Here is a 483,230-nt window from a genome sequence, read left to right as displayed (position 1 = left end):
GGGTTCTCCATCTGTTTTGGTACCATTCCCCACGGCATCCTCCTAGACCAGCTCTGTAGAGTTGGAATTAGGGGGCACTGTGTTATAGAGGGCCTGGTCTACCCTGCACGACAGTGTCCAGACAGTAGCACTGCGGTAGTGCTTTGGGGCTCTCTAGTGGTTAGTCTAGTGGGATGCTGCAGGACACTATTCTATCCTCAATGTTATTTAATATCTACATGAAGCCGCTGGGAGAGGTCATTAGGAGGAGCTTTGGGGCAAGGTGCCTTAGAGTACACCGATGACACTCAGCCAGTGCCGGATTTATGTATAAGCTAAACAAGCTATAGCTTAGGACACCACTCTCTTGGGGGCCCCCCCAAAAAAATTAAAGGGAAAAAACTGGATGTACATTTCCAAAATATAAGATAAAAAATAAAATTAAATTAAACCTACATACAGCAACAGTGTTTTGTGTTGTGTAGGCTCCTATGATGTAAGTAATGGGCCCCATCTGCTAGCCTGCTCCCTAAAATATCTCTGGTTTGCTCATTTCTACATATAGGGTGCCTACATTCTGCCTGGACTAGTTGCATGGCAACATGTGCAAATGGCTTTAGGTACCTATTAGGTCCATAAATTACCATATAGCATATATTCAACACAAAAAACAGCAACAATTTGTTGTTGACAAAGGACAGCTGGACATGCAAGGGCCCCATTACCTTCAGTAGCTTAGGGCCTCATCAAACCTAATTCTGACCCTGCACTGAGCTCTACTCCTCCATAACCTTTGAGTCAAGAAATGCTCTGCAGGCCCTGGGCACCTGGATGCAGTGGTGGAATGGGTGAGAAAAAATAAGCTGAGCTTTAATCCTGGCAAGACGGAGGCACTATAAATGATTCCAGTGTCTGAGACACCAGTCAATCGCTCAGAGATCTGCACCATTTGCCGATATGCTACTGGGCCACATTACCTTGAGGCCAGTTTACACCTTACCCCATACATGCCCACTTGATTGCTTCAATCTGCAGAATGGGCACTGTTTTGGAACTCACACAATACTTGTTCTGCCCTTGTAAAAAACCAATGTCTAAGTGTAGCAGCCCTACATTTTGGAAGCCCCTGCTTATAGGCATCAGGCAGGCATCTTCACTGTAGTCTTTTCAGTGCCTGGTTAAAACATTTTTGTTTAGAAAAGCCTACCCAGACAGGCAAAGGTTACATCTTGTTATTTTAGCTACTGTTTATTTTAATAACCTTCTGGATATTTTTAATACCCATTTTAACTGTTTTATTTATAATTTTAATATTTATTTTATGTTACTGTAAATCACTAGCCTTTCTTTTAAACAGGTATACGTATAAATTTTGTCAAATAAATACCACACTGTGGAAGTGGTAAACTCACTTTCTACAGCACTTTGAGAATTGTGCCTTCTTTAAGTACCATTTACAGAGTAGCTAAAGAGGGCTGTTCTGCCTGGGAGTTGCAATTGGTGATGGCCTGTTTTGAGTTCTCTAGTTGTTTCCTTAAAATTCATTTTAAAATGGTGGGGGATTAAGTCATACTACACATTCACGCAATTTTTAAAGGGAACTCACACTGCATCGGTTGCTGGAAACCACAGGAGGGGAGAGAGTGTTCTTGTGCTCAGGGGTTTCCCACAGGCATCTGGTTGGCCACTGAGAACAGGATGTTGGACTTGATGGGCCATTGGCCTGATCCAGCAGCCCCCCCCCCCTTATGTACATCAAGGTTTTTAAGACATCACACACAAAAATAGCCTTCCTTCTGAGTGCATGCAGTTTTTCCTCTTTCAAAACCTATTCAGCCTCTCAAAAACAGTAGCACTTACTTCCCTAAAACAGAAACAATAATTTTGGTTCATGTTTGTTTTGCAATTAGAATCCTTGCAAGTTATTGACTGCCTGTGAAAAACTCCACCTCCTCCCTTGCCCCCCAAAGCAAAGGAGTTACAGTGGTACCTCGGGTTACATACGCTTCAGGTTACATACACTTCAGGTTACAGACTCCGCTAACCCAGAAACAGTGCTTCAGGTTAAGAGCTTTGCTTCAGGATGAGAACAGAAATCGTGCTCCGGCGGCACAGTGGCAGCAGGAGGCCCCATTAGCTAAAGTGGTGCTTCAGGTTAAGAACAGTTTCAGGTTAAGAACGGACCTCCAGAACAAATTAAGTACTTAACCCGAGGTACCACTGTAGTTTTATAGGTGGGCTGAGAAAAAATAGCCCATATCCTACTCAATGGAGCAGACTCAGAGTATGGACCCACCTGGGTTTGAGCAGCATATTAGACTTGTTTCCATCTGATTTTTTGCATCCTGCTGTCCCACATTCAACTGAATACCTGTTCAGCCAAACCACCCTCTCTCCTGGCTTGATGAAAAATATTAAAGCCAACTTGCAGAGTGTTATTACGGAGGCTTGCAACAACTACTCAGTGCTTAAAAGGTACTTTGCACATGCTCAGACGTTATTACTTCATGTTTCCAGAACTGAACCATAAGGCGATGAAAACACATTCTAACAAGTAAGCTCTGTACAAAACTTCGTGCTGCATTCTCATCTTCTAATAGGAGTGCTCTTGTTCAGCGTTCCGGTGGTCAGTAAGTCAGATCCTCTTTCAGCAGGTTTTTCCACCTGTTTCTGTTTTTCATTTCCAACCACCTTTCAACTTTCTATCAGCACGCTCAGTCCTCAGGTGTTACCATGGCTTGTTATTTCTTTATAAAACAAATTATACCACTTTTTATTTACAAGTGTTTATATATGCGCTAACGAAAGATATACCATGCTGCTTAACATTTGAGGATATATTTGGTTACTCTGTACTATGCTTAAGGTTTCATTTGGCCTTCCTGCAGCAAACTGCTGTCCCCTGCTGTTAGGAAATTAGGGCTGCTTTCCTTCTTCTCAATATTCACACCCAAAACACATAGTGATTAGCTTTTCTTTTTTCTTCTTTTTATATAGCTGTTGTTAGCACATTTCTCTGGCAGAGGCACACACATTAAATTGCTCCCTTCCTTCCAGGAATTCACATCTTCCACCCTAATCCGAGTAGTTTACAAAGAATCACAATTACACAATTTTAAAACATAAACCTTGAAAGCAGCACGATGTAAAAGAACAGTATAAAAAGTACCGTACGTAACATTAACTCTTTGGAAAAAAGGGTAAATTGTTATTCACCTTCACAATTTCAAAAGCTCCAGATGACAAATGAGAGATCACTGGAGACATATTCTATATTTGTAAAACTTGTTTTACTTACAAATATACCACTAAAGCACAGTGGCGTAGCGTGGGGGGTGCAGGGGGGCCGGGCGCACCGGGCGCAACATCTGGGGGAGGCGCGCTCGCACTCCCAGCTCTCTGCCCCTACCTGGCTCACTCACTCTCTCTCACTGCAGTGCTGGCTGTGCGAATCCGATCCGAGCTGCCGGGTCGCCGCCCACTGTGGAGGGGGGGGTGCCAGGCGTGCGGTGCGGTGCGGTGCGGTGCGGTGCGGAGAGAGAGAGAGGGACTATCTGGGGGAGGGACAGTGCAGCGGGGGGGGCGCAAATTACTTGCCTTGCCCCGGGTGCTGACAACCCACGCTACGCCACTGCTAAAGCATATTGGAAGCAAACAGGCAAGCAGACACCACAGTTGACAGTCCTGTATCAGTTTTCCAAAGAAAGCTTGTGGACTCCAATGATGCTCCAACCAACACACAGCTCTCTCTACCTTTCCCAGTTTTAGATGTTTCTCCCAGTGTTCATTTCTCCAAGTTGGGAATGTGGGAGAGAGTTGTTGGGTCTGCAGTGCCACAGCTTGCAGTGGTTCTCAACCTGTGGGTCCCCAGACGTTGTTGGACTACAACTCCCATCATCCCCGAGCTCTGGCCTTGCTAGCTAGGGGTGATGGGAGTGGTAGTCCCAAAACATCTGGGGACCCACAGGTTGAGAAAGGCTGGTTAGAGGCTCATGTAGGTGCAAGAAGCATCACACCTTCCCACTCAGGCCCTGATTCAGACAGGTGCTTCCATTTGCCTCCCCCTCCTTCTGAGTAGCCTCGGGGGCAGCTAGGCAAGTACCGCAGCAGTGGCTCTGAGACCAGGCTTCCTCAACCTCAGCCCTCCAGATGTTTTTTGGCCTACAACTCCCATGATCCCTAGCTAGGAGGACCAGTGGTCAGGGATGCTGGGAATTGTAGTCTCAAAACATCTGGAGGGCTGAGGTTGAGGAAGCCTGCTCTGAAACTCTTGCCTGCCTCACTATGTACAGTGGTACCTCAGGTTACATACGCTTCAGGTTACATACGCTTCAGGTTACATACTCTGCTAACCCAGAAATAGTGCTTCAGGTTAAGAACAGTTTCAGGTTAAGTACAGACCTCCGGAATGAATTAAGTACTTAACCCGAGGTACCACTGTATTCTGCTCCTATGACCCTGGAAGAGATTGGGGGAGGGGGACTTTCAAAGTTAGCCAGAAGCCCAGGCAGCTCCAGTCATAGGCCAGGGATATCTGGATCAAATGGTTTTTCAGGGTCACTTGCAGTGTGGAAATCTACGGAGGGTCCTGCTCCCCTTGCGCTTACCTCTGAGAAGACCTTGGATACAATGTCTGGACAGGCAGAACCCTGACACATTTACTGGAGGGTGTCATATTTCCAAACTGTGCTGGGTATTACATTCAAAACCAGAACAGAGATTCTCAAGCTGCCAGGTGCACATCTCCCATCATTCACTTTCACTGAAACATTAATTTAATATAAAAACACAACACAAAGACTTTGTGTGCAGACTTGCTAATACAGCCTTTTAACACTCATACTGAATTGTACCTCTCTTGCACTGAAGGTAAAGAGAATGCACAAACATTATATAATCAACACTCCTGAGCATTTCCACTGTCAGGATATTCTAGTTCCATGAGGACAAGAACTTTCTCTCTTGGGTCTGTACAGTGCCTCTCATGTGACATATGAGGTAGCAGCTCCACCATGTAGAATTGTTTATAATTTTCCTACTTGTTGCCTAGCATAGACATTATTCTACAGCAAATTAAATGGACTTCCAGCATCATTTACACCTACTAGATTAGGCAGAACACTTTGAGCGAACTTCGTTTGTTATCAATAGACAAACCTCACATGAAGCTGGACTCAACTCAAATCTTAGTTAAATGCACATCAGTTCCAATTCTCTTCATGAGGCCTACTCCCCAATCTACTCTAGATTGCAGCATGCCTGCTTACTTCAGTGGAGATAGGGCTTCAATCCTATCAGCTTTTGTGCTGTGGTCTAAACCACTGAGCCTAGGGCTTGCCGATCAGAAAGTCGGCGGGGTGACTTCTGTTGCTCGGTCCCAGCTCCTTCCAACCTAGCAGTTTGAAAGCACATCAAAGTGCAAATAGATAAACAGGTACCGCTCCGGCAGGAAGGTAAACGGCGTTTCCATGCGCTGCTCTGGTTCGCCAGAAGCGGCTTAGTCATGCTGGCCACATGACTTGGAAGCTGTCTGCGAACACTGGCTCCCTCGGCCTATAGAGAGATGAGCGCTGCAACCCCAGTCATCCGCGACTGGACCTAATGGTCAGGGGTACCTTTACCTTTACCTTTTAAGCCTTTGTGCTAGAGAGTCAGCCTCTCACAACAGAATGCAACTGTAATCCTTTTTGGCAATTTGCTGCCTGCTTATAATTTGAAGTTGCTGCTTTGTTTTGTTTTTGGACCTAACCTTAATCCACAATTTATACATATTACAGTTGGAATTTAATTCTCCTTTCCCTCTCTTGTTTTCATCATGGTCATCGTCCTCACGCAACATGGAATTAGAGAACCATCAGGAATAATGTAAACCTACACTAATACTGGGATGCAGGTGGCGCTGTGGGTTAAACCACAGGTCGGCGGTTTGAATCCCTGCGACGGGGGTGAGCTCCCATTGCTCGGTCCCTGCTGCTGCCAACCTAGCAGTTCAAAAGCATGTCAAAGTGCAAGTAGATAAATAGGTACCGCTCCAGCGGGAAGGTAAACGGTGTTTCCGTGCGCTGCTCTGGTTCGCCAGAAGTGGCTTAGTCATGCTGGCCACATGACCCGGAAGCTGTACGCCGGCTCCCTCGGCCAATAAAGCGAGATGAGCGCCGCAACCCCAGAGTCGGCCACGACTGGACCTAATGGTCAGAGGTCCCTTTACCTCTACCTTACACTAATACTTCTATATAAGGACACTTGGAACCATTCTCCTAGTCCACTAGTGAAATGACGTACAAGCCACTCATATGCATGAAAGGGAAAGCCCAGCAACCAGAGCATGATAGCTCTCTGCTCTTAAACTTGCATCACACAACAGTGCTTCTGCTGAAAGAACTCCCAAGTGCTTCCTTTCAAGAGGAATCCTGTCCCTGTTGCATGTGGCAGCATATGGAGACTTGATCAGCTGTAGTCACCACATTATAGTCTCAGTTGATATTTCCTTTATGAATTACCATATCTCACCATCCACCAACAGCTGAAGTCGCAAAGCAACTCATTTAGGATGTACAGTATTAATAATAGTAGTTCATTTTCCAAGCATGTACACTTTTACGACAGCAACAACTGCAGTTCCCATGTGCCCTCTGGAAGTATCCAAGAGTTTCATCTGAAGGCCACTTCACACACTGAATGTATAAGGAATACCCTCAAGATGGTTTGTGTCTGCACCTAAAAATATAAAAAATCAGTGCAGGTGATGCATGTGTTATACTCATTAGGGAGCTGCAGTTTACTGGTGCATTCTACTGAGTGTGTTCTGTTGGGGAGACGGAGAGGATTTGTATCTGTATAGTTTTGTGAAAAAGCCGTGCCCGAGTCAGCTGTCTTCAGTTTCTGCTCCACCCCAGAATCTGAGGGCTGAGATCCAGCTAAACACTCCTCATAGACCTTGAACAAACTCCCAGACAGCCTGTCTCTGCAAAAATGCTGAGACATCGTACCCGTGTGAAATGTGTATTTTGCTACAAGGCTTCTACGAAAACAAAACAGGAAAACTAACACCACCATTTCCATCAGGGAGAGTTTACACATACAGTAGTCCAGTTTATCAAAGGGATTTACATATTTATCTCCAGGGAAAGTTCACAATTTGACATTAGTCGATCACATAAATATTGTAAAAAAATTCTGTATTCCAGTCAAACAGAAAACTACCCAGTACTAATAGGACTCAATTATAATACAATAATACAGAGTAGTATATTTATGTTTTAACAATTTATTTCAGTTGTTTGTACAGCTTGGAATTGGTCTTCAGGTAATAAGTTATAAGAGGTTTATATACATATTTGTCCCCTGTGCCCCAAGGAATTTTTGACCACTTGGCACAAGCAGAATGCTATGCCACATTGTAAGGGTAAAGCGAGCAAGACATCCTGTATAAATGGAAGTAAAACCTAGCAAAAATTTCCCTGACACAGTTCTTAGGACCAGATCTCTCTACTCAAAAGTCCATAAATAAGTGCAGAGGGTAATCCATCCGAGACTGCACAGGGAGACTATATTACTCTAACAAAAGCTTCTTTCCTTTTAGTTTAGCTCATGCCACAGAATCTTGTAGTGATATATTTTATAGCATAGTATACAGTCAACGTTTTCTGGAAGTGATACATCTTTCCAAAATCATTCATTTCTTCATAGTACCAGTGTTGAAATGATTCACTTGCTTAATTTTAGAAAGAGACCAGGAATGAACTTGTTAAGCGGCATACTACACATAGAACAAATATTTGAAAAACATTTATTCACACATGCAGACCTCGAATGCAGTTCTGCGGAATCTGAACATGGAAGGAAAGTGAAGTGAAGATCTAGGAAAGCCTGAACAGCTGAGAACATGCAACATAGACTCCTCCAGTACAGTCACTGCCCTCTTTTTTGAATCCACATTTTATCCCTCACACTTTCAGCCTCATAAAAGAGCCTCTTTCTGCCTAGTGTGATGCTAATCACAACAGTCCTGTGCCACCAACCAAAGAATACTAGCAATCCCAAACCAATAATCAACGATAACTTCCTTCTGCGACTTCTACAAGGGAGAAGAGGGGTTTGGAAACAATAGTAAAACAAGATGCATTAGTATGTCAAGATGGTAGGACAGGTAACATGATGGCTAAGCCTACAGCAAGAAGGCTAGGTTGCTGGGAAGGTTATAGCATGACCAATTTTTAAGTATTGAGGACCGATGGCACTACCAAAGATACTGGATTGCCACTTTAAACCTTGCATGCAGCAAGAATGTACTCTTCAGCCTATTAAAAAAAATAAAAACGTAGTGTTTAGCAGCTTTCCCTGGCTTTAACAAAAATAAGAATGCCTAAGGGAATTGTTCTCTTTTGCACATCTAAGGAACTATATGTCTGTGAGACAGCATGATTCTGATTATGATGTAAAGAATGTAAACAATACCTCATTTCCTCCCAAAGGCCACAATCCTACACATACTTACCTAGGAGTACATCCCACTGAACATAGTGGGGTTTGCTTCTGAGAAGAAGAAGAAATGCCCAGGACTGCACTGAAAGTGTTTTCCCACTCTACACCAAATAAATAGATGTCTAAGGCAGAACAAAATAGCACTTTAGTACCAAGAACCAGCCTGTGGACTTAGACGATTAAGACATACAAGCTGTGCAGGATACGGATGCCAAAGAATGGGGAAATGCAGTTGCTCCATCATCTGAAGGTGCTTTCTTTATGCACAACAAATTAGCTTTGTAAAACATTTCTCAGCAATTAATATAAACAAAGGAAAGATTCCATAATTGTGGCAGAAATTTGATTCCTGTTTGAAGTTCAATTTATTTATGCTAAAGATTGAAATATGTTAAAATATTTTTCTATGCAATTTTAACATAGCATGCATTTAGGTAGTACTTTGGAAACCTATTTTTTTTCAAAATATTTAGTTAAATATGCAATACTTGCAATCTAATATCTATACTGGGAAGAGAGCAATACATTTGGCAATAGACCAAAATGAAGGGTTGGGGTACTGCAGACCATAATGGGAACAGCCCACCAAGCATGGCCACCCCACAACCACAATACAATTCTGATTAAAATGGGTAAAGAGCAGCAGTATTTGGTGGACGGCTCACAGTTTGCAAGATTAATTTTAAGTCATACTTTAGAAGGTGGATTGAAAGACATATGGTCATTTGCAACACACACTCACATTTTAAGTAAAACAAAAACACTCACATTAGAAACTGACTTTATCCTTCCACCTGCACAGAATTTTCAGCTATCAGATCTAAAGCATTTTACAATAAACATTCATAGCTTCTTTTGTCACATGAGATGTTGTACAACAAAACAAAAGAAGTGCACTTGTATGTATGCTGTTCAACTGGACAGACACCAACACCTGATATGTAGCGGGGGGCGGGGGGGGGCGGTTTCCAATTAACAAAATTACATCCCAGGGAAAGCAACAGCAACCCTTTGTTTTCTTCTGGTTTTTAAAGTGTTCTGTACAAACTGTCTCTAAAACACACTTTAACATAACTGCACAATGTTTTGCTCTGGAGAAGTGCAATACATTGTACTCCTCGTTACACTAAAAATACATTAAATAAAATCCAACCAATTTCAGTTACCTTTGGTAAAACACACTGGATCAAAGGCAGGAAGGAAACGAATAATTTTAAAAATGAAGTCTTTTTCACAGAACACACTGCTTACAGGTCTCAGTCAGCTTTCCTCAACCACTTCTATACAGGAGTCCCTTTAAGTACGTACAGGATTCCATTCTGCCACCTTTGCGGTGAAATCTTATGCAACATGCATGTGGTTAGCTGCCCATTCAACCAACTGCAACCCCCTGAGAATTTTTCTGGTCCGGCAGAAAAAGGAAAGGTAAAACTCTCTTCCGTACAGCTGGCCTTTTGGATCGCAAATTTTGGTTTTCCTTGATGTTTCTTGGATACGCATCCACACACTTCACTCATGCTTCCCTATTAACCCACATGCAAGTTTCTCCATATTGTCAACTTGATGTTCACGTCCCAGTTAAAAACAAAATGTCATCCATCTAAAGGTTTTCCCAGATAAACTAACGTCACTTCAGTGTTTCCATAGACAGCAGACACTGCTGGATACAGACATGTCTTTGGCAGTCCTCGGAATGCAACCCCTAGAAACTCATAGCCTCGCTCAAAAGCCAAAGTCTTGTCTTCCATGTCCAGGATGACGCGAATCCTCTCACCTATCTGTAAACAAAAATAAGACTGATTGAAGAAAAGAGATAATGAAAAAGGCAAGACAAAGTGAAGGTAAACAGATGCTGAGACAAAATAACTTGGGGAGGGGATTATTTAAAACAATTAACATACAGAAAAGCCCTTTGAAGGCATTTTCTGCTGATAAATGGTAAAGTTAAGATTCAGTCATGGGGCTTTGAACAACTACACTGGTTAAACAGATATTCTTCAATTTGATGCATGCCGTGCTGAATTCAACTTGGCTAATTCCCAAGCTAGGGAGGAAGCCTTACCAGGGAGTAAGCCCCACTGAACAGATTGGGATATATTTCCAAGAAAATGTAAATAGAATTGTGCCTAAAACAGAATGTGTCAGAGTTTACTATACAAAATTCTGGAATGTATAGCTCAGGGTGGTCCAACATGTGACCCGAGACCTTTTTTGGTGGCCCTTGCCCTTAGACCTGTTACTACTCTTTAGCGACTCTTCTGCCTTTCCTGTCCTGAAGAGCAAGAGCTGGTTGGTTGCTTCTCCCCTCAACAGCAAATGAGCACATGAGAGTATATGTGGTGGGGAGGGATGCTTGAAAACCCACCAATAAGGAGAAAGGGAGCTGGGTGCCAAATTTCCAGATGTTTGAGGTTGCACCTTTTGATTGGTGGACCAGCATGGCAACATGGAGAGGGAGGTGTGGCTTGCTGCTGGCGCCTCTCTGAAGGAACAATGATAGTGATGGTAGAGAGAGACAGAGCAGAGCCGCCAGGCTGGAGGGAGGCCGCCACACAGCCCAGGCTCAGCAGAGGCATGGTGTGCGGCCAGCCAGCAGGAGGGATGTGGTGGGGCCTCTCTGCCCAGGACTCTTGTGAGACTGGTGGGCTGCCCCTTGCCATGGAAGCTTTGCTGCTGCCCTGTTTGACAGATGGGGAGAGGGTGACTGCCTGCCAGGGACTGAAAGGGGTCTGGCTACATTACCCTTGGGGGTCCCCTTCCAACTCTACAGATCCTTCCCCCCTCAGTCAACAACCGGCCTGAAGAGGCTGTGCGGGGGGTCGGGTGGGGAAGCAGGATAGATGGTGGTGGCTGTGGTGACTGGCTGGCAGGTGAGGAGGATGAGGCAGCTGTTGCCTGCCCTACCACCCCACTTTATGCTGTCTTCTTCTCCATGGGCTGCATTTATTTAATGGCTTCACAAGAGGCTCAAATCATTTTGACTAGAAGTCTTCTAAAATTATTTTATTTTGACTTATATCCTACCTTTTTATCCTGACAGGGACTCAATCTATCTATTGTGTATTTAATTATATATATTCAATTAAATATATTAATTGCTTACATTAAATATATTAACTATATTGTGTACTCTTTAATTTACAATATGGAAATTTAATTCAGTGTGTGGGCCACGGGTTCTGTGTCAAAGTGCTCTTGAGGCGCACTTGGTCTAAGCGGCTGGACCGCCCTAGCATAGCTCTTCACAGATCCGACAGTCTTATATACATTCCAGGTTTCACTCACTTGATATTTGGGGGCATTGTTGCACTGGGGGAAGCTGCCATTGACCTCTCCATTATGTAACAAGTTATTGTCCACCAAATTCCAGCCCCAGCTCTGGTCATCACTGCCCAGGAGTGCCACATAGCCCTGACACTGCATGGGAGCTCGTTTTGTAGCAATCCCAATTACTGCCACTGTGCCAAGAGGGCCTTCCCACCAGACTTCCCAAGCATGACGGCCTTCACTGAAACCAATCTTGGTCCTTGCTCCATCTGTACTCTGTGCAATGGGATTCCGATGCAAAGTAAATCCATTCTTCTTAATGTAGACATTCCTAGAACAATCATTGGTGCTGAAAGCATGCTGAAAGGCGCGTACCTGGAACAGAAGGTATTTTTTGAAAAAGCAATGCTGGAGATAAGATTACTAAACTAGGCAAGGCAGCAGCAGCAACAACAACAACTCTACACACCTATTCTTAATAAGGTATGGTAAACTCAAATATATGTATAATTAACCCATCAGTAAAAGAATGCCACCCAGAGTAAGAACGCCTTGTGATTTCACAACCTTAGTCCTCACCACCTGCCCAGCTGGGCTAGTATTGGCTACCTGGCTCAACATAGAAAAATAGGCCTGCCAAGGTCTTTTGGAAACATCATTTCAACACCAGCTATTCCAGGCATGCTGGAGGAAGGCATCAACCCCCCCAGGGGGGGTCCTCAATCCAGCTCCGAAGACGGTGTCTTATTGAGCACTATACCTTTCTGCAGCTCCTGCCATGCAAAGCATCTGGGCCATAGGCAGCAGCTGCAAAGAGGAACCACATCTAAACAACATGTACTCAATGAGTGTTTCCACCAACACTGGTATTCATATATACATGTGCAATTGGCCGGGGGGGGGGGGGTGACGACAGATGCAGGTTGCATTTTACTGGAGCTAGGAAATAGCCCAGAATCGGTGCCAGAGTTCTGCCTTGGAACAAAGTAATCAGCAGCCAGCGCTTTTGAGCATGTGCGTTAGTGCCTCTCTTTCCCTCTCTCTCACAACACGGAACAATTTCCTCTCCTCCCCGCACATCTGGGTTTAAGAAGAAAGAGGTCCGGCTCACAAAACACAGGAGACGAGACCCCGGCACCTCCAGTATCTTATCTCGTGCAAGGGATGTAGGGGCAGAAAAAGGTACCCAGATTATATATACTATACATATTTCCTCCTGGGTTCCCTCGCGCGCGCATAAAAGGAGGGTCGCTCCCTCCCGCGCGGGGGGCATCCTGACCTTGCCCTTGTAGGTGGGCACGTTGCAGAGGATGTCGGTGCGCAGCGCCTCCTCCGCCAGGCTGCGAGCGGCCAGGCTCCGCCACACCTCGCTGTTCTCGTCGCCGTGCAGGACGCGGCACCACAGCTTGCACACCAGCGCGCAGCTCCGCAGCTCCCGCAGCTCCAGGTAGGAGAAGACGAACTCGAGCACCCGCCCGGGAAGCCGCCAGCCCCCCGCATTAGCAGCCGTAGAGGCGGCGGCGGCGGCAGCAGCAACAGCCACCGAACTCGGCGTTCCTCCTCCGCCGCCGCCGCCTCCGCCGCCGGCAGCCGCCGCCATAGCCTCCGGGCGACCACCGAGTCCTCGCGTCCCGCGGCGCGCGCGCACGCCTCGCCAACCGACCGCCCCGGCCCAGGCAAAGGCGGTGCGAGGCCGCGAGCCCACCAGGCAGCCAACCGGCCAATCCGGCTCACGCCGTCAGCGAGGGAAGGGAGGGAGGCGGCGCAGCCGACGCTCGACGTCCTTCCCACCAGCTGCCGGCAAGTGCGGGCGGAAGTGAAAGCCTGTGTCTGAGCTGGGCCTGAGGAGGCGTCGGGGAAAGTGCTGTCTTTCCCCACCCTCCACTGCCTCTTCGGTTCGCGGTTGGAGGAGCGGTGAGACGAATCTAGGTTTCCTGCCGCGGGTCTCTCCGACTGCGGAGCTTTTATTCGCTTTTTGTTACTGCTATTGTGGCGGCGGTGGTTGAGAGCTAGGCCCTGAAGGTGAGCCGACCATGTTGGGTGAGGGCAGAGCTGTCAAGGGGGCTTCTCTAAATCCATGCGCGAAAACCTCACCTGTTAATGTAAAGAGGGTGGGGTGATAATAGGATGACGTAATTTCTGTTCGCCGGAAGAGGACACTGTCGCATGGAGAGACGGCGGGACGGGTAAGCCTGCTTGAGGCAATTCGGTTATTTTTTGGCCTCCTCGATATTAAAATACAGCAATAGGGTGGCTTGGCTTGAGGCTGTCACCCTACTGTGTATTTACTTGGCAGTAAATCGGCCTGAAGTGGTGTACACGGGATTAGGGCTGGACTGTAAGGGCTGGACTGTAGGCGTGTTTCTGACTGGTTGGTCCTCATAGCTATGAAGAATGCTCACCCATCTTCCTGTTTTCACGCCTTTTCTTTTCCTTCCCCCACCCTTCATCGAATGTTTCTCTAGTCCGGAGTATTCTTTGAAGTCGCTCTGCCCGTCTTTCCTTGTCAGTACTGGTCTGGGCTAGTCAAATTGCCAACCACTTCTCTGCCTCCACTTTACACCCTTGTGATGATTAATGCTCGTCTGTTAATCCGTATAGAATGTCCCTAAGCATATTTATGAAGAAGTAATAATAATAATAATTTATTACATATACCCCGTCCACCTGGCAGGGTTTCCCCAGCCACTCTGGCCGGCTCCCAACAGAATATTAAACAGAATAAAACTTCAAACATTAAAAACTTCCCTAAACAGGGCTGCCTTCAGATGTCTTCTAAAAGTCGGATAGTTGTTTATTTCCTTGACATCTGATGGGAGGGCATTCCACAGGGCGGGCGCCACCACCAAGAAGGCCCTCTGCCTCCTTCCCTGTAATCTCACTTCTTGCAGTGAGGGAACTGCCAGAAGGCCATCGGCACTGGATCTTAGTGTCCAGGCTGAATGATGGGGTGGAGACACTCCTTCAGGTATACTGGGTCATCTCCAGGGAGCTAAATACATACTAAGGAATACCATTTATTTTCAAAGACTTTCTTTCAAAGAACAGACATACTGAGCTTTGTTTTCCAAAATGTCATGCTAGGAACTTACTGTCAGTGATTTACTTTTCCTCGATCCTATTTTGCCATTCAGATTTCTGACTGCAGTTCTCTGTTAGTGCTATATGACCATAAGGTATATAGGCATATTCATCATGGGTACATTAGTAAACCAAACTGTTGCGGGCACCACTTATGCTTGGTTGTGGTGCCCATATCAGTGTATTCTGTTGACTACTGCAGAATGTTCCTTTCAATCCCTTATTTCAGTAGGAAAAGGGGATCCTGTGGTGCCAGGGAAGGCATCTGTGATTTCATGTGCACTAGCAGGTGCCATGTTGGCAAGCTTTGCTATAAACCAATTAATTGAGGAGAACAGAGGTGTATATTGCATGCCTAAACACATAGCCTCTCATTTAAACAAAATCAGACTGATACTTAAAGTTGTTTTGGTTCCAGGATTATAAATTATGTTTTCAAAGGTGGCATTAAAACATACATTCTGTCCATGCAATGAAGTGATGCATCCTGTGACTTTTGAGGAATTACCAGAAACAACTTCTGTCTTGCTAATCAAGTGTTTGTGTTTTTCAGACTCTCCTACTATGGCGGAGAAGTGGGCCAATGGACACTCTTCTTCAATATTATGTTTGAACGTGAACAAAGATGGTCTGTTGGCTTCAGGAGCAGAAGGAGGGGAGCTAACCATCTGGAGTGAGGAAGGGACTCCATTAGAACACACACTTCTCCAGAAAGCTGATGATGTCACCAGTGTTGTGTTTTCTCCCACCTGTTCCAAAAGACTATATGCTTCTCATGGAGAGACTGTTAGCATTTTGGATACTAGATGTCTCAAAGAGCCAGTTGAACATTTCCATGTAAATGATGAAGAGATCAATTGTCTTTCAGTAAATGAAACAGATAGTTTATTAGGTGCTGCAGATGATTCTGGAGTAATAAAGATAATTGATCTGGAAAGCAAGAAGTTAAGCCGCTGCCTTAGACGACACTCAAATATTTGTGCATCAGTGGTGTTTCGTCCTCAAAGACCTCAAAGCCTTCTTTCATGTGGTCTGGATATGAAGGTGATCAGCATAAAATGAAACCTTCCTGTAGGGCACACACCAGCAATGATCTTTGATACATGTTTCTTTCCTCTCCTACTATATGTTAATTTGTCTATGAGCCTCCTGTGGCATTAGATGAAGTAATCCTCCTATATTTGTATTGATCAGGAATTAAGATAGTCTCTTGTTAAAGACAGTATGAGTGCCAGCCAAGGTAAAACAAGCAGGCAAGATAAAAAGGAATCATTCTTGAAAAGTTGGCTTCCAGGGAGCCCCAGTATCAATTAAATGGCTAAATCAAATGCTGAAGTAGTTTAACGGGAGGACACATATTAAGTAATAAAGAATTCAACTGAGGGTGAGCAAAGTGCCCGTATGCTACTGAGTATAGACCAAATCCCAAATTACTGGGTTTTTATGCCATGTTGAGCCCTGGTATTTCTCTTTATAGAGATATCCAGGTTCATGATCTTAAATTTCTGCTGTGTGAGAAATTCTTAAAGTTAGTGTGGTGATTAAACTTCTTGATTATGCATGTAGGGAAGTAAAAATGCAACAATGTTATGGCTATACAGACTCAAATCGGATATTGTGTTTCCAATCTTCCGACAGTGATTTAGAGATTGGGAATGTGTTGCAGGCTGTCATGGTCCCTGCTTCCCTATTATGCATAGATTCCCCTCTCTTTTCCACAATTTGTGGTATTCATTATATTCAGATTCAGCAAACTAAGATTAGCACTCACAGGGCATCTCCTCCAAAACATGGTTTGAAGCAGGTTGGCACACAGTGTTTGGAGGCACATCTGGTAATGCTAACCTGTATTTTGTTAGATTCTGATAATTGTTTTAAACCATAGTTATCACAAGAAAGGAGTTGAGAAATTTGCAGTTGAAGAAACGTGAGCCTGTGGCATATTCCCTATCTTCAAATTAATGACCTGAAATGTGGTGGTTGATAAACCAGGGAATCCTGCATCACACAAGCAATTTATGATGCAATTTGAACCATGTCTACTCAGAAATAAGTTCTGTGGAATTCAAAGGGACTTACAGATAAGTGAGATAAGGATTGCAGTCTAGTTTGGTTTTTGCACAAGCCAATTCTATTTTAACCAACACCCATCTATAATAAAAGCAGTATTAAACTATTTAAAACGAATAATGGTATACATCTTTCAGTTCTTAGTTCTTAGTTTCTATAACGAGGCTTCTGATTTAAGAAAGAAATAATTTTTGTTCAGTTCTTGGTTACTGGTCATTGTAATTAATACAACACAGAGGTCTGGGTGTTGTCACAGGAATGCTGATGAAGTTTTCACAGCTTAGATAATGCAACATTTTGAGAACAACTGTTTCTTTGGTACAAGGTAATTTGTTCAGCTTGGTAGATGGATATAATAAACAAATGTAGTAAAAGTACTCTTAAGAAATCTTTTGTGTAATTTGTTTAAAGCTTCTCAAAGCTTAACAGTGAAACATGCTACTATATAAATGATAGTAAACTGCTTTTTCCACTTGATTTATAGATGCAGGAAAGCATCACTTGGTGACAGCTACCTCAATTTATGACTCTGAGAATAGAACAATATAAAGGAAACTTAAAATTGTGTGTAAATAGCAACATGAACTCATTTAGTGTGTGCTAGTATATGCCCTATACAAAGAAATAATTCTGATTTGTTCTATTTGAAGGTTATGATGTGGAACTTGCAGAAAGCTCGCCCTCTGTGGATTGTGGACTTGCAAGAGGAAGAAGTCAATGAACATTCAACTGGTCAGCTTTTTAACCCTCCATTGGCCCATTCCTTGTCTGTTTCTGCTTGTGGCAATGTTTTTGGCTGTGGAGCTGAAGATGGTAAAATCAGAATATTTAGGGTAACAGGTACAAAGTTTGAGCAGGAGGCAGCATTTAAGGGCCACTCCTTAGCAGTGTCACAGATTTTCTTTCTACCAGAAGCCTACCGGTTCATTACAGGAGGAAATGATGGCAGAGTGTTGTTGTGGGGTGTCAGCAATGAACTAGGAAAACAGAAGAGTCCAGTCAAATCCATCCATAGAAGGAGAACTAGGATGCCCAACACCACCAAGAAACTTGACAAAATAAATGCAGAGTGTTCAAATGAGCATGTGCCAATTTTACCAAAACTAACGATTGAACATGGAGAGAAGGTGAACTGGATTTCATGTGCAGAGATTAAAGGCTCTAGAAGAATACTGGTTGCTGATCAGAGTACCAGTATATCAGTCTATCCTATTGCTGAAGCTTAGACATGCCTTGGCCTAACCGTTTGTTTGATACACCACCTTTATTACCCCCAATGTGTTTTAAACCAACTGCATCTATTCTGTATATTGCTAAAAATATTTATTTTAGCAGTGGATAAAGTTTAATTCATTCTATCAGTAATGGGATATCTTATGATAAACCAGGTATTAACTTGCTGATGAGTTTGAAATAAAATTCAGTTGCGAATGTGTGTTATGTGTGAATAACTTTTTGACAGGAGGAAAAAATTGCATATTGGTACATGCTATTGTAAATTACAATACTATCAGAAGACTTTCAAAGTAACTTGTGCTTATGATTTAGCTTTGATCTTCCAGATCCCTTCGTGCACACTTAAGTCAGCTGAACTACATCTACCCAGTATTTGGATTTGAGCTTTAATGTATAATTTATCCATGAGTATGCCTGAATTTCTTAATGGTGGATCCTAGAAGCTGTATTTTCCTCTATTGTGGTTCAAAAGCAAAAAGCTGATTCCAAGGAATCCTTAAGTCTTAAATTATGCAGCACAGTCTAGGTTTCTTCTATGAAGAAATCAAACATGAGTTCCTAATTAATTTTTTCAACCTATTGTTACATAGTTGTTATCATAAAATGTTATCAATATGCCCAGGTTTAGATACTTCTGCCTCGTTTATTTACATTAATATTCTTTTGCTGTTATTAAATCACAACTTACAATTTACTTTTACTACACAAACTGAAAATGTAAGTTTTAAAAGAAAAAAACCAATATGCTAAATTTTCTGCGAATAAAAGTAACTTTCCTTTTATCAGGGAAGTATTTCTTTCATAGCATAGTGATTCTTGGCTCATTCTCATCCTTTTGTTTGTAAGAGCAGAAGGTGTGATTGATACTGACAACTGTATGTAGGGATAGTAGCATCATACTCTAAAATCCTGGGTTGCGTCTTGATCTTTTCATATTTATGGAGAATAAAGCTTTAACTGATAAGGCTTTTGTGAGATCTAAGCTGTGTATACAAATGGTGACTTAAACCTTTTATAAGAGCCTAATATTGTTTCTGGTCATTTTCTGTAAAGTAGGAAGTTTTGGATGATTAGAACAATAAACAAAAGTGTTAACTTTTGCTTTTGCCACAGTACCAAACTTATGGGTATGCAATTTTACTGGTATCTTAAAATGACTGGCAGGCATTGACCATGCTATTCAAATCAGCAAACTCTGGTTTAGAGGGTAAACCATGCATTTCAAGTATGGACTGCAAGAGCATAGTTTGTCAATCTGGATTATTTAGCAAACATGGAATGACAAACTGAAAATGAAGCTGTGTGCTTGAGGGGAGGAGGAGGTACACAAGCCTGCAGTTCATTTCTAAACCTCTAAGCAATGGTTTGAGGGATTGGATAAACTGAGGCATTGAATTATATAGCAAACATTTCCTGTGCCCAAAATATTTACTTATTTGATATAAACTGCCATATATTCTGAGCAAATTGCTGCACAGTTTTGTAACCACTACATATTTTCCCCTGCTCTGCTTGCTATACGAATGAATGTCTTATAGGTTAAGTAGCTGCTTCTTGGAACATATTTTGCCTTCTGGTTCTAATAACAGAATACAGAAGTCATTTGTACTCTTGTATCAGGAACAGAGGACAAATGAGATCAATGCATCTATAAATAGCTAGTTTTTTTTACTTTAAAAGAGATGTGTTCCTTTCACATATTTCGTGTATGCGTAGGTATAGATATGTATATGTAAAGAGGCAATTTCTTCATACATGTTCTCTTTGTACCTGATGTGACTTATGTTGGGTATTGGGAGCTGAGCAGCAACTTACCATAAATGATATACCGGTAAATGAAAAGAGATGTATTTAACATGGGTGGCAACATTAATATTTTAAATACATAAAGACTGAAGCAGTAACCCAATATGAATCTAAACAGACATAGATAGAAAATTAGTAATTTAACAGGTTAGTGTAGTTTGTGTGAAAATAATTCATTTATCTTCATGTAAGCAAGAGAAACTGTCACAACTGATCCATTGTGGTTCAATAAACACCGTGCTTGTGGGCATGTGTTAATAAGCTAAACTTGGATGTCCTGGCTTGCTATAAAAAGATTTAAGTGAAAATTGACCTTCAGCACAAGTTGGAACTCCTGTTACATGTTTGCTGTCTGCTGCAAAAGAGAAGCTAACCAGCATTTAAACATACGGTTATTTTTCTCTCCCTGGAGATGGCCAGAGAAGCTATATCACTGTGTGCTCTGAACAAGACATTAAACAGGTCATGAAGGGGAAACCAATCTGCTTTGTTGGGGATAGATTGTGAGAAACAGCAAAAAAAATCACACCTTATAAATTAGATGTTTATAATATTGATACTGTTTTTCTGCCTGATGAATTTCCAAGGCAGCTTACAAAAAGTGATATATAATACATTATTTTGGAAGGCAGCAGCTGCTACCTTTATATAGTAACTGCCTTTATACGATGGTCTGGATGATGGAAAATGTCTACTGTCCAAGCCTTAAATACTGTATTGTTGAATATGCTGTTACATATTCTTTTATGTCTAATGAAATTATAGAAATAATGAAAATATTAATGACTTGGTTTGCAGAGTTTACAGTGTTTCTTCTTTACTCTTTTAAAAACACCACTAGGTGTTAATTTTTGGACTGGGGCCCTGCACTGTATTTAGATATAAATGTCCATGGGTTGACATATTGGTAAATGTATTTAGGACTGAAATTCTTGTATGTGTTACAATATGCATCAATTATCATTGCAGTAATTCAAGGTTAGGGAATTGTTTCCATATTATATGCTGATTAAAAAGTGGTTAGCCTGTGATCAGGACTAAAACATGGCTTTCCACGTGGCTTTGATTCTGGCTTTTCAATAATAATAATAATATTTATTACTTATACCCTGCCCATCTGGCTGGGTGGCTTCCAACAAGAGATTAAAATTGCATTAAAGCATCAGTCATTAAAAATCAAATTAAGTTGGAATGCACTTGCATGCTCACTATGTTATACATAAGACTTTGTAAGTTTTGGACTCGCATCTCTGGAATGTCCCTATTGCGCTAGCATGTGAAGAGAACCATCTAATGTTGATTTGCTGTACCCAGTGCTGTTTTTCTAGAAAAATTGGTGCTCAGCATGAATGCCTCCCTTGTTCTCTTATAATGGCAATGGTGCCTACCTGAGAGGTGGCGGAACTGAGTTCCAGTGAGTTTTGGCTGGGGGGGGGGGGAGAGACCTGGTTATACCCCAAACAATGAATAAAATTCTAGTTCTTAAAGGGTCTGTGAATAAATGAAAAATATGTGATGCCGAAAACTAACTCCCTTTCAAAGAGATCTTCTGATGTTAAGATACCCATGAAATATTTGATCACTTGAAACTGAAGAGTATGTCCATTATTCTCCTGTAGTTCTACATTAAATCTATGTATAAAAGGCAGTGAATAAAAACTCTGCTATGTACACAATGGTGTACACATTTGCTTGAAAATAAGTGTATGTGAGCTCAGTATGATTTGCTCCCAGATAAGCACGCATAGCATTGTAGATTTAATATTCCTTGGTATTATCTTGCTTTGTCATAAGTTCAGTTCATAATGCAATACAGGGTTTAACATGCTTCCTGATGCAGAAAGTGTATTGTTCCAGAGCCATATGCTGATTAAATTCATCAAGTGATTACAATCAACCTGTAGCTATGAGTCTTGGGATATGCTACAGAAGTGGAGACTCCTGGCTAACTTGTTCTTACTTTTAATAACTTCTTCTGGCTTTTAAATCATAACAGAGTGGAGAACAAACTGCAGACTTTAGAGGGTCAGTTTACAGTGCTAGACTCTAGCATTCAGAAATTAACAGAGAAGTTTGAGTTTCGGACTACAGTAATGGAGCATGAGTTCGACCAGGATGAAATGTGGTCATCACTGCTAGAAGGCAGGTGAGAAAGAAAAATTGAGGGCAAAAAATCTAATAAAAGTTTTAATAATATTAACTTGGCTGTAAAGTGCCTGATAATGGTATCATAATATTGTAACCATCATTTGATAGGTTTAACATATGGGCAACACATGAACATGTAGTGATTGATGATTTTAATTTATAATGATGGAATATTGGAGAGAAATAATTCCATTTAGGACTTCTGAATAAATCTTGAAAACTTTCCAACTTTATGTCCAAAATGTAAACCTAAACGCTGACTTAGCCTTAGTTTTAGGGAATTACTTCAAATAAACATTTTAGGATTGGGCTTAATTATCACAAACATGGTTTCTTTTGGCTCGAATTAAATTTCCACTGGTTCAATGAAATACACACCTTAAGAAGTGTAGTCAGGATTGTAGCTTTATAATATCTCCTGTTACCTGAATAGCAATAAATCCTGGTCCTGTTGACTTTAATTATTTGAAAAATGGGTTATATTTCCCTATCTTCTTCCAGATTCTCTTCTGTGGAGGTAAATCTTTTCTACAGCTACATTTGTGAAACTATTCGCTGCTTACATTCTGAAGTGGTAGAAATGCTACCAGATCTGGCAAAAGCCCTTCCGACTCTGTCATCTGTTCTGAGGCGAAAAGGCAGAAACCAAAGAATTAGGCTGGCCTGGGAGTCTGTACTGGAGAAACTGGGGCTGCAAGAAGGAGATGTTAAAGCCCTCTGTGCATTTTTCATTACAAATTGTCACAATGCCTGCTACTATCCTGCTGATCAAAGGCAAGATTATGCCAATGACATCACCTCTATTATAAACAACGTAGTGAAGAACCAGCTGCTTCAGCGAAGTCTGCTGTCTGCTATTCGCATAGTGGAATACAGAAAAAACTGAACACGCTTGCAAAAAACAAGAGACACACCCTAAAGGATTATAACCTAGAAACAAATTGTCTCCAAAACTGCTTATACCTGCAAAGTCCTTACTCAGTAGCTTTATGCAAGACTTCCTCTCAGTCTTCACCCCATCTTTAACAGAGAAAAGTTGCACTGTACTGGCCCAATTCACAGAGAAGTTGTACGGATTATGAAGATTGCATATGTGAAGCATGACTAAAGCTATGCATTATTATTACTACTAATATTAACAACTCCCATTTTGCTCCTATCTTTTGAAATCTATCACCCAGATCCTACAGTAGAGTAATAATCTTGAAGTTCCCCTTTTTTTGGTTTCTCATTTGAAATACAGGCCCCATTCTTGAGAGGCAGGCATAATTGCATATATCACAAACATGTCTTGGTGCGAGTGCAATGTACATATTTGCTGGGTCTTGCTGCATACTTCAGGGAGTGCCTGCTCCCAATTTGTTGATCAATTTTCTCACAGTAAAAAAAGTGGGGTATAAAGAGGAAGTCCTCCTCAGGTGATTTTTTAAATGCATACTTATTTACTTGCAACCTCAAGTGCACTAAGCCATCTATGATTGGCCATGATTAGCTTGACTTTTGTTCATTATGTATACCCTCATAGTTCCTATGCTTTCTTTTGCCATTTAGAAACATAGCTGCATGTTATTATCTTCTTCTCTGTTCCCAATGTGGTTAAAAGTTAGTCACCATGTCTTATTCAGCCCCATTTAAAAGCAAATTGACACCAGAGCACACTCTACGTCTAATATGTACTGTCTGCACCTGATGAAATCACAAACTGCTCAATAAAGTGATTCATAGTTTAAAGAAAATATTATGCACACTCATGTCTAATGGCTGGGCTGCAACACTTCATTATTAGCCATTTTCAGTGTCCTCTTCGTCAGCAGAAACTACTTAAGTTTTGTCTGGAGCATAAAATGGGTAAGGGCGTAATCTATGAAACACACCTAGGGGCATACCTTTACATATCCATTTATATATGCTGCCCGATAACATATCATTCTCTATGGGTTAGATTAATATAACTGAAATACATCAATTTTAAAAACTAAGGGGGAAAATGGAGAGGGGAGATGACGACAACATGGATTCCCACTTTGGGGGGGTCCCTGAAAAGCCCATTTCCTCCTGCTCATACAGCTCTAATTAGACTGCATAATAATGTAAAAGAACAGAAACATATTCAGTTGGCACCAAAACACCCACTAAGATGGCTTCAAGTTAGTCTCTCTGAGAAAAGCATTCCATAGCTAGGCACTACTACAGTGGTACCTTGGGTTAAGTACTTAATTCGTTTCGGAGGTCCGTTCTTAACCTGAAACTGTTCTTAACCTGAAGCACCACTTTAGCTAATGGGGCCTCCTGCTGCCGCTGCGCCGCCGGAGCCCAATTTCTGTACTTATCCTGAAGCAGAGTTCTTAACCTGAAGCACTATTTCTGGGTTAGCAGAGTCTGTAACCTGAAGCGTATGTAACCCGAGGTACCACTGTACTGAAAAGCAAGTTTCTTCACCAGGGCTGGCCCATGCACGAGGCAAGGTGAGGCAACTGCCTCAGGTGGCAGGATCCAGAGAAGCAGCAAATCTGGTTGATTTTTCTTCTCTCTCTCTCGCTCCTGATGTAGATTTTCTCTCACCCTTTCTGTCCTGGTGGGTAGGGGAGTGCTATTTTGGGGTACACCTCGGGTTTTGGGCCAGCCTGGGTGGAGGCACCCACAGTATGCCTCTGAAGAGGATCAAGCTCTATGCCCATTTCCATCACAGAAGGCACTCTTTCAGGTAAGCTGGTCCCAAGTCGCTTATTGCATTTATATACCACCCCCCCCCCGGACCTTATGGTCCTCCAACCTTCTCTTAAGCCAAAAACGGTTGTCTAAATATAATTAACTGCAATCTTAAAAAGCAAATAACGGTTGGTTCGTTTTCTAAAGTCGTTGCCCAAACAGACTGAACCAATTGTATAAACACTATGGTGGGGGGGAACAAAACACTTGAGCATAAACACAAAAAGCTCTCAAAATGAGTACAGCAATCTTGCAATTATTCGTGTTTCATTATTTTATACATTGTGGCTCAATAAAACGCTTTCCCCCACCATAGTACTCAAAAGCCTGCGGTGCTCCGAATCAAACAGCACACCCGCACTGGCCCTCCCGCACCAGTTGCAGTAATGCAACTCGATTATTCCACGCTCGAAGCCTGCGGCAGGACTAAGCGCAGAGGCAGAAAGGGGCGGGATTTCCCTCCGCGCGCTTGTAGGCGCGGCTGTACAGGAGTTCTCCTGGCACGCATGCGCGCGTCGTCTGCGCGCGCTGAGGCAGGTTAGACGCCTCTCCCGCTTCCTCGCCCTTTCTCGGAATAAAAGCTAGCCGTTGGGCGGGCTTTCTCGCGCACGCGCGTGGAACGGGAGGGAGGGGGGGAAGTGGCGGGTCAGAATTCCGAGAGAGGCGGACACCGAGTCGCCGGGCTCCCGCGCGGTTTCCTCTTCCGGGGTCTCCATTTTGGCGCCTAGCAACGGGAAGTCAAGCGTCGGAACGGTGAATCGGTTCTGGAAGCCCCGCGGCCTCAGGCTCCGCTTAGTTCCCACTTGTCAGCCGGGGCCCCCTGAGGCGAATGTTTCCTAGGCCTCTGGCCTAGAAATGTGGGGCGGACGTCGAGTGGCTTCTTGGCCTTCGCTCCTGACAGTGGGGAAGCTGAAGAACTTTTCTCCAGTGTGAGGAGAAGAAGAGGAGGACGAGGAGAACCAACAGCAGTAACAGTAGGACTCGCAACTCACACTTTCCCGCGTATATTCACTGAAATGTTCGTGGAAGGGAATTGAGCACACATATCTCTGGCCAAACTTCTTGTTGTGAGCGCACACACCTGTAGTCTTCGGGCAAAAAAAAAAATCTTATTAAAACAAGTTGGGAACCAGAAAACAGTGCATGTAGGTGAGTTTCAGGTTAAATGCGAATAGGATATGAAAGGTGATTCTTACTGGTTTGACTCGACATACCTTGAGTAAGCTTTTGTATATGAGAAAGGTCTCTCACTGCAAGCCCCGCCCCATTTTTCTGTTTAGAAATTATCAGTGCTTTTTGAATTGACCTGTTGTTCCTGCACCAGCATCCTATATCTGTGCACGATGTTTTGTGAAGCCATTTTTGTGTCTAAATTGGCAAGCAGCTTTTAATAACAGCATGATGCCTACTTGTAATGAAAATACTGTTCTATGCAATGTAAATGCATGTAACTACAGTACTCAGAAGCTTGCACTGACTGCCCATATGCTACCAGTCCAGGTTCAAGGATTTTGTATTAATTTTCAAGGCTTTTAGCAACTTGGATCTGGGATACCTCAGGGACTGACTGATCCTTTATATTCCTAATCACTGGGGCCGTCAAGGGAGTTGCTGTTAACACACACCACTGCTCCATGGCTCGGATACATGGTTTGTACCCACAAGGAGCCTTACTGTCAGTATTTTGGGCCCCCTCCCTGTTGACCTTCTCGTGCTTACTGATGTTTTTTATTGCAACAAACTTTTTTAATGAATTCTGATTGTATAGCGTTCGTTTATTTTTCATCTTACTGGACCTCCTGTACACTGATTAGAGATGACTATGACTAAGCGTTAAACAAATTGTTGAAATTAACAGTAAATACTAAGCAGGGTTCTTACTAGAATTTTGAGCTTCACAGGCACATGTGAAAAGCAGCTGCAGGTTTCTCTTTGGACTGGAAAGTGGTATTTCAATTCATTTCAACCACTTTCAGTTAGTAAAATATGAATACATGCTTGTTTTCATCCCATTTAACAAGTGAAGATAAGGACTTAAGCTGTGTTCCTCCATATATACATAGAGAAGACTGAACCAAATAAGGCTAGTTGGTTGTTTTGACATTGACCACATTTTGTTTTAAACAAAGATCCTTGGTTCATATGTAAAGCTGAACCACAATTCTTTAGTAAAACTAAACTTTGTAGACGTCCTCCTCCTGCCCATTTGTAAAGACAGGGGAACATGCAAGCCCAGTACTTCTAATACCTCAGGCTGTAAATTGGCAGAGGATATAATAAAATAAAGCAAAGCACAGGCTCTTGAATGAATACCGAATATGTTGATGCAGACTCATAGGTGATAGGACTGTTCTATGTAGAACTTAAACAGCAGGGGTCGGCAAACTAAGGCCCCCGGGCCGGATCTGGCCCACCTGGCTCCTAGATCTGGCCCGTGCCGTGAAGCCAGAACCCGCTGCGAAGCCAAGACTCCCAGTGATGGCAATGGGAGGAAGCGGCCGAGCGGCGGCAGCTCTGCCAATCAAACTCTGCCTGGTTTACCTCAGCTGCGTTTGATTGGCAAAGCCGCCGCCGCTCGGCCTCTTCCTCGTGCCGCTGCCCTGGTGCTCCTGTGGGCCAGAGAGCGGAGCAGATTATCTCTCTCTGCCTATCCGCTTCACGAGAAGTGGTGGTGGTGGTGACAGCGGCGGCAGCCCCTGGGAAGGTAAGCACAGCGCCTTCTTTATCTAGGTGGGGAGGAAGCCCGTTTCACGCCACCATCACCAGCCCTTCGGCGAATGAGGCAGGCGGCAAACCAAGAAGGCGGCTGGGGCTGGGAGGAGGACTACTTGCCCCCCTCACAGTGTGCATAGAAATTTGTTTTATATATACAGATAGATAGATAGGCCGGCCCTCAACAAATTCTGAGGGACAGTGGACCGGCTCCCTGCGGAAAAAGTTTGCTCACCCATTATACAGTGTGCACATCAAACATACACCATGGGAGAGGTGTGATAAAAAGGTTAGATCAGAGAAGGATGTTGAGAACATTGTAAGGTAAAGCGCCAAATAGCTGAGCCAGTAGTGATAACTTTTCTGCATTTTTGATGATTCTAAGCAGATGCTGTGTCATGGTTTCAGATGCTGATGATGCACTAGTCACCTTCCCTTAGACAGCATGTCGAAGAAATCGGAGGCTCCACTGTCCTTATCTGACTGTCGCTGTAATATCTGCATGGAGATTTTACTGGAACCAGTCACACTGCCATGCAACCACACTCTCTGCAATTCCTGTTTTCAGCTTACAGTGGAAAAGAGCAGCCTGTACTGCCCTTTCTGTCGTCGGCGAGTCTCTTCTTGGGCACGATATAATGCCCGCAATAACACTCTTATTAATTTGGAATTATGGGAAAAGATTCAAAAACATTTTCCAGAAGAATGCCAACGCAGAATTAGTGGACAGGATGTAGAAGAAGATAGTGAGTAAACCTGGCATATATGGCCTTATAAATATGTTACAAATGTTTAAAAGGTTAGAATAATGCTTTTGGGAACACAGTAAATTACCGTACTTTTTGCACCATAACACTCACTTTTTTCCTCCTAAAAAGTAAGGGGAAATGTCTGTGCGTGTTATGGAGGGAATGCCTACGGGTGGCATGCCTACGGATTTTCCTCCTCTAAAAACTATGTGCGTGTTATGGTCGGGTGTGTGTTATAGAGCGAAAAATACAGGTAAGTATCCAGCCATCCACTTTGTGGTCTGGAGAAAGTAAAGATATCCTCCAGGTGGCAAGACAAGGACACATTTGAAAGCTCAAAATGGATTGCTTTGTTGGGGAATGTTTTTTAAGGCATTGGCATGCCTACAGTGTGGATAGTGGACAGGTGGATAGTAAAACATTTGTGGGTACCAGCATTTCCTGGTTTATTTGCAAGGCTGAAGTAATAGAATATGGAAAAGTAACCATTGCTGAAAGTGAGCACTACAGAATTGGAATAGTCTTGTCTACATGAATGGGTTTGAAACCTCTGGGCCAGAATTTAGTTTTACATTAAGAGCTTGTCCTAGCCCGGTGAAATATTTTTTTAAAAAGTTTCATTTGACCTTTAGCCAAATTATTATTATTTTTTTAATCTTCTATTTCAGTAGCATTTAAAGCCCTTTTGGATTCACAGAACTAGTTGTGTAGTTCTTTGGAACTTAGTTCAAGAATTTGTCCATTACTAAAGAAGTCAAATCAAAGAGTGCAAGGGCTGAAACAAACAATTGCAGTTTCTTTTGAAAAACTTTGAAGCCTTCTTTTACTTATTTATATTGGAGGTTTACTTAATCCTTTAGTACCAAGGAAGTCAGAAACTGTCAGTGACAGAACAGCATTTAAGTGATCAACTACATTTTGATGTGACTTTAGAAGTGTATTCTGTCATATAGTACTGAGATTAAATTGGAACTTGATGTTTCTTTATAGGAAAACTACAGTCCTTAATTGGTTCATTAATAACTATATTTCTCAAATCTTTTCTTTTCTGGATAGTGTGCCTACATCAGCCAGTGCGCTGTTTAAGTAAACCTGGAGAATTAAGACAGGAGTATGAAGAAGAGATAAGCAAGGTAAATCTAGAAAGCTGTGTGGGACCCACTAATAGTCAGTTTTCAGAAAAAAACCACAAAAGCTTCAGTCAAAAGAAAAAGCTTTTGGCTATGGTGTTCAGTCTCTAAACTGCAAGAAAAAGTCAGAAATAAGTTATGATATACTCTTACTTCAGGCAGAAGCAGAACGACTGGCTCATGAAGAAGAAGCAAGCAATGCAAGCAAAGAGTATATTCAGAGGCTATTGGCAGAAGAGGAAGAAGAGCAGAGGCTAGCAGAAGAAAGGAAAAAACAGATGGAAGAACAATTACTACTAGATGAAATATTGGCACGGAAACTAAGTTGCGATCTGGTAAGTAGCAGCTTGATGGTAGACAACTCAGTTCAATTAAATTCTCAGGACAGAATGCGCCCCATCATAAGGGCTTTCACTTATGCAGTGAGGCATCCCCCTTCCCCCCAGTGCCTCCTGAAATTGGCTTAGAGCGGATCAAGAGAATACCCCAGAGCAGCGCACAGAGCAAGGAGAGGGGAAGATTGTTCCATCTGGCAAGCTATAATGCTTGTGCAGACGGAATGTTCCAAAAAGTGTGACTTAGAATACCATCAGTTTATTTTCTCAAGCCTTAAAATTTGAAGAAGGTACATACCAGGCACCTTTTCAGTGTTACCTATCTAAAGAACCTATATATGCCCCAAGATGGGGCTCATCAGCATGGGAAGGCAGCCCATCTAGGAGAAGGAAAACTGATCCTAAACCTCTGCTGCCTTGCAGCTATACTCATTTGTGAGAAAGGCTTTGGGAGCAAACCCAGAGCAAAATACCTCTACCTGCTACTTTGTGGGACATCTTTGGGAGAAGAAAAGCCTAAGAAGTAAACAGTACATAAATTCAAAGTCCTCAAGGCAGTTTGATGGTGTCTTGTATGCATCTTTCTGGCAACTCCTGCAGCCAGAAAGCTGGTACGAAATGTATTGCTCTACTTCCCTTTGGACCATATCAGTGATGCTAAGAGAGAGGGCTCTTGTCATCTGAGCAGCCCAGGGCCTCCATGCATACTGCTCAGGCTAGCACCTTGGAGAGGTCACTTCTGTGCTGCTAATGCAGTAGAAACAATGCGGGAGGCAGCAGTTAAGAATTACCGGTCTCTGCAGCCACAGCAGCCGCTATGATTCTCCAGCAGTTTGACATCACCTCTGGAGGACTAATCCATTTTCTTTTGAGGCAGATGGATGCCAACATTTATCTGCTTTCTACATAAAAAGTAGATATTATCAACATATTGAACATTGATTCTATGTAGTCTGCTTATTTCACTATCCCAATGTAACATTTCCCCCTGGTTTCACAAGATCTACCTCCTTTGACTATTCTGATTAATCTGGAATTGAAAAAAGCTGTGTTAAAAATTAAAAGATGTAACTTGGAAGAATTCTAAGTTTTGAAATGACTACAGATTACACATTTATATTACAAATGCAGGAAATTCCAACCTGTTACTTTTAATTTAAATTAGTGGGCTTCACTTGTGAACATTTTTCTTTAATATTCCTACTTCTAGTTAAGAATCTAATGCCTGTTATGAATGAATCTTAAGATTAAACCTAGAAGTGTTCCTAGCGAAATGAGCACATATTGAACCAGGTAAAAGCCAAAACCCATTTTCTTCCATGATGGGAGGTGGTGGCAATGAAAACCCACTGGATTCTATTGTAGATGGGAGGAAAGTTCCACCTGGGTTTGGTCTCAGTAACAGTGGTTTCTTTCATTGGTGTTTTACATTAGAGCCTACTCAGAGATTCTGTCCCTGAATTCTTCAGTCAGTTGTTTCTGAGGGGGGTGGGTTCTGCCCTCTTCTATCACAATATGCTTCTTTTACACCTCCCTCTTATTAGGGAGATTTGGTGGGTGATGGCCTCATGATAGCATTTTATTTCAACACTCTGGGAACTGTATGATATAAATAAGGGCTCTAAGGGTTTCCTTTGTTGGGAACAGTACGGATATATTAGAGTTTGTTTATAATGGTTTAAATCATTTGCATGTATTAGGATTGTATTAAATTGTGCCAAAAGACTAATGACTGTATAAGAACATGTTTATTTATATTGGTGTGCTTTTTTGTCAATACAGAACAGCTCTGCTGAGGAGCAAATGAACAGCAGCCTGTCACATGGACCCTCCCCCTCCGATTCTGGCAAAACATCAAAAAGCAAAAGCTGCAGTTCTGTGGACATTAAAAAGTAAGTTGGATCCAGTAATTTGTCTCTTGGTTTCTTGGTACATAATTCGTTATATACACCATGGAAGGAGAAATTTAACAGTATGATAATAGGAGCTTTATGATATGACTTTATTTTGGCAGTTTTCAATTGATGGGGTTGTGGTTTTTTAAAAAAACAACGATATGAAGGTGGTGCATTTTCTCATTTTGGAAACCTTGGCCTAGTTTGGACTTCCCCAAGCTGGTTCTGACCACATGCTTTTCCGCCGTCGCTCCTGGCAGCATAAGCAATATAAAAAGCTTAGTTTTATAACATTTTGCCACATGCTCTGCTCTTAGACTGCAGTCTTAGTCCCACTTACCTACTGACTTCAGTAGGACTTACTTCTGAATAGAAAAGGGATTGCATTAAGTTAAGAATTATGCTGACTTTGCCTTAAGACTTTGTTCTTCACATGCTGTAAAAGTGTACTTATGTTCCTTTTTCCTTAAGGTATTTGTCTCCAAAGCCCTTTAATTCCTTGCCTCCAAAGAGGTGCTTTACAAATTGGCAAGAAGAACATTCTGGCTCCTTTTCTGAGGTAATGTATACATATATTGATTCCTGTGGAGTATAAAGATTTCAGCATTCTCATATAAGTACATGTGATATCTATGTGAATTTTAATATCCCATACATTTCCATACTCCATATTGCCAATATGAATGCCAGTTCTTTTTCATATTTATAACATGAGTACATGCAAAATCTTTTGGGAATAGTGAACTGTATTTGACAGCTATAATTTGCACATTTCTTTCTTCCAGGAGAGCAGCAACACTAAAAACATCTGTACATCAAGAGAAAAGGGAAGAGAAAATGAAATGCCCACACTATCTTCACAGGCAATCAGGGAGGCAAAGAGAGGTGCGGATGGTTATGACTATAAAAATGAGAGTTTTACAATAGACATGCAGTTGAGAACATCTCAAGAATCCTTCCCTGAAGCAGCAGTTGATTCATACTTGAATGATAAAAGGAAAAGAACTTTCTCACAAACTGATGATGAAGAAGAGATGGATGATATAGAAAGGCAGATAAGTTTGGAGCAGCAGTTTTATGAAAGGCAAAAGCAAGAAGAAGAGGATAGACGTCTGGCTCTGAAGCTTCAGAGGGAAATGAACAAAGAACAGAACATGCTAAATCGCAAAAAAGGGTCTCCAGATGAATACCATTTGCGTCCTACAACATCTCAGTCAGTAAAAGAATCTCCAGTTGCAAGGAAACGGAGCAGGCTTTCAAAGAACTCAAAGTCTTCAAACAGCCCACTTGAAACAGATAAGCGAAAACTACACAGAAGCTCCCACAATGAGAACTGGAAACCCTCTAACCAGCTCCAGGCAAAGTCACCTTCTGTAAAAGGAGGAAATGTTTTGAATTGTGTCAACAGCTCTAACTCAAAAGACACAGAAGTGCTTTCAGGCAAGCAAAAAACAATTCTTCAGATGTTTAAGAGGCCTGCGACAAACTAGATGAACACTAATACTTTCATGACATTGATTGGAGTTAATGAAGGGGCACTGTTGAAAAGCTGACCTAGTCAAACAATTATTTCTTCAGGGATCAAGTGCTTTCAGAATTAATGTGAAACTTGATTCGGAATCAGTTGTGCCTGCTGTATGCCCACTTGCTTTTACTTGTTGCAATTCACTTCTTTAATGCATGCATGGTAAGAGATTGCTCTGAATGTCAAGAGAGATGTTTGTTTAAAACCATCATGCACTACAGTTCATGTAGTGTTCACTGTGTAATCAAACCAGTTTCCTATTACCTCCTCCCAGTTCCCTACCACAACAATAGTACGAAAATTTGAAAAGATATGTAAACTTGGCTTGAACTGAGACATCCCTCTGTTTGATGGGTCAGTATAACCTTGACACTGTTGATGTTGATTCAGACTTACACTTTTATTGCTGGAGCACATAGCAAATGACCCAAATGTCATCCTTTACATTGCCCCTATATATATCTGCCCTGAACTTAATAATTCCTATTTTTCTCCCTAGTGTTTTTTTCTATTTCTTGGAATTATTTGATTAGAACATAATCCATTAAAATGGCTTTCAAGCTTCATGAGAAAACTATCCTACCTTGAATGAATTTCCACAGTTCAGTAGGGGATGTTAATATATATTCAAGTAATGTCTGAAGATGGAGCCTGTGCATATCCCCCCCCCCCATTATTAATTCATATTTCTTACAGTAATAAGTACATTTCCCATAAAAAACATGGTGACATTAAATAATTTCCACAATATATAAAAATGAATATTACTTTCGTATTCTAAATTTCATAATAACCATCTCCTGAGCAATATTTTTATAATGTCCCACAGTCTCTAAACTAGTTACAGCTCTGATAAAAATGAAACTTAAAGACCCCTCCCTGAACCTCAGAGTTAGTTTGACGAAATGAAGATTACTTCAAAAATTTCCTAGCCAATGTTATGTAGAAGACTTCTCAGTTATTTTCTCCTTTTTTGGAATATTGGAATATTTGCTGCAGATAATATATTAATCAGAAGTTAAGATCATCTGGAAAGTAAATCTTTAGATACAATTAGAGTAAGTAATTGGACAGTCTCCTTCCACAAACACATTATTTCAGACTGTTTGAACAGTACAGCAGCTCCATCACATTTACAGGCAACTCCCCAATTGCACACAATCAGCACACACGCTCTCACTGACATGCACACCAAAAATGGTACCAAAAGGGGGGAAAATGGGGGCTGAACAAGGGAATCCCGTTTGCATGCATCCTGGAATGGAACTGCTGCATAAGTGGGGATTCCCCTGTAGTTGTTTGTTTTTAATTTGAAGCACTGCCAACTTGCATCCAATATTGTATATATTCAAGTGCACTGAGGTACACGTTATAGAAAACTGTAAAAATAACTTTTTATAGTTCTAATTGATTAAATTCACTTTAAAAACAAATTTTGCACATTTCAGAGAGATTATCATGGTGGTCTGCCTACCATTTTTAAATAAGCTTTTAATGCTTTTATCATACTGAATTAGAATTGTGGAGTGTTCCTGCTCAGTGTTCCAGTCAGCCACACCCTCTTCAATGACATTCTAATTGTTATTTATAGGTTTTTAAAAATTTCATGATACCCTATTTGATATTCCCTCACACTCATTTTTCCATTTTTTATCAACAGTATTCTGTGACCACTGAACATGTTCAGTACTCATTAGACTATTTTGGGGGGGGGGTGTCTTCCCTCTAAGATTTTCAAACCTCAGCGCAACATGCTGATACCGCCATTTTGTGCATGGATTGCGCAGTTTTGGCTATAAAAGCAACAGAACTCACTTCCACATCAGAAACATAGTTGACTTACAACTTGCATGCATTTAACTTGCACAATCACAGCTTTACACGCTTGGTGGCCAGTCAGAACTCAATTGTACAGATTGCACACTGGGTTTCTTCTGTGCGGAAAGAGCTTTTAAGCTCTCTGACTGTCCTCTGGGAAGATCTCACAAGATCTTGCGGGACTGTCCAAAATCTCACAAAAGCCTCCAGAAAGACCTTCCCTTTCCCTGCTACCTTTCACCCTGGTTGGTGCCAGCACAGCTGGATGTGCTGCTCCATCATACTCCCACTTCTTCCAGTCATGGATTAGGATTGTAACCTAAACTAGGAATCAAATTGACCTGACCCAGCTTCAAAGCTCACTTAATGAATCAACAAGATAGCCTTAGGTTAACTGCTTTAAGCACCAGTCCGTTTTGCAACATGGGAAATACTGACTTACCTTATATGATGATGCCTATACAAGAGAGGTAACCAGAAGTTGGACTACAATTCCCATCAGCCCCAGTCATGGTGACCAGTAGGGATGCTGGGAGTTTAGTCTAACAGCATCTGGAGGGCACCATGTTGGCTGTCCATGGCTTATAGCATAATTGTAAAAAATGTAGTAGTGCACTTTGGGGCATAAGTCTTCCAGGAGGAGGAGCAAACATATACATTTACCTAAGTACTCCACTGATACTAGAACAGATACTGCATGAAAGCGATATACAAAAATGATTGCTTTCATTTCCATTCCAGCTCAGCTGGACATGGTTGTGCTTATGTGGTCTACCGGGAGAGGGTGCATCTGGCTTGTCTTCAAGGTGGTGCCATGGGGACTCCGCTTGAAGGCAGCTCATGTCAGTCCCACTACTTTCTGTGGCTGTGCATTACTTTCCATGAAGCGGTTGGTGATGATGGCCCATTCTTTATTATTACTATTATTAATTAGATTTGTATACCACCCTTCATCTGAAGATGACAGTGCAGTTCACAACATAAAAATACAAAACGAGAGCAGAAAATACGTAACAACCCCCCCCAACAAACCAATAAACCCCACTCCCATAAATATATTTTAAAAGGCCTAGTTACTGAGAAATGTTTTCGCCTGGTATCAGAAGATAAGTAATGAAGGCGCCAGGTGAGCCTCCGGCAGGAGAACATTCCACAAGTGAGGAGCCACCACAGTTCTTGCATTGCCTCTGAAGAAGGGCCTCCACTGATGATCACAGGGTCCAGGGCACTGAATATGCGGGGGGGGGGGGGAGGCGTATTTTAAGTATTTTTAGGTAAGGTAAAGGACCCCTGGACAGTTAAGTCTAGTCAAAGGCGACTATGGGGTGTGGCACTCGTCTCACTTTTCAGGCTGAGGGAGCCAGCGTTTGTCCACAGACTGCTTTCCGGGTCACGTGGCCAGCATGACTAAACTACTGGCACATGGGAGGACCGTGATGGAGTACATGAAAACGCCGTTTACCTTCCTGCCTCAGCAATACCTATTTATCTACAGTCATACCTCGGGTTGAATATGCTTCATGTTGAGCGCATTCTAGTTGCGCTCCGTGGCAACCCGGAAGTAACGGAGCGCATTACTTCTGGGTTTCCCCGCTCGTGCATGCGCAGACGCTCAAAATGACGTCATGCGCAGAAGCCGTGAAAAGCGACGTGTGCGTGCGCAGACGTGCCGTCGCTAGTTACCTTTGCTTCTGGATGCGAACGGGGCTCCGGAACGGATCCCGTTTGCATCCCGAGGTACCACTGTACTTGCACTTTAGATGCTCAAACTGTCTTGCCCCAGTGAGCAACCTGGCTGCTGAATTCTGCATCAGTTGTACTGAATTAACCCTGCATGGAAGCACCATGCAGCAGTACTTCTAATATCTAACTCAGGGAACATGGCATGGGCATAGCGAGGATTTTGTTGAGTGGGGGAAGAACCTCAGCTAGCTATGTGTTTTTATTGATGGGGGGGGGGCAGCTGCCCCTCCTGCCTCCCTTGGCTACGCCCATGCCAGGGAAACAGGACTTCGCCACTACACCTGACGGTATTTATAATAATAATAATAATTTTTATTTATACCCCGCCCTCCCCAGCCAAGACCGGGCTCAGGGCGGCTAACAACCAATTATAAAAACAAGTTGATTGAAATATATAATAATAATATACTGCCCTAGACCTTTACCTTAGCTAAAAATATATGCATTACTTGTGTCAATAATAATGACACAACCCAGAAATGGCAACAGGCGTGAGCTGCCATGAAGCACCTTCCTCCTCCCCCGAGTCCCGCAGGAGAATTGCGCGGCCACTTCCTCGGATTCCACTTTTATCTCTCAGCGGCTTCCGCCGGCCGCGAGTTTAGGGGGAAATACAATCCGCCGGCCGCTAGAGGGCGTCGATCGGCGACTGGGATGCCATCTGTTGGGGGCGGACGACAGGAGCGCGAGCACCGGCACACAGAACCCCTCTTCCTCTTCCCTGTGTCTCACAGCGTCGCGCTCCCAATAAAGCTTGACTGTTGAAGTTGAAAGCGAGCAAGGGGAGACTGGGGTGCGGTGGTTCTGCGCCTGCGCACTGCAGCCGGCAGGTGGCGGGTGTTGTTGTTCGGCGGTAGAGGCGGCAAGATGGCGGCGCCCGGGGGCTCCGCTGCCGCCTCAGCGTTGAAGGGGTTAATCCAGCAATTCACCGCCATCACGGGTGAGGCGCGCGAAAACCCGGAATAAGCTTAAGCGAGGGCTGGAGCCGTTTCTGCTATGGGGCGGGATGTAAGGCTGGGGGAAGAGGGGCTTTGCATGGGGTCGGGGGAGGAGAGGAGAGGAGGGCGACGTCTGTGACGGAGTTGGCGGCAGGCAGAGAGGAGAGAGAGACCCAGAGGGAGCCGGCGGGGGGAGCGGGGAGGGGGTGGCGGTTCTCCTGTGGAAAAGGGGATTGTGTGGAGGGAGTCGAAATAGGGGCCCGGGGCTGTGCTTTGCCACGGGTAAGGGCAAGTACGATGTGCAGCGGGGAGTTGAGGGGGAATTCCTTTGTGGAGGAAGGTAGGGGGGGGCATAAGATGGGGTCGAGTATGCATTTCCCAGAGAGCGAAAAGGAGAGCGCTCAAGCGGGCCGCAGTGTCACATCCTCCAGAAGGAGTTGGGAGTTGAGGCTTGATCGTTGTCTTTGGGGGGTGGAGGGAAGAACGAGACCTGACGCTTAGAAATGCCCGTCCCGTTTCATTTCCTGAGATGAAAGCTCCTCTCCCGACCTCCCTTCTTTTTTGGCTTTCTGTGCTGCTGGGTTGAGTCATTATTGACACAAGTAATGCAGTAGAGCAAAAATCCATTTTTAATAGGCTGATAATGAGATAAGGAAGGGATCGCTGTTGGTATACGTACCCTCTACAGTTGTGAGAGGAAGAATATCCCACAGAAGTATTCATTCTTATCAGATACTTACGAAACAGAATTTCTACAGGACGACTTTATACCTGGGTATTTGAGAAAATTTGTAACTGCATGAATTAGGCAAGGCACATAATAAAGACAACAAAATACAGTTCTACAAATGTGACATGGACCCTAGCAATGGATGTTTCAGGGCATGGGGAGAGGCAGCTGGTGGTAATACATTAGTTGTTTCTAAGGTTAGTGATGGTCTTGTGGCAAGGCATTTCATAGATTAATTGTGAACTGTTTAAATAAGTCCGTCTTCTGTCCTGAACTTACTGCCTGTCAGTTTGTTGAATACTAATTTTGAAAGAGTAGAACGTCTGGTAATACTGTCTATATATTGTTCATAATTTTACAAATTTCTCTTAGGCCACTACTTAGCAATCTTCTCCAACCTTCTTCCAGCCTTTTCCTGAGATGAAGTTATCCCCCTCTGTTTTCTAGGTCTCACTGACAAATTAAGGCTGCAATTCAATATGCACTTATTTCTGAGTAGATATACATCAAATTGCCCTGTAAACTTTGTTAGATTACATGAACAATTTAAACTGGTGCTGCTGCAAGAGGCAGATCTTTGTTTCTTGTTTTCATTATCTGTTGCACCAAGTTAAATCACCTTGCTTTAATTGGTCCGTGCTACTGAATCCTTAACGTCAAAGTAACTTTACCCTAGGGAAGCTAATGTACCTTTGAAATGTGGTGTTAGAACTCCTAAGTGACCATAATAGTATTGAGTATTCCCTTTATCCTAGCAAGGTATTGTTTGTTAGAAAGGTTTTTTTCACTGGCTAGAGTCTACTGATGTAATTGGAACTTTCTGTTTGCCTCCTTTGTGGGGGCGGGGAACTAATATCTCTAAAAGTTTGTTGAATAACAAAGATACAATTGACTGTACTTTTTCTAACTTCTTTTATTGTAAGTTCAGATTTAATGTGTTTGGGACAAAAAAATACAATATTACTACATTGTATAGTTGTAAATCATTCTGGCGTTATTACTTGCTGCTGTGTTAATTCTGTAGTGAATACAATAGACCTACATCAAGTATTGTGGCTGAGAATAATTATTTTACTAAATTCCACATCTTAAAACATATTTAGAATGTAGAATTAGGTAAAGAGAGGAAAACAGAATCATACTGCCTTTTTAGTGAAAGGAAAAGGTCAAGTTCACTATTTAACTTCCTTTCAATGTCAGGAAGTGCATATAATCTATTAAAAGGAGACAAATGTATCTTAGTATATACCAGGAAAATATTTATCTCCTGTTATCAGCCTGTCAGGAAAAATGTCCCTTGGGAAGAGTTCTTAATTGGGATTCATAATCCTGTTCATCAACTTTCTCATGTCCATTGGGATAATAAAAGTACACAAAAATAGTTTTATTTGTTCAAGGGTCAATGATGAATTCTTAATTAGATGAATTTAGCCATATTTAAATGAATGCTCACCATACATTATCCAAAGCACAGAGATGTAAAATGGAAGAGTGTTTAAATACAAATACAAATTGTTTTATATCTATTTTCAACTGATGTATGAGCTGAAAATAAGTTTTGCAGCTGCAACCTCGATATGTATGTTAATGCTATGCTGAAGTTCTAGATAGTACAAACTAGAGAGTGTGGCAGGAATCTTAAGCTCTTTTACTTTGAAGCATATCCTCTTAAATCAAGAGAACTTATTTTTTGGGAAGGCATACTAGGATTGGTTTAACTGTTTATAGCTCATGGAAAGAGGAGAGATGGTGCACTGAGCTGAATGATCCCCTATACTTGTGGGGTATTTTAATATAGCTAGGAGTCCTTCTCGCCCAAGCAAAAAGGCACCTTATCTATGGGAGGTGCCATATTCACTTATTCCTTTAATTTCTGCCTGGACTACATGGGAGTGAAGCAGAACTGACCACCCCAGTTACTTCTGATTGTTCTGCCTTGTTTAATGATGATCTACCCCGCTGGATCATCACCTTGTCGTGATGAGTGGGCTTGCACATTCCTATGACCCTTGTGAGTGAAGCTGTCGGGAGTCTTGTACTCCCAGCAGGGTCACCCAAGGCGGTAAGGTCAAAAGGGAGGAACTAGACAAAGAATGATCCTAGAAGTCCTCAACGACAGAACAGGCAGAAGATAAGAAGCAGTATGTTACAACGGCTGTGAAGGTGGATGAAGGCTGCAGCAGATAAAAATCTACCGGTCATCGTGACACTCATGCCATCAGAATAGAGTATTACTGCGAAGACACTGCGTTGGTCAACGTGCACTGATCTACACACATAAAACAAATTGTGCACAGGCATCATCCAAAAACCGATCCCAAACCCAAAAAAGGCCCATGGCGATTGGCAAATGGTAACGGGGGCAGGGCCATGAAATCTGGAAGCCCCTAGTCATGAACCGGTAGATGGGCAGTAGATACAGATTCATTCGTTCTGACTCAAGGAATGAGGCAGTTGAGTAGCTCGGTAGCAGTATCCACAACATAGCAGTCCTATTTAGGATCCACTCTGCTCACCCCAAAAAGGGGGAGGGCTAGAAAAGGTGCCGTAAACATTGTCTGCCTCCCCAGTGGTCATAAAAGACAATTGAATTTTGGAACATGGAGTATACAGACTACGTTAGACAACACAGGTAATGAGCATCCCAAACACAGGACTGCCACCATTGCAAGAGAATACTTCAATATTGCAGCGCTTCAAAAAACATGAAGATCGGATGCCGATGAAGACATTAAAGAAAAATTTCATTCTCAGCTGGATGCCATCCTATCAGAGACATCTAAGGAGGATAAAATTATCCTCCTGGGTGATTCTAATGCAAGAGTTGGGTGAGATTTCAATCTGTGGCCTGGGAGTATTGGGAAGAAGGAATTGGCAACAGCAACCAGAATGGAACCTTACTTTTGACTATATGTGCAGCGCACAACCTTGTTATTACCAACACAATCTTGCAACAAAATAAATAAATTTAAAACGTCATGGAGGCATCCTCGGTTGAACCACTGGCACCTCTTAGACTATGTAATCGTCTAAAGATCGCCACAATGTGCTCCTTACCAGAGCTATGACGGGTGCCGACGACTGCTGGACAGATCACTGATTAATACATTCCATGATGGCTATCAAGATTATACCTCAATGCTGGCTTCAAGGAAGGAAACCAAGGCACAAAATGCACAGTCAAGACCTTCAAGCTCCTATTAAAGTGGGATTGCTTCCAAATGTCTCTTAAGGACCAGCTTCTTTAAGAGTTCCCTGATAACAGCTAGGAACCCTGGACTAAAAACATCCATTATTGCAGCCTGTGAACAAACTATTGGATACCAAACCAAGAAACACCAGGACTGGTTTGCTGAGAATGAAAGTGAGATTGAACACATTATTGACAAAAAGAAAGGCCTTTCAGATCTGGCAAAGAAACTGCACCACTAAGAAAAAACCCTATGCCAACGCTAAGCCTGAGATTCAAAGAAGAACCAGAGAACTAAAGAACACCTGGTGGATAAAAAAAGTTCAAGAGATCCAGCACTTAGCCCACATTCATGATGCACAGAGCTTCTTTAAAGCCACAAAGATAATCTGTGAGCCAATAAATCATGGCATATTCCCCCTATGCTCAACAGACGGTACCGCACTTCTAAAAGATAAAGAAGCTATTGCATTGCGCTGGAAACAACATTACCAGCATCTCCTTAACAGCAACTTCCCCATAGCTGCTGAGGCCCTCTCACAAATTCTGCAAAAACAAATTAGAGATGAGCTTGGAGTATCTCCAAATCTGGGAGAGTTGTGTACAGCTATTAACCAAATGAAAAACAACAAAGCCAGCAGACCTGATGGGATACCTGCTGAAGTCTTCAAAGTGGGCGGAATTGAACTTACACAACAATTTCACAAGCTCATCGGAAAAATCTGGGGGAGAGAGGAGATCCCAGTAGACTTTAGGGATTCCAAAATTATCAACCTTTTTTAAAAAGGTGATAAAACGGATTGCAGAAACTATCAAGGCATGTCTTTGTTAGCTGGGCCGGCAAAATTGTTGCAAGGATCTTAGCAAACCAACTCCTAATTATATCCAAGGCTACCCTTCCTGAATCCCAAAATGGTTTTCAACTTTCAGTGGACATGATTTTCACTGCTCAAAAGCTTCAAGAAAAATGCAGAGAGCAAAACCAACCCCTGTATATGATGTTTATTGACCTGACTAAGGTCTTTGACACTGTAAATTGTATTGCCCTGTGAACTATCTTACGGAAAATTGGCTGCTCATATAAATTTGTGAACAGCATATGCTGTTTTTTGTTGTAAGCTACCCTGTGATCTTCGGATGAAGGGTGGTATATAATTTTAATAAGTATTAATAATAATATGACTAACCATGATACAAAAGAGGGAACGGTAATCTATTTCTGTCTCATTATTTTGTGTAGGCTGCTGTTTTAGTTGGGTATTTCAAAGAGCATAACATGCAAAGCAAATGTATTATGAAATGTCATTTTATTTAAGAAACAAAAAAGCTTACCTTTCTGATCTCATGTATTGTCCAATTTCTTTTTAAGATCTGAGCACTAATGTTGTCTTTCCTTGTATCACAGGTGCCACTGAAAGTGCAGGCAAACATATGCTTGAAGCATGCAACAATAATCTGGAAATGGCTGTCACTATGTTCCTTGATGGTGGAGGGATAGCAGAGGAGCCCAGCACTAGTTCTGCAAGTGTATCAAACCTTCGACCACATGCAGAGTATGTAACTTTGTGAATATCCATAGGATGTATAATTTGTTTTAAAATACGGAAATGGCAGATATCAACATGTTTTTCTGTAGATGTTCTTAGTTTCAGTTACCAAACTCCTTGCATCTTACTATTGTTCTAGAAGCTTAACAGTTTAGTTCAGGTTGCAATTTGCACATGTCAGAAGTGGGAAGGCAGATGTGCAGGCAGGATACAGTTCATACAGTGCTATATTTCGCACTAACTTTAATCAGTTCTCTCCCCCCTCCACTTGTAGACAGGCTACATCTGTTTACAGTATTATTCTTATATTTTAAAGTTGTTTCAGTTGAACATACAGTTTGTTGCCTAAATAATCTGTTTTATAAGGGGGCTCGTAATACATTTATTTATATGTAACACTTGAAGTTTATGTTTTTAGGACCCAGCTTATGTCTATGATTGCAAGTTGTTTTACATTGTTTTAAATATTGTGTTTTAATTCTGTAATCTGCCCTAGGACCTTAGGAGGAAGGGCAGGAAATGAATGAATGAATGAATGAATGTTGTATCCAACTAAGAGTAGACTCATTGGAATTAATGGACCTAACTTAGTCACATCTATTATTTTCATAAGTCTACTCTAATCTTAGGGACACGGGTGGCGCTGTGGTCTAAACCACAGAGCCTAGGGCTTGCCGATCAGAAGGTTGGCTGTTCGAATCCCCACAACAGGGTGAGCTCCCATTGTTTGATCCCTTCTCCTGCCAACCTAGCAGTTCGAAAGCACGTCAAAGTGCAAGTAGATAAATAGGTACCACTCCAGCGGGGAAGGTAAACGGCGTTTCCGTGCGCTGCTCTGGTTTGTCAGAAGTGGCTTAGTCATGCTGGTCACATGACATGGAAGCTGTCTGTGGACAAACACTGGCTCCCTCGGCCAGTAAAGCAAGATGAGCGCCGCGACCCCAGAGTCATCCGCGACTGGACTTCATGGTCAGGGGTCCCTTTACCTTTACCTTTTACTCTAATGTTAGATGCAGTCCTAAATAAATAAATTGAAGTACAATTTTGGCATTATATGGCAAGAAGGGAAAAGTTGATTTTATTTTTAAAATAAATCTTTCATGTGGAGAGTGGCAAATAACACAAATTAGAAAAAATATTTCATGTATTATTCATACTCCCAAACAAAAAAGTGGGTTTAGAAATAGGGACTGGGTTCAGCAAGACCTTTGCAATTACAGGTGTCCCCCAACCTGTGCATGCTAACACATGAACGCATGTGTGCGTGGCGCTGGGACATAAATAGATTCAAAGCAGGAAATGGTGGGAGATTGCTGGAGAGTCCTCATGGCTTGCAAGGAGATCCTCCTCAGAACCCAAAGAGGACTTCAGTGAGGGTGGAGGAAGTCCCAAAGAGACTGGAGGCGTAGTGAGGCTTTGCTTAGGTTGCTCATCCCCCCCCCCCCACTTAACAGCTGACACGTGGTAACACAGCAGCTTCTGTCCTACACATTCTCCAGCCAGCCACAGAGCTTCAACTCCAGTTGAAGAGAGAGTTGTGTGGGAAGAGAGCAGGAGAACGGGGAAACGGTTTTTAGAGGGTGCTCCCCACTTAAGCGTATTTTGCTTATGCACATGGGGCTCCAGACCCTTTGCCTATGTCAGGAACACCTGTACATGCACCTATGCTTTCCCTATATATGTGATTGTATGTGCAACTTCCTTATATTCCTCATATTATTACCCTCCTCCCCCACTACCTTTTTGTACAACTCTGAGCATCTCGAGCTGTCATCCCCATTTAACAAGATATGTTAGCAGCTCCTTAGATATGGGAGCTAAAGATTCCCATATCTATAGGTTAAACAGAAGAGGTGACTCTCACAGAAATGTGTTAACACTCAATCTCTTTTCATATATACTAAAGAGCATCTTTACTTTGATACCTACCAGGAATATCTCCATTCCAATAATACACTTTCAAACCTTGTAGAACATAGTTAGCAGCTATGCTGTTCTGCCTCTACTGCGTTGTAGACCCCAAGTATTGGTTTAACTAAATGAATATAGTCCTGTTTTGGGCATGTAGTCTAGCTCTTGCTGTCATATTCAAAAAATCTATGTTTCTAATCCTTACAGAGATGAAGTAAGAGCACCTATTCCTCAAAAACAGGAAATTCTGGTAGAACCTGAGCCTTTATTTGGTGGTAAGTGAGCTTCATTTTAATGTTTACTCTTCCAAATGTTGTAGTAAGGAAGGAAGAACTCTGCCAAACTGCCTTTTGTCTAGGTTGCTCATATCTATTGCTCTCTCTATAGTTATAGCATGTGCTCTTGCAGTACTGAAGTATTTATACAAAAGTCATATTCCCACTACTGTCAACTAAGGATACATAATTGGTACTCCTGGGAATGATATTTCAAATACTCATTGCTGCTGCTATTCTCGTTTTCTAGATAGGGAACGGTGCCAAAATGTCATTGCTAGCTGCTAAGTAAATTTATAGTAAATTTTTTTGCAATAAAATAATATAGTAAAATATCCATAATAAAATACTCTGTCTGAAGGGCTGCAAATAAATAGTAATTTATGGTGTTAACATGTGTTCATAAGAAATTGCAGCTATGGAATGTGTACTGTTGAGTATTTTGCAGCTGAGAGTTTTTAGAAACCGAAATCCAAGATTTCCATGATAGCTTCCACTAAATATAGTTTCCAAAATTATGTACTGATAGATTTCCATTATATTAATAAGTTAATGGGGAACCAATTCGCTGTATTCTTAAAATCTAGTGGAATAGTTAACAGTAAATGCTGCCTGCCTCTTTAAGGAAAGGCTGCTACTTTGGGATATAATGAGAAATGCATTTTCTAGAGGCCAGTTAGGTTTGATGACTGGAAGCCATGTGATAATTATAAGTTAGACACTGAAAAGTATCTTTGCAGTAATAAGTCAACATAAGATCTGGTGAGAAGCCCTTGAAGTTACATGAAGTTGCTTACTCAACTGTAGGAAATCAGCAGACTTGGGGGCGGTAACTAACATTTGACATAAGATTCATCACACAAGATATTACATAAGATGCACCTCAGCTTTACAGGTGAAGTGCCATAAATAATTTTGCTGCAGTCATGTATTGAATACATGTTAGAACAGTTGCCATGTTAGCCTGCTGCAAATAACATCAAATGGGTTCTACTGCGCAAAAGCCTAAGTCATAATAAATGTGTATTTAAGGTGTCTTTGCTATAAAGCATCTAAAGTAGCAGAATGAAGTACAACAGTCAGAGCATAGACATTCACTGCATGCTTACAATCTGGTTAAAGTATGCTGTTCACTTGAATGGGATAGCCAATATTGTTAAAAATAAATTTATTTTTTTAAAAATTAATTTATGAAACAAGATAGGTCAAGGGTCACCCACATGGTGCACCACTGGCACACGTGCCAGCAGAAACCTTCCCATGCATTTACAGCATTTCCTCACTCCACTGAAATTAGATTTTTAAAAAGCATTATATTATAGGCAGTGTTACAGGTCCATGACATGTAGTGTGTGTGTGTGTGTGTGTGTGTGTGTGTGTGTGTGTGTGTGTGTTTGGTGCCATTACTCCAGTTTGGAAATGTGTCCACAGGCCCCCCAAAATTGGCCACACATTGCTTTGCAGATTGAATTGTTATTAGAACTAATCTCACTATCCCTAAAGTTGTCATCTTCCATTTTTGACACAATTTTTGGGTGCAAAAAAAGTGCGGCAAATGCTTTCATTGGCTTACCAGCTATGCTATGCATTATAATCTACTACAAAAGGTGTCATGTTTTGAGCATAGCCTAATTCCTGATTCAGTCCACTTTGAGAAATTGCCTTATCAAATAGCATGTTCTTAAACAAATAGGACAAAATCATGCTTTTACCTATTTCAGGGAATTGTTCCCCCATTAAGTATAGTGAGATCAGGTCAAGCAGCATATGTTGCATCTTGCCATTATCAGAAGTGCAGTTGGGGGTTACATGGGTAGCACCCAGTTAGTGTTAGCACCCAGATAGTGTTCCACAATCTACCTACAGCAGGGGAAGAGGACACTCAGGCCCAGAGGCTGAGAGCTGCTCTCCATGGTTCTCTAGCTGACCCTTGGAATTCTCCCTAGGCTACAACGCTTCCACAAGCCGTAGCCTTCACTTGACCTGCTCCATATCAACCTTGAGTGCTTTTGCTTGGCCTTAATATGTCTTTGAAGTAGATATTGTCTCTTCCTTGTTTGGATGAAGAGGAATATTTGTAGAAACCTCTGACTTTAGTCTACTGTACATATTAAAAGTCCTATCTGTTGCTCCATTCAGTTTGCCTCTGCCTCCAATACAGTTGTACCTCGGGTTACATACGCTTCAGGTTACAGACTCCGCTAACCCAGAAATAGTGCTTCAGGTTAAGAACTTTGCTTCAGGATGAGAACAGAAATCGTGCTCCGGCAGCGCGGCAGCAGCAGGAGGCCCCATTAGCTAAAGTGGTGCTTCAGGTTAAGTACAGTTTCATGTTAAGTACGGACCTCCGGTACGAATTAAGTACTTAACCCGAGGTACCACTGTACTGGTATGCAGCCCCTGAAAGGTTGCCAACGTAAGAATGCAACTCTTGGATAGAAAAGGCTTCCCCATCCCTGTCCTAGAGCTTCATGTTGGAGTTTTCACCAAGCTGGGGAAACTTTATTTTGCTGTCCCACTGGCCTTGGATGATGTTTTTTTTTACTGCTTGGGTCTTTGCTGCTGGTTTCTATTGCTATGTTGCATTTTGCTGATATATCTCGCTGTTCCAGGTGTTATTATTTCTATGATACTTTGTTGCATAATTTTGTATTTGTTTTTTTTTAATGTGTTTCAAAGGCCTTCAGGCAGAAAAGCAGCCTATAAATTTAAAATAATTTAACATCTACAAGTACCCTGATAACCAGGAACATGGACATCATGTCCTGATGGGCACATGTGTGTAACAAATTAACATAATGCATTATTGGTATTCTCAAATCACCTGGTCACCATGAGTTCAAATCTGTCTTGAAGCTTCAGCCTTTTCTACCACAAATCAGTTCCATTGAGAGGTTTCTTATGACTAATATGAGTTTTAAATTCTGTTCTTGATAAGCTCCAAAAAGACGCAGACCTGCTCGTTCAATATTTGATGGTTTTCGGGATTTCCAGACAGAAACAAGTAGGTATCTGTGAATCATTGTCTTCACATGCCGTTTTCTTTGTTTATTGGCTTTATAGAGGTTAACAATGTGGATCCCTTAGACCTTGTACTATGGGCCACATTGTGTACCCCACCCAGGAGCTGCATACTGATATACACAAAAACAACAACCTGAAATCCCACTAAGGGCTGTTCATGTAGCCATATATGTATAACATAGCCACATATGCATTACAAACATGAGGTCTGTAATTTTTAGGTAAAAAGGCATCAGGGCATCAGGGCAGGAAGGTCAAAAACAGTCTATGGAAGCCAGCCAAGTTGTTCACTTTTTGGCTGCAGTTGTTAGATATGGTGTAGTTAGATTGAGATTTTTATTTCTTTATTGATTTAAAATACAGACATAAAAGATCATTTACAGCAGAAACCAAGAAGAAAAAGGAATGGAAAAAGAGTCAAGATAAAGAGAGAAAAGAAAAAACTATACAAAAAGAAACTGCATCTTCTCAAATAACAATCAAATAAATTTTTTGGATGTAAAGTTAAATTGAGATTTGAGACCAAATTAATGGCAGCAGCATGGTTTCTTTTGCAGCATGGTTTATTAAATCCAGAGTCTACATTTCATTTTGCCAGTGGCAACAACGTCCCCACTCCCCAAATTACCTGTCCCCTAAGCTGTCCTAGGGACGCGGGTGGCGCTGTGGGTAAAAGCCTCAGCGCCTAGGGCTTGCCGATCGAAAGGTCGGCGGTTCGAATCCCCGCGGTGGGGTGCACTCCCATTGTTCGGTCCCAGCGCCTGCCAACCTAGCAGTTCGAAAGCACTCCCGTGTGCAAGTAGATAAATAGGGACCGCTTACTAGCGGGAAGGTAAACGGCGTTTCCGTGTGCGGCTCTGGCTCACCAGAGCAGCGATGTCACGCTGGCCACGTGACCCGGAAGTGTCTCCGGACAGCGCTGGCCCCTGGCCTCTTAAGTGAGATGGGCGCACAACCCTAGAGTCTGTCAAGACTGGCCCATACGGGCAGGGGTACCTTTACCTTTACCTTTAAGCTGTCCTAAGAATTGCCATGGAGGTCTCTGTATCTTTTTTGGGTGGGCTCTTGCTGCTTCATGTTGCTTATGCAAAAACCCTATACAAAGCGAAATAAGACCCAGCTCTCTTATATTTTTCTACTAGAAATAAATAAAACCATTCCTGTTTTAAAAATATTTTGTCATATCAAAGCTTGTGTTAATGGTTGTGGTGTGTTTGCATAAATAAAAGAAAGGGGAAATTGCTGGCCAAAAGTTTAATTCCAAACTTTTGGAGAAAATAAAATAATGTTGGCCTTCTTTGGAGGCTGTGTGTTTAATACACAAGCCAGGACTGAAATTGGTGCCAAGTGTGCTGAATAAAGTTTAATGTCATATTTTGGAAGATTTATACCTTAGTTGTTGGAAAACAGGTGTTGTTGACCTTGCAGTTACTACTGTCTTTTTTATTATACTGAAGTTGTTTCCCAGTTCCTTATTCAACAAAATACTGAATAAATAGCCAATATACTTTACATCACATCTCTGTCACTGAGAAACTCCCCTTTGTGACGCATCATCATTCTCTGAGGCAAAAAGTTGTTTTTGTGCAAAGGACATTCATGAGCAATGACCTTGATCTATAGTTATTAGGCTATCACAAATGGCATTAGACCATCCCAAATGACACATCCACACCACCAGGGAAATGAATGTTCCCTATGACATACCGTAGAGCTGAGTCTGGTCCACTGCTTTTTGTGCAAGGCAGTGTCAACTATAGCAACTTCACAAGAAACATTGCAATTTCACATGTTAAGTGAAATGCTTATTTAGTTTGTCCTGGGCATGTATGGTCTTACTTGTTCATTTTCAAATTAGTCATCATAATTGTCTTCCATCTCTTCTTCAGATAGATGTTCACCATCCCCTTTCTTGTTCTTGTTACCACAGTTGGGGAGTTCACACATCTCAATGTACGTGAGACCATTTTTCATGCACACGCATCTTGGTAGCTCATACAGTTAAAACTCATTCATCCTTATTCAGCAGGTGTGGTACCAATTAAACATTTTTGATGGTGTCTCATGTACTAGTTCAGGTATTTAAGCTTCAATTAGTTTTGAGTATTGCTCAGAGTTCAACACTACAGCTATCAGGATTCTGTCAATTCAGGTATTTGTTGCATTAGTCTTCTTAGAAGTAAACTTTTCAATTAATTGGTTTTAAAAAAAAATAGATTGTTCTATATATTCATGACTCTTTATCAGCTATAACAGATGCAGCCCTCATTTTAACATCAAAAATGTTTTTCCTTATCCCTCAAAAATGCTTTATCATACTTTTCCTTATTGAAACAAGGTGTCAATGATCTCTTGGTGTGTGGGTTTAGTTCTTTAGAGTATGTAAATAAAATTGCCTATGAATACGTGAAGTCTGGAAAGTGACACTCAGGGTTGGTTGGTTGGTTGGTTGGTTTACATCCCAACCTGCTATATTCAAGGTAGGTAACATACTTAAGCTTAATATGAGATTTAACAGGGTAATGTCTTAACGAGGCTTCATAGTCACGAATGTATTTGCATCTATGTAACCGTTCGCTTTGGATTGCCAGATTCTGTCAAGTCTTCTGTAGTCTATTGTTCTGACTGATTTTGCTATTTGTGTTTCTCCCAGATTATCTATTAAAATATTCCATCTTAAAATGGAAATAGCCATTAGTGTTGCGAAAGTGGGCTAAATATTACACCTTACTGTCCCTTCTCAATTTAAACAGTAAGCCTACAACTTGCGCACATTCAGCTTTATGTGTGGGACCAAAGAAAAAATAAAATAGAAAGGGGGAACAGTTCCAGGAGAAACTACTTTGGCAGTCCCCCCACCAATGAACCCAGTGAGGTTTGACGTTACACAATTTTGGCTTTAGGCACATGTCCATAGTCTAGAAGTACTTCTGGATTCCAGTCTGTCACTGGAGTTTCAAGAGGCCTCTATGGCTAGGGTTGCTTTTGCCCTGTTTAGTCTTGTTCACCAGCTTTGGCTGTTCCTCCTGGACTGGAATAGCATGGCCATTATACTCTATGCTCCAGTGATCTTCTGTCTGGACTACTGCCATTCATTCTGTGTTGGGCTGCCCTTGAAGACGGTCCAGAAATTGCAGCTAGTACAGAATATGGCTGCAGATTGGTCAGTGGGCTGCCTGATGGCACCATGTGTTCACCAGTCCTGAAAGCACTGTGCTAGCTACCACTGAGCTACTGGGCCCAATTAAAGGTGTTAGTACTAGTATACAAAGCCCTAAATACTGTAGCTTGGGACCCAGGTACCTAAAACATCACATTTCCCAGTATCAGCTCAAGTCTTACGATCAGCCTTACCTTTTGGTAAGTCCATAAGAGGACTTCTTGGTAGCAAATTATATTTATTTTGATTGGTTGAAATGGGGTGATGTGCATATAATCCCACGTCCATGTGTGTTGGCAATTATATAAACTTATTTTGAAAAGAAATCACCCTTAACACTTCTCATGTAGAATTTTCAGTTAAGCTTTTAAAATATAACCATGCTGCTTTTAACACTAAAGTGAGGAAAATAAAAAAGAGCATTTTTACCAGTAGACGAAGAGCTATATTTCAGTAATGCTTAAGCTGTGATTCTATATAGACACTTATATGGGAGTAAGTCTCATTGAGGCCAGTGAGGCATGTTTTTCAGTACAAATGTATAATATTGCGCTGTGAGACGTAAGCTTAAAAATATATAGTGGGCTATCAAGAGAGAGTACCTAGCAGGAAAAAATATTTTAGGATAATAAAAAAGATGCTTCAGACTAAGAGTAATGATAGTCATGTTGGCTCCTAGGAAAAATTCAAAAGTCCATATAAGGGCCAACCCAATATGTCATAAAATGGTCTGCAAGGTTTCAAATTCCCCACAACTCTTTGTTAGTATGTTAAGATGTGACTTCTATACTTTCTTACTCTCCCCTTGTTTTTTTCTTCTCCCTTTCTGATTTCATATTTTAAAACAAGCTTTCTGCACGTTTAACAAATGTTTTGTTTATAGTTGCCAAAAGCAGTTTAGCATGTTGGAGTAAAAATGTTGTTCACCTCCTGTTTTTCTTCTTCTGGGCTCTGCAGTTCGGCAGGAACAAGAGTTGCGGAATGGAGGAGCAATAGACAAGAAACTCACCACCCTTGCAGATCTCTTCAGGCCTCCAATTGATCTGATGCATAAAGGAAGTTTTGAAACGGTAGGTTGCTGAGCTTTGGTATAGTTTCTCTGTGGTAGCCTGGGCCCAGCTGCATGTGAGTATGTGTACATTTGCAGTCTGATAATTCAATATGATGCTTAAAGAATTCACTTAAGCATGATGGCAATGAGTTGTATTTATATAACTTGGACACAGAAGGCAACTTTTAAGCAATTTGAATTCATTTTTGAAAAAGTACCCTTCTGCAGTTGTTCCTCTGCCATCTATATCCTCCCCTCCACACCTTTTCTTAAGATGTGTTGTCCATAATTGAGCAATATGTACAGTGGTGCCTCGCAAGACGAAAAGAATCCGTTCCGCGGGTCTTTTTGTCTTGCGGTTTTTTCGTCTTGCGAAGCAAGCCCATTGACGGAGTAGCGCTATTAGCGCTATTGGCACTTTAAGGGCTAAAAACGACTTTTTAACGCTTGGGAGATTAGCGGTTTTGCTGCTAAAATGCTTTTAGCAGCTTAGCGATTCAAAATAAGGGGTTTTGGAGCGGAAAAAAAAATCAAATTTTTTCGTCATTTTTCGTCTTGCAAAGCAAGCCCATAGGGAAATTCGTCTTGCGAAGTGCCTCTGCAGACGGAAAACCCTTTCGTCTTGCGGGTTTTCCGTCTTGCGAGGCATTCATCTTGCGGGGCACCACTGTATATTTGTAACTAATTAGGGGTATAAGTAGATGCCTTACACTGAGTTAGGCCCATTTGTCCATCTAGCTCACTATTGCCTACACTGACTAGCAGTAATTTTTCAGGGTTTCAGACGGGGGACAATTCCCAGGCCTATCTGGAGATGCCAAGGATTGAACAGTGACCTTCTGCGTGCAAGATAGATGCTCTGCCACTGTGCTATGGCCCTTCCCAGTAGGACTGGAAATACTCTGGCTCAGTTTGTAGTTCCATTTGATGGGAAAATCCTGTTTCTATTCATTGGAAAACTGTGTTGCTCTTTCTTTTTGTCAGGCTTGTCAAATCCTTCTATCGGCCACTTCTTTTGATATATTTGGAGTTTTGTCCAAAGTAGAGAAGGCTTTAAGTATATAATGTCATAAGTTGAATCCTTGATATTTGGGGGGAAAGGTCTCTGTTTGGCTGGGTTAACAAGGATCTTTGCTTGAAATCCTGAAGAACTGCTGTGAATAAGTAGGCAGTAGTGTGCTTGATTGGTAAATTATCTGTCTTGTTTTTAATTAACTTCTTATATCATTGGGTTTTCAGTGGAATTTGCTTACAAGTAAGTATGTTATACCTGTAGCTAAAGAACAAAGTAGGATAGCATTAAATAATTGTCATAAAAACCTTTTTTTATCACACACCTTACACCCATTAAAGAGGGCTCACAAAACACCCTTCCTATTTTATATAGCATTAATATGAACTAAACAAAACTGAATGTTAATCAAAAAACTTTAGTTGTTGGGTATGCAGAATAGGTCAAGGATGCATGTCTAATGTTCATATCCTTGGTTGCAAGTAGCATTACTGTTGCAGCTGCAGAACTTAAACAACTTCTATATTTTTATGTGTAAATAACATCATACTCATTCTTCTAACCCTTCCATTTCTGCATATCATTGAAACCACTTTCAGAAATCATTTTCTACCAAGATCTGCTGTACTTTTTGCCCCGACTTTGTGCTCCTGAAACAAGGGGTACTGAACAAATTGTGTATAAGCTGCTCTTAGGTCGATAGTGTAGCTGGTTTCAAAGGTTCACATTCTGTCATCCTCTTCCAGTTCCTTCTAATTTGTGGTAGTATTTCTTACTTTCAGTCATGACACCTCTTTCTGCCCCGAGTAAAAATCTGCCTCTAACTTCTGTGTCTTTAATGGAGTCGTTCCTCATAAAGCTTCATATACCTGCATCTGATTAATTTTCCTTCAGTTTTTGATCTGGCATTGCCTTTTATATTAAAATGTTTTGTGTTCTTACTTGCTGTATAGTTCCTTTAGGCAGAGTCTACTCCCCACCACCACCGTTTACTATATAATATGATAGAGATTTACAAAGTAAGATTCTAGTGGGTTTCTACTTCAGGGAGACGTAATTCATATCAACACATGTTTTCCGATCAATTCTTTTTACGTTATGTGCTGGAACCTCATAGTATTGCATTGAAAGCACCTTTAGAATCTAAACCTTTTAATGAGTAAAATCATTTTAGGCAAAATAAGAGTGAAATGTTTTACTGATTCTAAGCAGTACTGTACTTTTAACAAATCCCCATTCGGCCATGAAGCTCACCGGGTGATCTTTGTCTAGTCACCAACTCTCTGCTTTCAGGGTTGTTTCGAGGATAATATGTGGAGGAGCCATATGTGCCACTTCAACTCTTTGGAGAAGTGGGATAGGAATGTAATAATAAATAATGCATTTTGTTATTTTGTTTATGATAAACATTAGAAGAAGAAACTTGGCATGAGATGCAACGGTCTCGTAGCTTTCTTGCTTCATAAGAGGAGCCACATTTTCACAAGAGTTTCCTCTTTTACATAAACGGCTCACACAGCTAGACCACTGGCATGAGTTGGTTTTTCCATGTATTGGAATGGGGAAGAGAGGAAGCAGATGGAAATTCCCAGCACTTTATCACCATTGATACCCAGTATGCAGTTACATATGTCTAAACAACTGTGAATGCAGAGGTAGTCTGGTGCATGAGTGGTGGTGTCTTGTTGAGTTTGGAGGCCCTTTGTCCATCACAGCTTTAAGAATGTTTATATTCTGTAACATTAATTACTTTGAGTTGCTTCCTTCTATCTTCTTCCAGATCTAGACAGGGTTGGCAGTATATCAGTTAAAGCAAAAAGAAACCAGTATCTTTTATTGTTTCTCATGTTCACACATGAGAAAATGAGCTTCAAATCCTTGCTTGGTAGTAAGCTAAAAGGGTAATTCTGAGCCAAGTCAGTACTTCAGACTAATCTTTCTCATAAGATAGTCATGAGGCTATACAGTATTTGAGAAGCACTGCAAAGTAACGTAGAAGTGATTGATAAGAGTGCATCTTTTTCTTCAACAACTTAGTATGTTCTAACTTTCCTTTGCCTTCTCTGTATATTTAAGAATTTAATCAGCAACCTATTGATTCAAGCTAGGATGCAGTCATTTTTTTCTTGCATTAATGCCCATCTCTCTGACTTGAGGGGTTTCATACCCTTATAAAATGTAGCTTTATATGCAGAGAGAAAACAGAAAACAGGAAATATGTTAAGGTTGTAGTAGTGCGGAGCAAAAAATAGAAATTCAGTTATTAAAATTCAATTAGGAAATTCATTTATTAAAGTCAAGCATCCATGTCCTTTTGTGAATACTTTGAAAATTTTCTACAGCCACTTTGCCTAAATTGGAGCACATCAGTCTGCTACAGGTTATAGAAGCAAGATACATTACCCTGAATTCATGAATTGGCAAATTCACTAGTTATATACAATGTGAGCACTAAGTTTGCACATTTAAAGAGATTTTTGAGTTTGCACCATGTGAATTTCTAAGATATACTAGCTTTGAAAATTTCTGTGTTATAACAATAAATTATACATACATTTTAATAGCAGTTGGCAGGAGGAGTCCACACTTCACTGTTTAGGTGTAAGCAGTAATTCTAATCCAAGAATACTATTTCAGATTTCAGTCTTAAATGCCTACCGTCTGCCAACAAAATCTTAAAAACATAGGGTTGTATTCAGTGGTGTTTGTGTGCAAGTGGAACAAATTCTACTCACACAAAAGGACTTTACTCTCTTCCCTGTATCTTTCTGAAATCTGCTCCAGAGACTTGAGGACCCTTCAGACAGATTGAGGGAAGAAGAGGAAGGGTAAGCCCTGCTGTGTGAGCGGAACTTTGGATTATGCCACTTTGGATTCAGTCAAATAGTTCGTGTATCAAATGGTTTAAATACTTTTCACATAATACAACTAAAATATTATTTAATATAAACTTATTTTTGAGCATCTAGTACCAAATGTTCATTTTAAAATGTGGTAATTTTTAAAATTCCAGACCTTTTCCCAATGTAACACCCTTTTTCTTTGATTGGGAGAAATGACTTGTTTGTTTGCTGGCAAAGCTATTGCAAAGCATAGCTATGAAGCATGATTTGACAGTGGGTCTGCAATCCACAGTTTATCCCGTTGATCACTCAGTAGTCAATGGATCAGATACTTCACTTTTACAAAGTGAAATCTTATTTTCCAGAAAGCAAAATCATCAGAAATTGTTTCCTTTTTATGAAGAATTCAGTTGGTGCAAACCCATGAGTAAAATCTCTTTTAAGGAAGCCCAACCATTTCCCCCCTATTTATTCAGGAAATATGAGCATTCCAAATTTTGATATAGCACTCTTTTTTTCAACAGGTATGGCAATTCAGCGATCAGAATTACATTCTTGATCAAACTCCTACATTAACTTGCAACCAACCAATCAGGCAATGCCAGCTTTGTGACTCAAACCAGTAAGATCTCTTCCTGCAACTTCAAACCCTACCACCTCCCCCACTTTCAGTCTGAATTACCATCAGAAAGTGGCTCTTGGTGCTCCAATAATATATAAAAAAATAGCATATACAAACAGAAAACCAGAGGGAATGAATAATGGAACAAGGAACTGCTAGTTTATCATTAATGCCAATCCACCACAGTTTTGGCTCTTGAATTGACTTGTCTGTCTTGTGGTCAGATCAATATAACTCGTTTCCTGTTCTTCATTACATAATGTTTTATTCAGGTTCCACTCTTGGGTTTGGATTTCCATACCTCAACCCCCCTCCCCAATGCTTTCTCCCCAAACTTTCTTATGCTTGACATGTTGACATTCAACGGTTTGGGATAATCACCGTGTGATCTTTAGTAAGACAAGTTGACCTGCAGAATTCTCTAACCCTGCACACCGCTTGTCAGGCTGGTTTGCAGATTACCTTTTTGAGTCCTGATTGAAGCCTGTCACAATAAGTAGAAGCCGTCATTGCTGGCATTGTTTCTTGCTAGACCTTCATTTTTGGCTAATGTTCCTACTGTTGTTTCCTGTCTTCAGGCCAAGGAGTGTGGTCAGATGCAGAACAAGTGGCTCATGATTAACATACAGAATGTGCAAGATTTCGCCTGTCAGTGTCTCAACCGTGACGTTTGGAGCAACGAGGCTGTGAAAAACCTTATCAGAGAGCACTTCATTTTCTGGCAGGTGGGAAGGCTGCTTTCCTCAGTGACGAAAAGCTTAGTAAAAGAGCCAATATCTGGGTTACATTTAATTTTTATTTTAGCTATGTTGTGGCTCCAAATTGGGCTATATTGTGAAATTGCTTCTTCAAGCATTTAAAAGGAAATCTTGGCTGTTCCATAGGTGTACCACGACAGTGAGGAAGGACAACGATACATACAGTTCTACAAACTAGCAGACTTCCCTTATGTGTCTATCCTGGACCCTAGGACAGGTAAGAGGTGAAACGCTTGATTCTATTGCAGCTATGGGTATTTCATAAATAATACCTAAAAACTTTCCTTTAGAAATGATTGTAAACTGGGAGCTGATTGCTCTGTAATCAAGATTACTGTGTTTCAAGGTACATCTCAAATAAGGGAGGGATTTTGCTTTCTCATCTTTTTCATGATCTTCCCAGAGGCATCTGACTGCTTTCAGAATGCATGACCAGAGTATGATCTAGCTGGGTCAGTGTTCACTGTTGCTTTGCCCATGTTACTTTTAAGTCCATTAGGCAGTGGCGTAGCGTGGGTTGTCAGCACCCCGGGGCAAGGCAAGTAATTTGCCCCCCCCCCCCCGCTGCACTGTCCCTCCCCCAGATAGTCCCTCGCTCTCTCCGCACCGCACCGCACGCCTGGCACCCTCCCATCCACAGTGGGCGGCGACCCGGCGGCTCGGATCAGATTCGCACAGCCAGCACTGCAGTGAGAGAGAGTGAGTGAGCCAGGTAGGGGCAGAGAGCTGCGAGTGCGAGCGCGCGCCCCCCCCCAGATGTTGCGCCCGGTGCGGCCGGCCCCCCCTGCACCCCCCACGCTACCCCACTGCCATTAGGTACAGTTGGCTATTTGATATCTGGGGTTAAGAGAAAGATTAGCATTTATTACTTTCCAACCACTGGAATTGATCCTGCTGTTCCCTTTGCAGAATCATTTTGCAAGTATGTTAGGAGTCCTCTTAAAATAACACATGTGGGTTAAAATCTCCAGCATATTGCAGTGCAAATGTAAATTCTGTAAAGCCAGTGTTTCTATTTTGTTTCATTCTGTCTGCTACTGTTTCATTCTGTCTGATATTTTGAAACTCCAATTATTGAAGTATTGTTTATTACTATTTTAAATAGGACAGAAGCTAGTTGAGTGGCACCAGCTAGATGTAACTTCTTTTTTGGACCAAGTGACTGGGTTCCTAGGTGAGCATGGACAACTGGATGGACATTCCACTAGCCCTCCCCAGAAGCGTTCTCGTTCTGTGAGTATAATAATTATAATCGTTGTTGAGACTCTGACCAACTCTCCCATTTTTACTGGGACATCCCAGACTTATGGAAGCAGCAAAAGGTCAAATTTTTGCTTTTGCGGGAGGTCGGCGAGCCTCACCAGTAGGAGATCAGTGAACTTACTGCGTGCCTCTTCGTAAAAGGGACATTTAAAGAACAAGTGTTCTGGGCTTCCTATCTCTCCCAGTGGACAGATGCAAAGTCCCTGGGCATAGGGGACTTTTCTAAAGGCTCCATCCAGGACCGGCGAGGGAAGAGCCACGCTTCTGGCAAGTGTAAAGGCCCTTCTTGCAATTCTAGATACGAGAAAGGAGAGATATGCTGCCGGTGTGGCTATGCATCTCTCGATTTCTCCAATTTTATAGTCGGGGCACCTTGCGCAGTCCTGTTGTCTCTCAGCATCTAATATTCTTTGCCTGACCGTGGCTTTTGCCTGGCCCAAGCCCAGACTTAGAAGGGCTTGAGGGGCAAAACCCAGTTTCTGGAGGGTGTTCAGAACTGCAGTCTGCAGCCGTGGCTTATGATTCCATCCCGGGATGTCCCCAGATTTCAGCCAATAGCACAGAAAAAGAGCACAGAACCAAAAGACAGACACACACATGAGGAGGACCGAAGCTTCCTGAAGTATAGTGCCACTTCTGGAAGTACATCACTGCAGTCCTCCTCATGCGTGTGTGGCAGCACACAGCCAGCAGTGGCACACAGATGAGGGGCAGTGCGTGGTGGAGTGCAGTGGTAGGCACTCATACACACAAGCCAGTAAGATGGCATGCAAATGAACAGCGGTGGGATGGTGCGGGAGGGTGGTTAGGTGGGCAAGCGGCGGCAGCAGGTAAGGGGTGCAACCAGGCAAGTGTCTGCAGGGTGATGGGGGGTGAGTGTGCAAGCGGTGGAAGTCCCAATTTCTTCTTGGGAAATGTTTGATATCCTAATGGGATTTGCTGATGGAGGACAGGTCATAATATTGATGATGATGATGATGATGATGATGACATGCTCCACATTAACATCCAAAAAAGGTAATACCTTGCTTTGTAAGCAAAAGTATTCATAGAAAGGAGGAATAATTTTCTGTTGTCTCTGTCCTACTTCTCAGTGTAATATAATGTTTCCCTTTTTGCTCATATTAACTAGGAGAGTCTCATTGATGCGAGTGAAGATAGCCAGTTGGAAGCTGCCATCAGAGCATCTTTACAGGAGACACATTTTGACTCTGACCAAGTCAAGCAGGAAAGCAGATCAGATGAAGAGTCTGAATCGGAGCTTTTCTCTGGAAGTGAGGAATTTATTTCTGTTTGTGGTTCTGATGATGATGAGCCAGAGAATCCTGCCAAGTCTAGGAAATCTCCACATAAGGATTTGGGCTGTAGGAAAGAGGAAGGCAGAAGGCCCCAACCTGAGCCCACAGCAAGGACTGAACCAGAGGTGGTAACAAACCACCGAGGACTATCTTGCATGGATTCTGGGGTAGTAGAGGAGATTGGGGCTAAGCCAGAAGCAGCAGTGAAGGAACTTAATGTGAACGGTAAGTGTGGTGGTTAAATGTTTCCTGTCATTAAAAAAGTTTATGTTAAATATTCAGTCTGCTAAATCCATTATGGGGCTTTTATTCTAGTGGTGAAGGAATAGTTATTAAAATATGAATCTGCTTTATAGTGAGTGAGACCATTGGTCCATATTGCCCAGTACTGTCTACTCTGGCTGGCAATGGCTCTTGAGTTTCAGCCAAAGGCCTTTCCCAACCCTGCTAAGTGTATCTTCACTGGGGATTGAACCTGGGACCTTCTCCATGCAAAGTATGTAGCTTACCAGTAAGCTATGAGCCCTCACGTGAACTCAAAACCTTTTGAAACGTGTACATTTTCATATTGATATGTACTAAATTATCAGCACACAGATTGCTAAAGCTTGCTCATGTATTCTGTTTTATTTGTGATTTTCTTCTATTAGGACCAAAGGCACAGCTAATGCTAAGGTATCCAGATGGGAAGAGGGAACAAATTTCACTGCCCGAACAAGCTAAGCTTCTGGTAAGTAGAAGTGATTGAAGAATCACTGCTTTTTTGGTCTTAATGTCCTTTCCAGTCTCTGTGTGCATTTCAGACACGCTTTTGTTTACCTGGTTTCCCCTCACTTACGCTTCTTATAGTACAACATATGCTTTCCCCTTTCATGTGTGACTTCTAACCACCTCTTAACAGCCTAGTCTTCTGTCAGGTCTCTATCCAAGACTGGATCCCAAATTCTTGTCTAGAGTTTTCTACTCTCCAAATGTCCTGCTCCAGACAAATTGGGCTGTTTGTTGAGGAAGTTTAATGGTCCTTCATACTACCTTTTGCTAACTTGGGCATTCACAACACAGTATATGCCGTGATAACAGCAATGCCATCAGAGTGTAGGTTAAAGACCTACAGTAGCGATTGCTGCCCTTTTGCTGAAGTAGCTTTCCATAATAAGTTGTCATACATTGCATTGAAAACTGCGGTATCCAGCAAAGTAGTGCAATATTTCCATTTGCGTGGTGAAACTTCCTGTGCCTCTCATCTCCCTACATCCTCCCCAAATCTTCTCTGGGGGTTGGGGAAGAGTTCTAGGGTTGGGAAACCCCAGAACAGATTTAGGAGGGAGGGTAAGTTGTGTTGCACAGCCAGAAGTCCTTGTGCTAAAAGAACTGTATTGGATACCACCCTGTTGTATTTTGGTGCTGCAATATTAAGACACTGGTCTCTGCTTTCTCTCCAGGCTCTCATCAAACATGTACAGTCGAAAGGATACCCCAATGAACGTTTTGAACTCCTCACCAACTTTCCTCGAAGGAAACTTTCCCATCTGGACTATGACATCACATTACAGGAGGCTGGTCTTTGTCCTCAAGAGACTGTCTTTGTGCAGGAAAGGAATTAGTACTCCCAGCCTTGCCCACCCATGTTATCTTTGCCTACAATATTAACTCACCAGTGTGCAGTTGGCTCCATGGGATTACAGAGCTGAAATCAGGCAGCAGTTTGCTGGCTTCTCTTTTCTCTCCCTCCTTTCATGCTACTCTTAGCAAATGAACCATATGGAAACAACAGGATAGTTTTGCTTGGATTTGATGCTGGAGGAAGGCATGTTTGCTATATCAAAATCAGAAGTGCTGTCTGTATATCAAGCATGCTGGGGGCACTGAACAGCCAGAATAAGAAAAGTTTCTCATTCCCCTCAGAAAAAAAGAAATCTATTTTCTTTAATATATTTTATTTTTCAACCGGTCACATGACCAAATATTGTGGGTTTCTTTAGAGAAACATTTCAGCATGTGCTAGCTGCATTGAGAAAGCTTTTAGTCCCCACTGCCATGTGCAGGATTAGGTTTTCAGCATGCAATGACAAACAAAGTTTTTTCCCCCTGGGGTACCAACATATGCTGAAAGCCGAATATTTAATGCGGTGGCAAGTGCACACAGCTGACTTGCCACAGGTTGGCATGCACACAGGCTTTCAACGCAGTTAGCACATGCCCAGATGCTTATGTCAAAAGTCTTGCCCACATGTGGAGAAAAAAATGGAAACAGCTGAAGATCCATTGATCATTGTAGCCCTTTGGGAGTCATCACAAGCACAGTTCCTAGAAAGGCGCAAAATGAACCACCTTAGAACATATGTTTGAGTTTATTTGTATGTGTTCCTTTTGTTGCAGATGGGATGAGTTGCTTTAAAAGAAGGTGATGTAGTCAGTAGGTCTAGTATAATCTAACCGTTGTGCTCCTAACCATCTGTGCTTGGTCTATAGCTTCAGGGCTTCTTCTTTCCTTGTCACAATTTAAAACTGGGGGAATGCGGGATTGATTCTCATCTTCTGTCAGGATTTTACCATCAGTGGAATATGGCAAGGTACTGACCATGAATGTAAAACTTATTAAACCTCTTCTGTCAAAAGGATCAAAAGCTGTTTTCATTAACTGTACCTTTCAGGAATTCTGTCAACACTGGGCTTCAGTGTATTTGTACAGGTACTCGGCTCTAAGGAAAGCCTTACTCTTGTGCTCTTCTGTTAATTTAAAAACGCTTAGTTAAATTAAGATGCTAACAACATAAAATAAGATAGTTTGAAGCAGTAATATTGGTGTTCTTGAAGCTCAAGTTGTTCAGACAGCTGCTTGCCACTATTTGTTGTAATTGTCCATTTAATTACGGTAGGTATGGTGTGGCTTTCTCGGCTTGGTAAAACTTGCTGTAATTGAACCCCAGTTAAAAAAGATGGTTATAATGTTGCCACACACTTGATAAGGTCCCACAAGGATCATTCTTGCAGATTAAAATGCTTATACTACATTGTACAGTGGAAAAAATTAACCCCTTGCTTCTCTAAGGTGTTGGTGGATATTTGACCACAAAGGCCATAATTAAAGAACCACACTGTTGGCAGTGTGTAAATTCACAAATAAAGTACGTTAAGGGAGTCATACTTGAGTGCTGGTTAAGAAATCTAGCTTTTGACAAACCCCCGAAACTTCTTTTAAAAAAAACACCAGTGCCGGCATACATTTGATTTACATAGTTGATGATCTTAGCAAAGGATGAAAGGCAACATTACCTATTAAAACGAAAAGTGTAAAGTCAAATAATTGCCTGGTTAGTTACTAGTTTGTAAAACTGAGACTCACACACTCACCCTATATATTTGTAAGGTGCATGTTACTCTGAGGAGAAGATGCTGTTTGCACTCTACTGCTTTGCTTAGATCGCAAAGTGCAATTATTGAAAGAGAACTGAATCCATTGGGTGTCATACTCATAATAGGTCCAGTGGGTTGTGTCCAATGTTAAAGTAGATCCATTGACATTAATAGACATGACTAACTTAGGTTCATTAATTTCAGTGAGTCTACTCTGAGTATGACTTGGATAAAATTCTGCCAAGTTGTAATAGTATTACTTTCTCCCCCTGTCCCATAGTCCACACCAACTTATTTATTCCCCAACTAAACTTTTTAGGCATTGGTTAGTGCAAGCCTTTCACTGCTTAATGAACTCACTGTTTCACTGTTGCGTTCATTCTAAATACACCAAGCATAAGGAGCCTTAGGTGCATTTCCCACTCTCTTTTCACCTGCAGTAGGTTGGCCCTTTCCTCAGAAGATCTAATTTAAAGGTGGCTTTGCTTTAGCAGAAGTGCTTCCACTTGTGGAGGTTGGGGCACCTGATTTTCACTGATGATCCCTACCCTTCTAAGTCTCCCCAGATGCTGCTTATGGGGTTGGGGAAGCCTCCAGAACAGAATGGGGCCTGCAGTATGTAAAGGGATTGATGAAAACTGGGTAGCCAGACTTGAGCTAGCAGAAGCACTGCCTGCTAAGCCATTGGTTACAATCCACTGCTTTTAGATGGCTTTTACAAAATGCTTTGAAATGGGTTAGGTAAGCGTCCTTTTGGTTTTAGTCATTGTTAGTCATTAAGATAGGCATCTTTTGGCAGTTTACTTCTTACGCAGCATCTTTCAAAGTACACAAGTGACTTGCATGGTTTCTGAATGATCAGTCCTACTGAATGGATTGTAAGATCTAGGGAGTAGACAATTTGTGCAAACTCTCGCTGTGCTTATTCCACATATCAAGCTCTAAAGAGAGACTGAGAATGGGGCATGGGGGTGGAGAGATTGAGTTTCTGAGGCACCATTTAGGCAACTTATTGGTGGTTTAAAATGCCGTTTCTAAGTACTAGGTATTTCAGATGAATTGGTTTTTAATCTTTCCTATGTTTTACTGTATCCTTAAAGCAGTTCAGCAGCTTAACAGGCATGTGATACAGAATTGTTCTAAGATATGCAATGTATTGGGGTGAGAAGGTCTTGACACCAGTGTTCCTGTAAAAAGTGCCTTGAGAGCAGAAAAGCAGCATATAAATAAAAAGGCGTACCAATTTGAAACTTTAAACTGTACTGTTCTTAATAGTGTGCTCTTACAGGCCTTGTATTTCAGCATGTACTTTTCAAGAAGATATTTGGACTCAAATTGTTTAAGATGTGCTGTGCATTTGAACCTAGTTTTTGATTACCTCCAGGTGCCTGCAGATTTATTAACAAGATAATCCTCACTGTGTTAACCTGAATAGCTTTCCCAATGTTTCAATGTTAGCAAGACTGTGCTTTAGTTCATTTCAGGGCCCTAGGTTCATATTCAGTTCCTTTGGTGGATTTGCTTTGCTATGGAAGCTTATGATGAAGAAGCATATGTGTACGTAGGAGGCTTTTGATACCCTTTTCTCTCCACACGCCCCCCCCCCCCCACTGCAACACTATCAAATCATTCCTGAAACCTGGATTTTAGAGAGAGGTCTTTGATGCAACACAGGTAAACAAGGATTATGAAGCTAGTTTTTAGTGGCAAGCATAGCACCTGGAAATGTTCCAAAATGTATATAGATGTACCGCGTTAACACTAATAATGCTACAGGAATAATACTGAAAGGCAAATTCCAAAAAGAATTCTGAAATTAAAAATAGAATGACAGGTTATAGGGTGGGGGGCGGTTTAAGGTGTTAAATTACAAACTATTTAAGCTGGGAGCATATGGTTTGGATACTGTTATAATCAAAGTTATGGTACCCTTCAAGACATTTGGTTGACTTTTTAATGTTGGGTTGCGATCTTAAAACTTTATAGCTTAAGCTATGTAAAACTGATCTGCTACATTTTCAATAGAAGCCGTTTCCTTTGTAATTATGAGAATTCTAAGATGGGTGGGGAGAAGAGAAGATTTCAGCTTGCTGTGATGGGAAGGACCAAACTCAAGGCAACCTCTGATATACATATATATAAATATATATATACAATTGCTGCATTTTTATAAATATGTGTAAATGCCCTTCCTACTGTAATATTTTGATCCTGGAAATAAAGCAGACCTTTTCACTAATTCTTAGCCTGTTGATTTTTAGAAGGGAATAAGTTCTCCTGGGATACAAAAGGAAAAATGTGTTTTCTGTGAAGGCAAAATTTCAGAGACAAGGACCTAACAGTGTGTGTCTGCCTGCTGACTTTCTAGTAAATAAATGTGTGATGTGATCATGTGACATAACTGTTTCCCCATTACTTGCAAGTGGCAGGCAGTGATTTGAGCAGGGATGGGGAAAATAGTGAACATTACAGGGGTTACAGTTTAAGTGGCAGCCACGCATATAGTTAAACTCTTAGGTTATTGTCTCTGAACTAAATTTTAAAAATAGTGGTGGTGAGTCCACATGAGCATTGTTTTTCAAAAGATGTCCTGTTTTTTGTGTGTTTTTAATAGGCTCCTAAGGGTGGGCATATTCTATCAAATGATAATTGCCTCTACCCCGTTTCTTTTAGGTAGGACTTCTTCTATATCAAAGATTAATACACTGTGCATTAGAAAGTGGAGGATTTAGAGAAGCTACCATTCTGACAACAGATGTCCTAACACTTGTGGTACTTCCTTTTGCAGGAGTGTTTAGGAACTGAAGCCCCAGTGTTCACATTTAGTTACAGTATGGGAAATGCATTCGGAAGACAAAACATATTGAGGAGTTAGTGATCTGACATGGAGCCCTTCCTGCCTCTGTTCCTTCCCCCTTCCTTGCTCTTGTTAAGTTTTTTGATGGTGTGAGAACAGTCTTAGATGTCTTGAGAAAGTTGGGAGGAGGTGAAGCCCCCCCTCCCACAGCTGCCTCATCAGTTGTGGGTGATAATGCTGGGTATCTTCTTTGATGTTGGACATTGTTTTGAGAAAGTGAGGCATTGGGAGGGGGTGGGTATCGGTTTGGGCAGAGTTTCTTTGAAGCTTGTGCACAGGCTGATGGGTTACAGGGCCATGCAAACTGAGGCTATCTGGGGGAGTCTCTTCATTGCTTCTTGAGGGCTTCCAGGTGGCAGATTGAAGTGCTTTCTTGGTATGTATACACTGCTTGCTGTTTTAGAATAAAACCTTTAATCTCAGCCACTTGTGTGTTTTGTATTACTTCTGAATCTCATTTTAAAAGAACCACCTTGCCTTTGGCAAGACAGTTACCGAGGTTATAAATGTTGTTCAAAAATTGTAGACATGTATAGTGGGGTTGAGAGGAAGGGGACACCGCTCAGTGCTGCTGTTAGAAGCTGTCAAAGCCTCCCCTGCCTGTTCTCAGTTCCCTTAGATTGAGTCAGTCATTAGTCCTAGCTTGGTATTGCCTATATTGTCGGGCAATGACTATCAAGGATTTGTAGACAAGGGTAATTTCTAATCCTGTTTGGAACCTTATGCATGCAAAACATGCTTGGCCATTGAACCTGTGGACATATTATGTAGCATTTGTTAAGGAACTAAGGCAGGTTTCCTCAACATCGGCCCTCCAGATGTTTTGAGACTACAATTCCCATCATCCCTGACCACTGGTCCTGCTAGCTAGGGATCAGAGTTGTAGGCCAAAAACATCTGCAGGGCTGAGATTGAGGAAGCCTGAACTAAGGGTTGCTGTCAACTATTGCTTCCTCAGAGTAGACCCATTTCAATTAATTATCCTTATCAATTTAGGTTCATTAATTTCATTGCATCTACTCTGAAGAAAAACTAGTTGAAAACCCTAAATGTTTAAAAGACATGCTATAAAACATTTGCCTCATTTAACAGATGAGGAACCTGAGATTGTGACTAGTTGTAAAACATCTGGAAATCTGCACATATTGTGTAATAAGGGTCAGAATTGTACCTATATTAAAGAGGAGCAAATGTTTCCTCTTCAGTGTGCCGTGATTCCAAGTGTGTGCGAGAATGTTATGTTTCAGAAAGCAATAGAGTACTGAAGTGGAGACTGAGGCAACTCACTTGCTCAGTCATCGTGGTTCAAAGAGTTAAAGTTGCCTGACTGTATTTTCCACAGTCATGTAAACCTGTACATTTGCTAACGAGATTGCAAGAGTCACACTGGGAAAGAACGTGGAAACTGCAAGTTACGCTGATACAAGGGAGGCGTGATTGTGGCTGCTACATGGACAATTCTTACGCAACTTCAAGATTTATTTTTTAAAGCTGACAAATTTGGAGTGGGAGGAGAACTAGGACGCACCCACTCTCTTCAGACAGCAGTTCAGTTGCTCAATAATAATCATGTGTGATGCAAGGTGTACTGCTAATATAGGAGTGCTTAAATTATGGAGAAATATGGAGAAATAAATTATGGAGAAATATGTTGAAAGATAAGGATGGCCCAGCTTCTTCAGGGGAGTGGAGGCAGTACTCATCTTCCCTAGAGTAGACTTTATCAATATCACAAATACATCCAGGTAATATCAGCCCAGCAAGCATACTGAACATCATGCACTAATTCCACTCCTACCCACCCATGGCAGTTTGAAATCCCCACCTATTGTTTATTTAACCAATACTCACTGTAGTGACTCTTCCACTGTTTGAATCCATGCCCTATCCTTTTTTCAAAAAGGATTTTCCCTGAGCAAGGCTCTTTCCCCCTAGTAGACCCCAACTCCAATTAGCCCCAGCCAATATAGTTACTGGTCAGGAATAAGGGGGGTGGAACCCAGCAACATTTAGAGAAGCATACATGTGTCATTAATGGTCTAGAAAGACCCAGAGAAAGGTCTGCAGTGATTACATGCCCTCTCTGTGGATGCTGTGGCAATTTTTGTAGAGAAGTGCAAGTCCAGGATAAAGTATGAGAATGAAACTAGTCGTGGATGAGCCTCCGTCTCCTGCAAGATGTGTGGTTGGTTCCTTCTTAATCTGGAATATTGGCGTTAATAAAGAGGCGCTCCTGGACCGACATATGACAATGTGCTGCAATCAATCAGCTGCCAAAAGGACTGAGCTTGGCTCTTTGAAGGTACAGTGGTACCTCGAGTTACAAACACCTCAGGTTACAAACGTTTCAGGTTACAAACTCCACTAACCTGGAAGAGTTACCTTGAGTTGAGAACTTTCCCCCAAGATGAGAACGGAAATCGTGTGCCGGTGGCGCAGCGGCAGCAAGAGGCCCCATTAGCAAAAGCACGCCTTCATGTTAAGAATGGACCTCCGGAACGAATTAAGCTCATAACTAGAGGTACCACTGTATCTGAATGTTTTTTTCTGAAGCTTGAGAATCCTCACAACAGCCGGGAAAGGAAGGGGGAGGACAAGGTTCTTTTTGCTTTCATACAGTTTTCAAATGGTCTTTTTTTCTTGTCCTCCCCTGTAAAATGAAAGAGAGATGTGTAGCCGTGACTATGTTATTCTGTCTGTTACCATGGAAAAGGGAAGGGGGTTGTCTTTATGCTCAACAAGGAATTAAACAACAATGTATGCCCTCCACCCTCGACCGAGGTTGAATGGACTTTATTTAAAATTATCTTTGGATTGGACCAGGAGTGTGAAGGAGCAATGCAGAGCAAGATGAATGAACGGCTGCTGAATAGATCTGGCAAGAGGAAGAATTTGAGAAAAGATTTTGTTTTTAACTGTGTGCTGAGGAAGAACTCCAGAGCGGAATTTTAATGGCGGAAACTGGACATTCACTCTGTGAGTTATTTATGGCCGCAGCTTGTATGCTAGTTGGTAAACAGCAGAAGGAATGGAATGTGACTTTGTCCCATCCAGATAAACACTGCAAAGAACTGAACAAGGGAAGATCGTAATTAATTCTCCCAGCACACCAGGTCTGAAACAACAATGTATATGAAGGACTGCAGACGTGAAATGGAATTTATATTTATAAGAGGTAACAGAGGCACTGTTTGTAAGGAGGGGGAAAATGTGGTCAGCTGCAAGAATGGACTAACAACAAGTGAAGGATCAATTGGACATTAAATAAGAGATGATGCGGCTATGGGAGGAAATGATTGACATATGTTTGCAACAGGAGCGGGAAACCTGATTTTAAGAAATTGTATTAATTTGGTTTGATCTGTAATAATTTGGAAAACTAATTTTAGAAAAGAGAGAATGAAACGAGTTGTAGTTCTAAAGATGCGCCATCATAGTTATTATCAGGGCTTTCCCCCCCCCCAGCTGGAACTTGATGGTTCTGGCGCACCTCAGGTGGGCGCCATTGCCATTCTAAGAGAACGAGGGAGGTGTTCATGGGTCTCTTGTTGAAGAGAAAACAGCACAGGTTATTTGATGCCCTTTTTGGTGCGTGTGCAGGTTTCCTTTGCTAAAATCTTGCTTTGGCAACTGGCATTAATGGTCAAAAACATTTTGCTGCCTGAAGTGGAGCAGGCTGGTTCTCCCATTAGGTATAGTGAGGCAGCCAATTTCACAAATGGCTTCGCAAATTATTAGTTAATTTATTATGGTTACCATTTTTGTGTCTCAGAGGAGAAGAGAGGCTTGTTGGTTTTTCTGCCTCAGGTCCCCACAAAATGTGGCCAGCCTTGGGTACTTTACACACTGACCTGCGGGGGTGGGGGGGAGCATATGCTGCTCTGTCTCAGGCAGCAAAATATCTTTGAGTACTGTACAAATATTGCCCCACGCCATCCCCACCCTGCTAGTCCATCACTTTAAAATTCTTGCTATAGCATTCAGGCACTCAATCTGCAATAATAATTTATTAATGCAATAAAAAAATAGCTCTCTGAGCTCTTCAGTGATTGACAGCTGTCATGGTGGTTTTATAAGTGGCACGAGGCCAGCTGCTGTTGATGATACATCAGCATGTGGTAGTTCGCTTGTTAGCACTGGTGTGAACTCTGTAGGAGTTCTAACACTATATGAAGTGCCTGGAATGTGAAAGTAGAATCACCACACCAGATTTGCTCTCAAGACAGCTGATCCAAACAGAGAGTTGTGTGGCTAATGTGACGTAGCTGGAAGAAAAGAGTGAGTTGCAACATTTCCCCAGTGATGCCAAAAATGAACCTTCCTCTTCCTCCACTCCCTGAAAATCACAATGTGATTTATACACTTCAGCTGTTTCAGTGTGGTGAGGTGTGCGTGTGTGAAAGTGTGCACTGTATATAACTATAAGGGGAATTTTGTTCTTCTTGGTGGAACCACCTGACTTTTGTAAGTCAGTCGAGAATGGTTGACCTATATAATGATACAGTAATCTGGAGCTGAAATATGGAGCACTAAAAAAGGTAAGGGTAAAGGACCCCTGGATGGTTAAGTCCTGTCAAAGGCGACTATAGGGTTGCGGCGCTCATCTCACTTCAGGCTGAGGGAGCAGGCGTTTGTCCACAGACAGCTTTCTGGGTCATGTGGTCTAGCATGACTGACTCACTTCTGGCACAACAGGACGCCATGACAGAAACCAGAGTGCATGGAAACACTGTTTACCTTCCCGCTGCAGTGGTACCTATTTATCTACTTGCACTGGCATGCTTTCCAACTGCTAGGTTGGCAGGAGTTGGGACAGACCAATGGGAGCTCACTCTGTCGCGGAGATTCAAACCTCCAACCTTCTGATCGGCAAGCCCAAGAGGCTCAGTGATTTAGACCACAGCGCCACCCGCTTCTCATGGAGCACTATAGCAGTGCATTAACTTTTCTTGGTTTTTTATGTGTCATTCTTCCCCTGTGAGATATTTCCATAGAGGTCTTCCCTGACATCCTGGGTGCATCCACTTCAAAGCTTTCCACCCTCTTAGTTCAGCAAGTATACCCTGACATGGGACACACACCAACCAGGCACATCTGAAGCTGAGCTGCACAGAGGGGACAGACTGCAGTGACCCACCATAGATAAACATTTGTCTACAGACTGTGAAGGGGATGCATGTAGTGCTGGCCAAACTCTGTCCAGATTAATTTGGAAATGGGTGGGTGATAATGAGAGCACTTAAAAAAAATATGATTTTCTTTTGAGGGCTCTGAATTGAGCCATGTACAGTGGAACCTCGGGTTGCGAACGTGAGCTGTGTGGGAGGCACGTTTGCCATCCGCAGCGCTGCGTCTGCACATGCGTGGGTCGTGATTTAGCGCTTCTGCGCATGCGCAAGTGCTGAAACCCGGAAGTAACCCATTCCAGTACTTCTGGGTTCGGCGCAGTGCGCAACCCGAGAACACATAACCTGAAGCGTCTGTAACCTGAGGTACCACTGTATATATATTATTGTTGGTATCCATCTATCTCAAGACACAATGGAGTGCACCTCCCGGGGTGGAGAATCACAGCGCCTGCTGCCTCCCACGTTGTTTTTGTGGTGTTAGCAGCACTGAAGTAACCTCCCCAGGGCACAAGCCTGGGCAGTGTGTAAGGAGGTCCTGGCTGCCCAGACGACAAGACCCCCCCCCCCTCGGCACCACTGATGTGGTCTAAAGGAAAACAGAGCAATACATTTGGCCCCAGCTTGGTTGCAGGAGTTGCCAGAAGGAGGTGTGCAATGCACCATCCAACCATTTAAGGACTCCACTCTGGATTTGTATAGAGTTTACTCCTTAGCCTTTTCTTCTCCTGAAGATGTCCCACAAGGCAACAGGTACAGATTTTTTATATGGATTTTATATACAGTGGTACCTCGGGTTAAGAACTTAATTCGTTCTGGAGGTATGTTCTTAACCTGAAACTGTACTTAACCTGAGGTACCATTTTAGCTAATGGAGCCTCCTGCAGCTGCACCGCCAGATCACAATTTCTGTTCTCATCCTGAAGCAAAGTTCTTAACCCGAGGTACTATTTCTGGGTTAGCGGAGTCTGTAACCTGAAGCGTATGTAACCTGAGGTACCTGAGAGCCAGTGTGGTGTAGTGGTTAAGAGCGGTAGACTCGTAATCTGGGGAACCGGGTTCGCGTCTCCGCTCCTCCACATGCAGCTGCTGGGTGACCTTGGGCTAGTCACACTTCTTTGAAGTCTCTCAGCCCCACTCACCTCACAGAGTGTTTGTTGTGGGGGAGGAATGGAAAGGAGAATGTTAGCCGCTTTGAGACTCCTTCTGGTAGTGATAAAGCGGGATATCAAATCCAAACTCTTCTTCTTCTTCTACCACTGTATGTGCTTGTACAAGCTTCCTTTCCATAACATATGTGCATTCTTGTTAATTGCAGTGTGAAGAAAGGCAGCTTTGGCTGGGGCATTAGTGGCAATTTCACATACCAGACTGGTAATCAGCTCCTATTGGGCACCTCCTATGTCATGTGACCCACTGATAGCCCATCCCTGGTGGTCAAGGATGTCGCAACCGCTGTTGTTTTTAACATGATTGGACCCACCTCCCAGTGCAAATCTGCGTCTCTTGGTGGTGGTGGGCAAAATAAGCGGGCATTTTCATGCTGCTGATGCCATGTGGACTGCATGCACAATAAACAACCACCTTGAGAGACCCTTTTATTGTTTTTGTTGCAACAGAGCAGCACCACTGTCCCTCTAGCATTGTTTTGTTTGAGCATGTTGCAAGCTTGCTTCATCTACAACTGCCGCCCTTAAGCCTACTTCCTCACAGAAACAGTTTTCTTCTAATCACTCATTTGTCATTTCCCTCTATGGGCAATTTTTTCCTTTAGAACGGTACGGAGCTGTTGGACTTGCCCATCATGGGAAGAAGGGTTCATGTGACTGGTGTGATTAAAAAAAAACTAGTTAGATCCAGGTCTGACCATCTAGGGAGAAAATAAGTTGGGGCCTGCCCAGGTTTCAGTCGCCAGAAGATTATAAATAGTTGCCAGCTGTTGGTGCCCTTTCCAGAGAAACCTCTCTTGCATGGATTATTGCAGCAACGGCAACAACCTTTGGAGCTGAGCGCAACTTTGATACCACCAGTTCCTTGGATCTGCATCAGTGCTTTCTATTTCTCAAAGGTAAGTGAAAGACCTGGGAAGAATTAATTCTGTAAGGACCAGCTGCTGGTGGGTTTGCTGTGGCGGCAAAAGAGTCGAGGAACCTGAAACTGGAATTCACTTTCCATTTCCCAGCTGAGATGGATTCAGGACACTTCTAGACTATAAACTGAAACAGGTGTTGCTTCTTCCTGGCTGTATAATAGATCAGTACTCCTCATGCATTCATGTTTCTGCAGTGCTCACACAATGTTGTCATCATCCAACGGCAACCCATATTCCCTCCTCCCTGCCCCCATTTAATCAAGATTTACCGTTTTTAGGGGAAATCCAGTTATTAAAAAACAAACAAACTCTGATGTCTACAACCCTTTTGTGATACCTCAGTGTCCCATTTACAATAGTATGTGGCTATCCAGATGGAAACACAGTATTGTTAGTTTATTATTATTTCATTTATATACTACTTGTAGGGTTGCCGTATTTTAGAGAGCAAAAAAGAGGACACATTTGCCAACCTCTACTTTTAACTATGGATTGCTATGACGATTCTCATGAAATGGCCTGTCCTGGATAAAGAGGACATATGGCAACCCATAGTCTCTAACTGGTGTGCAAGAAGGCAACAGAACAGAGACAAAATTATCTTTTTCTCTAATCTTTTGTAAACCGCATTGAGGTTTCTTGCAATCAAATGGTTTATAAATTTTATGAAGTAAACAAATAAAACTAGATAAAATTAACTATAAACTTGGTGTGTATCTTGGGGTGGGGGGGTCTTTACTTGAAATGCCAGCTGAAATAAAGAGGTCTTCTTCACTAGGTGTTGGTGTGTGGGGGTATGTGAGAGTCCTGTATAATCTCCGACTGTAACTGTTAGAAGTTGCTAAGTTGTATACATCCTTCTGGAATTTCTTTGGGAGTAAGGAATATGTGTTTTTAAAAAAACATATAGCCATAAGTCTCCAGAGGGGAAGGGCCATGCTGAATTACATGAGTGTGGTATGGGGTGTTTTGTGCAGGATATCATGCTTTGCTGAACTTCCAGAGGTTTTTGGAGACAGCAGTTATATGGGATTTGGGTAGGGGAGCATCTTTTCCCAAACATACGTCAGCTACCAATTTTGTGACCTAAGGAGATGCTGTGTATTGGGAAAATAGGAGAAAGCAATCAAAACCAATCACCTGGGAGAGAGAAGAATAACAAGGAACGGGGGGGGGGGGGGGCGGTGCTCTGAATGTCCTTTTTATTGTGCATTCATGATGATTTGTGCCCTTGACTTGCAGGTACCAGGGTGGTTAAATGCACTCCTGCATCCAATGCTATTTGTGCCTCTAAAAGTTCAAGGACGGCCATGCTGCTTCATTAACAATTCCTGCGTGGCCCACAGCTTCCTGCAGAAATCTTCTGTTTTGTTGTACCTCAGATGTTCTGATTCTTACTGTTATTTTGCTTTTGTTGCACTATAGCACTAGGGTACCCTGGCAATGTTCCAAATTAAATGCGTTTCTTTGTGACACACCCACTCTCCCAAACTTTTTGTCAATATTGTATAGCAGCGTTCCTGTCGGGGTGTTGGAAGGAGCTATGGTTTAGCACAGGAATCGCAGCCTGAACATAAAAACTTTAAAAGGTAAAGGGACCCCTGACCGTTAGGTCCAGTCGTGACCGACTCTGGGGTTGCGGCACTCATCTCACTTTATTGGCCGAGGGAGCCGGTGTACAGCTTCCGGGTCATGTGGCCAGCATGACTAAGCCACTTCTGGAGAAGCAGAGCAGCGCACGGAAACGGCGTTTACCTTCCCACCAGAGTGGTACCTATTTATCTACTTGCACTTTGATGTGCTTTCGAACTGCTAGGTTGGTAGGAGCTGGGACCGAGCAACGGGAGCTCACTCCATCATGGGGATTCGAACCACCAACCTTTTGATCGGCAAGTCCTAGGCTCTGTGGTTTAACCCACAACTTTAGAAGTGGCAAAATCAAATGGTGATATGGTTGCCTGGCAATGTAGCACAAATAACATGAAATGGTGTGGGGAGAGAAACTTGCACTCTTGTGCCTCTCCCACATACTTCTGATAGATGCCATATGCTGGCATTCTTGTGGTCTGCCCCCCACCCCTGCAAACAAAGATGGTTTAACACACCAGTCATAACCCAAACAAAGTTTTTTAAAGTGTGCAAATGGAAGTTGGGTGACCTGGCATTGCAGTTTGACTTACTGCTGTGGGGAAGGGAAGCGGGGATGGCAGGAGCATGGACGATGGAATGAGCAAAGTTAAAGTTTGGATGCAATAGTCATAGAATTGCAGAGCTGGAAGGTACCCTGAGCTACCATCTAATCCAAACCCCAGGAATATGCAGCTGCTCCATACAGGAATCAAACCTGGGACCTTGGTGTTATCGGCACCACGCTCTAACCAACTGAGCTGCAGAAGCACCAGGGAAACATCACTGAACAACCGATAAAGTAGAGTGATGACTAGATGGTCCAGTATAAATCCATTTAAAATGTGCCATTCATGTGTCAATGACATGTTACTGCATGCCCAGGTAATGGGAAAGACAGTCAGGAGAGGGTCAGGGTATTTTGGGTAGGAAACTAACGTTGCAGAGTTGTCATCAGTCTGGCTGTCCGAGGCACATCTAGCCTTAAAATAAATGGGTGGGACCTGCTAGAAAATGTGGTGTGAAATGTTCTTGCTCAGGATACTCCATTCCATTCCCCTGCCCCATTTCCCCAACTACCAGTTAGCATTCCATGCCATGACCACTCAGTATACTCTGCTTATTGAGCTGTTTTGAAGAGTCTCCACCCCCACACCACATAGGCTTTCAAGATATTTTTAGACATCTGCAAACCTCCCTCTTATGCAAGGGCAGTGCCATTTTTGACGGCTTAAACAATGTCACTTACAGCCCAACCACTGCAAGTAGAGGAAATGATGCTTTCACATTGGAAAATTTGCAAACCATCCCATTTAACTCTCCCTCCCTTTGCCCTGTTGACAGGGCAAAATACCTTATGGACACATTCCTGGTCTGCTTTTAACAAATTTTCAGGGTGTAGTTATCTGTATTCTGTGAGTCTTGTGTCTCTGACTAATCTGTGCATGACCCTTTAACAGCCAGTGCAGACCATTGGGGCTGGGGCAGTCTGGCAAAGGACAAGATGGTGTACCTCACTCCATGCGCAAACTGGCAATGAAATTTATTTCAACGGTGTCATTCACAGGTTTGAGGGAAAACACATCGATCGGCAGTATTTCTCAAGAAACTACAGGACACATATGTATTGTGGATCACGTGTACTCAAACAAAATGCTCTAAAGCCAGAGAAATCAGAAATGCTTACACAGTCTGTGACTCTTTTCTTCATCTTTGCAGGGCTCTCTGCTGACAATGTGCGTGGGGACGTGTGCTAGGATCCTGGGGCCATGCCTCTTGACCCTGGGCCTGCTTTCTGTTGTTGCCAACACTCTCCTGCTCTTTCCCAGTTGGGAATGGCGTTATCTACAGATGGGTCACATCACAAAGAAAGCTATGCTGATGCCAGGAATGTGGGGAGGAGGTTTATTGGTAAGTGGATATTTTTCTGTCAAGAATCTGCGTAGGAAACCATAAGGCCCGCTCTTTTTGTCTTCTGTCTTCTGTTTAGTTGTTTATAACCAAACAAGGTTTTGTCATTGGAGGTGGGCAGGCTACATGCAGAGCAAGGATAGACGGAAGAAGAGTTAGGATTTGATATCCCACTTTATTACTACCCGAAGGAGTCTCAAAGCGGCTAACATTCTCCTTTCCCTTCCTCCCCCACAACAAACACTCTGTGAGACTTCAGAGAAGTGTGATTAGCCCAAGGTCACCCAGCAGCTGCATGTGGAGGAGCGGAGATTACGAGTCTACTGCTCTTGACCACTACGCCACACTGGCTCTCAGTTTTGCCTGAAAATTCCATTCATGATACTCTGAAGAAAATTTGTCCAATCCAATGGCAGTTTGGCATGCAGTATCTTATATCTTGTATAAATTAACCAGGGTTGTATCCAATGTAGTGCTACCACCAGTGCAAGGATATACACTTGTGTAATGGAGCATCCCTCCCCCCCTTTCCCCCATGGGATCCCTAAATCTGTCCTAGGGGGTCCCACCAACCCTCTGGAGCAGATTTGGAGGACACAGGGCACACATTGTGGAGAGGGAGGGATGTTTCACAGCCATACATCCTTTTGTTGGCAGAACAAGTTAATTGGATTCTTCCCCAGATTTCTGAAAATTCTCAAAAAGGATGGCTGAGCTATAGCCGTTTAACCCGTGTGCATTGAAAGGGTGCTGTGCATGCTTCTTCTGTGTGACATGCTACTCCATGTTTGTTTTGCATGTGTGAGAGAGAGAGTAGCTGCCATGAGTGTGGTTTCGTTTGATTTGCATTCTCTGGTTGGCTCGTTTCTTCCAGTGATCTGCTGCACGTTTTTTTTTTAAATATATATATGTCTGCTATGTTCTGCAGTGAGCTACATTCCAGGGTTCCTGCAAGCCCCTCTGACCTGCTTTGCTTGGCTTAGTATGAATGAGCAAACACAGAGATTCCCAGACTGAAGATCGCAACTACAGGACTCCACCTGCGGCCATGCTGCTGCTGGGCTACCCAGAGCTAGCGAAATTTGTTAACCGAACCCCACCCCAATAAGTTTCAATTTGTGTATTGGTTCAAGAAGTGCAAATGAGGTAGTTTCTCCTTAAGATTCAAACAGAATCAAATTGACACCCCGCCGCTTAGCAGAGAAGGGTGTTCATTCTGAATCACTTCTGTCTTCCACAGGTCTTCCCAGCTGCAGTTCAGATCACAGTTATTGGATTCAGGGGAAAGAATGTCTCCTGCACTTGTGGAACTTGCCAAAAGGTATGAGGGTGGTAGCTCATTTGTTCCGCTGATGAAAGGCCCTCAGCTTTAACAGCAGGGCTTAACAGTCAAGATTCTTGACAAAGTTCCAGTTTGATACTGTACACGGTTCAGCATTTTCATAGTTCTCAGAGTGGTTTCACAATCAATGCCTCTTCCCAGGGAACTCTGAAAATTTATTGCTCGGTGAGGGGAATGGAGGTCTCCCAATGACTCTCAGTGCCCTTAACAGACTACAGTGGTACCTCTGGTTAAGAACTTAATTTGTTCCGGAGGTCTGTTCTTAACCTGAAACTGTTCTTAACCTGAGGTACCACTTTAGCTAATGGGGCGTCCCGCTGCCCCCGCCGTGCGATTTCTGTTCTCATCCTGAAGTAAAGTTCTTAACCCAAGGTACTATTTCCGGGTTAGCAGAGTCTGTAACCTGAAGCATTTGTAACCCAAAGTGTTTGTAACCCAAAGTACCACTGTACAAGGATTAGTTGGGAGCAGTGCTTTTTTGGGGGAGGGACACAGGGGTTACGCATACCCCTAAATATTTTGTGAATCATTGAGGGGCAGTATTTCAATATGTGTAGGAAAATGAGAGTACCCCTAAACATTTTTTAAAGAAAAAAAACACTGTTTGGGAGACTGTTAAAGGAATATTGCAGTGCTTTGAGAGTATGGTCCTGATATGACTTAAGACCGAGGAGAAGGAAGTTGACAGGCAGTGCCAGCCCTAGACTGGTTGTCAACATGAAGGCAGGCAGATGGGGGCTGGGTGAAAGAGGTTAATGGTGCAGTGTCCCATTTGTCCAAATGGACCAGACTCTACACTTTTCAACCTGACTCCACTAGTCATTGCCAAGGTCAAGGACCTTGGCATGCCCCCCCCCAGTCTAAACTTGGAGGGTGCATTCCCCCATCCAGGAGCCTTGCGGCCTGTTGCTGGAGCAGGGGGAAAACCCTGGTGCCTGTAGTGTAGCAATCAGAAGTTACCATAACTACTCAGGTCGTTTCCATAAAGCCCGTTAGAACCAATCTCACTTCCCATTGCTCCTAATTACTGAGGTTCAGCAGTACAGTTGAAGGGGTCTTGCAAAACTGGAATTAGGCCACTTCCGGACTGTCAATACCTTCAGGTGGGATTCGGTCACGTACCAGCAGCAAATTCAGGTTACACAATTATCAATGACTGGGAGATCTTGAGCAATAATCCCACTTCCTCAAAACATCAAACTTCTCATGATAAGGAAAGTGACAGGAAACTGCACTGGAACACAAAACGGAGTAAGTGCTCATTAAATAGCCATCACCATCTCATCTCCTTGCAAACAAGTCAGGATCAATGCTCGGTTATCAGGTCATCTGGAAGTGCCCTTAATTTCTATGCCTCTTTTGCCCACAGATGTTTCTCTCCATTGTATTATCAGGACTGGCCTTGCTGGGATCAGCTGCTTGCTTTGTTTTGTCTGGTGTGGGCTTGACAGAGGGACCTCTCTGCTTTTATAGCTCCACCACCCACAATGGGACGCAGATGACTCAGTGGGATTATCCATTCCTTCAAACACACAGTCAGTCCTCAAACATCAGGTAAAGAAACCTGGAGGTCATGGGTCATTTTATGGAAGAGCAATGCCTATTAACCTGTGCTGAGAGCTGTTTTTGCTTAGTGGTGGAAACTGAGACTCGTTCTTCATTGAGTTCAAAGTCATGGCCAAAGAAATGAGCCGCAAGCAATGACTTGAGGATAGGCCCCTCCAGAGAGGTGGGGTTTTTGCCAGGTGTATTCTGCAGCGTCTAATTGATGCAGTATAGGACTGAATGGATGCTGCACTGCCCAAACATCATTCCACTTTATTAGTTCTTCTGTAATGCTTCCTGAGTGATACTGCAGTATTGCTGTCCAGGGGACCCTTCTTATGCTATAGTAAAACAAAAGCAAGACTACCACAATCCCAGGAACAGTTGTGGTACGAAAAGTTGCAGAAATTAATAGGAAGCTACAGTATGTCTAGGGACGCAGGTGGCGCTGTGGGTTAAACCACAGAGCCTAGGACTTGCCGATCAGAAGGTCAGCTGTTTGAATCCCTGTGACGGGGTGAGCTCCCATTGCTCGGTCCCTGCTCCTGCCAACCTAGCAGTTCAAAAGCACGTCAAAAGTGTAAGTAGATAAATAGGAACCGCTCCAGCGGGAAGGTAAATAGTGTTTCCATGCGCTGCTATGGTTCGCCAGAAGCGGCTTAGTCATGCTGGCCACATGACCCGGAAGCTGTACGCCGGCTCCCTTGGCCTATAGAGCGAGATGAGCGCCGCAACCCCAGAGTCGGCCACGACTGGACCTCATGGTCAGGGGTCCCTTTACCTTTACTTACAGTATGTCTGCCCTGAAGCTTTTGCAGGAACAAACAGTATTGAAAGTGGGATCACATATAACTGCCCCAATACAGTGGTACCTCTAGTTGCAGACGGGATCCGTTCTGGAGGTCCAGCTGGATCCCGAGGTTTTCACAACTGGAGGACCGCTTCTGCGCATGCGCGTGCGGCAAAACCTGGTAAAATACATCCGGGTTTGCCGCTTACGTATCCCGAAGTTTACATAACCAGAGGGTTACCTAAGCGGAACTACTACTGTACCATCATGAGCACAAATAATCATGAATGCACAATAAAAAGGATGTCTGAAAGGGCATACGGCTTTCTGTATATTGTTGGTCCTGAAGACAGAACAATTATATAGACGGTGTCAGTGTTTCCAAAAAAGTTCTCTGTTACTGACTCTCATTAGATGTGGCTCATGCAGCTCAGGAGACCGTATTTGCATTGCTCAATTAAATTGTGAGGCTAGCTTGAGCTATTTCCCAGGGGAATATTACATGTCCTGTGCATCAAAACACACACTGGACTGGGGGCACTGGCAATAGCAACAAGCACCAAAGAATATGCAGGGATAACGTTGCTGGGAGGAAAAAAGTGAAGGAGTCTCAGCATGCATGGATCACTTGTTGAGGAACTCTATTATAGTGGAAGGTCAGTAGAACCGGGATGTCAACAAAGCAGCGACACTTGCAAGTGCAAGGAATCCTAAGGCAGAGAGGTCTTCTGTCCAGGTGAATTACTATTACTGCTACTAACTTCTACAATGATGGTGGCAGAAGGGCAACCACATGTCTTTGATCTTGAGACAATGCAACCAGGGAAGACAATATTTAATATTATATTGTGAATGTAAAGCCATTCAAGGAAAAATGGAGCACAGGACAGCATACTCAGGAACCCAGTAAATCCAGAAATCTTTGTCTAATCTTTATCTAATATTCTGTTAGAAGCTCTTATCTAATATTCTGTTAGAAGCCCAGTCAGATGGGTGGGGTATGAGTAATAAATTATTATTATTTTGAAATGTACAAAAATATCATCTCCTGATTGAACAGCTTTCCCTTATCCTTCGTTTATAATGTATCTTCGCTTACAACTTTCTCATTCAAAATCTGTTCCTTTAAGGACTCGGAATTATTTGTATGATCCTCCCCTTTGGAACAAAGTGTGCATCGAGCCACGTAATATTGTGAGCTGGAATGTCTATTTCTTCTCGGCTCTCTTAATCATCAGCACAGTGGAAATGGTCCTTGCTGTTCTCCAGATCATCAATGGCTTTTTTGGATGCTTCTGTGGCTCATGTGAAAAGAAATAGGTAACAGGAATCCACTAAAATTTTGTAACTTTGTTGTTGTTGTTGCATATGGCCTGTGAATGGTCCCTCTGCCTGCATCCACACACCAACAGGGGAAGATTGAAGCAAGTGATGGTTGCTAACATTCCTTCTACCCTTGTCAACGCAGATACCTAATAAGAAGGGTAGCAGTTGGTCAGAGTAGTTTACTTTGTGATAGTGGGAAGGGGAATAACATAATATGAATGCTGGTTGACCAATAGAGAAAGCTTCCATATTGCCACATTACCAAAAAGGCAGCAATAAAAGTCAGACATGCAACGAAGATACAGATCACTAGGCTCATATTGCATCATGCAGCTGCTGCTGCCAGTCTGTTTTGTACTCTAGTCTAGAAATATTAAAAGGGATAGAGCAGGGTTCTGATGGTGGTTTCAGCAGTAGGTAGAGACCAAATAGCTTTGTGGATGCTTGGAAAGCTGCTCTGTGTGTGTGTGTGTGTGTGTACGTACACACACACACACGTGCAGTTGGGGAGTACGTAGGGAGAGTCAACAATAGTAGAAGAGGGGAAAGGAAGTTGTGTGGGCCCATAAGATGAATGCTACAACCCACAATTCAGCAATATTTTTGCTAGAGCCAATCAAAATATCACAAAATAGTGAGCAAGCTTTTGATTGCTCCAGACCTCTTAAACAGGCAGGATGTTACACAAAGTAGTGAGAAGGGCAAGGGAGGGCACCAAAAAATAACAACAAAAGAAGTCTTAATGTTGTAGCCATAAAGATTACATCCCAAGATGGAATGAGAAGAAGACGGCAGGCAGGAGACATGAAAGAAATCTAGGATTCTGGGACAGAAGAATAAAATGTCTGCTCCTAATATTTTAGAACATGGAGTCCCAAAGTTACACAGACCTTTACCCAGCCCTGAGCAAAATACACTGGTTCCTAGTTCTAGCTCTGGCAGCTCACGGCTGAAAACAGCATGCCCTTGGGCAGTTTTGAAAATAATGACATTTCAGTTTGTTTCCCTCGTTTTTGCAATTACATTATATCAGGAGAGGTGAACTTGTGACCCTTCAGAGGTAATGGACCTCAACTCCCATCAGCCCCAGCAAGCATGGCCAATGGTCAGGAATGATGAGAGTTGTAGTCCAGCAACATTTAGAGGACTCCAGATTAATCACCCTTGCACTATATATTTTACTGAACCAATTTAAATAGGCTTGGGAGTATATATATATATATATATATATAGAGAGAGAGAGAGAGAGAGAGAGAGAGAGAGAGAGAGAGAGAAAACTGAGTCAAACTCTGATGGAGATTTCTGTGAAACACCCAGACCAGCATACTCAGATACTTTGGCCCCCACATTTTTATTGTTTGCAACATCAGTTCTTTAGGATCAAGATGACAGACTTTGTTTACTTAATCTCTGTATGTGAGATTACAAAGATATGTGTATTAACCTGTATCCGCACTCATCAACTTTCGTTGCTGCAGCCTCTGCGCATTTCTGATTCCTCTGTTGTTCCTGAAGCCTCAAGATGCTGCTTGCCAGACAGTAATGAGCCATCACCCACCTTTCAGTGCAAGGAATATCATTGTCTTCCATGGGCATCATTGTCAGCTACTGTCAGGAGACGTAGACTGGAACTGCTGTCACTAAGGAAATGCTTACAGTGTCACAGATCTAAAATGACGTCCTGGGTTTATTGAGCTCAGTGCTTTGAGATTTAGTAATGTTGTTGTGTTATTTATTTAATTATTTATACTTCCTTAACATCTACCCAAGTCCTCCTTTCCTATGCTGAATGAACACATTTTCGTGTTCCTGCTATTTCTAAAATTCAAACACTCCTGCCGGCATGAAATCAAGGCAGAAAGCATGTTGGGTTGTTCTGGGGGGGGGGGGGTGGCTACACAGGAGATTTTTTGCACACAGGTTCAGTTTGTAACAGGTCTTCTGGCTTTGGGGCTCTATTTTCTGCCTCCCTTGCCAAAGGCCCTGCAACTGAGAAGGCCAAACCTGATGAGCAACATATTTTTCAGTTTGTGGCATCGTCAGTTCACAGGTCCATGTCATGGATTGGTTGGCAAGTGGAAAGAGGCACCACTAAGAGCCACCTAATACATTGGTCTAAGAAAGGGATTGGTGCTGCTTTAGTCAGACTTTAAAGTTTAGAGCTAGTCAAATGCTAGAAACGTGTACATTTTCTCAAGCAAAGGCAAGGATGGTCTAGGAACAAGACAGAGCAATATCAAGGACACAGTTCTAATCTGTTTTGCTCACATGAGAGGCCCCTGAGGCCCTGCAGGGCTCCAGAAATGGAAACTGCCTTCGTGAATTCTCTTTGCCAACCATACACATTCCCACTCTCCAGGAAGGGGAACCTATGGACTTCCAGATGTTCCTAGGTAACATCCAGAACCGTTGGCTGGACTGCCTGGGGCTGATGAAAGTTGGAGGCCAGCAGCATCTGAGAGGTCACAAGTTCCTCACCCCTGGATGAAGGGAAGGTGTAGAGTTGACAAGACGCACAACCCAAAAATCCATTCAATACTTTTAAATGCTCATATTAAGATTGGTGTTTAATTAGTTTAAAATTAAGGAAAACAAATGTACAGTACATCTGTACGAACAGCTAATTTTTAAAGAATTGCAATATTTTCCGATTATGCTGCTGAAGAATTGGGAAGGGTAGGGCAGTGTTTCCAGGTCTGTGTTTTGTATACCTTCTGTAGGGCTGCCATATGTCCATGTTTTCCCAAAAATAAGCTCAACAACTTTGCCCAGATTTTCATCTTTGGGAATATGGCAACCCTACCTTCTGTTACAAGAGTAGGTTCAGGAGACTTGTTATTTTCAAGAGAGAGGGGAGTACATTTTGAGTGGGATGACCTGTATTTCTTCTTCCATAACATTCAAAACATGTCAGAAAACAATTGCCTAGCTGTGTTATGTTCAGGCCTTGTTTTGTGGTAATTGCCACCATGATAGGTGGCCTTGTTGGTTGAAGCTGCTGAAAACTTGTGTGAAAATAAATAAAGATACCTATTTTTCTATACATTTTTAAAATGATCTCAGCCAATGATACTTATTATAAAAGGATTCAGGGCTACCAGATGCCACCGTGATGCCATTTTTCTTCAGTTCTGATACAATTCACCCACTCTTTTTATTCCTGAGAAGTCAGATAGCATTCATTCTGGACGGCTGCATTCTCCATAATTTCCCCATTGTCCTTCACTTCCCTCAAGTGTTTATTTTTCACTTCAGTTGCGACACAATCATTACACACCTGAATTGACTGTACTGTAACACTATTGCCTCACCTCAAGTTGGGTACGTTGTTAATTAGAATTTCACATCCTGGACCCCTGGAAGCCCTAACAGCATGTTGGCACCGTTATTCTCACATAAAAAGTGGTGAAACTAACAAAGGGAGTTTTCAGATGATGGCTTAATATAGTACAGTGGTACCTCAGGTTACATACGCTTCAGGTTACAGACTCCGCTAACCCAGAAATAATACCTAGGGTTAAGAACTTTGCTTCAGGATGAGAACAGAAATTGTGCTCCGGCGGCGTGGCAGCAGCAGGAGGCCCCATTAGCTAAAGTGGTGCTTCAGGTTAAGAACGGACCTCCGGAACAAATTAAGTACTTAACCCAAGGTACCACTGTAAACAGGTTTTTGAGATATCACGAACTGGTAATTGGTAACAGCCCCTCCCCCAAAGGCAGAAGAAATCAACAAAGCAGAAGAAATCCACCACTAATGCCCTAATATTGGGTCAAAGGGCCTCTCCAGACATCCTTTTTATTGCACATTAATGATGATTTGTGCTCATTATGCTATCAGGCTGTCACATGCGATCCTGTTTTTTTGTACCTGCAAATGCTTTGGGGTGGTCGCGCTGCTTCATTCCATTCAGTGCATATCCTGTAACTTCCTGCTGAAATCCTGTAGCTTTTTATACCACAAATATTCTGGCTTATTTTTGTTCTGCTTTGGTTGTGCTATAGCCCCTCCCAGGCTGCAATAACCTGGAAGCTCTGGGGAAGCATTCATTGCACAACAAACTAAAGCAGGAAAAAAAACCCCGCCACTAATGCACTGTTAAGAGTTTGTTGCAGAATACACCTGCAATAAAGCAGCAATCTGGAGGAGCTCTAGAGCCTGACTTGGAAACCCATCCCAGGGGAGAATTTTCTTCTAGACACAATGGTCAAGCATTGGCCAGCAGGTGGCAGGCCCAAGCTAGCCAGCTTCCTGATTGCTCAGGAAGACCTTTAAGAAAATTGACAGGTTTCACTCTCTTAAGGTAAAGGTACCCCTGCCCATACGGGCTAGTCGTGTCCGACTCTAGGGTTGTGCGCCCATCTCACTTAAGAGGCCGGGGCCAGCGCTGTCCGGATACACTTCTGGGTCACGTGGCCAGCGTGATGAAGCTGTTCTGGCGAGCCAGCACCAGTGCAGCACACGGAAACGCCATTTACCTTCCCGCTATAAAGCGGTACCTATTTATCTACTTGCACTTAGGGGTGCTTTCGAACTGCTAGGTGGGCAGCAGCTGGGACCGAAAGACGGGAGCTCACCCCGCCGCGGGGATTCGAACCGCCGACCATGCGATCGGCAAGTCCTAGGCACTGAGGTTTTACCCACAGCGCCACCCGCATCCTTCACTCTCTTACTACAGGGCTAAAGTAGATGTGACATTTATGTGTCTTTGCATCTAATGTGCAGGGGTTTTTTTATGCATAAGGTGCTAGTGCCATGGAGGGGGTATACAGCTAATACCACAGTCCTGAACGAAATCTCGTTAGCTAATATCAGCATCCATTGGCACATAGGGGATTCCCCTCTCCCTGCCTCCCCCGCCCCGCCCCCTGCAAAAAGCCAATACAGAAGGCTGGTCTAAGTGAATAGGTCACTTTCTCTGCTTTGTGTGTTCCATTGTTTGAAAGCAAAGTAGCGGTGATAGCACAGGAACTGGAGACTGAATGGATATCTGAGATAATTCTTTTGGAAAGAATCCCATGGGCTTTTGCATTATGCTTTCCTGCTTGTAGGGGTTTTGTTCCTTCAACCAGAAGAAAGATATTCTAATGATTTTCAAAGAGAGCTTTATTGATAACCTCCAGCCACATTCTCAATCATATTATTAACTCCCTCTCTCTTCTCCCTCCTTCCACCTCCTTCCTCAGCTACTGGGTGCTCCTAGGGGCAAAATTCTCAAAACACAAACTCAGTTAGCAGAATACAACAGGAGGGAAAGATTAAACCTCTACTCCTTCTTGCTTGCTGCATTCTCTATGAAAATCTGCCTTTGCGCTTGATATTAGTAATATAAAAATTGACATGGTTTCTAGTGACATCTTTAGCATGACATTAAGTTTGGCCCTCTGTCATGATCTTTAAGAAATAACACAACTCCTCCCCTTTCTCTTTCTACCGCCTGACGGCTGCCTCAAACCTGGGGCAGAAGTTGTGAGAGGAATGTTCTGAAGAACTTCATGCAACGTGAACATACTGAAGGAGATTTGCTCATACGGGGACCGCACCCCGTTCTCATACAGGCAGGCAAAAGCTATGGCTGGGATCCCAGTTATTGACAAATCTGGATAAGGCAGCTCAATGTAGGCCAGATCTGAGTAGGCGCTGGGGCCTTCGTAAATAACCCAGGGCTCAGTCCAGCTGTCAGCATCCCTAGGAAAGGTGCTGAGGTAAATCCCCAGGTTGACTCGAGATCTGGAGCTCGTTGGGTGGCAATACAGCACCCATGTTGGCATTTGGAAAGAAAAGCCTGATTGCGAAATACTTCCAGCTTTAGCATGTTCTAGATCAGCATGTCCTTTACCTGATGAGATGGGACCAGAACAGACACCAGAAGTTCTTGTTTCCTGAGGCCGCCGGTGGCTCAGAGGCTGGCTGCAGGAAAAAGGGGTAGGTGAGGCAAGGCTAGGTGGGTGTTTCGTATCAGACCAACCCTGAGGTAGGAAGCCCACATCTTTATCAGACCAGGTGTCTCTCTGGAATTCGCAAGTGTTGTGCTGCAAATAGTAAAGTGGAGCTTGGAACCCAATGATGCTGCCATGGCAACCGTGCGGGGTCTCCACAAGCCGCTGCACCAGCTGGCCTGAGTGAAATACGGCCCCATCATCCATGCTGAGGGCCTGCACTCGGAAGCCCAGAGGACTCCTGGCGTTGCAATAGAGCACATTGCTGCCGTCCTCCTCATCCACCGACACCATCTGGCACTCGACGGTCTGCAGGTTCGGGATGAACTCGCCAAACTGCCAGCTCTGCCCGTGGTCATCGCTGTAGAAGGTGAAAGCGTGAGGGGTGGTTTTGCAGAGCTTCCCAAAGCACTCTTTGCAGTCAATGTGGTAAGCATAGGCTGGCAATAGCAGGCGGCCTGACTTCAGTTGGATGCCGTGCCCGGGGCCTAGCGCAAAAGTGGCCCAGTCTGAAGCAAAAGGAAAAAGACAGGGTCAGGAACAATGACAACCAAGAGTCGTGAATATAAATGGCTTTATACGGAGACAGACCCATTGGTCCATCTAGCTCAGGACTGCCTGTGCTGATTGTCTCCAGGCTTTCAGAGAGGGAGTCTCTCCCAGTCCTACCTAGAGGTGCTGGGTATTGAACCTGGGACCCTCTGCATGAAAGGTAGACGCTCTACTGCTGAGCTATGGCCCCTCCACTAAGTGGCAATGAAGTTCACATTTATTATGGTGGGAGCTTTTGTATAACAGAGTCCAATTCATCAGATGCATGAAGTGTTGTTATCATTTGACAAGTGAGGAGGACATGTCAAGAAATAAAGTTGGAAACGGTGGGGTCAAATGACAATGAAGTTCCAAATACATAGTCTGTGACATTTCAATTAAAGCTTAATGGTATGCAAAATGAACACAAAGCGGATAGCACACGCATCCAAACTTTGCTCTGTCAGTGAACACCTCTAGTGGGACAAGAAACCGTAGTTCTGATTTAATGTCACATGGAAACAATCAAACTTCTGGATAAGTTATAATAAATTGATAAATGTGTGACTCTTTAAGGTGCCACAAAACTCTTTGGGCATTCCCAAATTGCCACTGTTTTGGGGTGGGATTCAGTCACAAACCAACAAATTCGGGTAGCATGATTATAGTTAGTTTGGGAGCTCTTGTGCAACAAACCCACTTCCCCCAAAGATCAAGGCTTTTACAATGGAAAAAGTGTCAGGCAAGTTGCTTGCTTTGATGCAACATCATCCTTCCCACAAATGAATCAGAATAAATGCTCATTAAATGTACCCCTTCTTCATTCCTTCTCCTTTATTAACATAAAAGATTGTCTCACCACTTACGGTATATATCTAGTTGATCACTGTGCTCTGCAGGTGAGAGCTTCCTATAGATACCAGGAGGTCTATTCCGGACAATGTAGGAATTGGGCCTTTCGTATTCTGACACCAACCCTCTAAATTTGCTCCCCATGAATAATAGACAGGCACTGTCTCTGTTGCATACCCTCCAGCACAATGCGGCCCAAATCCAGGACACAATTTTCCTGGTCCAAAATCCTGTGCAAGATTGCGGGCCCAGAAAATGTGCTGGGGGGGGGGCAAGTTCTTGGCCCGAAATTGCACGAGACCAAGGTGCTCCAAATGGCTGCTGTATTGTCACAGTGGGAAATGAGGTGTCCTTGTTTTCTGGGTCAGTTGGTAAGTATGCTGTCATCCTTTCAGTGCCTGCTGAAGACCATATTATCTTTCAACAGATCTTTTAAGTTGAGATCTTTCCCAGCCTGGATCTGTATTTAAATTATTTTTAAGATGCTTTAAAGGTTTATTATTGCTGTTGTTTTGTTGCTTGTTGTTTGCCACTATGGATTCCTCTGGGAGCAAGAGTGGGATATACATTTCATAATTACCGTAATTAAGTAAGTAAACTGCTCCTGTGTCTCGTACCTTCAATGGACACGCCAATAACTTGCTGGGTGAGGTCAGTCACATGGCTCCAGCTGATGCCCTGGTCAGAACTAGTCACATAGCAGAGGCGGGCAGCATTTTGGCCTGTGATGATCTGAAAGGCTTCAGGGGTTCTGCCCAGCACAGCAATGAAAAACAGGAAAACCATGCCGGTAAGCTCATCATAGATAGGGCAAGGGTTCATGGACCGATGATGTGCCAGAGTTGCTGTTTCAAGGGCTCGCATATCTTCCCACTGGCAAAGAAAGACGGAAAAGAGTTAGGAAGCCAATTCATTCCCTTACCCCCGGCATCTTCCCCTGAAAAATACTAATCACTTCATTTGAAATAGGAATCCATTATTGCATAAGGTTTGCTCATCTGGTCAAGAGATTAATTCATAGCTGGTCAGTAAAAACAAGGAAAAGAGACTCCTCAAAGATAAATAAGGAATTGTGTGAAGGTGTTGATTTAGCAATCTTGTGTTTGTCTGATCATACAGAAATATTCTATTCATTGAGATAATTTATTTTCAGTTATTGTGCTGGGCACCTAGTTTGTGGTGGGTAAAATCAGGAGACCATCTTTGAGGTTGGTGGCTTCTCTCTCTGGGACCCTCCTCATTCCAAAGGAAAGATCACATTGTGTTAGGTAGTATTTGAAAGAGAAGAAAGCTTGAAAGTGCTTGATGTTAAGCCAATCAGTTACACCAGTGTTACTGGCACCAATCAATCCCTTGAGTGATTAAGAATACCCAAAGGCAGATGGGTAACATGATTACGGTTATACAGAACTGTTTATACAAAACTGTTAAGTATTCAAAGCATTTTATCGGCATTAGTTCAGTAACCCTTGCAACAACCACCCTGTAGGACATATCCATATTATCCCTGTATTACAAATGAAAAGACTGAGACCAAGAAATGGAAATGAGGTTTATCAGTGGGCAGTGCAGTGGATGGTAGAGTTCAATTTAATATCCAATTTTAATGTCTTGCTTATTGGTTTCCCTTAGGCACCTGGTTGGACACTCTGAGGACAGAATGTTGGACTAGGCAGGCCTTTGGTCTGGTCTTCTTATGTTTTTGTTGCAGTAGTGAGAGCAACCTCTATCTTTAAAGGTATCCATAAACCATTAGGGCTGATTCCACACATTACTTGAACTTTGGTCCTTTCAGTATTAATCATTCAATGATAAGGAGCTGAATATGTACACTGCCTCTGTTGACAAGCATTGGGCCTGGTGGGGTGTAAAGAAAGCTTTGCCCATCATCTGTAACAGCAGTTTTATGCCTAAGTTATCATCTGAAGAGCACAGGGTCAACCATCACCTGTGAACAAACCCTACTCTACTGCAGGCCACATGAAGCATAAGAAAAATGACTGTTCAGTGCAGCCAAGATGAGCTGGTTGCAGCAGGATCTAAATATGGTGAGTGAAAAAACCTGCTATTTATCATTTAATTTGCTCTGGTCCATTCCTGGCAATTATAGTTGCTATATGTGTGGCTGAACAAGGTGGGAGTTTCAGAGAATCAAGAGGCACCAGTTATAGTACTCCTAACAACAAAAGAAGTGACAAAGAAAGAGCAACGCAGAGAGAGATATAAGAAGAGTCCACTAGATCAGGCCAATGGCCCATCTAGTCCAGCACCCTCTTCTCAAAGTGGCCAACCAGATGCCTGTGGGAAACTCACAAGGATGTCACAGATAATTTCCTCTATGCCTTAAGTTTCAGTCCTGTCATACGGTGTCAGCAAAACTGACTTCATTTTGTCTTACGTCCACAAAGTTCTTGTAGAAAGTGCCCCTTCTCAGCACCAGTAAGTTGGCATGAGCATCATCAACGCTGAGCCGCTCTTCGGCAAAAGCCAGCAGCTTTGCAACGCAAGGGATGTGGAGTAGCGCTGGCACTCGGTATGTCACTCCGCTCGTCTCCCTTTCAAACAAGACTGTCCGGGCAGGGAAATGGCGAGAGCCCATTGCACTTGCAGCAAGGAGAGAAAGCCCTAAAATACCAAAGAGAGAGCAGACTTAAAACTTAAAAACCACACAGTAGACATTCTTTGTAAGCAAAGAACCTGTGAACTCAGTGAAGGGTGTGTGTTGTCTTCAAGGACAGCAAATCAATGTGCACCCAAGCCTCCAGAGGCCTAATTCCATCTCTTCCTTTAGCTGAGGACAAGGATGGGGAACTTGTGGCTCTTAACATGTTGTTGCACTACAACTCCCATAATCTCCGATAGCCAGCCATGTTGGGTTGGGGATGATGGGAGTTGGAGTCCAACAACTTCTGGGAGGCTACAGGTTCCCCACCCCTGACCTTGGAGAGAGCTTGCTGCAGGCCTGTTTTAGAGCGTTACCAATAAGCTCTGTGTCAAATTCTTTTAATAAACCCTCTTTGTGGAATAGTGAGGTCTGCCTTGCGCCTTCACTGACATTTTTTCAGTGCCAGGAAAAAATGTACATTTTCCCCAGACTTTGGATGAATTATGATGGTGTTGTTTGCTGTTAGTGTACTGCCAAAGCTTTCTGCTGCTGTTATGGGGGGTGTTGCTTTTTGTATTTTTTATTACTTGTATGTGTCTTCGTTCGAATATGTTCATATTATAATGTATTTTTACTTATGTCTATTTTTTTAATATGTTATCAATTGCTCAGAGACTTTTTTGTGTGACTAGGGATGGGTGAATCTGTCAATCTACAGCAGGCATGTCCAAAGTCCGTTTCAGGGGCCTAATCCAACCCGCCAGTTGGTTTAATCTGGCCCCTGTGGCAGTTTATTTCCTGTGGTAAAATCCTAAAAAAAGCTCAAGAACTTCAACCCTAAAAAAGCTCAAGAACTTTGGGGTAAAATCATAAAAAAGGTCAACAACCTCAATCCTAGAAAAAGGTCAACAACTTTGGTTGACCCTTTGTTTGGCTCTCACGACCCTTCACTTCATCAAAGTTTGGACACCACTGATCTACAGTGTGGATGTGACTTCTGGTCTTGCTATGCCAGCCACCACAACATAGTTGTTGTAATCCTATGCTTTCCCATCCCCCAAAACAGAATGTTAGTAAAATCTAAAGCAGACTCACCAGCAGCCGCTCCCACCTCATCCTTGACCATTCTACCCCATCACCCACAATTCTTGATGATGCTTAGCTCCACATTAGTCATGCCTGGCAATCACTAACTGACAAGCAGTGATGGCCGGTATGCCGGGATGATGTCCCAGGATCCCAACCCACATCGCCTCCCATGCACAATACAAAAACAGGCAACTTAACCAAGTGAGTTAAATTGGCAAGAGGCATGTAGGACCCATCACTATAGATAAACACAATAGAAACAATAACATGAGAGGAATAGACACAGCACCTCTCCAGACATCCTTTTTGTTGCACCTTGATGATGATTTGTGCTCATGATGCTTTCTGGGTGGTTAGACACAATCCTGATTTTAACACTCTTTGCCCCTCCAAATGTTTTGGGATGGTCACCCTGCTTTATTTCCAGTCAGCGCATATCCCATAACTTCCTGCTGCAAAATGTTCTGGTTTATTTTTCTTCTACTGTACTTTTGTTCTGCAACAGCCCCACCAGACGGCAATGGTGTTTAACTAAACTAGACTAAAGCGGAATAAACCCACCAGTAATGCACTACTCTGGGACGCGGGTGGCGCTGTGGTCTAAACCTCAGAGCCTAGGGCTTGCCGATGAGAAGGTCGGCGGTTCGAATCCCCACAACGGGGTGAGCTCCCGTTGCTCGGTCCCAGCTCCTGCCAACCTCGCAGTTTGAAAGCATGTCAAGAGCAAGTAGATAAATAGGTACTGCTCTGGCGGGAAGGTAAACGGCGTTTCCGTGCACTGCTCTGGTTCGCCAGAAGTGGCTTAGTCATGCTGGCCACATGACCCGGAAGCTGTCTGCGGACAAACGCTGGCTCCATAGGCCAGCAAAGCGAGATGAGCGTGCAACTCCAGAGTTGTCCGCGACTGGATTTAACGGTGAGGGGTCCCTTTATCTTTACCTAATGCACTATTGTGTCAAGGAGATGTTGCAGGATATGCCCCTGTTAAAGTCTGCAGGGGCTCATGATACAACAAAGGTGACAAGAAATTAATAAGTGAAAAACAACTTCATTTAAAAATGGTAACCAGACACATAATTATTGTAGGATCCATAAATTTCAGGAGAAAGGTTTAGGTCCCACTGTAGTACCAAAGAGTCCACACAGATAGCTTTTTGAACACTGTAGACAAAACATTTGTATCGCTCTTTGTGTGATTTTTCTTTTTTTCAAAGGAGCTGAATGGAGGCCACCAAGAACAGTGTGCCAGATGGTGGTTTGGTAGGAAAGAGCAAAGTATCGGAAAAAACAGGAATGGCCCAGGTAAGCACTGGACTCTGCACTATTTTATGATTTCTCAGAGGAAGTGGGGTGAGTGTCACACGATACACTATCTGGGGAGGGGATGGTAGCAGCTGAAAGGCAGGGGTAAGACGGGAGCAGTGCCCACACTACACTGCAGAATCTCCTCTTAATCCCTTCTTGGAAGAAGAGATATTACAAGTAAAAGGAATGGAGGGAGAAAGTCCTAGTCCATCTAGGCATGCCCCAAATAAGGAAGGAGACATCTAGAAACTTACGGAGACTACAGAAGAAAAACAAGCATGAAACCACAAACCTTGCCCCCTTTCTGCTTGGTAGGTTGTCTTTTGTCCCCAAAGCCACTGATAAGTTATTTATGTTGATCTGTCTTCATATGAGCCCTTTACAAATTCCGCTTTGCTGACCGATGCAATTTCAGCAGCTTCCTTCACTGCTTATGTGATGCCTTATTTCACTCCTCACGTTCTGACTCTCAAGCACCCCCGCTTCCCTCTACCTCTGACCCAGTGGGCTCGCTACTTGTTCCATGGTTGGGGGGAAAGCACTGAGCCAGCAGCCAGCAGCTTAATCAGCAAATGGAGGACAAAGACTTCATTGTCAGAGCACAGTGAGGACACAGTCAGCAATGTCCATGTGCAGATACCTGTGACCATCACTTTCCCTTTTATTTTATTTTTTTTAACTAACTGGGAAACTCTCACAGGGCATATCTACTTGTCTGTATATGTGGACTTCATTAGCCGCACATCTCCATAATCAGAATCATATGTCCAGTGTAATGGCAGTGAAGGGAGAATGACATGTTCACCACTCTAATGTTTATGCTGCTGGAGTAAGCCCATTGGCCTTTGTGGCTTTGCTTTTATCTGTGCAAATGGAAAGAAACCAGACTAGCAGCCTTAAAGTCTAGGAAGAGCGACATTATTATCTGAATTCCACCCCTTCCTTCCTCAAAGGAAAGCCTGGGAACAGAATTCTGGGGAAACTGTCTTATCCTTTGTAACATCTGTGTAGATTACAAAGCCATACTTTGTACAGATAAGAAATAACATCTACCTACCTACCTATAATTTTCTGTTTGGCTAATGGGCAGTTTCAAGACTTGCCTGCTGTTTCTTCTTTAGAGATGAAGAACTGTAAGAAAGATACAGTACTTGAACTAGACAACCCCGGAGGTCCATAAGCACCAGGATTTATTGACTTTGACCGTGTACACATTAATTACCATTTACTCTGACTCCAATGCAGCACCACCAGTGTACACATTATGAGTACATACAATGTCAGCTGCAGTCCATATGCTTCTGATAGTTTATTGATATACAGAATGCATTACTTCCTAATGAAAAGCTGCTCATGTCATTAAACTGTTCTCACCAGACAATTATATGGCTTGTATCTAGAAACATTGCAGGGAGCTTGTACTCTATATTTCCAGGTTTCTGATAAAGGTGTTAGAACCTCAGAAACAGGAATTAGCATTATCCCCATGTCCTTCATGCTAGCAAACAATTTTTGGTCAGATGTTTTGCAGTGCCCTTCACCTTTGCCCTCACCTTCTGCATTTTGTCAAACTTTCCCCAGCCTTTACAAAAATTGCTTTAGGCTGCAATCCTAAACATGCTTACTGGAGAGCAAGTCTCGCTGAACACGGTGGGACTTACTTCCAAGTAAACATGCATAAGCTAGCATTGTTCAGCTAACAACCAATATATGCATTTTATGCAACTTTACCCTATTACCGGAATATGCATTCTTGTACTTGCCTGGAAAACTGCATTAAGAAATTTGGAGAAGTGCAGATTTTGAAGGATGGCTGTGATTTGGTTCTTGCATTGTTTCAGGAAGTGTGAAGTAGGCTGGCACGCCTTTGAGTGGGAACTGATTCTAATTTATTCCTCGTTCCTAACCACCATGCATTTGGGGACTTAAACTGCTGTTTTTCTTGAACTGGAGCAGTTGGTAACATAGGCTAGACTTTCTTGCATTTTGATTTCAGTCGCAAATCAATTGACATGTTGTGCGACTAGGATTCGTGCTGACAGAGTTACTTCCAGTTCACTGAGCTGAGTCCAAATGTTCCCATTAAGAAAAGCGGGGAGGCGGAGACTAAACAAAGCAAGGAGCAGAAACCTGAGGACAAAGGGGGCTGTGACAACTGAAGGCCTAGAAGATGGAATGAAACCAAACAAAATTAGTTTTCAATACATTGCAGGAAATTGGTTTCAGAGGACCTCATGGTTCAGAGCCATAATGGTTATCTAGTAACTCTCCAGCATAAGAGCAAAACTGACTAAAGGATGATGAAACCATGAAAAAGGCTGTGGGAACTTGAACCTTCTTTAAAAATAGTCATTCAGTGAGTTGTAATGTGTGTTCCCACCCCATATTTAGAAGATCACAGCATCGCATTGACTAACTGAGTAAAATGACCTGGTTCATCTATTGATATGTACTAAAAAGAAGAGTAGAAGGGACGTGGGTGGCGCTGTGGGTTAAACCACAGAGACTAGGACTTGCCGAGCAGAAGGTCGCGGTTTGAATCCCCACGACGGGGTGAGCTCCCGTTGCTCGGTCCCTGCTCTTGCCAACCTAGAAATTTGAAAACACGTCAAAGTGCAAGTAGATAAATAGGTACCGCTCCTGCGGGAAGGTAAGCGGTGTTTCCATGCGCTGCTCTGGTTCGCCAGAAGTGGTTTAGTCATGCTGGCCACATGACCCAGAAGCTGTACGCTGGCTCCCTCAACCAATAAAGCAAGATGAGCGCTGCAACCCCAGAGTCGGCCATGACTGGACCTAATGGTCAGGGGTCCCTTTACCTTTACCTAAAAAGAGGAGTGGCTGCAAGCTACTGGGGACCAGAGCACTGCAAAGTGATGACAACCAATTTAGATGGCTTTAAAAGAGGATTAGACCAAAGATGCCGAATTAGGCAAACACTCACTGGAATAAAATCTCCACCACCCACATGTGATGAGTCAGAGTCTTTACCACTGAGACTTGAGACCAGACAGTGGTGGCTTGAACCACTGTGACGGGGGGGTGGGAGGGTTTCAGGGGAGACCAACAGTAGGTGGAGCTGGGGCAATGGCTAGCAGAACCAACCAGTTCTGGCTCCTCCCTGTGGAGTACTGCAAGGAGGAGTTAAGACAATAGCCAGTTCCACCCCCTGGACTGGTTGCAAATAGGAATGTAGACAAGTGAGGGCATCCTGAGGTTGGAGGGCCAGTGCCCCATTTGCCCTCCAATGAGACTACTTTCCCCTATACTGGCAGCACAATTGTACATCCTTATCCTGATGACACCCAGCTCTACCTCTCGTTTAAATCAGAACCAGTGAAGGCGGCGAAGGTCCTGTGTGAGTGTCTGGAGGCAGTTGGAGGATGGATGGCGGCTAACAGGTTAAGGTTGAATCCTGACAAGACAGAAGTACTATTTTTGGGGGACAGGGGGCGGGCAGGTATGGTGGATTCCCTGGTCCTGAATGGGGCAACTGTGCCCCTGAAGGACCAGGTGCGCAGCCTGGGAGTCATTTTGGACTCACAGCTGTCCATGGAGGTGCAGGTTAATTCTGTGTCCAGGGCAGCTGTCTACCAGCTCCACCTGGTACGCAGGCTAAGACCCTACCTGCCCGCAGACTGTCTCGCCAGAGTGGTGCATGCTCTAGTTATCTCCCGCTTGGACTACTGCAACGCGCTCTACGTGGGGCTACCTTTGAAGGTGACCCGGAAACTGCAATTAATCCAGAATGCGGCAGCTAGACTGGTGACTGGGAGTGGCCGTTGGGACCACATAACACCGCTTTTGAGAGATCTGCATTGGCTCCCAGTACGTTTCCAAGCACAATCCAAAGTGTTGGTGCTGACCTTTAAAGCTCTAAACGGCCTCGGTCCTGTATACCTGAAGGAGCGTCTCCACCCCCATCGTTCAGCCCAGACACTGAGATCCAGCGCTGAGGGCCTTCTGGCGTTCCCTCATTGCAAGAAGTGAGGTTACAGGGAACCAGACAGAGGGCCTTCTCTGTAGTGGCGCCCACCCTGTGGAACACCCTCCCTTCAGATGTGAAGGAAATAAGCAGCTTTCCAATCTTTAAAAGACATCTGAAGGCAGCCCTGTTCAGGGAAGTTTTTAATATTTAACGCTGTACTGTTTTTAACACTTGATTGGGAGCCGCCCAGAGCAGCTGGGGAGACTCAGCCAGATGGGCAGGGTATAAATAAATGATTTATTATTATTAATTATTATTATTATTATTATCATAAGCAAATCTTGTTTCATCGAGTGGGGAAGTCTATGGGTTTTCTTGTCTTGTTTGGGAACTGGTGGCTGTACAGATATGCTGTATACTGGAGCTCAGGCATGATCATCTTTTGGCAGATCGTCTGGGTCTTATTGTCTAAATCCTGCTTGAGGTTATAGCCCAAGATTTTCGCAAGCCCCAGCTGCAAGGGCTTCAGTTTATTGTCTATGATTTTGCTTCCATCAACTGCTGTTTCCTCCAAGAGGCACATCTCCATCAGTTCCTTCTGTCTCTTCTGCAGAAGTGCAACCTCCTTGTACAAAGTCTTTAGGTCCATCCTCTCTTGGATCTTAATCCAGAAGGTGCTATTGAAATGTGTGTAAAGTTTCCAGTCCAGAGCACACCAATCTCTCGCCTTTTCCTTGTATTCTGGATTCAGAGTCTGAACACTGTCTAGGCTCCTGGTGTTGAGTTTGAAATAAACCACATCATCCAGGTCCCAGCATAACATATTCTTCAGAAGGATCATGGACTCATCAAAGTATTCAGCAATCAGCATCAGCTGGAAATTCTGCTCAATATCCTGTATTACAGACTGGATGTAGAAGTCATCATATTCTGCATTGTTGTCATAGCCCAAGTCAAACCACATGAAGTTCCTGGCATAAAAGTTCCAATGCTTTTTGCTTATATTGTAGTACGTCCAAGGAGATGCCAGAAACTCACTCAGTGTCTTGGTTTTCTGAAATGCTGGTGAATATGTTTTGTAATAAGCATAGGAGGATTCCAGCAATGAAGGAGGGTCCCGCAGGATAGAAAAATAGAAAGTATCACGTGGCATTACTCTTCTTACCTTTGTAATGAAAAGCAGAACAGAGAAAGTCAGGATCCTTAGCAAAGGAGATTGAGGGTGTGGGAAAGGAAGGAGGATATCTTTTCTTGCACAATCATACAAATGTATTGTATGGGGTGTGTGGAATTCAATACATTGTACAGTGGTACCTTGGGTTACATATGCTTCAGGTTACATACGCTTCAGGTTACAGACTCCACTAACCCAGAAATAGTACCTCGGGTTAAGAACTTTGCTTCAGGATGAGAACAGAAATCGTGCTCTGGCGGCATGGCAGCAGCAGGAGGCCCCATTAGCTAAAGTGGTGCTTCAGGTTAAGAACAGTTTCAGGTTAAGAACGGGCGTCCAGAACAAATTAAGTACTTAACCCGAGGTACCACTGTACTATATCCCCTAGATTTTAGGATAAATATTCTCTAAAAGGGCAATTTGCCAGACTTTTGAATATCAGTAATCTTAATTCCCCAAATCAACAGTTTCCCAAAATTTGCCCACAGAAGCTCTTGCTGCTGCAGACCTCCAGATGTTGCTAGACTACAACTCCCATCATCTCCAACCATTGGCCATGCTGACCGTAGCTGGTGAGAGTTAAGAGAGCAACAACATTTGAAGGCCCAAAGGTCCCCATCCCCACCCTGTGTGGGTTATGCTATTTCTGCAGAACAGAGATCAACGTTGGTTAAGTGCAGGCAGAGGTGGAATTGGGGCAGTATGAATGGTGCAGCGCAGCTGAGGAAGGCGACTTCTCAAAGCCCAGTAAATGCTTGTCCGACTTCGGGAAGGAGACGGGAGAGCTCTGACAGGGTCTTAGAGTCCTCCTGCCACCTTCCCAGAGCTGGGCAAGCGTTCATCATGCTTTGGGAAGGAGGTAGGAGGGCTCTAGGAACCTGCCAGAGCATCGTGCCTCCTTCCCACAGCCCGGCTTAAGCTGGCATTACATGGGCTGTGAGGTGGGCATCAAATGGCCTTGCTCAGGGCGGCATATTACCAAGGTCTGCCCCAGTATAGTTTGTGTGCAATCAGATATGCTGAATGACCTTATTCCCCCTGAAATCTCTGTGGAAATGCATCCTCAATGTTGCTATCACTCAATTTTGCAGACCGGGGGCGGGGGGGGGAGGACAACTTCACTGTAATCAGCAATAGCAGTCCTTTCTGTTTTCTTACCTCTGGCAAATTAAACCTCAAGTGGTTGCACATGATGTTGAAGTGTCGACCAATGGTTCTGAACTCCTCAACAAATGTTGCTCTGAAGTGCACAGGGTAGCCCAGGTGGAAGTGCAAGTGATACGGCAGGGCCACAGTGAGGTTGTGTTTCTCTGAGAAGCGGAAGAGAACGTTGAGGACTGTGCTGCTGGCCGTTTTGTGTGTCTTGAGGAACATGACATTTGTGGTAGGTTGGCAGGGTTTGGAAACAGGTCCCAGCCTACATGAATATAAAATGAATAAACTCCAGATGCCACACTTCCCACCTGCTGAACAGAAAGGTTTGGAAAAGATCCATCCTCTCTCATAGCAGAGTTAGCACAATGGTGATTGCTCCAAGCACATAAAAACATTAGATTTACATCTGCCTGCATCCACATTTAAACATATATTCCCCATGAAAATACCTAGGCTAGAATAAATCTCAGAGATAATAAGTGAAGATTTTACTCTGCAAATAAGTGAAGATTTTACTCACAGTTTCAGAAGCTACCACAAACAAGTCTCCATCCATTGGCAATGAAATAAAGAAGAAAAATGTTCCAAATGACTTAAAAAGAAAGAACTTGTGTTCCTTACCAAAAAAAAACACCATGCAGTTTTTGCATTAGCAAAGAGGCAGGCAGTAAAAACCTCCTTTTGGGAAGTTTCGTTCACGTGAGCTGGAAGCCATGCTTGGCTGCAGCTTTTTTTACCCCAGGAAGCAGAGAGAGGTAAAGGCTGCTGGGAGCCTGCTTAGCCCTCCCATGGTAACTTGAGCTCAGGGCTCAGGTTAACCGTTTCGTACATCCAAGTGTGAGTCAGTAACTGTATATTATAACTGCCTACTGCTCATTTGTCCTTATTTGATCTCCTTTTGCACTTTGCTGTGGAGATAATGAAAACCCTTTTAACCAGAGCTGCCTTTTGCTTATCCAATCTCAGAGAATTCTACCTCCAGCTGATGCAACTCAATAGAGTGCCATTAGAACCATCCAACTCTTAGGCTGCAACCTTGCATGCACTTTCTTGGAGCCTAGGCCCAATGAATTCTTAACTTCCAAGTAAGTGTGCATAGGATTGCATTGTAAATTAGGTGCAGCCTTCTGTGTCGGGAGATGATGTGCAGGCTGGTGCAACCTTGCGCCAGGTGTGCCAGTCCCTGCAGTGCCTCCTAACACTATGCGGGCTGGTGCAGCCTTCTGCTAGCTGTGGGAAGGCCCAGTGGGGCCCACCACAACTGCAGGTAGACCTAGCAGGGCCCGATGGGGCCCAGCAGGCTGCAGAATATTGAGGGAGCCAACCTCCCCCTTGAAAAGTTTGGGGGAGGCTCGCCCCCCAGCCCAATGGCACTTCTGATCTACAAGCATATATCTATGTGTGCTTGCAACAGTCTACTGTCTAGCCAGATTCACAAGCAAAACTCTGCACACTCTGCATTCCAAGGCTCTCAATACAGTGGTACCTCGGGTTACATACACTTCAGGTTACAGACTCCGCTAACCCAGAAATAGTGCTTCAGGTTAAGAACTTTGCTTCAGGATGAGAACAGAAATCGTGCTCCGGTGGCGCGGCAGCAGCAGGAGGCCCCATTAGCTAAAGTGGTGCTTCAGGTTGAGAACAGTTTCAGGTTAAGTACAGACCTCCAGAACGAATTAAGTACTTAACCCGAGGTACCACTGTATTTTGGATCTTTTCCTTTGCCAACTGAATAGCCAGAATACTGTCCTGTTAGAGAATACCGTCCTTGAGAAATGAAAGTCAAGTGAACAGGAATTAATCAGAATAAATAGATGTGTTGCAGATTTCATCCGCTGGACTATTTTATCCACAATGAGAAAATACCAAATTATTTTTTTAAGGGAAGGGCCTTGTCTTCATGATAGTGTGTCTGCTTTGCATGCAGAAGAGATTTGGCCCAAAGGTCAGGTCACTATCACCATCAAAGATCACCGGTATGCCTATGAGAAATGTCTAGGGTTTCTGGTGGTTGGTTTTGACAGGTTGAGATCTCTGGTAGCAGTTGTCCTGTCTGGTTTAGCCATATTAGAATATCAACTTACGTGCCAAGCTTTACATTGCGCTGAAAGAATCCTATCAAGGCTATCACTCCCAGGCAAAGAGTGAGACATGTAAAGTGTCGAAAACACCTGAAAAAGAATAGATACATGGTCTGCATTTTCTAATAAAACAGCACTGCTGTAACGCTTAAGGCGCAGGGATATATATTATCTTGGCTTTCCTCAAAGAATTCTGAAAGTTGAGCCCATTCACTTGGTAACACTGGCTTTCAATACCAGCATCACCTTCAAAATGAATGTGTCATAACTTGGTTTTTTAAAACAAAACAGATTATCTTTCTCTTATCCTGGAAGTGTGCATATATTGCTGATATAAAATTGCCCATTTTGCTCAGCTTTGTGATAGCAAAGAGTTATTCGATGATTTTTTTTTTTTTAAAAAAAATGTGTATCTCCAATCAGTTTACAAATTGCATTTGCTACTTTGGAAAAATACCTTGTGCAGTATGAGACCTAAGCACAATGAAGTCATTTTGTTCTACAGAGACAGAGAGAGGTCTGTATTCATTGCATCTTAAGGACAACAGGAAATAAAGCCAGAGATTAAGCAGGCTCCAAGGAGTTTACTTTCAGGATAAAATGAAACCAAGGCAGCACCAGTTTAGAGTGTATGGCAAGGGTCAGATTTTTGAACAGTTGTAGTATTTCACCAGGTGTGGTTGGAAGACTTTTCTGTGTCTGAATTTGCATTCCTTTTATTTTTCTGCTCCTTAGTGCAATCCACACACACAAAAAGTGTGTGTGTGTGCGCGCGCGCTTACTTAGGCTGTGTATGCACACTAACCCGTTTGTAGCACAAAAATGTAGTTTTTCTCAATCTGGGTTCATTCACCCTTGTCTTCAACATGCTGCTTTCAATCTAGATCGATTCCAATCTAGACCTTGCCATCCACTTGCTTGGTTGCTCACTACTGGATTGGTTTAACGCCAAGATGGATTAGTTAAATTTCCCTTATGCAATTATATTGTAATTGAACATAACAGTTCTTTGGTTCCAGGGCCTCTGGGAGGAACAGTCGCCGACCCTCTTCTCCAGCCACATCTGGAGGTTTTCCTTCCATCCCTTGCAGAGCTGCCCAGTAAGAAAGAGTGAGCTCCACACTTCTACCAGGAGCTGAGAAGCTATAATCCAGAAAGCCACAACTGCTGAAAGTTTATTTTGCAGAGCCTCGGGTATGGTTTGTACATCACAAACACACACACACAAAGACCCACAAAAATTTCTCTAGGGACCTACCAAATTTGTCATCTCTTTGTGCTCTCCTCCACAATACATTACACACACACACACACACACACACACTAGTTGGAAGATCGGCTAGATATTTGTGTGGCATTTATTAGCTGGGAGAGGCTATAAGTGAATCATGCTGTAAACAGGATTTGACCTGCCAGCACCATCTTTTCTACAATTTGACATTTTTAAAGAAGTAGAATCTGATGTGGGAAGAAACAGGTCTGAATAACCCTGGACTAAGTTGCAATAGTATAATATGGAATTAGAGGGGTGGGGGAATACATAACCTACAATTGTCAATTTCTCCTAAAGTCGCATATGACATGACTGGAGTTCTGAAAAACACACAGCCTACCTAGCTTCCAAATGCTTCCTTTTAGCCAAAAGTCCAATAAACAGATAGGGAGACCCACCTTAAACACATCTCTCCAGATTAAATTGCAGATAGATAGACTGATGACAGATGCTAGATAGATAAATAAATAAATAAATAGATGATAGATAGATGATAGATAGATAGATATAGATAGATAGATAGATAGATAGATAGATAGATAGATGATAGATAGATAGATAGATGATAGATAGATAGATGATAGATAGAATAAAATAAGTTATTACTACTAAGATAGCTCAGTTGGTTATGCCAAGGTTGCAGGTTTGATCCCTGTAAGAGACAGCTGCGTACTCCTGCATTTTCAGGGCGCTGGACTAGATGATCCTCAAGATCCCTTCCAACTCTACGATTTTTTACTCCTTATTCCTTACCTGCAAGTGCCTTTCATTGTGCTGCTGGTCCTATCACAGTGACACGTGAGTTTCTTGTTAGCCAGCCGGACATGCCACTGCTTCTCTGTGGAGCCTTTCAACAATCTAGGCAGGCAAAGCAAGGGGTGTGCAGAGATGATACAGAAATATGGGTGGCACAGATGGGATGCTCCTGTTTACACAAGCAAATTAAACACAGAGATGGAAGACGAATGGAGGTAAGTTTGCATGAGGGGATAGAGTTGCAAAAGTTTTTTGTTTGCTTGTAAGAAGCCCCACCCACCCCAAACCACCTTGTCATAAAAGCCTCATGACCTCAGGGGAGAAGCAGTTTTCGCAGAGTTTAGTTTGGCTCCTGATACTTTGACGGATGGGATGTCAAGCTGGACACAGTGTCCCATTTTATAGCAGGCACTTCAGATTTACTGGGATGGAAAACACAGCATCTTTGTTCTGTGACTCTGGGTGGGGAAGAGAATTTTGTTTCTGGAGAGTGGGATGCGATTGGGGGGAAAGGTTAAAAACCTTTAGCCTCCATGCCGGGTTCTCAATCCACATTGGAGTCCCTGTACTGGGTATTTCTGGAAGAGAACCCTGCACTCAAGCACAACTCCTGTGATTTACATCATGCATTGCATGTCCCAGTGCTGGCTCACAGCTCTGGCTGAGGATTTGAGCCGATGAGCTCTGGATAACTCAGTGGCAGAAAACTTGCATTACATGCAGATGGTCAATGGCTGTGCACACATGGTGTTTTTATTCTAGACTCAATTCCCAAAATTAAAGCTCATTGCAGATGGATTCTGCATTGCTCAGCAGTGCGTCATCCATTTGACAACAGGTGTAGATGGTCCTAGCAATGGGAGATGCATCCACATCTTCCCAATGACATTGTGAGTAGGTGTATACGGAGATCACAGTTGCGATTTCCTTCTTTCTTCTACTGGGGTATGTGCAGGGAAGGAAAGGGCATGAATAAGCTATGTGTTTTTCAAATACATATCAAGTATCTACACCCACCCTTGGGGACAGTAGAATCTAGAAGCAACCTAGATTTAAAGCAGCATGTCGAGAATGAGCACAAACAATTCTGCATTGAGAAAGCTACATTATTTGTGCTATAAATGGGTGAGTGTGCACCAGCACCGGCACATCAATCTCTGGCCTCTCCAGGTGCATCTGGGAAAGCTCTGGATGATGCCAGCTTTCTGTGTTGCTGATACGATATGGTCTCTCATAGCTTTGGAATTTTCTTTCCCTGTACAGTCATCAGTAATGATGCATTTCTTATGCAGTTACGTAATTATTCTCGGTCTAAAAAGGACTGCAAACAGTGGCACAAAGAATATACTGTAATACAACAACATACTGCACAACACTTAAGATTCCTATGGCATTGGGAAGGATGTACTTCCATTCTCACTAGCCACTCTCATCAGCAACATTAGTTCCAAATCATTTCCTCAAAAGATGGAATTTCACACAAGCCTACCATGATTTGAAAGCCCAGTATGGCTTTCTCCCAAGGATGGCAGCTGTCACAGCACCCCCAGGTGGCAGAAGTCAGGACTTGCTGCTCTGAGCATTACACATTAATCCTCCTCTCTTTACACCATGGGTAGGCAAACTAAGGCCCATGGGCCAGATGTGGCCCAATCGCCTTCTCAATCCGGCCTGCGGACGGTCCATGAATCAGCGTGTTTTTACATGAGTAGAATGTATCCTTTTATTTAAAATGCACCTCTGGGTTATTTGTGAGGCCTGCCTGGCGTTTTTACATGAGTAGAATGTGTGCTTTTATTTAAAATGCACCTCAGGGTTATTTGTGGGGCATAGGAGTTCATTCCCCCCCCCCTCACATGGTCCGGCCCCCCACAAGGTCTGAGGGACAGTGGACCGGCCCCCTGCTGAAAAAGTTTGCTGGCCCCTGCTTTACACATTAAAAGGTCACTTGCTTTTTATTTGTTTATTTACCACCCACCTTTGATGGATGCTCTGTGAATGAAACAACAAGATTCTTGTGAGTAAAAGGACTACACTTCACACTTGGGAAAGTACAATAGTTTCTACAGTTTACAGAATTCATTTGTAACTATGAGTGCCAGAGGCACTTGTTAACTATCGTATGATGACCAAATGGTAACTCCTACAGTTCTGAACATGCAAACCTTTATTATTCCATCCCAACCAGAGTGTGGAGATACGCCAAAAGCCAACCTGAGGCTTGAATGGGGAGCCGGGCCAATGGCATGAGCACAACAGCTTTGCCACAGGCTGATGGAATGGAAGTCAATGTAGGGGGTTATTTGTCCTCTATGGCCATGCTGAAGTCATTATTATTATTTATTAAATTTGTATGCTGCCCTACACCAGTAGCTCCCAGATGGTTCACAACATAAAATAGCAATATTAAAAATACATAATACATAATAAAAACAAGAACAAAAACAAACCAATAACCCCCCCTCCCATATTTAAAAGGGCACTGGGTGTCAATCAAGTGGTTGCATGAGAACATTAGAACACAAGGAGCTGCCTTATGCCAAGTCGGGACCACTAGTCCATCTAGCTCAGAACTGTCAACTCTGGCAGGCAGTGGCTCTGCTTGGCCTCAGAGCTTTTACCATCAATTGCCGCCTGATCTTTTTAACTGGAGATGCAGGTGATTGAACTCAATACCTTCTGCATGCCCAGAGTGTGCTCTAACCAATGAACTATAGCCCCGCCCACCCAATAAACCCCACTGTCTAACAAAGATTCTTACATTCCACCAAGTATCCAATACAGTGTAACCTCCTGTTATGTACCATCCTCCTTATGAAGACGAGCTCCGCTAACCTGGAAGTAGATGCTCCTGGTTGCAAACTTTGCCCTGGAGTGCAAGTAGAAGTCGTGCGGCGGCAGCGGGAGGCCCCATTAGCGAAAGCATGCCTCATGTTAAGAACGGACCTCCAGAACGAATTATGTTTGTAACCGGAGGTACCAGTGTACACGGATAGCATGTTCACCATCTAAGTATGGACATTATGCAGCTAAATTATAATGTACCATCCACACACAAATGGGAGGCAGCAGCAGGCTTCAGGCAACACCAACATTTGGTGAAGTAGATATTCTTAAGGGGGGGAAGGGGGTGGTGGAAACCTAAACAGCCCAATGAAGGCAGGACACATGTTCAGCAGTCACAAAACAGTGACCGGCTGTTAAGTGGCGTTGATGAGAGTTGTAGCCTGAAACCTCTGAAAGGCACCAGGTGAGGAAGACAACTTGAGCAGCCTTTTCCAACCCAGTGCTCCCTCTGGATGTTTTGGATTCCCAACTCCCATCAACCCCAGGCAAACATGACCAATGGTCAGTAATGATGGGTGATGCGAGGGCCACAGTTTTCCAATCTCCGACTTAAGTTTTTGTAGAGTAAGAATGGGGAACCTATAAAGAAGGGCTGCTTTGAAACGTAGAGAAATTGAGGTAATGTTTTCATTACAGGTTTTATTTTTCCATGAAGAAATGTAAAATGTTTCCCACACTAGGTTCAAAGCACAGAATACCCTCTTATCTTCTTCAGTGTCCTTGCAAATCCTGCAGCTGTCGATTTGTGTTTTGAATGTATGCAGCTGCAACAAGAAGGCAAAAGAAGCTATCCCATGAATTTCCTCCTGAAAATTGTTCTCTTATCCCAAGTTCCACTCCTACACGTTGTATTCAGATAAGAACAAAGCCCTAAAAATGGGGAGCAACGGGAAGCTTTGAAAGAAAGAGCCTTAGAAAACAAATGTTGTCTTCTCTGCTTCTCAGATAATTCAGAGCTTGGTAGATAGATAATACTGGGAGGACAATTCAACTCCTTTACTATTTCTTTTGTTGGGGGTGGGTGAAGAGCAAACCTCCATTTCACGTTGCAGTTTCACAATTTGCTTACAGCTCCCGTGCTAGACAACCTCCATGCAAAGGTCTCCTGATCCTTTTCTTCATAGTCACCATCATGCACCCTTCACCGGCAATGTCTTGTAAGGGTTTAGAATCCCTTTGGGGTCCAACATGGCCTTGAACTGCTGCATGAGAAGGACTGCCTCCCGGGGTTTACTGTAGTGGATATAATGCTTCTTCTTGAAGCCCAGACCGTGCTCTGCGCTGATACTCCCACGGTACTGGGAAGTCCACTCATACACAAATGGCTCAATAGCCTCCAGCAGGGAATGGCTGTAGGAATCTGCTGTGATGTTCAGGTGCAAGTTTCCATCTCCTGCCAAAGCAAAGTCCCAAATCGGTGGGTTTCAAAAGAGAAAGCAGAAAACACATTCAATTACTGGGCATGCAGTGCAGTGGCTCTGCCTAATTCCTCTTCTAGAAAAGAGGGTTATTTGAAAATATAATGAAGATTATTCATTAATATTATTTGTCTAAAAGCAAGGTAGACAATGTGGTGCCCTCTAGATGTTGCTGGAATACAATTCCCATTATCCCACTGACCATGTTGGCTAGGGCTGGTGGGAGTTGTAGTCTAACAGTGTCTGGAGGGCAACACATTGGGTATTCATGGCCCAAGGGATTTCTAGAGGCCACGCTTCAGTAAGCTACCAGTGCAATAAAAAAGAATAAAACAAAAAAGAGGTAAAAACCACAGCTGAAAGCAAGATGCAGAACAAATCATAACAGATTTGTTCTGTTATTGACAGAGCAGATAAAGACTAGCTCACACTAGGCACTGGAATGCCCATGGGGAACAAAATTGTATTTCCCAGTTGTCATAATGACATCACAGTTGGCACCAACTGAACTACCCTGGGGAGGCCATTCTGTAAGTCAGGTAAAGGTAAAGGTAAAGGTAAAGGTAAAGGTAAAGGTAAAGGGACCCCTGACCATTAGGTCCAGTCGTGGCCGACTCTGGGTTTGCGGCGCTCATCTCGTTTTATTGGCCAAGGGAGCTGGCGTACAGCTTCGGGTCATGTAGCTCGCATGACTAAGTCGCTTCTGGCGAGCAGCGCACGGAAACATCGTTTACCTTCCTGCCAGAGCAGTACCTATTTATCTACTTGCACTTTGATGTGCTTTCGAACTGCTAGGTTGGCAGGAGCAGGGACCAAGCAACGGGAGCTCACCCCGTTGCTCGGTCCCTGCTAGTCCAACCCTCTAGAGCAGGTGAGAGCTGAACCAAGGACTTCCTTATACAGCACTTTGCTATAAGAACCCTAAGTTCTCTCAACAAATGAAACTGACCTATTGAAAAATGTATCTTGAAAAAAGAGCCATTGCACATGCCTTCGTAAACCAAGAAAACTTTTTTTTTATTTTTTAAAAAGAACCCTAAATCCAAATCAGTAAAGGCCATTTGTTTCCAAGCACATTCCAGCTTACCTAGGTGGCCATAGCCCACCACGTTCTTGGCACTGCTGCCCAGCCGTGTCCGCATGTCCGTCACCAGATCATAGAGTTTCTCCACAGGCAGCGAAATGTCATATTTGTAAACGGATCCGTCGCAAGTCAAGGCCTCTGTGATCCGTTCCCGCAAAGCCCACAGCGCCTGCAATGGACCCAAGCGGTGACTTGGATGGAAACAAAATGCTTTCGTTTTCATTCCACATGGATGGCTTTACAAAAGTGACCTGCTATCTAAACAGTTGGCTAAGTCTTCTTGGATACTTAGGTGTTTATGTTAAAAGAACCAATTAATCTTCAAAGAATAATGAGCTTAGGTTAGCTTCAACAAATCACCAAAAGCTTATTTAGTGCTGGGCTGACATTATTTTGTCATTCCAGTGAGCGATTCCACAGCAGCTTAAGTCTTCCTTTGCAGCATTCCAGTTGGACCAGCCACACACAAGTCTCAAAGGACATGTTTCAGCATTTGTCCTGATTTGTTTTGCACGGAGATTAGACTGCCAATTAGCTACCAGGTTAAATTCAAGGTGCTGGTTTTGGTGTATCAAGTCATACAGAGCTTGAGACCTGGAGACCCGAATGATCATTTCACCTCTTAAATACCCAACTGATCACTTGCACTCCTGCAGGTACCATCTTATCAGGAAGTCCATTCTGAACAATATAAGAACACGGTATTCCCTCTTGCGGCAGCTGCTCTTTGGAATCCCCTCCTTTAATATTAGGCAGTGCCGGTTCTACTGCCTTTTCGGTGCCTACTGAATACCTTCCTCTTTCAAGCTTTTTAAGCTGAAATCTTTCCCAGTCTGCACCTGCTTTGGAATTGTTTTGAATATGTTTGTATTATTTTGTCTCTCTGTGTTTGCTTCCCTGGGCTCCTTTAAGAAGGGAGGGACATTGATGATGGGATCACTGGTGTACACATACACCAATAGTTGCACATCCATTGGTACGCAGTTCAGATTCAAATCAGAGCCCCAACTCAAGCACAGTTAGGGAGAAATGGGAAATTACCTTTATTTTTTTATCTTCTGAAGCCAGAGTTCCCTCTACTACCAAACCAGAGGCCATGACATGTTCCAGGAAGTGGCTCAGCTTTTCCTCATCATGGGCAGAATTAGAGCCTGAAGTCTCAATTAGCACATAGAAAGGACTTTCTGGAGTTGTAAAAGCAGAATCAGAAAGCAGACTGTCACTATCAGTTGCAACAGCTAAAAATCACACTATATTCACTGGAGTGACTCCTGCTGCACCACGCAGAAGTTAAGAAAACAGTGTTTTGGATCTTTTAAAAGACACTTTCAGTGGATCCTGCCAACCTGCCCAAAATGGTTCAACCAAAGGACAGGAGGAAAAGGCCTTTTCCTGAAGTCACATCAGCAGCCATCTTATTTTTTTATCAAAAAACTGTTTCTCTAGTATTACTAACCTAAAAGAAATCCCCAAAGAAAAATGAATCTGAAGAATGCCTCACGTGACACAGTTTCCTGGCCTATATCCTGTTTTTACTAGACTACTTGCCAAAATTCAGAAAAAGTGGAATTTGGTTTAAACATCTTGTTTCCAGTTTCTCCTGCCCACACCTTCCTTAGATGGCTCTGTGAATTTGTGAAAATGGTAGAGAAATCTCAACTACATATGGTGTAAAAAATGCATACGCTGGGGTACTGGCAGGGTTGGGGGTTCTTGCTGTTATTGATATTAATTTTTGGTATCTTTATTTTATATGTTATTATGATTTATATGGAAATGAATTCAATTTGGTTGTGTACTTTTTGATGTCTTATTTATTGTTTCTAACTACTTTTGTTATGTTTGTAATTATGTATTTTAAGCCGCCTTGAGCATGGCTTCAACTATGGAAAGGTGCATACGGATAACATTATGTATGTGTGTAATGCTTGTTAACAATGTGTAAACATTGAATAAGAAGTTTAACAAAACAACAAAAATGTAATGCATGGCAACATCAGGTATAATACGTGTGCCTAGATCCAAGCACAATTCCAAGTGTTGGTGCTGACCTTTAAAGCCCTAAACAGCCTCAGTCCAGTATTATCTGAAGGAGCGTCTCCACCCCCATCCTTCTGCCCAGACACTGAGGTCCAGTGTCGAGGGCCTTCTGGCGGTTCCCTCACTGTGAGAAGCCAAGTTACAGGGAACCAGGCACAGGGCCTTCTCGGTAGTGGCACCCGCCCTGTGGAATGCCCTCCCACCAGATGTCAAAGAGAAGAACAACTACCAGACTTTTAGAAGACATCTGAAGGCAGTCCTCTTTAGGGAAGGTTTTAATGTTTAACAGACCACTGTACAGTGGTGCCCCGCAAGACGAATGCCTCGCAAGACGGAAAACCCGCAAGACGAAAGGGTTTTCCGTTTGCAGAGGCGCTTCGCAGGACGAATTTCCCTATGGGCTTGCTTCGCAAGACGAAAAATGACGAAAAAATTTGAATTTTTTTTTTGCTCCAAAACCCCTTATTTTGAATCGCTAAGCTGCTAAAAGCATTTTAGCAGCAAAACCGCTAATCCCCCACCCCTTAAAAAGCCGTTTTTAGCCCTTAAATCGCCAATAGCGCTAATAGCGCTACTCCGTCAATGGGCTTGCTTCGCAAGACAAAAAAACCGCAAGACGAAAAGACCCGCGGAACGGATTCTTTTCATCTTGCGAGGCACCACTGTATTTTAATACTCTGTTGAAAGCCGCCCAGAGTGGCTGGGGAAACCCAGCCAGATGGGCGGGGTATAAATAATAAATTCTATTCTATTCTATTCTATTCTATTCTATTCTATTCTATTCTATTCTATTCTATTGAGTCCAAAATCCATGACGTAGCGTGAATGTGAGCAATGAATGCATTCAAGATTATAGCAGACAAGTGAGTAGCAGCAAGCACAGAAAGCACCTAGGGAACCTGTACATTTCAATTCAACCATTTGAGTCTATTCCCCCCTCCCCAACAGAATCAGTGAAGGAATTCCTCCTGTGAATTTTGCATATGGCTAGCCGGTACCTGAAACTGGGTTGGTTAATTTGAGGTGTTGCTCAACCAGCTTCATGCACTCGTTGTCCATGAACTCATAGGCAGACAGGATTTCTCCCAGCATGCCCTTGCAGAGAGTGAAAGTTTTCAGGACCTGAGAGAAACTTGGACAACCTTTACACAAAGGAAAACATAAAACAATGAAAAAGAGAGTTGCATTTAAAAAGTAAAAAAAATAGTAGGGGGAAACATGACATCACACCTATACACATCAAGGAGCCATATGTATGCAAAACGGTAAAAGATGAAAAGGACAACTTATTTGCTAAATACATAACTCTCCCGCTCCCCGCCCACATTCTTCAGGCTGGAGGCTTCCATGCTGCAAAACAACAACAACAACAACAACAACAACAACAACAACAACAACAACATAATAATAATAATTTATTATTTGTACCCTGCCCATCTGGCTGGGTTTCCCCAGCCACTTCCAACAAAGACCAAAAATACACTAATAGCAGCTTTAGGAATGACACCCATAAAATAGCTTAAGGCTGCAATCCTAACCCCACTTACCTGAATAAGACCCATTGAATGTAATAGGAATAACTTCTGAGTAGATCAGGTTAGGATTCGGCTACAACTTATTGACAGTTCCTTGGCTCAGTGAATTTATTAAGAAAGTATGGCGAGCCTGCTGAATCAGGCATCCTACCTAGCTGCCTACATTTTGCTTCCAGGACCTCATGATTACATTTCCCCATGTCACTGCTGCCAACACGTCCCCGACCACTGACTCCTCCCCAGCATTGTCCACCAGGCTATCTAGACGGCAGGCAATATCTGCAACCTTTGGGCCAGGCAGGCAATTTACCCTGCTGCCTGTAGGACCAGCACACCCCCTGATTTTAAGCTCAGCCCTGAACTATTCCAGACATAAGTGAAAAGTGATCTGCTGGTTACGTTAACTGCATTTTCTGCTCTTACACTGCTGATTGTGCCAATTGCTTTCTCTGTTCTTATCCCAAACCTTTCCTAATATGCCAGTCATCATATTCAGTGCAAACAAAATATAAATATAACCAATTTGTCTTCGAGGGCTGTAACAGTTTCACCATAAGCGGAGTTGTGTCCAAGTCTAGTCTTGCTAAAATACCACTAGGTAAAGGGACCCCTGACCGTTAAGTCCAGTCGCAAACGACTCTGGGGTTGTGGCGCTCATCTCACTTTATTGGCCAAGGGAGCCAGCGTACAGCTTCCGGGTCATGTGGCCAGCGTGACTAAGCCGCTTCTGGTGAACCAGAGCAACACACGGAAATACTGTTTACCTTCCCGCTGGAGCGGTACCTATTTATCTACTTGCACTTTAACGTGCTTTTGAACTGCTAGGTTGACAGGAGCAGGGACGAAGCCATGAGAGCTCACCCCGTCGCGGGTATTCAAACTGCCGACCTTCTGATCGGCAAGCCCTAGGCTCTGTGGTTTAGAGCACAGCACCACCCATGTCCCAAATACCACTAGTAGTTACAAATAACACTTCTGAAAATAGAGAGGAGAATGGCTCTTACCAAGAAATGCCAAATTCACAGCCTTGGGTTTTCGTGGGCAGAGAATGGAAACTGCCGTAATGACGCCCAAGGTCCCCTCAGACCCAATGAACAACTGCTTCAAGTCATAGCCAGTATTGTCCTTCCGCAAAGATGCCAAGCAGTTCAACAAAGAGCCATCAGCCAGCACCTGGAAGAGGACATCCTTAGATAATTCCTTGATATTTTTGAGAGGGTGTGTGTTTTTGTTTTTTAAAAAGGCTACAATAAGATTAAACATAACATTTTCAATTAGATTAATTAGTTGCCATCACACAGAATATTTCAGGAGGGAACTTTTAAAAAAGACAATACAGTAGCAGAGTTGGATCTGAAATGGAATGAAGAGATTACAATTCAGTAATTAACAGTATGCATCTGAAGTGGGAGTGAAATAAATAAATAATAATAATAATAATAGTAATAATAATTTATACCCCACCCTTCTGGCTGGGTTTCTCCAGCCACTCTGGGCAGCTCCCAACAAAATATTAAAAACACAATAAAACATCAAACATTAAAAACTTCTCTAAACAGGGCTGCCTTCAGATGTCTTCTAAAAGTCAGTTCGTTGTTCATCTGATGGGATGGCGTTCCACAGGACGGGCGCCACTACCGAGAAGGCCCTCTGCTTGGTTCTCTGTAACCTCACTTCTCACAGTGAGGGAACCGCCAGAAGGCCTTTGGACTGGACCTCAGTGTCCAGGCTGAATGATGGGGCTGGCTAACATTTTGGGGTCCAAGGACCAAGTCACCACCTTCCCACATCTCCAGGGGACCATGTCCCAGTGGGGATATGAAGTGGGCATGGCCACCCACAGCTAGCATACACACACCACAGCATGCGCACACATACACACCAGTGTGTGGATACACACATGATATCCACATTGGGGAAGATATGCAGGCAGGCAGACAGGCACAGGACACAGATACAATTTCTCCCTTCGTAACTGCTCATGTGAACAATCACCTGGTGAGTGAGGAGGAAATAACCTGTATCCCGATGGTGGTGTTCAGTAGGCAGAGAGGTTGAAACCTCCCCACCCAGCTCAGCGGCATGATGAGGATGAACATCTGCTGACGTCCTGGACTTCCCACCCATGTCTGTAGCGTATCAGGTCAAGGGGGCTGATGGGCCACCAGCTAGGGCTTTGTGGGCCTCTAGTTCATCCCTCCAATGGTCAAGGACAAGAAGATGATAAAATATGGGAAGCAGCTTTCAAAGTTTCACCTTACCACTTCTAGTCCTAGGACTGTCCCTCGCAGAGAGCCGTAGCGCAGGAGACGCAAACCACCGGCATTTGTAGCCACGTTCCCTCCAATGTGGCAACTGCCCTTTGCTCCGAGGTCAAGCGGCATGATGAAATCCAGCTGCTCCAGGTATTGGTTGAGGTTTTCTAAAATGCAGCCAGCCTGGCAAACAAGGATTCCTGAAAAATCAGTATCCAGTTACAGTCTGAGAAACGGATGTAAACTTCCTTTTTCGTTGGGGTAATTTGAACCCAAAGAGATCTACTGTCTGTCAGAGGGGGATCAGAGCCTTTGCAACGAAGCAACATTCTTCACCCCCCCACCCCCCAAACAGCCTCAGCATCAAGGATCTGTGAGGTGGGTTTTCTTGTTTGTTTACTGGCACCATTGTCCAGTTCTTTCATTTAATGCCAGCAACACAACCAGAATTACACTTCTTGCTGTCCAGATGCTATTTATGGCTTGTGCTACTAGGCAATGACCTCCTAACACTTCTGAATAGAAAACCACCTCCGCCTCCCCTTTACTTGAGCTTACATCCCATTGCTATTGGCAGAGGGAGGAATCAGCTCTGCTGTTCAGGGTTCAAGAACCTCCCATTTTGTCCGTCCTGATGGAAACTCTTAAGACGGGGTTGAGGAACCTGTTTGCCCTCCATATGTTTTTGGAGAGCCAATGGCCAGGGATGGTTAGAGTTGCAGACCAGCAGCATCTGGAGGGCCACACTCCCTACTCCCTAATTTAGGAGAATGGCAATCTTTAGAGGATGATAGCGTAGCCATTTCCCCTGCCCTGGGAAGATATATTTACCAGAAACGTCGTCAAAGCTGATGATCTGGTTCATAAGAGCTGTGGAGAGAATGATCTCATCAAAGACAGGGACGCTGCCCCCAACGAGACCAGTGTTACCCCCCTGAGGGTTCACAGCCAAGTTCCTCTCATGGCAGTACCTGAAAGGGAACACATTTTGCCCATGGGGTCTTGTTCCTAAGGGCATATTATAATGCCTTTGAAAAGGCAATCCTAGTGAAACGAAAAAGTCTTTTTTTTAGATCAAATTTCTAGACTGACTCAAGAGTAAACTTGGCTGCTACTACTCAATAGTTTTAAGATGCATACTAATCCCATTACTGCAGTAAGACTTCAAATAGTGGGTTGAGATTCAAAATCCTAAAGAATATGAAGGTGGCACGCAAGTGTAAATTAAGTGGTACACACAAAGATAGCCGGTATGATGTGCTTGCAGTTGTGGCGGTAGTAGTGATTGGGTGGGGGGGAGTCTGGCAAGGATCTTGGAAATGGATGCAAGCTGTCTTGCATGTGCTCTCAGTTCACGCTTTTTGCCACATGATTGTACACCTATCTACCTGCTTGTGTGAATGAGCCCTGAGATGCTATGCATCCCTTTAACTCAGGGGTGGGCAACTAGCTCACCCTTAGTTTAATTTCATGGAGTTTTCACTTAAGCACCATACAGATGGCAAGGAGGGGAAAAATAAGCGGAGAGGGAGAAAAGTGCATAGGAAAAGAGACTAAGAAAAAACCCCTATAGTTTTTAGATTCACAGTACATACACGTTAGGAACCATATTCTATTTGAAATCATCTCATCTATCATCAATTAACTTATTTAGTAATAAAAACAAAAACAGAATACCATATTTATGGAGGCATTTTTTTCAGTTTAGCTAACACACTAAAGGCTAAGATTTGCTCTTTGTTACTCTAGAGGACAAGACTAATGGGATGGGAGGAAACTGTAGGGAAGCAGATTCCCACTAACAGCTGCATAAACTTCCTAATAGTAAAAGCTGCCAGACAGGAGAACAGACCACCTTCGAATGTGATGGACTCTCTATATCAGTGATGGCCAAACTTGGCTCTCCAGCAGTTTTGGGACTACAACTCCCATAATCCCTGGCTAACAGGACCAGTGGTCAGGGATGATGGGAATTGTAGTCCCAAAACAGCTGGAGGGCCAAGTTTGGCCATCACTGCTCTGTATGATTCAGCTGCTGCTCACAGAGAGAAAAGGAAGTAAAGAAGGTCAGTACAGTCATACCTCGAGTTAAATGTGCTTCAGGTTGAGTGCGTTCGAGTTGCGCTCCGCAGCAACCTGGAAGTAACGGAGCGCACTACTTCCAGGTTTCGCCACTCGCGCATGCGCAGACTCTCAAAATGACGTCACGCGCATGAGCGGAATCGGCGAAACCCGACCCGCGCACACGCACACGCCGTTGCATCTTGCGTTCCCGTTCGCATCCCGAGGTACCACTGTACAGACTTCTCTTTAAAGAGTACTGACCTAACGCTTTTACTGGGTGTTCATATGCCTCTGTCTATCAGAGTGGATACAGAGAGAGACACATAAGAAAGGACTCTGAGATACCATCATATGACTCCTGAATATGACTCATAGTGATGAAAAACAAGATAATATACAGTCATACTTCATGTTACATTTCCTTCCTGATACGTTTTTTCAGGTTGCATCCCATGGCAACCCAGAAGTACCGGAAAGGGCTACTTCCGGGTTTCACTGCTTGCGCATGCGCAGACACGCAAAATTATGTCACGCGCATGCGCAGAAGTGGCAAATTGCAACCTGTGCATGCGCAGACGTGCCACTGCGGGTTACGTTCTATTCTTGTTGCAAATGGGCCTCTGGAACGGATCCCGTTCGCAACCAGAGGTACCACTGTACATATCTTAAAACATGGGTGAGCAAGACAGAAGTAAGGCAGTCTGCTAAATACAGACATAAACACAATTTTTATGTTACCTGAGAATCTCAGATACTTCTGCTGTTGTCCGTGGCTTCAACAGTATTTTACTGCAGCCTGTAATGTAAACTAGATGTGAGAACATTCATTTGAAACTTGAATATAAGCTCGCCCACACTATGCTTTCCCCTACCACCACCCCCCAATAAAAAAACACCTATGCTGGTTAATATGGCTAAAACTTCATGTGCATGTAGTAAAACGTACATTGCAGATTTATAGCCTTAAGGGGAAGGGCTGGAGCTCGGTGGCAGAGCATGTGGTCCAGGGTTCAGTCCCCAGGTGATGCTGAGAAACACTCCTGCCGCAAACTCTGGAGAACGGCTTCCAGTAAGTACAGCCCAGCTTTCCCCAACCTGATTCTTGCCAGGTGTTTTGGCTACAACTCCCATCAGCCCCAGATAGCAGAGCCATGAAATTTTTAGTCCAACCAAATTGAGCTGGTGTAGAAAATACTTAAAGCAGTTTGCCAAAATAACATACCTCTTACAGACTTCAGCCAGTCCACGTTGAAGAGTTTCAGTTCATCTAAATCTGTGATGACTCTGCCAGGCATAAGGTTTTCAAAGAAAGACACATCAGTACTGGAAACATGGGCAAAAGGAAGCCTCTGCACCCCATATCGCTCACTGGTGAGCATCACTTTCTGGAGGTGAAACTGGGTAGCATGCAGACATCTCTTGGGCAAGTGACTGATGCTCCATCGGATGGGAGGCATGATGAGCACTTCTCTCTTCAATGGCCCTGTTCCATCTTTCTTAAGTTTGGGCCGGGGGGACCCACATGTCCACACATTCAAGGCTTTTCTCTGGCATCTGATCTGCAACCTTGGTAAGGACCAGCGGTGTCTGAACGGGAAATGCCGGACAAGGCTGCAAACAACAGCCATGAAGAACCTGAATTGCAAAAGCAAAATAAACACCCAGTTTGATCAACTTCCTCTGAAAGGCATTCGACTCAATTTATTTTATTTTCAGCTATCTCATTTCATGGGAAAAGAGAACTCCTTCAGGAAGTGAAAGATCACGATCAAGGGCAGGATAGCTTCAGGACACAGAACTTAAGAAACAACAAGAAAGCACAACCCTCTTGTTTCTATACAACCCTTATCAGACCCAGCATCAAGCATGACCAATGGCCATGGATGCTGGGAGCAATATCTGGAGTGCCAGAGGTTGCCCTTACATGCCGGATTTGTGTACAGTGGTACCTCAGGTTACATACACTTCAGGTTACATACGCTTCAGGTTACAGACTCCGCTAACCCAGAAATAGTACCTTGGGTTAAGAACTTTGTTTCAGGATGAGAACAGAAATCGTGTGGCGGTGCAGCAGCAGCAGGAGGCCCCATTAGCTAAAGTGGTGCTTCAGGTTAAGAACAGTTTCAGGTTAAGAATGGACCTCCGGAATGAATTAAGTACTTAACCTGAGGTACCACTGTATAAGCTAAACAAGCAATAGCTTAGGGCCCCACTCTCTTGGGCCCCCCCAAAAAAATTAAAGGGGAAAAAACAGGATGTACATTTCCAAAATGTAAGATAAAAAACAAATAAAATAAAACCTACCTACAGCAACAGTGTTTTGTGTTGTGTAAGCTCCTATTTGTTATGTGCAAATGGCTTTAGATACCTATTAGGTTCATAAATTACCATATAGGATATAGTCAACACAAAAAAACAGTGAAAATTTGTTGTTGACAAAGGACAGCTGGACATATACTTTCAGCATATGTCACCTTCAGTAGTTTAGGGCTCATCAAACCTAAATCCGGCCCTGTCTGCCCTACTCAAATTCAGCCGGTAACTGAAGCAAACGCAACTGAAACAAATGCTGTTGCTTCCCCGCTTCCACTTCCCTCTCCTCCTTCTGTCGATCTCCTATATTGAACTTTTAAGATCGCAAGCGTTCTGGCACAAGGAGGTATCCTCTCCTGCACTCTTTAGCTGCCATGCACTTAGCTGGCATGTATTATAAGCCTCTGTGTGTGTGTATTTGTTTATTTTGCTGTAACGGATTAACATGGCTGTTTCCTTTGTGAAGTTCCATTAGGCATGTTATTATTGGCCGCGGATTATCTTGCGGTAAGAGGAGGAAACCTCAGGTCCCTCCAAGTCACTGTTTGGGGGCAAACATAAAGTGAACGCGATGGGTGTCAGACCTAGATTCGCCCTTTGCCTGGAGCTGATTCTGGTGTTTCAGACCGGGAGGGAAGTGCAGACCCAGGCACCGCTAGGCTCCGGAGAGCAGGCAGCTCTCTAGAAACCGGCTGCAGCCCAAGACGTTGCCAAGCCCAGATATCACCAGCGCGCGCGCGTCCTTGCAGTCGCCCTTTCTGCGCTCACCTTGGACGGGGCCCACGGGATCTCGCGCACTTCTCGGTAGGCAGCGCCGCTCGCTTCTCCGCTTGCTCCTCCCTTTCGTGCTCTTTTCCGGACCAAACAGAGAAGAGGGGCGCCCTGTGGGCGGAGCCAGGAGGCAGGCAAGGGGCGGGGCGGAGGGAAGGCTGCGCTAGGTGTTTGTGCGCACGCGCGAGCGCGTCAAGTCTGCCTGTCTGCCTTTTCGCATATCTTGTCATATTAGCTCCATTTCTGAGCCCTTTTTAGTTAATAATACTTTGGATGCATTTTAATTTGACGTTTTGTGTGGGGTCTTTCTTTAATTGTAAGCTGAGGCAAAAAGAGATGCAGAAAGGATTTATCTTTATTTCACAAGTTTTCTGTACTGCCTGATGGTAATAAGCCCTATTATTACTCTTTTCATATTATCCACATAACTGATTGAAAATACTTGCCTTGAACCAGATATGCACATTTCCTCCCACCAGGCTACCATTGTCAGGACCAGCGCCGAGCGCTTGCACCAGGTCTGGGGAGCCTTAGGCCCAAGTGCTGAATATGGCCCACCAGACATCTCTATCTGGCCCTCCAAACTCTTCCCAGGCATTTCTTGCCTGTGTGTTTAGACCAGTGATAGTGTGCTAGGTTTTGCAGTTGGTAGTCATGGTTGCTGTAATTAATATACTTAAGATCAAAGCAAGGGATGCTCTTTTGTTGTTTCGTCAAGTTTCTTTGCCTTCCCTTTCGCTTAACATCCACCCTCATGAAGAGTTCTGTTAATAATAATAATAATAATAATAATAATAATTTATTATTTGTACCCCGCCCATCTGGCTGGGTTTCCCCAGCCACTCTGGGCGGCTTCCATAGAAACAAAGAATACAGTAAAATATCACAGATTAAAAACTTCCCTGAACAGGGCTGCCTTAAGATGTCTTCTAAATGTCAGGTAGTTATTTATCGCTTTGACATCTGCTGGGAGGGCGTTCCACAGGGCGGGCGCCACTACCGAGAAGGCCCTCTGCCTGGTTCCCTGTAGCTTTGCTTCTCGCAATGAGGGAACCGCCAGGAGGCCCTCGGAGCTGGACCTCAGTGTCCGGGCAGAACGATGGGGGTGGAGACGATGATTTTGTAACTTTTGATTATTCTTGATAAAGGTATTGTCCAAGAGTGGGTTTTGGAATTTATTTCCAATGTAGTATTTTTTCTGGTTTCAGAATAGATCAACCAAATGACACTTCAGTGTTCTCTCAAATTTCTACATGTCACCTTAGTGCATTTACCTGGGTTTGACAATTCACAGGATCCAATATTTTCTTGTCCACTTTTATACATGCAAGTAACCAGCGTTTTCCACAAGACCCAATTAAATGTTAGAAGTATATGTACATACATTTTGTTGGTAGCATGAACTTGCCATTTGCACACTATACCTCAGAAGCAAACAAAACATGCAGTTGTTTGTTCTCAAAAATACTTTATTTGTAACAATATACCTATTATATCTATAACATGATCAAAAATACAGATAAACATTTTCACATTTTAATAAAAAGATTTCTAATATTCTCTTCCATTTACAAAGAAAACATAAATCTAATTCCTTTGACAAGAAAGTATAGGCTGTGTCATTTGATTACTTGTGAGATAAACTATGAAAAAAGCGACAACCACAAAATATGTAGATTTATCTTTTTTTTAAAAAAAAAAAGGAGGGAAGATTATCTTCAGTTTTTTCCTGTGCTCTAAATCCTGACAAAAGTAATTATTATTAAACAGGATACATTCAAAATTCAGGAGAATACATTCTTCACAGACCAGAATGCCCAATGTTCATTATCAGCATGATTATAAAAAACTTGAAACAACATGATCTGGTTGACAATCAGTTTATAGTCAAGACAGCAACATGTGACATCTGTAGTGTACAGATATAACTGGGAAATTGCCGCCGCCACCACTACTGTCTGGAGCCTCAAAGGAAACAAAACATTCAATTCCTTGGGACGGAAACATGATCTTGGTTCTAGTTTATGGTAAAGTAACAGGTCCAGGTTGCTTCAATACCTACATGGCAGCACTAACTTCCTACCCCCAAACACATTTTAAGGACTTTCAAGATGTATGCCAACCTATAGCACTAGTTTTCCATTATCTAAGATACAACGTAAGTGGGAAAAAGGGGAAATAGATCTTGAAAGTCATTGCTATTATAGTAGAAGCTAACATGACTTTATGGGAAGTTAAAACACATGTCCATTATTGATAACTGAACTACTGATTCATGAGGTCTTATAAGACTTCCTACTAAAATCTAAATGCGCAATGCAGAAGCTGTGACCCCCCCCCCCCAAAAAAAATCCATCTACAATCCACTATGTGTTCTTGCCATCAGGTTCATTTCCTATTTTGTAGTCACGACTGCAAAAGCCAGGGAACTGTCAAGCATCTCAACAACCATAACAACACTGCTGGAGCCACATACAGCTTGGTGGATCACATCTTGTGGAAGATTGCTTTGCATTAAAAGAGAAAGAGTTTCCCCAACTTGGAGCATTCCAGATGTTCTGGACAGCCATGCTGGCAAAGACTAAAGCGAATTGTAGTCAAAAACATCTGAAGGGCTTCATGTTGGGAAAAGCTAATTTAGTGCACCCCAAACTTTATATGAAAATGCTGTCTCATAGGACAACCATCCCTAGCCTAGTGCTCTCCAGAGGTTGGACTACAACTCTGATAATCCCTTGCCATTGGCCACACTGGCTAAGGCAACTGTAGTTAAAAACATCTGGAGGGCACGAGGTTATGGAAGACTCATTGTCTGCATTAAGTTCCATAGCTGTGTGCATGATATTTAGGGGGTAACTCTAGAGTGACAACTTACTCCAGTAAGTACTTAAGCCTGACAACAGCACAACATTATGTAGAGGCAAAACATTCTGAGAGCAAGTTATGACAACCAAACCTTCAAAATTAGTTCACTCTTATGTGGCCAATGCAAATGTGCATGTGATCACTGAAAACTAGATGTAGCTATAGAAAGTAAAGTGATACAAATAAAGAATACTTTCACTGAATTGCCTACAAAACCATGCAAAATCAATGTCATGTGAAATAAGAACTTGCGTTCTTTCTTAACAAAAAACCCCAAACCATGTCCTTTCAGAAAAAAACAAAGATACCTTTTCTCAATTTAAAGTTACACTTGTTAACTCCACATTTTTGTTTTTGTGATTGTTTTCTCCTTTACCTTACAGAAGGGAAGCGAGATTACTGCAAAATTGCAGGTATCACGTGGTGCAAGTTGTTCAAGAAGGAAGCATAACTCATCACTGTGATTTTGGGGTATACCTGAATCCTTAACAAACTCCACGCCACTGGAACGGGTAACAGCCGTGCGTGCTATATTCTGGCTGCTTTTTAATCACCATATGCAAATAATCAATGTTATCTCACAATGCAAGCACAGTTGAGACAAACTAGCCATTGTACATAATATTATTTATCCATCCTTCTTGACCTGCTTTTTCCAGCCTTTAGCTGAGAAATGCAAAGCTGGAGACAGATGATCGTCTTTAACAAATATTGGTATGACAGAGTCAACATGATCCATGGTGTATAATTTTTATCTCCCTAGATATTGTCTTTGGTCAAACAACATTTGCATGTTTTTGATGTTACATATAAAGCCTGCAAACCCTGGCACGGATCCAGTTCCTGTGAATGCCCAGGGGATGCTCACAAAGGAGGGAGAGGTGATTTTCATCGTTCTTCCTTCCCCCCTGCAAAACCATGCCAAGAAGTTGGGTGACCCTCCTTAACGGTGTGGGAGGTGGCATGGGGAGATGTAGAGGGAAGAAACGAAATCTGCCTTTCCTCCACTTCCTCCGGTGTGAGCCTCCACTGGATTTCAATCCCTTTTGCAATGGGAAGAAGCCCTTTCATTCATAGAACTGCAGAGCTGGAAGGGACCTCGAGGGCTTACTACTACAACCACCTGCAATGCAGAAATCCTACCCACAGCCACCCCTGGATGGGCTCATGAAAGGAACACTCTGGATCCAAACCGCCTGCATTATCAGAGAGGATAGTGATGATACTGTGTGCATCACAGGCAATGATGGCTCTACCAACTTCCTGGGGAAAAATATTGTCCGTCTCCCAACTCAAAGCTGCTTTAAGGGGCACCCACTTTCACATTTTATACTGGATGGCATCTCAGTGCTTACAGAGAACAGACATCTCAAACCAGATACAAGTTCAGTATAAAATTACACCAAATTGCTTTTAGTGCTTTGCAGTCCTAGGAATCTTTCCTTTTTTAAAAAAAAAGTTTTTCTTTTTACATCTGGTTTTCCTGATTGTTCATGTCTAACATCTAATAGCTTAGCCAATGAAAAATAAGCCTTATTTTCGTTTCATGAGTGAATCAAACTATACTGATATCTCCTAGACATTTTGTGCCTCAATTTAAGCATTCATTGCTTACCATCAGGATAGGATAGATGACTTCAGAGGGACTCGTATGAAGCGCGGAGGCAGTAGTGTACAATTCAGAAGCAATTGGAACAGGTGTACTACTCTTGAAATTTACTTGTGGAACACACCTTACCCAAATAATACCCATTACTTTTCATCTGCCTTTGTAAGAAACAATTCATCACTTGCTGCAGCTGAGGAACAGAGCAGCATATTCCTTCCTTGACAGTAGTTATAAGGTTCTGTAAAGATGCAGTTAAAGATTTTAAATCCTTCATAAATATTGTGCGGAGCAGAGTGACTACCCTGTTGATAACAAAACAAAACAAAAAAATCATCGTTCACCTGCAAGGCCATATAGGCAATTTCACAGACTTTTAGTACGTGAGCAGAAATTCCAGTGCAGGGCTACTCTTAGTACTTCATAACATTGATTGCAGTGCCACAGAAGTGTGAAACCCAGGTGACCATCACCACAGTAAACCTCCTCCACATCCTCCTTTTCTCATTAGGATAGCTCCCCCCCCCACGTTAAGAAAAATGACTGGCCACTGCTAAATATCAAATCAAACAAGATAGGTAAGTGACAAAAAAAGATAGAATAAAATATTGCAACATGTACGAATATATTAAACTTTTTCTTCTTTAAGACTGTACATTCCCATTCTACTTCTTTTTCTTCTCCTGAGCACAGCGAGGACAAAACCTAAGGGTTAAAAAAAGAAAAAAGAATCGCTGTGTTCAGTTCAATGCATGACTTTGGGAGCATTTCACATTTGGGGGAAAATAAAACTCAAGAATTATACATTTGACTTCCTGGTTCTAGTCTTTACCATGTTTTGAACAGCACCTCTGATCAGCTGCAGCCAGCATAGCCCTGCTGCTGTGGCTTTTGGGAACTGTGGTCCAAAACATTTGGAAGACACAAGGTTGGCAAAGGCTGACCCATCCCTTTATATCACCTTGCTGTCTCTTTTAGATTGTGAGCCTTCGGTCAAGGACCTTTGTGCTTTTGTTATGGTAAAGTGAAAAAAGCATCCATGAAGAAAATTAAATGAAGAAAACACAAGTGTAGAAAGTGATTATTCACGACACCTACCATTTCCCTTTGGGTTTCGTGGTGAGGTCCACACAAGCAAAATGGAACCATTCGATTGGGCACTATATTTTGGGGAAGAATAAAAAGATGTTTTTTCTTAGAGAGCTTGATAACATTAATTTATCTTATCAGATTTAACAGAAATGGGAGCCTAATTGGTGCCTGGCATGTCACAATTGAAGGGGCATATACTGCACATTACATAGGAAACTTCATGAGCCCTTTGTTGCTTGTGAAGTGCCCAAATTTTGCAGACACAGGATGGACTACTCACTGCAAATGGCCTGTAAAGCATGATGTAAACGATTATCATTATTACTATTAAAATTCCCAGAGTGGGGAAAATAGAAGCAAGTTAGCTTGGGGTGTAGACATGACTTCAGGGTTGTATGTGTACGAAAGGTGCACAAACAACTTCAAATTTGGAGTGAAGTATCAAATCCAGTGAGTCCTAAGATCCAGATCTGCCTTTTCATTTAATATATGTAAGCTATGATTTTTTGCTGTAGAAAAGTGCTTTCAAATTTGTGCTCAGAAACCAGGGGAAGTCTGGAAGCAGCTTCTATTGGTCACTTGGATGGGGTTCTTTCCCTTGCATAGTTCCACTCTTTCTAAAGGAAGCACCTTCATGCAGGCGTGTGTACGGCCACACTGGGTTATCTCAGTACTTACATCAGGATTGTCGCAGCCAATCATTTCTCCATAGGATACTTGGTGACACAAACAATACGTTGGTTCGTTGGGATCCACCGGCATATCTAGGACATCTGAAGGATGAACCGACAGGATGGTATCAGCTAATTCAGACCTGCAATGGGAGCAACGTGAACAAATATTGAATAAATGCCAGTGATTTTTGGTAAAAAAATAAATCTAACTAGAAACTAACTAGAACTATTTGGGAGGTTGGTTAGTTTGAAGAGTAAGAAGACAGCAAAAGTGGAGAAAGTATAAAGCATGTGAAACTAAGCATGCCAAAAAAATCTGGTTACTATGGCACATTGGCAATTTTTTTTCTTCAAATGGAAGCTGCTCTGAACAAGCTAACTGCAGACTGCAGTCACTTACCTTCGTTTTGGTTTCTTTTTAACTGGGACATCTTCTTCGGATGTTCGCCGGCCCCGACCCCGAGAGCTTTTCTTATCCTTTGGAGTTCGCCCCTCTGAAAGACAGTTATTTCCGGTTAACTACACCATAAGAAGAAAAACCAGAGATTTTATACTATACAGTGGTACCTCTGGTTACGAACCTAATTCATTCCGGAGATCCGTTCTTAACCTGAAACCATTCTTAACCTGAGGTATCACTTTAGCTAATGGGGCCTCACACTGCCGCCACGTGATTTCTGTTCTCATCCTGAGGTAAAGGTCTTAACCTGAGGTACTACTTCCGTGTTAGCGGAGTCTGTAACCCAAGGTGTTTGTAACCCGAGGTGCCATTGCAATTTTTTTGAAGCACCATAATGATTCAAAAATGATTATTTTTTCTTTTTTCTCTCATCTATTCTTCCAGACTTTATATAAATTGGAAAGTTATCCTTGTTCAGAAGCCATTTGCCAACGCAACCTCTGATGTAGCTATACATTGAAAGAATCCTACAATTTTATCCAGCACAACTTCTCCTATTATCTGAACCTGACATTGGTAAAATTTGTAACTAACCAAAATAACTAAGATACTACCTGTTGGGCAACAATCTTATGTATCTTTTTGTACGATTGTTCAAATCACTTGGCTGTCAGCTAGGGCATTAAGATAAATAACAATGTACTCTACTCGTACACTCAAAAAGTGTCTAACAGTAAAATCCTAAATAGGTTTACTTAGAAGTAAGACCCACCAAGTCAAATGAGGTTTACTCCCTTGTAAAGTACATTGAAGATTGTACCTAGTAAACTAATGTTTGATAAATTTGCTTCTGACAATAATTCAAATGAAAATAGCTCATATATACATACCTGCAAATCACCCTAAGCTGTTTATATGTATAATCATTAAAAAAAATACTACTGCAGTTTTACCCTGTTAACATTGTGCACCAGACTCTTATTTCTACAGAATTTTTGTTCTATATATGATCTTATAACAAATATATAATTTCAGAGGAACAAAATGCAATCCACAGGCAAACTGCTTTATCAAAAAAACTTACTAAGAGAAGCGAAAGGATTAAAAACTGAGTTTGGAGAAACTTGGTATTGCTTTATTTTCTGTATGAGTAAGACCTTTGGAACATTGAAGCCACTGTCAATGCACAATACCTTGTGGAAGAATTTACACAGGTTATAAAGCAAAATTGGACCAGGTGGATTTGTGGTTTGAGGTAGGAGGACTCTTCCTAATATTAACTTAATCAACATAATTTTGCTTGCTTTATGCCAAAATTATGGGAGCCATGTTGAAGAAAAACTATGGCTCAATTCTGTCCAACTAAATGTCTCTCCTCACTGATTTCTCCCTTTGTTCCTCATAGCAGGCATGTATGCTTTTTATACAGACTCTCATGATGTATGAGAAACAGCTTTTACTAGGAAAGAAAGGTCTGCCTCGTGCCTTTGTCGATATCTTTCTGGCACCAGGTAATGACTTATATTCCCCACCCTCCAGGCTTTCAATAGACTCACATAAGATGTTTGCTTTGGTACTAGAGTGCTGCCAAAAGCTTCCTGTAGCTGTTATGGAGGTTGTTTTGTTCTGTTTTTTATTGTATAATGTATTAGTATTTATATTTTTAAATGTTTTGTAAGTCTAATAGATGATGATAATAATAATAATAATAATAATAATAATAATAATAAGTATATAGAAGGATTTCCTCACAGTGAGATGACACTATTCATAATGTACACACTTTTTAGGTTTTGCGTTGCAGGGTTTTCAAAATCACTGCCTTCCAACTTATCCTTCAGATCAGCTTCAAATCTTGCCAGGTCAGCATCCAGCCGTCGAATGTGCTTATCTACCTACATCAGAAAGAGAGACCACACAGCTAAAGAAAACTAAATCCAATAATATCTCTAGAAATCATCAGATTCAACTTGCTATCTTCCTTTTCTGGTATGCAATGCACCTCAACACACCTCTCTCATCTGACCTGTGGTTGGTGTGTGCATTAACCACAGCCACTCACAGACCATTTAGGGAGCAGAGGGACGAAGGGAGCAGAAAAACCAGCTACCATAGGAAGGTGGTCAATACAAATCACACAGTCCCTCTGTAGTCCTGAGACTCTTCCAGACAGTTCCTATTTTCAGGTGGGATTCAATCACAGACCAGCAAACTCAGGTTGCAAAATATAGTTGATTGGGAGGTCTTGTGAAAGAAACCTGCTTCCCCCAAAGCTCAGATTTTTGGTGATTAAGGAAAGTGACATGAAAATGCACTGGGATAACACTTGCTTTGACTCAATGTCATCTAACCTCACAAACAAATCAGAACAAATGTTCATTAAGTAGCCAACATCTAAGCTCCCCATAAACTTGTGCTGACAAATCGGGCTAAATGCTCAATGGACAAGTTGTCTAGAAATACCCATAATCATTCACATATGTACAGATTAAGGAAATGTGGCAGATTCTTGACCACCCCAAACCCTTCCCACAACAGAGAGCCATGAATCCTAGCAAGTCTAATTGTATCGACTCTCACTATAAACCCCATAGCCTGGATTCTCAAAGCAGTGAAGATTCCTGCACTGCCTCACAACACAACTTTCTCTCCAATGTAATAGTCCAGTGAATAAGAACATGTAGCCACAGAAAGAATTTTGATAAATGCACTGCTGACAAATCCACTTGCTTGCCAGCACCATAACTTTAGCCTCAGGTCTTTGCCCCATTGCTCCCAGACTGTAAAAGATTAAACAGGGGGAGGTCACAACCTTGTACACAATCCCAGTCCACATCAGGATTCTTTTTGAAGTAGAGAATGTATGACGCAAGCCTGCCTGTTATCTTCTTTATCGCTGACTGAACCCGGGATCATGGATCCTCATGTCTGTGTCAGTCGACAGCTACTAATTACGCAGAAAGACTAGTACCTGTAATACAAGCTTCAAAGGTAGCTATGGGAGAAGTAAGAAATACAGAGGGTGGATTTTTCATTTTGAAACACAAGTCCTCTGTCTACCTAATCTAACCTTACCATCTCATAGGTCTGCATGGCCAGCTGCACTTTGTCATCACTGTACTCTTTGCATCTTGCGTAAGCATTCTGAATCTTCTGCAGGATTTCCACCCGTTGCTCTGATGACAAATTCCTCACTGTCGAAATGTACTGAGCAGCAAGACTGTCGATTTCTGCTTTCTTGTCTGAAGAGCAATGGGAGACAGTATGTGCGTGAGACTGAGGTTGCAGCCCTATACTCACTTACCTGAGAAGTAAGCCTCGTTGAGCTCTATGGGGCTTAATTTTGAGTAAGACTGAGCTGTGAGGCTGCAACCCAAAGCTCATTTACCTGCGGGAAAATCCCATTGAACTCAGTGGGATTATTTGTAAGTAAATTGATTTAGGATCAAACTATATGTTTCACAATTGGAAACCTTTTTAGAAACCATGAAAGAAATGTCTCTCTGGGGGTAGCCTGGGGAGGAAAGGTACAGGGCTTCTGAACATTCAGTGGCTGTGTAAAAAAGGATTTTTAGGAGGCATAGCTTGTTATGCAAGCTATACCTGCAGACATTCCCTCAGCTACACAACTATTAAAAGTAAAGGAGTCCTGTCCTCTTTCTCATCTGACCACTTAATTGGTCCTTTGTTCCCTCATTTTAAAATACTTGCAACTAAACCAAAGCACATGTGCCAGCTGAATTCTTGAGTTGTGCTTCTAAAAGTTCAAATGAGAAGGCATGTTCTCCAACCTTAGTAAGGCACAACTGACTAAAAAGTAGCAAGACTGTGCTTGCAAGATCAATTCATACACATCTACAGGAGGCTGAAGGAACCCTGCTATGGGCTACTTCTCACTTTCCCAGTGAATATATATGACAAGTGAATCTCAGATGTGTGCAAATCTAATATGAGCTGAGCACACAAGAAGATCTGTGAACCAGAATACCTGAACACACCTTCTGTTCTCTGATCCAGCTCACGCATAAGTTGGAAGTTCCTTTGCAACTCACAAGGGAGGTTTTCAATGCCTGAAATACAAAAACAGAAATGCTGCAGTCCCCTCTCTACCATAACCTTCTTAATATAAAAGTTATGTTCACAAACCAACTACGCATAACAAAAAGCATCCATAAACCTCGCCAGGTACCCTATTTTCCATAAATACCTTACCCTACCACCTTCCTCTTTATCTGTTCCCTGTTGTATATGGCATGTTGATCTGGGTGCTCCCACTATTTATGGGGCAGGTACCAGAGACCAGGAAACCTTTGGCTGGATCCCAAGGGGAATCTTCTAAGCCTGAAATCTCTGAATGATCAGAGACTCATGGGGCTCATTGCTACCACCAACCTCAGTAGCTTCTCACATGTCACTGTGGCCCTGTTCAGATATAATGTTAAACCATGGTTAAGTGCAGGAGGGACAGGGAACCTGTGACCCTCTAGAAGTTGTTCAGACTTTGCCTCCCAGCTCCATCCAAGACAGAGCAAAGGTCTCCCTCTGCCCACCCCAGAGCAGCTCCACTTGTCTTTGCCTGCGGAGTGGCATCAGTGTCACTTCTCCACTGTGGAGCTTCCCATTTCCGCTAGAAAGCCTCGAAATAGGGCAATCCAGGAGTGGGGAAGAACTAAGCTGCTCTGGGATCCACTAGAACTTGAGAAGGTCCTACTGCCATAATTTTATGGTATCTGGCCCAATTAGTATGCCAGCTCCAGGCTGGCATAGCAGGATTCTGCCTGCCCTTCCACCCTCGTCAGTGTGAGCAGTGGGGCTGTAGCAGTCATGTCCTGCTGCCACCTAGCCATGGTTAGGATTGCTCTGCCCATCAAGGAAGCAAACATCTACAAGTTCAGTTTTCACGAAGAGTCCAGAAGAAGTAGATTATTCTATTCTATGGTCCCACTATAAGAACATAAGAAGAGTCTGCTGGGTCAGGACAATAGCTTATCTAGCTTAGCTTTCTGTCGTCACAGTGGCCAACCAGATGCCTGTGGGAAAATTTCAAGCAGTACCTGAGCACAAAAGTACTCTCCCATCCTGTAGTTTCCAGCTACTAGTATTCAGAAGCGTTATTGCTTCTCTTACCATGGAGGCAAAGCATAGCTATGATGGCTGGTAGGCATTGATAACGTTATTCTCCATGAATCTGTCTCTTCCTCTTTTGCAGGGGGCTTCAGTGCCCACGTGCCAAATGACATCCTTTCAACAAGTAAACATGGAGACTCTTCAAATACAAATTGTCCCATACGGGAGCAGGAAATTTCACTTGCCTGCTAAAGAGGAAGGAGACAGAAGCATTCCAAGCCCAGCTGGCGCTATGGCTAAGGAAGTGTGTCTGCTACCCCTTCCACACAAAAAAAATCATTTTTTGGGCTTCTTGGGTGTCATTGTGTTTGGAGCTTTCCACTCCAATTAGGTATTTGGTGAGCATCTGCTTCCCTACTGCACAACACATTTGCACAAGGTATGTAAAGTTAACAAGCGCTGAAATACATATATTTTATGAAAACTTGTGTTTTCTTTCAGTCAGCTTGTTTTTATTCTCTTTTATTCATAACTTTAATGTGTATATTATGCTCTACATAAACGGATTCGAGGTTTTAACAATAAAACAGCATACAGATTTTAAGAATAAAATAACTATGTGTCTTTTAAGTTGAGAGGTCTGCAGCTTTGCTAAGGAAGTACTGATGCACGGGGCTGAATAAATGGGAATATTAAAGCGATTATTATTAATAGTATTAATATTATGCCGTGCCTTGGCTTCCTATGTTGAATTCAACAGCCGTCTACAAATCATGGAGCTTTTCTCGCCACCTGACTTGCTGAATTTCTACTGGTCACACGGGTGGGGAAAGAATAGGAACCCTGACATTTTTATTTATTTTTAGGTGGCAATCCTGGAGAATGCGCAACACGACGCGCCTTAAAAGCATGGGGGAGGGGTGTTTTTGCTGCTCGTCTGACAGGCGGCGCTCATAGGAGTAGAGCAGGAGCGGCCCCTGGTGGCCAAGGAACGCAGCTGCACCCTTAGAAGGCCGGCGCGGAGATCCCCTCCTTTACGCGTCGCAATGACGCAGCAAGAAACCTCGCCCACCGCCCCCTCCCTCGCCGGGTCTGTGTGACGCAGCCGCAATTGCCGGCGTGGCCCCCGCCCGGCTTTGGCCTGGGCCTGTTTCCCTCCCGTTCCCTCTGCCCAACGCCGCACTCACTCACTGTCCAGGTAGTGCTCCAGGTACAAGGCCGCCGCCGCCATCTCGCGCCAACCAGCCGGCCAGCCAACGCCCACCCTCCGGCCCCGCCGCGATCGGCGCTGTCACGCGGGCGCCTTCGCAATGGCCGGTCGGGGCTCTCATTGCATAGTCATGAGAGGCCGGCGCCGATTGGCTAAGCGGACGCCGCCGTCGCTGCATAGGAATGAGGGGGCGTGGTGGGGGATGCGACGTCAACGTTCGTTCGCCATCGGCCGGAATGGGGCGATTCCCCGTGTCCGCGGCGCGTGGTGTTACCTCCCCCCCCCCCACGATTTCCTCCCGTCGTAATTCCCGCGCAGGTCCGGCTACGTCTTTCCCGCGCGGTGTTCGCGTGACGCAGTTCCAGGCGTACACGTGTCTGTTTGGAAGGGAAAACGCCGCTGAAGCCGACGGAGCTTCCTTCAAATAAATAGAAGTGCACGGGAGCTCGCGGGTTCGGGCTGTACAGACGTGGCAGAGCAAACGCGTGTTAGTCTCCCGGAAAGCTGGCATGTATTTTGCAGCATAGGTAGCCTTAGCGGAATAAAAAATAAAAGGGGGAGCATCTTCTCAGGATTTCTGCACCCACCCAAGGACAGAAACACTGCTTTTAGCCTTTAAGCGTCTCTTCCTTGGCACCTCCTCAAGATGTCCCTTATTTACTGTACCCATAAAATCGCTCTTTTTTCAAAGGGTGTAGAGAGAAGAAAGATGTTTTATGTACAATGACGCACAGCGCAATCCTACGCGTGCTTACTCTGTAAGAAGTGGCACGGTTTTCGGTGTAGCTTATAGCCCAGGTGAGCTTTGCGGAGAATGGGTGCTTCCAGTGTGGACTAGACGCTTCTGGTTACCGTCAACGTGGAAAGAAAGATCATTCTTACAGATAAATATGTAAACATACGACTTTTATTTATAATAGAAAAAATATATATGGTTGCACGTAATTCTGAAAGCTTTATTTAGTTCATTACATAAAAAGGAGGACTATTTAATGCCCCCACTTATAACGGGCTGCGTGCAATATGGATGGACCTCCATTTCCCCCCGCATCATCACTTAAGATTTTTGGTTTTGTTTTAAACCCACGCTTCCAAAACTCTCCTGGCATTCTTTTATGTTTATATATTAAAAAGGTCTCAGGGCGGTTTACAGAACAAAATCAAAAAATAAAACCGCGCAATATATATTCAAAATAAAAACAACCCAATAACCCCCCCTCCAAATTTTAAAAGGGCATCATGGGGCGTGGGTGGGCGAATGCGCGAAACGCTCGTCAGGATCCCACGCGTGCATGCAAAACGCGCGCGCCCTCGAATCCCCGAGGGATTTAGCTACAAGACACGGATACCCGTAACGAGATTTCCCCCACGTTAAGGGTACAAGTTTACTGTCAAATCTGTTGCGCCGACATCAGAAAAGCGTTGTGCTCTTGAGTGCGTTTGCTTTGGTATTTTACGCCTTACGTTCAAACTCAACTAAGGGTTAATATCAGCGAGATGGACAAAAAACGCCTAGAAAGAAAGCGGCTTCCAACGGACTAATCCTGTCGAGCACCGCGCAGGCGGCTTCTTTGATCGCGCGATCGACTTCTGCTTTTTTTCAGACGGTTCCGCTTTGCTGTGTTTTCCGTGATCGCGCGAGGGTTTGGTCACCATGGTTACACCAGAGCCGCTCTACATGCGCCGGAGGACTGTACTCTGTGATTGCGCCAAAAGCGCGGGAAGCTGCAGTTGTCGTTCGATCTCCTTCCCTTCGCCGCTGACTGAGAAGGGGGCGCCATGGCTGGCAGGCGAGGGGCGCTGATCGTGCTGGAGGGGGTGGACCGAGCTGGCAAAAGCACGCAGACCAGAAAGCTGGTGGAGGGCCTGCTGGCAGGGGGACACCGGGCCGAACTCCTTCGGTTTCCCGGTATGCGAGGCTTAGGGGTCGCGGCAGCTGCATGCAGGAAGGCGCAGCCCCTTCGCCACACTGCCTTAGATTTACCTGAATTGTCGGCAATTCCCCTGCTGTGGCAGCATGTCTGTGCCTTTAACAGACGGATGGCAGGGTGAAAGTCGAGAGCTGCACACAGCCTCTCTCGCTACGGAGATGCAGTGGCGGGAACGCTTCGTCTGTGGGATTTCTGTCTGTCCTGAGGCTGCCGATGGGGTGGGAAAGGGGGCCAAATCTAATACGTTTTGTGGCGGTGCTAGTGATGTGTAGAAAGCGTTCCTTACCAGCATTGTCATAGATTTGGGCTGAGTCTTTGGCCCTCCTCATAGATAACCGCCTCGAGTTTTTCTTAATTTAATTTATCTAATATCTAATCATTTTGATATTCGAAAAAGTAAGTTTATGGTTGTTGTTGGGTGTGTGTGTGTTGAAAGCTTATTTAACTTGGGGTGTCTTTGAAACCATGGTGCAAAGTAGTGCTTATTAAAGAAAAACTTAAACTAAGTACGATGCTATCATCTTAGATCTGCTTTCTAACTGAATTGGCATTCTGGCATGACCATGTGTGTTAGGATACCTTGTGCCATGCAGAGAGAGAGAGACAAATAGCATTAAACCATCCTTGCAGCAAAGGTACAGTGATGGAAGATGTAGTAACACATAAAGTGGGTGTAATCCCACTTGTGAGATCATGGTTATCTATTTTCTGCCTAGATTAGGGTTAACAGACATTCCTGGGGACAGTCCCCGGATTTGCAAATCTGTCCCCGGACAAATTCCATTCCCAGAATGTCCCCAGATTTGCTAATCTGTCCCTGGGAAACGTGGCGGCAGCAGCCCGGAGCTGGCCTGGTAGCGCAGTTGGCTCTGGCTGGCTTCAGGAGCTGTCCGCTGCCACTGCCGAAGGGGAACCAGTGATGTCCCGTGGTACAGATCTCCTGCCCCCTTCCCCCTTTGTTTTGACAGATCGGGGGAGGCTCGGGAATCGCAGGCGGGCAGCCGTTGCCCAGTTTTTTAAAAAACTGCACATTTATATTTTACAGGGTGCGAAAGAAGGGCTTTGCACCTTGCCTGGCAGAGAAACCGTGCGCCTTGCGCCCCTCCTGGGCAACAGCCGCCTGCCTGCCTGCCTGCGACTCCCGAGCCTCCCCCAATCTGTCAAAACAAAGGGGGGAGGGGGCAGGAGATTGGGGAAGGCTCGGGAGTCACGGGCGGGTGGCGTGCCATTGCCCAGTTTTTTAAAAACTGCATTTATGTTTCACATGGTGCAAAAGAAAGGCTTTACACCTTTATACAATATGCATGTGTGCTTGGCCCCAGGGTCTTTTGCCTCACTACTAACTCCCTGTTGCTACTCAGCTTAAAAAAAAAAAGTGTCCCCGGATTCATTGAAAAAAATCTGGTATCCATAGCCTAGATGCTGGGGAATGTATATTTCTGATATTGAATGCTGCTATCTTTTTAGGAAGTAGCATTTCCAATAGTGATGTACATTGGGAAGAGAATATTACAGAATTTATAGAAGCTGAATATGTTTGTCTTATTCCCCTCTTGTCTACATCTTATTGCAGACAGAACTACAGAAATTGGACGGCTGATAAGTTCCTATTTGGAAAAGAAGAACAATTTGGAGGACCACACAGTGCATCTGCTATTTTCTGCTAATCGCTGGGAGCAAGTGTAAATAGAATTCTTGTGAAATACATGAGTACCTTTTTGATCCCCTAATTCAGTGCTGCTTTTCTGCTTGGGGAGAATACTGGGTGAGATCTAATGTAGTGTGGGTGGATGTCTACTCCCACAGGAAGTCTTCATATTTCTCTCCTTGGCTCCCCTACCTGCTCTTGTTATGCAAGCAAATTTCTGTTGTGCAAGCAGGTAGATGTTATTGAATGTCACCACATGAGTCAAGTGCCTTAATAATTGGAATTTAGGCATATTTCTCAAAAAATGAAAAAAATCAAACTTATTCTGTCTAGTTGGCAATTCATGCTGAAGAGAGGATAAGAGAAAAGTTTGTATTTGATCAAGATTCATGCATGATGCTGGAATTACAGTTGCTTTCGGGGACTGGATGCAAAATATATTACAAAAGGCATGGGTAATAAATACTAATCCAGAATAAAAGCAATTGTGATTCACTTACTTCCATAGATTCCCCCCCCCCTTCCTGATTTCTTTCCCACATTCTTGATGTAAGAATACATCTACATATTACATATCTTGACTTGTAGTTAACACATAATCTTTCATCTGTTTTCATATCTTGTTCTATTGATAACAGCGCAGTGGGCTGGTTTGCATGTAATAGTATTCCATGGTTTATGGCTTACTGTGAATGAGCAGCATTCTAATGCATGCTGTTGATTCACACTATGCATGTTTTGTTGCTTCTGGCTCTGGGCAGAGTAGACTGAAAGAGAAAGTAGCATGCTCCTTATTCACGGTATTGTGATGTGCCCAGTGTTTTCTTGCATTTCCTCATTCACTGTCTACCTATTGACCACACTTACAAGGAGTGAATTAATAGTGTTGATGCCTTAACATCTCTTATTGGTGAAGTTGTGAGGCATTGTTTCCTAGTTAAATGTTTATTAATTAACAACATTTAATCAAATTAATGCTCACATTTTTTGGCCAAATTATATTGCGGAAATTAAGGTGCACATTAGTTTCGATGGTGCATTTACATTCGCCAGCAAATACTCTTTTTTTGGTTTCATGGTTCTGAACATTGAGGTGTGCATTAGATTTGATGGTGCATTAGTCTCAAGTAAATAGGGTACAGTAATTCAAATTGATATGGCATAATTTATGCAGGAGAAGAAAAATATCCAAGCAATTCTTAGCCCACTTCTGGTGACTTCTTAAATAAGACTGAGTTTGGAAATACTTAAGAAATAGGTTACTTAGCCATTTAGCAAATTTTTATTTGTATGTAGTAAACAAACTTAAAATATATACCATGTTAACTTTATATGTCAGATTCCCCCCTCCCCAACAATAGTCAAAAGTTGTGGAACTCAAATACCATATATGGGGGGGAAATCAATATACAGAAGCACAGTTTGGCTGCAGTCCCATACACCAGGGTTTGGGAATCTGTGGCCGTCCAGATGTTGGACTCCACCTCTCATCAGCGCCAGCCAGCATTGCCAGATGATGGGAGCTGCAACCAAGCAGCATCTGGAGGGCCACAGGTTTCCCATCTCTGCTGTGCATGTTCATCTGGGAAGAAGTCCCATTGAACTCAGTTGTACTTGCTTTTAGGTAGACATGCATGTAATTGCACTCAGTGTGGTTTAAATGTTATAGTCAGATCCAAAGCTTTATAAATAAACGTCTTAGAAATTAGGTTATTGGAATACGTGTATAGACATTACAGGAATAGCATACATTTCCTTACGTCGTTTAAACTTTTGAGAAAGAAAATGAAGACATCGAAAACTGTTAGCATGCACATTTACCAAATTATTTGCAACTTTGAAATCACCCAATTTATGAAACTGCATTTTTTAAAAAATGCATTCTTATTTACAGTATACCACCCAGAGTAAAAGGTAAAGGGACCCCTGACCGTTAGGTCCACTCGCAGATGACTCTGGGGTTGCGTCACTCATCTCGCTTTACTGGCCAAGGGAGCCGGCGTACAGCTTCCAGGTCATGTGGCCAGCATGACTAAGCCGCTTCTGGCGAACCAGAGCAGCACACGGAAATGCCATTTACCTTCCCACTGGAGCAGTACCTATTTATCTACTTGCACTTCATGCTTTCGAACTGCTAGGTTGGCAGGAGCAGGGACTGAGCAACGGGAGCTCACCCCGTCGTGGGGATTCGAACCGCCAACCTTCTGATCGGCAAGCCCTAGGCTCTGTGGTTTAGACCACAGCGCCACCCAAGTCCCAGAATACTCTTGTCTTAACGAGGGTGTATCCAGAGTCGTTTGCGACTGGACTTAATTGTCAGGGGTTCCTTTACCTTTTTTTATCCAAATGTCATAACATTTTCGCCATATAAATACAGTCCCAGGAATTTTATACCTTGCATCACTGCTTTATTCCAAATTATTATGCTTCGATTTTTCTCTAATAGTGGTATCTTTCTGCCATTCAGGCCATTGATTAAAGAGAAGTTAAACCAAGGTATCACTCTGGTAGTGGACAGATACGCGTTTTCTGGAGTGGCCTTCACAGGTGCTAAAGAGGTGGGTAAAAAACACCAATTCAGCCTCATAGAAATATAGTATTTAGGGAAAGATTTGCTGCATTGAAGTCTCACGTTCAGTGGTTCAGTCTTTGGCATCTCCAGGCAAGTTAAAGGGAGAAACCCTGTCTGAAATATCAGAGAGTGGTAGCCAGTACTGAGCTAGATTAAACCAGTGGTCCAACTCCGTATAACGCAGCTTCCTGTGTTGCTGTCAAATTGCTCCTTGACTTCATTGGGCTGTTTGCTGCACCTCTCATTTCTCTCCGAACAGAACTTCTCCTTGGAATGGTGTAAGCAACCTGATGTTGGGCTTCCAAAGCCAGACTTGATCCTTTTTCTTCAGTTGAGCACGTCTGAAGCAGCCAAACGAGGAGACTTTGGAAATGAACGATATGAGTACAGCTCTTTTCAGGAGAAAGTTCTGCAACGCTTCTACCATTTGATGGAAGATAAGACTTTAAACTGGAAGGTAAAAAAGGAAACTTCTGGAGGAGCACTGTGGGATTCATAAGCCAAAAAAAAAAATCAAACAGCCCTTCTAGGAGATCTGAAACATCTGTTGAAGGGGAAGGAAAACTAGTAGGATGAGAGTAAACATAGACATCAACGTAATACCTTATTATATTTTGATACTTTATTTCTTCCACCAACCGTTCTTCTGTAGTTGGGTTGTACATGCGGAGTGTTTCATGTGTTTGTGGTTTTGTTTTGGATGCAGGTGATTGATGCTTCAAAGAGCATAGAAGACTTGCATAATGAAATAAAATCGTTTGCAGAGGAGGTCATGCGAGAAGCTCAGTACAAACCCATAGGAGAACTGTGGAACTAGGACTGGAGTATATCATCTCCTAGGCGTCACTTCTCACCTAGCCAAAATCTGCACCGTTCACCTTCAAGCAACCCTGTATTTATATTATCAAATAGGATTTGCTAGACTTGCTCTTGATGCAGCTCTCTTCTTTCTGTTTCGGGTGGCGTTTTATAAGAGACTGGTCTGGCAGCTCTGTCGGGACTTGGACTGGAGTAGATGCGTGAAAGAAGCATTAGACAAAGGTCTTTTTGTCCTACCAAGAGAGACTTAATACTTCAGCTGTATAGTAGCTGTTGTTTTCCAGAGTCATAATTTTAAAACAGTTTTTCTTTTCGTAATGAGGGGGAAGAAGTTTACTAATAAATCTCAGATTTTCACCTAATTTTGTCGAGCAGAAACTTATGTTGAGTGGAGAATCTTTTTCAGCCCAAAGACCACACTGCCTCACGGGCAACCTTTTAGAAGGTCACATGCCAGTGGTACACAATCTGAGAGGCAAGAAGTGGGTAGACAACAGAACAACTCTTCCCTTTGTATGGTAAGCTTCGTTCCAGCTGTGCAAAATTCAAAGGTTCCTGTACACACATGCACCTCTCCAGTCACACAAGCAAGAGGCATTATCAGAGTTCAAGGATGTAGTCCAGCCCTACAGAAGCAGTCAAGGAAGATCCATTGCTGGGTTGGTAAGTGGTATGGGCTGAGGCTAGGGGCGGGGCCTGGGCTTGTTCCAAGGGCCAGCTAGGGAATTACCTGGAGGTTCCTTATCCCTGCAATATGTACTTGATAGGATGGCTTAAATAACTTGAAACATGCCTACCCCAGTGCTGATTAAGCACCTTTCACTCTAGAACAGAGTGATTAACCTGTCGCCCTCTATATGTTGTTGGACTTTAACTCCCATCAGCCTCCACCACCATGGCCAGGGGTTGGAAATGGTGACAACTGTAGTACAAGATCTGATGGGCCACAACATAGCCACCCCTCCTCTAGATCAAGATGCTTTAGGGTGACTTCATGTGATGTTTCACCCTGCCTTCCCAACAAAGAATAGTGCATCAACTTCTCCACCTAAATACTTGGAGGGACACACAACCCTTTGCCACGGACAGTATTTTTCGTTTCCTGCAAAAATGAGGGAAAGTGTCATATGAGAGAGTTGAGGTTATGGTACATGGTCAAAATAAGGCTAACTTAATAAGGAATCTTAACTCTAGCATGGCACAGGAACTCTCCAGAAGTTTTAGCCTTCAACTCCCATCATTCTTGACCATTGACCACGCTGGCTCGGTTTAATGGTAATTGGGAGTCCAACAACATTTGAAGAGCCTTGAAAACTCAACTGGCAGTTCACTGGATGACTCTGGATTTCAGTATTATGAAAGGAGAAATGTTTGCACGCTTTTAAAACACAACAACTAAAACCATTTCTTTGCTGATTATATTAGCCCCATTTATGGTGTTTGTTTTTTAGTAGTATTACGGGGGCTGCTGTCCAATTATGTAGTAAAGATCCTGATTAGAGCAGTGTCTTAATGAAAGTACTGTATTTTAGTTCTCAGATTCTTGGGATATTTCTTTGACTTTTTCCTTTCTAAAGAAATATATTATTATTATTATGATTATTAACTTCTGACTTTTTTGTGTGTTCTTTGGAAGCAGTGGTTTGGATATGGGTCTCCACCATATTCTAAAGTGTAGACTGATGTAGAGAATTAGCATATTTGCAGATTCACAATATTGTTCCCATTATCACCTTCAAACCTTATTATGGTTATAAAGCATTTGTTCAGTTTTCTATTAGTGATGTATTTAAAGAAGCAACTTGCTTGTATATTTAGAAATGCATTCTTCAAATTTGTACTTTACTATTAACTTATTTGCCAATTTTTGCACTTTCCTATTCTTAAAGAAAGCAGTCTTGCATTTTATATCCAGAAATCTTTTATTTACTCATGTTGGTGTTCTCTTGGAATTGTGTGTACCTTTTTGAATATAATAAATCCCTTCATGGGCTTTGGAACTTAAGATGCAATCTATAAATACATTTCAAGTATCATATCACCTCCCCATTAAAAAAAAAACAAAATAAGGCAATTCCTAGGCTATTTCTCAAGTTTTTATGTTGAATTCAATATTAATTTGATCATTGGTGCTATGTAATTTGACATTGCTAGACTTTATACCTAAACTAGTATATCTGGTAGGATTTTATTTAAAAATCAGGTTTATTGTTTCCAGAAAGTTTTGACAAAACCACAGGGCTATTCTCAAAATTCTTACTACTCAGTTTGAGGCTAGTTATAGGTAACCATCAAGATCACCATCAGAGTTTGGACTGAAGAGCAGGGGAGGTTACAGTAGGATGCAATTCTAGTACTACATCATTTCATGGTCTCAAAGGCTGTCTTCCATCATTATCTTCTGATCTCAGTATTCTTTTACATGTGTTAAAGGAAAACAGAAATACATAGAAAACTAAAGATACAAATACCCAGCCCTTGCAAGGCGCTGGACTTGGGGAAGCAGGCATGGGGCTCTGGCAGGGTCCTAGAGCCCTCACATTCTTCTCAAAGTTGAAAAAGCACTAACTAGGCTTTGGGAAGGTGGAGGACTCTAGGACCTTGTCTGAGCCGTTACGCTTCATCCCCAGCACCATCCTTGGCAGTGCCAGGGCTACCAAAGCCTCAAGGACAGCATGCAACCTTTAGGCCTCATATTTGATTGCTGTGTTAGGACATAACAAGTACCTCATTTTTCTTCCTCTCCCAGAAGTTAGTCCGTAACCTTGGGATGACATTATACCCTGTATTATATAAGCAGGATCAATCTTCTTTGCTTCCTAGTGAGGTTGCCTACTTCTCAGCAATGCAGAAGGAAACCAGGAGTTTGGTCCCAGACTCAGTGACTAGAAGAGCACATGTTCAACAAAGAGCAGTGAGGCATCTACCAGTGCCAGATCCTGTCCTATATTTTGCCCTTGTCACAGGATAAGTAGGGAACCGAGCATGTCCCAGGAGCACCCGTTGCATCGCACAAACTGGTGGGGAAATGCTCTGGCTTCTACAGAGATCGAGCAAGCATTGTCAAGCAGCGTGCAAGGAGAGGCCCTGAGGGACTTGATTCTAGATGATCCTCAGGATCCCTTCCAGCTCTACAATTCTGATTCTATGAAAAAGGCAGCTTTGGCCTCACAAAGCAAGCAGTACCAGAATATGGAGGAGAGAAGTGAGCAGAATGTTTCTTGCCACTCCTGGTTTGATCCTTCAGGGGAAGGGACTCTACCCTATCTTACAGAGCAGGCCAAAAATTTCATGGAATATGTTGCAAACAGCATTTGGTTATGACCCACTTTTCAATTAGTCTGACATTTCCGACTCAGCAGGGCAGAAGTACCAAAAATACAAAGGTTTCTTTTAACTTGGTTTATTCAGATACAAATTGAAAGCAGTTGATGAATGGAGCACAGCCCCACTTCCTCTGCCTCCTCTCCCTCCAAAAGTCTATGATCAAGAGGAGAGGAGAAACAGCAAGAGAAAGACAGCAAGTTATAACAATGACAAATAAGCATCATGGTTCAGACCTCTGCTTTCTGGCAGCTTTAAGGGGCAATCAGACCTACTACCTACTACCAGTAGACCAGTTACCCCTAGATGCAGTTACTTTATAGATGGCTATACTGCCATCTTTTAGGCTGATAGCACTGCTGATAAATGCAGGAAAAAATGCTTTGTAAACATATTTGCCACCTCCAGCATCCATCAATGAAGCGACTGAATTTCAAAAAGGTGGTCAATACTTGGGGGTGGGGGAGTGGCGGGTCCTCTCCAGCCATTCTCATCTCTTCTAAACAAAGGTAGCTCTAATGCTATTTTAAGAGTACAGCAGCCACCATTTCCAGCCTAGCAGAGAGCTGGCATATTAACATTTCAAGGCATCCAGAATCTGCTGAGCTTTTCTATAGAAACTAGTATACCTTACAAGTCACAACATAAAACTGAAAAGCAAGTGAACATCACCACGCAAGAGAAACTTAACCTTGTGTAGTGTATAAACCGGGGAAAGAAAGAGGGGGCCAAGCCTCTGGCAATAACCACGCCAGGCTTTTAATATCACAATTTTGGCATTAAAGCAAAGCATTTTAAATCCATGTAACAATCTCCGGATTTCATGATCAGAATCTAAAAACAAAGAGATGGAATCAAGAGAAGGAAGCAGAGGTACTTTCAATTCAAGTGAACTGGTGGATGTTTCTACCACCACATTTTATTAAATAGCAGCCACCATATTTTTAATATGGAATAGAAAAATACCCAACAAATACAGGTTATATTTAATGAAGCCATATTCTGGTTAACTTGTCAGTTCTTCCTTTTGGATGTGCTGTGAATGGCCTCCAAGCGGAAAGAGAGCACTTGTCCAAGCCCTCCCTACTCTCTATACTGAAAAGTTATATTTGCAATTTTCGACCCATACTTCTTACTGTATCATTTGCTATGCATGATGAGATTCCGTGATTTCTAGAATGACACCACTGGGCAGAGTATGAGAGTTTAAAATGAAGGGCCATTTTGGAACTTAAAAGCAGTAATACATCTTTCTGGAAGCACTGTATCCGAGATAAATTAAAGCATGAGTAGCAACAGTTGATGCAAATTATCTTGTGAGAGCTTTTACCCCCCAATTTACACAGAACACATTCTGCTGGGCTAAAGAGACAGCTATTGGATAGGTGTCTGTATTTTATGCTGGTTTCCACATCAAACTACAAAAAGTGAGACAGAAGCAAATGGGATTTTAAGTTTTCCTTAATAACAGAACTTGTAAGAACCAAGCACTCAGAAGGGCTTTTACTATTCTTGCTTACCCTTTTGGCTTGCTAACATAAAAATAATCTTCAGCTCCTAGGAAACACTGCCTCCTTTTCCTGCAGGTACTCTTGCACAGAGAAAGCCTGACTAAATCTATTAAGGCCTTAAATGATGACCCGTTTCTTGATCCCACTGCAAAAAAATCCACTCAGCTCCAAGGCTGCACAGAATGCTGGGGTGGATGGGAGGCAGGGATGTCAACAAGCACCTATGAAAGCTGGTAGCCCTAGGCTCTCCATGGAGCTCCCCTCCCCCCACAACACAAATTGGCAGAGTTAGCTTCTTATTGTTCTTTAAAGAGATAAGATTTCAAAGTCTTCATCTTCTGAATCAAAGAATCTTTCCAGTCTGTCTGCATCAGAAGAATCTGAAAGGCAAAGAGAGGTATGATCATAATTAATATAGTCCTGGAATTATTTGCACCAGCACATATATTTAGATCTATCAAGAAGACCAGGAACACTATTAGACTGTTTTTGGAACCAGCACATTACGGAAAGTTGCTTGTGCAGGTAAAAGAAAATAACTGATCAGATAACATGCAAACAGGCTCTGTTCCTGTTATACCTGGGAGAGGTCAATGAATATTGTAATTTCCCTAGCTCTGAAGAGTGAGAGCATACTAAGGTGCTATGATGCTACGCTCTTTATCCTGAAATAGCTATGCTTGTTCCCTTGCATATTACACATGATACATACTACACAAAGCACAATACTTTGCTTTGAAAGTGTGAATTAGCACCTGGGCACATTATTAATGACATGTGAGTCTCTTCACCATATTCCCCGTATAAGGTTAGATGCAAAGAACAACAACATTGCCATGGTGTCTATGATCCAAAGAGAACAAGTTCAAGTAGCTGGCAATGAGATTCACCATGTTCAGCTAATTTAACAAGTCCAGTTTGACATGAGTGGGCAACAGAAACACACAGATCATTGTACTGGCAAAAAATGTTAAACAGTCCCAACAGAAACCACAGAAAATGTTAGTGTACACTAAAAAGCAGAAACTCAAGCAAAGCATGCTATAATTTTATGATAAATATTAGAAACAAATTTCAAATGAGATCTGATAAGGATTTTCGCAAACCTTTGACAAAATTTAAAGTTTCACAATTTGGAGTTTCACCTCAAAATTTCAGATTCTGAATCTGACATCAAAATTAAACAATATTTGTTTTTTTTACCTACTCAAGAGATTACTTAAGAGTTATAATTTACTAAATATTGTATGCTGGTTGTCAAATATTAATTGCGGCTGTAAAATTATGTAATGACAATGTTACCAAATATTCCCCGCTAAAATTTGTAGAGAGGAGTTTTGGAGAGACCTAGGACCTAGCAAACCAGGGTTTATATTTCCATTCAGTCTAGCAGCTCACAGAAAGACCTCGATTCAGTCAACTCTAACCTACTTCACAGGATTGTTGTGAGAATAACAGCAGGGGTAGACCCACATAAGTCACCTTGAGAAACAGTGGGATATAAATTTAACAACAACAAAAGGGGGATTTGTTACAGTTATAGAGAAAATAGTATTTAAAGGTAAACGTTTTCCCACAAGCAGGAATGGTGAAATAAGTAAAGCATTAGTTAACATTTTGCTAGAAGGGAGACCAGTATCACAAGCGTATGCATAATATTTCTGACAAGAAATAGGTTGGTCTCCTCATTCCTTCTAATGAAAGAAAGTGTGCCTAAATGGTCACTATGTCCCATCTGTCCACATAAGGGATTTCATTTCAATAGTGATTCTATATGGGGTTAAACATTCCAAAACTGCAACTGAAATGAATAATTTCAGTGGGCTTTCCAATGCCGAATACCTCGTCTAGGATATATACTTTAGGCTAAGAAGAAATAAAAGCTACCACAACAATTATGCAATTGGAGAAACCAAAAAACAGTCAAATAGGCAAGCATTACCTGGAGTAAGATTCAAAACATCAGGACTAGAGAAGTGTGAAGGCTGGTGTTCAACCAGTTCAAACATTGGTAGGGCTCCTCTGATCAGTGACAACTGTTGGAAAATAATGGAAAAAAGTGTACAACTAGCTGGTAATTCCTCAGTCAAGGTATTTCTAGGGTTTACCATAACTTGTTAATGCTGAGCAAGACAGTTTCACACTTTATGGATTTATTTTAAAAGCTATTGCTTATTTAATATCATTTTACAGTGAAATGCAAAGTATGTTTACTTCAAAGTAAGTTTGGATGTATTCATTGGGGCTTATTCCCCATTTTGGGCTGATTATTATGAAAAGCTTGCATAGCATTGTAGCCTTAGTTGCTCTTTTACAAAACACCATGACTTTTTAAAAAAATCCTGGAAGACGCAAATGATCAATAAATATATTAACAAATATATCTTTAATGGGGAACTTCACAGGAGGAGCAGCAGGCAAAAAGGTTTAAAAAGAGAAGCAGCTGAAACATTTCCCTAGTTAAGTACAACCTGAACGTTCCTTTGCCCCAGGGATGGGGAACTTGTGGCTTCCTCAATGTTGCTGGACTTCCAACTGCCATCAGCCCCAGTCAGCATGGCTAATAGGGAAGAGGTTTAAGGGGAGTTGCATCCAGCAACATCTAAAACACCACAGGTTCCTCAATCCTGACTTATCCTAGATGCTGGTCACATGGCTATTAAGAAAGGCCCTGGTCTCAAAGAAGTCAAGCTAAGATCATATGGTCAACACATCTTTGCATTCATGCTGATTCTGTTCAAATGTATTAGTCAAAGCTGAATTCACTTCTATAATTTTTTTAAAGTTACTTGGGCACATATTATCCTTTTTTACCAAAGGACTTGCTGAAGACAAACCTTCTTTACTTGCTGGCACCAGTCATTGAAGTCTTCCTCGTTGTTGCAGAAGAAGCCCTACAAGGAAAGGCAAAGTTTGCATCGGCTTAACATTAACAGAAAATGCCTTCAAGATCAGCAAGAATCATGTCTCGTGTTCCGTGTAAATGAATATATCTTGGATATGTTTTGAGAAGCAGACACATTTTGACAGCTAAAAGGTTAGTATAGCAAGAAGATGGGAGGGAGGCAAGGCAACACCGCTGTCCTTGTAGGGAAAGGAATCAGCTGGAAGCTAATGGAGAGCTGAAAGGCAGTTAACAGCTGTCTCACAACGTGAAAGTTCGCTGCAGGTGCACACACTCACCACTGCAATTGAAGGATCAAGCTCTGCAATGCTCATTCTGCAGGGTGGATGCTGACAGTGGAAACTCTCATCAGGGATGTGGCCACTCTCCATGGGCTCCACTGCAGGCTGAGTAGTGTGTGGGTCAAGATAGATTAATTCTTCACCTAGACAAAAATAGACGCCATAAAAAGGAAATACAATATTAGACTTCCCATGGGAAGAGAACGGATCAAATGTACGCTGTTGCTACATTTCGGGAAGATCAGGAATGGGAAAGTCAGAGAGGTCTTAAATACTTGCAAAAGGAAACAGCGAAAAATGGCGTAAGATGGTAATGCATGAGGGACCACTCAATTCAGTGATTTTTTTCAGGGGGTACCCAAATGGGCACACAGTACTGGCACCTCTTTTTTGTTATTAAACATTGTGGCACTTACTGTATCAACTTCACGGTGAGTATCAGCACTTCTTTTTTGTTTGTTTGTTAAAAAGCATGACACTTACTGTAACAACTTCATGGTGAGTTCTGGCACCTATTTTTCTAGGGGTGGGGGGAAGCACTGACTCTATTTCTCAACAATGAATACTTTATCTAAACCAAAATGATACACAAATATTTGTTATTTAGCAAAGCATTATTCTTTAATGGCAAGGTGTGCCATGTGACATGGCAATGTGCATCTGATAAAGTTGCTCCCTTGGTAGGCTTATAGCTGTACTCCCAAAATTTAGCTAGGTAACCCACTGATGTACTCACTGAATGACAGTTACTCACCTACATATCCAATGAAATAATGAGCACTATTAGGTTTTCCTCCAATGACTCCTAAGGACTGAGGCATCATAAAACAGTGCTGGAAAACAGGCAGGCAATGAGTCACATATCAGCTGGCATAAACTGGAAAATCTACCCAAGTAAAGAACAATCTGTGTTTAGAAACATGGAGACACATGCTGGCCTGCAGATTATTTAGGAAAAGGCAGCAGAACAGTCATTTTTAGAACAAATGTTCTGCCGCAAGGGAGGACCACCGCAGCGCACAAGATTTGCAAGGAGCAAGGTAATTGACAGCACAATTTAGGCATGTCTCCTCATAAACAAGTTCTGCTCCCAGGTAAGTAATTTCCCCCTCTACCTTCAGTGTTTCAATGTAGGCTTCATTAATGTCTGTGAGACCAAGGCGAAGAGGTATCAGGAGCACCAAAGGTTTCCAGGACAATAGCCTGTCCATACATTCTGCTCCATCTGGATAACCATTGGAAAGCAAGTCTGATTCTGCAGCAGGAAATGCTGAAGCCCCAGGACATGGACAGCTGAGCTTGCACAGCCTTCCTATGAAGAGATAAGTCATAAGCAGAAACACTTTCAGCAAAAGTCTTAAAGAGCTGCAAAAAAACCATCCTTTGTGTTTACAGAATTTAAGAGTCGGGGCACCAACAATAGGACCTAAACTTTCCACTTTCCTCCAAGCACAATATGAAAGCACTCGAGAAGATTTCTGCTCTTGTCCTATTTCAGGCACCCACCTCTAACATGCCCCACCTAAATTAGTCAGCGGTCTGATATTTGTAAAATTCTTTCCCCTCTTTAAAGGAAGTGCCCTTGTTCATAGTTAAGAATTAGTTTCAATTTACAATCTGAGATGATGAAAGTTAATTGTACAGTGGTACCTCGGGTTACATATGCTTCAAGTTACAGACTTTGCTAACCCAGAAATAGTACCTCGGGTTAAGAACTTTGCTTCAGGATAAGAACATAAATTGGGCTCCAGCGGCGCGGCAGCAGCAGGAGGCCCCATTAGCTAAAGTGGTGCTTCAGGTTAAGAACAGTTTCAGGTTAAGAACAGACCTCCAGAACCAATTATGTACTTAACCCAAGGTACCACTGTACTCATTTGGCCTTTCTGGTTGGGTTCTAAAGCACACCCCCATAAGAGTCAGGAAGCATTGCTGTAACATAGACACTCCACAGTTCCATTCCATTCCATATAGATTTATTTCATCAAAAAGACAACACAGCCCCACAAAGGAAACACTTACTAATTTCCTCCATCACAACAGTATTGTCCATGGCTATGTGCACTGCCAAGGAGCTCCATGTATCAAAAGTGGCAAGTTTTCTAGAAGGAAGCGAACAAGAAGAAAGTTAGAGGCAAATGCAACAGAGAAAGGAGAATCTGCCACTACATCAAGGGTTTAGAACACTTTGGAAATCCAGATTGCTACCCAGTGGTAGTCATGTAGCAAATATGGTACCCCAAGCCTTATTTTTCATATTATTTTAGCGAGCAAATTTTTGCAGCTCTTGTTTGACAGGAGATGTTTCCCGTGTGTATAAAATACAAACATCATAGTAAAAGGTCAGCGATGAGACATGGTCTAGGCTGGCCTTCTAATAACCAATGAGGCAGAATATCTACATAGTGCTATCCGCCTTCCCCATAGACTCTTTACTTATATGGAACCCTAACCTCAATCACCCGTTCCACTAACCCAATACAAAATGCATATTGTGATATGGTGTAAGTCACAACTGCATATATGTGTGTTGATTTGGAGAAATGTTTTCTAATCATTTGATCCAAGGCAAATAATTCTAATTTTTAGCGCAGTAACAGTTACTAAGAGTTTTGTGTACTAAAAAATAATAATACCCAAGACAGTTGGATTCCCTGAGCACTTACTTGAGTACTTGTGCAACTGTGTTTGGTCCATACCACTGGCCTATGGATTTCCCCTCTCCAACTCCCATCTGGGCTGCAACAGCAAACAGCAAACAAACCATAGTTGGTCCATAATTTCAGTCAAGGCTCTTTCTGAAATACTATGGGTACTTAAATTAGTTAGCAGATACTTAGATTTTGCTACCTCTCCGGAGTCAAAGGGCCATGAAATAATTGCAAAATGTATCAAGCAACAATCTGCATACTCCTCAAAGAAGGCATATTAGAAGGCTTAGGAAAAGTCACTATTGAAATGATTTAGGTATTAAAAAGTGGGGGAGAAATGCTCGCACTCCGTAATGCACAAGACATCTCCAGAAGCATCAAGGAAAGTACCAAAAATGTGCTTCCATGGGGAAAGCCATAATAATCTGACACAGTTTTTGCTGTTGGAAAAACCATTCTGTTCACCAGATTTTGAGAGATTCCAAGAACCCACAGTTCTCCTTAAATCATATTGCAGCTGCTTGGCATATTTGGAGACCAGGGCTATAACATGTTTCTTGCCTCTTCCATTTATCCCTAAGAACACATTTCTGCACCTTAGCCTTGAAAGCATTAAAACTTCTGTGTTTGCTACATATGTTTGGGTGATGCCAATCATTGTGATGTCCATTGGGGCAACTCCTGACTTTTCATTAGTTACTATCAAGCAGTCCTCAAAAATCTTAGAACGTGCCACACACAGAGAATCCATTCTTTTTAACTGCTTGACCTCAGCCAAGCATATGAGTAGGTGTTGACAGTCACACTGTCTGTTTTTCTTGTCCTAATTATTTTCAGGAGTCTTATTTATTTGGCTAAATTAGTATAGGACCACAGCATCAGCAGACTTAACTCAGTGGGATTTAGTCTGTTTTTCTTATCCTAATTATTTTCAGGAGTCTTATTTATTTGGCTAAATTAGTATAGGACCATTTATTTGGCTAAATTAGTATAGTATCACACTGCTCGTTATGCTAAAACCAGGATTTTAATTTACAGTGGTGCCTCAGGTTACATACGCTTCAGGTTACATACACTTCAGGTTACAGACTCCGCTAACCCAGAAATAGTACCTCGGGTTAAGGACTTTGCTTCAGGATGAGAACAGAAATCATGCTCCGGCGGCGCGGTGCCAGCGGGAGGCCCCATTAGCTAAAGTGGTACTTCAGGTTAAGAACGGTTTCAGGTTAAGAATGGACCTCCGGAATGAATTCAGTACTTAACCCGAGGTACCACTGTAATTGTGATTCCTAATGAAGTTGAGAGTGCCTAGTATCAGATGATCACCAAATATGGAGAAGATCCATCCATCCAGAAGTGGATTCACAAGACCATTTAGGTGATATATACAGCTGCCAGAAACAGACTCACAAGGGACTTTGTCTAGTGAAAACATTCAGCAAGAGTTGTTCTCTGGCACCAGATATAAAACACACAGTTTTAAAAAATATACCGTTGTCTTCATTTGTTTGTTTGTGAGCAGGACAATATCAGGGTAATATCAAAGGTCAAACCACAGTGGACTTTTTTAAAATTAAAAACGAATAGATTTCTAATGGCTCCCTAGTAATTTGATTGCTCAGCGCAGAAGGAGCATGAAGATTTTGAATAGAAGGCTATTCAGGAAAGTCTCACTGGGCTTCACTTTGTGCGCATTTCACCCCACATTCTGTGAAGCAGATGTGCCAGGAGATCTTGTTTGTATTGTTACAGATGAAAGGAAGTTGAAGGTCTATCTCACTGTACAGTAGCCTGCTCTGCAGAGTAAAATATCTTGATTAGAGCCTTCTTCTCTGGGACAAGATTTACAATAGGAAATGAAAAAGTCTAATTGCATGGGCTCTAGTGTTGTCCACATGAGCTACAAAGGAAAAATACAGGTAACTCACTGACAAGTAAGACTTCAGGAACAGTTCTATGCACCTGGTAGAAAGTCCCACTGAGCCCAATACTTCTGAGTAGATATGTATAGGATTGCACTATTATAGAAATAAGCATAATTCTGAAATGGCCCACATCTAGATCACCTAGTTCCATAAAATGTGAAATCTGAATCACCTCCATCACCATGTTTCCTCCTCCTCCTCCAAAACTCACATAATGACCTCTCTTTCTGAACAGCACAAACAACATATGTTGTTTTGTTCATTTACAGCAACAGCAACAGATGCTTTGAATATACCATTGTCCTCATTAGTTGGCATGAGTTTACTGTCTAAACACAGTCCACATTCTTAGTATATAGTTAACAGTGCAATTTATAAGTAGTTTCCCTCAAAAAATAAAAATCGGGAACTCCTTACTGCAAGGAAGGCATAGAAATACAGTATAGATATCCATCTTACCTATTTGGTGGATTGAGTAGTAGCTGTCTTTTTTGTCAATGAAGGCATTTAGAACATTGTAATAGTTTTCCATTTGCTTCTTCCCTTTCACCCACCTCCAATCTGAGATATAGAAGATCTAATCAATTTTCTCAACGCCACACATTATTTGTTTTCACAACATCACAAAAAATGACAAAGAATATTGAAGACTATAATCCCGAACTATTAAACAAAACCGTTTGGCAAAGAAAAGGAAAGCAAAATCAACATTTTACTTTCCAGTCTGGTCTCTGAGTAGCAAAAGACACCTCAATCTTGTTTTAACACCCTCCAGCTGAGTGTTTACTTGCATTCCTGTCATGTAGCACTAACAGTAACGATTTATTCCTACTGTGACAAATCCATGCTCAAAAAACACTTCACACTGCAAGGAGCAAGCAAGTTGACCCACCACCAAAATAACTGTAGGTTAGCATGTCCCTTGTGAATTGCACTTTTACCCAGCATAATATCTATTATGAAGGAGATGGTGCTACTAAGGCTGAACTGGAATATTTTATTAAGGGACAGCTTTATTGTCCAGTTCTTCACAGTTTACAGTGGTGCCTCGCAAGACGAAAAGAATCCGTTCCGCGAGTCTTTTCATCTTGCGGTTTTTTCGTCTTGCGAAGCAAGCCCATTAGCGGATTAGCGCTATTAGCGCTATTGACAGTTTAAGGGCTATTAACGCCTATTAAAGGCTTAAGGGATTAGCGGTTTTGCTGCTAAAAGGCTTTTAGCAGCTTAGCGCTTCAGAAAAAGGGGTTTGGGAGCGGAAAAAAACCTCAAAATTTTTCGTCAATTTTCGTCTTGCGAAGCAAGCCCATAGGGAAATTCGTCTTGCGAAGCGCCTCTGAAGACGGAAAACCCTTTCGTCTTGCGGGTTTTTCGTCTTGCGAGGCATTCGTCTTGCGGGGCACCACTGTAAATAGTTTTTAAAAGGCCTTTTTGGTATCTGAACACACAAACATATCACATTGTCACAGTACTATATTCATTATTTGTTTTGGGGGGGATTTTACTAACCTCTGCCTAAGTGTCTGCAAACCAAGGCCTGAGCAAAGATCATCTGACCGCACCTTAACATGCAGCCCCAGCCAGTGTCAGATGTAGGGCCTGTTCCCCCTGCAACCAAAAAGAAAAAACAGAAACCAACCATAGTGGCACATGTGGCATATGTGGTGTGGGGCAATGTGATTTTTGCTGTATATCCGAGCAGGCATAGGTTGGAAAGCCCAGAAACCCGGCTATGGCTGTAATCCTATTTACATTTGTTGGGGTTAAGACCCACTGAACACAGTATGACTTATTTCTGCATTGGCATTCATAGGACAGCACTGTATCATATTGGTCTTCTCTTCAGCTCAGAAAAATAAATGCAAAAATTAGAGGAAGTAAAATATATTTATGTAACACAAATACACACGTTTTTATTGACTTGAACCCGGATTACACATAGTATTGGAAAAAGAGCTACAGATATTTTGTAGCCATTATAAGAACAACTTCTAAGTATGCAAACTGAATGTCCCAATCCCCCATGGTCATAACTTGGGAGAAGGGGAATGACCCTAATTCAGTGTTAGAAACTGAGATATGAAAGCTAGGAGCTAAATGGCACCTTAAACCTAGCTTATAGGTGGAACAACGGAATGTCTAGGCACTCTTTTTTATAACAAGAATACAAAGCTGAAAATGAATGAACGGCAGCTAAAGTATTATGCTCATTTTTCGCATGGTCTAGTCCAGGGGTCAGCAACCTTTTCCAGCCATGGGCCGGTCCACCGTCCCTCAGACCATGTGGTGGGCTTGACTATTTTTTTGGGGGGGGGAATGAACGAATTCCTATGCCCCACAGATAACCTAGAGATGCATTTTAAATAAAAGCACACATCCTACTCATGTAAACACACCAGGCAGGCCCCACAAATAACCCAGAGATGCATTTTAAATAAAAGGACACATTCTACTCATGTAAAAACATGCTGATTCCCAGACCGTCCGCGGGCCAGATTGAGAAGGCGATTGGGCCGCATCCGGCTCACGGGCCTTAGGTTGCCTAACCCTGGTCTAGTCCTTCCCCTGCCCCCCCCCCTAATATTCTTAAGAGGGTCTCTTCTCCAGTCTTCAGAGAGTAGCTGGAAGTAGGGGAGGCAGAAAAAGGTCCTCCTTTCCTTCCACTCTTCAGTTTTAATCTGAAATCTTAGGTGCAGTACTGAACCCAGAGCTCAGAAACTGCTCACACTAATGAAATTCCCAGTTGCAAAATGCGCCTAGAACAATGCGACTTTCGCACACTGCCCTAATTCAGTGGTAGAATATCTTTAAATGCAGAGGGTCCCAGAATCAATCCATGGTATCTCCTGGTAGAGCTGGGAATGTCCTCTGTCTAGAACACACTACACTGCCAATCAGTGTAGACATTAGAGAGCTAGATAGACCAAAGGTCTGACTCAGTATAATGCTTTCCATGTAACCCTAACCCTATAAGAAAACATTAATTTCCACCTATACTTTTAATTATTATTTTTAACACCTTAAAATGGAGTGGGTTGTCACCTTCTTGAAAATTCTCTCCATCCTCAGCATTCTTTAGAACTATCAACTTTGGATTCCAGAGCAATTTTTTTAATCCAATAGCAATGTTATTGAAAGTAACATACTGTCGAATTGTTTTAACTAATATAAGCTATTTTCCTCTTTTGCAAGTCAAGTATTGATCTATTTCATGTTTCTTTTCATCACTAATCCACCTTTCACCCAATAAGTGATCCCAGGGTATGGGTATACAGATATGCAACAAATAAATTATAGACTTCTAAGCACCACACACCCGCCCTCCAAAACAAGTTTCCTTTGTATTCTTCAACTTCTGCATTTTTTGGTGTTTCCTGTTTTCAAGGTGGGAGCACATTTCCTTTTTCTATGAATACCAGAAATAGAGTCAGATGTCACATCAGAACAGAGGAAGAAGTAAAGTTGCTTTCCAGAACCTAGCAGAGCAACATGCTTCTATGCCACCCTCCAATGAGCAGAACAGGGCTTTCAGATTTTGGTAGCACAACTCAACACATGATCCCTGCTGTCATCACTGGGCTAAGGGGCAATTGGGTACTAAGAAATAAACCAACTTCACTTGAGGTGTAACATAGTGAATGAACTCTCCTACTTACCAATGGCAGGAAAGCTTTTTCTGTATGTGAACCAAAGACGAGAAGTCACGTCTAACAGGATCTCCTCTTTCTCTAAGGAAGTGAAAACACCAAATGTCATTTTTTCTGGAAGTGTGTTGACACTGTGCTGATTCAGTGGCACTGTCACTGAATTAATTAACCAAACCAAGAGAAGTTTTTTTAAAAGTGGTTCCTTTTAGGGAGGTTAAGGAACCTTTTAGGTTCATCAGCTCTCTGGACTACAGACTACAAAAGGTACAAGACAACTAAGCCAAGACTAATACAGTATGCATGTGGGAGAATACACATTAACATTTCATTTTTTATTGGGAGCTCTCTCTCTCTCTTTATTTTAGCCTTTAGATTCCAGAGCCTAAGCTCATTCAGGAAAATGGGGAAGGAGGGTGGACTGCACATCTGTATTTGAATGATGACTGCTCTCTCTATGACTATTCAGTGGAGGTAGTTAAGAAGGGAAAAGAGAAAGGCAAGCTGTTAAATCAAAGCCACAAACATATACCCCAAGCCTTCAAAAAGTAGAGTTAGCAACACAGCTGACAGGAGTATTTATAGCCCTTCAAATACCTGTTAATACACTATATTTTCTCCCCAGGATCCAAACAGGCTCTTTGGTTTCCGGGAAGTCTTCATACTCAAACCTGAGAGTATCGTACGTGAGAGTAGCTGTTCAAAAACAAAAATACACAAGACTGTCACTAATCTTTTGAGGCTTTTGTCCCTGCATATGAGGATCAACATGTAGCTAAATTTTGGAGGTTATACTTACCAAATTTTTGCAGTGCAGTTTCCTTACTCAAAGAGGTATTAAAATGATTTTTTTAAATGTATGATTTCAGATAAAATGCACATTTCTAAATATATTTTGGGAGAAAATAAGTTCAAAAGTCCATATTTAAATGTGCATTTTCATAAAGATTTTAAAAAAGCACCACACCAACATAGAAAAGAATGGATTGATAAATGCACGCTTATGAACTGATCTGCCCATCACCAATCTTAAAACATCAACATTTCATTTCTTCCTTTTCTAGCATATGTAGACATAAGACAAGACAACAGTGGGGGTGGCCTCATCACCATTATTCACACCCAAACACACAGCAAAAGAACCAGTAGCCAATTTGTTAACAACGTGACGCACATTGCTCCATGTCAAGCTGAATTTTCTGTTCACTGTCTGCCAAGATAGACACTCTGCTGGAATCCAGCCACTTACTGGATGCATCTAGATTCTGGTCTTTCACTGTACGTTCTCAAGTGGTTTTCAACCGGTGGGTCACACCAAGGCCACCACCTGCCCTTTTTTCGGTTTCAGTTTTTTTGGAGAAAGAACAATAAAGATAGGAGGAGCAACAGGAAATAAAGTAACAGAGCAAGAACAACTCAGAGGGAAAAAGCTGAAGGCTACAACTTTCCTTGAGTTACACGAGAAGAATATTATGCAATTTTCTAAATTTACACACTTCACTCCTCATAACCCTTCAGGGATTTGGGCTGCAAGGAAGACTCCCTCAACCCAAGAAGTGCTATTTCACTAACAATTTACAGATTAGGAACCTGTCTTACATTTCACTTTTATTGGGAGCAAAATAGACACTCCAATACTTATTCCACGCTACACTGCCAGAGGGCCTTCTTAGCAATGGTGTCCTGGTTGTGGAACACTCTTCTCTTGAAGCTTGGCTGGTGTTTACTTTGCCTGTTTTGTGGTACCAGTTGAAGACAGAACTCTTCCTCTAGTCTAAGCAGTGGGTCCCAAACGTTTTCACGCCTCCCCCTTGGTTCTAAAAACTCCTCTCCAGTGTCCCTTATCTTATCCCGTAAAAAGCATTACTCAGAATAGCAGTTTGCATGACCCACTAAAGAAGATACTCACACAATAAAATTCAAAACAGTAACAACTGCACATTTATTCAAAATCCAATGCAAAATATATAGTTGAATTAAGTCGGCAAAATTGACAACCCTGATCCAAAGAAACCAGCTTTTCAAAGGCTGATAGTCATTTACACCTGCGGTGCCCCTGCCTCTTGTGCCCCCCCCCCAGGTAATGCCACTACCCCCCTGGGTGGGTACTGCCTTGAACTTAAGATTGAGGGGCCCCAGTGCACATTGCAAGTGTGTGACATCATGCACATGTTGCGTTGACAGGAGAAGGCAGAGCCCAGTGTGGCATGGCTTCCTCTCTGATGCTCAGGAGGAACCAGCCATGCTCGGTTCCTCACTCAGCCTCCTCTACCCCATCAGCATTGAGGGGGCCCGGCTCCCTGCCAGCTGATTTCGAGGGAGTTGAAAACACTTCCAAGCCCTAGGAGTTGGCATGCCTGCCACCCACTTTGAGAACCACTTGTCTAAGCCACCTGAGGATATTGGGGTTTACATGAGAGATGGACCTCTTTAAATGCTTTTCAACTGTATTTTATTGACATATTGTATTTTATATTGTTGCAGCTTACCCTGGGATCAAATGTGACGAGGGGCAAGAAATAAATCTGATAAACAAATGTAACCTTTCCCCAATTTGCTCATATCTGCAACACTAAAAGTAACATGATGAACAAGTAGCAGGAGGCTGAAATCTATAAAAAGAGAAAATTCTATGCCTCTGTAGCAACACCAAAGGAACCATACAACCCATTTCTAGGAATCTGAATCAACATGAACAAATAAAGGTTCTGAAGCAAATATGCACCTCAATGTCACATCTTTCTCTCCTTGACCTTCTTTCATTTTGTGTAGTCAAAAAAATCAATAGATCTCCAGATCATACATTCAGTTCAAATTTCACATGCTCTGCAGCCTCACCTTAAGAGGGCATCATGCCCCACTGCTAGCTTATTATACTCTGTTCCCAGACAGTGAGGATGCTCATCAAGTCACATATCAATAATTCCTCTGCATTAAGATGTTTCAATATCAAGATTGATATATATTATAAACCACATGATACTGTGGTCAAGAAGTTAGTATGATGATAAGCAGCAGAAAGATGGTCCCAGCATACACAGGAACATGGTTTAGATTATTAGCTTGTTGTGCCAGCTGCAGTATCTTTCATCTGTTGACTTCTATGGGGCTGCTCTGGAACAAATAACTTCTGACAACCTTACCAAGTGTGCAGTACAAGGAAAAACTCTTGTCAATTAACTGTGGCAAGGAGTCAGAAAAGCAATCCAAAGGACTCAACTATACATAGAAAGCTAAAAGATCATCCCAGAGATCTCTAGGAGATGGCAACCTGCTGCTGCTGATTATATTTATTTTACCCCTCCCAAAAAAATATTAGAATATTTGGGTGGGAAATAAATTAAAGATAATTATTTGATTTATTTTGCAATGAGCACACTGACATCCATAAAAGGGAGAGTAAAAATCCCCCCTCCTCTCACCAGAAGCCACGTACTGTAAGTATTATTATTTCTATTCTATTGTATGATCTTCACTCATGTTTGTTTACTATCTACAGTATTTTTGTTATTCCCTCAACTGGCACCTCATATATTATATCACCATACTTTCTTTCATCCAAAGGAACTAGGACTCTCACAAACATAGTTTTAACATAGTGGAAGCAATCAGGAAGTCCAGATTTGTAGTGATGCAGTCAACATAGTTTTCTCTATTCTGGACGTATTATGTTATTATTATTGGAAGTTTGTAATGTTTGGTGTTTTAACGTATTCTTTTTTTCTGTGGGGAGCTGCCCAGAGTGGCTGGGGAAACCCAGTCAGGTAGGTGGCATACAAATAATAAAATTAGTAGTACTAGTAGTAGACAGTCACAAACCGGCAAAGAAAGCATCCAGTTTATTTAACCCCATCAATATTTGTTGTTTTCACAAAAGAGACTCAAAGTGACTTAAAACAAAAAGATGCCATCTTATCAGGAAGGGTGTTCCACACAGTGCCAGAACTGGACATTTAATATGGCGGCACCTACCCTTTGGAAATCCCTCCCATTATATATCAGACAGGCAGAGTCTCCATTGTCAGCATCTGAATTTATTTGAAATTGTTTTATATATGCAATTGTTTTAACTGTTTTTATTGTGTTGTGAAATTGCTTCAATAAGTTTCATAGGAAGCAAATCCAAAAATAAATAAAAAACGCAGGCCAATTACCACCATTATAGGCTATTCATGCACAGTTATTTTTACTGGTCAAAGCAGGAGAGGTTTACATCGCCTATCCGGACACAGCCATCATTTTTACAGACAAATGATTCTATATTACACGTCAAAGGAAGGACAAGGAATGAAATATAACAAGGAACTGCCATTACACTCTGGGAAATGGTACATCATTCTCACAGCTGTCTGTGAACCTAGGCAACATGAAAAAACTCAAAACCACTTGTTCTATCTGCTTTGCAACTTCCACAGCTAGAATGGCCAGGCTTGATAAAGAATGGCCATTGTTAAGACTCTTAGTAATGAGAAAATCTTATTCATTTCTGAGTGATTATAGTCAAAGATCAGAACAAAATAAACTGTTAGTGTTTCTGGAATGCCAAGCTACAATAAAGAAAGCCACCTCAATTACTGAGCCGTCACTTCACTAGCTCAAGAGCAACTTCTTGGGCAACTGATCCTTAGCAACCGATGTTAAAATAAAGTGTTTATCATAGTGCCAGTTTCAAGAAAGTAAGCAAATTATTGGTTAGTGTTCAGGCACTGGAGATAAGCCCCAATTCTTAAATATGTCAAAATATGACTGGGATGAAATTGGGGGAAATATTTTAAAAATTTGCCACCACCAAACCCACAAACAAAAAGGCCCCAGGGTGCCCTTTTGCATGACTTCAGCATGTGACCAACCAACAGAAAACAGAAGAACAAAACTGTAAATAATAATAATAATAATAACCTTCCACAGGTGGGCAGTATGTGCAGTGGCTAGAGAGTTGGATATGGGAAACCCAATAACAGCCAAAGTAGTCATGACATTATTACCACCATCAACCCTTTTATGGCTGTTTGCCTGTTTAAAAAATAGCTTGCACACAATACAAACCCAGCTGGACTGAACCACGGCATGGAGGAAAGGGTGACTTTATGCCTTTGCCACACTATAGTCCTGAAACAGCTCTCACACACCAGGTATTTCTAAAAATGAAAAAACCACAGACACAGACAGACATACTAGGACAAACTGTGTTAATAGTTTGGTCTTTAGCTGTAAAGCTCACTCTGTAGTGCTGGACAGATTACTATTTTTCAGTCTAGCCCATTTTACAGGGCTTCTGGGAGACTAAAATACCACTCTGAACTCCTGAGAGACCAGGCAGAATACAAATGTAATTTTTAAAAATGTGGCTGACATCAAATACACAGCAAGTAAAAGCCAACAATTTGATCTGAACTAGGAATCTTCTTCCACAAGGCAAGTGATCACAGACACAATTCTGAGTTGCCCTCAAGCATTCTGGCTGAAGGAAACAGGTTACCTGCAATCAAATGACTCTAATACTGTATTGCAACTAATTCTAATTATTTTCACTTCATATGGCTTGATCAAAATTCCAACAGATAGGGCTGCCATGGAATAAAGAGCACATATTTTTGTAGGGTATTTGTATAGTTTTAGGAGCCATACATTTCATACCATGATGGATTCAGAACAACTGATTACTACATGACAGTTGATCAGTAGGGGTATGCCAGTAGGGGGGGGGGGGGAGAGAATACAGTACTGTGCATTTCTGTCAGAAATGATCAGTTATCTGGGAGGCACCTAGCGGCTTTCAACAAAGTTCAGTAGGGCACAGATTTAAGAATGTGTGTGTACTTGCTTAAGTTATCTTATTTGGGGGGAGGGGGGAACCTAAGAACTTCAGTCCTTGACTATCACATGTTTTTTCCACCTACTGGGGAAGTTCAAGGAGGGGATGAAGAATAAGAGAGTTACTTGATTCGCGATCTTATTCTTTACTATCCTCACGGTTTTTCCATCTTAGTTGTAGCACTTTGACATAGTATTATAACCAGCTGTCATGGAGCCACACTGTCCCACAATGCCCCAAGGAGAATCCACTGCAGCAACATGTCGGGGAGCAAAAAAAACCAAAACAGACTTTCAGCTTACAAGGCCTCACACGCAAACTTCACCAACTCCCACTAATTCCCAAGTTCTTGTCAACTTCATAAAACTTTTAACCCTGGCATATTTCACTAGGTCACAGCACCCACCGGTGATGAAGCGTCAGCACTATGGACTGAAAACACCACTCTATGCTAATGCTAGGAAGACAAAAAAACAGGCTGGCTTGGGCAGGGAATGCATAAATAGCATACAATGCCATAGCAAGCTGTGTGTCTATTACAGAAACGAGACCGGGAGGCGAAGTACCACGTTTGCCTGACTCCCTTTAACAACTTTACCCAATGACCTCTTCTATAAAGGAAGTGTGTCCCCCTCACTTTTTTGAGACACGACCTCTTGTGCCCCCGACACAGAGCGCCCCCTTCCATCTCCCCACTCTTTGAACGACCCTCTCCCTAGCCCATCCCGCAACACCAGCTTCTCCTGAAAAACAGACCGCTCCTCCACCCTTTCACACCCCAATCGCCCTGAGCCACAGACACAAAGAAAGCCCCCCGCCGGCCCCCGAACAGCCTCCCCATTCCAGTAACCCAGACATTTCCCTTCTCTCACCCGCGTCCATTCTGCCCCCGCTCAAGATTCAGGGGCGACCACGGCTGTCTCCTTACAGAAACAGACCACCACAACGGCGCACTCTAACCTACTCGTCTCGACTGTCCGACTCTCGCCCAATCGCGTAGCTCTTCGCAGCCCAATTGAGTGGCGGATAGGTTCGCTGAAGAGGTCAGTAAGCTCTTCTGCACCGCATCGCTTCCTCCTGATGCTAGGGAGGCGCCATCTTGTTGTACGGAGAGGGTGACTCTGCCAAACGGGCTCCTTTAGGTCCAACTTCGCACCTTTCTGAAGTGGGGGGTGGGGGCGCTTTGATTTCTTCAGGATGTGCTCCCGACCTCTCCGAGTAGTACAACCACCACAGGATAGGAAAAGCTCAGACCGTGGAGGCCGCCATATTTGTGTACGGAACCTTAACGCCCCGCCCCCTTACCCCCCCCCCACACCTCCAACATTGCAGTGTCTAGGAGTTCACGTCATACTTCCATTCTAACCCTATTAAAGCCCCACAACAGTCCGGCCGTCTTTCTGTGTACCTACAGCGAGGTAAAAAGCCGTTGCTGTTGTTTTTTAAAAAGGCAAGTGTGCTGTAGATACACGTACGCTCTGACCAAACGCCGCCTGAGGACCGCCCCTGTGAAACGGCTGCTCCTTCCGTACGGAAGTGGCCGTTCAGGGTGCGGCGAGGCGGCTGAGGTGACTCGACAGGCTGCGCCATCTTGTTGTACGGACGCGGAGCGGGGGGAGGAGGAGGAGGTGGAGGTGGGGGGAGAGGCAGGGCCGCCCGCGCGGCCTCCCGAGATGGTGATCTGCTGCGCGGCGCTGAATTGCTCCAACCGGCAGGGCAAAGCTCCCCGGGGTCGAGCGGCCGTCTCCTTCCACAGGTAACCAGGGGGAGGGCAGGAACAGGTCGCACCTGGTGCTGGGAGGGCGACTCGAGCACAGCCCTGCCCATCTCCTTCTCCGTGACATACGTCGGGCAGGCGGGCGAGGAGCCTCCTGCTTTTCCTCCTCCGCCGCCTGCAGCACCCTGACGGGCTGATGCCTCACGAAACGGGGTGCCCCGCTCGCATACCTGGCTGCTTGCATTCGCTCCCCTCCCCCCTTATTACCTCGCCACCACCAGCTCCCAGGCAGATCGAGGGACAAAAGAGAATCCCTTATCCATGTTCTTTCCGCCAATACAACTCCGGCCGCCTAACCTAATTTTGAGAGAGGTGTGTCAGGGTTGTGCCCTCACCCCCCGGGAAGGCAGAGCAAGGCACTCTGCACATGCTTCCTTATGGGGATGATGATGACACATTGCCCCGTCCGTCCCTCACTTTCCCACGTTTTATAGCAGAAGCGCAACCTTTGAAAACAGGTTCCAGGGCGGGTACGTCCTGAACTCTAAAAGTAAGCCCCACTTTTAAGGTGTGGAGCACAGGTGTGAGTACATAGTCTTCCTGTTTGTAAGTTTGCCTGTCTCGTCCTGTCAGAGTTCTGGGAATAAGGTGTATGCACCCATTGGAGAAAGCAACTTGCCCATCAGGTGTACAGCAATCATCTCGGCAGATGGCAACAATTAGAAATGCCTGATTTTTTGCTTTTCTGGTAGCATGCAAGAAGAGCATTCCCTAGCGTTAAGAAATATGCCACACCCATGCATATAGAAATGACAAATAGCTAAGTTGCAAAGATATGCAGAGTTTACTATAAATAACTTGAGAAAACAATATATATTTATAAATTGAGAAAAGAAGCAAATTTCATCCAGCCCAGCATTTTTTTCCTAGCAGCAACCAAGAATTCACAATCAGGGCAAAAGGTAGATTCTCAGCAAAGAGGTGCTGTCTCTGATCTAGAGAAGGGCTGTGGAATCTGTGGTCCTCCACATGATGTTGGACTCCTGAGTCTAGTCAATTGAATCCAACATGACCAGTCGTCAGGGATGATGGGAGTCATACTCCTCCATATTTTGCCCACATGCTGTTTTTTTTCTTTTTGTGTTAGACTATATGCAGATTTAGATTACATAAACTGTTCTGTCATTGAGAGTAGCAAAGTTCATTACATTGTTTCTTAAAGTGGGACTGATGACCAAAAGCTATTGCTTTTGTCAAAGCACAGGCTTACTTCAGATATCATAGTACATCAAACCATGGTTTGCTCTAACCATAGGTTAGAGCAGGCATAGGCAAACTCGGCCCTCCAGATGTTTTGGGACTATAACTCCCATCATCCCAGCTAACAGGACCAGTGGTCAGGGATGATGGAAATTGTAGCCTCAAAACATCTGGCAGGCTGAGTTTGCCTATGCGTGGGTTAGAGCCCAAATCATGTTTTGAGCTTCCAATGTACAAGCAAACCATGGTTTAAAGCTGTTTGCTTTCATTTTCCCTTTGCTTTGCACTCCAGAAATGAAGCAAAGACCATGACTATAATTTGTCATTTCAGACATAATGTAGTTTGCAAGTGCAGATACACTTCAAACCATTACTTATGATTTTGGTTTGCTGACTGATTGCAAATCATGACATATCAATTCAGTCAGCATGCTAAACCATAATAGTTAGATCCTATACACTTAACATAGTGAGACTTAGTCATTGGTAAACCTGCAGAGGATTGCACTCCTTACTCATGATTTGGTATGACATCTAAATTGAGCAAAATAAATACTTTATAATGCCTACTTGGTCTGCACTGAGGCAGCAGCTTCTGTTGTAACAGAAGTAACTAATACTAAAGTGGACATAGATGAAAAAGGAAAAGTTGTCATCCAACAATGGCATTTTGCACTATGGGTGAACAGAACTTGGATAAGGATATCCCAGTAGATATAATTTGCAGTAGATCAGCAACAATGCTGATGTTATTTATTATTACACTTATATCCTAGTTTTCCTTGAATGAGGTAAATATAGCATATTTTTGAGTTGAACATATTACTTCTTCATTGTTAAAGTATGTCCTGCTCCCCTGCCTGGCTTCAGTTGGAGGATCTTGGACATCTATTAAAAACACACACATAAAGTAGATCCGGCAAGCCGCCCCCACAATAGGTGATCATTTTGGCCTGTGGCACCACAGGTTTCCTGTTAGCTCCCAGAATGCATTTTGTCTGCTCATGATAGACATGAGAAACTGGCATAGTCTCCATCCGACTTTTCAGTGTCGGGTGTATTGAATCAGAAGGCTTGACACTTGAAAACCCATTTTTTCTGCCTTTGTGTTGAAGTGGTAATTTCAGACTGTTTTATACCTTTCCTGGTATTCTCTCCCTACAGTTTGGAAGAGTCTGTTTCACAAAGCAGGTTAATGGGTTAGATTGCCTCTCTCATCATGGATAACTCACCGATATAGTGGAGCCAGACGGAGTTTTTCTATTCACACTATTTGCTCTTTTAACTTTACAGTGCTGATCAGGATCTATAGTGCCGTCAACAACACTTGACGTACCTTTAGATGCACTTCTGCCTGAACCAAGACACAGGCAAACAGATAAATGCACACACATTGTTTGGTGTGGCTTACAATTTCTCTTCCCCAGAGTGAACAGTGGTAACCCCAGCAGTGTCTCCCCATCCTCTCCTCTTATTTGTCTGCACCTCGCACTGCACTGGGAAGGAAGGTAGAAGGATATTTATGTGCCATCTGAGGAGAAAGTTGTTGAGGTCAGTGATCTCAGACTAAGCTGGAAGACTGCATAACTCCATATTAGGTCAGGGATAGACATATATTTCTGACTGGTACAAATACATTGTGATATGGTTAGCTGCTAAGCTCCCAAATCTAGACTTAAGGTATAGCAGGGATAACCTAACTAGGGTACCATATAAAGTTCAGCAATAGATTACCAGTGGTGGTGGTGCCCTTACTATAGTACTTTCCCTGTAGAAGACCCATCTGGCCAGCTGCCTCTTATCATTCAGCCTGACCTAATGCAACGTTAGGTGAGTCTGAGCACCTTGGAAAGAAATAAGCTTAACCATATCCAACCCTGCATAGGAGTTGCAGCTTTAGCATAGCACTTGGCAGCTCATTTAAATCTGCTGGTTGGATTGTAAGAATTGTTTGCAAGTGGCTAAATGATAAAAATATGTTAACTGTCATTAATGTTACTGAATTGTATGTATTTCTGTTTGCTGCAAGAACCGTTTTCAATTAGTCTAGAGTTACTGCATTTTTAAAAAGGAACGAATAGGTTCAAAGCTGAAAGAGTCTTAACATACATGACAAATTTTGATTTGTAGAAAATGTAATTACTGCTGCATATTTCTGCACCCTGCAATATAATCTTAACAGACTGTCTTTTTATAAAATTCAGGTTGCTCTTAAATGTAACTCAATGTATAAGCTGCTTTGAAAAGCTCTAGGCAAAAAGCAGACACAGTAATGCTTTTCCTTTACACTGTTTTGAAGGTTTCCCTTAAAGGATTCAAAGAGACTGATCCAGTGGTTAAAAGCAGTTCAGCGGGACAACTGGATTCCCACCAAGTATTCCTTTCTTTGCAGCGAGCACTTTACTAAAGACAGTTTTTCAAAACGGCACGAAGACCAGCACCGGCTGCTCAAGCCCACAGCTGTGCCAACCATCTTCCATATTTCAGAGAAAAGAGGGGAGAGCAGGGATTATGTCAAAAGGAGGAGGAAAATAGCAAGTCAGACTCTAGAAGGAGATGGCGATCAACCAAAGGAAGGAAGCGGTGAGGTAGTTGAGGGAATCTTATCATCTGACCAAAACTTGATAGTTCACGGGACTCAAGAAATAGAGCAAGTGACTCTTCAAGCTGAAATCAGGTCAATGTCAGAGCAGGGAGAAAATTTCCAGGACCAACTTGAAGGCTCCCTCAGGAGGATGTTAGCAGATAACCTAGTCACAAAAGTAACTCAAAATAAGCCAGGAAAACTGACTCTGGAGGATTGTTCTGAAGCAGTTATCCATTCTGGGAATTTGAAAATGGACAAAAGTGGTATATCGGAGGATGACTTCACCCCTCCTGTGTCTGGCGCATGCAAATTTATTGGCTCCCTTCACTCTTACAGCTTTTTCTCCAAGCACACTAGAGAGAGGTCATCTTTTCCAAAAGAGCAACTAGAAAGGAAAAGGTTAAGGAGAAGTGTGGATCCAAGCTGTAGTAGCAACACTCTGGAGCAGGATACTAGTTTAACAGAATCCTCCTCTACTTCCTCTCTCACTGCTATCCCTCAGAAACCTTCCCAGAACATGTCTGCTTCTCCTGCAGATCTGACCCCTAAGCCAGCAACAGAAGCTGTTGTAGGTCAGAAGGGAGAAACGGATGCCAACCCCATGTCCATCAATGAGGTCATCATGTCTGCTTCAGGAGCCTGCAAGCTCATTGATTCCCTGCATTCGTATTGCTTCTCCTCTAGGCAGAGCAAAAGTCAAGTGTGCTGCTTGAGAGAACAGGTAGAGAAGAAGAATGGAGAGCTAAAGCAGTTGAGACAAAAGATCAGTCGCTCCGACAGCCAAGTTAGAAAGCTGAAGGAAAAACTAGATGAACTGAAGAGGATCAATTTCCCATGCCTGAGCAACCTGCTGTCCCAGGACTGTGGTCAGTATCTTCTGCACTCTTAGCCAGGGCGAAACGGATATAAAAATATGAAGCCATTGAGTTAAATATAATGGGTGGGATTCAGTGTTGCGTTATAATGAACAATCACACACTGCATGCATTGCAGCTTGCCAGATGGAACCATTGCCCCTCTTCTTCCCCTTCAGTGTTGATTTGTGGGTTCTCCCAGCTGCCCCTCGAGCCAATTTCAGGGGGCACACACTGAGAGGAGAGGGCAGGACTTCCCATTGCACCAGCGGAAGTCCGTGTTGGGTGAATTCTGCCCATTTCCTTAAGAATACCTTATTATTATTGGTGATATAGCCTCCAGTTTTTGAAAATGAAACTGCTTGCAAACTCTTATGCTTTGTTGTTGAAACTAGGATCGTCAGGTGCAAAAGAGGCCAAGCAACCCGCACATTAAATTGTCATGTAAAAAAGAGAATTTCAGCAGCAGGTGTGCCTTGTTATGCAAGCCACATCTGCTGAGATTTCCTCTTTTATACAACTAGGAAAGCTGCAGGTGTCCTACCCTAACCGAAACATTCACACGTACATTCCCCACCCATACGCCATGTACCAGTGCTCTGAAATTTGAGGAGAGGAGGAATATTGTCCTTAGAATTACATTTTAGGGGTTTCGATTGTTTGCATTACTGCCTATGGGTGAGTCATTAATATGCCAGTTTTAAAACTTGTTTGAAAGTTGCTTGGGAATCCGGTTTATCCATCATATAGCTCTCATTTATGAATATCATGATTTCTCAGGATGCTTTCCCTCTGAATGTGTAGCTTTCTTATAACCAAACACAGTTCAATTACCATTTGACATGCAGTTGGTACACTGTAAAAGGTAAAGTAAAGGTAAAGGGACCCCTGACCATTAGGTCCAGTTGTTACTGACTCTGGGGTTGCAGCGCTCATCTCGCTTTATTGGCCGAGGAAGCCGGCGTACAGCTTCCGGGTCATGTGGCCAGCATGACTAAGCCACTTCTGGCGAACCAGAGCAGTGCACGGAAACTCCGTTTACCTTCCCGCCGGAGCGGTACTTATTTATCTACTTGCACTTTGACGTGCTTTCGAACTGCTAGGTTGGCAGGAGCAGAGACCGAGCAACGGGAGCTCCCCCTGTCACAGGGATTCGAACCAGCAACCTTCTGATCGGCAAGTCCTAGGCTCTGTGGTTGGTTATACCCAAAATAAGATGTATTATTTTAAAAAAATGCCGTTCAAGCCATAGGCTTGCAAGACAGATGCAGGCCTCCTGGCATTTCTAGCCACCCATGAAGCTCCTCCCAGGCCACACTCATCACTAGACCTGCATCCTCTGCATGCTTTTGCCTGGCTGGAATGCATCCTTCTCTGAATGAAGAACCACGTGTATGTGTGTGTACAAAACCTCTGACTTTTGCATGGCAGGAATGTAGCTTACTGTACAAAGTGACTTACAGTGTTTTAAGGAAAAAACCAAAGACATACATACATTAAATCCAGCATTAAAAAGACCACCCGCAGAAAAAGCCCATGTATAGTTAAAAGCCAAGTGAATGTTTTTGCCTGGCAACAAAAGGTAAGAGTCACATCTGTTGCCTTTGGCTTACCTGCTACTGGCATATGACCTTGGAAGATTTCCTATGAGATAATATGGTCCTTGAGCAATCCTACCTGAGGCCATTTCTTGTGTTCAGGAAGCAGACAGTGCAGATTCAGTAGTGCTGACGTGGCCAAGACCTGGCAAGTCAGGTGTTCCGGTGGAGTGTGTTTGTATGTGTGCACCAAAATCCTCAGAGCCCTGGAGGGGAAGGGGCCAAACTTCCTTCCTCCTTCCTCACATCAGGGTTGTCTAGGTATACTAGCCAAATTTTGCCTGAAATTTACTTGGAACATCTCCCCATTGGAGAAGAAGGTCTGTAAGCTGAGGTAGGATCAAACACTCTAGCCACTGAGGACTGTGGAAGGTTTTGCCACACGTTCTCCTTTCCTTGCTGCCAAAGAGGTCAGTGGAAGTCATTTGCCTATAAGGGAATAAGGGAGAGGTGTCATGTGCTTACCTCTCCTGGCTGGATTGTGATGAAGGAGTTCAGAATTCATATACGAAACCTATTTACTACTAGAGGGTTTGAGACCAGGGGTGTGTAACCTGTAGCTGTCCAGCTGTGGCCATCCCACCAACCCCAGGCAGCATGGCCAGTGATGGGAGAAGTAGTCCAGCAACATCTGGAGGGCCACAGGTTAGCCTCCCCTGCTTTAGTTTGTTGTGCTGATTTAGGCCAGTGTTGCTCAAACTTGGGTCCCCAGCTGTTGAACTACAACTCCCATCAACTCTAGCTGGCAGGACCTTGCTAGCAGTGATCAGGCTATACCCCTGATTGTAACTTGTTTTAACAGTTTTAAATTTTAAATTGTTGTAACTTGCCCTGGGACCTGCTGGTGAAGGGCAGGTAATAACCTTAGTAACAACAACAACAACTTCTGATTGATGTTTTGAACAGTTGTTAATTGTTTTGTGTGTGCTCTGTAGAGAAACAAGGAATATGTTTCTGTGTGGACACTGTTACTTACAGATTACTTAGTCTCGTAAGAATGAAAGAAACAAAGGACAAAGTTGTAGGCTCAATATGTAACTTTGCCTGACAAAATCTCAATTTGTATGAATTACTGATGCAATTTTGCTAATCTGCAATATCATACCCCTCAACTGTCTCGATTTAAGCGGGACATCCCATTTTGGGGGGCTGTGCGCTTGCACAAGTCACGTGACTCCATGGCCCCGAAAGACGTGTGTCCCGGTTTTCCTCTGGGACATGTTAGAGGGTATGCAATATTATTGCTGAGATGCATATTATTTGCAAATGTGTATATGTAAAGCCTTCCCCCTGCTTTATGTTTTCCCCTTTGCATCGCAGCAAAGGCTCCAAGTAGAATTTTGCTAATCAGCTATACAGGTGGCAACCATTTTAGGCATCTCCAATCAGTGCACAATTACCGGCATGCAGGTCCTTTTGGACCTGGAAGAGAGAAGAATGGAGACGGGGTGGAGCATAATGGGCAGGGACGCACTTACGCACACTCCACCGATGTGTGCAGGGGCTGGGAACGGAACCCCTGCACAAAATGATCGCCATCTGTACTAATTGATAAAACTCAAATGTAAATACATATATGTTTGCCTTTAACTTCATTTATGTAGCTTATCCTCAGTCTATGAAAAGGCAATAGCAGCCAGAAAGGAATTGTGAGTCACAATATATGCCATACTTGTAGATTTCTTCTCTCCATAGCTTGCTTAAGCTAAACTACAACTCCCAGAATACACTGGGGTAACCTCTGTGTAGAGTCCCAAGGTTGTTTCCTGTCTTGTCTTACTAGATTGCATCACAGTGTTCCTGGAGAATAGGGAATGATAAGCGATCTAGAGTGAACAAGCTAAAAATAATCTTGCACGATATGGCCAGCATTGAAACAGACACAGGTACAGTCTAAAATGCTTAACACTTTTATTGAAACACTTAAGACATTCTGAAAATGGAGATTTGGGTTCCATTTGAGCTCTTCTTAAGTTTCATGCCTGCTTAAATTATCCTGCAGGCCATTGTTCTCAGCCTTTGTGTGCAGAGATCTGTTGTCTCAACAGAGTGCAGTGCCCCTGTACTCTGCAACCTTACTTGGAGCTGCTATATGGTCCATGGGATTGTATTCAGAATGAGACCTCAGAATTATTCACTTGCTCCCTTGATCCAAATAGCTCAGTTAGTAGAGCATGACGCTCTTAATCTCAGGGTTGTGGGTTCAAACCTCATGTTGGACAAAAGATTCCTGCATTGCAGAGGGTTGGACTAGATGACCATTGTGGTCCCTTCCAGCTATACAATTATGTGATTCTATTATCTCTTCATCATGGGTAAAAGTTTACAAGTAAAACAGGGAAGAGCCCACAACCTTCCTATTCAGTTCTGTTTATGGTGAGAGGGGAACTTGGTTAACAAACACTCTTGGCCACCCTCAGGGGTGTACAATGAAAGTACAATAAAATAATATATGCATTATTTAGCAAGTTTTATATATGGCTTAATAAAAAAACCTATACAGTTTACTTTAAATAGTTTTAAAATAGTAATTAAGAATAGGAATCAAAGCAGACCATACAGCAGTAGAATCAAATATATCTTATTAGAATCAACTTATCAGTTGTATTTAAGGAGATTTTCCAAGGCAATATGTGTGCTTTGGAGTTGCACAATATGACATTTAATATGTACTGTATGAAAGGTTGAGAATGAGGAAGGAGATGTACTGTAAAACTCCCTGGGATTTTCTTATGTGTGTTTTTTTTTAAAAAGGTAGCTGATTATGATTCAGATAAGATTTTTGACCAGCTAGTCAGCTAACATTTTGCACGAATTTTCAGTTCACATTCTTTCTGCATTAGAGTAAAAATAAACATCTGGGCTGGATGATAAGTTGAATAACTTTGAGTTGAATTTCAACTTTAAGTCAGCATTCTCTGGTATCTCTGACCAACAACCTCTTAGTACAAATCTAACAGAAAGCTTGTCATCTTTCTTGCAGTCCAATATTCCTTTTCAAATTGCATGTGTTGAAATGGAATTTGTCGTGAAGATACAACTGCAAAGGATTCAGTGCCTTTGGAACTTTGCAAGTGTATTTAGATGAGCTCTTACTGTAGTGAATCTGGAAGGTCCAGCAGTGACCTCTCAATTATTCTTTGTTCTCATTTAGTGATACCATTCCAGGTAACAAAAGTGACAAAAGTAGCAAAAAAAAAGGAGCAGGTAATACGGATCCATGTTGCACCCTTTCAGGGAAGGCTGCTTTGAATTGCTGTATTATTACTTGAGCCACTAGATGGTAGCAAAAACCACATTTTCAGCTTTGCAAGCTTCCCTGTTTTTATCTTATAAATTAATGGACTCTGGTCTACAAAAGTTAAGTCATAATAAATCCTTAAAGTTGCCACAAGTCTCTTTGTTATAAACTGCATATGTTCTTCAAGGAAGAGAGGTCAGACTTTTGCATGACCTTATACTACCGTAATTGCATGAAAATTGTGCTTTGTCATAAATATTGCCACAATTTTATGCTTAAGGAGATGGAAGGAAAAGAGATTTCATTGAAATCTGCCCAGATAAAGAGAGCTTTTCAGAATAGCTCATCACCCATCACACTTCTCACTGCTCTATGTAGAATAAAGTTAGCTTTGAAATATCCTTTTATGACCATTTGATTGTATTTTTTTTTAATTGAAAAAGATTAGACTTGCCTAACACAAGCATAACATTAGTACATAAACCAAAATAATAAATAGACCACCAAAATATATACTCGCAAGTTATAATTTCTTCTTCACAACAGAAATAATTCTTATTTACTCTGCTTTCAACAATTGGAAAGCACCCCATATAAAATAAAATTATACCTAAAGATATAGATACTGTCCCTGATGCAAATAAGTGTTTCGTCCCTGCCTGCCCCTGCAGTACTATACCACTTGCATGGAATGCTTGCCATCTTGCATGGAGCAGTCAAATTTTTAAAAGGACAAGCCAGTCTGTAGAATTCTGTGTGTTCATTTTTAAAGAAAGTGTGCTTTGGGTGCTTGTAGACAGGGGTACTATATTGAAGAGTTACAGTGGTAATTTAATTATAAAAAACATCCATTTTACCATACCAATATCATCTTCTTATTTGAGCTATCATCAAAGAACAAGAAAATCAGATACTGCTGGATGTTAGCAGACATTTGAGAACGCTGAGGTCAGGTGTTCATGCAAAGCATAGTTATGTCAGTCTTGTGTACCGTTAATCACTCATTCATCTGGCTTGAGCCTTGAATGGGACCATTCCTGTTAGGAAGCAGGGAAGACTACAGTGCTTTGTTCTGGTTCATACTTGTGTTTCCCAATTTATAGGTTATAGCTTTGTTATGACATTGCTTTCTCTGTCTAAAATAATGCTTGCCATTGATACAGTTATTTGTATATAGCTAGTAGCTCTTTGTGTACACATATATAGCTATTTGAATGTGTGGCAGCACATTCAGTATTAATATGAAGGGGACTTGGGTGTGTACAGCTTTGCCCAGCTCTGGTTTTCCAGCTGAAATTTTTCCATGCCTGAAAATTTATGTTAGCCTCATTTAGGAAAATGACATACTTGTATTATTTCTTCTTCTTGTCTCCAGGACTGTGAACATTCCAGCAGTTTTTCTTTGACGGTGGGGTAATTATGCCCTTCCCCAGCATTGCTGCTTTGATTGCAGGTCTTCTCTGTAACATATAGTTTGACCCTGAGGGGGGTAAGAAATGGTCAAGGAGCCTATATGCACATAGCTAGTCAAAATTTTATTTCGAGCCAGGTTTGTAAAATATGAAATTTGTTTTGAACTTTTGACCTACCTCAACTCTCATGTGGCCAGAGCTGGATAAAAACAGATAAAATGAAAGAGGATGGTAGAACACGCAACATGGCTACTGGGAACTGTCTCACCAATGCAAAGTAGTTGGCCAACATTGACATGGTAAGAGCTAATTGCCCAAAGTCTTAGTGCAGTTTGCTTATCCTCAGTCTCTCTCTTCTTACAGAAACCCCGCAGTTGAACCCTGTGGTTGAGCCTCTCTCCTGGATGCTGGGCACCTGGCTGTCAGACCCCCCAGGAGATGGTACCTTCCCTTCAATGAAGCCCTTTCAATACCTCGAAGAAGTGTGCATCTCTCACGTGGGGCAACCCATGCTGAATTTTTCGTAAGTTTCCTTATTTTTGAGGGTTTTTTCTGCAACAGGGACACCTTAAAGTAATCTGTGTTGTTTATCAAATGAGACTGTTAGTGAGGTACAAGCTAAGAATCAATTTAAATAAAATCAGTGCGTAGAATATAAATCAAATTATTCCTGGAAATAGACACCCTGTTTTTCAGAAGCTGCGAAGCAGCTATTAACCGATCACACATAGATTTTTACATTTAGTTGTCATCCTTAGCGATGCAGTCAGTTTTCTTAAAGACCTCAAACATAAATGAAAGGACAAAAGTAACACCTCCAAATCCCTACTAGTAATTCTAGTGCAAAATTGAGTTCCCAGGAACTTTAAGAAAGTAAATAGGCAGCAAAATCTTTAAAAGCCCCTTATGCTCTTGTTTTCCCCCTGCTTCCCATTCCCTCCCAGTGCTCCCATCCTGTGTGTGCCTGGGAAAGGTAACAGCAGGGCATATGGTGGAAGAGGCAGTGGTAGCTGCAGGTTCACCAAGGAATTGGGTGTCTAGGGATCATAGACTTTGTAAATAAGACCCCAAAATTTACTAGTCAGCAACATTTATACTGCCCTGCTAAGAGGAGGTTTTTCTCAAACTTTGGCCTTCTACCAAGTAGATTGGAGATGACCCTCCTCCACCAGCCTAGTTATTCACCTGCATGTAATTCCTTTTATGCATGGCTGCCAGGTGATTTGTTGAATACAAGTCTGTCACATTAGCTGGGGGAAAGCAGCAGTGGCTGTATGATGGATTTGGGAACAATAGATTGAAGGGGCTTCAATGGCATAGGAATGTGTTGCTGGAGAACAGTGGTCATATGGGATGTTGTGATATAGTAGTTCTGGACGCTTTCTTTTAGTTGGCGTAAGTGCTTAATGGGGTCCTTCCTGGTAGCCTGGGAATGGAATGTTTTTTCCAGAGCCAAGCAAGAGTGGGCGTGATCAAATGTATGATTTATTATCCTCCAGGCATTACAAAGATTTTTTTTTCAATATATTTTTGAATTTTTTCCAGCTCTCTTGATTCAAAAAAAGATGCATTTCTGTATAAGCACAAATGGAAAGTTGGAAATGTAACATGTTTTGGTTTTGAGAAAAACAGTTTTTCTTAGAATTTTGAGCAGTCCTTTGCGTTCTTAAAATGGAAAGTGCAATTTGAGAGTTGAAAGGATGTTCACCTTGATGCTGTTGTAAAGATAAACAAACACCTCCTCAATGATGGCAATTATGCATGATATTATTTTCTCAAAGCCATTGCTTCCCCCCCAGGAGGTACTCAAGGGTACGCAGTACCAGCATCTCTTTTTGTTGTTGTTAAAAACTGTGGAACTTACTGTAACAACTTTGTGGTGAATACTGGCACCTATTTTTCGGGGGGGGGGGAGCACTTCTTAAAGCTGCTAGTTTTTATATCCTCTAAAAAGTGGTCGGTTCAGTATGCTTTGGAATTTAATGCACTATGGCACATGCCTATTCTAGCTGCATAACTCTTTCTGCTGAATTACCCAGCTGAAATACGGATTTTCACTAATTGGGAAGATTTGAACCCCTATAATGTTGCTTTAAAGGAAGAGTTGTGTTTTAAAATATTACTTGCCAGCTGATTCTGTAAATGGCAAAATTGCCTTGCTCCTTGGGGACTATTTAGGCCCAAAGTGAGCATCCATTCTTTCTCTGCATGACCTCTGCAGAAATGCAGTGTAGGAAATGATCCAGAAACATCATAAATATGGGAGAGGTAATAGGGCGGTTATGGAAGAAAGCATTCTTTGCTGCCGACATGACATTTGGACCTGATATATAAAATCAGCACTTTTTTTACTAGCACAGTTCTGTAGTTTTTAAAAGAACTGTTCAGGAGTGCTATGTGTAAGGAAACTTGTATTACTGCAGCGTTTTATGTCGAGGAAGAAGAACACTGCCATACTACTCCTGCGGTGACAGGTACACCTCAATATTCCTTATTAGGAGCTGCTGGAGTTGCCAAGTAAAATGAAAAATATACTCTGACAAGTATCTAATGGGACAGGCAAAAACGCACTGCATAGTTAAAAGAATGTACAAATTTCCAAGAGAGGAAAAAAGATATCCAAGAAACTATCTTCAGCCATACGTGAGTGAACATAAGTTAGAAATGCCCTTAACTTCAGTGGGTCTACTCTAGATAGGACTTGCATTGAATATGATCCTATACTGCTTAAATGGGACCAGGTTTACTGTTTGTTAAGGACAGGTATGGGAGCACTATTTTCATTTCATACAGATGATGCTGAAAAAGCTGGATGAGTTCTAGTTTCTGTGGAGGATGTGTTTACAGAGGCATGGTAATGTTAGTATCCTCCTATCCTAATAGATTCAACGCCTTCCATCCAGACACCAGGAAACCAATGCACCGAGAATGTGGATTTATCCGCATCAAACCTGACACTAACAAGGTGGCCTTCATCAGTGCTCAGAATACAGGTACTAGCCTAATTACATTAGCAAGTTTTCTCCTCTTTCTCCTTTAAAACCAGCTTCCCTTAAAGCAGTCAGAAAGTGGCTTGATGCCGTACTTTCAACAAATCTCTCTTGCCTGCTTATAAGCCAAGTGTTGTCTTGTATTCCAGCTCTATGAACTGTGTCAGTATTAATAATTTCTCTTCTTGATCCAGGTTTGGTAGAGGTGGAGGAAGGAGAAGTTAATGGGCAGGAGCTTTCTATAGCTTCCCACTCTGTAGCAAGGATCTCATTTGCCAAGAAACCCCATGTAGAGCAAGTGAGTATATTTAAGTGTGGTCCAGCTGAACTGGTATGACAAATCCGTACTCGGCATTCTGTTGCCTGCCTGAAGAGTTATATGATATCTCCCAACCCAGGGCATGTACACAAGGTGAAATGGGCAGCTCGAAAGAGACCACTAAAGAGCGGAAGAGAGCAACTAACATCTGTAGCTATGAACTTCAGTGGTTAAGGATTTGAACCCTTAGTCAGCCGGCAAGCAGACTGCAAAGAACCACCGAAATTTGGGGGATAAAACAGATAGGGTTCAGTTCCTGCAGAAGGGAGATGCTGAAGTGACTACAAGAAAGCTTTTGTGTATTCTGGCAGTGGCAGCTATTTTAGATGCTGAAGGTGGGAAGAGCATCAAGGCTAGAACCCAGATTTCCTATAGCTCCACAGACTTGAGCTCCACATCTCAGGAAATGGCCGAAGGCAGACTCATGATGGGGCCTTTGAACTCACTAGTACAGTAGAACCACTTAGACCACAAGAGGTCCCAGATATGGCCAAGGATTATGATCTCCCACAGGAAAAGGGTGGAGAGGGAGATGTGCCTGCAATTATATAGCTAATCAGAAAGAGTGGTGCAGGGCCTCACTGGATAAGTGTCTGACTCATTCATGCCCCAGGAAGCCTTTAACTTTGACATTCTCTTCAGCCCTACCTATTTTTTGTAACTGATTTCCAATATCTGTCGATTTTTGTACCCAGCAGACCTTTCTATCAATCCGTCTCCCCACAGATTGGCAGCAGCACTGCTTGGTTGATAGTTACACTAGCAGAAACTGCTCATACTCAGAAGTTGCAAAACTCTGACCAAAATGTGTACCCCTGACTTGATAGGATATTTTAGTGAATATTCTCCCTCCTGCCTACAACCTCTGTGGCACATGTCAAGGCTGTGGTTACCTAATTTTGGGGACCCTCATTTACCCCAACATGACTGGTTGGTTGGGGTTTCAGAAGCAGGAACAAATTTTCAGTATTTTGTACCAGACATTCCCAGTCTTTCAACAGTCCTGACTTTTCCTTCCTCTTGAATTGAATAGTAGGTTTCTCTCTGGCTGGCCTGATACTATACAGAAGAGACAAAAATTGTCCTCAGGTGTCCTTTGGCTATTTTAATGTGGATGTCTGCCCTGAGAAGGCCCCTGGTTTGTAGAGAGACAGAAATGTCCTGTCCCTGGGCTGTTTACCTTGCTGAGCCTTAATTAAGACTTGGATGAAAGGAGGCGCATTTATCTTGGTGCTTGCCACCGCTTTCTCTGCTCTGTTAGAAGGCAACACAAGAAAACACCATGCTAATGGAGTGCTTGCTGGCTCCGCAGGCTGTAACTGTGCATAGGTGTTATAAAAAAAACAAAAAAAAAGTTGCTAGACCCCCCACTTTCTTACCTGATCTCAAGGATTTCATCTGTTCAAGAATTTCTCATACTTCTAGCCAACAGGTCTCTTCTCTTCGTAGGACTGTCCCTCCCACCTCCCTCCCTTTTCTTTTCTTTTCTTTTTTCTTTGTATACATATTTTCCTCTTCATGTTGTTCACATAATTTCATGTAAGGCATATTGCTCTTTTAATAATAATTTTTATTATTTGGTAGCACTGCACAAGGTCTTAGAGTATTATTCCTCATCAGGCAGCCTTGACTCTTGCAGTTGAAGAACTTAGCAGAGCAAACACATTCCCTTGGGGGAGAAAAAAGACAAAGTCAAGTAGACAGTCTGCTTCTATAAAATTTAAAGCAGCTCTGTTCATCCTCATATTTCATGCTACTGTGAGATCTGTGCCAATTTTTTTAAAATGCATTAAGCGCTTGGTAGAAGAGGTAAAACGAGAACAGCAATAGAGGACCTGAAAAAAATATTGAGGTCAGAGAAATGACAGAGAAATGTCTATTTTGTAGTAGGGCGGCTGCTGAGAGAGGGCTACAGTTAACCTTCCCTCTAATAGGGAACTTGGGTAGTGAGTGCCAACAGAAATGGGACCACTGAGAAACAAGAGGGAGGCATTGGCACATTCAGTGGAACGCCAAGATTTACAGAAGTACACAGCTATATATTAAAACAAACAATGTTCAGTGGCCATGGAAGGCTGAGTATCAGTTGAAAGAAAAAAGTGGGGAACTGATGTGTGTAGATGGAAGGCTCTCCGAAGCAAACTGACTGGCTTGAACCCTGAACAAGAGGAGTCCTATTAGGAAATGGTAATACATTGGAACATTCTGTTGCAGATCCTAATTGTTTCTACTGAAGATGAACTCAGGTGACTGAGTGTCAATCAGTTTGGAAGCTAAATGGGGCCACTCAAAAGTCAGGGATTCATTTCTAGATAACAGCAACCTCCCAGATATGCAGAATTATGTAATATTATGAATTATAAAGAAAGAGGATTTTATTAAAATAAAAAAGTAATTGTGAGGCCCCAGGGTGGGGGTACTAGTGCCTTCTAGATGTTATTGGACTACAACTCTTGGCCAGTTAAAATATAATGAGTCCCAGTTTCACAGATGTTCTGAAACGAGCCTACGCACACCGGACCCTTACATTTTTCATTTTTCTTGACTACTGCCTAACAACAAAACCACATCCCACAAAGATACTCAGAATATCTATTTATGACCTTTTGTAAACTGCTTGTTAAAATAGTTTGAATAATTTTGGACTGTGGAACTAATTTAATTTATTGGTACATTTAACCTACATTGTTATGTAAGTACCCTGCATCTGCGGCAAAGCAATGCTAACAGTATTCCAGTATACTTCTGTTTATATTCTAGTGACTTGTCTGAGGGTGGGTGCTTCAAAAATGCAACATACCACTTAGTTCATTGTAGAGATGTCAAGGTTTGCCACTGTTAAAAACATTTGATAAAAATAGCTCCTGAATTTCCAGTCAAAGCAATGTAGAATTTAGAGTTGGGAAAGGCACAGGCTGCAATTTGAATGTAACTGGATGCATAACAAGAACAAGCCTGGCCTCTCCTCCCTTGGCTTATATGCTATTTCCTCCCCCTCTCCTCTAGCACTAACATAAGGAGATGAGAAACTTCCACTTCCATTTTAGATTAACCACAAGTAACCTTGTTTGAACACTAAACTATGTTTGACGTTTGCTGTGGTTGGTGAAAGCAAGTCAACTTCATAATCTCCAGTTTGAGTGTGCTCAAGCCCACCTATAATGCAAAACACACACACACACACGGTTCACCTGCAAAGCATGTTATCTGAAAAGCATGGTAATTATCAGTACGTATTAAAGGTTTAATGTACTAAATATTAAGGCCCTGATAAATCAAGAACATGAAAAAGCAAGACCACTCACTCTTCATATTAATTCAGTTCCAACACTGGAACAATAACACCAGAGGTTTGTTTATTCAGGTTTCATCCTGTTCCATCCATTCCCTTAAGGATTTCTGCAGCCGCAGGGCAACTTACAGTTGCTGTTGAGTTCCTTTTGGAGGGAGGGCGGAAGCAAACTCCCAGAAGCTATAGGTCTTCCAGCCAGTTGCTGGGGTCAAGCTAATCTTTCTATCGCTGGCAAGAGCAGCAGGAGACACATCCCTGTTCACCCATGTCTCCTTTACCTTGTCTCAGATTATCTTGCCTGTAACGTTTGGGATACATTTCCTGGGTGATTATGTAAAAATTACCAATATTCAGCAGGTTGTTTTAAAAGGGGGAAAGTATTTTATTCTGTAGACCTCTTCAAATAAAGACAGGAAATTGATTTTACTGGCGCGGTTTGTGTTTGCATTTCCTCACAATATATGGTTCCAAATAACAAGTGTATTAGAGAGCTTTCATGGAGCTGAAGTTTTTCTGTTTCGATAGCTGCATATTGGTGGGGTGTGGGTGTTTTTGCTGCAATTGTACTTAACAAAATAACTTTTGGCAGGGTTTCTTTGGCAGGGATCCCGCAGTCCCGGATATCTCCACTCTTCTTTAAAAACCATGTTAACTATGGCAAAAAAGGGTAAAGGGCACCAACTTAGCATACACAAAATCTTGGATTGTGTGCAGAAATCTTTTACTGAAATAAGCGGAGGGGCCTTGTTGGCCTCTGCCAAAATGTGCTCTGACTACAGTGCCTTGCTTTACACTTATGGGCTGTTTGGTGCAAGACTCCCAGAATTCCATAGCTATCAAATTCTAAATTATTCTCCCCTTTATTTAATATGTTAAATCCAATTCTCCATCACGGTTTTCTTCAATTTCAGCATTGTAATTCCTTGCCTTCGTATTCTCATACTTGGTTTAACCCTAGCTTGGCAAATTGGAAGCAGAAGATGCTTTCAAATGAGGCACAATGCTGAGTAAAGCAATCACAAATGATTAGCAGTGGGTTTTGTTTTCCTTCACTATTTTGTCTTGTGTGTTCACTATTTTGTCTTGTTTTGTCTCCATGGTTGTTGAAAGGTTGAGTGATCTCAGAGCAGGATCCTGGTACAAAATATAAGCAAAAATCTTGAACAAAATAGTTCACCTTTTTCCTGATTTATGGGATATATTATCTGTTCCTCTTGGATAATACTTGGTGGTGATATAAGCAGGCCTTCATATTTTCTCTGTAGAATTTTGCAGGGATGAGCCATTTTGCTTCCCAGTCCTGAGGACACAGATTTGGTTCAAGTCACTGGACAGTGGTTTGCTTTGCTGCTGTTTTTCTTCTTGAATTATAAACAGGATCAAATAATAAGCCATGTGTTTTCTATTTCCCTCCTTAGATTACTAGAAAATTCAGGCTCAATTCTGATGGGAAACTAGAACAGACTGTCTCCATGGCAACCACTACGCAGCCAATGACTCAGCACCTTCACATTACCTACAAGAAAGTGACTCCTTAAAACAAAGAGGAGGTTGTTTCACCATAGAGGAATCGAGGCCAAGAAAACAGAAGCAGCTTGGAAGCAGTGACTCTGTATCTTTGTCATCCAGTTCCTACCTGACAGCAGAAACTATAGTTGCTGAAAGAAGTTATTCTAAGGTTTCTGTAATGGTAGACTTAAAAAACCAAAAGCCAATAAAAAAGCCTTTATTTTTAAAGGTGTAGCTTGGAATGGTATTATGTTGAATTAGACTCCATGTTGTCATTTGTTAAAGAAGCATTGATAGTTTTTCCTTATGAAGCATGGAGGTGATGGGAGACTTCTGTCTTCAGTTTCTTTTTGCAATCTTTATGGTTTGCAAACAAGGTGGTTTATACAAAGGAAGAGGTCGTGGATTCCTCTCATTAAATGCAGGCTATGGCTAGAACCGATAAATACCTTTAAGAAGTTAAGCAATCCTGAGAGAGACTATGTTTTGTTTTAGTTTTTTAAACTAATTTCTCAAGTCATGATGAGAGCCCAGATCTTTTTCAGGTTTCTTATATAACCCATGTTCTGTTGAATAGGGTAAAACAAGAACTCCTTCCTTCATGGCTTCATGTAATAACTTGAGCTTAACCAAAAGGTATGGGATAGAGATAAAACAATTGCACTATCTTCCATTACAGCTTTGTGGTTGTTCCAGGCTGGAAGCTCCTTGCACTACTCAGTCATTGCTTTTAGTGTGAGCTGTGTTGATTTTTCATATTCTCAGGAAATACTCTGCTATGTTCAATAAACTATTCTACTATGGTCTGTCCACCATGTAGTCAGGGTTCAGTCTGAGGAAGGAGCTTTGTCTTTCGAGAGAGCCATAGCGATGCGGCCACTCTAGAGAGCCCCATTGGAGCTGTGTGAGTGGATTTGCAAGGGAAACAAGACCAAGAGGGCACTAATCCACTGCTACCCTGTCTGTGGCACTTGGTTCAGTTTGCCCAGTGGTAGTACAGTGGGAGAAACTGGGGAAATTACAATTTTATGGCAATGTGTGGATCTTGATGGAGGCTTTGTGATTGCACATTAAAAGCCTTGTCAATTAAACATAAGTATGTTTAATAAGTATGTTTAATAAGTATGTTTAATAAATAGCATTGGAAACGTTAAAACAAATGGCCAAGTTTCTGCTGCCTTTTTTCTGCCTTTCCATTAAAAAGTGCCCATGGGAGGTTTACAACAATAGAATCCACAATAAAAAAAACACCAGCCCACATAACATAATAAGCAATGTCAAAACAGAGTACAGTGGTGCCTCGCAAGATGAAAAGAATCCGTTCCACGAGTCTTTTCGTCTTGCGGTTTTTTCGTCTTGCGAAGCAAGCCCATTAGCGGATTAGCGCTATTAGCGCTATTGGCAGTTTAAGGGCTATTAACGCCTATTAAAGGCTTAAGGGATTAGCGCTTCAGAAAAAGGGGTTTTGGAGCGAAAAAAACCCTCAAAAATTTTCGTCAATTTTCGTCTTGCGAAGCAAGCCCATTGGGAAATTCGTCTTGCGAAGCGCCTCTGAAAACGGAAAACCCTTTCATCTTGCGGGTTTTCCGTCTTGTGAGGCATTCGTCTTGCGGGGCACCACTGTAGTATAAAATTATACAAGTCTAATAACATCCAGCTTCCTGGACTTTATCCTCTATCGTCCTCTGAAACTGGGTTTTATTTCCATTTTCTTCCTCCTAGCAAAAGCTTTATTTTAGAAAAAGGATGTCATTCACCACAACCTCACTGATTTATCTGATAACTGCTGTGGGAGAGAGATGTTTGTGGTCTTACACACTACTGAGTATTTCACAATCTCATCTCAGAGTCACTCCCTTCCTCTTTCAACCCTCCCCACCCCCCATACCATGTCATATATGTAAAAAAGAAGGAAGAGTTAGAGGGGGAAACTGACATGGAATTGATGGAGGAACAGTAGTGTAAATATTCAAAACTAGTTTGTTCCCAGTGTTGTATTACTTTAAGTTATTGGTTCCATAAGCTAAGCACAATGCTCCCCAAATATCTGCTGATCATTATTCCAGCTCCATTTATTAAGTACACACCAACAGTTTTAAATTAAGCATTTGATCCTTAGGGTGACTTTTTAAATGGGGTTTTTCAGGCTCTGAATTCTAATAGATTACAGGGTTTTGTCAGGGCATTTACTTTGCCTACTCTATATTAGTTTATTTCTTATCATCTCACCATTTAAAGTGTTCTGCTATCTAATCTGCACTAGGCTTTACATAAACATGATAGATTAGCAGATAGAGTTAAGTTAATCACATGCCCCTTGTCCCCTTATGATAGCCTTCCTATAACTCTCAAGAGCCCATGTTGTGAGAAGCCTTATCTGTAAGCAAAGTTCTACACTGAACTGAAATGAGGTTGAGTTGCACTGCAGCAGGTCACACAGTGTCTGTGTAATTTCCTTAGACACAACTCGCCCTTTATGAATCAAGGCTGGCCAGAGTGAAGTGACCACTTTAGGCAGCATATGATGAACAGGATAACCTCTCAGGCTTCTCTCCTGAACCCTTCAGTCATTCCTCTCTGTTGGGAGGACAGACATCCTTTCCAGAACTTTCTAATCTGCTTCCTTCATGTGGAGAACACAGTCTCATTGCCAGTGCTGAAGTGAAGCATACACACTCTACTCTTAAAGCACATTCTTTCAAATAACTCTGGACGCTGGGCACTATTAATGGGAATTGTGACTCTGTGAGGGGTAAACTGCAGTGCTCATAATTCTTTGAGGGAAATTGCTTTAAAGGGATTGTGCGTACACAGCCTGAAATTCAACTGCCTGTCCAGTCAGCTTCTGTACGTAGAAGGGGAGGGTGCCAGTTTGTTCTTTGCCTCAGGCAGCAAAATGTTTTGGGCAGGCCCAGCAATGCATGCCAGCATAACTGGCCAACTGCCACGGGGGAAAACATTTTGGTGTTGCTTAATCCAGTTAATCTTTCATGGCCGTCAGCAGGAATAATCATACATTCCAATCACTTTATGCTCACTTAACAATTCTGGTACAATTATGAGCAGGCACGGTATAGATTGAAAATGTGAGTGCTTATTAAGTATTTAGAAGTTCAAAATATTGTTACACTCCAGTCTCCAAGCAGTGTGAGATTCCAGAGGTACCAGGCACACTTGCCAGGGTCTGTGTTTCCTTGGAACATAAAGATACGGCAGAAACTGTGGTGTCTATATGATGCATGGTTTGTTTACACATATATACTGTACAACCTGAACCTACATGGAGAGTGCAGAGCGTTCACATCCCAAGAGGGCCCTGATCCTTCCATTGCTGCAGCCTCAGATTCCAAGATTGTATCAGACCCTCTCTGCAGCCTAAAACAGACTGCTCATCTCATGCTCTGACTTCTCCCTCCCCAGCTTGCAAAACTGGCACTTTTCCCCGTTTGCTTAGCTCGCCTCCCAGAGTAATTCTGCCCTTCCCTCCTGAAACTCTGGCCTTTTGTCTCTGCTACCTCTCACCTCAGGGAGGGGCTTTCTCCATTTTTTGTCTGGCCCAGAAAGTATCTGTTAATGACCTTCTTAATGGGTTAATAGTTTGACCATTATTAGCTGTGTTCCTCCAGTGACCCACCCTCTATGCCAGGCGGAATCCAGCAGAGTTTAATCAAACCTTGATTAATTCTAACTTTAACTAAATCCAGGAATTATGGGGAGGATTAGCACCCAGGAGTTTAGGGGATCCTTGCCCTCTCCAAACTTATAACAATAATGTGAGTATGATCTGTTATGCAAGCACAGCAGCCATTTGCAAATAGATCCCCATAGGACTTGGCAGAGCCCCTCCCTCCCAGTAACTGAGCACCTAGTGGGCAAGGTCTTTACAAAGAATGGGAGGCCTGAGAGTGTGCTTCTCATATCTGCCTCCACCCCTCTCTCGTGTGGCAGGGGGTGAGCTACAGCCGGTGACCTACACATACAGCATCAGGGGAGAGGAGATGCAGCTTGATAGGGTGCCGTGTGAACTTTCTCCCTGAGAATTTATGGGGACAACAGCATGAGCCAGAAGAGAGGATTAGTAGCATACCTCAATCTTACCCTTTTCAGGTATGTAAAAAGAATGAAAAGACTGAACAAGATGCATCTCTGTGAGCCGGTTCATATTACAAGCAGAAAAAGCGGAAGATCTGTAATTCTTTTCCTGCTCCTGCAAGAGGTGACATGGAACTGCTACAACACATCATGGTAAGATGTCACAGGGAGGTCATGGCCCTCATGGAAGGGAAATGTCAGAGTCCCCATGCTGTGGATTAGGGCTGAATCATGTCCCTGCCACTCCTACTTCTGCTTTTCCCATTTCTAGAAGCACATGCAACAGCTTTATGTGCACAAGGGAGTGTGGGTAGGGGGTGGGTCTGTTAAGCCAGTTCTCCTTTCCAGAGTTCCTTTTGGACTGCAAAGCCAGCTTCCCCACCCAGACTTCAGAATTGATGTGGCGCTGCTTTGCCAAAGCTGTGTAGTACACATTATACTTTTAAAGCACGTTCGAAGCACAATCTTTCCCGCAAACCCTGGGCGCTAGGGTTGCTGGAAATTGTAACTATTTGAGGGGTTAAAATGCAGTGCCCAGGATTCTTGGAGTTAAAGAATGGCCATTGAATGGGCATAAAAGATATATTTTCCCTCCTAAAAAGTAAGGGGAAATGTGTGTGCGTCTTATGGAGCGAATGCAGGCTGCACAGCTATCCCAGAAGCCAGAACAGCAAGAGGGATTGCTGCTTTCACTGCGCAGCGATCCCTCTTGTTTTTCTGGCTTCTGAGATTCAGAATATTTTTTTTCTTGTTTTCCTCCTCCAAAAACTAGGTGCATCTTGTGGTCTGGTGCATCTTATAGAGCGAAAAATGTGGTATATGAATACTGACCATGCAACAAAATATTCATTTGGCATTAATTTTGCCACAACAGTAACAATAGTTGCATACTGTACATGATAAACACACAGCAGTTGATACAATTTATTGATGTCTCGTTTTGCTCCCCTCATAAGATACAACATGCTCATGGGATTGCCTGCATTCCACATTAACCTCATATTTGGGACAGAAAGGGTGGTGAGGAAACTCAAAAAGTTGCTGCAGTTAAATGTCTCTGAATTTTTCTTCCTCTTAAATGGAGGGTGGAAAATCTGTGGCCCTGCCCTAATTTTTTTTAGGCAATGTTTTTATTTATTTTTGGTCTTCTCTCATGTAAGCAAATTTTAACATGCAGCAGGTAGTTATATTATCCATGCTGAAAATCCCTCTCAGGCAGAGGGTGACAGAACTCTGGTGACTTAAGACAACTGCACATTTCGGGTGATTACAGAAAACATCCATCTTACAACAACATTAGCCAGGGGTTTAGGGAAGATGGGAAGAAATCTACTGACTGACTAAAAAACAAAGGAGCCGTTATCATTTTGCAAATGAAGTGGACAGTTTGCTTCTTAATAGCAACTCCAAGTAGGATTTCTTAAGTGTGTATGCATCATGTGACACAATTTGAACGGAAGGAAAAGAATAAATAACTGAATGGCAAGTCCAATAGCCTCCCAACCTTATGTACATGATTCCAGCCACTTAGAAAGCACAAAGGGCACTTGGCTGTAAGAAGTGATCAGGAGAAATGTTCCCCATTCTTGAGCAAAGTCTTTGCACTGAGGCAGCTGGAAAAGCCAGACAAGTGGAACGTACATTTGCTCAGCCCCTCTCTTCATCGTCTCATTTCTTCCCCTTCTCTGTGCCAGCTGTGTCCGTGAGAAGGAGACATGGTTTCAATAGGCAATTGGATGTCATCTTTCCGGTAAAAGCACGAAGAAGATGGCCTTCAGGAAGTGGCCAAAACTACAAATAGCAGCCACAAGCCAATGGGAGCGAAGGCTGGGATCAGTATTCACCACACATTTTGTTATGTCGGTCTAGGGGGAGAGAAAAAGAAAAATGGAGACTCAGAAATGTGATGTCATCAATACAATGTTTCGCACTCACATAATCTGTGTTCTCACATGGTTCTCCAAATATTTCTAGCAGATGGCTTTGGGAAGATTTCCCACCTTTCTTTGCAGGTCACCAGCCCTAAAATATTTCCCTAGAGCTTTACAACCACCAATATTACCACCACCACTCTGTTTCCCAGTCATACTGAGACCCAAATCGCTGTGCATTTTATCCATTCAACGCTAACAAAATGAATCATATTATTTTTTCCAGAAGTTCTCAGTATCATCCTTTTCCACCCTCCTTTCTAAAATAAAATGCTTCCTGTAAAGATTATACAGTAAGCATCGTCACTGCCTGTTTTCGGCTTTGTTCTTTCGTTTACTTGATCTGAATAACATACCCACAGCAAGGGACACTTAACACTCAATGTTACGGTTTTTTAGTCTGGATGTGCTAAGAACCATAATGTGTGATGTGAAGGGCATGGGCACATATCAGCAAATGGCCAGGAGACCATCTCCCCCCTCCCCCAACATCCTTAGCAGCAGATGTGTCTGTCTCTCTCATAGCACATGCAGCAGCAGTCCTAAGCAATTCTGTGCTCATGCGCCTCGAAGGGATGAAAACTGGATTCATAGCAAAGGTATTGGCAGGTCAGGAGCAAATGAGGTTAGTGGAATTGTGCCGGGAGCTTGATGGCAAATATAGTCAAGGTTGCTGCAGGTCAGTGGGAAAGCTTTGGGAGCGTAGAGCTAGTATAATCAGGATCACTGCAGGGCAAAGGTGGATTGGCAAAGCTATAACTAAGGGAGTAAAGTAAAGCATCAGCTCTGCTGAGAGATGTCAACTCTCTCAAGTTCCTCCCTCCATCAAATGTCCCTGGCAGCAGCCATTACATCAGGCTACAGCCTAGGGAGAAAAAAGAAGCAGGCCCACATCACTAATTCAACCAGCACTTTGTGGCTCCTCCTCTCCTTGATCTGCTACCATTCCAGCTAGTCATTGTAATGAACAGCCAATGCCTATTTGCTTTTTGTCCCTTCTCTCTACCCCTCCATCCAGACATCCTTTTTTCCTTTTGTGCTATGTCTTTTAGATTGTAAAAATGAGGGCAAGGGCTTATTATTGATCTTGCTGCTCCAGGAGGACAGGGTAAAAATGCTTCAAATAAATAAACATAGCTCCATAAACGGGAATTCTATCCAGTATTTAGCTGCATTCTTCTTCTTCTTTGGTGATCACTCATAGCCGAGTAAGATTGTCTTCCACGGTTTAAAATGAGTCCATAAGTGACTGTGGAGGCCAATTCTGGATCCACATGTCCTTCCACAGTGGGAACACTGGTTTCCGGGCAGGAGTTGATCATGGTGTGGATTTGCCAAGCATGCCTTCCTCTTAGCAAGTTTCTCCCTTGCATCCTGAGTTTGTGTGTCTTCAAAGCCCATGACACCTTTGGTAAAGGCTGTTCTCCAACTGGAGCGCTTGCAGGCCAGTGTTTCCCAGTTGACAGTGTTTATACCACATTTTTTAAGATTTGCCTTGAGACAGTCTTTAAACCTCTTTTGTTGACCACCAGCATTACGCTTTCCATTTTTAAGTTTGGAATAGAGTAGTTGCTTTGGAAGACGATCATCAGGCATCCGCACAACATGACCAGTCCAACGAAGTTGATGTTGAAGAATCATTGCTTCAACATTGGTGATCTTTGCTTCTTCCAGTACACAGATATTAGTTCGCCTGTCTTCCCAAGTGATGTGTAAAACTTTTCGGAGACACTGTTGATGGAATCTTTCAAGGATTTGGAGATGGCGTTTATAAGGCATTATACCTACTGGTAGCTCATGAGACCATTCTGTTTTTATTCATGTCAGTAATGTGTCCGTAACTTGCACATTCGCTCTTTGGAAAAGCTTACCCAGCCTCCTCTCCTCTTCATCCACGTCACCAAAGTCTTGCGTACAAATTCTCCCAGGCAATCCACAATGGTATGGACCATGGCTGGCTGGGCGTGTCTTACACAGTCCACAGCAAGGCCTGCTGCCACAGCATAGAGAGACACTACTTTACCCCACGTTATGCCTGCAGGAAGAAGGGGAGGGGAGAAGAATTTCAGCATACGATTGTTACAAAACTGGTGGGAGAAAGGGCCTGACCCCAGCCCCAAACTCTAGTCACTATGCCATTAAACCAGATGCTCTACTATGTAGTAATCTCTGGCCTCCCAAGCCTTCCAATGCTACATGCCTGGATGACCTCAATTTTGAGAATGGATAGCATCATCTGGCACCCTGAAGTGGTTGGTTGATAAGAGACAACATCTGAGGTAATGAATGATTGTAGTGGTTGTGTGGAATGAATGGTGAATGATATTGGGCCAGTAGCTGTATGAATAATGTTCATTATGCTCGTAATGTTCCCTGACTTTTTTATATTGATAATCGTGTTTATGTATATGGATGCTATTTATGTATTTGTTTTGTTTTTGTGTAAGTCACTTGACATGGTTTTTATGGAGATTATATTACATTTAGGTCATTTTTATCGATTGCAAACTGCTTCAAGATCTTTAGATAGCGAGGCTATAAATGAAAATTATAAATAAATAAAGATGGACAGCATCAGCCTGCCTTGACTCATCCATCTGGCAAGGATTGATGTGCAACCCAGCGCAGGCTGCCTGATGGACAATCTACCTGGCTGGCTTCTCCTCCTAAATTCAAGAGAATCCAGGAGCACAAACTCTTACCTAAGACATTTCCTATCCTCTCTGTGAAGTGCTACGAGACAGAGCTAGCTTGGGCATACAAGCAAACAAAAAAGGCACCTTGGACACAAGTCCACGTTCTTAACTGTTTTAGGCATGGGAAACCTCCCATACAAGGAGAGTGTACAATAGAGGCATTTAAAATGTCATGAGGTTCTTGACCACACACTCTGATCAAAGCAATGTCATCGGCCTTGTTCTGATTACGGTGATAAGATCCTTGAGCCAAATTAACTTGGTGTTCTCACAAAACCCAGCTGTTTTATTTTACGAGAGAGAGAGAGAGAGAGAGAGAGAGAGAGAGAGAGAGATATCTAGGGAGGTAAATACCCCAAATGTTGTATAATGCATGAATACTGTATAGTCAATGTCTAGTTTGGTAGAAAAGCACACAGAAATTCAAGATATTATCAGTTTTTCTCATTATCTACTGCCTACACTCAGCAATGGTGAATGAGGTGCAGTATGTAGCAAGAGAGTGGAATGCTGATCAGCCAGTTAATCTGGCCTGCAGCAGAGCTTCCTGTCCAGAAATGTGCACCAGCTAGACAGAAGTGCTCTCAGGGGGCAAGTCCAACCATTCATACTAGAGCTGTGCCCTCATCCCTGATCACTGGGCATGCAGGTTGGAGCTGATGGGAGTTGCAGTTCCAAACATCTGGAGGGCACCAGTTTGGAGAAGGCTGGTCTACACAAAAAGAAGACCGTCTACTGCTGCTGTCAAGAGACCAAACAAAGATAGCTACGCAGGTTGGGTGTTCCCAATGTGTTCCCAAAATATATCTTTAATCCATGAAATATTTATACTCGTTTTTGAAGGCTGCTCAAAAGAACGAGCTCACAAAAGCAGAAGGGTTCTTTTGAGCAGACTCAAGGCAGCTGTGTTTGTTTTCAAATGCAGAATAGCTCATTTTATCCTCTTAAATATAAGCAGCACCCATTCCTTTTACAGAGTGTGCACCTGTTCTTTATTTTAGATTTTAAAAAAATTAAGGTTTACAGACTGGTTTTCAGCAGAGCCTCCATAACAGCATTCAATTTTTAAAAATTACAATAAAATTATTTAACCAAACATTATGATCCAATAAATATGTACTTGGAGTAAGCTTCACTTAAATCTGTGGGACTTGCTTCTGATTAAATGGACTGAGGACTGGGGCTCAAGACTACTGCTATGCTTTCACAACAAGAGAAGACAAAAGAGAGGTCTCTGATGACATGGTCCTAACAAACTCTGTCTCCTGTAAGCAGAATCCAAGAAGGCCATGTGAATCTGGTCAATTTGCTTTAAAATGTAGACTAAATGAAATCCTCAAGCGTTGCCACCAACAAGTTATTGTGACAAAAACTTTAAGGGACTAGAGCAGAGGTTCCCAAATTGTGGTCCACAGACCATCAATGGTCTGTGAGCATAGAAGTCAACTCATACTGGCTGAGGTCCCTTCGGCCCCTCCAATAAAATGTTTGAGGGGGCTGCCCCCTCTAAGTTGACGGTCATTGCCATTCAAATGGTGTGTGCACCATGTCTTGTGATCAATTATGCAGGACACAGCTTACCTGGGCTCCCTAATATTTTATTCAAGTTGGCACCCCTGTCTGTGAGCTTCATTCTGTTGCTCCGTGGCAGGTCTGTGGATTTGTGGTTGAAGACAAGAGATGGCACATCCATCGCATTAAATATTCCTGTTAATTTTAATTGTGTTTTTGTTGATTCTTTTATTTCTTATATTGTATTTCATTGTGTTTCAATTTGAATTCTATGGAAAATTATAAAACACAGTGCATAACAAACACTACAATAGGCAGAAAAATCATTAAGTGGTCCACCAAGACCTTCACCAATTTTCAAGTGGTTCATGGAGGGGAACAAAACAGTTTGGGGACCAGTGGGCTATAGTCCACTTGATCAGCTACTCCTGATGAAACAAACTCTAGTCCATGGCAGCTTATGCCATAATAGATGTGCTAAGTCTTTAAGGTGCCACAGCCCCATTGTTTCTGATAGCTAATGCAGACAAGACAATTTCCCATTCTGTTTATGCCTACTACAGTGGTACCTCGGGTTACATACGCTTCAGGTTACATACGCTTCAGGTTACAGACTCCGCTAACCCAGAAATAGTGCTTCAGGTTAAGAACTTTGCTTCAGGATGAGAACAGAAATCGTGTTGCGGTGGCGCGGCAGCAGCAGGAGGCCCCATTAGCTAAAGTGCTGCCTCAGGTTAAGAACAGTTTCAGGTTAAGTACGGACCTCCAGAACGAATTAAGTACTTAACCTGAGGTACCACTGTATTATGAACATTTTCCCTCAATTTTACAACACTCTGCAGTACAAGGGCAGTGTCTGACCAGCATTTGGGAGCTCACAGATGTGACATAGACAGCTTGGCTGTTCCTTTGAACCCCTCCCGCTCTTGCCTGCCCACAAACAGCAAGAGGCACCAATCCGCATCCAATTCAAAAAGATTGCCACCAATTCAGAATCCAGTTGGGAAAGAGACAACTGTTACTTCCAGAGACACTTAAGAATACCACCACTTATTTATATTTACGTATGTGTTATCCTAATAAAAGCAAGCGAGGAATAAACCAGAGGGGAGAAACCAGCAGGAGGGAGAGCTATCCCTATGCATCTCCACATCGCAGAGCTGAATTTAAAAACAAATATCTGTTTCAAAGCTGGCAAGCAATGCAAAAAAAGCTGTCTCTTCTCCTGCTTTAAAAGATGCCAGATGGAAGCCAGCTGTGAAGCCAAGATATGTAAATATACTGCACAGCACAGAGGAGAGAACAAATGTGAATAATCTGGAGGGAGCCCACCTGCCCTGGCCTCCCAGGTACTGGAAAACAGCCAGGAAGCCATGTGAGGGTAAGTATATGGTCTGTCTCCAAGCTCAGAAAACCACATTTCCCTTAGCTAAACAAATAAGTCTACCAACTTCATTATCAAAGTACACAGCTCTCCATTCAGACCCCCAAACAAACTTCTCATGAGTTGTATTTAGAGATGGGTGAATCTGCCAATTTCGGTGACTCTCAGATTATATTTCTCAAAGTTAAATTTAGTTCTCATTTCCACATCAGTTTACAATTCTCTCCCCCCCAACCCACCCCGCAAATGTCTGGCTCCTGTGTTCCAGATTTTTGAGGAATGTGAATTTCGAAGGCTGGCATGTTGTTTCAGAAAGTTCAAATTAGATTGATTTGCCATTAAATATGAACTCAATCCAATTTCTCTCTTGGATTACGAAAAGGGGGTTGCTTGTGGGTTTATAAGAAAGGGAACAAACATTATACAGACAAAGCATGCATACTTTGACGATGGCTTATTGCTATTAATTGCAGACAGTGCCTGAATTAAGAACTAGAGCTTGCTAAATCCAGCATTAGTATTACCTGGCATGGTCCGGGGGCATGTGTGGTTTGCTGCAAAAGAGGGAATGCACCACCCAAAAGAAGAAGACAACGGGACACAGATTTGCATCAAATTTTCAATTTGCATATTTGAACTTATTATATTCAGATTCAAATTTAGGGAAAATACTTTAATTTAAAGAAAAAGGCATCTCACTATAGAGAGGCAGGCCATGACCAGGATGGGGGAGAAATTTGATATCATTCACATCTAAAGAGAACCTACCTAATTTGCATTTTCCAAAGCTAAAATCAAATCAAAACATAACCATCCTTTGAAATTCACACTTCTCTGAATTTTGCAATGCAGTCCAGCCAAATATTGTGCACAAAAATATGTATACTAGGGGAAAGCATGCATTAAAATGTTTATATTAGTGAAACCAACATACAAAAAGCATTATATTAAGGGAAATCACTTTGCTAAAATCTGTATATTTGGCAAAATTGCAAAAAAAAGAATATAAAAATTTGAATTAAAATTCTGACAAAGTTTCATAAAGACTTTTTTTTAAATCACAAATTGATGTGGAGATTTGAATTTAAGATTGAGGAAATGAGAAATTGAGACAAACCAAAATTAACAGATATGCCCTTGCCTAGTGCACCTGATGCCTATTCATTCTGTCTTCCAGGAGCTAACTATTAATGGACAATTTCAAGCCTCCTGCTCCCTTTTTAGGATTATTTATCTTTAAATTGGACTTGCTCAGCCCTTCAACCAAAGGGCAGCTTCAAACAGGGAACTGTTCTCTAAAAGCCCTTCCAGTAAAGGACCCAAGTAGGAAACATGGTCACCTTAGGCCCAGATTTCACCTGACAACTGGATGGAGAGAAGTAGCCTCCATCACAAGTGATGACTGAGGCAGTTCATGGCACAACCTTGGACCATGACAGGCAGCTTCTATTTCTGTCTTGCCCAAGGGCACAATACACAGCTGTCTACAAGCACCCAATTAAAAGCCTTTTCCTCTGGGCTAAGTTAGGCCAACTGCTTTGAAGAAGTTTGCTTTATTGTGTTGAGAGTCCTTTCACACAGCGAAAGCTCTCATTCAGCAGCAGCATGAACAACATGGCCAGTTTTAAGACTGACCAGACTAAACAAAAACCTTACCCAAAGTTTTGTGGACTCCAACGCAAGCAGCTCCCACAGACATTCATTGGATGTTTGAAATCAAGCCCAATATTTGAGATTTATAGCACAAACACAGGAAGAGGGCTGTCGCCACTCTTGACCTTGTAGTCAAAATCATCAGTGTGTTTTTGAAGTCATAGCTCTATGTATTTAACATGTATTGAAAGAGGCAGAAAAAGAAAAGAAAGATCAGTTTTCTTCTTTTAAACAACACCCATATATCTGGGGTGGCTGAAAGCATGTTAAAAGCATTTGTTGTTGCTAGTTGGAGAGCTGAATAGGGACACTCTCTTGCTCATAGTTTCTAGTTCCTTGCCCAAAGTAATGATTCTGCCAGTTGGATTCAAAGGCATAGAAAATAATTACCTAGATTCAGACTAAGCGTAACAGATGTAGCATTTTATTTTCTAGTTCCTTCCTTGCATAGCACCACAAGCTAACTCATATTTTTTCAAGAATCACCATCTAGAAGACTTGCAGCTAAACTGCAAGGCAAGAATGCTTTAAATAAATCTAGCAGATTAGCTGTACAATTGTACCCTGGAAGTCCATTCAACTTTCAAAACCAAAGTGCTGCTTCTGATTGGCTGCTCCTGCAGCCAATCAGAAGCCCCATCAGATGTTTGGCTTCCAGACCATCTTGGCTGTGCACCCTGGAAGACCTGAACCCTGCCTTGCTGGCTCTTTCCCATCTGGCCTGGGAGAGTGGAGTGCTAACTGACTCCAGCTACAAAAGCTGAAGCTGTTGAACAGATTCTTGGGCTGGAGTACTGTTTACGGGGTGTGTGTGAGAGAGAGAGGTGTTGCTGTTATTGATACTCTTGTTGTATCTTTAGTTTTAGATCTTATGATTTACATGGAAATTGTTTCCATTTGGTTGTGTACTTTTTGATGTGTTTTATTTATTCTTTATTACTTCTGTTATTTTTGTAATTATGTAAATCTTGTCATGTTGTGAGCCGCCTTGAGCATACTTTCAACTATGGAAAGACAGCATACAAATAAAATAATGGTGGTGATGATGACTGTACTGTGTAGAGCACAGCAGGTGCAGTTGAAAGGAAGTTATGTAGACAACAGAGCAGAAATCAGCCAAAGGACCATAAACTCATCCTATGTGAAGTAAACAAATGTATATTTTTCAATCCTCAACCCTTTAAACACCAGAATGAATAATCAAGAAAATTCTTCACATGCCCAAAAAGAAAGGACATGTATGTAACATACACTTTGTATCTGACACAACATGTATGTGTTTTGTATCCAGTTTTGAACCAGAGTAAAAACCTCTCCCATCTGAAAAGTCACCATCTTGGTCAATTTTATGCCCCCTGCAAGATGAAACCCACAGTTCTATCTGTTAGAATTCCTGATCCATGACTGCAGTCATGGGATTGTTGTCTATCACATGACGGTGTATGTTTTGACTCCACAGAGTGGGAAGTGACGGAGACAGGATGTTTGTGTTACTGTGTTTCGTGAAGTGGGACTATTGTCCTCTGTTCTTTTTCTCTTTGCTGTCTGATGCTAGAGAGAGAGGGAGCCATGTTGCAGTCTTCCGTGTGTGTTTATATGTAAAAAAAAAGGAGATTAGCCAAAATGCTGAGTTGCTGAGGTCTGTCACGCAAAATGCGCAAACTTTGTGGATCCCTAAGTGTGCCGGTGTCGGTTGGCATCGGTCACTGTGATGTTCGGGCGGAAGAAAGCTTTTGAAGCTCCCAAACGATCGACCAGGAGGGAGAGAACAACTTAACTAGGAGCAAGCCCAGCTGAACACAGTGGGATTTACTTCTGAATAAATATGCAAAGGGTTGCACTGTAATTTTACCCATACAACCATTTTCTGGAAGAAAAGCAGTTTTTATTTTATTTGCAGGATGTGTGTGTGTGTGCGTGTGCGTGTGCTAAATCAAACATCTCATTAGTGCAGAATTTTAACATTGAAGTCCAATTTCTGAAAGCGCTCACTACAGCTGCTTTCTATCCTTAATTGCTGGATCTGGCATTGATTTTTCTTCTTCGAAGAGTGGAATGTCTGGGTGAGGCACGACTGAAGCTCTTTATTTTGCTACTTTTAACATTTAAGTTTAACTGTTGCTTGCATTTTACCAGCAAAGCCTCCACCATCTCCTCAGAAAAATGACATTGATTTGATTCCATCTAGCAGCTCTTAAAGGCCTAGATGGGTCGCGTTTGATTCACAGCTAGGGTTGCCCAATGCAAAAGAGTTCTGAGCTTCTCAGTCTTTAATAATATATAGAAGAAAGCACCTCTTCTGTCACTTGCTGAAATTCCCTCTGCTACACAGCTCTTAAGGGTGCAACAATCCTGTCCTCAATTACCCCTGGTCACCCTACTAACTACAAATGAGGTGGGATATACTAGTCATTTCTAGGAGTCAGTGTGTTTTGTACCAGAGAAAGGAAAATAAGCCTGAATCAGAGTGTTTGTTTTGAATGACTACTGCATCTTTCATTTCTGCTCAGAACACATTCAGCAGATGGCTCTGAATTGCCCAGCAGGTGGGAAGAGATTCCTGGAACATTCCCCTGGTCTGTCAACTATTGGAGGTGGGATAGCAACAGAAAATAACAGGGTTGGAGCAAATTTATACTGTCTTACTTCAGAGCTGTCCATGAATCCATTAACAAAGAATTGCTTATGTGCACTACACCCCACAATATGCATTGGGCTACCCATTATAAAGGGACGCGGGTGGCGCTGTGGGTTAAACCATAGAGCCTAGGACTTGCTGATCAGAAGGTCAGCGGTTCGAATCCCCACGACAGGGTGAGCTCCCATTGCTTGGTCCCTGCTCCTGCCAACCTAGCAGTTCGAAAGCTCATCAAAGTGCAAGTAGATAAATAGGTACTGCTCCGGTGGGAAGGTAACAGTGTTTCTGTGCACTGCTCTGGTTCGCCAGAAGCGGCTTAGTCATGCTGGCCACATGATCCGGAAGCTGTACGCCGGCTCCCTCAGCCAATAAAGAGAGATGAGCGCCGCAACCCCAGAGTCGGCCAGGCATCCCTTTACCTTTACTTTACCCATCATATACTTCAATATGCAACTGGCCCCTTCAAGGTGCAGCAGTGTTCTCTCCAAAAGCATTGCTTTCATACAATGTGTTTGGACACATGATGCTTCCAGCCCCGAATAAGCTTTAAACAACTCCAAACCCATTGCCACCATACTCAGAGTGAGGCAGTGCTGGTTCAATGTTTTCTTTTTAACAAAAGTCACTCTCAAGTGAGACCCTCCCTTCAAATAATTAGAAATATGAATTGAAAGGTGGAAATACTAATAAGAACATAAGAGGAGCCATGCTGGGTCAGGCCAAAGGAGGCTCATCTAGTCCAGCATCCTGTTCTCACAGTGACCAACCAGGCATGAATAAGCAACATATAAATGCCTTAAATAAAATAAATGCATACCTAAATAAAATGGGAATCTGCATGCCAAAATAAGCTTTGGGCAGCCCCCAATTATTTAATTTATTTATTTAGTAGCTGTTATAAGCTACTTATTTTTTAAAGTTAATTTATTAAGTTATTTTTTAAGTTAATACACAATATAAAAGCAATAAACAATATAATCAAAACTGTAAAACAATAAAATAAAAGCATACACAAACAAAAAGAGGAAATAAAACAAACAAAATAGAGGGTTCGATCTTATGGATAAGAGTGACATTCCTTTAGGGTAAAATAAAGAAACTGTGTTACCACTACCGATAATAGTAAGCCCTAGCTATGAGAAACAGTCAGAGAATTATTCCTCTCGCAAAACAATTATGGTAAAATTATGCCCATGTCATCCCAATTCCTCTGCTCACTTTGAGGGTAGAGAATTTTGGAAAGTCATTTGTGCACAGTTGTACCCCAGACTGAAGCAGTAACTTGGCAGCCATTAATGTGTCCAATCCCAAGAGTCAAAAAGAGGAAGAAACTAGAAAAACAGAAAGGTATTTTTTATGTAACAAAGTCAGTCACTGCTGGGAGTGTAGTGAGATCGAGCTCAAAAGCAAGGGATTCCCCTGCTGGGAGGAGAGAATTGGGGAGTGGCTACAGCATCTCCTCACCTGGTGAGATATAGGAGGAAAGAGTAAACAAACATGGCTTTGTGTTAAATCATTAGTGCAGCATCCACTGCCAAACCACTTACAGCCGGCATCCTCTGCCAAGTGGGCCCCACCCAAAGGCTCACCCAAAACATGCCTGTGCTTACACACCTAGCTTTGTTTCATTTCTCATCCCTCTCCTTCCCTCACCCACACTGCGGATTGCAGGACAGCACCTGAAGTAAAGATCTGAGTCGCCACCGCCAGGAAGGCATCTGTTACCACGGTTTCCGAGTGCAACGAGATGTTTAGCTGCCGTGCCACGTTCCGGTACAGGTTGGGCCTGATGTACTCCAGCTCATCACCTGAAAAAAGAACACACACAATTCAAACAAAAACAAGGACTTGTTTTAGACATCTGTAGCCCACCTTTCAATTAATATTCCCAAGGTGGGAATCTGTGGCAGCCGAGACAAGCGTGAGGGAACCTGTGGCACCAGGGGGAGGATATTCCAAAGCTAGACTGCAGATGTTGTTGGACTCCAACTCCCATAATCCCCAGCCAGCATAGCCAATAGTCAGGGATGATGGGAGACATCTGGAGTGCCACAGGTTCCCCAAGCCCTGACTTCAAATAAACACAATACAAGTGTCCAAAAGCAGTGGCGTAGCGTGGGGGGTGCAGGGGGGGCCGGCCGCACCGGCCGCAACATCTGGGGGTTAGGGTTATGGGGCGCAAATCCACGGGTTAGGGGGCGCAAATCCACGGGTTAGGGGGCGCAAATTACTTGCCTTGCCCCGGGTGCTGACAACCCATGCTACGCCACTGTCCAAAAGTGTCTAAAAACACAACTAAACAGTAGAATACGTGACAGGAGCTAACAGCTGAAAACACACAAATACTATTAATTAAGCACCACATGGTTAACCACATGGATTCCTGGCACTGGGAGTGGTGTTCAGCATGCCCTACGGAAATGGCTCGCTCTCGGATTTCCACTGGCCAGATTTCTAATGGCCGCACAGTAACAGGCCAACAGTGAGTAAGGAGGTCTTTATGCAGTGCTATTTTCTAGAAAAAGAGGTCAGGAACTCACCATAAACACATCCCTCATTCTCTCAGAATGGCAAGGGCACCCATCAGAGAGGTGCCGGAACTGGGGGGGGGGGGGGGAGCCCTGTTCATATGGGAGCAAGTTTTCAATACCTGGATCCTAATTCGAAATATTACGTGCCAAAACAAGCACTTTAGATTGTGCACAGAAACAAATAGACGTCACAGTAGTTGCTGTTTCAAAAAATGATGGTGCAGCAGAATAAAAGAAATGGTTTTTTTTGTGCTGGGTTGCTAAACTGTATGCATATATATTTTTTAGATCCTCCTCTCAAGCATTCTGAAAATCCTTTCTGGACTGAAGATAGCAAATGCTTTAAATGAATCAATAAATTGAGTCATTCTCTGATCACATTTGGTTTCAGGATCTTCAGAGTGTCTTTTAAAGATAATAATAAATAATAATAAACCTTTATTGTCACTACACCACCTGTGCGCATAGTATTCTTGTATTATCTCAGAGAGGGTTAGATAAAAGGTTCTGTTCCCCCAGCCCCTGGGAAAATGTGGCCTAGGCAATATGTTGCCCCTACTAGGCAATATTGTGGATGCCATGGGCCAGGAGTCAGCTTCGCCTGCTGAACAGCAGCCTGAAGGGGAAGAAGGCGGAGTGACTCCACCTGCAGCTGATCAGCCTGCAAGGACACAGAGGAGAAGGCACTGATGAGAACCAGCTGGCTTCAGCCTTCTTAAGCAGAGCTTCCAGCAGCAGTCAGGTGCTGCTAACAATGCCTGTAGTTCTTGGCCCTACCTTCCTGCTTCCTGTTCGCTTGACCCCATGATCATTGGATTTCCTGACTCCTGAACCGTCTGACTATGCAGATTGCTGTTTGCCTGACCCTAGGACTGGACCTGACCTTGGATGCTGACTCTGCCTCCAGGTAAGTGCAGCTCAGAGACTCTTCTGGTTGGCTGGCCTCCCACTCCACTGAGCTCTGCACGTTGCTGCTCAGCAACGAGACACCGACAGTATCTCATAGCTTCCATGGGACAACCCCTTTTCAACTCCTTGTCAGCCGTCTATCAAAGAAGGTATTTTATGGGCTGGGACATGACAGAAGTAGTACAAGGCCTGCCTGAAGCTGTGAGACATAAATAAGGCAGATTAAATATGTCACCAGTATTTCCCACGAATAATGACATGAGATATTTAGACTTGGAATAGTCTTCCCTTGCCCACAAGATCCTTCATTGGCTTGCGATCTCAAGACCAGCAAGCATCAAGTGTGCCAAGCATTTTTCTTGTTTCTGTATCCTTTTCCCAGAAGTGTGCGAGGATGTCAAACAGGAAAAGTCACACCCATTTTAAAACACAAGAGATTGGAAAGTGGCCAGAGAGAATAGTCAGGTGTAAGTTGTCAAGACACATGAACTTAACAGAATCCTCCAGGAGTCTTGCAAATCCTGGGAACAGCTGTATCCCAGTGGCAGAGGGTCTTGGTTGCATGCAGAAGGTCTCACGTTCAATCCCCAACAGCTCCTGGTACGGCTGGGCAAGTGTGAAACCCTGGAGAGCTGCTACCAATCAGTGTAGACCACACTGAGCCTGATAGACCAATAGTTGTGTCTAATTATTCTCTTGTTACACAGCCTCATGCTTGCAGCTACTTTATGACCGCTCCTTTACTTGGGCTTTCAAAATGCAAACAGGGATATAAATAATAAACGTAGTCCCAAATGTGTTTGTGCTAGACCAGCACACAGTCCTGCTTATAGTTCTAGGGCTTTTCTGCAAAGCAGTTTTACTAGGCAAATGGAGGACGGACACATATTTGTTTCTCTTTGATTGTATACTTTCTCTGCGCATCTCCTCTAGACTGTGCTTCAGTTGCAGGATACGCCAGTTAACTGATTTGATTAACACCCTATGCCCTTTTAAAATGTGGGTTTTTTTGGGGTGGTGGTTATTGGATTGTTGTCTTTATTTTGACTATATATTTTGTGGTTTTATATTTTGATTTTGCTCTGTGAACTGCCCTGAGACCTCTGGGTATAAGACCGTATATTAATAATAATAATGATAATGATAATGATAATAATACTGCATCTTCCCCTGACACCATCTGTTTGTATCATGAAAGGAAGCTGCGCTTGTGGATGCTTTGTGGAATGTGCCTGTGCAATAGCATCTACTGGATATTGTGCCAGATATTGCACAAATATTAGCAAGCAGTTGGAGGACGTCTCTTAACTAATCTTACACACAGGAGTATGGTCCAGGCCTTGGTCCAGTCACCATCTCTATCAGCCTAATCTACCTTGCCAGGTGACTGTGAGGCTAAAATAATGACAAGGTTGTCATGATGTAGGCATTAGTACTGTGTAGATGGAACTGCATTCATTCAGGGATAGGGTGAATCTGGTGTGTGTGTGTGTGTGTGTGTGTGTGTAGAGGATGAGCCTCAGCTCCTTTGCATTAGCTTCTCAGCTAATTACTTCTGACCAAATAAGGATGACTAGCTAGCCATCTTTATTTGCTCAGAAGCCAATTTGTGCCTGGGCCCCATGACTCATATGTAGGGCCGTAGCTAGTGGGTGGTGAGGTGGGCCCCTGCCAGGGGCACAGGCGGGGGGGGGCACAAAATCTGCTAAAATTTTGTCCATAAATAAAAATATTGATTATTGCCTCCTAAGAAAAGGTTTTAAATAGAGGGTGGATTGAATGGGGGGTGGGGTTGGAGAATTGGTGGAAAGAGCTCATTTGTCCATGGCTAGGAGGTGCAAGCTGGACGGTTCTGCCAAGGGCGCAAGATCACCTAGCTACGGCTCTGCTCATATGTAACTAGCCACAGCACTGCATTCATTTAGTCTCATTAAGGACAGTAAAAAGTGTTGATTATTTGCCATTCATGCAACCATCTGGCACTCTCAATTAAGTCAGCATATAAACAGATTTTTTTTTAAAAGCCAAGTTTTTGGAGAAACCTGCAAGGAAAACATTTGACCCTCTGAAGGGCTGGATTGTTCCATGTTATCTGACAAAAACAGAAAGGAAACGTGGTTTATATGTGCACAAGCCTGATAAGAGGGAACATTACCCACTGGTGAGGGAGGGGAGCCCTCTGCACTAGGAATGGGGGATTCCTTCTGAGATATGGCAAAGAAGGGAGGAAGTTGAGGACAGCTGCTTCCCAGCAGAGAAGCACATTGCATGTGAAGGAAGAATAGCGCATAGTGTAAATTAGTAAAGGTTTGTTCTACATTAGCAATGCTGCAAATTGGTTGGAGTAAAGGCTCCTGTGGTTTCCTGTGGAGTAAAGGCTCCTGTGTGTATGAGCACACAAGCAGCTACACCATGGCATAACGCTCACATGATCACTGGCCTTTGAAAAATATGTATTACTTGTATGGCGGAGATTTCAAACACATTAATGTGTCTAACAGTTAGCATGACTCCCCCTTTTCTGGAGTCTTCTCCCCATTAGTCTACAAAGCGAGTGGGCAGGTGAATAACATGGTGCAAGAAAAGAGAGAGAGAGAGAGAGAGAGAGAGAGAGAGAGAGAGAGAGAGAGAGAGTGGTTCAATCCACCTTTGGCTCTGCCCCCACTTCTGATATGTGGCCCTCAACAGATTACAAACAAAAGAGTGTGGCCCTTGGCAGAAAAAAGTTGCCCACTCCTCAAGGACATAGATGAATGATAAAATAGACTGCAAAGCGCTCCAAAAGCATCTCTTCAAACTGCGTAAGTGGCCAGTGAAATGGAAAATGTTGTTGAGTGCAAGTGTAAAGTGGCATACATGGAGCCAAAATAAGAATAATCCTAATTTCACATATATACACTGATGGGGCCTGAACTTGTAGTGACCATCCAGTAAAGAGATATTGAGGTCATAGCGGTTAGAAAAGTGAAAACATCAAGTCAGTATGGGTATATCTGCCAATTATTGTTTCTCTTAGGTTATCAATTTTCCAATCTGAAGCTCAGTTCTCCATATTTCCACATCAATTTGTGAACTGGGAAAAAAAATCTCTTGAAAACTCACCAGCATTTTAGTGCAAAATTCTCCTGATGTAGACTTCTGTATGTAATTTTGCCTGATAGACACATTTTTGCAAGGCATTTCCCCCTGAAATAAATTCATTTTTATGGACACTTTACCCCAGTATATGCATTTCTGTGCACATGACTTTGCAGGAGAACTGCACTGCAGAATTCGGAGAAGTGCAAATTTTGAAGAACATTTCAATTTTCATATTGTTTCAAAAAGTGGGTTTGCCTTTCAGTGCAAATGGACTTGGAATTCTCCCCCATCGCTGTGTGGTAGTTGCAAAGAGAAAGGCAAACTCCATGTCAGAGTTCTCTAGGAAAGGGATTGACAAATGAAATTGCCCATACTGCAATATCTTTATACAAATCTATGTATAAAGACTCAATGTCCTTTTAAGTATGCCCTGGAAATCTCTCAACTTGCCTGGGAAAGTATGCAAAACAAAAGCTTTTGTTGTCGTGTACGCTTGCTGACATCTGCCTGTAATAATCCACAGTGAGGGACTCTTGCCAGCTATGACTGTTAGTGTAACAGCTCTGGAAAATGCAGGTGCCTTCCCTTCTGCCTGAGAGTTACACTGAGAGGGGGCAATTGCCTATATGTCCTGCTTATAGGTTTTGCAAGACACATTTTTTGGTTGTCCACTGTAGGAAACAGAGTGCTGGACTAGATAAGGCTTTTGATCTGCTCCACCAGGGCTCTTCTTCTCTTCCAGGTGTGAGGAACCTTTGGCCCTCCAGATGTTTCTGAACTACACCTCCCATCATCCTTGGCCATGCCTGTGGAAGCTGATGGGAGTTGTAGTCCGGAAACAGCTGGAGGGCCAAGGTTCCCCACAACTGCTGTACAGCATGATAGAAACTGCCGTGCGATTACTGCGTAATGAAGGACCGGTGTCTACAAATTATGATAACAGGTAAACATGGACATTCTTATGCATAAGGTATGGGAAAGAATAGCATGCTCACCTCAAGATCTGTTGAGCTTTTCCCTCCCAAAAGTATAGCCAGTACTGTGACATTTATAAGGAGATTCACTGGGGAGATAGGCCTGCACCTATATTATGTCTCTTTGCCTATGCTTCAGCACTGGACTGGTTCCAAGTAATTGCCCTTCTGTTCACTGAGAATTAAGACATCCATTCAAAAATTTGATAGGAACTCCAGACACACAAGGTGTTCCCCAGCCGCTCTCACCAAAGCTGGACCGAGTCAGACTCGTTGCACCACTTGGCACGGGCTACAAAAGCTTAGGGCCACCATTTTTCGTACACATTGTTGAGAAAGAGCATGAATACATCATGGCTTCCGTAACCATATAGGGTTGTTTACAGCAGAAGGAAAAGAAAAGCTCAGTAGGGGGTGGGGAGGGGAGGGGGTGTTTCCCTCAAGCCTTCTATGAATGTTTTGATTTCAAGCCACATTGCTTAGATGGAATGCCAAGTTATTGTACCCATAAGCCAAATCCTACTCAAAACGTTAGCAGCCAGGACAATTGCCAAAGATTCGCACCACAGCACTTGCACTGGCTTTCTGAAACACTCACTGCCGCCCGCGTATCTAAAGGATGCAAGTCCCACACTCTGGGCTCAGTCTTGGAGGGAAATTGAATGGGAGGCAGTAAATACACACACACAGAGACAAAAAGTGTAGAAAGAGCAACAGGGAGAGAATAAAGAGCAAAGGCAGTTGATGGAGAGAACAGCAAGAAGGCAAAGGAATGACCCAAATAAAAAGGAATACAAGCCCCACTGGAGATGAACAGTTCTGAAAAGAACTAAAAACTGATGGGATCACCTCTACAAGGAAGTCTACATTATGCTCCAAGGTCTCAGCCTGAATGGAAGACTTTGAAAGCAACGAATGAGAAGTGGATTAAACCAGCTGTACAAAAGTCCAGAAACAGACTTTTAAAAGGACAGCTGTTAAGACTGGTGTTCCCACTGCATTTTGATGGTATCATTATCAGTGATGTTTATAACCTCTTCATAAATATGCCAAAGCTGCATACTCAAATAACCTTGAGCAAACAAAAATGTTTAATTTGTCCTTTTTAGGGAAGACTTTGATGCCTTCTCTCTCTCATTCTTGTAGATGGAGGAGACACTGGGATATGGAGGAGATTGAGGGCACAAGGAGAAGAGGACGACAGAAGACGAGATGGTTGGACAGTGTTCTCAAAGCTATGAACATGAGTTTGACCAAGCTGCGGGAGGCAGTGGAAGACAGGCGTGCTCTGGTCCATGGAGTCATGAAGAGTCGGACACGACTAAACGACTAAACAACAACAAAAGCATTTGGCTTATGGAGGCTCCTATTACAACATTTCGGAAGCTTGTCAGAGGTTCTCAAAGGTGTCATCTTTTTAAAAAACATTTGACAAATAAAGAAGCCCACTTTTTCTAATAAACACTTTGTGCACGACAGAACCCCACAGCATTGAACTATTCCTCTCCAGAGTATCAAGATACCAAAACATTGCAAAGGTAGGCCATTTGGGTCTTTCAGTTATATAACTAAATACCATAAGTGCACAGTATGCTGCTATTTATTGCTGTAAAAAATCTGAACAAGCAAAAATGCCAGAACAAATTCCCATCTTCGTACAAATCTCCTTAGCCAAGAAATTGGCTCTTCAAGTACTGACTTGGCAAGTGTCAACAGCAATACCAAAGCCAAATGACAGAGAGAAAAGAGATGTATAACTAGTACTATCAGAGGCGGATTTAGGATGGCACAACCGGTTACCCAGAACAGGGCGCTGAGCTGAGGGGGGCGCCTTCCTGCCTCTTTCCCAAAGCCTAGTAAGCACTTGCTTCAGGAAGGAGGCCTGAGAGCTGGCAGGGTCCCAGAGTCTTCCCACCTCCTTCCCCATGCCTAGTTAGTGCTTAGCCAGCTTTGGGAAGGAGATTGGAGGGCCTCTCAAATTTTGGCCTTACATAGGGTGCTGTTTCTGAGGTCTGTCCCTGGTACTATAATCCCACATGATGTTTTCACAATATAAAGCCGAATGACAGCTGATTGCCTGCAGTGCTTTGGAAAAGTGGGGTGCAACTATTCTGACCACAGAAGATTCTTGCAACTGGGTAGAAATCTTATTTCAGCATCCCTTATGCTCACCATCTGTCATAATCGAGGGCAACTGAAAGCACAAGTTTACTGTTCACGAATGAAGATGCAACACTAATCTATTATGGGCAGGTTGCTAAGCAAATGCCAGAAGGGATTCTAGCCTCAAAAAGTCTTATCTTATAGGCAGCAATTATTTTTCAGGGTATGATAGTGGCATCATTGCTTGTGATGTGCACATGTATTTACTTTGTCCCTGGTTAAAAAATTTTGAGCACAGCAAAATGTTCGACCAGAATGATACTATCTTGAGCCAGATTCTGTAGACTAGTACAACTGGAGCATGGGTAGCCGACATGGTAACACCCCAAGTTGCAGACTAAAACACCCATTGACTATACTAATCGAGGCTGATGGGAGTTATAGTCCACAACATCTGGAGGGCCTATAGTTATACCTCTGAACTAGACTAATGAAATGTTATTGTACCTGAGAACAACAGAGGGCGCAGCAGAGTGAACTCTATCTGCTCCCATCCTTCCTTCCTCAAATGGACACACATGTCAAGTTCCAAAGAGTAGGCTGATTGTTACTTCCACCCTTCCCCTTGTTCCAAGGGGGCGTATTTTTGTTTTTTAATTATTTGCAGAGCTATTTGATTGTTTGTTGGGGCTTTCTTTCTTTCTACCTTTTTAAAAAGTTTATATTTAAATGTGCCCTGAGAAAGGGTAGTGATGACTGCATGATTGACACAAAGACCAGCTCATCAGCTCTGTGCACAGCCCTGCTGTATGAACAGAGGAAGTGGCTTTATAAATGCATACTGGATAGCCAATCAGTGATGCAAACAAGGAAAACAAATTTCGCCTATGCTCAATCCTAGGAAGATGATATATATGTTTCTGATGCTGATGATGTTTAAAATTTGTATCCCACAATGTCTAAACTGCAACAAGTTCACTTCCCCAGTGGACTCACAGTTAAAACTATGTCTGTTCACATATTGTCACCACTTTTTTTCCAAGCACTCATGGGCAATGAGGAGGTCCAGAAGTCTGGGCTGAGCATACCACACACTTCTGATTCTACAGGCATGAGCAGTTTTAGAGAAATATGACCAAACACCCTTCACCTGGAAGCCCTACCAGAAATTAGCACGACTGCGGGGGATTTGTTTGCCGAGCCTTTCACTCAACAGCATCTTCCTCCAGATCCAGGCAGAAATCCCAGGAATCCAACCTGCCACCTTCACAGAGGCACTGACAGTTTCAGCACTTACCTAATCTTAGAAGTATGTTGGACACTTCTGCTAACTTGCCACCAGGAACAGGTGTGCTTTGCTCAGGCTTGTTCCAGCCAATTCCAGCCCGAATCAGCCTGGAGTGAATGAAGTCTCTGCAGAGCACTTTGGCCTGCGATACAAGCTCCTTGTCTGTAGGAGTCCGATCAAACACTTCCATGACTTCTGCAGCAAAGACAGAAGAGCGGCGCAGAACCTCCATCTTCATCACCTAGCCCCAAGCAGGGAGGGTGGAGCAGTCATGAGGAATGAGCTGGTAGTAGGATGCCTCCAGGGAAATCTACAGCTGGCCAGTGGTTCACTATGATCCTGATTCACTGCAGCTCTTGCCACGAATGCTCTTTGGGGCTGCCTGGTTGATAAAGAACATTGAAAAAATCCATGAACTTAAGTGCACAAAAGGAATACCCAGGCATCCAAATCTCATTGCGATGTTGTATTTTAATACTTAACACTATTTATGCTGGAAACGGAATCACATCACAACCTTATGCATTTTTTACTCAAAGGAAGTTCCCCTGTGTTCAAAGGGGCCTTATGCAAACATTGGTGCTCTAGTGATTCTTGAAAAAATAAAAGCAAAAGTAAACACCCCAGAACACAAATCACATCTTGTAGGCTGCAGGACATCTACAAGAGCAAGGGGGGGATGCTGGCAGAATTTTTACAAATCTAATGCTATTTCTTACAGACCCACTAGCCCACTTTAAGAATTAGCACAGCAGACGTTAAATTTGGTGAGAATCTCAAATGTTCAAAGACAGATACTCCCATCTTGTATTGTTGTTTTTTTGTGGCAGAGAATAATAAAGTAACCACCGAAGAATACAAAATCCCAGTGGCAGTAAAAACAGCAAAAAAAATGTGCACACCAAATCACATCATCCACTCAACCAAAATATGGCTGGCTGAGAAATAAGGATATCAACAAGCTGTCTCCCTTGGCTTCTTCACAGAACAAGAACTGTCACCCCAGACTTTATCCTCTGGGCATGTATGAGACAGACAGACAGACGGAACACAGAAACCTCGAAAGGGTTTTTGTTTGGTGCGATAGGCACACCAAATTCTTGATCTTAAGTAAGAAGACATTATTATTGCATCAATGTTGTCTCACAGATGTTATTAATTTAAAAATCACAGAGCTGAAAATAAACCTCTCCAGTTGTGTCTGGTAACTCCCAGCCCCGAGCCTTGATTTAGCACATCCCTAACAAAACAACTCATAGACAAGATCTGAAATTCTGGCTTGACAGTTTGGTTAAAAAAAAGGGGGGGGGGAGAGATTATGTTTTGCATTTTTCCTCTATAAACCTTAATAGAATTTATTTACAAAATGAAATTCCGGCTTGACACAGAGAACATCAATGGAAAGACCAGCATAGCTCAGCATCAGTCAGAGCACACACCCCATGTGCACAAAGATTCAATTCCTGGTGGAAAGACCACTGCCTGGGATCCTGTAAATAACTGGACCAAGACTGGCCAATAGCCTGACAGCAGAAGCAGCCCAAACCCTGACAAGAGGACCAAGAGGTTCCACAGAGGTTTCCAGCAGGACATAAAACAAGTTGGGATTTACCTATATGTCTCTAGCAGCAAGCTGTGCCATTTGCACAATCTTTTTCCAGCCTATTTCATACTGAGATTTTTTTTCGGTCCCCTAACAGGATGAGCAGAACAACCCTAAGCATTCATTGAATGACAAAAGCAAAGCATCCCAGCCACTCCACACCCAGAGAGACACAAGGCCTAAAATGAGGGTCAGAAATAGCATTGGGGCATCAAACAACTGCTTGAACCTGATTTGGCAGGAAATACAGGTTAACCAACAATGCAACTTTTTGCTCAGAAGTTAGAAACCTAGCAAGGTACACACATCAGCAACAGGAGTCATGGGATGGGATGGTCTATTCTAAATAGGGCATGAGGAAAGGAAACAGCAAAAAAATCCAAACCATCAAGTTTTTCAGCTTTATAAAGCCATTTACCTTTCCAGAGCATTTCCACCCACAATTATCTGCAGATTGGCTTCGTATGTTTTTGTATTTTCCTTGGGAAGAACTTGCCCCTTTCTCCAGGGCCTGGGCTGCACAGAGACTATAAGGATGCTGAGCTGCTGAAGCCACGCTGCACTTGCTTCTTCCAAAAGACCTGGAGCCACGGTCCCGCTCTTCTTGCAGCCTCCTTTGCCGCTGTCAGCTCTGGCTCTGCTCTTTTTCAAAGGGAGGGGAAAGCCAGCTTCTAGCAGTAGCCTTGTAAGGAAGGTGGATTAACTAGCGGGAGGAGTTGAATCTGGTTAGAAAGAATCTGCCCGCCCCTTTCTTCTCGTTCTTAAGGAGGCACCAGGGAACTGTGCCGGGCAAGGCTGAGAGTGGCTCTTGGCGTTGCGACACCAACAATCTTGTTCTCACAATCAGTAAAGTGTTGTTGAAAGGGGCGTCTAGGCCTGAGGTAGAGGGTTGCGAGCCTCTCTGTTCCTCATCTTTTAAAATGGGGAAATAGCAGCCCACCTCAAAGGGCTGCTGGCAGCCTTTTGGTTACCTAAGGTCAGTGGTTTTTTGTTTTTGCTTTTTTTAAATATACGTTTAGGGATACTCTCATTTCCCTACTCGTATTGAAATACTGCCCTTCAAGAGGCCAAACTTAGATTCACAAAATGTTTAGGGGTATGCGTACCCCTGTGTTCCCCACCACAAAAAAGCACTGCCTATGGTAATGTAACTTAAGGACCACTGCTTCTTCCCACAACTCCCCCTGGACCTATTGCCAGAGCCACTAACTCAAATACAGTGGTACCTCTGGATGCGAACAGGATCCGTTCCAGAGCCCTGTTCGCATCCTGAAGAGAACGCAACCCGCGTCTGCACGTGCACAGGTCGCGATTCACCGCTTCCGCACATGCGCGTGCAGCGAAACCCGGAAGTAACACACTCCTTTACTTTCGGGTTGCCGTGGAGCGCAACCCGAAAATGCTCAACCCGAAGCCACTTCAACCCGCGGTATGACTGTACCCCTAATGGGTTTTTGCTGCTCATCTCCCCATGCCTGAGAAAAGTGTGCATTTTGAAGGATGGCTCTGTTGTGGTTCACATCCTCTTTCAGAGAGCGTGAATTCGGCAAGTTTGTGTATAATGCAAACTGAATGCAATTTCTCCTCCATTCCTATTTCCTATCAATCATTTATTCACCCCATGCTTTTCAGTGTCTTTCCCCATCACCTTCCAAACCACAAAAAGTCTAAGTGTGCTTGTTGCAATAGGGTGACAGAGCACGTTATTCCACTTGAATTGTGCAAAGCTAAATTTCCGTTGTGTGCTTGAATTCTTCCCACAAAATATACAAGCTGGAGGCACCCATGTGAAATCGTATGTTCATTTAATGACAAGAGGCAGTGCATTGCTGCTTTAAGAAAACCCAACAACAATCTGATTTAATTGAGCACTCCAGTGGAAGGTAAAGGGAACACTGAACCTTCAAATAACTGGAAAATAAAATTACACATAACCAAAGGTTCTTCAAACAGTGCTGGCATTGTTGCAATTGTTGCATTTCACCACTTAAAAATAATAACCACCAGATGAGCACCCTTATGCTAACATTGTACAGTGTTACAATGCATAGCCTCCAGATTTTTTAAAAAACATGCATTTCACAATGATGAGAACATATAGGGTGGGGAGGGGGAGAAGTGGGGCATTGTCAGTTATTACATTGCAAGATATATCTGATGATTGCTTGTGGCTATGGCACAGCCACAATCCACACAGTAAACACCAACATAAACAGTGTGCTCTCTGGCAGAAATACCACATTCTCTGAATTTTGCAATGCACTTCTCCTGCCAACTAATGTGTACAAAAACTCATATGCTAGGGTAAAGTGTGCATATAAATGCATATATTAGTGAAAATAACATACATGCATTGTGTCAGGGGAAATTGATTACAAAAAGGTGTATAGTATTCAAAACTGCATTAAGATGTGTTTATTAGGATAAATTTGCGCTAAAATGCTGATATGTTTTCATAAGGATTATTTTTACTGGTTTGCAAACTGCTGCAGAAATGTGAACTAGATTTAGAATGATGATGATGATAATAATAATAATAATGATACTAAATAAATAAATATATATATAAAAACAACAACTTTTATTTGTATTCCGCCCTCCCTGGCTGAAACCGGGCTCAGGGCGGCTAACATCAAATATATAACATTAATATAAAATCAAACAATAATTACCTCCTAAAAACAAGTCAGGATCAAATTAAAATCTAATTAGATGGCTTTCTGCAGGGTTACGGCTGAGGGTGAGAAATTGAGGGAACTGAGAGTTATTCTTCTTCATTACATATTAATTCAAGCTCTGTAGCATGTCTCAGATACTATACGTACTAAGTCCTAGCCTCTGCCTGCCACCTCCACCAAGGGTTAATCAATGAAGGGTTAATCAAACATGTCAAGGGAAGACAGGCTACATTCTCATTTCAAGCAGGCCAGTCACTGGTTGTCCTCTATTGCCATGTGGACCGATGAGATAGGCATGAGAAATTCTTATCATTGAATGTCACACAGGATTTGATGGACATAATCTCCTTCATATCTGTAATGTGAGAAAACAAAACGGTGGATTATAAATTTACATCCCGCTTATTTACAGACTTGAGAAAACCACACAAACTAGAACGAAAATTTAAAAATGTGTTCTCTTTTTAGACATAAGTGCATTCAATGTACCTTCCTCCTTCAGTTATTTGGCACATATAATAAGAAAATATTTAAAGGCATTCTTAGAAAGAATTATACAGTTACAGTTATTTTTCCATGTACTGTATAAGACTAGTTTCCCCCCCTAAAAAATAACGGCAAAAATTTGGGGGCATCTTATACATGGATAGTGCCAAGGGTGGAATTTCTTAAATTGGAGTCCCCCCAAATGGGGGTATCTTATACATGGGGGCATCTTATAGACAGAAAAATACGGCAAATGTCGACCATGCAATACTAAGAATGCCTCAGTGAGGAACATGGTATGGGCTTCTCCAGTGATATCTTCTTTTTGGTCCGAAGTTGTTATTCACATGAATTTTGTAGTGGCGAAATCATCAATATTTTCAGATGTTCATGTACTTTTAAATTATATTTAGATGTGAATTTTGCAAGCCCTTATGGTTGCTAAGAGACTTTTACTTTTGAGCCTGGAAAGATAAATACCCACCATCTATTACACAACATTCTGAGGATCTCATGGCACTGGCCACAATAGAACATATTTCAATTTTTTGTGGATACCTTGCTGGATATTTGGAGGGCTTATTTTAGCTTATATGTTTAACTAAAATGTAAACACTGCTGGTTATTGTATTCAGAATGTGAACTGATTGTGGCTTATTTTTTTCTTCATTAAATTAGCAAATAAATAATAATAATAATAGGAAAAAAGAAAGGATTCTTAAATAGAAAGCTGCATTCCCACATTCACCCCCCCTTCCTTGTTTCTCCTTCCTTCCTTCCTTCCTTCCTTCCTTCCTTCCTTCCTTCCTTCCTTTCTTCCTTCCTTCCCAGCAGACTGTGGTATAAGAGTCTCTCTCGCCAGAGATCTGAACCATCTTCTTGCAGCAGGCCTTTGATATTAAGCCAAGGGCCACATTAAATTGAACTGAGGGCCACATGCAATGCTAGGCTCACGTATTGCCCACTCCTGATGTAAATAAAGAGAACCCTCACACAGAGACGCTGCCCTTTTGCTTATTATATCTTTTTAGAAGGACTGTTCACCATGACTGCTGAACACAGTGCCTCTGGCTGATCCTGTTGTATAACACAGTTCAACTACTCCCCATATTTCTTGTTGGAATTCAGGTCCTGAGGGGGAAACTTGGCCACCCACATGGTGCTTGCCCTCATAACCCTGCACAAAGCCCCCAGGATTCCTAAGAATGTGACTAGATCAGATGAATCAGCTTCTTCTTGGCTTCTCTCGCTACCTTTTAAAGGCACAGGAGCGCCCTGGTGAGTTAATAACACAAATGAATGGAAATAACATGGAAAAAGAATAGCAAAGAAAGATATTAATACATCTTTCCCCCCCTTTTGCTTTGGACTTCAGGAATGCTTTTGGAAGTTATGATTTTTATCAGTTAAGTTATTCCAGCATTCCTCAACCTGGTGCTTTCTTGCTGGCAGGTCACAAAACATCTGGAGGATTCCATGTTGGGAAAGGCAGACATATCTTCTCTCATTTCATATTCATGGACACACCGACATTTTCAAAATTGCATCTTGTTTTAATGTTGGAAGAGCTGGCCTGGGGCGGGGAAACACTTGAAGAAGAAGAAGAAGAAGAAGAAGAAGAAGAAGAAGAAGAAGAAGAAGAAGAAGAAAACGACAACATAGCTAAACAGGACCTCCTGTATGTGAGAGCCCTTTATATTATTTCTCAACTTTCTGATATGTCATATAAGGCTGGTGGAATATATGGGATTACTTTTTGCCTTTCCAGGAAAGGGTGGTATGTTGGTATAAGAAACAGACAATTATTATTGTGTATGGAGGGTTGCTTTTTTGTAGCTATCTTAAAATACAACATGTAATGTTCTCTGTCACAACAGGGGCTCACATCAGTGGTGAACCTTAGCACCTCAGATTTCAGTGGCGCCCTGTGCAATGCCCAAATCCACACACCCCCGCCTCTCACCTTCAGTTGGACTTCATAGCTGTGGCACTTGCTGCGGTGCCCCAGAAGCTCTGCCTTTGCCCACCGCTTGTGAGGAAGGCATGTTTGAAGTTGGCAAACCCCTTCATGAGCCTGTTGTTATAGTAGATAGTGCTTCTGACATAGATGTGCACACATGAGATCACACATGCATGCTCCTTGCTTTCTCCATTGATCCCTTTTGCAGCTTGCAAAACACTACAACTATCCCTGTTTACCAAGGCAGGGACAATCCTTATTTTTGTTACCTGTCCCTTGAGAGAAGAAATGGTGCCTATTTTGTCCGTATTTTGCCTTTGGGAGGAAATTATTTGTTTATTATTTCTACCCTACCTATCAGTCCTCAAAAGGGTCGTGAGGTGGCTTACATTTCAAAACGATGCAATGCTACGTTATATATTTGATGCATTAAAATAATAATAATAATAATAATAATAATAATAATAATAATAATAATTTATACACCAAATATATAAAATACATTAAAATACATTAAAAACACAAAATCAAATGATTAGTTTAAAATACAATTCAAATCACATTTAAAATCAAAATAAAATTAAGTGGGAACCCACGAATCATTACCGTAGGGGTAAGGAATTAAAATTTCACCAGGCCCGGCCACTCGTGCTGGTCCTTGAGGCCTGGGACCTCCAAAGCATTGTTGTTTGTGGACTGTAAGTTCCTCCACGGGGCATACCAGGAGAGGCAGTCCCGTAAGTATAAGGGTCCTAGGCCGTATATGCAATAAACATAGAAAATAAATGTTGTGGAAGCCATCCATGCAGTCTGTGGAGTATTTCAGGTTTCAGGCTCCTCCTTTGGGGTATCTAAGATTGCAATCCTGCGCACACTTACCTGGCATTAAGTCCCACTGAAATCAACAGGACTTACTTTCGGATTGCAGTGTGAAGGATTATGGTGTAGAAGTTAAATTTCTGAATATGGAGATGATTCCATCTTGATTCTAGCATGCACACATGTAAATGCTTGTCCATGGACACAAAATACCAGTCTGCTGCTTTCCTTCTAACTAACAACCCATAGCTGCTTATTCAGACAGTAAATGTTGCTCAACAGGTTGGAGTTGCAGCTGTTTTTTAATAGATAGTAAGTGTGGAAAGGTCCTGTTTGTATGTAGATATTCATATTTATTTATTATTACCTTCATATTCTACCTTTCCTCCAAGGAGTTCAAGGTGGCATACGTGGTTCCCTCCCTCTCCTTTTTATCTTCACAACTGCCCCCATGAGGTGGGTCAGGCTGAGAGACAGTGACTAGCCTAATACACTTGCTGTTTATTCCCAGCAACTGGTAGTCTGAGGTATACAACATTGTAAACTGCCTTGTGATCCTTGGGTGAAAAAATAATAATGATAATAATACTGCTTCTGACAATGAAGGTATAAGAACATAGCCACCACTGTAACATTTAGTTAAAATTTAATTATTTACAATTTTATATCCCACTTTTTAACCAGTAAACAGGTTCTCATGGCAGCTTATATAAATTTAAAAATGCACAATAAAACAAATATCAAAGCTAAATTTTTTTATATAAAAAAAAGTCAAAATACAGCAATCTACAGCAACAATAACCCAGCAGTCATTTTATGTCAGATAGAACTGTCTAAACAGAAACCTCTTAATTAGTCCCTAGAAAACACTTCTGTCCCAAAACACATGTTCTTCCACCATCGAGATAGAAAGACTTTGGGGCAGAAATCCAGCAGAAAGAGGCCCTTAAATTGAGGTTTGGCTTGCCACATTTTGGTAAACATGTGAAGTAAAACACATTGCCATCTAAAGAGCAGAGGCAACTGAAAGACATTAAATTTAAATTTTGCTGATTGCAGCCCTGAATACATAGCTTAAGCATCAATCTGGCTATGAGAGTGTTTTTTATTGGTGTGGCATCCAGAACAAATTTACTGAAATAATTGCCTTCCACTCCTTCATCTCTGCAACTGGTCTGCATGGAGACAGACAGAAAGACGAGCTTTGAAGTGTGTGAAACCACTTGCAGAGGTGGAGATGAGAACCGGCTTCAAACCCATTTCTCTCTCTCTTGTCTGCAGGGGCAGCAGCCTCAGGGCAAGGAGAGGCAGCAGCTTTCCTCACTTCATGTCCTGGGCTTCTTGGCAATGTGGAGACAGGTAATTACAGTATTAATTTTTTCTACGTGGGTAGATTGTGTCAGCTAGCACCCTGGGGCATTTTCAAAAGGTCACTGCACAGGTGTGCATCACTGCACTCAGCACTCAAGGCTTCAGTATGAGACAGGTAGGAAAGCCTATGACTGTGCTGTTAAATTCATAGTTAAATGATGATGGCATATTGCATAACCACATAAGAATGTAAGAGCCTGCAAGATGCCAATGGCCCATGGAGTTCAGCATTCTGTTCTCACCATGGCCAAGCCAACACCTGTGGGAAACCTGCAAACAGGACCCAAGCAGGACAGCACTCTCCTCTCCTGCGGTTTCCAATAACTGGTATTCAGAAGCATTCCTGCCTCTGACAGCCAATCCCATTAATGGAAGAACAAAAAGGAAGAATGACCCTCCTAGGAAGTAGGGTGGGAGACTGAATTCTGTTATAGCAGACATGTTCAACTGGTCGACCACGACCAACAAGCAGATTGGCAGTGTGCTCCAGGTTGATCGTGGGATTAAGAAAAGTGATAGTGTGTGTGCTCCTGATCAATCACGGCACCCTGTGCCCACTGTGAAAGCTAGTATTTCCTGCATTGGTGTCAGAGTGTTGTAAGGAGGGAGGACAGCGTACTGTGTTGTGATCGTTTTTATGTAATCTTCCGCCAAAAAAGCTCAACCACTCCGGGCAGTGGCGTAGCATGGGGGGTGCAGGGGGGGCCGGCTGCACCAGGCGCAACATCTGGGGGTTAGGGTTAGGGGGCGCAAATCCACGGGTTAGGGGGCGCAAATTACTTGCCTTGCCCCGGGTGCTGACAACCCACGCTACGCCACTGACTCTGGGCAATAATGACAATGGGTAGACCACTGCCAGTTTTATTATACAGTACTGGGAGTAGACTCCTGCCAACCTAGCAGTTTGAAAGCACCTCAAAGTGCAAGTAGATAAATAGGTACCGCTCCGGCGGGAAGGTAAACGGCATTTCCGTGTGCTGCTCTGGTTCGCCAGAAGCAACATAGTCATGCTGGCCACATGACCCAGAAGCTGTACGCCGGCTCCCTCGGCCAATAAAGCGAAATGAGCGCCGCAACCCCAGAGTCGGTCATGACTGGACCTAATGGTCAGGGGTCCCTTTACCTTCTTACTGGGAGTAGATCGCAGTCTCTAGAGAATTGGATGTACCTGACTTATAGCATTCACCATGACTTCATTGTCCCCGAAAGGTAGAGTCATCAGGGCCACAATGCTTCATCCCCATAGGTCATATGCTTGCATGGAGTTGCTATTTATTTGAAATATGTATCTTCGAAAGTTTATAGGGAAACAAATAAAACTATTCACATAAATACAGTAAAAAACAACTGCAAACAAGCCAATAAACGTAGCACAAAGAACAATATAATAGTCTGGAAAAGTCATCATCGTTGTCTTGCTTGCCAGGATGAAAGATACAGATATTTGTGTATATGGAAACCTCTGGTCTTTGTGTGCCTGGAAGGTAGACTACAGTACAAAGGTAGGAGTCACATTCACTGCTCTGCCTTCCTTTCCTCTGGCAGTGCCAATCATTGTGACTCCTGGAAGGTTCCCGACAAGGGAATGTGGCGCTAAGTCTGAAAAAGGGCCCTGACCCCTGAATTACATGGAACATCTTGGACCACTTTCACTAGTTTCATTGGGTCATACACAGAATAAGTTTGTAGTGGGTTATGTTTCCCCTTTGTATTCTCGGTTTCAAACACTTTTCTCTATGGGAAACCTTATTGTATAGAACTCTAGTAAGCTGAGCTCTCAAGTGAGGCATGAAACACAGTGATATTCACAACTCTTTGATCTGTGGATGATTGAGATTTGGGGTGGTGCTGATGAGGGACTACTGCCACCTGGAGGCTAGACCCAACCCTAGCAAACACTTGCAACCAAAATTACCTTTCCGTTTTGCTGTGGATGAGTGATACCCAAAGCTTCAGTCTGGAACATGATCTTTCAAAGCTCATTATTCATCCATCAAACTGAGCAGAGGACATTTCCTCTCCCGCAAGTTTATTCCCCCAGCTGTATCCATGTTGGTAATCAGGTCCGTTGTACTAAAGACTTAGGGCACTTTCTGACTGTCACTATTTTTGAGTGGGGTTCAGTCATGCATCAGCAAAGTCAGGTTGTTCAATTACAGTTTATTGGGAGAACCTGCACAACAAAACAACTCCCCCCAAATATCAGACTTCAGTGAGGAGCAAAGTGACAGGAAAATGCACTGGAAAGAGTGTTTTCCACAGGCACCATGTTCGAGACTCTTGCTTTTGATGCTACTCAGCAAGATGTTAATACAGTATATGCAGACTATCAATAGTCTACCTCTGATACAAAGTGCATCGTGCAATATTTAAGTATGAGCCATACCTAGCTCTTTAGGGTTTGGGTTTATTTTTAATCTGGTAATTTCTGTAAGAATAGAGTTTCAGTACAACCAAAGGGCAAAAATTTGTTGTAATGTGCGTGGGAAGCTAATGCATTGCCACAGCAACCACTTCAAGCAATTTTTAGCTTCACCAACCAGAAATTATGAGGTCAGGCTTCATAGTTGGAGTCTGGAAGATGAAGAACTAATTATTTAATTTGCTTCTCAATTTGTCTTTTTAACCACAAAGAGATGCACAAATTTTTATTTATTTCAATAATAATAATAGAATTATAGAGTAGAGTTGGGTCATCCAGTCTAACTCCCTGCAATGCATGAATCTCAGCTAAAGTACCCATGACAATGGCCACCCAACGTCTGGGTTCGAGTCCCACCTTCCAGAACAGGAGAAAAGAGCTTTGTTCCATCTTCCATGTGAACAATAAATTAACCTATCACTCACAGAATCATAGAACCAATGCATTGTAGTTTTGGAAGGAACCCCAAGGCGCATTTTTATTTCCAGGCACAGGTTGAGCACACAAAGGTGTGCCTGGAGGCGGTTGGAGGATGGATGGCGGCTAATGGATTGAAGTTGAATCCTGACAAGACAGAAGTACTGTTTTTGGGGGACAGGGGGCGGGCTGGTGTGGAGGACTCCCTGGTCCTGAATAGTGTAACTGTGCCCCTGAAGGACCAGGTGCGCAGCCTGGGAGTCATTTTGGACTCACAGCTGTCCATGGAGGTGCAGGTTAATTCTGTATCCAGAGCAGCTGTCTACCAACTCCACCTGGTACGCAGGCTGAGACCCTACCTGCCCGCGGACTGTCTCGCCAGAGTGGTGCATGCTCTAGTTATCTCCCGCTTGGACTACTGCAATGCGCTCTACGTGGGGCTACCTTTGAAGGTGACTCGGAAACTACAACTAATCCAGAAGGCGGCAGCTAGACTGGTGACTGGGGGCGGCCGCCGAGACCACATAACACCGGTCTTGAAAGACCTACATTGGCTCCCAGTACGTTTCCGAGCACAATTCAAAGTGCTGGTGTTGACCTTTAAAGCCCTAAACGGCCTCGGCCCAGTATACCTGAAGGAGCATCTCCACCCCCATCGTTCTGCCCAGACGCTGAGGTCCAGCGCCGAGGGCCTTCTGGTGGTTCCCTCATTGCAAGAAGCAAAGCTACAGGGAACCAGGCAGAGGGCCTTCTCAGTAGTGGCGCCCGCCCTGTGGAACGCCCTCCCATCAGATGTCAAAGCGATAAATAACTACCTGACATTCAGAAGACAACTTAAGGCAGCCCTGTTCAGGGAAGTTTTTAATGTGTGATATTTTAGTGTATTTTTGGTTTCTATGGAAGCCGCCCAGAGTGGCTGGGGAGGCCCAGCCAGATGGGCAGGGTACAAATAATAAATTATTATTATTATTATTATTATTATTATTATTATCTGCACATCTCTGTGTGTGCGTGCAGCAAGTTCATCCCATGTTCAGTATATCTCCAACCTGTCTGAATTCTGACTTTTTGAGTGGAAACAAACATTTAGTAGGGATGTTAGGATTCTGGAAAAGCCAAGAATTCAGTAGCAAATTTGCAATTCCATCTATATCAGAATTGCACTGGAGTATAATTAAGTTCCCTGGTTGTGGCTGCTGTCACATGCAGACATCTTCTAGGAGCCATTGGTGACTGCTGAGTGCTGCAGGGTGGGGACCAAAGTACCCTAGAAGGAGCACAACATGTCCCCCACCAGAGGTACTACCCCTCCTAGAACCCCGTGTTTTTCTCAGCTGTACATCCCACTGTGTTAACTGTGGCTTATTCCTAGTTGAGTGGGCAAGGGACTGCAGCCTAAGGCAGCTTGCTTGGCACCCATTAAATAAAGACCAAGTCCCATTAGAGTCATTAGGAAATTATTCTGAGTAAATATGCTTAAAGTAAAGGTAAAGGGACCCCTGACCATTAGGTCCAGCCGTGGCCGACTCTGGGTGTTAAGTTGTGGGCAAACATGTCAGACGACACAGCGATTCTTTAAACAGCTCTTCTTTATTCAGATGCCAGAACAGAACAAGGCTGAGGAGCTCCGTCAGCCTGCTTATATAGAGCTCCAGAACAATGCAACTGTTGCCATTTTCTAAAACTATCCAATCACTGAACGTCACTTTTCGATCCTTCATTTGCATACAAAACTATCCAATCACTGAACGTCACTTTTCGATCCTTCATTTGCATACAAAACTATCCAATCACTGAACGTCACTTTTCGATCCTTCATTTGCATAACTATCTACAGTATCCCCCTGCTGCCCAGGGTGAGAACTTCAGTACATAACACCTCTGGTTCGGCAGAAGCGGCTTAGTCATGCTGGCCACAGGACCCAGAAGCTGTCTGTGGACAAATGCCAGCTCCCTCGGACTATAGAGCAAGATGAGCGCGCAACCCCCCCCCCCCCGAGTCGTCTGTGACTGGACCTAACGGTCAGGGGTACCTTTACCTTTACTGTTAGTTGTGACCCAGCAATGAGTCCCAGCTCACCAGATTGAAAGCGAATGAGGCTGCAATCTTATGTCTGCTTATCTGGGAATAAGCTCCATGGAACTCAATGAGACTTTCTTTTGAATAGACATGTGACTTAGACTGCAGAAGTAACCCCAGTTGTCTGGAAGTAAGTCACACTGAATTCAATAGGCGTTATTTCTGAGTAGACATGGTGAAGACAGCATGTGCCCTCTCATGGTAACTATGAAGAATGACACTCCTCTGAGTAAGATAGCACAGTCTATTATTCTACATAAAAACTACAACACATATTTATTTTCTTGCATTTATACCCCACCTTCCTTTCACTGATCAGACCCAGACATCAGTTTCACCAAGGTTATCCTCACTTATGTTTCTGTAAACCAATAGATAAGAAGCAGTTTTTAAGATATTGGACAGTGCTCATAGATTATTCCATGTATATTCTAGACTGGTAAAACTGAAGCAGAAGTAAGTTTAAAGGCCTTTAAAGTGACCACAAGATTATCCCATATAACTCATGTAAGAGTCATGCATTTTCCATCCTTCACTTGAGCAATGTGACTTGACCCTACCCTACTTCCTTCTTTAAACTGAGGACCAGCAAGACCTGCTAAAGCTGCCAGCCAGCTAGGCATACCAACCTGCCTACACTTTGTTTTATCTAAACCAAATTTAATGTGCAAAAGCTTTATCTTTTAAGGTGATACACAATTCCATATATAAAAACAGTTCCAATACAGATGCAGACTGGGATAAAGATATTCCCTCTCCAAGCTTCATCTCATTTGTCAATCTGATAAGCATCCCCTCTATTCCTTCATCCAAGCCATTTATAAAGAGAGAAGCTGCCCCAGGTATGTTAGTAAAGTGAGGTACAAGAGCCAAAAACATTTTTCTTTTTTAATGCAGATGACCAGGGATCAGCTGCAGTTCTGCCCAAGAGTTATGTGGGAGAATTAGCTCTTATCTTGGAAGTGAGGACTCGAAACAGCTGTTAGGTTTTTTAAAAAAAAATTAACAAAATTTATTTACATACTGCTTACTAGAACAAAAGCAATTTTAAAACACACGTAAGTACTAAAAACACGTGCCAAATCAATATGATAACACAGGCAACTGTTCTACCAGTTATGAACTGCCTTATGATTGTCAAAGGAAACAACAGGTTTTTCCCTATTCTAGGCCCGTCAGGGACTTCCAGGATCTCTGTCAGAAATGTTTGCTTGAGATGCAAGTCAGCATTTGTAAGGACGAATGGGGCAGAATCGACGAAATGCTGTGGATTCACAGCTGATCCATGGTAGGTAACGGAGTTGAGGGAGCCAAGGGAATCACCGCACAAAGCAAAAAGCCTCGGCTAAGGGATCGTCGTGTGACATTTTGCTTTAGGCGAAAGCTGCATGATTCAACCCCCGCGAGCAGAAGGCAGGAGGAAAAAGAGCCGGGAGCGCGCAGACCGTAGGAATGTTCACAGCAAAGCTGAACAAACTACCTTTCCCGGAAGCCCTCGCTTTCCCGGCTGCTTGCCCCGCCTTCTCCGAGTGCATGCTGGTTAAGACAGTCACTGGCTCGGCCACTCCTTTGTGAGACGGGGCTGCAAAAACTACCCCTCCCAGCAGCCGAGGCGGCGAGGGAAGATTCCTGCGCATGGCTGTTGGCGCCCTCCTCCCTGCCTCTCCTGCAGTTGCTGTAACCGATTTGAGTATCCCGAGGTGGTTGCGCGCGGAGCCGCGATGGGTCAGCGGGGCGGGACGGACCCTCGGGGCGCAGGTGAGGCGCGGAGGACACCGGAGCCGGGCTGCTGTTCTGCGGGGAGGGAGCCAGGGCTGCTCGGAGCAATGCTGGCGGCGGCAGCCGTTGCCATGACAGTTGTGTCTGGAGGTTGGGTGGAGCTGCTGTGCCCGGGGGCAGCAGGGGAGGGGGCAGCCTGCCCACCCCCCGGGAACCTCCTATTGGACGCACACCTTAAGGCCGGGCCGGACCTGCAAACCCACGAGCCACTGAGTCAGGATTCGGCTCTCGTGTCTTTGCAAGACCATTCATAAATTCGTAGGAAAGAGGCTCCCCCCCGCACCCCACCCTCTTTACGGTCGGGGAAGACGGGGAGGGGTTGCCTTGGGAGTTGCAGCCTGCGTCGCGCTTGCTATAAAGTTATTCTGCATGGAGATAGAGGTGGACGACCTCTCGTGCTCCAGAGGGATTGGTTGGTGTAATCTGTTTAGGTTTTGCTCTCTTAAGGGGCTTGGTCACGCTGAGCAGTAAACTCCTTCGCTTGGGCTTTACTCCCAGTGGCTAAGTTGCTCTAGAAACTGTAAAATCAGTTTTGGCCACCTGTTAAGTGTGCGTTCATAAAATAGGGTGATGGTGTGTTTATCCCACCTTCCCTCCAAAGAGCTCAGGGTGAGAAACCTGGATATGGGCTTACCCACCTCATCCTCACAACAACCCTGTGAAGTAGGCTAGGCAATAAGAGAAGAAAGCGGGGGAGTGGAGTAACTGGGCCCAGGTTACCTGTGGCACCTAATGTGTTGTCCATGATATAAGTAGGCCAAGTCTCTTTATCTCGAAGAGGGTAGGGCTGCCTGTGGAAACTATTATTTGGCATTTATGGTGCCGTGTAGTCATTTCACAGGGGCTTTACAGTAATAACTGGTTGCATTTTTGTTTTTGTTTTTGTAAATAGTTTAAGTGACCTGTAGAAGAGAGCACGTTTTTAATTACTTTGTAAGAAGATTGGTGAATGGGTGTTGTGCTGATCTTCAGCCATGGCCCACCTGAGGGAATTTGCCAACCAGGTAAGTGAGAACTGGAGGCTCTTTTTGAATAAACTTAGGGCTTGTCTACACTCCCACTTGATCAGTGCCTAGAATGCATGGGTCCAAGTAATTTCTGCCTGTCTCTTCCTTTTTAGGCACGGGTGTAAGAGGTTTTGCCTTTGCCCCACCATTTGTTTCTGGAAAACCCACAATTTAGCACTAAATCAGAACAATCCACAGAAAACCCAATTGCCATTTGTTCTGATTCAGTGCTAAAATGCAGGTTTTCCCAGAGCAAAGCCGTAGGGCAAACGGAAGTGTGGATGAACCCTAAATTAAACTAAAGCATACTTCCCATGAAAAAGCTACCATACTATATGAGAAATTGACTAAAGGGAAGGCATCTAAGGTCACTGTAGTGTTGAATGATTTGTCAGTTTTACTGATATCAAAATGAATCAATAGAAAGGCAATGCCTCCAAAGGATACTGTGAATTTTATTTTCTGAACAGTTTTCCATGTAGCCAAAAGGATATGTTAAGGTTATTACTGTATACTGTTTTGTAAAAAAACAAAATAACAGTACCACTTTCAGATGTTGCCTCTTTTTTGCTATTTGGTGCAGCAGCACAATTTGCTGATTGTGCCCAAGTGTAGAATTTAGTATAAGGCACCACACTTAGTATTCTTAAAATCTTTGCTTCCGTTGCATATCTGGTCTTTCTGGCTTGGTAGCCCTGGAAATCTTTTGAAGCTGAAGGAAGGAAACAGGATTTTTCTTGACTTCTCCCTATGATTACATCACCTAACTTCAGGATCTGGTGAAACATATCTCTGCCTTCATCTGCACCAGAGTGGAGGGCAGGCCAAACACAGATAGCAGGATTATGGAGCCAGTACCAAGATCCTTCTGCTCAGCTGCATCTAGGAGGAGTTAGTGGTGTGAATGGAGTGAATGGTTGTAGCTGCTGAGAGAGAGAAGGAGAGAGGAATAGAAGGCAAGAGTGGTGGAAAGGCAGAATCATAGCACTGTAGAGTTGGAAGGGACCCTGAGGATCATCTAGTCCAACCCCCTGCAATGCAGGAATATGCAGCTGGTCCATACAGGGATCGAACCTGCAACCTTGGCATTATCAGCACCATGGTCTAACCAACTGAGCTATCCAGGCCTGGAGACAAAAGGTGACAGAACAAACCCAGCAAAGAAGAGGGTGGGGAGGAGGGGCTTGGAGCAGTAACCCGACTCAGGAAAAGCAGGCAGATGAGCCAAACCTAGAGTAGAAAGAGAGTTGATGGAGATTAAAGGGCCTGACTGAGAGGCTAGGCTTGGAAAGAGGGATTGCCCTTGAGACTGTATAAGGCAGCGCTCTGTGCTCCTAAACATTTGCATAATGACTTGTTCTCTTGAAGCACATTTGGTCATTTTAAAAATGGAACATATTGTTCTACCTGGGTCCAATGTTTGTTACAGTGGTATCTTGGTTTAAGAACAGCTTAGTTTATGAACAACTTGGATTAAGAACACTGCAAACCCGGAAGTAGGTGTTTTGGTTTGTGAACTTTGCCTTGGAATAAGAAGATGTTTCGCTTCCTGTTGAGTGTGTTCCATTTGTAAATTGAGTCCCTTGCTGCTATGGGAAAGCACACTTTGGTTTAAGAACAGACTTCTGGAACGGATTAAGTTCGTAAACCAAGGTACCACTGTACGTGGCAACGATGAGAGGTCAGTAGCCAAGGAGTATATTTGAGGGAAAGCAGCTGAGCAGTGTCAAGACCTGACAGACAGGCAAGAAGGACCATTGAGGTCACTACTGAAGGCATAATTTTTCAAGGTTCTTGTTTCTATTATTCTGTGATCAGGATACATTATTTGGGTGATTCATCCAATTTGTTGGCTTGGCTGCATCGTGCTGCATCCTCATAAGTGACCTATTTGATGAGTCTTTATTTGCCTGTTATTTTTCATAACAGATCATAACAATTTCCTAGGATTCCTTCTCTGACGTCTTTTCTCTAGCTCATGAGATGTTGGCTTACTTCAGCCTTCCCCAAGCTGGTGCTCTGCAGATGTTTTGTACTACAGCTGCCATCAATCCCAGCCTGACCAGTTGTAGTCCAAGATAACTGGAAGGTTGAGGAAGTATGGTTTATTTCCTCTCAGTCTCTTGTGCTCTAGCTCTCTCCTGCCCCCCTGTTGCTCACATTTCACTTCACTAAATTGCCAGCAGGCATTCTTTCAGAGGCCTGTGCTGTTTGGGTGTTGCTATGGAGACAGGAGGATGTTTGGTTGCCCTCTTCTGTTCTGTTGACTGAGAACCCTATTAGAGTGGGGCTGAACTCAAAGCATGAGGCCTGCTCATACTTTGAGCGGGTAACTGCCGTCCTTGAGTAGGAGAGGTTGTTTATCTCTCGTACCCCGTCCAAAGGTTTCTTAATGGCATCTTATCAGTTTAATTACTAAAGATAAGAGGCTGTTGCTGGGAAGAGGCTGGGAAGAAGGGGAACTGAAACAGGTGTGGTCCTTTTCGATGACAGATGTATAAGCGAGTGTACTATTTCTTCCCTAAGCAGCGCATGTACACACACACACACACACACACACAGTGTGGAAAATCCATTAACAGGGACAGCTTGTAATCCGTGCTTCAAAAAACAATTCTGCACTGAAAAAAAGTTACACTGGTATAAGCTAGTTTTCATCTTTGGTGTAATTACATTATTTTTTTCCATCAAAGGTACTCCTAAGCACCGTTTACTAGAGCTTATCTTGGTTATAGGGCAGAGAAGATAGGTGCTGGGGTGGTCATGACATTAAAGCCTCTCCCCAACTTTTCTAGTATTCTTGTGGTGTCTGAGGCAAACCCTGGAGAAATAGCAACCCTTCTTAACTGTCATTGTGGGGTGAGGCTTCTCAGATTGATTGTGGCTCACTCTCATTGCCTTTGTGATGGGGCAGCTTTGTGTATATGTTTTGGAAATGAAATCCTCTTACCAACTTTCTGGTATCTCTGCTGCTGTCATCCCATATCAGGTAACCCTAACAAATTTATGATGGTATAAGCTTTTGTGGGCTGGAGTCCACTTCATCAGATCACTTCCACACTTATGCCATAAGAAATTTATGAGACATTTAGGTTGTGCAGAACTTGTGTTCTTTTTGCTATAGCAGGCTAACACAGCTACCCCTCTAGATGTTATGAATGCTAAGTTATTTTTAGCTCTTCTGTTTAGTGTTTTCTAACCCTAACAGGAACCATGGTAATGTGGTTCAGTGTTATCTCCACATTGCAGAGAGATACTAGCTTGCTTAAGGTTACCTAGCTGAGTGTGTGAATTAGGCAGTATTAAAAGCAGGCTCTTCCTGGTTCATGATTCATTCTTGGGTCCCTTTGACGCACTAGATACAGATGGACAGGCATACTCTGTAATAGTTTGATAGCGCTGGATTGTATATCTAAATGACTGTCTAGTTTCCAGTACCTGTCTTTGACATTTCAGATGCTGTAAGCTGACTGTATTTCAGTGGTTGCAAAAGCTTCAGGTCACTTTAAGGCTCAGGTTCATAGTGCAAGAATGATATAAATATGTGTGTGGTGGGGAGTGAGGCCTACTAAATTCCTAAAGTCTTGTTGGTACCACAGTGGAAACCCATCAGATTTCAGCAGATCTTAATTATATTCCAGTTCAATTCTGATATAGGTGGAATTGCAAATTTGCTACTGAATTCTGGGCTTTTCCAGAATCCTAACATCCCTACTAAATATTTTTTCCCCGCTCTGAAAGTCAGAATTCAGACAGGTTGGAGGTATACTGAACATGGGACCAACTTGCTGCACATACACAGAGGTGCAGATGATAAGCCTTTAGGGTACTTCTATCATGAATAACCCTTGTGTCATGCTGGGCTTGTGGCATGGCTTTGGTGTTGGCCTGTCAGGTACATTAGGGCAGCAGTTCTAAGCAAGTCTACTAGGAGCAACTTCTAATGAACTCACTAGGACTTTTTTCATGATGGAATGAGTTTAAGAATGAAGAAAAACCCTGCTCAGTCAGATTAAACATCCAGACCACCGAGCCTGGAATCCTATACCAGAAGTGGTCAAGCAGCAGCTTTCAGGAAGCCCACAAGCAAGTGCTGAAGGGACTAACCATATTCTGTTGTCACCACTTCCTAGTAACTGGCATTGGGAGACACATTGCCCCATGAACATGAAGGTTCTGTGCAGCTATTACTTTAGTTCATAGTTTTATCCTCCATTAACTAATCTACTCTTTTAAAGCCATCAGAGCTAGTGGCGATCACAAAGCCTTGTGTTAGTGAATGCCATAAGTTAACGATGTATTGTGTGAGGAAGTTATCTGTTTTCACTGTCTTAAATGTTTATACAGTAACTTTTATTTTATTTGGTGATCCTCAGTTGTCCTAGTATGGCAAAAAGAGCGAAATTTATCTATCTCCACATCATACATAGAGTTTTGGGCTGAGCTCCTGTTGACTTTATAATGAGAAGTGAGCCTTATGCTAGATGATAGAATGGCTCTAACAGATGAATCATTAAATCCCTGCTATTTATGATGATAGTTTATGAATTACCCACCTTTAACCCTAAGGTTCCAGGGCAGGTTAACATAAAGTGCCAAAGATTTTTTTTTTTGACTAGCTCTTTCTTCTTCTCTTCACCCATCACCCCATTTATTCCTACTGACTCAGCACTCTCGGGTTGATCCAGAGGAACTGTTCACAAAGCTGGAGAGGATCGGCAAAGGCTCATTTGGGGAAGTGTACAAAGGAATTGACAACCGTACCAAGGAAGTGGTAGCTATCAAGATAATTGACCTAGAGGAGGCAGAGGATGAGATTGAAGACATCCAGCAGGAGATAACGGTGCTCAGTCAGTGTGACAGTCCCTACATCACCCGCTACTACGGTTCCTACTTGAAGGTAACTGAAGCTACCAGGGCAAGCTGCATCACAGTGCTTGTGGGACAGCTACTAGCAAACTAGACTGCAATTTGTGTACTTAAACAAGGGAAATGGGTTTAGTTCACCCACTGAATCCATTTCTCCCCCCCCCCCCCGCCCCCCACCATAAAGTGTTCTCAGTGAGTCTTGTGGCTGGGACATCAGTGTGGCAGTGGGTGTGGAGGAGTGAACATGGTAAGAGGACTTCATTTTTGGAGGCTTCTCTCCTTGGTGCAATCAGAAATGTTTAACTAAAAATTCTTACAACTGGCATGTATTTAGTGACTTAGAAATTTGACTAATCTAAGTAAAATTCAAACTCCAAGAATTAAAGAGAAAACCCCTTCCCTGCTTATGAGTTGCAGACTCTTTATTAGTGTTGTCATGAGTTTGAGGATGCCAGAGTGTCATGATAATCAGCTATTAGCAAGATAAAGAAGCAAACTACAACACTGGGCAATCTCAATACTAGTTGCTAGTTTTGCAGTTGGGACATAAGTGTCCTGCTGGATCAGACCAATGGCCCATCAAGTCCAGCATTCTGTTCTCACAATGCCAGCCAGATTTTTATGGGAACCCTGCAAGCAGGACACAAGTGTAATAGCACTCTCCTGTTCCCGAGCAACTGGTTCTGAGGCATACTTTCTCTGATACTGGAGGGCAGAATATATCTGTCATGACTAGTTGTCATTGATCACATTTGAATTCTTTCCCACTCAACTTTTTACAACACCTAAGTAGCAGTGTAATGGAGAAAGCTGGGCCAGAACCATTCACCCTGACCTGCCACTCTTCTCAGGGTATTATTATTATTATTAATTATATAGAAAAGGATTTAGAGATGTCCTTTCACCACAACAATCTACAGGCTGAAATGGAACAGTCCACCAAAAGCTATAGCTTCTGATTACTCATGTAATTCAACTCTGAGAATAACAAAAAATATGATTAGATATGTCTAGATAATGTGGACTATGATGCTACCGAGCACTTCAGGTCTCATTGTGACATGCGAGAACTGAATGAGGAATACAGGGCTGATGTGTTTCTTCCGCTGTTTTTAAGGCAAAACCCAGAGTGGCCTTAATATTGAAATGACTGTCACTGCTTTCACACAACACCTTGTCTAATTTACAGGGCACCAAGCTTTGGATAATCATGGAGTACTTGGGAGGTGGCTCAGCACTGGATCTAGTGAGTACCTTTTTGTCATTCAGTTCAGATACCTTAACAAGATTCAGCCTGGAACATCGAATTAAAAGTAATTCCACATTGGTTTCATGAAGTACCATTTCAAATCCACATTCAGAACTGCCACACCCGGTAGACTCCCCATTGTATTCAAAAAAATACATTTGTGCCAAGTGGTTATGAATGAACAGCACAATACTTAATCAGTAATCAGAGCCCACCTTGGAGGTGCTGCCTGATCCTACTTTAGTTCATGTACAAGTTCATGTGTGCATAACTGCATTCTTCTTTTTTCTCTTTTCCTCTGATCTCCATGCAAATGGTTGTTCATCTAAGTTAAAGTTTGTTACACATGGAAGACTGAGGGACTTCGGTTTGAATGTATTAAATGTACCTCACTCCTTAACCGTCATTCCTACACTTCTCCTGTAGCTCAAGCCTGGACCTTTGGAGGAGACCTACATTGCCACCATTCTCCGAGAAATTCTAAAGGGTTTGGACTATCTTCACTCTGAGAGGAAAATCCACAGAGACATCAAAGGTCAGGCTTGCAAAATACACGTCTTTGGTTTTTTTCTATCAGTTCTCTTATGAGGCAATTGAAACCACACATACTTGCTTTCACCGACAATCTCAGGTGTCTATGTTAGAATTACCCCCCCCCCCATTTGCATTTCTGTGATCATTCCTTAAATCAATAAGTATGAATTCTGGCAGTAATTTGTGCACTTATCAGAATAGTCTGAAGACTATCGGGACCGCTAAGGCGGATTTAGTTCTATAGCCAGGCCTGAACTCAGACTGAGAAGGGTCTACATCAAAGGTGCAGAACAGATGATGGGAATTACTCTTCTGTATGCAGAGGGCTACAGGTTCCCCACCTATGGCCTAGATAGTAGGTATCCTCCAGGACTGCGTGCAGCTGCTTTGCTACTACTTTCTCCAGTAGCTTGGCTATAAAGGGTGGACTTCTTGAGGAGTGGCTGTACCATTAAGATATAGAAAAGGGACGTAAAGCAGGAGAGTGGGCTAAGAATTGAGAACAAGGTAGGGGTTAAACAAGCTTTGGTAGTTCATACAGGGTGAGAATATAACCTTTTTGCCCTATTTGCAAAGCCATAAGGGATTGGGCTTAGCAGTAGCAGGGAGGATCGAGCCAGCTTTCGGGATGTTCTGCCTTCCTTTGTGCAGTTGCTAAGGCACCGTTACTATCTTCCCCTGTACTAAACCAGGAATTAACACAAAACATGTTTGCCGGGGCTTCAGAAAGGCATCATTTCTTACTGCAAGCTAATTTATTGTATTCCCCTTTGATTCAGCTGCCTTTGTTTTTTTTTTTTTCTATGAACAGCTGCTAACGTGCTACTTTCAGAGCAAGGCGATGTGAAACTAGCTGACTTTGGTGTGGCTGGCCAACTAACAGATACCCAAATCAAGAGGAATACCTTTGTTGGGACTCCTTTTTGGATGGCACCTGAAGTCATCAAGCAGTCAGCCTATGACTTCAAGGTGAGCTGAGAGGAGCAGGTGAAAGCCTACTAGAACCCTAGCTCATCATTTCGAATGCATGTTAATTTGCCTTATCCTGTGTTCTGCCTACGTTAGAAAGAAAGGTGCATATAGGTGGGTAAAGTTTGCGTGTGCTTCTGAGTCTTGCTATACACATCATTGGTCACTTAGTGCCCCCTTCAGTTTTCTAGTGAAGGATATGCTTTCTAGGGGTGCATGTAAGTTTATGCACACATCTGCACAACTTTAAAGAAATCTGTTCAATGGGTTCTCCTGACCTTCTGTATTAGATTTGGGGAGGGCACTGGGTGCACGTGGGGGGAGGAGAGGTGGGAAAGTGCTGTCGTGCAATCAGGAATCCTTGCGCTAAGAGAATGTGTTAGTTGCATCCCATCCTAAAAGTCCAATTCATGATTAGAAATGCACCCTACTTTGACAGTGAAAAATACCCAGAACTATGGTGCAATCCATTAGGTTTAAAGCTGTATTTAAACAGTCAGTAATATGTATTTCTTTAAGACTTCGTACCTGCCTTTCACCACAAGATCCCAGGACAGGTTACAACAATATAATACACAGTGACAAAGAAACAAAGAAACTGTTTTGCTTCAACTGGTATTATCATAATTCCCTACATAAACATAATTTATATAATTTAAATGCTTGCTATTCACAAGTTGTGATCAGAGGTTAACTGCACACCCTGTAAAGGCAGCCACCTTTGTATTAGAAAATGAAGAGCACAAAAAACTTCTTGCACTTTACAAGATTTCAAATCTAAGAGATAGTTAGCTTAATTATAGGACTGCTTAATAAAAAATAAAAAAAACATATTTTAAATACATGTTTAATCTCCATGTCTTATTGCTGTCCAACCTACAGCAGTCTGACCTTCTGGATTATCTTGTAAATCGTAGGCTTAGTAAAAATGTTTTGCTCAGACACACCTATTCAAGAACTTCTAAATCTGTGTCAACCTGAAATAACTTTACCTTAGATGCCGTTTCATTTTAGACATATGGATCAAGGAGACGCCCACATGATAAGCACACAAGTTGTCACTCACTCAATCACATACAGAAGTCGGGTAATTATGGGAGAAAAGTGAATGATTTGAGTCTCTGGAGGAGTCCCCTTTTCCTGTGAATCAGCATCAGAGCTCAAGTCAATGAGTGTTGGCTTCTCTGTGCCATGGTAACACTGAGTGTTCAGAGATTGTTCTCGTTTTTCTTCCAGGCAGATATTTGGTCCCTTGGAATTACTGCTATTGAACTGGCAAAGGGAGAGCCTCCAAACTCTGACCTGCATCCTATGAGAGTTCTCTTCCTGATTCCCAAGAATAACCCCCCGACGCTGGAGGGACACCACAGTAAGCCCTTTAAGGAATTTGTGGAAGCCTGCCTTAACAAGGACCCCAGATTTGTAAGTGTTGCTCCAGCCTCTTCTCATAAGCAGAGCCTGAGTGTCAGGTCAGAAAACCTGGCAGCTGCTAGGTAGCAGAGCTCTGAAATGCTTGTCCTTGGAAATGAGCCCACCCATAGGAATGTGCAGAGTAGGCCTTAGTCCTGTTCAAATTTAAAAGACTCCTTGGAAAGTGGCAGTGGTAGCTGTCCACCTTTATGGTCTGGTCCCTGCTAGCTAAAACAGCTTGTCTCTTGTATTTGTGCAGAGACCCACTGCAAAGGAATTGCTAAAGCACAAGTTTATCACACGTTACACCAAGAAAACATCATTTCTCATGGAGCTCATTGACCGGTACAAACGCTGGAAGTCAGAGGGGCATGGTGAGGATTCAAGCTCAGATGACTCTGACATGTATGTATGTTTCCATTTTATTTTAAAAACATTTATAACCTGCTTAATATTTTTTGAACCTCTGAGACATTTGTCCTACTTTGAAAATCTTTCATTTCTTCCCCTTTCTCTGCAGCCGAATAATCAGGGTGTGATTGCCCAGTTGTCACTGAGAAAAGTTTCTGCAGATTTTGTATTTGTACCGATAAAGCCTGTAAGGTGGACCAGTAAGATTTTATGTAGCTTGTTGAGAAGTACAGATGGGCACAAAAAGCAATGCACGATTTGTCATGCTGGCTGCTTCCAGTCTTTAAATAATTGCATGGTGACATGGAATATATGAATACCCAGTTCTGGGCTATGAGTTTGGTATCTATTGGTACCAAGTACATTCTAGCCCCTTGATAATGGTTCGAAAATGCAAACACTGAGTTTGCGTTGAAGTAAGATTAAGCTGGAAAAGCCTGCCGTTGGGGAAGCCCTGCCCCTGCAAATCTTGGCACTCCTCTACCCAGTGTTCTTTGAATGAAATGCACTCTCACCCCTCTTGTTTCTAGTGATGGAGATGCAGATGAAAGAGATCAAGGGCCAATCTGGACTTTCCCACCAACCATTCGTCCCAATTCCTTGAACAAGCTGCACAAAGGGATGTCTCATCATGGGTCCCAAAAGGTCAGTGTGGTGTCCATTACCGCTGGGGAGCAGAGCCCTGAGCCAGCAGTGGTCACTCTGAGGGACTGAGCAGCCAGTGTGCGCGAATTGTAGTGTTTCTCCCATTAACCCTGATACTGTCAGAGCAGAACACATCTTGCTTTAGATTTTGGAGTCTGCCTGTTCTGCTCTGGTTTTTTGTTAACTCATGGAAGATTCCATTTAATGCAGTGGAGCTAGAATGGAGGTGAGGTTTGGGAAACTTTTTTTGGACTGGTGGACCAGATCATTATCTGTCCCCACCCGACTGACAGATGAGTTGTCCCTCCTACCTATCCAAGTTCCTTGTGCAGTGCTTCCTAACCACCCAGTAACCAGCTGGTTTCTAGGTGCTTGGGAACTGTAACGCACAAAGCTTTGCCAGCTGCCAAGTGCCAAGTATAGGGAAATTGCGAGAAATACGGTTGGCAAAGCTGCTTTCTGTAGAGATTGGCTGTGTGATTGAGTTCCCCACCCAAGCTGTGCCTCTACCTGCCCCACACCTGAAGTCACATCTGATGTCAGGCATGGGGCAGCTGGGCATGGTTTGAGGGAAATGGCATTGTTAAGACACATTGGGACCTGTAGCAGGTCAAATTTGGCCCATCCCTGATAAAGGAAGTTTGCTACAAATAGTAAACCTGCTGTTAGTTGCTGCTGCAAAATGGTGTAACACCATACTCTTTGCATGCAGGTTGCTACTCCTGCCTGTGCCATTTATCTGCCTTAGGCTTCTCCTAAGGTCCATGTAGGAGCTGCAGCACAAACTGGAAGATTCTTAACGGATGCTATATCTACTTTGTTTTTTACTGCTCCTGCTCGTGACGGTAGATTTATGTCGCTTGTCAAAGCAAAGCATTTTCATAGACAGGTTGAAAGAACTGTTCAGAGTCATATTCAATAGCATCCTTCTTCTCCCTCCTCCTGTTAGCCTGCTGAGCCTATCAAGCGGCAACCACGGTCTCAGTGTCTCTCTACTCTTGTACGTCCTGTCTTCGGAGAGGTGAGGTGGCAGGGTCTGAATTTCCCCCAATTATTATCTGTAACATATGAAGTGTTTCTCTGAGGATGTTGGGTTAGAATAATGAGTAGGAGCTGACAACCAAGTGATGGTAAGAAATGAGACCTTTCACACTTGTATGGTGATTATTAGAATTACCGGTAATCTTTTGCCCTGTTCTGCATCCTTATGATGTGGGAGGCAGCTTGAACTCTGCAAAAGAGGTTGATCCCTGGATTATGAGCCAGGATCTGTGAGGACAGCTCAAAGCCACTTAATTTGCACAGCTGATGAAGGGGAGAGTTATTGAACCAGACACATGTTAGGTGGTATAAGAGAACAATATATGGTACAGTGAGTAGGGATCAGATAGGAAGTAATATGTACACAAGGACACGACTGCAAAACATGCACACCTTGCTATATCCACAATGGATAGAGTTGTCCTCTGGCTTTCTGGTCTAAATTTGGTAAAATTGGGTCAGCAATTATGTAGCTGCATGTATTAAGAAAGCAATGTGTTGTTTAGCTGGAGTTGCAAGCTTCCCAGGGACACTGGGCATCACATAGTGAGTGAAGCAACTGGGTGCAGTATAGTGCTGGGTGGTTGATTGCATACTCTTGCCAACAGCCACAAGGCTGTTGGGGAGATTTAGTTCCATATATATGGCTTTAGGAACAGGGTGCAAATTTCCTGATATCTAGTGTGCTTAGTTATTACAGCAGTCGCCCGCTCCAGTGAGCCTCGTCCAGCTCCGAATCATTATGTGTCATTTGAGTTTGTCACTTACTGTAGCTTTAGGCACTTTTTACAGCTATGCAACATTGCTGTTGCTGCAGCTGATTAATTCTGTATTCTGCTTGTTCAAGGTACTGTTTAAATTTGGCACCATTACCAGCCATCAGCAATAGTATGTTAATTGAAACTGTCTTAGGCATCAATAGAGACCTTTCTGAGTTTCCCTCCTACAGGAGCTAAGTTGCAACTTTGTGTGTCCACTCAGCCTTGTCTAAAAGATTTCTGTGATGGGTGGTTGTATGTGTTTTGGGGAATCAGACCTATGCTCCAATAGGGGAAAGGCTGTTTGTGTGAGAGGTTATTCCTGTTTATTCCCCATTTCTGCCTCAGGCCCCTCCCACCTATGGAATGCAGCCTCCAAAGTTTGAATTCAGCCCTTGGCATGAAAGAGGTTCTCCACCCCTGTACTACTACGGCCTTCGCGGCTGTGGAACTGGCCCATATTCTAGAGATGCCTATTGTACTTCTTTATACAGCAAATGTTTTTGCCTCCCATGAAAATTGGCATTAAGGATTTTGTGCTGCTACTTAGAGCTTTCTAATGTCTTGGCAGCTCAAAGACAAGCACAAGCACACTGGAGGCAACGTGGGAGCCATGGAGGAACTGGAGAATGCCTTTAGCTTAGCTGAGGAGTCTTGTCCAGGAATCTCTGACAAACTAATTGCACACATGGTAGAGCGAGTGCAAAGGTAAAAGTTCTGAGTGTTGTTAATGTGACTATTTTTGGTGAGGATATGGGCTAGAATGAGTAAGAGAAGCCAATCCTACACCCTGCCCCTGTACACCTTTCTCTAGTGCTGCTGTTCTTAGTTTGGGCCCAAGATATAGCTGTTTGCTTAGGACCACATACTCTGCCCTAGGCAACTGTCTAGCATTCTGGTGCTTTGATTGGTGGTTGTGTGGAATGATGAAATCTAAATTATTATTATTATTAACAACAACAACTGTATTTTGCTCCTGTCCTTCACTATAAGGTCCCAGGGTAGGTTACATCTACAGAAACATAATACAGGCAACGACTGATTTACATGCGTCCAATTGATGTGTGTAAGACAGCGACCCAGAAGTGACTGGAAAAAGGGCCGAGCTTATGCATGCTCCACCATCGCATGCCAGGACCTGGAACACAATCCCCACGCAAATTGAGGGTTGCCTGTACAATGAAAACTTAACCCTCAAAATACAGTTATTGTGGGCCTATTAATTTGTTAGCACGTGGCCTGGGGCAAACATCTGCATCACCTGCCTGTTAAATTAGGACAGATGAGTTTTTGACAGGGTTGCTATTCCTTGTTTACGCTTGAATTTGAAGAAAGTTGGTGTGAGGCTGACAGCAAGAATTTACTATGAATAAGCCTGATGCATATCCGTTGTTCGGTCTCTCTCCCAGGTTCTCACACAGCAGGAACCACCTGACTTCAGCACGCTGAGGCATCATCTTTGTTACTCATTGAAAGGAGGGTGACTTTTCCCACCCCAGCTCCATAAGAACTGCATATTGAATCCATCGCCATCTGCTGTTGGATGTTAACATTGTGCTATGGATTCCCAGACATTTCAGAGCCTTTGTGTGTGTTTCATGACCACCCTGGATGGGATTTACAACACAAATGAACATGGACTACTTTGCAGAGCCCTAGGAGGGTAATTTCTACAGTGTACTTCATGGAGGTTTTTAATTATATCCCAATTTCTCTCAGGTCAGACCTTGTTTCAAAGCAAAATCCTGACTGCTGGAAAATGGAAATTCAGATAAACACATTCCAAAAGGGAAAAAGGTGGGACTGTGTAGCTCCCTGCTTTGGCAAGAGGTATGTGTGAACATTGTTCATCAGCAAGGAGGGATTATCACTACCCAGTTAGGTGGGCATATGCTGGTGCTACTCAACAAGATTTTTGCTTAGAGTTTCTCAACTATTAGAACAAGAAGATTGGCCTAACAGTTGCTGATACAGGTGAAGCTTGCCTTCTCCTTCTCCTGTCTGTCTACTTGCTCCTTTTGTGAGGTAGGTTTGACTGCTGCTTGCATTCTGCACTTAGCCCATGTTTCACCAGCAGCAGCTTGGAAAAGATGTGCTCCTACTCAATCAAGGCCTTTTGCTGCTACTTACTATCTTGAGTGTGAACACTCAGTATCATGGATACATTCATATCCAATTCAAATAGTTTATCAAGAGTATTATGCACTTGCTAAAGAGGGAGAGAAGCTAAATGCTTAACTACACCTACAGTGTAAAAGGATTGTGGTATATGTCTTCAAACTTCATGGAAGTTTGCTGTTCTCTGAAATGTGACTGCAATTCAGTTAAATTTAAATACATGTGTGGTGCCAACAGCTGGAGGAAGTTCTAGGTGATGTTTCTAAAACTTATCCTGTCTCTTCTGAACTGTTCATTCTATTGTGGACCTGAACAGTACTTCTGCCCAATTTATTTATGGCCATTATCTCTGGTTCTGGCTGAGAAGTAGCCTATAAATACCATAAGTATTTCAGACTTCCAACTAGTTCTTCCTCTTCAAGAATTGAAGGTCTAAAGTAGTCACACAAATTGACAGTAGTCATATTGAAAAGAGTCACTTCCTAAATGTGTAAAACCATTTAGTCATTGACAGTGGTATGGATCTATTCTTTTGATAGAGTTCAGGGGTGGAGGTGGAATTGCCTATTCTACATACCCTTGCAAGTAATGTTAGGGGGAAAGTAATGGAAATGCTCTTTTCTTGGTATTCATACTTTATGCTAGAACCGTGTCTTCAGAGCTGCAGTTGCTGCATTCTCAGTTTTGCTCATGGATAGCTGAGTTGAGAACATGGGCAGGAATATGAAGAATCCATTTTCCTTTACCATTATCCTCCAGGACTGCTTACAAAACATATGGGAATGATGTAGAAAGGAAAACAGGAAGCTGTGAAGCTGCTACTTTGTGCTGTTCATAAAAGGTACCTTGCATTTAACTCACAATAAATCACCAGTAAAGCTCTCACAGTGTCTCTAGTATTCAAAACAACAATGTCTTAGTTTTTCAAATGAGCAGTGAGAGGGATCTGCCACTTTCAATAAAACTAACTTGTCAAGTAAATGCTGACTATATGATTATTTATTCATTGCTAGAAACTCCAGGGAAGTAAGGACTATTTTCTGTCTGATCTAATGCAGTGTGGGATTTCAGTTGTGCTACTGAAGGCCAGGGTTGTTTTGCTAGAGTGCACCTATCCACACACTGGTTGGGAGAGTTTTAGGCACTGCACTAAGATAAATCAGAGCAGGCTTTTTTGGTGGTGGGGGCTGGGGAGCCAAGACTGAAAAAACTGGGTATTTTTAACCTGGAGAAGATACCTGCAGGGAAGGAAAAGGAACTGTACTTTGGTGCCCCCAAAGGACAGGACTACATTTCATCCGAGGGGAGCTTTCAGTTGACCATTAGCTGAAACATCTTGAACGTAAGAGCAATTCAACAGTAAAATTATTTACCTAGGGGTGTGGTAGACTCTCCCTTCCCTGGAGCTCTTCTAGCAGATGCTGTACAGCCATCTGTTGTGAAGACTGTAGGATTTCTTACGACAAGCAGGGGCTTGAAACAGATTGCCCACAAGGCGCCCTTCAACTCTCATTTGTGTTTTTTCTTGTGGACAATTTTGGTTAAACCTTGATCAGGATTCAGTTGTAGGCTAGCCACAGCTCACTAGAGGTCTTAAGTTAATAAAATAGGGAAAACTATGCATTTGAAATGAGAATGTGGGCACTGCTGAGATGGGAGTCCTTTTTATATTGAAAATTCTGAACGGAATAAAAATTAGATGATGACAAACTGCTTGTGAGCCATCTAGAGATCTACAATAGTTTATTTCCAAAAACAGACACTAATAAATAAAAAAATACATTAATGTATATTGAATGGCCATAATAGTAGAGAAGAATATTTAGCACTTTGTAGCTTCCTTATAAATGACAATGTCAAACAAAAAAAGTAACAAACCTTCCCTTTGCCCTCTAAGTGGGAAACCAACCCCAACCTTCTACCTAAAAGACTGACCTACATAGTTTTAAGGGTCAATATGAGGAGTAATAAAGACATCTGTGTTTTTCCCATGTCCTGCCCCTCCTTTAATTGCCCATACTTCAAAATGCAGCGTTCAATATATAAATATTTTTTTTACCTCAGTTTCTTCTAAAGCACACTACCCATCACCACATTGTTGCTCAACACAGTATAACATGACAAGACCGCCTTCAAACCAGCAGACTACATTCTACTACTATCCAAGGGTAACGTGATAAACCTTATCTGTCCCATGAAAGAAGTATATGAACTTAAAAAATAAAATGCGTAGGCTCTGCCTCCATGATCTCAGGACAATAGCACTATAGAGAAAAAGGGGGGTTTCAATTATCTTGCCATTGTGCAGTATTGTTTCAACTGATCTGCCTTAATTCCTGAATATGCACTTTTAAATAAATGTCTGCACCAGTTCTCATGCTAAGTCCCTGAGTATTCCCCCCACCCTGGCCTGTCACTGTTAAAGGAACTAAGAAGTAGAGGTGTGTCATTAATGAAGGAATAAACCCTTCCATAGTTAGTCACCCCCAAACAATACAAGGCTTTTATTACTGCTGCACATGCGTGCTTATTGGACTTCTGTTACAATAGATGTTTTGGCTGAGGTAATAAAAACGGACTGGTTATTGCTGAAGCTGCCTTTCCTTTCCAACTCTCTGTATGCATATTTATAACTTTTAAAAGAACTTAGCCAAAACATAACAAGCACCACTCTCAAGCCCAGAACAGAAAGAGAACTCAGAACATTATCTGCAGCGGTACAGACACACTACCGCTATCCTCATCTTTGCATACTTCAGTATCTTCTGTATACTTTCCTACCCCTTCAAACTGACTGTGGAATCCTCTTTTCTCATGCCCACTACCCAAATAAAAACAATCCTTTCAACTTTGTTTGCACTGAGAAAGTAACAAGGGTGAAGTTGCTTCCTGGCAATTTTCTGAAGCACTCCGCTCTACCGTGAGGAGAAATTCCATCTTAATATTAATGTGAACATTGCTTGCAGCGTGTGAGGCATGTATGGCTGGTAGGCTGAAAGAACAAGTTGCACACAGATTATTTAGTTGAGACTGAGCATTAACAAGTAATAGAAAACCACTTGAAAGCCAGAGAACTAACATTGGCCAAACCCCATCAAAAGAAGCAAGTCATGTAAATCCAGCAGCCACATTTTTTTCATGAACTGAATTCCCCAGAGTCTTTGCCGTCCCTTGGATGAGAGAGCTTTCTACACTAAGCAAAATTCACCATCTTCCACGAGGCAGCTAACTTGGTCACAGGAGGGAGCTGATGGGTTCCTTTTACTACTATCATGCTCAGGCTCCTTTCCCCCACACTGCAAATAATTAACTTACAACAGAGACCCAGCTCTGCTTCTATCAGTTTGTGTTCTTTTCCTTTTCATCTTTAGGAAGGCAGAGGCTGGATCTCCCTGGAGAACTTGTGGCTCTCTTTATTACTTCCATCCACCTGACAAGAGAAAAAAAGTCAACTGTCATGGCCCTAGTTCGTTACCTACTCACTATCATTCTTTGCATGTGCTACATAATAGTTTTTAGTAGGAATATTAATATTTCGCTTTCCATTTTGCTGAGGATTTTAGTAAGGTTAACACTCAAACTAATGCTTAAAAGTTAACTTACTGTAAAGAAGGAGCCACAGTATCCCAACAGTCACCTGATAATTTGAACAGAGGTCTGTACAATTATGCTAGGTTTGTTACGATAGTGCAAAGGGAGAGTTATAGAAGGGAGTCCTAACCCACAAGGAAGAGGACTGGCAGTTAATGCCCCTCTTTTCCACTGCCTAGATGAGTAATATGCACACCAGATCACTTTAATGAAGAGCACAGAAACTCAAAAGGAAGGGTCTCCCCAAGGTAAATTTTAATTTTTTTAAAAAATTCCTCCTGGTTTTCCTGCTGCCAATGAGTAGTTTTACTGTCTCACCCAGCCCAGATGGTGAAGACTCAGTAGAGTCGGTGGTGCTTTTCATTAGTGATTGTTGTATCTTTATGGATACAACAATCTTTATCTTTATGGAGAAGGACCATCAAGTTTGGGACATTAAGCACATCTTCCTAAAGAATCTTTAATGTAAAGCCTAGAGAGGTCCCATCACTGAGTGCAGTGCACATTGCCTGCAACCACATACAACCTCTCAGTCATCAACTTTTATCAGTAAGAACTGCTAAAACAAGGCTTTACTCAGGCTCATTCCACTAAACCATATGGTATGTGTGAACACAGCCAGAATATCTCTTTAGCCAAACAGAAATGGATTTGAGTTGTACATATTTACAATATAGAGGAATTGCAATTTCCTAATGCGGTAAATAGTCCTCCCCTTACTGGAAAAATGGGGGGAATGGCCTTGGGGGGATGCTTTTACATATATATAGTTTTAGGCCTTCACTTCTCTACCACCTGCTCCGGGTGGGTTGAGAGAGATAGAGAGAGCATTTCTCAGGTGATGTGCAAACTTCCATATATGTACAATTTTAATCTGAGCTACTTTTGCACAGGGTTCTTTCACTGACAGATTTTGAAGTTAGCAGAACCCACCAAAAGTTATCTCATTCATTAATATAGGCAAGGCCACAGAAAGTATGACTTCTGTGTGAAATTCCAGCAGCTTCCTCAACTCATTACCAGGAGAGTTAGTAGAGAACATTTGTCAAAATGGTAACTGGGGGTAACGAATGCGTTTTGCAAATTATGTCTAGGAAGCACACTTACCTCTCAAAGGTGTACTTGCTCTCAGCCCTGAAGAAATATACATGGGACTTGAACTGCAGTTTGAAGACATAATCCTTCTGAATGCCATCGGCCTCTACGGGTGTGCTGACAGTGTAACCAAGGAGTGGTAAACTGGCCAATGGATAATCATCCTGAAAAAACAGCCAAGTTTTATTATTTATTTAACAGGTGTCCATTCCACTCTTCAACCACCGTTTTCAGGGCAGTTTACAAATAAAATACAGGCAGCAACCATTCTGCAGGCGCCCAATTGCCACTTGACCACTGACACACAGGTACCGTATTTTTTGCTCTATAAGACTCACTTTTTCCCTCCTAAAATGTGTGTGCGTCTTATGGAGCGAATGCAGGCTGTGCAGCTATCCCAGAAGCCAGAACAGCAAGAGGGATTGCTGCTTTCACTGCACAGCGATCCCTCTTGCTGTTCTGGTTTCTGAGATTCAGAATATTTTTTTTCTTGTTTTCATCCTCCAAAAACTAGGCACGTCTTGTGGTCTGGTGCGTCTTATAGAGCGAAAATTACGGTACTTTTGGACCCGGAAGAGAGCAGAATGGAAGCAGAGCAGGCTTATGTGCGCTCCGCCAATACACGCAGGGGTCAGGAATGGAACCCCTGCACAAAATGTTCACTGCCTGTACTAAAACCCACCATGGACCACTGAGTTAATACATAAAGTTACAAGTAAAAACAAAAAGCCTCAGTTCCCAGCCAGCACAAATATACCAGACAGAGAGAACTAGCTCTCCCAAGTTCTAGGTACTGTATTACACCTGGAGAGCCTGACTAAAGCCATAACTGGGAACCCTCTCTGCAATTTTCTCCAACTAGGTGCTTTTAAAGAGCACCAGACATGCTATTCATATTACAATCAATCACAATTTTAGTTTACTGTGATCTGGCAATGCCTAGTGAATTGCCAGAAAGATATGCCAATGACTACTGGCTGAAGCTGCGCTGGAGCATTCAACTCGTTGCTGACAGCGGCAACACTCACAAAATGTACCAAAGAATGAAGAAAGCCTTTAAGAATGGATTCACAAGGCATATTGCATCTCATTCCTATGTATGCCTAGCACCATCTTGAAGTTGTGCCACATCCATCTTACCTGGTGCGTCTTGTAGAAGAACAAACAGAAGTTTGTAAAAACAACCCACAGCTTCTGCCAGCCGTTACTGTTTTTGAATTTCCTCAATAGGTATCCTGACAGCTGGTTCTACATGGAAGAGAGGAAAATATAGTGTAAGTGTCATTCTCCACAATCGCTCAACAAAAACCTGCTGTTAAATTTGCATTGCAGATTCAAAAAACAAATAACTTTTTCTAGTGGATGACTGAATTTGAGAAAGACTGCTTCAGAGCCTTTTTGTATGATTAGATATTTTGTGCAAGAAGTATACAAGTTAGCTTTTTATGGTGGTGATATAATTTGCCAAGTGCAGTTAGAAAAGTTCCATATTTTTCCAATATTGGAGCATGGGTGTGTAACACAGACATTTAATGGCTATTTCCTGTGATGAAGTTAATGACCGAGCAATATAAAGCCACCACCCAACTCCATGGTTGTGTAATTTGGAGCCATTCAAAATTACAACCCCCACCCCAACAAATTATTTGGGATTCTTTGCTCTGAAACTACAACACTGGAGTGCTTGTCAAGCATTGTGTATGCTATATTTATTTTACTGGCAGACCAGCAAAAACACCCCAATTGCCCCAACAGTCCTTTTATTTATTACTTTTTTTAGCATTTGACCCCCCCAAGTTTTTAAGGAGGTGGGAAGTGAGACAGCATTATTTTTTTATTCAGTCTGTAGCAGTGGCTCCAAAACTTGAAAACCACTTAACTGGTTTTCCACCTGTAGTAACTGGATTGTGCCGTGCTAGATGCTGTATGGTTTTTAATTGCACTTTCTTGCTTTTATTTATTATATTCTATTTTATTGTATTACAATTTGCATTCCATAGAATGTCTGTTTAATACAGCCATGCTGTGGAACACCTGCAAAAACCTCATGGACCACAGGTAGTCCGCAGACTGCAGTTTAGGAACACTTGCTCTATGGCAGAGCTACCTACTCCCCATTCAGATCCACTCAGTCCAGATAGGATATTTCACTGTTTCCACTAAAGGTTGTTTGAGTCAGGCTTTTCCTGATCATACCAAAAAGGCTCTAGGGCTGGTGAACCCAATGTGCCCGCCAGATGATGTTGGACTACAACTCCCATCACCCCTCACCATTGGTCAAAGTGGCTGCGGCTGAGGGGAGTTGGTGTCTAGCAACTTCTGAAGGGCATCAAGGTGTCTTCTCTCAGGTATGCCAGCTACTAATGTAATGTCCATTTGTGCACACCCCCCTTTTTCACAGTGATAACTCTGCGTACTGCATTTCCTCCTCTGAAAGGGTAGAACAATTATGGATGCAACTGATACATGTCCGCGCTATGTTAACTGTGCGAATTTAAGACCCGTTTTTTGTCCTCTACAACATGCTAAGAACCAGTAAGCAACACACAGAGCTTGCATTCTTAGTTAAGGAGACAAAACAACTAGAAGACAGAAAATGTTGAGGGAAAGCACACAGTAAAAAGGCCTGCAGAGCACATGGTAGCAATGCCACTTTTAAGTTAACATGCTGGTAAAGTGAAGAGTAAGCCCCACTAGAGGGAGAAGGAACCTAGCTTGCTGTGATCTAATCTACAGGATAAATGAAATGCATCAAAACAATGGCATGTGTATCCAGGGTTCTTCTTAATAAAGGGATTAATTTGGCTGATTTCTGCAAGAGACTTAAAGGATGTCTTACCATTCATTCCAATATTTCAGATCCTTGTTTCTGCACATTAGAACAGTGTTTAAGAGAGCTATAACGAGATGGTACAAGTAGAAAATGACTGTCTTCATAGATCCTACCAATACTGAGAGTGAGTGAAGCAGCTTTACCTGAATCATACACAAATAATCAGACAGGGATAGGCTCTGGTTCCGGTACCAGCAAACATGGGTGATTGTGTTGGGCCGCTGAGTCTGGCCCAGCAAATAGCGAGGAGGAAGCTCTGGAGAAACAGCAAGAGAGCAGAAAACTGAGCAGAGAGGGTGCAGGGCAAAGAGAAAAAGAAAGAAAAAGGTGATTTAGAACAAGAAAGGGCAGTACACGAAAAGGTCTGTTAAAAGAAATGGTATGAAAAAAGTAAAAAAAAAGTTATGAAGTTCATTATTTGTAAGTCCTAAGATCAGCAGTGCAAGGGGCCACGGTGCTTTGGGGAGAAGTCAGAAAGATTTAACAAATTTACCTAAAACAGGGTTCTCAGTGGGCAAGATCACAAACTTTTGGTTTCATAACCCCAAAGCTGATTTCTTTCATTAGCTTTTTAGTGTGAATGGCAGCTGTTGATATATCAAAGCCCCCCTTTTTATCTTTTTTCTTCTCCAAAGCACACCCTTGTTGAGAACATGATGGAAACATGCACATACAAAGAACATCTTCAGACGTCTTGTGGTTACTCATTCATTTGCTCTCTCACACAAGACCACTGAAGTTATTGAAGGAAATGGGGGTGTTAAAACCGCACGCATGTATACAGTGCAGAGAAACCAGCAACCAAGACAGACAGAGTGGTAAGTGATAGTGATATGTGCTCTGCTGCTGGGTACCTCGACGGCCACACTGTGATCTGTCATGGAGACACTGGTGTTGCGGTACCAGCATACATGCATGGTAGTATTGGCACGGTGGTGGCTCTGCCTGTCCAGGGAGCTACGAGAAGAATGTATGTCCTCTTCGGACTCCTGTTCTAGAGATACCTCATCTGAGGATCCTGAGGGGGGAGAAGGGAGCAAACATTTAACAGGCTGTGGGCACGGGTAGTGATAGCGGCAAGGATTGCTGACGTATAATAACATCTTCCCCTCACAAAAGGAATTGGCATGCATGGTCCTTCTGACATCCATGACTTTCATAAACGGTAGCTTGAAGCCTCAAAGTTATTGCATAGGAAAAAGTCACATTCTGTTATATAGGGAAAATATTGAAAAGTTTGCTCAGAAGCTTCCCAGAAGGGTTCAATTTGTAGCAGAAGGGGATTCCTAGGAAATATATAATTTCCACCTGAGGAATGCCACAGTGTGCTTCAGTGGCCCAGTGGTGGGGGCGGATCCATAGATAAGGAGACATTCAGGAGTACACAGGATATTACTTCAATGACTTCCCCAGATTGGTAAGTGAACTGTGGTTTAAAAGGATGAATACTTTCCTATGTAAGAGGGTGGTAAGGAAAGATTACAAACTATAATCTTCATTATTATTGCTTTAACAGCTGGAAGTTCTTATTTGCCAAGCCTGAAATATCTGGAGCATCAGAGAGGGTATGGAATGTTACTTAGTGAAAAAGACTGAAGGCTGCGTAATTCATTTTCCATCTCAGAAGCCTGAAGAGCACACAGCTAACCAAGAATCACTAATCACAAGTGGCACGAAAGCTACTCACTGTTAGAACGATTGCACACTGAGTTTTCTAGAAACATCTCTGATTTCTCAGTGAATTTCTTGGCCATTTCAATTGCCATATTTAGATCTTCCATCCACTTCCCCATTTCCAGACGAGTGCTGAAAAATAGAGACAGGAATGATGGCTAAGCACGTTTTCAGAGCTCAGCTGCCGTTTGTGATTTATGGTTCAAGAAAAGCACTGCTTGCCCCATACTTAGAGCAATTTCATGTTTCCATAAATTCCCACTGAAATAACAAAATTTGCAGTCAATGTTACCATTCTGGCAACTGCAGAAGCTTGCCTCAACAATTTTAAATTCCACACAAATTCAGGTTTGATAAAACCACAACACAGTTCGGGATCTTTTTCTATTCCTCCTGAAATCTGAAGTCTCATAAAGATGAAATGAAGCAACATACTATTGCACTTTAATGTAAGCTTGGAGCACTACTCCATGGGGAAATCAGGTTTTGCCTCAACAGATGGCTGCATAATGACTCAGGGAGAGTGTGGTCTCCCACATTGCGTAGCCTGGGGTATAGTGGCATATACACACACTGAAAGACGTCTATTTTACCAGTGCTTTGACACTCCTACCTTTTCACAACTGAGCACTGAGAAAATGCTTACCTTGCTGCCACTACTATGGTTTTTTGAGCTGAATAAATGGTAAAGCAATGAGGGACAGACCATTCGTTTTCGCTCTCTTCCACCTACAATAAAGGAAATTTCTTCATCACTCAGTGAGCAACAGCACACACATCTACACTAAAAGAAATGGTCTGACAACAGCAACTAGCTACATTAAAAGTATTTCGTTTCTATTTTGTTTCTAATGGGAAAACTATCAGCTACAATCGCACTGTCATTTCAGCAAGCTGCTAAGCATAGTAGTCACTGGCTTATTACTCACCGGAGGATCCAGGACTATCAGCTGAAAATCAAACACAGACACATAAAAAAAAGTTCCATTAAGGAGTGGGAGGGAATGTAGCATTTTGGTGTGGAAGCAACACCAATTAGCACATCCAGCTAGCCTTGAAAATAGCAAAAGCACAATCAAGAGTTGTCTTGTCTTCCCAGCTACTCCAATGCCAAAAAAACTGGCAGTGCTTGTTCTTTTGACTACTTAAATCTAACACAGAAATCTGTGTCTACTAATGACTGGAGAAAAACTACAGTAACCAGAATTGCGCATTTCGCAAGAGTCCCTTAAAAGTTCAGTATAAAGAGGAAGCCCAGGTTAACATGAAACACATTTTATTATTTTGATGTTTGATTGCTGTGTGATGTATCACTCACCAGCATCCCATGCAGAGGGAGATGACCGTGAATTTTGAATTGATTGGTACCCGTGACTCCTTTGCTGGTGTAGAGCAACATATCTGAAAACTGAGGCATGGAAAAGTTTACAAAATCATTTAGGTACTAGGAAAAAAGGCAATTCTCTCTTTTGTCACAATCCTTGGGTTACACCCAAAGAGTGCATAAGTAGAAAGCAGCTCTAGCAACTATTTTCTTTTTCTCTTCTTCTGCTTTGGAGCCCCTGAGCTCCTCTGAAAATCCTCTCCATTGAATTGGGGGTTCCTCTGGAACAGTGAGACTGTGTTGTTTGGGGCTGCAGTAGGAATTTGAAACTGCCTGAAATCAGGCAGACGAACCATGCACAATTTATCCCTCTTATTGCAGCCCCAAACAATACAGCTCACACTGTTCAGAGGGCTCCCCAAACCTTTGCAGAGGCCACAGAGAGGGCAGAGAAAAATAGAAAAATTTGTTGGCAACTTGCCCTCCACACATACAACCATCGGACAAACCCCTTCGTAGCTTTATTTGCAAACCAATGTAAGTTTTCTCTTTAAATTGTGCTGCAAGCGGTTCACAATAAAGCATAACAGTAACAAAACCAACTATCACTGCCTGTTATATTTCTCTATAAAAGTATTCAACTTTTAAAGATATCTGCATTACACTATGCTTACAGTTTCTCATTGTAATTATAGGGCACAAATTATTACCAACCGGTTTTCAGTTCATACATGATTACAAAGAGTACTTCGACACCAAGGGGGAAAACCCTGTAGTTTTTCTGTGCATAATTAGGATCAAGCAAAGAGACTGCCCAACTAACAGAAGCCACTTTCTTTCCTTTTGGGAGCCCCTTTAAGGAACGGATCCTGACAACATCAAAATCTGATGAGGAACAAGAGCACATACAAATTAGCTGCCCATACGGCAAACTGAGAATATGAGAACCACCCTGCTGGATCGATCAAAGATGCATCTCGTCCAGCAAACTGTTCTTAAGGCCGACCAGATGTCCATGATGAGCCCATATGCAGTAGATGAGCACAGTAACGCTCCCCCACTTGTGTTACCCAACAACTGGCATTCAGAGGCATTCTGCTTTCAATAGTGGATGAAGTACACAGCCATCATAGACTCAAAGAATCTTGGAGTTGCAAGGGACCCTCAGTCATCTAGTCCAACCCCCTGCAATGCAGGAATCTTAGCTAAAGCACCCGTGACAGATGGCCATCCAACCTCTGCTTTAAAATCTCCAAGGAAGGAGAATCTGCAACTGTTCCATCATGAGAAGCAGTTACTGATTAAGGGCCATTCTGCTATCTATCTCTTGAGGATCCAGCCCCATGAGGAGGCAAAGAATCTGAGCTTGGATAAAGTCAGGGTTTGGGGACCCACCTATGCAGCTGCCTCACATTTCCTGAAACGTTCCACGCTGTATACAAAGGCTTCTTTATATTTTGGCTGTGAAACAACCGAGGCTCAAATAACAAGGCCGTACTCCTCAGAATATGTACAGGAAACTTAAGTCTTGACCAATCCCAATCAAACTACTACAGGGGAACGGGCTCCAGAAACCTCATTACAAGCTGAAATCTTGATCAAAAGCATCAGCTCACCAGAAAGAACATCCTTTGCTGTAAACCCTTTTTGGTAAGCTTGTATAAGCAGCCTTCCCGGATAAATTCCTGTGGGGGGAAATATACAAAACTTTAGTACATTTGATGGTTCTTCTGTGAAATGCAGCACTCTCTACTTCAGGGTTGGGGCTAACTGTTTTCGGCCAGAGGACTCTCTCACAATCGCCCACCTCTCCGAGGCCTACATGCCAGTAGTGGACATGGCCAATGTACATACATGTACTAAACATACAGACCCCACTCACGACACATACAGTAAGCACAATGCCAGACATACAGGCACACATCATACTCTTCCCCCTCTCTCACACATAAGATCACGCACACACTCAGGCTGCCTGTTACTTTGTGTAGATTGGTTTGTGCAAAGAAAAACACAGCGTTTCTCCCCACTTCAGTGTGTGTGTGTGAGAGAGAGAGAGAGAGAGAGAGAGAGAGAGGTGAGTGTGTGGGTGTGCATGTATGCATGCATGGTAATGCTGCCATTTACTCTTAAAGAACAATGAGAAGGCAAAGGCTTTATTTTTATTCTTGATGTGATAGTGCTTAGCACTAAAATTGCAGCAGACAGACTTGCCTTGCCTCCTGGCCATACCAGGATATAAATCTGGCCACTTCCCACGGACTGGCTGGCCAGATCTGGGCTGTGGGTTAGTCACCTCTGCTCTGATTATTTCCCTCATCACCAGCAGCACCACTTCCAGTTCTCTGCTGGAAGTGTGCCACTAAGCTACAAAAGGCATCTAGGCCACCAGAGCAAACTTATTTAAAACAGCTAGGCTGTCACAACTTGGCCACTCAGTTAGTGTTCTATTAAAGAATGACCAGGCTCACCACAAATTATGTGACCACCTCTTCCATTTATAAAATGTAAGCATCCCCCAACTTATGCAGGGGTTATGTTCCGGGCCCCTGTGTGCATAAGTGAAATTGCATAAAGTGGAGAGTACCTTCTAAAAAGCCTCTAAATTTAACTCCACCCCAATTCTACAACACTCACTCGCACTCTCTCTCCATACAATTCTCTCTTCAACGTGAGTTTAAGCTCTGGGGCTGGCAGGAGGTAGGAGGATGAACTGGAACGTGGCTGCTGCTGCGCTACCCCAGGTATCAGCCATTTGGCGGAGAGGCTGAGCAGCCTACACAAAGCCCTGCTGTGCCTCTGGTCTCCCCAGGGTTTCCTCTGTGCTATCTGATGTCCTCTTTGGGCTCTGGGGAGGATTTCCTTACAAGCGTCAATGACTCTCCAGCTGACTCCCGCCATCTGAGTCTATTTATATTTATTTATATTCATTTATATGAGTCTATTTATCTATTTTCTGGCACTGCACATATATGCAGTTGCACGTGAGTAGAACATGCGTAAGTGGGAGGATGTTTGTCCAGTTTCCAAAGCTCTTTATCGTGCTGTGGTACACAACTAAGAGTCCTCAAAATGTCTAAGAGGCAAGTACTATTTTCCCTAGGATTTGTCCATGATGAATGAATACATGAAGACAGCCTGCACACCCATGCATGCATCATACTTGTGCTGGTCCCTGTTACCTCTGTGGATCAGCAATAATTGAAGGACTGGGAAAACTGAAACAATGCCTACGATTCCTTAAATGAAGGCCGTTCAAAGAGTCTTTTCTCACATTGTTTTGCCAACCTTAAAAACATCTTGGTAAGTACATGCATATACAATTTTTGAATGGTTATTTATGAGAGTTTCAATATTGAGAGATATTTTTGGAAATAACATACTGGATTTCCCTAGTTCTGAAATAAACCAGTAAAACTTCTAAAGCCATCATCCCATAAAGGAAGAAAGCAAGAAGAAACAATTGAAGTACACAGGTCTTAAAATATGGAAAGAACTACCTACTCTGCCAGCTGCTACAAGGTTATCAATGCCAAGCAGGTCGTGCTGTAACTCTGTTAGCTTCTGGAAATTCTCCAAACGGATGAGACTGTTCTGAAGCTGTGATGTAATTTCTGTGATTTCTTTCAGTGCACCTGCAGAAGGGAATTACAAAAGAAAAGGTCTACTCCAAACCAACCAATTGGAGAAGCATGGACAAAAGTACAGGCCAAACTGAAGCAGTGTATGAACATTGCTTTTACAAAAGGAAAAATGGAACGTTACATGTACTTATTTAAGAGAAGACGCAATCACAGAAATCTCCAAATGATTGATAAGTGGACAGACTAGCCTAAACATACACGACTATGCCATTTTAATTGGACCTACCCAAACCTTGCAATGCTATGGTATCAACAGCTACTAGTCACAATGGCAGTATTTCCTGCAGTATCAGAGGCTGTATGCTGCTGAATGCCAGTTTCTGAGGAACAAGAGAGGGAAAGTTCTACTGCACTCAATTCCTCTCATGGGCTCTATATAGGTGGGTCATTGTGGGAAAGACGGCTAGACTAGATTAGGCCTCTGATCTGATCTTGCAGGGCTCCACTTACATTCTTCCCCAGTGAGAACCATAAAAAGCCACTTAGACTCCATTTTACCTAATTTTGTGCTCAAAATAAACTCTGCAAAATCAAACAAGGTTGTACTTTCATAATTATTATACCTTACATCCAAGAAATAGGTGTTCAAAATGCAGTAATATATTTTGCAGAATATGGTGGAAAAGTAAGGAATGGAAGACAGAGATTTTGGAAGCAAGCACAGTATATAAGCCCAGGGACAGTAACAGAAATATGTGTAATAACTCTATTTTGGCTTCTGAGACTGTAACCCACATTTATCAGCTGTCTTTAATTTATTATTATTATTATTATTATTATTATTATTATTATTATTTACAGAGATTCTCATGGTGGGCAGTTTTACTCATGTACTGGGCTTTTTGTGCAGATTTCTTTGCTTACAACTTTCCCTAGAACAACTCTTCAAAGGTTAAGGCTGAGACTGTTCCATTATTCTTAATTGCTACAGTACTAAATTTCACAATAATTCCTAGGAGGCAGAATATGTGTCATTCACACGTGTGAATGTTATATTTATGTTTGACAGTAATAAGCTGGTCAATTGTCACACTTATCCATGATATCCAATTTGCCCTGTATATTATATCTGTAGAATGCACACAGCCCCACCTATAAGAACTATGGCAGATACTCTTCTTACTTGTATTTTAAATGGAGATGTATGATGCAAAGCCAATAAGGATGAGTTTATACTTTTATGTTCACAACTTAACTACTGCAATAGTCAAAGATAACACTTTCCACGGCATTAACATGACTCAGTATTTTCCAATGGAGACAGTTCACATGACTAAGTGCAAGTAAGATGATGGTGTGACTCAGTTCTTGGCTCAGTGTCACACTGTTCACAGAAAGCAGAACAAAATAATAGGTAGTCCCCCCACCCCAACAGGTGGGTAGGGATGCCCACCAGTCAATCACTGGGCATCACCATGACATTTGCCAACCCAGGTCCTTGGGGATGTAGGACAAGATATTTATTAAACACACACACAAACAAAATTAAGTCATTTAACTTCAAAAGGAAAGTGTTTGGTCCCAATACAGTGGTACCTCAGGTTAAGAACTTAATGCGTTCTGGAGGTCCGTTCTTAACCTGAAACTGTTCTTAACCTGAGGTACCACTTTAGCTAATGGGGCCTCCCGCTGCTGCCGCGTGATTTCTGTTCTCATCCTGAAGCAAAGTTCTTAACCTGAAGCACTATTTCTGGGTTAGCGGAGTCTGTAACCTGAAGCGTATGCAACCTGAAGCGTATGCAACCCAAGGTACCACTGTATGTGGCATTTGGGAGCCAAAACATTCAACTCGCAAAGCATTCAGGATACAAGCTACGACTGTACCGTTTCTACCAAGACAACTGAATTTCTGTCAATCAGCAACATAAAATGAGAATACAGAATGTGTTGACTATTGGCATTGCAGATATTTGTCTGATCTTTCACTCACTCCTGCAGTCGGTGTAGTCTCGATGATCTGGCACGTAGTGTTTGCAAAGTCTCCCCAGGATCAGCTTATAGTGCATTAACCTCTGGATGGGTTTCAGCAGGAAAGTGTTGAGTGGCAAGTAACAAACCTTCTGGAGTTCAAACTCCTTATAAACCATTTCCAGTTTCTTTATGCGCTTAGTTGCTTTCTCTAACTCTGACAGGACTTCATCATGTTTCTTCAGGTAGGTGGTATATTCCTGTAGGATCACAAAAGATGCAGTCATGAGTACAGGCTCTGGCAGCATTTACTTTCAGTTTCACATAATCATGGGCTGTCATTGCACACAAACCAAATCTTGTGGTTTAAAGCAAACTCTGTTACCCAAACAAGACACTTTCATGACCCAGAATTTGAAAGCAGCTTGTTTTGAAACAGACTGGAATTTGTTTTAAACCACAATATCTGGCTCATAGGTAACAAATCAGGATTCTATGCAAATGGAAGTCAACACTGCTGAAGACCTCAGTCCAGTCATGCAGGAGCAGCAGGCTAGAAGGCGCATGCAAGAATTTCGCCTGGGCTCCTTCCTTGAGTACACATTGCTAAACAATGATTTAATGTTATATATTAATCAGCCCACTGAACATGAAGGAACACACAGATTCTTGGGAGCTATTTCCCTACCTTTAGCATATGCATATTTTTCAGCAAGACATCACCAATCCGTTGATAATCTCCTTTCGTGGGAGCGTTGGAACGTCCCTCCCTGCAATGAGAGTGTGAGAAGATTGTGCTACTGCTCTTGGGAAATTGAATCTTACAATTATTTTCCAGTAGGAACTGTTTTCTAGAAACTAAAGCATACTAACAATAACTATAAAAGAGTTCCAAAACTATTTCCATTCATTTCTCAGCAAACTAACCATGTTTCCTGTTTCAATTGGTAGCTCAAATTGGAGTCTCAATAATCAAATAATCATTTTTAAAATGGAAGAAAAGGGTTAACACTGTATGCTATCAACTAAACCTCTCTGAAGTTTATATGTATTTTGCAAAAATAGGCATGCCAGACCTGAAAATTTAAAACAAAGAAACCATATTTCTACTCTTTTTGACCAGATTCAAATGTTTGCCTTCACAATGATGTTAACACTTACCATAGTGCTAGCCGCTGTTCAAGCTCTTTCAGAAAACCTCTGTGAAATTCATAGATGGGGTCTATGTTTGAGAACAGCAAGGTCATGAGACCTTCAGGCATGGCATTTTCCTTGACAACTGCACTGCGGAACCACTGCAGAGGAGAGATAAATATGAAGCAGATGTTTGGCTTCCTGTTCTTGGTATCAGCAATGTAAAAAGTATCAAAGAACCCAGAAAAACAACAACATGCAAACAAATTTCAACAATATCAAACAAGTCCTTTGGCAGCAGACACATACTCTAAACAAGATGCACAAGAGACGTTTTGCAAATATTCCATCTGGGAAATTCCAGTTTATAACCAATTTTACCCTGAGGCTAAGGGACTGCAATAACACACAATTTACAATTCACACATACAACTATTAAAACAACTCTTTTTAGGGAAAAGTGGGTTTAAATCACTTACTACAGTTAGGACTTCCAAGTCTTTTAAATAAGTTCGTTCAGTAGCAAGAATTTCTTTTGCAATGAAATAGGCTTTGTCTGCTGGGTACCTCTGAAAGATAAAAGCAAATCCCAAATAAATGAAACAGAAAATGTTTCTTATTAAGAAACCTTGGTTGAGCTATATAATAAGACTCCTTTGACCATCCAGATGTGCCAATATAAAAGGAGAGCCAAAACCAAAGCCTCCTGCTCTAAATGGTTTTGAAGTGTGTGGCTTTTAAAGGAAATATTTGAATCAAATATACCAAATGTATTCTTCAGATGAGGCAGTGGGAATCCTGAACCTGAGAGGTGAATATGAGTTTCGTTAAGCCACACCTTGATCCTGATCTAGAGTTAGTTGCTTGAAACACACTGTTACCTGTGACCAAGCAGATACGGTAAGAACTAACCAGCAGTGGCCCTAATTCACAGATTGGATTCAACTAGTCATGCACATTCCTGACATTGATGGTAACTGGCATTCTCAACAGCACTGTCCCATGTTGTTGTTGTTGTTGTTTAGTCGTTCAGTCGTATCCGACTCTTCGTGACCCCATGGACCAGAGCACGCCAGGAACTCCTGTCCTCGTCCCATACTGACATCAAATCTATTTGGTACTGGCATGAAATATTCCCTTTCCTCTGCTATATGAGCAGGAGAGTGGACTGCAGATACGGTGCTGATGCAAAAAACATTTTCTCCCACCCCTCTATTTGGGTCATGCAACAACAACAGCACTGATCCTCTAGGCTGTATGTGTCTGGACAGAGACACACTGCATTGAAAAGCTTCAACCTCTTTGTCACATGGAGCCTGATGGAAACAGAAACATGGGTACAGGAAGCCACAAATTTGCTTTTTAATATACCTCATCTAACCTCAGATAAGGCACCAAACCACAACCTTGAGGTTTACTGTATTATTTTCAACAGAAAAAGTCCTAGATTAAGATTATGGAACATACTCCAAACGCAAAAATGCCCAACCCCAAACTTTCCCAAATTCTTCTAAGTGGAAGATACAAAGGTGCAAAAAATTCATGATTTTTGCAGTGGGAAGATAGAACTCCTAATTGTATGGTTGATTTCCCTCCTGCTTAGACATGCAAAATAAGGGTTTTGCCTTTCGTTCTAGTTAATTTCACGTTTACCAAAATTGATTTACCAGCATGATTCACCAGCAGTAATCAATACGGTTGTTAAATAAGATAAATTGTCTATGGGTTGAACTGAGCTTGCTAAACAACAAAACCAGCTCATTCCCACCTGAAAAATGTGTTAAAGAGAAGGATCTGTTTTTGACAAGAAATAGTGGATTAGACTGCAGAAAAGCATTCAGAGAGTTGGAATTAATGTACTTTCTATAACTGTCTCTAATGTTTTACAGTACTATTCCCCACAAACAGAAAGGACAAAAATGGTGCTCTTGAGGTAAAGAGAAGCATTTAGTTCGTATCTCACTTTGAAACAGCTGGAACAAAGGATTGTTCCTTCTAGCAGTTTTATAGTAGCAAAGTGTCGTGTATTTATTTTAACATAAGTCAAGAAAAACCATTGTGTGGGAAGTTTAATAGTACACAAGACAGTACGATAGTATAGCACTGGCAGATTTGCACATTGCTAATATCTAAGGGCTTATGTACGCTTAACTTTTGCCATGCTCTTTCTATGCAGAGGTCTGCACTTTAACGCTCTGTGTCCAAGTGGTTTATTTTGTTTTGTTTTGCCCCAAGCTTTCCCTGTGAAAACCCGCTCTTCAAAGTTTTCTGTGGATTGATGTTTCCTCTGATTGAAATTTAAAGAGTGGGTTTCTGCCGGGAAAGCTCCGGAGCAAAAAAAAAAAGGGGGGGAGGGGGGCAACTTGGACACAGAGGTTTAAACCATGGACTGTGTGTGGAAAGAGTAGAGGAAAGGTAAATGTGAATAAGCCCCAACAAAGAAATCAGAAACTGAAGCAGAGGCTCATGAAACAAACAAACAAACAAACAAACAAACAAACAAACAAACACAAATCACCCTCCTTGTCCTTGCCTTACCTTACGCCTTGCCTCATCCTCTTCTTCTATCCTGGCACCACCAACATCGCTCAGGACAGGACTCAAAAGGGGAGATGAGCCCTGGCCAGGTGTGTTCATATTCACATGAAACGAGGGGTTCAGAGTCATTGGACTCTTCATTACAAAGGAAGACAGCTGAGGACCTAAGTATCACATTAGGAAGGAAGTGGGGAGGAGAAAGAGGTTAAAAATTGGTTTTGCTTCAACAAAATACCACCAGGCACATCACCAAATCGACATAACACTTGCAAGTAGTTGTCTCCCCTGGTTTGCTTAATTTTTTTTTTAATGAGCCCACAAATATTTTAAAGCAGTCTTTGAAAATGTTAGGTACAATTTCTTGGAGGTCAAACTGGAATTAGCTAAGAATTTAGACTTTTGAACAAAAGCAACCTACAACAACAACAATCCCACTTCCTCTGCTATGGCTAAACAGATCAAGACCACAATATACTGCTTCAACATATTCCTCGTGGAGAGTTACGAGTTCTTACTACTTTCTGCAAATAGAGCACAAGAGACACAATGGCCCTGAAAAACAGGGAATGGAAAGCAGGAGAACAAAAATGGGAAAGCTCCATGTTTTCAGAGTTCAGCATACATTTGATTTCAGAAACTGTGTATGTACGGATAGGAAATATGAAACTAGAAATAGGGAGAATGCAGATTGCATGCCCTTCCTGACTTTGTAACCACATAGCAGCTTTTAAATAGCTACCCATACTAAATACAGCTTCCTCTACAGTCTTTAAACCATGTTGCATCACTAACTGGGTGGAGATAAGTTATTTCATTTGTCAAGTAATGTTTGAGGGTGTGTCCGGACAGCCGCGGCACAACGTAATTGTTATGTAGCAAGGAATGAAAAAGAAGCTTATCAAAACAATGTTTTAGCATTGTGAACATTACCAAGCTAGAGTAAATTTTCCATTTCTTGTAGCTTTTCTTTAGAGCAAGCTATTTCACAAAATACTGTTCTCTAGAGAGGTCTCTGAGTTTTAATGCAAGCAAATTCTATGATCAGTATCATGTAAGAATATCAGGCTGGATCAGGCTGAAGGCCCATCTAGTCCAGCACAGGAGCTTTGCATGAAATGGGAACTAAATGGCACAGATCCAAATTGCAATGTTAAGCATTCTGGAGCCCTAGCATTGCGATTTGCTACCTAGAGCACAAAACCTCAAAATTAGGCTGTTCATCCCACTGTCCCTCACTTTCAAAGCAAAACAGCTTCTCCACTTATGCATTCTCAAAGTTTCTTGCATTTGAATTATGGCTGACATTTTCCATGTTATAATTAATATATATTGTCATTATTATTCCAATGCTAAAGCTGTTTTGGACAGGGTAATGCCAGAGAAGGCTCCTACGCTGACACCAGTAAGTGCTGCCCCAGATATGTCTGCCACTCCCACTCCAAATTCCATTCTGTACAGCCTCAGAAAGACAGCATGAAGCTTTGTGCTCCGGCCAACATTTATTCTTGATTCCACTGTAAACAGCAAAAAAAAAGTTCCACTGAACTGCCCCAAAGTATCCACTCAAAGTGATATTAAGGCCCAGTAATGAACAGGCACGTAATACTTTTCAACACTTATTTGAAGCGGGGTTAAGAAATTGGAGGCCAGCCAGCTGCAAGGCTTCTGCTACAGTGCTACACTACTGAAAGGAACCGACTGCTCTCTCGTTTGACTCAGGAAGCAAAGCCTTTTAAAAGTAATGAATGCCAAAAGAAAGGGGAGGCATTACAAAAAGGAGAGGAAGTTTAAGTGCATGCATTCCCACTGGTTAACTCAGGAAGCTAAACAGTGTTACACTTAGGTCACCTGGAAGAGATTCAGAATATCAGGGAAGTTAACTATTAACATTCTTTGGCCAGTCTACTGTGTATTGTATCAGCTCATGCAGTCCCCTGCTCCTCCTCCTGATTTTTAGTATCGTATCTGTAAGATCCAGCGTATTTGTTGGCATTTGTTCCTTGCTGGGAAAGCAGTTTACGGGAAATCTGCTTGAACGTACAAGTCAAATACAAGCAAGAAGCAGCTTGGATTTCCCCCAGAGTCTTTAGTATTTCATTTCCTTTCCAACAGAAACCGCTCCTTTAATGTTTTCTTTCTCTCTCTCTCTCTCTTAAAAAAACTCTATTTGAAAATGCTGCTCAGTTTCAAGGCAAATATCCTTTTCATTGTGTGTATGAGATTGTGAGCAGATGGCATCCAGTACATTATGACCACAATTGTAGAAACAACAGTGGGGGTGAAATCTTTCCTTAAAACACACTAAGTGAAGAAAGCTCTGCTAGTGTCTCACATTGCCCATTAGCAGCATTGCATTTTAACAGGTATACGATAAAGGAATACTGCTACAGCTTTTCTTTTCTTTTTTCTTTTCTTTTCTAAAGATGAATTGCTTTTGCCCCACCTCTCATCTTCTGCAGGAAGCAAAAGAATTGAAGAGAATCATGGGAGTGGGGTGGAGTGAGATTAAAGATGGGAGTGGTTTTGAAACAATGCAAATCAGCATGATTTTTACAGTCAGTGACTATTAAAAGGCCTCCCATTATACATGGGAGTCAACAGACAATTTTGGAGCCTGCCTGACAACTGACTGGTTATTTAGAAGGGATGCCGCATCTACTTTTGATAGTATCATTTCACAAAGAGGGAAAATGTGTGTTTAGAGTGCGAGTGAAAGTTGTGGATATGAAAAGCACAGAAGGAACTTTAGAAGCAAGTATTTTGCCTTATAATTAGTGGTGCCTTTTGTGTGTGTCTGTAGATGAGCCTGTCTGACCATGTGTAAAACTGCACTTCCTTTGCCACTGAATCCAACTTCTGTGTTTCCAGAGAGGTCTGCACTTCGAAGCAGTAGTTTTATGTAGTTTTTCAGCTGCAGGTTTGTTTAATTTTAGATGAATGCAAATCATGTCACAGAAGTGGGACTAAAGCTGTAGAGAAGCTAATGCAATGCACAACACCTTCAATTTAACAGCAGTTAAAGGGGGGGTGTCCTCAAGTGTCGTGTCTTTTGAAAATCTACATCCAACAAGCATTTCCTAATTTGAAAAATTAGAAGTCAAACTACTGCTAAGTAAACTGATTTTCTTGAAAGCAGGTGAGTTTCAGTAGTACCACAGACAACTTATATTCTACATTTATTAATACATATATTAGTACAGGTCACAATAATGCATAAAAATCAATTTGTGCTTCCACCCCACCCCTCATTCTACAGCAATCAGATGTTAAACTCCTCAAACTCTTATTTATGTATATTAAAAGTATGACTTCTACAAAAGGTTTGTAGCCATCAGCTTTTCTGTTGGACACGATGCACTGACAAGTTGTATAAACACATTACAAGTTACAGTAAGCCAGGGGGTTGGACTCGATGACCCTTGTGGTCTCTTCCAACTCTATGATTCTATGATTCTAGGCTTTGTTTTTAAAAAGGCGCTATACACTTAGCTGATATTAGTATGCATGCAATAAAATGGCAGCAGACACTATGGATAAGATTTCACAATAGTTTCAGACCGGATCCTACTTATGTGAATGAATGAAGGCTAGAGCCTTCAAAGAGTGCACAACTTAGCAAAAGTAGATTTGTGATTTATTCAAAACGACTTCTGAAAACCGAGCAAGTCCCCAATGTGCTTACACTATGGCTCCATAAATGATGCACCCAGTCTACTTGCCTCTGAAAACTGAGGGTTGGGTAGCTGTCTATTGTATATATACAATATCTTCTTTCAAAAAGAAATGTGACAGCTTCTCAAAAAATACAACAGGCTAGCATTCCAATCCCACACACGGTTTAATACCATTAAAAAAACACCAAAAATTGCAGATATGAAAAAATGACTCCTGAATATCTGAAGAGTCTGATTTTTAGGACATGTTTCTTGCACTATTTTGAACAGAAATCTATTTTCTACAAGCTGTTCAACCTTTTGACATGAGTAATCAAAATAGGATTCTATAACCCTTCTAAAACCGAATACCCCATTGAAAAAGACTCATTGCCATTATTTCTCCTCTCCATGACCCTATTGTAAGAACAGAATTTACTACTTCAAGCTGTAAATAAACCTTGATGCCGTAGCCCCTTCCTATAAGAGGCTGAGGCCTTTAAAGAAAAGCAATTCATTCTTTGCCTCATGTCTTCCTTTTCTATGACTGCTACAGGTATAGACAAGTACAAAAGAAGGAATTCATGGTTGCACAGAGACAAAAGTAAAAAGCATATCTGCAACTGCCACACAGATACCAAGTAAGGAAACCCCCAGATCTTGCTGTCTTTAGCAAAAAAGAAAAAAGAGGAATTGTAACATCTTCTGCTCTCACCCCTAAGAAGTATATGCTCATGAAGTGTTTGCACACTAGTAAACTGAAATAGCATTTTTACCCATGCCATGTGTTCCAAGATACATATTTTACTTACCTGCAATGGTAGTTAAAGAACTGGTTCTGTGCATTCATATTTACACACCACAATTCTCTGCATGGTTCCATAGCACGATACCAAAAGCACACACAGATACTCTCAAAGAGGTTATTAACACTCCCAAATAGCATTTTAAAATGGAACTTAATATTATAATGAGAAGGAGGGTGTATTTCCTTTTCCAAAATATGATGAACCTCTTTTACATTCTGTGTCTGAAAATAAAAAGGGCCCTTGATAATACGATTGTCATTACAGTACAGTTGCATCCAGTGCATCAGCTTTACTGCTAAGGATTAACCTTCTGAGGTATCATATTTCCAGGTAGCATAGTAAGCACTATTTAAATAAGAAGTTTTACCACTGTGTCAATATGCTGTTTCCAACATCAGGATGCATTTTACTTAAATTTGAACTGTCAGAAAAATGATCCTCTTCAACTACAAAACTGGTAGCTATATTTGACCTGGGAATCACTGATGGAAAACAATGCTAATTCAAACTGAGGGCCAGTGCCTCCGAATAGCCAGTGGTGGGGAACTTGTGGCCCTCCAGATGTTGTTGGAATAAAATTTCCATCAACCTTGGTCACTAACCATGATGGGAGCTCTAACTCCAAAAATTTCTGGAGGAAAGCAGGTGCCCCAACCCCTACAAGTAGGCATTACCCATATTATGAAATATTGTAATTGCCCTCAGTGACACCAGCACAGAGGAAAAATTGACTGGTTATTTGAAGATATCAATATTGCTAGGAAAGAGGGAAATGTTAATACTGGTGTCAAAATTTCAGCCAACTGGGAATGTTGAGAGCTCACAACCGAATGCCAACAGTGCTTGAATATCAAGTACTAAATAGCGGGACACAGGGCACTTGAATGTGTGTTGTAGGAACTTTCTGTCTGTAGAATATTACTAAAGTGTTACAGCCTGCGTTGTAAAACAAAGAAATGAGAAAGATATGAAAATGTCAAAATTGTTGAAGAAATACTTTTTTATAGCAAGTTTTGAGGATTTTTGATCCCAAATCCCAGGTGGTTTCTTGTACGTAAGGGGTCCAGCTGTATGTAGTTCACTGTGCAAATTAAAGCAATATTTTCAAACAAAAATGCTAATCAAGTATGGATAATGAAAGAGCAGCTTTAAACAAGAGAGACCATAAAATATTTGGATATGTAGAACTCCTTAATCTGCATAGGCTACTTAGATATTTTGTGGCCTATCCCGTAAATTAAATGTTGGTGAGCTTCACGGACTAATCTGCCTGAAACAAGCTAAGTAGATTTTTACTTGTGTTTGTGTATATAATTTATACTATAGATTTTCATAGAATATGTAAGACTAAAACAACAACTTATGATCATGGCCAGCTTCTTTTAAAGAAAGAACAGAGTAAAAATGGTTCAAGATAAATTCGCTTTTGTATTCCAGAATAAATCGTTGCATTATAAAGAGCTACTACACTTCTAAAGTAAGTCAGCCTTACAAAATAAAATAGTAAGCCTTTTTTAAAAACAAAACCGTTAATGAAAGGTAAAAGCAAATTTATCATTCATATCAAAGACTTCCTCATTTTATTGCATAAACAATTTCAAATTAGTACAAATTTGTAGATATATCATCAATAATTTCAACAGAAAACAAAAAGTATAAAACAAACACCTGGAGTATAAAAATGATCATGATCAAAAATTGTAGAAAGAATTTCCAGTCCAATAAATGTATTTTTTCCTGAATATGTATCAATTGTACTAAGAAACGGATCATACTAAGGCACAAATCATTTGAAGCATAAAGCTTTACTATATGTATGTCCAGGATGTTCTGAACCTTTGCAGTCAGTTGCCAATACAGAGAGTCTGTATTTTTATGTGCTCCACATACTAAAGCTATGACTTGCCCTAAATATGCCAAACGGTTTCTTATGATCTCACTCATACCGATTTTAAGTACTGATGAACCATTGAAAATCAAATTCTTCATTAAGTGGATGAACCCCCTAAAATTTCACAAACAAGGAGTAAAATATTTAGCTGGAGCTGAAGTTAAGCGTGAAGAGCTGCAAAAAACTCACAATATTAATTTATTCTGCATGTGCATACAAGTATATATACTGCATTAATTGGGTGGGGAGTTGAATATTAAAGATAAGCGACCATTGTGAGAATCAGTACTGAGACATTTGCAATGAAAGCCTAACTATTGCATGTAATACCTGAAAGCTTAAGACTCGGCAAAATGACAATAATGGGAATGAATTACCAACAGGTTTTTAATTAATGCTCTTCTAAAGGCTTAACACACATACCATCCATAAGAATATATCTGATAGGAATTTCATTAATCTTTTAAGGTTAGTAAACTGAATTTAAAAGTGAACCAGATTGCAAAATAAGCATGTCACTACTCAAGTCAAGTGGTAAATAATTATTAGAAAAAGAAATTGCTTTAATAGCAAATTATATACTTAATTCTACAACTGATACAACATTATAAATTATGTGTGGACAGTTCTGCCAAAGCTTAACTGTATATGTTTGTCAAGCTACAGCATTCAACCGTATTCCATCAATCAACTCATCCTTTATTTTTAATTGGGTCAAAATAAATATGTTTAAATGAAGAATGATTATAAACCTATAATAATATCAGTAAAGAATGCTTTGAGTATATCTGATTAAAATCTGAAGTATTTAATACTACATACCCATGTACCATAAAGTGCAGTCAAATACTTTATCAGTGTACAATGGAGCAAACTCACTTGCATGGATGTTTCTGCAACTATGAAAAAAGCTACCTATTATGTACAGATTTTTGATTTCCCCTAATGTATCTTAATGTCAGAGGAACATTCACTTTGTGAATTTGCTCCCCACCTGCCTGTTGACCTCGAGGCAATCAGCTGCTACTTAACTATAATCTGCAACACACATGCACATTTATTTTAAAAACTGGAATTCTAGGCAAGTTTTTCTACCAACAACTAGGTTTGTACTAAGAGAAGTGGGAAATGAACAGAACAGTAAAAATAATAATAAAACTAGCAAAATTAACAATATCACAAGATATGACTAGGGTGAACAAAAATGTTCATCTTCTGTAGCATAGATGGTTTAATACTGAACAAAACAGACTTGAACTATGACAAGTTTCTCAGAATAAAGTAGAATACAGTGGTACCTCGCAAGACGAATGCCTCGCAAGACGAATGCCTCGCAAGAGGAAAGAGTTTTTCGTTTTTTGAGTTGCTTCGCAAGACGAATTTCGCTATGGGCTTGCTTCGCAAGACGAAAACGTCTTGTGCCTTTTTCTTAAAACCGTCAATGCATTCCTATGGGAAACCGTCAATGCACAGTGGTGCTTCGCAAGATGAAAAAATTCACAAGACGAAAAAACTCGCAGAACGAATTAATTTCGTCTTGCGAGGCACCACTGTACACTATGAGAACTAAGAAAGTGCAAGAGATCTCCCCATGGAGTATAATAAAAAGGGAAATCTTTCTACAGACAAAGCCCAAGGTCTTCCGTGAGGTCTGCAATCAAGAGGCAGAGCAAATCTCTGGTTCCTTACAACTTCTAGATCAGCCCTCCATTGTCCACATTCTGAATTCTTTAAAAAAAGCACCACACTGCTGGAAACTAACCAGCTGATCCAACACATTTCTTTTCTGCTATGCATATCAGTCCCAACTTCAATCAACATAACCTTGTCAGTCCATAACTTCACAGCTTGGAGATAAACAGAAGCTGAGTATGGTATTGTGAAATTTATTTTTAACTATATTTCACTAAGAATGAATAACAGGTTCAGACTTACCTAAAAGTTTGAGAGTTCAGGAACAATCTCATATTGGGAATGAAGGCAATTTAATGTGTTTAAAACAGAAAAACTATGATGTTAAAAAATACTATTTTTTAAAAAAATGTTAGATGTTCATAGGGAAGTACCCTACAAGTACTTACAAAACAGAAGGGCATGGAATCCAAACAAATCCTGAATATTTTACTTAATTTCAAAACATACAACATATTTAAGAACAACAGCTACTAGAAAAGCCTCTGGGGAAGTTAACAGGCACATCTAGAAAATGCACCTGCATTTGACCAATCTTGTATTTAATTATGATGGTTTTGAATAAAATATGGGTGTTGTGCAATGCTCCAAATGGAAAAGAAAAGGTTGTTTGATTTTAGTAACTGAACTGATCTATTCAATAGGAAGCTTTAACAGGAAATTAGCTGTACTGTGCCAAGAGTTCAGAAGTGGATTCCATAGATTTGTTTCTGAGAAGAAATACAATTACCTCACATTACCATTTACTAACTGAAGTTATATGTACAATCTCAGCATGTACCACCAGTCACTGATCATGACCAATATCTAATTTTAGAACTCCTGGTCTGTATCAGCAAAGGTGCATGTATTCTTAACTTTAAAATCTTAAGCAAAGTCCTTTCTGAATTATGGTTGGCAAAAGTGGGGAAAAAACCCTTTAATCTAGTAATATAACTTTATGGCATCACCGACATAGCTTTACTTAGCAATACTTAAAATCAAAGATAAATATAGAATATTTGCAGATATTCTCCACATACCCACATGAAGCACAACCTGGCCCTACAGAGTCCTGGTACTTCTCTGAAAAAGTAGAGGGGCAGAGATGTCTTGATTTTTAAAAAATCTGACATCTAAAGATTGCATTCCATGGTACAGTAAGCCAGCAACTTGTGCACATCCAGCTTTATGTGTTTGGCCAAAACAACAACAACACCACTTTTTAAAAAATGGGATGTCCTGGGGAAAAGACTTTGGCAATCCCACCCGCATTTGAACCCAGTGTGTTTTGCCTTTATGTGATTTGGCTTCAGGCGCTATCCTTTGAACATAACCCCCGGGTTAAGTTGCGGGTTTACTATATGTATGATTTAATGTGCTACTACCACAACTAGTATAAATTCTTGCTGATTTGACCATTTCAGGCACATGGAGCATATCACTACAAGATTGGATTGATCTTTATTACGGCCATTGGCCCGTTACACGACAGTTTCCCATACCAACATATTATACTTAAAACTCCAAATTTAAAATCGCCAAAGCTTACAAAAGACAAACAGTAACCAAAGCAAAACAAAAACAAAAACCACCATCATACAAAACAGGAACCACCACCATACATTGCAATAAATTTGTAACCTATACATCACCCTCTACTCATAAATTAATCAGGGGTATCAATGGTGATATCGCCCAAAACATAGATCATGATTTAAAACAATGGTGATATCACCTAAAACATAGGTCATGGTTTAAAGGGGTTGTCCGAATCACACAGGAGACCGTTTCTCTTCTTTAGGGATAGGACGCTGATCAGGAATCTGGCAACCATGAGTGATTTTAGGGGGTCATCATCAATTAGTAGATATCTCAGTTTGGCTTCAATTGTGTCATCGGCAATTCCCTTAAGATATTGAGCAAGAAACTTGCTCCTGGCCGGTAGGTGAAAAGCACAGTCAAAAATTATGTGATGCAACGATTCCGGTGCCCCACTGTTACAATCACATAAGAGCGATATCTGTCCATTGGAGAATCTATTTCTCAGCACGTTCGATGGGAAGGTGTTGAATCTTGCCTTTACAAAGGCATATCTATGAGCTGAGGAAGTTAAGGAATTCAAATAGTTTGGGAGCCTTAAGAGGGGTAATAAACCAAGATTTAGAGGTGAGCAGGTACCATTGCCCAAGATCATTTTCTGCTGCAAGTCCATCTCCTCTAGCTTACAGGTTACTGTTCTTTTAGCTGGGACTATGTCCTGCTCTAATAATTTGGATGGGGAAATTCCCATTGCCGTAATTTTCAGCTGTAAATTTTTTACCCATGGGCTCTGGAAATCATCTCTCCACATACATTGTATCAAGTACAAGTTTGGGAGATTGTGCCATAGAGATAACCAATGACAGAGTATGTGCTTCCACAGAGCATTTTCCAGGGATACAATATTAAGTTCCATGCGTAACGCTGTATTACTTACACAGTTGGGTAGTTTCAATATCCCTCTTAAAAACTGATTTTGAATGACCTCCAGGTGAGATAGGTTGGCAAGGGTCCCCCAGATTGAGATGGCATAAGCTATTGTCGGGATCACCTTGGCCTTGAAGACTTTCAGCGCCGATGGGATATGAAGGGCCCCATCGGTGAAGAAGAATCGCAAGATCGCCAAGGAGATAGCTTTGGCTCTATTTGTAACATAGGCTACATGGGCCTTCCATCTGAGGTTATGTTGTAACCAAACTCCCAAATATTGGAATCTATAGACTTGTTCGATGACTCTCCCATCAATTCTCCAATTATGGAGTTTCCGGCTCTTTGAGAAAATCAGGATCTTAGATTTTCCATAATTAATTGTAAGGGAGTTTGCGCTACAGTATGATCCAAAAATTTTTAGGGCCCTCCTGAGACCTACTCTAGAAAAAGAAAGAATGACTGCGTCATCCGCATATAGTAACAAGGGGCAGCGATAGAGTGCTAGGCGGGGTGCATGAATCCTTTCTTGGGCCTCTATTAGGGGAGTCCTCATGTCACTTATGAACAAATTGAACAGGAGTGGAGCCAATATACAACCCTGTCGGACACCTCTGTTAATGGGAATTGAATTCGTGAGATCACCCTCCGGGGTGAATCTCACTCTGGCCGCTGAGTTCTCATGGAGTTTGATTATTAGCCAGAGAAGCCTTCTGTCAATGCCCCAGCGGATGAGTTTTTCCCAGAGGATGCTCCTGGGGATACTATCGAATGCTGCCTTTAGGTCAATGAATGCTACACAGAGTTGGCCACCCTTTGGGGTGGAGTATTTCCAGGCAAGATGCTGTAAAGTTAGAATGTGATTAATTGTTGACTGTTTTGGGCGGAATCCAGCTTGTTCGGGCCCAATTAATTTTTTCTCTTCGGCCCATTGGTTAAGTCTGTTCAACAGGAAGCGGGCATACAGTTTCCCCACTATTGAGAGCAGACTGATGTTTCTGTAATTCCCCGGGTCATCTGGTGAGCCCTTTTTGTGGATTGGAACGATAACAGCGTCCTTCCATACTTCCGGGATCATTCCAGAGTTGTTAACGGCATCGAAGATGGTCGCCAGAACTTTGGCCCACCAGTCCGCGTGGTATTTTATTGCTTCTGCCGGGATCAGGTCTGGCCCAGGCGCTTTCCCTGTTTTGAGTTTAACGATCAGGTCATGGATGTCTTCTGGATCGGTGGGGGGCCAGAGGGGAAGCTGATGTTGAAATTCATCTCTTGTGTTAGCAATACAGTCAGTTGTGGCAAAGTAATTTTTTAAGTAAGATTCCCAAACCGGGGCAGGAATAATAGTCAAAGGGTATCTTTTAGTTCTTTTATTTACCAGGAGCCAAAATTGTCTGGAGTTCCGTGATGATGAGGCTTCTATGATTGCTCGCCATTGATTCACTTGCCATTCCTGTCTGGCTCCCTTTTGAATTTGCTTGTAGGCCGATTTTGCTTGGAAATATTCTTTTGGCAAGACCGTTGCCCCGGAGGCTTTATACTCTTTGTAGATGTTACCGAGAAGTTGTCTAGCCTGTTTACAAGCACTATTGAACCACAATGCACCTATCTTCCTTTGTGTTCGATTTATTTTATGCGTCGGGACAGAGAAAAAAGACGTTAGATCTTCCGACAGATTCGAGAATAGTCTTAAAGTTTGGTCATAATCATAATAATCCTCGGTTAAGCCTGAATATGCTTGTTTTAGTCCTTGTTGGAAATATGCTGAGTATTTTTGGGCCTGTAATTCGGACCACTTTACACTTTTGATTTGCAATACTGAGTTCATAATCAGATGTGTTGGGTGTCTGTTTCCATCTGGGGTCCAGTCTATAGTCATTGTGGCGACCAACGGTAGGTGGTCGCTCAGATGAATATTTTCAACTTTGAAATGGGAAACTCTGGGGAATATGTCATGAGATACTAATATATAATCCAGGACACTGTTTGCAGAGGAGCTTATGTGTGTAAACTCGCCCGGTACGTCAGGCAGGCAGTTCCCGTTTAGAATCACTAAGTTTAGACGTAGTACCAATTGGTAAAGAAGGGTTCCCGCTTCATTTACCCTTTTGTCTTTGGAAAGTCTTTGATTATGGAGGGAGAGGTCATTAATGAATTCTGGGGTTATCCACCATTTGGCTTTGATTAAAGACTCCCAGTTTGTTGCAATGCGAGCGTTGAAGTCCCCTGCTATAACATTGGGTATATTGGGGTATTTGGAGTGGCAAAAAGTGAGATGTTCCTCCAAGGTTCCCCATTTATTGCATAAGTCTGCAATATTGCCTCCAGGAGGAAGATAAACATTTGTTATAACAAGTTCAAAGTTTTCCCCCGTAATCAGGGCTGTAATTGCAAAGGTGGAAGCATTTACAAGCGTGAGTTTTGCCTGTATTTTCAAAGAAATTGCTATAACTAATCCTCCTCTGGGCCGGCCTCCTTTAGTAGACGGGCATGCCGGTAATGATGTAACATCAAAACCATTAATATCTACTCTCCCCTCTTCCCATGTTTCCTGCAAGAGAATTACTTGGTGTGAGTTTATTAGTTTTACAAAGTCCGGGTCAGATTTTTTCCCCTTCCAACCTGCTATATTCCAGCTTAAAAGGGAGAACGGGGGAGGATTTGACTGAGGTTTGGGTAGTCACAATAGAGAAGGGGAGAACGCTGGCCTTGGTGGGTTGTCAGATTTAAAGAAGTCAGTAATTTTCTTTTGACTAATAGTAGATGACTTCTCTCCTTTTGGCGCAGATGTACCTCTTGAGCTATTTGTAATTATGCTCTGCTCAGCCGGTCCTATAGGGGTAGTGTCCTGATTTGGTCTGGTCTCCTCTCTGAAATCCCTTGTTTTATCAGAGAGCTTATCACCTAGGGGAGCAGAGATTAAGTCGGTACAAGTTTTAACTATTCTTAGATTTCCCTTCCGTGGGTATGTCATCTTATTTATATGGCCCAAGGGGTCTTCTGTCCAGTCCATATCGATAGCGGTTTGAGCTTCTAAATCGTCAACTAGAGATTCTCCGCCCGATAATGATGACTCCAGGTCAGGCATTGAGGAGTGTGTCGAAATTTTGTTTACATTTTGCTGTTCTTTAGTAGGTGTGACCATTCCGGCTGGTGCCGGAAGAGCTGGTTCCAGATTGACTAATAGGGGTGGCGAGACGATTGTCTGTATCGTTGCCTTGGATTTTATGGGCCTATTTTGGGGCTGTGGGCTAAATTTGAGAAGGTCCACTGAGCCTCCAATGGCACTGTTGGTTTGAATTTCTTTGTTTCCTATTTTGCTTTTGGCCTGAGACATCTTCTCTCTTAGTTTATCTAATTTATTTATTATTTTTTCTTTTTCTTGTGACTGTAGTTCGTCAAATGAATTCATAAGGGCGCTTTCATCATTAGATATTCTGGAATCACCCAAGTTCGTTCCTGGATGTGGACTGCAGGCAATCTCCTCCGTTCTCTGTGGGGAAAGCAACATCTCTTTGTCTGGCGATTTTGTAGAGCTTGTTCCTGGATCTAATGTCTCTCTCTCTTTTTCCACAAGTAGTGGTTTTACTATGCTGTCCGCAAAAACCCTTGTGGGTATGATTTTTGTTTTTATGAATTTCCATTTTTGTCTTATTATTAATAAGGGTAGTCTCAGCGAACGGAAGGCTAAAATAACTTTGTAAGGGCCATTTGATTGAGTTAGCGGGAGTAAGGCATGAAGATCAATATGAACTATGCTTGTTCTCAAGATTTTACTTAGGGCAATTTTAGCTCCTTCCAAGCTTGACCAGTCCCAAATCTCAGACCTTATCGTTAGGCACACCTTCTTAGGTTGCAATGTTAGATTTTGCTTACACATGAGGTCGTTTAGTTTGTATTTTCTCATCCCCTTTGCCCCAGAGTTTGATGGGGCTATCACTGGAGGTCCCCTCTGGTAGTTATTTTTGAGGGCAATTTTGGCGTCCATATCCATCACTTTTTCCGTTAGCTTGGAAATTGAGCACGTCAGAAAGTCTATCTTTTTAAATATGCAGTCCAGTGTCCTAATGACTAGTTGTAAATGGGAGGACTCATTTCCCAGCTGGTTCTCCTTATCCTGGATCTTTTCCCCATCCACATCGGGCCCACCCTTGTTGGGAGTGCTCGTTAAGTTACAATTGTGTAAGGTGGTATTTTGGGACTTGGGAATGTTATTAGCTACATCCAAGTCACTTAGTGGAAGAAATCTATTGTATGTGGTAACTGCTGCTTGAAAATTTGGCTGATCTCTTCTTCCTTTAGCTTGTAGCTTGGGGCTAGGGAGAAGCAGTAATTCCTCTGCTTCTCTGAGGCGTTTCCTCTTGCCCATAGCCACAGTAGATATGAGCTAAATAATGTGAGTAATACAGAAGAGAAGAAGGGGACTTCCTACCACAGTCAATGATTTAGCTGTACAGCTGAGTATTTAACTACAGGGATTTCTCCGCAGTTCGTTGAAGAGTGCTTTGTGAATTTCCAGGCTTTGTTTTGTTTAATTTAAACTTCCGTCTCCTCTCTCTTCACCCCTCTCTGCCAAAAAGACTTCTTCACCTCTCAGAGTGTAATTCCAGCAACCCGAAGCCTCACAGCCTCACAGCTTTCCACTCTCGCTGTTAGGATGACGAAGTGCAGCTGGAGAAGACGTCTCAAGAGGGAGGCTGGGTCCTCAAGCCCGTCGGGTTCAACTGCCCGCCCAGGCCTATAATCTCCTCTGGTCCTCCCCTGACCTGGCTCCAAAACTTCGGCTTGGCACTTTCCCTTCCCCGAGTATTAAAACTCCGCTCAGGCCCTGTCTCCAGGCTACAGCTACCGCAGAGGTGATCCAGTGCCCAGGAGTAATTTTAACCAACGCTTGCCTTCTAGTCTTCCTGCTCCGGCGGTCAAGATTGATGGCGTCGTTTGTTATTCCTTATCTGCGAAGCGCTGACTCATCTGGCCGGTGGGGGAATTCAATGGGTGGGTTGCAGAATATCCACATAGGACTGGAAGAGACTCCTGCCCGCTTCTCTCGGCGGCCTCCACTCTGTTTCCCTGATTGTCTTGTTGCAGTAGGCAACCTCCCACAGCCAAATGCCAATAAATCAGTGAGGGGTTGCTGCTCCCTCGACAAATTGGGGAGTAAAACAATAAAACAATAAACTAAAAGCGAAGTGAAGCGAGGAGGTAATAAAACAGCTAATAAAACGTTAAAGCTGAGTTTAAAACCAAGAGGTGGCTAAAAACTACGTAAAAACTACTTAAAAACTACTTAAAAACTTAACTAAAAGCGGAGGAGTCTGATTAGGCAGCTGTCTCCGTCGCCATCTTCCCTTCCCTCCATACTACAAGTATGATAAACTACTAGTGAAAGTGAATCTTGTATGTGGAAAGACTCAGAACAAAAAGCAAACTAATTGGCAGCCGGAAGGCAATCGCTCCATTATGCTGAGCTGCACACTGATAAAATCAGTCTAATAAGAATTTGGTCAGGAGGATTATGAAAGTGGTTTTTTAAAGTATGATAGGAAATCCACAGTGAAAACACAATTATCACAGAGTAAACAAACCAGATGTGCCTGGTTCTCCACCACCACCACCACAGAAAATCTGGTGATTATTGCACAATCTTCCCTTTCACACAGGCATAATTAGGAAATTATAATGGAAAGATACACAAGCCTATTTAATTAACTCAAGATATAATCCTTTCAGACATAGCCCTAACAGTATTTTAGTTTATTTCCTGTACAAGGTTTGCTTTCCTGCTTTGCAACTTAAATACATTCTTCAGTGTCTATCAGGAGACCTGAGAGAACCAGGTTTGCCAACTCTCTTACTGCCATAATATAGTCTTTCAATACCACTTGTATATTCATAGTCTAACAATAATAAGATCATTTCCTTGAAGTAGTACCATCTTCAAATAAAAGCTCAAGCAAACCTTTCATATTGATTCAGTTAAGTTACAGCAGGGGTGAGGAATCTGTGGCCCTCCAGATGCTGTTCCACTCTATTTCCCAAGGCCAATAGCCATGCATGATGTGATTTGTAGTCCAACTGCATATGGAGGACCACAGGTTCCCTATCCATGTTATAGGCTTGTTTCTGCAGAGTAATGTGTTAAATTTCTAACAAAGCACCAACAAGGAAGCACAAAATATGCCAATGGCCTTTCAAGACATTTACTGCTCATCAGCAGCGATGCTTTGTAGAGGGTCTGTTATTTGCAAAGTGTACCTAAGTTCAAAATTCAGTGATGCAGTGACCTTCACCACAGATGGTTTAAACAATTGCTGGGTGATAAAAAATGCATAGTACAATACATTAGAAAAATTATAATGGCTAGTCTGCACCACTGACATCTACACTTCAAAGTAGCAACTAATTTATGATGGCTTGAGAAAAATTGGGATAAGGATTTTTAAAAAGGACATAAATTTGAAATCCAATCACTAGAATGAACCAGGTCAGAAACAATCTACATTATCTTTTCTCTTTCAAAACCAGATTCCTGAAAGCATAAATTTACGTAATATCAACCAAAATATTAATGGCTTGTGTGTGTGTCTTCTGTTTTATCTTCCTGGGTGAGATTCTTAAGATTATTCTGAAAATCAAGAGTGAAATTCTCTCTAGTAGCCTCAGCAAAGGGGTTGTTGAAAAAGAGGTTTATGTCTAATGGGGCTGCAGTTTCTGAATCCCATGAGTCATCAGTGCTACTAGAGTCTTCTGTAGTGGTAGGTGGATAGCTCAGCTGTTCCAACTGGTCAATAATGTCAGTGAACTGAAAAGCTGAACTTGACTCAGAGCGAACTGAATATGCTGGAAAATTCACCATTGAACTAGCTTCAGAGTGATTAGCAGAGCTATAAGTGTGCAAAAATGGCATACCATTTAATGTCAAATTGTTGAGAGAACTACTTTCAGAACGGTTGTTAATTAATGAACTAGTTTCAGAAGGACTCAGAAGACTTTGCATTCTGCTTGCCTGAGCTTTAACTTCAAATAATTCTGAGGTATCTGAAGGCTGTTCATTCCCATTAAAATCACTCTCTCCTTCAAATTCAAACTCATGGTCCATGTTCATATCTACTGCTTCTATGGAGCACCTATCAGGACTTGACTGAGAAGACATCATATTTCTTTGCAGAATTTCTTTAGTTAAAGCAGGTGACTCTGAGAGACAATTAGTTAGATCTGACTCCTGCAAATCTAAACCATCATACAAATAGGAAAATGCTTCAGAACCTCCAGCAAAAAAGGACATTTCTGCTGGATCATCATCAATGAACTCTTCTGAAACCTGAAGCTGGGAGCTAACCAGTTTTACAAGTGAGGCACCCCTACCTTGAGGCAGATGCTGTTTAGCAGCAATGGCCATACCTGTGGTAAAGTCATCCACGTAATTGTCATTTTTACAAGTAATCCTACCTTCTACTGCTACACCTAAACCACAGCTACTCTCAACATCAGTACAAGTGGGGGTGCAGTTTTCTGCAACTTTACAAAGCCCAACACCTTGGAATGACTGGAGTACTGGTGATCCAGGCTGCTGTATCACTTTCTTCCCAGTTTCTTCTGATGTCCCACTATTTGCGTCCGCGGCCAAGCTCCTTGTATGGGATATTCTGGGCTCCAAAAATAAAGGCTTGCTCTCTGTGAAAGTGGGCAAGCTGGCAATGTTTGTGGCTAACGCATTATCCGAATGAAAGGAGGCATATGTACATGCATTAGGCCCAGAGGTTCTTAATCCATCTGTAAATGAGGCACTCTGAGGAGAAAAACAAGAGAGGAAGCTATTAGACAATCTGTTTTAGGATACATCTAACCATGTCCACTTGAACTGACAGATAAACATGTTTACAAGTTCATGAATTTTACCGAGATGACTTGACTGTGAAGACTGTGGGACTCATCCTTGCCCGTTTTCAGTGTGAGAGACACTACCACATGACAATGGTGGGTGAATCGGTGCCCTCTGCTCTATCTATGGCATTTTAAATCTGGCTCAAGTGTTCAGTCATCCATGATTTGTATTAATTTTAGAAAAAAGCATATTGTGCCAACTTTTTAAAGGTAACCATTTCATTGAGTCTTGAGCCTTGAACGCCTATTTCTTCAGATATGATGGAAGGATACATGCAGTATGTGACTATTAGACATGGGAAGATTGTATTGATCACTCACTGGTTTCTCTAGATTTTTCATGTCTGTTTTGCATTCATTCCTTTATTCTTTTATGTAGAAGTGGCCCTGTTTGGTCTTTATAAAATGGCAGAGGGAATTACTGTGAGGTGATGTATCCTTATTATATTAAACTGAGGATGAATGAACTCTTCATAGTATGACTAATGATGCTTTCCAGATATAATGTTCGGAGTAGATGAATGGAGAAAACTGGCCCTGGGTTTCTTACAGATAACTCTTCCTCCTAAGGTCTACATGAGAGCACTATGTTGGTTTAGAATTCTGGATTTGGGACCAGAGAAAGTTGATTCATTATATGACTGTGTTAACTGTAACAGTAATTATGCATGAAATCTTGACACTCTGAAATGGCATCTATAGAAAAGTTTTTGTTATTGCAACAGTAAGGAAAATTATTTTCTATACACTGGTAAATCATATTGATAATGAACTACAGCTCCTGGCTGATAAAGATATATGAATTATTTAGGACCAAATATTGATCTGGATCCAAAGAACTGCACTGTTCCATGTGCCCAAAATAAGATTCATGCTTTTAGAATGGTGCCCCCACACACCCATATATATTCCATGTAGCAAATTTCCTTTGCAAGTAGGTTTTATATGCAGTTTGCAATGTGGCACGGAGCTCTGCCATTCAAAAGAAAAAAGCTAAAAATTCCCCGGGCAAACACTCAGGAAAAATTGTTTTCCTGTACAAACTGAAAAACTCCAAAGTTGATTCAACAGTACACACATATTTAACATTACTACCAGAATTGGACAAGGCTGAACAGAGCAATGATTGAAAATATATATATAATTTTAAATGCAGACGTCATTCATGCTTTAGAATGAAAAGGCTGAGTTTCATAATCTTTCTGATAATTCAAAACAGGTTAATATCAAGACTAACCTGTTTGGGTGTATCAGCATGCAAGGTGTGAGCAGACATTCTAGTTTTACTATGCCTCCTGTAAAGAAAGAATATGCTGTGATATCCTGATCACTTCATTAGCTATATACAGAAAGCAAACAGGGGGCCTTCAGTAAGAAGCTATTCCTGAAGCATAACCTACTTCATAAGGCTGCTAGGTGTGATAAAGATTAATAGTAATAAATCAACGAGCCTCAGAATTTTGTCATTCATGGATAATTGTATCTGTTAGACAAAGTGACTGCAAATTATAACTTTAACTAGAGAAAGAGGAAAGCTGCAAAAATGTATTTCCATATTCTGTAAGTTTCAACACAAATATCTAAAATACAAATCCAGGATAGGACACATTTTTAACATTCAAGAAAATGCTTAAAATGTTTATTCATGTAGTCCAGATTCTCAAGATCTGGTACACCTCTCCAAACTCTCAATAGCCAATTTTGGGGTGTGCAGGGGGCTGCAGAATGGAAGAAGAATGACCAGAAATCATCTCCTTCCCTGTTCTGCTGACAGATGCTTTTTTGTCAGCAAACGGGAAGCTCTGGATACCATCCGGTCAGTATAACAATGAGCAAATGCAAGATGGTTTACAACATTGGAACAAAAAAAAGACTACATGTCTCCAGTTGGCACTATGTGAAGGAAAGTGAAGTTTAAGCCAACATATTTTCATGCCATTCAATCAAATCACTTTTCTGAATTTGAAACATGTTAAATAGTTGGTCAATTTCAGCTCCTTCCTACTCAACATAATTCCCAGTGTCAAGTATCTAAGCATTTTAATTAAATAAATTTGAAATATAAAAATGTCAAATAATACTTTAACAGTTTACAATCTCTAGGAAAAAAGGCCTTTCATTATTGTAGACTAGACTAAGGAAGTTACAAAATAAAAACATCAAAGACTCTTTGCTTATATAAAAGAGCTTGTTACCTTTCATATGGGATTTTTTTCAACCCACTTTCTTTAACATAATCCACCAATTGTTTCTGTGTACGCCCACTGTGAAGAAATAAATGTGAATGTTACAAAAAAATCTCCAGGAAAAGTACATAAAATTCTGGGCTTCTTGTACTCAAGAAATAAAGATCCTAAACCTTTAATTTAAAAGGAATTACTTCCAAAGTTTTTCTTGGTTCCATTTTCTTGGATCAAAATGAATTGGGTTATATCATACCTGTATCTGAAAGATGACCCTCTGCTGAAAAAGACTGCTTTTGACTTTGGTTTTGGCTGATCAAACAGCCTGAAGAAAGTGTGATATTCAACACATATTTTCCAGAAGTTCTTGCACTCATCTCTACTTCCCAAAAGAAACTCCAGAGTGTCTTGATATGGACCCTAGAAATGAAACACAATGGGACTTTATCATGCTACCTCTACACATTTAAGGTTACAATGAGAAAATATTTAATAAAACTTTATTCAACAAAAATAGATAGAAGTGAAGAGAAAAACAAAAAATAACAACAAATAATATATATTCAAGACAAGGAGCTTTTGATAATAAAGTCAAAAGAAAAAGAAAAAATCAGGAGTGAATATAATGGATTTGATTATAAAATTGTAAATGGGGTAGAAAAACACAACTTACATTGTACAATGAAGGAAATGGGAATAAAGAAAAAGGTCTTGCCTATCTATAGAAGCCACCCAATAAAATCTTATTTCAAAGGGATTTGCAACCCGTGACTGGGATGTCAATAATAATAGTAATTCCTATACCTGCAGGTCTCAGGGCAGTTCACAGGATAATGTCACAATATAAAAACACAGAATACATAATCAAAATAAAAGCAAGAACACCCCAATAACCTCCCTCCATAAATAACCTCCAGAGGTGAAATCAGAAGGATCAACATCACTCTCAATGGCTTAAATATCCCATCATTTTTTTCTGAGATGGCAATGAACGTTAACTTTCTTGAACCAGTTATCTAGGGTACATCATGAAGCATCTTTCCTGTGTAATAAGTAATCAAGTGGCTACAAATTATACAATTAACTGTTTACATATAAGATCCTCATCATCTTTCCCAAAAATAGACAAAATACATATTCTAGGGTCCAGGGGCATATTTTTTAATATCATGGTTCAATGTAGGTCTCGAGAACATGCTCTAGAGCAGTGGTTCCCAACTTTTACAAGTGTGAAGACCCCTTTTAAACCCCCCCCCCCCAGATGCCCACATGGGCTCCTTTGAAAGACAAGTCAGAATTCAGACTTTAGTGGAATACGGGTTTTACTAACATGCTTTTATCATAGTGCTATTACCTATGAACCTTGTTTTCAGGCATTAACAGTACTGAATACTGTATGAACGTCATTTCATATTTAAGTCATGCTTGAAACTGTAGAAGTGACATTATAATGGAAGTACTTACATGAACTTCTGGATGAAGCTTGATAAGGAATCGTTTTCTTTTGAAGCTTATTTTTCGGACTTTGGACCAGTTGAAAGTATTGATTTTTGTATTACCCTGTGTTCAATTCAATATAAAATAACTGAGGTATATTATACACAGGATTTAAACAGAACATAAGTTATAGACTTATACTGTCAAACCCTTTTTCTATCTAAATCATATCGTCTGGATCAGATAACTGATAATTTAAAACAACAAGCTGTTAAAAGAACCTCTAGTTCTGAAAGCAGCCCTCCCTGACCTTGCTACTCTGGCCTTTGACATTTGAGATAGGTCTTTTCAGGATCCACACTATTCCTGTGATTGCAACCTGTTTTAACTGTTTTTAATTCTGAAAGTTAAATTGTTGTAACCCACCCTAGGACCTGCTGGTGAATGGTGGGTAACAGATTTATTAGAACCACTACTACATTTGGACTACAACTCCCATCAGCCCAAGCCAGCGTAATGAAGGCAGTATTACAAACGCTCCCATTAGTCTCAAAGAAGAAGCTGCTGCAATGGAGCCCTACTAATCCCATCTGGGTTTGATGAAGAGTGCTGCGGCCACAAAGGCATCTGCAAACATCATATTGTCTATTGGGACTGCAAAGACTATTGTAGTAAGGATGTGGTAGCCATTCATTCAGAATCAATTGCTACATGCTCTAAAGCAGGCATATGGGTCTATCCTCTGGGTTTAAAGTCTTCTGTCTGCATAACTACAAAACGTTTCTCACGTTAAATACTGCTTTCCTACCTGGAATACCAGTACGCCCATGTTTGATACAGCCAAATTAATTTTTGTTCCCTCACGGTCAGATGCCAGATGAAATCTCATGCCATACATCTCCAACTTGCGAGCTATTTCAAGCACCTGGAAATCTGATTCAGCTGGAGTTTGGCCCCTGTGTTAGCAAAATTGAAAATATTATTAATTACTTATAATACTATCCAAAGATATGAAACAGGAAAAAGACTCCAATATAGTTCAACAAGTTTAATGAGATCATATCCATATTAGTAAGCAGTCACTAAGCTTCAGAGTTATTCAGGTTTACTGTGCCAAACCAAAAGAGAAAAACCAACTAGCATAAAAATATGTTACAAATGGAAGAACAAATGGCAATCTAGTTGAAGTCATAATCAAACTCAGAGACATTAATTATTCTTTAAAACAAGTGTATCTTTAATATGCCCTGTATTTCATAATTTTAAATGCAAAATGCTACGTATTCCATAATTTTGTAAAAGATATACCAACATCTAATCTCTCTTTGTTTGAAAACATGAGAGCAAGTCAGTAAGCAGGCAAGCCCAATTGTACCAAACAGCTTTGCAATGTTCAAGACAGATGCATTACAATAGCATCAGTTGACTGTGTTTTATAGACAACTGGCTCCTGGTGGTTCTCACACCCACCCATTATCTGCAGTTGATAGGTGTCAATCCTTAACAGTTGCGCTTAAGTCTGCCTTTTGAATGAGAACGACTGTATTATCCTAGGAGAAGGGCAGATCCCCATTATGAATTTAAAGAATATCTAACACACATTCAAAGTGCATCCAAAGAGTCCTGAAAATGCAAATAGTCCTCCCAAGTTGTGGTTCCTCTGCCTGTTTGGGGGATCAACAGTCACAGCTGTTACAGATTGCTTGTTGCCTTCTACTCCCTGTATCTCCTCCCTCCATCACACAAAAGTGGAGAAGGGGTCATGTAAGCCACAGGCTCATGCACACAGATTATAGAGATATTTATTACAGATTAAAATGGCCAACATTTCTATGCTATTCTAGTGACCAGAAGAATTCCCTGAATAAATGTTTGCCTAAAAAAACTGATCAACGTTCTTAAATAACCTTTTCCACCTACAGAAGATACTTTATTTCTGAAGTGAGAAAAACCAGTAATTATGCCAAGTGATTTACCCTATGCAAGCAAATGTTTACAAGGGTAAAGCACAGTGAGTAATTATCTTCAGATGTTTTCAGTCGACTAAGCCTCACAGACTGGCCTGAAAACAATCTGGTCTAATTTTGTTATCTGCTAAGCAGATCAATCCGCTTAGCCATCCTACAACCAGTGAACAGCCAATTTGCAGAATTTTCTCAACAATAAATATATTCCTGCAGTTGTTTCTAGGATTTTTTTTTTTTTTTTAAAAAGTTCTGCCCTTGCATGGACAATAAATATTTCAACGTTATTGCAATATTCAACAATAAATTAGGGTCAAACTGACATAAATGTGGTAAGATACTGTACAGTACTTTGAAAAGGCTATTAGGCATTGTTAATTGGCCAATTCTGCTGCTTTTAACTTGGATAACTTTACATTAATTTGTAAACTGCATAAGTGAACAAAGTATAATTACTACATTGGCATTCATAAGGCCCATGCAAGATTGAAAAACATAGTTCCAATCATATACTTGCCAATGGCAGGTGAAATAGTGATGGAGTAAAGAACACTTTTAGAGAATTGGTAGAAGGGAGGGGTTAACTACCTTACATAGTTAACCCCTCACATGTACACTAATTATATGTTGCAAATGCTGTCTCACTGGGTTACTTTCCCCTTAGTTAGGACTCATTTATGGTTTTGAAACCTAGCCTTGTGGGGGATTTAATATCCAGTTTGTAGGAAAGAATCAACACACAGAGAACGCCACACACCTGCTGATCGCTCAACCTTTGCATTAGCACTATAAGAGGAACATGAAGTTGGAAGTCTCCTATTTACACAGAGAATTTTGCTGTGCTGTGTCCACAATAAAATATATTTTATGTTAAGCACAGAGAACAAAATACATTAAATTGCACTGATAATTGGATTAGGGTTTGTTTTCAATGACCATTATGATAATGTATCAGCCTCATACCCATTGTTTGGGAATTCTAAGAAACAAAAAAATCATTGCAGTTTTGAAATATGTGTTTAAAATCAGTGCTATTTTGAAAGGTTTATTCCACCATCTTGATTCAAAATGATATCCTATTAAAGGAGAAAACATTGAGGAAAACATTATGCTTAAACCCCATGAAATCGGTTCTTCTTAAATTTCATTTCTATTCAAGAAAGCTTGTAATAAAAGAGCAGATTAAATGATTATGTGGTCAGTTTCAGAGTCACACATCTAATAGACTATACTGTACAATATGGAAGAGTATTAAATAAATGTAATGATTCTATCCATCTAACTCATTCTCCGAGTAGACCCACTGAAAATCAATGGACCAACACCAAACTCCTACTTTAAGGGAAAGCTGCCCACCTTATAGTCTTAACTTACAACTTCTGCTGCAAACCTACTCAGTGGAGTGATATATATTTCACCTTTGGGACAAGACTCCACCCTGGAAAGTCTACCTGCCAATCAAGCATATACTGATTTGCTAGCACTTCTCCTTTCTGTTTCTGTACTCAAAAGCCCCGTGGTGTATGTATTGGACAACCTCGCATTTTCATTACTTTTTAAAAATAGAACTTAGAAACAAGGTTTTCAAAAAAAAAGTGAGGCGAAGTCTTCTGTCTTTTCCTTGACTTTGTCACTGTCTAAGCAATCAAAAGAAAGAATTTAAGATGTTTGTTTGCTCTGAGCATGAACATGGTCAGAAATGTGGAACCTCTAAAAGCAACATTTTTAAAGATTTGTAGTCCTGACATTTGTCAATGGATTCTTCTCAAATTTGGGCATATTATACCACTCTGCAAGTAAATTATAAGAGTCAAATTTCATGCCACAGACAAATTTTCTTGCTTTTAGGACCAACAGGTCACCTAGCCAACACAACTAAATTCTCCTTCTAGCATTACTACGAAGGTATAGGTGAAATAACTTATGGCTAATGAAAGATATAGACAAGCTTATTTTGTTATCAATAACAGCAACAAATAGTGCTATGCTGAATACCAGAAATTAAACATTCATTTACACTTACATGTGCTTCCTGTGAAATTCAAGTATTTTTCCTTGCAGTCTTTCTTGGTTTGGAAGGTACCGGTTGTTTTTAAGATGCTCTCGGTCCCCAGATTCATCAAAATCTCCTAACTCAGCTGTGATAGAAGAGAAAAATATATTTGAAAGGAAATATTGCTTCACTATTGCAAGTGTTCCATAAAGTTAGCAAATGGATCCTTGAAGGTATCTTCATCTTACAATAACCATTGGTTCTCAATAGTATATATGGGATGCAAATGACGAGATTTGGTACCCCTTTATAGAGTTTTCAAATGATCATCCTGATGACTGGCACCCACCAGATTCACAAAATGGACTTTGGTAAGACCTAATAGATGGATCTGTTTCATGAGGGGAGGGGTGTCTGGAAAAGGGAAAATTCAATGTTCCTGTGCTAGCAGAATCAACATATGTTTGAGCAGTTAAGTTCCCAAGGAGATTCAACATAGGCACATTTAACTTTTTTAAAAAAACCAAACTTCTAAAAGCAAGCTGATAAGACAGAAAAGGGGAACATTATTCAGAATGTATGAAGACTTACTGAAAGCATGATAACAGATATTGAAACAGAATGTATGCCTCCTATGTTTCCCCCCTCTTTGTAAATGGTATTTATATCAGATTCAAAAGAGCCCAAGAAAGTCCAAGTAGATGCTTGCATTTAATGAGCAACACAAGTGCAAATCAATTGTGTTAATCAAAAATGGCTTCTGGAAGCAACTATAACAGAAGCAGGAAACTAACCAGGGAACCTGTTGTAACTGCTGGATGACAAAGAGGCAAAATAATTACTGATGAAGGAAACTGTAGAGAAGCTGAATGGATTCTTTGCATCTGTGTGCACAATGTATAAGTGACATTAGATACTAACACTGCAGAAGGTGAGAGATGAGGAGTGCTGCTGTATTGTCGTTGCAGGTAAGGCGTTCCTCAGCTAGATCTCTCTTGATTTGCAATGCAAATAGATACCTAAAGGGGGGGAAATCAATAGAATCATATTTTGTCCATTTTACTAGTTGTTTAGCAGCAGGAAATGAAAAATGGCCCATGCAGGAGTACTACAGGCCAGTTAGTAGCTGCATATATGCACAATGCTGACATTGAAGACAATGTCTGAGTGATAACTAAGAGTAGTAATATAGCATTGTTCTCCTCCCCCCTCATACCGCCAACCTGCTTAGTGACAGCCATTTACTACAACCACATCAGATCACCAGCTGTTACTAGCCAAGATATATGCTGTCACCAAGCAACATACAACTGCACTACCTCTAAGACTGGCAGGCTTTGTATCAAATGTGGCTAAGACTTGTTCAGGTGTGAGGTTCAGCTATAGCTCTTGCTACCATCACAACCCTCTCTACCTACTAGCTTCCCTGTGACTGACTCATGTCCTGAAGACTCCCCCAAAGCTTTCTAGTTAAGCAACATATTTAAGTTTTTCAAAGTCTATTTTAATAATTTTGTAATGCTATTATTTCTTCAGGTACAATCCTCCACAGAGCATGATAGAACATGCATCCTCACCCATTTCCTAGGACTTAGGAGAAACTATGAAATAGATACTTTTTCAAATATAGCAACATATCCAGTATACCCTGCAGCCATCAACGGCAGTCATTTAGGAAAGGAGGAGTGCAAACAACAGAAAACGGCAGCAAGTAGTTTTAGCAGAAACTCAAAAATCACAGCTGAATAGAAAAACTGACAAGCACAGAATCACTGATGGAAAGGTATGTAGGTGGGCTGAAGTAAACAATATAGGAAACACAAATGGCACAATTCAGCAGGAAAACAGGTATGAAAGGGCTGGAGGTGAGTAGATCTGCAAGAGGAAGACTTCAATGAGACTCAGTAAGAACACAGGAGACACCATTTATAGGTACTTTCAACTCAAAGCATGCACACAAGAGAACACAACCAAATGGCACAGCAAGTTGGGAACAGAATGAGAAATATCAGATAAACAATCCTGAAATTCATAACATCCAAAGGCAACTAACAGAAATATGACTTGCTACCCTGAAGCACCAGTCCCAGTATTTGTAAACTACCATACCAGTGTAATCTTATAAATGTTTATTCAGAAGTAGTCCTGTTGTGTTTAATGGGCTTTACTCCCATGTAAATATGCACAGGTCAGGATAACAGCCTGAAACCACTGCACCGAGCAGCCAAACAAGTTCTTTATCTCTTGAGACAATTTTAAACATAGACATTTTGAACACATCCTTGGCAAGTATATCCTCTTTGCACACAGCTGAAGCAGCATCGCTGCCACTTGATTAGATCAGGTAAAACTTGCTGTCATTCAAGGCTACACACACATACCAACTCTGACAGTGAATTCACAGGACTTTTGAGTTTAAAGATAATTCATTAATCCTTCTTTCCTATTTCCATTGTAAATTATTGTGGAATTAATAGTGCCACATTGTTTACCTGGTGTACTCCTCTTGCAGCTGACCAGGGTCAGGAGGAAAGAACTTTACTGCTAGACGAAGCAATGCATTCTTTGGTCCTAAAATAAAACCAATGCATTCTATTAACTTTTACCTTTATAGTTGAAACACTGAATTTGAATACCAATTGCCAACTCTCAAAAGTGAGGTAATAGGAATTAGGCATTTATTGAATGGAGCATGAACATTTCAACTTAAATACAGTAACTCAACCAACCAAGTATACCAACATAATTCTGAAACATGGTTGTAATATACATCCTAAGCAAGTGATCTGAAATACAGGAGAGGAACCTATACTAGCTAAAGTGCCAGTGGTAGGTAGCTGTTGAAAACTACTAAATGGTGGAAGGAAAGGGATTAAAGGGATTATGGCGAAACTGGGAGCCAAAATAATACAAGAACATCAAAGAACAGTAAAACGGGCTGAATGAATGTGGGAAGTTGGCATAATCAAAAACTGAAACAGGACCTCATGGCACTCCTAAAGTGATCCAAATTCTAAGGAAACTGCAGCCAGAAAACAAATGTTGATCAGTGGAACAGGTGCATTCTCTGTTAATTAAAACATTTTAAAATGTTTTGTTTACTTTTGTTGTATTTTTATTTTTGATACAAGTCGTTTTATTATTGAAACAGAAAAAGAGGATAAAACTAATTAACAAAACCTTCTAAAAACATAGCATTTGAATTGCTGAATGAGCCAGCGGGAATTTTGTAAAGTTGCTTTAAAAAAAACTTCATTTTTTGTGTTTTCCATATGAATGTTCTCCAATTCCATTGATTAAGTGAACCTGTGTGTCATGCAAAACAGATTATCTTCATTTGCTTCAAATCTCTAGAACGGTCTTCCCCAACAGTGTCCTTCATATGTCTTGGACTAAAATTTCTATCATCTTCACCATGATGGCGACGGAGGCTGCAGCTTGGTCAGATTCTTCTGCTCTCAGTTAAGTTTTTTAGCAGTTTTTTTTTTTTTAGCCACCTCTTGGTTTTAAACTCTTAGTTTTAACGTCCTACCAGCTGTTTTATCACCTCCTCGCTTCTCTTTACTTTTAGTTAGTGTTTTATTGTTTTATTGTTTTATTGTTTAGTTAGTGTTTTATTGTTTTACTGCTCAATCTGACTAGGGAGCAGCAACCCCTTGCTGCCCTCTGAGATTTTGAAGCTAATAGTTTTAGAGTTTTAGAGCTAATAGTTTTATTGCCTGGGCGGGGAGGGGAGCCGAGACCCAACGCGACAGGACGCCGGTGCAGAAGGAGAGCTAGTCGAAGGAGGCTGCCGGAGAGGGGAGTTCGCCCTGTGTTCAAGTGATTTATTCCCAGTTTTCCAACACCGTCCGGAAGTATCACCACATAGTGGATGGCCGCCGAACTAGCTGCAGAGTTCGTGTTACGCTCCGAACTACAAGCTATCAAATTACAAACTACAAACAGCTATCCCAAATCTTGCCTCAATCTGGACCTCAGTCTATAGCTGGGTGGAGCTTTCGACTTCCTAAGAGGCATAGTTTTTGAAATAGGAAGAATAACCCTGATTGGCAACAAAGATTTACAAATGGTACTTACTAGAAAGAAATGTAGGGACCTGGGGATAGCGACAAGCCCATTGTTCCAGGAGTGTTATGAGAAACAGAGTAAAATCACGCAATACCTTTTACATACAAGGGACAACGAGAATGGAAATGGAAACGGGCAAAAGATGGCTGAGATGGTTGAGTTGAAGCAGGATGAGGCTCTTCCTTTTCCCTCTGCTGCTCAAGATCACTCAACCTTCTCTAGAGGAATACAGGACACGGAGAATAACAACCAAAATAGAAATACAATGAGCCTGGCCCATGAAATAGTCTTGGCTGAGGTATTATCTTCAGAGCTACAGGAAGAAACCCGAAACTCCCAGAAATCCCAGACTTCATCTATGGGCTCCCAGACGGAAAACAATGACTGCTATCCTCAGGACTGGCTGCTCTCTATAAATCTGGATCTGGCAGCTATGAAAAAATACTTAACAATAACAAATGGGCTGCTTCTGACATTAGTGGAAAATTATCCCCTCCAAGCTAAAGGCTCAGAATTTCATGGTGTCAATCCACCAACCACCCCTCAAGAGCCAGAATATACAAAGCAACCAGCGACCAGCAAGTGCACACAAGGATCAGCAGCGGAAAATCATTTACAACAAGGAAAGGACATAGGGTTGTATGTATCTGTCCCTAAAACTGAATTTCCTATTGAAGTAAATCAAAAGAAGCGAGGCATCAGTAAGAGATCCCATAAGAAGAAAGCTGAAATTAAAAAGAAAAGTAAGAACATAAAAATTGCAAGGAAATCTGTTATAAACCGGCGTGCATGTAAAGTATGCTGGAAAAGACTATATAAGCTGATCCCAACAAAATCAAAAACAAACTCTAACAAACCTGCTATACATGGCAGCAGAGAGAACAACAGTGTGGATCCAGGAAAAAAGATCCAGCTGAAGTCTTTGAAAGAAACATCATCGCTGCCTAACAAAACAAGTGAGGAAACGGAATCACTACCCGGGTGCTCTATGCTGAAACCCCAAGGATCCATAAATATTAAAGAAGACTCACCCCATACCATTGATTATGGCAGATCTCAAGATGAGCCAGTAGCAGGGCAAGATTTGCCCCAGGATAAAGGATGGAAACTGATGTTGGCAGATAGGAAGTTAGCATTTCTTAACTACCCGAAGCCAAAGGGCTTCCTTACACAGGAAGAACGCTCGGTGCATTTTGTGAATACTTTAGATGATATGCTGCCAGGGAAAATAAAATTAAAGGACATTACCTCAGTAGATTTCATATTCTACAATGGATACTCTCTGCGAGTGATTGCCTCCTTCAAAGATCAAATCTTGGCTAAATATATATATAGATCAAGACATTTGCTGTTAAAGAAAAGGATAACGGTAACAAGATTCTTTGAAAACAGCACATGTTTGAAATTGTTCCCTGATGAGTTTACGACAGCTGAGATAAGATTTTCTTGTAAACCAAAGGAGGAGAGAGGACACTCAAAAGACAAACTGGAACATACTGAGCAAGGGTCCTTGAAACTAAGACAGGAGATGAGACTGCCCAATGAGGGGACGGATAACTTCTATCCAGAAGAAAAGGCATTAATAAATCAGTTTGGATTGTTGCCTTCCCTTGCCCAATCTGAGATCTTGAGAAGATTGGAGACCCTTAGAAATAAGCTAACAGAGATGAATGCTCAGGAAAAAGTAAGAGAGGAAGAACCGGCAACGGACCAATTAAAGAAAGAGAACCTCTCTGAAAAAGCCAAGACAGACCCCATGAAAGATTACTCTTATAATACCTCTGCAATTGCAGAGATAAACCTGTTAACAACAGATCTAACACAGTGCGCAAGGGACAAACTACCATCTAAGAAGGAAACCATCCTTATGGCAACCATGAAAGACTACCTTTATAATACCTCTGCAGCTGCAGAGATAAACCTGACAGCAACAGATCTAACACAGTGCGTAAGGGACAGCAACAATCTACCATCTAAGAAGGAAACCATCCCTATGACAACCACAACGCGCTCTTGGACCAGCATGAGATACCTGGATGAGGATGAACTTGGTATCAGTCAAATAGAACACCTCAAGGTAGATTCGCCAAAAAAAGGAGTTCTGATCACTAATGTTAGCACGCTGCACCCTTCAATTGACTCCATTGAGTACCTGGGCGACAATACATCTATGGACATTGCCAAAATGAATGAAATCCAACTAACAGATAAAAAGATAGGCCCAAAAAATCTTTTAAAGGCAAATTGACTAAGATCAATGTTTGGCAAGACAACGTGCAACCTTGCCTTGCTAACTTGGAATATTGCAGGTTGGCAAAAGAGGGTTTCTGACCAATCCTTTGCTAAATACATCCAGAGACATGACATTGTGTTTCTCCAGGAGACCTGGAGCACAAGTGAAGTGGAGCTAAATGGTTTTTCTGCGTTCTCCCTCCCAGGTCTTTTAAGTACTAGAGGGGGGCGAGTTAAAGGTGGGTTAGTTACCCTAATCTCAACAAGGCTAAGGGCCATATTTAAAAAACTAGACCCACTAGACCATCTGGCCACAGCTGTGCAAGTACAGTGGAGAACCCACAGCTTGCTGCTGATTAACGTATACCTACCCCCACAAAGAGAGAAAAGATTGATAAGAAACAATTGGGCTCAGTTAGAACAGTATCTTGACAAACTATCAAATCAATTTCCTGATGCCTCTGTAGTGGTGGCAGGCGACCTAAATGCCAGAACTGGACAATCTGATGAGGCTTTGTATGCCCATTTCCACGAAACAGTCCCCATTATAGAGGAAACCCACCCAATACCAGCTAGAGTCTCAAAGGATAAAGGCTGCAATTATGCCGGCTTATGCCTACTACACTTGGTCAACAAGTTGGACTTGGTTATACTAAATGGCCGTACAGAGGGGGAGAAGGTCGGAGAATTCACATTTATATCTAACAATGGCGCCTCCACAATTGACTATATAATCGTGTCGTATGATCTTCAAAACAAAGTTCTGGAATGCAAAGTGGAGGAGCGCTTAGACAGTGACCATCTGCCATTAAGTGCACTCGTAGCTGCGGGAAAGGATTTATCCTGCGCTGAGAAAATCGAGCATTCGAGCCCTACAGCTTTGGAGCTCAGATATTCGCGTATCAGATGGACAGATGAACTGCATAAGGAAATTTCAAGTAGGCTATGCTCAAAGGAATTCCTTACTAAGAGAGAAAACCTCATAACTTCCTCTAGCCATGAACTAAAGATAAATTTATTTCAGGAGTTAATTTCACTCCTTCAAGATTCCCTGAAGGAAAAAAGGAACAGGCCAAGTAGGCAATCTTCAGTATATAAAAACTCCAAACCCTGGTTTGATCAAGAATGTCAGGACATGAAGCTAAACTTACTGAAAAAATACAAGAATTATAGATCTGCCAATTTACCCCAACTCCCCACGGGCTGGTTTGAAGATAAACGAAACTATAAAATTCTGATCAAAAACAAAAAACTCCTGGCACAGAAAAGAGAATGGAAATGCCTAATAGATGCATCCAGAGAGAGAGATTCGGCCACCTTCTGGAGACTGGTAGCAAATGGAGTGCGATCTACTTCCTCAGAAGTGGAGTATACTATACCTGCAGGGACTTGGGAGGCATTTTTCCAATCTCTATATCCAGCTCTGCCTTTGACACAGCCACTAATACAGTGTGCGGCAGGTGATGAGTGGCCCCCGGTGTCGGTTGCGGAGATTAGGAGGCTTATTCAGGCACTCAAACATAGAAAAGCCCCGGGAGCAGATAATATCTCTCCTGAGCTTCTCAAAGCCAATATTGACTGGTGGGCCCCAGTCCTTGCCACCCTTTTCACCAGCATAGATCAAACAGCAATAATACCAGAGGACTGGGGATTGGCAATCATCGTTCCCATATTTAAGAAAGGCTGTAAACTTGATCCAGCCAATTACAGACCAATCAGTCTCTTAAGCATCATCAGCAAACTTTATGCAACTCACTTACGTGAAAAGTTTGCGGACTGGCTGGAACAGGAGCACGTCTTAAAGGAAGCCCAGGCTGGTTTCAGGGCACATAGATCAACTCTAGACCAAGGACTGGTATTGCAACATCTAGTGGAGAAATACACCTCAAAGAAAGGAGGCTCTCTCTATGTAGCCTTTATAGATTTCAAATCAGCTTTCGATTCGATACCCCGGCACAGACTTTGGGAAAAATTAAATGCCACAAACATCGATAGACGTCTTTTGCTTCTTATCCGTAGACTACATGAAAATACTCGGATCCGTGTTAGATGCGACCGTTATGGGAACCTATCAAAGGAAATCCAAAGTTTCCATGGTGTCAAGCAAGGCTGTGTTCTTGCCCCTATTCTATTCAACTTCTATATAAACTCCTTAGTCGGAAAGATGGAGGAAGCAAGTACTCATTCCCCAAACCTAAACAATATACCAATCCCAGTCCTTTTGTACGCAGATGATGCGGCACTTATTTCCTTCTCTTGTGTGGGTCTAAGAAAACTTTTACGAGCTCTTACAGAGTACTGCGAAGCTGAACACCTAATAATAAATTACACTAAATCAAAAATTATGGTGTTCCCCAAGAGAAAACTCCGACATAAATGGAAAATTAATAACCAACCTATTGAGCAAGTAACATCTTTTAGATATCTTGGAATAATTTTTGATGAGAAGGGATCTTGGTGCCATCAGATTAAGAATTCCATTGTAAATGCGCAAAGATCTTTTAGAGCTATCATAAGATTCTTTTACAGAAAAGGAGGTCAATATGTTCCTGCCGCCTCCCAGGTCTTTGTTGCAAAAATACTTCCACAACTGATGTATGGCACCCAGATATTTAATTGCCAAAAACTCAAGTCCCTGGAATCTGTACAAACTAAATTTTACCGCTCCCTACTAGGGTTACCTACCTGTGTCTCCAACACTGCCATTAGGCTGGAGGTAGGTCAGCTCCCTATTAATGCCAGGATATGGATCCTGAAGATTCACTTCTGGCTAAAACTCATATTTTTCCCAGTGGGAGTGGCTCCATTGACTTTACTAGACCCGTTCCAGTCTAAATGGAGATTGTCGCTTTATGAAAAATTGAAGGGCCTGGGGCTTTCCCCACAGGAACTTATAGCCGCAGGTTTTGAAAAGGCTAAAATGATGGTGAGCCAGCGAATAGGAGATATAGAGCTTCAGGACCATATGAGCAAGATAGATAAATATCCAGCTATCCAAGATTATGGAAAAGGGTTTAATCTAACCCCATATCTGCTGGATCTACAAATCGCAAAATATAGGCGGGCGTTTACCCTTACCAGATTTGATGTACTGCCATCTGCCTTACTAAAGGGCAGATACGAGGGCACACCCTATGCCGAACGAGTTTGCCCATGTGGTCTGAAGGAGGCGGAAACGGCTTCACATGTGTTGTTACACTGCGACCTCTACGGGGATATCAGGTCACTGTTTATCTCCCCTATCGTTCAGAAATTCCCAGGTCGATCTGAATCTCAGCGGCTGAAAATCCTACTAGGAGATAAAAACCCAGAAGTAACACTGAAAGTGGCCAAGTTTTCTGCGGCCGCGATCAAGCGGAGGGCATTAGTTGTAAAAAAGTAAAAGATCTGACCCTTGGACAAGCCCCCCCCCTTTTTTAAAGTCTACACATATATTGTAGCGCATATATGAGTATATATGTGCGTGTGTGTGGGTGTGTGTGCATATGTGTATTGTTTTTATGTATAATTTTACAACTTTTAATTGACACCATCATTCCCTCGTAAACTACTGTTGTTTTTATGCTTTTTTCTTTTCTTCTGGTCTATGACCGTAATAAACTTATTCATTCATTCATTCTATCATCTTCACCATTGACCATGATAGCTGGGAATGATGAGAGCTGTAGCCCAAAACTTTTGGAGGGTACCAAGATGTGTAAAGTCAGGCAATCAAATTCCGGCTTAATAAAGTAACATAGGCATGAGCTGCATGCACCTTACCACAGTTAAAAGTATGCTCTGAAATCCTGGCTTATTGGGAGACATGAACCATAGTTCTCAGTTCAGACTTAACAGGAAGCTACAGTTAACTGTGGCTTCCTGGATGGTTTCACTGCTTGTACAAAGACGCAATAAAGGGGCTGCACGTGGGTGCAAACAGCACATAGATATCCTGCCTTAATCTTCCAAATGTGGCCATGTTAAGAATAGCACCAAAAAGTTGCTAGAATTCTAGAAAGAAACACTAATAGAAATAGTATATATACTTACTTCGTATTTGTTTAATTACAGGTTTCATAGGCTCAAGCCAAATCTGAACAAGGAAAAAAGGGCTTAGGTAAATAATTAAGCAAACACTGCAGCAGTAAATAAAACCACACAGCTAAAATAATTCTAGCACCTGTAAACCAATATTTCCCTACACCCCCATTTCAGTTAAACAAATGTTTTAGCTAAAGGAATAAACCTCAAAATGTCTATACATAGACAGTGAAAAATATAGTGGAAAAGCTAGCAGAAGGAAAAAAGTTTCCTGAAGCAAATGAAGGAAAAGCACTGAGTTCTAGTTATGGCAGAGAACCTTTTGGAAGGATCACAGGAAAATTAATTTACACTAATGCTTGTGCAACAAAGTCCCTTGCCCAAGAAACTTATGGCAACTCTTTCTGGAGGTTTCAGTGAGGAGACTGACTGAAATCTGCCCAAGATAATAAAGCTAGAGGGCAAAGATTAGAATGAATGACTTGAAATTCCTTTCAAGTATATGAATGCATTTATTCATGCAAACTTCAAAAATAACATCAAAGATATTTTTTTATCCACTGAGAAAAAAAGTTTTTTTGCAAAAGGTCTAGATAGAACTCTACATCTAAATATGCAAATTCTGCCATCAAATGAAGTACATCAGGCAAGTGTTGTTTGAGTACACTGAGTGTCTAGATTCAATTCAATCTGGGTTCAGGCCTGGTTTCATGATTGAATCAGTCTTTGTCACCCTCAGAAGAGGGACGGCGAAAATGCAACACTGTTACAATTACTTGATCTCTCAGTGGTTTTTGACCCCACTGACCATATCTTCCTACATCAACTGTTCATGATCAGTATAGGAGGCAATGTATTACAGTAGCATTGTTCCTACCTATGTGGGTGAGTTCGGAGTGTAACAGTGGGACAACACTGTTCTATGGCCTCCTGCACTTGTGTTATGTGATTCTGCAAGGCACAATTTGGTCCCCAGTGCTATTTAACATCTATATCTACTACACCTCCTTAACATCTGGATCAGGAAAGGCTGTGCAAGTCCTGGATCTATGCCTGAATGCAGTGGTGGACTGGAGAAGGGCCAACAAACTGAGTTTGAAACCTGGTAAGAAAGAGGCTCTGTGGGTAGGTTCTTACATCCTGAAGATACTGCACTCCCTCTGAACAATCAGGTATGTAGTTTAGATAGACCTTTGTCATTAGAGGTCCAAGGGAATTCTGTGGCTAGCAGTGCCTTTCCCCAGTTATGGCAGTATATGGATCGGGATAGCCACTGTAGTCTATGCAACTTCACCATCACATGTCTAGTTGACTTCACATCAAGCCTTATGCCATTTGTGTCATAGGTATTGTCAAGCCTGTTTCATTGATCAAGGTTATATTACTTGATCCCACTCATGGACTTCCTAAACAGCTTTGTTCGATCTACGTTTTACTTTTATCCCTTGTAGCACAACATCTTGATTCTATGTCAAAAGATACAGTACAAATACTGATCAGTAGAAATGAGATTCCAATTTATACAGCACTCCATTTCATCTCTAAAAATGCTAATCAAGTGGTTTGGTGTCTTTTCTTGAAACACCATTCTTTTTGAATCATAGCAAAAACTAATAAAATTCATTGAAAAGGAACTAAACACTCAAGAGAGCTCCATAATAAGCAAAGTAGGTAGTGCTTGTTTTAAAAATGGAAGGACCAAAAAATGGCATTCAACAAAACTGTGTAGGGTTATTATTTGAAACAACTGCAGCTGCATCACTTGGTGCAGCTTTGCTTACCTGTAATATAATCCTCTTTCTCCTACATTAAAGGAATTTTTGCGCAAATTTAACCAGAGTAGAACTACCAAATGTCTTCCTTTAAAAACAAAGCTGAAAACACATCTATTTAAAGGTGTTTATATTCAGATAAAAACATATTACATACCCAATATGACTGCATGTTCTGGAATTCAATTCCAAAGTAGTCCGATTCAACCAAATTCAACCGATTAAATACTTCTGTCAGCAGTTTCTGGCCATAACATTTTGACTGGAAAATTTAAAATAAAGTGAAAAGGTAAAGTTGAGTTTACTTGAAAAGTAATAGCTAAAGTTGGTTTCAAAGCTTAACCTGGAAACAAAAAGATAAAAATAGTTCATGCCAATTTAATGCTACTTCTGCACATATATCAACACAATGCATTAGAATTCTTCTTTCTTTGCCACTGCATTCAGAAAAAATGAACCACAACTGTTAAAATTTTCATGCCATATAAAAATACACAGCCTATTAATAGATACACTGTTCTGTAAAGTCTTAAAGGCAAGCTGAGAAACATTACATGAACAAAAATGAATACATATCAAAAAGACTGGGCAATATCCAATTAGTCAAAGTAAGAGTAAATGAGTGTGGATCTCACTCATTATCCAGTTCCAGGGAAGAGGTTTCTCACCTCAGGCTGTTTTAAAGTTTTTAGATCATCTTGGAAAAAATATATACTAGACTCTGACCATATACAGAAGAAAGATCTCTCTTAAGTCAATATCTTAAGACCTTGGTCCTATCATCCACCTTCAATCCAATGCCTCTTTGAATTCAGTGCTTTGTTTTGAAACAAGCTAAAAGTCAGTCAAAGACTGTGCTCCCTTGTGGAGATGTTTCTGAGTGCTATAGAGAAGCGGTTTCTTTCAAAATTTCAATGGCTGTTAACTTGAGTGAAAAACGTGTTCAGCTCAGTTAAACTAAGGAACATGGGAATATTTTGTAACTTTCTCAAAGATGGATATTTTTTCAGGGGTGAGTCTGAGACAATCGCCCAATGTTATATTAGAAACTCATTAAATCCAATACAAAACTTTAAAGCCATCACTTGATTAAAACTGATTCCATGATCCTCTAGCAAAGGCACGTCCAACAGGTAGATCTCAATCTACTGGTAGATTGTGGGGTGTTCCTGGTAGATCGCTGGTCCCTCAGGGATCTCCTTCCCCCCAAAATAAATAAATAAAAAAGAATTTTTAAAAAGCTCAACCACTCTGGCTTCCCAAGAAAAGCTGAACAACTTTGCCTTTCCCCAAAAAAAGCTCAGCAACTTTTGCTTCCTAGCAAAAAAAGTGGACCATCAGATTAAGGTCCACTATTTGACTGCAGATTCAGGACCCTCAGCTGTGTGTTTTATATAATCAACTTTTTATTATGTTCTGTGTATATCACAATGCTCATTCAGTTTCATTCATTCATTCAGTTCCATTCATTCATTTGCTCCCTAAAAAAAAAGAAAACAAGCTCAACAACATTGATCCATCAAATGACAATGGGTAGCTCACTGCCAGATTTTTATACTGTGAGTAGATCGCAGTCTATTGGGAGTTGGACGTCCCTGCTCTAGCACACGTAATGACCTTGCTTGAACACAACACTAAGCTATGGTTTACCTGTGTGAGCTGGTCAAATCTCAGGATTCCATAATCCCCATACTCTACTCTTCCAGCATAGCCACAAAATCATCAGATTATTTTGCTTCAGTTTTCACTTAACCAGTTTAACATGTTGTACAAATGTTAAACCATGGTTAATCTTAACTATAAGCGAAACAAAGCATCTTCAGAAATTATCGTTTGAAGTTTGCTTGGTTCAGAAAACCATTTTTACGATTGCCCATAGTTTTTATGGCTTTGGATGTCACTACAACCTGTGGCTGATCTGATGCTAAAACCTGCAATTTCCTCCACTAAGGAGTAAACCCTAACCAAACCAAAGTGGAGTCCCTTGTACACCTTCCGGCAACTCCTGCAGCCAACATAACTGCAACATCATCTGATGGGCACCATGATGTCTATCCCAACTCTTAGTAAACATCAAATATTTATTTATATACTACTTTTACATTTCTACAATATTGCATCTTTTGCTTCATGTATATCAGTCTTTAATACTCTAAATGGAAAATGAAATGATTGTAAGTTGTGTGAGTGAGGAATGAATCTTTAGCTTTGAAGAGAACATTCTGCTAACAAGAACAATATGTTTGGAAGAAAGCCTGGCATTTCAACACCACAATAACAAAATGCCTGAGATACCTAAAAACCCAGGAACAGCACCTGGTCAGACTCCTGTGAAACCTTAGTCCAGAACAGCACCCCAAGATCACCACATATTTGATCACCAGTGTGACTATCTTTTCTTTGATCATGTGGCTATAGCCTGTGGTCACAATAAAAGAGTAAAGGGGTGGGGGAGAAAACTGAGCAACTGGTACCCAATAGCTGGGGGGCGGGGAGTGTAAGTGCCTGGGCAGAAGACAGTATATTTTGGCAAGAGCGGAGGCAAGAACTCCAACCTTCACCTGCCCCAGCATGGTGTGTTTGATGCCATAGTCCTAATCCCTTCTTTCCTTCATCACTGCAGACTCCTAGACAGGCCATGTATTAACAGTTACGTAATGCACAACATAATTTTCAGTAATTTTTCCTAGCTCTTGCCTTCGTGATTTGATCAATAGTTTCACAATGAGCAAGGCACATCCTTTAATAGTCAACTGAAAAAATGTGCAACTCTCTAATATAAAAGATGATAGTGCAAATGTGAAAATGAATACTAGCAGCTTTTTGGACTATTTGAAGTATCTTCAGTGTTTAGAGGGGGGAAATTTTCTTCAAATATAAACAACCATTCAATTTTATTTTTAAAGTGTTATGATATTGTCAGAAGCTGCCTCTACAGACCACTTTTTACAGTAGAACAAGGGTGGGGAACTCTGGCCCACAAGGGGTCCAGGTTGGCACACAAGTCCATTTCCCCCAATCTACACCCACCTGTCAATCAGCTGGCATTAACGAGTGATGTCAGCTGATGGACTGGGAGTGCAATTCAATCCTGCTGGGGGCAAAGCATACCCTTTGCAACCAGCAGTTCTGAATCATTTGCTCATCAATTGGTGAGCAGAGGATTCAATCCTACTGGGTGCTATTTTGTCCCACCCCCATGCATGCCCACCCACCTATCAGTCACTGGATATCATCATGACATCAGACGATTTACAGATGGGTGGCCCCACCCATCAGCCAAAGATACCTAGCTCACCAACCAACAAAGTTTCCCCACCCCTGCTGCAGAACATATATTTTAAATAGATTTCATAAGCCTAAGCTAGGAGAGAAGTGACTGACATAACATGTTCTATAGAACTGTGGTGTATGTGCTGTTACTAAAAATGCCAAATGCTTATCTCTACCTAGATATATATAGGTATACGCATACATGTGTGACAGTGTTTGTGTGTTGTGCATGTGTACATACACACACGGATCTGAGTATTCATTCAAACACCCTAGGATCTTTACTCAATAACCCTGCCAGCCTCCCCCCCCCCTTTCCACTAGCTCAGACCTCTCCATACCTCCATGGCTTGTCTGAACCAGCTAACTACCGCATCATCTGGATCCCTCCTCCTTGCTTCACCAGGGCCACTACCCTGCATTCAATCCACTACTTCCCTCCTCACATCAGTGGGACCTGCATCACCTGGACCTGAATATATAGCCTCTGGATCCCTTCTCCTTTCCTCGGCCACTCACTCAATGGCCCAACAGCTCATCACTGTAGCTTGCAGTGCCACCTGTCCGAGGCCAGTCAAACTATAGCATGACGACATGCTTATGAAATATATGTAAAGTGTGTGTGTGTATATGTATTTTAAGTTGCTGAAATTATTTATAACTACTGTACTGTGTTTTGAATTCTGCTGCTTTAGCTTCGTGAGAGATGTCTCAGCTGTTGTACACTGATCCAAAGAGATGCACTATTTTCCAACTATAATCAGAAGCAGCCAAATTAAAAACAAACATGAAGCACTTCAAATGAAGTTTTTTGAACCCTGCAGAAGCACTGCTGAAAAAAATAGTGATAGGCATGCAGCCTTGCTTCTGCTGACAATGACTTTAGGGCAAAAGCACCCAAAAAACCACAATTAACACCATGACATTACAGTGGGGGACCCACAGGAGCAGTCAATAAAGAAATATAAAATTAAACAAATGAATTTGCGGGGGGTCTTGAGAAGCGTCCAAAAAGTTTGGGAGCCATATACATGGCCATGGATTTGTTACTCCTGGATTAATGTCACATCTACTTGCATTCAAGCTACACAAAGCAAAATTCTGTACATTCTGTACTATGCAGTCTTGACAATGCAAAATTCCAAAACATTTATTAGGTCATAAATATTTCAATAGTAATATCCGAAACCTATGTTGCCAAGGTTTATTCATAGTGCCACAATTGTATGGTTCAACATTATGATAGTACCACCCTTAACATTCCATAAATTTTACTTTCAACTAAGTAAGAAGAAACAAGATGTTCTTTTAAATTTCAAGCTCTCCAAAATCATTAGAATAGAAGGTTTGTTAGGGCATGTTTTTTTTCTTTATCCACCTGTGCATTTCATTTTTACTATACACTCTCATGGTACACCCTCATGAGAGCAGTTTCCATCTTTCAGATAACAAATAATCAACCTACAGTTGTTAAAGATATGCTTTATCTTTAAGATATAGACTGGTGAAAATTAATTAATTCAAATCTATATGAATTCAAACACAGCCTCTCTGGCTGTGTTACTTCCTTGGGCCCCTAGAACACAAACATACAGACTCCAAAGCTGCTAACAGCCGGATTTCTTCCTGTCCGTAGACCCTATATGCCCTTATATGTAGGCAGTGCTTTTTTCTAAAAAATGTTTAGGGCTACTCTCATTTTCCTACTCTTATTGAAATACTGCACCTCAATGAGGCCAAACTTAGATTCACAAAATGTTTAGGGATATGTGTACACCTGTGCCCCCCCCCCCGAAAAAAGGCACTGTATGTAGGCCCTACCTTAGATCTTGCAATAGCTTGTTTCTCCTTGGCTCTTCCTCCATGATGTTGTTGCCTTTCTTTATTGCAAACTATTCCTGACTCAATTCATTCTTAAATCAGATCTCCTAACTCTCTTAATTCTGGGGTCTCTTTTCAGCTTCCCACACACAGCCTCCTGTCTTTTAAGTTCAATCTGAAGAGTCTTCAGAAGCTACATTATTTTTAACATTCTACTCTAGTCAATTTCATGCAGCAATTCACTCATTAGTCAGAATAAGGAGTGGATGGAATTCAGGCAACAGGAAAGCAATATATCCATAATGGAGTGCCTTCTGAAGTAATGGCAAGGGCTTAACTGTTAAATCATACAGAATAACAGACACATGTGTAATGACAACATGCTCATGTACATTAGGTCATAACCGGTATCTAGTACTAAACATATGAAGATCTTTAAGACTTTTCCAAATGCATTCCAAGCACAGTTTGCATTCTTAAGCACTGACCCAAATATATCAACAACTGTTATCTGTTATCGCTCTAATACTAGAGGAATGCAATGTAGGGCTTGCGAATGAGAATTCAGTATGAACTAACTGATCACATTCAAGCCAAACTTTGAACATCTTGAACGGGTTATCTTCCATCACTTGCCTTTTTAATTAACTGTATATTAATTATAAAAGGGACGCGGATGGTGCTGTAGGACTTGCCGATCAGAAGGTCGGCGGTTCGAATCCCCGGGAAAGGGTGAGCTCCTGTTGCTCTGTCCCAGCTCCTGCCAACCTAGCAGTTCCAAAGCATGTCAAAAGTGCAAGCAGATAAATAGGTGGGAAGGTAAACGGCGTTTCCATGCGCTGCTCTGGTTCCCCAGAAGCAGCTTAGTCATGCTGGCCACATGACCCAGAAGCTGTATGCCGGCTCCCTTGGCCAGTAAAGCGAGATGAGCGCCACAACCCCAGAGTCGGTCACAACTGGACCTAATAGTCAGGGGTCCCTTTACCTTTATATGTCATTTCTGTCTAGTATATAAGTGGTATATTTCAAAATACATTTTCATTTATACACTATCATTGTAAGCAAATTTTACTAAAATGGAAGTAGAAGGTTTCTACCAATTTCAATCACACTAGAACACAGCAGGAGTTTCTATTAAGTACTTTTACACAAAAGCTGGATTGTACAGTGCCTTCCTAAGATCTTACAGTAGTGTTAGAGAGAAGTTAGCCTTGACATTTCATGACTCTTCCAACAATCAATGTCATTATAGGGTTGGGATTTTGATGCCAAATAAATTCTGAATGCTAGAAAACACACACATACACACAGTCAAAACTCTCCCAGAACAGTTTCCGTCAGCAGCTATTCCCCAGATTACATGGGATGGAGAGATTATAAAGGAGATGAAGCAACACCCTAAGAGGAAAGGTTGCATCATTGGGGCTTTTTAATTTAGAGAAAAGGCAAGTAAGAAATGATGTGATAGAAGTGTATACATGGAGAAAGTGGATGGAAAAGAAAATTTCTCCCTCTCCCGTAACACTAGAACTCACTGACATCCAATGAAGCTGAATGCTGGAAGATTCAGGACAGAAAGTACTTCTTTACATACCACATAGTTAAACCATGGAATTCAGTGGCTCCTAGCTATGATGGCTATGCTCTGCTTCCACAGTCAGACACAGTCATGATTCTGAATAGTAGTTGCTGGAAACCACAGGAGGGGAGAGTGCTCTTGTCTCGGGCCCTGCTTGAGGTTTTCCAACAGGCATCTGATCAATCAGCGAGAGAACAGGATGCTGGACAAAATGGGCCACTGACCTGATCCAGCAGGCTCTTATTATGTTGTTATTTTACAGTCAGACCAAATCACTGTATTTATTGTTCTGGGCAGGAAGGTAATGAATGTTCTCAATCTCACTTACTAGCCATTCCACCTGGCCATTAAAACAAGTATGTAACACTATGCAAGATTGGTACATGAACATTTTTCCTCTTTCTCTCATTTCTTTTTCTTTCATATCTATAAGATTGTATGCCATTATTTTGAATTACATACTATTTTGAGTGCACTTGCAGAAAAGTGGTATTTTTTTTATTTATTGAATTTATATACCAACCTTCATCTGAGGATCACAGTATAAAAATACAAAAATATTTAACACAATAACAAAAGAAACAATATAAATGTAGTAGGTAAATGCATTTCATGATGCACCGATAATTAGGAAGTTCTGTGACCCTCTAAAAGCTCTGATTTGTATCTGACTCTCATATTAAGATGATTAAAGCAGCTCTACTCGTATGATTTTAGTCAGATACAATCCCTTTTCAGTCATTAAAAAACTGAAGCAAAATGTAATTGAATTAGTGGTTGTCCTTTAATTTTAGAAATTAAATGTATTCAATGAAACATAAAAAGCAAGATTAAGTCAGAAGTATAACAAAACTGTAAGGACATGAACACACTTTCCTTCTCCAAGTTAAGAAGCATGACTACACACAAGCTGGACTTTCTGCACAGAGTTCAGTCAAAAACAATCTTCATTTGCTCTTTTAAATACTTGAATAATTATTTAGTATTCTTCCTGACAAACTGAGGACATCAATATGAGGACATCAATAAGAATAATTGTGAAAAGTACGAGGAACACTGTTTCCAGTCACCTAAGCCCAGAAAACTATATGACTAGTTTTGCATGACCAAGAGACATGTTTCCTCAACAGCATCCCCCCTACAAAATCTCCTCTGAAACTGAAGGGAGTTTGATAAGCAGTTTGTGATACAGAATAAGCCTTATTCATACAATCACAAAAATGATTTCCACTGGCATTTGAAGAAATAAATATTTCCAGGTTGTGTTAGCTCTACAAGCACTATTAGAGGTCACTTTAGGGTCACTATTAGAGAGTAATGATATGACTTAGGTTCAGTTGTACAAAGGGGGGGAAGTCAGAAATTCCACTGGACATGCAGAGACCCCTGGGTAAACCCAAAGTACTTCTCTGGATTTCAGCTTCTGCCATCAAAATTACAACACACTACAGTAGATACAATGATATAAAACCTTGATCTGGCTATCCTGGCTTTTCACACAGAAGACTGAAGAGGCCACTGCCCACAAAACACTGTAGTTTGATACCATGTTAATAGCAGGTAAACATGTCCACATGAAGATTGGAATACATCAGCAGCCTTATTTAAACAATCCATCTTGGCCTTGCAAGCTATGCTAGAAACTCTCAGAAAATCTTTAAAACGGGACCAGCACACAAGACATAATGCTAAGTGCTTTACTGCCCCAGTTTCTTCAAGCTTTTCTGATAAACTTCAAAATCTGAAGACAGTGTCACTCACACATTTACATGTAATCCAAGAACATGCTACAGACCCATTAAAATCTCATGAGAAAAAAATACATACACATACATATGAACCACCTGGATACACCAGTTTACTCAGGAATTCAAGCCATCAAACAAGTCAGCTACATGACAGATGGATATAAGATGATGTTTCCGCTCAGCAGTTCCAACAGCAGCTATTTAAACATTTCATTTTAAAGAGTAATTGCTTATTCTTCTATTCCCTTCTCACAGTAAACTCATTAAAGTGAAATTATCAGTTTCAAATTGTAGCCCTGCTCATATCTGCTGTTCACAGACCAAACTGGTAGGTCCCAACATCATTGATCCCATTTTTATGATGCTGTGACATTTTGATGTTGTTTTATTCGGTTATAAGTCACAGTGATGCTATTAGGCTAAACAGCAGGATAAAAATAATAGAAAGCAAGGACAAATATAATCCTGCAACTTTTGAGGATTGTTTATATAATATTCCTTAATATAGCACAGATGTTGTGAATTTATTTTAGTGCTATGACAAACTCATATAGCTCTTCAGAACTTTCAGTAATGTGGAATTACTATTTTAGCAGTGCTATAATTCACTACCAGGCAGACAATGAAACAACTACAAAAATTACACCTGTACATAACAAATTGGGAAGTACAGAACTCCAAGAAGGTGGAGTGTGTGTGAAACTATTTTGCATATTTTCATGCTAAACCTATGTGCATAGACTTTCCCCAATGTGTTCTCACTAGGACTGCTAAAGGAAATGGGATGGCAAGTCCTTGACTTATGCAATGTAAGAATTATCTTAGAGCAGTGATGACATGGCATGGAGACAAGAGTTGCAAAAGTGCAGGGACAGAAATAGCTGGTGAGGAAAAGCAGTACATGCTAGGCTTAACATTTTGAGAAGCAAAACAAGGTAATAAAGTTTAACAAACATTTACTTGTGCAATTTTACACAAGATTACACATTGTATAGCAATGTATTCTTATTTTCAGAAAAACAAAGAAGATTCTTGTCCTGACCTTCACTGCTTGATGAATAACTTGAACTCTTAGTTCAGTTTCTGATGAGCTATTTAATCAATAAATCAGAATGGTAAAAACGCAAGGTGCGGGTTAGAAGGTACAACAGATGCATAAAAGGTATAGAAACACGGCTAAGTGTAAACCAAGACACATACCCTGCATCTTCCTGTTGAAAGACAGTGAGGGTATAGTATTTAGCATGATGACCAGCCTAGTCCTGGGATGGGGCAAGCAAACAGGCACTTCTTCAATAGGTTGGGCTTACAAAGTTTGTCAACAACAGTGCCTCACCAGTGGGGATGGAGGTAGGGTTGGGTGTTGGCTCAGCATCAGTTGCCTCCTCCCTTGAAGGAGACAGTGCCAGGGCTGACTCCACAGCAAGAGGGATCTGACTAGAGGTCCTGGTGTCACAGGAGCGTAAAGCTCCTCTGCCAGACCACTTGGTTTCTCCCCTGGATGCAGCTCTCCAGTCCCTTGATTACCGGCCTCTGCCTGGGCTCAGACACTTTTTGGGGTTCACCTCCCCTATCCTCCCAGGACCCTCCCCAGGGTTATCCAGCTTGAACTCCCTGAATTCCTCCCCTGTTTCCTCATAATCTGACCATCTCCATGACACTTCCAAGGACTATGTGTAAATTCTGGGTAAATGCAAATAATTAGAACAAGGAACTACTGTGTTACAGACTAGCAAGTGACAAAGGCTGGCACAATGTGGTCCACAAAACACCACCATGGTCTCTACTGCCAGCAGGCTCTTAAGGGGCAGTGGTAGCAGCATCTTTTCTGAGATAGTGTCAATGTCAACTGAGTACAGAAACTGTTACTCTCAACCAGTGCTTTTTTCTAAAAAAAACGTTTAGGGGTACTCTCACTTTCCTACTAATATTGAAATACTGTCCCTCAATGAAGCCAAACTTAGACTCACAAAATGTTTAGGGGTATGCATCCCCTCCAGAAAAAATGCACTGATCTCATCTATGTTCTTTTAAAAAAATGATTAAATTTTCCATTTTAACAATCCAATAAAAACCACATTAAAACATTCCAAATTATCATACAATCAAAAAAGCTGAACAATCGTGCCAAATTATATATCTTAGGGTGACTTCCCATGCTCTGAAGTTCAGGGAGTGATGATCTAATATTGTACTGCATTCCTTAATTTGTCAAATAGTCCCAATAAACATTTCCTATGTTGATCCTTCATGATCTCAACTATGTTCTTATGAGGTCTGGACATTTATTACAACTAAAAAATGAAAGTACTTAAATGTGAATTAGTAAAAGCAGTCTTTCCAGAAAAAAAGAAAAAAGAAACCCTCCAGCAACAGAAGAAATGGGTAGAGAATGAGATGCGATAGTGCCAAAGCAAGTAATGCTTACTAAACTCAAAGCATGACTTCATGGTACTGCATGCCAGTTATGGAACAAAAAATAAAAGTGCAATTGCAGAGAAAAATGAAAAGTGCTAAAGGTACAAAGTATGAATATTTCTTGGAGGTACAAAGGGGAAGGGTAACTGTTTGACACACCATCACTCTCACAGCCAACCAATGGAAAGGGAAATGAGGCAATGTCAGCAGTTGGGCACCACAAAGGTTTAGTGGATGTCAGGTTGAGACAGCTGAGGACAAGAAGTGGAATAGGAGGACAGAATATGCTGAAACAAATTACAGTTAGTTTGACTGACTGCAGATCATCATTTAACTTGAGCCTAGTTTGTTCAATAAACCATTGTTTAAATAAACCAGGATTTAATACTGGCTTAACATGACATGAGAAGCAGGCCAAAGAGCAGACAAGCTACTGGCCAATGTGGTTGCCAATTAGGGCACTATGTCTCTGTGCTAGATAACAATTTTAGTTACCCCCAAACGACTCAAATATGTTCCACTGAAAAATCAGTTATAAGGAAATGCCATTACCAGGAACAAATGAGTTCTTTTGTCAAGGAAACACAATTTAACACAACTAAACCAAGTGCTAGCTGAAGCCCAATTCTTGCTACTGGCTTGTAGTTCATGGGAGGTAAAACAGTTGTTCTCAAAAACGGTTTCAAAAGAAAGTCAAGCCATTAACAAAATAACAGGCTTAACAATATAGCAGTCCAAATAACAGGGAGAATGGAAATTGAAAATTGTTTTTTAAGAACAACCTGTAATATCCACAGCCATGAATTATAGGTCTCTTCTAAGGACAGATAAAAATAAGCTCAAGGCAGTTAACTGGCCATATTTAGAGTATTCAGAGTCATGACAAACATCTGGCAATGATTCTTTCTGGAATTTTGTCTATTTTTTTCCTACTCAACCAACAAGGGACTGACTATCCTAACATCTTTTTGATTCTTATAGCACAGTATTTAAAGGGATTTGAAAGAGTTCATCCTCCCCCATTTTGCACATTTAAAGTGGTTAACACTTTCATAGCATACAGCTTCACGAAATAAAACAAATGCATTATGAAAGAATGACCAAAAGAAAATTCAGAATAAGGAAAAGATTGTCTCTGCCAAGGGGGGAAAAACAACAACCTTTTGAGTTAGGTCTATTTCCTTCTTTGGGAGCAGTATGGAATACTGGGCATTTGCCAGATGCTGTCCTAAAAACTGCTACATGCGCATATTGTCAAAAGTAACTTCACAGCACAAGCTCCTACAATGTGTTTACTAGTAGTCAGCTGATGAAATTATTTTAACATCTTTTTCTTTCCATCAGTCCTTCAAATCAACAAACCTTCTTTAGCCTAACTGGGGTTTTGTTTGTGTATTTATGCTTTTATATTTCCCTTTAGTTAGCAGCTATTTTTTCCTGTATAACCACAGGAAATCACAGCCTCGTGTAAAAACTTCCAGATTACTTCCTGTATAGCTCAATAAACTTTCTGAGTTCCAAAAACAGTTCTTTATTTTAGACCTCAGAATGTAGTGAGTCATGGTCAACCATATACAGATTTGATTTTAAGTAAATCAAGACATTAAAATACTGATTTAGGACAACAAGAGCAAAGTGTGCCCATTTTTATACCATGCCTGTTGAAGTGGCACATAAACCACACATGATAAAATAATAGAATCTGACTTGTCTAACCCCAACTTAATGAAAGTTTGAAAGCAGGCCATTTTCACTTGTGGGATTCAGACCTTATATAGGTAACATTGCAACAAGCCGGGAAAACTTAAAATGACTCAAATAGGTAAAGGTAAAGGTACCCCTGCCCGTATGGGCCAGTCTTGACAGACTCTAGGGTTGTGCGCCCATCTCACTCAAAGAGGCCGGGGGCCAGTGCTGTCCGAAGACACTTCCGGGTCACGTGGCCAGCGTGACATCGCTGCTCTGGCGAGCCAGAGCCGCACACGGAAACGCCGTTTACCTTCCCGCTAGTAAGCGGTCCCTATTTATCTACTTGCACCCGAGAGTGCTTTCGAACTGCTAGGTTGGCAGGCGCTGGGACCGAACAACGGGAGCGCACCCCGCCGTGGGGATTCGAACCGCCGACCTTTCGATTGGCAAGCCCTAGGCGCTGAGGCTTTAACCCACAGCGCGACCCGCGTCCCATAAAATGACTCAAATACCATAAAATGACTCAAATACCAAACAGTAATTTAAGAAATCTAAAGAAAAAGTATCAGACAATTATTTTAAAAATAGCTAAAGAGAATATTCTAATACTCAATAGCTTTCAAAAGAATTTAAGAATTATTTTTCCACTCTCTTCGTGCAACTGGAAGATGTGCTCTGCAACTGGCTACGTGCATTAACTAACTGCACCCTCATGGCATGTTAATATATTTTGTTAAGCAGTCACAGGATACTTAAGTCACCTCTGGAAAATCCCTTCTAGAAAATCCTCTCCCCTAGTTGTATGAAGGTGGATTACACTGAAATACTCAAAGGAACATACTTGGTTTTCTTTTAATCAGGGTCAGTGATGGTCACAGCATCAGTTAGTGCAGGAGGAGAATTCACACAAAACAGTTACAGAACACAAAATAAAGTACTCACTCTATTACAGTGCATCTGAAAGTGTGGGCAACTAGTCTGTATCAAGAAGTGGAAACATTATTTAGTAAGATAGCCAATTCAAACAGCCTACACCAAATGACACATTTGGGAAGCTCCAGTTGTGGGAAAATATGATTACAAGAGACAGACATTCAAGATAAAATCTGTACTTCTTTGGCAATAAAACTATATATCAAGCTACATTAGATTTTCTTTCAGAAACTTTAAGCAAGAACTTCATATCTGAATTATGCAAGAAAATTTCACCTAGCAATGTTCTGAAGCATTTATGACTAAAGGAATTGTACAACCATTTGTAATGAAATCATATCCTACATTTATGAAGAAATACATTACCTAAAAGTATCAGGGGTAAACGGCATAAAACATTTCCCCCACTAATTGCTTAATGATAATCTAGAATGATAATCTAGTTTTGCCTCTCTCCTCCAAGTGAAACTACAGAAAAGATTAATTTAGAACACTCCTAAACAGGTGCTTCAGAATTCTTGTTTTCTATCAATATGAGCACAGGCATGACTGGGGTGGGGTGGGGGGTGGGAACAGAAAAAGCCAATTTGGCCCTAGCCAAGGTGTACATTGGGACGCGGGTGGCGCTGTGGGTAAAAGCCTCAGCACCTAGGGCTTGCCGATCGAAAGGTTGGCGGTTCGAATCCCCGCGGCGGGGTGCGCTCCCGTTGTTCGGTCCCAGCGCCTGCCAACCTAGCAGTTCAAAAGCACTCCCGGGTGCAAGTAGATAAAAAGGGACCGCTTACTAGCGGGAAGGTAAACGGCGTTTCCGTGTGCGGCTCTGGCTCGCCAGAGCAGCGATGTCACGCTGGCCACGTGACCCGGAAGTGTCTCTGGACAGCGCTGGCCCCTGGCCTCTTGAGTGAGATGGGTGCATAACCCTAGAGTCTATCAAGACTGGCCCGTACGGGCAGGGGTACCTTTACCTTTAAGGTGTACATCAGCGGTATCCTCAAGACTATCCTCTTTATATATTTCTTCCTCCAGGTTTCACAATATTTAGACATTTTGGCTGGGGGCACTCCTTATCAGTCAAACACAGAAAATGGAAAAACCACTTCACTTCCCCCATTTGCTTCATATCATCCCTCCACCCCATTTAAGAACAGGGGCACTAACAATAAACCAATCCTCCAAAAAAAAAAACAAAAAAAACAGGACACCTGCTTACATGGCCACATAAAGACCATATGAGGAGGTAAATACATTTTTACCATGGTGGTTTACCATTGTTTTAAGTCCCATATGTAATGAGGTTTTAGTGAGAAAATAAATAAATTAAACCATGTGTTTGATTTGATCTTGAGATTCTTATATTTGTAACATTACATGTTGTTCCTATATGCCTCACCAAAATAGCTAAAGACCTTTTAACCTCATAAGTGCATTTTCTATGATTCACTCACTTTCTCAAATGAATCCCTTTTCCATGTTGCATACAGAGAAAAATCCAAAGCTATACTGAAAGTTTTACCTCAATATCAAGTATCTCCACAGTGTTGTCCAAATGCTTTATCCTTATTTGTAGAGACCTCTCATGTGTTTTAGCAGGTGTTGAGGCTATAGCAGAGGAGAGGTTCTGTCCTGGTTCCAGGGTGCTCACTCCAGAATTTTTCTGGACTCCCAAACGAGAACCTGGAGTCTGCAGCACTCTGTAAGTGCCTTCTATCTCGCCCATTTTCCACCATCAAGCAACAATCCAAAGAACTAAGAGAGAAAAATACAAATAATTAATTTTAATAACTTTTAAAGTAAGTACACCATGATTTTAAAGTCAGTACACCATGAATTTGTGCAAAAATATAACAATTAGCTGTTGAAAGTTGCTCTACAGCTCTGTACACTCACTACCCACAACAAGATTTTGGGGGCAATTCCTCCTGTTCAGCATGCATGAGTGAGTAACGTAACAACTCCTCTGAACACTGAGATACAAAAATTAAGTCGGTACACATATTCAGGATAGAATGCTGAATTCCAAATCCAGCTCAAGGAAGACACAACACAATAATCTCCCATGAAGATTAAAACATCCAGATGAGAATTGGTGCACACATTTTTTCCTTTAAGTGGTTTACAATAAATAATAATTCAAACATCAAATACATTTTCAAAGAAAGTTGTAAAATAGATTGAAATTCAATCTTTGAAGTAAGAATACTAGAATATGTTGCTTTACTAATTACTTGTTGAGGATTTGAAGTTGGGCAAGAGCCTCAGAGTTATCTCATCCCTCTCACTACTACATCTTGGGGCAAAACACAAAAAAGTTAAGTGGGCTGTGCAAGATGGATTTGAAAGTGGAACCTTCCTAAACCTGTAGTCCACCCCTGGATTGAAGTAGGGGCAAAGTAAGGAATCGGGGAGATTCAACCTGTCCATAAAAGGTAAAGGTAAAGGTACCCCTGCCCCACCCGCGTCCCCTTACGCCACCCGCGTAAGGGGAACCTTCCTAAACCTGTAGTCCACCCCTGGATTGAAGTAGGGGCAAAGTAAGGAATCGGGGAGATTCAACCTGTCCATAATCCAGGATTAATATGGGTGCCAGAATGATGCAGCAAGTGGGTACGTACTAAAGAGGGAAAGACAGAAACAAAAAAATCTAAAACAGATAAAACCTTCCATTTTTAGTAGTGAGGCTGCATAGCAACTTGAATAAATATATGGAACTGTCAAAGCATGAAACATATTCATTACAGCATACTGCATTTTGTGTTAGCTTACGCCAGATAGTAGCATAACAAGTTAATTATGCCGTCTAAACAACTAGCCAATAACTCATGAATATGGCATATTATGAGTACTTCCAAACCTCCCTCCCAATGAAACTCCCATCTTCCAAGCTTAAGTCAATCAATATCACAAACCCATAACATTTGCAAAGATTGCTCTGGGTATAGCTTTCCAGAATTGAAAGCCAAATATAAGCTCTCTCAACTGTGGCAGGTTTGCTACTTCACAGACAAAATCTCTAATTCTGCTTAACTTAGAAGACCAGTAGCTTGCAACAGCCAAGTCAGGAATGCCAGTTTTAGTTGTCCATTCAGTATAACTGAAACAATAGAACAGTGAGTATATTGTAACCAATTAATGCAGTGTGAGTTCTGAAGCAAGCAGTAATATACACACTAGGTTGATTCAGACATTGAGGTTTGTCCAGTCATAATTTCTGTGTTCAACTGTGAGCTATTTCTTGGTGCATGTGTAGAAAGGCACTTTCAGTAACTTATTTTTGTAAACCACTTAAAGGAAAAAAATTTTTTACACTCAAGCGTCATATAAATTCTGTTAAACAAACAAACAAAAGCATTTCCTTGCCTTTATTAGTTCCCATCTTTCAGAGCTTTACTGAGAGACATCCAACACTGTGCAAGCAGACTTCCGCTTATACAACAGGACTTCCTCTTCTCTTCCCCCCTGAAGTCTCCCAAGAGCCCCCCAAATCTGTTCCAGTTAATAAAACCCCCTAGAGCAGATTTTGGGGCTGAACTGGGGACTACCCATTAAGTTCGGGTATATCTTCTGGGAACACTCTAGAGCAGGTGGGGTCAGGGGTCTACAGGATGTGTGTGGAGAAGTAGGAAAATCCTATTGCACAATCAGACAGGCTTCTTTGAATGTAATCCATTAAGTCCAGGTCTATCTTCTGGAAACAACAGACACATTTATTTATTTGGACAAGGGGATTGCAAATGGAGTTGTGATGGGTGAGGTTTAGTGTCTCTTTTTCAAACAAACGTATTTTTAGTATGTGTATTTAACTACTACCTGCCCTAAACCTCCTAAGAAAGAACAGGCTAACACAACATTCCAAATCAATAGCTAGAATAGAATCAAAGCACTTTAGCTAAAATAAACTGTTAGATATAAATAGCACGGTATGCTTGTAAATTTCCATCCTCAGAAAAGTTAAGTGTTAACTGTTGCTGCCCAAACCTCAGCAATAACTGATATAAACCTTTTTTGTGCCTGCCTTGCATGAGACTTGGGAATAAGCAGCAGCACAAGAGGAGTACCCTAGATGGAATATAACTTTTCAGGCATTGGATTAGAAATATGTGGCAAGACAGCAATTGTAAATGAAAATGCATTCTTTATCAACAACAGAAAGCCCAGAATGGGTTAAGAAAAATATTAATCCTATCCTCCATTCAGGGGGGAAAACACAATTGTTGCAAAACATTATCAAACACAAAAAGTTATCAAAGGATACTGCAACAAATACTGTATACAGACTCTACTATTCCCCCAAGCCTACAAGAAAAATCCATGTGTGCCGCTGATACAGCTGCAAATGCAAATTTGGACATACATAAGCTTTACCACAGCAGTGCTACCTAACTGAAGTCCCAATTATACAAATGATGAAGGACTCCAGCTAAAAAGCAAACCAAACCCACTCAATGGATGGAACAACACTAACTCCCCAATCCATAACCTTGAGGGGGTTAGAAGTTCACAGAGATGCCTTCCTACCAGCAAAGGGCTTCACTAGTCAGCGAGAAACCTCCTCCACAGAGGCTTCTGGCGCACCTGCTGAAAGCTCTGTGGGTGTAGCTCTACTGTTGGCAGTGTTCCTGCTGACAGTAGCTGGCAAATAGGCTCTGAAATGGGGCAGAGGTGGCCTTGGATCAACTGCATGAAGTCTACTACAATATAACTAAATGTCTACAAGAGATATAATTTACTAGACTAAAATAACTTGGTAGAAAGGGGATTTCCAAGTATCAGGCCATTTTGAGAAACTTACAAGCCATACAGAGTATTGATCCTCACTAGTCCAAACAGAATATTGACTGACAAGATCAATGCAGCAAAACAGGAACTGGATCAGTACACCTATCATCTTATACTATTAGATATTTTTGTAATATTTTCCTTTTAATTCCATTTTCACACTATGAAACTAGATGCCAGAGAAGCTGCAGCCTGAACAATCCTTTCAGGAAGTTTCACAAAGTGCAGATTTTCAGGATGACATCTCCATATAGCTAAGACTTAACTCTGAAATTCACATGTAGAGAATCTAGTTTAGTATAATGATTGCACATGTAAGTATGTATCACTGTGTGTCTGCACACTGGCCATAGCTGGAGTATAAATAATGGCACACAGTAAGGTACCAGGAGGTTTCATGGGGAAGCTTGTACCAAGCCTGTAGGGTGGGGTCTGCGAGCATTATTTTTTTTGCAAAACTCCAAAGCATAAAGCATGTAGGCTCCTCATTAGAGCTAAACGCTATCAAAGGCTGGGTTGCATAAATAATTAGAAACAACTATGTGAGCATATGGTCACCTAATTACCGTCCTTTCAAAGTAGTGTGTAAGTAAGTACTCTACAAGCCTTCTAGAAGTGGAGGGGGGGAGGAACCCTCAAGTATACCCTTTGAAACCAACGTCTTGGAAAAACTGACGTTATTTGCACCAAATCAACCATAATGAGAGCAGCATGCGCCAGGTGGTGTTAAAAAAAACGCAATCGGGGGGAAGAGCCGCGTCTCATATTTAGGAACAGAGCTCGAACTGGGACGGGGAGGCAACAAGAAGTTCTAAAAGCATGCAGAACTACAACACTTAAGGATGCCCCCCTGCATATCTCAGAATTGCACAGCCCACTTGTAACACACCAGGTTTGAGTCGGGCGAGGCAACCGGACAGCAGCCACCGAAAACCGTTCCTTCAACGCCTCTCGGAAAGGGATTCCGCGCTGCTCGTCCTGCCCTGCCGCGCCCCGCGGGGGATGAGGGACGCGGCCGTGTTTCTCTCCCGAGCAAAGGTCGTGTTTTCTGCCGCTGAATTCACGCCCCTCCCGCCCCCGACGGACTGACCTCCCCCTACCCCGCAGCTTCCGAGTCCCCTCGGGCCACGAAGCCGCCGAGAGAGGCTGGCGGCGGCAAACCGAAGCGGGAAAAGGGGGCTGCTGAGGTAGCGCCCCCCCCCCACTCCAAGCAACTCCGAGGGAGGGTAGGAGGCGCCCAGCCCCGACTTCGACGGCTCCCGGGCGAGGAATGCGCCCTCCCCTCTCTCGCTTCTTCTCCTCCCTTTCCCGCAGCCCCGCTCTCACCTCAGACCAACATCTCAGTCGACGACCGCACCGCCAGACGCAGCCGCCTCAGCTGCGCGCCCACTTCCCCGCTCTCGCGCGCCTCCTCGGCTTCCCTCCGCCCCCCCCCCATCCACCCCTCAGGAGGCCGGCGCCATCGCCGCCACCCCCTCGCGCCAGAAGCGCCTCTCTCATTGGCTGCCGCGGAGTTCCTCAGGCAGGGCTCCAACAACCCTCTTCCGCGAGCCCCGAGTCAGCAGCCTCGGCGGTGGGCGGGACCTGCTTACTGGGCGGGGCTCTGCACTCTCGGCTACGGGTGGCTCGAAGGAAGAAAAGCGAGCGAGGCGCGGCGACGGAGTTAACAGCCTTTACCGGAGGCTATTAAACTGCCACAGGCGCCACCATAATAAGGGCACTGAGGAGTAATGGGGCCAAGCGAAGGACCTCTCTCCTGACTGCCTCGGTCGGAGGCTGCCCCATAACCACCTCCGCGCTCGACCCCACGGGAGCCCTTCTCCGGCCCAACTGCCGTTTCTGTCTCCGCAACCACACCTCGCTCGTTAGTGCGAAGCTGGATCGGGTTGAACCGGTGAAAGCGACGAGATTTTCCTGTCAAGCTTCTTTACGTGTAAGGGAAAGTCACGGCAGCCACTCCCCAGATGCCTGCAGCTCTTGGGGATGTGGGGGGTGGGGGAGAATCAGGTGTGGAGCAAAACTAAACTAAACTTTAAAAAAATCAAACACGACGCCTCTCCTCGCAGGTGATGCAAAACAAAACAAAAATAAAATTCGGGAAGTCTCAAATGTGTTTGTTGTAATGCATGGCCCACCCATACGTTCAAAAACTTGAGACGGCAAACGTATGTGAAGTTGCGCTTTTGTCTTTCACAACTGCGCACTTAAAGCAGAAGAGAAGTTGAAAAGCATTGGCAGTTTTTATGTAGCGTCAGTAGAGTTTTACACGCAACTTGCGGGAGGAATACAAAAACCGCTTTAAATTAAAATCGTGAACATCATCGGAAATAATTGCCTTCCTTGATTAGATCAAGCAGGGTACGATGATCCTTATACCCAGTTTTCTTTCTCAGTATTTACAGGGGGTATAATGCTCCTGTAAATGGAAAATGCAAGGACCTTTATGCACAATTATTTCATATTAAAAACGTGTTTGACATGGGACAAAGGACAGCATGGATCAGCCCTTCAATTTAGTTGTAGAGGAGGATTAAGAGGAGGAGTTTGTGGAACAAGTGGGTTTACAGGAGCCTAGCTTTGTAGTTTGATCCTAGGTAATGCATCAGCCCATACCTAACTGATAAGCAAGGGAAAATAATACTTATCATTCAAAATAATGTGGAACATTCTTCCTGTTGTGGATGACTATCCCTTTCCCCTAAGTGTCTCTGACAACATGTTTCCATAATCCTATTGCATAAGCAATATGTACTTTTCAAGGGTGGTGGCTTGATATATTTATTTAAAGCTTGCTCTATATGTTCCTGATAGTGCTAAAGAGTTATTATCATGTTTTGAAGAGTGTTGCTCAATGTGTGTTGGGGAAGAAGGGACAGAAATCCCAGATCTAATGAAACAAGTGTGTGTTGTACTACGGTATTTTTGTTCCTTTTCTGAAGAGGTACAATGATGAGCATTTTATCCAAACACCTAATATACAAAATTCCATTAAAAGCTGGGCTCTTTTTTAAATCAGAGAAAAAACTTGGTGACCCATATTTACATATACAAATGGAAACAATCAGGTTCTATCAACACACTTCAGATATGATGGCAAGATTGCCATCTTTCACATGTATTATGTATGATTAAGAACACAATAATAAGTCCAGACCAAATAAGTTTGCAATTCAAATTATTCTTACAAGTGTATCTTATTTTAATTGTTAATTAGCCAGTAGGCCCCCAAAAGCTTATATAAACCAATGCATGATGTTAAGTTTTAGAGGCATCTATCAGATGTTTAGGGCAGGTGTCCTCCATATATTTTAGTCTATAACATCTATCTTCCCTGACTTGGCTGTGGGAGATGAGGCCAGTGGAAGTTATAGTCCACAGCATCTGGAATGCAGCATACTGGTATCAGTGGGTTAGCGTGCCAAAAAGACAGTGAACAACTTCTAAAACAATAGATGGCTTTGTTTAAGGGTTTTGTCTTCTGCCAGTTTTGACACACAACATAAAAGGACTGCTGAATCAAATCAAAGACCTGTCTAGTACAGCATCCTGTTTCCCACACTGGCCAAGAAGATGCCTACAGGTAGCGCACAAGCAGGACATGAATAGCCCTCTAATGCTCTTGTTCTCATACAACTGGTATTTATAGCATGTGGTATCTAAACTTAGAGGAGATTGCTTATAGCTATCTATATAGAACCATTACTACTATATCCACTGTCAGTGAGCCTTTCTTTGCCCATTTACAGGTATGGTTTAAATCCAAACTGCATCTGGACTGCAAAAAGGCTTGCTGAAATTACTGATCAGCTGTTCAGCGGTTACAAGGAGTCCTTTTGAATTATGAATTTTTGACAAGAGTTCTAGTCAAAGCCTTTTGAAAGTCCAAGTACATAATTTTTACCAAATTTCCCCTGTCCACATGCTTGTGAAGACTCTCAAAGAGCTCTAAGAAGAGAGTGAGGCAGAGCTTTGTAGAAGCCATGCCATGTTGATTCTACAGCAAGTCTTACTATTAAGTATGATCAATAATTTTATCTTGTAACTTCATAGAACCAACCTCTTTTAAACACTGGTGCCACATCGATTGCTTTCAGTTCTCTGTCATGGATGCCAAGCTTTGGAGCAAGTTACAGATTTTTGTTAGAAGATTGACATTTTAATCCTTCAGTCTTTTTAGAATGCTCAGGTGGATTCCATCCAGATCCGGTGATTCGTTTTCATTCAAGGATCATAGCAGTTTGAGCAGTTTGGTGGTTGCAGCAGATGGGATAATCCAGACTCACCTGTATATCATTACAGCTTCCATTTTTTTAAAAAAAACAACAACCCTAAACTATCTAAACCTTTAGATTACAATAGAGTAAGGGAAAACATGCAAGCTCTGTTCTGTCCAATTGCTGAGTAAGACAATCTCACCTTAGCTCCCAGTGTCATTGCTAATGAATGTTAAAACACCAAGGTGATTAAAACACTAAGGTGACATTTATTTTTAATTATTTTCCTTGCCCAGAATGAATTATAATTCTAGTATCAATTTAAGTGCTTGCTCCCACATCAAATAAACAAGACTCTCTTGCCTGGCTTTGTGTCTGCATTTCCTGACTGATACAGCAGCTAATGTAGTAAACCTTCTTAAGTGTCAAGGTCACTGTCTAGGGCAGGCCTGCATAGCTTGGGACACACCTAGCCAAATGCAGCCTATTTGATATGTACTGTGGCCTGCCAGGTTTGATAATGTCCCGTTTTTGCAGTAGCATACTTTTTCAGGCCCCTGGTGGGTCACAGTACATAAATTTAATGAGCTGTATTCAGCTTGGTGGGTCAACAAATAATGTAGTGGGCCAAGTTTAATTTTACTTCAGTTTGTATCATGAGTTTAGTATCGTTCCTTTTAAAACTGAAGTTTAGGATCTAAATTGTATTAGTGGGTGGAAAGACAACAGCAACCATTAGAAAGTGAGGGAGGAACATGAACATTTGAGAGAAGCAGAATTCCTTAGAAGTGCTAACACCCTGTCATTTGTGCTGTTTGAGAGAGACTGCCCTTTGGGCCTTCTGCCCACATGAACCAATGTAGTTTTCTGAACTTAGAACAGTATAATCAAAAATTACTGAGGTTTATGTTACTTGCACTCAAAATGTCCAATTTAGCATTTTCTAAGGACCCATGTGCAGATGTCCTACTTGTGGTGAAAGCTTCCTCTCCCCATCATAGCAGCTCTTATGTTCTTGATGAATGGCCAAGAACAAAAGTCTAAATTTTGCACACCACGTGGTCCACCACCACATGGTCCACACTGAGGAAGGGTGTGGTGGTATTTAAAGCAACACCCTTGTGTGTATCTGTCTGTCTGTCTGTCTGTCTGTCTGTCTCTCTAGCATTATGAGGGAAAGATTTATGCCCGAATTTGCTCAGTCTGTCTATGACTTGAGGACTCTTTGATACAGGGCACAGAGAATGAACTGAGGACCTATGGCACCCACACAACTGCTACTAACCACAACAGCCTTCCGTGGCAAAGGTGCAATTGGCTAAAGTGGCAAGTGTTCACTCTGTATACAAGAAGCATCAGTGCCTTCAGTGGTTCTCTGTAGTTCTCAAGATGCCATGGGGCAATGCCTGCCAGCATTTGAATAATTTGCTTATCAAGAAGTGCCACTCTCTCTTGTGTGAGGCAGGGGCTTGATGCCTATACTCTCAGCTTGATGTTGGGATGTCTTCTGTCCTTTTTCAGTTTGCTTTGACCTGAAAGAGAAATAAAGAGAAATATTAGAACCTGGGATCATTCAATGAAGCTGAATAATGGGAGATTCAGGACAGACAAGAGGAAGGATTTTTCTGCACAGTGTATTTTCTTAAAAATAACAGCAGTGGAATTATCTACTGCAAGATGTAATCATGGCAATCCACTTTGATGGCTTTAGACATATTCATAGAGGAAAAGGCTATCAGTGATAGGTAGCATGAACCAACTCCTGCACACCCTAGTGGCACAGCCAGTCTTACTAGCTTAGGCTACCCCATTTCAGACGAACTTTCAAATAAATGAATGGAAAATTTGTAGAAACTTCTGTAAACTTGTTGTTCCATTAGTCAGGGAGAAGTCTGCACAAGCAGACCTGGGCAGGTCAAATTACTGAAGCTTGAATAACTAACATTTTTGCAGGGCACCAGCAGCCACTGGTTTTGAAAAACAAGAAATATGTCTATTCTAAAAACAAGTTCCCATTCTTTGGAGCAGGGATGGGAAGCTCACAGGCTGTACACTTGCTCCTCAGATATTTCTATATCTCACCCCCACATTGGCCTTTTAATAAAAACAAACATTGAAATCTATTTACTGTATTGCTAATTCCTCATCCACACAGGCCTTGCTAGCTGATTTCGTCCCTGAATCAGGCACATCTTCCATTTAAAAAGGTTCTATCCTTTCTGTTCTCTTGGGTGCCACCATTGATGTCACCTTCCACCATGAACACTCAATATCTCCCCCACTAGTCTTTCTCAAAGGAATGGCTAGCAACAGAGAATGGGCTGGGTAGGTACCACTGTTGGAAGCTGTTCCAAGCCCCTTACAGCAGTGGTGGCCAGCAACCTTCCCACAATGCGAAGAGCTGTGTCTATTAAATGGTGATGGACCATGGGGAAGTACAGTGGTACCTCAAGTAACATACGCTTCAGGTTACATACGCTTCAGGTTACATACGCTAACCCAGAAATAGTACCTCGGGTTAAGAGCTTTGCTTCAGGATGAGAACAGAAACTGTGCTCCGGCAGCGTGGCGGCAGCAGGAGGCCCCATTAGCTAAGGTGGTGCTTCAAGTTAAGAACAGTTTTAGGTTAAGAACGGACCTCCGGAACGAATTAAGACTTAACCCAAGGTACCACTGAATAGGGAGGCTAGAGAAAGGGAGACAGGCTGGCCAGCCCCCCAAAAAAGGTTCCCCACACTTGTCACAATGACTCTCAAATCCATTATTACATCCCTTGCAACTTATTTCATACAAGACCAAAGCAAAGGCTAAAATAAGACTATTTTTACACAAGCTTGTAAAGAGTAGGATGGGACCAGTTGAAAGCATCAGTGAGAAAATTAAGCAAATGCATTAACACTGTAAACTTCCCTGTTCAGGGAAGTTTTTAATCTGTGATATTTTAGTGTATTTTTGGTTTCTTTGGAAGCCGCCCAGAGTGGCTGGGCAAACACAGCCAGATGGGCGGGGCACAAATAATAAATTATTATTATTATTATATAAAGGGAAGGGGTTTGGGAAGACTACAAGAAATGAAGGAACAAATTTAGTTTTTAAAGATGTAAGACATAGAAACACCCCCTATATCATATACATACATTATATTATAGTTAACTGTAAATATAGCTTGTCCTCTAAGCCTTTACTGTACAAGTTAGCAACAGGGCCCATGTAAGAAGTTATTTTGAATTATATTGTGTCGATACCCACAAGCACTACCTACTTCTATTCAATGCCTCAAAAAGTATATTTTATAGCAGCACATAATTATTTTCTTTTTAATCCTTTAAATACTGGGAGCATATTTAGTTATATTGTTGATAAAATAACTATTATTGCAAACTAATTGATTTTAATTGTATTTACTGGTGATAAAACAGGTTTATTGTTTTAGCTAGCTCTTATAAGAAAAACGTCATTCTGCAAACATACTGCACTAAGCACAGATATATGTTCAAATGCATACATGCTCTGCAACTTCTCTTTCATCAATTTTGAAGTTCTATCGCCTTGTTGCTTCCTAAAGAATAAGCTTACAGAATATGAAGCAAAGAAAACAAGGCAGAAATACCCACTGACGTGATCAAAACAAAGCTAGCAAATAATGTATAAACAACTCTTGTTCAAAAGGAATAGACCAAACAGAAAGGGATGAGCAGCAGCGTTATATGTAAAGGATGTGTATATTGTGAAGAGAGCCATGACCTGGAGCATGGAAGGCAGATTGAGAGTAAATGCGTAAAACTTTTAGGAGAGGAAAACAACAGTGACCTTACTGTGGGTGTCTGCTATAGATAGACCTCCAAGCCAGACTAAAGTCTTCAATTATGTTGTTGTTGTTTAGCCGTTTAGTCGTGTCCGACTCTTCATGACCCCATGGACCAGAGCACGCCAGGCACTCCTGTCTTCCACTGCCTCCCGGCAGTTTGGTCAAACTCATGCTGGTAGCTTCGAGAACATCTCGTCCTCTTTCAAACATTCAAAAAGGAGAAATATAGTAGTCATGGGAGATTTCAACTACCCTGATATCTGCTGGAACTCAAACTCTACCAATAATGTAAGGGCCAACAAATTCCATTATTATTATTATTATTATTATTATTATTATTATTATTATTATTAAAATTTGTACACCACCCTTCATCTGCAGATCTCTGACAATTTCATTTCCCAGAAGGTGGAAGAAACAACAACGGGATCATCTATCTTGAACCTGGTCCTCACCAAAAGGGAGGAACTGATGAAGTGGAAGTACTGGGAACCTTGGGAGGAAGTGGTTGTGTCCTCTTGTGTTTCATGATACACAAGCAAAGGAAAGCTGAGTGTAGTCAGACATGCACTCTGGACTTCAAGAAGGTTGATTTCAAAAAGCTTAAGGAACTACTGGGTGAGATCCCATTGTCAGAAATAATAAAGGAGAAGGAAGTCCAAGATGGTTGGGAGTTTCCTAAAGATGAAATTTTGAAGGCACAAATGTAGACAATTTCAACAATAAATAAAAGTGGGATGCATCTAAAGAGCTGAGATTTAAGAATGGCATGTATAAGAAATGTAAGAAAGAGGAAATCACTGAGGAAGAGTATAAACAAGTATCCAACAGTTGAAGGGTGAAGGTCAAGTAAGCCAAAGCTCACAATGAGCTTAGGCTTGCAAGAGGTTGTTCAACTATGTTAGGAGCAAGAGGAGGAACAAGCAAGTATGCAGTGGGTTCTCTGCATGGAGAAAACTGAGAAAAATACTTTGTGATAACAGAATAAATGATGCAAAGAGGAAGCTGCAGCCAAGATAGGAAAAGAGGTGGTAAAGGAACACCTAGCTACTTTAAATGATTTCACATCATTGCACCCAGAGGTATTAAAGGAGCTTGGGGATGCAACTTCAGAGCCTCTGTCTATAATCTTTGAGATTCTTGGGAGAACAGGTGAGGTCCCTGCGTCTATTCTGTGACGCTCATCCAACAAAGTGTGGTATGTTGCTCATGTGAATGGGGGACGTTGCAAACCAAATCTTTTTAAAATGTGATGATGTATCGCCCTCTTGTGGGAATGATTCCTGATTGCATGTTACCAGAGGAATAAAACAGTATTTCACATTTACTCAGTCCCACTCTGCTCGATGAAGTTTCCTCCCAAGTTCTACATACTGTACATGTGTGCAGCTAAATTTGAGTTCTGGCACCAGTGTAAATTATCTAAATTAGTTGGTATACGACTGTCTTAGGAGATAAAGGAGGAGTGTGCCTTTGTGGGGGTGAAGTTGGAGAGCCAAAGCGCTGGCTGTGGCTGTAGAGCTCAATATGGGACAGATGTGTTTTGTTTCAACTGGGGCAGAAGAAAGGGTCCGGTTGTGCTGCTGCTGCTGTTTCAACTCTTATCCACTGTTCATATTCAGAGCTTGTCCCATGGTGTGGGAAAACAAATCCAACGTGGAAACTTCCAATTTTAAATCAAATTGTTGCATATATATATTTGATATATATATCAATATATATATCAATAATACTAAGAACAGATAGCATAAGCTTACGTGACCTTGAATGCAGTTAGTACTGCTAAACAAATTATATATATATATATATATATATATATATCTGGTTATATAACCAGATTGGAGAGGAAGGCAGATCCTCCAGCTGAATCTGAATTATTTGTATCCATTGTTCAAAGTACAAGCTACCAATGAGTTCAGCTACTACTGCATCATTGGGTTGTACATAGGACACTGTTCAGCATACAAATATCAAAATTTCCAGAGAGAGAACTTACCTTTCTGTTGGAATGTGAAATGCACCAGTACCTCAGTAGGTTCTCTCCTGGTTCATTTCCTTCCTTGCTCCATTGCATTAGGGCACGGTTAAGGAGATAATGAGAAAACTGGTCAATGTGTGAAAAATGAGCTCCTTGAAGCAGAAATACCGGGCAGAGCAGCAAACCTCAGCAATCCAGATTCACTTCATCTCTTATCACTGTAGCTGGATGGCATTATGCCAAATGTACCCTTATGAATAGCTGTGTGGCAGGTAAATTTCCTAAACTTTCTGCTTGCACAAACAAGAAATTACCACGCCAGTGGCAGTGACAAGAGTTGGGGCCTCATATGAACATAAACTCCCTAGGTGTCATGCATAAGCATTTCAACAGCACGATTATTTCACCATAAGCTTAGTCATACATTTATTTTGATCCCTCAGATTTCTACAACACCAGAAAAGTCCAGAAGCAAATTTACTGTTGCACGATAGGGTGCTTTTGCACAGTAATTGGGATTCTTTTTTTAAAGAACAAGGTTCACACACCACTGAGTGTGACCTCTGTTGCTTCTTAATTGGCATAATATAATCAGCTAATTAGAAGGCAGAGATAAACAGAAAAGGGAATGCCTGTTTTTATGAATGGGGAGACTGAAGTTGTTTCTCATACACAAATATTTGTTGGTGTGGACAACTCCTGTCTCATTTTACTGGGGTGGAAACTGGTTTAATAGCCAAATGCTCAAATGTGGACAAGTCCATACTCTCAGTTGAGTATAGGATTGTGGCCATAAGCAATTATTTACCCAACGACAGGGGAAAAAAGATTCCACTGCTAAATTGCTTCCCCCTGTGACTATTGTTCAAGCTCTAAAGAAAACCCTGGAGCGAGTTTTTCCATTACTTAAAGGCTGGTAAATTTTTAAAAGGTTACCTCATCTGTAGCTAGATTAAACTAAACAAACTTTTAATCAACTAAAGAGAAACATGTTTAAGCAAGGAGTCTCTCTAAACATTCTCTTTTCGCTCATTTGGTATAAGGGTCATGGAAAGAAAGAAAATTCAATACTACAAAATGTAGGTAGGATTACCAACATTTAACTGTGAGGTTTAACATTCTGCTCTAATAATCCAGGTTTAAAAACATAATGCAGACTTTAACCCCTTTTGTTGATTCAATATATGGTTGGTAATTGCAGGGCTATTACTGTGGTTTATTTTAGATATCAACATTTCTGCAATGCTAAGCGTTCTCTGCTGATTGATATAACAATCTATGAAGAAGTAATAAACATGTGTATGTGATAATGTAATTGTTGAACTAAAGTTCATAAATCAATTTTGAAGTTTTTTTTGCAAAAACCCTTTGTTTCTTATATATCATATATTTAATTTATTCAGGCTGCAGTTTAGTGTATCTTATTTGGGATTAAGCCCCACGACATATACTGGGGCATACTTTTCAGGAAGCAGATACAGGATTGCCCTATAATTATTTTCTATAGTTTTTAATTTAGTCATGAGACTCTGTACAATCGGAGTTCACTGAAATTCACAGCTTTGCCAATTCCCCCCCAACTTTTGATAATTAAAAAATATTAAATTAGAAACTAAACACTTTTCAGATGAGATACTAAAAATTATAAATCCTCATAAATTTTGGTCAGGGTGCTTGAACAAGAACAGATCTTTGAGACAGGAAGATATAAAGGAACACTGATCAATGAACCACCTGCAGGATCAGAAATATTGGTCATATCAGCTATAGTTTAAACGCTCTGAAAAACTTGCTTTTCATTTGTGTTCCTTTAAGTCTCAAGCATCACAAAAGATGCACCCTTTAATGTTCATGGGCTACCTGCTTAGGCAGATCCCCAGGTCCAGGCAAGGTAATTGAGAAAGGCTCCCATTAATTTCCATTTTAAGTTTGTCCTCGATACCTCCAGTGAAAGCTACCACCTTTATTTGCTGTTAAAACGAGAGAGTGAGGTGGCTTGACTGCAGTAAAGGCAGGATGGGGAATCTGATTTGGCCGGTGGACCAGAGATCCTTATCCAAATTTGATGTTAATATCCTGATGTCACAATTCTATTTTCTGCTGCTGTTGATTGCACCTTTGCTTCCTGCCTTTCAGTATTTTTAGCCAATGGGTGAAGCTGGAGCTTCTGACAGGGACTCATGGCAGCTTACAGATAAAAATAATACATTCTACTTGTCAGACACCTTACTGTATTGTGTAGCCAGATTTGGACCTTCTACCACCACTTGCAAAAAAGCATACAAATACAACATAAAATACTGCAGCAGAGGGCCCAATCAACTTACCATATAGTTGGCCCCCAAATTCCTGTTCGCATCCCTGCAAATACTGATCACACTATTCTGAACATAAATGGACCTTGGAATCTAGCAAGCTGGTATTTCACCGATTGCAAACATTTTAAATAGAACTGTCTCTCACAGTTGATACATCTGAAGTTGAGTCTTCTCAACTTCTCTTGTGAACCCAAGAGCCTGTTGGATTAGTCCAAGGGCCCATCTAATCCAGTTCTAACTGTGGCAAACCCTTAAGCGCACTTTCCCCTCCTGCGATTTCCAGCAACTGGTATTCAGAAGCATTACTGCATGACTGGGGAGGCAAAGCATAGCCATTGTCACTAGTAACCACTGATGGCCTGACACTCCATGAATTTGTCCCAATTCTCTATTAAAGCCTTTCAAGTTGGTGATCATTACTGCTTCTTGCAAGAGTGTGCTCCACAGTTCAACCATGAGCTGCATGAAGTACTTTCTTTTATCTGTTCTTAATCTTCCAACATTCAGCTTCACTGGATGGCATAAGAGGAAAAAACTTTCTCTGTCCACTTTCTCCATGCCATGCATAACCCTATAAACTTTTCTAAACTAAACCGTCTCCATTGTCCATAGCAAAAGAAAGAACAAAGAAACAGTGGGGTCACTCAGAGGAGAAGATGGTGAAATGCAAACAGGGGACACAGAAAGGGCTGAACTCCTCAATGCCTTCTTTGCCTCAGTCTTCTCCGATAAATAAAACAATGCCCGAGCTAAAGAATTTGGAGCAAATGATTCAGCAGAGGAAACACAGCCCAGAATAACTAAGGAGATAGTACAATAATACTTGGCTAGTTTAGATGTATTCAAGTCTCCAGGGCCAGATCAACTGCATCCAAGAGTATTAAAAGAACTGGCAGATGTGATCTCAGAACCACTGGCAGTCATCTTTGAGAATTCCTGGAGAACAGGCGAAGTCCCGGCAGACTGGGGGAGGGCAAATGTTGTCCCTATTTTCAAAAAGGGGGAAAGAGAGGACCCAAATAATTATCGCCCAGTCAGTCTGACATCAATACCAGGGAAGATTCTGGAGCAGATCATTAAGCAAATGCTGTGATCACCAATAGTCAGCATGGATTTCTGAAAAATAAGTCATGTCAGACTAACCTGATCTCGTTTTTTGACAGAATTACAAGCCTGGTAGATGAAGGGAACGCAGTGGATGTAGCCTACCTTGATTTCAGCAAGGCATTTGACAAGGTGCTCCATGATATTCTTGTAAAGAAGCTGGTAAAATGCGGTCTTGACTATGCTACCACTCAGTGGATTTGTAACTGGCTGACTGACCGAACCGAAAGGGTGCTCATCAATGATTCCTCTTCATCCTGGAGAAGAGTGACTAGTGGGGTGCCACAGGGTTCTGTCTTGGGCCCGGTCTTATTCAACATCTTTATCAACGACTTGGATGATGGACTCAAGGGCATCCTGATCAAATTTGAAGATGACACGAAACTGGGAGGGGTGGCTAACACCCCAGAGGACAGGATCACACTTCAAAACGACCTTGACAGATTAGAAAACTGGGCCAAAACAAACGAGATGAACTTTAAGAGGGAGAAATGTAAAGTATTGCACTTGGGCAAAAAAGAGAGGCACAAATACAAGATGGGGGACACCTGGCTTGAGAGCAGTACATGTGAAAAGGATCTAGGAGTCTTGGTTGACCACAAACTTGACATGAGCCAACAGTGTGGCGTGGCAGCTAAAAAAGCCAATGCAATTCTGGGCTGCATCAATAGGAGTATAGCATCTAGATCAAGGGAAGTAATAGTGCCACTGTATTCTGCTCTGGTCAGACCTCACCTGGAGTACTGTGTCCAATTCTGGGCACCACAGTTCAAGAAGGACACTGACAAACTGGAACGTGTCCAGAGGAGGGCAACCAAAATGGTCAAAGGCCTGGAACGGCTAAGGGAGCTGGGCATGTTTAGCCTGGAGAAGAGGAGGTTAAGGGGTGATATGATAGCCATGTTCAAATATATAAAAGGACTTAACTTATCCAATGAATTAAGCAGACACACGTATTATGATTTATTATTTTTATTAATAGTCTTGGCTAGTGTTAAAGTGTACAGGAAAAATTATATGTTAATATTGTCATACAAAAATTAGCCCTTGGAATATCCAAATATTTTAGAAAAATCAATAAAAAGTCTAATAATATACTTGTAAAATTGTAACTATGTTTGTTACTTTTCTTGAAGAAATGGGTTCTGAAGTTCTGCAGACTGAATTTTTTAAGCTTGCTTCAAAACAGTCACATCTCTAAAGATACTCAACTTTTAATTAAAAAAATCAAACAAGAATTTTTGTAACTATTTAGTAACTAAAATTTAGCAGTTTGGACGGTTACAAGTGATCATAAAAAGCCAAGACATTTCAAAATACAATTCCACAGGTAAAACCTTAATATGTAATGAGATTCTAATGAAAGCAACCAACAAACACATGCAGATGAACATATGGAAGAATTTCATAGATTATTTAATGAAAACAAAGGTATTTATAATAAAATGTTAGGTTTATACTAGTTATTTGGCACACACTACATTTTCACAACTTTTCTAATACTGAATAATTACCATCTCAGTGCTGTATGGTTTATTATTGTAGTAACCTCTTAAATAAAACACGGATATTGTGTGAACATATTCTTGGCAAAATAAAGTCCCTTGAAGTGTGTTCAAAATAAGTAGAATAATTTAACCCCCATAATATTTATGTAAGCATATATAATACAACCATGCTCTATGGGACACAAAGAGATTTTAGTTGCTACTTTGGAAGAGGAAAGGAGGATAAAAAGAGATAACAAACTAAACTTTGTTTCATTATGATCGCATTTTAGTAAAAACAGTTTCCTAGAATATTTTAAAACATTTTTTGTTGATTCTACTTAGGATATGTACATTCTGGGTTAGACCCAGACCTCTGAATGGCACTAACAAATTCCAGGGGGAAAGGAAGGGTTGGGGGGGCGGCAATTTGTACCAATTCCCCCTTCACCTCCTCCTATCTACAATCTGAGCATCTACTCTGAAGAGTTGGTGGGAGGGGCTCTAGAACATAGGGGGTGGCATGGAAGGCTGCAGGAAGGGGAGAAGTCAGCAAAAATGTCTTCACCTCTATGTGGAGTCCTCTGCCACACAGCCCCTTGCATGTAGGGCTGCTCTGGGTTTAGCCCTAGGCTTCTACATTTCTCTTACCTTTCTTACAAATCATATTTGTAACAAATCCTATTATGATGATCTGGGATTTTAACTTGTTTATGTGGAGTTTTAAGTAACAGTTTAGATAACATGGTAACAGATAAGAGTTAAAGGGAAATTATATATAATGATTAGAAATAGTGTCAGAATTACATGACAATATCCACATTCAGCCTTTTGGCACTGGGTGTACTGTTTAGTAACAATATATGCTGCAATAGCAATGGCTGAATTGAGCAGTATGTCAAATAGAGCCAAAAACAGGCTGTTTTTTGTTTTTGTTTTTTAAAAGAAAGCCAGTAGCATACTATGAGATTTTTCCCTTTTGCACCTCTCCTGCATACATTTTTCAATTTGAATGTTCCTTCACTTATGGCAATAAAAACTAAGCTGAGAGTAAGATCTTGTTACCGTTACCAAAAACCAAGTAAATGAAGCCTTGCTTCAAGAACAAGCATTTCCTTATCTTACCTCTAGGATAAAGGGGAAATGCAATTTAATGATTAAGCAGGATCACTTCATTTTTTAAACTGCAAATATCTATTTCTGCAGAATTGTCAAAATAAGCCACCAAGTTCACATGGGGTATTTCCCTGCTTTACTTTTAATAATCAAAATTATTGCTACTTGCTGGGATCAGCAAGTTTTTAGGCTTACTCTGCATGTACATCTTCAGCTTGCAGACCCATGCAAGAACAATAGCTTTCCTCTGTTCTCCTTAACACTCTGTCAAATTACAGTATAAGGACATGAAACGTATCAGATTATCAGAATAGGGGCGTGAAAGCAACCAAGAGCAGGATGTCAGCACACAACCTACAGATTCACCCCAGAGTTCCTGTTGTTCCTTAAGATGAAGACTAAAAGGAGGTGTTTGTTTTCAAGCACAGTGCAAATGCCCATGCGTGGACATTTTGGGGCTGCAGATAAAGAGGCTACCAGCAGCAGCCATTCTCCTGACTATGGCATCCTGGCTGTCCCTTCACTTACAGAGTATGTGCCCAAGACTGGTCTATCATGCTACTTTTAAAAATATTTGACTTTTTAAAAAACAAAGTCCCTGAAATATTATAAGATTTGTTTTCTAAACTGCACAATGCCTTTAAAAACTATATTGGTTTTTCTTAGATAAAAACACAAAAGGTTCATGTGCGGTAGTTACTGGAAAAAATGACTATAAACCTTAGAAAGGTAGGGCAGTGCAGGAGTGATACAGGCACAGAGTTCTATATTCTACTAAATATAAGAAAAAATGGCACTGAAGAATTCCATTTTGTCACATAGTTACTGGATCAGCTACATGCAAAGAACTGCATCCCAAGGACCAAAAGTTCACTCAAGGCTTTAGTCATAGTCTTCTCCAGCAAAAGCTCCCAGCACTGATCTTTCATGTGATCATTAAAAACCATATGATACTTGTGGGGAAGGTGGTTTAAAGTAGTCTTAAAACTGTATGCACATTAGCCACACTAGGGTATCAGGGAAGGCTGTGGAGGAAATTCAAAGCTCATATGCGGACTTTGGACCTCAGGATTGTTATCACGATCAGTTGATTCCTTCAGTGCAAAAAACAAACCCAAAATAGTGGTAGTAATCCATATTCAGATGAAAAATATTAGCTAGGAAGTATATATATCTTTGTAGCCAGTGTAGTAAAATCAGCTCAGTAAAAGAGTAGTAACCAAAGTTAAAAAAAACTATCACGTTACACCATAACATTAAAATATTGACTATGTCTTAAGTTGTTTTCAAATGAGGCATTACAGAAATGACAATACAGTTGCACATTGAATGTGAATGGACCTCCCAAGTCACAGCAAGATAAGCATCTCTCCTCACAAAATACGTCACTGTGTCACAAGTTTCAAATGGCTCCAATTCTTGAAGGTATCTGCCAAAATGAAAATATTGAAAGGCACAATTGTTATTTACCTTTACATTTTGAAATTGAGCTGTAGTGCAAATATGAATTCTGAAATAGCCTCTCAGCCATGAATCTATGGAGCAGCAATGCTCAAAGTAAGACTCTTGCTACAAGTATTGCTTTTAAAAAGTAAGAGTGGCATGTATGTTATATCTGTGCTTTATGCCATCAAAGTGACACCACTATAGTTCTCCACTAAAAAGTTGCAAGCTATAGTACATGTAAACTCTTTTACCATGTAAATTCCTGTCAGGCAGGTTTCTTCCACCATTTTCACTATTCCTGCTTGAGTGAACCATTTTTTTAATAAGACTAAAACTGTGGCTATCAACCCTATTTTAGCTTTTGTCCTACCTCCCCCCCCCCCAATTCCCTTGATTAACTATTTGATTCTTCTTCCTTCTTTCACCCTCCAGTTGCTTCATGATGACTTGTTAGGTAGATGCATGAAGTTATGTGTCTGAAGTGGAGGTAGAAAAAATAAACTGCCCCCATTTAGTCTACAGTACAGGGGTTTAAATCTCCTTCTCCCTGTGTTGTAAAAGAAAATAACATGGGTTGTTCCATTACTACACATTCAGCACAACATATCTCTATTGCCTCAAAGCCAAAGACTTTCTTCACTTCTATTAAATGTAGAACATTCCCATGTTCAAAGGTAAGAGAGTCAACTTCTATTGCCTAACTCCTCTTTTACCTCTGTCTCTCCCTACTACTAGAACACAACCCCCAGGAAGTTCCCTGCAAAGGAATGACGCCCCCAGGACTGAAAAGGCTTCTCCCCCCTCCACAGCTCTGACAACATTTCCAAGTTGGGGAAACGAAGGCACAGTACTAAGGTGCCTCCATGTTTTCTCTCTTCCTGGTCTTAAAGGCCCGATTCCCGTGAGGAGAAGGAAAATGGAGGGCACAATGGGTAGTGGCATGTGCAGCCCTGTAAAATTTGCAAGGCTAACTTAGAATTACCACATTTTTGACACTGCAGCCCATGGGGGCTATCCAGGTGTTGCTGGACTGTAACCATCACCAGCTTCAGTCAGCATGGCCAATGATCAGGAATGATGGGAACTGCAGTTCAACAACGTATGGAGGGCACTACATAGGCTTTGTCTAGAGCAGGGTTAGCACACCAACACAAGCATGTAGAAAGTACTACACAAAGACTGATCCAGAAGTCAAAATGTGTATTTAAGACACACAACCCTGCTTTTCTTGCATAGCAGTGTTTTACAGATAAGGGCTTTTCCATTAAAATGTTTCTTACCAAATAATTTAAACTTTGTGCCCATGGATGCCATCACTGTCTCCTTCTCCACCATGCCTCTGCATTTGCATCTGTGCCTGCATTCTTGCAATCATCTCTTGCATCCGACGGAGCTAGAAGAAAATGATACAATCTTTACCGTGTTTTTATTCTGAAAATATGGCTCTTCTGCAGATGTTGTTGTTTTGCAAAAGTGAGTATAACAAACTGCTTTCTTCTTCCTTCCTCATTACAGACTATGGTACTCATAGTCTCAAAGTATGGTACTCAAAGTAGTCTCAAAAAAAAAAAAAAAAGAAGGGAAAAAAGGATGCATTTAACAGGTAGCCAAATGATTAAAATCTGCTAAACTCAGTGCTATTTAATTACAATTAAATGTACATAGGACCACAGCCTTAGTTAATTTGAAATGTACAAATCAAAGCTTGCGGCTGCAATTTTGTATTAAAGCTGCAATAATGGAGGTTTCATTTATGTTTTTTGGAATCACAATTTCTAATGTGTGTGTCTGCACAGAGTACACAAATAAAATGAATATTTAATTTAGCATTAAAAGAGCAAGATGGGAAACTTGCAGTTTTTAGCCATGGACATTCTAAAATGAAAATTGCTAGACAGAATAGCTATGCTCAAACAGAACACTAGGCCATGGTTTAGAATAATGAGAATGAGCTGCAGTGAACTCCAGACTAATTCTCCTCTCACTTCACCTCTGGCTTGGCCAAAGGGAGATTGGAAGATTCTTTTTGTGCTCCATATTAACTACAGCTGATCATGGCATTTGAACCCTTAACTGAAGTTAATTTTAGCAGTGGTTAGCTGAAATACGTTAGTTTCATCAACTGAAGTTTCCCCCCCTCCAACAAACTATATTTAAGATTGATTCTTTGCGCTTGTTTCACCACTAAACGAAGTGTAGTGAAGAGAAAACACTGGACAAAGTACAAGATTTACTGGACTTTGAGGCACCAGTTAACCTTCTCTTCTGATAGAGCCTCTGGCAAGATATGTCTGGGGCAGAGAACCAGATATGTCTTGCATGGGTAATATATATCTGGGCTTCAATGGAAGTGTGACTGCCTTTGTCCCCTCAAGAGAACATGGAAATAAAATAAAAACATCAATTGTGAGGTATTAGATGTATTTTAAAAATGTATAATAAAATCCTTACTTCAGCTTCCTTTTCCAGCAAGATTTGGTCTTTGTTAACTTCTTCATCTTCAACCTTCCTATATACAGGGAAGGAGGAGGAAGAATTAGACAGAGAAATAGCTTTTTATTAGATCTTTTTGAAAGAAAAGTATCACCACCACACATCAATGCAATTCAATGGAACTGCAGAAACAAAGAAGAGGTACCAACCTGCCACCTTTTTTAAGTCTTTCAGAACGGAAATTTTCATAGTGAAGGTCTTGAGTAACTTCCTGGAGATCCTGCATGTGAGTGCTGGAAAAACAAAGAAGCACAATGCTATATATAGTTTGTGACCAAGAGCTAGAATGGATGTGAAGGAATTCTGGCAAAATATGCAGTGTGAGGGAAAGGTTGGGGAGTAGGAAAAGCTGGGAGAGTCTGAGGACTGTGCTTTTACGTTCTGTAGGGGGAAATCATCCTGGACAAGAGACCTGTACAAGATGCAGAAGTCTTACCCATGGATCAGCAAGGCTAGCTTTTCACACACAGTTCTGAACATAGTTTATGCAAATTAGCAAAGCTAATATCGCACCCACACTATAAAGTACTTGGCCTCACCCAAAGAATCTTGCGAATTGTCATACCCTGTCCAGTCCTTCTCAGAAAACTACACATTTAAAAACTAACTTTAGAAGAAGTAATGCAATGTAAAGTTATAGAAATCTGATTGGTGAATGTTCATTCTGGACAAAATAACCATGCTAAAGACAACATCAATATCATTTCCATCAACCATGCAATTAACCTATGAACACATTCAGCTCATTTTCTTTTGTGGTCCAATTTCTAAACAGTCAGGAGAAAGGATAGGGCAAACAAACCAAGCAAATTTATGTAAATTCAGCTAACGCTTTAAAAAGCACATTCCCTATATGGCTGTTTGACACTGCAGTATAGGGAGTTTCAATTTTTATATTGTTTGTCAAGATTAGCTAACTTGTGCAAGGCCCAAGCCAAAAATCAAATCTAACAGCAAAATTTCTGGCAAGATTATTTCTAGAATTGCCATGTGGTATAGCCTTTAAAGAGAGTGATGATTCTGAACACTTCTGCCCCTGAAATTATGATAATCCTGTTAATAATCAGGGAGACATACTAATCCTCCTTAAAAGTTCTTGTTGAATGTTTATGTGGGGAAGATGAAGTAACAACGGATAAAGTAATGAAGTAAAGTAACATGCTTACATTAGCATGGTTCTTAGCTTTAAGAAGTCATTATGCTCTGGGTTCTCCACTTCAACAACTCCCCAAGGATAGAGGCGACCTCTAACCTTTTTGCCTTTGGCCTCAATCAGCTGATTGGATCCCACTACACAAAATGGAATGCTGGTCTGAAATTAAACAGGATAAAACAAGTATGTTACAACCATATGGTACTTTCCTATGCAAGTAGTTCCATAGCAATAACCACCATCTCAAGCATTCAAATGAAGTGATCAATTACTTTTATTAGACATGGGAGCTTAGGAGCATAAGTTGTGTAGCTGAGCTGCAATAGAGGACAAATCTTATCTGAAGGTGTTTCATTTACAACTTGAGGACAACTGGGAACAGTCTATAAAGAGGAGGACATACAGCATCTGATCCATTCAATGCATCACTGTTTCTCCACCACTGATAAAAGGCTTTACCTTCAGAAGCCTGGTCTGTTCTTTAAAGTCCTCATCCTCATCTGATTCAGCATCAGGCAAGTGATATATCTTGATACTATGTTCTTCAATTTCATCCAGAATCTGAGCATAAAGAAACAAAAAACAAAACAAAATTAAACAAAAACAAAAAAAGGTATATGGGCCAAGCTCCAAAGGCTGCAGGCTGTTATGCCCAGCCCAGCCCTGGAGTGCAACAATAAGTAGTAATAATAATAATAATAATAATAATAATAATAATAATAATAATAATAATTTATTTATACCCCACCCATCTGGCTGGATTTTCCCAGCCACTCTGGGCAGCTTTCAGCAGAACATTAAAAATAGAATAAAACTTCAAACATTAAAAACTTTCCTAAACAGGGCTGCCTTCAGACGTCTTCTAAAAGTCGGATAGTTGTTTATTTCCTTGACATCTGACAGGAGGGCATTCCACAGGTCGGGCGCCACTATCAAGAAGACCCTCTGCCTGGTTCCCTGTAACCTCACAGTGAGGGAACCGCCAGAAGGCCCAATGACTCCCCCGAGAACAAACTAGATCTCCCATTGACCAAATACTGTCTCTAGCCCTAGAGATCCCGACAGCCCTCCCCCCCCCCCGAGCCATCTCCAGGGGATCCCCCAGAGATGCCCTTTGTGTTCTTGTCATTTCAACCAGCAGATGAGCCATTCGAAGAGTCTGAGGGAGAGGTTGAGCCATCTTTGTCCTCAAGAACTCAAGTGTCTAAAGATTCAAGTCCAGGCCACAGACTCACAATGAAGTGTGCTTCTGAGAGCCCTAAGTCACCTTGTAGTAAAACCCCAAGTTGGGAGTAAGGATGCCCTTAAAGACCAGCAGCTGGCCTGTAACAACCCTTACTTTGAGCTTCCTAACTGCTGGAACAGCACAGATCTCTAGCTCCCTGAATTATCTTGCCTAAACTAGATCTCCTTGGCTGCTGACTCCCGATTCCTCCTGATGCTGACCCTGGGTGATGTTTTAGACTTCAACTGATTACTCATGCCTGACCCTGTCATGTCTTTGACTTTGCATGCTTGACTTATCCTACCATTGTAATTTCATACACCATACTGTAGCCTCCTTGAACTCTCCAGACTTGGGGCAGTCCACCCATAGACTGCACTTGCTAAAGCTGGCAGAGGTGCAATAGGGCTTTCCCCCCCACTGCATCCCTCCATGACATCCAAGCAGCTACTTAAATTTAAAGCATTCCTTGGAGTAAGATTCAACATGACACGAGAAACTACAGTTGAAAAGTTTGCCAAAACTTACTCTTTTCTTCAGTCTTTCTCGCTCCTTCAGAGTAAGAGTATCAGCTTTTGCAATTACAGGCACAATATTCACTTTGTTGTGTATGGCTTTCATGAACTCAACATCCAAGGGCTTAAGTCTAAAAATAATAATGTTAAAATTTTCAGTTATTTACATAGTTTTTTTTAAAATTAAAAAGCCTAATATTATGCATACAGATTAGGCCACTGTATAAAAGATTTTTTTACTACAAATCTACAAGTACTACTATACATACCCATGACCAAATGGTGAAATGAAATAGAAGCAGCAGTGAACTCTATTGTCTACAATATGCCGTCTGTTCAAACCACTCTCATCATGAAGGTAACGCTCAAATTGCTCATCAATATAGGATATAATGGTCCTGAAACTTAAATAAAATATCACACTTATGTAAACACCCCTTTTCTGCAATTCTGGACAATAGTTGCTTATGTCAAATCAAGCAATTATTTAGAAAGAGCAGTATCAAAAAGGAATGAAGCTCTTAATAGTACTTTAAAGCCACTCCCAAAAAGTACACGTGTACATGCGTGTGTATACATATAAACAAAATATGTATATTCACCAAATATAAGACTTTGGGTGGTATCCAAATGTATTGCTCAGTTGATGGTAAGGTTGAAAAAGGGCTGACGTACCCTCCTGAGGAATTTTTTTTGGGGGGGGGACAGGGGAGCACTGGCAATTGATTCCTGCTCTGTTGCATGAAGGGAAGATTTACCATCAGCTGAGGAACACCCTTAAATGCAATCCTATGCTTATATGACAGAGGTCCAAGAAAGTTAGGAAATGATGAAGAGACGCACACTGAAATGTGGAATTGGCAATGAGCACAAACAAAAACACAATATTTCCAGTCAACAGATGCTAAAGAACAGAAGTAGAAGCTGTCTCAACACAGCATGCTGCACTATGAGGCTGCAAGACATTACTTACAGAATGAAATCAGGTTTTGAAAGAGGACTTGGTGGAGTGGGAGAAAATGGAGGTCCTAATCACAATTAAGTTTTTCAGTACCTGCCCCAAACAGACCTATTACATATAATCATCAGTCAGTAGATTTATATGCTGCATTTTCCAGATTTGATCACAAAGTGGTTGGAGGGGAAAAAACCATGCTAAATACACTAACCAATACATACAGGAATAATAGTTCAGCAAGTGACAATTTATTCAAAATATATCAAATGAAATTAAGTTGCCAACAAGCCAATTAATGAATTCAAGAACTGAACATCTTTGAGTACACATTTTTGACCTATGGTCAAGTATATAACATACCAATCTCGACAATTGATGGCATCACCGTATCCTGGTGTATCTACCACAGTTAGACGGAGCTTTACACCCCTTTCCTCAATTTCAACTGTTGAAGCTTCAATCTGCACAGTCCTTTCAATTTTCTCTGGAAAGGAAACAAAATTGATCTCAGGATGGCTGAAGGCAAGATCAAGAGCCTTTGAAGCAAGATCAATATAATTAACAGTAACTAAGTATCTAGCTAAACTACAGCTGAGCCACAAACAGCAAAATAATCTGTATTTTTAACCACAGTGGTACCTCCGGTTACGAACTTAATCTGTTCCAGAGGTCTATTTGTAAACCAAAACTGCTCATAACATGAGGCGTGCTTTCACTAATGGCGCCTCCCACTGCCGCCATGCAAATTCTGCTCGTATCCCGGGGCAAAGTTCGCAACAAGAGGCATCTACTTCCGGGTTAGCAGAGCTCATAATCCACAGCGTTTGCAAGGAGGGTGGTACATAACACGAGGTTCCACTGTATTGGTTATATTGTAGAATTAAAAAGTTTAAAGTCTCCAAGGCTTTCTGGTACAAAAGGAAAGACATCTTCTCCCCCACCCTAAAATAGATCAATCTATATGGCCTTGATCACAATTTGCTTTGAGCCCAACAAGGTTTTCTGATGAGCAAATACATGCAAGTGTCAAAAGCAAGAGACTCAAACTACAAGATACAAAGGAAGGGCAAAATAAACAAGGCCTACCACCAAGGCTAAAAGAGTTAGAATATGGGGAACAACTCCCTCACCAGGAATACTGCATTGCATTCTGACTTTTGAACTTTATCAGTATTTTTTAAAGATCAAAAAGGGGAAAGATGAAAGGAAACAATTATAAAGGATTTACTATAAAAAGTAACTATTGTGTCAGAAACAGTGGTCTTATTCACATGTCCAGCTTAACCGTAAGGTTATGAGGATGAGTCACAGTGAGTATTGGATTCATGCCCTATCCCCTTGAGAGTGGTTGAGAAGGGATTGGGGTCGTTTTAGATAAAATTCAATTTAGTGTTATACCTCAACCCTAAACTGTGCTGAATTTAAACTACGCTGAAAGAAAAATTCTAAGCTCTTTGATGCTGCACCAGAGAGGGAGGGAAGGAAGAGGACATGAGCCCAGGACGTGCCTTGTCTCATTCATGCTAAACTACAGTTTAATACAGTGGTACCTCAGGTTAAGAACTTAATTCGTTCTGGAGGTCTGTTCTTAACCTGAAACTGTTCTTAACCAGAGGTACCACTTTAGCTAATGGGGCCTCCCACTGCCGAGCGATTTCTGTTCTCATCCTGAAGCAAAGTTCTTTACCCGAGGTACTATTTCTGGGTTAGCGGAGTCTGTAACCTGAAGCGTCTGTAACCTGAGGTACCACTGTATTATGTTCAAACCAGCCAAGTGACTTTCATGAAATTGTTTTCAACTGCTCAGAAGTCTGCAAAAAGCTTTGTGTATTTTTGTGACCACATGGAGTAAGGAACAAGGCACTTAACTGGTACAAAACTGCATTAAGCACCCATGACTGGAAGTCCCCCCGCTTTTCAATCCTGGCTCACACAAGTTAACTGTTTAATAAGATTCAAAAACAGAAGACACCAAAATTTCATGTTTACCAGCTGCTCCTGGGATTATTCTTTCTGGATAGAGATCTGTTAAGAACAGGCTGTTTATTAGAGTAGATTTTCCCAAGCCAGATTCACCTATGAATTAATATGAAAATAAAACCATAAGAAAGTATTACATATTAATGAATCAGCAGAAGGTTGGACCTTTCACTGTTGTACATTGTTACCTATTTCATTCCAAACTTGGCAACAGTCAATGAACAGTTAATATTCTTCAGGCTTACAAAGCACACCTTCTAAATAAGTTAGAATTGTGACAATAATTTTCAGTGTTCCCTGCATGTAGGAACAAGCTCTTTCTGGGAGAAACCCAGTTATGGGGAAAGTTTCACATCTTGACATTCTGCCAATCAGACATCTTAATACTTGTGTGTGTTCCCAGACTTATTTTTGGGAACTCCAAACCACCTGCAAGAGAGATTACTAATTTGCATATGGCAAAATATGTGTGAATTTTTTTGTGTAATGTTATCTTGTTATCCTGCCCTGTTAACACTATTAATGAGGGGCAGGCTATAAATCTTTTAATTAATTAATTAAGGAAGGCCTTGGAATGGAAGGCAGCATTGTTTCAGATGGTGGCATGGATCTAATTTGTATTGCAGGTTAGCATCACTATAATAATCTTTACAAGTGTTTGGACAATTTTATCTGAAATCCCACATTAACTGTTTATTCTTTCATGTGCTAGAGCATTGAATGGGTTACCTAGAAGTTGCATGATCAACTTTCCTGCTTCCCTAATTTTACTTCCCAAGAGGCATTTCCGAATCCTGCTATCAGAGAACCTTAAAAAAGTTTTCAGCAATGGAAGCTGGCCCACTATTCTATAACTGAGTTACAGATTCTTTAATAGGTTCAGATTTATACCTGCTAGTTCTTGTGAATAATGATTACTTCAGATATAATGTCTATACAGGATCTTCAAGAACAAAGTTATGAATAATTACTAAATTCTACTTTAATTTATTAAAATAAAAAGTGATCTTACCAACCACCATAAGGGTGAATTCAAAGCCTTTTTTCACAGACTTCCGATGAACCTGGTTTGGAAGGTTTGCAAATCCAACATAACCAGGAGTTTCTGGATTTGTAAACTTTTCAGCAGGCTGTTGCTGAAAAGAAAAGAATGTAAATTTCAGATTATTAGTTTAAATACTATTACATTCTGCTATTTTGAGGTGGAAAAATTGTTCATGGAAAAGCTACCTACTCTACTCTCTACACCTCCTTTGATTGTTCCTTCCTCTTGACTCCAATTGTGGAGTTTGGCCTGGCTCAAAAAAATCATTCCAGGCTTCTTACACCACAATTTATTACAACAGAAGTATCAGGACTGAAACCCTTTCCCTTGCCCCTCTTTGCCATTAACAAACTCTGGCTTGTTTTAAGACAGAATTCCCAACACAGGTGTACCTAGGCTCCCTTGCACCCTTGGTAAGGAGCTGTGTTGGCACCTCCCCTCCCCCACCCGGAAATATCACTTTACTGCAGAGGACAGAAAGCTTTTCCTGCATTTGATCTCACCATGACAGCAGCATCACATTGTCACACACACATATACAGCGGTACCTCAGGTTAAGTACTTAATTCGTTCCAGAGATCCGTTCTTAACCTCAAATTGTTCTTAACCTGAAGACCACTTTAGCTAATGGGGCCTCCCGCTGCCGCCGCGCCACTGCTGCACGATTTCTGTTCTTATCCTGAAGCAAAGTTCTTAACCTGAAGCACTATTTCTGGGTTAGCAGAGTCTGTAACCTGAAGCGTATGTAACCTGAAGCGTATGTAACCCGAGGTACCACTGTATGTCATGCACTCCATAATCCAATATCCGATTTCTGTGCTCCCGACAAGAGGTGGGTTTTGCTAGCCCCTAGGTACACCTCTGATTCCCAACCCTGACATAGCCAGGATTTTCAACCAAAAAGGAGGGAGGAGTGTTTAGCCCAGACACAGGACAGAGGGAGTGCATCTGTTACTGCTTCTAGGGCTCTCAGCAGTTTTTGATACTGTTGGCTACAGTATCTTCCTGGACTAGCTCTGCTAGATAGCTTTAGGGGAACTTTTTTAGTGGTTCTATTCCTACCTGTAGGGCTGTGCCCAGAGAATAACACTGGGAGATTGTGTCTCAGTCCCATGTAAAAGGTAAAGGTAAAGGGACCCCTGACCATTAGGTCCAGTCGTGACCGACTCTGGGGTTGCAGTGCTCATCTCGCTTTATTGGCCGAGTGAGCCAGCGTATAGCTTCCAGGTCATGTGGCCAGCACGACTAAGCCGCTTGTGGCGAACCAGAGCAGCACACGGAATGGCTGTTTCCCTTCCTGCCGAGGCGGTACCTATTTATCTACTTGCAATTTGACGTGCTTTCAAACTGCTAGGTTGGCAGGAGCAGGGACCGAGCAACGGGAGCTCACCCCGTCGCGGGGATTCGAACCGCCAACCTTCTGATCAGCAAGTCCTAGGCTCTGTGGTTTAACCCACAGCACCACTGTGCTCAGAGAATAACACTGGGGGATTGCGTCTCAGTCCCATGATCCTTGTGCTATTGTGTACCTCAGGGCACAATCTTGTTGCCAATATGCTGCTGTTAGTAGCAGCTATTACTAGTTCTGGGGCAAAGCATATTCATTACACTGGTGACATGTAGCTCTATTTCTCCATAACATCAGAATTAGGAGAGGCTGAACATAAACTGAGTCTGAACCCCAGACATTGGAGTCACTGTGAGTGAGTAGTTCCCCTGTCTGGGAAAATGGCCAGTTGCTTCCTCCGGCTGTGGTTGCACTCAAGACTGAAAGAACAGGTTTGTAGTTTGTGGATGCTCCTGAATCCATCTCTCTCACTTGAGGCTAAGGCAGTCTCAGTGCCTAGGAGAGCCTTTTACCAGCTACAGATGGTATGCAAACTATGGTCATTATTCGATAGAGATTAGCTGGCCATGATGATTCATGCATTGGTAACTTCAAGACTTGATTATTGCAAATGCACTCTACATGGTGATACCTTTGTGCTTGGTCTGGAAGCTCCAGGTGTAATGTTATGCAGCTAAACCTTTGATGGGGAAAAACTACTGTCAGCACATAAATTGAGTGCTTAAAATCCTGCATTGACTGCCAATATGTTACCAGACCAAGTTAAAGGTTATTGTACAAATATACACTGACCTTTTGGCCTAAGATACCTTAAGGAGTGCCTGATTCTTTATATCTCAGTTTGATCACAGAGATCTTTGAGGGATACTGTTTGTTTGTTGACCCCCACATGGCTCAGATGCGCAGCTCATGTACACCAGGAGCTGTGCAATCAGTTCTGCGCAACTTCACCTTGGCTAAGATCAGACAGGCATCCTCCCTGTTGAAATTCAGGTGCTTGATAAAGGTTTTAAAGTAAATTTTATAAGGCCTATTTTCTGTTTACCTGTGGTTTCTATACTTTTAAGCAGCATATTATTTGACTTATCCAGTGCTTTATTTATTGTTCTGTAACCTGCTTTGAGACAATTTATGGTGAAAAGTGACATATAAGTATTGGAAATAATAATTTAAAAATAATAAATAGAAATAGTACTAAGTGACATGGTAAAAAGACTGCAGGAGAAAACATGACTCTTCTTATTTCCATAGAGGAAGAAGTAGTTTTTAAAAATCCATCCAATCCATCACCTAACATGGATTAACATGGAGATTATTTTTTTTAGACAGCATAAAAGCAATGTGCTTATATTCCTTCATTAGTTAATTTAGCACACCAGTATCATATAAGTGTTTATTTAAAGAACAAACCATCAAAATAGTTATGAGCAAAGGCACATCTTACCTTAGACATGTTTATGGAGGTGAAGAATCTGGGGGGAGAGATCAGTTTTAATTTGAGATATTTAAAAACAGGCGTTTGAGAGATTATACAAAATTTGGAGGGGAAAAACCCGCAGAAAATTGTTGTTTAAAATTGATAAAATCTTATTAAATTTCTGTGAAAAGGAGCAAGTGAAAGAGACTTTGGTAAAATGGCAAAAACTGAAGAGATGTCAACCATGTGGTTAGTACATGACCCTGTACTAAAACAGTACTGGGGGGAAATAAAAACCTTAACTGAGAAGGTAGTGTGTTCTTTCTTTTAACCTCCACAAAAGATCATTGATCAAGAATTGACTAGCTAGATAGTAACCACTAGATCATGATATGATAAATGCTGGAAGTAACATAAATACCAAACATATATGAATGGGTAAATTATTAGCAACAGCCAAACTGACATCTTTTATAATAAAAGAAAATGATCAAATGGGAAAAGTTAGTAATTTAATAATGTCACATCAACATGCTTGAGTGTAATTCTGGGAACACATTTTGAAGTTGTGACTTAAGCACCAACATCCATAATATCCTGCAGAATAGGAGTGTGAAATCCGAGTGGAATTCCTAATAATTAAATACTGCATATGCCTGTTTCAATAGGAAATAGCTCTCTGTGGACATCAGAATTATGTATGGAGCTGAACCCGCCCACGACTGGAATGTGGGCCCCCTGAGAGCTTTCCACCCAGCATGTCCTCAACCTACAAAGGTTTTGCCCCTATAGCTCATACATGCACAAGTAGAGAGCGATTGTTGGGGGAGAATTTTCATTTCGCTCGTAACTCAACTTTGCAGCATAAGCGCTGAGGAAGTTATCCAAACATGCAGGAGTCGGGAGAGCGTAATCAAGACTCCCACTCCGTAAGCGAGAATCGCACATCCTCTGCAAACTGCCCCCTAGAAGGCCCACCCAGCACGTCACTCCGGCTCTTTCAGCACACACGACACATCCCCAACCTCCAACCGGAAATCTGTCGCTATATAGAGCGATCACAGCTGTGCTGTTCTTCTCCGCAATGGCATTTTTGAAATCCCCCACTTTCGAGCGCAAGGCGCCCCCGCCTCTCTTGGGGGAGAACCTCCCCCCCTTGAGCTATGAACCCTTCCCAATTCACAAGGGATTTTCCTCCCTCGCCATCCCGTGCTTGACTGTCTCATAGAATCGTAGCGTGGGAAGGGGCGCCGGAGGGCCATCTAGTCTAGTCTCCACCCCCCCCTACAATACAGTGATCGAAAGTGTTTTTGAGGGCCCCCTTCCCCGTTGCGTTTTCGTGGATAAGTCACGTTTGCAGTCAGCTAAACTTGCTGAACCATCTGCCTTTTGGGCGGCGTCAGTCGCAACCCCTTTCCTCCCCACACACCCCTTTTCCCATTTCCTTCCAGCCCGCTCTTCCCTGCTCCCATCGGCTGCCCTACATTTCGTGGCGAAAATGCCGCCCGGGAGGCAGCGAAGGGGCTGAAACCAGAGCAAGGGATGGCGAGGGGGGGCGGGGTCTTTCTCGCCTGAAAAGCGAGGTTTCCCCTCTCCCCTCACAGAGAGACAGGCAACGGCTCCCAGCGGGCCACACAAACGCACGCGGGCGCGCGCCGAGGGAAGAAACCCGTGGCCACCATCCCCCTGAGGTTGCCCAGCCCCAGAGAGAACCTCCTCACGGGCAACGCCTCACCTGGCAGCCGCGCCCCGTCCTCGCTTGCTAAACCGCCGCCGCAAATCTTCGAACCCGCCCAACCGCTTCACGGAGTTCCGCGGCGCATGCGCGCTGGCGCCTTCCCACCCCCTCCCGCGGCCTGTGTCCTTAACCCGTCTCCATCCGCAGCGTGAGGCAAAAACAAGCCTCTTCGCGAAAAGCGCCCCCGCCCCGCGGCCCAGCCTTCGCACGCGACAAAAGCATGGGGGGGGGTAGTAACAAAGGCGCGTGCGCGACTCAGCCAATACTGGCTCGCTCAGCCCCGCCTCCCCCAGTTGCTATAGTGATACCCGAGGGCAAGGATGGGGGGAGGAGTTTCCCCCTTTATCTTGGCGGGTCACGCACAATCCCTTTCCTTTACCAAGATGGCGGCTGGTCCTTCGTATTCGGCATAGCTGTGCTGCGAGCCCATGCGAGGTAAGAACGTATGCCTCCCGCAGGCCAGCCAGAACGTAAAGCGTGGAGCGGTAAAGGTATACACGGAGCAATTTGCTAGTTTGACCTTTCTTTTCATGAAGGTTTTGTGGCTATGGCGAGATCACATTACCGGAACAGGGCCTGCAACGCGCGGGAGCTCCGATATTAACCCTCATTAGTAACTCTATGGTGTCTTCAATTTCAATTGGCTGCTGGAGGGCACGTGGTGTCACTTGCCCAGTACCATAGAGAGTGCGGGAATGAGAGGTCGTAGGGGGATAGCTAGAGGTGACCAGCTGTGGGGGTTCCTTTGCATTACTTCGTTTTAGGTTCCGAACGGTGAACCTTGCGCTTGTCTCTTAACCCAGTAATTCATTGCAAGCCGTGAAAACTATAAGTGATCTCGAGCCCGCCTTTTCCACTCCCACAAAAGCAAAATCGTGTGTAAAATGTTCCCTACTATAGTTTAGGATGGCCAGATACAATTCTCACAAAAGGGATGGGGTCTTTCCTCATTCCTACATGCCAGTCACCTAGCAAATGCCATATATTAAGCTACTGGTAATGTACAGAAGCCCTGCTCTCCTTTGCACCTGGTGACCCTGTTATGTTCATGTACTACTGAGACCCATGCAATGGAGAATTTAGCACTTGTTCATACTGTTTTCTGCCAGGCTGACACATATCTCTGGCTTTGAATAGCCTTTCATCTCGGTTTTGTGCTGTGCTTAAATTACAAAGGCCAGCTGTTTTTGTGAATTTGATGTTGGCCCAGGCTACAATAGCTTCCCCAATTGCCCCTTTACAGATTTTATTATATCTTTTTATAACATTTAAGATTTTTTTTGTTATACATATCTGAAAATAAGTGTCATTGAACTCTGCAGGACTTACTTTAGAGTAGCCATGCATTAGAGTGCACTGCAGCAAGACAACATTACCAGTCTTATTAGTAGTCCTGGGTTTGCATGTTACGAATTGGTATCTTGCTAATGAATAAAAGAATAGATGCAGAAGAGTAGAAATAAGCAGGATATTTTTGCAACAAAGGTAGAAACTTCCAAAGCTCTGTAATTAGACAAGAATTATTTAACTTAGTAATAAATGATTAGGAACTGGTATGAACTACAAGATAACCATTTGCAGAATTTGAGTTGGTGTGATCTCAGCAAAATATGAAGAGCTTGAAATGGAACTCTTCAAATCAGGTTAGTGAGTAACAGAAAATGCAGATTCAGTTGCTAATCCCCTGCAAATTTACTTTAAAGCAATTCTTGTTTTGCATGATGGGACAGGCAACACAATCCTGTGTGTTTTTACTTAGAACACTGGCTCTACTGGCTGAATGACAGCTTTCTTCTGAATAATTATTTAGAATTTCATTCCCGACATACACTGCTAAAGTTTGGTCTGCAGTCATATCCTCTACTTGCATTCTTCCTCAATGAAGCCTAAATGTGTAACAGCATTTGCTTCCACTTCACTCTTACTACCAGTTCCTATCCTGTTCCTAGTCTCTGTCACTTATTGTCTCCAATACCAACAGAATGTAGATTTCAAACATGCAAGGAACGTCACATACTCAAAACACAACATGCATATTTAACAGTATTTTATTTTTTAAAAAAACTTTTACCTAGTATGGTCTGTATCAGGGGTCAGCAAACCTTTTCAGCAGGGGGCCAGTCCACTGTCCCTCAGACCTTGTTGGGGGCCAGACTATATTTTTTGGGGGGAAATGAATTCCTGTGCCCTACAAATAAGCCAGAGATGAATTTTAAATAAAAGCATTCTACTCATGCAAAAACACCAGGCAGGGCCCCACAAATAACACAGAAATGCATTTTAAATAAAAGGACACAATCTACTCATGTAAAAACATGCTGATTCCTGGACCGTTCGCGGGCCAGATTTAGAAGGTGATTGGGCCAGATTCGGCCCCTGGGCCTTGGTTTGCCTACCCATGATCTACATGGTGAATTATGATTTTTTGAATAATTCAGTATTCTTCCTGGTCAGATAGCATGAATTCAACTATTGCCTTATAACTTTTTGAAGAATGCTGAGATAGCCATTTAAAAAAAAAAATGCTTTTTTTGTCCCTTGTAGCTTTTCACTTCTCGTAAGCAATGCAGATAATTTAAACACACATCCATAAACATTTCAAATGAAGGAACCACTCTTAATATTAAGATTGCTTAGATAATGACCTAGTTGGGATGATTTTATCTCTGTTTAATAAGCTGAGATATGTACAAGCCTTTTTCATGTACACAGCCCCTTCACTCCTCCCTTTGTGGTATGAGTAATCAAACTAGGAAGTCTCACTGATTAATCTTGGTTTCCCATTTCATCTGTACCAGGGAACTGTGATTACCAGCTTTTGAACAAGCCAGGCTAGTAACTCATAGTTACTGAAGTTAATAGCCAGAATTTCCTGACTTTGTTGAAATGATAAACCATAGTTAGAGACTCCCTCAGTTGATTGCTGAAGCCATAATAAAGGAAGGTGTGAGGGAATTGTGTGCGTGGACAAAATATGAAGTATGACCCTCTGAATGTGGTCAATCAGTTTAATGACAGAAGTTCTTATCTTCCCTATTTGGAAAATTTCCTTTCCCTTGAGATACTTACTGGTTAAGTTCGGTGTACAGATATTTAACTTCCAGCTACCAATGAATATTGTAGGTGAAAGGTGTATGTACAATGTATGAAAGTTTTCATATCACTTGAAACAACACATTTACACAGTTCATATTGAGCAGTTAAATCATATTGAGCCCAAGTAAGCTAATAGATCCAAATTGTAGATAAATTTGCATTGAATTGCAGCTTTATGGTGAAATAACCATCAAATGTGGCAGAGGTCCACAAATATTGACTTAGCTAATGAACCAGCTATCATGTCTGGCTAATCCCTCCCTTCTCCCAAGGCTTCAGAGTTTCACCCAAGCGCAAAGTGAGAACTTATTTCATTTGCACTGGCATATGGAGAACGTATATGGCAGGAATATCTCCTCAGAAGAAATCCCTGTTATTTTTGTCCAGACTGCCACACAAGGGAAAACTGTCAGGTGGGAATCTTGTGCTGAGTGTCCTGTATGCCAGAGGGCCTGCAGTGAGTTGGCAAGTGGAGTTATGCAAGCCTGAACCCTCAGGTATTAAGCCTATCTTGCTGCATGGGCTGGGCCAGCCTTCCCCAATCTGGTGCCCTCCAAAGATTGTTAGACCTAAACATTGTTAGTCCCTGCCAGTATCACCAATGGCCAGGGATGATGGGAGTTATAGTGCAAACCATTTGGAGGGCACCAGGTTGGGGGAAACTGGATGAGACAGCTCTAGTCACTGATGGTCTTATCATGCAGCATTATATCTTCAAATGTAATTACAAACTCTTAGCCATCTTTATGGTCACAAATTCCTTGAATGAATAAATTAATCATACCATCATATTGTTCATATGGATGCCCTTTGAGACTACCATAAACAAGTTTTGCAAGATTAGATAAATATAAGACCCCCTGGTCTTGCCGATCAGATGGTCAGCGGTTTGAATCCCCGCAATGGGGTGAGCTCCTGTTGCTCGGTCCCTGCTCTTGCCAACCTAGCAGTTCAAAAGCATGTCAAAGTGCAAGTAGATAAATAGGTACCGCTCTGGCGGGAAGGTAAACGGCGTTTCCGTGCGCTGCTCTGGCTCGCCAGAAGCGGCTTAGTCATGCTGGCCACATGACCCGGAAGCTGTACGCCAGCTCCCTCGGCCAATAAAGCGAGATGAACGCCGCAACCCCAGAGTCGGTCACGACTGGACCTAATGGTCAGGGGTCCCTTTACCTTTGAAACAACCAAATTTAAGCACAAATTCGACCCACAGCTGTGAGGCATTCGTGAGCTTTTTTGCGGCGAAAGTCCTGTTGCTCCGCCATGACCTCCCTGCCAATTTAGATACAGTGACTGAACTGGAGGCCCCTCGACTGACTTCAGGTCCAGTGTTGGACCATTTCGATCGGATACTCCCTACTGATGTGGATAGATTCCTCCAAGTTGGTAGGCCCACCACCTGCGTCCTTGATCTGTGCCCGTCTTGGCTGATTAGGGAGTGTCCAGATGTTGTGCGGACCCCCCTGGTTGATATTATCAATTTGTCCCTTGACACAGGGACATTCCCAGCGGAACTGAAGGAAGCAGTGGTGTGTCCACTCTTAAAGAAAACTTAATGAGATCCCTTAGACCTATCCAATTACCGCCCAGTTTCAAATCTTCCATACCTGGGTAAGGTAATTGAGAGAGCGGTTGCTGAACAGCTTGGTAGGTTTCTGGAGGAAACATCGGCATTAGATCCATTTCAGTCCGGTTTCCGTCCTGGTTTTGGGACGGAGACGGCTCTGGTTGCCCTAACAGATGATCTCCATAGACAACTGGATCGAGGTGGGTCAGGACGGCTGATCCTTTTAGATTTGTCAGCAGCCTTTGACATGGTCGATGATGATCTTCTGGACCACCGCCTCGCAGACGTGGGGATACAGGGCATAGCCCGTAACTAGTTGTGCTCTTTTATCTCTGGTCGGGGACAGAGGGTGGCACTAGGGAGGGAAATGTCATCGCGCCACTCCTTGGTGTGTGGAGTGCCGCAGGGCGCAATTCTCTCCCCGATGCTTTTTAACATCTTTATGCGCCCCCTTGCCCAGATTATCCGGAGCTTTGGGCTGGGCTGTCACCAATATGCTGATGACACTCAGCTCTATCTGCTGATGGATGGCCACACCGACTCGGCCCCGAACATACTGACCAGATGCTTGGAAGCTGTAGCTGGATGGTTTCGTGGGAGCCGATTGAAACTAAATCCTTCAAAGACAGAGGTCCTATGGCTAGGTCAGGATGGCATGGGGATGAGGGACCAACTCCCTTCTCTTGCGGGGGCCCAATTAGTGCCATTGCCTTCCGTTAAGAGTTTGGGTGTAATCCTTGACGCCTCCCTTTCCATGGAGGCGCAAGTTACAGCAACAGCCAAGGCGACATTTTTCCACCTTCGCCGCATCAAGCAGTTGGTCCCTTACCTTTCCCGCCCTGACCTGGCCACAGTGATCCATGCGACGGTCATCTCCAGGCTTGACTACTGTAATTTGCTCTACGCGGGGCTGCCCTTGAAGCTGTCCCAGAAACTCCAGTGGGTACAGAATGCTGCAGCGAGGCTCCTCACGGGGTCTCTGCCATGGGAGCATATTCACCCAGTGCTTTTCAAGCTGCACTGGCTCCCGGTGGAGTACAGGGTCAGATTTAAGGTGCTGCTTTTGACCTTTAAAGCCCTTCACGGCCTAGGACCCTCGTACCTACGGGATTGCCTCTCCTGGTATGCCCCACGGAGAGCCTCAAGGTCCATAAATAACAACACCCTAGTGGTCCCAGGCCCTAAGAAAGTTAGATTGGCTTCAACCAGAGCCAGGTCCTTTTCAACTCTGGCTCCGGCCTGGTGGAACGCTCTGCCTCATGAGACCAGGGCCCTGCAGGATCTGATTTCTTTCCGCAGGGCCTGTAAGACAGAGTTGTTCCGCCTGGCCTTTGGCTTGGAGCCAATTTGATTCCCTCCCTCCCTCCCTCCCTCCCTATCTTTCTTTTTTTTCCCCTTCTCCTCCTGCGATGAGGCTACATCTTAATATTTTAATGTTCCATTATTTTAATGTTGTATTTTATTTTTGTTTTTAAGTTGTAATCATTCATCTTGTTTTTATTATTGCTTGTAAGCCGCTCTGAGCCCGGCCTTGGCTGGGGAGGGCGGGGTATAAATAAAAAATTATTATTATTATTATTATTATTATTATTATTATTACCTTTACCTGATATATTTACCAACCTAAAGAAATTTGCTGCAGGCATACTTATAGTCTTTGGCAACACATACGTTTTTTTCAAAGATGAAAATTGTCAAATCCAAGTGTGGGTCAAAACTTATAAATGGACATTTACGTGGCATTTTAAGAGTGTCTGTCACAGACTTTAACTTGGACATCAGTGCCTTGACTAACAGAAAACAACCACAGAAATGACCAGGTAAGCATGTGTAGCAATATGAGAACATAGATTCCATAATACTTAAAGATTGTTTCAAAATGGATTGAGTTCAGGTTAACATTTCTTCGTTGACCTTTGGCTTTTTACTTTTGACCTTGATTAGCAAATTAATAATGTTGAGTCCCATTTTGATTCAAGCTGCCACCCTCTTTAGGCATTGGAATCTCGAATGTGGCCCCCATGTGCCACAAGGTTGGGGACCCCGATACAGACAACCAGTTCTCTGAGAACTTTAATAGTCATTTTCAATCTGAAGAATGCTATGGTCAGCCCAACATGATGTTACAGACAAGAGGCTTGATGTGTTATGATTAACCTTCGTAGAGATAATGGCTTCCTGAAAAGTAAACCATCCCTTCACTCTTTGATTGAAGACATAATGTATTAGGATATGTGATGAACGCTTTCTGGCCATTTTTGTTTCTGGGAATAGTTGGATTGGGTTAGACATCCTTCTTGGATAACTGGGATAATCCTGTTCTTCCAAAATTAGTAACAGAATTTGATTTCTATTTGGCACACTTAATAGAATTGTTTTTACGTTCTTTAGACTGGCCATTAAGAAATAAATACTGATTTTTTTTAAAGGGCCTAAGTGAAACTACTCATTGCAAAGTTTTGCTTTTTGTGAATCCACAATGCAGACCTGTTTTCTCTCCCCCCCCCCACTAAAAAGGTGTTGTGCCTCTTGTAAGCTCACTTGCTTGAGTCTTGTGTCATCCTAATAATCTGAGAATGGTGAGGGCATACTATAAACAGCTTCTCCTGTGAGGAAAAAACATGAGCGAACAATGGCAAATCAGTCTTACTGAAGCTGTTTTATCCAAAGGGAGGGTAAGCAGGTCAAGACAGACCTTTTGCCTCCCCTGAAATTTCTTCTTTATCCTCCTACAGGATATGTCTGATCTTGATGTGTGGGGGTGGTGCAAGTTATGACAAGCTGTCCTCCCCCATTTGGAAACCTTAATTCCTGTTGAAGTCATGCTGTGACATGTTAGCACAACCAGAAATTCCTACATTAGGAGCAGAAAACAATGGGATGCAATGGAACCCTTCCAGAATATATTTTATCTCCAGCATGGAGTTGGTGGCATGTTAGGTCACATCTCGTATTGCAACCGTATATTTTGAAGGATGTAAAATATCTGCTTAAATGTCAGGGTGTTTTTTTGCACAGACAACAGAATGAGATCTAATAGCCTGTTATACTGTGATGGATTTAATCTTGCTGCAGACCATCTATTAGCAGTACATGTGATCAATAGTGTGGTTTATTCTGTAGAATGTTGCAACACATTTAGGGAAAACATTGCAAGGAAACATGGTGAAATGGAGATCTGGCTGAGAAATGCCTGGAGAGGTTCAAGAGAGTATCTGATTCTCACAAAAGTTTATGGATTGCTGTTGTAGGGGCAGTTACCTGGAAAGGAAGTTATATTCTGCCTTGGCTTTTAATGTTAAAATTGTTAAAAGCCAAGATGGAGAAGGTAGTTCCTGTGAAGTAGCATGGAAGAGCCCCTCAGTGTGACAATATGGGTCTCAAGAGTGTTCTCTTTTCAGAGTGGACCAGCATGTGTTTAAGACCCTAGTGGTTTGGTTGCGCACCCAGCCCACACTTTCTCTCATAATTGCAAACTTTAAAAGGCGGGAGAGGAATAACACATGCTAAGCACTTTGAACGCTTGAAAACACTATACAGTGGTGCCTCGCAAGACGAAAAGAATCCGTTCCGCGAGTCTCTTCGTCTTGCGGTTTTTTCGTCTTGTGAAGCAACCCTATTAGCGGATTAGCGCTATTAGCGGTTCAGCTGCTATTAGCGGCTATTAAAGGCTTAAGGGATTAGCGGATTAGCTGCTAAAAGGCTATTAGCAGCTTAGTGCCTTAGAAAAAGGGGGTGGGGAGCGGAAAAAAATCGCAAGAATCGCAAGACATTTTCGTCTTGCGAAGCAAGCCCATAGAGAAATTCGTCCTGCGAAGCGCATTGAAAAACGGAAAACCCTTTCGTCTAGCGGGTTTTCCGTCTTGCGAGGCATTCGTCTTGCGGGGCACCACTGTACTCATAAGGATTACTAATACTACTATTTTTATTTTTTTAAGTGAATATGGAGATGCAACATTGTCTAGCGTCAGAATGCTCCACTTCCCTTCCTTCTCGCATGTTTTGACATTGATAGACATAGTGACCTCGGCCATTGAGGCTGGACAGGAAGAGTTGTGAAACACTTTTCTAGTTGAAGATGATTGTACTATGTGAATAAGTTAAAAGAATTCACACCAGGTTCCGAGAAGCTTAGAACTAGCTGGATGGTGGTAGTCTAGCAATGAGAGAGTACAGTGATACCTTAGTTCTCGAACTTAATCCAACTCAAGCAGAAGCTGCGTCGGATGTTCGGCTTCCAAAAAACGTTTGCAAGCCGGAACACCTCCTTCTGGGATTGCGGCACTCGGAAGCTGATTTGTTCAGCAACTAAGCCATTCAGGAACCAAGGTTCCACTGTACTTCTTGAGGGAGATATGGCAAGGTTCTAAGCACAACTTATTTTGATTGCATTTAACTCTATTTGATATTAAAGGATTTTTCTATACTTGAGGATTTTGCTTTAGCATATGGAAGAGAAAGGGGACATGTGCAGTTTGGGGAATTAAATTATGTACTGTGAACCAAGCTCTATGAAAGGCAATACAGGCTCCCCCCTTACTTATGTGGGGGTTACATTCTGGGACCCCGTGCACGTGAAAATTGCGTAATTGGGGAGCACCCTTTAAACACCCTCTCTGCCACTCTTTCTCCAATCCAGATCAAAAATACTGGATCCAAAAATATCCAGAACTAGAATTGAAGCTCTGGGGCTGGCTGGAGGTTAGAGGATGTGTGGAAAAGCATTGGCTGCTGTTGCACTACCCCACATGTCAGCTGTTAGGTGGGGAGGCTGAGCAGCCTAAACTAAGCCCACCTGTGCCACCAGTCACCTCACTGACATTATCTTTGGGCTCTGGGAAGAGTGTCCTCAAAAGCCACGAGGACTCTCCAGCTCTCCCCCGCCATTTCCAGGCTTGAATCTATTTGTTTATTGATTTCCTGGCACCATGCATATATGTGGTTGCACAGGAGTTGGTCTCGTGTAATTGGTCGTCTTTATATTACTTAATTCCTAACCTTTTCTTTCTTCCTGACTCAAAGCTGTGAACCTGAATGAATAGGGAAGACTGACCACAATAAAAAGTTGCTGCTCAACACAGGGATATTTGACTGTTTTACTAGTCACAGCTTTGTTCTTTCTGATTTTTTGTCATAACATTACATTTTCTGAACAAATAAAAATGCAGCTGATATGCATTTGGACAAGTGCACTGTGTATTTTGACGAGTAATATGATTCTTTTCATGTTGGCATCTGTCTGTCTTGGGAGACAATGGAAGAGTACACCTTCGGGGATAAACTCAAACTGTTGCAGAGTTACAGTGCTTGCTGGGGCTGTAAAAACTGATGCAGAAGAGGCATGTTTTATTTTAAGGATCTATTCCTTAAACATGCTTAAAATGACAGCTTTGGTCTTTCATTACATTATTCAAGAAACCTCAAGGTACCAGTATGTTGTCTAGGTTAAAAGACAGGTTGATACTGGCCTCATTCACATGATACGGTAAGCCCAAACTATGGCTTACCGGGACCATTCACTTTGCTCTTTCATGGATTTATTTACACCCGTGCCATTCCAAGCTAAGTCAGGCCCATTGTTAAGCACTCTCCTTGCTGACAATTTGCAGTAAATATTCAAGAACAATATATTTCGGTAATACTAGGTAATGTTTATCAGGCCACAGACTCCGTATTACATAGAGAGAATTGGGCACCTATTTGTTTAGCTAGTGAATGCAAGGTTTGCAACATGTGGATCAATATCAGACTATAAAGAGAGATCAAACCATGTCCTGGCAGTGTTCCAGGATCTTCTGCAAGACTTGGACAGAGCAGGCAACATGCTTATAAAATCTGCAGACGATACTGAAGGGACTGAGAAAAGGAGACAGATAGGTACTACTATATGAAGTATTACATGTAAGAAATAATAATCAGATGCACAAGTATAAGGAGATGGCCAACCAGCAGCATTTCGGATAAAAATGTAAGAATCAAAGTAGTGGATGAACAGCGAAAGACAGGTCTGCAATATGATGCAATGGCACATAAGACCAAACCTGTTTTAGTCTGTATCAACAGGAACATCATGTCTTGTTGACCCAGAGCAATAGTACTGTACTACTGCTCTACCTGGTGCTTGTAAAACCACATCTGAAGTTGTTTTCAGTTCTGTGTATCCCAGTTCAAGTAGAATGTTGTCAATTTTGAATTAAAAGAAAATCTTATGAGAGCTACACAAACGAGAACTGTTCTAGGAAGCATATTTAGATGAAGAAATGCTGAATAACGTTTGAGGGTTTAACAACTTAAAAGGTGATGTAGTGGGAACAGATATGCTAACAGTTCTCAGATACTTTAAACATCAGAAGAGAGGGTAAATAATTGTTGTCCATCTTCTAAAGATAGAAATAATGGTTTTAACAGTCAAGGGTAGATTTAGGTAATTATTGTATTGTGTGATGTGGCTCTTAGATTACTGTTGTTTATTTAATTACTGGCAGAAGAAAGTTGATGGTTGAAAATTAAGTACAACTGTTTACTTCCTACTCAAGTGGTTGGTGCAATATGGCGCACTGCTGTTCCATACACTCCCCTACTTTCCCCCCAAGAGCACTATTTTATCCAACTCCACTTGTAAGGAAACCACCTATGAAATGTAACCTATGTGCTGTGTACAAGAATCGCTAGGTTATGGTGACAAGGCATTCTCATACAGGTATCTAACCCCCCCTTAAACTACAACTCCCAGAATTATTTGAGGTAAGTCTTGTGCTTTAAATGTGTTGGATCCTATGGTGTGGGTGTGGGCGGTTTCTGCCTCCTGTGCCTATGTTGAAATTATAGGCAAAGTATTTTGATTTGAACACCTGAGGTCCACGATTAAAACTGAATATTTGTTAATAATAATAATAATAATAATAATTTATTTATACCCCACGCATCTGGCTGGGTTTCCCCAGCCACTCTGGGTGGCTTCCAACAAAATATTAAAATACAATACTCTATTAAACATTAAAACCTTCCCTAAACAGGGCTGCCTTCATATGTCTTCTAAAAGTCTGGTAGTTGTTTTTCTCTTTGACATCTGGTGGGAGGGCGTTCCACAGAGTGGGTGCCACTACCGAGAAAGCCCTCTGCCTGGTTCCCTATATTTCTTGAGCATATTCACTCCGACTCCGTGTTAAGTCTCACCGAGTTCCTGGGGCTTATTCCGTGGTAGTATGCGAGTTTAGGATTGCAGGCACGCAGCACGATCTTTTTACACGTTTCCTCGGAATACATGCCCAAGGTTTTGTTTCTGAGTAAACGTGCACATGGTCGCCACGTTTTGCTATGGAGGTGGCGGCAGGGGGAAGAGTTCCTTTTAGGCTTTCTCCGCCTTTCCCTTCAGTCAAAATGGGAGAATTCGCCTCCCTTGGCGGCGGGGCTAGTTGGGGGACTTGCAGCTCGGGCGGCAGCGTCGGCGTCGCTTGACCCAGCGCCTCTCCGCGCCTCCCCAGTCGCTGGCAGCTGGGCCGGGCCTTCCCAGGAAGGGAAAGGGAAGGGGCCCGGCTCGTCTGACGTGTGAGCCTGGGATTGGCAGCCTCTCCCCCATATAGCAGACGGGAAGGTGCCTCGCCGCTTTCCCGGGAGCGCTTCGGGGCTTCTCCAGCAGAGCGAGCTAAGCAGGCACGGGCCGGAGTGAGTGCCACGTACGGGGCAGGAGGGCGGGCGCGCGGGCCGGGGGCGGCGGGAGAGCAGACGGGGAGGCGGCGGCGGCGGGAATGCGGGGCGGGGGTGCGGAGCAGGGGCAGCGGAGAGAAAGAAAGGGGGGTGGTTGGGAGGAGGAGGAGGAGAGAGAGAGAGCTGCTTGCCGACGTGGAGGCAGAGAGGAGGCGCCGGCACGGGCTGTCCTCCCCTGCGGAGCTGCCCCTCTCTCCGCATTCCTCCCCCTGGAAGACGGAGGGCGACCCGAACAGGGCGCACGCTTCGCGCCGGGGCTCCGTCCCCTCGGCAGGGAGACGAGGAGCAGGAGGAGGGGCGGGGGAACCGATCGGGCTACGTGTCACAGGCGCGCGGCAGCCGGATCTCCTCCCCCTCCCAACTCAGCCGCAAAACTTTGCACCAACTTTCCTGGCCAGGTTCTTCCTGCTCCGCCGAGGAGCGACGGGGGTGGAGGAGCAGCAGCGGCAGGAAAAAGAAGAAAAAGCCCACTCCTCCCTCTCCGGGCCGGCGCGTCCTAGGCTCCTGACCTTAAAAGAGCCAGAAGAAAAAGCCGGGAAAGGGAGGGGGGCGAAATGAGAGGCTTTGTACTCTATCCTCTCCACACACCCCGCTCCATTTTGCAGGAGGGCCCCAGGCAACATTCCTAATCCTGTGGCTGATGTGGACATTGCAGAGGGCAAAAGCGGGACGCGGCCCTAAAGCCTGCTAGACTATTCTCCCCTCTGAGGGCTGGTTGCAGGTTATGGAGGTTCCTTCTGCCTACAGTATTGATATTTTTTTTGGCGGGGGGGGGCGACAACCTCCTTCCTCCCAAGTGCACCCCTGTCTACTACACGAACGAAGCAAGAAAGAGTGAGCAAGTGGGCATAAGATTGCACATGTGCACGCGCGCACACACACTGTGGGCAGTATGGCTGGAAGGAGTGGGTCCTCTGGCACTGGTCAGGGAGAGAGAGAGAAAGTCTGGGAGCTGCTTCTTGGTCATTCCTGTCTTCATAGAATCACAGAATTGTAGAATTGGAAAGGACCACAAGGCTCATCTAGTCCAACACCATGCAATGCAGGAATCATTTGCCCAATGTGGGGCTTGAACCCACAACCCCGAGATTGGGAGTCTCATGCTCTACCAACAGATATCCTCTCGCCCAGTCCCCACCATGGTGGCCCTCAGAGGGTAAGCATAGGCTTGCCAGAGGCCAGCTGGTGACGGTGGAAGAAGGAGCCACCTCATTTCGCACTGCAGGGAGCTCAGTCCTCCTTACTGGGCCAGGTTTCAACGCTTCCACTTGACAGGTTGGCCGCAATGCGTGTGGCACTGCCCTGTGGCAGGCACGATGCCTGCTTGAAGTTGCTCCCAGCGCCTTACACACAGCAGCACCCTCTCCCCACAGACCCTTTCCCAGCATTTTTGGGTGATTCTGTGCTTGGAGATGCTTGGCTACCCTCAAGCAACAGCAGCACCTCACCTGGTGTGTTCCTCACTGGCTTGACTGAAAAGGCCAGATCACTAGGCATCCACCACCATTGCGCCACTCAGAGCAGAAAGCATAGGTGAGCAAACAAGAGGATGAGGTGGCCGCTCGGTGAGTGAGCAGCTTGCACCTGTGCTTTCTCTTTGGGCATCGCAGTTGTGGGGATTGGACCCAGCAGGTGAAATCCTCTCTGCAGCAGTGTGTAGTGAAAGAGGGCAAATGAGTGGCAAGGGCCCCTTCACTGAGTGAGAGAAACAATGAGTGATTAGAGAACATGGCAGCTGTTCCTTGCATTCACCACTCATTCACCTATTTTTATGAGGGGGGGGGGAATGCAAGCAGCAACTGTTCTGTGCCCCCTTCCCTCTGAGTCTTAGGTGGGAGCAGGTGGGTAGAAAGTAGTGTTGCTTTTGCTGTACCCAGCAGAAAACAGGACGACAGCAACTTTGCAGCAGCTTGTCAGGGTCTGCGTTGTTGGGGCCTCCTGAGGCATGGGCTTGTGAGGCTACAGGTAACTGGGGCAGCATCTGCCGCCTTGCCCTCCTTGTGCGAGCTTCTGCACCTATTGGCAAACTCCAGACCCCACAAGAAACAAAACTGCCCTGTAAAGGACAAACTGTAACTTTCTGTAGACTGCTTGCTGATCTTAGGTTTATATGGGCACCTTTCCAGAGATTATTGCAAGTTGCTCAACTGGAGCCAGGAATTTTGAATCACTCATAACACACATGCCTGTAGAATTCATGAAAACCTCACTCTTCTCCTCTCTCCCTTTCTGTGTTCACCGCACCAGTAACTTTGAGGTTGGCTTTGCTTGCAGTTCTTTGGTTGTCTTTCAGTACACTGGTGCCTTCCCAGTGAGACTGGTTCCCTGGGTTGGTAGGTAGGCCTGGGAGGGTAGGGCAGGCTTTAATTGCAGTTACCTTGTTTCTTAGCACATGTAAGAAACAGTGAAGTAATGGCCACAAATAAAAGCAGGGCCCAAGGAAACAGGAGTGGGGGAGGTTTCAGAAGCTGTATTCTACTCTGCAGTTGCATGGGAATGAGGGCGGTTGACTCACAGAGCAGGTCTTAATCTCTCAAAATTGGTTCATGTGCAAAGGTGGCGTTGAAGTCTGCCATATAGAAGAAGAAGCCTTGCTGTGCTTTTGAAGTTCTTGGGCTGGGTGTTGTCTAGCAAGGGTGTGTGTAATAAAGCGTTAGTGTCACCATGAAAGAGTTGGATGCTGGGAAGATGTCTTGACCCTGATCTTGCACAGTCTGGCATGTGTTTGTGGCTGTCCGAGACTTGGAAATGCTTTGATGTCAACAGACTAATCACACCGTTGAAGGCATATTTAGGCTTTTGCAGAATTGGTGAGTCTCAGCCACCATGGATTTGAACTGGGGATGGGAACTTGTCTAGTTTGGCCTCCTGTTTTTTGTATGCATGTTCTCCTGCCCCACTCCTTTTTAATCATGGAACTAATGCTAGGGTTTCCCAAACACTATATTGAACCAGTGGGATATGTCTGAGATTTAGCGTCTGCTGGAGATATCCTAAGGATTTGTGGTAGAGAATATTGAGTCTTTTGTTTCATGCCATGTGCCTTATAAAAATGCTTGTTACTCATTATTTCAATATATTTAGAGTTATTCAAAGCTTCCTATCTGAATCTCATAAATTTTTCAAGCCAAACTAATTTTGAAAGTGTAAATTCCAAATAGATATAGATTAGTAATTGTTTTGAATCTATTTTATACACACCTAACTCTTCTTTTAACAAAGCCAGCTACTTTAAAGCCAATCAGTGGGATCATTCTTCTGTAGATGTCTTTGAATTTAGAGGTACGCATGCATAGTAGATGCTCACAGTGAATTTATTTCTGTCTGAAGGAGTTATTTAAAAAACCTAAACAGCTGTTCATTATCATAAATGAAAAATGAAGAAGTGTATCTTCCTCTGTTTTAAAGTCTTTCTATGGGTGATGATATTCAGAATTCTATATTCTGGGTAACTTTTGCTAAACAGATTAAATGGAAGATCATTTTTCTGCTGTAGAATTAACTGGTGCCAAACTTGCTTCTGTATTCCACTAGAAATGTGTGGCTAATCTGTTTGCCACAAATGTGGGTCTGTGTGGTGTTGCTTATGTATGGCCTAGCTGCTGTATCTTTACAATTACCTCCTGTGTTAAATTATGGTTTTACAAGTGTAATTTTGCTATTTTTGCTCAGCCCAGGTTTAGTATGGCTTATATCACAAATTATGTCGGCTGTGGAGCAGAGTACCTCTGTGTCCGTGGCATGCGGTTTAGAACGAAACCCTGGGTCAAAAACTGTTGGCTAGTTTTTTCCGGCAGGCTACCACAGATCAGGAGATGGCATCCTGTCAGGGGCCTTGCTGGTGCTGACAGACAACTTTTATGAGCCAGTCAACAAATAACAAAACCCTGGCAAGCCAGTATAGAACTTGGCTTTGCCGAGGTTTTAAGCTTCTAGCCGCAGCAGACAAATGGGGATTGCTATCCTTGCTCATTTCTGTAGCACTCTTTAGCATACAAGGATGCTTTTCGATTCTTTTCCTCAGAGGGTTGCTAGCCCTTTAAGATTATCCTTTCCCCTCCCCCTCCAAAGCTGTGAATGGTCTCTGGTACAGGCAGTGCTGAGGTGGCATTTGTGAAAATTACACTTGGCTCTGTGCTGACACTGATACGCTGCAGGACCCTTCTGAAGCTTTTCTCCCTCTAAATAACAGGCGGCTTGGGAGATAGGCATACACTCTTTCAGGTGTAAAAATGTATTAATTTTAAAATGAGCTTTCTTGGGGCGGGAATGTTAACCAGAGTTTTAAGAAATACTCCCCCCCCCCCCAGGTTATTACATAAAATAAAAACAGTCTGTTGCAGTTTTTACATTTTTTTATATCACTAAACAAAATTCCTTGCTCCTACCATACATTCCAATGTGACTGTTCATTCCATATTAATGTTTATGTTGTAAACATATGTTGCAATAAAAATAACCTCCTTATTTCCATTAATAATTACTTGTCGATGGGTTATTGAATATGATTGGCCCTTAACAGAACAAACTCGGTTTTTCATTGTGTGTCCTGCATGTTATCTCCTAGTTTTTGTGAATGAATGAATAAGTTGCATGAAGCATTTTCTTTGTCATTAGAACTGTAACCCAACTGCATTGTGAAAGAATTCACATTTACCTTGGGGTAAGCTGTACTAAAGTAGATTTACTTCTGAGAAGACACATAGACATTTACTGTTTATTTGGTGTGTGGGGTTTTTAAGATCGGCGCTCCGACCTTGCATGGGAACTGGTCCAAACTGCCAACCATACTACTTCATCAGGGATTGGTTGCTAAAATGACCAGTTATTTCTTACTAATCATTGTTTCACATAACTGAGCCTTTTTACCCTCGTAGACCCTGATAAGCTTTTCCATTTTGTGACAGGGCAGGCATCCCTAAACTCGGCCCTCCAGATGTTTTGGGACTACAACTCCCATCATCCCTGACCACTGGCCCTGTTAGCTAGGGATGATGGGAGTTGTAGTCCCAAAACATCTGGTGGGCCGAGTTTGGGGATGCCCATGATAGGGTTTCATGACAGGAAACTGAAAGTCTTAGGACCTATAACTTTGGGCTGTGAAAACTTATGTGACATGGAGCCCTGGTTAATCCCATGAGGGCAGAATGGTTAGCAAGCCAAACCTTGGAAAAAGTAGACAGGGCAGCTATTTCATTAACATGGCAAAAAGCCTGCAGCCCAATCCTGAGCATCCATAAGCACTATTAGCCCTTTGATGAGATGGATATTGAGTTCGGATCTAGCTATGTTGTCATTTTTTGATTAGCAGGCGTGCATATAAAGTCAAGGGGTGGTGTATTGGGAATACTAGGTTTGGGGGAAGTAAGGATGCAGTATACAGTCATACCTTGGTTATTGAACGGCTTAGTTGCCAGACAAATTGGCTCCCGAACGCTGCAAACCTGGAAGTAAGTGTTCCGTTTTGCGAACGTTTTTTGGAAGCTGAACTTCTGATGTGGCTTCCACTTGAGTGCAGGAAACTCCTGCAGCCAATCGGAAGCTGTGCCTTGGTTTGCGAATGGTTTCGGGAGCCGAACTGACTCCTGGAACGGATTAAGTTCGCTAACCAAGGTACGACTGTACAGGAGGTGGTGATCGACAAAAAACGGAGCTGTTGCTTTTTAGGATGGAGGTAGATGCTTTTTTCTGCAAGATCATGTACTTTGCAGTTGAAGCACTGGTGTTGTCTTGCCTAGCTATGAATCCTTTCTTTACTATAATAAATAAACATTGGACTTCAAGAGGAAACCTAATAGATGGAACGGCCATACCTGTGTTCTCGCACAAGGGGCCTGACATGATTTCTGGCTCTACTTGCTTTAATATCTATCATCTATCTATTTATCTGTCTATCTATATGACTTAAAAGTGAAGGTTTGTATGTTTATTACATATCTATGCCACCTTTTCCCTTCATCCTCACAACAACCCTGTGAGGTAGGTTAGGCTAAGAGTTGGTGAATGGCCCAAGGTCACCCAGTGAGCTTCATGGCTTAGTGGACATTCAAACCCTGGTCTCCCAGGTCGTAGTCCAACACTCTAACTACCACACCACAACTCCATAACACTTAATCCAAAGACAAGTCCAAGTTTGATCACATAAGGCTTTTAAAACATATTTCAAAACCCTTGCTCTGGCTCTTTTCAATGCTGCTGCCTCTTTAAAAAGCTTAAACTTTGATACAGTCGAGGAATGGCCAAAGAAATGTGTTAAGCATGCTTGTGTCTTTTCAGTTTGTGGAGAACAAATAGTTGGTGATTTGGAATGTTTGTTCTGTTTGACCTTGCTGTAATCAACAGGACTTCGATGTGTACTGTTTCAGCCCTTTTTGTTCTGCATTTAATTATATATAATGGCTTCTATTAACAAAATGCTAACCATTTAAATTAAAATAGATTAAATTGCCACATGATTTGCTATTGCTGTCTGAAAACGCTGATCTTGTTGAAAATTAAATTATAGCTAGACATGTAGGGTGCATGCATACTTTGTGTTTTGCACAGAAACCATTTCCATGGAATTAACAGGAGTTTGCTGCTTGCTTAATACGTTTTTTAAAAAAATAATAATTATTATGTGGCTTATTCGTTATTTTCCCCTCCCCCAATAACATTGGTCCAAACATGTGTGCAGATCTACTTTTTTCAGTTTCCTTTATGAGGCATTTGAAGTTTGCTACCCAGAGCTGAATTCTTTTATGCTTCCCTTTGTTCTGCTGTATTCTTGCTCTTCAACTTGCTGCCAGTGATGAATGCTCCAAATTCACTGTCCTCTTTCACATTTCATCTCTCTGGTTTGATATCCATCCTTATCCCCATATCCATCACCAGTTTCCTTTGCCTCTGGGAGTCTCCTCCTGTTTGTGTCAGAGGAGGGAAGGTCATACACAAATCTTCCTTTTTGCTGCAAATGAGACAAGGGATGCTATCCACCAATATGTTGCCCAGCACAAACCCGTTGAAATGCAAGAGCGCTGCTGCCTGTTCATTTCTTTGGGACTTATACAGGAGAATTTTATGGTGGATTCACCACTGGATAACCTAACTTTCTTTCTGCAAGCGTACTCTTAATTCTTCCTGCTGACCATTCTTTGGCCAAAGTGGATAACTATTCCTGCAGTCTAGTTCTTTGGCTAAAATGGAAAATAAGTGAGCTTGGTACCGTCGCTTGTTAGGTCTCTGTAACCTTAGTAGTCTGCCTCTCCACCTGCTGACATCTCAGCTTTTGATTCGTGAAGCATTTCTCTTTCAGCTGGCTGATTTTAAAAATCCACCTCCCATATGTTTTGGTAGCTCTCTCTCCCCCTGGGTAGTTGAAATAGTACAAGACTTTGGGTGGGGGGATCCTTGCAGTTCTTTATTATAAAATGAGGCATGTTTCATTTATTTTTTTTATTACAAAATTTTAAAAGTTTGACTTTTAATTGCAAAGGGAAGTTAGAGAGTAGGGTGTGTATAAACAGGATTAAAAATAACAAATGCATGGCTATGAAATGTTAGGATTTATTTATTTTGCTGTTTGTAACCATTGCTAGTAGCTAGCACTGGCAGTATCCAGGCCTTTGGGTTGCAAAGAAATTGCGGGAGCAAAGACCTGTTGTATAGGAGCAGGGTGTCCTTCTATAAATGAATAAATAAACAGGTGAGGCACATACTGAAAAAGTAACATGATAATGTTGCAAAAGTAGCGCTAGATGGCTGTCTCAGTTAAGTAATACTATCTATTATTTACTTATTTTGCTATGCCACCTGAGAATTTCGAAGTGAAGAGTTATTTGATCTCCAGTATTGGAAATGTACCTGTCTCAGGGGCAGGATAAAATACATAAGGTTATATCCAACATTAGTCAAACTCAGAGTAGATTGCTTGAAATGGATGGACTTAAGTAACTTAAATAACTTAATTTCAATATCTCTGCTCTTGAGTATGACTAACAGATGTCACACAGTCAAAGAATTTATTCCCTCCACTTTGAAAAAAAGATATATTAAAAGGACACTGCTGTTTTTAAAGTAAATTTGAATAATGTTAAAAGTTTTTTCTTGTAATGGCTTAAATGGTATTATGATCCCCTATCAATTATATTGAACCAAAGGCTGCTTTTACATTGGTACCTCGGGTTAAGAATTTAATTCGTTCTGGAGGTCCATTCTTAACTTGAAACTGTTCTTAAGCTAATTGGGCCTCCCGCTGGTGCCGCACTGCTGGCATGCAATTTCTGTTCTCATCCTGAAGCAAAGTTCTTAACCCAAGGTACTATTTCTGGGTTAGTGGAGTCTGTAACCTGAAGCGTCTGTAACCCAAGGTACTACTGTATATGCATAAAAAGTGTTGGGGAGGAGTGAGTCACAAGTCATGTGTTTTCTGCAACCACAGACTAGCAAGGAGGTAGGAGATGCTGGATTGTTTGTCACTTGGTTTATGCATGGAAGCCTCTATGGTTGATAATTGTACTCCTGTTTTAAGTCTTCCAACTATTTGAACTTTGCAGTGTGCTTCATTCGAAATTACGAATATTTATCTTCACTTTACTAAGCAAATGAAATGCATCAGCTGTGTACAATTATTTTCCATATATTAGATAAATATTTCCCACTCTTCTTTAAATATACATTCTTCTTGCAAGTTCTGCATATTCTAACATCATAAGTTGCCAGTCCTCTTTACAAGGGACTTTGCTCACTTTCCATTTTTGGGCTAACAGAACACGGGCCACTGTTGTTGCATACATAAACTCTTCTGGCTTGTTTATTGTTTCCCATTCTGATAAGAAATTATACATTTTAGACAGAAGTTTATCCTTATTTTGTAAAAGTTCTTTTTCAAATTGTGAGCTTTGGTCCAAAAACCCATTTTTTTGGTCTACCTTAAACATAGCATATATTTGGTGGTATTGTAACCAATCCGTTACTTGGCTTCTTAAATTCTGGGTTCGCCCCTGAAATGTCCAGCAATTCCCTGTAAGTCGCCCATTGTCTGTCCATATTAACTCTCCTAATTGTAATTGCTTCGATGTGGGGTGTTTTTCTTTCTAGCAGATTTTTATATTTCTCCCAGACTCTATACAAATTCTTCCTGAGAATGTGGTTCATACCGAACACATGCATGCCTGCCGAAGTTTAAGTCTTGGCCTTCCAAGTCTAAAATATCTGCATTATCCAATACAATCCACTCCTTTAACCAACACAAACAAGCTGCCTCGTACAATTGCAAGTCTGGCAGAGCATAGCCCCTCTTCCTTTTGTATCTATCAAAATTTTATATTTAATTATTGGCTTTTCAGGATTGTATTCTTAGACTAAAAGTAAATTATTATCTGTGCATGTATATGCAGCTGTAATTCTACAGTGCTTGTTGCACATATGCAAAAAAATGTTTTGAATTATGCTCCTGGGCTCTGTTCAGTGTTAAACAAATGCCTTTCATTGTTTTTATAGCAGTCAGGAAACATGTGAATTTCACAGTGAGAGACATTATTTGGATGAATAATTGAAAAAGAACTTTCATTTCACCTTGATTTAAATTAATCCATGCTGCAGCACTTTGCCTTTTTGCTTCTTTTTTTGGCAGTGCTTGCATACTTTTGAGATAAAATGTTTTCTTTGTTAAACGATGATAAGCAGTTGATCGATGAAGTGATCCTAATCTTAAACAACAGCCATCTGCGTTTGGCAGTGTGCCACAGGGCATAACATAACTGAAGATAGCAATATTTTCACTAATTGTGGCCTAACAGCCATTATGTTAAGGCAGATTTATTAGTAGTATAATTAGAATACACACACGAGTTTGCATTGTATTTTCATTGTGGCCCCAGGATTTGAATAAACCGGCCAGCCATTAATAATGATCTAGGAAGAGCCTGTGGAGTCAGGCCAGTGGTCTATGTAGTCCAACATCCTGTTCTCACAGTGACCAACCAGATGGCTGCAGGAAACCAGCAAACAGGATTCAGGCCCAAGAGCACACTCCCCACCTATGGTTTCCAGCAACTGGTGTTCAGAAGAAGCATTGCTGCCTTTGAATGTGCAGGCAGAGCTTAGCTATCATGGCTAGTAGCCATTAATGATATTATTCTTCAACAGTTACAACCCGTGTAGCCAAGTTGCCCTCTTATTCCAAGAGCGCAATAGTCTTTCTGAAAGATCACACATGAAATAGGTGATGACTTGCCCTCCGAAGCCGGATTGTATCTTAATTTCTTACTTTCATTGCTTTCCCTCATAAGATGCTTGAGACAGACTTAGCAGTGTCTTGTAGTTTTCTTGTCTTTGTTTTAAAACAACTTTCTGCACTTCTGTCTTACGTAAACATGGAAGCAACAAGAAAATGGGTAAAGATGACTGGAATGGTCAGGCATTAGTTTAACATACATGAGTCTTCTATTCTTTATCTCAGTTCCCCCATGCATTTTGTGCATATACCTGAAGGAGCGTCTCCACCCCCATCATTCTGCCTGACACTGAGGTCCAGCACCGAGGACCTTCTGGCGGTTCCCTCACTGCGAGAAGCCAAGTTACAGGGAACCAGGCAGAGGGCCTTCTCAGTAGTGGCACCCGCCCTGTGGAACGCCCTCCCACCAGATGTCAAAGAGATAAACAACTACCTGACATTCAGAAGACATCTGAAGGCAGTCCTCTTTAGAGAAGCTTTTAATGTTTAACAGACTACTGTATTTTAATACTTTGTAGGAAGCTGCCTAGAGTGGCTGGGAAAACCCAGCCAGGTGGGCAGGGTATAAATAAATAAATTATTATTATTATTAGTATTATTATTAGTATTAGTATTATTAGTATTTATTATTATACATGGGAAGCAAGAACTGACATCAGAATTACCCCCAGCTGTTACAAAATTCTGGCATTGCCAAGTGATTTGCAGCTATTTCCCCTCCCGTCTGTCACCTTCCCTTGCTATTCTTCACCTTGCCCAATAATATTTTATTATATTCTGCTAAAGCAGTACCTTGGTCTAATCTCCATACCATACAGCAACGTTTCAGACCATTCCTCAAGTCACCTCAGGGTGCCAAAGCACACTGGTTTGAAAACCAGTGATTTTCTTTTTTCCCCTTCATGTTGTAAGCCTCCTTGAGCATGCTTTGAACATGGTTTTATTCCATTTCATTGTTTTCATAAGTAACATTTTCTCTAGCCTCTGCCATTCAAATCTGCGCAGCTTCTGGGGGCATGATGAAACCAGCAGCTGTGCCACGAGGTTACATTCCTGTCAGGCAGGCACTAAATCAAGTTACAGCACCCAAACGGTCTCAACTTGAGCTCAGCCTTCCTGGAACAAAGTTAAGCCACTAAACCCATACCCAGCTAGCAGGAAGTTCTGAGCGAAGGGTGTTGGGGGCCAGAAAAGGTGGCAGAGCCAGGAGAACGACTGCCTGCCTTGAGAATAGGGCCAGATCAAGGGGAGAGAGTACATAGTCAGACCTCTGTATGCTGGTGACAGTAAAAGTAAGGAGAGCACTGTACCACTGTTCCTGTTTTGCAGCTTGCTGAGCCTGTCAGTCATGATTAACCCTGGAGTCCTCCTAGTACCTTTTTCTTGAGAGCCAGTAGGAGACCAGGGTTCAAATCTCTGCGTGGCTGTGATGCTCACCGGGTGCAACCTTGGGGTGGTTGCCGTCTTCTGTCAGCCTAACCTAAAACAGAGGTTGGCTGGCCAGCCATCTGCCAGAGATTCTTTAGCTGCGATTCCTGCATTTCAAGGGGTTGGACTTGATGACCCTTGGTGTACATTACAATTCTATGGTTCCATGAAGCTCTAAAGAGTTTATGATAAAATAGATGGGAAGCATAGTTAACATAAACTCCTTGACGATTTTCTTCCGTTAAGGGTTGTAGGACAGATTGTTTTGTTTTTGCAGTCTGAGCTGTGGCCACATGTGCCGGCAGATGTACTTTCTGTCCCACAATAGTGCAGATGCCACACTGGTTTTCTGTTAAGCCACCTTGTCTAAAGCAGTGACAGGCCTTGAATAGTGACATGAATATTCAGTGTTGGCTCATGCAGAGCACATGCTCTTCTAGTCTATCCCAGCTTGACCCTGGTGCAAGAAACACTGTGTTGTACCCCAGTTTTGTTCACAGTAAGTCAGTTGTCATGATTCGGTATATACATTATTGATTACCATTTAAAATCTGTCCACTTTTATTTACCAATACCAGGCCTAGATCTGTGTCACAGAACCTCCAAATTCCTGATGTTAGTGCCCTGTGTTAATGCTGTAAGCTTTCTGAGTGGCAAGCATGTTAGCCCTGCTAAAATGTATGTCTTTTATTAAATTTTCAGCTCTCTTCCTTCTGGGTCATTTCCCACCAATTACAGTTTTAGGCTCCTATCCTTGTTCTGGAGCAGCGATTACATGCTTCTTAGGTGATTACAGTTGTGCATTTCAAATTTAGTTTTAAAAGCGAGGAAATACGAAGGTGCTCCAGCCTCGTTCAAGCTGACTTTGCTGGGATTGCACTTGTTCCAAGAAATGTTCAAAGTAGATTATGGCCCTGCCCATAAATGCTGACTGTCTCCGCTGCTGCTGCTGTTTTTCTAAGCTGGTTTGATCAGTTTTACCCAGTAGCACAGGTATTTGTAGTTAGACATCTAACTCCCACTGAACTCCTGTTGGGATGTTGGAAATATGTTGGTAACTTGTTTGTTTTCAAACAAAGATCTCTGGTCAAGTTTGGAGCTCTTGCCTCATGTAGAGTTTTCAAAATGCCAGTCACATACACATGTGCACAAGTTGGGCATTGTTGGTGTGTGTGTGTGTGCGTGCATGTGTGCGCACACATGCACAGATCAGAGCTTAGAATTGCCAGGACCCGATTTAATAAAACTCTGTACTTTTCTCAGCCTCCGATTGTAAGAAAGTGCATGTTTTACCCAGGCTCCACTAATCTAAATTCCTATCTTCTGACTGATGTCCGTTTTCTTGGCAGGTTTTTAATCTGTTAGTTTCTCTGTGTGTCACCCAGTTGGAGATGCTTTTACAGCCATGAAACTTCAAATTCATATCTTACATCTGCTATTCATTTACTGTTTCTTAGCCTAAAATTACGTTGGGTAGTTTTGTGCTGGAGAATGGACAGGCAGTTAAGCCCAAGTCCATAGGAAATCTTAAATTACAGTTTGCAGTTGAAATTGATGAGATTATTTGGATGATGCAGAACACTTTGCTGTACTGTTGCACCCAAAATGCTAGTACAATTTTTTATTTTTCTGGAAATAAAATACTATGTATTGCTGGTATAACCTTTGATTGTATAGATTCATTATGTTCAGCATTCAGATTATATGTGGATGAGTGGGTTAAGAATGTGCTGAAATGTGGATATGAACAGTGACGTTTCCTCCTCCTTTTGTGTGTTGATTTTAAATTGTTTACTTGTCTGTTCTGTATTTTGCTTTTTGTGGGGGAAGTACACTTGTTGCAAGGCAGGTTGCAAATTCATTATTGAAAAAATAATAATTTACACTTTGGATCCTGATTTCCAAACTCATGAAACTGTATTGTGATCTTATGGAATTTTAGCACTCTTAGAGCAGAGTAACTATTGTTTCTTTCTTTCCCCAAAGCAGAAGCTGGCAGGCTGACAAACAGGCAGCTCACAGGACGGACTTTCTGGCTACTGACCATTTAGCTGGTAAGTTTACAGATCTATGTGGTTAAGTTTGTATGTCAGACTTTTGGCCCATGGTCCTATTGAACGCTAGGAGTTGTATTCAGCGTAGCGCTAAAAAAATTCAACCCGTGAAAGGAATTCTCTTTGCTCAATGGAACGTTCTCCACCTCTCCTCCCCCCACCCCATGCAATCTGGTTTCTCCTCAGATAGTATAAATCTTTCGCCTTGTACCCATGCAGTCTGTTCTGGCGGTCTCCCCCTACCCTTGTGAGCAGTTTTGGGGGTGTTGCAGGGGAACAAGGGGGGGGGGGAATCCTGTTGCACTAGCAAAGCTATTGAGTTCACTACCACCCTTGTTTTTAGTCGTGCCCATTAATTATTTATAGATTTCACATGACTTACCTAAAATATTCCAGCAAGTACCTGCAACAAAGAGTGGTTCTTCAAGGTGTGTGTGCGCGCATGCATGCTTGCACATAAAGCTGGTATTTTAAAAGGAAACTATAGCCCACACATTTGAATATGGTCCATGCCCAATGCAGAATGAACTTCAGCTGCTGCTTTTAAGAATTATTGTTTCTAGTGTTCCAGTAAGAAGGAAAGGGAAAAAATAGTGTTTCTTGCTAAACCCGTACCTTGAATATTCCCATCTCCTCCTAACAATAATAACCAAGTTAAAAGTAGAAAAAGTGATAAAATGATTAAGGGGAGAAATTCTGTGTAAATGCTTAAAATACCTAGATTAGCTCCAAAACAAGATAATTAAGGGGGACAGAAAAGAGGTTTACAATTGTGTAGATAAAGTGAAAAGAGATTATGTTCCCTTTCTCACAAATTGTTTCCTAATTCTTATAATTAAGAGGCAGCAGGGCTAAAAAGTAAGTACCTTTAACATGGCACACAATTAACTTGTTCTCTGGGACAGTTGAAGGCTAACTTTGTATAACTGCATTCAGAATAGTGCTAGAGAGTTTTGTACATGCCCAATTAATCATGATGGTTGGGGTTATATGTCCCCACCTCCAGGTATTCTTTACTTTCTGACAATCGCAAAGTGATTATTGGCTGGATTGCTCTTTCAAAGAAATCAGGCTGCTCTATTTATTCTAAGGTATCTAGAATTGGAACTAAACCCTGCATTTGAAGTAATGTTGATGCACCTAAATCCCTGATTTAGGTTCTGGTCATATTGAAGTTTCTGTGTATTAGGGGGGAGCATATAAGGCCAATGTTCACTTCTCTGCCCTACAACATGTAAAAATACATGCTGAGGTTGCATGTGAAGAGGACTAGAGTTACAATAGCCCACAATTTGTGGCAGATGCAGCAAAGGCAGACTGATTTAGTCAACAATTTCCCAAGATAACATCTTTTCATTTTATATTTTGCAATGTTAAAAATTCAACCATCAGCTCCTCATATTAGTGCACCTTACTGTCACTGACGTTTAAGGCTGCTTGAGGAGGCGGTGGGCATGTTGCTGTTGCTTCTAGAGGGGGAATAAGTGCTTTTGCAGCAACCTTTCCCAGCCTCAAAGGAATAACTGAAGTAATACCATGCAGCAGCGAAAGCAATGGATCAGTGTTTTTCCAGGCTGGCTGGGAAGAAAGGCACTGCTTACAGCCCTAGGAGAAATAGTTGTGGCTAGGAAGAGGTACTCAGCTAGGGACAGTTTCAGCTTGTGCCAGGCAAGTGGCCAGTCATGCCACTTCTACTTTCCCTCCCTATTTAAATGCATCCTACTAGTAATTATTACGGTGTTTCCCCTTTTGTGCTACCAGTGGCATACCCGGATTGTGCGTGGGTGGGAAATCGACCATGAGCTCCGTGGCAGTTTTGACCCAGGAGAGCTTTGCTGAACATCGCAGCGGCCTTGCTCAGCAGCAAGTGAAAGGTAAGACTGCAAGGCAAGGCTACTGGAAAATCCCTTTTTGATAACTTCTGCATGAAAGTGGCATATTCAGCTTCTACTGCATACTCAAATATTACTTTGCTGGCAGTGTTCAATACTCCCATTGTTCTAGGCACATTTTGCGACCGGGGATTTCATTAGTGCACACATTTTCTGAGCTATGGGCGCAGTACTGCACCATAGATTTCAGAATAAAACTGCAGAGTGGAAGGAAAGGAGGACCTTTTTCTGTTTCCCCACTTCCATCTACTCTCTGGACTGGATAAGAGACCCTCTTAAGGATATTAGGGGGGTGGGCAGGGGAAGGACTAGATCATGTGAAAAATGAACATAATATTTTAGCTACGGTTCATTCATTTTCAGCTTTGTATTCTTCTTATAAGAAAAGAGTGCCTAGAAATTCTGTTGTTGCGCCCAGAACCTAGCTTTAAGGTGCCATTTAGCTCCTAGCTTTCATATCTCAGTTTCTAACACTGTTTGCTGGGGAGTCACTAGCCTGAGGGTTGGATGTGGCCCTTGAGGCCTCCCTACCCAGCCCTCATCATCTGCTGCTTTTCCTACTTCCCCTCTCTCCTTGAGAAAGCTTTTTTCAAGCCTAATTGTGGCACAGAAGGGGGTGGGGGTTACAGCCGGGGAAGGAAGAGTTAACATACCTCCAGAAATTCCTCTTGCACCATATTTAGGCTGGGGGGGGGGGAACCTTCTAATAAGGCCTTTTCTAGTCTAATTATAGTGGGAGAACCTTCCCAGAGGGTTCAGCTGGGGTGTGAAAGCATTTAAACCTTTTACAAGGCGTGTGTGTTTGTGTAGATTTTGTGTGTGTGGCCTCGCCCACTTATTCCTTGACCATACTCCTTTTGGTGATGGAGGGTTGGCCAAGCTACCATAGAATTGGCCGAGTAGAATGCAGTTCTCAGGCTGAAGAAGGTTTCCCCACCCCTGTTGTGGGAGGGAGTGCAAGCTGGCCTTCCTGGGGTCTTTGTTGCTTGAATGAGACAGTAAGTTGGATACTCGTGTGGCAAAGGGCTAACAACAAATAAAAGGGTAAGAGAGGTTCAGAATACAGTGGTACCTTGGGTTACATACGCTTCAGGTTACATACGCTTCAGGTTACAGACTCTGCTAACCCAGAATAGGCTTCAGGTTAAGAACTTTGCTTCAGGATGAGAACAGAAATCGTGCTCCAGCGGCGCGGCGGCAGCAGGAGGCCCCATTAGCTAAAGTGGTGCTTCAGGTTAAGAACAGTTTCAGGTTAAGAACAGACCTCCGGAACCAATTAAATACTTAACCCAAGGTACCACTCTACGAGTTGTCTGACCTGCAGGTTCTTTCTCCTAGTTCTTTTCATTCTGTCAAGCTGTTCCTTAATGTGCACCCTCTCTCCATGTGGTGTATTTATATACACTTCATCACATGGGTTAATACTAGGTTAATCAGGAGAAGGGGGTGAGCTAAACGATCTTTTGGACTTTCTTAATCCTATTTTTCTATATTGGAAGCCTTATCACAACCACCAAAACGATTAAATATTTGTTCTTCTCTGTCCTTCATAGTGCTGTGTTGAGCAAGTTACAATATATGGGCAGCAGCCAACACTGCTTAACTTTACCATGTTTAATCATTCTTCCATACAATCCTGTTAGCTGCTCTTATCAAGAAAATAGTATCTAACTATTTTGTCACAAGGTAGTGTAAGTAATAGGCAGGTGCAAATTGAATAATGAATGGGGTTTAATAAGCGTGATCAGGTACCAGGTCAGTTTAGTTTGTCAAGGGACTCCCAAGTCAATGCATGAAGCCATGTGAAAATTGCCAAAATGAATTTTATAGATGGCCAGGGGCTCCTTGAAGTCAAGCAGCATCAGTGGGTCAGCCTGCAAGCGAAATATGTCCTACCTCCCAAGTAAAACATTAACAAAAGAAGCAGAGGAAGATCAGTTAGCTGCTGGTCCTCCCTTTCTCAATAAGAAAATAATTTGCCAATTCAGCAAGTTGTTAAGAGGTCGGCTACACAACAGCCAAGGTCAATAGTTTGGAATTAACTCTCAGGCGGGGTCATTCTGACACTAGAGGTGACTGAACTGATCATCCACTTGTTCTTCATGCCAAACCTGCATCCCATAATTCCACTGGCTGCAGTAAGAAAAAGGGTGATGAGGTCCAGGGCATGTGTGTTAAATGTCAAGATTAACTCTGATTTCCACAAAAGATAAAGGTTTCCTAAACGCTTGATAGACAGAAACAACCACTGGTGGTTTACCAAAGAGAAAACTGCTTAATTTTGTTTGGTGGTTTCAATCATTTCTTTTAAAAGTTGTGGCCTTTGTTTTCTGCTGCTGAACTCGAGCATGTTTGGAAATCAGCAGGGTGAGCACTATTTGTGTATGAAATCCTTCATTGTTTCTTTGCTTGCTCAACTCTAGTTGCAGCTTTAAATGCTGAAGAAGAAAATGACCCTCCAACTTACAAGGATGCCTTCCCTCCTCTCCCTGAGAAAGCAGCATGTTTGGAGCCAGCCCAGGAACCTGCTGGTGCCTGGAGCAAAATCCGACCAATCAAGGCTTCTGTCATCACTCAGGTCAGTACAAAAGAAGATTTCCCTCCTCTTTTACCCAACACTTGGTTTTCTACTGTAAGCTTTGAAGACAAACGCTTTTCAGTAGCCCCCAGCATGTTGTTGCAGGGGAGAAAGTGTTGCAATCAAGAGCTAGCTTAAAGACTATTTGGAGCAGGACGGCATTTGCTTGATCAATCAGTTTTTGGAGAATTCTGTCCGTGTAGTCTGAGGCATTCCTAGATACTGATCTTACTCAGTTAGTGACATCAGAGCCCTGAATGCTACATTAATCCTGTGATAAACTAAAGGGGTGGTCAGGGTAGCTGACCTCCGCAAGTAGCCTCCACTCTAAAAGTTAAGTATCCTTTTGTGTTGAAATCTAAGGGTTCACTTAATCACATCATGGAGGGTTGTGCCCAGTATGTATTTATCAGTTGAGTGCTTAAGTGTCTTGTTACAGCAGAAGTGTCTCTGCTCATCTGCAAAAGGGGAGTAAATTTACCATTGTTCTAAGTTGAACAAAACTTCCTTTAACCTGAGCAGGTGTTCCATGTGCCGCTGGAAGAGAGGAAATACAAGGACATGAACCAGTTTGGGGAAGGGGAGCAGGCCAAAATCTGCTTGGACATCATGCAGAAGACAGGAGCTCACCTGGAGCTGTCTCTCGCAAAGGATCAGGGACTCTCGATCATGGTCTCTGGCAAGCTAGAAGCAGTGATGAAGGCTCGAAAGAAGATCGTAGCTCAGCTTCAGACACAGGTGAGCGACTTGGTTCTCTCCTCTTCCCACTGCGTGACCTTCCTCAAGGTGCGGGTGCTCATAAAAGCAAGCATAGATTTTAGTAGGCCAGCTCACCTTTGCAGTGCATCTTAAGTGCATGGAAGGTCACTGGAGTGATGCCATGTGTTTTCAACTGAGCTTCAAAAGCTAATTGCAGTTTAATTAATCATGGCCTCCTCACATACTTTTCTAGCAGCCAATGTTAGGCAAGTAATCTCTCCAGAAGCCAGAACCTGGTGATTGTTATAGATGGTGCATTCATGGGTGTTAACGAGGTACAATGGGATCAGTTTTTATGGTGAACAGTAGCACTATGTACTCTCCAAAGTTTTTTCTTCCAAAAGCTCAGTGCTCCCTGAGGAAGGGGTGGGGAAATACATTGAAATTGGGATCTCTTCCCCACTGCTTTCTGTGGCAAAGCACTTGGCAACATTAGAGGAGAGATGCTACAGCTACCTTAAGAGAGGCAAGGCATGAGTGATGGGCAGAACAGCATCCAGCCCTCTTACTCCCTTGGCAAGAGAAAGTGGACTGAGTCCCCTACATCATTTTGTGATGGGTGTTGCATCCCTTAAGGTGGCTAATGCCCATTGGCCCTAAGCTGTTGGCTAATTAAGTACTAAAGTACTAGACTTGGCTTGGACTAGATGGCCCAAAGAATTATATGAGCCAGTTTAGAATGGACTGTGTTTAGAAAAAAGTGGGGTGTCAGTAAATATGTAGATGGGGTGATCATGAAGACATCTGCCAAAAGGTTTTGGTAGGTGTGTGAAGTCCCTCAAAGGTAGCTGAGTAGACATAGCGGTTATAGGGTAAGACGATGGATTGTCTTATGAATTGGCAACTGGCTAAAACGGGTAGGGAGCTAGAACTGGCTGGCTGGGGCCAGACCCTTATCTCCATACACACTGTGGGCCAAATTTTGACAAGTTGGCATGGCCACTCACTTGATATCACAGTGACATTAAGTGACCCATTTTTTGTCAGCCTGGTCTGAAATTAAAATAATAGGCCTCTGTCTCCATCACCAGGAAAGAGAAAGTGGGTGCATGGGCAAGTACGTATATTCTCAACTCTTCTGTAACCTGTCTGCCAGCCACCAGAATTTAGCTTGCAGTTGAGAACTTCTGTGTTTGGATAAATGAGAACTTTGAACTAACTCTCTGTATTTGTGACAGCATGACTAGGTTTTCGAGTGGGACTTGGTCAGGGCTTTAGAGCATCCTGATTTATCCCATAAGCCCCTCTGGCAATGGAAAACTCTTACTTGGGCATTATGCCCTCCACCAAAGGAAATACTAATATCCCATTCTATCTAAAATTTAATAGGTTCAGAAAGGACATAGGAAATAGCTTGAGGGGTATGTTCAACATAATTATGCTTAATCTGTGTTATAACATTAGAGTCTAGAGATCATACAGTCAGGCTAGTCTGAGTGGTTGAGCTTGTTCTGAAGTGTTTCCAATTCACACTGCAGCTGGGAGTCTTTTGTTCCAATGAAGACTGAGAAATTTAAATAAAGATGGGAGTCTGCACGGCTGAATGCTTCCTTCCACTGTCACTCGCCTACCCACATAACTTTACTGAATGAAATGCTATGTTAGGGAGGGAGAAGGCTAGGTTGAGTCTTAATAAAGCTGAGTGGACAGAATGTGTGCCTGGGAGAACTTGGCAGGGGCTTTTATTTTTCTTAATTTGGGGAAGCAGTCAAACATATTTTTTAAAAAAACAAATGTAGGTACCTCTAAGTGGTTTACCAGAAATACTGGAATGATCAATAATTAATAAGTAAAAGATTGTAATTTTTCAGCATCTATGTGTCTGGATAGGCTTGCCTAAACAAAAAATGATTTAAGTAGGCACTGAAAAGAGCTCAGCAAACGTGCCTGCCTGATGCCAGTAGACAGAGAGCTTTTCTACCTGAAACCTCAAGTAGTACAGTTCATGCAAATCCCTTTATTACTTGATTCTGCTGGATAAACACCTCTTATCTCTGATAGTTGTATACAGTGGTGAACATGGACATGCACAGTCCCCGCCGCCGCCACTTCCTCTTGCATGTGGTGGAAGAAATTGCACTGCTGAAATTCTGTCCTCCATTATGGCATTCAAGGCAAAACAGCTCTGTTGGATTGGCCAACCCAACCTTTAGGGCTGGAATGGAGAGAGAGAGAGAGAGAGAACAGCCATTTTCTCTTGGCGATAAGTTGTCGGGTGCTAGTGGTGGGCAGACACACTCGCCCACACAGCAGTCTGCCGGGAGAGAAGCATATAGCTCTTTACAGAAGTCTCTATCGATCAGTTGCTGAGGGTTTATTCCTCCTCCTTCCATTGTACCATCCATTTCAACTTCCTTCTCCTCCTCTCCCCTCACTTCTGCATGAAATTAGGCCGAGGGCTACAGGTTTTCTCATCCCTGCCTTAAGGTGATAGAGACACATCCGTGTCATGGAACTGGCCTGCAGCTTCATCCTGCATCTTGATGTCTGTTGTAGGCTTCAGCAACGGTGCCCATTCCCAAGGAGCATCATCGCTTTGTCATTGGCAAAAGTGGAGAGAAGTTGCAGGACCTTGAGCTCAAAACTGCCACTAAGATCCAGATCCCCCGCCCGGATGACCCCAGCAACCAGATCAAGATCACCGGCACCAAGGAAGGGATTGAGAAGGCGCGGCATGAGATCCTGCTGATCTCTGCTGAGCAGGTAAGCAGCCTTCCCACCTTTACTGCTTCTGAGGAACATTGCTGTCGTTACGCCTTTTCTGAGGGGAGTACTTTTAAGACAAGCTGACTTAGTCTTGGCCTCTGCAGACCAGAACAGCACCTCCCAGATTGGGTAGTTTTATAAGCAACTATACTGAGCAAATAAGACATTACAGGTACTGCTGTTCTGCTCTTCCAGGTGGTTAAAATCTATGGCCCTAAACATGCACATCTGAAAAATAAGCTCCATTAACATCATTTGGACTTCTGGGTAAACAGAGCACCAAGATGTTTTGTATACGAAGCTATGTAGGATTGGGCAGAGCAATCCAAGTGCCTCTTTCATCAGCACAGTGATCAGGTCTGGACTGGGACGGATGCTGTCTGGACCAAACAGGGATCCTTATGTGGCTCAGTCCCCACCCTCCCTGCCCTTGGAACACCTCATTCTGAGGCTTTGAACTGGTGGGGATGCTATCTGCAAAGGGGCATACAAGCACTGATGGTAGGCCAGATCAGCTGTGAGACCTGAGCAAGACTGCCTGAGCATCTTGCCTCCCACCCCATGGCTAGAGTGAGCAGCCAGGCAGCAGGTGCAATGGTGGCTCCCCAAAGCCTTAAGGGTGAATTGGATTCAGGTTGCAGCCCAAGGCTCTATATGCTATTCTCTACTACCTGCCATGTATATGGAATGTGCAGGTCCAATCATGCTGAGAAGCGACCTGCATCCAAATAGTTGTGGGTTAAACTCTAGGTGGCACCACCTTTTGATGACAACTCCAGGAAATGCACATATAACACACCCATTTTTCCCACAACAGTCATCAATATGTAGAGCGGCCCTAAGGCATGAGGCTGGTTAGACAATTGGAGGGTTTCTGGGAAACAGGTTGCTCTTGAGTTGGGTTCTCTGGAATAAGGAGATCATCCTTTACCTCCTAGGCTTTTTGGTTATTTCAGTTGCCTTTCCAGATGAATTGCATCTGCACTTTCAACCACTGCACATGCAATGCTGCCCATAGACTGTCCGAAACCAAACCAAGTCCCCTATTCCATTCCCCATATATTTGGGGATTACGTGGACTGTTAAGAATAAACACTGATGCAGCAATCTCGGTGAACTGTATCATATAATAGTCTTCCCGCACCCCACTCTGTTCCTTGTTCTTCTGGAGTCTTGTTTTGAATTCCCTCTGCCTTCAATGTCCTTCCTTTATCCCACACTCCACAGCACTTCTAATAACCTTGCTGATCCAGGCTCTGCTTTTAACAAGCCACATGTCTGCAGCCCGGTCAGGTTATCCAAGGTGCCACTTTTGGGGAAGGGAGGAGTAATGTTTCAGGAAAAGCTGGAGGCATGTGAACATCAGTCTCAAGAGCTTCACACTAAGGAGTATAGGAATTTCAGTGAAATTCCTGTAGGCTTGACATCCTTTGGTAACATCTGCTTGGAACACTTCTTTCCTTGCAATATTAGGCTTTGCTGTGTAGGAAAAACAATAGAATGTGCACATATTGCTTTCTTTCCCAGGATAAGCGTGCAGTTGAAAGGTTGGAGGTGGAGAAGGTATATCATCCCTTCATTGCTGGCCCTTTCAACAAGCTGGTCGGTGAGATCATGCAGGAGACAGGGACACGCATAAACATCCCACCTCCCAGCGTCAACAGAACGGAGATAGTCTTCACTGGAGAAAAGGAGCAGCTGGCCCAAGCAGTTGCTTTAGTTAAGAAGATCTACGAGGAGAAGGTAAGGTTCTTCGTGGTCTCTGAGCAGTGCCACATTGCACAGACCAGCCCTGAGCTGTCTTTTGCCTCTGATTTGTGGGGTGCTCTTCCCTGTCTAGTTTTCCCTTCACCTCCACAAATGTGAATTGGGACAGACGTATAGTGTTCTCATTCTCCTAGCAGCTTGCGACAGATGCTCGCCAGGAGAGCACACTACCTACAGAATCATGAGACTTGCTCACTGGAACTTATGCACAAACACAGATCCACTGATGGCTTGATTAGCTAATCAAGATTATGTAGCTGTATTTAAATTCGTAGCTGAAGCAAAACCACAGGAAGCCTTTATGGCGGACTGAACTGCTCACAGATGTGCTCTTTCTGTGTCTTTCCTATATAAAAAGACAGAGAAGATGGCTTGTGGTCTTAGCATATTTCATGGTTTGTTTGTTTGTTGTTTGTTTGTTTGAAAATCCAGCCGTTCCTTTTAGAGCGCACACAGACAAGTTTCCTTTCTGGTCTGCCCCATTTCTAATCCTAGAGATTGACTGGTGACTTCCCCAACGCACCCCCTTTCTTTTTCCCTAGCCCTTATTACTGATGCCCTAGCTCCTTTCTCCCTACAGAAGAAGAAGACTACCACCATTGCTGTGGAGGTGAAGAAGTCCCAGCACAAGTATGTCATCGGTCCCAAAGGGAACTCCCTGCAGGAGATCTTGGAGAAAACTGGAGTCTCGGTCGAGATACCACCCACAGACAGCAGCTCAGAGACTGTGATACTGCGTGGCGAACCTGAAAAGCTTGGGCAGGCACTGACTGAAGTCTATGCCAAGGTAACCAGGTTGCCACGCAGCTAGGCCCTTCTGGTAGTCAGTGCATTTGTTAGGATTCCTAAATTGCTGGAATGCAGCATGGCTCAGAATGCATGCATATAGAGTGTTCAGTTACAGTCAACAATGGGGACAAAATTTTTTGCTGCGTGAAATGGGGGGCAGTGGAGTGAAGCGGGTGGTGGCAGCAGGCATTAACTGGACACAGATTCCACACCCCTACCCCAGACACATAAACAAAGAGACAGACAGCCTTCACCCTTTCTCTGTCCAGGGATGGGGAGGTTCTGTCACGTGCTTACCCCCTGCTACTCAGTTGTTTAGTGCTGGGAACAGGTGAGGAGAGCTCCTATTGGAGTGCCACTCAGCTATTCCTAGGGCTAAATCGCTGTGCAGTGTGGGGGGTGGGCTTTGAATTCAGGAACAGTGTGGGCCTCATGGCATTCAGGTGAGGGCCACAGTTGGGCCTTGGGCAATTGTTATGTGATAATAAACTTTCACAAATGCTGCATAAAAATGCTAATAGATAGCTGTTATAATATAATAATATTCTTAAGCTGTTGTGTTTTGCTGAACGCTGCAACTTCTTGTCAGGTACCCGACAAGATCCTTCAGCTAAGGATACTGGATTGTGATGGGAACTAGAGTGATCCGGCGTCTGAGTGGTTTCAGTTAATGCATATTGCTAATTGAATTTTAAATTTCTTCCTAACAACACTGTCCTTTTTTAGGCCAACAGTTTCACAGTCTCCTCTGTCTCCGCCCCCTCTTGGCTTCACCGTTTCATCATTGGCAAGAAAGGGCAAAACCTGGCCAAAATCACCCAGCAAATGCCAAAGGTATGAGCACCTCAAAAGTGAATTATCACCTATTGGTGTTGGAATTGAGGAATTGTTAGAGTGCAATGTCTCAAAAGGTGTGTGTGCACATATATATCATTAGCTGTGAGGCAGACTTGTAGTCTGAGGGGCAAAGTCTGCAAAGAGTCTCATCTTGGTCTTCCTAGAAGGAATAGAGAAATTGAAACCTTGAAAGCCCTTGTGGCTTTTTACCACACTTTCGGGGCATTTTGAAACATGAGCCTGAGATTCTAAGTAACTTCTACACTTGTGAAATTGGGAGAAATTAAGTTGGCAGCAAGACAGAAAACGAGAAAGCAGATTTCACTTGTCACCATTACCCTTTTTGATAGGACCAGCTTTTCAGAGACACTTGAATTTGTGGTGGTTGTGTTTTTGTGTTTTTTATCTTAACAGTAAAAAAACCCAAACAATTTCACCACAAATAGGGCCAAACAGCAGCTAAACACAGCCAGTGAAAAAACTTAGTGCTCCTCAAAGTTTGCATATAATTTTCAACTAATGCCTAAGTTGTTTTCTGTAAATAATCTATTAATTAAATATTTGATTGGAAAATACAGTGTTGAAGCACCTTGTCCTGAACGTTCACTAAAGAGCATCTTTGAAAATTATACAGAATAAGAATATAAAAAACACAAAAAGTTACAAAATACAGTGGTACCTCTAGATACGAACGGGTTCCGTTCCGGAGCCCCATTCGCATCTAGAGGTAAACATAACTAGTGACGGCATGTCTGCGCATGCGTGCGTCGCTTTTCGCCACTTCTGCGCATGCACGTGACGTCATTTCGAGTGTCTGCGCAAGCGGCGAAACCCGGAAGTAACGCACTCTGTTACTTCTGGGTTGCCGAGGAGCGCAACTCGAACACTCTCAACTCGAAGCATATTTAACCCGAGGTAGGACTGTACAGAGAAACTGAAGTGTACTGATGAAGGCCATTCTATACAGTTTCTAAAAAGACGAGTAGAGCAAGATACATTGAAATATACATAGTGGAAAAAGTGGAGCACGGTTTAGTCATGTATATTTTACTGAATCAAACATATTATTTTAATATGTGCAGATTTAAGCTGTGTGAATCATCATGGACATATGAAATAAAGCCATACATCCCATATCACAAAAAAATGTTTTGCTTTGTCCTCTTCCAGCTCTTAATTTGTATGTAAGCTTTTCTAAAAAGCCTATATCCCACACTTCATTATACCACAATAAAAGATTGGTACCTACTACGTCTTTCCAATGTCTGGCTATAATGGCTCTGACGAGCTGTTAGTGTGTGATACCATCTGTAAAAAGAGGGTAGCTCATGCCTAAGGTTTAGTCAAGTAGATGCTTGTTGAATGAGGCTGGGGAGGGAATTCCACCAATGGAGCGCCACCTCAAAGAAAGCTTTGTTCTACTAGGCAACTGTCTTTCACCCAAAGCTTCAGTTGGCTAGAATAAGGCTTCAGCACATGTTTTTAACCATGAACTGGTTCCCTAGATCCTACTGCTCCTTCCCATCTTTAGAAAACACAAGTTCAAGGGGTTTCTTGCAGCATCTTCGCTTGCAGGCAAAAGCCATATTGCCACATTCATTCCCCTGCCATTACATGGATCCCTCTTCAGTAGTTTCATGCTGATGCTGAATTTTCTCCCTTACTGGAAGGTTCACATAGAATTCACTGAAGGAGAAGATAGAATCACTCTGGAGGGACCCACTGAAGATGTCAACATGGCTCAAGAACAAATCGAGAACATGGTCAAGGATCTGGTGAGTTAAGAAGCCCTAGTTTGATTTGTGTGGCCATCTTATCAAAATGGAAGGTGCAGATGCAAGCCATCACTAAAAACCATCAAGCCTCATATTGTGTCCTCCTACTTAGATTAAATATGCAATTTATATTCCATAGCAAAGCAAGTGCACTGAGTTCAGTGGAGTTGACATCTGGTATGTGTGCTTAGGACTGCAGTTCTGGAGACAAAAGGAGGCTGTTGATTTTTTTCAATGGAATGGCCATAAAGGGAACAAAGAGCTGTGTTAGAAACATAATCTGGGTCAAGTGATGGTGAAACTGCTGAGTGTCCCCAAGCTGTGTGCTCTTTGCTCAGGCTTGAGCTACTTTCCTCAACAGAACATCTGGATCTAATAGTGGCTAGTTATCTATTGTGTCATGGCTGATGTTGCTGTCCTGTTTCTGTTCTTTGTTCCTCGGCTAGAGGAGTATGTGTTTGCTCCTGATTCTGGCTAACTGTGGCGTGCTCTTTGCAGATTAACCGGATGGATTATACTGAAATCAATATTGACCATAAATTCCACAGACATCTCATTGGAAAGAGTGGAGCCAACAGTGAGTTAAATGCTTGTTCAGTGTCTTCCTGTGTGTGTGATATGCATTGCTGTTGTCCCTGTTAGAGATCACTTACAATCTCATCTCTCTGGGTCTCTAGCTATACTTCTGGGTTTCTAGGACTGAGGTGTTCTGGAGAACTAATAATGTGCTCTCTGCAAATATGGGAGGTTCTTCTTGAGAAACTTTCTTAGTTTGTTTCTGGTTAGAATAGATAACAGAAAATGGGGGGGGGGGATCTTGGGGAAATAACCTCTGCATGCCTCATCCCATTCAATTCCTAATTATTCTATTGAACACAGTTTCCAATGGGAAGATATGTGTCTCTTAAAACATCGTGTTGACTAAGCATTGAAATCCCGCTCCCCCCTCTACTAGTTTGTCCTCTGGGAATAGGTCAGTGTCTCCTACAGCGCACGTAATCCTTAAAGGAGAAAGCCTCTTGTTCTGAAACTCTGAAGCCTTGATTGCAGAGCATATGCAGTGGACGAGTGTTCTTAGCAGAATCTTTTTGATTTGCAGTCAACAGGATTAAGGATCAGTACAAAGTGTCTGTGCGAATCCCTCCAGACAATGAGAAGAGCAACCTCATCAGAATTGAAGGAGACCCTCAGGGAGTTCAAGAGGCCAAGAGAGAGCTGCTGGAACTTGCATCGCGTATGGTGAGCCATGGAGAACTGGACTGTGTCCAGGAGAGAAGTGTTAACTACTAGCGAGGCTTCCTGCCAAACTTTCCCACACACCAGGGAAGCGATTCTGTTTTATCTCTCTACCTGGGTGGTGCGTCATTGTGGTGACGTTTGTGGGTTGTCAAACTTTGCAGCTTGACTGGTTGGTAGATCTGCCTGTTGTGCAAGTGTGAATGAAATACAACATGTGTTTCAAGCATGGGGACTTTTAATCATGGAGACTCCCGCCCCATTTTTCCTCCCCAGGAAAATGAACGCACAAAGGACCTGATCATTGACCAGAAATTCCATAGAACTATCATTGGGCAGAAGGGTGAACGGATTCGGGATACCCGGGATAAATTTCCAGAGGTAACAAAAGTCTTTGAAACACACGACAGAGAGACAGATTAAAATGTATTTTTATATTGACTTGATTACAGGCATCTCCCCGCTTGCACCTGATCAGCATGCATGTGACCGCTGACACTCGCACCATTTTCAGTGCCTAAAGGGTGTGGGGCGAGGCAGTCTTGTGCACGTCCTGCTGATGCATGCGGTGACCAGGAGTGGAACCCCCATGCAATTGGGGGTTGCATAGTGCTTTTAAATGGAGCCCCTAGTGGCTTCCTATTCACACTCCGCAGCAACTCCAATATTTCTTTATTTAAAAAGGCATCAGGTTGGCAGAATAATTTCCTATTAGGTATATCCTGTTCTGTGTTTTTCCCCCCTCCCTCAAAATAGTTTCAACTGTTCGTAGGAGGCTCCTTCTTTCATGCTTTTCTGACACATCCCTCTCCTCACAAATGTAAAACAGGCTTTCATTGAAGTCAAGACAACACTGTCTCTTTCAACTTACATAGCGGGACGGAGATACCCAAAACTTTACGTTTGACTTTCTTCAGTAATGTTTTATTCTGGATTGTTTTAATTGATGTTTTAATGTGCTGTAAACTGCTTTGAGATGTTTTTCTTTAAAATATAAAGCGGTATAGAAATGAAATCAATAATATAATTTAGAAAATCAAAGTGAGGCTTTGTCTTTGGTTCAAAGCATACTGGGTCTCGCCTGAAGTGGTCCAAAGTAAAGCAGCCTCCTATCCAGGATCTTTCTTTCTTTCTTTCTTTCTTTCTTTCTTTCTTTCTTTCTTTCTTTCTTTCTTTCTGTGCCTCTTAAGAAATAATGTTTGGAGGTGCTGTTTTAGACACATACAAAAAAGGGTGGCTGTGGGTGTTAGCCAACTATTGCAGCAGAGTGTGGTTTTTGTTTTACTGTTCCTTCTCTTTTATCTACTTCTCACTCATATTACATTGTGCTAATTCACCTATAGCAAGATGATGTCATATAGCAATAACTAGTATAGGGCCATGTCTTGGAGCACAGAGGAAAACTCTGAGTTTTGAATTCCACAGTATGGAAATAGCCTCCTGGGACTCAGCAACCTGTTTAACAATATCTTGGATTAACTGTTTCTTGCAGGTTATTATCAACTTCCCAGATCCTTCACACAAGAGTGACATTGTCCAACTTAGAGGACCCAAGAATGAGGTGGAAAAATGCACAAAGTACATGCAGAAGATGGTGGCAGATCTGGTAGGTGATCATCTCTGCCTCTGCTTTTGGTTTGGTTTGCAAATACAGGGGCTTTGTTAGTGCTAAGCATTCCACTAAATCAGGCATAGGGAACCAGCGGTATATACGCCTCAATGAGATCCAGCAGGGTTATTCATTTGGCTCATGAATCTGTTTCCTGCAAGCCACACTTACCTGTGCATCAGCTGGTGTAATTTAGGACATGGAGTGTGAGTCAGGAAAAAAAAACAGCTCCCTGCCAAAAGTGGGGTTTGCTGGCACTGTGAGTCAGAGGATTGGCAATGCTTTCAAACCTCTGCCACTTTTCCTTTGTGGCTTGATTTCAAACCATGTGGGCAAAGGAAGACTTTACTAGAGAAATGAGTAAAACATAGGTAAAGTCACATTTGCTCATACAACTTTGAGTCTATTCTTTATTCCATTCATCCATGCTTCCTTTCTTGTAAGGTTGAAAACAGCTACTCCATTTCAGTTCCCATCTTCAAACAATTCCACAAGAACATCATTGGGAAAGGAGGTGCAAATATCAAAAAGGTGAGACTTCCTTGATTCTTCCTTGTTATCCTTGTAGTTTGTTACTTCCCAGTATTTCTGATACCTCCTGTTAGATATTTGGCCCAGGAGGCAGCCATGTCTGTTCCTTTAACTTTTTTTTTGTCTTTGCTGTAGATCCGTGAAGAATGCAGCACCAAGATTGATCTCCCAGCAGAGAATAGCAATTCGGAGACAATTATCATTACAGGGAAAAGAGCCAACTGTGAAGCTGCTCGCAATCGGATTCTCTCCATCCAAAAAGAGTTGGTAAGACAAGCAGCCCTTTCAGCATAACGGCTATTACCAATTTCAGTAAAAAAAAAGTTGCATGCAGATTGATTCAGTTTCCTTAGAGAAACCACAACTTTCTTGGGCAACGTCTTGGTTTTCTTGGGGGCATGTGTGTTAGTTTTCCTTTTGGCTTTATCGGACATCACTCACCAAATATTCCAGGTGAACTGCCATCCAGAAATCAAAAGATCTTGGTTGCCCCTCAGCTGTTCCTGATAAAAGCCACATAATCAAAAGGTCACAATGCTGGGAAGATGTTTGGGCTTGTATTACAGTAGCCCTCAAGTGGAAAGGGATTCTGGAGTAAACTCCAGAAGTCAAGTTTGAAGAGGTAGCAGTTCTGAGAAATAATCACACTGTTTATTTGCAAGAGAGATTTTGTGGTGATGGCTTTGTGGGAGGTTTCTGTCATTTACTGATTTAGAGTTGCTCTTAAGTCCTTGAATCATAGCAGTTTAGATTCTGTGGAAGCTTTTTCTCAAGGGATTCCCCTCCCCATCTAGTACAGTATGTGCTACAACTAAAAACAACAACCCACTGAAAACAACAACCCACTGAACCCTTGTTGACTGACCATAAAATAAATATGTTTATATAGTACATCTTCTACAGTAAACATGTAGAATGAACATAGAGCCAGAAACTCTTCCACTCTGAAAATCTCAAAGTATATCTGAAACACATTGCTTTGGTGCAAGGATGGGCGACCTATAGCCCACTGATGCTGCTATTTGACTACAAGTCCCATTGGTCCCAACCAGCATAACCAAAGGTGATGAGGGATTATTAAAGTTGTAGTCTAAAGACATTTGGAGGACTGTAGCTTTCACATCCCTGCATTTTCAGGATGTCCTCTTGCCTGCTTCCCCCCTGCTACTGGATCAGAAATCTTTTAACTTTAAATAGAAACCTCTCAGGCAAAAAGAATTGTCATGTCATATCTCTCCTCTCATCACTGGCATGCAGAAATTGAGCAGCCGGCCAGATTTTGTGGCTAGCTCTTTAGGTATTTGTTTGAAAGCAGCAGAGGTACGTTTTAAGCGATGTGCTATTGACGCTTCAGTTATTCTCTCCACTTCCCTTCTGCCGCTTTCACCAGCAGCTGAGAAAAGAAAAACCCAAACAGGTTGTTCTGTGTGCATTTAATATGCAATTAATTGGGGACCTCTGTAAAAAAGAGAAGAAAGGGCAGGATTTTTCAACTTAACATCCATCTGATCTGAGGTTTAATATGAAGGTATCTCTGAATAATAGCTATTCCTTTTACTGTGAGGAGGACACTCCCCTAGAACTCTGTGTTGAAGCACATAGGCGTGCTTCTGTGGGGGTAGTGCTGCCTGATGGAGTCAGTGACTGTCGTTTGCTGACACATCCAGCTGGTTCCTGGCACGTGTCCCAGATTCCCTCTGTCAGTCTTAGTTCTGAATAAGAAATAATGGGGGTGGGAGGACTTCCTGAGCACATAGTTGGGGAGAGGGAGTTCTTTGTGCCTTCCTACAATTTCTCTGTATGAGGGAAGAGGGGGAAAGCCTAAATACCTCTTCTTTTCTGTCCGTGCCTCTCCCTGCCCCCTTGCTATTGCCCCAGGCTAACATTGCAGAGGTGGAGGTCTCCATCCCTTCCAAGCTGCACAACTCGCTCATTGGTGCCAAAGGTCGTTTCATCCGCTCCATCATGGAGGAATGCGGTGGGGTTCACATCCACTTCCCCACAGAAGGCTCCGGCAGCGATACAGTCACCATCAGGGGCCCTGCCCAGGATGTTGAAAAGGCCAAGAAACAGCTCCTACAACTGGCAGAAGAGAAGGTAGGAACCGTGGATGTGGAAAAACAGGTGCTGCCGGCACAGTTCCTACGGACAAGCTTTGAATTTGTGGTCACAAGGAAATCACTGTGGCAAAAATTTACACATTTCCGGGGGGGGGTGGGGTTAACTTCTAATAGGAAATAAAGTTGGCAGTTCCTAGCCTATTATGCCAAACTCTGCTTCCATTTTGTGGCTGGCTGTGCTCCATACCGTCATATTGTGACTGATGGGCCTTAGAAATTTTCAGCTCTCTCAAGTGATCCCTGGGGATAGAAAGTTTGAGAACTCCTGGTCTCTTCTAACTAGAATTAGTGCTCCAGGGTCTCAGCCATAGGTCTTGCCTGGACCTGCTACCTAAAGGCATTTAACTGTGGACGCCAAGATCAGACATGCATTGCATTTACTCTGCCACTACAATATGGCTGCTCCCTAAATTTATCCCCTTCCTGCTGATAGCTAATCCAACAGGGTTGCTAAAGGTGATTGAGAATTTATTGTACGTTACTGTGCTATGAAAAAGTTCTCCTTCGCTCCCTTTGTCTGGTCTTCGGAGCAGGGGATCATTGCTTTAATAATTGCAGCTGACTATATTTATACTTGAAAGGGGGGGGGCAACTTGAGCTGCTCCTTCCTTCTGTTGGAGACTCAGCTGGGTACGAAAGAATATGCAGCTTGTCTGGAATTTTGGCTTCTCTTGGAGCCTTCAGAGCAACTTCCTGGAACTTTACAGGCCCAGGCTTCATCCTGAGCTACTCAGAACTGACTCTCTCTGTTTACTAACTAAATAAACACCCTTTACGTGCAAGTTCTTAGGTGCTGCTTTGAAAACAGCATGTCCTAAATCTGCAGAACAGGTGGAATCTGCCTACGCTGCATTTAATGGCAGGGCGTTTGGCCCTGTCAGGTTACTTAACAGCAAGCTGCTGTTGGGCTCCTCTGTCTAGCTATAATGTCTCACTCCATTTGTCTGCAGCCCTGAGGCTGGTCTCTCCACTAGAGGCAAATTCAGAGCCAATGCAGAATCTCAAAGCACTTTCTTTGGCATACTTTCCTGGTTTCTAGCAGACGAAGCATTTCATTTGTCTTTTACTACATATGCAGCTCTCAGTTCGTTCTTCGGTGCAGTTGAAGGTAGCCCTCGTAGCAGCTCTCAGGGGTGGTTAAGAGTTGAGAGAAAGTGTCTTGTCCAAGGTCACAGTGAGTGTCCGGGATTAAGCAGAGATTTGAACAGAAGTCTTCTCTGGTTCTACTCTCCTCTGTACCGCCCTTTGAGGGTGTGGTGGAAGAGTGCTGAAACGATGGGGCAGAGTACTTTCTTTGCATGCAAAATGTTCCGGCGTCAGTTCCTGGCATCTCCCAGATAGGGCAAGAAAGGGCTTGTTTCTGAAACCTTGGAGAGCCACTGCCACACACAGTAAATGATACGGAGCTAGGTAGACTAATGGTCTAACTCTACATCAAACAGCTTCCCATGTTTTATCATCTAACTTTAGAAAAAGTATTCATTGTACATATATTTAGGGCGTGATCCTCTCTAACATGAGCACCCGCTGCACATGCATAGAGGGGATTGCTTATAGAGCCATTGTAATATTTCCTGTGACAAGCGAAGTAGCTATATGCAAACTTATTCAATTTAGCATGATTTGTACAGATAATTTGACTTTTGCTGGACTGCAGTGTTTGTTTGTCTAAGTATACAGGGCAGGATTCACCTAACAAAGCACGTCAGCAGAAACCTTGTGCAATGGTGCTTCCCCCCCCATGTCCCCCCCCAACTGAATTTGGCTCTGGGGTTGTCATGAAAAACCCCAGAGCAGTGCAAAGAGTGACCATCTGTGCCAGCTAATATACTTGTGACAGATGGAGCGTTTGTAATAGTACAACTCTGAAACCTGCCAACAGAGTTCTGCTTCTGTGTATGAACATTGCTTAACTCCTACCTTTCATGCCTTGAAAAGGGCTTTTAACCTGAGTTATTCCAAGCACCTGGATCTCAAAGCTGTTCACCTCCACAGATTTTTCAGTAGGGCTGTCATATTAGTTTTCGCCAGTAAAAACGGCAACAAGAATGTAAAGAAATACCCCCAAATCCTGATGCGTTTATTTTTATTTATTCCTGCTGTTTAGCAAACAAAGAGTTACACCGTGGACTTGCGTGCCAAACCGGAGTACCACAAGTTCCTGATTGGCAAAGGAGGCGGGAACATTCGCAAGGTGCGTGATAATACTGGAGCCCGGATTATCTTCCCCACCTCGGAGGACAAAGATCAGGAGCTGATTACTATCATGGGAACAGAGGAAGCTGTCAAAGAGGCCCAGAAGGAGCTGGAAGTGCTCATCAAGAACCTGGTGAGGAAAAGGATCTTTTCATTTGTCAATATGAAGGGATAACCTTTTGATGTTGACATATGGACTTAAGGGAGATCGTTGCCCCGGAGAATTTTCAGGCAGTGACGATGCCTTGTGTGTTTCAGGACAATGTGATTGAAGATTCCATGACGGTGGACCCTAAGCATCACCGGCACTTTGTCATCCGGAAAGGGCAGGTGCTACGGACCATTGCAGAGGAGTATGGGGGTGTGATGGTCAGCTTTCCACGCCCTGGCACACAGAGTGACAAGGTCACCCTTAAAGGAGCAAAGGACTGTGTGGAAGCGGCAAAGAAACGCATCTTGGAGATCATTGATGACTTGGTGAGTGTCCATGTTAGAGGAGCAGCCTCTCTTCCCCATGGTCACTCCCCCCCCCCCAGTTGTTTTTGTTTCTGGTTTGGTCTAGCCTTTATTAAAAAAAAACACTGGGTGTATCATAAACTCTCATAACACCTGATAAACAAGCCTCTTTAGATTCTAAGCTTTAGGTAAGAATTCTTAATTACTAATTATAGCCTTCTAATTGCAGCCAAAGTAAAGAAAGGGTTTGCTGGAACAGTCTGACCGTGACGTGCAGGAACCTGTTCTTTGCAATTTAATTTCATATAACCCTGGCATGTATTTCCTAGCAGTCATACTTTTCTTCCATTATTGCACACATTATAGTCAACAAACAAACAATTCATAAATGCAGTAGAGCATGCAATCTGATCCTGGCAGATTGAATACATAACCTAAAATCCCATAGAACTTTGCTGTCCTAAGGATAGAGATGAGATTTTCAAGGAAAACAGAGACATTCTAAAACGAACATTTGGCAGTATTGGAAGGCACGCCGCAGAAGGACACTGTGAGAAGTTGTTAAAAATCACAGTAATAAAAATGGTATACCACACGTATCATCTGAAAATATTGGGCAGGATTCACCTCATCAGCAGGAGGGTGTCCTTTTGTCCATAGGGCTGCGCCTCCTGAGATTGGCTTTGGTGGGGTCAGGTCATACCCTAAAACAGCACACACAGGAAGTGTGGGATCATCTCACCCAGTAGAGTTTAAAATGGATGTGAGTTACTTTGGGAGGCAATCCTTATCTGGAAAGTGGGATAAAAATAGGAATAAATTCTTTTCTCCTCCCCCTAGGAAGCCCAGGTGACAATAGAATGCACCATTCTTCAGAAGTATCACCGCTCTATTATGGGCCCCAAAGGTTCCAGGATCCAGCAGATCACCCGTGACCATGGTGTTCAGATCAAATTCCCAGACCGGGAGGAGAACGTGGGTACGAGATCTTACAAGCCTGCCAGTAAAAGCAGGCACCTGCAGGGGTGGGGAGCAACAAAAAAGTGCCTCATATCTTCTGAGATGCTTTCAGAGCTGTGGAAATCTGTAATTGTGCTTTAGAAGTGAAATGGCTATTTTTCATAGGGGTTGTTTTTTTTTAAAGCAACACAATTCCCTTAAACCCAGATGTGTTGCCTTGGGAGTCGGCTGAATGTGGCCTCCATTTACTACAGACTTGTCTTAAGGGCAGCATACTTTCAGAGTTGGTTAATCGTCTTCCAAAAGCCAAGGTAGAAGGGAAAACATGGCAAACTCTTAATGATTCTGTGCCTCTCCAAATAAGGCTATCCCACCACACATTGAGAACTGACAATTTAGGTGGGTAATTCTTTGTAGTTCATTTATGAGCAGTAGGCCACATCCAAGATGTCAGCCAGCCAGACATCACTACTGGGAAACCAAAGAAACTTGGTGTGGAAGTTGGCTCTTGCATTTTTAACAGAGGATAATGATAAGTGGCACTTCAGACATGGCTTTTCTATGATCTGCCTAGGCCAGGAATTTTACAGTGAGAACAATCCATACCCCTGGGTGCCCTGGAGATAACAAGCTGGCAACCTCAGGCTAACCAGTTGAAAATGTAGTCACTCTTCTCACCTCTGTGATCATAGCTCCCACTGCAGAGTCGCCAGCCCAGGAGAATGGCAAAGAGGGTGGAGAAGGGAAGGAGAACAAAGAAACAGATCCTGGCTCCCCAAAGAAATGTGATACTATCATAATCTCTGGTCGTCGAGAGAAGTGTGAGGCAGCAAAAGAAGCCCTGCAGGTAAGATTATTTGTTGGCTGCTATGCCCTGAAAAAATACAGCTTTGCTTACTAGGTGCTGTAAAATGGCCCAGCCATATTTTGCTCATAAGGATCTTTTAATTGTACATGGCTCCAGGGACCGCTTAATTGACTATTAAATAATTTCCACTGAAGAAGCAGGATGTTGGCCTGAGTGGGAAAGGTAAATAATTGACCTCTTGAGGTGATTAGCTGTGGGACATTTTATGCAGCACCCACACTCAATATATTGAATATTATTTTACTCTGTGGCTTTGGTTTGACAGCTTCATGTGTTGCTGGGGTGAGAGTTTGTTTGGTGGGTTCTGGACAAGTACTTGTTGACAAAGTGATTCTTTTGCTTATAAGTTCTGCAGCTGGTGTAATTTCAGCCTTTCCTCTTCAGGCACTGGTTCCAGTTACCATTGAAGTAGAAGTTCCTTTTGACCTTCATCGTTTCATCATTGGTCAGAAGGGCGTTGGAATCAGAAAAATGATGGACGAGTTTGAGGTGAGCAGGCTCTCTGTTGACTCCTTCCATTTTGGGGCTTTGGAGAACAGATAGGCCAAAATATGAAGACCACTCTTACTGATTATCTTAATGTTGGAACAGTCTTAAGACCACTGAAGAGGTCAAGCACAATTTTTCCTCCATGTGCTTGCACATGCGCCTGAGATGTACAATAACATATTTCCTGTTGTTCATTGTAGTGTTTTTTTTGTGCTACAAGGAATTAAAGTAGCCTGTATAAACCCAGCAATGATACATTAAGGGGGGGGTGTTGCAATTTTAAGTACTTGAGAATTCCAGTTCTTTGAAGAAATATTGATTGTGAAGGTTATGGGTGGCTGCAAAGATGCTCCTATACAACAGCTGCCCACTCCTGACATAATGATAGCTGCCTGGAATTTTTTGTAGGTGAACATCCAAGTCCCTGCCCCAGAGCTTCAGTCTGACATCATCTCTATCAGTGGGCTTGCTGCTAACCTGGACCGTGCCAAGGCCAGACTTCTTGAGAGGGTGAAGGAGCTGCAAGCTGAGCAAGAGGATCGGGTATGTGTTGTGCCGGAACCATTGTGATTTGTCAGTCTCTCCCAGCTGCCTTGTCATATTAAAAACAATTAAAAGATCTATATTTTAGTCCTGCTTTATTTAAGAGTGGTGCTGTGGGAAGCGACTGTGGGATCTTGTCAGCAGCCTTAAGCAGGATGAGTTAATGCAGACAATGCTTTAATGCCCAATGTTGGAACGTGAGGAGTGGGGCTCTCTGTAGTTCTGGGTTAGTAAGTATTCCTGCCATGCAGTCACTGTTGTTGTCTTAGCACTGCCTCAATTGGCAGAACTTGCAGTTGAAGCTTAGACTGAAGTCCCAGACCATGTACCAAAACAACATTTCTGAATCATGAAATTTTGAGTCTGGTTGCAAGGAAAAGCTTGGTGTGGGCATGAAGAGATGGTATGAAGCAAAACAAAGGAGGAAAAGTGAGCCAAGGGCTTTAATAATTTGGAGCATGAGAATTAGGAGTAATAAGATTTAAATATATGGGTTGTGGGTAGCGCTGTGGTCTAAACCACAGAGCCCTAGGGCTTGCTGATCAGAAGGTTGGCGGTTTGAATCCCTGCAGTGGGGTGAGCTCCTGTTACTCGGTCCCAGCTCCTGCCAACCTAACAGTTCAAAAGCAAGTCAAGTGCAAGTAGATAAATAGGTACTGCTCCGGTGGGAAGGTAAACGGCGTTTCTGTGCGCTGCTCTGGTTCGCCAGAAGCAGCTTAGTGATGCTGGCCACATGACCCAGAAGCTGTACGCCGGCTCCCTTGGCCAATAAAGTGAGATGAGTGCACAACCCCAGAGTCATTCACAACTGGACATAACGGATTTAAGATTTAAATCTAAGAGGTTTATATCACATCGCTGGCACCTAGAAGAGAGTGGAAGGCTAAGGCAAAAGTATTCTCCCAATATGGGAGAGACAACAGGAGGCAGGGATGCTCTGTGGGCTTGTAAGATAATACTTCTTATGAAGACCAGTGTTTACAATGCAAGGTGCAAGTTTTTTGTGATTCAGGTCCAATGTTCCAATAAGTTTTCTAAAAATTAAAACCATGTGAGCAAGGGCTTGATATTAAGGCATTATCAGCTCTAGGTGATGGGAGTTAAACATATTTTTTACTATCATATGAGGACTCCTCTGTTAGGTAGCTAAATATGACATTTACCAAAGTTGGATACAAATAATTCACCTAATTAGAGGCTGCAGCTGTGCAGATCCTTAAAAACATCCCTCTTGATCGTTCTAGGCTTTGCGAAATTTTAAGCTGACTGTTGCTGTGGAGCCCAGATACCACCCTAAAATCATTGGCAGGAAAGGGGCTGTGATCACTCAAATCCGCACAGAGCATGATGTCACTATACAGTTTCCAGATAAGGATGATGAATCTCAGGTGAGGAACTCTGGGAGAGCGGCTGGTATGGGGGAGGCTGTTTACACACATCCACAGAATGGAGGGGGCTTCCCTTTGAGCAGAGCTCCAATGAGCACCGTCTGCTCAATTTCCCTCATGGCCTCTTTGGCGGCCTTGTCGGGCTATTGGCCCTTGCTTGCCACAGAGGCCTGTGCTATGTGCTGCTGTCTTTAGGGGCCTGGGACTAACTCTTCAAACTTCCGCCTCAGTCCCAGGATCAGATCACCATCACTGGTTATGAGAAGAATACTGAATCTGCCCGAGATGCCATCATGAAGATTGTTGGTGAATTGGAGCAGATGGTATCTGAGGACATCACTCTGGACCATCGTGTTCACGCCCGCATTATCGGAGCGCGGGGGAAAGCCATCCGCAAGATCATGGATGAGTTCAAGGTATGTAAAGGGCACATGGTATCTGATAGACAGATGGTGTCATCTGTGACAACAGAGGTGTTTATTTTTGCTGAGTGTAATGAATGCATTCAAGAACCCTGGCACTTGGTTGGTTGTGCAGTGAGATTATGAGTACAGTCTTACCTTGGTTGTTGAACACCTTGGACGTTTTGGCTCCTGAACACTGCAAACCCAGAAGTGAGTGTTCTGGTTTGTGAACTATTTTTGGAAGCCGAACGTCCGACGGGGCTTCCGCGGCTTCTGATTGGCTGCAGGAGTTCCCTGCAGCCAATCAGAAACCACACTTTGCTTTCCGAACATTTTGGAAGTCAAACGGACTTCCGGAACAGATTCCGTTCGACTTCCAGTGTACAATTGTAGTGAGAAAATAACTTAGTGGCTGCCCAGACATGCACCCTTGCTTTTAGTAGTAACTGTAGATGGTCTTCAAACACCTTTAAGAGCATGTCAGGAAAAAATGCTGATGATTCAACTGAATTGCACAAGACAGGGCTTCCACTCAGTCACTGCACAGAAACAAAATCTGTACAACTGTGAAAATATGACTACAACTTGATTTATATGCCAGGGATAGGGAATAGGGAATATATGCCAAGGATAGGGAACAGTTCCCATTGTCCCCGATTGTCCCATGCAGGCTGGATGTGATGGGAGTTGTAGTTCAACAACATCTTGAAGACTACAGATTCTCCATCGCTATTATATGGGGACCTAAACAAATTAAGCCAGGCCTCTCAATATTCTGGTATTGTCTTCATCACTCTGCTTTCTCTAGTCTTTTGGTGTATGGCATGCAGGGAAATGAGACAAGCAAAGACTTATTTTCTCTTAATTTGTTAGCTGATCTGAAATCTTTGTCATTCCAGGTGGACATCCGCTTCCCCCAGAGTGGAGCTGCTGATCCAAATTGTGTGACTGTGACTGGACTCCCTGAGAATGTGGAGGAAGCCATTGATCATATCCTGAACCTGGAGGAGGAATATGTGAGTGTCACGGTTCTTAATCCATGTAGTTTTTAGTACTTGACAGAAGCCAGTATGTGGACCTTCCAAACTTCTCGGCTTGCTTCTTATGTATACACCACATATGGGTGATATCAAGAAAATACTGCTCCTTTTGTAGTGTGTGTGTGTGTGTGTGTGTGTGTGTGTGTGTGTGTGAAATACACATGAATTTGTGCTGCGATAAACATCTCTAACTTGGACCACACTTGTTTGGTTTGTATGGTGTTGCAGCTGGCAGATGTGGTGGACAATGAGGCAATGCAAGTCTACATGAAACCACCTGCTCATGGGGAAGCTAAGGCTGCATCAAAGGGATTTGTGGTGAGAGATGCCCCCTGGACACCAGGAAACACAGAGAAGGTAGGTGCTGCTTCCTTGATAGTTACTCTTTGTACTGAAAGGATGGCCAGGATTTTGGCTGGAGAGATGAGTCCTCTCATTATGAAGTTAAGAGTCAGTCCTCTTATTAGTGTGTAGAGTGAAAAAGGAGGAAAAAGAAAAAGGGAAAATGGAGTGGTGCGAGAGACTCTGCCACCACTTTTGTTGTCATAATGCTCGTATCCGGTTAGGGGGCCAGCACACGGGTGCAAAATGGACTATGGAAGTCGATACACACCTGACCCCTGAAAAACGCAATACGTATGCCCCTCTCTTCTGTCATCCTTTCTTTTTATTATCCTTTTTCTCTCTTCCCAATACCTGCCCTCCAACAGTGTCTGTTTCCCCCTAGCTGCCAGGAATTTTTGCACTACAACCTGAGGCACTAGGCCAGATACATCTTACCTAGCCAATTACTCCTCCCAGCGCCACTCATAAAAAAACTGTAAATTGCCAATGGGTTATGAACACTGGTGTGGATTATTGCAACCTCCACCATCCTGCTTCTGCATCATACTACTGTAGAACTCTATTCTATATCCTCATTCCCTTCAGGCAGGGTAGCTGCCACGGAAAGAGGGGTGCAGGGCAGTTGGGCCTGATGCTGTCTCATGACGGCAGTGAGACCAAGCCAGCTTTAGCCTGGAGAGTTCTCTCTCTCCAGTCCAAACCCTCCACCCAGCCCATTTGAAGGGAGGTTTGTATTGCTCTGCCCCTCATTCTTGAGTGTGCAGCTGGTTTTTTTTAAAGGCTCATCTTGGAAGAGGCTGCTTTACTATTGTTGGAAAAATCTTCCCTCAAGCTGTCTGTAGTAGCAGTGGATGAGACACTCCCTTCAAAGCTTATCATTCTTGGTGCATTTTCAGGGCTGGTAGTGATCTGTAGAGAAGTTAAGTTCCTCTTCATATACAGTCAGTGATGTTGTTTAATGCAGCAATAGCACTTGTACCAGTTATGGTTTTGGCTTTTGTTTCCTTACAGGCCCCTGACATGACCAGTTCTGAAGATTTCCCAAGTTTTGGAGCTCAGGTGGCCCCCAAAACTCTACCTTGGGGTCCTAAGCGGTAATAGCGTGGAAGCAGCAATCCTGTCCAGCCACCTGCCACAAGGTTTCCTTTCTGAATTCTGATCTAGTGGCTGGATCCAGTGCAGATTGCCCATGGGGGTCTCTTAATGAAACTAGAGTGCTACCCCTTTTGAGGTTCTCTGTTGTCCCTGCGCTTAGGCCTCACTATGCTTCAGTTTGACTCTTTCCTTTCTCCTTGCCCTGGAAGAAACTTTCCACGTAGATTCCAACCTAAAACACATACATTATTTTATTTTTTTTGCCTTTCAACTTTTCACTCGATCTCATGTTGGCCATGGTGTAGTAACCAAACCTCCCAGGTACACCTTGCAAAAAGCACTCTAGGCTCCATTAGGAGATCTCCTCACTGCAGCTAGGAATCTACTTCCTGTCTCTCAACCTCAGGAAATGCATTTCCTCAACTTTCTACAAAGCCAAAATATTTGCTCTTTTCCCCTCCTGCCCTGTTTCTCCAAGGCCTTACCTTTGTAGAGTGCAATCAACTTTTCCCTTTCAACTGCCAAACAAAAAACAAAACACGTACCCATCTAATACTGCTATGGGAGAGGAAATTGGCCAGAATGGATAGGTGGAGGTTCAGCCTGGAGATACGGCCCCAGGAAGCACTAAGAGGGGCATAACAACCCTTGCTGTGCTAGTCTGCATCGCTGAGTGTACCAAAATTCTCCCCTTGTTGGTGTGAGTATTGAATCGCGGCTCATCACCAGTGTTTGGACTTGTACACTCTTTTTTGTTCTCCCTTCCCAGCAGTAGTTTGGCTGAGTGGAACCAGAAAACTGACAGTATTATTGGGTCTAACAAAACTTGGTTCAACCAAAAGTGCCATGGTAGCATGTCACAGAAGGTGGTGAGCTATTAGTGTGGCGTTAGAGGGTACATTACTCTTTCTCCCTCCCCAGGCTTGATAGTGATGGCATTTAAATACCAGGGTTCAGAGTGTGTCTTTTTTGCTTTTTACTATTGCCTTCTTTCTACCTCAAGCCGGAATGACAGTGGCCTGCTTCTTCAGTCAAGCCCCTCTTGCTTCCTGTTATCATGACTGTTGTTCCTCTGTGAGCAGAGGGATCTGTGTGTGGCTTCAGCATGGCTACATGCCATCAAACATCCCCTCCTACTAAGATGGGTCTTAACCACCGTCACATAATTTGGCCTGTAGTCTTGTGACAAAAGGTTAGGCCTTGGGGAGGGAGGCAGGTAAGGAGTGGCTCTCACTTAAATTGAAGAAGCTGGATTGCAGTTTAGTCTTAAATCAAGCCTCTCTTGGAGGGGAGGAGAGAATACCTACATTCAGCAAAGGCCTTTCTGTAGTCTGGCAGCAAATGTTTTTGTCCTTTTGTCATGTCCCTCATACAACAGTAGTTTCTGCATTCTAGCTGCTGCCATAAACCGATACAAGGCTGCTTGTATCAAAGCTGCTCTTCCAGCCATTACATGGTATATATATATATATCTTTTCTGCCGAAGGTGCTGGTGCCAGGTCTGGTCTGGTGCCAACTCTGCTCTCTGCCTACTGCCTCCCTTCCCCTCCAAAGAGCTTTTCTGAGCCATTAGCTAAGAACCGAACCCCAGGATTGCTTATGCCCCCGTTAATACATACTGGGAAAAGGTCTGCAAGGCTCTTGTCTTTCTTGACCGCTAGCCCAACAGGAAGGAAAGCCTCTTTCTTTCAGTAAACCTAGCTGAAGGGAGGAGAGATTTGTTTCTCTATGCTAATTCCACTTGGGGCAGGACAAGCCCTCTTACTATCTGAGCAGGAGACAAACAGGGTAGTAGTGTTTTAATGTATTGCCAGTAGTATACCTGGTGTCTGAATGTCAGTCACATCACTTGCACATGTGTTTTTAGGCTTCAACTGCCATCGAGCATGGCCCCCCAACCCAGCCATTTGTTCAAACTGTTGAGAGTACTCTACCCCCTCTGTCCCATGTAGTCTGCAGCAGATGCTCTGCGGAGGTGTGCTCCATGTCCTCTTAATGTCTTCCATATTATGTTTCCATGGCAATGATCCCTTGGCCTTAACTTTGGAATTTGGAGATTATATGCAAAACATGTATAAAGGCTCATGAGTATGGATGACACTGGAATTTTATAAATTCTAAAAAAATAAAATAAAACCTGAAACAGCTTTTGAGTGGTTGTCTTTATTTTCTGCATACTTTATAGTTTTTTTTAAGACGTCACTAATTCAAAATTTCTACCTGCCTTCCTAATGAAATACTGAACAGCTGCTAACGCTTAACCTTTCACAATTAATTCCAAACAATTGTAAAAGAACTTGCACTTTTTAGCTGTTCATACTGAATGTTGGACAGATTCTGTCCATTTGCTGTCAGCAGGGGTACTGTTTAATCATGATTGCAATCACTAGTATTTGGCATATGCCACATTGCAGCTTCCAGCTAAAGCAGATTCAAACTGATGTGCAGAAAATACTCAGTCTTGTATTGCTTGTGTGAGAGGAAGAGGGGAGCAGGCAGCTTGTGAAGCTCAGTACAAGCTCTCAAATGGTTGCCTTCTCAAGCAGTAATCTTCTGTTAAGCTGGCCACTGCATGCTAAGCAAAGTGCACAGCTACTCTCCAGTAATCTGCCCTTAGCTCATCAGAGCAGCTCTCACTCTTATAAGCCATCCAAGTGATGCAGCTTCTTCCCTCTTTGGAAGATTCCTTGTCGCTAAGCAGTACTTCTTCACAAGTTAAAAAGCAGCCCTCCCTCTTTGTAAACAGGAATGTAGGACTCCTCTGTGCTCACTGCTAGACTATAACTCTATAAATATCAGTAGAAGTCACTTCTTGGGCGTGAGGACATGGAAGGCCTGACAAAACTGTTCAGTTAGGCAAATGATTGCAAAGCTGATGAGTGGGTTGGTTAGATTAATCCATTGTCCATGTATATCTTGTCCTTTGCCAAGTTAACACTTCTCAAAGTCCTTAAAGCAGCAGCTGGATCGATCAAATTCCTGAAGCCTTTAAAAGCTCCAAGTCTCCTTCTACAGTACAGCACTTGTGCAGAGAAGTGTCACTTTTTGTCAAATTCTTCTAGGCTGCTCACCTCCCCACCCCTTGCTCTTCCAGAAGCTTGGCAACTTGGCCTGGATCAAAACCAGAATGTCTTTCAGCATCGTGAGCCTACTGTGGTGCTTTCTCTGCCAGAGGGGTTGGATTTCTCACATCTATCACTTCGGTGAGGGCCTGTCACAAGAGAAATCAACAGTCAACAGGGTAGAGAAGCATTGTTTACCTGGCTTCCCAACGTGGAGGTCGCTGGTGATAACTAACAGGCAAGACAATGATGGTGAGGTCAACACATTGTAGGTGGAATGACAGATTGGCCCTACAGTGACTTCTGTGATGGGAAGCCAGGTAAGCGATGCCACTGCACTGACAGCTGCTATACCACCTAAAGATACATAGCTGTGTCAGTTCTACACAGCTTACATTTCAATTGGCTTATTACCCAAACCTCAATATTGCCACCCTTGAGATACGGTAAAGTAATTGGAGCATGCAGTTTAAGCAAAGAGCTCACTCAACCGTAACACGCCAGCAGTAAAGTTGCTTCAAAAAAGTAAGCCCAAAATTCCTAATACCTTGAAGTCAACACACCTGAGACCAAGAGAGTTGAAACTTGGCTTGTTATTAGAAAAATTCTATGGAGGTGTCCATAGATTGTTGGCACAATATGCTTTGAATGATAGCAGAGGAGCCGTATGTGTGATCAAAGGGTGAGCCAACCTCCAGAATCTTACTTTGCTTTGTCAAATGACACATACTAGGAAAAATATAAGACCTTCCCCTAAAATGTATGTGTCAGAAAGATTGGTGTTGACATACAGGCTGGAACTTAACGCAATCAGCAGCTGAAATTGCCAGTTCTTGATACCAGCTTCCAAAAATAAGGTACACCCCCCACAACAGATAGTTATCTAATACAAGAAAATTACTATGCTATTATTTTAACACAGTCTTCTAAACTTGGGTCCCCAGCTGTTGTTGGACTATAACCCCCACCATCCCTAGCTAGCAGGACCAGTGGCCAGGGATGATGGAAATTGTAGTTCAAAAACAGCTGGAAACCTAAGTTTGGGAAACACTGTTACTGTGGGTTTGTATCTAATGAACTTGTCCAATTAGTGCAAGGACTTCTGTTTGTGCAACAGAACTTACTTGCCCCGCCAAAAAATCTGCTTTGGAGGGTTGGGGGAACCCCCAAACATGCAAGGAATGGAGCAGGGCAATTCTGTTGTGCAAGCAGAAGGACAAGTTCACCAGATACAACTCTAGGTATCAAGGTAAAAGTAGGTTATTTGGGGAGGAATGTAGGTAGGGTAGAGGGGCTACTCTTGTGTGTTTGAGCACTTTTGTTCCCCCATCATGGTTCACAGTGTGGGCACAGAGACTTAAGATTCCCTGACAAAGACCAATGGACGTATACTCATGTGCCAGACAGGAAACAAAGGTTATATTTACCCTCATAAGCTGCAAGGCTGCTTACTGAGAAAGGGAGGGAAATTGACATCCTATATTTCTGACAGCAAGTGAACCTTTCTGCTTTACCTAGTCCTGTAAAAGGAAACCTCTTCCAGGAGACAAAGAAGGGGATTCACTGCAGGAAGAGTGTGGCTCAGTTTGGGTTAAGGTTTATGGCATTAAGCACTTTAGATGGTCTTTGGAAGAGAAAATCCAAGTACCGATTCAAAATAATATTTAAAAATAAACAATTACCTTGTTCTCAGCCAGAGCCTCTTTAGCTAGATACTGCTCTCGCTTCACTTTGATCTCCACCACTTCTGGGATGTCGGGCACCATCATATCAATCAGACGTGCAATGAAGAAGACCACGTGCTGGGAAAAGCAGGCAAGAAAGCTGCAGATAGTCAGTGGCCCAATTTGCCAGAGTGGGAGCAAGCAAGTCAGGACCATGCAGCAGCAATCTGGCCCAGCTGTTCAGAACTAGATGGATGGGGAATCCTGCTGCATGTCTGACTCCAGTGTATGTGTTCTCTCCTCCCTCCACCCTGCCAGTTATATGGAATTGCAGTGAAAATATGACTGGAGCCTATCTCGCCAATTAAGGGGTGCTTTATCAAAGATGGTAAGGGATCTCCTGTGTCCCAGAAAGCAGGACTAGTGCACATGTAGCTTTACTACAGTGGTCTTAAAATGTGACACCTTTATTACATCTAAACTCAATAGAAAAGTAGTTAAGTGTTGTACTACGTACAGATCAGCAAAGAGCAAGCTATCCATGGGATACAGATTGCTCTACTATACAAATTCCATTTCCCTTTGAATAAGCTGGGATAGAGGACTTCCACAAGCACCAAGAAGGTGCATTTGTAGATTATTTACAGAACAAGGCACATCCTGGTGGCACTGTCAGTAGACTCTTGACCAGGATGTAGCAATGACCTCATCCAGTTGGAGCGATTTAACATCTTGCCTGGACCAGATCTGCAGTAGCTGCTAAATTCTGCAGAAACGGCAGCTCCATCAAAGCCATCTCAGCACCGGTTCCTGAAATCATCATCATCACCTGCCTTTTCCCCCCAGACTGGGACTTAAGGCAGCTAAATAGCTTCTTTGCAACCACAGTTGGCTCCTTTTTTTTTTTAAGGTCCTACACAGTGACAACAGAGTTGCCTACGTGCCAATGTCTGAAATGAATTCAGAATGAGAGGATTATTTATTTATTACATTTCAATCCTACCTTTCCTTCAAGGAACTCGAGGTGTAGTACATAACTCTATTCCCTCCCCATTTTATATTCATAACAATCGTATGAGAGAGGTTAGGTGAAGAAACAGGGGCTGACCCAAGATCACCCAGTGAGTTTCATGGCTGAGTGGGATTTGAACCTTGTCTCCGAGGCTCCAGTCAACATATGACATCTTGTACTGTAGGACACTAGGGACGCGGGTGGTGCTGTGGGTTAAACCACAGAGCCCAGGACTTGCCGATCAGAAGGTCGGCGGTTCGAACCCCTGCAACGGGGTGAGCTCCCGTTGTTCAGTCCCTGCTCCTGCCAACCTAGCAGTTTGAAAGCATGTCAAAGTGCAAGCAGATAAATAGGTACTGCTCCGGCAGGAAGGTAAACGGCGTTTCCGTGCGCTGCTCTGGTTCACCAGAGGCGGCTTAGTCATGCTGGCCACATGACCTAGAAGCTGTACGCCGGCTCCCTCAGCCAATAAAGCGAGATGAGCGCCGCAACCCCAGAGTCGTCTGTGACTGGACCTAATGGTCAGAGGTCCCTTTACCTTTACCTTACTGTAGGACACTGGGTCTTTATAAACAAATAATGACATTAGGACTGCAAACAACAAGTGAGCCGGTGCAAAAAGTTATGTTTTGGGGCAGGGGCATATTCCAGTAACCATTTCATCTCCCCCAACCCCTTTCCTTCCACCACCATGTGATGTAATCCAAACAGGACTGCCCAAATATGGTAAGTGCTGTAATAGGTGGGTAGATATGAATGGGACCTCTTTTTTGTAGAGCAGCATTCTGGGGACACTTGGAGGGAAACAAACCTCAAATACAATTATGAAGCCAAGGCGGATTGCCAGTAGATTCCAATAAGCTAGTGAATACCTGCCACTTTGTTCTCGATATGCTCTGTACCTGAGGAGATAGAGCTGTAAGTTAAAGAGGTATGCTGAGTAGCCCTGAAGTAGTCAGCATAGCAACCATACATTTGCAGGAAACAAACTAAATGTCTTGCTTCTCTCCATGCCTTCCTGTAAGCCACCACTAAATTCCCTTTAGTTAAACTAACAGAGACCTGAGTAGATTTTCTGCATTCAGATCCTGGTTGTCATTCTAAAGATTAATATTAAGTCGTCTGTCCACTTGGTTATAGCAAGGGGGGGGGGGGAGCCAAAAGATGCTTATTTTCAGGGCTGCAATTCCTATGCATGCTTTTCTGGGAACAAGCCTGGTGGGAAGGAACATAGCTCAGAAGCAGAGCATATGCACTGCATACAGAAAATCCTAGGTTCAGTCTCTGGTATCTCTAAGTAGGACTGGGAATGTCCCCTGAAACCATGGACTACTGCTGCCAAGTCACTGTGAACAATATTGAAGCCAATGGTCGGACTCTGCATAAGGCAGGGGTCACCAACACAGCACCTAGTCCTCCTAGAAAGAAAGTTATAAGACAAAATGTGTGGGTACCCTCTAAGCAATTTCTGTAGAGTGGTGTGGCTACCTTGTATGTTTTTCCTTTACAGACACTTCAGGTTACATACGCTTCAGGTTACAGGCTCTGCTAACCCAGAAATAGTACCTCGGGTTAAGAACTTTGCTTCAGGATGAGAACAGAAATCGTGCTCCGGCGGCGCAGTGGCAGTGGGAGGCCCCATTAGTGGTGGTGTCTCAGGTTGAGAACAGTTTCAGGTTAAGAACGGACCTCCAGAACGAATTAAGTTCTTAACCCGAGGTACCACTGTACTGGGGTACTTGCCTCTGCGTCCTATACCATACTCACCATGGTAGCCATTTTGTGTTATGCTCCCCCCCATGGCAGCCATTTTAAAACTGATGGCCCCACCATTTTGTCAAAATTTGAAATATGCCCACTAGTTCAAAAGGGTTGGTGACCCCTGATATAAACTAACTTCCTATGTTTCCCACAGAACATATAGAGACGTACTTCTGAGTAAACATGCTACACATCTCACTGTATTTGGTTTCTTGGTGAATATTATACCAGTTTTCCCACAAGGGATGGTTGCCATACCAAATGTTTATGACAGTATGTGGTATGTTATTCCATGTGCCGTGGTCCATGATTCTCCCCTCCAATTTTTAAAAAAATCCTGCACTATCTGATTTTCTGAGAAAACACTTTGTCCCAAAATAGGCAAGCTATTTTTCAAGAACCTGCCCTCTGTTTAATTTTTGAAGCAATGGACCTGTCCAGTGTCCCCCATGAGGAAGACAGCTGAGACAGAAAAGTGGGAGATCCTACCTGCATGTGACATTGTGCTCCAGGACAAAAGATTTTGGGGCATAGGCCAGGGTGAAGTCAATGTAGCCTTGTAGATCGCTGGCATGAGTGTACTGGTAATATAGCCGAGGGAGGAAGTCAGAGGTGAAGGCAATCAGAAAGGCCTGGAACAAGATAGGCACAATAATAGTCTCTGTCTAAAGAACCATTTCGTTTCCAGGTGTGAACACATCCACCCACTTTTCTGTCTTACTCCAACTTCTTTACACAACATGTGTATCAGGTTTCTGCAAAGTCATAGCGACCCAGGAAGCTGCCTTCTATTAAGTCAGACCGTTAAGTCAGCTCAGTATTGCTGCACGCAGAGAACCTTGACCCAGCGCTACTCACATTGCTAACGACTGCCAGGTGTGTGATGACTTCCAGGATAGGGAACCAGATGCCCATGCCTTGGGCCCGCTCAGCAACCGGCCGCCTGTATTCACAAACAAATTTGTGAGCATCCAAGCGAATTTCCACCCAGTTGTTGAGCAAGGCAAAGAGAGGTGCCAAGGGGCAGGCGGCCACAAAGATGGTAATGAAGCCAAACTGCAGGACTGAAGAGGAAAGAAAGAAGACATTATAAGGGAAGGCAAGCACAAAGAAATCCCACGCAGGAGATAATGTAGGTGAGCCCATACAAGAATTCTGTCCACAGGAACTTTGGATAGCATTTGCTAAGTTGTTCCTTTTCTTAGGAGGTTATGCACACACTCTTTTGACCTGAGTAAAGCTTTTGACCCCATGTATTCTAATTGTCACTCCTCTAGGGCTACCAACTGGTGGGTGAGTGGAACAAGCACAAGTGCTCTTGAACCGGAACGGTTGACCTGAGAACATGGTATAGTCAAAGCGAGATACAGGACTCAGTGTGCCTCACGCACTTACACAGACTAAGCCCTCAACTGTCAGGGAACTGTCCTCAGTTGCTCATCTCCTTCCTTCCCAAATGATTCGTACCCATTTCCAGGTATTCGTTAAAGAGCCCTTCATAGGGCAGCAGTTCGTAATCACTCTCCCAGAGCTGCTTCGTGGAGCTTTCCTGGCCCTCATTCCTTTTAGAGTGAGACTTCCGCTTCTGCCACCATGATTTCAACTTCCTGTGGAGAGCAAGAAGACACAGTTAACATGTTCAGGTTTTGCCCTCTCATTGTTCAACAAGAGACGATCAATTAGTGGCGACATGTCTGCATCTAGGCCTAGACAGAGTTTTGAATCTATAGGGTAGGAGTAACTAATGTTGCATCTTTCAGAAGCTGTTTGACTACAACTACTGTCCTCCCTGACCACTGGACCATGTTGGCTCGGGCTGACAGAGGTGTAGTGCCACAACATCTTGAGGTAGGGATGGAGGAGAAAAAATGATTCAGTTTGCATTTAAAGCAGCATATCAAATTAGCACTTCCTGAAACAATATGAGAACCGAAATATAGCCTTCCTTCAAAATTTGCATTTATCTGGGTTTTATGATGCAGTTCTCTAACCAAACCTTTACAAAAATGTATATGTTAGGGGAAAATGTGCACAAAAATTAATACATTAGTGAAAATCTATATATTTTGGGGAATGATATGTCTGTTCATCTTGTTGATTCTCTATAGGTCTGGCCACGTCTGGATAGTCCATTGCAGCAAAGCACAAGATCACAAAGACTCACGGGATGAGGAGCTCCTGCACATTATTAATTATTTGCTTTCCCACCATGATGACAAGCAGCTCTTGGGCAAGTTCAATGAGGCAGCCACCTGGACCACACTGGAGAAAACAGAGAGAGGCTTTAGAAGGATGATGCAGCAGAGAAACAATTATATGGAGAAGCATTTAGTCATGTGATCCCTCATCTGTAGAGAAACAGTCTAGAGACAGGTTAGCTACTTCATTTGCTGTTGGTGAAAAGGAAACCTCAATTCTCTACTCCCCTGGGAATCTCTACACCAAACACTGGGGTCTCAGAGCACATCATGCCTACTTAAAAGATTTCCACCACATTAAAACATCAGGGAAGGAAAGAATGAATAAGTCTTTTTAATTGTATGTCCTTAAATGTAATTGCTTTCAGAACGTCTAAATCTGTTTCTGCTTTGTTTTGTTTTTAAATGGTATATCTGTTTGCTGCCCTGTGCTCTTTAAGGATAAAGGGTGGGATATAAATTCAATAAATAATAATAATAATCTGGCTAAAAGCACTTGACATTGGACAGATGGAGCTAGAAGAGGGATTATTTTGGTTTTTAGAGAAACATCCACTCCCAGCATTGAGCCTGATGCCCTCTTTATCTGGCCTCTGCCTTTGGAATGGCTGACCCTGTTTCCTTGGCAAAGAGGGTGCCTTCTTTATTTTATTGCTGCATTTATTATACAGAGTTTAACTCCAGTCTTAAACGTACCTTACGGGCTGCTAATGGTGCCAGCCACTCTAGAACAACCCCTAATCAGCTGTTATTTCTAGAGTCCATGTCCTGCACTGCTCTCTTTTTAGATACTTACATCTTCATTGCGGATACCCAGCAATGTGGAATAGCGTCCTGGATAGCCTACAAACCTGAAGGTGAAGAAAGTATAAAAATAAAAGGCCAAGACAATCAGCTGCAAGGTCTTTCTTTACACGAGGCATAAACATCCTACTCTGTGCATAAAGAGAAGCCACAGGGAAAAAAGCTGGCAGTGACCAGAATGCCATCTACTGTAACCAATCGCAAGGCGCCTTCATACAATTTTCTGCCTCAAATGGCTCAGCCAACACAACCCTCAGACTCATAGAAAAGAGGAGTACAGTGGTACCTCCGGTTACAAACTTAATTCATTCCGGAGGGCCGCTCTTAAGCCAAAACTGTTCATAACCCAAGGCGCGCTTTCGCTAATGGCGCCTCCTGCTGCTGCCACGCTGCTGGCACATGACTTCCACTCGCATCCCAGGGCAAAGTTTGCAACCAGGAGCATCTACTTCCGGGTTAGCAGAGCTCGTAACCCGCAGCGTTTGCAAGGAGGACAGTACGTAACACGAGGTTCCACTGTACAGCAATAATCCTGAAAAGCACTAACTTCAGGTGGTCCCATCACATTACAGGCAAAGGGGAGCAGGAATTCCCCGCTCTCTCTCCAAGCATGTACATAAGAATCCGTAACGGTCCCTTGCTGATTTTTATTTTAACGATTTCTAAACTGTCTTTCATACAACAATCACAAGGTGGTGTGCAAAACAACATTAAAACTTATTTACAGAATAAATAACATGGCAGCAAACATTGGGTCGAAATATCAATGTCCAACAAAGGCTTAAAAGAACAAATGATTTTTAGCAGACACCAAAATGCCATCAGTGCTGGTGCCTGCCTTAATTCAATAAGAAAGCCTCCCTACTGAAAATGCACAAAAAGATCTGCAGGTTGCAGAACAACCAGAAGGGCCTCATCTTTTATCTCCCCCCCCCCCCCCCGCCTTTCTTTTTTAGAAAATGTCAGTTTGGCCAGGGACAATTTGAAGCAGAGAAGCCTTGAGAGGTGCTTAACCTCTCCCCTGCCTGTTCACCCCCTCACAGGTAGCCAGGTTTTTAGATGTGTCCTAAAGATGGTCCAATTGATTTTATTACACACATTTATATGCAACATTTACTTACAGGTCAAGATCTCCTCCAGGACTTCTCTACTTCAAACCACTACCTCCTAATAGCTTATTTTTCTTCTGTAGAGTTTTACTGTTTATGCATAATATTTAGTTTGACCCGAAGAAATCAGTCTTTCCACCATAACCTTCCAGCTATGCCTGGATTCAGGATCCCCAGGTCATTGCAAACATCACAAACTAACATAGCTGGCACATTCAGTCTTGTGTTCACTTACAACCAGTCTGGCTTTTTAATACTCACCGCTGAGGATTCGCATTATAAATTATAACTACTTCTGGGCAGTAGATGGCAACAGGGCCTCACTTTTTCCTCAATGGCTATCAATAGCAACTACTTGCAGCTAGAATTCCTGCTGAATTTTGAGTTTTGCTACATCTGAGACTTGGCTGGATCAGAAGAAGCATCACTTTGCTACTGAATTTAACTTGGATGAGGGTAAGAGTGGTGGAGCAAGACCACAACTTCAAAAGAACGGCTAGAAGTCCTCACCTTCTTGAGTTCCACTCTCTTTCTGTGTGGCCTAGACCACTGCTCTTCAACCTTGGGTCCCCAGATATGTCTGGACTACAATTCCCATCACCCCTGGCCATTGACTAAGCTGTCTGGAGATGATGGGAGTTTCAGCCCAACATCTACACCATATGTATAGATTTGGTTAGGCAGTTTAATTATTTTTCTAAACACACCTGGAGACCCAGTGTTGAAAAACATTGCACAGAGCTTTTTATTGTTGGGGGGGGGGCAGAACTTAAGAAGAGCCTGATAGGTGAGGCCAATAACCCATTTAGTCCAGCATCCTGTTCTCACAGTAGCCAATCAGATGCCTATGGAGAGTTCCATTGGTATATGCTACAGCAAAGTCAGAAAGCATGGCACAGCCAAGAGAGAGGGCTCTCCTCATAGTTTGGCTATGGTTAAATCACCTACAATAGTATGTAGGCAATAGTGTGTCTGTATCCTTCCCACACTAATGAAAGCAGTCCTGTTCTCTAAATTGAATGCAGATGGGATATCATGTTATGGAAACAGAATTATGGAGAAGGAGGATACAGTATTATACAAATTTGAGCGTGTAGTAGGGGCATATTTCAATGGTGCAGATGAGTCTTTCAAGTATGCCTAGGCCACAAAAGAAAATGGCATGAGAAGTTGCCCATCTCCAAAACAGCTTACCTGCCCTTAAAGAACGCAATGTAGATGGGAGAGGAGTAGAAATTGATGAACTCAAAAACAAACACCTTGAAGGTGAACGCATCTTCAAACATGGTCTGTGTACGATGCATCTCTATGGAAGAAAAAACATAATAGAGTACCACGAGAATGGTGGTAACTTCCAAGCCCTCTCAGTGGTAAATCACAACAGAAGCATCCTTAGTTCTTTAAGTGAACAAAGGTGACTCAGACTCCACCCCCAACCATCTCAGTGTCACAGAATTCTAATGCACATTGTGGGTTGCAAGTACCTTCTAGTTTAATTAAATACTGTGGCTGAGATGGACGAAAAACAACTCTTGTAATTTCTGATTTAAGCCATATTCACGCCTTTATTTTACATGTAGTGGTACTGTATGGAAGGAGAGTGAGGCTGTGCCCGCAGACCCACTCAAACCCTTCTCTGGATGCCTGTGAACTGAGTGCAGATGTCTGTAGAGGGTTGCCTACTAAAGAGGAAGATGCTCATGCAATCAAGATCCCAAAATTTAAACAGGAAAAATGTGCAGGAAAAATAAGAGGCAGACTTTTAAACAACTATAAAGGTCAGAGCAAGGCAATATTTCAAAATGTCATCCAAAATTCACAGCAAAGATCTAAACCAAGCACTAAGAAGATAGTAAAAAAATCCTCTTTTGGGGATTCCAGATTCTATGCACCACCATAAAAACGTTTAGTGCCACCCACTTTAGCTGGTGCTTTTTGGCAAGGCACAATTTAGTTAATATTAGGGTGAGTTAGGAAGTAAGGCTTGTGGATTTCAATAAAGATCTTCTATTTACCTGCCCCTGTCCCTCTCCCACAAATTCAAGCCCCGGTTTAATGTTTTGGTTCAAGAAGCTGCACCTTCAGGTTGAGAACCTGCTTCGGTGTTTCCAGATACAGCCTACTTACCCCACTTGGTAAGAAAAAGTGCCAGTGAAGTGTAAATTTTTGATAGGATGAGGATGAAGAGGAGGTTCACCACTGAGCCAGTGAGGCTAGCAATACGAGAAGCCTAAGAGGGGGAAACAGGAGAGAATGTGAAGTCCAAATGCAAACAGCACACCTAAGCTAGAGTGGTAGAGAGACATGGAAGTGTCTTACCGAAGCTACAAGAAGGTATTTCCCAGACTTGGCTACAACTACAGCAATGATGGCCCGGTAAAGGATTATCGAAATCAGGAACATCACCACCACAGCAATCTGAAGACAGAACCAGGCTGAATGAGTACTAATAATATGAGTTTGCTGTCTTATTATTGTAAATGGATCTGACTTGGGGAGGACTTTTTTTTACTTATTTACTTACATTTATATCCATCCTTCCTGCCTCCAACGAGCTCAAGGTGGCATGTGGTTTTATCTGATTTTTATTTCTTTTTATCTGTTTACATCATGTCTTTCCTCCATAGACTCAACTTTTTATCACAACCACCTTGTGAAGAAGGTTAGGTTGCAAGACATAGCAACTCGCCTAAAGTCACTCAGTGAATTCCCAGGATTCTTTGGTGGGAATCGTCTGCTTTAAATGTGCATTGGATATGCTTTAAATGTGTTGTGTGGAACTGCCCTTAGTGAGGCAGAAGAGTGTCAGTGAGGAGTCAGTCATCAATAATGACCATAGAAGCCACAACGGACATAGAAACCGTGATTTCCTCCCTTCTGAGTGGCTTTTTCCTTGGCTTTTGATCCAAACAAAAAGCAAGAAGTAGTAATGGTAACCAAGAGAGAGGAAGTGAGGGCAGAAATAACATATTATTACATGCCATCTCAATCTCCCTGAGTGGTGTGAGATTCAAGAGGTACCAGGTGCACTTACCCACGATATGTGTTTCCTTTTAGAAATGAGGCACAGTAGAGACTGTAATGTCTTTATGATATATGGTTTATTTACACATATATGCAACCTGAGCCTATGATAGTGGGGTTCACTGCATTAACACCCATGAAGCTTTGGCTTCTCCCACAGCCACAGCAGACTTGGACTTAAGCAGACTTAATATAATGCATTTTTATGTTATGTCCACTAATATATTCAACTGAACAATCTTTTACCTAATGTATGCATTTTTGTAAACATTGGTTGGAGAGCTGCATTGCAAAATTCAGACAAGTACGAATTTCAAATGATGCCTGTGTTTCAGTTCTTATGCTGTTTTTGAAAGTGCAGATTAGATAGATTCACCACTAAATGTGAACTGTATCAAATTGCTTCCCTATCCCTACTCAAGAGGATTGCATCCTATTTGACGCCTCTACCCTCAAACAGCAGCTCCCTCACCATCATGATGATGACCATTGATCCAGCCATGATTCTTTTGAAACGGCTCCGTGTGGGGAAATAGGGCTCCTCCGCTCCAGTGATTGGATTTGTGGTTGTCATGGGTGCCATAGCAGTGAATTGGGGCCGTGGACGTTCCTACAACAAAGGAAACCTGAAGTGGGCTCTGTGTCACCGTTGGGCTTTTGTGGTATTAGAGCCCCCCCCCCCCCCAAGGCTAGTACCTCGATATCTTCGAAGTCTGAACAGTCCCAGCGGTATGTCAAGGTAGCATTCAGCCGCTTCCAGTATTCAAGAAATGTGACTGCCCATAAAGACATGAAGATACTGAAGAAGACAGTCCCACCATGATCAAAGAGGCGACCAGCCTGAAAAGAATAGGGAAAAAAGGGAAGAAGCTGCACTTAAGCATGTGCCAAGACACTCTTAGACTGGGACAGAGTTGAATTTGTATCAAGGGCAAACTACAGATAGCCCAGTTTTTAAAATGCAGTTCTACCCAAATCACAGAGTGAGGAGCAGGGGTGTGGTTTAAAGAAGCAAAGGGGGACAAACACGGTTCCTGCTAAACCTTCCCTGCCCACAAGTCCCTTTAAATCTCAGTCACCCACTTTACATGCATTTAAAGGCAAACCTACATTTTAAGACATGGGCCTGCTGACGTTGCATGCAGTTTGGCCCCAAAAGATAAAGGCGGAGCTAGTTGCATTACACACTAAAAGCAAGCCCTGAGTTCAAAAAGTTGTGTTACGCAATGTGAAAGATTGAGTATCAGTTTAATGCTGGTGAACAAATGCTACATGAACAGAGGCTGGATCAAATTGTTTTTTACGTGGAAGCTGATAGCACATAGCTGATGTCTTGCCTTGAGTCTGTGGGCAAGTACATAGGCTCAAGGAAAAGTAAGCGTGGAGGAGGCTATCTGAACCACATGGAAGTGTAGAAGATCAGCATATCACAGTAAATCCAATGTACTTTTCTGTCTAACCCTTTATCTGAGAACACACAACGTACTCCTAATCTAACACATGACTTTAATGAAGTGTTGACAAATGCTTCACCGTTATGCTTGAATCAGTGCTGCCCCAGAGCCACAAACTGTACCTGAAACATTGGGCAAATGGTGGAGAGGTTCCAATAGGGGCAGACTTTGCAGAGTGGGCACATGTTGTATTTCCCCTCACTGGTACAGATCTCCTTCCTGTTGTGCAGACGGGAGCAAAAATAAAAGGGTAGGAAAAAAGCAATTAACCCACCACATTAAAATTACTGCCTCATAGCTTCTCTTCAAAAAACACTTTGTTTTTCTGGCCTTTGGCTCTTGCTGTTCCTAAGGCTGCCTTTCCCATTCTTGCAAGGATAGGTATGGCCACATTAGGTACTACAGTGGTGCCCCGCAAGACGAATGCCTCGCAAGACGGAAAACCCGCTAGACGAAAGGGTTTTCCGTTTTTCAATGCGCTTCGCAGGACGAATTTCTCTGTGGGCTTGCTTTGCAAGACAAAAATGTCTTGCGATTCTTGCGATTTTTTCCCCGCTCCCCACCCCCTTTTTCTAAGGCACTAAGCTGCTAATAGCCTTTTAGCAGCTAATCCGCTAATCCCTTAAGCCTTTAATAGCCGCTAATAGCCGCTAAACCGCTAATAGCGCTAATCCACTAAACCGCTAATAGGGTTGCTTCGCAAGAGGAAAAAACCGCTAGACGAAGAGACTCGCGGAACGGATTCTTTTCGTCTTGCGAGGCACCACTGTATTTAACACTAGCTGCATAGGCAAAGCCACCATTCATATTCTATTGATATCCCCAAGGAACTTATTTCTAATGAGCAGAAATCTCTGCCACATTCTGCTCCAGATCTGTGAAACAGCCGGCAGTCACAAAGCCAAATGGCTTGTCAATGGTTTTACAAGCAGAAAAGTGAGAAAGAAGAGAAGAAATTAGAACTTACGTAGGGATGTCATCAAGCATCATAAATATGCCTATTATGAAGACTAGTGTCCCCACTACAGCTGCTGGCAAAAGCCACCCAGTGTAGAAACCTAAATGAAGAGAGGTAAAAGCATATTAGAACTGCAGAAGGGGAGCCCTCACTACCTATGTCTAACTGTTGCCCATCACCAACTTGCTTTCCAGAAAGCCAGAACCAATTTAATTCATTTTGTGGAAAGGACCCATCTTACAAAAAAGGCTTATATTTCCAAGCATAGCAAAGTGCTAGGACTAGGGATGTGAATGGGTGCATTCTGACTGCAAGAAAAGCGCTGATCTATTTCCTCCATGGGCAAACTTTCTTAGTTGCATACAGCAAAATGAATCATGTTTTTAAAACACTATTCTACACTACAGACTTATATTGGTTTTATACTACCCAGTCATGCCTTTTCCCATAGAATAGTTGACAACTATATTGTTGTCAGAGATTCCAGATCTCTTCCTCCAGTGAACCATAATTCCTTTAGTTCCAGGGAATGACTACAAAACCAGTTAAGGTCTGTAATGCTGAAATGCCCCCAGTTCTCCATTACCAGTTACCTGATAATGTGCTTACTAAAATGCACATTTTTGCCAGGTTGGAAAACAGGCTAACAGTTTATACTGACTGACATGCCCATGTCTATGGGCATAGTTGTCAGCTTTTCCCTTTTCTTGCAAGGAATCCTATTTGGAATAAGAGAATTTCCCTTTAAAAAAGGGAAACGTTGACAGCTATGGCCTATGGAGCAAATAGGAGGGGAAATCCATTTCAGAATAACCACGCTGGGCTCAGTTTGGCACTAGAACAAGATGCTAGGGAAATGGACATAAGCGGCCTTTTACTCACCAAGCCAGGCAAAGTAGAGAGCAATCTTCTCCCCAAAGTACCTGCGGATGTGATCCAATGGCTGGTACTTATTCCACTTACTCCACTGGGCCCAGTAGTGGAAAAGAATCTGCCTCTGATTTAACTCAATATGGGGAATCTCCTTCTGGGGAATCTTGTAGGGACCCTTTTAGCAGAAGAGGGAAAGTACCCATATCAAGTACAGATTTGTTTAAAATGTGCTGTGTTTTATATTAACTTGCAGAAATTCCCTGTTAAGAGTTGAATAACGTATCTTTTTAAAATAGATTAATCAATTGCAGCCTTCATGAATAGGTCACAATTTTAATATGCATTTAAAAACAAAAACAAAAAAACAACGCTTCCTCATTTGTAACAGAGAAAACGGGGTGCCCAGTATTAAACCTATTCACTCTTTCACAGAATTGCATGAACAAAATCCAAAACTGTAAGTATATTGTTTGTCTTCCGAACAATCAAGGAGATATTTAGATGATAACTGAAAGGGGTGGGTTCTGCTTGCCAAAACCCTGTCAGATGCTCTACACTCAGCTAGGGATGAAGGAATCTGTCAAATTTGGTTTCACTCAGTTTTTCATCTTTCCAAGCTTAAGTCCAGGTTCCCATTTTTCCACATCAATTGCAAATTCTGAAGGATGGCTGCGTTTTGGTTCATGCATTGCTTTGGAAAGAACAAACTGGGTAAGCTCGCATTGTGATGCAAACTGAACTGAATTTCTCCCCCCAACTATCTACAGCACAGTCAGAATAATTCATGAGCTTTAAAGCCAGGGTTCTCAAACTCTGCTACATCAAATTTACTTATTTTTAAAATAAAGCAAATAGCTGTTTAGCTCCCAAAGTAGGTCAGAACTCAGATTTTGAAAGCTCAGCAAGTCCTGCAAATCTTTATTCCATTCCAAATGCAGACAGATCAAAGGCAAATGCAAGCCAAATAAGGCTGGTGTTTTTAGGCTACAAGGAAAGAATCCAGTATATCTATTTGTTTGTATTTGGTGATGTTCGTAACATTTGCCTAGGGCCAAAATAATTACTTTAGTTTCACTTTTCCTGTGCCATTGCAGATACCTGAAGAAGCCTCACCTTGGGTTTAATGAAGTTCTGTTTGTGAAATTACTACAGTATTGTAAAGGAGCAAAATGCCTACTTAAAAGACCTAGCTGAAGATTTAAAAGAGATCATTTGATTCTTTGCCATCTATGGTAATATGTAGGCACAACTGTTTAGCCAATATAAACAGCAGTCTGCAGCAAGGAAGTGCACTCTAAAGTGGAGCTCATTGTATACAACTCCCACTCTAGACTTTACACAGGATCCTGTTCCCTATATACATAATTAGCACGTCCTGTATTCTGCTGTTTCAGGAAGATTGTATACTTGAGAGTGAACAGTTTTGTGATGTCCTTGGAGACATACATTTCCACAAAATCAGTGGCAGGGTCATTACCATGCAGAAGGCACCCTGGCATCTCCAGTTAAAGCAGGTGCTCCAGTTGTTGCTGAACTATAACTCCCATCAGCCCTAGTAAAGGTAAAGGGACCCCTGACCATTAGGTCCATTCGTGGCCGACTCTGGGGTTGCGGCGCTCATCTCGCTTTATTGGCCGAGGGAGCTGGCGTACAGCTTCCAGGTCATGTGGCCAGCATGACTAAGCCGCTTCTGGCGAACCAGAGCAGTGCTCGGAAATGCTGTTTACCTTCCCACCAGAGTGGTACCTATTTATCTACTTGCACTTTTTGATGTGCTTTTGAACTGCTAGGTTGGCAGGAGCAGGGACCGAGCAACGGGAGCTCACCCCGTCGCAGGGATTCGAACCGCCGACCTTCTGATCAGCAAATTCCCAGGCTCTGTGGTTTAACCTACAGCGCCAAGCCCTAGTAAGCATGGCCAATAGACAGAGCTGGTGGGATTTGTAGTTCAGCAACAACTGGAGGGCCAAAGGTTCGCCACACTTTTGAAAGGCTCAGGTAGCAGGTGATGATGGAAAGACCTTCGCCTGAGGCCACTGCCAACTTGCTCATGTTTTCAAATCTCCCTGTTTTCTATTTCAGTGTCACTATGGGCTAACTAACCCATTTGAAAGTGGAACAGGAAGAGCACTTGCCAACTTACATCATGCAATGGGAATGCAGCTGTGAAGACCTCCTCATTCAGCAGCCTTTCTATTCCAACCTGCCCTGCCTTTGGGTTGCCATATGACGTGGTGGCCAGGATCTCATATAGCTGAAGGGAAGCACAAAGAGGTTATTTTGACTTCTACAGTTAGCAGCCATCAACCATATTTTTAAAAAAAGTAAATCTGCAATAGTACCTCTCCACCATCATTCTGATTAACTGTTCACATTCTACTTCTCACTTTACATTTCCTTCTCTCATTATCAGGAGTCTGGCCATACTTTAATTTGGATGACAGGACTTGGTTTTTCTTTCTTTACCTTTTTTAACATAATGTCGTCACAGATAAATCTACCTGCTACACTCAGTTAAGAAGTAGGAAAGGGAATCTTGAGACCAATGAAATGGCAAAACAGGCCAGGCGTTGTACAGAGAGATGAAGGGAGAAAAAGTCACAACCAAAGGAGAAAATAGCAGATAAAAACTGAATAAGGAGAGAGAGAATAAAGGCCAGGATGAGGGGGAAAAGTGAAATGTTTGTTTGATTCTGTGCCCAGTCAGTAACCATACTGGGTGGATATCAAAACCCATCAAGAGTGCTGAAGCTGCAGTCAAGTTCCAGTTCCCACTGCATACTTCACCAGGCTTGCATTCATTTCACCATGTGGACTTGGGACTTACTATTCTGTGTCGCTGTGTGGTGTTGAAGAAGGTATCGTGATGTTCGCTCCCAAGAAACCTTGGAGACAAATGTTTAATATTAACAACAACAACAACTTACTGAAAATTCAAAGCAGGAGAGAATAATTGCTTTAAATCCCAAATAAAGTAATACATCAATTTTCAAGCGTTTCCATTGATGAACATTTTGGTTTTTGAATGCCGTAAACCCGAGAGTAAATGCTTCGGTCTTCGAACATGCCTCAGAAGTCGAACATGCCACACGGCTTCTGTTGAGTGCAAAATCCTGAGGCCTAGCTGTCGGCTATTGAGTTTTCTGTTTTCGAACGTTTCAGAACTCAAACGGATTATGTTCGAAAAGCAAGGTACCACTGTAATAGTTTTTAATCCTTAACAAATATGAAGAATACTGCATGGTCTAGACTATAGATCTCTGATCAAAAAAGACTAGACACATATGCAGATCACCAGGAATGTCAAGAGAGGCAGCCTCAGAAATCCTAGAGCCTACCACTTCTAACACCAAGGCTGCATACACACTGAAACTTTAGAGCGCATTCACAGCATATTTTCTCCCTCAAGAAAATGGTTGTTTGTTAAAGCTTACTGGAAATTGTAAGTCTGTGAAGGGTAAACTACAGTGCTCAGAATTATTTGAGGGGAGAAATGTACTTTGAATGTGATTTAAATGTATACGCAATGTGTATGCAACCCGAGAAAAAGAGAAGTTATTGGTAAAATATAATGTGTGTGTTTAAAAAACTTCTGAGACAAGTAGGGCTTATTCACACTTAGCTTTTGCCACGCTCTTTCCAGGCAGAGGTCCATGCATTAGTGCTCCGTGTCAGAGCGTGCGGGGGTGCATTGTGTTGCCCCAAGTTTTCTCCACAAAACCCGCTCTTTATAGTTGAATTGGAGCAAACGTCAATTTGGGTTTTCTGTGGATTGACGTTTGCTCCAACTGAGCTTTAAAGATCAGCTTTTTGCAAAGAAAGCCCCAGAGCAGAAAAAAAGGAGTTCGGACACAGAGCTTTCAATCTCAGAGGATACCTGGCCTGGAAAGAGCAGGGGAAAGGAAAGGAAAGTGTACATAAGCCCTCAGATCCTCACATATAGTTTGTGAGGCACTGTTGACCCCAGTTACTTATTTATCAGCTGCCTCATGCAACAAGTCTCTAGGTGATGTATAATAGAATATAAAACAAGTGTCAATATGCAGAACATTTTAGAGAGAGAAGGATGCGATATTGAAAAAGATGGCATCAAGGCCCGATTCACTTGGTCTCCCCTCCCCCACCCCACTAGGCCATCCTATCACCAACTGCCTTGTTGGAGGGATCCTGATTACTTCTTAATATATTTATGTTGTTCACTGTGGTTTTTAAGATTAAAGTTTAGTTTAAGGTATCCTAAAAGGTAAGTATTTGTAATACATGAAAAACAAAACTTCTGCGTAACTATATTGTCTTATTGGAAAAGGGAAGGCCTCAATAAAGGCATGATATTTTTAAACTTGCAAGTGGGGTCATGCCTAATAACGTCCATGAGGTATCTTGTTCACATGGGTTTACTAAGGTACACTTAACTCCCAAATGTGACTGGTATTGTGACTTTTTTCTATCCACAAACTGCAGTCTTAACCATGTCGACTAAGAAGTCCATCTGAGTTTCATGGGGCTTACTCCTGGGTATGTGGATATAGAATTGCAACCTTAAAGCCAGTAGTAAGATGCATTTCTTAAAATTTTGCCCTGTTTTTCCACATGAAGAGCCCCTGAGGGAGCTTTCCAAAAGCCATCTCCCAACATCAATAAAAGCAACGAGAAGGTGCTACATGAAAGCAGCAGATAGTGGAAAATCGAAAACAGCAAATAAAACCAAAATAGTGACATTTATATATAGCTGAATGTCTGCTCTAATTTGGGAAGAGGGTGGGTCAAAGAATAATTAATTCCAAATTCTTACCAGGGTAATTTATTTGCCTTGAAATGACAGGTGTAGTAATCCAAGGGAAAGTTAGGAACCTCGTCATAGAGCATATTGGGGATGCCCAGCTTCACCAGCAACCTGTGAGACCAGTTAGCTACAGCCTGAATATTGGGCACAACCTGAGGGATAAAACAACAGATAACTCTACTGTATATGCTAAGCAGGTGCAGGGAGGGGGACACTCTTAACAGTCTGCCATTTACCTTCCTGCCGGGGTGGTACCTATTTATCTACTTGCACTTTGACGTGCTTTTGAACTGCTAGGTTGGCAGGAGCAGGGACTGAGCAACGGTTCGTAGAGGGCCATTAACAATACAAGGGAACTCCTCCCCCCCCCCAGGTGTGACTAGAGACTGGGAATTTGGGAGCTTGCCAGGGTAACTGCTCTGGGGGAGGGCAAGAGATTTCCGGGAAGAAGGAGGAGGAAGAAAAGCTGGAAGGGGATGCTGGCAAAACTGCTTGCACAACTGCTTCAGGAAAGGACCATACCATAAGATCAGTGCATACTTAAGGTGGAAATAGGTGATTAAACCATATTTCTTAAAGCCAGAACAGTCTCCACCGTGTCTTCTATCCTCCAAAGGGACATAGACCCTGTGTGTGTGCCTGGGACCCCTTGGGCTCTTGCCACCACTCGGCAGAGAGGGGCAGGCACCCAGCTTTTGTAACACTTTTCTATTGGCTACAACAGAATGCTTCTTTCAAGCCCAGTTTCAGGGAAGATAGGACCCATGGGTTTTTGGTGGAGGACCAAATGACACAACCTTTTGCCTAATAAAAACAAAAGCCTGTACATAGAAACTAGATTCTTGTTTCCAACATAGAATGTGATGTAGAAAACCTTTTTAATGGGATAGCATTTAAATATGCAAACCCCCCCCCCCGCCTCCACCTGCAGTCTGATAAGACACAGTCCAGGAACAACAATCTTACCGCCCCATTTGCTGGTTGCATTGTTATGGGTTTGCAGGTGGAAACTTTCTCCTAAAATTATTGGTTGTCAGGTTCTCCCCCTAATTTCTGGTATTAGTAAATGTGGGGTTTGATTAATGGATTCAGCAAGACCTAAAAAAACAAGTCAAGCCAGCTTCTGCAAGAGATTGGCTAAGAGAGTTGCTGGACTTACGCTGTCATGCCAAGAACAGGACTGGGCTTCTGACAAGCACTGCAGGGACCTGGCTTAGCTAGGCCAGCATATTGTTTGCACAGTGACCAAACAGATGCCTGTGGGAACTCAAGCACAAGAACACTCTCCCCTCCTGTGGTTTCCAGCAACTGGTTTTCAGAAGCATTGCCACCTTGAAACTTACAACCTAAGCAGAGAACAAAGTTTGACCCACTGGCGTTTAAGCTCCATAACATTCTCACCTGCAAGGGAACCCTCAGCCTGAGGTCTTCAGCATAATAACAGAGCACACTCCAAGGAGCGCTCAGCAATATAAAATGCACCAGCTTCCTTGCATTCTGGGCAATGTGCTAGAAAGGAAAAAGGAGATGGGAAGCATTAGGGTCAGTCAGCTACATGGAGTTTCTTTGCAAGACAAGTATTTTTTTAATGAGGCACTCAAGCAATCTTCTACAGCTGAGGACAAATGTATGTAGCACTCTGCATCATAGGGCAGCTTCTTTCCATTACTTTCATACAGCTATACTATGCTGAAATTAATCTCAACTTTTCCTTTCCCAAAAGTGAGTTTACTAGCTTTGATCCCATAAAGCAGCGGTTCTCAACCTGTGAGTCCCCAGATGTTGTTGGACTACAACTCCCAGCATCCCTGAGCTCTGGCCTTGCTAGCTAGGGGTGATGGGAGTTGTAGTCCCAAAACATCCGGGGACCCACAGGTTGAGAAAGGCTGCCATAAAGGTATAGTCATATCCACAGTACTGAGAGACACATTCATAAATCAGTGATGCAGTAGGAAAAAAATGTCTGAAACCATGCCATTGTATTAGTGTAGTCTTCACCAATCTGGTGCCCAGCAGATGTTTTGGACTACAAATAAGGCAGGGTGTAAATAATTCCATAAAATAAATACACAAAATGTTGGTATTGGGACTTCTATTTACAGAAAGGATGTAGATTGACCCACCCGTATTGTTATGCTTTAATTTTTAACCTTGTGAGTAATCAAACACAGCCACAGTTTTGACCAGTAGGGCTCTGTTGATGAGGGGAACTGGAGCTGAGCTTACAGTTGAGTTTGTTTTGCCCTCCACTCTTCAGGTACAATTTTGAGCAGTGGAACTTTAAAAGGGTTAAATAAGAGGAGGGCAGATACATCAGTAACAATCAAGAAAAAGCTAAAAGAAGTTTCTTCCACCCCCCACCCCGCTACATCCAACACTTAACCAAAACAAAACCCACAAAATACTAGAACAGAAGAGTCTGGTTACCTTTTCCATTCTAATCCCTTTCTTCTGGAGTTTCTTCAGAAAATTTTCTCGCCACACACTATGTATTTCAAGCGATCTCTTCTGCCTTCGATTTGATTTCTCAGCCACATCACCTTGTCCTTCCAAATTCTGGTAATCTGATTCCCATACCAGAATAAAGTCTGAGACAAAGCACACACACACACACACACACACACACACACACACAATACAAATATAACATCAGCAGTAAGCCAAGTAGGAAGGCAATTAGTCACCCTAAACATCTGTCACATCCTAAGTATGGGGAACAGCATGGAGTGGACATAGGGGAATCCTAGATGACAGCGGGGTGCTACAGGAAAGGTAGGAACAGACTAGGGACTCACTCTTGCTGCACTACCTATCACCTTTTCCTGTTGTCCAATTAGAGCGTGCAAATGCACAGGAAAATCACATTTCTGTTTTGTTTTTAACTGATTTTTAAAAGAAAAAGATGGATCGGCATTACAAAACATTCAAAACAAATTCAGCCTTTCAAGATCATATATGGTTCTATCTAAGAACAGAACAGAAAAGAGAAATTTTTTTTGGGGGGGGGTTTAACTTTGACTATGTTGAGAAAAGTACGGGAATACTTCAGCAGTTAGGAGTAGGAACTCATGCACAAATCAATTTTCCAGTCACTGTGTTCCTGAACTTTTGGGGGTTTTATATGCACTTGTTACAAAACCAAAGAATCAAAACCTGAATAACATACTTAAAATCTGCAAAAAGAATAAAACTTGTAAAACGTGTCTATAAGAGAGTTGCTGAGTTCTCAGAGCAATGGAAAGGAACTGAGGCAGCATTGCTTCAAGAATGACCACCTCCTAGTGGTGCAGCAATAAAACTGCTAGCAAATTGGTAAAGCTAAGTACCGTAGGTTCTGGTATGGTTTCAAATTGGATGGGGAACTACATGTTCAGCTTCCTGCATTGCAGGGGGTTGGACTAAATGACCCTCGGGTCCTTCCAACTCTGCAATTCTATGATTCTATGGTCCTGCTGATCTCAGAAATCTTTACCCAGCTTGTGCATTTAGTGATGAACTGTGTTCTCTTACCTATCCTGGCTGTCTCATCACTGAAGAGGTTCGCAGTGCTCCTTACAGCATGGCTTAATGGCGCTTGTTTATTCCTCTGTAAACAAAATGTTAGTAATGAATGAAAAAGTAGGTAGGGTCATATTTCTCAGTCCAGCAGTACTAGCTGTCGAAATGAGATTAGAAGGGTGCCATCATTTTTGGTCAGTCCAAATCATCACCAAAATACAAGAAGCAGGAATTTGCTGCTCCAGCCTTGAGTGCTGAATCTCTCAGTATGGCAGTGTTTGCCCATAACGCCAAAGCAAGAACATTGGCTTAATATACTGTGCTTTGCATGGGCTGCACACTGATGCACGCAGCCTGATCACTCCTAATCTGTTTCACTATACCCTTCATGCAAGTGGGTAAATCATCTGGAAAGGAAAATCCTGGAATCACGGCTTGTTCTCTCTAACAAACCAAGATGGTTAGCCTTGCTGTCAGCCAAGGTTTGCTGCTGGCTTATGAATCCTGGCTTGCCTAGAAGAAACAAACCACAAACCTTAATCTATTATAGATTGTTTGCCCACTCACATGAAGTGGAAACAATTAGGATGCATGCAAGGTTCATGGCTTATCATTTATGTGCCAATACAATCAATGGCTCTCCTCAGCCCTCCACAACTATTACCATAACCTCAAAGAGGGTCCTGTAGCTGAACATCTCACTTTGCAGAGTTAGAAGAGGGATGAAACAACCTATCAATGTTGGCTCAAGCCATTGTTGCATCTGAAACAGAGCACCAAATGGCACCATCACCTGCTAGCACTTGAAAAAGTCTCCCTCCATGAGACACCAAATACTACCGTACCTTCATCTGTTCCCCTAAACTCCACTTCCTAAAGCCACCAGCTTCACTTTGTTGCACAGTAGGGCTGACCCAACTACCATTTAGCTTTTCTCATGCCCAGTTTTACCACCTTGCACTACTACATCCAAATCTGCCTATTCCCCTTCCTTCCTCAATAAGGACAAGCTAGTTTGAATAATATACAAGTCATATAGAGTAACCATGAGTTGTATTCAAAGCTGTGTGCATGAGCAGAACAGATTTCTACTTGCTTGGCAGAAATTCATTTTTTTGTCCTTCCCCCCGCCCCAGTGCCCCTCAAAATCTGCTCGTGAGGGTTCGGGAACTGTCACTAGAGCAGCCTTTTGTGAGACACAAGGGGTTTCAAGGGGGAGATGAGGAAGTCCCTTTGCATGAGTGGAATCCCACTCACATAAAGTGGGGTGTAAATCAATCTAGGTCTTGTTGCTAGAGAACAGAGGTTTCTCATGTCAGGTCTGATATCACAATGCTGGCTGGTGGAGGGCTGGGTTGTTCCGCCTCAATACAGGGGTACCTCGGTTTAATAATTTTGCTTCAGGATGAGAACAGAAATCATGCAGCAGCAGCGGGAGGCCCCATTAGCTGAAGTGGTACCTCAGGTTAAAAACAGTTTCAGGTTAAGAATGGACCTCCAGAACGAATTAAATTCTTAACCAGAGGTACCACTGTACCTTTCTTCTCCCAACAGTTCAAGTGTGAGGGCAAAAACACCTTCCTCCCCATCCCTACTCACCTCCTCCACAAATAGGGCTCTATAGAATTATACTGTTATAGAACTCCTCTAAACCCTAGAAATTAATAAATGCTAGGATTTGGGGTTCTTTGTGATATGAAGGGAGAATAAGAAACTGCAGGGGGATTCCTGGACAGCCTTATGCAAACCAGTCTGGCTGGCTGAGGGAAGAGCAGAGCTGTTAGCATTACAACAGAGAGCAATTGAGGGTCAACAACTCCTTGTCCCAGGTGTGACAAGAGACTGGAGAGTTGGAAGGTTGCCAGGGTAACTGTTCTGGGGGAGGGCAAGTGGCTTCTGGGAAAAAGAAAGAGGAAGAAAGGGGAGGTCCATCTTGGTGAGGGTGAAGGAAGGACTGCCTGCAATGCTCTGGGCCAGGGGCCAGCAAACTTTTTCAGCAGGGGGCTGGTCCACTGTCCCTCAGACCTTGTGAGGGGCCGGACTATATATATATATATTTTTTTTTTGGGGGGGGAATGAATGAATTCCTATGCCCCACAAATAACCCAGAGATGCATTTTAAATAAAAGGACACATTCTACTCATGTAAAAAGACGCTGATTCCCAGACCGTCTGTGGGCCAGATTTAGAAGGTGATTAGGCCGGATCCGGCCCCTAGTTTGCCTGCCCATGCTCTGGGCCATGCTGTAAGATCTGGACGCCCTCCATGCAGATGGAAGGTATTAATAGACAAATAAACCCTATTTCTTAAAGCACGGCAGCCTCCACTGTGCCTTCTGTTCTCTGAAGGGACACAGACCCTGTATGTGTGCCTGTGACCCCATGCGCTCTGGCCATTGCTTGGCAGAGAGAGGAGGCAGGCGCCAGGCTTTTGTAACAGTGGTTCTCAAAGAGTGTTGTGCACCACACTGGTGTGGCAGGAGAGGGTGGCAAGTGCGGCAGGAAGATTCAGAGGCAATCAAAGAAATATTTAAACATATCCTATAGGATAGGATAGGATCGAAATATTTTTATTTTTATTTGCAGGATATGGATCTTGAAAAGCACTGCTAGTTGTTTCTTTTTGTTTTCCAATGTATCTTATCACTTTAAAAATGTGGTGTGGGCAAATTTTTATTCTGAAAGTGTGGCCCAGAGGAAAATGGTTTGAGAATCCCTGCTGTAGAAGATGTGCCTCTAACTTCAAAGCATGTGGTTTTCAGAGCCTTCCTGTCTGGCCCTTTGAACTTTCCCTAAGTCTCTCTTCCTTTCTGGGCCACGCTTCTCACTGGCCCTGGAAGATAGGAAGGGGTGCGTGTGTAGGAGGAACTTCTAATTTTTGTGTGACTGGAATGTAGTCTACTGTACAAAGGACAGTGGCGTAGCGTGGGGGGTGCAGGGGGGGCCAGCCGCACCGGGCGCAACATCTGGGGGTTAGGGTTAGGGGGCGCAAATCCACGGGTTAGGGGGCGCAAATCCACGGGTTAGGGGGCGCAAATCCACGGGTTAGGGGGCGCAAATTATTTGCCTTGCCCCGGGTGCTGACAACCCACGCTACGCCACTGACAAAGGATAAGAGACATTATCTGAGTCCAAGGACAACTTTATGGTGAGGCAAAAACACTCAAGGCAGGGCTGGTGAGGGGTGAGTCCTGAGTCCTGGGAATAGGGGGTTTGGGTGGAGATTGGCACATAGAGTCCTGAAGGCCAGTCAGAGAGGATTAGAGGGCTGATTTTGGCCCCAGGCCTGAGTTTTCCCACCCCTGCCTAGAAAATATGTACCTAAGCAGCCAGTTCTTCCTCAACCCTAAAAAAGACAAGTAATTTTTTCTTACCCGTGGGACCTCAGGGTAACTCATGGGTTGCCTCCCACCCTTGGCATCCTCTATATTCTGCCCATAGTTATCAGCAAAGCTTTCATATGTGGTCTGCTTTGAGACTTTCTCGGGGCCCAAGGTGATGAATTCATATATGTAGTCCTCCGTGGTCTTTAAGCTCCCATAACCGGCCTCCTGGAGATCCTGCTCATCTGTGATCAGAGTGTCATCCTCTTTGGTCTTTCTCCGCTGCATCTTTATTTTTCATGCCACCATCAAGCCGTCTAGGAGGAATTGAGCCAACAACTGAGTGTGCAGGAAAGCACAGAAGAGTCCAAGCATGTGTGCTGCAAGGAGAAAATTTCCCACCCACCCCCTTCTCCTCAGGAAGACAGCTTGAATGCAACCCCTACTGCTGGCAATCTGCTCCCTGTCTAACCAGTCCAGCTGCTTAAAAAGGCAGCAGAACATCCTGGTAAAGTCATATGGGAAAGGGGAAGGAAGAGTATGGTAAGCACACGTGGCCACAACTCCAGTTGGAGGACTGCCCTGCAAGAAAAGCAGGTAGACGTAGCTCCTTCAAGTCACGTCTGAAAATAGCCAGTGTTGTCAAAGTAGCCGCAGACACCCGCTCACTTGCTTAAAGCTTCCACCTTTTAGGAATGCAACCTGAGTAGCCAGAAAGAAGGAAATGGCTCAGTGTAGTTCACTGCCAGAATAGTCGACACCACACCAGATGTACTGAAGCAGCCTGCTAAGCAGCAGAACTGACATTTCCTTTTGCTAGGCAAACAATGGAAATACCTATGGATTTGACTTTCAAATGTTGGGGAGCAGGCCCAAAGGCAGTTCGAAGGGCTTTTCCTACAAGGAATTTTAACCCTTACATGCACTCACTGACACTCGTGTTCTAATTTGAGCCACAACTTTTAAACACTTAGACTTGGAACCTAAGAAAAGTTGACTTAAGGAAGTTAATGGAAGGAGAGCTGAGAAAGGCTCTCTAGCTAGCCAAACCCCCTAATGTAGCCTCTTGTTCCTCCAGCCAGTAAAGGCCAGAGTTATCAACATGCACATGGGGATAGCTCTTCCATATGGTTATTTGTTTGTTAGTTTGCATATGCTGCCCAATATCCTGGAATTCTAAACTCGTGAGAGCACAGGAGATCAAATGGGATTAGATGAGAGGAACTATGTCTGTCTATCCAAGCTATGGCTGGTCCCAGAACTCCCTTTGCTCTCTACAATTTTCTCCTCAGACATTGTCATGAGGGGAGAAATAAAAAAGGGAAAGGCTGCCTTTTAACCACAGAAGCCCTCACAGGGTGCCTCTGCTGAGATTACAAACTTCTTCTCTATAATTTTAGAATAGTCGTACCTCGGGTTACAAACACTTTGGGTTACAAACACTGTTAACCCAGAAGTAGTTGCTCTGGGTTGCGAACTTTGCCCCAGGAAGAGAATGGAAATTGCGTGCTGGCAGTGGGAGGTCCCATTAGCGAAAGCGCACCTCAGGTTAAGAACGGTTTCGGGTTAAGAACGGACCTCCGGAACTAATTAAGTTCGTAACCCGAGTTACCACTGTACTATGTATGTTCCTATACATATTAAAAAGGCTATTGTCATGCTGCAAATTGCGTGACCACCAGTAGGTGTCCATGCCAACTCTAGCATGATAACAGAGTGGTAGGCAGGTGAGCAAGCAGTTTGGGCTCAGGTGAGCTGTTTAGTGGAGTAGGAGAGCCACTTCACAGAGGGGTTTGGCAAAGCTATGAGGGGAGGGTCAAGCTGAGAGAGGATAGGCAAGGGAGTAGTTGAGGTGTAAAGGGAGGAGTGCCCGCTTGTTTGCTCACTCCAGAGATTCCCATTGCTTGCTGCACTAAATGCTGTGCTCGCCCTGCCCTTCAAAAAGCAAGCTGCAGGCATGTGGCTTGTTGGATCAATGGCTTAGCTTCTGCTTAGCCATATACTGTATCTATATCTCTTGTGTGCCTGCTGCACCTTGTAATTAATCTGTGCTTTACCTCTGCACCGATCTGATTTATGCATTGAAGACTTTGGCAGAAACTGAACTGGGAGCTTGAGTTCTTTGTTCGGCAGGGAGGGCCAGGACAACGGCTGTAAAACTCTCTTCTTGAACTGCCCTAGTGCATATCCAATATGAGTGATACGCAGCAGCAAAACCATGCCAGACTATTTTACATAACTAAAATGTTGAATATATCTTTTCAAAACAACAACAGACATGCAGATTTTGTGTTTGAGCTCTTTTACACCTTGGCTTTGAAATTCAAATCAAGGGTCCAAATTAGAAACATAGGAAGTAAAAGCAAACTTCACCCTTAATTGACAGCTTCCTGAATTTGCCAGCTGGCAGCTCAGCTGGGGTTGGGTAACTATGGTAAATGAGCAGTATAAACCTGTCTGACCAGAAATGATGCAGGAAAAGGATAAGAGGCTAGTTGTGATTATTGGCTCTATTACTTCAGTTTGTGCGTTGACTGGAGGGTGAAATTAGAAACAAAATGTTAGCTTCCAAGAAAAAAAAAGCCGCATTCACTGCATGGTGAATTGATAGCAAACCTGAACTAATTAATGCCTTTCAACCATTTGGAAAAAACTTCCTAAATGGACTTCAAATTCTACACTAGGCTTCCTAATTATGGAATCCTGCACCAATGTCCAGCTCTTTTTCACAACCGATGCAAACTATTTGAATATAAATAACTGAAGATTGTCTTGGGGACAGTATCCAATTTCTCTTTGGAAATTTGTTTTTAACTGTTTTATTTATTGCAGTTGTACAACAGGATGGTATTTGGTAACGTTTATTTGTTTTTTGTTTAATTATTCTTATTCTTATTTGAATTTATATACCGCCCCATATCTGGAGGTCTCAGGGCAGTTCACATAAAAAGATCACAGTATATAAAATAAAAATAAAAGCAATAACCCAATAATAACCCCCCCCCCAAAAGAGCCACATTTTAAATGGGTATGGGATGTTGATCAGGTCAACCAAAGGCCTGGTTAAAAAGGAACATTTTTGCCTGGTGCCTAAAGGTGTATAATGAAGACACCCGGCGAATTTCCCTGGGGAGAGCATTCCACAGATGGGGAGCCACTGCAGAGAAGGCCCATTCTCGTGTTGCCACCCTCTGGACATCTCAAGGAGGCGGCGCACGAAGGAGGGCCCCAGAAGATGATCTCAGGGTCCGGGTAGGTTTAGAAATATCCCATATAAATTAATAAAGTAGGTATTTCTTCTTACTTCTCTGGAGCAGGACTGCAATCCTGCTCACCTGTCGTTCTCTGAGCTCCTGATGCTTTGGTACTCCATTGGCTCCAACCAGCAATGCCAGGGCCAGGGATGTTAGGAGTTGTCATCCACCAACATATGGAGGGCTACGGGTTAGTCACATCTACCATACACAGTTACCTGGGAGTTAAGTCCTATTGAACGCAGTAACACTTACATCCCATTAGACAAACACAGGATTGTACTGCATTGGAACTAGTGATGGAATGCATCTCTCTGATGTAGACGTCCACTAGTGCAAGTGGGGGAAAGGCCATCGCCGAGTGGTAGAATACGTGCTTTCTATGCAGAACATTCCCAGGTTCAATCCCAGCATCTCCAGTTAGGGCTGGGAAATACCCCCGTCTGAAACCCTGGAGAACTAGTCCTAGTACAGATCAGACTCAAAGATGAAAACCAGAGAAACGTGTGAGAAGATGTCCTGCTGCAATTCTTTCTCCCTCCCATCTCCCGCCACCAGGAAATATGCTCAGCCCAATGCCAAAGGGACCTGAGAAATAAATAAAGCAACATCCTACCACTGCAATACATAAAAGCCCTTCTGTTTCACAGCTAACACATCAGGGGGACTTGCACCCCAGCAGTTTCTTTCAGTGGTGGCCACAAGTTCAAAGTTGGGTTGGGCTGACCTGTGATTTGAGTTTCTGGAAGGATTTCTTCCTCCATCCCAGGCAGATTAGGTTAGTGAGTTTGAGGTTTTACTCTGCAGTTTGTGGCATTGCTTGCTTGCTTGGGGTTTTAGTGCAGGGATAGCCAACGTGGTGCCCTGCAGATGTTGTAGGACAACAACACCCGCCAGCCCATTACAATGGCACAATGATGGGAGCCGTAGTCCAATGATACCCGGAGAGCTCACACTGGCTACCTGTTTTAGTGGATGGTGTTGAACCAACACTTCATTAGACAGATGCAGCTATTGTAATGAAGCTACCTGCTGCACTCCAGTTGTTTCAGACTGTGGATGGTGTCAAATTCTATCATGGCAAAAAAACCAGACATATAAGACAAGGAATCTAGGCAGGAGACAGACTTAGGCTTGACTGGAGCTGAGCTTCCCAGTTCAGCTGGGGTGAATGCAAGGTGGCAGGGACTTTGAATCTGGTCATGGTATGACAATCAAAGTTCAAAATTCCCAAACACCCCTGATGCCCAAACACTACTTTGCATTGCTTTCCAATTTATATGCAGAAAGGTTTGCTTGTAAAATACCTGGTAATGTTGATGAAGTTACTGCGTCCATACTCTCCCTCCCTCTGCTGAGTTGCTATCAGATAGTGGCTCCATTGCACGTATCCCGTGAGATTCCAAGGATGCTAAACGTACTGTTATTCTCCTCCTCCTCCTGGTCTTTCTTCCCTTGAGTTTTGAAGTCAGTAAAATGCCACTGCTCTACTTTCCCACTCTCTTGCTGTTCACCATCCACTCCAAGAGATTCCTGGGTGTATGCATAAGGTGGAGGAATCTGAAACTTGCAGGCAGGTTCCCAAGACCGTTCCTGTTTAATAATTTTACCGGACCTTGCCTTTGTTTGGTAAGAGGGTGTGGATCTGTAGAACCGAGCATAAACGTAAGCAGCCACATTTTGTCAGGTTTTAGCATGTCAAGTGAGTCTTTGTCTGATCAATGGGAAGGAAGGGGAGGTGGGAAGAAAAAAAGGGAGGAGGGACTACTGCTCCTTCACTCCATTGGATGCCTCCTGTTTCCTAATAAGAGCCCTACTGGATGCAAATAAAGGCCTCTAGTCCAGCATCCTGTTCCCTACAGTGACTAATCAGTTACCTATGGGAGGTCCCCAAGCTGGACATAGGCAAAATAGGCCCCTCTTCTGGAGTCATTTCCCAGCAAATAGTATTCAGAGGCAAACCGTCTCCAATAGGAGAGGTAGGACACATTCCTCATGACTAGTAACCATTGATAGCCTTTCCCTCCATTAGCTGTGGTGGAGGGCAGCTGTAGTCCAAAGCATTTGAAGGGTTCCAGGTTGGGGAGGGCCTAGACAACAATCTGTCCTACGGAGAGTTGTTAAAACCTCACCTGCTGCTGCTGACGTGAGAGTTCTGAAGCCGTCGCCTATGAGATCATAATTGGAGAGTGATGGAAAGCTTGGCATTCAGCAGCTCTGAAACCAACAAGCCTAACTAACTTCTAAGCTCAGTCTTCAGACAACAGGAAAACCTTCAGGCAACTGGGGAAAACACAGGCAAGGAAAGGACCAGGAAAACCAGAGTACTTAATTTTACAGGATATGCATTCCTCACACCTACAGGTACCCGGGGATCAATCAAGATGGGTAACATCTAGGCGCAAGTCATACACATAGTGGAGCATCAACTTTTTTCACGTCTACCTTAAACTCTACATTTCTATAGGTTCCATTTCCCTGTGGTTTGTGTCCTCAACTGAACTAACATTTTATTTCCAAGATAAACTTGAAAGGTATTAACATTAACACTGCTCCCCCCTCCCAGTTCTTTCCTCTAGATGCCAGCTGTTCCATTGGCTTTTCTTCAGCTTTCTGATTCCTTCTTGTGACTAGTGCATACTACTGCAGGGGTATACAACAGAGAGGTCAATTTAGAAATCACTTCAACATGCAAAGAAAACTCTTAGGTAGATGATCAATAAAGATTGCAATGTCTGTGGTGCCAAGTTCTCAGGAGTGAAATCTCTTTACTCAAGGCCAGTACAGCACCACACATTACTCTGCTCAGCTTGACCGGAATTGCTTTCCTGAAGAAAAGTTCGGCACTCTCTGCAGGAGAGCCATGGGATAAGTTGAATACAGCATTGCACTAGGTCGACCAAGAAGACCCAGGTTCAATTCACTGTTCAGCCATATTGTGACAATGTACTGCCCTCAGTTCTTTGGAGAAAATTGTTCTGCAAAGACGATTTCAAACCGATATATTCTGACTATTTGCCGAGGGCCCTCTCAAGAGTTGCTGAAAGATAACTTCGCAATATGGTGCCTTCCAGGACACTTGTTCAAAATAGAGGACCGTTCACCTCCACTGCGGGTATATTCATGAGGCACAGATAAAGTAATGTCCAACAGCCCCTAAGAAAAGGCATTGGCTTCAAATTTATGCATACATTTAGTTGGTTACTCCTAAATGACAAAGGAGAGTCCTAAATAACTTAGCGTTAAGAGATATAAAACTGTGCACCATCTCACCCTGATCCCTTTCCCTACTCTTGTGCCCCCTTTTCCCACCAGGATAATCTACCATCAACTCTCCTGTAGGAAGGCTTCTAGGAACGGGAGACAGGAGAACACCCCACCCCTAGATTTGTTCCCCTCACCACATGGTGATCTACTGCCCTGCTGGAAGGATTCTGATGTATTTTAATATATTAGTATTGTTTATTGTGTTTTTGAGGTATGCACTTGAATATTACTTGTAAGCTGCCTTGGTAGGATTTAGATCTTGAAAGGTGCATGAGAAATATAACTAATTGCAATAAATAAAACAACTAGTTGGCAATAATAGTCACAGTTTGATCATCAATAGAATTGCTAATTCTCCCCTCATCCCCAACAAATTAACACCATATGAATTTCACACACAAGTGGTGCAGCTCGTTTTGCCACTATAAAGGAGTCTGCCTTTATAAATCAGCAGGAGGAATGCAATGTATTCATAGAATCATAGATTTGGAAGGGACCCCGAGGGTCATCTAATCCAACCCCCTGCAATGCAGGAGTCCCAAGTAGTTCAAGTACATGTAAACAAATGGAAACGTCATGCTGCTAAACTGCATCCCATCAGAATGCACGCCTGCAGATGAGAGGGCTAGAATGGCAAATAGAAGCATATGGAATACAGGCATGCTTGCACAATGAGAAGAACCAGGATGTGACCTATCATTTCCAGTGCAAATATTGACAGGTACAACACCCAGCTGTTACATTATGGAATGCAGCTCAAAGTGTAGACTGGAAGAAGCTGCTAAACTACACAATAGAGGCTGGCTTGCAACTACTTGCTACTATGCTCATTAGACAGGCTATCCATGATGGTCCTGCCTCCTCAGTTTAGGAAAGGGAACAGAATTACAGATTACATTCCGCAGTGTGAGCATCCTTTCCCTGTCCCCATTTCCTGGGCTTATTTCAATATGTAAAACAATGCTGGTGCTATTCAGCTCTGAACAGTTGTTTCAGGGGCTATTACTACTAGGTGTCAGTGACAGGGAAAGAGCTTAGGGGACCAATGGGTCACCACACAATTTTGCAAGAACAGAAGCGCCCAACACTTTACAGACAGAAAATGCTCAGGTTTCAGAGTACATCTCTGAACATGCTACTAGACTGCCCAGTAGGAACAGACACTGTCACAACCAGGAAATCTCACACATTTAAGATTTAATAATAATAATAATTATAATAATCAAAAAACAACAAGTGTGTGCATTATACGCAAGGTCTGTTATCAGTGCTCTTGGTTAGCCGTTTGCTCTTCAAGTGTCAGAGGGTTGAAGACAGAGGATGCAGTGTGGATGAAAATCCCATCTGTGACACTCTGAGAGGGAGGGAGGGAGGAAGGATGGAAGGAAGAAGGTAAGGGACTGGAGAGGGTTCAGAACCGGACAAAGGTGGCATCAATCTGCCGGACAGATGGAAGGGCCAGCATGATTTTGCGTCGGTACTGGGGATCTTTTTGCAGTGGGTTTCGCTCCAGGTAGACTGTTTCCAAGTTCTTGGCTCCTTTCAGCTCATCCAAGTCGCTCCAGCACTCAATGAGGTTATCGTTCATCTGAGTAAAACACACACAAAAGAAAAGTGCCAGCAATTTTTGAGAGTCGGTAAAGAACAGACTCTTAATCTCAGGGTCGTGGCCCTAGATGGGCCAGGGCTTTTCCTATTAAGTCAAATGGCACAAAAGGAATCCTTGCTGCTGCGGCTCCCACATGACTGGTATAAGCTAAGGAGCAGTCCTAAGGCCCAACAAGCAGCAAGGGTGGGGACAGTAGGATGCATGCTTGTTCCTCCTTTTGACTGGATTGAGAAGCACGTGGTAGACTTAATTATTCGCGCCCAGTGCTTCCCATGCTGTGGCTCTCACACACATGCAAATTCAGTGTATGGGAATGACATCTGCTCTCCCCAAAATACAGTACAATAATTTTGTTTGAGCGCTGTATTAAAGGTGCCTTTCTGGATCCCCAATTTCTGACCGCTTGGCAGGACAGCCTGGAATTAAAGTTCTGTCACTGCAGAACTTTAGAGAGTTGGAAACTCTCTCACACCATCAGCGACTGAGTACCAGATCAGGTTATCGGGGTCTTAAGCCACCATTCTAAAAACTTAAGAACAGCCTTCTGATTCAGGCCAATGTCCCACCTAGTCCAGCTCTTCCTGTTTAGAGAGTAACCAACCAGATACCTATGGGAAGCTTGCAAGCAGGACATGAGCACAACAGTACTCTGCCCACCTATGATTCCCAGACAAACACTGCCTCTGACAGTGGAGGCCAAACATAGCCATCGTGGCTATGCTGCTGGTTCGTAAGCACTTCTTGGTCTCCCTCTCATAGACTTACCCAAAATTCTTGGAGCTCTGTTAGATGGGTAATATTTTCAATCTTTTTGATCCTGTTGGCCGCAATGTCCAGCATTGTCAATTTATTCTGAAACAAGCATAAAGAAAACTTCAGTCTCTATTTTCATTCTTGTCTTCTTGCAAATTGTGCATCCTTGGACAAAACATTAATAGGCATAAAGGGACATGCCATGTAGCAAAATAGCCAAAGTTCATCAACCATACATACTGCAGAGTCAACTGCTCTCCCTAAGGTATAACCCTACTTGACCTTTGGCATCTAAACATCAGGATTGGAAAAATTTACTGAACTGGCCAGAACTAGCAGGCCAATTTTGGACATAAACTCATTTTTTTTGGATAAATATAACGCCTCAAGAGAAAAGCACAACCCACTTCCCAAAATACTACTAGTGTGCTGGAATTCCCTCAATATTGCTTTATATAACCAAGCGTGGCTAAATACTCTATGCTTCTCCTTTTCCCACAGTACAAAAAATACAACCCTTTGTTTGTTCCCCTTTGGCAGAAACTCACGTTCACATTGCGCAGCATCCTTGCTGGTCTTCTGCTTCCTCACATTGGTTTCCCTACTTCTATCCAGTACTGTTGCCAAAATTATTTATCTCTCTTGTAACTGACCACATTAACACCCTTTCCTAATTCCTCACACTAGCTTCCTCTTCACCACACAAACTTCTTTTCCTTAACTTCAAACCCCTCCATGGCCTTCCTCACTTTATCTCCACACACTTATATCCAGACATATCCCTGCCTGTGGCTTACAGTCTTCTATCTCCAATCACCTTCAGTAATCCAAAGGTCTCCTGCTCCCTCAAAAGACTCTGCTTACACACACACACACACACACACAACTCTGTGCTCTCCTCACTGCCGTCCTGTATCCTTCAGCTGCCATTCCAGGATGTCTCTATGATGCAACTCCTTCCTTCCTCAAAACTCACCCGTTCCATGAAGTCATTAGAACAACCACCTAGTCCCAATGCTCTACTGAAATTAAGCCTATACATTAACTAAAATAAATGTGTGTTCTTTCCATATTCCCCCATTTCTGCCCCCTTCCTCTGTTGCCTCCCTTGAATCTGTGTCTAGTTTATAAGCCTCTTGGGGTAGAAACCTGACTGCCCATTCTTTGTAAAATGGCATGTACAGTGGTACCTCGGGTTAAGTACTTAATTCGTTCCGGAGGTCTGTTCTTAACCCAAAACTGTTCTTAACCGGAAGCACCACTTTAGCTAATGGGGCCTCCTGCTGCCGCCACTGCACGATTTCTGTTCTCATCCTGAAGTAAAGCTCTTAACCCGAAGTAATATTTCTGGGTTAGCGGAGTCTGTAACCTGAAGCGTATGCAACCTGAGGTACCACTGTACAAGGATGGCGCCAAATAAATAACAATAAATAGGCAACTCACATTGTTTTCCAGCCCTTCAATGACTTCTATGCCATTATGGCTAAGGTACAGCTCCCTCAAGTTCCCCAAACTCTGCAGCCCTTCAATCTTGGTCAACCGATTGCTCTAGGGTGGTGATAAAAAATGGATTAACATGACAGAACCAGATTTTTCAGGTAAAAAATTTACACGTCTCTCTACTGAACTCACTGTATTTGCACGGCACATTTTATACACATCTCGGAGTCATTGTGCAGCTGCACAATATCACATGTACACCTTGGCCCATGCACATTACTTTATGTTTTCAGTAACCCTTTGCATAATTTCTGATGCAGTTTGAACAAACAATGTATTAAAAATCATATATTAAGAGGAAAGCATGCATAAAAATGCAAATATTAGTGACAATATCATACTAAAATGCATTAGGAGAAATTGCTTGTAAAAATCTGTACATTAATCAAAACTGTATACACAAATGTGTTTATTAGAATAAATTCTCACTAAGATGCTGAAGAATTTTCATTTTTTTCAATTGCAAATTGCTGAAGAAATGTAGAGAACTCATTTTAAGACTGGAAAATGATAAGCTGAGAGAACTGGTTGACAGTTCCTTCCTTCCACAATCTGAACTATAACTATAATTGCCTCCCTTCATTCATAGAGGTTACTGGTCTTTTTGTCATTCTAGTTTTGAAAGGTCTAAACTGCTGCAAAGTTCATATGATGGAGGGGGAAAAAGCAGACATGATAAATGAATAAATAAATGGAATGGGAAGTCCAGGGCTGATACCTGTATACTAAGCACTGTTAAGTTTGTCAATGCATCCAGGTTCTGAAGCTTGGTGATTTTGTTCTTTCCCAGAAACAGACTGTCCAGATTAGTCAACGTATCAATATTCTGAATTGCCTGCAAATTGACCACAGTAAACATTACAATCCTTGATTCTAGCAAGCAAACCTCTTGAACACATTCACTACTTAGTAAGACTGTAGCACAGTCAATTACCCAACATCACCCCACCCACTCCTTTATCACAAACTTGTATACTGAAGGTGGCTCATGAGATGATTCAGATCAGAAGTCTCATGCTGTATGACTGATGACTTCAACTTTGCACTGGTCAAGCAAGCTGAACTAACACAGTATCCATAGTTAAGCTGTGAGGAAATGCTGCAGAATAGCAACTTTCAGTTTCAAGTTTGAGTTCTTTGTCATTTGGACTCCCAAAGAAGCTCTGAGAAGAAATTCCTTAAGAAGGCAGAATCTTTAGGGCGGCTCACTCAGAACAAGTGGCCTACAGAATCCCATTAGCAGGATGTACCTTCTTAATTATTAAGCACCTGGGGAATCCATGTGAAGCTGGAACAATGAGATAATTCCACCTGGCAGAATATTCAGGGGTGGAGACAGGGCCAGCATTGTCAATAAAAGAAAGAAAAAGTATCTTATGTTTAAAAGTATTTTTCAAAACAAGCAATTACATGACGGGACTGGAAGACAGCATGCCGACTACCCAATATAAATAGTTATTAGTCATATTATTTCACTGATGTTTGATTATTATGTACTGGAACAGAGAATATTCTGCTTATTTGTGTCTCAAAATTTCATTTCATCTTCTAGCTTGAGTTGCAGCTTTCACATAACTAGTTCCACTCAACTTCTTGTTGCTTATCAGATGTTTACCCTACTTTCATTATCTTTTTTTTTTTTTTTGGAGGGAGGGGCTTGTTTCCTAAAATCACAGTTTCTTAATGTACTATCCGATCTTGCCAAGTCTACAGTTTGGCTTTCTTCCACCTTCCAATCTATGCTGTCAGTAGTATACAGTTACAAGCCTTTGTTCCTCCAGTACTTTTCAAAGTCTGGGTCCCCTTATGTAACAACCTGAAGTTGTCCTTCGGTGTGCTGCTTGAAAGAACCATGTGCCAGCCACAATCAACACTGTGATGAGTTTCCCTCTTGCATTTTAAAATGTTTTTCTTGAGTTATTCTCAGAAGGGGGAGCAACACATTTTTTAATAGAAATCAGGGAGGTAGCCAAGCAAAGCATTTGGAGGCCAAATGGACACTTCTTCCATGCTTCTTAAGTCTCCCTCTGGAAGTCACTGTTGTAGTCAGCAGCAGCACATTTGCAACCTGAAAGTTTTTACCCACTCCTGTCTGATATGGCTGATTTCTCAGTTATACCAATGACGGATCCAGACCACCATCAAATACCTACCCTGATTCGATTAGATCCCAGCTCTAACATCTGTAATTGCTGTAAGTTGCTTAGGTTCTCAATTTTGCTGATTTTATTGTTCACAAGAAAGAGTTTCTTTAACTGAGTGAGCTGGTCCAGCCCCTCGATGTGCCGTAGAATGTTAAACGAAATATCCAGGACCCTAAACAGGAAACAAAGGAAAATACTTTAAAATGCAGACATCTTCTAAGGCATACCATCCCAATCTTGCTCCAAAGAGCTCATAGTGCTATATATGTAGCTGGTTCCTATTTTACCTTCACAATGACTCAGAAGTGGGGTATGATGAGAGAGTATGGGACTGTCCCAAGCTTCATGGCTCACTGGAGGTTTGAACTTGGATTATCCCAGTCTAAATCTGTAACTTCTCTCTTTACACCAAGGGGGGGGGGGAGGGAATCTGTGGCCCTCCATATGTTGTTGGACTCCAATGACCATCACCTCCTCCAGCAGAATGGCATGATGGGGATTGCAGTCCGGCAACGGATTGAGGAAATCAAAGAGCTTTGTATATACTGGCTGAAAGAAGCTTCTGCAGGTGGGATGATAGCTTGTAGTCTCTCTTTATATGAACAACAAATTTGGCCACTCAACCAAAAACCATGTTTTGTACTAAGTATAGTTAGGCACAATGTCTGAATTAACAATGGAATGGTGCCTGCATGAAGTCATTGTCTTACATAACCATGCACGTTACAATAAGATCTATGATCCAGGAAAAAAAGAAGCATGTTACAATGAGGATAGCCATTCTGAAAGAGGGAGACTAACATGGGAACATCTCTCACTAGTATTGAAATACCTTTCCTGGATTCCAGTCCATTTCCAAGAAAATTCAAAGTGCTGGCAATTACCTTTAAAGCCTTTAAAGCCCTATATAGCCCAGGTACTCACTCAAGTTCTGTCAGGGCCTCCAAGTTCTCAATCTTTCGAATCTGATTGTCATAGAGATCCAGTTCTCTGAGACTTTGCAACTGTTCCAGATTCTCAATGCACTTAATCAAATTCTGACGGAGACAAAGAGTCTGATGTGTAGAGAGAAGATAAACAAAGATGTAAAAACAGTAATGCACAAGTCTCACTCCCAACAGATGCACTTAATACGGTGTATGAAACAGCTTTGAAAATAAGTTCTCTGCAGGTGGATGCTGCCCTCACTCAAATTATTTGTTCTTCTCCTGTTCCTCCACCAATTCTTAATATCTCCACCCATTCCCCACCAGATGAAGACTCCTGCTGTGGCCAAAACAGGTTACTGTGCATTTTCACTGGGGGGGGGGGGGGGGAGACACGTTGTTGCCAATCCTGGCTGTCTTTGGGCCAGGAGAAAATGAAATTTGATCTATAGCACACAACTGCACAGCCCAGCTAAGGAGATAGTGAATCAAACTAAGTGGTACAAATTACTGGATTTTCCAATGTGCTTTATAAAGCCTAAAAACAACTGTGTTCAGGTCATTGAGGCTTGCACTCATGCCACTTTCCAGCTTAAAATTGCCCTTGAAGTGGATATTAGCCCCACTTGGGAAATATTACAAGTATCTGTTTTGTGTCTACCTTTTCTCATGGTGAAACTATTAGTAGCTCTGTGTGTGCATGAGAATTTGAATTGGAGGAAATGCTTAGGGTATGGTGAAGGGTTGAACATTCCTGCACCCAAGCACTGCTTCCTTGAGTTAATTCACTCGGTGGCTGATTTCAAACTTGCTTTTTAAAGAGTTTGGGAGATCCAGCCATGGTCCTCCTCCACATGCAGCTGCTGGGTGACCTTGGGCTAATCACACTTCTCTGAAGTCTCACAGAGTGTTTGTTGTGGGGGTGGAAGGGAAAGGAGAATGTTAGCCGCTTTGAGACTCCTTCGGGTAGGGATAAAGCGGGATATCAAATCCAAACTCTTCTTCTTCTTCATATGTAATTTGACCCACAGTGGAATGCTACTAGTGTACTTCTGGGTGCCCTCTGCTTCCCTCTTCTCAAATGCAGCCTTTATTCCATTATGCTGCATCCCTCTAGCTAGAGAAATATAGCAAAGTACTTTGGCTGCCCTGCATGCTCTCAGTTACACAACCATGGCAGAGCCATATCAGCTCATCTAGAGAAGGCTCCTTAAGAGTCTCACCTTCACTTTCTTGAGCACCTCAAACCCTTCAATCTTGCCAATTCGGAAATGATTCAGATCAACATCCTGAAATGTAATAAAAAGCCACAAGCCGTCTTAGTATTCACACAAAGGTTTATTTCAATATTACTCCTAAAGTAGCATGAAGGTAGATTGTAGGCCTATAGCATGTGGGTTGCAAGGGTGGGTGATACCATCACAGTGTGCAGAAAAGCTGGCCTTTGTTAACTAGATGAGAACCCTCAAAGCCCAAGGGCCTTCTGCTTAGAGAGACACAAATCAGCACAATTGCTGTGCAGGACTCACAACTCTTTCCTAAAAGAAGGGGCTCTGTGCCGAATATATTAGATCTTTTTCAGCAATCAGAAACACAAGGATTTGGCCCTATTTTTCTTCTGTGGGACAGGCCCAGCTCCTTTCAACTTTGCCATGAAAAGTCAAATGTATATGGTGATGTCAATGCTAGTTCAGATCTCAGGCTAAACCCCTCCCCATGCATCAGCCAAGCAATTTGGCTGCCCCCTCCCCTTTTTAAAAAGCACATGCACATTTATGTAAATATGTAAACAAAAGTACATCTGTCAACACACAAAGCCACCCAATTCTTCCTTCTGTTTACATTGCTACCATAGTACAGTGGTTCCTCGGTTCTCGAACAAAATCCATTCCGGAAGCCCATTCGGCTTCTGAAACGTTCAAAAACTGAGGCGCGGCTTCCCATTGGTTGCAAGAGCTTCTTGCCCTCAGCGGAAGCCGCATCACACATTTGGGGTCTGAAAAACGTTAAAAAACGGAAGCATTTACTTCCAGGTTTTTGGCGTTCGAGGACCGAAATGTACGACAACCGAGGCGTTCAGGAACCGAGGTTCTACTGTAGCAAAAATCCTGTGGGGAAAGTGTCAGTTCCATGCTTTGCAACTATATGCTTATAAATACACTGTGTGTGCCACTTGCTTTTGCATTTTGGGGAATGAGACATACAGAGCAGGCAACTAATTCCTTTTTATAGTCTTCTATAGGGAAAGTGGAGCCCTTTGACATGCTGTCTAATCAAAAGTTTTCCACCATACCAACGGATCTGAAAACAGCTTGACAGTGCAGATCCTCAAAGACAAAAAGGAGAACGGCAGATGCCTCTACCCCTTTTTGTATCAACTTTCCATCAGCAACGTATCTTGTTGCCTTTGAAGCTCTCTCCCCCAATTTCTCTGCTGTTGTGATCCAGCTCTTCTCATACCAAGTACCTGTCCCACCATTGCCCTAGATCTCAGCACAGAAACAATATATACATTTTAAAGGGGGGAAATCTGTTAACTCTTGGAAAGAAATTCTTGATCACACTGTCGGCCCTTCCCATGTATTGCTACAATGTAAATTAAATCTACATTACCTCTGCTTCCGGATCCAGGCTAATCGTCTCCATATCCACCGGCGTCTCGGCTTCAGCTGCAATAGAACAAATGCACTCTGCTTAAAGCCCATGCTGCTCATCAACTGAACTCAAGCTTGCAATGTCAGCTCTCCCATAGGAGAAAGAATGCCTTCAAAAGAGAGAGGGAGCACCTAACGTATTCAGAGTGGATTAGGTCTCCTAACCTGGTGGTCACGTTGCCAGTAAGAAGTGTGATATACACTGAAGGAAGCAATACTGATGAACCCTTCAAAAAGTACATTTACAACATTGCACTAACAGAAGTTGTGCTTCAGTGGCTAAAGGAGGAAAATCATAGCCGGCAAAGTGGCTAATTGTACAAACTGTATAACTGTTACCAGAAATGTTAGATTAGTTATCGGCCATCTTTGCAGCCTGCTCCCTTTGGGTAACATGGCACAGCTCTTGGAATGGAAGAAACAAAAATCACAAGGATTATCTGGTGGCAGAACACCAATTTCTTGGTCTAGCCACCTGAAGAACTACAGCCACATTCTTCATGATTAAAGTCAGCCAGATATATTTGCAAAGCTGTGTTATTAGGTCTCACTTTTTTCATTAGAGTACACTGGGAACCTGGTATTACCAGCTGTTTGAAGAAACTGTTTTGCTGCTTTGATTTCCCCCCCTTCAAAACCCAACCTCGTTCCTAAATGCAATTCTCACTCTGTATGCATGAGTGGAGGTGGACTTCAGAGATTTGTGCTGAATAATTCATGCAAGCTTTCCATTTGGCAGGTGGGTGGATTTTCTCCTTCACGTAATGTTCAGCAGCATAAGCCCTCTTCAGGCATTCAAGCCTCAACACAATGAGCAGGAACAAGCAGGGGAAAAAAGGAACTCCAGGTGTATAGCAATTTCCATCAAGTTCACCAGCCACTATAGTAAACAGAAGCCGGTATTGTGATTCAAGTACTTGGTGGAAATTGTTACATAAAACATGTTCCCAATGAAGGACGTTTCCAAAATGTAGCAGCCAAGCAACTGAAGTTTCTTTCTCTTTATTTCAAAACGAAGTTTGCCAGCAGTGCTTTTATTGGTTTTGCGGCCTGTTTTTGCTTTGGGAGAAGAGTCCAGGGCCTCAATCTCCTCTGACACAGCCCCAGTTTCACCACCTTTCAAGCATGGAAGGGCAAGCATTGACAGTGGGGAGCTAACTGTACTTGTGCAGGCTCCCCAAGCAATTTACAACCTTGAAATGTCAAGGTTCTTAGTTGTGCACAGGACCTGCACAAGTAAAGGGAGCTTCCTACTATAGATGTTGCTTTCCCAACATGTGGCAGGAGAAGCAAGCAGGGATGCAATGGAAGGGACGGGACTAACAGGCTCATGGCAATCTCCCCCTCAGACAATAACAAACTTGTGAACAAATAATGACCCAGGAAGGCTACAGAAGCCATTTATTCCAGCACACAGGATTTGCTGACACCCACCCAACTGTTCGCTACCCTCCCCTCTTGAGCCCCCTTGCTCTGTCTCAGGCAAGGAGAATCTTTAGCTCCCCAGATTTTGCTGAACTGCAACTTCCACCAACCCACTCGCCCCACTGGGGCTGAAGGGAGTTATAGTTTGGCCAAAGGTGCCCCACACCTGCTCTCTTATGTGCAAAGCCACCCTCTCTCCTCCCAATCCTTTTCTGCAAGCTTCTGCTCTCAAATCATCAGCTACAGGAAGCAAGAAGGGCCAAAGGAAAGCAAGGTGTGGGGAAAACAACTGGATGCTCTTGCCTATTTACTCCGCTACAGTCAACTTTTATGCCCCCAAATTCCACACACATTCCCACCACCTGATAAGCACTGGATGGCTGATATGAACTGGATTTAACTAAATAGTTGTGCTAGCGGGAGCCAGCATGACAAATCCTGCTTACCCAGCCCCTCCAAAAAATGGCTCCGGGGTGTGTGTGTGTGTGTGTGTGTGTGTGTAAGGTTGGGAGAACCCCCAAAGCAGTGTGCAGGGGAAGGAGAGGGGCATGTTCCCACCGTCAAGTAGAAATGCTTGCGCTGACAGAATGATCATAATAGCACTGAATTCATCTCAGTATATTTCATTCATGGACAAATACAGAACACAATCCGATTAAATAGTTGCCTAAGCCACCAATGTTCTGAAATCCAGTAAAGCAAGAATTCTTGCAATTTAGGGATGAGCAAGGTGCAGCTCCAACGCTAGTCTACAAGCCAGCAGAAACTTTGCTGTGAAAATGTCATCATTTAGTTAATACTGAAACACATACAAAGCAACCACCTGCCCACCTCGCTTATTATTAATTTAGCATATATTCATGATCAAAGCGGTTGTCACAATCTGTTGGGAAGTCAGCTGACATTTTTGCCACCATGTGGTTGAGGCTGAAAGCAAATTCCCTCTGAGTGCACCACAGGGACGTAGGCAAAGTACAATAAAGGAGCTCAAAATTGTCAGAATGCCAAAACTGCACATGTGCAGGAGATGAAATACAGGCTGCAAGTCCTCAGCCCAAAACAAACTGGGCTGAAAGAAGCAGGCTTCTGTGCCAAACTTGCATGCCAGATTATGAACCCGCCCCAGGCCAGGATTAGAAAAAACCCAGCAGTGGTCTTGGCAATTAATACAAAACTAGTCATTTGTGTAACAGTAGGCTATCTCAGCATTAGGAACATAATACTAGAGCTTGTTCCAATCATCTCAGTTACTCCCAGTTGCACCCATTGTGGCAAAACAGTTTGTTCAGGAAGTTCCTGCCAGACAAAGCTGCCATTATGCCCAGATTGTTCACAGAGTTTTCAAAATGCATGATAGGACTGGGCGAAATATTGTCCAAAACTGGTATGAAAGTTCACATCATGATAATTGTTTCACAATATCTGAGGTGGCAATATATCACGAATCACAATTTGTGTAAGAGCTAGGCGAATTCTGGTTTTCAACATCATGATAACTCACCAGCTAAACACTGCAATGTTATCAGCAGCTAAACCTCACATTATCACCAGCTAAACATAATCATTCCACCTCAGATATTAATTGGTGCATCTGCCATATTATTAGCATGATACTCTAAAACCCTCGCTCTCCTGTTTCACAATTCCATATAACACATGCCATCTGAAATAGATCCCAGGAACAACAGATGTTTCTTATGCAATAGGCTGGAAACAATTGGCAGGATTCAACTAAGGCAGTGATCGACAAAGTTGGCCCTCCAGCTGTTTTGGGACTACAATTCCCATCAGCCCTACCTAACAGGACCAGTGGTCAGGGATGATGGGAACTGTAGTCCCAAAACAGCTGGAGGGCCAAGTTTGGCCATCACTGAACTAAGGGATCACACATTGGGGCTCCCCCCATCCCAAAATTGGCTCTTGAGGGTGCTGGGAAAACCCCAGAGCAGTGAACGGGGATGGTTCCATCTGGTAAGCTGATATTCTTATGCAGACAGAACATGTTTAATAGTGTGGAGTTCAATTCTACCCCAAATGTTGGATATCTCTTTAGCATACATGGGCTCCTTATGTAGTGTTACCTAATACAATCCAGCTTTATAACCCCTTCCAGGTGGGTAATTATAATTTGGTATGACTTGAGGCCACTGCAGGAATATGCCTTTATATTGAAAGGTGTGCATTCATACAAAAATATCCACATTTTCTTTGTGGATATGTGTGTGCTATAACTAAGAAAAATGCTATTGGGATTGACAAGAAGGGTATATGACATTTTATAAACTTGCATGGGATGAGGAAGAAACATTCTGTTTTCCATTCAGTAGCAGATTAAGAAAAGGTGTATGCAACAAATAGATATTTTTACGCATGCTTATGCTTTGGATTCAGACAGACCACAGTGGCTTTAATTACCAGCATATTCTAGTTTCTTTTGTTCTTATATGACTCTGCAGGTTATCCAAATGTAGCAAGTTGAAGCAAGCAGGGAAGCTGTCTATCTCTGCCTTGGATGACAGAGGACTTTTAATAAATGCTCCAGTATGAATTTGCCTGGAAAAGCCCCAAATTAAACTTCACTGAAAAAGGAGCATATTATTACACCTGAGTAGCTTATTCTTGGACTTCCAAGTCAAAACAGAATGCCAGCTGAAAGTTCTAAAACATATTATGGGTACTACACTGAATCAGAAGGAAGAGGTTGTATTAGAACAAGCACAGCTTGGATGAGTGAAACAGCCAAGACAGTCTCTTCAATAGTTTGAACTCTAACCCAGCATTAAAGTAGGAGCTCTCAAATCAAGCCAAATACAAACATTTTTTCTGCAAAGTAAGAATTTCGTCAAAACTGATTGATGGCCAATATTAGATTTCACAATAAAAATGTTACAGTAGCCTAAATACAAGAAAAGGTACTAAGCTTAAAGTATTAACCATAAACATCTTTTGTTTTGAGTTTCAATTTCAATTTAATTTTAAATCACATAAAAAACTGAAGATTAAAAAATATCAGAGGAGACTTAATTGCTGTTCATTGGACACAGGCATGCCCAAACACCACTGTTTGCCTCTAAAAGATGGCATGCTCAAACATGTATTCCTGTAAGACTTTGAGGGGGGGAAATTACTGAGCAGACCCATTAGAGGTCATAAGCTCAAACTTCACTTTCAACAATTGTGAAAGCTCTTTTGAACCATGTACACCCTCTGCTAGGCAAGGAACTAATCAGCCACTTCTCATTACAAAGAGGCCAATGTGGATGCTATATGGAATGACAAAGACAGAAACAAAAATAAAAAATCTTGCTCATAGGAACTGAACAGCTATACAGTGGTGCCCCGCAAGACGAATGCCTCGCGAGACGGAAAACCCGCTAGACGAAAGGGTTTTCCGTTTTGGAGGTGCTTCGCAAAACGAATTTGCTATGGGCTTGCTTCACAAGACGAAAATGTCTTGAGATTCCTGGGGTGTTTTTTTCGCTCCTCACCCCCTTTTTCTAAGGTACTAAGCTGCTAATAGCCTTTTAGCAGCTAATCCGCTAATTCCTTAAGCCTTTAATAGCGCTAAACTGCTAATAGCACTAATCCGCTAATGGGCTTGCTTCGCAAGACGAAAAAACCCCTAGACGAAGAGACTCACGGAACGGATTCTTTTCGTCTTGCGAGGCACCACTGTATTCTACAACCACCCAGAACATCTTAATTTATATCTATTAAAGTGCATTAAGTTTTTAGTATATCAAAGAACAGCAGCAGCACACTATCAGAAAATGAGTAACAATGCGGTCCAAAACATACAAAAGCATTGCTGGAGGCAGATATACAGTGCAGTATAAAAATTACACCCCAAAGCCTGCAAGTATAGAACACTTTAACAAGGGGTGGTTAACCTATGGCCCTCTGTATGTCGGTGGACTCAAGCTCCTATATGTCCCAGTCAGCATGTCCAGTAGTCAGGGATGATGGGAATGCTTGTTCAACATTTAGAGAGTACCATGTTAGCTACTCCTGCTTAACTCATCTCCTAAAGCTTTAAAGTGATGGGTTATGATATGTCTTCAAGTGTATACCAACATATGATCTCTCTTTCTTGAATAACAGTTTACCTGTTGAATTCTCGCCATTCTGTTCATCCCTCAAACTCTGCTGACTGAGGTCTGTTACTATGCAAACCGTTTGCTTCTTCCCTTCATCGTCTCCCGACTCTTCAGACTCAATCCTCTTGTCAACTGTGTAAAAGAAACACTCTGTAATTAAGTTTTATTTCTGGAAGGAAGCAAACAATGACACACATATAAACTACTAATAGTATTAAAGCAGGTGTGGGGAACCTGTGACCATCTTGCAGATGATAGACTCCAACTCCCATCAGACCCAGCCAGCATGACCAATGGTTAGGGATGATGGGAGTTGTAGTCCAACAACATCTGGAGGGGCACAGGTAACCTCTCCTCTCCTATTGGAATTTCTATATTTGCAACATAAGAGAAGGGCAGCCTGCTCCTATGCATGCTTACTCACAAGTATACCCAACTGAGTTCATCTGTTTCCAGAGAAATAGCCATGATTCTTTGTTGATTTTGCTGCATGGACTAATATTTCATTATGGCATATAAGCTTTCAGTGATTAAAGTACTCTTGTCCAAAAAGCAATTTATGTCACAATAAAATTGGTTAGGCTTTAAGTTGCCACAAGACTTGAGTGTAACAGGACTCACCCACAGGCATTATGCAGAGATGTCTATAGCCTTAAAATAGGATTCAAAGAACAACATCGCTAGTTGGAATGCTCAATGCTACCACAAGCTACTAGCTAACTGGCATATTCACGCAGTGTCCAGCTAAAAGTAAGACATGACTTGTAATTGTTCTCTATGGATCCAAGTGGGGAGCATAGAACTATCATGTGTGTTTAGCTTACATGATCTTTGTTTTTATAAATTACTACATTAGCCCAAACAAGGATTCCTCTTCTCAGACCTTCCAGGAAGAAACCTTATTAGCAGATGCCCGAGGACTGTTCTATGGCAACTCAGTGAGAAGGAAAGAGCACCCTGCCAAGATTTTTGTACATTTTTCTCCACCTAGTCTGCAGGTATAGATTATAATTACTTCATGTAACACATGGCATAGAAATCTTTCCAAGACACCACCGCAGACTTCAGGACTGCTTCAGATGTTATGAATTTCCTGCACATACTGTGTATGTGAGAAAAGGAGGACCAACCACACACAGATCGCCATGTGTGATCACTGCATACACATCTAGTTTGCCATATGTATCCAACATCACAAAGTCTAAACAGATGTTAAAGAAAAACAGTAGCTGTACAGAATCTGACAAAGTAACCTAAGTATATCAAGCCTACATGGAGCTTACTTAGGGACCAAGATGGCTCATTTTTAAAATTTCTGTGCTTAATCTATATCATAGTAGATTTGATTACAGGAGGGAACTGGTACAGAAGGTATGGGCAAAAGGCATATCTGTATCTACTAGTAGATCTCAGGATGATTAGCAGTAATTCAGGTAGGGTTTCTAAGTTCCAATTGTTAAATAAGAGAAATAACAAAAGAACTCTGCCCCAAATAAAATAAAATATTGGGCTGCTAAAATGAAGAAAGCTAACCAGAAGTGAACTTTTGTGTTAAATAACTGTGAGCTCAGTTCAGTTCTGGTACAGAACTGAAAACAAATCCTTAGGTTGAGAATGTGTTCAGAGACACCCTTTAATTATAACTGTCCATCATTTGCACTTGCTTCTTGTCAGCAGATTTTGGGGTTCTAGTAAAAAACAGCAGTTCCAACACGCGTGAACTTTGCCACCCCTAGATTAGAGCCTGCCCTAGGATGTTTTTGATTCAAATGTCAGATAAGCTTGCATCATAAACTTACTCTTTTCCCTATTTTTTGGCACATCACTCTGTCAGTCTTAATTTTGCACTTGTAATACAGGCATAATATTCACCTACCATATAGAGTTGCTGTAAGGATTACTGAAACAGTGCATGTGAAGAAATTTCAGCTCTTAATTTTTTTTGCTCTCTGCAGAATAGAATTAGTAACGACTGGGAAAAGTACTAAGACGCTAGGATGACTATTCCTACTGTTCTTCAACAGAACATAGAGAGGGTCAATAGCAGTGCTCTTTTGCACTACTCATGGAGCACCCATTGTGTTTTGTTTTCCTGGTCTCAAGCCTTAATATGGTTACTGGCCTTTGGGATTAAAAGCCCCGGAGTAATATTTTTTCGTAATTCATAACCCATCGTTCTTAAATACTAACAAAACCAGCAATTCCTCCTCAAAGGTCCAAGAACAGAGTTCTCCTAAATAATTTTCCTGTCCCCACAAAAAGCAGTCACACATTATTGTTCACAGTACAAGAGAGTCATACATATTAAAATTTCAATTCCTACACTACCATACAGAACACCTCAATGCACTATTTTCCAAGGTAAAGTAAAGCACTGAAAGGGAGGCAAGAGGCAGCATGTGAAGCAACTAATGGGGTCCTAAAGAATATAAAAGATCCCTGTGTGTGTCAGTTTAAACTGCGGACACCAAGGATTCCAGTGACCACTTAGTGGTACCGATTAATCTGGCGGGAGGAAGGATTATCAGATACCTCTTCTTCGAAAAGACGTCACCTATTTAAAATTATATTAGCGGTGCCACACAGATAAGGAGGGATATATTTTGTAGGTCACGCTAACAGCGTAACAGAAGTCAGGCACCCAAGTGTTTTTTGGAAGAAAAAAAATTGGGGGGGGGGGGGAGAGACCCAACAAGCTGCATTAAAAAGAACATGCACTGGATATGGATATAGATTCGGGGAGGTTCTTACAGTTGCCCCCCCGCCTCTGCTTTGCATACACCCAGTTTCCCCTGCCCAATACCATTATTCCACCATGCTTCCTCCCAATGCCCCCCCTACACCCATCGCCCCATAAGTAGGTTCCCCGCCAACACACGGTGAGCCTCCTTCACAGCGCCCACCTCCCGCAAAACGCCGACGCCTAACGGCTCCTGAACCGCAGCCTCCCCGCAACGGCCGAAGCCAACCTCGCCCGCCCCAACCCAGATTCGGACACCGCGCGCTACGGCCCGGCCTCTCACCCTCCATCATCTCTTGCGCGCCCTCCCCGCTCTCCGTCTCAGCTACCGTCGTCGCCATAACGCTTTACACCCCCTCCCCCTTCCGGCATCGGACACAGCGCTCGGGACAGCCAATGGGCAGCTCGATCGGAACCGCCTGCATCCAATCACAGGGCCGGCTTCGCCGCAGCGGCTCCCAGGGGGGTTCTTGCGCCTGCGCCTGGACCCGCGGCCTTCTGGGAAATGTAGTTCTCCTTTGGGAGACTCGGCGGCAAGCCAAGGAAATACGGGTGGAACAATCTCAGGGGGGTTGGATGGGGCAGCGGACGTCCCCCGCGGTGCTTGTCGGTCAGCTGTAGGGACGCGCTGTCATGGTCGCCCCTGGATTGGGATGTGAAGGCTGGCTGTCTCCATGCCAGCAATCCGGCTGACAAAAAAATAAGAATTTTGGGGGGATGGGGAATGGGGGAAATAAGGGTGGCTAAAGGAAAAGGGCTAAACTGCATTTCCCCTGCCGTTCGCCCATCCCCGGTGATCTTGGGAGGAGGTGCTTCCACTTCCTGTGTTGGATAACTAGGTTTTGGTAGCTGATCTTAGTGTGTGGTTTATGGGCTCATCTGTTTTTCTTCAGCTTTCATTGCAATGTTGTGCTGTTTACTCTCCCCGCCAGAAGTTTGCCAAATATATCAAATGCATATAACTATGGATATGCATACACAAGTAGACCCCTGCTGGATCAAAGGAATATGCTCTACCATGAGGCAGAGTGAAGCAGCTGCCTCACAGCAAATTCAGAGGGGTGGAAAGTGGCTAGAAAGGTGTGCCACGTGGTCCGCCTTACTAAGCTAGCTTGCTGCTCCAGCATAGCTGGAGCACTAATGAGGTGACCTGAGGCAACCCATCTTGGGTGGCCCCAAATCCCACACCAAGATCTGCTGAGAGGCCCAACAGTGTCAGTCTGCATTTTTTAGTACAAAAAGTATTGATCTGATGTGTAGAGATATTTCCTATTCTGATTAATTCAAGACAGTGGCGTAGCATGGGGGGTGCAGGGGGGCCGGTCGCACCGGGCGCAACATCTGGGGGTTAGGGTTAGGGGGCGCAAATCTATGGGTTAGGGGCGCAAATTACTTGCCTTGCCCCGGGTGCTGACAACCCACGCTACGCCACTGATTCAAGAGGGTTCTGGAAGCTTTTCTGTGTGAAAGAAACAAGCAGAAGGTTCATGATGTTTGTGTTATTCCTTTAGAGAAGCTGAGTACAGCTGGCTTAAACTGGGTCTCTTATATCTTTCAGTCAAGGTCATTCTGACTATAATAGGCCAGAAGGAGCCTGAGTTTCACTTTATCTTTCTATCTCTCTTCTGGTGTGGTGTTCTGTATATAGTGTTAAGCTTTAGCCTTATTATAAGTTATTCTAAGTTTAAGTTATGTCTGCTGCAACTGGATTTCTTATGGACAGTGGCAATCCTGAATGTATTAGATTTGTGACCATTATGCTCATTTGCCTTCAGTAGCAGTAAAGCTCTGCTGGATGAAATATTAATTGCCTCTGGTCTATTTTTTGGGAATCCTGCAATGTGTTTAAGTTTTTGCTCTGCTCTGCTCACTATGCATTGGAGTTCTGCTCTGGATCACTATGAGTAGAATTCCATGACAAGTCATGTGCCCAGAATGTTTTTTTGCTGCTCTGATGGCTTCCTGAGGTTGAGCAGAGTGCTGAGGAGGTCTGGCTGTATGGTGCCGGAGTGTTTGCTGTGAATGAGCGAAGGAGTATCTGTGCCAGAATGCCAGTGGACGAGGAGGACCTGGAGAGTCTTCGTGGCTGGGCAGTGTGGTGGAGTGGAATCTGGCCTTGGCGATTTACGAGCTGGGAGAGCTGTAGCTCACCAACAGGCACATATTCCCACTGTCCAGTTCCTGGCATAGATCACCCACCAAGGTGACCAAAGCAGTCTCTGTTCTATAGCCAGACTTAAAGCCAGATTGAAATGGATCTAGATAATCCGTTTCATCCCGGAAACCCTGTAGCTGACACCTTGCCAAAGAATGAAAGATTGGAGACAGGTTGAAAATACCATGGGATTCAGGGAGGTTTTTTTTTAAATAATAATAATAAAGAAATCTCACCACTGCTTCTTTTAGGAAGCTATTCTTGGGACTGAAGCTCAGTATATTGGCCTTCATCCAGCCCATCACTGCATCCAGGCACTGGTCCAGGACTCGCACAACCTCATCTGATTAAGATGTAATGGAGAAGAGCTGAGTGTAGTCAGCACCAGCATAATGATGACATCCTGCCCCAAGCTCCTAATGATTGTTCCCAGCAGCTTCATATAGATGTTAAAAAGCATTGATGATAAAATGGTGCCCTGATATGCACCATAGAGCCAATTAACACACCCGCACCCACCCCATCTTACTCTCTGGACTCAACACTGCAAATAGGATCAGAAGCCCTGCAGTACAGTGCTTCCAGCGCCCATCTCACAGAGTTGGTCCAGGAGGGTACCATGGTTAAAAGTATCAAAAGCCACGGAAAGATCAAGAACAGTCCTACTCCCTCTGCCCCGCTCTCAACAAAGCTCATCTATGAGGCACCCAGGCTGATTCTGTCCCACTACCAGGCCTGCACCTAGACTGCAAAGGATCTAGATCGGGGTGGGAAACTGGATTGTTCAGTGGGCTGGATCTTTACCTCCTTCACCCCCATAGGCCACCCTGAAAGGTAGGCAAGGTCTCCTACCTGTCAATCATCTGGTGTCATAGTCCTCTGCCCTCTGCTTTCCTTTGCCTGCACAGTTTGAAATCAAACTGCACAGGGCTTTGCCAGCTCTGGTAATCAGCAGCAGTGGGTATGTTGAAGACCAGCTGGCTTGCCAGCAGTTTGACTACTGTGGTTGGCCTGCTGCCAGGATCTGAGAACTTGGATGCCCCAGGGGAAACTCCTTGCTTCTGCATCTTTATAGGCCTATTTTTTTCCACAGAATGGTCCCCAAAACAGAAATGAATTTCCCAGGGAAATGTTCAGAGCACAGCAGAATCCTGTGAACTGTAGTTTGCTAAGGCTGTTGGGAATTGTAGCACAAGGGTTCCTGGTGGGGAGGGAGGGAAATGTGTTTTAAAATTGCTTCAGGTGTATACGCAGCCCCAGTTTAATCGGTCTGAGTAAAGCAGAACCAAACAGGTGTCTCCTGAAGCTTTTTCAAGCACAGAATTTGCTTGTTAGCTTTCCGTGGGTAAGGAATTGAGCATGAGGTAAATACTAAGGCAGGGGCAAGAAGGAGAACGCAGGATAAGTGGGCCTGGTGGCGGGTGGCTGGCTTTTGGCCTCAAGGATACAGAAAGGAAGACCAAAAGGCGGAGAAATAACTTTCGGGCGGAAGATAAAACGGTGGTTGGCTTTTGGCCTCAAGGATACAGAAAAGAAGACCAAAAGGCGGAGAAATAACTTTCGGGCGGAAGATAAAACGGCAATAAAAACGGGCGAGGGGTAGTCAAAGCTGCGTATAGCACGGAAGAAAGGGGCTCATTGGCCTGACCCGAAAACACATCCAATGCCTCTTTAACGACGAGGGAGGGCAGAGACCAGACTCAGAATTTGGAAAATGCTGTGTTTAAAGCGACCATAAGCTGCGTGAGGACTATAAACATGCAAATGTATTGAAACGTGTATAGGGCAGTGGAAGAAATTCATGCTGAGAAGTTCTTCGCTGGGCAAGAGAAAGTCGTCATGTTTCCCTTTCCCTCCCCGCCTGACGACTGGGAAGCGCCGGAGCTGGGCTTCTTTCTCTCCCGCCCCCATGGCTCTATAAAACGTTGCTGGCGCGTCCCTAGCAACCGTTTTGCGCGGGATTTTCTACTTCTTTGTCTCCGAGCGCGGGGGCTGGCTCCGCCCCCCGCCTCGAAATTGGTTGGATTGCCCAGCTGTCCGTCGCCAGTTCTGCCGCGTCTCATTGGCTCTCGACTCTGCTCTCGGCCTACTCAGGTCGACCCCTGGAATCCCGCGGGCGGGCAGGAAGGCAGTTGCGTCTGAAGTCTGGCAGGGGTGAAGAGAAGTTGGGATGAGCGGGAAGGAAGGTGCTTCGGTTCAACCCCGGAGCACATCTTCAGCCCCAGGGACCAGCTCCGGTACATATAGGGTTAAATATAAAGGGCACCTCTGAACATGTGCAGAGGGCGCTTCCTTCTCGGTTGGGTAAACTTAGTTGTCCCCTGCTTCCAAATAAATAGTAAACTCTCGAAACCTCCGATTGTTATCAGTTAATGACTACATTTCCAAGCAATGTGGGTTGTTTTGGGTGCCCTCCCCCATCACGTAATGGGGGTTATTTGCTGTCAGATTAGAATATAGCTGTGATTTCAACTACTTTTCGTCACTGCCTCTACCATTGCCCATCAGCTCTTGGCCTGTTGCTCATTCTTGGTTGGCTCTCCACTAGGGAAATAAATTGCCAATTTGGGTGGCAAACCCAGTAGTTTTTATCCTGTGCTTGGCTGTTTGCCTAAATGCAGGTTTTGTTTTCCAACTGTAATTGCTGTTAAACATTTTAATGGCATCTCTTTCTGCTGGCTTCTGTCTAGTTCCATCCCCTGTTTCAGTGCTTCAGGTCTGATCCATCCTTTCCTCATTCCTCTTCATCCTTGTACTGCTGAGATATCTTATGTTCACTGGCCATCTCTTTGCTGTCCAACTTCCCCTTGCCCCCCAATACCTGTTTTTGCCCTGCCGCCTCTTTACCAACATATCAGAATCTTGTGCAACTTCTGTTTCCCTCACAGAGGCTGGATGTTTTAGGCGGAAGTACTCTAGTCCGTGCATGACCATGTCACCATCCAAAGAGGTCCTTGCGGGTTCTACAATAGCCTTGTCCCATCCTGGTGTCTGTGAAGAACTAAGCAAGTCATTTCCTTGGATAAACAAGAAAAGGAAGAGTGGGCTTTCCAGGCTCTGCAAGAAGAAAACATCTTTGTCAGGTGATTACTTGGCAGGTTGAGATGTATTAAATGTATTTGTTAGTCAAAGACAGAGAAGTAATTTTCAACTCATTAATCATGCGGACATACTTGTGTTTCTCAAAAAGAGCTTTGAGAAAGGGACACTAAGGGAATGAAATAGGAACTAAAGACTGTCTTTGAATTGTGAATGTTTTTGTAGGCATGCTATGATTTTTTGTAATATGCTTAGCCTTGCTGACTAGATGCTTGGCATTTTGCCATTATTGATCCTTTCCATCCCACTGATGGGATCTCATCATATAATGGTTGTTATCCGGTACAGGTGCCCGGTGCTTTTTGAGACAGTATTCAGGGAATGAGTCACTTGTCTCTTTAGGTTAATTAATTAAAACACAATTGCCTTTCTAGTCTTTTTCTCATGCTTAGTGCTTCCCTGTAACTTTTTAAAAACAAATTATTGCCTGTAACTATGTTTCTTTTTAACAGTTGATACGTGGTTGTCTTGAAATCTTACATATATTTTAATGACAGATATTTGTGGAACTTTCCTCCCCTTTCTTCTCAGAAAATGGATGGAGTTCCTTTTGCTTATCTTCGTTAGCTGCCCAAAACATCTGTGCTAGCAAGTTTCACAACACTTGGACTCATTTGGAAAACAATTCCCTTTCTTGTTCGATATGCAGTACCTCTTCATGTTCTCTCTTAAATGCTCTGACTTTGGAAGAATCCATCCAGGCTCTGGCAACTGCTGGGCGCAACCCAAACAAAGCTGTTTTCACTGTGGATGTCAGAACAACTGAGGTAATAATTAGCTTTTGTAAAGTGTTACCTTACACACAATTGCACACTGTGAATGTGTATGTAGAGGACCCCTGGGTAGGAAAGCCTGTTGTAGTTGTACTATACATATATTGCAGTAATTCATTTGCATCATAACGAATGGTTTTGGATTGCGTCAGGCAGGGTGTGTCGGGGGGAAAATAAATCAAACTAAATATATTTGTAATTTTATAGTACAGCACTAATATAAGATAATCATACTTTTCAGATGCAGAAAACTCCCCCCCTTCCTAAAGACTCATATGTACATGTACTTTTGTTAGTATACAAATATTCTCTTTAGTGGTGTGTAGAAAACTATGGTAAAATAACTGTATAAAAATCATTAACAATGCTTGCAAACTTTGATATCAGTCTGATTCATGACGAGACCCCAAATATGTGAACACAGGAAGCTGCCTTACACAGAGTCAAAGCACAGGTACACCTGGTTCAGTATTTTCTTCATTGAGTGCTTATCTTCACTTTGCACCAACGTAGTGAGGAGTCTTGGCCCGGTGTAATAAAGTTTGGTGACTAAGCTGCCGCTGCACAACTAAGTGGTTAGAGGATTGGTAGTATGAGGATGCATGTAGAGATGTACATAACTTGAACTGGGGAATTGCGCTGCCTACAGTTTGTACAGGTGTATAGTTTTTTCTTCAGCACTGACTTTATGGTGAGGGTTTAATATCTATCTTCCTGTTAAATCAGGTCAGCCATTCAGAAGGCAGATTGTTTGATCCCTGTAATGTCACAATTTTCTTCCTGGAACAGTTTTTCTTCTTTTAAAAAGCTGATCATAGCTTTTTAAAACTTTAAAAATATTAATGATACTGCACCAGACTAGCATCCAAATGAATGAACATCCATGTTGTACTGTACAAATTAACTAAAAAAAAAATTGGACAGCTCAGCTGAAGCATAGGACAGAGGCATGGCAGACTACTGAATCAATGTTGAATTTGCTAACTAGTTTGTTAAATGAGTAGCCAAGTTGGGGTGAAAGGAAGCTGGCTGATAGCTAAAGAATGGGGTCGGGCTGCTTTTGCTCTTTTTTAATATTGGAAAAGAGTGTCTGCTCCATGTCTTATCTTGAAAATGCAATGGGATCTAGATGGATAATTTTTCACTTTGCTACTACATTGTTGTGTATGGTTGGAGTTGCAAACAACCCCTTTCACTGAGAGCAGCTGCAGCTGGCTATGTCTGTAAAACTGTGGACCAAAATGGGGCTGGATGTGGTTTGGTAATAACTGTTTTTGGTATGCCACTTTTATTGTTAAGGGCCAATTAAGTAATTGTTCTTTTAACTAGAGATTGCTGCCTATATCCGAGAACCCATAATATTGTAGTTTGCTAGTTGTCTGACTTGTTGGTATTTTAGCTTGAATCACTTACTGAAGGCATGTTAGTAAACAAGGCTATGGTGCACTGTTAATGGGATATTTATACAATAAATTTATTTGAGCAGTACACAGATAAAGCTGAAAAGAAAACAGTATCTCTTTTAGAGGGTAAATTGTGAAACAGTGATTAGCAGACATTTGTCCTGGTCATATATTTGGGGCATGATCTGGAGAAAGTTACTGTTGCTCCACTTTGCCTTTTGAGTAAGAATGTATAAGAATGCTTCTGTACAAAGTAACTTGGATTATCAATGTAAATTGAAGAGCTCATTCCCCACTGAAATAGCATCAAACTCTGCTTTTAACAGAAGAAGAAAAGCTGAGTTTACTTTTCTTGTTCCTCTGTTTTAGATTCTAGTTGCAAATGACAAAGCCTGCAAGCTTCTTGGTTACAGTACTCAGGAGGTGATTGGCCAGAAATTATCTCAGATGATTTCAAAATCCAATTGGGATATTATGGAAGCACTGAAGGAAGAGCATGATGATGCTGAATATGAAGCAGTAGTTCCTGGAACTGTGGTATGTGAGAACAGACTATTTGTCATAGCAATGTATATGCTACCATTTCTGAATTTTTACTACTACTCATATAGGTATTAATAGCCACAGAAGGGCCTGTAGGAAGCCAACATGTAAATATAAGGCTGCTCTTGCTCATATTTAATGAAGAGGTACCTTAAAATTTGTTCGGTTTTTAAACACCTAAAAGTTGTTACTTCAGAAGTAATGTACTGTATGCTTATTTGCTTACACACTTGCATATCCTATATAGTACAGCTATTATATTTGCAAAATTCCACAAATAAACACACAAAAGGTTTGTATTGAAAGTCAGTCACTGAAAGTTTGTCGCATGGCTGATCAAATTTTAAGCACTACAGATTAGAAATTTAACACTGTCTTTTATCAACAGGTAGATGTTATTTCCCATAGCAATGAAAAGATCCCAGTTTCTGTATGGATGAGAAGAATGAAAACCCATTGCAGTCAGTACTGTGTGGTGGTTTTGGAGCCTGTGGAAAGACTTTCTGCCTCTGTTTTCTTCACAAGCAGAGTGAGTATCCAGTTAGCTTAAATTGCAGCAATGTCTTTCAACTAGCTATCAAGTACAGTTATGGGGTACTAGGAGTTATTGAAACAATTTTGGTTTTCATCACACACAAAGCAATTTACCAGCCAATTTTTGTCATATATATATATATATATATATATATATATATATAATGCAGATCAGTTGTTTTGTGCTAGTGATTTTATATGACCCATTTACTTTGAGCAACATTTTGCTTAAAATGGGTTGGTAAGCTAGATCTGGCTGGTGTGCAGGATCCTTCCTTTCCCCACCTCCCTAAGCTAACCTTTGACAGGTGGATAGTGTTGCCTGCCTTCTGATCATCTTAAGTCATTATGGCATCAGGTACCAACTTCAGAGAGGTCACTTTGCAGTCTATTTGCAAGTGTGATTTGGATTCAATTCATGCACACAGATGGGCATTTCTTCTGCAGACTGGCGGGGGGGGGGGGAAATGTCTATTTGCAGTTATGGTTTGAAATCAAACCACGCCTGCAAACAGAAAACTTCAATGAGGCGCTCTGCCACCACTAATCAGGTGATTGGTGGTTTTTGTGCGTCGCTTTTGGAGGTGCTGAGAGTCCTCTATACTAGAGGATTTGTGATGAAGAACTCCCTAGTGAAGCTGTTCTCAGTGGGGTTTGCAGGCAGCCTGATCAGCTGATAGGGACTGCCAGTGAATCTAGTTGCTCAAGGAACAATTTGGAATAGGCTTAAAGCTGAGTTTTCCATTGCTGTATAATAGAATATATAACCTGACATCATATATGATGTCAGGTATGAGGCAGATGGGCATGGTTTGGGGAAAATACCCTTGTGGGTCAAATTAGGAACCCTGCTGTGTCTCATTAGGCCCACGAGGCTGGAGGCTGCCTAAAAACAACATACAGTGGTACCTTGGGTTAAGTACTTAATTCGTTCCAGAGGTCTGTTCTTCACCTGAAACTGTTCTTAACCTGAAGCACCACTTTAGCTAATGGGGCCTCCTCCTGCTGCTGCGCTGCTGGAGCATGATTTCTGTTCTCATCCTGAAGCAAAGTTCTTAACCCGAGGTACTATTTCTGGGTTAGCGGAGTCTGTAACCTGAAGCGTATGTAACCTGAAGCATATGTAACCCGAGGTACCACTGTACTGGGGACTGGAATTGTTTAAATAAATGATTTAACATTGCTGCTGTAATTTGAGATAGGTATGGAACTTTTGTTGATGTGAAGGGATTGCTTGGCTTTGCGAGGCACTCAAGAAAGTAAATGATTGTATTTTTTTAAAAAATGTAATTTAATAATTGTTTCTTATTGGAGGCTTTTTGTAGGTCAGAAAATCATCCTAAAAATGTTGTAAATAAAATAAATGCATCTAAATTATCTAGATTTCAGGGGATAAAATAAACAACCACAAGGAAATTCATCATCCATCTTAAAGTGGCATTTCATTGAGACCAAGTCTGCTGAATTAGTGGTGCTGAATTGTTTTACCCTCTTTGCATATATTTTGGCCATTTCACCTTAATTACTGTCAAGAACTAATATTTTAGAATGCAGTGTCCTCATGAGCCTAATTCTTGTAACTCTCATTTTAAGGGAGAGATTACTTCCTGTGACCTCCTTTTTGCTCATCTCTATGGTTATGCCTCATCGGAAGAAGTGGTTGGTCAGTACATAACAGACATGATTCCATCTGTTCAAATTCCTATACCTGGCAAGAAAATACCAAAGGTACTGTGATGTAAATTATACTTAGCTGTTCTTTTAAATGTTATTTGGGTAATTTGTTTCTTTTTTCTTCTTAATTGCAAATAGAAGGAAAAGGGGAAGGGGAGTCTGTTCTCATTAACAATAAGAATGCATAAAAAAGAACAATTCATAAAACATATTCTAAATGTATAAATATAAGCCATGTCCAAATAGTTATATGAGATTGTTGATTATAAGATACACATGCAAATATGGAGAGGGAGCAGTAAAATCTTCAAAATGCTGAGTAATAGATGGTGTTTTTTTAGAGTTCCAGCCTTGAAATATAGGTCTTTCTGTAATTGTAAAGGTTCACAAGATCTACTTTGTTGTCCATCTGTTAGTCAGTTAGTTTTCTGCATGGACTGATTCTTGTGCATAACTCTGTGATAGTAATTTAAGGCCTTCAGTCAAAATTCATCTGACTGATTTCCTGGCCACTGTCACTGAGCTTTTAATTGGCTTAGATTTGCATTATGTTACAAGTCTTCTTTTCCTCCCCCCAGAATATCAAAATTCAGAGATCTGTTGGCCGAGCAAGAGAGGGGACAACATTTCCTCTCAGCCTGAAACTGGAAGTTAACTTGCCTGTTGAAGACACCATCCCTGTACCAGATAAGCCTGCACCAGTACCCGATGCTGAAATTTTAGAAGATGACACCAGCATCACCTCCCCTGTAGATTGTTCTTTCCGTGCTTCCATCTGGGTGTTCACCACCATCAGCGGACTAATCACTGTTCAAGCGGATGGTACAATTTATGGAATCAACAATACATTTTCTCTAATGCTCTTTGGTTATGAGAAAAAGGAGCTGCTAGGGAAGGTATTGTTTTGTTGTTGCTTTTGTTTTCCTCTAGAGAAAGATCACGGTGAAGTCATGGGAATGCTACCACTTGGGAAGTATATTCACTCCACTGCTGATTGCTGAGGATTAGTTGGGGGGGGGGACGCCATTCGACAGTGGCATAATGTAGAGTGGCGCATTGTAATTAAGTTGTCAGAAATTAGCTAAGATCTGCCAAAGCAAGGGGGAACTCACTTTCAAAGTTTCAGAAACAAGCTACATTGTACAACAATGGTTTTTAAAGTGCATATTGGACAAAGATTACTCATATGATATTTTTATTCAGTCACATATTATTCTGGTATTTCTCAGTATGCAGTGAGGGGGAAAGGAGGGATTTAATCACATTTATTTTGTATTTCAGAACATCACATTCTTGATTCCTGGTTTTTATAAGTACATGGATAGAGTTGATGATTCCTCTTTGCAACTCCCACAATCTAGAGAAAGTTACGATGTGGACTCAGAAAATGTGAGCTCTTCTGGGGGCTTCAAAGGAACCGAGGTAGATGGCTATGATATGGCGGAAGGAAGTGAAGGTAAATTTACGGAGGTGGGAAATGCAACAAAAAGCTATGCTTTTTATTTTTAATAGACCATGGAGTTATCTGACATTATAATGAATGGAATGTCATATTCACACTTTCTCTCTTGATATAATTTTTTTTGTTCTCACTTTTTTGGACATATCCATTTGCAAAAATAAAAGGATAACAACTTGAAATGGTTGTACCACAGAGTTACCTGAAACATGGTTTAATTTATATGTCTCATGGATCTTGATACTAGAAACTGTTCCTCACTGGAGAATTGCTACACAGCAATTCAAGGAAATAAGGTGTTAACCTTTGTTGTCTGGCTGGCTGATTCATGTCCCCTGGAAGGGCTGCCCACAGTAAATAAGCAGCGTTCTTGTCCCTCCCTTAAACAACTGCTCTTTTAGCCTTAGAATGGCCTGCTCGAGACTTCAAGAACATAATTTTAGCTAACTGTGAGATATATATATAAAATAAAACAACAATATAAGGCAAATTCCAGATTGCAAAACAGTCCAACAGCCAGTTCCTCTCAACTAGTATTGTAGGCCTGAGAAAACAAGTATGTCTTGAGCTGACACCTAAAAGTAACTAATTGTAAGGGACAGCTGGCTCTCTAGGGAAATAATTCCACATTCTGGGTGCCATTACAGAAGGTGACAAAATGTCCGTATGTAAATGTTACAAGACATAATTGCTAAATTTATAACATTTTAAGCACTTACATCTCATTTAACCTTTCATATCCAGCAGAAAAGACATTGTGGGGAGCCATTTAGCCATTAAAAACGTTTAACATGTGGAATGGCCCATAGAGTCTTCCAGTGCATGCCTTGCTGAAAACTTGCAGCATACCACAGTTTTCTTTCTTTGTTCCAGGCCCTCGCCCACTCCCTGCTGGAGATGTGGCTTTGCTGCAAGAGCAACAGGATTTAGCAAGGAGTGATGGAGCAGAACTCTGTACCAGGAAGGAAACCCAGCCAAAGAGTGGGAGTAGTTTGTGTTCTGTTCTGTTATCCTCCCCAGAGGCAGCTGCAGCACTGAATGGGTAGGTTTTGACAGTCACAAAAGTGCACTAGGAATGCAGCTGGCTCTGATGTTTTATCAGGTAGTGGGAAACACTGGTGAAGATTCTGCTCTCGTTCAACATAACCTAACCAGCAGCTTGTTTTCTTTCACAGCAGGGGCTATACACCTTCCAGCGATGTGCTGGCCCATGAGGACGTGCTGCCTTCTGGGAGTCGATGTGATGGAGGCTGTGCTGAGACTATAAAACCTGCTAACTGTCAGCGGTACGAAGTATGTTCTCCCAAACGGTTTCATTCAGAACAGTGTGTGTTGAAAGGTAGCACTAAAGTGCGAGGGAGAAACCTTGTCTGGGGCGCATCTGAGGAAGAAGATGGGCCATTGGATATGCGTGATTCTGGTTCACATGAAATAATGAAGTGCCAATCTGCCACTACAATGAGCAGCGATGGAGTAGAGTTCCATACCCAGCTGGACAGAGGGGGTGGCCTGCCTTCTGTTGTATCATCTCTTCCAGAGTCAGTCACACCAGTGAATGGGTAGGTTTTACTTGCATGTGGCAAGTTTTGCCACTTACCAAAGGATATTGGGTATCCAGCTGCCACTGATGTTCGGAACTGGACAGCTCCAGTGGGATCTCCTGATCTTACACCATGGGATAGGGAAGGGCAAGGAATGTAATGGGGAAGATGCTCCCTCGTTCATTATAACCCAACTAGTAACTTGTTTTCTTACACAGCAGGGACTATGCGTTGGTCCATAATGAAGCGCTGCCTTCTGAGAGTTCACAGGATGGAGGCTGCCCTGAGACAGAGGCTGCAAAACTAAACGACTGCCAGCAGTGCAAAAGACATTCTTCGAAACGATTTCATTCTGAACCATGCATGTTGGAAGGTAGAACTAAACCGAGAGAGAAGAATCTTGCCAGGTGCACATCTGATCTAGTTCATAAAGAAGAAGATGACCCTTTGGAGATACACAGTTCTGGTTCACCACATGAAATCATGAAGTGCCATTATGCCACTACTTCTTCAGAAAGAGAGAACCTTTTCATGGGTGATCAGACTTCTGTGACATGCTTCTTAGAAGAGGATTTAGGGCTTGGGGCAAGTGTGACTTGTGATGCTGTGCAGGTGTCCTGTGGGACTCCCACACTGGATGAGCCCATGTGTAGCAAGCAAGTGCCGTGTTCCAAACACACTCGCGGGATGATAGATGACCTGCCAACAGTAAATCTGACAAGTAGTAGAAAGAGCTTGAGGTTTGAAAATACTGAGCTAGAAAATTCAGCGAAGGATGCATCAGCTTTGTTACCTGATGAAAGGAGCAGCAGCCTTCCCGTTCCAGCAGGATCATCAATACCTTGTGATGTCTCTGCACTGGAGATTGTGGGTGGTAAGAAGCCACGTGATGAGGTTGATTCTGTTTGCTGTGGTTTGACGGACCTGACCTTGAGGATTAGTGGCAAGGTGAATTCAGACTTCTCTGCTGCCTCTAGACCAATAAAGCTTCCATTGTTAAGTGAGGAAGATCTTGAGCAGCCCATGGACCAGGAAATTAATACTTCTGTAAGTGGTCAGATAGACCCCCTACTGTGCGACGGTTCTCCAATAGGCCATTGGAAGGGCTTACTCTCTAGCAAGCATTCAGGGTATGTGGACCTCGGCCTCTCTACATGCTGTGCTTCAGAGGACACAAGTGTTGCAGAGAGAATGGGGAAACATTTAGAAGGATGTTCACTGCACAGTGATGTACAGTCCCAGGAAGATCTCATGCCGTTAATGCAGCAGAGCATGGCACAGTTAACATCAACTCCTGTGAAACCAGAAGCTGTACAGTCCTCAGCAATTACTTTGAACAACGAGATCCTAGAAGGCAACTATTCGGGTAACTGCTACCACAGAGATGGTTCTCGACTCGGTAAGTTCAAAGTAGACATTTTTGCTTCTTGCATTAGTATATTTAATTGGGCATAAGTGTGCATGGAAAGGTTACATGAAGCTGGTGTTCAGTGTGAGCGAAGCAGGCAAGGAATGATAAAACAAACCTGTTGACTCAAGGATAAGAGACAAGCTGTGGTTTAATGCATTGGTCATCCACGATCGGAATGCAAAAACACAGTAGCAGAGGAAAACATTAATTTGATTTTACTAACATTTTGAATTCAATCTGTACTTGATTGGCAGTGAAATTAGGAGAGAGAACTTCTGGTGTGCCAAAATGTTTAGGCAGAGCTTGTCAACCTCTGCCTTAATTTTCATCAAGCAGCTTTATGGTTAACTTTTTACACTGCAAATGGGCTGGTCAGCTGTTGGAGTGCTTGTCAGTCCTATAAAGTGAACAGCAGGCTGTCTGAAGGCCAAAGCTTTGGTGTTCCTGCATGGGTTGCTTTAGAATGATCTTATGTGCTTATGATGTTGATCAACCTGCTGCTTAAGAAGGACTGAGTATTTTTCTGTTGGAAAATATCCAGTGATGAAACTCCATCTTCTACTATTTATTTATTTACTTGGTTCTTAATTAAGCCCTTTTTGCTCATGTTTAAAACACGTTTTATGTTTTTAAAAGCCTTTCCAGTGAAAAAACATTTGTGAATTTCAGATTCTTGCTATCAGGGTAAGAGTTTAAATTATATATCTCACCATTTATTTAGGGTATTAGAGTGCCTTCTTGATGGGCTTTCTATTTTTGCAGCTATACTCTTTGAAGTGAAACGTGTGGAACTGCATGACCCTGCTGCCCTCTTCTGCATTTGGGTTATGAGAGACCACTTTCAGAGTCGGAAACAAGCAGCAGCAAAAACACAGTTCTTACTTTCCAGTTTGGCCAGTTCCTCCCCAAACCTAAGTGACGTCTCTGCACTTAGCTTGGCAGAAGTAAGTATATAGGATCTTCTGGCTCTTTTAAGCCCTGCCCCTGACTTTTGGGCATGAAATAAAAATAGTAGGCAAACCTGCTAACTTGACTGGTTGGTATGTTTGTTTCTTTTTACACAAACAACCAGCTATATGAAGATAGGATGTGCAACACGCTATAGGTCACATTCAACTAAAGAATTGCACTAGTGGGAGTCAGCACAGCAAGACCCTTCCCCTGTCAGCTTAGTGGGTCCGGAGAACCTGGAGAACCCTCCAAATACTGTACAGGGTTAGGAGAGAAGAGATAGCTCAGCCTGGCAAGCAGAAATGCTTGCATTGGTGGAACAATTGCCTTGGTTTGATGTTGAATTTCATCTACCCTTAGTATCACAAGTCAGTTGCTCCTGGCAGAAACTAACTTGACCTAGTTCAAAATCCCCAGATAGTCCATTCCCGATACTGTGTAAACCTGCCTTCTCCCCACCATTGCCATGTTGGCCTTTTGCAAACTGCATTGTATTTTCAGAAGCATGCATGGGTGCCAGGTGTAATTTCACAAATTCAGTTTTATTTAGAAAAAGGAGTAGTCAGCTTCATTTTGCTTTAGTTTTGTTTGTTTTAAAAAAGAGAGTGCCAAGATTTATTGCTGGGTTAATGAAGGTTAAAAATGAAATGAAATATGATGAGAATACTAGTTTGGATGCATCCCAAGAAATGGGAGGCAATGCCAGTTCCTAAATCTGCTGCCCAAAAACATTGCGGCAGGTAGATGGAACTTTTGACTGGAAAATACAGTGGCTTAGTGACTGCTTCTGGCTAAAAGCTTTTATTATTTTGTTTGTTTAATTTATCTTCCTATGAAGCATCTCAAATAATTTCACGATAAAGATTAAAGACAGAAAAAACATACACAATCAAATATAAAAAATGATTATAATAGTTGCACAAGGGATTTTGAGAGGATGGTAGGGTTGCCAACCTGCCAGTCATGTGATATCATAATTGCTTGTGGCTGACCATCGGGGAACCCCATCCACCTGTCAAATTTGACCCATGAGACTGATCCTAATAAGGATCTGACTTGTGGAGCAGAAAGCATTCTTGATCCCTGCTTTACAGATACACCACGACCTACCGGTATATTATATTATCCTTAGTTAGGGGAGGAGAAGAAATGTCCCCTAGCCCATTCAGAACACTCAGCCACCTTCCAGCTATTTGCTGGCTATTCTGGAGCAGTCTTCCTAACAAAAAGGTATGGGAAGCCTGACTAACAGGTTTGACCATGATTCATTGGAAATTAGTGATGATTGCTGGAATTGCCCATTTGCTGAGACTGGTACAAAGGGTACTGGGTATTTCATTATTTTTTTAGATTAGACAAATGTTAGCTAGTTCTCTGATTTTGTAGCCTCTGTGTTGTCTTCTGCAGTTGATCAAAGCAACCCCTGTGTTTGAGAATTCACGAAGAGCTGAAGAACTAGAAAGACTGAGGGCTTGCGAGGGAGACTATGGAAAGAAATATGACACACTTACACTCATTGGCAGAGGAGCGTTTGGATTTGTTTGGACAGCCAGGTGCAAAAAGGATTGCAAGGAGGTGAAAGAGCAAAACTACTTATCAAATGTTAACAGAACTATTCATTGATAACCCTTCTGATTTTTGGAATGAAGTGCTTATTAGTAGTTTCCAAAATCCTTCACATATCTAGATTTCAGAGTTCAGATATGAGCATACATAGTACTGTTTTATTTTCCAATCAAAGTGAGTTGCTTGACACTGTTTTCTGCCAGTGATTCCTTCACCCCCAGTGATTTGAGTATTGTGCTCATGCCCTGCTTGTGGCACCAACCTAAACCATGAGAAGAGAATGCTAGACTAGATGGGCTCTTCTTCAGTTCTTGTTCACTGTGTTAAAGCGTTTATGCTCTAGATAAATTGTTAACATTTGTTAAAGCTTTGTGTGGATGTGGTTTCTCACGGGTCCAATATAAATAGCATTTCAGAAGGGTCAGTCGAACTAGCCTTTGCTGCAATTTTCAGTTGGTGTTTTTTCTCCTTGCTAGTAATGAATGTGTATGAGCACATCTGTGCATTAGCTAAAACACCAGAAAGACCACCTTTTTACATGTACAAACCTCATATGCTAAGAACTGTGCCGGGGGGCCTGCTCACAGGCAAGATGAATCGTGTTGGTGGGCACAAGAGACAGCTTTCTTGTTGATGGCCCCAGTGGTTATGGAATTCATTTCCTTTGTTGGCTAGCAAGCCCGATTTTACACCTTACTGTTGATATTTACTATTGTACTGTGTATTGCGGGTCTATGGACCACAATAAAGCGGTGTGTGGTTATGGAATTACTTCCAAAGTGATATGCATGTGATCTTATCAGTACAGGCTATAAGTAGACACTTGAAAACTCATGTTTTGGGTCACTTTCTCTTAGAGAATTTATATAACTGTATAAACTGAAAAGTAGTCTTAAGTAATTTTGCATTGGTATGTTGCTGGCTACAGTGAACTGGCAAGGCTTTTCAAGAGATGACAGCTCCACTATGCCACCCCCCAATCCAATAAGAATTGTTCTGTAAATGTACACTCTTTTAAGATTCACTGATTAGATGTTAATAGCAATTAAAGGTTTTATTTATTTAAAGTAGTTTATTCCCCAACTTTGCCTCATTTGCTTTGCTTTGTTCCCAGGCTGTAGTGAAGTTCATTTGGAAAGGGAAGGTATTGGACTACTGCTGGGTAGACGATCCTGAGCTGGGGAGAGTTACTCAAGAGATTACAATTCTGAGAAAGCTGCAGCACCCTAATATTATTAAGGTACTGTTCATCCAATATGCAAATGTGTATCTAAATTCATATACAGTGGTACCTTGGGTTACAAACACCTTGGGTTACAAACACTTCGGGTTAGACTCCGCTAACTCGGAAGTAGTACCTCGGGTTAAGAACTTTGCCGTAGGATGAGAACAGAAATTGTGTGGCGGCGGCGTAGCAGCAGCAGCGGGAAGCCCCATTAGCTAAAGTGGTATCTCAGGTTAAGAATGGTTTCAGGTTAAGAATGGACCTCTGGAACGAATTAAGTTCGTAACCAGAGGTACCACTGTAGTGAATTCCTTGTATGTTTGGATGTTATGGCACAGATTCATTTTGTTTGGTGTTAGAAGATGAAAATGTAATTAGAAGACAGCTATTTGACAAACGTGGCTTTTAATAGATACTATGTGGGCAGGTATGCAGATGACACAACCTTGATGGCAGAAAGTGAGGAGGAATTAAAAAACCTTTTATTGAGGGTGAAAGAGGAGAGCACAAAATATGGTCTGAAGCTCAACATCAAAAAAACGAAGATCATGGCCACTGGTGCCACCACCTCCTGGCAAATAGAAGGGGAGGAAATGGAGGCAGTGAGAGATTTTACTTTCTTGGGCTCCATGATCACTGCAGATGGTGACAGCAGCCACGAAATTAAGAGACGCCTGCTTCTTGGGAGGAAAGCAATGGCAAACCTAGATAGCATTTTAAAAAGTAGAGACATCACCTTGCCAACAAAGGTCCGTATAGTAAAAGCTATGGTTTTCCCAGTGGTGATGTATGGAAGTGAGAGCTGGACCATAAAGAAGGCTGATCGCCCAAGAATTGACGCTTTTGAATCATGGTGCTGGAGGAGACTCTTGAGAGTCCCATGGACTGCAAGAAGATCAAACGCATCCATTCTTAAGGAAATCAGCCCTGAGTGCTCACTGGAAGGACAGATCGTGAAGCTGAGGCTCCAATACTTTGGCCACCTCATGAGAAGAGAAGACTCACTGGAAAAGACCCTGATGTTGGGAAAGATGGAGGGCGCAAGGAGAAGGGGACGACAGAGGACGAAATGGTTAGACAGTGTTCTCGAAGCTACAAACATGAATCTGACCAAACTGCGGGTGGCAGTGGAAGACAGAAGTGCCTGGCGTGCTCTGGTCCATGGGGTCACGAAGAGTCGGACACGACTGAACGACTAAACAACAACAACAACAACATGTGGGCAGGTGTCCATACAGTAAGGCCCATGTGGCTTAAGTAGTTACCCTGTACAAGGAATCTAGTTAATGTTTCCATAGAAAACCTTAGAAGTTGAAATCCTCCTAAACTTCCATTGCTTATTTCTGATTTGCATTATCTTATTAGTCTTTGGATCAGTGGAATATACTTTAATTGTTCTATAATGTAAGCTTGACATAATCCTGAACTTAATAGATCATTTCCTATTCAAGGAAGGATGGGAGCCGGGTGTAAAGTTTGTGAAGTTGAAGCAGTACTCTTTATTACCAGGTGCTAGATGTATTTGAGAACCAGCAGTTCTTCCAGCTGGTGATGGAGAGACATGGGTCAGGCCTGGATCTCTTCACATTCATTGATAACCAACCTAATTTGGATGAGCCTTTGGCAAGTTACATATTCAGACAGGTAAGATTTGGTTGAAGTGAAATCTGTAGAAAGAACATGAATGAACTGGATCTGCAACTTGTTAGTTGATCGTACGGAAAGCTGTCTAGAAGAACATAGTTATGGTGGTTGAGGGATCTGAACTGAGCTCACGGTAGGAGCAAAACAGTAAATACTTCCTGTGTCACAATCTCAGTTAGAATGGGGACCTCTGCAGCTGCTGTTTACTTAAACAACAACCCCTCATGCTATTGGAAATTTTATTTCAGAGAGACTTAGAAATGCATCACGTTCTCTTTGATATAGATCATCACATTATCGAAAGATTGTTGTAAGGATAAAATGGGGGAAGCCACTCTGACCTCCTTGGAGGAAGGATGGGATTAAAAAACTGATAAATATTATGCCCAGTTAGTATAAAAAAGAGAAAAGCAAATCTATCAAATGGTTATGTATATCCTCTTTTAAATAGTTAAATGTCCTGGGGGGGGGGAGTCAAAATAATATTTCTACATTTAGTAAATATTATTGGCAATGATACCTAGTTTGATCTCTGGTCTTTTCTGTGTGTTCATTAGCTGGTGTCTGCAGTGAACTATTTGCACTGTAAGAACATCCTTCACAGAGATATCAAGGATGAGAACATTATAATTGCTGAAGATTTCACTATCAAGCTCATAGACTTTGGCTCAGCTGCTTACCTGGAACCTAACAAGTTGTTCTATACCTTTTGTGGGACAATTGAGTACTGCTCACCAGAAGTGCTCTCAGGAAATCCGTATGTATGAATTTGAAAGAAAACCTATAGATCTTGCCCAACGGTAGCTTGATTTGGTTGGGGGTAGGACCTGTAAAACAAACTTAAAAATAAAGTAGAGAAAGACAGAGTGTTTTTATCTTCCTTGCTCTTTATTGCTGCAGTAGGAATCCCTGACATAGCTGTTAACTTTCAGATTTGAAAATAAGGGATCAGCAGCCTCACCTGTCCCAGGGACAGTCTACGGGATATCTAACAATCTGGGATAGCAGCAGGAAGCAGCGGGAAACGGCACTGGAATAAGGGAATTTCCCACAAAAAAAGGGAAGGTCGACAGCTGTGATCCCTGACCAATCACAGACTCACCCACAACCACCATTTCTTCAGCCATATATGCTGTTGGTAGGAAGGAGGGAGGGGATATATATTTGCTGTTGGTAAGGAATCATTTTCAGTTTATTTTGCTGCCTGGGTATCATGATAGTTAATTGCGTTTTCTTTTAAGTAAATTCCCCATTTGCTTGAGTTGTGTGTGTGTGTGTGTGAACATTATTGACTTGAACTATGCATTTTTCTATAGGTACTTGGGACCAGAACTGGAGATGTGGTCACTTGGTATAACTCTTTATACCATAGTCTTTGGAGAAAATCCTTTTTGTGAGCTGGAAGAAACTATGGATGCTGTACTAAGACCTCCTTTCAAAGTGTCGGATGGTGTGTATTTCGCTAATTATTAAGAGTTACTGACTGAAAGGAAGGGGAATAGAATTTGGGCAAGAACTATGTTTGGTTTCTGTGTGCATTTAATTTGACATGCCCCCCCAAAAGTTACATGGGGTTTTCAGTTAGTGGGAATGGGTCTATGGATCAAAGGAAATATTCCCTTGCTCTGTTTGGATGCTCTAGAGCGGGCGGGGAAGTAGATCACTTTCATGCCTCACTCCATCTCCAGTCAAGCCTCCAGCAAGCTTGGATATACAAGGCTGCAGGTTAGTTTGTGACTTTAGGCTTCGTCATGGGGCATTGTCAGAGGTGATTACTATTGGCCCATCGTGTCCATATGCTTCAACCTATGATGATTGGTGTGACATGAACACCAGCCTAATTGTTGTTGGGCATTAATTTTTTTTTTAAAAAAAGACCGTATATAGTAAGAGTAACCATTTCCTGGCTGTAGCGGCTATCCATGTGTCGTAAAAGTTAATCCAAACTTCTATATTGCTAGTTTCTTGTGTAGAAGAGAAGGTGTTCATCCTTTCTCCTGCCTCTCATCCGTTCTCAGTTCCAGATTCCCACCCTAAGGTGGGAAAAGCAGCCATGTGGGTTTTTTATGCACATATGCATGTAATGTGCCATTCCACCCTCAGGCATGCCCAGGACGTTGGTGGCATTCAATAGTTATTGGGTTGTTCTCATGTGACTTGTCTATTAAATAATGAATGTCAGTGCTTAAAAACCACTTTTTTTGGGGGGGGGTATTTCATGGAATTGTTCATAAGACCTAGCTTTTGAACTAGAAAGTCACCTGTCTACTTGTATTGGTCTGTTTTGCGCCGTCTAAGGTGTGTATTTGGCAAGCTTGGCTCCATTTCAGTCATTTTTATAGCCAAGCAAAGGTTATCCTGCAAGAAGGAAGGAAGGAAGAAGGAAGAAGCTGTGGGAGGAATATGTACACTTCTAAATTATGGGGATGGATGCTAAAGATTATGCTCAGTTTATCAAACTTGCATTGGCTGTGCTTAATCTCAGTTCAATTGACAGGCAAGCTGAAGACCAGCATAAAAGCTGCTGATGTTATTTCATCTCCTTGTTGTCCTCAGACCTGATGAATCTGCTGACTGGGCTCTTGCAGCCTTTTCCAGAGGATCGTACAACTCTAGAAGTGGTAGTGGAGGATCCTTGGGTGACACAGCCACTGAACCTTGCTAACTACTCATGGGAGGGAGTATATGTCTCTGCCAAGCCAGGTAGGAGACAAGCTTCGAAAAGCTATCTTCAAAATTTTTATTGAATTTCCAAACAAGAAAGGTCTACAATGAATTTTGTAAAGGAATGACCAGACTTGATAATTTGAAAAAGATCTATATGACTACCGTGCAGTTCAAATCAGTGTATGCCTACTGGCAAGTACACTTTTTGTGTTAAGTTGGTTTACTCCTCCTAGACAACTGTAGTCAAGATTAGAGTTTTATATTGCAGTCCTATATATTTCAACATAGCTCCTTTGAGTTCAGTGGGACTTACTCCCAGACATGTAAGGATTTCATTGCTCATGAAGTATTGCTACCAGGCCTGCCTGTGTCCCAATTTGCTTGTGTATGTGAGCTCACATACACTTGTACAGTACTGGTGATCTTTAATTTGGAGATTGTTGCATGCCACAGTGGCTATTGCACTTGGAGGAATTAGTGGAAATGACTGTCCCACTTTGGGTTTTAACAAAAGAATATGGCAAAAAGATGGTTAGGGAGGATAGCTTGCATAAACCAATGTCTGCTTCCACCTGTTGTGTTTGCAAGTCCCATACTTATTGCACATTCACTTGTAAAGCTTAGTAGTCAAGTAGTTCTAGGGCATGTACAGAGTGCCAGCCGACCTGAGCAATTCAGTAATAGTTTGTAATGGCTGTTGAATAATATTTGTGACTTAGTGTTTATTAATTTTATTTCATTTTTTTACTCCTCAGAAAACAACCATTTCAAAATGAATTCCTCTGGCTGCAGCCATGGTAGCATCTGGGCAGTCCCAAGTCTGGAGAGTGAGCAGAGCCTTAGTGATGACACCAGTAATTATGAGCTGATGGATCCCCAGCTGACAGTAGCCACTGCTGCCTCAGGGCAAGAGCCATCAACCTCGGCAGCTCAAGGGCCATCTACCTCTGTACTTGCTTGAAGAATATTTCCTCACTCACCTGCAAGTCCTTACAAAAATGCCCCGAGGACGTGGAATTCTGACAAACATACTGCCTACGTGAGATGGAATACCATAGTCAGAGCAGTAGCTCCCTTTATTCACTGTGAATTCCTCTGCCACACCCACAGGCTTCTTAGAGATGTATATGTGGGTACCGGCTTCTCACAATGCCTATTCACAAAAAGATCTAGTGCTCGTAGACTCAAATGGCATGACAAATATGCTACATAGTATCTAGGAAGCAACCATGTGATTCAAACCTATACACCAGATTTTGTGGGAGCAGACATTATATAAGCAACACCTATATTTGAACATCTGGCAGCCCTGAAGAAGAGACAGCAGGTGCTCATGGTGGAGGCAACCACAATCCCACTTGCCCACCCTACATAGTGGGTATATTCATGTGAGCTGGCCCATTTGCCATTAATATTGTTTGTTGTAATTACTCATCACAACAGAACCTTTACTACAAAAGCTGCATTGAGTGATGAACTGATAGGAACGGATAGGACTGTTATTTGATTTTAGACACTTAGATGTAGATGTCCTATATTCCAGGCATGTTTGAAGTGTTTGAAAGGGAGGCTACAAGTGGTGTCATTCTGTTTGAGATGACTGATACTATGAATTTTAGTCGTGTATTGGCCAAACTGACAACTGACTGAAGCATACCTAGGGAAGGGTTTCTGAAGAGCTGTTTTCCTCCTGATCACCTTACAATTTGGAGGAGATCTACGATTCATAGCCAAAAACCTTATCAATTGGAGCGTACAACACCCCTGTTTCTGAGGTTCACATATAAATGGTGACATTTTGTATCTGGTAGACATCAATGGTAGGTCAAATTTCTTGCTCACCAGAGAAAAGAAAGTTTTTCTACACCTTTATTCAGTTATTGGATTTGAAACTGAAATCCTTTCCTTTGTCCAGAAAAAGCTCTAGTCAGATATTTCTGGCTGGTTGACATAGAAAGACACCGATTCTTCTCAAAGAATCAGGCATTAGGTAGTTCATATTCATTAGACTTTAAAAAAACCAAAAAGGATTCTGCAGGTAATTGGCAAAATTATAATTTTCGTGGAAGCATTAGCTATTTTTATATATTCTAAGAACAAAATGTCAATCTACATTTTATAGATCTGTTTTGAAATCTTTTGGGAACAGTTCATATTTTTCAAGTGAACTGTGTTCTAGATTACTTTTCTGTACCAGCTCCATTTCTGGATGACCTGACAGGTGAGCACTCTGAAAAGAGTTGGTAAAGTTGTATTTCGCTCTGATGCACCTAGAAGGTAGGCACTTCAATAATATAACTATCTTCAAATTATTATGCACAGAATAGGCCCTACTACTTCTACCTTTATTGGACTGTAATTTAGAGGTAACTAAATGCTAGGCCAATGCTAGCCTTCATTTCCTTTATCTTGAAGGAAGCTATCAGTTTATACAGAAGAGAAGAAAATACCTAGTCATATTAGTGCTCATTGTGTGCCTGTTTAACACAAACAGGCATGATGCTGGGTAGATACCTCTAAGACAATAGTCTAATATAGTCCGCCCCTATACATAAGCATCTTGGTACTATTTATTGGAGTGTTTACTATGCAAACTGCTTATGAATTGCCCTACATTACAGCATGGTTAAAGAGAGGAGGAATTGAAGCAAAACAATTCTAACCTGCTGTGATACCTTTAAGCTAAATGGTTTAGCAAGTCATGTGTCATGACTTTTAACTTAGGCTGTATTTTAAAACGTAACTTTTTAGAATGTATTTTGTTGATTGCTATGATTTTCCATCTTAACTGTGCTGAATCGCTTTGTATGCATTTACTAAAGGCTCTTGTTATCAACAGCAGTGGCCCAGTCTTGTTGCCTTTTCTGTTGCACCCCTTTTTGCTCTGCACACTTGCACACGTTTTCTACCTCAAAGTTGGTGTCGGTTTTATGGGTGGGTTTCGGCCCTCCAACACATAAAACCCCCAGTAGTAATTTGGAAACCTTAATTCAAAACCCTGCTTCAGCTAATCATCTTATGAGGTCTCCTCTACTGTCCTCAGGATCTTTTATTTCTGTTCCTATATATACAGGGTCGGATTTAGGTTTGATGGGGCCCTAAGCTATTGAAGGTAATGAATGGAGCCCTTTATATGTCCAGCTGTCCCTTGTCAACAACAAATTGTCGCTGTTTTTTGTGTTGAATATATGCCATATGGTAATTTATGGACCTAATAGGTATCTAAAGCCATTTGCACATGTTGCCATGCAACCAGTCCATGCAGAATGTTGCTGCCCTATATATAGAAATGAGCAGACCAGTGATATTTTAGGGAGCAGGCTAGCAGACGGGGCCCGTTACTTACATCATAGGAGCCTACACAACACAAAACACTGTTGCTGTATGTAGGTTTTATTTTTTATCTTGTATTTTGGAAATGTACATCCCAGTTGTTTTTTCCTTTTAATTTTG

The 483,230-nt window shown here is 42.4% G+C and overlaps 21 protein-coding genes and 6 long non-coding RNA genes across 70 annotated transcripts; 13 read left to right on the top strand and 14 right to left on the bottom strand.

Annotated features, from left to right (window-relative positions):
* Positions 1-7,230: 7,230 nt before the first annotated feature.
* FBXO45 (F-box protein 45) lies at positions 7,231-13,471 on the bottom strand. The gene is made up of 3 exons (XM_083441312.1): positions 13,010-13,471; positions 11,749-12,105; positions 7,231-10,241 (listed from the first exon to the last, which is right to left on the bottom strand). Exons 1-3 carry the CDS (start codon positions 13,328-13,330, stop codon positions 10,056-10,058), a joined length of 864 nt encoding a protein of 287 aa, XP_083297438.1. The 5' UTR covers positions 13,331-13,471; the 3' UTR covers positions 7,231-10,055.
* WDR53 (WD repeat domain 53) lies at positions 13,059-20,190 on the top strand. Of its 4 annotated transcripts, none has more exons than XM_083441310.1 (3): positions 13,059-13,177; positions 15,365-15,855; positions 17,532-20,190. In XM_083441310.1, the coding sequence occupies exons 2-3, from the start codon at positions 15,376-15,378 to the stop codon at positions 18,105-18,107; spliced, it is 1,056 nt and encodes a 351-aa protein (XP_083297436.1). In that variant the 5' UTR covers positions 13,059-13,177; positions 15,365-15,375; the 3' UTR covers positions 18,108-20,190. The 4 variants fall into 4 exon arrangements, with proteins under 4 accessions (XP_083297436.1, XP_083297434.1, XP_083297437.1 ...); XM_083441308.1 differs by lacking the exon at positions 13,059-13,177 and adding an exon at positions 13,481-13,916; XM_083441311.1 differs by lacking the exon at positions 13,059-13,177 and adding an exon at positions 13,535-13,644.
* Positions 20,191-20,256: 66 nt separating this feature from the next.
* SMCO1 (single-pass membrane protein with coiled-coil domains 1) lies at positions 20,257-23,807 on the top strand. Its single transcript, XM_083441313.1, has 3 exons — positions 20,257-20,385; positions 21,920-22,069; positions 22,573-23,807. The coding sequence occupies exons 1-3, from the start codon at positions 20,336-20,338 to the stop codon at positions 22,955-22,957; spliced, it is 585 nt and encodes a 194-aa protein (XP_083297439.1). The 5' UTR covers positions 20,257-20,335; the 3' UTR covers positions 22,958-23,807.
* Positions 23,808-25,213: 1,406 nt separating this feature from the next.
* On the top strand, positions 25,214-33,700 carry RNF168 (ring finger protein 168). 2 transcript variants are annotated; one of them, XM_083441306.1, is made up of 7 exons: positions 25,214-25,929; positions 27,901-28,238; positions 29,298-29,374; positions 29,530-29,706; positions 31,489-31,598; positions 32,073-32,160; positions 32,387-33,700. In XM_083441306.1, exons 2-7 carry the CDS (start codon positions 27,938-27,940, stop codon positions 33,089-33,091), a joined length of 1,458 nt encoding a protein of 485 aa, XP_083297432.1. In that variant the 5' UTR covers positions 25,214-25,929; positions 27,901-27,937; the 3' UTR covers positions 33,092-33,700. The 2 variants fall into 2 exon arrangements, with proteins under 2 accessions (XP_083297432.1, XP_083297433.1); XM_083441307.1 differs by having other exon boundaries at positions 25,344-25,754.
* Positions 33,701-37,322: 3,622 nt separating this feature from the next.
* Positions 37,323-65,905, top strand: UBXN7 (UBX domain protein 7). 4 transcript variants are annotated; one of them, XM_083443117.1, is made up of 11 exons: positions 37,323-37,627; positions 42,951-43,098; positions 45,211-45,278; positions 48,217-48,282; positions 52,420-52,532; positions 57,569-57,715; positions 57,875-57,965; positions 58,854-58,981; positions 60,144-60,534; positions 60,960-61,039; positions 61,752-65,905. In XM_083443117.1, the coding sequence occupies exons 1-11, from the start codon at positions 37,555-37,557 to the stop codon at positions 61,911-61,913; spliced, it is 1,467 nt and encodes a 488-aa protein (XP_083299243.1). In that variant the 5' UTR covers positions 37,323-37,554; the 3' UTR covers positions 61,914-65,905. The 4 variants fall into 4 exon arrangements, with proteins under 4 accessions (XP_083299243.1, XP_083299244.1, XP_083299246.1 ...); XM_083443120.1 differs by having other exon boundaries at positions 37,615-37,695; XM_083443119.1 differs by having other exon boundaries at positions 37,626-38,552.
* A 7,510-nt stretch (positions 65,906-73,415) lies between these two features.
* On the top strand, positions 73,416-84,945 carry TM4SF19 (transmembrane 4 L six family member 19). The gene is made up of 6 exons (XM_083443130.1): positions 73,416-73,717; positions 77,087-77,278; positions 78,519-78,599; positions 79,990-80,174; positions 82,086-82,275; positions 83,760-84,945. The coding sequence occupies exons 2-5, from the start codon at positions 77,102-77,104 to the stop codon at positions 82,273-82,275; spliced, it is 633 nt and encodes a 210-aa protein (XP_083299256.1). The 5' UTR covers positions 73,416-73,717; positions 77,087-77,101; the 3' UTR covers positions 83,760-84,945.
* A 2,425-nt stretch (positions 84,946-87,370) lies between these two features.
* On the bottom strand, positions 87,371-95,375 carry NEU4 (neuraminidase 4). Of its 3 annotated transcripts, XM_083443114.1 has the most exons (4): positions 94,893-95,375; positions 92,000-92,226; positions 90,219-90,474; positions 87,371-88,727 (listed from the first exon to the last, which is right to left on the bottom strand). In XM_083443114.1, exons 2-4 carry the CDS (start codon positions 92,198-92,200, stop codon positions 87,676-87,678), a joined length of 1,509 nt encoding a protein of 502 aa, XP_083299240.1. In that variant the 5' UTR covers positions 92,201-92,226; positions 94,893-95,375; the 3' UTR covers positions 87,371-87,675. The 3 variants fall into 3 exon arrangements, with proteins under 3 accessions (XP_083299240.1, XP_083299241.1, XP_083299242.1); XM_083443115.1 differs by lacking the exon at positions 92,000-92,226 and having other exon boundaries at positions 94,893-95,374; XM_083443116.1 differs by lacking the exon at positions 94,893-95,375 and having other exon boundaries at positions 91,915-92,011.
* A 3,481-nt stretch (positions 95,376-98,856) lies between these two features.
* GAL3ST2 (galactose-3-O-sulfotransferase 2) lies at positions 98,857-105,383 on the bottom strand. The gene is made up of 4 exons (XM_083441013.1): positions 104,962-105,383; positions 102,939-103,025; positions 100,858-101,116; positions 98,857-99,690 (listed from the first exon to the last, which is right to left on the bottom strand). Exons 1-4 carry the CDS (start codon positions 104,976-104,978, stop codon positions 98,872-98,874), a joined length of 1,182 nt encoding a protein of 393 aa, XP_083297139.1. The 5' UTR covers positions 104,979-105,383; the 3' UTR covers positions 98,857-98,871.
* Positions 105,384-108,424: 3,041 nt separating this feature from the next.
* D2HGDH (D-2-hydroxyglutarate dehydrogenase) lies at positions 108,425-121,401 on the bottom strand. Of its 7 annotated transcripts, none has more exons than XM_083443107.1 (10): positions 121,289-121,401; positions 119,430-119,842; positions 118,946-119,003; positions 116,975-117,114; positions 116,150-116,343; positions 114,893-115,061; positions 113,352-113,495; positions 111,355-111,497; positions 110,317-110,482; positions 108,425-109,204 (listed from the first exon to the last, which is right to left on the bottom strand). In XM_083443107.1, the coding sequence occupies exons 2-10, from the start codon at positions 119,833-119,835 to the stop codon at positions 108,942-108,944; spliced, it is 1,683 nt and encodes a 560-aa protein (XP_083299233.1). In that variant the 5' UTR covers positions 119,836-119,842; positions 121,289-121,401; the 3' UTR covers positions 108,425-108,941. The 7 variants fall into 7 exon arrangements, with proteins under 7 accessions (XP_083299233.1, XP_083299235.1, XP_083299234.1 ...); XM_083443109.1 differs by having other exon boundaries at positions 116,150-116,326; positions 121,289-121,361; XM_083443108.1 differs by having other exon boundaries at positions 116,975-117,013; positions 121,289-121,348.
* A 1,341-nt stretch (positions 121,402-122,742) lies between these two features.
* ING5 (inhibitor of growth family member 5) lies at positions 122,743-134,477 on the bottom strand. 2 transcript variants are annotated; one of them, XM_083443124.1, is made up of 8 exons: positions 134,187-134,477; positions 131,927-131,998; positions 131,004-131,170; positions 129,712-129,823; positions 127,929-128,022; positions 127,533-127,668; positions 126,861-126,922; positions 122,743-126,467 (listed from the first exon to the last, which is right to left on the bottom strand). In XM_083443124.1, the coding sequence occupies exons 1-8, from the start codon at positions 134,224-134,226 to the stop codon at positions 126,428-126,430; spliced, it is 723 nt and encodes a 240-aa protein (XP_083299250.1). In that variant the 5' UTR covers positions 134,227-134,477; the 3' UTR covers positions 122,743-126,427. The 2 variants fall into 2 exon arrangements, with proteins under 2 accessions (XP_083299250.1, XP_083299251.1); XM_083443125.1 differs by having other exon boundaries at positions 134,183-134,331.
* On the top strand, positions 133,264-141,537 carry DTYMK (deoxythymidylate kinase; the record flags this gene model as incomplete). 2 transcript variants are annotated; one of them, XM_083443129.1, is made up of 6 exons in its annotated part: positions 133,264-133,434; positions 135,810-136,114; positions 137,710-137,818; positions 140,252-140,342; positions 140,616-140,813; positions 141,063-141,537. In XM_083443129.1, the coding sequence occupies 5 exons, from the start codon at positions 135,985-135,987 to the stop codon at positions 141,171-141,173; spliced, it is 639 nt and encodes a 212-aa protein (XP_083299255.1). In that variant the 3' UTR covers positions 141,174-141,537. The 2 variants fall into 2 exon arrangements, with proteins under 2 accessions (XP_083299255.1, XP_083299254.1); XM_083443128.1 differs by lacking the exons at positions 133,264-133,434; positions 135,810-136,114 and adding an exon at positions 134,388-134,523.
* A 3,025-nt stretch (positions 141,538-144,562) lies between these two features.
* ATG4B (autophagy related 4B cysteine peptidase) lies at positions 144,563-164,252 on the bottom strand. 3 transcript variants are annotated; one of them, XM_083443121.1, is made up of 13 exons: positions 164,098-164,252; positions 158,008-158,106; positions 157,423-157,494; positions 155,276-155,374; positions 154,229-154,330; positions 151,860-151,932; positions 151,216-151,295; positions 150,312-150,508; positions 149,951-150,029; positions 149,194-149,339; positions 148,848-148,904; positions 147,953-148,046; positions 144,563-146,390 (listed from the first exon to the last, which is right to left on the bottom strand). In XM_083443121.1, exons 1-13 carry the CDS (start codon positions 164,105-164,107, stop codon positions 146,317-146,319), a joined length of 1,182 nt encoding a protein of 393 aa, XP_083299247.1. In that variant the 5' UTR covers positions 164,108-164,252; the 3' UTR covers positions 144,563-146,316. The 3 variants fall into 3 exon arrangements, with proteins under 3 accessions (XP_083299247.1, XP_083299248.1, XP_083299249.1); XM_083443122.1 differs by having other exon boundaries at positions 155,276-156,112; positions 156,184-157,494; positions 164,098-164,199; XM_083443123.1 differs by lacking the exon at positions 164,098-164,252 and adding an exon at positions 163,351-163,472 and having other exon boundaries at positions 155,276-156,112; positions 156,184-157,494.
* Positions 164,253-164,560: 308 nt separating this feature from the next.
* On the top strand, positions 164,561-184,232 carry THAP4 (THAP domain containing 4). 5 transcript variants are annotated; one of them, XM_083443104.1, is made up of 6 exons: positions 164,561-164,675; positions 168,502-169,655; positions 176,258-176,417; positions 178,778-178,887; positions 179,079-179,182; positions 183,914-184,232. In XM_083443104.1, the coding sequence occupies exons 2-6, from the start codon at positions 168,884-168,886 to the stop codon at positions 184,031-184,033; spliced, it is 1,266 nt and encodes a 421-aa protein (XP_083299230.1). In that variant the 5' UTR covers positions 164,561-164,675; positions 168,502-168,883; the 3' UTR covers positions 184,034-184,232. The 5 variants fall into 5 exon arrangements, with proteins under 5 accessions (XP_083299230.1, XP_083299228.1, XP_083299231.1 ...); XM_083443102.1 differs by lacking the exon at positions 164,561-164,675 and adding an exon at positions 164,827-164,981; XM_083443105.1 differs by lacking the exon at positions 164,561-164,675 and adding an exon at positions 164,845-164,981 and having other exon boundaries at positions 169,474-169,655.
* Positions 184,233-189,006: 4,774 nt separating this feature from the next.
* BOK (BCL2 family apoptosis regulator BOK) lies at positions 189,007-213,092 on the bottom strand. Of its 2 annotated transcripts, none has more exons than XM_083443100.1 (5): positions 212,818-213,092; positions 210,806-211,178; positions 201,590-201,718; positions 191,899-192,062; positions 189,007-189,961 (listed from the first exon to the last, which is right to left on the bottom strand). In XM_083443100.1, the coding sequence occupies exons 2-5, from the start codon at positions 211,032-211,034 to the stop codon at positions 189,836-189,838; spliced, it is 648 nt and encodes a 215-aa protein (XP_083299226.1). In that variant the 5' UTR covers positions 211,035-211,178; positions 212,818-213,092; the 3' UTR covers positions 189,007-189,835. The 2 variants fall into 2 exon arrangements, with proteins under 2 accessions (XP_083299226.1, XP_083299227.1); XM_083443101.1 differs by having other exon boundaries at positions 210,806-211,174.
* Positions 213,093-214,968: 1,876 nt separating this feature from the next.
* LOC310678794 lies at positions 214,969-217,229 on the bottom strand. The gene is made up of 2 exons (XR_014511975.1): positions 216,995-217,229; positions 214,969-215,432 (listed from the first exon to the last, which is right to left on the bottom strand). It is a non-coding gene; the product is annotated as an uncharacterized lncRNA (long non-coding RNA).
* An 8,970-nt stretch (positions 217,230-226,199) lies between these two features.
* Positions 226,200-242,403, top strand: STK25 (serine/threonine kinase 25). Of its 2 annotated transcripts, XM_083443094.1 has the most exons (13): positions 226,208-226,390; positions 227,304-228,391; positions 228,544-229,889; positions 232,088-232,318; positions 233,477-233,533; positions 233,963-234,071; positions 234,882-235,039; positions 236,276-236,461; positions 236,709-236,854; positions 237,391-237,505; positions 238,455-238,526; positions 239,876-240,012; positions 240,714-242,403. In XM_083443094.1, the coding sequence occupies exons 5-13, from the start codon at positions 233,498-233,500 to the stop codon at positions 240,751-240,753; spliced, it is 999 nt and encodes a 332-aa protein (XP_083299220.1). In that variant the 5' UTR covers positions 226,208-226,390; positions 227,304-228,391; positions 228,544-229,889; positions 232,088-232,318; positions 233,477-233,497; the 3' UTR covers positions 240,754-242,403. The 2 variants fall into 2 exon arrangements, with proteins under 2 accessions (XP_083299219.1, XP_083299220.1); XM_083443093.1 differs by lacking the exon at positions 228,544-229,889 and having other exon boundaries at positions 226,200-226,390; positions 227,304-227,415.
* A 745-nt stretch (positions 242,404-243,148) lies between these two features.
* FARP2 (FERM, ARH/RhoGEF and pleckstrin domain protein 2) lies at positions 243,149-323,129 on the bottom strand. Of its 10 annotated transcripts, XR_014511963.1 has the most exons (29): positions 318,776-319,004; positions 314,187-314,419; positions 299,370-299,474; positions 297,450-297,492; positions 289,607-289,685; positions 288,036-288,133; positions 287,145-287,259; positions 283,966-284,113; positions 283,185-283,280; positions 281,977-282,140; positions 281,733-281,801; positions 280,775-280,832; positions 279,190-279,442; positions 261,164-261,327; positions 259,105-259,194; positions 258,653-258,786; positions 258,180-258,261; positions 257,514-257,751; positions 255,444-255,574; positions 253,556-253,624; positions 251,934-252,023; positions 251,262-251,344; positions 250,629-250,747; positions 249,796-249,959; positions 249,085-249,224; positions 247,249-247,356; positions 246,121-246,272; positions 244,738-244,852; positions 243,149-244,414 (listed from the first exon to the last, which is right to left on the bottom strand). XR_014511963.1 is itself a non-coding variant. In XM_083443088.1 (28 exons), the coding sequence occupies exons 2-27, from the start codon at positions 314,388-314,390 to the stop codon at positions 244,762-244,764; spliced, it is 3,147 nt and encodes a 1,048-aa protein (XP_083299214.1). In that variant the 5' UTR covers positions 314,391-314,419; positions 318,776-319,004; the 3' UTR covers positions 243,149-244,414; positions 244,738-244,761. The 10 variants fall into 10 exon arrangements, 5 of the variants coding, with proteins under 5 accessions (XP_083299214.1, XP_083299215.1, XP_083299216.1 ...); XR_014511962.1 differs by having other exon boundaries at positions 243,149-244,852; XR_014511964.1 differs by lacking the exon at positions 249,085-249,224 and having other exon boundaries at positions 243,149-244,263; positions 244,295-244,852.
* On the top strand, positions 264,620-267,930 carry LOC310678791. The gene is made up of 2 exons (XR_014511972.1): positions 264,620-265,263; positions 265,306-267,930. It is a non-coding gene; the product is annotated as an uncharacterized lncRNA (long non-coding RNA).
* On the bottom strand, positions 306,294-313,123 carry LOC310678793. The gene is made up of 2 exons (XR_014511974.1): positions 312,253-313,123; positions 306,294-311,854 (listed from the first exon to the last, which is right to left on the bottom strand). It is a non-coding gene; the product is annotated as an uncharacterized lncRNA (long non-coding RNA).
* On the top strand, positions 319,248-336,192 carry LOC310678790. Of its 2 annotated transcripts, XR_014511970.1 has the most exons (3): positions 319,280-319,382; positions 325,880-325,981; positions 335,518-336,192. It is a non-coding gene; the product is annotated as an uncharacterized lncRNA (long non-coding RNA). The 2 variants fall into 2 exon arrangements; XR_014511971.1 differs by lacking the exon at positions 335,518-336,192 and having other exon boundaries at positions 319,248-319,382; positions 325,877-325,971.
* Positions 331,828-349,312, bottom strand: SEPTIN2 (septin 2). 2 transcript variants are annotated; one of them, XM_083443096.1, is made up of 13 exons: positions 349,172-349,312; positions 347,082-347,109; positions 344,257-344,380; positions 343,254-343,340; positions 341,625-341,748; positions 340,576-340,710; positions 340,320-340,437; positions 339,026-339,127; positions 338,580-338,725; positions 337,563-337,646; positions 337,372-337,429; positions 336,201-336,313; positions 331,828-334,903 (listed from the first exon to the last, which is right to left on the bottom strand). In XM_083443096.1, the coding sequence occupies exons 2-12, from the start codon at positions 347,088-347,090 to the stop codon at positions 336,209-336,211; spliced, it is 1,092 nt and encodes a 363-aa protein (XP_083299222.1). In that variant the 5' UTR covers positions 347,091-347,109; positions 349,172-349,312; the 3' UTR covers positions 331,828-334,903; positions 336,201-336,208. The 2 variants fall into 2 exon arrangements, with proteins under 2 accessions (XP_083299222.1, XP_083299221.1); XM_083443095.1 differs by lacking the exon at positions 349,172-349,312 and adding an exon at positions 348,790-349,000.
* HDLBP (high density lipoprotein binding protein) lies at positions 349,092-405,385 on the top strand. 5 transcript variants are annotated; one of them, XM_083443076.1, is made up of 28 exons: positions 349,092-349,227; positions 374,793-374,857; positions 376,619-376,731; positions 379,173-379,327; positions 379,850-380,065; positions 382,583-382,789; positions 384,320-384,535; positions 385,140-385,346; positions 386,075-386,182; positions 387,856-387,960; positions 388,459-388,537; positions 389,060-389,199; positions 389,473-389,577; positions 390,689-390,802; positions 391,250-391,336; positions 391,472-391,603; positions 393,215-393,433; positions 395,564-395,785; positions 395,911-396,129; positions 396,949-397,087; positions 397,761-397,915; positions 398,321-398,425; positions 398,834-398,968; positions 400,213-400,356; positions 400,587-400,772; positions 401,660-401,776; positions 402,029-402,157; positions 403,157-405,385. In XM_083443076.1, exons 3-28 carry the CDS (start codon positions 376,656-376,658, stop codon positions 403,241-403,243), a joined length of 3,804 nt encoding a protein of 1,267 aa, XP_083299202.1. In that variant the 5' UTR covers positions 349,092-349,227; positions 374,793-374,857; positions 376,619-376,655; the 3' UTR covers positions 403,244-405,385. The 5 variants fall into 5 exon arrangements, with proteins under 5 accessions (XP_083299202.1, XP_083299204.1, XP_083299206.1 ...); XM_083443078.1 differs by having other exon boundaries at positions 374,790-374,857; XM_083443080.1 differs by having other exon boundaries at positions 349,165-349,283; positions 374,790-374,857.
* Positions 405,386-405,387: 2 nt separating this feature from the next.
* ANO7 (anoctamin 7) lies at positions 405,388-438,587 on the bottom strand. 3 transcript variants are annotated; one of them, XR_014511967.1, is made up of 24 exons: positions 437,325-438,587; positions 432,815-433,080; positions 429,453-429,528; positions 428,370-428,530; positions 427,344-427,451; positions 425,952-426,094; positions 423,987-424,044; positions 423,303-423,413; positions 421,169-421,334; positions 420,296-420,386; positions 419,451-419,547; positions 418,571-418,714; positions 418,347-418,484; positions 417,170-417,268; positions 416,978-417,080; positions 416,045-416,156; positions 413,734-413,788; positions 412,904-413,001; positions 412,207-412,346; positions 411,598-411,803; positions 411,229-411,371; positions 409,790-409,894; positions 407,985-408,104; positions 405,388-406,451 (listed from the first exon to the last, which is right to left on the bottom strand). XR_014511967.1 is itself a non-coding variant. In XM_083443091.1 (24 exons), exons 2-24 carry the CDS (start codon positions 433,049-433,051, stop codon positions 406,389-406,391), a joined length of 2,760 nt encoding a protein of 919 aa, XP_083299217.1. In that variant the 5' UTR covers positions 433,052-433,080; positions 437,325-438,587; the 3' UTR covers positions 405,388-406,388. The 3 variants fall into 3 exon arrangements, 2 of the variants coding, with proteins under 2 accessions (XP_083299217.1, XP_083299218.1); XM_083443091.1 differs by having other exon boundaries at positions 409,790-409,880; XM_083443092.1 differs by lacking the exon at positions 437,325-438,587 and adding an exon at positions 434,821-434,955 and having other exon boundaries at positions 409,790-409,880.
* LOC310678792 lies at positions 431,970-432,807 on the bottom strand. Its single transcript, XR_014511973.1, has 2 exons — positions 432,538-432,807; positions 431,970-432,338 (listed from the first exon to the last, which is right to left on the bottom strand). It is a non-coding gene; the product is annotated as an uncharacterized lncRNA (long non-coding RNA).
* On the top strand, positions 438,249-439,617 carry LOC310678789. Of its 2 annotated transcripts, none has more exons than XR_014511968.1 (2): positions 438,249-438,381; positions 438,584-439,617. It is a non-coding gene; the product is annotated as an uncharacterized lncRNA (long non-coding RNA). The 2 variants fall into 2 exon arrangements; XR_014511969.1 differs by having other exon boundaries at positions 438,254-438,381; positions 439,333-439,617.
* Positions 439,618-440,464: 847 nt separating this feature from the next.
* Positions 440,465-457,605, bottom strand: PPP1R7 (protein phosphatase 1 regulatory subunit 7). Its single transcript, XM_083443099.1, has 10 exons — positions 457,416-457,605; positions 454,402-454,524; positions 448,830-448,885; positions 447,440-447,505; positions 446,215-446,345; positions 445,300-445,462; positions 443,865-443,981; positions 443,090-443,194; positions 441,659-441,745; positions 440,465-440,872 (listed from the first exon to the last, which is right to left on the bottom strand). The coding sequence occupies exons 1-10, from the start codon at positions 457,471-457,473 to the stop codon at positions 440,696-440,698; spliced, it is 1,083 nt and encodes a 360-aa protein (XP_083299225.1). The 5' UTR covers positions 457,474-457,605; the 3' UTR covers positions 440,465-440,695.
* A 3,757-nt stretch (positions 457,606-461,362) lies between these two features.
* Positions 461,363-482,618, top strand: PASK (PAS domain containing serine/threonine kinase). Its single transcript, XM_083443074.1, has 19 exons — positions 461,363-461,524; positions 462,176-462,370; positions 462,918-463,153; positions 464,932-465,099; positions 465,494-465,634; positions 467,233-467,367; positions 467,892-468,209; positions 468,595-468,769; positions 469,646-469,814; positions 469,948-470,331; positions 470,532-471,712; positions 472,487-472,668; positions 474,083-474,250; positions 475,356-475,481; positions 476,976-477,110; positions 477,668-477,867; positions 478,427-478,560; positions 479,667-479,813; positions 480,533-482,618. The coding sequence occupies exons 1-19, from the start codon at positions 461,458-461,460 to the stop codon at positions 480,736-480,738; spliced, it is 4,467 nt and encodes a 1,488-aa protein (XP_083299200.1). The 5' UTR covers positions 461,363-461,457; the 3' UTR covers positions 480,739-482,618.
* The last annotated feature ends 612 nt before the right edge of the window (positions 482,619-483,230 follow it).

Source organism: Podarcis tiliguerta (genome assembly GCF_965153285.1).
Source record: "Podarcis tiliguerta genome assembly, chromosome: 5".
Taxonomy (NCBI): domain Eukaryota; kingdom Metazoa; phylum Chordata; class Lepidosauria; order Squamata; family Lacertidae; genus Podarcis; species Podarcis tiliguerta.
This window is presented reverse-complemented; position numbering and strand designations above follow the sequence as displayed.

Coding starts and splice junctions, on each gene's coding strand:
- ING5 (XM_083443124.1), bottom strand. CDS start 134,226: ATGGCGGCGGCGGCCTTGTACCTGGAGCACTACCTGGACA. Junction 131,999..134,186: donor CCTGGAGCACTACCTGGACA/GTGAGTGAGTGC, acceptor TTTGTATTTCAG/GCATTGAAAACCTCCCTTGT. Junction 126,923..127,532: donor TTGGCTGCGACAATCCTGAT/GTAAGTACTGAG, acceptor CCCAAAATATAG/TGCCCAATCGAATGGTTCCA.
- ANO7 (XM_083443091.1), bottom strand. CDS start 433,051: ATGCAGCGGAGAAAGACCAAAGAGGATGACACTCTGATCACAGATGAG. Junction 418,485..418,570: donor CAGACTTCGAAGATATCGAG/GTACTAGCCTTG, acceptor CCTTTGTTGTAG/GAACGTCCACGGCCCCAATT. Junction 406,452..407,984: donor AGGCTCTGGCTGAGAACAAG/GTAATTGTTTAT, acceptor CTCTTGTGACAG/GCCCTCACCGAAGTGATAGA.
- BOK (XM_083443100.1), bottom strand. CDS start 211,034: ATGAAGATGGAGGTTCTGCGCCGCTCTTCTGTCTTTGCTGCAGAAGTC. Junction 192,063..201,589: donor GACTCAGATCTTTACTTCAG/GTGCTGTCCTGC, acceptor TTCTTCCTGCAG/GCATAACGTGGGGTAAAGTA. Junction 189,962..191,898: donor TGAAGAGGAGAGGAGGCTGG/GTAAGCTTTTCC, acceptor CTCTCCCCCTAG/ACCGACATAACAAAATGTGT.
- FARP2 (XM_083443086.1), bottom strand. CDS start 314,390: ATGGGCGAGATAGAAGGCACTTACAGAGTGCTGCAGACTCCAGGTTCT. Junction 258,787..259,104: donor ACTTGGAAGTCCTAACTGTA/GTAAGTGATTTA, acceptor TCTCCTCTGCAG/TGGTTCCGCAGTGCAGTTGT. Junction 252,024..253,555: donor AGCAAAGGATGTTCTTTCTG/GTGAGCTGATGC, acceptor TCCATGCCTCAG/TTTTCAGATATGTTGCTCTA.
- HDLBP (XM_083443076.1), top strand. CDS start 376,656: ATGAGCTCCGTGGCAGTTTTGACCCAGGAGAGCTTTGCTGAACATCGC. Junction 395,786..395,910: donor AAGTGCTCATCAAGAACCTG/GTGAGGAAAAGG, acceptor TGTGTGTTTCAG/GACAATGTGATTGAAGATTC. Junction 397,916..398,320: donor CAGCAAAAGAAGCCCTGCAG/GTAAGATTATTT, acceptor TTTCCTCTTCAG/GCACTGGTTCCAGTTACCAT.
- FBXO45 (XM_083441312.1), bottom strand. CDS start 13,330: ATGGCGGCGGCTGCCGGCGGCGGAGGCGGCGGCGGCGGAGGAGGAACG. Junction 12,106..13,009: donor TGCCCACCTACAAGGGCAAG/GTCAGGATGCCC, acceptor CTTCTGTTCCAG/GTACGCGCCTTTCAGCATGC. Junction 10,242..11,748: donor ACAATGCCCCCAAATATCAA/GTGAGTGAAACC, acceptor TTTTGTTTACAG/ATAGGTGAGAGGATTCGCGT.
- PPP1R7 (XM_083443099.1), bottom strand. CDS start 457,473: ATGGCGACGACGGTAGCTGAGACGGAGAGCGGGGAGGGCGCGCAAGAG. Junction 445,463..446,214: donor GAGGCCCTGACAGAACTTGA/GTGAGTACCTGG, acceptor TTTCCTGTTTAG/GGTCCTGGATATTTCGTTTA. Junction 443,195..443,864: donor TAACAGTGCTTAGTATACAG/GTATCAGCCCTG, acceptor TCACCACCCTAG/AGCAATCGGTTGACCAAGAT.
- RNF168 (XM_083441306.1), top strand. CDS start 27,938: ATGTCGAAGAAATCGGAGGCTCCACTGTCCTTATCTGACTGTCGCTGT. Junction 28,239..29,297: donor ACAGGATGTAGAAGAAGATA/GTGAGTAAACCT, acceptor TTTTCTGGATAG/TGTGCCTACATCAGCCAGTG. Junction 32,161..32,386: donor ATTCTGGCTCCTTTTCTGAG/GTAATGTATACA, acceptor TCTTTCTTCCAG/GAGAGCAGCAACACTAAAAA.
- GAL3ST2 (XM_083441013.1), bottom strand. Junction 101,117..102,938: donor CGCAATGTAAAGCTTGGCAC/GTAAGTTGATAT, acceptor ATATTCATGTAG/GCTGGGACCTGTTTCCAAAC. Junction 99,691..100,857: donor TGAGGTTTAATTTGCCAGAG/GTAAGAAAACAG, acceptor TTCATTACAAAG/GTAAGAAGAGTAATGCCACG.
- ATG4B (XM_083443121.1), bottom strand. Junction 151,296..151,859: donor ACAGTTGCACAAGTACTCAA/GTAAGTGCTCAG, acceptor GCTTCCTTCTAG/AAAACTTGCCACTTTTGATA. Junction 149,340..149,950: donor TTATTTCATTGGATATGTAG/GTGAGTAACTGT, acceptor ATTTTTGTCTAG/GTGAAGAATTAATCTATCTT.
- UBXN7 (XM_083443117.1), top strand. CDS start 37,555: ATGGCGGCGCCCGGGGGCTCCGCTGCCGCCTCAGCGTTGAAGGGGTTA. Junction 45,279..48,216: donor ACCTGAGCCTTTATTTGGTG/GTAAGTGAGCTT, acceptor GTTCTTGATAAG/CTCCAAAAAGACGCAGACCT. Junction 58,982..60,143: donor CCCAGAAGCGTTCTCGTTCT/GTGAGTATAATA, acceptor CATATTAACTAG/GAGAGTCTCATTGATGCGAG.
- PASK (XM_083443074.1), top strand. CDS start 461,458: ATGAGCGGGAAGGAAGGTGCTTCGGTTCAACCCCGGAGCACATCTTCA. Junction 471,713..472,486: donor CAGAGATGGTTCTCGACTCG/GTAAGTTCAAAG, acceptor CTATTTTTGCAG/CTATACTCTTTGAAGTGAAA. Junction 472,669..474,082: donor CTGCACTTAGCTTGGCAGAA/GTAAGTATATAG, acceptor TGTCTTCTGCAG/TTGATCAAAGCAACCCCTGT.
- NEU4 (XM_083443114.1), bottom strand. CDS start 92,200: ATGGGCTCTCGCCATTTCCCTGCCCGGACAGTCTTGTTTGAAAGGGAG. Junction 90,475..91,999: donor TCTACAAGAACTTTGTGGAC/GTAAGACAAAAT, acceptor TTTCTTTGCCAG/TGGGAAGATATGCGAGCCCT. Junction 88,728..90,218: donor TATTGGCGTGTCCATTGAAG/GTACGAGACACA, acceptor CTTTTGCTTCAG/ACTGGGCCACTTTTGCGCTA.
- TM4SF19 (XM_083443130.1), top strand. CDS start 77,102: ATGTGCGTGGGGACGTGTGCTAGGATCCTGGGGCCATGCCTCTTGACC. Junction 78,600..79,989: donor CTTGTGGAACTTGCCAAAAG/GTATGAGGGTGG, acceptor TTTTGCCCACAG/ATGTTTCTCTCCATTGTATT. Junction 80,175..82,085: donor AGTCAGTCCTCAAACATCAG/GTAAAGAAACCT, acceptor TGTTCCTTTAAG/GACTCGGAATTATTTGTATG.
- WDR53 (XM_083441310.1), top strand. CDS start 15,376: ATGGCGGAGAAGTGGGCCAATGGACACTCTTCTTCAATATTATGTTTG. Junction 15,856..17,531: donor CATGTGGTCTGGATATGAAG/GTGATCAGCATA, acceptor TTCTATTTGAAG/GTTATGATGTGGAACTTGCA.
- SMCO1 (XM_083441313.1), top strand. CDS start 20,336: ATGGCCAGAGAAGCTATATCACTGTGTGCTCTGAACAAGACATTAAAC. Junction 20,386..21,919: donor CTGAACAAGACATTAAACAG/GTCATGAAGGGG, acceptor AAATCATAACAG/AGTGGAGAACAAACTGCAGA. Junction 22,070..22,572: donor TCATCACTGCTAGAAGGCAG/GTGAGAAAGAAA, acceptor ATCTTCTTCCAG/ATTCTCTTCTGTGGAGGTAA.
- SEPTIN2 (XM_083443096.1), bottom strand. Junction 340,438..340,575: donor ATTTCACCATTTGGTCATGG/GTATGTATAGTA, acceptor TATTATTTTTAG/ACTTAAGCCCTTGGATGTTG. Junction 337,430..337,562: donor AGACTTAAAAAAGGTGGCAG/GTTGGTACCTCT, acceptor CCCTGTATATAG/GAAGGTTGAAGATGAAGAAG.
- STK25 (XM_083443093.1), top strand. CDS start 227,386: ATGGCCCACCTGAGGGAATTTGCCAACCAG. Junction 234,072..234,881: donor AATCCACAGAGACATCAAAG/GTCAGGCTTGCA, acceptor TTCTATGAACAG/CTGCTAACGTGCTACTTTCA. Junction 235,040..236,275: donor AGTCAGCCTATGACTTCAAG/GTGAGCTGAGAG, acceptor TTTTTCTTCCAG/GCAGATATTTGGTCCCTTGG.
- THAP4 (XM_083443102.1), top strand. CDS start 164,899: ATGGTGATCTGCTGCGCGGCGCTGAATTGCTCCAACCGGCAGGGCAAA. Junction 164,982..168,501: donor GCGGCCGTCTCCTTCCACAG/GTAACCAGGGGG, acceptor ACTGTTTTGAAG/GTTTCCCTTAAAGGATTCAA. Junction 176,418..178,777: donor CAACCCATGCTGAATTTTTC/GTAAGTTTCCTT, acceptor CTATCCTAATAG/ATTCAACGCCTTCCATCCAG.
- D2HGDH (XM_083443107.1), bottom strand. CDS start 119,835: ATGGCTGTTGTTTGCAGCCTTGTCCGGCATTTCCCGTTCAGACACCGC. Junction 119,004..119,429: donor CTGGCTGAAGTCTGTAAGAG/GTATGTTATTTT, acceptor TTTACATTACAG/GCTGCAGTAAAATACTGTTG. Junction 116,344..116,974: donor CAGCTTTGACGACGTTTCTG/GTAAATATATCT, acceptor CTGATTTTTCAG/GAATCCTTGTTTGCCAGGCT.